This window comes from Megascapheus bottae, chromosome 12 (genome assembly GCF_031878675.1).
Source record: "Megascapheus bottae isolate mThoBot1 chromosome 12, mThoBot2.hap1, whole genome shotgun sequence".
NCBI classification, from domain to species: Eukaryota; Metazoa; Chordata; class Mammalia; order Rodentia; family Geomyidae; genus Megascapheus; species Megascapheus bottae.
Window position 1 is genome coordinate 26,618,877 of NC_143520.1, and position 576,716 is coordinate 27,195,592.

A 576,716-nucleotide genomic window follows, 5' to 3' on the forward strand; every position below is an offset into this window, starting at 1 on the left:
TTTAGGCATCTAAGGTCTGGCTCTGTAACATAAATGAATTCTTTTTTATTAACAACTCATTATGAGTATACCAACTCCAGATTGACTTCTAACATTCTTCAAAACTGAGGGATCTTATCAGCTTGAATTTGTCTTAAAGTTAAGTTTAATATTTACTATATAACATTTATATTATTAGTGAGTTATATTTTGTCTCCCTCATATGTAATATATTATGATTTAGTTAAAAAGTGTATTATCATTTTATTGATTCTTTTCCTGGTTTATTTTATTTTATTTTTATTGTTGGGGTGATGTACAGAGGGGTTACTGTTACATTCATCAGGTAGTAGGTACATAAGTTCTTGAACATTGTTACCCCTTCCCATGTTTTTCTCCCACTTTTCCTCCCCCACCCCCTCCCACTAGTCTTGTTTTCCCTTCCCTTCCAATTTTCAAATATACAAATAAATATACAATATTCCAAGTACCAAAGTCGGATACAGTGACAACATGAGATAAACCTTAGGAAAAGAAGAAAAAAGAAATCGCTTCACATAGTACATTAAGAACAACAATCACAAAGATTAACCTCTTGTTTCCATATCCTGGAGTTAATTTCACTTAGTCTCATCTTATATGGCCATATGTACATAGCTTTTGAACTATTTTTATCCTCTGACAGGAGAATCCTACATGTATACTAATTGTTACAAATGAGGGAAATCACAGAGCTTATATTTCTTTGGATCTGGCTTACTTCACTTAATATGATCCAAGTCTTTCCATTTCCTTACGAATGGGGAATGTCTTGTCTTTCTGATGGCAGCATAGAATTCCACAGTGTAAATATACCACATCTTCATAATCCATTCATCTACTGAAGGGGATCTGGGTTGGTTCCATATCTTAGCATGGTTAATAATGCTGCGATGAACATAGTTGTACTGGTAGATTTAGTATGGCTTTGTTTCTGGATATTTGGGTAGATGCCCAGAAGTGAGATTGCTGGGTCATCGTGGAATTACATGTTTAGTCTTCTGAGGAACTTTCATACTGCTCTCCAGAGTGATTGGACAAGTTTACACTCCCACCAACAGTGCAGTATCATTCTCTTCTGGCTACATCCCCACCAGCATCTGTCATTAGATTTCTTGATAATGGCCATTCTAACTGGGGTGACATGAAATCTCAAAGTTGCTTTAATTTGCATTTTATGGCCAGAGATGAGCATTTCTTCACTTTTATTTTGCTGGTTTATTTTAAAATAAAGATTATGCATTTTTTTTTTACTGAATTTCATTTCTACTTCTGTTATTGTTCTTCAACTACTGCAGTTACTGATGGTGTAACTAATCTTCATTGTTTAAGATGTACTTGCTAATTCTTTTATTAGTATGTTTCCCCTAGATTTCCAGCTCTGCTTAAGTGAGGACTTGCTGAGATTATCCTGGATTAGTGGAAAGTTGGAGTGTTTAGCTTTCAGGCCTTTCTCTAAGGATGGGATTGAATTGGTTTGAGAAACCAAGAACATTGACATACAAATGCAAACTATTGCAAATCAAGAATTGTTTGTGGGGCTTAGAGTTTGGCCTACTGGTAAAGTGCTTGCCTAGCATGTCTGAAGACCGAGGCTCCGTTCCTTGTGTATCCCATACACAGAAAAGCCAGAAGTGGGGCTGTGGCTCATGTGGTAATCGTGCTAGCCTTGAGGAAAGCCCAAGAACAGTACTCAGGCCCTGAGTTCAAGCCTAGGACTGGCAAAAGAAAAAAAAAATTGTTTGCATATACACTGAGCCAGATACAGGTAATACAAAGAAAATAGAGTTTTATATTTTAGGTATTTGAGATATATCACTTGAATTTTATCTAACCTTGTGGGAATTATATATATATATATATATATCCATATATATTCCTTAGAATATTTTCCCTCCATAATAAAGTTGATACTTATAAAATATTTGCTAGATAGGCTCAATGGTTTCCTTCATTTGTCATAGTTAATATAAGCCTTGGACTCTCCTAGCAGAAGTTTACAATAGGGCAAAACCTAGATACATAAGTCCATATAGGATGAGGCTAAATGAAACAATCGCCAGGATATGGAAACAAGAGCCATATAATGTGATTGTTGTTCTTAATGTACTATGTTATTTCCCATCTTTTTTGTTGTCCTTTGGTTATCTCATATCTTACCTTTTTATTTGGTATACTGTATACATGTTTATTTGAAATAGGATAGGGAAAGGAAAAAAATCAAGATGAGGGGAGGGGGTGGAGGGAGGGAAATGGGGACAAAAACATGAGGAAGTATCAATGTTTATGAAATAATGCATCATTTATCTGGAAAATATAATGTAACTCTTCTATTAATTACAATAAAATACATATAAAAATAAAATAAAGTATTTGTGAGAAATGTAAATGCAAGGCCAGGAATTTGGCCTAGTGGCAGAGTGCTTGCCTAGCATGCACAAAGACCCTGGTTTGATTCCTTGGTACCACATACATAGAAAAATCTGGAAGTGGTGCTGTGGCTTAAGTGGTAGAACGCTAGCCTTGAGATAAGCCCAAGGACAGTGCTCAGGCCCTGAGTTCAAGCCCCAAAACTGGCAAAAAAAAAAAAGTCTTGGCTGGGAATGTGGCTTAGTGGTAGACTGCTTGCCTAACATGCATGGAGAACTGGGTTGGATTCCTCAGTACCACATAAACAAAAGACAAATGAATCTAGATGCTAGTGACTTAAGCCTGTAATCCTAGCTACTAGGAAGGCTGAGATAGCAGGATTATAGTTTAAAGCTACCACAAGCAGAAATGGCCATGAAACTCCAATTAAAAGCCAGAAGTGTAGATGCAGCCTTAGTGGCCACTATCCTTGAGTGAAAAACTTAGCAGCCAGAACCCAGGCCCTGAATTTCAAGCTCCAGTATTGGCACACATGCACAAAAACTCAAGCAGCACATCCTAGTTTACTGACACTTGCAGAAGTGACTTATTCAACAATTTATTTTTGTTTTTCTAGACAATATATAGAAACTTGACATACAATTGGCAAACAATAATAGAATTTACTCATATGACTTTGTAAGGTACATAGAAAAAGCAATGCTTTTCATTTGACCCAATTAAGTTCCTGAAATTTGTTAGTGTGCCTGTTTTGTAATCATTCAGTTGATTCTCAGAATGAAACAATGTCGCCCCCTACTGTGAAAAACCTGGTAATGATGACAAAGGAAAAGAAACAAGTAAATCTCCGTTTAAAATAGGTAATTAAAAGTCACACTAATCCATTCATACACATTAACCCTTCTTGAATTTTGTGATCAGTAGACAATGATATCAAATGGAAACAACCAGAAGTCTTGTGAATTCAAGCCTTTGGAACTTTGGGCTCTATGATAAATTTCCTCATAGAATTTTTCTTTTTTCCTTTTTTCTTTATGGTAAAGATGATGTACAGTGGGGTTATAGTTATATAAGTAAGGTAATGTGTATATTTCTTTTCAAACAGTGTTAATATCTCCCTTGTTTTCTCCCACTTTACCTTCCCTCAATTACTCTCCCAGTTATAAAATTCATTTCCAACATAGTATCTTGTATCACTGATGACTTGGTGCCCTCCTTACAGTATATTTCTTTAAAACAGAACCACCCCAACATGCATACAAATAGAACAAGGAAACTGGATGAGACATGTTTTGAAGAAGAAAGAGGAAAGGGAGGGACAATGATCAAGATGCATCGTATCCGTAAATAGAAGACAAAAATAGCAGAACCATGAGAAGTGGCAAAACCATATTCTCTGTTGAATCATGTATATATTTTTAAGGAAGAATTCCACCCATTTAAACAGATCATAGATGAGCTTGTGCACACAATGAATTAGTTTATCATTTTTCTTCTCCAATTGTTTTTTAACATAATGAATTTTATCACAGCTATTTATCCTTTATCCTTCACTCTTCTAGGTTACCTTTTCCATAAGTTGGCATCCAAAATATTTTTTTTCTGGACAGTCCATAAGTAGTTTCTCTTTTTATCTAATTTATTTTTGTGCCAGCACTGGCACAAAACATAGGAGGTTGCGCTCTTGCTTGACTTTCCACTTGATTGTTGATTGGATATAAGAGTGTCACATACTTTTCTTTCAAAGCTGATTTCAAACCTTGACCCTCAGATCTGAGCCTCCTAAACAGCTAACATTACAGGTGTGAGCCATGAACAGCTGGCCTTTTCATTTTACTTATTCATTTAGTGAGTTTCTTTTTAGGGGGGGCTAGTTCTGGGGCTTGAACTCAGGTACTAGGCAGTGTCCCTGAGTTTCTTTGGTCAAGATTAGCACTCTACCACTTAAGTCACAGCTCCACTTCCAGGTCCTGGGGATTGTTTTAGTGTGTGGTTAAAAGGAGATAAGAGTCTCAGGAACTTTGCTGCCTGGAATGGCCTCAAATTGTAATCTCCAGATCTTAGCTTCCGGAGTAGCTAGCAACCAGATTTATTTCTTTTTAATAAGATCTTGCTATGTAGTTCAGGCTGATACCAAACTTGCAGTATTTCTCCACTGCCTTCCTCATACTGGGATTGCAGGCCTAGTTTCCCACCATTGGATTATTTTTAAATTTGTTTTTTGGTGGTTGTGGGGCTTGAGCTCTGAGCCTGGGCATTGTCCCTGAGATCTTCAGCTCAAGGCTACCAATCTAAGCCTTGAGCTACAGTGCCACTTCACAGTTTTCTGATGGTTAATTGGAGATTAGAATTTCATAGGCTTTCATGGGTGGGTGACTGGGCTGGCTTTGAACCACCATCCTCTGATCTCAGCCTCCTGAACAGATAGTGTTACAGATGTGAGCCACTAGCACCCAGCCCATCATCGGCTTTTAAGTATCATTTTAAGTGGTTATATACCAAAATATCAAATTGATCTATAGTATATACAATCTACAATGAAACTCCTTTGTATTTTTCCTACATGGTCTCTTTTGTTTTCATCAATTATTTTTTCCCCATCTGAACATAACTCCTTCAGCATAGTCATTCTGTCATTTTCAGTCCCCCTCATTAGCATTAGTGTTTGGCACATAGCAGGTACCCAATGTTTACCAAAAATTGTGAAAAGTGTAATTCAACAAAAACAAAAAACCCTACTTTTATTTACTGTATAGTAGTGGAGAACATTTGTAACACAGGTGGAAAAAAAAAGTGTTAATTGGACACTTGGGAGCCCTGTCACAAAGGACTTTGGACTTCAAGATGTGAATTATGGTGTACACACAGTGTTTTTAGGATCTAGTTGTTTTGGGGAAAAAGGACACAGAAAATAAATGGATCCTGATACTATGTTCCCAAGATGTTACACATCCACCCAAAATTAGTTAAAGAAATGGTAAATGCCATGCAGTACAATATTGACCACATATTCTTCAAAAGTTTTAGAGAGCCTGGGGGCATGCCTGTAATCCTCTACTCAGGAGGCTGAGATCCCGGTTCAAAGCCAGCCCAGGCACTAAAGAACGTGAGACTCTTATCTCCAATTAACCACTAGAAAATTGGAAGGGTTGTGGTGGCTCAAGAGGAGGGCAATAGTCTTGAGCTGAAGAGCTCAAGTCTCATGACCAACAACAACAATGAAGAAGAAGAGGAAGAAGAGGAAGAAGGAGGAGGAGGAGGAGGAAGAGGAGGAGGAGGAGGAGAAGGAGTTGTTTCAGAGCAGAGAAAGATATGTGGATTCGAAAGATGAAGACAGGTGAAGAAAACAGCTTTTAGATAGTGCACCCTTATAGAAGACCCAGAAAACAGAAAATGTCTCTTCCCTTCAGTGATTTCCACAGTGCTGTGTAGTGTCGGAGACATTCTCCCCTTCCCTGAATTCTTAGCATAAGAATGTGCCTGCATAGTTCCTTGCCCTAAGGTCACTAAGCAACTCTTGCCTGCTTGTATTGATATGTAAACATCCTACCACCTGACCTCCTACCCTGAGCAGTACCCCAACCCCCACTTGCCTCTCCTTAAGAGGCATATAAGCCCGTGTGAAAAATAAAATTCGCAGCTTGATCAGAACGCTTGTCTTGCTGCCTTCTTCGTGTCTCCTGTCCCTTTCATTCCTCCCTCTAGGTTCTTGGCCCTAGTTGATGTCCCGCCGGACGGGACAGTGTAGGGCTGTTAATGATAGGAGAAGGGCAAAGGGCTTATGAGACCTTTGTACTATTTTTTTTTTTTTGGTAAATCTAAAAGTATTCCAAAGTTTAAAAAGTTCATTTGGTTTAAGTGTTGTGAACTCAAACCAAAGGATTTTGAAGTTCATGAAAAAAATCATATTCCCATTCACAGGTGTGAGCTCACATGGTGGGGAGAGACCTTTATTTACTGTAAGCTAAGGCACAGATTGTGACTTAAAAAATCAGATTAAAAACCTGTTATGAGAGTAACACAGTTTAAAAGAAGGATGGAATTCTTTTTTTTTTTTTTTTTTTTTTTTTGCCAGTCCTGGGCTTAAGCTCAGGGCCTGAGCACTGTCCTTGGATTTTCTCAAGGCTAGAGCTCTACCACTTGAGCCTCAGCACCACTTCCGGCTTTTTTTCTATGTATGTGTACGAAGACCTGGGTCTTCGTGCATGCTAGGCAAGCACTCTACCACTAGGCCAAACTCCCGCCCCAGATGGAATTCATTTTTAAATAGCATAAACAAATACATTAAGTTGAATAAATAAGGGTTTTTAGCCTACATCTTATCTCCTACAGTTAGGGCATTGATGGAGAAAGGAGTGAGGCCCTAAGATCCAGAAAGGAGTTATCTGGATGGATAGCTTTGAACTGATATATTCCCTTGATTCTGTGAAACATTACCCGTGACCTCCCCCCAGTACCTGACAGTGGCCTGTTTGCCTGAAGGCCATGCAGAAATCTCAGCTAAGGAAGATATTAATGCTGGTTTTTCTTCTCATGCAAGCCCAGCAGTGATTCTACAGAGGCAATAATCAGAGTTTCATCACAGCATATCAGGCGAAGCACCATCTCTGTTTTGGAAGAAGGGATATATATCTACTGGTGGGGTTCTGTCTCCTGCAGAGAATACATATGCAGGCACTGTGTGGCTGGGGGAAGTGGTCTGAATGAAAGATACCATGTGTTTGTGGCGTACAAACCTAAATGACCAAAAAACCTGAAACAGATCAACTGAAGTTGCTAAGATTATTTCCTGTCATCAGAAAGGCAGGGTTTCAAGAGGTTGTGTTAAACTATATGCCAGTGGCTCATGCCTGTAGTTCTTGCTACTCAGGAGGCTGAGATCTGAGGATCATGGTTCGAAGCCAGCCCAGAAAGGGAAGTTCCTGAGACTCTTACCTCCAATTAATCACAGAAAAAAAGCTGGAAATGGAGCAATGGTTCAAGTGGTAGCATGCTACCCTTGAGCACAAAAGGAGGGGGGCAGTGCCTATGCCCAAAGAACAACAAAAAAAGGATAAGTATCGAAGTTGGAATTCTTCATACTCCAGTTGGTAGGTTTCCAGTCATATAACTTTTAACTGTGCAGGTGAAATATCAAAAGTAAGCTATATATTCTCTGTGTCTTAACATAAGAGCTATCCTAGTAACAATTAAAAAAAAACCAGAACAGTTCATTGGAGGGACTCACCGAAGACTGAGTGCACACACAACTAGCTAAATGCAAAAAATATGTGAGCATGTTTGCATTATAGAGAAGAAGCTAAGGACCTATAAAACGTGAATGTGAGCCAGGCACCGATGGCTCACTCTTGTAATCCTAGCTACTTCAGAGCCAACACTGGGCAGGAAAGTCCATGAGATTCTGATCTCCAATAAACCATTCTGAAAAAGCCAGAAGTGGTGCTGTGTGTGGCTCAACTGGTAGAGCGGTAGGCTTGACCAAAAGCCTCTAAAGGGACAGCACCGGAGCCAAAAATTCAAGCCCGAAGACCAGAAAAAAAAAAAAAAGCGAATGCTTTCTTTTCTTTTTTCTTTTTGCCAATCCTGGGGCTTGAACTCAGGGCCCGGGACACTGTCCTTGGACACTTTTTGCTCAAGGCTAGCACTCTGCCACTTGAGCCATAGCACCACTTCCGGCTTTTTCTGAGTGTTGTATCGAGGAATTGAACCCGGGGTCTTGGGGCATGCTTAGGCAAGCACTCTACCCCAGGCCAAGCTCCCGGCCCCTGGAAGCATGTTTTAGAGGGACAGAGCATGTATGGATGGGAAGGGAGCATGCACTTTTGTACTCATTTACATACCTAGCTGGATCCCATGGGAATCTGGGCTTATGATTCTCAGCAACATCTGAAGCACTGAATCGTCATATATGTTACATGCTGCCTTGTAAAACCTCAGTACGTGGAAGGCAAAGGGGTGTGCCTTCCTTTTCTTTCAATGCACAAGTCAGAACAGTGCTTTTGCTGGTGAGGTGGAGACAAGGATCCCTCGCACTTTTCTGCAGGGCGAACCACGATCGTCAGATCTCAAGCCTCCTGATCAGGTCGATGACAAGGCAAACAACTAGGCCCGACCCCGCTGACTGTCCTTGTGGCGGGCAGCAGTGGGATGCCAACAGCTAGAGTCTGCACAGAGAGCCACAGCTGCCTCTAAGCTCTGCTTTCTCCAGCGCACAGAGGAAGGTGCAATCCCCGAGCGGAGCCCAGCCAGACTCTCGGCAGATTCCCAAACCCACCCAAGGTGCAGACAGGCAACTCCGTTTCCAGGGCGACGGGACAATGGCGCGAAATGCATGCTGGGGGGAGACCTGCCATTCGGACGGAAGTTAGAGACGAGACCGCGGCTGCCACAGTCGGGGGCACGGAGCAAAAAGTCCTAGGCGACTGCGCCCCCTGCCGCGCCACCGCCGCCAGCACTGCGGAGTCCGGTCCTCCAGAGGCTTCCAGGTCTAAGAGAGGCAACTTCCAGGCCCGAAGGTCCTCGGTTCTTTGGCTCGCCGGGGTCCTCGCTATGGCTATAGGTGGCCTCAGCAGATGCCTGACGGCTGAGAGCATATAAGTCGGGGTTGCGGCGTCCTCCTGTAGTATGTCAGAGACACCTGCGTTGGAAAGAGCTGGAGGAAGGTCGGAGTTCTTCCTGGCAGGAGAACCACGGCAGATCGCGCCAGCGGCTAGAAGGCGGGGAGCCGGCTTGGCAGGCACGAGCTGGGCAGCTCGTGGACGGAAGTACGGGTTCGGCAGCCCGATCTCAGCCGTCAAGGAAGCCACGGCGGGCCGCCCGGCGGGAAGCAGCTGCCGAGCCGTAGCCAGACCTCAGCCAGCGGGGCCCGGGCGCCGGCGAGATGCCTCTGTTCAACACCAACCCGTTCGAGCAAGACGTGGGTGAGTGTGGGAGCGCCGTCCTGGGCAGCTGTTAGTCCGCCTGGAAAGTGGGCGGCGACGACTGGGCTGAGAGGGAAGGGGTGGTGTCGCCGCGGGGACGCTGGGGACCCCCTTGGCGCCGCGTCCCTGGCCCGGGGTCGGGGGAGCGGACGTCGCGGGGCTAGCCGCCTGCTCGCCTGAGGCCGGGGACTCTGGCCTGGCACCTGAATGGGGCAGAGGATAGAGTCATTGCGGAGTCGATGTCACCGAATTTCCCGTTCCTGCCAGAGCCGGTAGAAACCTTCCCATCTCTATCCCCGCCCCCCCGAGGTTGCAGCCATTGGGACCCTGCCATCCAGGGCAACTGGGAGCTGGAGACATCGACCCCACTGCACCCGGAACGGAGCAGCATCCACTTCCTTCACACTGCTTACGCTCTAGCCGGGTAGTGCAGCCTCAGGATTTATTTACAACCGTGGAGGTGCTACGAAATGGAAATGTTCTGCCCTAGAGAAAAGGAAAACGCTGGAATCCCCAGACAGTACAGAACAAGGAAAATTTGTTGGGGGGGGGTGTCAAATACTATCGGCCTTAGAAACTATAGAATAACAACAACAGTAATAATGTAATGTGGACGGAATAGAGACATTTACTTGGAGTATTAGATTTGCAGTAAAGGCAACTAAGATATTTTAGTAGCAGTGGTTTACAGAACCCTGGGAATTCTTTTTTAAAGTACTGCTCATCTTAGCATTGACACATCTGTTTTGTAGTTGCAAAGTCTTGAGAATCTAGAAAGTGTCCTATTTTTGTATGTTATGTAATCTCAAACTATGTTCAAAAGCCACCTGTTAGTCACATATATACATATATATATGTTTGTAGTTAGGTGTTTACTTTCAAGTATGTATTTCTTTTATTATATTTAAATTTTTCTTGATAAATGAATACATGAGACTGGCAGGAATCAAGGAAACTTCATGCTGTGGCTAAGTCTATGCTTTAAGAACATTTGTCTTATTATAATACCGTTTAAAGATTTTGTTTTGGAAACACAGTCTCACCTGGTAGCTGTGATTGACCTTAAACTCTTGATCCTTGCCTCAGGCTTAATGTCCTAGGATTCCAACTATGGCCCACCATACCAGGCTTTTTGACTTGCACTTTTTCTCAATATTATATAGGCTTGTGTTTTGTTGTACTGAAACGTAACTGTAGAGGCAAAACAGAATAAGACCCAAGTTATTTAAAAAATGAATGACTTTCTTGGAAACCAGTTGTTTTCCTTGGGAAACTTGTCTGTTAGAAGAATTGCTCTGCCTTATCTAGACCTGCCTGGGGTGGCTCCTGAGGCATTAAAACCAGAGTGTATTACTACTGTAGTAAAAGGAGCGTTGGAACTTTCAGATAGTTAAAATTGGGGGAGGGGACATTTACTAGCATTTAAACTCGGAACCTTGTGCTTGCTAGGCAAAGGTTGAACTACTTGAGTCACACCCACCTTCAGTTCCTTTTTAATTTAGTTTTTTTTTTTTTTTCCCAGATATTAACTCCCTGGTAGCTAGGATGACAGTCCTGTGTTACCATAAGCAGTATTTGAACTAAGGATTTGAATTTAGGACCTCCCCTTGCTGTTTAGGCACCCATCCACTTGAGACATTCCTCTGGCTCCTTTTTTGTATAGATTCTTTTCATTTTTCTTTTGTTCATCTTGGTGTTTGAACTCAGGGTTTGCAGACTGTGCCTGAGTTCTTTTTGCTCAAGGCTAGTACTCTACCACTTAGAGCCACAGCTCTGTTTGCTGCTTTCTGATGTTAATTGGAGATTAGTCTCACAGATTTTCCTGGCCAGCCTGTCTTTGAACCACAGATCCTCAGATCCCAGCCTCCTGCACAACTAGGATTACAGTCGTGAGTCACTAGTGCTGGCCTAGATTATTTTTTTTTTCTTTTTCTTTTTTCCTTTGTCAGTTGTGGGACTTGAACTCTGGGTCTGGGCATTGTACCTAAGCTCTTCAGCTCAAAGCTACCACCTTACCCCTTGAGCCACAGCTCCACTTCTGGTTTTCTGGTGGTTAATTGGAGATAAGAGTCTTGCTGACTTTAGTGTTCAGGCTGGCTTTGAACTGGGATTCTCAGATCTCAGCCTCTTGAGTAGCTAGGATTACAGATGTGAGCCACTGTGCCCAGCCACTCCATCTTTCTATTTCTGCCACCATTGGTAGATGAGCTTTGCCACCACACCCAGCAAGCTAGAAATTCAATTAATACATTTTGTGGTGTTATCAAAAAAACTGATATTTTGAGTGCAAGTCACAATATAAACTTCCATTCTTCTTTGCCAACTTTTTCTGTTTCTTAATATTTGGACATACCTTTAAGAAGATGATGCTCTTAAGGGCAATGAAATACAGATGAATTTATTTCCAGCAAGTTGATTCCACTTTCTGTTCTTTCTTTACATAGAAATTCTGTGTATATCTGGGTGCAGTGGCTCTTGTCTGTAATCCTAGCTCCTCAGGAGGCTGAGATCTGAGAATCGGTTCAAAGCCAGTCCAGACATTAAAACATCCAAGAGACTCTTATCTCCAATTAACCACCAGAAAAGTGGAAGCGGCACTGTGGCTCAAGGGGTAGGGTGGTAGCTTTGAGCTGAGGAGCTCAGGAACAATACCCAGGCCCACAGTTCAAGACCCACAACTGACCAAAAAAAAAAAAAATTCTATGCTTAGATACATTATGTGTACTCCTATGTGTGTGTGTGGGGGGGGGTAGAGAGTTCTGCATATTTGCCGTAAAAGTATCTTTATTTCCCCCCTGCTATTTTGTCTTTTTTTTTGTGAGAGTTTTTCATATTGTCTTATTGATGTATTGGCTACATGAAAGTCATATGACTATGTCACTTTTTTGGGGGGTGGGTCATGGGGCTTGAACTCTGGGCCTGGGCACTGTCCCTGAGCTCTTTAGCTCAAGGCTACCACCTTACCCCCTTGAGCCACAGCAACACTTCCTGTTTTCTATTGATTAATTGGAGATAAGATTCTCATGGAGTGTAGTCCCCAGACTGGCTTTGAACTTCGATCCTCAGATCTCAGCCTCCTCAGTAGCTAGGATTATAGGCATGAGCTACCACATGTGGCGAATAGGTCACATTTGTAACCAGTCACTTAATTATGGACATGCTTTTAATGTAGTTTGAAAGTAAGTGTAGGGAAAACACTTGAAGATATAGGCACAAGGCACAGGACTGGAAATAGTTCAGGAAATGAGTGAGAATTAACTAATGGCATTACATCATGTTAAAGTAAACTTATAAATGAGAAACAATTACTAGAGTAAAAATATAATTCAAAGATGGGAGAAATCTTTGCCAGCTCTATTCAAAGGACTAATAATCTAGAATATATAATAAACTCAAAAAGTTAAACATTTAAAAGAGGGAATAATTCAAATAAAAATTGGCATAAATTGAATAGACAGTTTTTAAAAGAAGTACAAATAAATGGCAAGTGCACCAAGAAAACGTCCAGTTTCCTTAGCCATAAAGGAAGTGCAAATCAAAGCGACAATTAGATTGCATGTCACTGCCCTCATAATGGTTGCATCAAGATAGCAAATGCTGGTATGGTGCAAATATGGGAGAAGGGAGGGCACTGGGATGAGAATCTGTTTTGGGGAATGTAAATTAGTACAACATGTCGAAATTAGTATGGAAGTTCTTTACAAAAATAAAAACAGAATTACCCTTTGATCTTCTGCAACTCTTGCAAGTATATCTGAAGGAATGTAATCAGCCTACAAAAGATATATGCACACTCATGTTTAGAATAGCACTATTTATAATAGTTAAGCTATGAAATCACAAGTGGGCCATTAGCTAATCAATGGATAAAGAAAATTTAGTATATGGGACCAGGAGTTTGGTCTAGTGGTTAAAGTGCTTGCCTAGCATGCACGAAGACCCGGGTTCGATTCCTTGGTACCGCATACATAGAAAAAAGCCGGAAGTGGTGCTGAGGCTCAAGTGGTACAGCTCTAGCCTTGAGAAAGTCCAAGGACAGTGCTCAAGCCCTGAGCTCAAGCCCAAGACTGGCAAAAAAAAAAAAAAAGAAAATTTAGTATGCCAATAGCTCATTCTTGTCCTGTTAGATACTAAAAGATGCTTAATGGACCGAGATTTGAAGCCAGTCTGGACAGAAAGGTGAGAGAGATTCCATCTCAACTAGCGCACACACACACACACACACACACACATAATGAACCTATTAAAATTGTTTAAAACATAGGAGGAAATAAGAAAGAGTAACAAAAGGAATGATTTCAAAGTATATTGTATGTATGTATGGAAATACCCTTTATACAAAATAATCTAATAAAGATTGTTCCCACAGCTTTTTTTTTTTTAAAGAAAAGCAAGGCCAATGGCTATTTTATAGTGAGCGTGTAATATAATACAGAAACAGTGTTGTTAGGTGGACTTGTGTGTAGCATTATTTTTTAAAAAAATATGTGTAAGACCAGGCTAGGAGTGTGGCCTAGAGGTAGAGTGCTTGCCTAGCATGCATGGAGCCCTGGGTTTGGTTCTTCAGAACCACGTACCCAGAAAAAGCCAGAAGTGGTGAAATAGTTCAAGTCGTAGAGTGCTAGCTTTGAGAGAGCTCAAGGATAGTGTTTGGGCTCTGAGTTCAAACCCCAGACTGGCTAAAATGAAATAAAAATATAAAATGAAATACAAAAAATATAAAATGAAATATAAAAAAATAAAATGAAAATGTTTTTTAGTGAGTAGTCTTTGTATATAGATCTGTAGTATACTGTTTTAAACTCGGGTTAATGAACAATTGATGGTTTGACCATCCATCACCTGCATATTGAAATAAAGCTTATAGATATTGTCTCATGTTTTTCCTTTCATGCCCAGCAGGTCTCTCTCCCCCCTGTCCCGTCTTCCTTTTTTTTTTTTCTTTCATTCTTAACTTTGGGTTGAACCTAGGGTCTCACATACGCTAAGCAAGCATTCTTACCACTATGCTATATCCCAAATACTCTTTTTTTTTTTTTGCATTTTTGTCCCCAAATCTGACCTTTTCCCTTTCTTTGATTTCCCTTTCTCTCACTTCTATTTTTTCTTTCTTTTCTTTTTTTCTTTTTCCTTTCCTTTTTTAGAAGTGAAGTCTGTTGGAATCTTCAGACTCTAGATTCCTCCTGTTTCCCATTGCCAAGTAGCTGGAACTGCAGCATGAGCCACTGACAAAGCTTAATCTTTTACTACACCTTCAAGTTTTCTTTTTTAAATTAAAATTTTTTTTTTTTTGAGACAAAGCCCTATTATATAACCCTAGCTGGTTACTCCTCCTGTTTCATCTTCTCAGATGCTGGGGTTACAGTTGTATATCACCATCCCCAGGCAATTTTTTTTTTTTTCAGATACTTGTGTTTTTGCCAGAGTTAACCTCTGGGATTATAGGCAGGCACTGGCTTGTGCTTAGAGGTTAGGCCTTGCTAACATTTTACCAGGCTATTCTTAAACTGCTTTTCTCCAGGGGCTAGGAGTTTGGCCAAGTGGTAGAGTGCTTGCCTAGCATGCACGAAGATGAGGGTTCAATTTCTCAATACCACATACATAAAAAAAAGCCAGAAGACAGATTGAGGTTCAAGTGGTGGAGCTCTAGCCTTGAGAAAGTTCAAGGATAGTGCTCAGGCCCTGAGCTCAAGTCCAGGACTGGCACAAAACAAACAAACAAACAAAAAAAAAACAAACTGCTTTTCTCCAGTTTCTGTCTTTCTATTAATGAAAGAAAAAAAATTTAGTGAAAATTTTATTGGATCTAAAATTTCATAGCTTTTTATTCTTGGTGAGTAGTGCCATAGGAGGCACTTGTGTAAGTTAATATTCTCTTGTTAATTAATAATATCTTATAAAAACTGTGCTTTTAGCATATGCAGCATTTTTATTTTCCTAGCACTTAAATATTTGAAGTGGAGACTAAAAGGGCAAACATTAAAAAAAAAATACCTTATCACTTTTTTTTGCTGGTTGTGGGCTTGAATTCTGGACCTGAATGCTATCCCTGAGCTCTTTAGCTCCCTACTACGTCCAGTTTTCTGCTGGTAAATTGAAGAGTCTCATGGAACTTTTGGCTTTGAACTGCAATCCTTATATCTTAGCCTTCTGAGTAGCTAGGATTATAGGCGTGAACCACTGGTGCCCAGCACAGATAATCGTCTTTTTTTTTTTTTTGCCAGTCCTGGGCTTGGGCTCAGGGCCTGAGCACTGTCCTTGGACTTTCTCAAGGCTTAGCACTCTACCACTTGAGCCTCAGCGCCACTTCCAGCTTTTTTCTATGTATGTGGTACCAAGGAATCGAACCCGGGTCTTCGTGCATGCTAGGCAAGCACTCTACCACTAGGCCAAACTCCCTGCTCCAGATATCGTCTTTTTAAGCTCTGTCCCATTGCCTGATAATAAATAAAGTGTATTTGATGTAGTATTGAAGGTCAGTGTTTCAAAAAATGGAATGGTTCATTATTACTTGAAAATTATTGGCATTTTGAAGTGACCATCTTCTGTTTTTAGCTCATATTTCTTTTAGTTTCATACCAGAATTTATTCATACATAGTTTCAGGTTTTTATTCTGGTTTTTTGTTTGTTTGCTTGCTTTCCCTAGTACTATAGTTTGAATTCAGGTTATTTCACTTACTCAGCTTGTTTACATGTCTACTCTGCCACTTAAGCCTCTAGCCTGGGGGTGGGGGGGAATTACACCATAAGATGCTGGTGGCTCATGTCTGTAATCCTACTTACTCAGGAGGAGGCTGAGATCTGAGGATCTCGGTTCAAAGCCAGCATGGGCACAAAAACTCCATGAGACTTTATCTCCAATTAACCACCAGAAAATGGAAGTGGTACACTGTAGTTCAAGTAGTAGGGCTGTAGCTTTTAGCTGAAAAGCTCAGGGACAATGCCTAGGCCCCAGAGATCAAGTTGGTGACTGACCCTCCACCCCCCAAAAAAAGTCTTCTATTTGTATGAGAGAACTTCATTGTTATATCTCCATACCTGTTAATGCTGAATTCCAATCAACTTAATTTTCTCTCACAGTTCCTTTTAAAAAATAATGCCCCTAGGCCTAGAGTTTGGCCTAGTTACAGTGCTTGCCTAGAATGCATGAAGACCTGGGTTTGATACCTCTATATAGACAAAGCTGAAAGTGGTGCTGTGCCTTAGGTGTAGAACCCTAGGCCTAAGGGCAGTGCTCAGGTCCTGAGTTCAAGCACCAGGACTGGCAAAAAAAAAAAAAAAAGTCCTCAATAGGTTTCTTTGTTACATTTTCTTTTTTTCCTTGTTTGTTGTGGGAGCTTGAATTCAAGGCCTAAGCACTGTCCCTGAACTCTTTTGCTCTTTGAGCCACAGCTCTGTCCCTGAACTCTTTTGCTCTTTGAGCTACAGCTCTACTGCTGGTTTTCTGGTGGTTAATTACAAATAAGAATTTCTAATTACAAATGAGAATCTCTTGAACTTTCATGACTATGCTGGTTTTGAACTATCATTCTTAGATCTCAGCCTCTTTGAGTAGCTAGGCTTACAAGTGTAAGCCACAAGTACCTAGTCTTTGCTACATTTCCATTGTTGCAAATAATGTATTTTGACAACTTTTAGTCTTTTAATCCTCCTCCACATCCAGCCCTGCTTTTTGTTATTTCAGAGATGGGGTCTAGTGAACTTTTTTTCCTCTGTTGACCTTGAATTGTAATTTTCTTGGTCTCAGCCTCCTGAGCATCTAGGAATGTAGATATAGCCACCAGCACTTGGCATGATGGTGTTCAGAGTTTTAAGACATCAGAGTTTTTTAAGTGGGCATCTTTGTTTTTGGACTTGAGCATAGTGATACATGCTTGTAATTCCAGCAATTAGAAGGTTGAGCCTGGAAGATCAGGAGTTCAAGGTCACTTTGATGTGCATGTTCATACACTATGTAACAAAAGCCAACAAAGCCAGGTACAGGTAGCTCATATCTGTAATCCTAGCTACTCACGCGACTGAGATCTAAGATTTGCAGTTTGAAACCAGGCTGGGCAGAAAAGTCGATGAGATTCTTATCTTTTGTTAGCTAGCAAAAAGCCAGAAGTAGAGCTAAAGTCGTAGTTAGCCGTGAGATGGAAAAGCTCAGGAACCACATGGGGATCTGAATTCAAGCTACAATCAGTGCATGTTCACTTGTGTGATCACACCACACGCACACACCACAGAGACAAAGCTAAGAAAGAGAGAAAGGGGTATCAGTTCCCCCTATTTTCCCTCATTTGCCTTACCCTCCCAACTTCTAGTCCCTGTAAGAATTGGTGATAACAGGAGTGATGAAGAAGTGGTCACAGTCACTGCTCCAAAGTCTACCAGAACAGGAAGTTCAGCACTTTAAAGATGTACATACATAGAAGACTGAATAAACTTGTTGGGAAGAGATAGTTCAGCAGTTTTGAACAAAAACGACACTCAGAGCCAAATTGTCAGATTGAAATCGATTATTTACTAGCTGTATAGCCTAGTTACGTTACTGTTGCTCTGTTTCCTTAGCTATAAAATGAGGATCCATCCACCATTCATCTGTCTAAAGAATAAAGCTTTAGCATATAAAATATGTTCAAGCTGAGCACAGTTGGCTCACGCCTGTAATCCTAGTTTCTCAGGAGGCTGAGATCTGAGGAGCGCAGTTGAAAGCCAGCCCAGGCACTAAAGAACGTGATGAGACTTTCACCACAAAATGGGAAGTGGGACTGTGGCTCAGGGGTAGGGTGGTAGCCTTGAGCTTAAGAGCTCAGGGACAACGCCCAGGCCCAGAGTTCAAGTCCCATAACCCACAAAAGTAAATAAATAAATAAATAAAAATAAAATGTCCAAGTGCTATTACTTAATTGCTTCTGTTACTGAGTATTAAAAACTATAGTTTTTTTTTCCTTGAAGGTGTGTTTAGCATATTTTAAAGTGGGATTTATATTGTTACTTTCCCCAGAGCAAACTAAAGAATTTACCAACACAAACTCAACATAGTGGTTCATACCTGTAATGTTAGCTACTTGGCAAGAGGAGATAGGGTTGTGCTTTGAGGCCAGCCCTGACAAAAGGTTAGCAAGGTTCTTATCACAGAGAGCAAGCCAGTTGTGGTGCACATCTGCAATCCCAGCTCTTGGAGAGTTGTAAGTAGGAGGAGATTTGCTGCTAGCAGGTAGGATTTTAGTAGTATTGGAAGGCAGGGCCTTGAGGAGGAATTTCCAGAGTGATGGCTTGCAAGAGGTGGGGTGGGGGGGGTGCCTTGATCCTGGACTTCCCAGCCTCCAGAACTGTAGGAAACAAGCTTCTGCTCTTTATAAATGAACTTCACCTTAGGGATTCTATTATAACAACACAAAATGTATGAAGACAAAGATCTAACATTGTTTTTGTTATGTTCCAAATACATATGTGTTGTCCTTTAGTCATAATAAATCTTATGTTGCCTACTTCCATTTAAATTCTAGAAGACCATTACTTGTAAGGTATGATCTTGGAGATTCAAAAAAACTGTTCTTGCTGCCATAACAAATTGCTAGAGAGTGGCTTACATAACAGACATTTATTTTTCTCAACAATTCAGGGTGCTGTAGGGTTAATATCTGGTGAGAAATCTGTCCTGCAAGCAGCCAAGTTTTTAGCTTTCTAATAGCTCTTCTTAAAAGGACATTAATCTTGTGGGATCAGGACTCCATTTTTATGAACTCATTTAACCTCCTGAGTAGTTCCATCTGCAAATTGAGTTAATTCGGAATTCACATTATGAATTTTGGGAGTGGCACAAACATTCAGTCTTTAACAGGTAGGATGACACACTGCAAGCACTGTGTAACTCAGCCCCTGACCAAGGACCTGAGGTAAATCCCTATGCATAGAAGTTTGTTCTCCGTTTTGTCTGTTGGCTTCTCTCCCTGGATTAGCAATTAGAAGCAGAAAGCTGGGACCATCAAGGAGGCTCACTTCCTTTTTCTTTTCCTTCAAAGATCTCAGAATGGGTTGCCTGTTACTCATTTCCTGAAAGCAGTTGCCTCATATGTTTTGTATTATGGTTGGTTTTGGTAGAATAGCAAGTTTGACACCAGATGCTTTGTTATGCATGGAATCAGAAGACCAGTTATGAGCTTGATTTCTAAACAAAGCAATCTAAAGCTTGCTTGCTGAAATTCTTATTCAGAGACCAGGACTTGAACTTGGCCCCTGCTGCTTTGCTCATTGGTTGTCATTTTATCAACTGAGCTATGCCTCCACACCTGAAATTCTTACATAGTTGAAGATTTTTATTACTGCTAGAGCCTATTTTATTAAAAGTTTTATGGGTAGACTTGCAGTCTTTGTGGAACTGTAGTTTGAACATAATAGACTATGTGGAGGGGAACCTTTTTTTTGTTTCTTGTAGGTACTGATGGAATGATTCTTAGGATATTGTTAGAATCTTTCTCAACTATTTCACTGTGTATTTAAGGCTCTCTTTATACAATAATCAAAGCCTGGGATAAAATGTTATGATTCACACCCACCAAAGCCCTGGCAATTTAGCATTTAAGGCCCCAGGCGGGCTCTCTTAGCTCTCTCCCTTTCTATGCATTTGACAATGGATAATGTAAGATAAAGCTCCAACACTGGGCAAAGTGACATGCTATAAAAGAATGGGTTCTTAATTATAATATTTAAAATTTTCCAGGAGTTTAAAATACTTCTAAGTACATAATTTAACTGTTGTTTAGTTCACTTGAAAATTGAGGTCTTTTTTTTGGCAGGCCATTATAAAGTCTTCAGATTTTTTTTTATACTTTTTAAAAGAGTAATTGTGACTCCTGTATTTATACAAAGTAAACTTGGCTTGATAGAATACTAGCTTGATGGAGAATTCAGATCAGGATTTTTCCATTTTCTATAAAAAATAAAGTAGCAATATTTTTTTCTGTATTTTTGAAATTGTTGGCTTTTGGTGGTATCATAGACTTTCCATTTTATTGTATCACAAGACTAAAACAGAATAAAATAATAATAATTGAATTGTAGCAGAACATGGTTCAGAATCACAAAGAGAATTTGTACCCATTCATGAAAGTATTCAGAAAATTCCATAATTGATGATGTTTAGTTTTAATTTAGTAAAGAAAGGGTAGATTCTTAAATTTGGTAATCACTAACAAAAAATTCCTAAAACCTTTTTATATTCCTGACTCACACCACATTTGAGGTTCCAAGTATGCTAAATGATGCTTAGACATATTAAATATTTGCATTTAAAAAGGAAGTAATATACATGATAAAGAATATGGATGAATGCTTAATTTAATATTAAACTAGTCAACATTAAGTTACTGAGTTAGTCAATAGTAAATGTTTCAGTAGTAGTTCCAACACTATATTATACTATAAAAATATAGACTTGTCAGGTGCAGTCATCCTAGTAACTCAGGAGGCTAGATCTGAGAATTGTAAGAAAAGCTCATGAGCTTTGTACCTCGAATTAGCCATCAAGAAGCTGAAACTCTGGTTCAGCTGGTAGAGTTTTGGCCTACAGCAAAAAACTCAAGAACAGCACCCAGTCTCTGAGTTCAAGGAGGGGGTAAGGGAGGGAGAAAAGGTAGTAGGAGGGAGGGACAGAAGGATTGGGCAAGGTTGTTTTTGTCTGTAATACCAGTTACTTTGGAGGTGGCAGTGGGAGGATTGTGGTCTGAGGCTGACCAGGACCATCTCAACAAAAGAGATGATTGTAGATTGTATATAGAGATTCCCTTTTTGAATACTTGTTTGTTCAACATGTCATTTGAAATATATAAAAATCAATGTTAATAAATTCTTTAATTAAAAAAAATGATTGTAGCAGACACCTGTCGTCACAGCCACTCAGGATAGAAGATTCAAGTTTAGACATTTCCTGACATAAGATACTTAACTCTTTTTTAAAAATAAAGGAAAATGGTTTGTAGGTGTGGCTTAACTGAGTGCTTTCCTAGCCAGTACAGGGCCCTGAGTTCAAGTCCCAGTATAAAAGCTAGATAGATATATACATACATACGGTAGATTCTATTGTAGCAAAAACATCTGAAACCTAATGAGCTAAGAGAAATGAGCTATGCAGCCAGCAAATTACACATAGTATGTGTTATTTCCTCTTCACACTCAAAGCTAGTCACTTATGTATATAAGACAGCCTTTTCCTCACCCTAAGGCCTTCCCCCTTCGTCTCTTAGTTGAATCTCCAAAGGCAGTGTCATTTTTCCAGTAAGCATAAAGATCTGGAACCAAATCCACTGTTGTTGCCTTTTGTTGCCACATGGTGCTGCTGTTGAAGTTAGATCTTTGGATTTTCCAATGTGTGCTTTACAGTGAAGCTTATGCTAGTGTGGAGTTGTGTGCAGATTACATATATGTAAGTACATATAGAAATTAGTATTAGGAAGCTGAAACAAGTATAGGGGATAAGGGGTCAAATGGAAAGAGGAATGGTGGGTAGAGGCAGTCATAATACCAAGAGATATCTGTGAAAAGGCAAATGATAAGCCTGGTCAGGGAAGGGGTTAGGTGAGAAAGGAGAGAATAAATGATGGAAGGGTGACACTGATCAAAATGCATTTTACACATAAATGGACATGTTAAATTGAAACTCCCTTGTATAACTATTCAAAGATAAATAAAAAAAGAATTGTGTACAGAATTCATGGGGACCCACAGTGGGCATTATAGAGGGTTAAAAAAATACATTCAGAAATCTACTTGTTGTTTTCCATAGTAAAACTGTTATACCAGAATAATAGGGTATGAAAGAGAAAAACAGTACCTTTACTTTTATTGAACAGATATTTTTATTGAAAGCAATTTTCTTTTTTTTTTTTTGCCACTCCTGGGTTTTGAACTCAGGGCCTGGGCACTGTCCTTGGGCTTTCTCAAGGCCAGCGCTCTGCCACTTGAGCCACAGCACCACTTCTGGCCTTTTCTGTGTATGTAGTATGGAGGAATCAAGCCTGGGGCTTTTGTGCATGCTAGATAAGCACTCTATCACTAGGCCACACTCCTGGCCCTATTGATATCTATTATGTGCCTTAGATACGGTTTATACATTGTATCTATGAACAAAAACTGCCAATAAATAAAGCTTATCTTCATACTAAAACAGTAAACAAAGTATTGGAATTTGAACTCAGGGCCCCACACTTGCTCAACTTGCTTATTTGCACTGCTGGTGCTCTAGCAGTTGAGCCATACCTCCAGTCCTGTATTTGGCTGGTTATTTTAGAGATGAAGTCTTAGGTAGACTTTTCTGTCTAGGCTGGCTTCTAACCATGATCTTCCAGATCACAGCCTTCTCAGTAACTACAATTATAGATATAAGCCCTTTATTAGTGTTTAGTGTTTAGAAGACATGCAATATTTGTAATGTTAATGTGTCTTACAGAAAAAGCCACAAATGAGTATAACACCACAGAAGATTGGAGTCTTATTATGGACATATGTGATAAAGTTGGAAGCACTCCTAATGGGTAAGATGCACAGTGAATGTCTAGTAGCTTGGTTTTCCTGTTTCCTTATGTGATGTAACTTTGAAAGGAAGTTGATATGCTAAAGTTTTGTTGTTTGTGTGTGTGTATGTGTGTGTTTTTAAGTAGTCTTGCAATGTACCTCAGGCTGGCCGCAAACTCATGATTGTCCTTCCTCATACTCCCAAGTGCTAGGTGAACAAGTGTTCATTACTATACCTGGCAAGGTGTTAGTTTTCAATGTATTTAACTAAATGATTATGTACTTTTTTTCCCTGAACTATGCAGTTTGGGGAGGTAGAAATAAAGAAATCAGTAGGCCAGTTTTATGAATACCTTTTATCTTTTTTTTTTTTTTTCCAGTCCAGGGCATAAGCTCAGGGTCTGAGCACTGTCCTTGGATTTTTCTCAAGGCTAGAACTCTACCACTTGAGCCTTAGCACTACATCTGTTTTTTTCTATGTATGTGGTACCAAGGAATCGATCCCAGGTCTTCGTGCTTGCTAGATAAGCACTCTACCACTAGGCCAAACTCCTGGCCCATACCTTTTATCTTGAGAGAACAAATGGAAGAGGGTTCAACTGAAAACCTGGTTCATAGTTTAACATTCTTGACTCAAGGGCTGAAGCCCTTAACCATGAATAGATTAGCTATTTGAGGACTATTTGAGGACTTTGCCTGTGATTTGCACATATATGAGAATCTGCTGTAACAATAAGTAATGTGAGGAGTGAATGTAAAAATAAGCGATTTTAACCAGGTGCCTGTGGATCACACCCATAATCCTAGCTACTCAATTGGCTGAGATCTGAGGATCGCCATTTTCAAAGCCAGACCAGGCATGAAAGTCCTTGAGACTCTTATCTCCAATTAGTCCCAGAAAACCAGAAGTGGCACTTTGGCTTAAGTGGTAGAGGACCAGTCTTGAGCTGAAGAGCTCAGGCACAGCGACTGGGCCCAGAGTTCAAGCCCCATGATCAACAAAAAAGAAAGTGAATTTGAAATGGCTGTGGCAGTGAACTGGTCTCTGCTTCTACTCTGACATATGCACTAAACTTCTCACAGTGCATGCATTCATATTTGTAAAGGGAGCTTTTGCTTACATAGCTTCCTAGTGGTTTTTCAAAGTAGAAGTTGTTGTCTGAAGATAGAAGAAAGAATTTCTATAATATAGTATATAATAAAATGTAAAATAGTTCTTTGTATTGATTTTTAAAACTGTCTCCTGATTTAGGAATAAACAGTACTTTAATGAATTGTTTTAAGGTATAGGATTCTGTGAATGAACGTTTGTGTAAAATTATTTGGGGCCAGGAGCATGGCTTAGTGTTACAGTGCTTGCCTAGTATGCATGAAGCTGTGGGTTCAATTCCTCAGTACCACATACACAGAAAAAATCGGAAGTAGTTCTGTGACTCACGTGATAGAGCGCTAGCCTTGAGTAAGCCTAAGGACAGTGCCTAGGACATGAGTTCAAGCCCCAGGACTGGTTAAAAAAAATTAGTAAAGATGCTTGGTTATGTTTTTAACATTTTGAGTTTAAATTCTCAAAATATACTTTTTTGTTTTTTGTTTCTTTTAGAGCAAAAGACTGTATCAAAGCCATAATGAAAAGGGTAAATCATAAGGTTCCTCATGTTGCTCTACAGGCACTGACTGTGAGTACAAGTTACGTTATTTTACCCTCAACATTTTAATGTAATTTAATTTTCCTATTTCTATTAGCATATGTTAATTGTACAAAGGAATTTCATTGTTTTTATACATGCATATGATATGCTTTTATCAAATTCATCCCTCTTATTGACTCATTTTTAATTAAAAGTACATTTATTTTAATAAGACTATGTCAGTGTTTATATATTAATTTTTATTTTAATTAATAGCTTCTTGGGGCTTGTGTGGCAAACTGTGGAAAGATATTTCATTTAGAAGTATGTTCCCGTGATTTTGCAACAGAAGTACGTGCTGTGATAAAAAATAAGGTAAATTTTTGAAAGAAATAAACTTTAAGTCATTAAGACTACGTTGTCCATAATTTTAATTATAGATGACAGAGTTGAGTTATAAATGATACAATTTTTAAATAAATTGAAATGAAACATTCCGGAATTTGATTTTTACAATGTATTTCATCAAAAACATTTCCTCCCAGAGCAGATATACTGAGAGCATATTTTAAGAGCTATTGAAGTCTAGGAGTAATCACTACTTTAACTATATATGTAAGAGCAGCTTTGTTTATCTTTAACCATACTTGAATATTAGGTACTCATCCTGTTTTATAGATTCAAAAACAGGATAGGGAAGGTAACAGATTTCTAAGCTCATATAGCTATTACGTGGTATAATTGAGATTCAGATCTAGTTTTCTGACTCTAATCACCATTCTCTACTGACATTCAGTAGATTTGGTAAGCATAGGGAGCCTGTATTTTTGAGTAGAGCAGAAGAGACCCTCATGGGGTTGCCACTATCTTTGAGACAGAAACACGGAAGCACTATAATTTTTTTTTTTTTTTTTGCCTTTCCTGGGCTTGAGTTCAGGGCCTGAGCACTGTCCTTGGACTTTCTCAAGGCTAGAGCTCTACCACTTGAGCCTTAGCGCCAGTTCTAGCTTTTTTCTATATATGTGCTACTGAGGAATTGAACCTGGGTCTTTGTGCATGCTAGGCAAGTACTCTTACCACTAGGCCAAACTCAAGGCCCCTAAAGCACTATTCTTTGTTAGTCTCACTCTATTAGTAGTAAAGTTGATACCAAAATCACTTGACTATTAAGACTATTAAGTAGAGGACAGAATCAGTAAATATAAAAGATAGTGATTGTACAAGACTAAAATTGGTATTCTAAATAGCTAATCTTATCAGAAACAATCATTGTTACTGGTCAGTAGGTATGTATCAGTTTTTCAGGCTAGGAATCATTATTCATAAAGAGACAGTTTTGGTGGTAATTCTATTAAATAATTTGGATTTTCTTTTTTTCCATTTAAAGGCTCATCCTAAAGTATGTGAAAAGCTGAAATCGTTAATGGTGGAATGGTCAGAAGAATTTCAGAAGGACCCTCAGTTTAGTCTAATATCTGCAACTATTAAATCTATGAAGGAAGAAGGAATTACTTTTCCTCCAGCCGGTTCTCAGGTGAGAGATTTGTTCAGATCTATGGTTGTGCCTAACTTTTTACTTTTTTTAGAGAAACACACACATTAAATTTATTCAGTTTTTGAATTTGGTCAAAACCTTATTTTGACCTAAAACTGTCAAGAATGAGTAAATTAAAAAATTAAGACATTTTCAAAATAAAACTTTTGTGCTGGATGCCAGTGGCTCATACCTGTAATCCTGGCTACTGAAGAGACTGAGTTCTGAGGATTGGAATTTGAAGCCAACCCAGGGAGGAAAGTTCATAAGACTCCTAGCACCAATTAGCCACCAAAGGGCCAGAAATAGAGCTGTGGCTCAAGGGGACTAGCCTTGAGCAAAAAGCTTGATTTCCTCGTGTGCATTACATAATTCAGTTGATGCAGAAAAGTTCTGAGTTATTTGAATCATTGTGTGATCTTCCGTTTCCCTGCTCTCAATTATATGATAATCTGCCTCTTAAAAGCAAGGTGCAAGTTGCAGTAATCCTCCTACACCAAAAGTGTGGTGGGCCTCATGTTGTGCTGAATCTTTAAGTGCTAAAGTAAAAATTTTAGATTTGTTGAAAGGCAACATGTTTTTTGCAGAGCTTGGGTGGTATTTTGAGAAAAATGAGTCAAAATCCAGCATTTGAGAGACAATGTCAGTGGGTACAATAGTAAGTTTTACCTCAGTTATATAGCCTACTCCAAGTAGGTGTTAGAGATAAATCTGAGTAATTTTAGCATTTGTGTTTTTTCCTCAACAACATTCTTCTTAGAACCATATATCCAAAACTATAGCATCTTTTTTTTCCATATATTTTTTATTGTAATTAATAGAAGGGTTACATTATATTCACCAGATAGAAGGTACATTACTTCACAAATATTGATTCCCTTTCTCATGTCTTGGTCCCCGTTTCCCTCCCCCCACTCCTGCCCCTCATCTTGTTTTCACTCCTTCCCTATCCTATTTCAAATAACCAAAAAAGCATATATACAATATATTAGATAACAAGGTGAAATGCTGTAACAATATGAGATAACCAAGGGACAATAGAAGAGATGAGAGATAACAGTACATTAAGGACTACAATCACTCATTATATGGCTTTTGTTTCTGTGTCCTGGAGGTCCTTTCGTTTAGCATCATACTGTGTGGCCTTATGTATCTAGGTTTTGTTCAGTCTCTGGTAAGAGCGCCCAAGGTTTCTACTGATTATGAAGTAGCATCTTAACTTTAGTAGCCTTGTTGGTTTTTGAGTGTTTTTCTTTGACAAGTTATTGAAAAAATCAGATAGAAAATGTATTTTAGTGTTATTCTTTGTCTAGAATTTATGGGCTAGATCTTAAGTTGAAAAGTTTTATGGTAAATTTGGATGGTAGCCACCCCTTAGCCATCCATATAAATGTAAGATATAACTAATTTGAAAGTTTCAGTGGATGAAGGATACACACTATATGTATCCATCTAGTACCAAGGAGCGGAAACTACAAATTGAGATGATGAAGAGGTGCAGAGAAAGAATTTTGAGACTTAATACATTTTATGAGGTAGCTTGGAGTAGGGAGGCAACAGGGAAAGAGTAACATGAAGAATTTTTTGTTGGAGAAGGCTGTCTTGGGTTTTTGTTCCATCATCTTTTGTTCTTCAGTTAATATTATGTTGTGATAGAGAAAGAAAAAGGAAGGTAATACTGTATTCTTTTATTTTAGACCATAGACTAAAGACACAAAAAGGAATTTAATGTAGCCCAGGCCTAAAAATACAAGGAAGTGTTTTGGGAGCAAAGTCTCATAAGTAATAAAAAGGAACCACTCTGTCCTTTCTGCATGTTATTCTCAAACTCAGTGTTACAAAATTGGTTGATAGTTCATTGTTCTGAGCACCTTATGCTAGATATCTTTAAGTCATGGCTTATCTAGATATTTTATGTCTTAAAGCATGACCTTTCTTTAACCTTCTGCTATGCTTAGAAAGCCAATACCATCCAATCCAATGTGTACTAGAGGAGGATTTCAGATGGGTCTCTGTTCTTTTTCTACTCCCTTTCAGTGGTTCTTCATGACTCCTGGCTGGTACTGCTACAGGCACAAATGCTGATAGCAGTAGGGCATCTCTCTAAATAGGAGACCTTGAATAGTAGAGATCAGGAAGTGAAAACAGGAAAGTTATGTGTTCATTTTGTAAACATTTCAGTATATTGTATGTGCTAAGTTCTTTGTCAGATATGTACAATATGTAACATAAGCCAGTTCATGACCTTATTACATTTATATTGTTTTTTTGAAAATAGTTTTTGGGTGTAGGGTATGTTACTAGGGTTTGAATTCAGGGCCTAGTGCTTGCTATGCAGATGCTGTATCACTTGAACTGTGTTTGATATTTTAGTATTAAAAAGCAACTATTTAAAATCATAAAGAACTTCTATGTAGAATTCAGTTATCAAAATGTTTTTAAATTAGCATCTGAAAGTAATTATAGAGATTGTGTTTTCCTTGAAAGGATGGTTGTGTTCATTTTATTCATACATTGCAGACTTTATCAGCCACTGCCAAGAATGGTACGTCATCAAGCAAAAACAAAGAAGATGAAGACATAGCTAAAGGTAAGGAATGAAACATGTATGATTTGGTAGGACTTAAAATACCCTTACCAGGAGTTTATTGAAATAAAAATTTTAATAAAACGGTGTGTACATTAGTTTTGCCTCTATTCCAAAAGCTAATAGTCTTAAAAGTCAGGAAAGCAAATGGCATGAGATGAACTTAATTCATTGTCCTTCTCTGTCATATATATTTAATGTCCTACTTTGGGAGAGACTACATTTTACCTTTTCTTTAATGCCAGAGTTATGAGTCAAGCCCAGAAATATGTTCATGGCTTTCCTATATGGAAAGCTACCCATATTATAATGTCACAATCTGTTTGCTATAAAAATAATAGCTGTGTATGACAGACTGTGGTAATAAGGAATGAGCAAAAACTTTATTTTTAAAAAATGCTGTGTTTCATTGCCTTGCCCAAGTCCACCATTTAACATTTAGTTGGACTGGCTTATTGTTAAACTGTCACCTAATGTTCCTTTTTTAAAAATCAAAATTAATTCTGGCTATCTTGTTATTTTGTTTTTTACTCAAACCAGCTATTGAATTATCATTGCAAGAACAGAAACAGCAGCATACAGAGACAAAATCTTTGTATCCAACTGCAGAAATTCCATTCAATAATAAAGTTGCACGGATTGTAAGAGCTTTATACGATTTTGAAGCTGTTGAGGACAATGAGCTCACCTTTAAACGTGGTGAAATTATTATTGTTTTGGATGACAGGTATGTTTCAGATTTGTGTTTATAAAGTATTCTGACATTTTAAAATACAGAAATCTTAAATGACAATCATATATATATATATATTTAACCTTTGATTATATTCGGATCATAGAACTTTCTCATACCTTGTTTGTGGTAAAGATTAGATAATGTAGCTGGTGCCAGTAGCACATACCTATAATCCTAGCTACTCAGGAGTCTGAGATCTGAGGATGGCAGTTCAAAGCAAGCCTGGGCAGGAAGTTATCTCCAGTTAACCAGCAGAAAACTGGAAGTGGCACTGTGGCTCAAGTGGTAAAGCAATAGCCTTGAGCTGAGAGCTCAGGGACAGTACCCAGGCCCAGAGTTCAAGCCCCAGTACCAAAAAAACAGAAAAAAAAGATTAGATAAGCTGAGGGTTTTTGGTTTTGGGTTTTGGTTTTGGGTTTTTTTGGCCAGTCCTTGGACTTTCTTAAGGCTATACCTCTACCATTTGATCCTCAGTACCACTTCTGGCTTTTTCCTATGTTTTTGGTACTGAGGAATAGAACCCTGGTCTTTGTACATGCTAAGCAAGTACTCTACCACTAGGCCAAACTTCGGGCCCTGTTTTTTTTTTTAATATACTTTAAAATCTGATGGTAAAGTGTTCTTTGTGTCCTAGATAGAAGATTTATTAAATAATATTGTTTACCACAGTTAGGATACACATCAATAATTCAGTCATCTGAGTGCATTTACCTTAGGAGGTAAAAATATAAAAATTACTGGCAGAAATAACTGAGGGAGAAATACAGTTACTGTACTTTATACCTTGATCAAAGCAACCTAAAGATATACCTGGCTGTTCTTTAATTCTTTTTTTTTTTAATTTTTGAACTATCTTTATTTAAAAATGACAGTTAAAATTCTCCATATAGAATTGTAATGAAATAGGAAATATTTAAATAATCATCTATTTATTTCCAGTTTTGCTCTTTAACTCTTACTCAAATATTCTATTCTCCTCACAGTTTCTTTTTCATTTAAAGTTGCAAGAAAAAAAGTACTTTGATATATGTTGAATCTAATTTTGTACTTTTACTGTGTGTGTGTGTGTGTGTGTGTGTGTGTGACAGGACCTTGCTGTTGATCCTTATGCCTCAATCTCTTGATTGCTAGGATTTTGTATATGAGCCCCTTAGGCCTTGCTTTAGATTTTTGTTGTTTTGGTGTCTTTGGGCCTTGTGATTGCTAGGTAAGTGCTGTACTATTGAGTCACACCTGTTGTGGGTTTTCTTTATGTGTGTGGTTGGGTGGGTCATGGGGCTTGACCTCAGCCTGGGTATTATCCCTGAGCTTTTTAGCTCAAGACGACCACTCTACCCTTGGGCCTGGTTATTGTCCCTTTGCTCTTCAGCTCAAGGTTATAAACCTACCCTTGAGCCAAGCCCCACTTCCCATTTTCTAGTGGTTAATTGGAGATAAGAGTCTCAGTCCTTTTGTACTCTGGTGCCTGGGCTGGCATTGAACCTCCATCCTCAGGTATCAGCCTCCTGAGTAACTAAGATTACAGGCATGAGCCACCATGCCCCGCTCTTAAATTTTTTTTTTTTTTTTAAGGAATGGTTATTTGAGGTAAGGCATACAATCCCCAAAAGAAGAGTTAGTAGAAAGGTGGAGATGTCTACCTAAGTATAGGCACTGTGTTCAAATCCTAGTACAAACAAAAAAAGAAAAAGGCAGAGGTGTATGTTACAGACACCAATATTCAGAGATGTCTGGCTTGAATGTCTTTTAGTTATATAAGTTAACAGTTTAAGTTTACATATTTAATATTCATACAACTATAAAATTAAACTCATCTATAAATAGAAACAAAATTACACATTAAGTAGATTTTACTTACATGTAAAACTTACTTTATATATAAGGTTGCCCAAATTTCCACTTAATGTTAATGTAATAGTGACTAAAGCATAGGAACTTCTGCAGATACATATTCTATGCTGTGTAATAACTCATCTCCCCTTTCTTCCCTTGTAATAGCTGTGAATCTTTCATCCAGTATCACTTTTGGTATTTAGCTGTGTCATATAGCATTACATAGCTATTGTATATAGTACATTACTGTGCTTTACTATGCTTTTTTCACAAATTTATTAGATAATTTAGAATCAACTATTTTCAGTTGAGATATATGCAAAAAACTCTTTGTAACTGTTAAGAGAATTCAACAGAAGTAGAATTTCATTTTCTGTCCTTTTCATAATAGGTCATAAGAGTCTTAGGATTGCTGTTGACATGCTTATCATTTTATGTTGGGGTAAATGTTGTCATTCTTGTTAATTTGTAACCACTGGTAGGATTTTAAACACAGATGCAAATTTGGTTGCTAAAATTAGAATTTAGAGCGAAGTTGTTCCATATAGTGTGGTACATGTGGACCTGTAATTCAGCCAGCAAGCACTCAGGAGATAGAAGCAGGAAGATGGGAAGTTTTTGGCCAGTCTGAGCTGCATATCAAAACCTTGTCTCAAAAAACAATCAACCAACCAAACAAAAACTATCCTCTGTTAGAAGATCGTGGTTCAAGGCTAACCCACCCAGAAGAGCTCATTAGACATCCATCTTTAACTAGAAAAAAGCAAGGCTAGAGCCCTGGCTCAGCAATAGAACACCAGTCAGCCTAATAAGCATGAGCACCTGAGTTCAAACCCAGTACTGCCAAACAAAAAAGGAAAGAAAAGAAACATCCAGATGTTCCAGAAATGATTCTTTTCATTGTTTTTATATTACTTTGGTGTTAATTAAACATTTTCACATACAATTTGAAGTGCCTTAAACATATATTCTTCTTTTTTTTTTTTTTTTTTGCCAGTCCTGGGCTTGAACTCAGGGTCTGAGCACTGTCCTTGGACACATTTTGCTCACAGCTAGCGCTTGGCCACTTGTGCCACAGTGCCACTTCCAGCTTTTTCTGTGTATGTGGTACCAAGGAATTGAAACCAGGGCTTCATGGATGCTAGGTGAGCCTGCTACCATTAAGCTACACTCCCGACCATTTATATCATTTTTGAATCACAATATAAAAAAAAACACTGACCTGGGCCAGAAGCATGCATTTCTTATTTAAAAAGGTATACAAAAAGTCTTCCACGTCTACATTTTTAAAACCTTCCTTAACACTTCCTGTTTTCTCTGTAGACATGTCAAATAATCAAGTGTAGTTTATGCAATTTCCAAATTGTCATGTTGAGATTAGACCTCCATAGCTTTGTATGTTTGGTTCTCTGCCCGGAAAGCGCTTTTTGGGGACCCAAAAGCATTTAGCAAAGAAAAGGAGTGCAAGGGAGTCCAAGCAGTGGAAGGCTTGGCTCCATGATTGGGAGAATACAAAATGCTATTTTAAGGAAAAGACTCTTCCAAGACTTTTAGGATCCTGGATTTACTTGATGTGTTGATGGTAGAAGTGTCATTTTCTTACATGGTTATTGCTACAGTTATTTATTGTCATGGCTGTCAGTGCACCAAGCATGCAAACACTACCAGGTGAGTCAGCTTTAGAAAGGTTCAGAGTGTCCTTTATTTTGACAGGTGAGTGGTGTGATAATTTGAGGTTAGAGTTGGTTTTTTTTTTTTAATCTGCCTTTTATTTTCTGGTTTATGTATAATAGGAATAAACAAATAGTTTTATTTCTTACACCCTATTTTTTTCTTTCTCTCTCTCTATTCCTGGTGAATTTCTACTCAGTTTTCAAAACAGCCAAATATGACCAATCAAGATTCTCTAGAAAGCGTTTTAGCTCTTCTTTGCTTTTAGCTCCCTGTAGAATTTAGAGTCCATCATCCTGACCCGTGTCTTCCTCCGCGCCTCTGCTGCTGTGCTGTACTTCTGGACATAGACACCAGCATTCCTTTTACTATATTTTAAGTGGATTCTGAACACGGTCAGCACTTCCCTGGGTGGGGAGAAAGAATGAAAAAGCAAATTCCAGAAAGAAGAGTAAAAGGGTGAAAAACACTGCACTGGATTTAACATTGCTTTTGTCTTGTGGGTTTTTTTTTTTTTTTTGCCAGTCCTGTGTACGTGGTACCATGGAATTGAACCCAGGGCTTTGTGCGTGCTAGGCAAGCACTCTACCACTAGGCCTGGATTTAACATTTCTTGGGGATAAAAAATGGTGTCTTACCAAGTTGTTCTGTCCTTTTTAGAGTTCACAAATGTTAGTAAATAAGTTTGTTGATGGTAAACTTTTCCCCTTATGCTTATATAATTTTTCACTTAGTTGTGATTTATCCTTTCTTAAAATATCCATATTATTGTACATATACATATATTGTACATATAAATACCCTATTTTAAATTTTGAATTATCAAATTATAGTGCTTTAATTTGGGAAATAACAGTTTTTTTCCTGTCAGCATGCCATAAAATCAACTGGTAGAGAAAACCGTAGATTGAGACTAGGAAAGAATCATCATGCTTTAACTTGGTATCTGCTTGTCTTGCCTACTTTCTTGTTTCTTCATGACTAAAAGACAGGACTAAAAAAAATGAAATCATAAACATTGTAAAAGACAGTGAGAAGGAGTTTGTTGAAACTTAGTGCCTAGCACTTGTAGGCATATACTCCACCACTTGAGCCACACTTGCATCTCTTTTTACTATTTTTTAATTTTCAAATAGATCTCTCATTTTTGCCTGGAGCCAGCTTTGGACTTTGATCTCCTACCTATACCTCCTGTGTAGCTGGGGTCATGAGTGTATCTTACCATACTCAGATTGTTTCGTGACACGGATAATGACTTTTTTTTTGCCATGACCGGCTTGGAACTATGATCCTCCTGATGTTTGCCTTTCAAGGAAATAGGATTGCAAATGTGCATCATTATACCTAGCCTTGTGTCTTTTTAATGGTAAACATTTAGAAACAAATGATACAGACTTCAGTGTTTATATTTTTCGGTGTCTTTTGTTGTTGGTTTTTAAACTGACAGCCTTATGTTTGACAGCTTGCTTGCTTAGCTAGCACTCTGACCTCTTGAGCCACATCTCCAACCTGGTTTTTACTTGTTAATTGGGGTCTTTTAATCTTTTATGCCCAGACTCTTTGAATTTCAATCCTCTAGATCTGTCTCATGAGTAGCTAGTATTTACAGGTATGAGCCACCAGTGCCTGTCCCAATTTCTTATATTAAACTTAGGAAAAGCAGATTTTTTTTTTAGTATAGCTAGATATTTCAGAGTATGGTAAATTATATTTTTATGTAATTCCTTTGGATACTAACAACACTAAAATGAGGAGGAATAAAGGGTACTTTGCCCTTTGTTTTCAGTGATGCCAATTGGTGGAAAGGAGAGAATCACAGAGGAACAGGGCTCTTCCCATCTAATTTTGTAACAGCTAATTTGTACCTTGAGACGGAGGCAGGTAAGTTTAATCTTAAATATTTTACTTGAATTGGCATTTAAGAATAGATTCCAAGTGTGCTTTAAATTATAAGCATTACAATTTAACTTGCATGACGTGATCCATTCATCCCCATGTCAATCCTAGGGGAGTTGCCTTCACTCTTGAGATTTAATATGTATAGTGGCCATACAAATAAGTATTTAAATCAACTGAATACTGTGAGACATAGTTTGTATTTTCTCTTTAAAAAGAATGTTGGTTTTATTTCTCACAGCTCTTCCAGGGACCCTTATGCAAAAGTGACCTGAGTATGATGAGCTGAGTTGGAGTGCCCTAAATTTTAGACTTCACCCCACTTTTATTTTATCATAGGGAACTTGTTACAAGAATGAAATAATGTAAACAAGATACTGAGGGTCCTGCTTCAGGTGTTTTGAACTTTACCTATAGCCACATGTGCTTCCTTCAGGCCCCGTCAATATTGCTGAGAAAGTGTGGATTTAACTGTAGGCAGGAGGTGGGAGAGCTCAGTACAACAGTATTAATGATGATAGTCACAGTGCTGAGTCCTTTGAAATGCTTCCCTTGATATACACAGTTTTGTGAGGTAGGTTCTTTAGTTACTGTATTTATAGGTAAGAGAACTGAGGCAGAAGTAAATGATAGAGCCAGGACTTAAGTTCTGTAGCCTAACCTTGAAATATGCTTAGACTACTCACTGAGGTACATATTAGTGCTAATCCTTACCAGGTTTTGGAAAGAAATGGAAAATGGAAAGAAAAAAACCCAACAAAATCCCTACATTATGTCTAGTATTATCTTTTTATGTGGAATGATAATACCAGAAAAGCAAGTTGTGAGATGGTGATACTCACTTGAATAGTAGTAAGTACATTATCATCACTTACACTTTCTTCCTTTAGTCTTAACATTTATAGTAGATAGATTTGGTGTTCTGGGCCTAGAGCTTGATCTATTAGACAATAATCTACTTAATTGACTTAATTGATAAATGCTGAAGAATTGAAATTTACTTTGTTTCCATAGCAGCTGTGGACAAATTGAATGTAATTGATGATGAGGAGGAAGAAACTGAGGATTCAGAGGCTGAGTCCATTTATATAGATGAGGTAGAGTTCTTTTTTGTCCATTAGTTAAACTGTCAAGGCTTATGTATTATCTTTGAAAATGCCTGCAAAGATTGATTTTCTGTTCACAAGTAAAGTTTCTTACTACTTTTTAAGGATAAGATGGATAGAGCCTTACAAGTACTCCAGAGTATAGATCCAACAGATTCCAAGCCAGACTCTGAAGACCTCTTGGAGTTAGAAGGTATTTTAATTAATATTAGAGATCATTTTAATGTTACTGCTAGTGTTTTGTTTTGTTTTTTTCTGCTTTGTGGTTGATTGTTTTAGATTTGATATCTCTGCTGGAGATAGACTAGTACTGTAATAATATAGTGTTCACTTAAAAGGTATTATCATACCCATGTATCTGTTATAAATATGTTTCCCAAGAACCATTGGAGTCACACCGATAGACATGAAAATAAAGCATTGTGGCTGGGAGTTTGGCCTAGTGATAGAGTGCATGCCTAGCATGTACGAAGACCTGGGTTCGATTCCTCAGTACCACGAACATAGAAAAATCCAGAAGTGGTGCTGTGGCTCAAGTGGTAGAGCACTAGCTTTGAGGAAAGCCTAAGGACAGTGTTCAGGCCCTGAGTTCAAGCCCCAGGACTGGCACAAAAAAGAAAGAGAGAGAGAGAGAGAGAGAGAGAGAGAGAGAGAGAGAGAGAGAGAGAGAGAGAGAGAGAGGGGGGGGGGGAGAGGGAGGGGCACTAAAACATTGTCTCAGCAAGGTAAAACTTACTAATTCACTTCTGCAGAAGGTGTGCCATCAAACTACAATCTGGCAAGCAAACATAAAGAGTAGCAAGCTGCTCCCCTATTTATCTGTAATGCAGCAGGCCCTGCCCCTTTGCTCAGATTGGTTGAGCTCAGGTTCACAATAGCTAGTTTGAATAGGATAAAATTTTTACAAAGGGTGAAATAAGATTAACAATACACAAGTAATCTCAAAATATACCTGTACTCTCTGCTATTTATTGAATAGTCTAAGGTGTCTTAATTTCATCTTGGAAGAGAAACCAGTTTAAGACAAAATCTTACATTTCAAAAACTTTCTTATCCCAGTGGTAGAGTGCTTGCCTAGTATGCACGAAGCCCTGGGTTCAGATCCTCAGTACCACAGAAAAAGCCAGAAGTGGTGCTGTGGCTCCAGTGGTAGTGGGCTAGCCTTGAACAAAACAAACAACAACAAAAACTTCCTTATCCAAAGCAATTCCTTTTTTCCTTAACTGATAGCCAGCTTGCCAAAACTGGAACTTTTTAACTACATATTTTGATAGAAGTCACAGGTTTTCTTATATCGTTTCTTTGGTTATTGTGTTTTGCTTTTTGATGCCAATCTTGGGACTTGAACTTGGGTCGGGGCAATATCTCTGAGCTTCTCGTTCAAGGTTAGCAATCTTACCACTGAGCCACACCTCAACTTCCAGCTTTTTGATGTTTAATTGGAGATAACAGTATCACAGACCATCCTGCCTAGGTTGGCTTCTAATCAGAATCCTCAGTTCTGAAAAATCTCATTGCTAGGATTATAGGCATGAGCTCTAAGAACCCATTCACATAGCCTTTTCAGAAAGGGTAGTCTGTATTCCTTTAGCCCACTAATGACATAGGCTGAGGAAATCTTCAGTCTAACCAAAATGAAGGACATAATTGGAAATAACAGCATACTAAATTTAAATTCACATGCTGTTTCTTAGTCTTTCTTTTTTTTTTTTTTTTGGTCAGTCATGAGGCTTGAACTCAAGGCTACCGCCCTACCCCTTAAGCCACAGCGCTGCTTCCGGTTTTCTAGTGGTTAATTGGAGATGAGTCTTGAGTGTTGGGGCTGGCATTGAACTACGATCCTCAGATCTCAATCTCCTGAGTAGATAGGATTACAGGCATGAGCCTCTGCGTCTGGCTTGTTTCTATCTTCTACTATGACTTTAAAGCTCTACATTATACATGATTAATATTGATTGATGCATGATGATGTGTTTTTAGTCTCTTAAGAGCTTTGAAGCAAAACCAATATTTTTATGCTTTTTAATAGTCCTTTGAAAGAAAATGGTAGTGAGTGGATAAATTTTGCATTCTTTGTTTTTTCTTTCTTTCTTTTTCTCTTTCTTTTTTTTTTTTTCTTTTTTTTTTTTCTGCCAGTCCTGGGCTTGAGCTCAGGGCCTGAGCAATGTCCTTGGACTTTCTCAAGGCAAGAGCTCTTCCACTTGAGCCTTAGCACCAGTTCCAGCTTTTTTCTATGTATGTGGTACCGAGGAATCGAACCCAGGTCTTCGTGCATGCTAGGCAAGCACTCTACCACTAGGCTAAACGCCCAGCCTAAATTTTGCATCTTTTTGTTAAAGAAAGTCTGCTTTTGGAATATAGAATATTGTGATATTTGTTGTATTTTTTTTTTTTTTTTTTTGCCAGTCCTGGGCTTGGGCTCAGGGCCTGAGCACTGTCCCTGGATTTTCTCAAGGCTAGGGCTCTACCACTTGAGCCACAGCACCACTTCTGGCTTTTGTCTATGTATGTGGTACCGAGGAATCGAACTCGGGTCTTCGTGCATGCTAGGCAAGCACTCTACCACTAGGCCAAACTCCCGGCCCCTTGTTGTATTTTTTTTATTAAGAAATAAATATGTAAAATATTTAAATTTGAAAATAATTAAAAATGTTTATATGTAACCAACAAATGGCTGCCTGTCTTATACACTGATGCTTATGCTTGTCTTTACTAGTGATAGTTTTCTAGATATGTTTCAGAGCTAGTATATCTCCAGATGTCAGTCAGTAAACTTAGTTAATAGCTCTAAGGCCATGAGATTTTTCTTTTGACTGTGACCTTTTCTTTAGTTATCTTACTGTAATAATATAGTAGAATGGTGCTAAATCATATTAAAAGTCCATCTTTTATGATCACTAGCATAAACTTAATTTCTACTATATTGTGCTTGCTGTTGGATATTGATACTCTCTTATTAAATGTTACTGAAATTAGCTTAAACTTGGTTAAGTTTCTAGATTTAAAAGTATTTTTGTATTTACAGATATCTGCGAACAGATGGGTCCAATAATAGATGAAAAACTTGAAGAGATTGATAGGTAAGATTTTTTTTATGCAAAAAAGCAAATATTTAGTGTTTTGGGGTTTACTTGTTTTTGTTTTTGTTTTTTTTTTAAATTTTATTTTATTGTCAGTGTAATGTGTAGGGTGATTACAGTTACATTTGTCAGGTAATGGGTACATTACTTCTCGAACCTTGATAGCCCTTCTCATGTTTTTGTCCCTCTTTCCCTCCCCCTCCCCCTTCCTAATCATCCTGTTTTCCTCCCTTCCCTTCCCTACTTCAAATAAACAAATAAACTGATATATAGTATACCATGTAACAAACTCAGATACAGTAACCACATGAGATTAACCATATGGAGAAAAAAACAGAGAAATAACTGCACATAGTATATTAAGAACAGTCACAAAAGATAAACCTCTTGTTTCCATATCCTAGAGTTCATTTTGTTTAGTCTCATCCAATATAAACATATGTACATAGTTTTTGAGCTATTGTGATCTTTTGCTAGGAGAGTCTAGATGTGTAATAATTATTATAAATGAGGGAAACTATGGAGCCTATGTTTCTTTGCATCGGGCTTACTTCACTTAATATGATTTTTTCCAAGTCTTTCCATTTCTTTACTAATGGAGCAATGTCAGCATAGAATTACATTGTGTATAAGTACCACATCTTCTTGATCCAATCATCTACTGAGGGTATCCTGTTGATTCTATGTCTTAGCTATGGTAAATAATGCTGCAGGGAAGAACATCATTGTGCTAGCAAGTTTTGTATGCCCTTGTTTCTGAACATGTGGGTAAATGCCAAGGAGTAGGATTGCTGGGTCTTAGGGGAGCTCTATGTTGAGTCTTTTGAGGAACTGCCATACTGCTTTCCAGAGTGGTTGAATGAGTTTACACTCCCACCAACAGTGTAATAGCATTCTTTTCTGGCCACATCCCCACCAGCATCTGTTGCTATTAGATTTCTTGATAATGGCCATTCTAACTGGAATGAGGGGGAATCTCAATAAGAAAGTTTTGACCAATGCCAAGGAATCTTACTATATCTCCTATTCCTTCCTGTAGAGTTTTTATGGTATCTGCTTTTACCTCAAGATCTTTGATCCATTTAGAATCAATTCTGATTCAGGGTGACATATAAGGATCCAACTTTAGTTTTCTATGGGTGCTTAACCAGTTCTGCCAGCATTTGGTTTTTTTTTTATTATTAAAGAATTTATTAACACTGATTTTTGCATCATATTTCAAATGACATGTTTAACAAACAAGTGTTCAAGAAGGGAATCTCTATATACAATCTCTGGTACTTACGTTTTAGAACATAATCATAATTAGGCTAAGGATTTGTATATCATAGATACATATTAATTTATGAAATAAAACATTATGTATATAGAGTCATAAGTTTTTATGTCTATCTAGTTTTGTTTATATTTCCAATACCATATCCATAGTGGTTGTTTTTTTTCTTTTTTACAGATTTAGTACTAATGAAAATTTTTGTGAAACTGTTGAATATTTTTCAGTTTCCCAACTTCTTGTGCGCTCATAACATTGTTTTTGTTTTTGCTGTCTGCTGTCTTTGGTACTAAGTATTAAATTCAAGAAGGTACTCGTTATCACCTGTTCCATACCTGAAATTCTTTCATTTTTAGCGTTTTCCAGATAGTGTCTTACTCTTATGTCTGGACAGATTTTGGACTTTGACTCTCTTACCTTTACCTTTGGAGTAGCTGGAGTTAATAGGCATGTACCCTCATATCTAACGTCTTTTTGAGATGGTGTCTCACTGGTTTAGCATTAAACCTCAATCTTCCTTTCTTCTCTTCTGATAGCTAAATTATGAGTATGTATCATTCTTGGTGTAGATGGTATTTCTTTATTTTGGTAGCAATTTTTTTCTGATGTCAGTATTACAGTATGAGTAGAATTGATGACTTTTCCTTTTGCATGCCAGTCATAGACTGGAATTGAGGGGATATTGAGTAATGAAAAATAAAGCCAAAGGACAATGTGAAATCAGAGAGCTTCATCCTAAGCAAGCATTTGTCTTGTAATGCAATGAGTAGTGATGTTGATGACAGCCTCAAGGGAAGTTTTCCTAAGTTAGGAAGAAATCCAGTGCATTTCTCCCTCCTCTATCTTTTGCATTTCTCCTCATCCTTTCTCCTTTATTTCTCCCCTTTTTTGCTCAAGGTTAGTGCTCTACCTGTTGAACTACAGCTTTTTTGGTGCTTATTTGGAGATAAGAGACTTATGGACTTTCTTTCCTGAGCTGGCTTTGAACTGTGATCCTTAGATCCCAGCATCCTGAGTAGCTATTATAGGTGTGAGCCACTGCCACCCAGCTGTTTCTCTTTGAATTTTGCTATCTTACCTAGTTAGTTCTTTAGAAATAGCAGCAACACTTGAGGATAGGCTCTTAGAGAGAGGTCTAAGCTTGTAACTTGGTTCTGTGTCCTCTCAATCCTCAGTGCTTTATGTCTGGCATGAGAGGGCAAAGTCATACTGGATGAAAGACGAGGGAGAGCCCTTACTAATCGTCACCATATAATTCTGTAAACAACATAACAACATAAGAAAAAATGAACTACTTTCTGCCTTTACCAGGAAAGTGAAGTGCTTTTGCAGGAGTCTTTCAGGCCATTAGAAATTGTCATTATTCCATTGAATGGTTTTTACATAAATTCTTGTTTTGCAAAAATGAAAAGCAATTCCCTACAGCAACAACAGTGGTAGTTCATATGTATTTTAGAGGAAGCATTAAATATGTATTCACCCATTTATTTTATTTTATTGAAGGGATGTTAATTATCAAACTAGAGAATATTATTACAGTATTATGGAAAATGATTGCAATTATTATAGTGAGGCTGGTATAAGTTTAAACTTCCTTGGTCCTAGAAATTATTTCCTTTAATTGTAACAATTACAAGCCTATCCTGATGGACAAAATTTTAGCTATTAAGGTGCCCATCACAGTGCTATTCATGACAAGAAACTTGGAAAGAGCAAAAACGTCTTTCAGGGTGAACGTGTGCATCCACACAGTAGAAATTCTACAGTAGAAATGAGTGTCATTGGTGAATTAGCTATTCATATGGAATGATGTCCTAATATATGTGACAAAAAAGTAGGGACTTTGTAATTCAGTTTTGTTAATGAAAACATTATTCAAGAAAAAGGTTCTTAGAACAGTAAAACTCAGTAACAATTAGTGGTAAGAGTTAATTTTTTTGAATAGGAGCATAATTGTTAACCACTTTCCTCATTTTCAGTTTGTGGAAAGGTCAGCTGTCATTCTCTTGTTCTGTGGCCACTGGTGGCAGAAGTAGCTCCTGTACTAGAAAATGCTTCATATTCAAAGAGGTTCATCACTGTTCATGCCTGCTGGGAACTCAGAGTACAACATAAATATTAATATTATATATGGAGAGAGTAAATACATTTTCCTTTGAATGGATTACCAGTTTCCTTATTCCATATACTGAGAAATACTATTGTCAGAAAATAAGTGGTACATTTCATACGTATCATAATAGAGAATAAAATTTTGGAACATTGATCACACTAAGCAATTATATGTAATAACATGTAGGTTAAATACAAAAAGTGCAAGCAGATTTATTGATGAGCAGTCTGCTGGAGATAATTACATGTTCTAGTCTATTGTAATCTGATCTGCTCCTTAAATTTTCTCCTCTGTGGACATTGCTTATTCCTTTGGCTTGCCTTTATTCACACTATGCTAATGACCAGACATAGTCTTTAATTGTGAGCTTGGCTTACCTGTCCTAAGTCCCAGCCTCAGCATGCAGCCTTTTCAGCCTGATGCTCGTCAAATTAATTGCCTTTAAATTCTTCTCTTTTCAGCCTATTTCATAGGATTTTGCATTCCATTATACATAATGTCATTTGCTGTTTTCATGTTCTTTATCTTCCTAATAGATTACAGTCTCTTTTGGAGGAAGAGAATCGTGCTTTTATAAGTTTGCTCTTTGCCAGTACCAGAATGTAAACTCAGGGTTTTGAGTGTGCTTGGCTTGCTTGCTTGCTCATCTTGGTGTTCTTAACACTAGATTCATATCTCCTACCCAGCATTTTGCTAAATATTTTGGAGGTGGAGTCTTATGGATCTTTCTACCCAGACTGTTTTTGAATTGTGATCTTCTGTATTTCAGCTTTCTGGAAAGCTAGAATTATCAGCATCCAATTTTTCTAAGGCCATTTTTTTTTTACAGTGCCATTCAGTAAAATATTGTTAATGCTTTTGGGCTTTTGTCCCAGATCCTTAAAGATGGATTCAAACACAGTAATTGTGGCTTTCTATTGTGCTCTCTTGGTGTTTCATCAGCATGTGTATTATGTAGGCCAAATTTTTTATGGCTAGTTATTAGTTACACATTTGTTAACATATATGCTTAATTTCTGTAGTTGTCGCTGCTATTTTTGAACATGGAGGTTAAGCTAATTTATATGATCACTTTTTGTTGTTGCTGTTGTTGTTAGGTTTAGATATGACAACAGATTCTGATAGAGAACAGACGATAAATTTCAAAATGACTCAGTTTTGGTCATTTACTTACAGTAACCCTGTATCTGTTTTCCTGCCTCTGTTTCTTAACCTGTGTGAACTACATTTAATAATCAGGCTTGTGGGTGCTTAAGCCAGGAAGAAAGTGATCATTTAAGTTTTTAAATTTGTCAGTTTATCACTCCTGGGTAACAGACAAAATTTTACCAATCAGAAGAATGGGCAAATGTAAAAATGTTTACATATATTTATTATTATTACAAGTAAAGTACCTGACTTTGTTTGGAAGGATGGACAAACATGAAAATGTTTGCTTGTAGTTACTTATTATTATTTTTGTTGTTGTTGTTGGTTGTGGGGCTTGAACTCTAGGCCTGGGCACTGTCCCTGAGCTCTTCAGCTCAAGGCTACTGCCCTACCCCTTGAGCCACAGAGCCACTTCTGATTTTTTGGTGGTTAATTGAAGATAAGACTCTCAGATTTCAGCCTTCTGAGTAGCTAGAATTACAGGCATGAGTCACCATGCCCAACTTACTTGTATTTATTTTTAGTACAAATAAAGTACCTGACTTTATTTGCTTTATCAAAGATTTATCAGTCAACAAACAATAATAAAAGCTGGCTTGTACATATATGGTATTACTTGCATTTTCAAGGATAATTACTTTTTAGTTCTTCCATGGATTAAAAACACAATGAAATAAATGAAAATGTGGTTTTGTTTGTTTTTGAGTATGTTCTTCATATTGAATGTTGTACTTCACGTGGCTCTTGACCTTTTCCTAGCATACTTTTTCTTTACTGAGAATTATAATTATGACTTAGATCCTTACCTAAATTGTGAAGCTGCTTTTCTTTATAATTGAATTTTCAAGAGAAACCTATAGGGTATTAAACTAAATTCTCTTTGCACCAAAATTATGAATTGATTGCATTTTGTAAGGTGTGGATTTTTCCATAATATTATAAAGTCTTATCAGTCTCGCTATAATGATTAAGTAATTTCTCCTCCAGTTTCCCTTTGTGACTATTCTTTCCTTGCCTTGTGTATAAAAATGTCTTAAAATATGAATAGAAGAATGCTAAATTTAAAAAGTAATTTACATTTCTAAGTAATATGCTTAAAATGTGAAAATCTTTTCTTCTATATCAGGAAGCATTCAGAACTGTCGGAATTGAATGTAAAAGTCTTAGAAGCCCTAGAACTATACAACAAGTTAGTGAATGAAGCCCCAGTCTACTCTGTTTATTCAAAGCTTCATCCTTCGGCACATTACCCATCTGTGTCAGCTGCGGTTCCAGTGCAGGTAAGATGTTTTTGAGGATACTTTTCACAATTACTTTTTTTTAATGTTTAAGAGCATAAGATTATAAGGCTTGTTGTGTTAGTGTTCTTTCACTGTGACAAAATATCTGAAAAAAATAAACATAAAGTGTTGGCTCCGGACTACTTGCATCACTGAGTGTGTACGTGCTGAAGCATAGGTGGCAAGCAGTGGGGCTCCTACACCACTACCTAGGAGTCCCCACAATAAAGAGATTTATTTTGGTTCAGGGTTTCAGATGTTAAAGCTCATGGTGGGGTGGTCGATGGTCAGAGGTGAGACTGAGAGGGAAGCAGAAAGGCATGTCCCACACCACAGCTGTTGGGAAGAGGAGGTATTCTGAGGACCAGATAACTCCAAAGGAATACCTACTTTCACAAACAAGGCCCTATCTTCAGCAATAGCTTATTCAGTAGATTAATCCATTGGTGAAGTTGTCAAACTTAGGATATAATCACTTCTCAGTAAGGCTGTCATCAGGGCACTAAATCTTCAACCCATGAACTTTTTTGTGAGTCAGTGTTTTTAAGATGAATGGTTGCTGCTTAAAAAAAAAAAGTTCAGCTGGTGGCTCACACCTGTAATCCTAGCTACTCAGGAGGCTGAGATCTCTGAGGATCAAGGTTCAAAGCCAGCCCTAGCACAAAGGGACCCGAGACTTATCTCTAATTAACCTCAAGAAAATGGGAAGTGGGGCTTGGCTCAGTGTTTGGGCCATAGCCTGGAGCTGAAGAGCTCAGGGACAACAACCAGGCCAGAGTGTAGGGTGGTAGCCCTGAAGAGCTCAGAGACAACACTCAAGGCCCATGAACCACCAAAAAAAAAAAAAAAAAAAAAAAGCCAGGTGCTGGTAGCTCACGCAGGAGACTGAGATCTGAGGATAGAGGTTCAAAGTCAGCCTGGGCATGGAAGTGTGAGACTCTTATCTCCAGTTTAACACCAGAAAACCAGAAGTGGCACTGTGGCTCAAGTGGTAGGGCAGTAGCTTTGAGCTGAAGAGCTCAGGGACAGGGCCCAGGCCCAGAGTTCAAGCCCCACAACTGACAGGACCCCCTCCCCCCCAAAAAAATACCCTTACAAAACATGTCACCATTGGCTGTGTTTAAGTAGGGAAGTAGAATACTAAGCGTTAATATTAAGAATATTTGATACTTAAAGGTATTATGTATGATCTAACTATGAAAGCCTTTTATGTATGTATATACTATTCTTTTTTAAGAATTTATTAACATTGATTTTTACATCATATTTCAAATGTTGTATTTAACAATGTATATACCGTTCTTGAGGCTTGAATCTGGGTGCTTTTTTTTGTTCAAAGCTAGCACTCTGCCACTTGAGCTAGCTTTTTGGTGGTTAATTGGAGATAAAAGTCTCAGACTTTCTTGCCCCAGTTGGGTTTGAACTGCAATCTTCAAGCCTCCTTGAGTAGCTAGGATTACTTACAGTTGTAAGCCACTGGTGTCCAGCCTTTTTTTTTTTTTTTTTTTTGTGGGTCATGGGGCTTGAACCCTACCCCTGGGCCTGGATGTTGTCCCTGAGTGCTTAAGCTCAAGGCTACCACCCTACCCTTGAGCCAAGTCTCACTTCCCATTTTCTGCAGCTTAATTGGACATGAGTCTCAGGTTCTTTTGTGCCTGGGTTGGCTTTGAACTTTGATCCTCAGATCTCAGCCTCCTGAGTTGCTTGGATTACAGGTGTGAGCCACCATACCCGGTGGTGTCCAGCGTTTTGTTTGTTTGTTGTTTGTTGTTTTTTTTTCTTTCCCAGTCATGGGCTTGAGCTCAGGGCCTGAGCACTGTCCTTGGATTTTCTCAAGGTTAGAACTCTACCGCTGGAGCCTCAGCACCATTTCTGGCTTTTTTTCTATGTATGTGGTACCGAGGAATCGAACCCGGGTCTACGTGCATGCTAGGCAAGCACTCTACCAGTAGGCCAAACTCCCGGCCCGGTGTCCAGCGTTTTTAAAATAAATTACTTATTTATGTTAAGTGGGAGGGTGTTTACTTGTAGCTCCTTGTGCTCTACCTATACAGTAAAAGGTGGCAGAGAGGGTTGACACCCAGATACCATTATTTTTCAACCTCTGTTTCTAGAAGTCCTGGGATGGGAAGTTCATCATTGCAGTGGTGACTTGAAGTGATGGATGGATTTCTTTTCAAGGAAGTGTTAATAGAGTAATAAGTACTGTAGTGTAGATATGGGGCACTCCATTTCCAAACCATTTCTCTTTGATAGTTTCAAGAAGCATTGGCTAGGATGCACATAGTGGATTAAGCCTGTACATCAGTTACATGGGAGGTCTTACTAGGAGCAAAAAAATATGAGATACTTTCTGAAAAATAACTAAAGCAAAAAGAATTAGAGGAAAGAATTAGTGGTAAAGCTGCTTAAAACCCTGAGTTAAAACTTCAGTGCCACCAAAAAAAAGTATTGGCTAAACAATATTCACTAGAAAAGTTAGATACTATTAGACAATATATTTTAGTTCAGTTTTAGATAGTGAAAAGACCATTAAAGTATTTGAAGGATATTCTTTTTTGTGTTCCTTTGTAAATATGAAGTAAAAATCTTCATACATATAAACTCCTTTTTGTAAGCATAAAACACATGTCTTTTGATTTCAGACCTGCTTTATCATGACCTCTGAATGAGGTACTGGTTGGTGCTGTTAAACAAGAATATCAAATATTTCTTTAAAGATTTCTTTGATTTACATGATTATAAGTTAATGAACCTCCTTTGTTCTCAAAAGATAGATTTTATTTTCTTGGATGAATGACAAATTGTTTTTAGGAATTCATGCATAATAAAGATACATGAAGGTATATGAGATGCAAGTGTCATAAGTCAGCCTCAACACCACCTTTTCTCCATATTCCCTTTTATATGCTTGACAGCTGAAATCAATGCCAGTATTGCCACTGAGAAGTCTTTCACATTTTAGCCAATTTACAATGAAATTCAAAATGAGCGTGGAGGCGAAAATTTGTGTTAATTTATAAGGAATGTGTGAAGGAAACATGGAAAGGAAAAGGTAGAATATAGGTACATAAATTAGATGACCTAATTATGACCTACAATATAATGGTTTAGTTAAATAGAATGGATACCCTGGTAACTATTACATCAGACAAGGTACATTTATCAAATATGTCATGTCTGAACTTTTTACATAGGAATTGAGGAAGGATTTCTTGGCACAAAAATACTACTAGAGTATCCAGTATTACTTGTGTTTTCAAAGAATTGTTTGCAAAATAGAAATGACTACACATTTTATGATAGAACTATGATTGCTTCTTTGCTTGAAAAGGCTTTCTGGGATTATTCCTGTGTCAGGTTTTTGTGTTTAGTTGTGTTTTATAATCTATCTCTATCCTTGGATATGTTTTGCTTAAGACTAGCGCTCTACCACTTGAGCCACAGTATTACTTCTGGCTTTTTCTAGGTATGTGATAATAAGGAATCGAACCCAGGGCTTCATGCATACTAGGCTACACTCTTGGCTCCACAACTATTTTTTCTTTTTGGCCAGTCTTGGTCACCAACATTGGACACTTTTTGCTCAAGGCTCGTACTATATATATGGTAATGAGGAACCTAGGGCTTCATGCATGCTAGGTGAGCACTTTGCCACTAGGCTATGTTCCCGGCCCACACCACTAATATTTTTAAAAGCTAACTTTGTTTGTTTCTTTGTCTAACACTATCTACTCTATTCTCTTTACACATCAGAATATTTTGAGATATTCAAAAGTTCCTGTTTTAATTTGAAAAATACCTCAACTAGAAGCTAAGAGTGTAGTATATGTTTAGTTGTTTCTAGGAAAGTCACTCAGGAATGGTAAACTACCTAGGGTTCTCTTTCTACAATCTCTTGTTATTGGTTTGTTACATGTTTGCTAAAGAGGTAATGTGATTGTACTTAATGTGCTTTTGGCATTCCTATTGTCTTAAATTTTAATGTGAATGGTCATTCTTAAAAATAATTAACAATCTATTGGCCATGGACACTCTTGGTTGTGTATAAGTAGATTCTGTTCTTAATGATTGTTTCTATGAATGTTTAGCCTGGCATGTATAAGGATTTAGCTACTTTGGCCTTTTTTTATTTTAGTTTGTTGGATTGTTTTTTTTTTTGCTAGTCCTGGGTCTTGAACTCAGGGCCTGAGCACTGCCCTAGGGCTTTCTCAAGCCTAGAGTTCTACCACTTGAGCCACAGCACTACTTCTGACTTTTTGTGTATGTGGTACCAGGGAATTGAACCTGGGTCTTTGCTAACCTCCCAGTCCCCCCTCCCCCCCCTCCTTTTTTAAAGAGGATACATCTTCTAGTTTACCCATAACTACTTCTGTTTTGTCTGACATAAAGGCAAGTTGCAAGAGAAGCCTTGAGACTTTCATACCTTTTTTCCCCCCAACCCTTCTATAGAAAGGAGTTGAATGAGTCATTCTGGAATGGGAGTAAAGGCCATCATCATCTTGAAATAATGATGGACTTCGCTTCAAAGAAGTATTCACATACAACTGAGTATTGAGTGGTGTCGATTTTTTTTTTCCAGCCCACTACTCAAAAATACACTACCTCTTTTCTATTTTGTCTTTCACCAGTACTTCAAAATAAAGGGACAACCAAACAAAGCATAAGTTTTTATATATTTGACAGAGAATTGGAAGTGCTCTGTTTGTTTTGTTGTGTTTTTGTTTGTGCAAGCCCTGGGGCTTGAACTTAAGGCATGGGAACTGTTCTTGGGATTTCTCAAGGCTAATTCTCTACCCTTGAGCCACAAGACCACTTCCAGGTTTTTTGTGTATGTGGTACTGAGGAACTGAACTCAGGGCTTCGTGTATGCTAAGCCAGCACTCTACTACTAGGCTAGGCTCCCAGCCCATGTGCTCTGTTTGTAGAAAAAAAAATTATTGTCATTATTAAGATATTGTACAGATAAATTACCATTTCACAGTTCAAGTAATACATTTCTCCTGCTCTGCTATTTGTTTTTAGGTAGATAGGTTGGTGGAATCAGATTGCTCATCGGAGAATATTAACATTTTCTTTCTTTAGTCTTTAAAGTTTTAGATATAGATCTATTAGGTAAATGCCTGAGAGAGCAGTGAGTCAACTTTTTCTCTTTCATTAATAGACATATCCAGTTCATTCACATGGTGGAAACTATATGGGTCAAACCACTCACCAAGTCAGCTATGCCCTAGGACCAGATCATATTGGTTCACTGAGATCACTTCCTCCAAATGTAAATTCTTCAGTAATAATCCATCCTGCTCCAACTCCATATTTAAGGTAAGTTTGACGTGGTGTGTGAATTTTTCAAGGATTTTCAGAATGAGACTATGTAGACCCTTCTTTTGATAAGAATAGTACCAGATTTTACTCTTAAAATGAGTTATTGAAGTATCCACTCATTAGCTTTGCTAGCCATAGTGTGATGGTCACCAAGACTTAAGCCTGCAGTTTGGGTCCCTAGGCTAGGACACAGTAATGCTAATTATACTTTGTATACTCAGGGACTAATCCCATCGTGCTATTAGTGAGATGCTGTAAAATTAGCTGTGTGAAGTACTCCCAGACATATTTATTTGCATAAGCTCCTAATTATTAAAAAATCTCTTACTTTGACCCTTAAAAAGTAAATATTTAGCTGTGAATTTTTCAGTGTATTTTTAATACAAATATTTTTCTTCTATTTACTTCCATACAGAAAATACTTATATAGTATTATCATATTGATCCTTTTCCGTTCTTAAATACCATGCATGTGTATGAATTTTAGATCTTACCTGAAAAGTAAATAGCCTGTTATATTGATGCTTGGCTAAATTAAGGCATAAAATTTTGTTAACTACAATAGGAATTAGGAGGAAAAATCTGTATAGTACTTGGCCTTAATGCTCCTTCATTGCTAGCAGTATTCTGTATAATTTAAAACTAAATGTTGTAAAAGAAATCTTTGGCCGGGCACGGTGGCTCTCGCCTGTAATCCTAACTACTCAGGAGGCTGAGATCTGAGGATCAAGGTTCAAAGCCAGCCCAGGCACAAGAGGACCTGAGACTTATCTTTAATTAACCTCTAGAAAATGGGAAGTGGGGCTTGGCTCAAAGGTAGGGTGGTAGCCTTGAGCTCAAGAGCTCAGGGACAGTGACCAGGCCGAGTTCAAGCCCCATGACCTACCCCCCCAAAAAAGGAAAAAAAAATCTTTGCCTTAGTAGATACCAAAAAAAAAGTTCTTCCATTTGGTGTGAATTTCTATTTTAGATTAGTTTGCAGGGAGCATGTGTATGCGTGTGTATAGATGTGCTTGCACGTGTGTCCATGTGCCTGTGGATAGTATCAATAAGAAAACTGTTGTTTGGATTTTCCTGAAGGCAGATTGAGGGTCTTATGCAGAGTCCACAGTTCTCTTTTTGAAAGTGAGAAGTGGAAAGCATGAAGAGCCTGCCAGGTTAAGAGTGGGAAATAGAGTGTATGGTAAAGTGCTCCAGGTATCCTCACATTGGGCCTGTTTTCTTTAGAACTGGCATGGTGACCACAGTCAGAAAAAATTAGCATCTCCTTGGTTTTTAACTATTTTCACTTATAATCTACATTTTGTTGAATTTTGAGCACTCCTTTTCTTAGCACATATGTATGTATTAGCACATATATAAACAATATATGAGTATATAAACTTTTTTAAAAGAAGATAGAGAAGGATTTTTATTGTTTTGGTGCCAGTCCTGTGACTTCTTTTTGCTCAAGGCTAGCACTCTACTGCTTGAGCCACAGCTCAAGCCTTTTTTTTTTTTTTTTTAAAGTAGTTTAATGGAGATAAAAATCTCAGACTTTCCTGCCTGGGCTGGCTTTAAGCCAGGATCTTCAGATCTCTGCCTCCTGAGTAGTTAGGATTATAAGCATATACTACTAGCACCTGGCTGAGAAGGCATTCTTGTCATGATGACTGATCTCTAGGTAAATAAATGTGATTTTCTTTTTAAAATTTTATTTGTAGCACTGGACAAGACACTGTTTCCAATCCTGCTTACCTGAGCCTGAACTCTAGTCTTCAATCAGTTGCTGGTACAGCTGCTTATACACAGCAGATGGGGATATCTGTGGACATGTCATCTTACCAGAACACTGCTTCTACTTTGCCACAGCTAGCAGGCTTTCCAGTGGCCATGCCTGCTCACTCAGTTGCACAGCAGCCCACAAGTTACCATCAGCAGCCTCTCCTTTAGAGACCCAAAAGCATCTTTTTAGAAGTCATCTTCATATGAGTATTCACTCAGTCCTTATAGGTCTAATCTGAAAATATCAAAAAAGCTGTTTTCCTCTCAACTCAAAAGGACCATGAATAAATAAAGCACAAAAACCTGTCTTACTCTGAAGGCCATAAAAGGTTTTTGGGTTTTTTTCAGTCCAGTTTATTCAAAGTTAGCCTCTTTAAGGGGCGGTTAGTTTAAAGATGCTTCCATGGGCTGGGAGCATGCATGGCGCAAAGAGAGCCAGAGCCTATATAGCAAGCAAGAGGCCGTTGGTACCACCAAAATTTTACAAAGAAGAAAAAAGAAATATATTTATGCTTCCAGGTAGCTTTGTTTTCCTTTCAGATCTCTATATAAATCTGGACACTAAATAGTATGAGATGGGAAAGTAAAATTTTTATTTTGAAAGACCATTTTTTCCCCTAAAATGTGGATTTAAGAGTACTAATGACCTTCAATTTTTTTGTCTGCATATTTTTTCAGTTAACTTCACACTATTAAAAGGCAAGCATCTTTTTGTGTAAGCATTTAGCTTGCCAACATATTTTCTTTTGGCTTTTTAAATTGCATTTGTGTTTGCAGTCCTGAGTTTTGCTCTCAGTGTTAGGTTGAGTAATAATTAGTATATAATTGTCTACAGTTTGGAAGGAACAAAAATGTTGTATGTTATCAACAGTGAAAACTGTGTTAAATGCCGATGTGTGATAAAAAGCTTTTAGCCAGCAGTGTCCTAACAACAGTGCCAACAGTGGACTAAGGAATGCCCCCAAAACATTTCTAGTCCCTGAGGAAAACTATTTCTTTTTGTATAAACGTCCCTGGTATTTAGAATTGCCACTAATGACATTATCAAGTGACTTTGGCCATTATCTAATGACGATACAGACCATTTGTTTTCTTTCCTGCAGCTTAGTGCAGAGATACTGCATTTCCTTTTGAGGGATTATAAGTAAATTTGAGCCTGGAAATATCCCTAATAACTGGATGGCATACAAACCAAGAATGGATAAGTGCTTTTATTGATGGTTATTATTTTTTTAAAGAAGTGATTCAGAAATCTTTACTAAGCTGTCATTGTGGCAAATTATTGGGGGGAAAAAGAAAACCTTGTCCATCCTTTCAGAAATAATTCTGTACTTTTGGAATCATAGCAGGTAATGATTTGATAGAAGACAATGGACTGGTAAGAAAATGGTCAAGGCAATGTTTTCTGAAGCCCATGTGTTGTGTGTTAGTTTATAACATTACTACATTCCATATACTATAGAGGTTGGTAGTAAATCTTCTCTATAAAATTTGCACACTACTTTATTCTACCAACTTTTTACATAACTCAAAACAGAAAAATACTTATTTAGACTGGGTAAAATAATGAGCATAGTTTGATTTTTTTAAAAAGGTACACTTTTTGCATGGGTGCAAGGTTTGTATGTTTGTTTTTTAAAGAAAGCACTTAAACTTTCTACTAAGAGTCCATTTAAAGATAGTTGTGAAAATTTTGTCATTTATTTATGCAAATTTGGTTACAAGTATGTTCTTTTCAAGGAAATTTTATTCCAAAACAAAATACCTGTATATAATATTTGGTCTACATATAAAGGGAAAGTAAGCAGTATTTCGAGGCCTAGTTTCTTTCTTATTTCAGGTCCAAGTAACTGAAAAGAAAGTTTTAACCTCTAACATGTTCTGTTTTTCATCCAGTATTCTTCCATGTGAATTCAGTTCTATATAAACTTTTTTCTAAAATGGCACCTTACTTTTTTTGAAAACAGATCTTCTGTTCTTAAAAAAATAAAAATATTTAAAGCTGCTCTTAATAATGTTTCCATATTTGGAAAATCTTACATTTTCACCCAAGCTATATTTAATAAATTTATTTTAATGTTCATGTAAATAGTTCATGTTTAATTATGATGTCAATTGTAAATGGTTAAGTTGTCCTCAGTCTTTGAGCCAGTATAAATACTGCACATACAGTAAATTGGGACCATCTAATTAAGTTCAACTAATGTAGTTTTGGCATAATAAAATGTGATGTGTATGTAAATTGTGTATTGTTGGTATTTGTCTTTGAAACTTTATATCTGTAGAGATTTCTCTATCACTTTTTTGTGCCATTTATAAAGCATTTTGTGTTGCAGGTTGTTGTAGTATAAAGTGATATATCTGTTTTGATCTGGTATTTTAGTATTAATAAGAAATGCAAGGTTATTTTCTCTATTATTTGATGGCTTGTATTTATCTTAAGATGTTCATGATTAAAGTTAGATGTTTATGTTCCAAAGGAACAGTCTAACTTCACTTCTACATTGGGTTCATATTTATTGTCTTGCATAATTTTTTTTTTCCAGTCCTGGGCATGAACTCAGGGCCTGAGCACTGCCTTGGGCTTTCTCAAGGTCGGAACCCTACCACTTGAGCCACAGCACCACTTCTGGCTGCTTTTTTTTTCATATGTATGTGGTACCGAGGAATAGTACCACATATGTGCATGCTAGGCAAGCACTCTACCACTAGGCCAAGCTCTCAGCCCTATTACATAAATTTTTAAAGTGAGTACTCAGTTTTTATATGGAATTTCAGTGCACTAGAAACAATTCTCTAAAAATTATAGTATAACTTTGTTACAGAAAAATACACTAGGTGTTAAAGTATATTAAATCCTGGGAGTTTGGCCTAATGGTTGAGTGTTTGCCTAGTGTGCACTAAGAGCCTGGTTTGATTCCTCAGTACCACATATATAGAAAAGCTGGAAGTGGTACTATGACTCCAGTGGTAGAGTGCTAACCTTGAGGAAAGCCCAAGGACAGCTCAGCCCCTGAGTTCAGTCCCTAGAACTGGCAAGGAAAAAAAAAATAATAAAATGATGTTTTCAAATAGCTTGAAAAATATATTTGAACCAGCATTACCCTCCCATTTGGTAATTTTATTTCCAAAGCTATCTAAATGCTAAGGGTTTATATTTTTTATTTGAGATTTGAAGATATAATATCATACCATTTCAAGTAGTTGACATATATTTTACTGAACATAAATTGGTTATAAATTTCATTTTCTAAAAAAACTTTTTTTGCTGGTGGGGCTTGACTCTGGGCCAGGGCACTGTCCTTGACCTCTTCTACTTGAGGCTAGTGCTCTGCCACTTGAGCCATAGTGCCACTTCCAGTTTTCTGAACATTAATTGGAGATAAAAGTCTCATAGTCTTTCATGCTCAGGCTGGTTTTGAACTTGAATCCTCAAATCTCAGCCTCCTGGGTAGCTAGGATTACAGCCATGAGCCACCAGTGCCCAGCTTCTAAATTTTGAAAGTTATTGAAAACGTCTTTTAAAAATATGTGGCCTGGATGGAGATATAACTCAGTGGCAGAGCGTATGGCTAGCATATGCAAGGCCCTGAGTTCTGTCTCCAGCACTGCAAAAAAATTAAAAAATTTAAAAATAAATATATGCTTAAGCATATAACTTCAAAAAAAAGCTTTTCTTAGTAGAAACCATAAATTGGACGGCATCTCAATTCTAGATTTGTTGAACTGTCATGATGAGAAGCTGAAATTATTTTTTAAATTATTCATAAATAATATAGCAGCAGTGACTTAGGATTTGTTTTTATCAAAAGATAGGTTTTCTCTATTCACATCAGTTTTTGTCAAATAAAAAGAAGAACTCAATTGATTTGTTTCATTTAGTTTTGTTGTGACAAGACTTATGCTAACCCCATGGTCCCATGCATCATTTTTATTTATTTTTTTTCAGAGGGGAAGTTATTCTTTTATCAAGCTAAATTTGAACTGTAGAGGGTTTGGGGTTTGTTGTTCTTTTGGGTTTTTACACATTACTTGGTCTAAAAGGGAAATTATGTGGCTGATGTAAGTTCAAGTTCATGTCTAGCTATAAAGCCAGAATATGACCTGATTTGGAAAGTAATAGTCTTTGCAAATGTAATTAGTTAAGACCTTAAGTAGAAATCATGCTGATTTTAGAGTTGTTCTGAATCCAATCGTGTTCTTGTAACAAGAGAAGAAAATACTAAGATAAAGTGAACCACATGAAGATGGAGGTAGAAGGTGGAGTTTATACTGAGACTGCTTGGGTCCACCAGAACCTGAAAGAGGGAAAAGATTCTTTCCTAGAGTCTTGGCAGAAAGAACTCAGAAATATGTTTTTAGGGGTTGGGAGTGTGGACTAGTGGTAGAGTGTTTGCCCAGCATGCACAAAGCCCCCGGTTTGATTCCTTAGTATCATATACACAGGAAAGGCTGAAATGGTGCTGTGGCTGAAGTGGTAGAGAGCTTGTCTTTAGAAAGACCAAGGACTGGTTTTAAAAAAAAAGTTTTTGTTATATTAAATAAGACTCGAAGTTTATGGCACTTTTTGTTATGTTGTTCTAAGGAATGTATGGGTAGAAGTGCATAACAAGTCTGAGCACTTGGTACTTCTATAAGATTGGTTACAGTTGGCCCAAAAGGTGCTGAAAAAGATGTTGTTCACTGGCAGGAATTGCATGGGTGGATGAAACTAGGACACCTCCTAATCCCATAGTGTCATTTTATCTACACTTCAATGTTTTGTTTCTTTATGTCAGAGCCATTCATAGCTATTAAGGTGACATTTTGCAATTACTACCTACCCATTCCTCTGCCTACCCTGAGTGGTGGGTATTTCAGGGTGGGAAGAATGTTCCAAGGCAGAAAGGAACAGAGATGAGACAAAAAAAAATGGGGTGAATGGTCCACAAAAGCTACTCAGAAATAAGATTTATTTTTGTTCTATTTTATACCATTGAATATCCTAATGTGGAAAATAAAGGCTTTCCAATACCTCTATAGCATGCAAGTACTTCTACTGTATACATTTTGATCAGCCAGCTACCTATTTTTTTTAATTGAACAGGAAATCAACATAAACCTTTTAAAACGATTCCCTGTCATAAAGTACCTATATGCACAGTGGGATATACTCACTACCTCTAGATTTCTGGTTTGAGAATTAGACTGTGTGTGTGTGTGTGTGTGTGTGTGTGTGTGTGTGTGTGCTTTTACTTAGCATATATTTGGTGGTAATTTCTATTGTAGCATCTTTTTATGGCTGAATATTTCCTGTGTGTTTATGTACAATTTATCATGCTTGCTTCTGTGTTTTTTGGAGATGTTCTCTAGCCCAGGCTAACCTTCATCTCAAGATCTTCTTGCCTCAGCCTTTCAATTGCTGTGATTTCCAAGCATGTTCCCCCAGGCCTGGCCCTCCAGAGTTTTAAATTTTGTTATTAAATTGTATATTTATGATTGCTTTAAATTTAAGGTTGCTTTAAATTGGTGCAGGATTCTGAGAAAAATGTCTGTATTTGTTGGCAGCTTTTTTTTTTAAACCTTCCTATGTGAAAATAAAAGTTTAAAAATTTTAGTCAACTCTAACTAATATTTTTCTTTGTTGATTGGTTTTCAGTATTATAAAATCCATTGTAAAATTGAAGATTATTTTTAATTTTTTCTTATGGTTAGTTGGCTTGTATAAACTAATATGTTGATAATTATTGAGTTAACTTCGTAGGGGAGTTTTTTGTGTTTTTCCTTTTTCTGTTTTGTTTCTCTTTCTGATACTGGGGCTAGAACTCAGGGCCTTGATTTAGCTAGACTTGCTTATTCGGCTGACTACCATTTGAACCACATCTCTTTGCTGGCACTAGGGCTTAAACTCGGGGTCTGGATGCTGTACCTGAGCTTTTTTGCTTAAGGCTAACACTATTAGTCACAGCTCTACTTCTGGATTTTTATGTGTGGTCCGACTTCAAACCTTTATCCTCAAATCTCAGCAACTTGAGTAGCTAGAATTATAGGCATGAACCACTGCCCTGGCTCAGCTTCATTCTCTATCATGTAGTCCCAGCACTATTTGTTGAAGAGGCTTCTTTTTCAGGCTACTTTTTGACACTAACTACTATGTACCAGTGGGGGCCTGTTCTAGGATCTCAGTTGTTCAGTTGTGATACATTTAACCTATAGCTATATAACTTGAAGTTCTAAGAGCTGACAGCCTTGTTATTATCTAATTTCTGTCCTATATCTAAAAGAAGAGAAAATGTTATTTTGTTAGAATATAGCTCCCAATGATGTCTATGTGGAGATAAACATCATTGGGAAAATGCTTACATATTTCTCTAAGCAACTGCAGACAAGTGCATTATCTAAATGGAAAAGTGAGACAATGCTGTAGCCGAAGTAATCACATTTTTTTTTTCTCCTGGGAAACCTGAAAGATTTTTATGTACATGTCATTGGCTAGAACTGTGCCAAACTACATTTGCCTGAATTTTTAAAGGAGCTTGTATGATTGAAGAAGTGTGCTGGATTTTTAAAAAATATCTACCACAAAAACAATCTTAGTGCTGGTGATTCTCACTTGTAATCCTAGCTCCTCAGGAAGCTGAGATCTGAGGATCACAGTTCAAAGCCAGCTTAATCACAAATTTCCCTGCAACTTGTACAACTAAACATCAAAAGCTGGGAGTGAAGCTTTGGCTCACAAGGAAGTACTAGCCTTGAGCAAAAAAGAAGCTCAGAGACAACCCTGAGTTGAAGTCCCAGGATTAGCACCCAAAACAGCCCTCTCCACGTGTGTCTATTACCCAATGTTATTCGTGTGTGTTGTAAATTGAAGTTAAATTGGACTCTTTGCATTTCTATGGTCTGATTCCTCAGTTTCTATCATGCAGGTATACCATAGCTTTTAGTCAGTCAAAGCTAGAATTAATATATTTACATCTGACCTGATTGTTATAACTGGGACACCTTAAAAATGTCAAAACTGGAGATGGAGACAGCTGGCAAAGAGGAAAATAGGAATGAAAAGATAGCTGGTATTGCTTAAGATTGCTGGTCTTTGGATAACCCATTCATCATCATTCAATATCAAAGGTGCTCAAAACTTGGATTTCTAAACCTGAACTGTATTTATGACTTCACTGTGAATGAACTATGTGACATATGAGACATGGTGTGTTCATTAAAATTCCATTTTTTTTCCCCTTCAAGGACTACCTCGGCCTGACTCTGCTTAGCTTCCAGGCACAAACATGACCAGGTGGGGCACATGTAGAATAATGTGGCCATAGATAAACCATTTTTCATTTACAGTGTCTGAATTCTCATAATACTTGTTAGAAAGTACATGAGAATGTTAAGTCACTCAGTTGCGCACAGTAAATGGCAAAGCTGGGATTACTAAGCACTTTCTTGTCCTTGCTATAACAATGTACGTATTAGGGTTGTCAGATCATATTTTGTGACCCCCCTCCCACACAATCCAGGAAAGTGGAAGGAGTCCCAATCAGCTTAGCTGGACATAAAATGCCTTCAGATACAAGAAAACTTACAGAGCACATGACAGTGGATGGATCTACCTGGGTACTTGTGATGATGGGCTCATGGACCAGAGTTTGATATAATGGGGGATAGGTTTTTTTTTTCTGAGAACCTGTGTGGCATTGCCATACAAGATGGATCAGACACTGCCAGTAATAAGTTACAGATGCTGAGTTTTCTAAACATGAGATAAAGCCAATGTTATAGAGAAGAAACAGATGAAATCAACTTGAGATGGTTCATAGTTGAGAGGAGCAAAACTCTGAATTGAGGCCTCTGACTGAGGGCCATACACACCTGAACCAAGGCTGCTGAGAACAAAAAATGAAGCTTGGGCTTCTGGCACTGGCACATTCTGGTCTAGGAGGAGGAAACACTTCAGGGTCATATGTTATTTCACCCTTGTTAACCTTTCTAACTCATGGAAGCTACACTCCATTCCTCAGGTGACACTTTCAGAACTTTTCACAATTTTTATTATTCCTGAGACTTTTTCTGGCTAATCTTTCAAATGTCAGCCCACTGACACTGGTTTCCAAACCATTCTGCTCCTTCAAAGCATTTTGTGAGCATGTTTTAGTGGTTGTAGAAAGCCATGTTGTATTGGAGTCATCTGTTCATGGATCTATGTATATCAGACACTATACTTTGGTTCACTCAACATGCATTTTCAACCATCTCAAATTCCTCTCTATAGAAGTCAGTAAACAAGCTAGTAGCATGTGCCTTCCCAGATTCTTTTGCAGCAGGCAAGTGGGAGACATGACATGGTTTTTGCCAATGAGATTTAAGTCCAAGTTCTTATGAAGGGCTTCCTGAAAGGAAAGGAAAGAAAAAAAAATGTGAAAGACAAAGCTCTTGCCACTTCTGGTTTAGAAAGCAGATACAATGCCAGGAGACTTAGCAACCATATTGCATATTGTGATAATGAGGGATAAAGTTAGAATAGCTTATTAAGACTGGAGATAGTTGGTTACTGGATAACACTTTTGAGTGGTTATACAAGTTCTAGATTATCATGTGGGAGAGAAAAGAAAAGCTGTTTCCAGGAGTGTGTAAGCCTCTGTTGGATAGTATTGATATTTGAAAATATTAAGACATAGTCATCTGAAAGTAATGCTATCCTGAATAGGTGTTTAAAATCCTTCAGAACTTAGAGCTGCATTTTATTTATTCTTTTTTCAAAAAGAACAATGACAATAGATTGAGCAGAGAACTGTATAATACTTTACAGTGCCTGGAACTCAATAGATTTGAGCTGCCTTTGACCTTTCTTATCCCCATCATTACTTACCACTCCATTTTAACATTTTGCAGCCAGGGTGCATCTTATAATGGATGAGAAATTATTGTAGGATTTCATTTTATTTTTAAAGCAAATCAATGACATCTTAACATTTAAGTTGACTTAGAAATGAATGAATGAATGAATGAATGAGTGTGTATGTGTCTGTGTGCTCATGTGTGTTTGTATACCAGGTTTCAAGTATGAGGGTTTGAACTCAGGGCTTCAAACTCTTGCTGAGTTGGTGCTTTGCCACATTGGTACACTGCCACTTGAGCCATTCCTCCAGTCTTGCATTTTGCTGGTTAGTGGAAGCTGGGGATTTGTAGATTATTCTACCCTGGCTAACTTCAACCCCAAATCCTCCAGGTCTCAGCCTCCTGAATAGTTAGGATTATAGGCAGGAGGTACCTGTAAACTCCTGTACCCTGCTGTCACTAACTGAGAGACAGGACTATGCTTCAGTATAGGTGATAAGAGGCGAATGGCTCCTTTTATATTGTTTTGTGTTACCTGGGGTACCCATCATATAATGCCCATTGCTTCTCTCTAAGCCCAGACATTGCAGTAAGGGCAGAAAGCAGAGTGGTGGACTCCTTCTGATCAGTGGAGGAAAATGTATAACAGATTTTAGTCATAGAACTTCATGTATATCATCCAGTGTCTTAATTTGAACCTTTAAAAGAATACTTCCTTTAAATACTAGTAATTACTTGCATAATTCATGACAAGGACCTTGAATACCAGAATGAAGGTGATGAAGAGAAAAGGTAGTCTGATTTTACAACTGACTAAGTGGGTTATCTTTGGTGGTTTTTAGCTTCTCCCTTACTATAAAAGGACTGTGCATCCCTACTTGCCTGTGCCGCTGACTCCTGGTGTACTATTTCCCACTTAGCCATTAGGGATTGAGTGTCATGTTTAGGCCAAAAATAGGAGCCAACGTCTCAGATGCCCACAGGGAACAGAAGCTTACTTAACAGGCATTGTGAACTTCCGGTAGCTTTCTGACATCTGCCCTCAAAGAGACGTGTCCCAGATTGTGCTGCAGCTTCAGCCGGGGCCTGGGCCTGGGAATGAGGGACAGGGGACCAGAGCCACAGCCTAGAACACAATGTCAGGCTACATAGTGTCACAACACATTGGGATTTTCAAGTTACTATCAGACCAAAGACAGCAAAAGTGCCTGGTAAAGAAGATATTCCAGGTGTTTGTGGCTCACCCCTATTATCTTAGCTACTCAGGAGGCTGAGATCTGAGGACTGTGGTTCAAAGCCAGCCTGGATAGGAGAGTCTGTGAGACTCATCTCCAATTAACCACAAGAAAACCGGAAGTGGAGCTGTGGCTTAAAAGAGGTAGAGTGCTAACCTTGAGCTGAAAAGCTCAGGGACAGCATCTAAGTCCTGGGTTCAAGCCCCACACCTGAAGAAAAGGGAGGGGGTAGGGAGTGAGGAGGTGAGAGAAGGGGGAAGGAAGGCAAGAAAGGAGAGAGAGGGAAGGAAAGAAGAAATAAAAACATTTTTTTGGCTAAAGGTAACATCTCAATGCAATTCACCATTAAAAACATGGGTGTGAGTTAGGGTAGAGTGATTGCCTAGCATGCTTGAGGCCTTGGGTTCGATTCCCTGGTACCACATGAACAGAAAAGGCCAAAAGTAGTGCTGTGTGTGGCTCAAGGGTAGTAGAGCGCTAGCCTTGGTGCTGAGCCAAACTTCTATTGCATGCATGGGGTCTGAAGTGAAGGCAGCCTGCTCCACTTTCTTACACTTGCTGGAGAGTTTAAGTTTTAGCAACAGGTAATTGGGGACAGGATGCTGAATTCTGATGTCCTGCCTCTCCCAGGGAGAACTTATAGTGTTCTTGGCTGCACTTGTGCTAGATGGGATTTCTTCACTGAACTGGAAGCAAGGAAGAAGGGGGCAGGCCTTGACTCAAACTCATACTACTCTTTTTCAGCCTTTGTAGACTTTTTTGAACAAATGTTTTTCATTGCTATATACACTTAGGACCATGTCCAAAGATTTAAGTGATGATAATTTCCACCCTTTGGGCTGTGAAGCAGGTATACAGAGTTCCTCTTGCTAGTGCACTGCTATGGAATCCATCTGAATAACTCAGCCAGACTGGGAACAGCAGAAGCCCAGCAAATTCAAATTGCAGTGTCCACATCATAATTCATTTTATCTATATCGATTAAATGCCAACTATGAAAATGGCTCACAACTAAAAATGGATTGGGGTTAATGGTAACTAAAGTACAGGTTCTGTATTATCAGACAAATCTTTACTCCATAAACTTTATGGGTTACCTACTGTGAAAAGGACATTTTAAAAGACAACTAGCAATCCTTTTGGGAATTATATTTACACACACACACACACAAGAACTAATAAAACCAAAGCAGTCTATGTCAAGTGCCCGGAGAATAAATGCTTTAGTTTTTCAGGGGCAGTAGATCTACCCAGGGCTGCAGTGGTTTCGAGGGTTCAGTCGAGTTCTGAGGTACCTTTGGAGATGCTAGGATCCAGCACTGTGGTTGAAGGGTGTATTCAGTGAAGACAATGGACAGCCGGAGTACAGAATTGAGGTGGTGTTTGATGTGTTTTGCTAGCCTCAATGCACAGAAATTCCGCTTCCACACTGGAAGGTTTCTACAGAGATCCACTGGGAAACACAAGGCAGTAGAGGTCCAGAAATGCTAGCAGGCATTGAAATGTGGATTTGGACTATCTTAGTGAAGAGTTATTTGGACAAAAAAGATGTTAGGAAAATGGCTGGGCCTATAGTGTGTAGAAATGAAGTGTGTGATGTGTGTGTATACATATACATACACATGGACACGGGGATTTAGAGGCAAGGAGACTGCAAAAGTCTGGATTTGGTAGAAGGGATAAAACAGGAAGTATAAGTGGATAGTAAAATACAAGCAGGACTGTGGTAAGGCAATGCGATTGTTAAATATGGCAGCTCTTCCACAAACAAACGGACAGACACTAGAACGCCAGGTGAGTTGGACTGACATAAAATACACACTGGATTTCAGTGTATATTTTAATAAGGACTTTCTCCTACGGTACTATAATAATAAAAGGAGTCTGTTTGGAAATTCACATATTTTTCTCTTCCCCGTTCCTATTTCTTGAAATTCCTCCTTTCCACCATCCATTCCTTTTAAAGTAGATCTCGCATGGAAGCGGGAGGAAAGGAAGGCTGGTGGTTTCAAACATGAGTTACCACCCCGGGAGCCAGCTCTGTGTGTAACACATGGGAGGCGCGTGGCCAACTCCTGCTTTTTAGCAGGTCTAATGTGACCTTCAAAACTCCTTAGGACACGTGGGTCTCTGGTGGGGCTGCATCTGCGTGCGTGCGTGTGTGTGTGTGTGTGTGTGTGTGTGTGTGTGTGTGTGTGTGTGTGTGTGTCGCAGCTCTGGGGCTAGAGTTTGCCACATCAATACAATAAAACACAGGGGAGTTAAAATAAAAGCCAGAAAACCCCTTGTCTTAGCACAGTGGGCTGAGTGAAGACGGGAAGGTTCAGCTTCTGCCCTTTTAAAATTCCGTCGCAGCACACACACACACACACACACACACACACACACACACACACACACACACACACACACACACACACCCCTACCTTCCCACTCCCCTCCTCACTGCACCAGCTTCCCTCCCCAAGTCCTGATTCATGAACCGTGCCACCTTTGTCTCATTTTAAACTGTGCAGACTATTTTAATCCTCCCACCCCCATCCCAGATTTTTCCCCTCCCTTCATCCTCTGGCAAGCTCTGAGGGAGTGCGCTCGCGGGGTGGGAAAGCGCGTCTCCGGATCCTCCCGGGCTGCGGAGATCCGGGAGAAGCACCCGCCCTCCCCGGGACCCCGCCGGGGGCGACCCCGCTGCGGGCGCGGGAGGGAAGCGCCTCGGTCCCTTTAAGGTGCGGCGCTCCCCGAAGTGCGGGCAGGCGGCCGGGGAGGCGGCGCGGGGCCAGGAGCCGGGTGGGGAGGTCCCGCGTGCGCGCCCTCCCCCGCCCCTCCGCCCGCAGCCCGGCCTCGCGCCCCCGGCGCCCCCTGAGCCCCCCGCGGGCCATGCCGCGGTTCTGAACCATGTCCTCCTCCTACGCCAAGAACGGGACCGCGGACGGGCCGCCCTCCCCCACCGCGCAGGTACCGCCCTCTCCTCCTCCTCCTCCCGCCCCCGCCGTCCCGGGGCCCCGCCTTTGTGCGGGGAGCGCGGGGGGGGGGGGGGGAGCCCGGTCCCGGAGTCAGCGGCCGGGCTCCCCCACCCTCCACAGCTTCGCGCCTCCCGCCCCTCCTCTTCCTCCTCCTCCTTCTCCCCCCCCTTCTCCTCCCTCAGCCCCGGCGCTGCGCACCGGCTCCCGAGCCCCGCAGCCTCCCCCAGCCGATGCCGGGGACTCGGACCCCGCACCCCGACAGTCTTTGTTCATGGATGTGGTGGGTGCTGGCGGGCGGCTCTAGCTGGGGAATCCGTTCAGCCGTCGGGGCTTAGAGCGGGTGGGCGGGCGAGCGGGCGGGCGGGGGTGGGCGCTGCGTCTGGGAGACTCGGGCGACGCGGGTGCGGGCTGGCGGGAGCCCCCCACGCCCCGGGGGACGCTCGCCCCGGGGTGGCCGTCGCCCCCCCCCACGCTGCAGTCCTCACCGCCCTCTCTCTGGCCCCGTGTGTGGCGTCCAGGTGGCCCGCGGCACCACGACCCGGAGGAGCAGGTTGAAGAGATCCGATGGCAGCACCACTTCCACCAGCTTCATCCTCAGACAGGTAGGCGGCGGGAGGGGCGAGCGCGCCCCGGTCCCGCGCGCACCTCTCGGGGCGCCCCAAGATTTCGGGCTCGAGGGTCCCCGTCCCCACACGCCACCCCCCGCGCCTCTCCCGGTCGCCCGGACTCCGCACGGCTCCGGGAAGTTAAGTTTGCGCTCATGGACACCGGTCGGTCGGTCGGTCGGTCGGCGGGGACCGGGCCGTGCCGGGACCCGGGACACCGAGTGTGGCAGTTTCCGGCTGTGCCCCGAGCGCGTGGAGAAGCGCCCTTGGATGGTGTGTGTAACCTGATTTGGAGGCACCAGACCCCAGAGGGCTGGCGGCCTGGTTGAATCCGGGATTCCGGGTGTTTGTCCCCGTTTTGAACACTTGGTTCTGGCGAGGGATCTTCCGAGCGCTGGTCAAAAAGAGAAGGCTCGGGGAGCGGAAAGTTTGCGCTCACTTGGGGACCGCGACTTCCCTTCGCCGGGGTAGGGGAGGACGCCCGGTCGAGCGATGGTCGGAGCTGGGTTCCGGGTTCTCTGCTTCTTGGTGTTCTGCAGGAATGGGCACCTTTGGGGTGCCCTCCTAAAATTTACCATAATTCGGTTAAAACCCTTAGGACTTGCGGCCGCCGGGCGCGGCTTGCGCGACCCCGAGCCCCGCGGGTCACGCCCAGACGCCGTTCACCTCCACACCGAGGGGCAGTCCGGGCCATGCCTGCCCTCCTGCCCGCGTGCTGCGGGGAGTCGCCCCTGCCGCCGGGGCCAGGGCCGCCTGCACACACCCCCCACCTCCCGTTCTCTACGCGGCAGAAGCGACGGGGTGCGCGCGTCCCGCGTGGCCGGGGGCAGATTCGGGTGGGACGGCGGGAAGCTTTGTGTACCGGGTCCTGCCGTGACCCGGAGGAGTGCTTTCCTCTGTGGGTTGCTCAGAACATCCTGTCGGGGGTTTCTAACCTGTGAGTGGCAGGGGTGCCGCGGTTCCTCTTAACATCCATCCACACAGAGTTTTGAGTGCCAAATGCGCTTTGGGCTAACAGTTGGACGCAGACCTCTCCTGAAAAGTCTGTAAAGCCTCTTTGCACAAATGCTTACTGTGAGCAATTTTCCTTCGTGTAGAAACGGGTACTATTAAGATGGTTCCTTAGTGAAGTGAGCACTAAGCATGTACATTATTCACACACATTTTGGATTCTGGATTTATTCTAAAAGTATCTTATACCTTCTTTATGTATGTATTAGTTAAGGTAAAGCCATCGTTCATCATACAAAGTCGTTTGAAGTTCTTTAACTGTTTAACCATCTTGCAAATGTTTCTTTTGTGGATGCCTATTTTGGGTAGTGTTTTCTTTTTGAAAATTCTTGGAATTACTAATGATATAGCAGTGTGTTCTTATGAGCTGTTAGACCAAAGCTTTGGGGTTTATCTCCACCAGCACTACCCTAATGCTTTAGTTTTCAGAGCACAAACAATATTCTTTCTAGTATTTTTATTTCCTTTATTTGTGCCAGTAAATGATGGAAATAATGTATGTATAAGCTCTTGTCAAGTGTGCTAGCTTTTAATGTAAAAAGTAAAAAGTAAACTGAGTGGCATTCATGCCTGTAATTCTAGCTAATCAGGAAGTTGAGATCTGAGGGTCCAGATTCCAAACCAGCTTGAGTGGAAAAGTCTTGAGACTCTTATCTACAACTAACCAGCAAAAGCGTGGAAGTAGAGACATGGTTTAGGTGGTAAAGTGTCAGTGATGAGCTAGGAAGCCCAATATGAGCATGAGGCCCTGAGTTGAAGCTCTGGTATGGACACACACACACAAATACACACACACATTGTAAAAGTTGTCTGGAGAAGTCATTTGGATCAGTACAAATCTTGAGAAGGAATATAATCCATAAATCTTCCCCAAACTAGAATTCACTGATTTAAAAAATTGGTATACATTCAGGAGTTCATTGTAATAATATTTTACATAATCTTTGTAGTTTGATGCACAAAACTAATACCCCTACTTTTTAGCTCTGTGAGTACACTACACAGGATGGAATTTAAATGGTGTTATACAGACTTCTGTAAGGGGTTCAAAACAAACCAAAATACTTGTATTTCTTTGATGAAAAGAGAAATGATCACACACGGGATTTGAAAGTACCTTGCAATGAAATTGGACATTTTTACCCAAATGCCAAAAAATGTTTTTTTTTTAAATCACACTAGTTGTTTAACTTGGTAAAGCTGTGATTTTGTAAAATCGTCAGTGATTTGTTGATATCAGAGTGCTTGATATGGTGGAACAAGTGATGAGGTTTTTCGGTGATACTTCTGTTTGTGGCCTTTGTACGGGAAGAAGATTCTGGAGATGTCAAGTATGTTGTTAGATTTTTATCACTATGAGAAGTATCTGAGAAAATTAACCTAAAAGAAAAAAAAGTCTGGCTCATTTCAGAGGTGTCAGATCATGGTCACTTGACTTTGATTTTTTGGACTTGCTCTCCTCTAGGCAACTGTAAAAAAGCAAGAGGGGAGAGAGCAGTAGGAGGAGAGCGAGGACATGGAACAAAATTTGCCCTTTAACCCTCCACCCCAGTCTCCCAATAGTCCATTCAGCTTTGAATGTGTGGTTGGATTAACACCTAACACCTCTGAACACCTAGTCTTCAACACATGAGTCTTTGTCCTATCCAAACTACAACAGCAATAAAACTTGTTGCTTTTTTTTTATCACATTATTAATAAACATATGGAGGAAAAGACTTCATTAAAAATAAAATCAATGTGATATATTAGACAGGGAAGACTTGGGTGAAGGATAGGGCATTTGAAAACTTAATGAAAGTCTTTGTACTTTGAAGAGTGTCTTTATGACTATATATGCACCTAGGTGTGTGCACACATATACGTGCACTCATGGAATTAACTTGAAAACAAGCAGAGAAGGAATGAGAGCCTGCTGCCACATTATGGACTGCTCTCACAAAGTCCTACAGGCATCTTTTACCTTGTTTCCTGACCTACTAGATTTCTGGCCTCCACAATTTAGAAGGTTTTGGAAGGAATCCATGGAGCAGGTAGACGGCTTCTTTGAGGAAGGATGAGAAAATTAAGTATTTTTGTCACTGAAAGGAGAGAAAGACATGAGTGACCCAGAAATGATCTTCAAAGCGTACACAAAGCCAGCCACTTTATGGAAAGGTGATAGATAGACTATTCTTGCTCCTACGTAAGGATGATGTTCAAGAATGTCTAAAATTAGAAAAAAATGTTTTTATAGCAAGGCTTTCCTTCAGAATATTGCTATCATTGCAAAGGGTTTCTAAGAATGACCATAGAATTTTTTTCCAGGAGATACCATCCTATAGGCTCAAATGAATAGATTATTTATCTGTGTTTTACATTTCTAGGAAGCACTTCCTTGGTCTTTGCTATGTTTCCAGCACCGTGTTAGCTATTGTGAGGGAAAAGATAAAAAGATAATTGAGGCACAGCTTTTGTACTCAAAAGATTGTGTAGTCTGGTTTTGGAACTAGAGGTGTATGCAGATAATACAGTGAAATGTAACAAGGACCTTGATCATTGAGTACTGGATACCCATGGGTGTCACTGTGTATACAGTTTGCACAGGGTAAGCTATGTTAATCTCCTTCATGCTTGGAATTGAAGAGAAGATACGATCAGAATGAAATGAATCTAATTAGGTACAGTCTCAGGATGACTGCAGAGTCTCAGAGTCTTACAGGCCTCATCTTGAGCCATGATATATGTCTAGATATGTCTAGAGCTTGAATATATTACCTTTCCTCCTGCTCCAGACTTTGTATTATGCTTCTATGTGAAGGACTCTTGTTATCCTGTCTATCTAGTTATCTTTGAACATTCCTTTGGGTCTAAGAATTTAGTATTCACTTCCTTTTTTAACCTCACTGATGAGGCCAGTCCCCCATCCTGAGGCTTCCAAAGCACAGAGCCTTATGTCCTGTGACCCATTAAGATTCTTTTACCGTCTATCTCCCTGTCCAGGTACTGAGTTCCATAATGGCAAGATATGTCTGCATTTGATCTGTGTGCATCTAGGAGAGCAGCTATTCAGTATATATTTATTTGAATGAATAAAGGAGTAGACAATGGAGGGCTAACTTGACATGCATTAGGTCCGAGGTTCTACTCCACCAATAAATGTTTTGTTTAAAGGCATGCCTCCTAACAAACCTTCATCAGACTTAACAGCTTAAAATAATAAATTTATTTCTGTACACTGACCAGAGAGTTCTACTTCCTGTGATGGTCCAGTGATGAGCAGTGAGATGGTTGGAAAGTCCGAGATTGCTTCACACATGTGACTAGCAGTTGCTGCTGGCTGCCATCTGAGAGTTCAGCTAGCTTAGAGTTTCCTTCCACCTTCGAAGCAGGGCCTCAGTGTGGCTGCTTGTGCTTCTTGATAATATGTGTTTAATTTTTTCCCAGTCCTACGGCTTGAGCTCAGGGCCTGGACATAGTCCTTGGGCTTTCTCAAGTCTATTACTCTACCACTTGAGCCACAGCACCACTTCTGACCTTTTCTGAGTATGTGGTACTGAGGAATGGAACCTAGGACTTTGTGCATGCTCAGCAAGCACGCTACCACTAGGTCACACTCCTGGTCCCCTTCTTGATAATAGGGTGACTGGATTCAAGCAGGAGCAGCCCCACAAGCACCAGCAGAAGCTGCTGTACTCCTCGCCCTCAGTTACACAAGAACTGATGTCAGTCCTTCTGCATTTGCTGAGTGACATTGGGCCCAAAAGCCTGACCCTCTGCAAGGGGAGAGAAAAAGATCACTTTCTGATAGTGTGACAAAGTCATATTGCAAAAAATACATGTGGGTAAAAGCAAGCACCAATAATATGAAATCAAATTCAAATTAAGTTAAAGACTATCCAGTCTAGCTAAGGGTATGGCCTGGAATTTGCAAGATCCTGATTTCAAACCCCACTATCATCAAAAAAGGGGGGATTATATGAAAAATTAAAGAAATATTTATATTCAGTAGGTTCTAGCATTTAAATATATATATATACTGTATATATACACACATACACTATATTAAATAAAAATATACCTAATAGGTGCCAAAAGCGTCTGGATACACACACACGTACACATGTACGTATATACATACATACATGTATACTTACTTACGTGTATGATTTGTGGTGCTGGGGCATTGAACCCAGGATTTTTCATGCTTTGTTTTTTCTTTTTGTCAGTCATGGGGCTTGAACTCTGGGCTTGGGTGCTGTCCCTGAGCTCTTTAGCTCAAGGCTAGCATTCTGTCACTTGAGTCACAGTGCCGCTTCTAGTTTTCTGGTGGTTAATTGGAAATAAGAGTCTCACAGACTTTTGTGCCCAGGCTGGCTTTGAACCACAATCAGATCTCAGCCTCCTGAGTAGCTAGGATTACAGGCGTGAGCCACCAGCGCCAGGCCTGTTTTTCATGCTTTCTAAACAAGTGTTCTACCACTTGAACCACTTGAGCCACACACTCAGCCCCATATTTCATCATTTTAAAACGTATTGAAATTTAAGATTAGGGAGGAGTTATGGTGAGTGTCTTTGGTCCCAGCTTCTCAAGGGGCCTAAGCAGGACACAACAAAGAGCCTTCTCCAAAAACATACAACATGTTCAGCAGTCAGTAAAGGATCAAATAAGGTATTGACAAAGCCATTACAGAAAAAGTGAAGTAAATCTGCATGAAATGTCATGGAAGTACATGTAATACATTTGAGTGTTAAAAGTAAGTCCTAGAATGATATCTAATAAAATTTAAAAATAGAGCGTGTGGATGGAAGACATGGCTTAGCCATCTTTGGAAACATCTGACTCAGAGGAAGAAGCTGAGTGTGTTTTAAGGTATGTTAATCAGGAGATCCTTACAATGATCTAGTGAACCTACATCGTATTTAGAGATCTAAAATATATTCAGATTCGGAGTTGATACTATAATAATACAAGTTGGCAGACAAATTCTTTGAATTATAATTTGAGTACTGGTTATAAACATGTTTCTCTGATGAAATGCGAACTCAGCAACAGAAGGTATCGGGGCTTTATATATAGCTAAGAATAATCATATGCCTAGAGGCGGGTAGATATGCCAAATTTATCCATAAACTTAGAATCACAAAATTTTAGAACAGGAAGAGATTGCAGATGGAAAACGCTTCAATTCCTCATTTTTACATAAATACAACATAGGCCCAAGGATATAAAGGCCACAGTAATAGATAGTGACAGAACACAGACAGCACACCCAGATTCAGGCTACTGTTTTGTTAACTATAACTCTATTTATCTCTGAGTAATCAAGACACATGCACAAAGTCACTGGGATATGGGTGGAGCTCATTTCTCTTAAGTCCTAGAAATGTTTTTTTTTTTTTTACCAGTCCTGGCCTTGTGCTCAGGGTCTGAGCACTGTCCTTGGACTTTCTCAAGGCTAGAGCTCTACCACTTGAGCCTCAGCACCACTTCTGGCTTTTTTTTTTTTTTTTTTTTTTGTATATATGTGGTACCGAGGAATTGAACCCGGGTCTTCGTACATGCAAGGCAAGTACTCTACCACTAGGCCAAACTCCCGGCCGGCTCCGAAATGATACATTTTTGAGGCAAGGTTTTGCTATGGTAGTCCAGGTTGATCTTGAACTTGAGATCTTCCTGTCTCAACCTCTGCATGGTAGGATTATAAAGGTGTGCCTGACTCCCGAAGTGGATGATTATGATAAGGAACAAATATCAATGGGCTAGTCTGGAGACTGTTGTTGTTCCCTTTCTCATTACTATGCATACAGCCATCTTCCAACATCCATATCTGTGACCTGAGTAGATGAGATTACATACAACCTACATCCTTTCTCTTTTTTTTCTCTCCTTCTTACAGGGAGATTTCAAGATTTCAGTTTCTTCCAGGTAGTTCTAGGCATTGAGCTTTCTTTTTCCTCCATCCTGGGGCTTGAACTCAGGGCTTGAATACTGTCCTTGGCCTTCCTCAGGGCTAGAACTCTACCACTTAAGCAACAGCACCATTTCCAGCCTTTTCTGTATATGTAGTACTGAGTTGAAACCCCGGGACTGGAGGAAAAAGAAGCAAGCTGCAGAACCACCAAGGAAAACAAACAGAATGAAACACAGCATAAAGTAAACAGCACCTCTGTGAAAGAAGAAGGGAGAGATATTCAGGCTTCTGCCATTGGTTGCACCCAAGGAGCTGCTAGCTGACCCAGGAGACTGCAAAGCAGCCTGCAGGCCTTCATCTCCTGAAATATGGACAGCACTAGAAGGTCAAGAGTATCTGTTAGAAACAGGCCAGGATGAGCACAGCTCTTTTAATATTTTAGTCGCTGCCATTTTAGCTGCTGCCTGGAAGACGAGTCATTCTTTGTCAGGAGGTTTTTTCTTTTTTCTTTTTCTTTTTTTAAATAAGTATAAATTCCTTGTCTAAATGACACAGTTCAGTTACTAAGAATGTGAAGAAAAGTTTATTTTTCCTGAATTTTTCTGTATGAATCCTCTCAAATCAAGATATGATAGAGTAAGAAAGAATTCTGCCTTGGCAAGCTGTTGCTTTCCAGCTTGAATAAATGGATCTGAATTTATGAAGCTTCTGATTAAGAAATCTAATTACTGGGTAGCTGCTAGTTAACCAGTCATTGTGGCTTATCTCTGAGTCTATGTTTTTGGCCACAGAGTTCCTTTAATTTAATTTATGTTGAATAAACAAGGATATAATCTTCAGTAAGATAAGATTTTTTTTGAAAATATTTATTTATTTATTTATTTATTTATTTATTTATTTATTTATTTGCCAGTCCTGGGCTTGAGCTCAGGGCCTGAGCACTGTCCTTGGACTTTCTCAAGGCTAGAGCTCTCCCACTTGAGCCTCAGCACCACTTCCAGCTTTTTTCTATGTATGTAGTACTGAGGAATTGAACCCTGGTCTTCGTGCATGCTAGGCCAAACTCCCAGTCCCAATTTTTATTTTATTTTATTTTATTGTTGGAGTGATGAGTAAGATAAGATTCTGTTGAGACTTGTATATTTTTTGATTTAAGTTTTAATCTTTCTAGGAAATTACAGCAATCTGTATGGAAGCTTAATCTGACAATAATTTGGTTTGCCCCTTTAACCTCTCCTTCATTATTCTACTTGCTGCCCCAGATAGTGTTGCCCGTGGGTCTCAAGGAGCGGATATTACGCCTTCATCGAGAGAAAAAGCAAAGGCAGAACTGGAGAGAATATTCCAGCAGATTAGTCAGCCATATGTGTATGGACTTGTGGAAACCAGTCTTCCATTACTGCTGAGTCAGCAGTGTCATCAGTAATTTTATCTGGGCCAATCAGAGCTGGGTATGATAATCTTCTGGCTGTGGTCACACCAATGTCCAGGTTCATCTTCCTTAGGAGCCAATACTAGTGGTCTTGTTTCTAAAGCTCAGACTCAAAACAAAGTACCAGTCCTGGTGAGGGTAAGCAGCTTATAGCTCTCCAAGCCTCACTGAAGACTAGATGGACAGCATCTCCCGATATATGCAGATTGACCACGTAGGTGCCATGATGCCCTCTAATTCTCTAGCTTCTCTGTGTACTCTTTCTAGTCACAGCACGTAGTACACTGAGTAGTACAGGCTGGCCTCACATTAGTACCTTATTCTCCTGAGTGCTGAGATTGCAGGTGTGTACCACTTTGTCTAGTTTCTAGCAACATTTTGGAGTAGAGTGCTTTCTTCATTCCCTCTTTGCTGGAGTTTTCTTCTCACCGTATGCATTGGGAGTGGGTTACTGGCCTCAAAAGCCTCAGTTTTCTGAGATGACCCTTCAGTGAAGTGTGCCTGGGGAGTGTGGAGCCTCAAGACACTTCTTCTTGTCATCGAGGCCACCCCTTGGTCATACCTAATACCTCTTCAGATTAGAAAGTATCAAATAGAAGTCTCAGAAAGGACCAGATTATTATGCCCAAGCAACTCCCGTGAAAGCACATTGGTTTAAGCAGTTGGCATTGTCCTTCCTTCACACAGCTACCTGCCCTTATGCTTCACAAGCCAGACACATAGCAAGACATAGAATGCAGTACTCTTCTGTCTAATGGAAAAGCTCTGGATTTGACCTTGCAGAAACAGGAATTTCCCATGGCTTTAATCATACATTCTGGAGAGCTGGAGGGAGACAGTGATGGGATGTAGGACCTATGTTGGTCTTTTTTCCATAGTTAGCTTATAAAGCGAGAGGGTAAGGCTGGGATCATAACTCAGGGAACAGGTTTGCCTAGCTTGGGTGAGGCCCTGGGGTTTGATCCTCAGCACCACAAAAACAAAACAAAAACAAGAGAAAAGTATTAGTTTGGCTTATGGTTTCAGTCCATGAGCATTTGGCCATGAGCTTTTGGGCCTGTGGCTACACAACACATCATAGTGGGAGTGTGTGGTAGAGCAGAATTGCTTACCTACTGACCCAGATACCAAAAAGAGAAGAAAGAAATGGGGCCCCACTTTCTTCTTCAAGACCTGTCCCCAGTGACCTACAGATCTTCCCGTCAGGACCACCTCTCAAAGGTTTTACTGTCTCCCAATAATGCCACCATATGGATCAAGCCTTTCACACATGGGCCTTGGAAGACACATATCCAAATCATGACAAAGCAGAAATAGAAGCTTAGATTTATGAGACCTCTACATTCTCAAATCAATTTAAGGGGAATTTAGTTTTACTGGTTTCAACTGACAATAGTAACTAGCTGTGTCCTGTAGTAACCTGAGAGACAGAAAGGGAAGGAGAAAGAAAGACAAGAGATAGAGACAAAGACAGACAGAGAAGGCTAGTGTGTTAGCAGCAGTTGGTTGGCATGTATCCACATATATCCTTGCCACTCTTTGAAGACAGATCTTGTTTTTACTAAACATGTCCCTCTGGAAACTTTCCAACTCTCTTGTACTTAACTTTTCTTATTGAACATATAAACTGAGTAGAGGTAATTACATGAATCTGAAGGAATGCCATCCAGTATTTGTGTTTTAGATGTGGAAAGCATTGATTAGGACGTGGCCATAAAATTTGTTCAACAGCTACTGGAGCTTTCCAATCCTTTTGCTAATCATTTGGATGACATATTGTGTCTGCTTTATTTTTTTCTTTCATATTCTTCTTTGTTGGTGGGTCTATCTTTCTCCAGGGTTGCAGTTTAGTTGCTGAAGCAGTGTTTGAGAGGAAATATTTTATAAATATAAACATGAAGTGAATATACTTTTTTCCCCCTGGGCTGTTGGAGTCACTAGGAATGGTACACTTTTGAATGTTGATTGTGTCCATATATTATAATATTTCTCAACTCTTTATGGAAAATATTTTGCAATTTCTTTTTTAATACATGAAGGGCTCAGCAGTCATGGAAATATGTAGTATTTTCTGCCAATAAATCTATTATTCCTTCTATAATCTTTTCAAATGGCCTAGTGCTGCTGCTGATGTTTACAATGCAAATGTTAATTATGACGAAAAGCCAAACAGATGGGTAGAATGAGCATTGTCATAGCTACAATGCTCGGTAGGCTCTGCTTTCATATTTGGTCTGTGTGTCTGGGCATGTATATATGTATTTTCAAAAGCAAAAGGGAAGGCAATAATTTAGAAATTTACAGGTTGCTTTCTGTTGTCATACTGTAACATTCTCATCTCTCCTCAAAAACTTTTTATCACCATTAACAGCCATTTACCATTCTCTTCCCTCAACCATTAATCACTCTGTCTCAATGTGTTTGGATGCTTTATATAAATGGCATCATGAGTGGGTGGGGAGTTTGGCCTAGTGGTAGAGTGCTTGCCTAGCGTACATGAAGACTGTACCACATATGTAGAAAAAAGCTGAATTGGTGCTGTGGCTCACGTAGTAGAGTTTTAGCTTTGAGGAAAGCCCAAGGACAGTTCATGCTCCAGGACTGGCAAAAACAATGGCATCATGCAGTACTACCCTGGTATTTTGTGGCTGGCTTTACATTTTTAAACTATAATTCTTGGCTTTAAATTTTTTTTTTTGCTACATGTTTTCTAACCCAAAGGGGTGTTCAGTAGTAGCTCTTCTTGGTCTAAGTGTGCAGATATTGGCTTACAGTTGGGAGTGGACTTGGCTTTCCATTCCTTGGGTAGAGAAATGGGGCTAGGGGGTCACATTTGTATGGTCTCAGGTCTTAGAGCTGGGTAGATTCTTTTGTTAAACCATTTTCTCTGCATGGAAATCAGGCTTCTGACCCTGACTCCTTGTCATTAGTGGCTCTATCTAAAGTAGAAGGGTGTATAATAGAATGTCACCCACAAAATGGAAGAAATTACAATTGCCATTATTTTCAAAAAGTGCTATGTCCTGGATGCTTATGATTCAGATATGTCCTGTGCTTTATCTAGATGTTCCTAATAATGCAGCCTAGGTAATTATAATATTTTTTCCTTGAGAATTAGCTAAGTCACAAGCTAAGCACAATATTTATGGGGCTTATTGGGCATATAAAACTGTACTCTCTATGTGGCAGGTGCTGCTCAATTATATTTGAGCACTTCCCTGGGGGACAAAAGTCAATTATCAACACAGTTGTGTGCAAGAGAAATAGGTCAGCTGCAAACATTCTTTGCTAATTTGAGAAAGCTTGAGGGCTGATTTAGTTTGGGAGATATTTGATTCTGTGGTCTCTCATGTTGCGAACTGTGGTAGGGAAGGTTGAGGTTTTTATTTGGCATTGGTGGTTATATTTCTTTAATACAATATAAATACTTCTTTTAGTCACATACAATGAATATTCAACCAGATAGTATCTTTAAAAATGATAACAAATCGGGACTATTAAGAGTTATGCGTACCATGAGTATTAGAAGGATTTCTACATTAATATTAGTATTTCTATACTTACAACCAAGAAATACCATATTTTCAAGTATTTTATTTAATTAGTAGTTTTACATGAGAGAAAAATGTTCATTTTTTAAAAAAATGGAAGCACGGATGTGTTTTAACCATTTTTTTAAAAAAGCTTTTTAGTGTATAGTTCAATGAATTAAGTACAAGGTAGAATACTTGTATAGCAGGAGATCTAAAAGGAGATTTTAGGCAGGAAGAATAAACATTAAATTTATATGCCCACCATTATCCAGGCCTTGACCATACCTCTGGCCTTGTACAAAACAGCAGCAGAAGAGTAGAAGACTGGGCTTCTAAGTGAAGAAGGGTCCCAATGCAAATAGCCTGCCAGCCCCTCAGGAAGGTGGTAGAAAGGGAGGGATGAAAGGGGAAACTGCCTGGAGTGCACACCTGACTCCAAATATCTGTTTTCTGACACTGGATTGCTTTCCTCTCTTTCTCTCTGCCTAAAGTTTCAACCATTTTAAGATGATTTGGGTTAACGAGCAGCCTATTTTAAAAATGCAAATGTTTCCAGGAGCTTTAGGAATTCATGCATTTTACCATCTTTAGAAAAGTATACCACAGCTAGGCACTGGAATAAATCCTAGCTATTCAGGAGGCTGAGATCTGAGGATGGCAGTTTGGACTAGACCAGACAGGAAAGTCCATGAGACTTTTGTCTTCAATTAACCACCAGAAAAAGCAGACATGGAGTTATGGCTAAAAGTGGTAGAGCTGTAGTCTTGAGCAGAAACACTCAGGAATAGTGCCCAGGCCCAGGGTTCAAGGCCCACAACTAACAACAAAAAAAATACCACCACAAAGTCTGGTTCTAAAAACAGGTCCTCCTGGATGTCCTAAGCTTTTGTGGCTGGAATGTCAACTACATATATCCCTGCTTACACTTAACCCCTATTGGCTTATTACAATTCCCTCTTTATGCAAGGCGGCTGGGCTGCGGCTTCCACTTCCCTCCTCCTCCTCCTCCTCCTCCTCCTCCTCCTCCTCCTCCTCCTCCTCCTCCTCCTCCTCCGTCTCCTCCTTTCTACCTCCCCTCCTTTTCGTCGTCATCATCCTCCTCCTCCTCCAGGCTGGTACTGGGGCTTGAATTCCAGCCTATTGGCTTTTGTTTGGCATTTTCCACTTATAACTAATAGTCTACCATTTTGAGTCATATCTCTACTTACGGCTTTTTTGCTGGTTAATTGGAGATAAGAATTTCTTGGATTTGTCTTTCAAATCCTCAATTGTCAGACCTTAGCCTCCTGAGTAGCTAGAATTACAGCCATGAGCCACTGATGCCCAATTTTAAAAAATGGACTCTGCTTGCTTGCTTCCTTCCTCTCTCCCTCCCATCTTCTCACCTTCCTGCCTTCTCTTCCTTTGTTTATTTCCTATACTTGATTCACACTTCCACTTTCCTTTGCTTTAATTTATTTTCCAGATCGGGTTTCATGCTTCCTGTCTGGGAATGTTCTCAATCTTCCTACCTCTGCCTACTAAATAGCTGGGATTAGAGGCATGCACCACTACCACGAGTTCTTTCCTGTGGACACTCATTAATCCATCTGTCAAAACCCCACTGGAACCTTCTCCATGAAGCTGTTTCTTGTGGTGCCAGCTCTCCTCTGGCTCTGCTCTGTCACTGTTCTGCCGGTTCATTTGTTGAATTTTCTTTTGTGTGATAGGCATGTCCCTGTCACCCACCCACCTGTACATCTGCTTTGATGTCATCATTAATGGACCATGTGGGATGAGAGGAAGGAGGAACAGAGAAGATGTAATGTGCCCATATTAACTATGCATGCTTACTGGTTCACCTTCTCCCTACGGGGATGTAGTACCCCAGCTCTTTGCTCCTACCATGTCTTCTGTGAGTCCAGAGGGCATCTTTCACATGCACATGGCACTATTCCTTTGTGGATGTGTGCTGCATGCCTGGGATGAAGGCACCTTCTGCTGTACTGGTACCTTCTTCCAGTGCTGTGAGGACAGCACTGCTTCCTTCAGAAGTGCTGTTTTTCAGCTCTGCACTCTTAAGCTTGTCTGGATCAGTGGGGTCCCTACTTCCTCAAGTCTGGTCACTCTGTCCTTGGGCTTTCAGTGGCACTTCTTGGGCCTTGTATCTCTGGATATCTGTTTAAGACTAACTTCTGCAGTTCTGATCTGCATCTGTCTGTTGGGTCCCATTAAGGAAGAGACATCATTCTGCCTCTGCTCAGACTGTGCACAGACCTTGTGGCTAGTAACAACTTCCCTCTCCAGCTCACACGTCTTCCTTGTTGCCCTGCACATGTGGATACAGACACAACGTTTGTAACTCCAGGCTCAGTTGAAGCACATCCATCATGACTTACATGCACTTGACCCTGTGGAGGATGTGGAGGATACAGGTAAATAATAGAAGAGGAGGGAAGAGCAGGGAAGGTGAATCTGTGGCTGGGATGAACACTGGAATGAACTCTTGGGGACAGAAGGAAACCATTGCGTGTCTGGGGCGAAAGAAAGTGGTTAGTGGGAGATGGTTTCAGAGAAGGAAGTAAATGAAAATCAATTAGGTATGTTTGTAGCTGTGATTTTAGGCATACAACACTACCACAAGTGCGCTTGCTCGCTCTCTCTCTCTCTCTCTCTCTCTCTCTCTCTCTCTCTCTCTCTCTCTCTCTCTTTCTCCATATATATAACATCTATCTATCTGTCTATCTATCACACACAAATACAAATACAGAAGAGGACTTCACACCTCAGGTGTGGTTTGTTCCAAACATTCATGGCTTCATCAGGGTTGCTTCTTCCACTGCAGTGCCTGTCACACCATGCCCATTTGTGTATAATTTTGTATACTGGCTCGGGCCTCAGGTCTCCATTTGCACCCTTCAGGGTGGTAGAAGTGGTCACAGGATCTCCATGTATCCACTACTCTGGCAAGCAGAAAAGGTGGTCCTTTTTTTCTTTTTTTTTGCCAGTCTTGGGGTTTGAACTCAGGGCCTGGGCACTGTCCTTAAGCCCCTCTGTTCAAGGCTAGTGTTCTCCCACTGAGACCCAGCATCACTTCCAGCTCTTTCTGTGTATGTGATACCAAGGAATCTAACTCAGGGCTTCCTGCATGTTAGGCAAGCACCCTATCACTAGGCCACACTCCTGGCCCCAGAAAAAGATGGCTTTTCTTTCTTTCCAAAGCTACCACCCTACCCCTAGTTTTCTGGTGGTTAATAAGGGTCTCACAGACAGTGCTCTGTCTGGCTTTGAGCCTTGATGCTCTGATCTCAGCCTCCTGAGTAGCTAGGATTACAGGTGTGCCTGGCCTAAAGAAGGTCTTTCTTACAGCAGCTTCTGTAGAAGGAAAAAGAAAGGAGGTCCCCCACCCCCATTTTCTTTCCTCTCTTGAATAAGCAAGCCTTCTTTCCCAGAAGCCACAATACACACATGTGTTGGATCTCATTGGCCTGATATAGCTTATGTATCAGCACTGTGGCCAGGGCATGGCCTTAGGCCAGCAGTTGGCCATTCTTAGGAAAGCTGACCCTGGCTGGGGAAGAAGAGGAAAAACTTCCTCAGTGAAGTCTGGCAGTTTCTTCCTTTTCTTCCTCCTCGCTCATGTGTTTCAGGGATGAGTTAAGGAAGGGATTCCCCACCCCTCCAAATCTTATAAAATACATACATTGTAAAACTGCCATCCTCACCATGTTTTAAACAGTTTAGTGATATTAGAGTACATTTGTGTGATTGTTCAGCCACCATAAATACTGCCCATCCCATCATCCCAAGACAGGATTTTATACATTACTTTGGCAGCCAGAATTTGTCATAACAATGCTTTTTAATGTGGAAATACGACTTCTCGGACACGACAGAAGTTGACACAGGATGACTGCCTGAATTAATGTCTCTCAGGCCCCACTTCCCTATATGCAGAGTTAAGGATGAGAAGAGGGAAAGAGGTTACCCCTACAGTTGCATCAAGCTCTGCTATGGATAAGGGTTATGTCATGCATGTCTGCAGAGTGTGTGGTCAACGCTGTGTGTAGAACATGGTCCATTCTATGCAGAAGGCTTCAGTACTTACACTTGCGCAGGGCAGATCAACAAGAGAAAAGTATAGCAAATTACTGTATTTTTACATGGGACAAGAACCTTCATGAACAAAGGCCTGAGGACTCTGAGGAAACAGTTTATTTCTGCTTGGGTTTGGTAAGAATGAATAGCTGTGTGGAACTTGCCAGACAGAAGCGCCTCATCTACTCAGGTTGAATGAGTGGGAATTGTAGTATCAGTTCAGATTCTTCCTGCCCTTTCTGAATATCATTCCTTCTTATGGCTGTGACACAGAACTTGTCTTTATGGTGGCTTATGTTAGGGCAGAAGAGTGCTAGTTTCTATGACCTGTTTTGATATGGGAGAATTTTAGTTTTTGTGACTTGTTTTAGAGACAAGATGATAGGCAATGAGTGGGTAGGCGATGGTGAGAGAAACTTTGTTTCTGAGGCCTTCCAGTCTCCTTGTTTCAAAGTCTTCAGTGAACCCTACCTTTTGAGCATAATGGTGTGGGCCTAAGTAGTAGCTGTTGTAGAAAGTCTGGGTCACTGGGCTGCTGGGATGAATTCATAAAGGCTAGGATCACTCATTGAATGTCTGGAAAACATTTTTTTTTTCCTTTTTCTGGTTCTGGGGCTTGAACTCAGGGCCAGCAGTCTACTACTCTAGCCCCAGTGCCACTTCCAGATTTTTCTGAGATGTTTATTGGAGATAAATGTCTCATGGACTTTTCTGCCCAGGCTGGCTTTGAACCATGATCAAAAGATTGCTGCCTCCTGAGAAGCTAGGATTACAGGCATGAGCTATGGGTGCCCTGCTTGGAAAACTTTTGATGAGCGCATTGTTTTAGAATGCAATGAAGAGATGATGTGGACCAGTCTAGACGAGGAAGGGTAATTGAGCTGGAATTTATCACCCAGTCAGGCATATGCATGAGGCATGAAAGAATGTGCAAAGAATAGAGTGGGTTGTCAAGAATGAAGCATTTGTGAAATGTGGTGAGATGGTTCTCAGATAGGCATCCTGGAAGCTATTGAGAGGAAGGAAGTCTGCTGAGGAATGAGTAGTACAGTTCTTGCTATTGGGATTATTACAGCTCCAGGAAGAGCAAGGAGTTAATGGGGCTTTTCATCTATAATACAGAATAACAAGAGTTACTATATTGGAACTTTGCTGAAGATGAGTGATATCACAAGGGTGATTCTCGTCATGGGAAAACACTGCATTGAGAGCTTTGAATACCTTTCTTGCATCTCTCTCATTTCTCAGGGGCCTGATACTTTTGAACAGATTTTGCCACAATGGCCTATTTTCTAATAAGCTAGGAAGGAATTTCTGTTTTTAAGTGACATTAGGACAGGCCCCATATTTTCAAATTTTCTGGGTATTTTGCCCTGATTATATTTCCCAAAGATACATAAGCACTGAACCCCTAACCAGTATGACATCATTTGGAGAAAAAGATTGAGAATGTCCTATTCAGATGGGATTGTTAGGGTTAGGCCCCACATTGAAATTGGGACTCTTGTAAGGAAAGGGCAGACCAGAGTTTGCTCTTTGCCATATGAAAAAGCTGGAAGAGGTTACAGGAAGAGGTTACCCCTTTTCCTGCTTTCACAAGCCAGGTGAAGAGCTTTCACCAAGAGAAAAATAAGCTCATGTCTCCATCTTGGAATTCTCAGCTTCCAGGATTGTGAGAAATAGACTCATGCTGTCTAGGCCTCCCATTCTGAGATATTTAGTTATAGCAGCTTAAGATAACAGATATACAAATATAGTTGGTAAGCTGGGGCACTTGGAAACTGTTTTCCTTCTCATCCCTCTTCCAGTCAGTAGCACATGCTTCTTCTCCATTATGTAAAAATATATTTATATCCTGCCTTATTCTAGGAATGATTTCAGTTAGCTTATATGATAGCACAAGTGAATCTCATGAACTAAGGGGAAAGACTTACCCAGAGAGTTTGTGGCACTGAAATCTTATTTTCTGTAATGACCTTTTATGGCACTATTCAGAGAGGAAAGCAAGATTATTTGCAAAATTTACAATGACCAAGTATAAAAGTAAACTTTTTTGGGCTATTGTTTCCTATATTGAAAGTAGAGAGAAATTTCTCTTACATTCTCATAGAGTCGACCACAAAATAATGCATTAGAATCTGAATAATGGTGGCCTACTACTACTACTAATGAATAATTCTTAAACATTTTAATATGTAGGTATCTCTCATCATGTGATAGTACAATTCAGTAAAAACAATTCTGTAGGTGTCATTACTATATAGTTCACAAGGTCTGCATGTCTTAACCTTGGCTGCACTTACAGAATCACTGATCCTTCTGCCTGGCCACATCTCAGCCTAATTAAATCAGAATTGCCAGGAGTATGGGTGGGTAGAATTAAACATCAATATTTTTCAGAATGCCAGATGATGAATGTAATTTTCTGGTCTGATATAACCCAGGCTTTAGAATGGCTCTTTCAAGCAAGGTTTACCATTTAGGTTAGGCTAGGTGGTGAATAATCACTCTTCCAAAACAACAAAGATTGACTTTTTACTGAATTTATACACATCACCTATAGATACATGTTTTTATGTCCGATGGAGCAATATTAGTATTTTCTGCAGAAGAGGAAGAAGAGACGGGATAGATCACTCTGTGGCTCCTGAAACTTGCCTAGATAGATGCTAAGATGCTGTAACACTGAAAGCACAGGAAACAATATTTTTTTCTTATCCATAGGTAAGTGAGGGGCGGGGAGTAGATCTCTTCCAAGAAACCAGAGGTCTGTGGATCCAGATGTGGTGCCTCCTGCTATCCTCAACAACTGAAATCCGTCTTTGGGTCTGGCTGTGGCTGTCACTATTTCCTAGGCAGTGTGAAGGGGAAAGAGAATGATAAGTAGCTTCATTTGTAAAGGGATGGCCAGGAATTAAGTATATATCTTTTTACTATCCATTGCCCTAAAGTTTACCATATCACCTCTTCTATCTTCAAAGCAGGCTGAGAAATGTGGTCTCTCACTGAGTTGCCACGTGAAAGCTAAAAATTGGGACAGTTCTATTTCTGGAAGGAAGGAGAAAATAGGTGTTGGGGACAGGCAGACTCTGCCTCGCCAGCCATGTGGTTTTATCATAGAAACCCTTTCTTCAAATGAACCTGGAGATGCCATCCTTGATAATCATTTGTGGAGATGCTTTGATTGGGTGGTACCGAGGCCCAGTGCTCTCCTCCTGCTGTCTGTAGCAGGTGGAGAGCATCGAGCTCTTCATGAAAAGCACAGATATTAATGAAGGAGAAATGCATGTACACTGTGGAATATCCACTGAAAGCACTGTATTTTATAGAAGAAATTTTAATAATATTGAACTATTGGAACTAAGTGATCCTTTCAGTCAATCCTACTGGAAAAATACAAAAATCTCAAATGCATCATTTCTTCTGCTACCCCAATTCCTAGGTTCACTTTCTGCCCTCCTCCTTTCTTTCTCTACCCCTTGTCCCTTGTTCCTTTGTCCACCAGGCCTAATCTCCTTATAAGCACCCAGGAATATCTTCTACTGAGGAGCAGAACCCAAGGCTTTGTGCATGCTAAGCAAGCACTCTATCACTAGCGCACACTCCTGGCCCAGCTTCAGCCTTTTTGTATGTCTGTTCTTTCCATAATATTCTTTCTTCAGCTCTTTACAAGACTGGTTCCTTATTCTTAACACACATTCATTTTTTTTCTTTTTTTGGTCAGTCATGGGACTTGAACCCTGGACCTGGGCACTGTCTCTGAGCTCTTCAGCTCAATGGTAGCACTCTACTCCTTGAGCCACAGCACCATTTCTGGTTTTCTGGTGGTTAATTGAAGATGAAAGTCTCATGAACTTTCCTGCTTAGGTTGCCTTTAAACTGTGATCCTTAGATCTCAGCCTCCAGTGTAGCTGGGATTACAGGTGTGAGGCACCAGTGCACAGCCACATTCACTTTTATAGAGAGGTCTGCCTGACTGCCCAATCTAAGATAGACCTCTTTGCTTTACTTGGCATCACATTGCATTACATCTGATATCTGTGGATTTACACCTCACTGGAATATACACACCCAAAAGGCCAATAATTGATGTGATCATGTCGCTGTTGCATTCCAACTTGACAGAAATATGCATCTGGAATGTAATTGCTGGTTGGTAGACAGAGACTGACAGTGAATCCTGAGATTTGGTAGCTGGATAAAGAATCTGAGTAAAAGCTATCTTTATTATCAGGAGGTATGATGGCAGTGTTTTGATGTTGAGAATTTCCTTTAAAAATAAGGCATCTCAGAGGTCATACAAAGTGAAGTTGCTCAGAGTTACTTAGAAACATGCAGATGAATAATAATAATGTCAATTACAAAGGCACAGCTACAATGATTTTTTTTTGCATGGAAAGTATTAAAAGCTGTTGTAATCAATCACATGCTGCCACTGTTGCCCTCTAGTTGGGGGAATTTTCTTTCCTTTCTTACTTTTCAAAAATGACCTACCAAATGCCTACTCCATGCCTTGTATTAGATGACTTTGATTTCAGGAATATTTACTTCGTCTGGTGACATACCAAACTGTCTTGCTTGTGTTGTTTAGGCATTCGCTGATCCAGGATGGATCTAGTCCATCCTAGACTAGCCCCATGCAGTGAGAGGGCCTCAAAGATGCCCCTTGGACAACACTGACTAGCCTTTGCTCTTGGTCCTCCTGTGGCTTATACATTTATCTAGTGCCAGGTATGGGGTCCTGAGGTTTTGCAGACCAATTGGTTTTCATACCAGAGTTCCTTTGGGACAAAAAGCCTTCCTGAGTTCTGGAATTGGGGTTGGAAGAAAATAGAGACTGAAACAAAGGTCTGTGCACATGGGGAGGCTATGGGTCAGCTCAGTCAGACCTGAGGGAGGCTGTCAGACAGCTGGGCCAGAGCTGCAATGTGGGAGAGACATAGAGCCAACAGGAGGAAGCCTGTGCTTCATGTCCTTTGGGATCTGATCATGTCTCACCTGGAAATCTGTTCCCTTCACTTTTTTTTTCTGGGGGAATTTCTACTCCTTTTCTTCATGGCTCATCCCCCGAGCAGTCTTCCCCAGAATCCCAAGAAGAATTAGTTTCTTTCTCCCATAGTACATGCAGACCACTTCTCACGCTGTTGAGAAATGATATGTTTACAGGTCTCTCCCACTCACAGCGAACTGCTCAAAGTACTTGGCTGAATCTTCATTTTCTTCCCAGGCAGCGCAGCAGAGCTGCTGATAGCATCAGCCCTAGACTCAGGTGGGGTGGAGTGTGACCTTGGGATGCATCATTTTCTATGTGACCCTGGTTAGTTGGACTCTCTGGGGATTGTCTGTCCAGAATACCTTCTAATCTCAGTCTTTAGATCTTGGCCTTCTGAATAGCTAAGATTATAGGCATGAACCACTGGCACCCCATACTACTCCCACCCCTTTTTTTCCAGTCCTGGGCTTGAGCTCATGGCCTGAGCACTGTCCTTGGGCTTTCTCAAGGACAGAGCTCTACCACTTGAGCCTCAGCAACACTTTTGGCTTTTTTCTATGTATGTGGTACCAAGGAATCGAACCCAGGTCTTCATGGATGCTAGGCAAGCACTCTACCACTAGACCAAACTCCTGGCCCACTACTCCCCCTTTTAAGCAGTATGTGGACCATAGTGTGTATGGGGACTGTCACCTTCCATTTTTCAGAGATTAAAGGGAAGGCTATGTTTGGAATCTCTTCTAGGTCCTTTGTACCTGTGAAACGAGCATCCTGGAGGGATGATAGTGCTGGTAAAGGTGGTGATGGTGGGAATAGTTGAGCTGTCAGTGGTACTGGGATGAGTGGCATGGAGGCAGTGATGTAAGGATCATTGGAGGTGGTAATGGTGGTGTTGGTGTTGATGGAGGTGATAGAGGTAAAGGGGTGATGGTATTCACAGATGTGGGAGGGGTGTTAGAAGTGATGGTAGTGATTGTGGAGGAGTAGTAGTGATCACAATTGTGCCACAGGTTTTGAAGGTGGTGGTGCTGGTAGTGGCCATGAAGAAGGTGTTAGTGTTAAAGTGATGTTAGTGGTGCTGATGGTAGTTGTAGTTGTGATAGCAGGAATAGTAAGGGAGGAGGTACAGGTAGAGGTGGTAATGATGGTGGTAGTATTGATAAGGATAGGGGGGAAGGGATGGTCAATAAGGATAGGGGGGAAGGGATGGTCGTGATTGCTGTGAAGCTTTGGAGAAGGAGCTAATTTCTGGCACTTAGTCCCATTTGGGTTGCATTACTTGCAAATTGGGATGCATAACTTCCAACTCTGAGACTGATGTTCACACAACTTTGTTTTATCTTTCCTCTTCTGCCTGGTTGCCTGGCTTTGAACCCATTCCCCTTCTCATGTGCTCTTACCCTACTCTCTGCCTCTGAATTTATTTGGATGTTAGCCTGGTGTGATTCCCTTTGTAGCACCATGTCCTTGTCCTACATTTCTTCCAGTCCTTGACCCCTGTATGTACACAGGAGCCAAGGAAGCTTCCTCAGAAAACTAGTCCTTTGAGTTCTTTTATCAGACAGAAATGCACTTTACCGGTAAGAGAATTGAATGTGCTATTGAAGAGGGTCCCATATTCTGGGAGCCCCATATTATTATTATTATTATTATTATTATTATTATTATTATTTTGCCCGTCCTGGAGCTTAAATTCAGGGTCTGAGTACTGTCCTTGGGCTTTCTCAAGACTAGTGCTCTACCACTTGAGTCACAACACCACTTCTGGCTTTTTATCAACGTATGTGGTACCAAGGAGTTGATCCCGGGTCTTTCTCTGTGAAGCAAGCACTCTACCACTAGGCAAAACTCCTGGCTAGTAGCCCCATTCTTGTGGGACCCAGCTAGCAATGGAGCTCTGATTTTCTTTCCAGCAGTGATAGCAGATTGACAGATTTGTTCACAGTGATCTCTGTTGTTATTTAAATAATGTGTATCTAATTATTTTCACAGAACCTTTTCATTATTCTACACTGTGGTCCAGTCTCGTACTGTTACTTAACCTGTTGGCTTATTTATATACTTAGCAATTTGTTTGTTTACATGTCTGTCTCAGCTTGCTCAAATTTCATCATCGTTCCATTCTTCTGCTGATTTATGCCAGCCTTGGCGATGGCACTAGAATCTGGGGGTGGTGGCTAAAATTCTCATGTAAACATAACAAAAGCACGATTGGCAGTTTGCTCCATGAGCAATACAACACTGAAGTGAAGCAGACACTTCAAATACAGGGACATTCTGAGGTGCAGGCCTTGACTTTGCTCCTGAAGTAGGCAAGGGAGACTCTTCTTTGCGTCTTTTTTGTGAGGAGGAGAGTGGGGGTGGGGTCATGGGGCTTGAGCTGTCCTTGAGCTCTTCAGCTCCAGGCTACCGCCTTACCCTTGAGCCAGCCCCACTTTCCTGTTTTCTAGAGGTTAACTGCAGATGAGAGTCTCAGGTTCTTTTGTGCCCAGGCTGGCTTTGAACCTTGATCCTCAGATCTCAGCCTCCTGAGCAGCTAGGATTAGAGGCGTGAGCTACCATGCTCGACTATTTTAGGTCTTTGTTAGCAAGGAAGAAGTCTTTTCCTTCTTGACTAGTTCCCTTATTAAGGAAATGATTCTGCTGAACTAGTGATATTTGAGTTTCCTGATGGCCTGCTATCTAGCCCTGGCTTTCCTGGGCCTGAGTCTCTCTGCCAAGCACATGAAGTTGATCTGAATAGATTTCTTCTTCAGACCAGTAGTATCTGTGATATATTGCTCTCTGACAGCATTTTCCTGCTATCTTGTGAAAAACTCTAAAGTTGGCATTGAATTTTTGTCTAGTAGGAAAAGTGAGATTTTTTTTTCCAGCAACAGCTCAAGTTCAAGGTCTAGCTCAGGCATTTACTAGACCTGAAGTAAGTCATTTACTTTGAGTTTTGGGTTGTCCTCCTTATTGGATGGAGATAATCAATTGTTATGCTTGATAAGGTTTTTTATGTTTTGTTTTGTTTTTAGTTTTTTTATTATTAAAGAATTTATTAACGTTGATTTTTACATCATTTTTTAAATGACAAGTTTAACAAACAAGTGTTCAAGGAGGACTCTATTTACAATCACTGGGACTTTATTTGTTTTTTATTTGTGGGTTTTTTTGTAGTTGTTTTTTTAATGAGCCTTGTCTGGGCTATTACCTTTGAAAAAGGTGTATAACATCATCTGGGGAAGGTGGCTTAGTGGTAGAGTTCTTATCTAGCATGCATGAATTCCTGAGTTCAGTTCCTCAGTACCCATACACAGAAAAAGCCTGAAGTAGCTCTGTGGCTCAAGTAATAAAGTGCTAGCTTTGAGTAAAAGAAGCCCAGGGGCAGTGCCCAGGCCCTGAGTTCAAGTCCCAGTATTGGCAAAAAAAAGTAAAAAAAAAAATGTAATTGAGTTTTCTTTCAGATGTATTCCTCTATACTATGTTTCCTGGGCCACAAAGATAGTCTGTTTTTTTTCTTCTTCTTTTTCTTAAGTTAAGAGTCTCACTATGTGACTGAAGCTAGCTTTAAACTTGTGATCCACTTGCCTCACGCTCACTTTCCAAGTATTAGAATTACAGAAGTGTGAAACTGGACACAGATAATGTCCCAGGTTTTACTTTGTGTAGTGCTGCTCATCTCTCAGGCCCCAGCTCAAAAATCATGTCTTCAAAAAAAAAAAAATCACATCTTCAGGAATCTTTTATCTGAAGTCATCTGTCACCTTAAGCTTCTGTTCTTATCTCTAAGCTGCCTTTCTCCATTTTTGTTATGTAATGCTTGTTCCAGGAGGGCACTGGCTTTTGGTACTTTTAGGCCATTGTTTAATTCCAAATGCCTCAAACTAGCCTGACACACTCATGTGCTCAGTAATCCTTAATAGCATGAATGAATAGAGAAATGAATGAAGATGTTTACTCATAAGATCTTAAATGAAAAACATTGATATTTCTCCTGTCTTTAATTTGTGCCTGATAGTTTTGCACTGTTTGTTGAATGAATAAATTTCTGGACTTAGAACTCTATGTATTTATTTTAAAAAATTGATTTGGCCAGGCAGCAATGATTCATGCTTCTAATCCTACCTGCTTAAGAGATGGACATCTGAGGATGGAGTTTGGGTAAGCTAGCCTAGGAAAGGAAAGTCGGTGAAACTCTTTTACCTGTAATTACCCAGCAAAAAGCCAGACTTGAGGTGTGGCTCAAGAGTTAGAATACCAGTGGTGAGTAAAAGCTGTTTGAGAGCAGAAGGCCCTGACTTCAAGCCCCAGTACACATGCACGCGCGCGCGCGCGCACACACACACACACACACACACACACACACACACACACACACACTTATTTTGCTGTGTTGGGAAATTAAATCTAGAGCCTTGGACATGCTAAGCAAGTAACAGAAATAAAATAAAACAATGAAAATATACTATCATAAGCAGGAAAGATACTATTGCACTTTTATAATACAGTTATTGGAAATACATAATTTTAATTTTGTTTCTGGGTTATTATAAGGTATCTTAAATAAAAACATGTGACAAATATCTGGAACAAATTTTCAAAACCAAGCAAACCAGACAAATTTTTCTCCAGACAAATTTTTAATGTAAGTTCTTATTTTTCCCTAAGATTGGTGTAAGCATCATTAGGATAGAATATGCCGAAGATGTGTCAACCTTAACATCCTGACAGATATTAATAGTTTCTTTTCAGTAGCAAATTTTTGTAAGTTCTGGTTACTATCAAAGGAATGATAGCCCCCTAGTATTGCTGTTGGTCACTTGCCAGACTTTCTGTGCTTCCCTCCCACCTTGCTGTATTGAAGGAAGTCTTTCTTATAGTAAGGATGTTAAAATTCTACTTGCAAAATTTTGTATCCTCTTCAGCAGATGGGCTGACCGGCTTATAGTCTCCATGGTAACAAGGTTTCTATATTCCCCGCCTCTTTTTAAAATAGCCTAAAGTCACAGAAGGAAACTTAGATATTAATAGCATAAGAAATTTTAATGTGAACAACAGTTATTCAATATGCGGTCCTTGATTACTTGTTTCCCAATCCAAAGTCATTTGTGAGATACAGCATTTATGAAGTGGCATAGATGAATAATATTTTTAATACTCTTTCAAATTAGGATGCAGTATTTAGTTTGCTGAAATTATTAACTGTTGGACATCCTACTTAAATTGACATCTACTTCGCAACTGCACTTAGGGCTATCCACTTTGGAATCAATAACATCATAATAATGCATTGTCATTTTTACCATGTACATGGAAGACAAAACCCAAGACTCTCTTATTCTGTACATAAAAAATGTATACCTTCTTTTTTGGGGGGTCCTGGGGCTTGAACTCTGGATGCTGTCCCTAAGCTCTTCAGGTCAAGGCTACCACCCTACCCTTGAGCCACAGCCCCACTTCCTGTTTTCTGGTGATTAATTGGAGATAAGAGTCTTTTGGCTTTGTATATTGCCCGGGCTGGATTTGAACCTCGATCCTCAGATCTCAGCCTCCTGAGTAGCTAGGATTACAGGCATGAGCCACTGTACCTGGTTGTATACTTATTTTTGTGTGAAGTCTTTTACATCTGCCTAAATCTGGTTGAAGGCTGCTTAGAGCTGGGTCACCTCAGCAAGGGTTGGAGCAGGATTGGAATTTGAGGGGGTATGAAATGCTAAAGGAGTTTTGGATACCCCTGGAGTACATCTTACTTAATGTTTTGTTTGGATGCATCCTGTTATTATGTTTATTAAATACATGTGTCTTTTTATTTTCCACGTTTGATAAAATGAACATGTAATTTGCATTTAAAAAAACAATATTACTTAAATACTGTCATTTTAGGCTTAATGCATGGATATGTAGCATTGTTGGAGGAAAGGAAAATCAGATGTAGAGGAGAGAGAACAAATCCATAACTGAATTGCAACTTGCTGTTCCTTTCAAGTGCTGTTCAGTGACGTGAAACATTGTAACAAAGAGCCTGACTTGGTGCTTGGTGAAAGTTTTGAAGTTTTGGTTTGAACAGTTAAATTGCTCTTTCTGACACAATTCCTTTCCCTTTTACTGATGATGTATGAGCTGTGTGTCTTCTGTAGACCTAATCAAACCTTCAAAGTGGGTTGTGTTATCACTCATGGCCCTTGCTGGAAGTGAAACTTCATGGGAGAAAAAGTATATAACCTTGCAGTTGGAACTTCACTGGGAATTAGGGATGAGGAACCGATATTCAAGTTAAAGGTTCCTGTAGAGGAAAGAGTATGCATTAAATATGCCCTGAGTTGATCAGCCCTTACTCATTAGAATGAGGTTTCATGGGCACTGGAGGATGAAGCTTCTTGATTTAATATTGCAGGTGAATTCTTTATATGGCATGTAGACAGGAGTTCTTGAGTATTCTGATCTAGTAGATATTCTTATTGGTGTACCTGTTTATTATGAGGAAGTTTATTTCCTATGTTCTACATATTTATTATTTAAAGAATAAATACCAATATTAGTGAAAAATATATTATGAGAATTCTGATGTGTAAATCAGTGAATTTTGAGAAAGAATGGGAAAGAGATGGGCTGGAGCATAGCCTAGTGGTAGAGTGCTTGCCTAGCATGCATGGAGCCCTGGGTTCTATTCCTTGGTATCCCATACATAGCAAAAACCAGAAGTGGTGCTGTGGCTCAAGTGGCAGAGTGCTAGCCTTGAGCAAAAAGTGTCCAAGGACATTGCCCTGAGTTCAAGCCCCAGGACTGGCAAACAAACAAACAAAAAGATGGGAAACAGAAATAATAGTAGTTTTGGATGTTTTCTTCCTGTACTCCAGTGTATGATTTTGCATAGCATATGGGGGCCCTAAAGTCTGTGTTAGAAACATGAATTCAGATGTCTATGACTATGCTCATATCCTGCAACAGGTGTGACTTGAGTGTTGTTTGACATCAGGGAACCTAAACTGACCTCTGTGAGTAGCTGTATATTGACAATGGTCTTCCTAACATTCCTCAACTACTGAATTCCCTCATTCCTCTTCCAGATGACCACTGCTGCCCTGTCTGCTGCGAACTGTAATAAATCTTGAACAGAGGTGACAGGCTGTCTGCATATATGATTTGTTTGGCTCATCATGTGTCGGGGGATTTTAGTCCTCGGTCCTGCAGGAGGGATAGAGAGAACACACCCTGACCAGGACTAGCAGAGAAAGGAGAGGGCTGACTGACTGCCCGCACCCAGCCCTCCCTCACCGGAGGACAATCAGACTCATCAGTGAGACCAGTCAAGGCAGGAGCTTGTTTATTGAGGAAGTACATTCAGCTAATACAGGATACAGGAGCCTATCATCACAAAGGTAGACAGGGAGGGGGAGGTCCACTTGTTCACTCTCACTGTAGGTAAAGAAGGGGAATCATAATGCTGTCTGAGAGGGGGGAAGGGATCGGGGCCTATCCCAGAGGTGGCCTTACTTTATGTCACAAAACACAGCCACACCTTCTGACCGGGTGGCAGGCTCCATCTCAGCTAGATGCTGTCCCATGACCAGGGAGTGAGCGCTGGGCCGCGAGTTAGGCCTCCTTTTCTACAGCATAGGTTTCCATTTCCCTTATGTGATGTGCTCCACAATCATGCAGGAAAAAAAAATGAAATGATTGGGAAATTGAGAGATTTTGGATGAGAATCAACTTTTCTGGAAAATTATTGCAACTGGCAAAACTGGCTCTTCATTTTCCTAGGGTGAAAATCTGGAGGTGACCAGTGGCTGACTTGTTTAGAAAGATATTAGCCATCCTGTGCCTCCCTTGCTCATAGCCAACATGTTGTATTTACTTACATTACCTATATCTTTTGTGGAATTTTCTTTCCTGTGACCTCAGTTTTTCCAGTGATTGATATTAAGGGATTTTTCACTGTGTGAGGACTGTGGCTTATTTGCTCAGAGACCTAGGACCTTGTTGCCATGCATAGCTGGAGATGACTTGTGTGGTGCCTGGAGTGACATTGTTGGGGTTTAGATTCTAGCTCTGTCACTTTTTAACTGTGGAACCTGTGTATATTATTTGGTTTACTCACTGTCAGTTTCCTCCTCTGAGAAATAGAGATGATAATAATGAGTGAATATATATCAGATAACAGACTAATAACAACATTGCCTGGCACATGATCAACAAACCTGTTTTATTATTTCTTGTAATTTAACCATTCTTTTTACTAGGTATTTGATAACAATTACAAACAGGTTTGCAACGTCAGAGAATATCTGAACTGTTGTGAATAATGCTACAATGTAGAATAATGTGTACAGTTCATTAGTCACAAATACATGTGCAATAAACTCCCAATAGCCTTCAGGTATGCTTCAGGAAGCATAAATTCCTCTGGATGGACCGGTCGAGGGAGCCCTCTGTGTCCAGGTCCATCTGGCTACTTCTCAGCTTATCTGCTGATCCTCTTCTACATGATCTGCTGGCCCATACCCTCAGGCTGATCTACGTCCCTAGGTACATTGGGAGCACTTCCTTGTCCCAAAGCTGACATGTTAATTTCAGACATGTGCTAACTTTCTGTCTAAATTTGCTCATAGCTCACACCTTACATCTTGTCTTCTGCTCCATTTCCTTCCTAATTTGTCATTATGCAGATCCGGGCAAAGCCAGACTTCAAGGAGGTTGCCCATCCTCTGGGCACTTGGCCAAATGCCTGCCATTGCTCAACCTCTCTATCTGGCCAGGAGGATCAGAGGTGAGGCAAGAGCAGCGCCAAGTTCTGTGCTCATGAAGTGCCCCCTCTTCATAGACAGGAGGATTCTTGTTTCAGCATGTCCAGTTTGGTTTTTCCACAGGGTCCCACTCCAGGCCCAGCTTGTGGGTAGCACCTAGGCTTAGGTAGAACAAGTGCTGGTTTTCTGGGTAGTTCTTGGTTGTGGTGATTTAAGAGAAGTGATTAAAAAATTATTTAAAAGAGTTGTTAGTGAAGTGTTGAAGTGTTAATTCAACTCAAGTATTAGTAAGGATCTTTGTTACCTAGTATTATTTTTCTTAAATGCCTTGTATTTAAAAGTAAAATGTATCACATGTGGTAGCTTTTTATGTTCTAAGATGTTAGTTTAGTAATTCAATCCCTAATCTGTGTTTGCTAAACTGAGAAAAGTATTACTTATCTCTTTGTACTACTTTTGGCGGGGGGGGGGGGGGGGGGGGGGGGGGGGGGGGGGGGGGGGGGGGGGGGGGAAGTGAGGGGGTGGGGGGGTGGGGGGGGAGCAGTACTAGGGATTTATCTTTGCTCTATTTTATTTATTTATTTTTAAATTTTGCCAGTCCTGGGGCTTGCACTCAGGAACTGGGCACTGTCCCTGAGCTTGAGCTTATTTTTGCTCAAGGCTAGCATTCTAATGCTTTATTCACAGCACCATTTCTGCTTTTCTATTTATGTGGTACTGAGGCATTTGAACCCAGGCCTTCATGTATGCTAGGCAAGCGACTTTACCACTGAACCACATTCCTAGTCTTCTCTGTTTTAAAAGTTTAATTTCTTTTATTAAAAAGAAATATATGGCAGAAAAGCATATGAGAAAATGTTCATCATCTATGGTCATAAAGGAAATGCAAATAAAAACAACCCTAAGATACCGCCTTACCCCAACAAGAATGACCAAGATTTTGAACTCAGACAATGACAGTTGCTGGCAGGATTGTGGAGAAAAAGGAACCTTACTACATTGCTGGTGGGATTGTAAACTGGTTCAGCCACTCTGGAAAGCAGTGTGGAGGTTTCTTAAAGAACTGAAAATTGACCTTCCCTATGATCCCGCCATACCACTTCTGGGCATCTACCCTGAACATCATAATCCAAGATATGATAAGGACACCTGCTCAGTTATGTTCATCTCTGCACTATTCACAATAGCCAGGTGAAGGAAACATCCAGATGCCCTACTGCAGATGAATGGATACAGAAAATGTGGTATAGATATACAATGGAATTCTACATAGCCAACAGACAAGATAAAATAATGGCATTCACAGGGAAGTGGATGAATCTAGAGCGAATCATGTTGAGTGAGACAAGTCGAGACAAAAGACGCATGGTATCCTTAATATGTGGCTATTAAATCCAAAGAGTATAAGAGTGAAGACTCAATATTTGCATACCCAATGCTATGGACATGGTTATGGAAATATAAACATAAGTATATAGACATAAAAACCTATGACTCTATAGACATAATGTTTTTATTTCATAAATTAATATGTATCTATGATATACAAACCCTTAGCCTAATTTTGATTAAGTTCTAAAAACTAAGTGCCAGTGATTGTATATAGAGATTCCCTTCTTAAACATTTGTTTGTTAAACATGTCATTTGAAATATGATATAAAAATCAATGTTAATAAATTCTTTAATAAAAAAATCAGAAAAAAGAAATATATATTCATATAAAACATCTGAGAATGGAATAGTATAAAGATCACCTCCTATGATCTATTCACCCTGAGTGTATATCTCATTTTAGTGCATATGTACCCATAGAAGTATTTCTTTAAATTCACTTGTCATTTTATTATTTGTTCTTTTCGTATCACTATATTATGTGCATCTTTTCTAGTTAATAAGATGTAGCATATTGCTGTTTCTCCAATGTGTGGATGAACTAAGATGTACTTAACTTGTCCCTGTTGTTGGATAAATTGTTTCTCCATTTTTTCACTTGTTTAAGTTTGTAAAATTGTTTTTAAGTCATTATACAAAGTGATTACTATTCAACCTGTTCATTTATAAATATAAAGCATCTTGATATCACCCTTTTCATTATTTTCCCTATTCCTCCCCACTCTTTCTTTCTTCCTGCCTTCCTTTCTTTTTTTCATTCAAGAAAAATTTATTGAGTGACTACTGTGTATTAAACACTATTTTAAGGTTTTGCTGATCCCAAACAAAATTGGGTTAAAGCATTCCCAACAGAGCAACCTACCTGTCAAAATACATCTGCTTCCTGATTTAAATTTTGTTCCTGCATTACTTTCCTTCCTTCCTTTCTTGTCAGTTGTGGGGCTTGAAATCTGGGCCTGGGTGCTGTCCCTGACCTCTTTAACTCAAGGTAATGACTCTACCCCTTCTGGTTTTCTGGCCATTCATTGGAGCTAAGAGTCTCATGGACTTTCCTGCCCACACTGGTTTTGATCCTCAGATTATTTTTAGTGATAAATTTCTAGAATTGAAATTCCTAGGAAGTTGTATTTTTTAAGGTTAAAAACCTCTAACAGCTGAGTGTGGTGGCTCATGCCTATAATCCTAGCTGCTCAGGAGGCTGAGATCTGAGGTTCATGGTTCAAAGCCAGCCTAGGCACTAAAGACGGTGAGACTCTTATCTCCAATTAACCGCCAGAAAACCAAAAGTGGTGCTGTGGCTCAAGGGGTAGGGCAATAGCCTTGAGCTGAAATGCTCAAGGACAGTGCCCATGCCCAGGGTTCAAGCCCCGTGACCAACCAAAACAACAACAACAACAACAACAAAAACCCTACCATATATCACTCCTTCTCCTGATGGTATGAGGTGTAGAATGTTAATGTGGATCATATTTACTTATTTGTTTGTTTCTCTCTCTCTCTCTTTTAAATTAACAAGTAAAATAATTAAAAACAAAAAATACACAACCTTAAAGTTGGAACAGCAGTAAGTCCAATTTCTGCTGGGGGTTTATGCTACCTCCTTGGGAGCAGGATGTAGTAGAGGTGTAACTGTGCATTTATATACACGTGTAAACAGGAAGAACGATAGCAGTGAAAACCACTGGAGAACAGAAAGTGTGAAGATCTTTCCATCATGCAGTCTCAAAGTACTCTGCGCATTTCCTCTTCTTTGCCTCTGTGGTTCTAATATCAGCTGAACTTGTGACAATCCCAAGTTGTTCTCTCCTCTTTCAGGGTTTCTCATCATCTTCAGACTTCCTAAAGATTGAAGAGACATTCCAACCAAATCTTTCCTTTAGTTTATCCAAGTTAACCACAGTTGTATTGTCAGCTGACCTTTTGATGGAACTGAAGAAATTCACAGGTACATTGAATAATTCAGCTCTCTTTCACATTTTCTCAGTCTGTAATATTTCAGATGTAATTTTTGCTACCTGCTGCTCTACTGTCACATTAACAATTTTTTTTCAGATGGTTCTTCTTTCACAGGCAGCTGTATGGGCTTTGGTTCCTCCTCCTCCATTTCATCTCCCAATATATCTTCTTCCCTTGCTTCTTCTTCAACATGTTCCTCAAGATAAGCCTGGAGCCTGCTGATGGATGAGATCTTGTTTTATTCCTTTGGTCTCCAAACCATGAGCAAGCTTTAGCTTAGTAAGCTCCACTGTTTCAGCTGCCATCTTGTTACTCCTGTCCACCAAGCCCCTATCATCTGCTGGTCATTTTTGTTAAAAAGAGTATCTTGTGAATATATATTTTTAGATGCATAGCAAGCTACAACGTTGGGATTATCAGAGCACTAGGTTTTCTTGAATGTATTCAAAGCTGTTACAGTTATTTGAAATACCTGAGAACTTTATTATTGCTATTATTATCATTATTGTTTTCATCAGTTGTAGGGCTTGAACTCTGGGCCTGGTTGCTATCCCTGAGCTCTTCAGCTCAAGGTTAACACTCTACCACTTGAGCCACAATGCCACTTCCCTGAAGACTTTATTATAATACAGTTTTCATTGTAGCCTGCACAGTAGTTCTCCTGTGAATTAGTCATATGTTAATAATTAATTTTCAGTGGAAATCTTTTAGTGTAATGATATGATATGTAGTGAATAAACATTCAGAAATATTTGCTAAATCCTGACTGTTTAATCAACTCTTTACTGTGTAGTAGTACTAGGGCTGTAAAGATGAATGGAGCACAGTAATTTTTCCTGACAATCTATGGGAAAAGATAGACATGTAAACAAATAATTATAAAACATCATGGTAAGTTTTATTCTATTATACTGACCCTAGGCAGAGATTAGAGAGTGGGATTGGACTCCCAAAGATCAGCCCAATTATAAATCTGCTGAAAATTTACAAATGTGCTGTGTGTGTGTATGTGCCCCCCCACCACAGATTTAATCTGAAGCAAAATATGTCTTAGATGAGGGATAGCAGCTGGATGCCAGTGGCTCCTGCCTGTAACCCTAGCTACTTAGGAGGCGAGCTCTGAGGATCATGGTTTGAAGCCTGCTTGAGCTGGAAAATCCACTGAGACGCTTATTTCCAATTAACCATCCACAAAACCATAAATGGAGCTGTGGCTCAAGTGGTAGTGGTCTAGCCTTGAGGAAAAAAACTCAGAGAGAGCACCCAGGACCAGCACAAAAAAAGAAAAAAGAAAAAAAAAAGGAGAGGCAGATAAAGACAGAGACTGAGTAACATAATTTAATATAATGTAGTAATGTAGTAGTCAAAGGATTCTCATCAATTTAATGACTATTATTCAGTTTTATGTTTTTAGGATTTCTGTAATTTTGAATCCTCTGTTTCTCAACGCTATGAGTAAAGCCTTATTATAGTCAGAAATCGCAAGTGAAGGGGACTGTTAGTTAACTAGTTGGTTTTTATATTGGTTATCTATTTTAACATAACAATACATGTACCATCTCATGGTGTTGTGGGTCAGGAAGCTGAGCGTGGCCGAGCTGGCTTCCTGTGTTACCTGCAGCCATGGGCGAGTATCCACTAGGGCTGAGGTATTATCTAAAGACTTGTGTGGGGAAGCATCTGCTTCCAAGCTCACTTGCATGGGTCATGGCTGCTGACTGGAGACCATTCTCAGTTTTCTTCCTTTCCTTTCCCTTCCCTTCCCTCCCCTCCCCTCCCCTCCCTTCCCCTCTCCTCCCTCCTCTCTCTGCCAGTCCTGGGGCTTGAACTCAGGGCTTGAGCACTGTCCTTGGGCTTTCTCAAGGCTAGTGCAGTACCACTTAAGCCACAGCACCACTTCCGGCTTTTCTATATATGTGGTACTGAGGAATTGAACCTGGGTCTTCATGCATATTAGGCAAGCACTCTACCACCAGGCCAAACTCCCAGGCTCCCAATTTTTTTTTTTTTTTTGGCAGTCCTGGGGCTGGAATTCAGGGCCTGGGCACTGTCCTTGGGCTTTCTCAAGGCTAATACTCTACCATTTGAGCCACCACCACTTCTGACTTTTTCTATGTATGTGAGGAATCAAAGCCAGTGCTTTGTGCAGGCTAGGCAAACACTGTACCACAAGGCACACCCCCAGCTGCACTCTCAGTTTCTTGCCATGTGAGCCTCCAGACAGCCAGAGGTCATCTGTTAGCAGGAGAGAGGGTGGTAACTTCTTGTATGTGATCATGAATGTTCTGTTTCTTGTCCTTGCTATGCTCAAGTGGTAGGAGTATGTGACTCCTGGGGAGAGGACTGTCTAAGACCAGGAACAGCAGAAGGCAGGGGTCACTGGGGCCATATTAGAGCAGTTTTCAGTGGAGATTAGCATGAAGAGTTGAGTGAGACCTGTTTGTGGCAGTAAGAAATTGACACAAGACATAAAACCAAGAGCGAGAGCTTCTGAAATCTTGGCTAGGTATTGGGTTTCCCACCTGATGTGAACCAGTGGCAACCAGGGCCCGAGGGAGAGCATTTGTGCTAGGTACCAGCTGGGTTGTGAGCAGGAGGCAACTGTGAAGAAAATGCCCAGCATGCCACTCCAGTGGGTCTTCTCAGTGAGGTCAGGAAGACGCCCCTGGGGAAGAGGTGTTGCCTGGCTTCTCTTGCGTGAGTAGCAGCCTGCTGGGTGGGGAGGTAAAGTGTAGGGTCATGGAAGCCATGAAAGATTATGACAACTAAGAAAATTTTGATGAGGCTTCAGTGTGTGAAAGGCAGGAGAGGATTGCAGGAAAGAGCCAGGAAGCACTTGGGGCCTTGGAATTTCTGAAAATCACCAGTGTGTAAATAATTATGCACATATTGTGGAGCAAATTGGTATAACCGGATTTCTGACAGAGGTGATGATGGGAGAAACTATATTAGCAGTTGATTATGTAGTAATTCAGGTGTGTAATGATAGAAAAATCTTTAGCTTCTGTCAACCCTCATTTTCTCTGGGTCTTAACTGCTTTTGTACAATTTCTTTCTCCTGCCTCCTTTCTGGTTAGTTAGGGTGTTTTAGAGAGGAAGGTTATTCTGAAAACAAAGGCATTTGTCTTGACAATAACTTCTTGTTTGTCTTTTTATCTTATAACGAGGGAGGGGCAAAAAATCATCTTCAAAACTATTTTGAGGATTAATTAATAAGTCTAAGCTTAAATGCCTTACCTAGACTTACAAGTGTTTGATAATAATCACAGTGATAATCAGAGTAGCAGGACTCAGCAGGGTGGGCAAGTCTCTCACTGCCCCTCTTGGCTTGTGGGCCATGTGAGTGGTGTTTCCACAGATGAGAGAGGCTAGGGAAGGGAGGGAAGAAGTGTCACTGTAATGGGGCAGGGATAAATCTAGGCAGGAAGGACAAATGCAAGCAGAAGAAGGGTGGTTAAGAAAGAATGGGGTCTTTTGATATGATTCTCAAACTCAAGTAGCCAAAGGAAAAAAGATAATTTGGACTTCATCAAAATTAAAAACTTGGAGTAGGGTTGTTGCTCAGGGGTACAGAACATTTTTAGCATTCAGAGGGTCCTGGGTTCAATCTCAAGCATGAAACAGATTAAAGAGGTAAAAATTAAAAGCATTTGTGCATCAAAGGCCTCTATCAAAAAAGTAAAAAGACAACCTACAGAATATTTGCAAATCATATACCCACTGGGGGATTCATATCTAAGATATATGATGAACTCAGAATATAATATCCATAAGACAGGTAACATATTTCCAGAATAGAGATAAGATCTAAGCTATTTCTCTAAAGAGGTCACACTGGATTTAAAATCCCATGAAAAGCTGCTCAGTCTCATGAGTCATCAAGGAAATGCCAATCATACCCACAAGGAAAGGCAACTTTATGCCATTACCATGGCTGAAATTGCAAAGATAATTTGGGTGAAGAGGGTGTGGAGAAATTAGAATCCTCACACTAAAAGTAGGCACATAAGATGGTGCAGTAACCTGGGAAGATTTGGTAGTTTCCAGAAGGTTAAATGCAGTGTGATCTAATGACTAAACCTTTCTACTTCTGAGTATGTGTGCAGGAGAAACAAAAGCTTATGCCCAAGAATTTTTATTGCAGTACTATTTCCCACAGACAACGAACCGAAACAACCTAAATGGCCATCAACTGATAAACAGCTAAATGGGCTAAAGTGTCAATCAGTGCACTCGATACTAACTTGGCTCTCCTCATATACCAAGTGGTTCTTCCATGGGTCCTGTGCGGGTGTCTTAGAGTTTAAGTCAGTTTTAATGCTGTCTCCCTGAAGACAGTATCAGATCACACAGGCAGAGGGGTCTAGTCCCAACATCATGTACACTCTCCGTTCAGATGCCAGCTGCAAGCGGTACCTCACTCTCTGTATTTCTGACTGGCTATAAATGAGGGGGTTCCCAAATCACTTCCTCCTATTTCTTTTTTTTAAAGAATTTATTAACGTTGATTTTTACATCATATTTTAAGTGACAAGTTTAACATACAAGTGTTCAGGGAGGGAATCTCTATTTACAATCACTGGGACTCAGAATTTAGAATCAATCACAATTAGGCTAAGGGTTTGTATGTCATAGAAACATATTAATTTATGAGATAAAACATTATGTCTGTAGAGTCATAGGTTTTTATGTCTATATAATTATGTTTGTATTTCCATTACCATGTCCATAGCTTTGGGTATGCAGTTACTGAGTCCTTGCTCTTGTACTCTTTGGATTTAATAGCCACATATTAAGGATACCATGCGCCTTTTGTTCCTTAGGTCTTGACTTGCCTCACTCAACATGATTCGCTCTAGATTCCTCCTATTTCTTAATTTAATACAGTGGTCACAGAATTCAGGAAAATACTTAGATTTGCTAATCAATTATGAAGAATATGAGAAAAGAAAATACAGATGACACAAGGAGGGTTATGGAGGTATGGAGATCTTCTGTGCCCTCTGGTCCACCTTCCTGCAGGAATGTCCAGTAGATCAAAATCAATCTATCTTTTTCTCTCTCTATCCTGCCTTTTTCCTCTTCTTCTTTAGCACCGTGGTTTGAACTACAAGTGTAGAAGCCTCCCACTTTTAGGCAGGCACTCAACCACTTGAGCCATACCTCTAGCTCTTTTTGTTTCAGTTATGTTTTGCATATGGATTTGAATTTTTGCTTGGTTTGGCCTCATATCATGATCCTCTGATCAACCGCTCAAGTAGCTGGGAATACAAGCATTAGCCACAATGCTCAGCTCCTTTGCCATTTTAAATGGAGCCTTTACTATGTAGACATGTCTGATCACATCGTGGGCAATTGATCACATCTTTGGCAACTCAAAATTAGCACTTTCTGCTTCCTTGGAGCTTAGGGAATGCAGCTGAAAGTTGTAACCCTCTAGTTATGCCTTTGCCTTTCTGGTAAGCCCCTTGTCTTAATGTATAAGGAGCTAACTGGCATCATGCTGACATAAAGAAAACATTCATCACTCTGGAGAGTTTAAGAGTTTGAGAAGTTGTGTGCAGGGAACGAGGGGTAGAAACCAAATCCATCGTGTACATAACTCCTATCATTTATGTTAAAGCTATATAATGAAATATTATTTGCTAACAGAAAGGATGGACATACTGATTGATGTATGTTGTAACATGGATGAGCTTTGAGAACATTATGCTAAAATCCAGAAGTCAGACACAGAAAACTCGCGTATTACACTTTCTATGTGGATGAAAAAGCTAGAGACAGAAAATACGTTAGTGATTGTGTGGCATAGAGCATTTTCAGGCAGTGGAGAAGGGCTTCTCAGGCTGTTGCTCAGACTACAGTAACACACAATTGTAGCTGAGTCGTTTGAATATGAGAAACTCTTTCTGGTGGCATATGTCAGACAACTGTAGAAGCCAAGGTCTCCTGTCTCTTTTAAGAGTGCTATGACCTAATTACTACTCACTGGGGATTAGGGTTTCAATATAGGAATTTGGTGGTGGTCATAAATAGTCATAGAAACATTTCTTTCCTTTGGAATGATAAATGTTTTCTTTGGGGGTAATACAATTGATTATAATGGTTGCACAACTTTGAAAAGATACAAAAAAAACCCCATTCAATTGCTTAAATAGATGAATCAAATGATAAGTGAAGTATATATCAATAAAGTTGTTTCTCTATCCTCTTCTCCCTTTGTAAAATGCCACAGAAAAAGTTACACTGTGACCAAGGGTATGAGATAGCCAGTGGGTATATATATATATTTTTATGTATCATTAGGCCATCCTGTGTTGGTTTTTGTTTTCTGGTTTTGTTTGTTTTGTGTGTTTTTCTTTTCTTTCTTTCTTTCCTTTTTTTTTTTTTTCAGTAGTAGTAGTTGTTGTTTTAGAGAAAGTGGTTGTGTCTGCATTTTCTCTCACTCTTCCAGAACTGGCCCCATTTGCTTGCTAAGACAACAGTGAGCATTAGTGGAATGTTAATGGTCTGAACTACATTAACTTCCCATCTGGCTGTTGCTCTCTGGGAGGCTCTTTTTATTTGATTGTGACTGATTAGTGGTTTTGTTCATGTTCCATTTGTGCTGATTTGGCTGTTTAGAGTAAATCTACTTTGTGATTTGCTTCCACTCTCTAGCATTCCAAACGGCCATCCTTTGCAGGCTGTGTTTTCTGCAAGGTAGTCAGTGCTTTTCCTTTTCCTTCCTTTTCTTTCTTCCAGCTTCTCTCCATCCCTTTTCTCCTCTCTTTCCCTATTCCCTTCCTTTCCTTCCCTTTCTTCTCCTTTCTCTATTTTTCTCTTATTTTTGTGCCAGTACTGGTGCTTGAATTCAAAGCCTCATGTTTTTGCTTGGCTTTTTCACTCAAGGATGGCACTCTGTCACTTGAACTATACTTGTAGTTATGTTTTTTTGTTTGCTTGTTTTGGGATGATTAATTGGAGCTAAGAGTCTCTTAGATTTGTCTACCTGAGTTGGCTTTGGACCCACTCCTTTCTGTGGAGGTCTAGTTCCCTGTTGTCAGATCCTGGGGAAATCTGGCCAGAGACTACTAGGGTAAGAGAGAAGACAGCTCGCAAAGTACTGCCTGCTAGCTTCCTCCATGGTTGTGAAGCAGGCATTCACATACTACTTGTCTCCTTTTAGCCTGGAAATTGCAGTGGAGGTTGGTTGGCTTCCCTGGAACAGATTCTCATGCTTTCTATGTAAGGTCTTGCCTCTTGAGCTACATGTAACTGGGAGTGGTGTATGGGTACATGGTTTCTCATGGTTTGTGGGCAGTGGGCACTGGACTAGTTTTCCACTGGGACTAATATTTTAGGAGTATTTGGAGATATTTCTTAAATGTGACCTCTAGAGGGTAGTACTGGCAACAGTGGCTAGAGACAGGGTTGCTGCTACACATAATCCAATGTCCAGCCAGTCTCCCAAAACATAGAGCAAGCTGGCCCATGAAATCAGGAAGGTTCATATTAAGAAATTCTGTATAAATCTGTGACTCCTAGCTACTCAGGAGGTTGTGATCTGAGGAACGAACACAAACACACACACACAACTCTGTTTAATCTTAAACTCTTAATCTCTTTGTAACAGAAGTTCAGTACCTACAGCCCAGATCTGTCAGGGATTTCTAACTGCAACATCTGAAGACAGCTTATTGAAGATCTAGATAAGCTGGCTGAAATGATAACCCAGGATTTTGGGTTAACTAACTTTTAAAAGCAAGGTTTGATGAAGAGCAGAAAGGATCGTCTTCTCTTTCTTCATGTCTGCAGCCCAGGGAGCATGTCTTACCCATACTCCATGAATATTTTTGCATGGAGGACCTGCTAGCAAGGCAGAAATAGAGACTGTCTCAGAATAGGACTCCAGGACATGAAATTTAGTACTGAATAGATTTAACTCCATAATCATGGGAGATTAAATAAGAAAGGAGTATAAGATTGTTTTCTGTTCTGTTCTTAAAATGTTGTTAATAATAATTGTACTTCCTGAGAATACCTGGGATTTTGTTTCTATAGTGTATGTTGTAGATTTTTATAGAGGAATTTTTACCTTAAATGTTTATTTGAAAAGAAGTGAATTTTTGTTTGATGTAACCTGAGATGATCACATACGGTTCAGAGATAAGTTTTATTTTTTAGGATAGTTTTTTTCCATATATTTTTTATTGTAATTAATAGAAGGGTTACATGATATTTGCCAGATAGATGGTGCATTAATTCCCATACATTGATACCCTTTCACATGTCTTTAAGTTAATTTAGATTTGATTAAACCAGTGTTTGTGAATCCTGTCTGGAAAAGAAGACATCTTAACAGTTTAATATTTGAAGAATGGTTCTTGCTTAATTGAAAAGTTTTGTGTTTGACCATGGGTAAATTTTGTTGACTAAACAAAAGAACCAGTCAAATTCTAGGTATCTTTGCACAAATATGTAAAATACCTCAAATGTGTGCATGCATTTGTATGTATGTATATACATATATATATATATACATGAGTACATTCATTTTCTTTCTCTTCTCTGCTTTTTATTTTATGTTATTTAGTATTGAATAATTGGCCTCACACATACTAGGTAAGTATTTGATCACTGATCTACATTACCAGCTCATACGCGTGTCATTATAAATATGAAGATAAAACAATTAACACCACTTTCTTCCAGAAGGGGGAATCTTGATCGGTTTGATTATCTGCTATTAACAGATGGCCACACATCTGAGCAGTAAATAATGTAGTAAATTTAGCTAATGCTTCAAATCAATGAGAGTGCCAGTATAGCTCCTTTGACCTTAGCCTGGCTTCATAGATGAGGGAAGCCTCAGAGGGCTGAGAGGTCTTGTCTTATTCAGGAGCCTAAAGAAACAGGGCTCAGAGAAATATATACTCTAGCCCCCTAGAAACCACAAACATGAGAATGAGACCTGTGGCAGAGCAGATGGTGATAGACTATGCAGTTGGAAAGCACACTTAGGGATCCTGCATGAAACCTTGTAGATGACTCCAGAAGCATTAAGGGATGACTTACCATCCCAGTAGCAAGTGGTTTAGCAAAGGAGCTTGTCCTTTGTAAAGCATCGGGGCTGAGGAAGCAGAGCTTTCCTTCTGAAGCAGGAGCTGGCCCTTCTTAGCCCCATCTTTCTGGTGAGGACTGGAGGGAAGAGGGGAAGACAGAACAGATTGCAGAAAGATTTACTCTCTCACACCTTCAGCTAATATTTACTGAGTGTTTCACATGTGCCAGGCATCTGCCAACTGCTGAGACTGTGGGCAGGTGAAGTCTCTGCCCTCATGGATCCTATGCTCGGCTGGAATGAATAGAGATTATTAGTGTTAATACGGCTCTTTCAAATTCAAGGTGGCTATTCCTTCCAGTAACGCTGGAAAAACAAACAAAAAAATCTTTCCCTGTCTGACAGTTTTGGAAGAACAAAGAGGAGTCATAGTTAAAACAGTTTCTAGATCAGTCTTGTTCGGAAAGTCAGAGGATTACAGAATGGGGGCTTCTGGCAGTGTACTCTTCAAGTCATTTGGATGTGAACTCATATTCTGGCCTTTATGTCTTCCTCCAAAGTCTCTATAGCCTGGTCTCAGACAGGATTTAACGGTGGTAATTTTATTCAGTTCTCTAATGCATAACCAGCAATCACTTCCCTGCAGACTCAGTGCCGGCCAATTCCCTACCTTCTTTGTTTTTCCTTGTTGTCATGTTATCATTATTTTCCATTGGATTTAATCACTTGTGGCAAATTTAAATGGAAATTTATAGCTGCATTACAGATTGCCCTTTATTTTATTCCAGAAACGTTTCCCTCGAGTACTCAGTTAATGCAACAAAAACTACAATGATGACTTATAAATTCATGCTTTATTGCACAGGTTCTTGAGCCTAAGAACAAAGTCCTGTCTCTATGCAAAGGAATCTTCAGTGAAAAATTCTGAAGGGGAAAACAGTGGTGCTTGGGGATTAGCTAATGGGAGAGGAGGAACCATCTGTCTTTCTTAGTGCCTTGGAAGCATTATATTGAAAGCCAAGAGTTGGATGAGCAAACATGAAGAGCCTGAGCTTGATATTCTTGTTGTGCTCCCTTCCTGGAGTACACACTCTGCTCTGATTCACCTGAGGATTCTGAAAGGCCATGTGCAAAGATTACCAATTTGCTGAATTGCCGGGTTGTGAAGGGCTTTGCCAAGATGACCCACATTGGGATTGGATCATAATGTAATTGTGTTTATGTGAACATTTTCTCACTAGGAAATTGTCATGAGGATACTAATTTGTTTCAAAGGAAATATCAGCTAGGGTTAATAATTATCATCATTTGGCACTGACAGCACACACATTTGCATGGGAACAAAGGATTATGTTTTTTTAGTAAGATCTCACTGTTTCACTAGGCATGAAAAATTCCCTGTGAATTTAATGAGCAGAAGGGGAAATCAGCGAAGTATAAAGGATTGTGTAGACATTGACTCATATCCTTTGATGCAGCTCTCATCCGAGTCAGTTTTGATCATAGCGATCTCTCTATATAAAGATTGTGTTATTTATTTTTAAGACATAGGAGGCAGATACTATGAGATAGGAGAATAATAAAGTTCTTTACATAGGTATATAAAATCTGCTTTAAGTTAATATATAATATATTACAATATTAATATAACATTAATGTATCAATAATATATTATATAACAATAGGATTATAACAATATATAACATCATACACTACTATAATAGTATATATAATGTAATATATAATTTCACATATAACAGTATAATATAATACTTATATACACACACACACACACATATATATATATATAGGTTCGACCTCTTGCTGCCTTTGTTATTTTAAAAAAACTACCTAATTTATTCAGAATAAGTTATCCAGGAGATGTTTCATTTTAGCTGCAATGAAAACTGGAGGACATCTCTTTATCAGCCGGTAAAATTTTTTGTAGAAATAGATAAGAAATTTTTTTGGGGGGGAGGGGTTAGTGGTGAACTCTAGGCCTGGGTGCTGTCTCTGAGCTCTTCAGCCCAAGGCTACCACCCTACCCTTGAGCCACAGTGCCACTTCCAGTTTTCTGGTGGTTAATTGGAGATAAGAGTCTCTTGGACTTTCCATGTATGCCAGGGCTGGCTTTGAACTGCGATCCTCAGATCTCAGCCTCCTGAGTAGCTAGGATTACAGATGTGAGCCACCATGCCTGGCTAGTTAAGAAACTTTTTTATCTTTGTAAACCCATTCTGACTTAAATGTGCAAAACATATATGTTGTTGAGGTATTATCATTTATTCTGCAGCTTTTATTTCAAATTCTTTTGTTATTTTTACATATCTAGGTCCAATACTTACTTCATTGTCTTTAATTATGTTTCTTAGGACTGAAATCATTTTCTCAGAGCTTTTCTCACCTTGTCCAGGATCATAAGGAAATTCTGCGTTTCTGTAGACACTCTGGTCTCACCCTCCTCCCTTGCTCTACATGCCTGCCATACTGTGCTAGCCAGCTTCCACTTGCTATAACAAAGTACCTGGGGAGAAAAGGTTTATTTTGGCATATAGTTTTGGAAGTTCCAGTCTGATACTGATGGGCCCCATTGCTTTGGAGCTGGAATTGAGGTAGGAGCAAAACTGATTACTCCAGGAGCCAGAGTTTGAAAGAGGAAGAGGAAGGGGTCAGATGTTCATTTTCCTCTGAGAGCATGCTTCCAGTGTTCTAAGGACCTCTCCCTAGCTCTCACCTCTGGAAGGTTCTAGTGCCCATTAACAGTGCTGTCCAGGGTTTACCAGATGGGTTTTCAGGGGACATTGCACGCTCAAACTGTAGTACTTGCTCAGAGTGATCAACTAGATGCTTTCATTAAGAGACAAGGAATCACAAAACAAGGTTCTTTATGTGCACATGAGAAGCAGTACGGATAGGAGGCAAAACCCTTGTAAAAACTAGAACACTTTGTGGCTCCTTACATGTTTTTGGTAAGTAAACAGAGTAGGAGCTAAGTGTGATTGCCACAGGAGAATAATTCTTGCTCTCAGGAGGCAAAGAACTGGAGTCTTTCAAGTTGGAGGCCAGCCTGGGCTGTATAGTGAGACCCTAGCTCAACAAAACAAAAATGGTACCTATACTTACATATGAACATAGAATAATAAAATTTTAGGAAGCTATTTCTATAGAAGGAATAAGAAAGTGATAGAGGTGGTGATGTTGATCAAAGTACATGTAGGAGTTATTTCAGTGAAACCCCTTTGTACAAACTAATGAAGGGAGAAAGGGGGAAGGAACAGTGTAGGCTTTTTGAAAGGCCAGTTAAAGATACGGATGGGTACGGATGATAAGATGTGCAATAGCTATATCAGAAAGCTTTGTTTCTCATTTTTTAAAAAGGCGATGTTAACTTATGGAACTGAGCTATTAAAAAGGAACATCTAATTATTCTCACATAAACTAAACAAAGAGTAATCGAAGCTCTGAAGTTTTCTTTTTCTTTTCTATTTGTTCAGAGCCCTGAACAGCAAGCAGCAGTGTCACCTCTGGGAGTAGCCGGAGGCACTTGTTCTCTCAGAGCGGGGACCTACAGGCTTGGGAAGAAAGAGCACGCATGCTTCTTTGCTGTTCCGAATTCCCTGGGTTGTGAAGCAGGAGGCAGGAGCTCTCTGGCCCTCCAACAGTGACTTCAGCCACACACCAGCACTGGGGAGGGCCTCTGATCTCTTATGCTCTCCCCAGCCTCCTTTTTCATGAGTCTGAGAGTGACTTGAGTTTGTCACTTACCCTGCCTTGATTATCTGTGTCTTTTGTGGGGAGACATTTGAGAAGGAACCCAAGCTGCTATCTACTGTTAATGAGCTGATCGTGGGAATGTTGGCCCATGGTAAATGACCAGCACAGATAAGAAGAGCCTTTTCCCCTTTTCATCTCCAGCTGCTCCTCTCACACCTATCGACTCTCTCTGAGTGGATCTGGGCTGAGGCACACCCCTTCCACCTGAGTGCTCATCATCTCTGTCGAGCACATTCATTATGTACAATCAGGCCATTGCAACTGCTGGCTAGCCATCAGTCAAACAGGAATTGGGGAACTGCAGTCTAAATTTGGCCCATTAGGCCCCAGAGCAAGCTGCAGACCTTGGAAAGGAGCTGGGGAGGCCTGCTCCTTTCTAGCAAAGTAGGCAGACTTTGGTGTGAGATTTAGCTAACCTCAGAGTTACAGGCTTACCACACTTGAAGATGCATTTTCATTGCAGGCAGTAGCCTTGATGCTTTAGAAGAATAAGCACAACACAGTACATTTTTGACATGGATTTCTTTTGGGACAGGGCCCCTCTCATTTGCCTGGTTTTCTTGGCTATTGTGAATATTGAGCCAGTTTCCTGGGCCCTGCATTTTGTTATGACCTCTGCGGGAGGCCGGGGGTGTGGGTTGCCTTTTGCATCCAGCTGTTGAAGCTGACTCTGTCTCCCTGCAGGCTGGGCCTCTGCCAGCACACTGCTGTAGCATTTGGCAGGCAGCTGCAAGGAAGGGACAAGCAGGAGACCTACAGGCCTGCTCATGTCTCTGCTGTAGCCTGGCTAACCTGGCTCGCTTTCAACAAACTGAGAGGAGAGAGCTTGCTCTCAGGGAAACCCTGGCTTCCCTGTCACATTTCTCTTATAAGCATCTCCAGGACGAGGCATGTGTTATCCTCAGAGTGGAGCCTTTAACACAGGGAACAGGTGCTTTTGATCAACTGGAAGGGAGAATCATCCACAGGAGTCAGATGGTCACATCATTCCCTTGTTAATGGAATCTTCAGAATGCTTCTTGTTTCTGTTTTGCCTTGAAATAGTCTAAAACAAAAAGTCAGATACTTAGCATGTGAAGAGCTATGACTATAGTTGACTCAAAAACAGCACAATTCCTCTGTGATGTCCACAGACATTGCATTAGGCAAGATTAAGTTTTAGCACATTCAGGGTTGTTTTAAAGACTCGGTTTCCAAATCAGTAGGGGCAGGCATGTTCTTGAATTCCTACAGAAGAGAAAGAGCCTTTGTTTCTTATTAGGGGTTAAAGCGGTGTGCTTCTGTTAACTTTTGAGTAATTTTTAAAGGAGATGAGTAGGGTGTTATTTCTATCCAAAGCAACACTTACAGACCTGTACAAGATGGTAACAAATCAGAAGTGGAAGGAATAAGACCCCTTGTAAGTGCTGGGAGCCTGCTATGCCTTTAGGTATGCAGTGTGGTCCATGTGCACCATCTAGTGGCTGCAATTGAAAAAAATGTTTTGAGATAGAAACAAGTTTTTTGAAGTGGAGTTCTCCGTAGCTGCTTTTAGTTCCTGACAAGCTCAGTATTAGGTTTAACTTTTGAAGAGTCTTTTTTTTTTTTGCCAGCTCTGGGGCTTGAACTTAGAGCATGGTCACTATCCTTGAGCCTCTTTATACTCAAGGCTAGCACTCTACTACTTGAACCACAGAGTCACTTCTGGCTTTTTCTGAGTAGCTTATTAGAAATAAGAGTCTCATGGACTTTCCTGCCCTGGCTGGCTTTGAACCTCCATACTCAGATGTCACCTTCTTTGGTAGCTAGGATTATAGGCATGAGCCACTGGTACCCAGCTGAAGAGTTCTTTCAGGGTGGTGCAGAAACATGGTTACTTTGGGGGCAGTTCAGGGAAAAGTAGTAAGAACCTATCTCAAAAGCAAAATGCAAAGGACCAAGTGCTAGAGTATTACCTAGCAGGCTTGAGGCACTGGGTTTAATTATCAGAGCATCCCTTTGACTCTTCATTTTAGGGAGACTAGCAAAAGACTTAAGATACTTAGGATTGTGGCAGTCGGAAACAAGGTGGCAAATGTTGACAGTCACCCGTGTTGTTACACATTTCCTGTTTCCTAGACCTTTGCATTTTGATTTTGAGGTAGAGTCTTGCTGCTTTTCCCTAGACTGTCTTGAGCTAGCAGTCTTCCTGTCTTTGTCTCCAGCGTGGTTGAGGTGATAGGTGTGGCCATCATGCCTGGTTCACGACAGCATATGTTAAAGAAAAAGAGAGCCAGAGGTGAATTCTCTCTCTTGTAACTTCTTTTCCTTGCCCTAAACGTTAGTTGTATTTGGAAGTGCTGTGGGGGACACTGCTATAGACATAACAGCTCCCTTTAAAATGCCAGTTAACTCTTTGTCTTCTGAAGCCCCAGTACTGGAATTTGAACTCAGGACCAGGACACTGACCCTTTGCTTTTTTTATACCTTACAGCTGCTGATCTTATTACTTGAGCCACAGCTCCACTTCTGGCTTTTTAGGGATACTTAAGATATAGAATTCTCATGGATTTTCTTGTTCCAGTGGCTTTGGACCTCTTGATCCTTAGATCTCAACCTCTTGAATAGCTCAGATTATAGACATGAGCCGCGCTGGTGCTGGCTAACCACACTGTCTTATAACAAGGAGCTGGAGGTGTAGCTCAGGGGCAGAACATAGGCTTAGCATATGTGAAGCCCAGTATCTGAACAAACACACAAATGGCCACAGCCACTAATTCACAGGAAAGCATTGAGGGAAAGCTGACATTTCTGTGATTGTTTTCAAGAGGGAGGGGGGGTTATTTATTTTTTTAACCCCAAAACAAAAAACTTTATTTCCCAGTTCAGAATGGTTTTTTTTTTTTTAAAAGAGAAGTTCCTCTGCCCTTTCTATGGCTTAAAATAAAGATAGGAAGCAGGAGCGGCAGTGAGGTTAGTCTGCTCCTACACACTCCACATTGTCCTTGCTCTTAATGTCCTTATCATGTGCCCTCTCCTGTCAGCAGATGGCCCTAATGGAGGCTTCAGGAGCCTTCAGTCCATTAAGCACTGCCAGCCGAGTCCCTGTCTCCACCCCTCAGTTCCCTGCAGATCTCTGTTGCCTCAGCAGGAAAGCCTTTTTAAGACCTGCTTTGCAATACATCACTTCATGTGGGGTTTTCATTTAATATGAAATTTAAATGGACCAACCCAGTGTATTCTGAAAATTTAGCAGCCCTGTTGGGAGACAAGTAATAAGATGGAAGTCATTCCGAGTCCATCTTGCTCTTAGTCTGACAGGTTTTTATTATTGTCTGTCAGTGAGGGAGCAGTGCTCTTTTCCCCCCCTCATGCATAAACTTTATTTCTGTTCCCAGGTGTTAGGAAACAGGGATTAAAAATAGTATGTGACCCAGACACATTGAGAGGAAAATAAAGTTCCTGTCTGTATGACTGCTGATTACTTGTATACTTTTAACAAGCAAGGGAAATAACTGTTACCTAAGAACTAAAAGAGGGAATGATTCTGTTCAAGGAAAGTTGAGCTACCCGGGGCAGTAGAAAGAAGGGCAGAAGCTCACACTTTGTTTTTCTTTTTCATATGACTTGTCTCCTAGTCCTTCTTCACGCCTTCCCATCCCCACTAGTTAAGTGTTATGCCAGATTGTTTAGAACTTTCTAAATGGGAGAGGGATGTTTTATTCCTACCAAGTTTGGTTCTTTGGTCATTTGAGTTTATACCATCCATCTGTGTAGGAAGATTTATAAAAAGATGGCACAGGACTTGGGTGCCTGTTTCTTTTTTGGAGATGGGATTTTCCAGATCTCAGTGAGTCTGCCTCTTGTCTTCTGGAAATGGCAGCCAATGATAGGGTAGAAACTTCTATGCTGGGGACCACCATGAGACCCCAGAAGACTGGACTGCTCTTCTGGAATGTTGAGATTCAACCTCTTCCTCTTCAACAGCTTGTGGACCCCACTAGGGGAGAGGGTTTAACCAGAAGCTTCCATTTTTAACCAGCAAATCGAAATCTGGTCTTTTGCAAAAAGCAGTCATCATCATATTTCTTCATCCTCTACTGTCCTTCATGCTCCTTTCTTATTTACCAGCTGTGTTGCCCTTCTCTTCTGTTCCTCCAACATGCCAAGTGGATGCCTATCTCTGGGCATTTCCCTCTCTGTTCTTCCTGTTTGGCATGCTGCTCTCTAGGTCTTTGTCTGTTTGCTGCCTTCTCGTTCAGGCCTAAACAGAAGTATAATCTCAGCAGAGGGCTGAGCACACCAGCTTGCTTATATTTCATTCTTCCTGCCAGAAAGCAGCTTAGATGTTTGACACATTGGAGATTGGAGCCCAGGGCTTGCGCATGCTCTGTCACTGTATTATACCTCTTGCTCCTGTCCATTTCCCTTCCACCTTGTGAGGGGGCTGCCCTGAGGCACCATGTCAATGGGCGTTCATGCCTTGGGCTTTTTTTTTTTTGCCAGTCGTGGGCTTGAGCTCAGGGCCTGAGCACTGACCTTGGACTTTCTCAAGGCTAGAGGTCTACCACTTGAGCCTCAGCACCACTTCCGGCTTTTTTCTATGTATGTGGTACTGAGGAATCGAACCCGGGTCTTCATGCATGCTAGGCAAGCACTTTAACCACTAGGCCAAACTCCCAGCCCCATGCCTTGGGCTTTTGCTTCTCATGAGGTTGGGCCAGTGATGGAAGAGGAAAGCAGGAGAGGAGCTGGGGTCAGTGCTGGAGCTCAGCCTTCTCTCCATCATGGCTGCCCTCTCCATACTGCCACCCTATCCTGTGTGCCCATGCCAGCTCCTTTCTTTTTGTAGCTGGAGTGGTCTGTATTACTTCCCACTTGGTTCCTCCTACATTCAGAAAAAAGTGTGAGGTTAGGGCCGGGAGTGTGATCTAGTGGTAGAGTGCTTGTCTAGCATTCATGAAGCCCTGGGTTTGATTTGTTGGTACCACATACAGAAAAAGCTGGTAGTGCTGTGGCTCAAGTGTAGAGCACTGGCCTTGAGAAAGCTTAAGGAGAGTGTTCAGGCTGATTTCAAGGCCCAGGACTGGCAAAACAAAACAAAACAAAGCAAAAAACAAACACCCCCCCCCCAAATCTAACATATTGTAAATAAAACCATGATTAACTACATGCTTCAAATTATGAAGTTTTTTTTTTTGCAAATTAGTTATATATATTTAAGGATATCTTTCCATATTTCAGAGGAATGGAAGTAAACTCTGTAAAGTATACTTCATGTATATGCTAAACATTATGTCTGTGGAATATAGTTTGAACAGCTATCCTTGTATTAGTCCATAATATTTCATTTCAATAAATTTACTACATGTGTCAAATTTCATTGTAAGAATAATTTACTCATTATCAGTGGATTTTACTAGAATCAATATTTATATGATGTGTTTAATTTTAAAACTTTAAATAAATATTGGTTAAGTCAATACTAGGATTTTATTTATTTTTTATTAGAATTTTTTTTTTTTTTTGCTGGTCCTGGGACTTGAACTCTGGGCCAAGGGGCTATCCCTGAGCTTCTGTTGCTCAAGGTGAGTGCTCTACTACTTGAGCCATAGTGCCACTTCTGGGTTTTTTGAGTATACTGTTTCATAGACTTTCCTGCCTTGGCTTTGAACCATGATCCTCAGATCTCAGCCTTCTGAGTAGCTACGATTACAGATGTGAGTCACCAGTGCCCAGCAACCCTAGATTTTGAATTTGATAATTTTCAAATTGCTAGAAATGTTTCTTGAATTACCTATTTTCTTTCTTTTTTCTCTTTTTTCTTTTTCTTTTTCTTTTTTTTTTTTTGTCAGTTGTGGAGCGTCAGCTGTGGGTCTGGGTTCAGTCCCTGAGTTCTTCAGCTCAAGGTTAGCACTCTACTCCATGAGTCTCAGGGACTTTTGTGCCCAGGACAGCTTTGAACCATGATCCTCAGATCTCAGATTCCAGCCTTCTGAGCAGCTAGGATTACAGGTGTGAGCTATATTACATATATATATATATATATACACACATATATAAAGATCTTAATCTATGTTTTCCTCCTTGGAAAAATAAAGTTGAAAAACATTAAGGCATTTTTTTCATATATTTTTAAATTGTAATTAATAGAAGGGTTACATTATATTCACCAGATAGAAGGTATATTACTTCACATACATTGATACCATTTCTCATATTTTGGTCCCCATTTCCCTCCCCCCACCCCTGCCCCTCATCTTGTTTTCCTCCCTTCCCTATCAGACTTCAAATAACCAAATACGTGTATATACAATATATCAAATAACCAGGTGAAGTACTGTAACAATATGAGATAACCAAGGGACACAAAAGGGATGAGAAATTAGATAGTACATTAAGGACAACAATCACTCATTATATGGCTTTTGTTTCTTTATCCTGGAGGTCCCTCCATTTAGCATCATTCTATATGGCCTTATGTATCTAGGTTTTGTTCTATTGCAAATCTCTGCTAGGAGAGCCCAAGGTTTCTACTGATTATGACAAATGAGGGAAACCATTGAGCCTATGTTCCTTTGAGTCTGGCTTACTTCACTTAATACGATCTTTTCTAAGTCTTTCCATTTCCTTACAAATGGGGCAATGTCATTCTTTCTGACAGCAGCATAGAATTCCATTGTGTATAAATACCACATCTTGTTGATCCACTCATCAACCGAGGGGCATCTGGGTTGGTTCCATATCTTTGCTATGGTAAATAGTGCTGCAGTGAACATTATTGTGCTAGTGGATTTAGTACGTCCTTGTTTCTGGACAGTTGGGTAAATGCCAAGTAGTGGAATTGCTGGGTCATAGGGGAACTCTATGTTTAGTCTTTTAAAGTACTGCCATACTGCTTTCCATAGTGGTTGAACGAGTTTGCACTCCCACTAACAGTGTAGTAGTGATCCCTCCTGGCCACATCCCCTCCAGCATCTGTTGTAATTAGATTTCTTGATCATGGCCATTCTAACTGGAGTGAGGTAGAATCTTAGAGTTCTTTTGATTTGTATTTCTTTCATGGCCAGAGATGTCGAGCATTTCTTTATGTGTCTATAGGCCATTCTTATTTCTTCCTCAGAGAAGGCTCTCTTTAAATCTTTGGCCCATCTTTTAATGGGATGGTTGTTTCTTTGGAGATTAGTTTTGGAGTGATTTTTTGAGCTGTTGATATATTTTAGATATGAGGCCTTTGTCCGTTGTATGGTTAGTGAATACCTTCTCCCACTCTGTAGGCTTTCTAGTTAATTTGCTAGCTATGTTCTTTGCCATACAGAAGCTCTGAAGTCTAATGCAGTCCCACTTATCCAGACTTTCTCTGATTTGTTGTGTTTCTTGGTCCTTATTAAGAAAATTTCGACCTGTGCCAAGGAGACCTACTGTATCTCCTATTCCTTCTTGTAAAGTTTTCAGTGTATCTGCTTTTACCTCAAGGACTTTGATCATTTGGAGTTAATCCTGGTGCAGGGTGACAAAGAAGGATCCAACTTTAGTTTTTCTGCAGGTGCTTAACCAGTTCTGCCAGCACTAACCAGAAAGAGGTTGTCTTTCTTCCATTCTATTTTTTTTTTGTTGTTGTTCCCTTATCAAAGATTAGGTGGCCATAGGTCTGTGGTTTAATATCTGATTCCTCAGTTCTATTCCATTGGTCTTCAGGCCAAAAACAGGCATTTTGCTGAACTGGTTTCTTCTTGGAACTTAATATAAACCCATCAGTTCAGAAATAATATATTTTGTAAGGATTCTTATGACAATAGGAATGTAATGTTGAGGTGATATAAGGGTCCATAACATACTTACCTAGTGAATATTTTCTCATGGAATTTATTAGTTTGGAAAGACAACATATAGCCTAAGACATGCACTATCCTAGTATTAATGGATGAGTATGATTTTTTATCCTTTGAAAAGTGAGATTATAAATTTTGAGAGAATCACTTTCAGTATCATTTTCTAGTGTCATTTACTTAATATCAGTACCTCTTGGACTACTAGCAGTAGTAAATACAGTGATTGCAGTGATTCAATTTTTAAAGCTTTACGCTTAAAGCTTTTAAGCTTTAAGCAGCTACAATCTTGGTCTTTAGAATTTATTGAGCCACAGACTGCCCTTGGGCCAGAGGGGAAGAGTAGAGACAAGAAGGAACAGGGGACTGAACATAACAAATAGGAGACATAACCCTTCCTTCAGGAATTTATAGTCTTAAATGTATGTGGGAAAGGTTTGAGGCTATTTAAATATTAAATGAATACTTACACATAAAGGCTCTATACAAGTGAGAGTCATTTAAAAAATCATTATGCTTAATTTATTTTCCAGGGAATTTCTGTTAGAGAAGATCATGCAACCTGTTTTAGTAATGCTAATTACTCATGATGAGTCTTGGTTGTACAGTAGGAATGAAGCTGTGGGTCTGATTCCAGGGAAGAGGAATTGCCTGAGGACTTGAAAACTGTCTCACACAATTAGATTCAAACAGTGGTTGATTCAGTGAGGTTCCAGATGACAAAAAAGTGACCAAGCCTTATACACTTATCAAAATGGGATGTAGAGCAGGTTATTGGTGGCTCATGCCTATAATTCCTGCTACTCAGAGGCTGAGAGACCCGAGGATTGAAGTTTGAGGCCAGCCTGAGTAGAAAAGTCTGGGAAACACTATCACTAATCAACACAATGCTAGACTAAAAGTATGGCTCAAGTGGTAGAGCACCAGCTAAGAGGAAACAAAGAGAGGGACATCATGAAGCCCCACATTTAAATATTGTTACAAACATGTACAAACACATAGACATACCACACAGGCACATGCACTCCCCCCACACACAATTTAGAAAAGTTGTGCATCATATCAAGTCTGGAATCAAGTTTCTCCTGTTCAAATTTGTGTGCTTTTAGCTGATTTTCATCTATTCAGGAGATAACAACGTCATTACTTAATGGTATTGTCAGTACTGAATTACTACACATAGACCAGGGAGTTCAGTGGTAGCTCTTATGATTGGACCTACTTGCTAATCTTGCAGCAGGAACCCCAAAGCGCCTCTTTAAAATTGGAAGGTATAAAGTTCTTTGAGACCCTTATGGACAAGAGAAAATTCATTAAATGGAAAAGCATGTAGAGTTTTGGAATCCTTATTAATAAATTCCTTATTAATTTATTGTTGTTAAGGATTTCAAAAATCATAATCCATTGAGTTACATACATGATAGTGTGTATGTGTGTGTATATATATGTACATACATTTATATACATACATATATTTTTTTTCCTGTGCTAGTATAAGGGATTGAACTCAGGGCCTCATGCTTTCACTTGCTTTTTGTGGCTCTACTAGTTGAGCCACACCTGCACTTCCAGATTTTTGTGGTTACTAAAAGTCTTAAAGGCTGGCTTTGAACTGCAGTCCTGAGTAGCTAGGATTTCAGGCAAGAACCTGAAATTTCAGATGTGAACTCTCTGCTTGGGTCTTTGAACCTGTTATAGGAGGCAGTTTTAATAGGATGTCTGGAAAACCAGAGTTCGTTATGTGCATCTAATTCCTTTTCTTTCCCCCTTTTTCTGCTCCATCCCTTCTCTCCACATGAAGAATACAGACACTAAAATCACCCAGGCCTTCCTGTACCTATTCTTTCCTGCATAGGAAATAAGGAAGTTTTCTCACTTAAAGTAAGCCATGGAGTTGCAAGGTTTGAACCTTCAGCTTCAAAGGATCGGCACCACCATACCATTACAACAGAGAGGGCAGATTTCTAGCAAGGGAAGACATGCCAATTATGAAACATGGATAATTATTGAAGCTTCCCTCTATGTTCAACTGCCTAGTTCTGTACCATTAACCCCTGGTCTCTCCCAGGGCTCCTGTGGATTCTTTCATTCCGTGAAAGCCTTCAGAAATCTACTGGTAAGTTGCCAGGAAGGCAGCAAGGAGCGGAGAGGATGCCTTAGCGCGGTTGGTGCAATCTTTCCCTGTTAAACCTCAGCTACTTAGCAAGTCCTGGGCAGTTCTGACCTGCCTTCCTCCCCCAGCTTGTGCCCCCCGGGAGGGCATACAGAGGACAGCAGCACAAGAGAGACAGCCCCTGTCCATAGTAGATCATGTGGTTAAAAAAAAATCTCTACTCACCTGTGTGCTCTCTCATCTTGGTGTTCCATATTTCTAGTTTCTGGAATGTTCTTTTACTAACCTGAACTCCCTGTAAGAAGAGGTGACTGTATCTGTGTGATTGTTGTTCTCAATGTACAAACCCTTAAGGTTTGTCTCATGATACTGTATCTGACTTTATTTGTGCATTTTAAAAAGAGAAGGGAAGGGAAAAACAAGATGAATGGGAGAGGGTGGGAAAGTGAAAGAAAACCATGGGAAGGGGTAACAATGTTCAAGAAGTAATGTATCAACTACCCTATGAATGTAACTGCAACCTCCCTGTACATCATCCTAATAGAAAAATAAAATAAAAAAGAGGGGCCAGGAGCATGGCCTAGTGGTAGTGTGCTTGCCTAGCATGCACGAAGCCCTAGGCTTGATTCCCTGGATTCGATTCCCTGGAACCACATACACAGAAAAAGCCGGAAGTGGTGATATGGCTCAAGTGGCAGAGTGCTAGTTTTGAGCAAAAAGTGTCCAAGGATATTGCCCAGGCACTGAGTTCAAGCCCAGGACTGGGAAAAAAAAAAAGAACAGGTAACTGTAATTTAAGTCATGCTTCACCCTCAGACTTTTATCCTGTCCTTAGCTTCATTGTCATCATCAAACCTTATCCCTGTTACACATTGAATAGTTTGTGGTGTGTCGTTTGTAATGTGAATAGAGATTCCCAGGAGTAATGGCTGTACCTGGATGGAGGATGTTAGATGCTAAAATGGAAACATTCTGGGCCGACCAGAGACCTCCTTCTTGTAGGCCTCTTTTTCTCTCTGGCAGGAAGTTGTGTAAGCTTGCTGGTACCATGCAGCTGTTCCTATTTGCCCCATACATCTTAGACTGCATGTGCCCACTTCCTTGTTGCTGCTTTGTGTTTTACCAAGTCTGTGTTCTGATGGAGCCAACTCCCTCACTGTTGTTTGACATTGGTGTCAATGTCAGGAAGTGACAGTGTGTCTCAGAATTGCCTCTTCTTGAACTCAGGCTTCAAGTCTCTGTATGGAATGTGCCTTTTCCTACAATTTTCTCTTTACTTATCTTCATAACCACATGCCTGTAGTAGCCATCTCAGGCTGTCATCACAAAGCAGTATAGAAAGGCTAGATTACACCACAAGGATTTGCCTCTCACAGTTTGCAGGGTGAAAAACCTGCCTCTATATACCACCACATTGGAGATTAGGATTCAACATTTGAAGTGCGTGCTTGTGTGTGTGTGTGTGTGTGTGTGTGTGTGTGTGTAGTAGTAGTAGTAGGAACACAGTGCAGTAAAAACAATGTTCCTTTTAAAAATTCAAAGTTACTTAGAAGCACCATCCTATGTGAATTTTTGAACACATGCTTTCCTTAATATTTCTTTCTGAGCACTTATGTAGAGTAAGAATAGCTGGAACATTTTTATGCATGTCTTTAAAAATTTATTTTTTTCCTGGTATCCACTTGTGTGAGCGCCTTGTTGCTTGTTACATTTTAAGCACAAGGTGTAAGGTTGTCTTCCTTCTTTTCCTGTGACTTCCCCCAGGCTCAGTGCAATCTGTTCACCACGTGGTTACACATGAAATGTTTTTGACCAACAGATTGCTCATTTAGTCAGTCTTGGTTAGTAGCCAAGGGAAAAATTAATAACTCTCTTCTGTTTCCTTCTCAGAAAGAGGAACACAAATGCTGTGCTAATATACATTGCATCATTGTTGTCAAATGATTTCATCATTATTTGGAAACTACAGAGGCTGGGTGTTGAAAAGTGCAGTTATGAGCTATCTGTCTGCAGGCTACAGTGGAGCTAGTTAGGTGAAAGAAGAACAATTAGGCTTGTGTTGTTCTGTGTTATTGAAAGGCAGGCATCACTGGATATCAGGAGAAAACAAACTCAAATAGAGTGTGTGTAAATGTGGGCCATAGTAAAGTGCCCTGTATCCTGTTACATGTTTCAGATAGTTGTAGCTTTATTTGCACAGCTCTTCCCAAATGTGAGCTTTGGTAGTCTAGAGGTTACAAGAACTGTTAGCAAATCAGTAATCCCCTGGTCCAGTATCCCTGGAATTCCCAGTCCTAAGTTATTTCTTTCATTCAGAAGGGGATTGTGGGCTATATCTCCATTCACTCTTCTCTCATGCTGTCCCTTCATTTATGTCTTAGCTCAAATGGCCCTTGTCTTGTGGTTTCCCTCTGCAAAATGGGGACTCAACCTATCACTGGGAATTTGGTTCTTATGATGATAGTTATCAAGTCAATGGCAGGCACCAAGCAAGTTAGAAAAGATAAAGAAGGGCTTTGTGGAGGTTACAGCTTCTGGCTCGGGTTGAGGCTTTTTCTTGAATAGGAGTCTAAGGAGGTAACACAGGGGCATTCCTGTCACTTCCTCTGGTATTAGTAAAGAAGAAAAGAGGGAGAGGCTTAAAAGATGTCACCAGTTATCAGTAACATGGAGACCACATCTAATTATCAGGAAACCTTTCTCTGACTACTGTTTCTCACTACTTGATTTCTATTAAAGATGTATCTGATGGTTTTTCATATATAAGAACTTTTGTCTGTTTTCTTCACTGCCCAGTTCCCATGGCTGATAACTATTCTGGGCAGTTGGAGTCTTTTGGCAGGTATTTTCTGAAAGAATGCTATTCCATGAACAGATCTGATGTCCAGATGCCTGGCCAGGTTTCTAGCTCTTCCTCTTTGCGACAATTTTCTCTAGTTCTGAATGGGCTCTCCACTTGCATCATGCGTTCATCTACATTGGCATCACTGTTGAACTGGCATTTGTGCCCACCCTCCATGATTTAAGGATGTGATTAGTCTTAGGGATTATTAGTTGTCCTCAGTATTTTTCTAGTGTTTAAGAATCCATACTTCAAAGTATAATAGGAATTGTTGACATACAAAAAGGCCTTTGATGTTTGGGATGTGGAAAATTAACCATAAGCATTGACTACTATTATCATTATTAGAATTCTCATTTGTTCATTCACTCAGCTCCTGCTTGTTGAGTGGCTACTGTATACCAGGAGCTAGTCTAGGTGCTGGCACACAAAATGGACTAAATGCCCATGGGAAATAACAACAACAACAACAACAGATGTATGTCCTACGTCAGAGTATAATAAATGCTAAGAAGAAAAATAAAGCAAAGTCAGAAAATAGGGCTGGCAGGGAAAGACCTCAATAAGAAATGACATTTAAGTAAAGGGCTGAAGGAGAAGAAGGAGGGAGGCGTATGGTTCAAGGGAAGTGTTGTGAGTAGAGGTTATAACAAGCCCCCACCCCCACCCCAAGCGCAAGCATGCCTGGCAGGGTTGAGGAGCACAAAAGGGTAAATAGTAGACACCATCTAAGAGGTCACAAGGGAACCTATGTCACATCCTGACTTGTACTGTGTAGGAGAAGGGTCGCCTTTGGGGAAGTTTGGAGCAGATCAGTTAGCTGTTTTCTCTTATATTTTAATGGGACCAGCTGGCTGCTGAATTGAGAAGATACCATAGGAGACAAGGGAGGGTGGAAGTGGAGATAGCAGTCAGGACAATGTAGCAGTAATTCAGCCAATGGATGGTAGTGTCTTGGACCAGAATAATCAAGGGGAGAGAACAAGTTATGGGCATATTTTGAAGGTACAATGAGGATTTGCTGATGGATTATAAATTGGAACTAGGAAAAAATAAGGAGGACTTTGAAAGGCTTTGGTCTAAGCAACTGGAAAATGGCTTTGCTACTTTAGTTTTAGGGTTTTTTTTTGTGGTACTGGAGTTTGAATTCAGGCCTTATACTTTTGAGATGGATATTATACTTCAGAACCATGCTTCCATTCCCTGCCCCATACTCCGCCTTTGTTGTGCAAGTCAGTACTGGGCCCTGAATTCAGGACCTGGGCTCTGTCCCTGAGCTTTTGTGGTGAAGGCTGGTGCTCTACCACTTGAGCCACAGCTCCATTTCCAGTTTTGTTTTTAAGTAGAGAGATTAGAGTCTCACAGACTTTTCTGCCCTATCTGGCTTCCATCCACAATCCTCAGATCTTAGCCTCCTGAGTAGCTAGGATTATGGGTGTGAGTCACCAGTACACCATAGCTGCCATCCCTTTTGGTGCTTGATATTTTCACTTTCTGCCTGGGTTAATGCTTGGACCATGTTCTGAACATCTTAGGCTTTCTATGCTACCTGGTATGGCAAGCATGTGCCACCATGCCATGCTTCTTCCATTAGGATAGAATCCTTTAGACTTTTTCCACCTAAGTTGTATTTGTGGTTTTCCTGTTCTTAGCCTTCCACCTCTCTAAGATTTTATTTATAATGTGCCACTATGCTTAGTTTTTAGTTCATAAAGGACTCATGAACTTTTTTGTCAAGCTGCTTTGAATCAAGAAGAGTAGGTTTGGTGGGGACATGGAGTAAATCAGGGACTTTGTTTTGGTCATGTTAAGTTTGAGATGCTTATTGAATATTCCAGTTGGATATGAGTTTCTAGAGTTCATGAGGAATATAGTAGAACTATATTCCCAAGACTCTCAGCAGATACTTGAAACCATTGGTAGTATACTAGGCCCAATATAAACTGTGTGGTTCCTTAAACATACATACTTAGTATAAGGTTTAGTTTCTAAATTAGGCATAGTGAGAGATTAGTAAATGGAACTTTTTTTTTTTTTTTTGTGGGTCATGGTGACTTGAACTGGGCCTGGGTGCTGTCCCTGAGCTCTTCAGCTCAAGGCTATCACCCTACCCTGAGACTGGGTATTGTCCCTGAGTTCTTCAGCTCAATGCTGCCACCCTACCCTTGAGCCAAGCCCCATTTCCCATTTTCTAGAGGTTAATTGGAGAGTCTCAGGTCCTTTTGTGACTAGCTGGCTTTGAACCTCGATCCTCAGATCTCAGCCTCCTGAGTAGGTAGGATTACAGGTGTGAGCCATCACACCCGGCTAGAACAGTTTTGTTATTTTTTTAAACAGTGTGCTTAATAAAATAACCAGTCACAACTCTTGTACTTTGGGGACATTATTAAGTAAAATAAGGGTTACTTGACACAAGATAAGTGATACTGTGATATTTGGTCTGATAACAGAGACTGCTACCAAGTGACCAATGGGAGAAGAGTATAGATAAAATAGAGGATGGTTTATATCAAGGACAGGATAGAGCATGGAAGAGATTTCATCGTATTATTAAGAAAAATATGCTATTTAAAATGGAATTGTGCCTGTATTCTGGTGGCTCATGCCTGTAATCCTAGTTACTCAGGAGGCTGAGTTCGAGGATTACTTCTTGAAACCAGCCTGGGCAGAAAAAGCTGTGAGGCTCTTATCTCCAGTAAGCCAGCACAAACCCAGAAGTGGAGCTATGGCTCAATTGTCTATATTACCTTAAGGTTGTCCAGGTTATGAGTTCAAGCCCTAGTTCCAGCACAAAATTAATCATCAATCAAGATTGAATTGTTGGTTATGAAATGATAATCCCTCCATAACTTTAACAATAGCCATAAAATATATTAGAAATTGAATTGGTTCTAGAGTTTTTCATTTATTATTTTTGGGGCTGAGATTGAATACAGGCCATAGAAAGGTTGAAATGTGGAATTGTAGATAAGGGTGGGGAGGGGTTGCTGTATGCACTTTGCATCTGTCATATGTGGCACACACCTCTGGTACTATTGACTTACCTTTGTTACCTAGCTTCCTGGCTACGAAGGGCGGATTGATGTATGTTCAGAGTCATCTCAAGTGCATGGCTATATTGTTTGTTTGTTTTTGCTGATAGCCATCTTTGAAGCTCATTGTAGCTTGTTGTACAGGAAGTCAGTGCCTCCAGGACACCTCCGTCTGAGAGGAGATGAGGCATGTGGGTAATGCCTCAGCTCGATAGGGAAGATACTATATATACTTTTTAGAAGGCACAGCAGAATTGAGCCCTCGTTGCCATGACAGTGATGTTGAAACCATGCATCATTCCTGATTAATAGGACCACTTTCTAAATAATTTCCCTTTGCACTCAAGCCTCTCCTCTCAAGTGAACCCAAATAAGAGAAATTGTAAAAATGCATTTCAAGCCTTGGCACTGAATACTGTCTCATAGCTGAGGGTAGACAGAAAGAAGAAACCGAGCTGAGCTGTGGGATGGTTTAGCAATTAGGACAGTCATCCTCATGCTAGTGAACATCAGGATTCTGCAGGAAACTTCATAGACCAGCCATCTCTGAGGCCCTTCCTAGATACATTGAATCCGAATCTGGAATTCACTATCCTGTAAAGCTTCCCCAGTGAATAGAAAAGAAAACACAGCCCAGGTTGAGAATCACAGGTTAAAAAGATGAAAAGAAGGGGCCCAGCAAAGGAAACTTAAGAAGTGTTAGGCAAAGTAGGAAGTGAACCCTAGAAGCCAACAAAAGAAAAAAAACATCAATGAACTAGGAAGGATGATCGTGCCAAATGTTGCCAGTGGGACAAATTAGTGGGGCCGGAGCTCCAGGTGTTTAAGCACATGGCCCCCACCTGTGACCCCAATAAAAACCCATGTAGATGGAATGGTAAGGAGAAAAGAAAAAAATGGAAAGACTGATAAAAAAAATTTAATTTATTTTTTATTTTCGTGCTGGTTCAGGGACTTGAACTCAGGGCTTGGACACTCTACCACTTGAGCCAGAGCTTCACTACCAGCCTCTGTGTGTGTGTGTGTGTGTGTGTGTGTGTGTGTGTGTGTGTGTGTGTGTGTGTCTTATTGGAGAGAAGAACTTCACAGACTTTCCTTCCCCTACTGGCTTTAATCATTGATTCTTAGATCTCAGCCTCCTGAGTAGCTGGGATTATAAGTGTGAGCCATTGGTGCCCAGCTAATATTATCAATTCTTTAAAGGACTGTGGAGGCAAAAGAGAGGAGAAAGGGGACCGTAGAGCTAGAATTGGGACCAGGAACAAGATTTTATGGGCAGCATTTTGTTGATGTTGTTGATTTGGGAGATAAGAAGGAGATTTGCTGGAGTCCAGACTTTGAGTAAGATCCATTTTGAGTGGATCCTTCTATGTCTGTAGGCCTTGGATAGTTTGCTTATTACAGGAGAAAAGGCAGAATAGGAAGGGGGTAGTTGTGAATATTCCCTTCTGGTGCCTTGATAGCCTGTACTCTCCATGTGTCCACAGCAGCCCTGGCCTTTGTCTATAGTGCATTCATATTTGCTTTACTGAACACTCACACAGGTGCAGTAATTTCTTTATACACAGCACTTCACACATATTTACATTTCTTTTCTTTCTTTTTTAAACTATACTCAGGCACATCTGCAATCACATTGGAAAGCAAACACGCACGTGCTACCTTGCATACTCAAAACCCGAAAAAGCGAAGCCAGGAGAATTATGTGTTCAAGGGCAGCGAGGGCTGGGTAGTGAAACTCTTGTGTTAACAAATGTCTACAAAAATAGGTAAGCAAGGAAAAGGCCCTGTTTCATGATACAAAGTTGACAAATGTTTTGTGAAATCGTGTGCAAAACCACGTGGGGGCAGTCTTCCTTTAATGCGGTTAACACAGCATTTCTAACATGCAGTTCTTACAAGTCTATTTTCCTTCTAATCAAGAAGCTCTGTAGTACATTAAGATTTTTTTTTTGTACTTTAGATGGCATTTAAAATATTTCAGACTCCTGGAGTTTAGTTCAAGCTGGCTTTGAACTGCGATCCTTGGTTCTCCGCCTCCTGAGTAGCTAGGATTATAGTTGTGAGCCACCAGCGCCTGGAGTATTATTATTATTATTATTTTTTTTTTTTTGCCAGTCCTGGGCTTGAGCTCAGGGCCTGAGCACTGTCCTTGGACTTTCTCAAGGCTAGAGCTCTACCACTTCAGCCTCAGCACCACTTCCGGCTTTTTTCTATGTATGTGGTACCGATGAATCGAACCCGGGTCTTCGTGCATGCTAGGCAAACACTTTAACCACTAAGCCAAACTCCCGGCCCATGGAGTATTATTTTTTAAGGCTCTTTTCTATTCTCAGTTTTCTTCTAGACAGAAGTCTGTATCAGGCTCATTGACTGGAATAGGTTGAAATTGTTTTTCAATGTGGCCTGTATCACCTGCATCAGAATCACAAGGGGTGCTATTAAAATGCAGGTTCATGAGCAATCTTCAGATATGTTGAATCAGAGTTTCTCCATGGAAGGTTCAAAGATACGTGTCTTCCTGAAGTACACTAAGTTATTTGTGTGCCCTAGATCTTGAGAACTATTGGAAGAGGTGCTGTGCTGTCTTCCTGATTTGATCTGAGCTTGTTTTATATTGGCATAGTCCTGTGTCCCTTTTCAAAGTAGTTCTGTAATCACAGCTGTGTGGAAGGTATAGGTTGGAAGATCATTATCAGAGCCACCACAGACAAGAAAGTGTAAGACCTTAACTGAAAAATAACTAGAGCAAAATGTCTGAGAGGTGAGGCCCTGAGTTCAAGCCTGAGTACCACCCAAAAACCCCAATATTTGGGAGTGCTTAAATATTTATAAGGAGCTATCCTAGAGATAGGATATAAATACAAACAGAAAATGCACTTATGTTTCATATTTACTTTACATAAAGCCTGAATGTAATTTTATTCAATACTGTTACTTTGTGTTTAGACTGACTCATATGAGGTCAAGTGTAGAATTTTCCACTTGTGATGCCATGTTGGCAACTCAGAAAGTTTTGTATTTTGGAGGATTGCACATTTCAAAATTTTAGATTTGTACTGTTCATTTTGTGTTCACAAATCTCAAGATACTCAGAGAATCCCAGCTTCAGTGCTCACACCTTTAACCCCATCTCTTTGGGAGGCTGAGATCTGAGAATCACAGTCCAAAGCAGGAACATCTATGAAGCTCTAATCTCAAAAAAAAAAAAAAAGTTGGAAGTGGAGTTGGGTAGAGCACTAGCCTTGAGCAAAAGAAGGTGAGAGACATCATCTAGCCCCCGAGTTCAAGCCCAGGATTTTGGGGGGTTGGGAGGGAAGATTCTCAAAGAAGTAGGAAAAGTTAGTGACTAATAATTAAGATTGTGCTGGCTTAGTGGAAAAGTGCTAACCTAGAACGTGCAAAGTTCTGGGTTTATTCATTTGAGCTCCATACTGAAAAAAAAGAAAAAGACCAAAAGAAAAACCCAAAACAAAAGCTCACACACACTTCCTGGCACAAAATCCCAGGTCTGTCTGCCTCTACCATATGACAAATGAAATAAACACTTTGTTCCTCTGTTGACCTATATAAAATGGAGATGATAATGATTATACCTTATTGACATAGTGTATCAGTACAGAAAATAAAAATTTAGTAAGCACACAACAAATGGTTGCTCTATATTGTTTTCCTTATAGATGCTAGAATGCATTGTATTTTTGTGTAGTTTCTACATCATAATTTTTTTTGGCTTCCTGGGGCCCAGCTATTGGCTAACATCTGAAAGAATATCTTTCTCAATGCCCTCATGCCTGGGCCTGCTCCCATAGTCATGCATGCCCGACCTTACGAATGACATTTCATGCTTCGACTTGACACATCAGGATTGCAGGCCATGCATATGCTGACAGCTCTTCTCTGTCTTGGAAAACAACATGCCTACTTTTGAAGGCATTTCCCTGTTATGAGTCTTAATTTTTTAATAGTTATTTAGTATCAAATTGTGAGACCCACAAAAAATATTCAAATGTGAGTAGTGACATGGAGGTAAGACAGTGAGTTAGAGAGTTCTTCTTCATGTGCCAAATGATGCCGTTATTTTGATGGCATCCCATACAGATTTCTACTGGTTTCTATGACAACTTGAATTCAAAATGGGATCTTAGAAGTCTCTTTGGAGTAGAGAAAGCAAGATTCATTCCCCCTACATGTATGGAATATATAGTTAGTGAAAAGTATTTTTTAATGTAACTTTTATTTTCTTCCTTAGCTTATCCTTTATGACTGTGACTCATTAATGTCACCCCCCCTTACTGTTCTATTCTTCCTGAATCTCTGAATGAGAATTGCAGGCCACCTTGAAGGACTCCTCTTGCTATGACTAGCTAGTGTTTCATGTTGCTGCTCATACCAGATGCATTATATATTTTTGACTTTTTTTTTCTGACTAATAATGTAATAATTTGCAAGCAGGAGGGGTAACTGCCAAATTTCCCAGGTTAGCAAGTCAACCTATTATTAGAGGCAACTTGAAGAGAAACGTTTGAACAAATGTATCATTTTGAAAAGATGTATTTTGCTATGTAATTAAAATTTTACTTTTATTGTCAAGGTGATATACAGAGGGACTACTTGCTATATCTTTTTTGAGACCAAAAAAAAAAAAATCCAAAGCTAGATGTCATGATCGGGAACATGAAACTTTTGCTGGTTGATGGGTGATTTTAAGTTGTATTGGTGAATTCAGGCTTGTAACACATTTGAAAACATCCATGGTTATAGCAGTCAAAGCTTATTTCTCACTTTTTCTTTCTGACAGTTGTAAGTTTCTTGTAGTTCCTCCTGCTCCTTCTTGAAAACTGTGGGACCTGGGCTTGCAGAACAGCTCTCATCTAGGCCAGGCATGGTGACTCATCCCTGTTTAGGAGGCAGAAAAATCATTATTTAAAGAGCGATGCAGGCAAAAATGTTAACAAGACCCTTTCTCATAAAGCAAGCTGAGTGTGGTATCATATGCTTATAATCCCTGTTACTCAGGAAGTGGAGGTAGGAAGATAACTGTCCAGGCTGTGCAAACAAAAAACTTAAAACCTTATTTGAAAAAGAGAAAAGATAAAAGACTTAGAGGTGTTATTGAAGTGATAGAATATTTGCCTAGGAAGTCCTGAGTTCAAAATTTCATCACACACACACACACACACACACACACACACACACACACACACACACACGAAAACCCACACCAAAAAACCAAAGAGGGCAACTCTGCAATGTTGTCCATCCTTATGGCTTAGGGAAGAGTACAGTGAAGTACCTGCTGGCTCTTGAGGCTCGTGAGAAGTGACACAAGTCACTGTCCAATACAAAAAAAGGGGCCCAAATCCATAGACCGGAGAAATAGCATTCCTTTGCTACTTCTTGCAGTGACAAAATCTACCATGGTGGGCACATCAGAATTTGTCGGTAGTGTGTCCAAGAGTTGTATTGGAGACTATAGTCAAATTGCAGAAATTTTAGAGGTAGTTTCCACTGGTTTTGGGCATATAGACAGCAGCAAAATGACAATTCAATCTGTTCATTTCAACCTGGCGATGTGGCTCAATGCTAGAACACATGTCAGACACATGCAAGACCCTAGGTTTGATCCCCAAACAATGCACACAAGCATATAATACATGCATTCACATAAACACACACGGACTCACAAAGACACATGTACCCACCATCCACACATTTTACATTTCTTGTCACAGGTCTAGAGTTCTTTTACAGCATAATTAAGAAACTCGATTTTACAGTTTTGACAAATGAGCTCTTTGCATAGGACCGAAGCTTATGGGGGCTTGAATTCAGGGCCTGGCCACCATCTCTGAGCTTTTTCACTGAAGGTTAGTTAGCACTCTTCCACTTGGAGCCACAGTGCCATTTCTGGCTTTCTAGTGGTTAATTGGAGATAAAAGTCTCATGGGTTTTCCTATTCAGGATGGATTCAAGCCACGATCTTCAGATATCAGCCTCCTAAGTAGCTAGGATTACAGGTGTCAGCCACCAGTGCCTGTCTTGGCTGATCTTTGGATGTTTTGAGTAATAGCCTAAACAACTTTGTCAGGGCCTCAAGCCTATAGAGAATGAAAGGTTGGGGTCATGTCGGGTCAAGCTTTTCTGGGCTCAGGATGAAAGAGGCAAGATGGGGGAGCTGGGAGGCCTTCACAGGACAGTTTCAGTTAGAAGAGGTCTGGGGATTTTTGTGAAGGGCTAGATGCCTGTTCGATCAGGAATGGGGAATGCTTTTTCCTCCCAGTGGCCATTTGGATATTGATAACATGGGTGGGCCATACAAAATGATCAGTGCAGGCAGATGGTCATGACAGCTGCTGAGAAGCATGCTAGAGGCATCCATGCCTGTCCCACCATGTGCTGAAATGACTTCATGGGCCTTACTGATAATGGCTGGTTGGCCAACATTCCCCAGCCCTGGAGATTGCCATGGCCTCTATCCTCTCTTCTCTTTCCCTTCTGAAATAATTCTTTGATTAATCTAACCAGGCCCCACCTCTGGGCCTATGGACAGGAGGTGGGGAAGCTGGAATTTGTGTGTGTGTGGGGGGGGGCTTGAACTCAAGGCCCAAGAACTGTCCCCGATCTTTTTTTTGCTCAAGGCTGGTGCTCTAGCTCTTGAGCCATAGCTCTACTTCTGGATTTTTGGTGGTTAAGTCTCATGGATTTTCCTGCTTGGGTTGATTTTGAACTGTGATTCTCAGATCTCAGCCTCCCGAGTAGCTAGGAACACAGGCATAATTTCACACAACTTTTAAACCCGCAGTCAGGAGGAAGAGGAGGAGGTGGATTGCTTGAACCCAAGAGATGGAAACCAGTCTGGATACCATGGTGACACAAACTAGGAACAGGAGAAACAAGAGACAGGGTTTTGGTGGAATGAAGATAGAGGCATCCTAGATAAACAGTAGGAACTGGTTAAGGAAAGACCTGAAGACTGGGTGGGAACCCAGCCATTCAGCTGGCATAATGGTGGCAGGTACTTAGGACATAACAGGACAGACAACCAAAGACCTTCTTTGGCACACACACACACACACACACACACACACACACACACACACACACACACACAGATGAACCTGTGCTTTACTGTTTAAATAGGAATCCTAAGTGGCTTGGTGCATGGCAGCTGGAGTGTGGACCATGGTTAACTAAAGAGAGTATGTTCCAAATGTCATATTCTTACAGCTAACACAACTGGTTTAGGCCACTGAAAGCCTTGGGTAACAGTGAGCTTCAGGATACAGTGAGCTTCACTGTATCCCCAGAGGAGTGTAAAGTGATGTCAGAGGTCTCAAAGACCAAGAAATCCACAAGGAATATCTTCCTGGCTGCATCAGTGACACTAGACAGTGGGAAGAAATGGATGCACTTTTACCAGCCACTTTAAGAGTCATTTAAAATGGGACCACTAGATGTCACTACCCAGTGCTCCTTAAAAAATGGCCCAAGCAATACCTTGAAAAACACAGCAATCAAGTAATCACTGCTATTTGCAGGCTTCCTGTTGGTCAGTAAATGTGGTCCTGTGGTCACAATCTCTCCTTCCCCATCTCTTCATTCTTTTGTCCATCTCAGTTGGCTGGTGTTGTTGGAGCCTAACTCAGCTGTGAGTTATATGATTTTTCTTTTCCTTCCTTCCTTCCTTCCTTCCTTCCTTCCTTCCTTCCTTCCTTCCTTCCTTCCTTCCTTCCTTCCTTTCTTTTTTAAAGAAACCAGAAGGAACTCTGTCATTTCAAGTCAGTTCCCTTTGGCACCAAATGCTCACTTCCCTGAAGCAGCAGGAGAGGAAGAATTGGCCAAGGGAGTGAGGGGGAGTTAATGTGTTTGTGCATGTGTGTGAAAGAATGTGGGCGCAGGGGGAAGGAGAGAGAGAGATGAGATTTAAAAAAGAATGCTGGCCCTGGGGTTTGAACTCAAGGCCTGGGCACCGTTTATGAGCTGCTTTGGCTCAAGTCTAGTGACCCATCATTTGAGCTACTGCTCCACTTCTGGCTTTTTGGGTGGTGACTGGAGATAAAAGTCTCATGGACTTTCCTTCCTAGGCTGTCTTTGAACCATGATCTCACTCTCTTGAGCTGCTGAGGACTATAGGCATGAGCCACTAGCACCCAGCAAGATGTTTATTTCTAGGTTTGAATAACTAAGATGTGCTCACAGATTTGCCCAGTACTCACAATAGTGAACACCTTGACACATATGTCATACATAGGAGAGGTACAATAACTAAGACTCTCAAATTCAATAGCACTGAAGGGCACACATCATGGAAAGAAGAACATCTGGGAATAGGTCTGGGATGAAGACTTGAGCTTTTGGAGCCTGAAGTGCTGGGGGAATGTGCACCAGGGCTTCATTCAGAAGGAAATAAAGAGGACAGAGCAAGTCGATACAGAGCTTGCCCTACAGGGGACCCATTGACATAAAGAACACTTCTTGAGACTTCTATATTTGTGTCTAAATACAGTCAATACATTGATGAATTACTTTTTTCATTTTTTAGTCATGGTTCACTGGAAGCAGGAAAATGAAGAGTGAGTTCTCCAAAATATGGTGCACTGTATCCTATACAAAAATAGAGCAGGGGGTGGGGATGGTAAAAGGCAGAGCTTTTTACCAAACACACCTTGTTTCTTTTGGAGGGTTCAAAGTATAAGCAGCACATCAGGAGATGTTTTTAAAAGCAGGGCTATGAAAGTGTTAGAAATAGCTTTGGAGGTTGGGCTGGGAATAGAGGACATCAACTCAAAAGGAACTCAACATGGCAAAGTTTACTTCTCCAGAAGGGCATACCCTCAGCCAAAGTTCTGGCAACCTGCTCCTTTTTAAATCCCTTACCCAGCTGACCCCACCCCTCTGGTTCCATTGGCTGAGCTCAGGTTCACAACCGGGGAAAGGATGTGGCTCAATTAATAGGATGCTATTAAAATGTAAGGAACTTCTAACAGATGTCTTAAAGTGTTAAAGAAAAGACTATGTAACTAAGCTGTAATTAACAAGGGCCAAGACGCCTGACCAAAGCAGGAACCCTTCAGAAAAACCATCCCCCAAGATTAACAGAAAGGAAGCAAAACTGTTGATAGAAAGTCACTGTTTTCTCACAAAAGTTGTGACAATAGCTGCAGAGAGCCTTTTCTAAAATCTAGAAACTCAAAAGAATGGCACAGATGAATGCCTTGAAATGAGAAGAAGGCACTGTCAGTATCATGCAGAACATTCTATTTTCAGTGGGCTTTGGACATTTGCATTTATTTGCCCCAAAGTGGAAAGCATGTTTGGCCTTCGGTTCATTGTTAGAATGTATTTGGAAAATTTGAAGCTACATTAATTGGTGCTCTAGGAAGCTTTCCACTTGTATTAATTCAAGTGGACACATTTTACCAAACATTCCATCTAAATAGTGTTCCAAGTAGGAATACCATTAAAATCAACTATAACGTATTTTTTTCTGAATGAAATCACAATGGCAGTCCATTTGCATCTTGAGTTGTCGACAGTATCAAATAGAATGGCATTGAGATTATTTTCATGCTTGGTGTATAATTGGGTAAGAATGACAGTTGCCATCCTATATTTTTAAATGGCATAGCCTATATGATGACATTGAATTCTAGAGCACCCCTGGATGGTGTGAGGTATGCATCATCAACCACATATGGCAGCTGGTAGAATGTTGAACACACGCAAGGGTTCATCTCTGAGAGATTAAATAACTCCCCCAATGCTACATACAACTATTTGCTTAAATAAGTTGTATTTTTGGTCTCAGACAAATTATTCTTATTGTTATTATTCTTATTTATCATTATTATTTTGTTGGTCATGGGGCTTGAACTCGGGGCGGGGCGCTGTCCCTGTGCTTTTTTTTACTCAAGACTAGCACCCTATCATTTGGAGCCACAGCATTACTTCTGATTTTCCTGGTGGTTAAACGGAGATAAGAATTTCACAGAATTCCCTCCCTGGGCTGGCTTTGCACTGTGATCCTCAGATCTCAACCTCCTGAGTAGCTAGAATTATAGGTGTGAGCCACTGGCACCTGGCTTCCCTGCCACCCAGCTGACAAATTCTTATTATAATGAATGGATTCCATTAATAGATGTTATGCTTTGAGAAGTGTCTGCAGTATCTTCCGCTGCAGCTATTTAGGCCTTAGTCCTTGTGTTTGTTAGATAGTCCGTGGCAATGTTTGTTAAATAGATGTGCAGAAAAAAAGCCAGCAAATGTATCTTTGATTTAGGTTAGGTCCATAGAATTTGGTACTTAAAAATATCATCTTCCTAAAAAATTTGTATTCCTAATTCATTGAATCGGGAAGTGCCAAAATGTACGCATGTATGTGTGTATGTATGTTGCCAGACTTGGGGCTGGAAATGGGGACCTGAGCACTGTCCTTGGGCTTTCTCAAGGCTAGAGCTCTACCACTTGAGCCTAAGCACCACTTCTGGCCTTTTCTGTGTATGTGGTACCAAGGAATTGAACCCTGGTCTTCGTGAGTGCTAGGCAAGCGCTCTACCACTAGGCCAAAACTCCCGGCCCCCAACATGTGTATACTTTAAAGCAAAGGGAAGAGAGAAGAGAGAGAAGCCTCAGACCCATAGCATTGAAAATGTCTCTGCATTTCCAGTGAGCAAGGGTGGGCTGTGGCGCAGTAGTGTTTGGAAAGGTGCAGCATGGTTGTCCCATCTAGAGTCATGCTGAAGTGAAGGGTGGGTGGAGGGCAGCTCTGCTCCCAGTGAAGCACTGTGTGTGAAAGCTTTGGTATGTCATGGACCACTGGCAAGATGATAGAAGCCAATTTCCTGGCATCAAATGATCTTCCTGCTTCAGCCTCACAAGTATCTGGGACTACAAGTATATATTGCTGCACTTAGCTAGAAACCATGTGACACATATCTCTGTATTAGCTTTATATTTTCATCCTACCTAACCTGTGAGCACCCAGTGACTTCTTACATCTTCTTACATTCTGCTCAACAGGCCTACCAGATCCACCCTTCCTAAACTCCTTATCCGAATGTCTCCAAAACCACCTTGCTATTCCCCCAGGGCCAATTTGTTAGCTAAGTGGTCATTTCCTTGACCATGTTCTTTGTTTTACTTTTCTCTCATGTGTCATCTCCCTTACTGGAGTGTAGCCCAAAGGAGGGCAGGAATTTAGGATCTGAGTCTTAGCTTTATTCTTGCTGTCATCTCCTTCCTCCTCTACTTAACACTGGGCCCTGAGCCAGACAAAGTTTGTGAGGACTAAGATCATGTGCTCTGAGTCCAAAGTGAGAGTTCAAATCCTACTGCTGTTCCTGACTGTGCCCTTGGCTAGCCCAGATTCTTAGTGCACAAAATGGAAATCTTCCAGCTTTTTTCAGAGTAGTTTATTAAAGATAAGAAGTTCATAGATTTTTCTATCTGGGCTGCTTCAAATCACAATCCTCAGCCTCCTGAGTAGCTAGGATCCAGGTGTGAGGCACTGTACCTGGCTTTCTCATACTGCTCTTGAATTCCTTAATTGAAAAGGTTTGTGAGGGAAGTAAATGGGAGGTGTTATTACGAAGGGTATATAAGAAGAAATGAGTAAAGGGACTAGAATCTTAGCTAGACATTCCCTACTGAGAATGTTATTTAACAAAGCATACCCTAAAAGAGGGTGTAGATTGCAAAGTACTACTTATGTCCTGGGGTTGGGTTAGTAATTTTTAATTAACTTTTAGGGTGGCATAGCCTGGTACCTAAACAAAATGAAGTGGCTGCTAATGATTTATGTTGTACATTATGAGCTGCCTTAATTATACTCAGAAGAGGTTGAACATGAAGGTTCTCAGCTCTGGCTGTGCATCAACTTCTTCAAGGAGCTGTAAGAAATTGCATACTTAGGTCCCACCGCTGTACATTTCAGTTTAGTACAGACAGCAGACTGAAATTTAAAAAAAATTAATATATTTTGACTACCACACTTTTTTTAAAAAAAGAGATACACTTCTATCATGTTGGAAAGGTGCAAATATTTTTCTCATTCTACAATGTCATTGAAAGGATTTCCCCTAAAGATAGAGAGAAAAGAGAAATCATAAAAGAAGTAACAAGATTGACAAAGGCAACTGACAGGAAGTTTTGAAGATTTTCTGGATGATGTAAAAAAATAGGATTGAATTCAGAGACACAGGGCAGAAAACCAAAAGAAGCCAACACCAGTTGCCTAAAGTGAATGAGTGCCTTTTCTTTAGCCAGAAGTGGGCAGGAACAGATTACTACCCTTAAGTGGACGCAAGGAGTAGACCTTGGAGTGATTGATTATGAGAATAATTAATTAAGATGTCCTGATCCCACCTGCTTCCTCAAGCCACTCAGCTAGTGGCAGTGTTTCTCTCCAGGCTAAAGCTGCAAGAATTGTACTGGAAATTAATTTGGAGCTCTGCTTTGGGTGAGAGTTTTAAGCACTGGCCTGAAGGTAACAGAGAAGCAGAAGAAACCTTTGTGTTTTTATTGCAAAAAGGCTCAGTGAACTGCAGAGGAAAGGTTTTCTACTTTAGTGGGAGGGTTTGTCACTTTCTTATTTATTTACCCAGCAGAAAGCTTGTCTGTCTGCTTGTCCACTTGTGTTCTGATTCCCACAGACAGGACTGGAAATCAGGAGATAAGCCAGCTGTAAAAATAGATCGGGCTGTGTTGTGGCCTCAGCATCCTGACAGTCTACATTAGACACAGTTACTTCTTAGCCAGGTCCACCACTGATTCTCCTGGATTGGCTGTTTGCTGAGAGCAAGGACAACAGGCACTGTGGATTTCTGTATAGTCTCCGTCACTCTTAGGTCTACAATCTGAACCTGATGGCAATTCCATCAGGTTAAATGGCCCTTATATTCCCAGTTACAAATAAGACAGTGAGGGCTGCAAGCTGTTTAGGGAACTTGTTTAAGTTCATACAGATCAGATGTGGCAGAGTTAAGATACAGAATCAGGTTTTGGGACACTGGACTATGTGTTTACTCATCACATACTTTCCAGTTTTACTTAGTAAACTAAAACCTCCATTTCTAGAAAATAAAACAGATTTGGGTAAAATGTGTTATGTGCATCATCCATGTGTCTACATAGAAACAGCAGTAAGGAAAATCAGGTTTTTTTTTTTTTTTTGGTAAGGGTGTATATATGCATAGCACCTACTTTACTGTTTACTATTGAGCTACACCCTCACCATGAATTATGGTTTGTATGGTATAGAGGGACAACAGCAATTTGATCATGGTCAGATACTATATCAGTTACCAGACACTGTTGTAACAAATGAGTCACAAACTTGGTGATGTAAACAGCCCACATTTATCTTTTCATACTTCCAGGGGCCAGAAGTCTGAAATCAGTATAAGAGAGACCTTCAGAAGATTTCAAGGTAGATTCTGTTCCTTGCCATTCTAACTTCCTGTAGCTAATGGCACTCTGTCATTTCTTGCCTGTGCATCCATCATTCCAGCTTCTATCTTCACATCATCTTCTCTGTGTCTCCTATCTTTTCATTTCCCTACTAAAGATACTCTCATTCCATTTAGGATCCAGCCAGTGGACCTACGATGACCTCACTTTAACATCTGGAACTTAAATGAGATCACACTTAGAGGTTCTAGGAATTTGAATGTAGGCATTTCTGTGTGTGTGTGTGTGTGTGTGTGTGTGTGTGTGTATAGGGACAAGGGGAGTGAGGATGTAGACTCATTCAACCTATTACAGGCAAAAATACTTATTTTTAACAGTAAAACATTGGAATATATCATCTCCAGGGACTAAGTCCTTGTTATTTTTTTCTCTAAGTACCTGCAGATAGCAGCTGCCAATGTAAAAAATGCAGCATTTCTTGCTGCTTTCCCAGGCCTGTTTGTGATGATAGTTAAATGACTTTATCTCTCCCTCTTTTTCTTCAGCTTCCTGGGCAAGATGTTTAGATTTCAGTGCTTTTAAAGATAATACACAAAAGCAATAGAAAGTAAAAAGAAAAATTTTGTGTTTTTCATATTCTTAATCATAGAAAGGAATACCAGCCCTAAGGTTGGAAAGAAAGGTAAAAACTCCTGGTGCAGCAATGAATAGTGGGCTGTTTATTTTCCAGCCACTCACATTTTCTAGTTTGTAAATGGAAACAGTAGAAAGCCAGGATTATGTAAGGTCACTTGGCATGTCTTGGGCTGTCCTAGCATTAACACTCCAGGCCTCTGAGATCTCTACTCTGAGCTTCCAAGCTTCAGTGCATCTTGGGGGCTCTTGCTCCATTAATCTTGGCTGTCTGAGCAGTCAGTGAGGGTCTTGACACTCACAGCCAAGAGAACACATAGGGGAAGTTAAGCTGACTGTTGTGTTTGTTCTTTGTTCAACAGATGAGTAAAAGAAACAAATACTGTGATTGAATTGTTTTAGGCTGTCTCTTAAGCTGGCCATTGGTGTGGTGCCTGTAAAACAAGAGGAGTTTTAAATGTCTGACTAGTATCTGTTAGGAAAATGGGGAACGGAAAAGGAATAGACTAGATTAGACTAGGCCAGGGGCAGTAAGGGACACAGATGTTCCCTGTGGGTATGGAGGTTGCGAGAGGGACTGAATTTGGGGTCCAGCTTATATAGGTGTTAACAAGGAAATAAAGGAGTAAAAATCAGGCTGTAGTTACTTGGGGGCTAGGGATGGGTACTTTCAGTTAGGTCCAGAGTGGAATGTCCTGGGGTGGTGTGGACTTATGGCTAAGCTGCAGTCAGAGTGGCTTGCCTGCAAGTAAGCAGGTGAGCTCACACCTAGTGTTTTGCTTGATCTGGGGGAATAAGGTGGGAATCAGTTCTTCATATTCCATCTTTGAATACATAAAAAAGACTGGGCCTACTCTCTCCACTACTTTTTAACATAGTATTAGAATTCCTAGCCAGTGCAATAAGGTAAGAAGCAAGCATAAAGGGGATCCAAGTAGGGAAAGAGGAAATAAAACTATCCTTCTTTGCAGATGACATGATTCTGTATTTAAAGAATCCTATAGACTCTACTCCCAAGTTCCTTGAGCTGATTCAAAACTTTGGAAGGGTAGCAGGCTATAAAATCAACCCTCAAAAATCAACTGCCTTCCTTTACGCCAACAGTGAGAGGAACGAGGCAATAATCAGGAAAGCAACTCCTTTCACAATAGCCTCAAAGAAAATAAAGTACCTAGGAATTAGCTTAACTAAGAATGTAAAGGACCTTTTTGATGAAAACTTTAAAACCCTAAAAAAGGAAATTAAAGCAGAACTGAGGAAATGGAAAAACCTCCCATGCTCCTGGATTGGAAGAATCAACATTGTGAAAATGACAATCTTGCCAAGGGCTATCTACAAATTCAACTCAATACCCATCAATATCCCAATGGCATTCTTTAAAGAAATAGAAGAGGCAATTCAAAATTGCATATGGAATAATAAAAGACCCCGCATAGCAAAAACACTTCTTAGCAGAAAGAACAGTGCTGGAAGAATTTCAATTCCAAACTTTAGACTCTATTACAGAGCTATAATTCTCAGAACAGCTTGGTACTGGCACAAGAACAGGCCTGAAGACCAATGGAATAGAACTGAGGACCCAGATATTAAACCACAGACCCATGGCCACCTAATCTTTGACAAGGGAGCCAAAAAAATAGAATGGAAGAAAGACAGCCTCTTCAACAAGTTGTGTTGGCAGAACTGGTTAAGCACCTGCAGAAAAACTAAAGTTGGATCCTTCTTTGTCACCTTGCACTAGAATTAACTCCGAATGGATCAAAGACCTGGAGGTAAAAGCTGACACTCTGAAAACTTTACAGGAAGGAATAGGAGATACACTAGGCCTCCTTGGCATAGGTAGAAACTTTCTTAATAAGGACCAAGAATCACAACAAATCCGAGAAAGGCTGGATAAGTGGGACTGCATTAAACTGCAGAGTTTTTGTATGGCAAAGGACATAGCTAGTAAATTAATTAGGAAGCCTACAGAGTGGGAGAAGATCTTCACCAACCAAACAACGGACAAAGGCCTCATATCTAAAATATATCAACAACTCAAAAAATTGAATCACTCCAAAACTAATCTCCAAAGTAACAACCATCCCATTAAAAGATGGGCCAAAGACTTAAAGAGAGTCTTCTCTGAAGAAGAAACAAAAATGGCCTATAGACACATGAAGAAATGCTGAACATCTCTGGTCATAAAAGAAATGCAAATCAAAACAACTCTAAGATTCCACCTCACTCCAGTTAGAATGGCCAGGATCAGGAAAACGAATAATGACAGATGCTGGAGGGGATGTGGCCAGGAGGGATCACTACTGCACTGTTGGTGGGAGTGCAAACTCGTTCAACCACTATGGAAAGCAGTATGGCAGTGCCTCAAAAGGCTAAACATAGAGCTCCCCTATGACCCAGCAATTCCACTACTTGGCATTTACCCAACCATCCAGAAACGAGGGCATACTAAATCCACTAGCACAACAATGTTCATTGCAGCACTATTCACCATAGCAAAGATATGGAACCAACCTAGATGTCCCTCAGTTGATGAGTGGATCAACAAGATGTGGTATTTGTACACAATGGAATTCTATGCTGCTGTCAGAAAGAATGACATTGCCCCATTTGTTAGGAAATGGAAAGACTTAGAAAAGATCATATTAAGTGAAGTAAGCCAGACTCAAAGGAACTTAGGCTCAATGGTTTCCCTCATTCGTCATAATCAGTAGAAACCTTGGGCTCTACTAGCAGAGATCTGCAATAGAGCAAAATCTTGATACATAAGGCCATATAGTATGAAGCTAATTGAAAGACCTCCAGGATATTGAAACAAAAGCCATATAATGAATGATTGTTGTCCTTAATGTACTATGTTGTCTCTCATCTCCTTTGCTGTCCCTTGGTTATCTCATATTGTTATAGTATCTCACTTTGTTATCTGATATATTGAATTTATTTGTATTTGGTTATTTGAAATTTGATAGGGAAGGGTGGAAAACCAAGACGGGTGGGGAGTGTGGGGGGGAGGGTAATGGGTACCAAGACATGTGAAAGGGTATCAATGTATGTGAATTAATGCACCTTCCATCTGGCAAATATGTAACCCTTTTACTAATTACAATAAAAAAAAAGAAAAGAAAAAGAAAAAAAAAAAAGACTGGGCCTAGAGGGGAGAGGCAAGTCCTTCAGTATCTATCACTGCCAGTACCTTCCTCAAACCCAAGGAAATATCTGTAGGACCACTGTAGCTGGAGTCACTATGTAAACTTAGAGAAGCAACAACAAAACAGAAGACTTCTTTCTTCTTAATAGGAACCCACTTCAACCATCTAACTAACAGCGAATGTTCCCTTTGCACTGCTCTGGATTTCTTTGTGAAGTTAGCTCTCTGTCAATTTGGTAGGACCACAACAATTTGGGGAGCTGGAGCAAATTGAATTGAAGTCATCCAGTCCAAAGAAAAATGTTCTCTCATGAGCCAATGATAAGCACTTTCAGACACTGGTGGGTGGTTCTGCCAGCTAGTATTACCAGGCTCCATCAACTTCTCAATGGCATATAGACTTGAATGGAGCATACCTGTTAGTGGTGTTATGCTTGGCATTATTTGCATATAAATTTAATGCTTTCCTTTTTGCTAACACTGGCTAACTCAATTATATTATCCTTCCTTTTTTTGCTGAGCTCATGACAGAACATTTAGGATGCCTAATTCAAATAGTTCAACTATGATGTTTTCTCATTTGACCTCCCAATGACCTTAGCTTAAGGTTTACTGTCACTGCCTATGAGAGTGTTCCATATTCATTTTTGTCACATAAAGGATCCAGTGATTGTCCTGGTGTGTGTCTGAGGGGAAAGTTACTTTGGTGGCTACTTTGGCATTTGGGCTAGCCAAATCACTGGGCCAGTAATTATAGGAATTGTGTATCAATGTTGGAAAATATAAAATCCAAAGTCATTCTGCAAAGTTTTGTAACTTCTTATTTAATTTCTGTAGAGTCCGCACTTGGATGCTATGAGATCTAACTGTATTTTCCGTTTTTACTTGGACACAATCATGGAGGAATTTGAAAGGTTGAATCAGTGGATGGAGGAACCTGGCCTAAATGACAGAGCTAATTGTAGACAAGGCAAGCACTTACTTGAGGAGTCATAAAGGTATCCTGGTCTCTTTCCAGTTTATAGAGAGTGAAACTTAAACTACTGTACCAGAGTGTTTGACATATTAGACTGATTAAAAAAAAATTTTTTTTCCAGTCCTGGGCTTGAGCTCAGGGCCAGAGCACTGTCCTTGGACTTTCTCAAGGCTAGAGCTCTACCACTTGAGCCTCAACACCACTTCTGGCTTTTTTTTTTTTAATGTATGTGGTATAGAGGAATTGAACCCGAGTCTTCGTGCATGCTAGGCAAGCACTCTACCACTAGGCCAAACTTCCGGCCCTAGACTGATTTTTTTTTCCCCAAGTGCATTCTTTGGGTTTATCCATTTCACCTATAAAAGTAGTCTTCTGCCTTATTCCTCTTCATGCAGGAAGGAGCTTCTGGAACCAACCTCCATTTCTGATTCCTTACTGTAGGTTCTCCAGAAAGGAAACCTGCACATGATTCAGGCAGAAAAGAGTTTGTTGGTGGGGAGAGCAAACTGCTGGCTCACATGAGATGGAGGAATGCAGAGATAGAGGGGAAAGAAAAAGATAAAAAGAGATAGGGACACATGTTGAGTCAAATTATATAGGGAAAGGTGGGAGGGGGGACCATAGAGGATGCAGAAGTGACCTCAGAGCCTGGGCAACCTCTCACTGTCTCAGGGGGGCATGACTAGGGTGGTTTAGGAAATGACCTAGGCAGATAAAGAAATGACCTCAGAGCCTGACTCCTTTGCTGACTCAAAGTCTGGTGATGGTCAGTCAGGTAGTTACTAGTTTTTCACAGGTGAAGAGAAAGAGGTAGGGGGCAGACAAAATACTTACCTGGTTCCTCATGCAATTAGTTTTCCAGGGTATGGGGTTTGTTGTTGTTTTAATTTTTGGTCAGCTGTGGGGCTTGAACTCAGCCTGGGCACTCTTCCTCAGTTTTTTCACTCAAGTATAGTGCTTTCACACATTGAGCTACAGCACCACCTCTGGTTTTCTGGTGGTTAACTGAGGATGAGAATTTCAGGAACTTTTTTCCCCAGGCTCCCTTTGAACTGTGATCTTCAGATCTTAGCCTCCTGAGTAGCTGGGATTGCAGCTGAGCTTTTTTCCCTCTTTTTTTCTCTTTGCTTTTCTGCATTTGCATTCTGCACCTTCCAGTCACTCAGCATTCTCAACATGACTCAACATTCACCAGCTACCATGAAGATAATCTATCTCTCTTGGGCCTCAAAGCTCCAATTTCTTGTCACCAAAAGTAGGTCTGGGCTTTATGGGTGAAACATAAATGGGATCTACAAATTTCTTTGTCTCCAAGAATGCTTCTAGATATAGTTAGGGATCAGAAATGCTTTTTCAAGTAAGAGGAAAGCTTTGGGGGAGAAAGCCTTGCAAGTAAAATGATGCTAAAATTTGGCTCATGATCTCTGCTCCTGACCTTTTTCAAGACAAGTTCTTGTTGTTCTTCTCACACTGAAAAAGGTACCAAAATTGAGAACCTTGTGAGGTTCTCTATTTCCACTCTGACAGTGGGTGTGAGGTAAACAGTCATTACTGAATTGGGAAGCTGATGGAAGTGTCACTTGATAGCACCAAGTTTTCTGTTTGCATTGCTTGCAAAAACCATTTGCAGTTTAGGAAGCAGAATGTTTTCAAAGCTTGTTTAGTGACATAGCTTGATCTGGACATGGAAGAGGAAAAGTCAGCCCTCCCTCCCAGCCCTTTTAGACTCTAGGTCATTTTTTTCCATTTGTAAATCTTGTTGGCTAGTCCCAAGGATATGGCAGGCTGTGGGGGGGGGGGGCCAGCATAGTGCTGGATGAGACTCATCAGGTGGCTGTAACTGTCTTCCTTGTACTGCAAAAAAATGAGTGTCAGGCCAGCTCCTTGTAGAGTGCCTTCACCTGAGCCACCTTCTTGGGGTCCTTCTGCCTGTAATTTTCCTGCAAAATCTGGTGCTGTTCTGGAGTTCCCCATTGCAGACACTGCACCGCCAGCCAGCTTCATTTGTTGTCCTGGATATCAGTGCCAACCTTTCCCATCACACTGGGATCCCCAAAGGTGTCAAGGTAATTATCCTGGATCTGAGAGAATTCTCCCATCTTCAGCAGAGTCTTTTTGGCATTGGCATGTTCCTTCTGTCCATCATGCCTGCCATGTACATGCCAGCTGCAAGGGACAGGCAGAAGGAGTAGAAGGCTGTCTTGTACTTGACAATAGATTTATACCGCTTCTCCATGTATCTGCCAAGATCCACATGGTCCTGAGGAGCTGTGATGAGATCTAGGCTCTGCCCGAGCTCATTCTGATAGGAACTCTGCAGGAAGAGCTCATTCAGATTCGAGTTATATGGCTACTCCTGGCAATAGAACTTCAGCAGGCTGTAGATACATGCTTCCACAAGCACAGCATTGTGGACAGCACTCAAACCCATGCCAGGCGTCTTATACCAGCAGGTCTGTCCCCTGCAAGTAGTGGAAGGGTCCATGATGTCATCTGCCACCAGTAAGAAAGCTTGCAGCAGTTCCACACACCAGTCCACCGTCATGGCCCTCTGCAGGTGGTCAGCATCCTGGTTCTTTGGCTCCACTAGCTCCCAGAATGCTACCAACACCATCAACCCTTGGTTGTACTTGCCTCCGATGGCTTTGTACTCCACGACCTCCTTCAGCCAGGCAACAGCATCCTCTGTCCCTGGGTGTCCTATCTCATCCTCAGTCAGCACCTTGATAATCTGGGAGAAGTTCTGGATGAAATCCTGCTCCTCTTGGGCATGAGCATTTGATTTCTGGTCACCATTCATTCTGAGAGAGGAGCAAAATGCTCCATTGTGGGATGCAGGCTCACTAGAAGATTCTCTTAGGATACCTCCTTTGAATTCCCTGTATAGAAAGATAACTTTACATATAAGTGTGTATTAGCTTGGAAACCAGAAAAAGGAAAAGATGGAGAAGATTGTTCATTGTGGTCATGTCCAAACAAAACAAAACAAAGATTTTCAGAAGCCCTGCATTCAAGTGTCAAGAAGCATTGTCAGTAATTGACATGCTATTTGGTACACTTTTTTTTTCTTTTTTTAGAATTTAGTACCTCACAGCCACTCCCAATTCAGAACCAAGTATATAAACTTGTAAAAAGTGACAATACTATATCATCTGTACCATTGTCTGTCTTCAGGCCAGGTGAGAGTAAACCCGCCTTTCGGTTGCCTTGCTAGGGAGAACCATGGATGGATAGCCTGACAGAACTGCAGACCAACCTTGTGAGACCCCAGTCCTCTGTCTGGTACATTTTAATTAATTGATGAATAACAGTTAAATCAGATTTCCAAGGGGAACTATGATATTCTAAGTCCTAGGTATAATCTAGAGCTGAACTCTGAGTTAGAAAGGATGCTGAGAGTCCAAGCTGTCCTTCTAAAGAGACTTCATGACTGTTAGTTTGACAGTGACTGTTGGAGGCACCATGAGCCTTATTGTGAGTAGGTTCTGACATAAACCAAAGATTTAAAGATAAATAATTCTAGATAGGCGGTTGTTGTTGAAAGATTTTTTTGTCCTAATTTGTATTGCACCAGTTACTTGTTGCAAATTTCTCTGACTAGAAAATGTTATTTTGTAGAGATACACAAATCACAACCTCCCTCCCAGAATAGCTTTTAAATAATGTATCTTAATTATACAAAGGGATTTCATTATGGTATTTCCATACCTGAATATAATGTAGTTTAATCAGATTCACTTTTTCTATTACTCTTAATCCTTTAACCCACTTTTTAAACCACTTCAATATATTTCAGTACTCATAGTTTTCATACTTGCATAGAAGCTTCTTTTATCATGTTCATGTTCCGTAACTATCTTCTTTTCCAAAATCCTCCTCACTCCCATTGGTTAGCTGCCTCTAATACATCCTCATTTTGTACCCATGTGATTCACACACACACACACACACACACACACACACACACACACACAATTTTAAAGAAGATTCACACAGGAATTACAGTTAAATAAAGTCAGGTAGTACATATATTTCTTTTTGAGCAGAGACCCTCTTCTTTCATTTTCTTCCAGTTTTCTCCTGACCCCCACAAGGTATAAAATTAATTTCCAACATAGTGTCTAGTGAGTATCACTGTGGAATTAGGTCACCCTTTGTCCCACCATTTCTGTGCTTCCCCTTCCTCTCCCCAAACCAGATAAACTTATACACAAGATGTAGGATACAGAAATCAAAAACAGTGACAAAAGGGAAAAACAGAAAGAAACCACAACATAAAATGTAAAAACTTCTATGTGATTCAATTTGTATCACTTTCTGTGTAGCAGGCTCAGTGGTGGTTGTTAGGGAACCAGTGGCATCACATGGTCATATCCTGAGACCTGGTCTCCAAAGCAAGCTGGTATATGATAGTTCACCACTTGTTACTTGAGAGGCAGAGGTAGTTGGATCATAATCCAAGGCTGACCTGGGCAAAACCCTGAGATTTTTAACAAAAACAAAATGAAACTGAAAGGCAAGAAAATGAGGGTGTGTCTTAAGTGATATAGTGCTTGCATAGCAAGCATGAAGCCCTGAGTTCAATCCCTATGACTAAAAAATACACACACACACACACACACACACACACACACACACACACACACTGCTAGGGAGAATAGTAACAAATTATGAGACTCAGTGGTGACAGAGGAGGAGGGAATAAGTGATGATCCCCATATTTCCAGACCAGAAAACTGAGTGGTGCCATTCTGTTGTACAAATGGTGACTTGGTTTCAAAGGCAATGGAATGGTTTTTTTGTTGTTTTTTTTTTGCCCGTCCTGGGCTTGAGCTCAGGGCCTGAGCACTGTCCTTGGACTTTCTCAAGGCTAGCACTCTACCACTTGAGCCTCAGCACCACTTCCAGCTTTTTTTCTATGTATGTGGTACTGAGGAATTGAACCCGGGTCTTTGCAAGCACTCTTCCACTAGGCCAAACTCCCAGCCTCTGGAATGATTTTGAAAGCTGTGGCAAAGGTGATACAGGAGCTCCAGTATGTGTTTATTAATGGAATTTCAGAAGATGGGAGGTAGAACTCTGGAATATTTGAGGGGTGGCTTTAATACAAAGAACCTATAGGTAGAAGAAACTGAGAAAGAATGACTGAGAGGGTGAACTCTGCCACAAGCAGCAAAGGACAGGAGAATTTCTAGCAGAAAGGAGGTCAGAGTGTTCTGAGAGGCTCTGCTGGATGATAGTAATAGAGGTCATGGGTGACTTTAATGAGAATAGTTCATGTTAGAGATGGGTAATAAAGGCCAGAATGGAAGAGTGAACAATGAAGTGAATGTGGAAGAATGAATAGATGGCAGATAAAGTGTTTGGATATTGGCTGCATAGAAATAGGTTGTTGTCTGGAGAAGGGAAGGCAAGACCAAGGAATGGTGGGAGCCTGATTTCAGCATGTTTATGTGTTAAGGGTCATAGCCAGAAGAGAGGTGTATAGGTTGAAATTTAAGAGCTGAATGTGATGGTGCATACCTATTGTTCCAGCTTTCAGAGCCTGATATTGAAAGATGGTGAGTTTGAGGCCTGCATGGGCTGCCAAGGGAAAACCTGTCTCAAAATGTACTTGAGAGTACATGAACACAAGAAGTGTAATTTCAAGGTAGGATAGGAAATCAGTTCTGTTCACTTCTTGTGGAGGAAAGGGTGGGATAATTTGTGAATGGCAAAAGAAGAGAGATGGGTAGAGTCTTGAGATTGGTGAATTTGACTGAGGAAAAACTGAAAATAGATGTGGATAGAGTGCTGGAAAGTTCTTCTGACTGTTTGTGTCTTCCCGAAAACTTAGGATCTTGAAGTTGTACAGTTCAGTGTTAGGACATCTAGAGTTGGGGCCTGGGAAGGCATTTAGCTCAGGATGGTGGATCCCTCAACAGTGCCTTATCAAAAGGGCATTGATATTTTCCTCTCCATGCAATGTGAAGACATATTGAGTAGGCGAACTTTGCCAGCCAAGAAGCAAGTCCTGACCATGCACCAAATAAGCTTGCACCTTCATATTGGCCTCCCCATCTCCAGAAATGAGAGGAACAGGTCTTTATATGGTGTGTGTGTGTGTGTGTGTGTGTGTGTGTGTGTGTGTGTTTTAAAGATTTTTATTAGCATGCAGTTATTATACAAAGAGGCAGGATTCATTGTAACAGTTCCACAAAAGGTAAAAATATACTGCAACCAACTTTATTCTTTCAATCACTTTTCATTTTCTTTCCTTTATTCTTCTTAGGACATTTCAACACGTTATAGTGCTTTGTTTGTTTGTTTGTTTGTTTGTTTGTTTTGTAGGCTTCCTAAGTACATTAACTGTATTCATCCTCATTTATACTCTCCAATTGCTCTTGTCCCTCCCATTGGTACCGGCCCCAATTTGAACCTGTTTTACTTTTCTGTCGTGTGTGTGTGTGTGTGTGTGTGTGTGTGTTTGTGTGTGTGTGTGTGTGTGTGTGTGTGTGTGAATTGTATCAAGAGATCTTACCCGGAAAGTATGTTTTTTTTAAGCCATTAGTGTATTATATGTTTTGATAGCAGTGCAAAATCAGTCTCAACAATACTTAGAGCCCAGTTGAAGCCTAAAGTTGTGAGGTAGTATCCCACATTTTTCTCAGTGTGTTACCCATTTCATAATAAGGCAGGAAAGTGTTTACATGCCCCAGGAAGCAGGAGACATGAACATAGGAAAAATGATACACGTGATAAAATGGGGGACAGTCAGGGCCGGGAGGGCTCAGCAGGGTAAAGAAGTAGGGACATTTAGAAAGAGAAGCAGAGAACTTTGTCTCTTTGCTACTGTTGTCCTCTGTGACTTTTATTTGGAGAAAAATTAGAATCGTTAATTTACAGGTGAGCAATTACAACTCTCATGAAGATTTCAATTGAATCTTGTTTGTAGATTGTTTTAATATAGAATTGTTTTCATCAGAACTTAATAGAAGTGCATTTATGTTAAGAACATTATTTGGTAATAAAACAAATGCATAAGGTACATTTGTGGAGTTGTGATTTCAAAACAGAATAATGAAACCAGTAAAATTCTTAAAAAAACTAAGGAGACATGAGTATATAATAGAGAGGATGCTATATGATTAAATTATATGTATGTATGGAAATCTCACAGTGAAGCACCTTTGTACAATTAATATAATAAAATAGGCTTTATTTAAAACAAGAGAAGTCTACTTTCTATAAGTTAGAACTGTTTGACGCAGATTTATCCAGATATGTAAATTCTCAAGAATGAACAATAGCTTTTGACACATAGTGACTGAGACAATGTCATTATATGTGGAAATAGAAGGCTTTTACAGTAATGGGTTTCATGGAATCTATGATTCATTCTCCGTGCGCATAGGTACTGAATTATCTGAGTTGGCAGCATTTGTAATGGCACTAAATTTAGAAAAAAAAATGAAAAAGTGAAGAGGGGAGAAAGTGCTAGCATGGTGATTTGCTATGATACAGCTTGTGCAGAGGTGTGAACGTGTGACCTTGTGAAGATACTTTTGGGTATGTGTCCTGCTTTGTTAATTCTGAACTCCCAAGTTTGGTGCACTTCTTAAGGCTTTTATCTTCTACTTAGGGGTGCGTCATCAGAGTTTTGTTATGCTTAGTAACATCTAGGTTTTTCTGTCCTAAGGTTTTTTTTTTGATAATGTGTACTTTAGAAACAATCCACAATCAAGAAAAATAGTCCCCAGAGAGAAATGAGCAGAGTGAAATAGTGTTCACGCTGCTTCTCTGCATCCAGCCAAGTCCAGAAGTTGAAGCACCCGTGAGCTGCAATCCTGTACCATAAAGAATATTCATTGCCATATAAAGTTTTAATTTTTGAAGTTCAAACAGCCTATTCATCCTTGTCAATTAGTTTGTACCAAGAGCCCAAGGTGGTTGGCATGGTTGTGCTGATGCATTACATTGTAGAGGTTATTTGCAAGAAAGATAAAATAACTCAGTGGTATTCTTACTTTATCCAGTTTTGAAAGTTGGTTCTTTACTTTTCTTACTGGAAAACTGGATTGCATTGTCCTTTAGCAGCTTTCTCTTGGATCTCACTTTACTCATGCTACCTGACCCAGCAGTTTTGTGAGTGCTGATGGTCAGTGATTGAGTTCTCCATCCATCTCTTCTCCCAGAATGGTCTCTATGGTGGTATTGGAGGACCATATTCAGCACCTGAGAGGAAAAGGAACAATATCAGGAACAAGTCTGGCAGATATTTTGTGCTGATAATTTATAATAGCTCAAGTTATGGCCCTCAGTGAGCCATGAGTCTGGTGGTAGGATGTCATCTCAAGCAGTGCTTAGCTGAGTGATTGCACTGGGCCGTTCAGCTAGTACATCCTAGCCAATGGGATCATCTGAGAGCCTCCATGCAGAGAACTTTTCTTTCTAATTTCAGGCCCTCTCTCCTTATATTTTCCTTGGTTGGAGTGTTAGTTAACCCAAGTCTGAGAGGGAGCTGAGGGTACATCCTGTGACCATGTCATGTAGTCAAATTAACCAAATATGACACACTATCACTAGCCCCAGACTTTTTCAGTATGGTTTTCAACTTAACACTGGATGAGAGGTAAAGTGGTAGACTGGAGATGGGAGTAGAGCTCAGGATTGAAGTGTTTTCTGGGGCTTCTTAGTTGTGTAAACATCACCTACTAAAGTTACTGAAAACACAAACACAAATCTCTGGTCCATAGAACACAGGTGCTTGTCTTTGAGTTGGAAGAAGTATCATGCTGTGAATGCAAAGCAGTTGCTCGTCCTTGTTACCACATTAACACTTCTGCCAAATGTTGGGCATATAAATGAAAGGTATAGCAATACTTAGACTGCTTCCTTTTCACATAAAGCAAGAATATTCTTAGAAATGAGACTAACAACTATGAGCAATGTTGTGTCACCATGGAGAAGGAGACCTCACTGGGTGAATAAGATGCTTCATGGATGTGAGGTCAGAGTTGTGGAATAAAATAAAACTCTCCTTTACATTTCCTACATTCTATGCAGCCAATAGCTCATCCCTTCAATGGATATGGTATCTCAAAATGTAGTCTCAGCTCAGTGGTCTTCTCTGGCACTTTAGTATCCTAATACAATGCCTGTGGAATTTTTAGGAAAGGAGGATTATGGAACTTCTTAAGTCCCTGACTGAACTTCTTGAATCACTGACTTTGAGTTTCTGGAGAAAATTTGGATTTTTAATCCTTCTGGGGAGGTTCTGGCCATGTTTGAGAGCACTCACCTGACTTTCTAGAAAAAGTGGAGGAGGCAGGACTATCATAGTCTTTATTTAGTTATGAAAATTCCTTGCTCTGTAAATTAGCTGTTTATAAAAATGTTATAAATATGTATATATATGTTCATTAGCAAAATATGAAAACTACTGAGAGGCTATTTATTTCAAATAAAAGCAACAAATTAAAAATTAGACCCGCAGGTCCTCACTCATTCCATTGGCCAAGAAAAGGCTGTGAGCCTGCACTTTACACTTAACTACTAGGTAGGTAGATTGGTATAGTTTTTTCTTTACAGAATATGACATGTGATCAAGAGGCTTCACAACCTTTTTATGTTTTGGCCTAAGAATCTCTGGGAAAATAGCCCCCCAAAAGAATCTGAATTGTGGACTATTATTATTTCAACATTATTCTTATCAGCAAAATAATGCTAAGTGCATAATGCATCTGTATGATGCAATATTGTATAACTGTTTATAAGGAAATTTTAGTAATGTAAAGAAGGCTTATGGCATAATTGCCTAGAGAATACAAAAATTTACATATAACATGCTCCAAATGTAAAACAAAGTAAACAAAGAAGATGGAAATTTTCAAAGCATTATCCTTAATCATATTTTATAATTTTATAATTATTATTATTTTATTTTTTGTTGGTTGGGCTTGAACTCAGGGCCTGGGCACTGTCCTTGAATAGTTTTTGCTTAAGGGTAGCGCTCTGCCACAGTGCCACAGAGATGGTGATGGAAAACTGTGCTGCTTTTCTTTTCTTTTTTTCTTTCTTTGCTTGGACTCAGGGCCTGAACACTGTCCTTGGGGTTTCTCAAGGCTCTGTACTGTTTTTTTGGGGGGGGTTAATTAATATTTTTACTGTTGTTATAAAGGTGATGTACAGAAGAGTTATCTTTTCTTAAGTCAGGTAGTGAGTACATTTTGGGGGGGACAGTTCTTTTTTCAATAATGTCACCTCTTCCAGTAGCTAGCATTTATTATCAGTGTAGGTGAATTATACAAAGAGGATCAATTGTGATATTTCCATACATGCATATAAGGTATTTGTTTTATTTTTACTAAAAGATTTTTTTTAATTCCTTACTCCCTTTTTCAAAACAGCTTTTCATCAGTTTCATTATTCTATTTTTAAAATTTTTTATTAAAGAATTTACTAACATTGATTTTTACATCATATTTCAAATGACATATTTAACAGACAAGTGTTCAAGAAGGGAATCTCTATATATAATCACTAGCACTTAGTTTTTAGAACATAATCAAAATTAGGCTAAGGATTTATATATCATAGATACATATTAGTTTATGAAATAAAACATTATATCTATGGAGTCATAGGTTTTTATGTCTATGTAGTTGTGTTTATATTTCCAATACCATGTCCATAGCATTGGGTATGCAAATATTGAGTCCTCGCTCTTGTTCTGTACTGGTTTTTAAGTTAGATTTCCATAGCTGCTTGTTTGTTAATGTCTTACTATTGTAATAGATATCCTTTTCAGAAGTCAACCTACATTAGTTAAGGCCCACAGGCCATCTGCCTCCCTCTGCCCTTTAATTCAAGACATTAATTGCAAGTTTTAAGGCAAATGGTTGAGAAAAGTTCACAATTTCTCAATTAATTAGGTAAATCTCCATATTTACAAATAATATAGTTATTTTCTAGAATGGACCTTAATATTTATTAGTATATCTTTCGTTACATGATACTATGTTAAAAAAAAAACAAAACTCCATGTTCATGAGAACCATAAGTTTCAATAGGTGGTTATCAGAGGAGCCCTACATACAAGGAGCAGTATGAGAAACTAGTTACTACTTTTCTGTTTTGTACATTGTATATTTATTTAAAGCTTATTTGATGTTGAAAGACTACAAGAGACTCTTAGAAATAATTTGTTTAAACTACTGCTTTTGAAAACTGTAATACTACTGCCCTTCCTAGTTTTAAAAGAAAATAGATTTCTGAGGTAGACAAGACCAGAGGGTCAAGATGTATTTATAGCTTCTTCTCCCACACAGTGTTCAGAAATGTGGTAAGTGTCGGGTGCTGAAAGGTACATAGCAGTCACATTTTTATCTGGAAATGGCTACTTTTAATTCTTCAGTCTGTCCTTCTTAACTATGTGAAAACTGATTTTCCATTAAGAAAAATTTAATGCCATACAACTTTGTGCTGTGTGTGTGTGTGTGTGTGTGTGTGTGTATGTATGTGTGTGTGTGTGTGTGTTGCTAAAGTCTATGGTTCATTTATGCTTTTTTTTTTATGAGACATACCTACAAGCTTACACTTCACAATTTCCTCTATTTTTAATCAGTACAGCTGTACATTGTTTTTATTTGTTCCTCAAATCTGTTTTCTATTGAAATGATTGTTATTTTTCTTGATATTTGATGCCAGGATCACTTCTGAGACTTGAAACTTAGATCAAGTAATTCAGTTTGTTCCATTTGGGCCTCTTGAGGAAAGGTTTCAGATTTAGTACTGAAGCCAATTTTCCATTCAGTACTGCAAAGGAAATGACCAAGCAAACTAAGAACCAAAAAATAAATGGTATTGGAAGTCTTAAGTCTTCAGGAGGAAATCCTATGGGCTTTGCTAAAAGGTGTTGTTGAGTCCTTCTCTCTTTACAGTGGCTTACTTAAATTCAGAAACTCAAGAATTTACTATTTCTTTTAAATCACTTGGGCTTTGAAAAGTAGTGCAAAATTGGCAATTTGTGTGTGTATGGTTATAACTCAAAAGCGATTTCAGAAAAAAAATCAGCTGTACATGCTGATGTTCTAATTTTTACTCAGTTTTTTTGTTGGGGTGGGGGAGATGGGGATGGGCAATACAAGGATTTGAACTAAGGGTAAGGATGAGCTGAGCCCTATCTTGTCTTTTATACTTGTTGTTGCTATTATTATTATTATTATTACTATTTTTGCACAAGGCTAGTGCCCTGCCACTTGAGCCACAGTGTCACTTCTGGATTTTTCTCTGTATGAACCCAGGGCTTCATGCATGCTAGGTGAGCACTCTACCACTAGGCAACACTTCCAGCTCTTTCCACTGGTTATTTTTGAGATAAGATCCGACTTCCTGCCCAGAAATGTGCCTGAACCAGATCCTCCTATTTTCCACTTTTTGCCCTAGTTGGGGTAACAGGCTAGTATCACTATATCTAGTTCTTCCATATGTTTGTTTGCTTGTTTTTTTTTTTTTTTGCCAGCCCTGGGGCCTGAACTCAGGGCCTGGGCACTGTCACTCTACCACTTGAGCCACAGTACCACTTCAAGCTTTTTATGTGTCTGTGGTACTGAGGGAGTGAACTCAGGGCTTCATGCATCCTAGGCAAGCACTCTACCACTAGGCCACACTCCTAGCCCAAAATCTTTTTTTTTTTTCTTTTTATTATGAAGCTTCAACTCTGGGCCTAGAATCTGTCCCTGATCTCTTCAGCTCAAGGCTAGTGCTCACCAGCTCTTCCTTATTTTTTCTTTTATTGTCAGGATAATGTATAGAGGGGTTATAGTTATGTTCATCAGGTAGTAGGAGCATTACTTCTTGTACATTGATACCCCTTCTCATGTTTTTGTCCCCTTTTCCCTCCCCTTACCCCCTCCAAATCATCTTGCTTTCCCCCTTCCCTCTCCTATTTCAAATAAACAAACATATGCAATATGCTAGGTAACAAAGTCAGATACAGTAACAATATGAGAGTAGCTATAAGGGCAAAAAAAAAGAGAGAAGACAAATAACATAGTACATTAAGAACAACAATCACACATGATAAACCTCTTGTTTCCACATCCCAGAGTTCATTTCATTGAATCTTATCAGCTCTTACATTTTAAGATGGAGTCTCACAGATTTATTTATTTATTTATTTATTTTTGCCAAGGATAGCCTTCAACTATGATCTTCCTGATTTTCATGGCTGAAGCAACTAGGATTGTGTGAGCCACATTACATAGCTTAAAGTTATGTTCTGTGTTTGTTTTATTTTTAATATGGATGGAGAGTGAGGGAGAGTTTTCTATCACTGACCACCATCTTGGAACTTCTTAAGGAAGAAGGGTTAGGAGAAAGAATATACATTAGTGAAATCCTTTGTCTGGATACTTTTTTTTCTGATTATCTATTCATGTTCTAATAACCAGTTTTACTTTTGTAGCTAGTATTAGTTACATTGAGCTACTGCAATAAAAGATCCCCTAATAAACGAAGTAATCTAATAAAATAGACATATCTTCCTCTTTCATCTAATGATGCAGAGACTTATTTATCCTATTTTTCATTGAAGTTGGCTCCTCAGGAACACATCTTAAAGAACAGGAAAGAAAATATATGAGAGGCAGTCAGTATCCTTTTAATGGTATGTGCATAAGTCGAACACATTACTTTTACTTCCATTCTGGCCAAAGGGGAAAAGAAAGGTCTCATCTAGTGTCAGAAAAGACTGTGAAATTCAGTTTCTAGTCCAAGAGTCATATACCTTGCTAAATTGGAGGTAGAACTGGGTTTATTTTTAATGGAAGAAACGGAGAAGGGGCACTAAGAATATTAGTTATCTTTGCTACAGAGTAGTAACTCTTAGCACTATATGCACCCAAACTATCACTCTGTCCTGGAGTTGCAGATACTGAAATAAGATAGCCTGAAGTTTAAGATTAATCTACTGCCTCAGATAATCCTGTCCAAGTCTACCAGTACGTTAATGGTTCTAGGTCCATCTGAAGGAGGGGTCTAGAATGAGTGTTGCTACTCTAAACAGAATTTTTAAGTCAACCAGATTTTCCAATCCTTGTAAGTTTCTAACATGCTTGCCCCTACTAAAGCTTCACATCAGCGTGACTGAATTTGACAGTAATGGTCCTCTCAATGTTATTGTAATGGTCATCTATGCCAGATAGCCTAGTTGTCCCCTTTCAGTGTATTTTTGAACTTCTAGATTCTCTTATTATATTAGGCACCAGGGCACAATCTCTTATATTTGGCACCAGCCAGAAAAGAGTAATAGGAAGAATATTGACAAACTAGGAAGAACAGCTTCGCTTTTTTGTTTGTTTGTTTGTTTTGGTGGGTCAAGGGGCTTGAACTCTGGGCCTGGGTACTGCCCCTGAGCTCTTCAGCACAAGGTTACCACGCTACCCCTGGGCCTAGGCGCTGTCCCCGAGCTCTTTAGCTCAAGACTACTGCCCTACCCCTTGAATCACAGCCCCACTTCCTGCTTTCTAGTAGTTAATCAGAAATAAGAGTCTTAGGAACTGCCAGGGCATGGCTTATGCCTGTAATCCTAGCTACTCAGGAGGCTGAGATCTGAGGATCGTGGTTCAAAGCCAATCCAGGAAAGCCGAGAGATGCTTATCTTCAATCAATCACTAGAAAATGGGAAGTGGGGCTGTGGCTCAAGGGTAGAGTGATAGCCTTGAGCTGAAGAGCTCAGGGACAGCACCCAGGCCCAGAATTCAGGCCCCATGACCCACCTCCCCAAAAGAAAAGATTCTCAGCTTTAGATGCTTTAGTGCCCGGGCTGGCTTTGAACCAAGATCCTCAGATCTCAGCCTCCTGAGTAGCTACGATTACAGTCATGAGTCGCTGTGCCTGGCTCAGTTTAGATTTTGAGAGATATGTAACCTGATACTTTTTTTTTCCCTACAGAGAAATAGGTATTTTTCCAAGAACAAGTTTTGGGAACCATTGCAACTCCTAATGTTGATTTCCACCCATTCTTCACCAATATCCCTTTGTCCAGAGTCTGCCAAACCAGAGCCTTTACCACTGACAGGAGTCTAGCCTTCATCTGAGTTCTCACACCTTTTTTCAATTTGCGATTTCTTTTCTAAATCCTGAGAAGCTTTGGAATTGACTTAAATTTCGAGCTCAATATATATATATATATATATATATATATACACACACACACACACATACATACACATATATAAAGATCTATAAAAAGATAAATATCTTTTTATTGTATTTTATTGGAGTAATGTATAGAGGGGTTACAGTTACATTCATCAGGTAGTGGGTACATTACTTCTCAAACAGTGATACCTCTTCTCATGTTTTTTTCCCCCTTTTCCTCCCTCATCCCCTTCTAGTCATCCTATTTTTTCCCCTTCCCTTCCCTATTTCAAATAAACAAATAAACATATATACAATATACCAGGTAACAAAGTCAGATGCAGTATCAATCTCTTCTTTGTTGACTTTATTGAAAGGTCCCAAACATCTGCTGGAGGAGATAGCATGAATTATGATGGAAGATAGGACATCAGGATCAAAATGTGACTTTCCTGCTTTCTGTTTGGTTTTTGCAGTGGATGTTTGTTCAGGCTTTTCTATGAAATGAAGGATGTTGCTTTTGAGTTGTCCATCTTGTGGAAGAAACATGTCTACTAGATAAATCCCAGTCAATGGGGCTAACCCACTGGGAGAGGAAAGGGAAAACAGAGTTCCTTGAGGTCTGAGGGAAGTCTCAATGATTTACATTGGACTTAAGGAAAGAACGAATCCATCAAATTGAAAAAGCCAGGGGTGAGAGTGGTACAGTGGAGATGGTTAGCAGCCTTCTAGAGTGGCCATCATGTAAAACACAGGTATGGAAGATTGTAAGATCTTGTCTCTACCACTAAACTATAACAAAGAACTTTCTATCAGCACATTGTAAATTATGTTTACTTTGAAAGAAAGATACTGCTGATGTAGTGTTCTCTATATCTTATGTATGTTGCTTAATTTGTCAGAATTGGAACTGAACAGAACTGATATCCCTATCAGGGCATGAAGAGAACATGGTGAGGACCCTCTAGGGATACTTATATTTTTCATTTTCTTAGCTCTGCAAAGTACTCTTGCTTTACTTTGTGAGTTTTTTTCATATATTTTTATTGTAATTAATAGAAGGGTTACATTATATTCACCAGATAGAAGGTGCATTACTTCACATACATTGATACCCTTTCTCATATCTTGGTCCCCATTTCCCTCCCTCCACCCCCACCTCTCATCTTCTTTTCCCCCCTTCCTTATCCAATTTCAAATATCCAAATACAAATATATCCAATATATCAGATAACAAAGTGAGATACTGTAACAATATGAGATAACCAAGGGACAGCAAAAGAGATGAGCGATAACATAGTACATTAAGGACAACAGTCACTCATTATATGGCTTTTGTTTCAATATCCTAGAGGTCCTTTCATTTAGTGTCATACTATATGGCCTTATGTATCTAGGTTTTGCTCTATTGCAAATCTCTGCTAGGAGAGCCCAAGGTTTCTACTGATTATGACAAATGAGGGAAACCATTGAGCCTATGTTCCTTTGAGTCTGGCTTACTTCACTTAATATGATCTTTTCTAAGTCTTTCCATTTCCTAACAAATGGGGCAATGTCATTCTTTCTGACAGCAGCATAGAATTCCATTGTGTATAAATACCACATCTTGTTGATCCACTCATCAACTGAGGGACATCTGGGTTGGTTCCATATCTTCGTTATGGTAAATGGTGCTGCAATGAACATTGTTGTGCTAGTGGATTTAGTATGTCCTTGTTTCTGGACAATTGGGTAGATGCCTAGTAGTGGAATTGCTGGGTCATAGAGGAGCTCTATGTTTAGTCTTTTGAGGAACTGCCATACTGCTTTCCATAGTGGTTGAACGAGTTTGCACTCCCACCAACAGTGTAGTAATGATCCCTCCTGGCCACATCCCCTCCAGCAACTAGATACACTTTTGTGTTTCTTTCTACTAGTTTGTAGCAGGCTTGTTATCCTTTGAACAGAGTCTTAAATAGCAATAGTTTTTAATTTTGGTGAGTTTCAATTTATCTATCTTTTCTTTTATTCAGATTGCTTTTAGTTTCAAGCATTCTTGTCCTAGGCATAGATCCTGAGTGTTATGTTTTTTCTTTTACCACAAAAAAGTATTACAGTTTTATATTTTAAAATCCATGATCCATTTTGATTTAAACAAAATGGTTCTGTCCTCTCTCTCTCTCTCTCTCTCTCTCTCTCTCTCTCTCTCTCTCTCTCTCTCTCTCTCTCTCTCTCTCTCTCTCTCTCTCTCTCTCTCTCTCTCTCTCTCTCTCTCTCTCTCTCTCTCTCTCTCTCTCTCTCTCTCTCTCTCTCTCTCATTCTCTCTCCATCTTTCTCCAGTACTGGGACCTGTACTCAGGACCTGAGCATTGTCCTCGGGCTTTTTTTTCATATATTTTTTATTGTAATTAATAGAAGGGTTACATGATATTTGCCAGATAGATGGTGTATTAATTCCCATACATTGAAACCCTTTCACATGTCTTGGTCCCCATTTCCCTCCCCCCTACTCCCACCCCTCATCTTGTTTTCCCCCTGTTCCCTATCCAATTTCAAATAACCAAATACAAATATATCCGATATATCAGGTAACAAAGTGAGATAGTGTAACAATATGAGATAACCAAGGGACAGCAAAAGAGATGAGTACCTAGTACCTTAAGAACAACAATCATTCATTATATGGCTTATGTTTCTATATCCTAGAGATCCTTTCCTTCTTTGTCACCCTGTACTAGAATTAATTCCAAATGGATCAAAGACCTGGAGGTAAAAGCTGACACTCTGAAAACTTTACAAGAAGGAATAGGAGATACACTAGACCTCCTTGGCACAGGTCGAAACTTTCTTAATAAGGACCAAGAATCACAACAAATCAGAGAAAGGCTGGATAAGTGGGACTGCATTAAACTGCAGAGCTTTTGTATGGCAAAGGACATAGCTAGTAAATTAATTAGGAAGCCTACAGAGTGGGAGAAGATCTTCACCAACCATACAACAGACAAAGGCCTCATATCTAAAATATATCAACAGCTCAAAAAATTGAATCACTCCAAAACTAATCTCCAAAGTAACAACCATCCCATTAAAAGATGGGCCAAAGACTTAAAGAGAGTCTTCTCTGAAGAAGAAACAAAAATGGCCTATAGACACATGAAGAAATGCTCGACATCTCTGGTCATAAAAGAAATGCAAATCAAAACAACTCTAAGATTCCACCTCACTCCAGTTAGAATGGCCAGGATCAATAAAACTAATAACAGATGCTGGAGGGGATGTGGCCAGGAGGGATCACTACTGCACTGTTGGTGGGAGTGCAAACTCGTTCAACCACTATGGAAAGCAGTATGGCAGTTCCTCAAAAGACTAAACATAGAGCTCCCCTATGACCCAGCAATTCCACTACTTGGCATTTAACCAATCATCCAGAAACAAAGACATACTAAATCCACCAGCACAACAATGTTCATTGCAGCACTATTCACCATAGCAAAGATATGGAACCAACCTAGATGTCCCTCAGTTGATGAGTGGATCAACAAGATGTGGTATTTGTACACAATGGAATTCTATGCTGCTGTCAGAAAGAATGACATCGCCCCATTTGTTAGGAAATGGAAAGTCTTAGAAAAGATCATATTAAGTAAAGTAAGCCAGACTCAAAGGAACTTAGGTTCAATGGTTTCCCTCATTTGTCATAATCAGTAGAAACCTTGGGCTCTCCTAGCAGAGATTTGCAACAGAGCAAAACCTTGATACAAAAGGCTATGTAGTAGGACGCTAAATGAAAGGATCTCTAGGATATAGAAACTTTGTGAGTTTTTTGTTATTCTCTATACTGTTTTGTCAGCCAACGTGCAGACATAGACAAGGAAGGCAAGAATTGTTGATATATTTATGACAATGCATCCATATATGTGGCACTATGTCAGGCTATGGGCCTATGGTGGTGAATAAAAGCTACCTGGTCTGTCTTCCCATAGAACTCACTGTTAGGAAAATGGAGGAGAAGGTGAGGACTGTTTATTGAGATATAGCAGCAAGTACAGCCTTTCCTCTATGCAAAGTAAGAGGTTTAGGAATTGGGTTTTTATCAGGTCTAGCAGGAAGGTAGGGGATAATGAAAAAGCCATTGGGACTAGGGAGGTGGGGGACTTCTCAGCTGAGCCCACAATGGAGTGTTTACAGCTGGGCTTAGGTGGGTTGCCTTGCCTGTGTCAGACAGTCTGTAGATCATTGATGGCTTGCCTGATATCTGTGTGCACCTAGGAAAACAAGGTGGAGGGGTCAATCCTTCACTCACATTTGAGACATGGATCTTAATTCATCCATCTCACTGATGTGTGCCTGTTGGGAAGAAGTATAATATTCTAGACAAGGGACTTGGTAGTAAGAGAGAGTGTGATGTGCCTGAAGAGGCTGGGTTTGCTGTAGAGGGGACAGATAAGCAAAATGAAGGATACAAGAAGAGAACTATTAGGACCAAGTTAGGTCATGGTATGGCCTGGGTCTTTGTGTTAAGAACAATGAAAAGGCATTGAAAGATTTTTTTTTTTTGCCAGTCCTGGGGCTTGAACTGAGGGCTTGGGCACTGTCCTTGGACACTTTTTGTTCAAGCCTAGCACTACCACTCGAGCCACAGAGCCACTTCTGCCTGTGGTACCAAGGAATTGAACCCGGGACTTTGTGCGTGCTAGGCCAGCACTCTACCACTAGGCCACGCTCCCAGCCCAATTGAAAGATTTTGAATAAGAGGTTACATAGAGAAAAACCCCAAAACCCACCCTATAGAAAACTTGGGATAATAGATCTGAAGGAGTCCCAACTTCTGGAGAGGCGATTTGCCCAAGGCCAAGTAGTAAGTTGGCAGAGGATTCATTTCTGTCATGCTCTCTGAGTGAATGTGTTCCTTTCCTTCCCCCTTTCCTGCCTCCCACTCCTGCTGAAGTCTTGCAGATAAAGGAATCAAATTACTCCCCAGCTCACATGGAAATTTCTCAAAATGTAAGGTTTTTGATTGCAATCATCTCCTTGGTTCAAGTCCTGCCTTCAGGAGCTCCATGGCTGCTGGCACATTGTCCTTCAGTCTGCTTTGTGGGGGAGGTGCAGTCATGCCATGCTGATCTTGGTATCCCCAGTTTTGAGGGGGGGGAGTGTGAGTGTGAGTGTGTGTGTGTGTAACAGCCAGCACTTGAGAGCTGTAATTGTTAAATTGCCACCAATAATATATAGGCAACAGGGAGGAGACCAGCTGGACTTGTCTCAAGTTTATTTTGGAAAATAAAGTTGTGTCATAGTCATGAAAATTGTGGCTTTATGGAATGTTTTGCCAAGACAACAGCTTCTTCTTTTTCCCTTCCCATCAGAAATTTTAGAAAGCAAGAGATTCTGAGTAATACGTCAAACACAGGGAGGGATCTGTCATTTTCTGGCAAGTTGAATAGGCCAATGACTTAAATTTTTTTTTTTACCTTGCCTACACTCACTCTTTCATGAATTATGAAGTGTTAATTTCTTCAGAAACCATCAAGGATAGCAAGGAGGAGATGAATTGGTCCATATATTCATTCTCCCTCTGAATATCTCTGAGCTTTTCAGTCTCAGTCCCTTTGTTTTTCTATATTTCTTCTTTTTCTTTTTAAAAATATGTTAAGAGGATGACGTACAGAGAGATTACAGTTACATAAGTCAGGTAAAGAGCGCATTTCTTCTTGGATAACGTCACCCCTTCCCTAGTTCTCTCCTCACTCCTCTTTCCCGCCCATGCCCACCCACAAATTGTACAATTCATTTTCAACAGTGTCTCCTAACCCTGCTGCGTTTGTTCATCCTTTGTCCCTCCATTTCTATGTCTTCCTCTCTACATCTTTCTACCTATACTCTCTGACTTCTTACTGCAATCCATTAGTCGCATTTAAAAAAAAAAATACCTGTTTTATTTTCAGCACTTGTTTTAAACAGGATTTTCATGAGGATGGGTTTTTGGGCAGTGGTTGTGACAGGTTGGGGCAGTCTTCTGGGGTAGTAGTGGAGGTAGTGGAGGTCAGCGTCCAGGTAGTTAGTCAGAGGTTAGGCAGTTGGAGATACCAGAGGGACTATCAAGTCACTAGGGAATGATTGAGAGTGCTGTGGGATGGGTGTTGTTTGGACGCGGAGTAGGCTGTCTAACCACGCCAGCATTAGCATAAGGAGCAGTCAGCCTGGTCAGATAAAGCAGATAGGCTGCTGGAAGGAGCTGGCAGTAAGCAGGAAATTAAATAGGGCAACAGGACGCAGGATGCTGGTCTTAGCTCTGGTGGATGAGATCAGGTCCCAGGTGGGGATTGAAAGGACTGGGTATGTGTCATGAGGAAGATTTGGGAATTGTACCACAGAGTCAAAGAATAGCAGCAGTTCAGGATAGAACCCAGGCTGAGAATAGTCATTGGAACCACAATCCCATCAAATAGACTAAGTTTGTGTGGGTATTTTTTCTTAAGTTTTAGTAATAAACTATTCCTGTAAGAAACATTGCTGCAGATACACATTATTGAGCTATGCTGAAAAAAACAAAATTGACCTATTTGATATCAAAGCTGTTTGAAGCATGTTTAATAATTCATCATATATATTACCCTATATATATCCCCATATATAAAAATTATTATAAAGTTGATGTACAGAGGTATTACTGTTTCATAAGTCCAGTAGAGAGTATATTTCTTTTTTGGACGTCATCCCTTCTTTCTCTCTCTCCCAGTTTTTCCCTACTGTTCCCAACCACAAGTTATATAGTTTAACATAGTGGCTAGTGAGTACAACTGCTGTATTTGTTCACTATTTGTTCCTCTATTTCCACCCCCCTTACCTTCCCAAAGTCAGATAAACAGCACACAAAAATATCTGGTCTCCTTTTCTTGGAATTCATTTTGATAAATATTATTTCATGTGATCCATGATGCAGAGCACTGTGCCTTTGGTTTGTGTCCATCAACCCTTTTGAATAGTTTCTTATATTCGGGCTTTTAATCTTCCCAAGAATCTCAAAATAGAGCTCATTTGATTAGTGAGGAAATGGAGGCACAGAATGGCACATAGCTTGCTATGTGTTATGCAGCTGGGGCAGCATAGCAGCCTGGCTTCAGAGTCCTGAGTCCTGTCTCCTAACCACTAGGCCTCATCCCTTTATAGTATAAGGGAATACCATTTACATAGACACAGAGTACATGAGGCCCTCTGAGTGGGACAATGTAGGCAGCCTTGGTGCTCTATAACTACCTTAAAAAGAAGAAGAAAAAGGCCAGTTCTTCTGCTTGAGTTATTACTCATTGGTTTTTGGAACTATTTTCCTTGTCAGGTTACAGATAAGACTCAGAGGAACTTAAGTCATGGCTGCTAGGCTGAGGGGTCTGTTCAAACTCAGAGGACTACTTAGAAAGACCACCTACTGTTTCAGATTCTTGATTTTGCTTGGTTTTCAGTCTCTAGTCTCCCTGTTACCACCACCTGCCTGAGGGGCATCTGGGAATTATCAGGGCTACAGTACTCACTCTTAAATACATTTCTATAGGCAAAGGGGTGCTTTAGTGCTTTCAAGAATAAGAGAAGTAGGGCTGGGAGTTTGGCCTAGTGGTACAGTGCTTGCCTAGCATGCACAAAGACCCAGGTTTGATTCCTCGGTACCACATACAGAACTGGTGCTGAAGCTCAAGTGGTAATGCTCTAGCCTTGAGAAAGTCCAAGTACAGTGCTCAGGCCCTGAGCTCAAGCCCAAGACTGGGAAAAAAAAAAGAATAGGAGGAGTAAACATCCACAAACTGTGCTTATTCAGTAACATTGGAACAACAATGAGGAGGAAAAACAAGGCCGAAGGCTTAATTGGCCAACAAAGACTTTGGGCTTGTGTTCGAGCACGTGAATATGGACATTCAGAAGGGTGTCTTTGCTGAGTTTAAACATTGCTCATCTGCCTCTGCCTAGTTCTCTTAGGATCTTGATTCCAGGAAGCATATTCCTGGTTTTCCTAGCAGAGAACAGCATTTCTTTTTTTCTTCTTGATGAATTTTGAATGTGGGTTGTGTCTTCTTCCTTAATTGATTCTCATTTAAAAATAATTGGGAGCCAGGTTTAGTCATGCCTGTAATGCTGATTACTTGAGAGGCAGAGATCTAGAAGATCATAGTTTGAAGCTAATCCTGGAAAAATGTTAGTGAGAAAAAAAAATGTTAGCGAGAACCTTCCCATTTCAGCTCATAAAAATATGGGCATGGTGGTACACACCAGTCACCCCAGCTACCTGAAAAGTATAGATAGGAGGCTTTTGATCGATACTGTTCCATTGTGTGTGTGTGTGTGTGTGTGTGTGTGTGTGTGTGTGTGTGTGTATTGTGATCTTATTTGAATATAATAACTAAAGCCCCAGGTGTATCTTATGTGGAAAACATCTGGCTAGCAAATATAAGGCCTGGAGTTATTATTATTATGCCAGTCCATGGGCTTGAATTCAGGCCTGGATACTGTCCTTGAGCTTTCTCAAGGCTAGCACTCTATTGCTTGAGTCACAGTACCAATTCTGGCTTTTTCTGTATATGTGGTACCGAAGAATCAAACCCAGAGCTTCATGTATGCTAGGCAAGTACTCTACCACTAGGCCACGCTCCAGTCAAGGCCTGGAGTTTTTGCTAAAAAGAAAATCAGAAATTATCTATACTTCTAGTTGAAGAAATAAAGTAAGGAAATGCTTTGGAGAATTTAAGAAGGAAAAAGACCTGCTTGTTTCAATTTTCTGTCCATTCTGGCTAAAGCATTGCCTAACTGTAGTTTGAGAGCTGGCTAGCAGAATCTGATATATGAATTTGTGGTCACAATTCTGATGACCCATTCTTCTTGTTGTATGCTATGCAGAATGTGGACTGGGGAGAGGAGGGACCTGTTCCAGCACATGTGAGATTTCTCAGTGGAATCTAGGGGAGTCTGTTTGCATCCAACTTCCTCTTCTGACATCTCTCTATGTGGGTATAGCCTTGAAGGGGACACCCAGTATGGTCCCTAATATTTTAGGATTCAGAAGGCTAGTTGAGCTATACATATACATATATATATACATACACACATATACATATATATTTGTATATATAGTGTGTGTATGTGTGTGTGTGAATGTGTGTGACTGTGATCAAAAGACAATAACAGATTGGCACAGATCTGGAGGAGTGTGATTTACTCAGCATTGGTGGCTCCTGTGTAGCTTTTCTTGTGTTTGTTTCTCTAAGATTTAGGCTATTTGTTGGCTAGGACAGGACTTCTTTCCAAGTCCAAGGCCAGCCAGTGATTCCTCTCATGCTGAGTGTTCATGAACCTACGCCAATGCCTTTTGGCTGACAAGACAGTGTTGTTAGTAAGTGTTCTTGTTGCATTTTAAACTTGTAAAGTTCTTTCTGAGTTCTTTCTTACCTCAGTTAGGCAGGTGAAGAAACTAAAGTTGATAGAGGTCGTGACTGACCCAGGATCATATGACCAATCAGTGGTGAGGCAGATACTGAGCTGAGCCTCTGAATTTCTGGGACAAATTTTTACTTTAATAATTCCTGTAGCTTCTCCAGAAAATGCTCTCTACTCCTCACCAATGTCTTTTTTCTATGTCAAAACTGAGCTGGCTTTGTTTAGAAGCTTTTCTTTTTCAAAGCTGCAGCATGTTACTCGCTGACTAGAAAGCCCTGAGTACCTAGGGAAACTCTCAGAGTGACTTCAAAGTAGGCTGAGTTCTGGGTCTATCTGAGCATGACATGGCAGGAGCCAAGTGAGAGAGATTAGAGGACTTTTCTGCTTGAGTTTGGGAAAAGGTCAATGCTGCTTCTGGATAGCAGAGGCTTATGCATGAGAAAGCAGCTGAGGGATTTCATCTTGGCTGTTCCTAAGAGGAGGAGCTTAAAGATACAGAACAGTCATTAGCAGTTTTGCATCAGAAAGAGGAAAGGTTGGGGGCATCCATTTTGTGGCCAGTGAGGCATAAAGATTTCAGTGAAAATATCGAAAACTTTTGCCATAGAAATTCTCACAAGAAATCTCACCAACTGTTTATCCTTCTTCACTGTGGGTTTAAAAATATATATGATTTATTCTCTTTAGAAATGTGACTTAATTTTATTTGTTAAGTACAGATGCTGGATGGGGATTAGTATTTGTAAGATCCTGAGTGAAAATATTGAAAACTTTTACTCTAGAAATTCCCACAAGGAATCTTACCATCTGTTTTTCATTATTCCTTCACTGTAGATTAAAAAAATATTCTATATGACGTATTCCCTTTGGAGATGTGACTTAAAGCTCATTTGCTAAGTACAGATGCTGGATGGAGATTAGTATCTATTCTCTTGTATGTACACAATATTCTCCAAAAATAAAACCTCCTTCGCTGTGTTGTCCAGTTGAGAGTTTAATCAAGATGATGAGTAGTTGTGTTTGTTCCATAGCCTGCCTTTCGGAACATTCCAGGCAGCCTTTGAGATACTGAGAAGGGATCAATTGTAGAACTCACTATACACTCGAAACAGGAAGCAGCTCTTTGCTGGGTAGGATGCTCCAGTCACCCTCCACTCTCCCAGGGAACGCTCTTCAGCTGACTGAAGCAGGGAAGCTGAGCCAATCAGAGGCTGCTTTCCTAGCTCAGTCACCAGTCTGTGGTTGAGGAAGGTTTTTTTTTTTTTCTTTTTTTTTTTTTCTTTTTATGCTCTGTTTTGAGAAGGCAGATAAAATGCCAGGTCTGGAATGCCTCTGGGGATAACCTTGCCCCGTGTGATGCGAAAGAAAAGCAGATTGCCTGGTAAATCCACAAGAACTGGTAAGGCAACCGCAGTTCTTCCAAAGAGGCCTTTTCTCCTTTTAGCTCTAGCTGTGATTTCTGCAGCAATTTTGTTTTTGCCTTAAAAGAGGTGCTCTGGATTATCAGACCTCCATGTATGACAATTTGTACCTGCATGGAATTGAAGACTCGGAGGCTGTAAGTATTTCATAGATAGCTGATTTCCTTTCCCCTCCTCTTCCTCCTCCCACCGCTCCCTCCCCCCCTATTTCTTAGGCAACGTAGGGAACATGGAGCTGAAACCAACCTCATTCGGGCGCTTGCTGGCCGCTGTGTAAATGTTCTCTGTGTAGTTTGCAGTTAACTTAAATTGGTACATTGTCAAGCAAAAGGAAATTTGAGTGATAGAAAAGGCATCAAAGAGTACAGGCTGTTGGAATTTTTGCGTTGCCAGCTCCACGTTTGAGCTCACAAGGGGTAACTTATTCCTTCTAGACTGGGTTTAAACTATGCAGAAAAGTGCCTATGTTTTCCAGTAGCAGGGTTCATAGGAAAGATTCACTCATTACATAATACACATTCTTTGTTGAGCTAGCATGAATGGAAATTCCAGAGCTGTAGCTGTATTATTATGTGCTTTCTGGCCAAATAGGCAGTGTGGACGCACTGCTTCTTTGTTAAGGAAATCCGATGTAAGGAGTGTGGTCACACAGCACCCCTCTGCCCTGAAGCACTGAAGTGAACTCACTTATGCATGTTTGGGCTTGGAAAAACTGGACTCCTTTCTCCCCATAGATTAGACTTAACACAATTATTAAAATCAGGGTGAAATGGTTTTCTGAAATACCTAAAATTGTACCACAGGATATTACCTTCTGAATATAGGTTAAAGCTGATTCCTGAATCTTTCTTGCTACTATTGCTGGTGTTAATAACTGATTTTAAAAAAAAGAATATCAGTTACATAGCATGATTGGGGGTATGAATGAGATAGGCTGTGGGGAGTCTGCATTTTTTAAGTACAATCCCATACCTGTTTCTACTGCCAGAACAGGAATGTTATATAAGGTTGTTTCTAAACCACTTAACACATAGATTATAACAACAACAACAGAACAGTATGCAGGCAAGTACCAAATGGTGTACTATCAATGAAAGATAGAAATCCTCACTTCTGATAAGGCATTCCATTTTTCCTTCCTGTCTGTGTTTGCCCTAACTCTAACTCTGTTCTGAAAAGTCTCTACATGTTGTCCAATGTGTTTGTGAATGATCAGGCTATCAGTTCATTGCAAGGGACTATAGTCTGAAACCAGGAGGGGCTGGAATTGAGAAGGTCCACCTTTGCAGGTGGGGTTTGGGGGGAAAAAGCCACTATAGGAGTTTAGTAAACCAGCTTTCCTGGCTGAGTTCCTCAGGAGAGGCCTGATTATTTCTTATCCCATCTCCACACTCAGTTATGAAACGTGTGATGCCTTATTGAATTGGAAGTTTCATTTTTGACTATGGATTTTAAATGTGGACAGTATATTGCACTGAAGTGGAATGGGGGTTTTATTTTCCCTTTAGAAATGCCTTTAGAAACCAGCTGCTATGAACAGAGTTGCCTAGGAACTAATATAGCCAGTTTCTTGTTCTCTAGAAGTGTATAAATTTCAGATGCACTGGTTCAGAGGGGAGCCATTATAAATATGAAAACATTTGTCTTTGCTTTTGGTCCAGCTGCACAAGGAAGCCAAGTTTTCCTGCAGGGAGGGAAGTGAAGAGAGAAGTGACTTAACTCTTGGTGGTGGTAGTTGATGGCGGGTAATGCTAGGTACTGCAGTGCTGTGACTCAGTGGTGGCCAGAAGGCTGAAGTACTGAGGCTGTACCTGGCATAGAGGTGAGGAAGGTGGGAAGCTTGAAGCATGTGGGAAGGCATCTGATCAGTCCTTAGCTGAAAGTGGGAATGCTTTAGGGGTGGGATCGAAACCTGTCATACAACTCAGAGGGGAGGACAGAGGTGTTCGAAGGGGTAAACTGATTCTGAATGCTCATTCGAGTTTATTTGTTTTTATAAGGAAGAATAATGTGATGTGTTACCCAAGATGGTGTGAACAGAGCTTCAAGCCAATGGAGAAGACTAGGCCTAAATAGCTGAGCCGGTGAAGTGACAGATAAAGCCACACCTGGAGTGCCACATCCTCAGCAGTCTTTCTCAGTGCCAATGCATTTATGGCTGTAAGTGTGGGATTTGCCCAGATCTAAGCAGAACAGGTCTGGTGGATAGGCATGCAGGTGGCCAGCCACAACCCGAAAATATACAGGCACTAAGAGCTGAGGACGGCACTTCTTGGGGGGGGGGGGTTGGGAGCAGTGCCCTAAGCGCACTCTGGACATTGTGTTCAGGTGATGTGCGTGGACTAGGAAACATGGGATGAGTGATTATCTTCAGTGTGTCGACACAGTGAGCTTGTAATCAAATTATCTCACCTAGGGAGATACTCTGTATTCTAAGAAAGCAGACCATCACCATGTCCTGTCTCCACAGTAGGAAAAGGATTTTGGATTGTGATGTAAGGTTTTTTTCTTCAAGAGTCTGGTCCAAAGATAGATAGTATCCATGTAGAACCCTGGATGGTAGCTGGCTACCTCTGCAGGACACATATTATAAAGGAGGAACAACAAATGTGCTGGAACATGCTTAAGTATGTGCATTTTACGTTCTTGAGTCTGGTAGAGCCTGCGTGGGCAACTCTGTTAACTTCCTGTTTGGTTTCTAGGATCATTCACAATAAAAGGAAATGTTTGATAATGCAGTGTCTCTCTTACCAACCTCCCACTCCCTGCCCCTCCCAAGGTACTTCATAAGAACAGGTTTCCTTTTTTTGTTCTTTTGCTCCTTCTTTCTCCCTTCCCTTCTCTCCTTCCCTTTTTCCTCTCCCTTTATCCTCCTTTCCTCTCTTTCTTTTCCCCTCCTTTTCTCCTTCCCTCCTCCACTTTCTCTCTATATCTCTACATCTCTCTGTTTTTCTGTCTCTGTCTTTCTGGAGTCTAGGCACACCTAGGCACCTGTTCATGTTTGGCAAGTGGCATACTAAGCTACATGCCAGCCTCACGTTATTTCCTCTATCAGTTTGGTGTGGACTCTAGAGTATGTGTGCTTTACCAGTCCATACTGAGACAAAGCCAACTTCTGACTTCTAGAACATGGTTGTGCCAAATGTTCTTCACCCCCCCCATCAATGTGTCTTGCTGCATATCTTGGGGGCCAGGATGACTGAACCTCCAAATGAACACTGTATTTTGTCTAATTTAAATAGAGTTTTAAGCAGATCTATTCTTTGGTGTCCACATTTTTATAAGTGGGTTTGTTGTGTATTGTTCACTAAGTAAATGAGAGAGATCTTATAGCAGTACCTAGCAGGAGCAGGTAACAGTAACAAAACTATCCTGCAGTAATTACTGTTAATTGTAACCCATAACTTTGGTGCTCTCAGTGCCTATATATATAAAGAAGTCATTCTCCACCTGCACTGTGTGCCTCCTTTCTGGTTAAATACTTTCTTCATTACAGCAAGTGTTGGACATGTGAAAAGTAGATCTGGCCTGTGTAAATGATCTTTGTAAAATTTGAGGCTTTTTCATAGACACACCTTGGGAATTTGGAGTCATTTAAAGGAATTAGAGAATTGTAGATTTTGTAAAATGAAGCTGACGTTAGCTGCGCCTCAAAGTAGTAGCTGATTTCTTGGACATGATTGCTTCCATTTCCAAATACTTAAATTCTTTAGTAGTTAAAAGAAGAGATTTGATCTCTTTTGTTTTTGTTTTGTTTGCAGTGTTAGAGATTAAACCTAGTGCCTGGTTCTTGCTAGGCAAATGCTCTATCCAGAGCTGGAACTCCCACCTGACTTAATCAGATCCTAGGGCATTTATGATACAGAAAAATATACCTCCAATGCATTCAGAAATTGAAAGGAATCATATATTAATACTATTGGAAATACTATAGATGAAAAAGTTAAAGTGAGGTCAATTTTATAAATGATATGCAATATTTAAATGTATAAATAAAAGAATATAGCAATATGTGCATATACAGTTTTATAAGCGCTATGTTATTTACTCATTTCCTATGCACGTTTATCTAGATCTCTGTATATCCACTGAGGCATATACGCTGTATACCCGGTACATCATGTGCATTCAAACATGGATATGTTCCATGGTTTGTTAATTGATGAATAATGCTAAGTGGGGTATTTCTGCCATAGAGCTGTTGGAGATGGAAAATTAACTGCTTTTGAAGTGAAGAAAGATACCCAAGAGGGTTGGAAGACAACACATCCACAAGAGAGTGAAGGATTGCTACATCCAATTTATAATGAAGTTGTTTTAAATTCAATGACAGTGCCTTGTGCTTGCCAAGGAGGAGGATAAACTTCAACCAGAAGGATTCATGTGTAAAGGGGCCTTCAGAGGAACACTGTAGGGATATTAAGGATTGGATAAACTTGTAAACAACAAAGCCAGAGGTGTTTTTGGCTTGATGGACCAGAAGATCCTTTATTGGTAGGGAGAGAAGAGACAGCGTTTTCATGGCCTACTTGTAGGGAATGAGGACTGATCTATAAGGTAATCCAAGGATTCATTTACATCAGTTGCCATGGAACTAAACCAAATGCTGCTTCATGGTTTGTATAGGAAATTTCACTGCGAAAATGAACTTGTTTTACTCAGCTAATCTACTTTGGTATTTTGCCAGGGTCTGTTAGGTAAATGATGAGCAGAACTTTTTTTTTTTTTATAAAACAGATCAATTCTTAGAAATGATGATTTTCTAAAATAAACATGTAAATGAGCTCAAGATGCAGTTGTCATGGAGCTAAAGAGAAAAATTCCTTAGATCTGATGAGAATTTATGAGTTTGGCATTCCAGGGCATTTGGTCTTGAGGGTCTCTTGTTAATTTTACAATTTTGAGTGACAGATGGAAGGACTGGGAACTGTGCTGCCTGGGTGCTCTGTACCTCCTTTCTTAATAGTCTTCTTAGGTAATAACCAGTCAACCCAGGGTTTTAAGCATGGTCCTGTGAGTCCACATGTATGTCCCTCCTTAAACATGGGACTTTTTTTTTATAAAGCCAAGTGTTCTGTAGGAAGTTGGTAGTGACTATGCAAAGTTGTGGTTTTAGGGTGAAGATGGTGAGACTTTGCATTGCTTTTCATTCCTTTCTGTTCAGCTTGCATCCATTACTGTGCAAGCAGTTCTTGTCACTCTGCTATCTCCTTTCCTGGGTAACAAAGCCACCAAAGAGGTCATGAGGATGTAACTGTACTGGTTATAACTTTTCATTTTCTTATCTTCCCTCTCCCACTTGTCCTTTCTAAAAGCCATGAATCAGGAACTCACATATCCGTGGAGTTAAGTTAAATTTATATCTAGGAGCTGGGCACCAGTAGCTCATGCCTATAGTCCTAGTTACTCAGAAGGCTGAGATCTGAGGATCATGGTTCAAAGCCAGTCTGGGCACTAAAGTCCATGAGACTCTAACTTCCAATTAACCACCAGGAAATGGGAAGTGGCGCTGTGGCTTAAGTGGTAGAGCACTAGCCTTGAGCTGAAGATCTCAGGGACCATGTTCAGGCCCGGAGTTCAAGTCCCATAACCGGCAAAAAAAATTGTATCTAGAAAGCTCTACAGAGAATTGGGAGTTTGGCCTAGTGGTAGAGTGCTTGCCTAGCATGCACAAAGACCCGAGTTCTATTCCTCAGTATCACATACATAGAAAAATGTTGGAAGTGGTGCTGTGGCTCAAGTGGCAGGCCACTGGCTTTGAGGAAAAAGCCCAAGGAGAGTGCTCAGGCCCTGAATTCAAGCCCCACAACTGGCAAAAAAAAAAGAAAAAAAAAAGAAAAAGAAAAAAGAAAGCTCTACAGATACAAGTTCTGCTGTAAGTCAGACTAACTGAGATGCCTTTAATGTGCTTCTGTCAGGAGACAGGGGCTGGGAAAACAACAGTGTACCTGGGCAGCATTTTCTCATGTATGAAGGACAGGCCACTAGAAGGCTGCAGGTCAGTGGGAAAACTCAAAGGGACTTTACAGTTCATATAAAATAATAACAGTAGACTGAGAGGTTGTATGTTTTTATGTCCTTGACTTCAACTATTTTAAGACTTTGAAGAGTGTGAGTCTAAGAGAAAACTGTGCTGCTACTTTTATAGTATTTATTGGTATATCAAAAAAAGGTAGTTTAGAAAGCTTGCAAGATATTTTTTCCCATATATTTTTTATTGTAATTAATAGAAGGGTTACATTCTATTCACCAGATAGAAGGTGCATTACTTCGTACACATTGATACACTTTCTCATGTTTTGGTCCCCATTTCCCTCCCCCCCACCCCTCATCTTGTTTTCCTCCCTTCCCTATCCTAAACCAAAAACACAGTATATCAGATAACAAGGTTAAATGTTGTAACAATATGAGATAACTAAGGGACAGCAAAAGAGATGAGAAATAACATAGTACATTAAGGACAACAATCACTCATTGTATGACTTTTATTTCTATATCCTAGAGGTCTTTTCATTTAGAGTCATACTATATGGCCTTACATATCTAGGTTTTGTTCTATTGTAAATCTATGCTAGGAGAGCCCAAGGTTTCTACTGATTATGACAAATGAGGGAGACCATTGAGCCTTTGAGTCTGGCTTACTTCACATAATATGATTTTTTCTAAGTCTTTCCATTTCCTTACAAATGGGGCGATGTTGTTCTTTCTGACAGCAGCGTAGAATTCCATTGTGTATAAATACCACAACTTGTTGATCCACTCATCAACTGAGGGACATTTGGGTTGGTTCCATATCTTTGCTATGGTAAATAGTGCTGCAATGAACATTGTTGTGTTAGTGGATTTAGTATGTCTTTGTTTCTGGATGATTGGGTAAATGCCAAGTAGTGGAATTGCTGGATCATAGGGGAGCTCTATGTTTAGTCTTTTGAGGAACTGCCATACTGCTTTGCATAGTGGTTGAACGAGTTTGCACTCCCACCAACAGTGTAGTAGTGATCCCCTCTTGTTGTTAGATTTCTTGATCCTGGCCATTCGAACCAGAGTGAGGTGGAATCTTAGAGTTGTTTTGATTTTGCAAGATAATTTTGGATAGACCAATACTCATTCTTGGTTTACATTTTTTTTTTTGCGCCAGTCCTGGACTTGAGCTCAGGGCCTGAGCACTGTCCTTGGGCTTTCTTCAAGGATAGTGTTCTACCCTGAGCCACCACACCATTTCTGGCTTTTTCTATGTATGTGGTACTGAGGAATTGAACCCGGGTCTTCGTGCATGCTAGGCAGGCACTCTACCACTAGGCCAAACTCCCAGCCCTTGGTCTACATTTATATATATGTCATGTTATATATATATATATATATATAAATGACATGAATGCATAGTTTTAGTTATTAGTATCTTTTTTCTTAAAAGGGTTCTCTACTATTCATACATCATTGTTTTTTTTTTCATCTGTTATCTGAAATATTGAGAAGTTGTACATTTTAAAAATAATTTGGGCTTTTATTTTTTTTTAAAGACTTTTCACTCGAGGGATATGTCTGACAAGAATATTGGTAACTTTGAATTATTCAGGAACCTGGGTGCATAGTTGTGAAATAATAGCGCGCTCTCTCTCTCTCTCTCTCTTTCTCTCTGTCTGTCTGTCTGTCTGTCTGTCTGTCTGTCTGCCAGTCCTGGGCTTGAGCTAAGGGCCTGAGGACTGTCCTTGACTTTCTCAAGGCTAAAGCTCTACCACTTGATCCTCAGCACCACTTCTGGCTTTTTTTCTATGTATGTGGTACCAAGGAATGAACCCAGGTCTTTGTGCATGCTAGGCAAGCACTCTACTGCTAGGCCAAACTCCCGGCCAACAGCTCTCTTTTATTCCTATTACTCTTTAATCTCTCTCTGTCTCTCCCTTCCTTCTCCTGCTCCTTCTCTTCCTCTTTCTCTTTTTCCTTCTCTTTCATTCTCTTTGTGCTGGACCTGGCTTTAACTTAGGGCCTTGGCACTGTCCCTGAACATTTTTGCTCAATGCTAACACTCTATTACTTGAGACCCAGTGCAACTTTCAGATATATATTTTTTGTGGTTAATTGGAGATAAGAGCCTCATGGACTTTCCTGCCAGTCCCCAGATTCAGCCTCCCTGGAAAGGCAGGATTACAGATGTGAGTGACCAATGCTCCAGCTTTCCTCATTTTTATCTTGATCATAATCTAGAGTAAAGGATTCTGGCCCTTAATGTTTTTATTTTATAAGCAACTTTGTTGAAATTTTGGTGAGTGATGTATCTTTTTAAGTTTCCATAAAACTTTATTTTTAGTTTTTTTATTGTCAGGGTAATGTATAGAGGAGTTACAGTTACATTCACCAGGTAGTAGGTGCATTACTTCGCACACATTGATACCCCTTCTCATGCTTTTGTCCCCATTTTCCTCTCCACTTGTTTCCCTCCCTTCCCTTTCCTATTTCAAGCAAACAAATAAATGTACATACAATATACCAGATAACAAAGTCAGATACAGTAACAATAGAAGATTAACCAAAGAACAAAAAAACAGAAATAACATAGTACCTGAAGAACAACAATCGCACAAGATAAAGCTCTTGTTTCCATAGCCTAGAGATCCTTTCATTTAGCCTCATCCTATATGACTTTATATACCTAGGTTTTGAGCTATTGTAATCTTCTGCTAGGAGAGTCCTAGATTTGTACTAATTATTACAAATGAGGGAAACCATTGAGCCTATGTTCCTTTGAGTCTGGCTTACTTCATTTAATATGATTTTTTTCTAAGTCTTTCCATTTTCTTACAAATGGGGCAGTGTCATTCTTTCTGACGGCAGTATAAAATTCCATTGTATATAAATTCCACATCTTCTTGATCCATTCATCAACTGAGTGTCATCTGGGTTGGTTCCATATCTTTGCTATGGTAAATAGTGCTGCAATGAACATCGTTATGCTAGTGGCTTTAGTATGTCCTTGTTTCTGGATGATTGGGTAAATGCCAAGGAGTGGAATTGCTGGATCATAGGGGAGCTCTGTGTTTAATCTTTTGAGGAATCACCATACTGTTTTCCATAGTGGTTGAATAAAACTTTTAACAGTTTTAGTTTTTACTGAGTATATCTATCAGCTTATTTTTTTTACTGCATTTGAAAATGTCTTGAACTCTGTATTATGAGACAGTAATACATAATTATTGCAGTAATAGTGTCATGATTTAAAATGGAGAGTCAGTGTCAAGAATTGAGTCCTGACACCTCCCCTGACCCCATTCTGAATTGTCACGCTGGGCACATTTCTTACTCTGGGTTTCTTGTTCTAGTAATGATTTCTTATTAACTTAACTCATATGTGTAAAACCCTTAAATGCTGATAAGTGTTATTTTGTATTATTTTTAGTCCTGTGCTGAATAAGCTTACATTTTTATGAACTGAAAACATACCCTTACTCTATAAATTTTGATATTCCTTCCAAAAACTTTGGTTTATGTTCTGAGCCATTTTTTTAAGATTTTCAAAAACTTACTAGGATGAACTAATGTCCTAGGTTTTATGATTAGCCTGACTTCTGCTGTTTTGGAAAGGGGGAATGAGGTGTATAGTTGAATGAACCCTTACTGACACTGATGTTCAGCAAGTCACTTCCCAGCCATAATCTTCAGTCTTCCTTCCCATGGAATGAAGAAGCTTGACTATTAGGTAGTGTCTACAATTTTCTCATACATGAAACTTTTCTCCATTTGCTGATCAGCAGTTTCTTCCTTTGAGATATTAATGGCACCATATATCATTTGCTATCTGAAATGATCATTTTTATGGTATTTTGTACACAGAGAAAGGTGTCAGTGTTTGGAACTTGAGTCTGCATTTCTTTGAAGGAAATTATAATATATGCTATAGATCCTTGAATAGACTAGATTTTTAAAAGGGGAAGGTTTTACTTAAGATTTTTAACACTAGAAGCCTAAGTAAGTAGATAAATAAATAAATAAATAATTCTTTATCCACTGCTTGCAAACATCTAGGATGCACTTCTAGCCCAGAATGATTTGAGTCGGAAACACTTGAGTATAGTGTCAAGAAAAAGTAATTTAAAGCCTTATGAAAAGTTAGTTTCTCTTAATTCATTGATGATAAACAAAAAGTATTTTTGTGTCCTTTTTCATAACAGGTTGTTTCCTTTCTTTTCTTTTTTTTTCAGAAGAAGATTGTTTTTGAGACAATGTCTTATTTTATTACTCAGGCTGGTCTGGGATTTATTATATAGTTCAGGCTGGCCTCAAACCTAAGATACTCTTATTTCAGCCTTCCAGGGGTTGAGGATATAGATTTGCGCCACCATAGCAAACTGAGGAAAGGTATTTCTGCTCAAAATGCTATTTCCTTTAGAATAAGGTGTGTGTGTGTGTGTGTGTGTGTGTGTGTGTGTGTGTGTGTGTGTGTGTGTGTTGGTACTGGGGTTTGAACAAAGCCTTGTGTTTATCTCAAGACTTGAGAATGATCTCAGCCCTATAAAATTGTTTTGAATAATTATTTTGTGATTGATGTGATATGTGTCATTGAAAACGTATATGTACATTTATATATGAATACATATGTACATACATACAGTCTCAAAGATGAGAATAATTTTTGAGACAAGGTAGCTGTTTTGCCTCTGCCCCCAGAGTGTTGGGATCACAGATGTGTGCCATCATGCCTGGCTAATTGTTATTCAGTGTTTTCTTGTGTTATAAAACTTTCTTCTGTTCAATATTATTACCCTTTTGGATGTCCTGAAACCATTAACCAACCAGTTGGAAAACCCCATAAAATATAATATATTCTATGTGATAGTATTTTTAAAAGTCACACCTTCCCTTTAAAAGGAGTAAATTTATCTTCAATCTGGTGCTAGTGGGCTCATGCCTGCAATCCTAGCTACTGAGGAGGCTGAGATATGAGAATCACAGTTCAAAGTCAGCTTGGGCTGACTTATTTCCAATGAGTTACCAAAAAAAAAAATCTGGATGTAGACCTGTGGATCACATGATAGAACACTAACTTTGAAGAAAATAGCTTAGGGACAGTGCCCAGGCCCTGAGTTTAAGCCTTAGGACCAGCATAGAAACAACAACAGCAACAACAAAAGAAGCAAACAAAACTAATCTATTAAATTTTCCTCTAGGATAAGGTAAAATAATACAAGGATGGGAAAGAAAGAAACAAACTTACTTACTTGAATTAGGTCCTGCAAATTATTTGAACTTGAAGTGGGTATGTTGGTCCTCCTGAGGGTTATCCCAGCACTCAGGAGGACGAGAGAGAATTGTTAGTTCAAAACTAACCTAGACTGCTTTTTGAGTTCCAGGCAAGCCTAGGTTACGGAGCTATACCCTATATGAGAAATATATATATATATATGTATATGTATAAATATATATATGTATATGTATATTTCACCAGTCAAAAGCTATTTAAAACATTTTCATAGGGGTAAGAATGTTCAAAAACTAATGTACCCACTACCTGATGAATGTAACTATAAGCCCTCTCTACACCACTCCAACAATAAAATAAAATTTAATAAAACCATTTTCATATGTCACCACTTTTTATATACACCTCAGACAACTTAGAGGATGAAAGACCTGGAGGCAAATATTTACCACCTGGCTTGAAAAACATGGTGAGCATCATGGTAGAATGGTTTATAAGTAAACACTTTTCCTGGTTTATTTCCTGAAATTATTATTGATACCTTAATATCATCTAGTTTCAGGTGATACTCGTGAGATTAATATCTTGAGATTTATGTGATTCAGAGGCTGTCTCTAAGTGATAGAATGAAGAACTTGGTTATCATATTGTCAAATCATCCCCCACTGTTGCTAATGCTTAGAATGTAATGTAGGAGGAATGGAGATGAACCTGATGAGTTGGAGAGACACGGGATGTGTTAGTCATCACCATGAGCATCATCCTTTGTGAAGTGCTGGGACACTGCAGAGTATACTAAAGCATAAAACTCTGCAGATGAAACTGTTAGATGCATCGGTTTTTAAATTTAAGCAATTCTTTTTTTTTCAGGAGCAGTACTGGGGTTTGAATTCAGGGCTTCACTTCTGCTAGGCAGGTGCTCTATCATTTGAGCCATACCTACATCCCTGTTTGGTCACTTTGACTTGAACTTTCTTGTATTATTTATGCTTCCCACCATGGCTGGGATTACAGGCCTGAGCTGTCTTACCCCGTGGGATATATGTTTTAAAAATAAAAGATTACGGGCCAGGAGTTTGGCCTAGTGGTTAAAGTGCTTGCTTAGCATGCATGAAGACCCGGGTTCGATTCCTTGGTACCACATACATAGAAAAAAGCCGGAAGTGGTGCTGAGGCTCAAATGGTAGAGCTCTAGCCTTGAGAAAGTCCAAGGACAGTGCTCAGGCCCTGAGCTCAAGCCCAGGACTGGCAAAAAAAAAAAATAAAATAAAATAAAAGATTACTTAATAGTGAGGTTTCATTCATGAATTGTAAGCCAAAATTTTGTACATAAATCATGTTGGATATTACAACAGTGCCATGTTGGATATTACTAGGTAGGTTCTTCCTTTCAGGTTATAAAATGTCTATGGCATATACTTTATTTTATAAGTCCATGGGCACACATTGGTTTTCACATTGAGCATAGCTAATGGGGGGGGGGGTTATATCTTGAAACAAATGGTATCTCAGAGTGTTATTGGCAGTTTTTCTTTGCTTTGGTGGTATGGAATATAATGTTAAATTTTAAAATACTTGGCATCTTAATATTAAATGTAATAAGGCATTTGGGGGAAAAACTTGTACTAAGCAATACAAAATTGTATAGCAGGGGCCTGGGGTGGTAGTCCACATGTGAATTACTGCTACTGGGAGGTGGAAGTAGAATCATGGTCTGGGGCTACCCCTGGCAAAACCAGGACCATCTAGGAAATAATTAAAAGCAGAAAGATTGCTGGTTGTGGCTTACATGGTGAAGCACTTGTGTAGGACATGTCAGGCCCCGAGCTCAGGCATCAGGATGGAACACAGCAACAAAAACTGTATTGTGGGAAAAATTAGTCTTCTTGTTGACCTCTACACCTGCTCTGTCTTCACCGATAGCGTTCTGAACAATCTGCTGGCTGCCCTTTCAGACCTTCTGGTGCATTGATAAAAAAATACTCTTACACACATATGCCGTATTTGTGATTAAAAGCATATAAATCAGATTCTCTCAGGAGACAATATGTTGAAAATGAACTACTTGTGAGTGGTGATGGGAGGAAAAATCTGGGAGAGAGTGAAGGAAGGGTGACAAAAAGAAATGTACTCATTACCCGAGTTATCAAATAATAATCATTCTGTGTATCATCTTTATAATAATTTAAAAACACTTAATAATAATAAAAAACTTAAAATATAGCAGAATATGCAATAAAATACAAACCAGGTCCTAATAAATACTTAAATATAGTACAACAGTAAAAAAGTTACCAGGGCCTGAGCACTGTCCTTGGACTTGCTCAAGGCTAGAGTTCTACCACTTGGGCCTCAACATCCCTTCTGGTTTTTTCTATGTATGTGGAATAGAATTCCGGTTTTTGTGCATGCTAGGAAAGCACTCTACCACTAGGCCAAACTCCCGCCCCTCCAGGTCTATTTTCTATGTCAACTAATTAAAAAAATAATCGGAGTGGCATATTGGCTGCAAAGTGTGGAGTTACCATGAGGAGAGAGATTTAGAATAGTCCAGTTTTCAGTCTTGCAGATAAAGACAATGGTCAACATTGTTTTATATGAATCTTTGTGTAGTCATGAAATATATTTTCCAAAAATATTTTTCAACACCTGATTTCTGGATAAAAGGATTAGCCATTATTAGCTGGTGCTGGTAGCTTACACTTTCATCCTAGCTACTCAGGAGACAGATCTGAGGATTGCAGTTCAGAGTCAGCCAGGGAAAGTCCTTGAGACTCCAATCTGTAATTAAAAAAAAAAAAATTTAAAGTAGAACTGTGGCTCAAGTGGTAGAGTGCTAGCTTGAGCAAAGAAGCTCTGGGACATTCTCAGGACCTACACGCACACACACACACACACACACACACACACACACACACACACACACAGATTAGCAAATGTTAAGATTTGTACTAATATGTGTTATTAAATAGCTTAAAATATTAAAATAAATCCCCCCCTCGCTCTCTTACTCTGTCTCTTTGCCAGTCTTGGGGCTTGAACTCAGATCCTGGGCACTGTCCTTGGGCTTTCTCAAGGCTAGCACTCTACTACTTGAGCCACAGCAGTATTTCTGGCTTTTTCTGTGTGGTGGTATGGAGGAATCGAATCCAGGCTTTTGTGCATGTTAGGCAAGCACTCTACCATTATGTACTGAAATATCTCAACATTTTAAATATGGATATTTTGTTAAAGAAATTCCTTGATGGTGGGAGTCACTTCCTAATTGCATAAGAAGAATTTCTTCACTCTCTGTTGTAATATTTATATTTCTTTTAAACAAAAAACGAAAAGGCGAAATTGTCCCTCTTTCATGGTCGCTACATTGATGATGAAAAAACCTTGAATCCCAAAGAGATTAAGCAACTGGATCAAAATAACCCAGTATGCACTGTGTGTTAGAACTGGATCTTGAGCCTTTCTTCCATCTCTTTTTAGAGCAATGTTCTTTTTGTATGATGTCAAATTCCAAGGGCCAATAATATTTAAAAAAAACTGGATTAACCCACCAAAAGGTGATGTAATCATATTATTTTTATGTTGTTTGGCAGCTTACAAAATTGTTGAGAGCCAGGAGGCTCTCCAAAACAGAGAAAAGATTGCTCTCTGACCCAAAGAGTGAGTCTTTTATCTGCTCAGAGACCAGATTTGTTTTTCAATTTCTTTCAAGCTTTTGTTTGATGATGCTTCCTGGTATCATTTGGAGTTCCAAGTCACTGATGGATTAACATGCTAATACATCCACAAAACTTAAATGAATATAATATTCTCATTGCTAGAGAATGTGAGAAGGAAGTCTAGTGTTTTAGGGAAATCTTAAGAGTTCTCATGATTTGTATGCCAGTCTTGATACGTATTGCAAGTAAATGCTGCATTTGGCCTTAGCCGGAATCATCCATGTTCTTTTTTTATGGTATGTTTTTCTCATTTACAATTCATCTCTGTTCTATTAAAAAATGTCTGGATTCCAGGTGCTGACGCATCATGCTGTAATCCTACCTACCCAGGGGGCTTGAGATCTGAGGATCAATGTTTCAAGACTCTTATCTCCAGTAGGCTCTGAGGGAGGGTAAGGGAGGGGGCAGCAGGCACAGAGACAGAGTGGGGTGGGGAAAGAAAGAAAGAAAGAGAGAGAGAGAGAGAGAAAGAAAGAAAGAAAGAAAGAAAGAAAGAAAGAAAGAAAGAAAGAGAAAGAAGGAAAGAAAGGAGTGGGGCTGTGGCTCAAAGGGTAGGGTGGTAGCCTTGAGCTGAAGAGCTCAGTGACAGCATCCAGGCCCAGAGTTCAAGCTCCATGAACAACCAAAAAAAAAAACAAAAGAAAACAAAGCAAACAAAAAAACCAAAAACAAACAACAAATAGCAACAAAAAAAAAACCAGAAAAGAAGAAAGGAAGGAAGCCAGAAGTAGAGCTGTGGCTTAAGTTGTAAAGTGCTAACCTTGAATATAAAAGCTCAGGGACAGCTTCTAGGCCCTAAGTTCAAGACCCAAGACTTGTGCGCGCGCACACACACACACACACACACACACAACCCACAGGCATACATGTATGCACACACAGACAAAAAGAAAAAATATTTGAGTAACTCAGTAGCAATATTTTTTATAATGTGAAAGGGGCACATGGATTTATTTTTTATTTTTGTTTGGTGTGGGGCTTGAACTCAGACTGGGCATTATCTCCGGGCTCTTTTGTTCAAGCCTAGTGCTCTGCCACTTTGAGCCACAGCTCTACTCCCAGTCTTTTGAGTGATTAATTTGAGATGAGTCCCATGGGGGACTTTTCTGCCCAGGCTGGCTTTGAACCATGATCCTCAGATCTCAGCCTCCTGAGTAGCTAGGATTACAGGAGTGAGCCACCAGTGCCTGGCTGAATTCTTGTACTTTTAATGAATACTTGAAGTACTTCAGGGAAGTCTAACAATAGGAGAAAATTTAAAATCAATTGCATTAGTTTGTGGAGAATGTTAGTTTGAGAATTGAAAGTGAGCCAGTGAGGTGGTTTGAATGTGTCCCCCACAAAATCCTTAGGTTGGAAGCTTAATCCTCAATCTCATATGCTAACAGTATTTTGAGGTGGAATCTGGGGAAGTAATAAGGAATAAATGAGATCTTGGCAATGTGGTGTCAAAGATGGATTAAGAGACCTCGTAGGAAGAGCTAGAGAGGCTCCAGCAAGCATGCGCATTCTGTCTTCCCATATGATGCACACTATGCCATGCTGACGTAGCAGGCAGGCCCAACCTGTGTTATTGCTGGCTTTGAGATCTTTGACTTCCTGACTTCCAGATCCTTACATGAATAATTTGCTTTTCTTTATGAATTACTCAGTCTTTGATTTCGTTAAACCAGCAGACATAGATGAATTCCATGACTGACAGCCTTTAAATACACCAAGACCTGTGTAGATAAGAGGTAGAAAACTACAAGCCAGACCAACGTTGGCTGAGATGTGGCCAACTCAGGACCCCTGCAACGTCCCTCACATTGTGGTTTCCATCACACAAAACATTGGGAGGAGGGATATGCAATGTGCAATCTTACAGATTGAGAGTCGACTTTTACTGTGCCAAAGTGCATAGTAAACACTCTGTTTTTATTGTCACTTATTTTAGTACTTTAAATGATATCATGAGTTAAAGGACATTGGCAATTTAACCCCAGCTTAATCAGTGTGGAGGCAGGCAAATAACCAATGAAGCAAAGACAACTTTTCCCCCCCTAGTCCTGGGGCTGGAACTCAGGGCTTAGTTGCTATTCCTGAGCTTCTTTTACTCAAAGCTAGCACTCTATCACTTGAGCCACAGTACCACATCCAGCCTTCTCTGTTTATGTAGTACAGAGGAGTCAAACTCAGGGCCTCATGCATATTAGGCAGGCACTTTACCACTAAGCCACATTCCCAGCCCAGCAAAGATAAACTTTAGAGTGCACAAAGATTCCAATAAATGCTTGATGAATAACTAAATTATTTAATGCATCTGCAAAATGGGTCTACTCATGCAAGAAGCAGTTAGGTTCTCTCTGTGGAGAAGAATATGAACCAAATGCTTAGAAGCTAGTCTGTGCTGATGTGAAATGGGACTATCATTTTACAGTCTGACTACACTCCACACTATAGGCAATTCTAATTAGAAACTTCAACCCAAATGTTTCTGTCACATAAGATATTTCAAAAGTGTTTATTTAACAGAAATACTGGATTACAATGGGAAATTTTATTTTCAAGATTACTTAGAAGACAGTGTTAGGGAAGACATTGTATCTCACCCAAATTCATGTATTGAAGTCTTAACTCCCAGTTTAAAATATATATTTAAAATATATCATATATTACATATATTATATATGTAGACTGGGGGGAGTGGTGATGCTAAGAGGAGTACTTGCTTTATAATGTAAAAAACAGAACTTGTTTTGAAGGTAATAATGGAAAGTTATGGAGTTGTTTCCTGTTTTTTTTTTTTGGTTAAGCTACATGGGCTACCTGTGTGTTGCTATCAAAAGTTAACTTTAACTGGTGATAGGTTGCACAGAGTGTAAAATTCGTGAAACTATTAATCTACACAAGTGTCCCCTGTATATGCTTCTCTACGTGTGGTATTCTTTGATTAAAAGTTTAGGAACTCTCTTCTGAGGGAACAAGGGAAACCTGTCGAACTCTCTCTCTCTCTCTCTCTCTCTCTCTCTCTCTCTCTCTCTCTCTCTCTCTCTCTCTCTCTCTCTCCCTCCCTCCCTCCCTCCCTCCCTCTCTCTCTCTCTCTCTGTCACCAGTCCTAGTTGAACTCAGGGACTGGGCACTGTCCTTGGACATTTTTTGCTCAAGGCTAGCACTCTGCCACTTGAGCCACAGCACCATTTCCAGCTTTTTCTGTGTATGTGGTTCTGGGGAATCAAACCCAGGGCATCATGCATGCTAGGCAAGCACTCTACCACTAGGCCATGCTCCCAGCCATACCGGTGGAATTCTCTTAGCTGAAATCAGAAGCAGGGAGGAGGTAGTGAGGGCCCTTGTGTTGCATTCTGTTGTTCTGGCTTTTGAAATGAAAAAGGGAGGTGGTTCTCACACAGATGAGGCAGCAGAGTGCTGAGTACAGAACCACTGACTCTTGACTGGTAGACCAGTGGATCAAGGATGAGGACATATGGCCTATCCCAAGAGCTTGGAGACTGTTTTCTTAGTGATGGTGATCTGGGCCTCCTAGGGCATGACAGCGGACACCTCACTAATCACTACTACTGAGGTAAGGAAGGAGAATTTCTCCGTCCTTTTAGCAGTATGTGCAGGGTCAGAAGCAGGCTGTTCTCAGTGGTGACAACAGATCCTTCTGCTTACAGAACTGTGCCAATGGTCACAAGAGAGAGCCAGGTCCAGTGATAAAGAGTAAAGCTATTGCCTTGCGTCTCCACTGAGAGTTATTTTAAGGCTCAGGTGTTTGCTGTTGAACATATATGTGCTTGGTCCATAGTTGTAGAGAGACATTTGATGGAGAGATAATGCGCAGATCTTTCAACGTAAGTAAGGAACTCCCTATTCCAGTGGACATCTGTAAACCTAGAGCTTGGAAGGCTAAGGGAGGAGAATTGAGAATTTGAGGCTTAGGCAGACAACATAGTAAGACACTGACTCAATACGTACATCAAATGGTACTAAAGTCAAGCTAACATTTCTATTACATGAACACTGTTCAGGTGTGTATGCTTAGAAATTGTTTATTATTTTAAGATGATACTTGAGTTTGACTTTAAGGCATCATACTTATTACATTGTGCTACTCCTTCAGTCCTTAATATATATAATTATAAGTATGTATATAATTTTATACATTACACACACACACATATATGTGTGTGTGTGTTGTGTGTGTGTTTGTGTGTGTGTGCTGGAGGTGTGACTCAAATGGTATAGCACTAGCCCTGAGCATAGACACCACACAGGAGTGTGAGGCCCTACGTTCAACTCTAATACTGACACAAATATATGTACATGTGAATGTATATGTAGATATACACACATAAGTTCTCTTTCCACATGTATATATATATATATATATGCTCTAATTTTTCAGTTGTTGCTAATACAGAATATAAACTGTTAAGATTTTTTAAATCCTGAACTCAGGGCTTTATACTTCCTTGGCTTGCTTGCTAACCATGACTGGTGCTCTACCACTTGAACCACACCTCCAGGCTTACTTTTGTCTGATTACTTTAGAGATGAAGTCTCACACATTCTATTGCCTGTACTGGCTTTGAACCATAGTCCTTTGATTCCAACATCCTGTGTAGGTAAGATTACAGGTGTGAGATGTACGGTAGATCATATAATTGAAGCCCATTATTACCATTTGTTACATTTTTTCAGCAGCAGTGGTTTGCATGTATGTGTGTATGTGTTTGTGTGCATGTGAGTATGTGTGTGTTAAATTTTCTGTATCAAAACTGCAATATAATACATGCAAAGATACTATGGCAGAGTTTTGTTAGAATTGAATGGCATATTGATAAATATATTGTTTTGCTGTTTTAAAGTATACATGGGTATAAAGGTCAATGAAAAACATGTTTGTTCCACATTCCAAATTTAATTGGATGTATTTCTTGCAAAGAAAAATGAAGAGCAAAGAAAAGAGAGAAGAATGCAAATGAGGTAGGAAAAGGACAAGGAAATGCATAACCTAGATTCTGTGAGTGTTTTGATTCATAGCCATTTTAACTAAAATATATTCTGGCTGTAAGATGTGCAACTGGTTGCTACATTTTTCATTTGAGTGTTGCATTTACATAAAGAAGCTAGCTTTCAAAATGTCAGCCAGCAGCCAACTCAAGAAAGGAAGATCTGTCTGACTTTGTGACTAGTTTAAGTGACGATATCCTGAGGTAGTGGGTAGAGGTCAAACCCTGGACACATTGTTCTAGAAATTCATCCATGATTGATCTGATTCTTAGTGTATGCTGTATTTCAATCCCTTATGTCAGGCTTGCAAAGGCACTGGGAACAGAAAGCCTTAGTTCCATGAACTAACTGGAAGATATATAGGCTTAAAGTACCAAGGAAATATTTTCTCAGAAAGGTAGAATATTTTACATGTTCTGCCTGTGACATATACTCTTTTAGAGGTGCAAAGAGTGCCCACTATCCTATAAGCTTTTATTTTTTCATATATTTTTATTGTAATTAATAGAAGGGTTACATTATATTTGCCAGATAGGAGGTGCATTAATTCACATACATTGATACTCTTTCTCTTGGTCCCAATTTCCCTCCCCCCTCCCACTCACACTATTTAATGACTTCTAAGACTCCCTAGTCAGTGGGATTGGTAGACTTGCTCTTATTGAAAGCATTTCCATTTGATTGGGCCTCCCTCTTCTAGGTCCTTTGTCTCCAGATATGTCAGTTAGCTTCCCATTACTATGCTAAAATACCTGAGGAATGATTTGGCTGGAAGTTTGGCCTAGTGGTAGAGTGCTTGCCCAGCATGCACAAAGAATCAGGTTCAATTCCTTGTTACCACATACATAGAAAAAAGCCAGAAGTGGTGTTGAGGCTCAAGTGGTAGAGCTCTAGCCTTAAGAAAGCCCAAAGACAGTGCTCAGGCTCTGAATTCAAGCCAGGACTGGCAAAAAAAAAAAAAAAAAAAAAAAAAAGAAAAAGAAAAGAAGAAGGAAAAGATTTATTTTGTTTCACTGTCTTAGAGATTCCAGACCATGATCAGGGAGAGACATTGCTTTTAGGCCTCTGGTGAGGTGCCAGAGTGCTATGGTATAGAGTTTGTAGTAGAGCAGACTGTTCACTTTATGAACAGGAAGCAAAACAGTCAGAAAGGGACTAGTCTCCCACAATTTCCTTTGTGGGCACACTCCCCAAGGATCTAAGGACATCCCTCAATGCCTCACTTCTAAAGGTTCCATTCATTCTGTGGGGAAAGCCCAAGCCCAAACTATACCACCAATGAATTGTTGGACCTGTCTGCTATTTTAGAGCAGAATAAACATTGATCGGTGGTCCTCTTTATTATAGATAAAAATACTTGGCCTCTCTTATTTAATAAAAAATTCTTCTGGACATTGGTGGCTCACCTCTGTAATCCTAGCTATTCAGGGAGCTAACATCTGAGGATCTTGGTTCAAAGCTAGTGGAGGCAGGAAAACCTAAGAGACTTACTATCATCTTTAAATCTCCAATTAATCAGCAAAAAGTCAGAAGTGGGTATGTAGCTAAAGTGGTAAAGTGCCAGCTTTGAGCTAAAAAGTCAGGCATGGACATAAGACACTGAGTTCTATACCTAGGACCAGGTGTGTGTGTGTGTGTGTGTGTGTGTGTGTGTGTTTTAAAGACTGATAAGGGTGGATAGGAAAGGAATGTTTACACTCTGTGTGAGGAATGTAAAGTGGGGCATAATGGAGAACAGTATGGAGGCTCTTCAAAAGCTAAAATTGAATCTACCCTAGGATCCAGTGCACCCACTTCTTGGTACATATCCAAAGGAAATGAAACCAGCATATGAAAGAGATACCTGTGCACACCCATGTTTATTGCAATACTATTCACCATAACTAAGATACAGAATCAGAATCATTTGAAGTAGATTTGCTAAGTGAAATAAGCCAGACCCAGAAAGACAAATATGGCAAGTTTTCTGTCATAAAGAGTATAAACTAAAGGCTGGGAATGTAGCTCAGTGGTAGAGTGCTTGCTTAGCATGCACAAAACCCTGGGTTTGATTCATCAGTATCATATACACCGATAAAAGCCACAAGTGATGCTGTGGCTCAAGTGGTACAGTGTTAGCCTTGAGAAAAAAGTGTTGAAGGACAGTGCCCAGGCCCTCAGTTCAAGCCCCAGGACTGGCAAAAGAAAAGATAATAATTATAAAAAGAACATAAACTAAGAAGGTTAGCCTTAAAGTCGAATAGTGATCACTAGAGATAGAGAAGGATATATAAGGGGAGATGGAAGGAGAGTGGTTGAATTTGATCAGTTCATACTGTGTGTATGAATGGAACTAGCACACCGAATGAACCCAATTATAATATACAATAATATGTGTTAATTAAAAAAAATAGTCAAACCAAGACATGTGAAAGGATATCAGTGTATGTGAATTAATGCACCTTCTATCAGGCAAATATCATGTAACCCTTTTATTAATTACAATAAAAAAATAGTCAACCTCCCATTAGGAAGAGTCCTTTCGGGCATTATCATTGCATTGTATTATTCTTTTGCAGGATGCACTTTGGGAAAAGTTACTTGAGAGCAGCTGGAGGGAAGTGGGATGGTAAGGTATGAATTGGTGAGGGTGGAAGCTAGATTTCAGCAGGGAGTCCAACTAGAAAGCTGTGGAAATAGCACAGATAGGAGATGCTTGAGGCTGAACTAGGGCAGTAGGGGTGGGGATAAAGAGGAGGAGGTGAGCTGAGAAATATGTCAGTCATCAGTGCAGCTGGTTAATGACTAATTAGGTCAGGAAGAAAGAGGAACTCCTCTGCTTTTGGCTTCCGTGACGGGTTGGATGATGATCCCTGAAGTTGAGAAACTAGGCTGTTTCTTCTGATGCCGGTTGGGTTGACCCAGGGGGGCTTAGGCGAGAGCCATGTCGGGGTTCTGAAGGCCTCTACCCTCCAGCTGTTGATCATCGTTCATGGCCAAAAAAGTGATTTTTATCCCAAGGTTATGAAATAGTTTTGTTCTAGATTGTTGGGACTGAACTGGATTGATGGATCATTATATATGTATGTATATATATACATATATATAAATATATATGTATATACATTATTGCCAAGGCACATATATGCATGCACGCATGCACACACATACACACACATGCACACACACACACACACACACACACACACACACACACACACGAACACACATACACATGCTCAGCCCATTATAATTTTTTCCTTGGAAGATAAATCTAGCAGGTCTTATATATTTTTAAAGGAATCAAAATGCGACAATGGAGACTGTCTTGTTTTTGTTTTTGTTTTTGTTTTTTTCTGCCAGTCCTGGGCTTAAGCTCAGGGCCTGAGGACTGTCCTTGGATTTTTCTCAAGGCTAGAACTCTACACTTGAGCCTCAGCACCACTTCTGGCTTTTTCTAAGTATGTGGTACCAAGGAATTGAACCGGGTCTTTGTGCATGCTCTGCAAGCACTCTACCACTATGCCAAACTCCTGGCCCAAGACTGTCTTCTTTTATATTTCTAACTGAGCTTTATTGACTATAAACAAACAGGTAACAATGTGAATTTCCTTCCCACTCTATACTCCTTGTGTGTGTGTGTATGTGTGGGTTGTGTGGCTTGAACTCTGGGCCTGGGCACTGTCCCTGAAGTCTTCAGCTCAAGGCTACCTCCCTACCCTTTGAGCCTCAGCCCCACTTCCCATTTTCTAGTAGTTAATTGGAGATAAGAGTCTCTAGTTCTTTAGTGCCTGGACTGGCTTTGAACTTCGATCCTTAGATTTCAGCCTTCTGAGTAGCTAGGATTACAGGTGTGAGCCACCGCTCCCGGCTTCCCACTCTTTACTCTTAAAACCCTATTTTGTAGGTCCACCATTTTTAACAGTGTGTGTGTGTGTGTGTGTGTCTGTGTGTGGTGGTCCTGGGTGCTGTCCCTGAGCTCATTTGCTCAAGCTCTGGCTCTATCACTTGAGCCACAGATCTACTTCTGACTTTTTTGGGGGGGGGGGAAGTTCATTAGAGATAAGAGTCTCAGAGACTTTTCTGCTCAAGAGCTGACTTTGAACCACGATTCTCAGATCCCAGCTTTGATTATAGTTGTGAGCTTTTGGCAGTTAGTTTTTAAATGACAGTTTATTACATATAGTTCACATCCTATGTGATTTATCTAGTTAAAATGTATAATCTAGTGGTTTTATTATATTTATAATTGTACAGCCCTCACCACAATCAGATTTAGAGCATTTTAATCTGAGATTAGAGACATGGCTCATTTGGTTAGAGCACCAGCCAGTTGGTGAAACAGCAGGTACTGAGTTCAAGTCCTTGTCTCAGATCTAAAAAAAAAAGAGAGAAAGCATGAATTAGAATGTCTCTCCACTGTGCCCCAGTTTCTCATCCCTGGACTGTCTCTCCCCCTTGGCCTGTTCTGGACATCTCATTCATGGGAATTCACATGTATGTAGTGACTGGCTTCTTTCAGTTAATATTCTATTTTTAGGAAATATCCACATTGCAGCCTCCCTCAGTGTTTCCTTCCTTCTACTTCCACAGTTCATTGTGTGCACAAGACACTTAGAAACAATCTCTTCATCATTCAACAGTTTCCACTTTGGGGTTGTTCTAAGTGTTCATCCTGCCTTAAACCTTTGTGTACAAGTTCTAATGGCTTCTTGATAGGTCACATGAAAATGTGAGTCAACTATTATTTAAGATACACCAAAGATATATCAAAGACTCAAAATGTTTTAGAATCTCACACTACTGAATTTGGGGCAATGTCTTAGTTACTTCTGTATAATCCAGATCTGGTCATTGTGGTCTGTCACACTATACAAGTAAACAGGGCTCCATTTTAAGTTCCAGAATGAAGCGGGGATGCCATTCCCTCCTTTTCAGAAGCTCTTATTCACTCTTATCCCTTGGTAGATGTTTCACTGGGCAAGGTACACCTTTTATTCTGTGTCTTTGCAGCTTTTTCAAATTTCTAAACTCCCATGTCAGTATCTGCTGTAACTTTTGGGCATTAACCAACTGCATCTTTCCATTTCCTGTGTCTGCATTTTATCTATGGAATTATAAGACTATAAGGGACAGGGAACAAGTCCTGCCCATCTTTTTTGTTCCTCTTTCCTTAACTCCAGTAGGTAAGGACAGAGAGATGAATAACACATGATAACTTCATGTTGAGTGAGTGAAGAGGCTTGTAGCTCTGTGATGATGATAAGCTCACGGGTAGTGAAATGGGCCAGATTGGCACCAGGCAATGAAGAAATGGTGAGTGTCGTCAGTTAAACAGGTGCAGCTCTGTAATTGTGAGAGATGCCCTGGATGAGTTGCTGACTTGTCACAGAAAGAGCTGAAAGACATTCTATTTAGAAACAATCCTGTCTGTTCATTACATGTTCTCTTCATTTCTTCTTACTTGTTCTCATTTGCAAGGACATGCTCAGGGACATTGTTTTGAAAATAGAATCCTTGCTACTTCCTCTCTTTTATTTCCAAGCTCAGATTGTAATTTAGCAACTGTATCATTATCAGAGCCATTCTGTCTGTGATGGCCGTATTTGAAATCTCTGTGACTGGGCAAACAAGGTCAGCTCTTTGAATGGGCCCCATACAAATGAATCTCATCTTAATCTCTGAAGCCACAGGAAAACAAACAAAACAGTATAGGAAATCAGAAAGATAAGATAATTTAAAAAAGAACAAAGATGTTTTTCTGGCACTTATTCTTTAGATCTATCACTATGAGTGAGAGAATTAGACAAATCATTCTAGTTTGTTCTTTTTATTTGTAATTATTTTGTTGTATTGTAGAGTTGATATATAGATGGGTTACAATTACATGAATCAGGTAATGAGTAATGTGCACAATTCTTTTTGAGCCATATCTCTCCTTCTGTCACTGTCTTCTGGTCTTTCCCTCCTGTCCCTACCCACAAGATATCCGGTTCATTTTCCATTGAGTGTCTAGTGAGTGTCACTGTTGTATTTGTTCACCCTTGTTCCACCTTTAATGTGCCCTCCTTTACCCTCCCAAATACAAACTAACAAACAAGACAAAAGAAAAAGGAAACAAAAACAGCAACAATGACAACTAAAATATCTCATTTCCTTTTCTTGGAGTTAATTTCATAGAATATTATTTTACATGGTCACCTGCACATAGCTATAAAGCCTTTGTCTCCCACTTTTATGCATATCCTCCTTTGGCTTTTGTATGTTAATGGCTAGCGTCCTATGCAATTTATTGTGTCCCAGTGTGAACATAATATATATATATATATATGCACATTTAGCGTGTTTACTTGTAGATTTATAGGCATACTCTAGTTGCCACAAATGAGGGAAACCATGAAGCCCATGTTTCTTTGACTCTGGCTTAATTTACTTAATATTTTTTCCATCTTTCTATTCCTTAATTAATGGTACATTATCATTCTCTCTGATGGATGTATAGAATTCTGTTGTGTATGTATGCCACATTTTCTTGGTCCATTGTCCACTGAGGGCCATTTAAGTTGATTCCATATCTTGGCTTTGGTAACCAATATGCAAAAAATATGGTTGTGCTGGTGTGGCCTTGTTTGTGGTTTATAGGATAAATGACCAGGAGTGGGATTGCTGGGTCACAGGAAAGTTAGTCTTTTGAGGAGCCTCCATACTGCTTTCCAAAGTAGTTGAACCAGTTTATAGTCCCACCAACAATGTGAGGGTTCCCTTTTGGTCACATCCCTGACAGCATTTGTTATTGTTTGATTTCCTGATAAATGGCGATTTTAATTGGAGAGAAGTAAGATCTCAATGTAGTTTGATTTGCATTTCTTTTCATGGCTAGAGATCTTGAAAACTTCTTCATGTGTCTATTGGCCATTTCTTGTTCTTTCTCCGCAGAGTCTTTCTTTAAGTATTTAGCCCATTTATTGATTGGGTTGTTGAGGTTTTGTTTTTTGTTTTTTTAAATTTGTGAACATGTATTTTTTTCAGTTTTTAATAGTTTATTCTTCCTATTCGGAGGCCCTAAATATATTTGTCTACAAATCACATTTTGTCACATAAAAAGCTTTTTTTTTTTTTTGGTGCATGGTTTCTCTTCCTAGGCTTTCTTTTCTTTCTCCTGTTCTCTCATCTTGAATTCTATACCCAAGCCACATCCTCTCAATAACTTTTATTTTACAGTTAGCCAATAGACTAATAGAGTGATGTTCTATGCTTATTTTCTTTCTTTTAATTGTAATGTATAGAGGGGTTACAGTTATATTTGCCAGATAGTAGGTGCATTATTTCTCACACATTGATACCCCTTCTCATGTCTTTTTATCCTCTTTTCCCTCCCCTTACCCCCTCTCAATCATCTTGTTTTCCCTCCTCCCCTTTCCTATTTCAAATAAACAAATAAACATATATACAATATACCAGGTAACAAAGTCAGATACAGTAATAATATGAGATTAACCAAAGGGCAACAAAGGAGAAATAACATAGTGCATTAAGAACAACATTCACATAAGACAAAGTTCTTGTTTCCATGTCCTGAAAATCCTTTCATTTAGCCTCATCTTATATGGCCTTATGTATCTCAGTTTTGTGCTATTGTAATCCTCTGCTAGGAGAGTTCTAGAGTGTACTAATTATTATAAATGAGGGAAACCATTGAGCCTCTGTTCCTTTGAGTCTGGCTTACTTCACTTAATATGATTTTTTTGAGTTTTGAGTGTTTATTTTGGGGAGTTTAATTTTTTTTTGAGTTCTAAGTATGCTTTAGATATGAGACCCTTACCTGATGTGTCACTAATGAAGATTTTGTCCCATTCTGTGAGATTTCTTACTTATCTTTCTAACTATGTCCTTTGCTGTGCAGAGCCTCTTCTGTTTGATACAATCCCATTCATCCAGTCTTTCCTTGATGTGTTGTGATTCTAGATCTTTGTTTAGGAAGTTTCACCCCTTATTGCTCTTGCTAGGAATTCCAGCACTATATTAAGAGAAGCAATAAGAGGGGTGGAGAGAGTGACATCTTTATCTCATTCCAGATTTTAAAGGGAATGCTTTTAGCTTTTCCCCATTAAGAATAATGCTGGTCATATAAAGTTTGTCATATAAAGCTTTTATTATATTGAAGGATGTTCCATGGATTACTAGCTTTTCCAGAGCTTTTATCACAAAGAGATGTTGAATCTTGTCAAATGCTTTTTGTGCCTCTGTTGAGATGATCATGTGGTTCTTATCCTTGCTTCTGTTGATGTGTTGAATTACATTAATTGACTTGCATGCCAACAATCAGTTTTGTGACCCTGGAATGAATCTCATTTAACTGTAATTTATGATTTTAGGGAGTGGTTGAATTTGGTTAGCAGTATTTTGTTGAAGAGTTTTCCTTAATCTCCTTTAACTAGGGTGGCTGCTTTTTCATTGTTCTCCTTTGTCATCGCTTGTACTTCATGTAGCTTCTTGTTTGTAGTCTCCATGGATTCTTCCATTATTCCTTGGTTAAGCTCATCATGCTTACAAATTGTCTTGTGTGTCATTTCAAAATTTTCATTAATTAATGAGCAATGCTTTTAGTGTATACTGTGAAGTATCCTCTAGTTCCCTGTTTTCTTGCTCTGTTGTCTGATTGTTTTCTGTCACATTGTATTTCCTTGGATTTACACATTCCTAGTATTTTTGTGGTGTGTTCTCCTCATTTAGAGATCCTTTTGGTTTGTCTTTTGGGAATCTGTGATCTGATTAAGCTATTTTCCCCCCTTAGTTGACTAGGCAGCTGGTATTATGTCCCTTTGTTGAGATTTACTTACCTGGCTTCAGCGTTTGTAGGGATCATTGGGTGGAGATACAGGGTTCGATTATGCTGTGGAATTGTACTGTGAAACATTTTCTATAGAGCCGGGTGTGGTGGCTCACGACTGTAATCCTAGCTTTTCAGGAGGCTGAGATCTGAGGATCAAGGTTCAAACCAGCCTGGGCAATACAAAGCCAAGAGACTCTTATCTCCAGTTAATCACTAGAAAATGGTAGGTGGGACTGTGGCTCATGGGTAGGGTGGTAGCCTTGCGCTGAAGAGCTCAGGGGCAGCACCCAGGCCTCATGACCCCCCCGCCCCTACCAACTGCCTATAGACACATGAAGAAATGCTCAACATCTCTGGCCATAAAAGAAATGGAAATCAAAACAAAAATTGACTGTCAGATGAAAGTATTGAGGCTGTGAAGTAAGAATAGGGTGGTAGTTTTCAGGGGAATCAGAGGAGAAAAGAAGGAGATGAGGACAGGGAATGAGTATGGTAGAAGATATGAATAAAGGAGAGGACGGAGGAGGAGACAGGAAAAAATACAATGAAAGGAAAGAGCAAAGAAGAAATTTAAAAAAAACCCCAGAATCCTTGTATTCTATAAGTAAAAAGAAATTGGGTTAAGCTCCGTAAACCCTAATGCTGCCTTCTCTGTAAGGCCTGTTAAATTTTAGCTCTACTTTTGGGACAGAAAGGTGATATAAGGAAGAGTAGCATATTTTATTGTGTATATTACAAAAAACAGTATAAATTGTATAAATACATATTCAAATCATCATATCAGTAGACCCAGAACATTCAACTCGGAGATTTGCATTATTTAAAAACCAAAGAAGAGAAAGAGAAAAAGGGAGAGAGAAATTAACAAACAAGCAAGCAAAAAAGAAGCTGTCTGCTCAACATATGAGAGATCAGGGCTGTACCAATTTCTGTGGGACTGGCCTGGGTTAGGACCGCTTTAGAGGAATATCCTCAATTCTGAGTTGTATTTCAATTCCAGTTGCTACTAGAGCTAAATGTAGCTGTTCCCATAAGAGACCCTGGTTGGGAAATACAATGTTTTTCAGCCTTCTTTCCTGGGTAAAGGTGGGTCCTGGTATTGTTTTCCTAGGTGTCTCCCTGGCTGCATGCTGCTCCTAGGTTGTGTGGTGTGATTTCTTCAGTATTAGAGTGGTCCTCTGCTTGAAATTTGATTGTTGGCATTTCAGGTGGATCCTCCTACATCTTTTTGCATGGCCTGGAGCAGCACGGGTCTGAGGCTGCAACATCTCAGTGGGGGTCTGCATATGGTTTCTCCACTGTTCTTTATGCTTTTGCTTTTCCGCCATGAGATTTCTTCTGTATTAGAATGAGTCTTGTTTAAAGGATCTCTTGAGGTGAAGTGTGTGCTAAGACACCTAAGAGAGTTTGCCTGTGATGATGCCACCATCTTCCCAGAGATCTTGATTATATATCTATTATCATCAAATAGTTGTACAAAGGACTTGCCATTCAACCAAGCATTTATGAATCTTGATGGATGTCATCTCTTTCCTCCTTCTCTCCCATCCTCCTCAGCCCTCCCCCTCCCCTCAGTTTTCTTAATTTTGTAGGATATGCATTGAATTGCATGATTCCGTTCTTCTTTCCTTATTCTCTAGTTGATTCTGTGTTAAACTTCCACAGAATTAATTATGCCTAAGTAAAACTGCTCTGTAAATCCATTGTTTTTATTTCTGTGTGATGGTGAAAAGAACTCAGAATCAGGATGGTGTCTGTTGGTTGTTTTTATTCCAGTTTGGACTGGAGAGCTCAAGGAAGGATGTAGAGGCAGAATACATAACATGGAGTAGTTTTGGTAGTTACTTCAGGGCAATGAGTAGAATGATGGTAGATCCTCTGGATTCATAGTGTCTTTCATCTTATTTGACAAATCATTTACCTTCTTTGACAAAGTGTTTACCTTCCTATTTCCTTAGCAGTAAAATGGGAATGACAATATTCTTACATGATTATGATTTGAATGATATCACTCTAGATAACATGAAGAGAGTTTAAAAAGTTTAATGTTATAATAATTTAATAACATTTTGTTATTGCTCTTAACAATTGAAAAATGGCTTAGAGGAACTGAAATCAGAATGAGGGGGTTTAGCACAGAATAAACGTAGTCACATCAAAAGATTTGCAGTCATTGAATTAGTATGTTTAAAAACTCATTAAATCTATTGTTACTGTATCTGACTTTGTTGCCTGGTATATTGTATATACATATATTTATTTATTTATTTGAAATAGGGAAGGGGAAAAACAGATGATTGGGAGGGGATGAGGAAGGGAAATGGGGACAAAAACATGAGAAGGGGTATCAATGTGAGAGAAATAATGCACCTGTTACCTGACAAATGTAACTGTAATCCCTCTATACATTATCCTAACAATTAAAAAACTCATTAAACCAGTAACATTTATGTCAGACTAATATAACCAGTATAATAGTTATCATCTGCTGAGGTAGATTTGTTCCCTTATTTTTCACAATGAACTTTTTTAGTCATCTATTGAATATGTTGACCTGGGTGCTGGTGGCTCATTTCTGTAATCCTAGATACTCAGGAGGCTGAGATCTCTGAGGACTGAGGTTCAGAGCTAGCCTGGGCATGAAAGTCTATGAGACTATTATCACTGGAAGTGGTGCTGTTACTCAAGGGATAGGGTGGTAGCCTTGAGCTGAAATGCTCAGGGACTGCACCCAGGCCCCATCACCCAACAAAAAAAGAGAAAATGTTGGAGATTTGTCTAAGATCACACATAAATAAATCATGGAACCAGGATTTGAATCCAAGTGTCTGACTCCAGAGCCTCCTCCTAAGAGGCTGAAAAGGGTTTAAGGTGACTGGAAGGCATAACACGGCAGGTTGGATGGAAAAGCAGAACAGGAGTGAAGGGACTGGGATGAGCTGTGTCAGCCTTGTTTATGGAATCGAGAACTGTGGACTCATCTTTCATGCAGGAGAGATTACTGCCTCTCAAAAAGGGGCTTCGTTTGTATTGGGAAAATTCTGGGGATATGTTCCCATTACAGCATCCTTCTACTGTTGGAATTCCTATTGAATTCTTATTGGCAAAATTGTTTGCCTTCATTCAGTTCTCCCTAAATTCTTTCATTTTAGGAGAGAAACTGTCTTCCTCATATTCCACCTGATACTTGTTCACTTGTTTTCTCTCTCCATGCCCCGCCCATTCTTCTCCATAAGCCATTTGCTAATTTTTTCATCTTCTTATTCCGTCAGGTCTGAGCACTTGAGAACCTGCTAGCAAATGTATGAACAAATTCAGAAGTCATTTTTCCTCTTCCTCACATAGTTGCCTGCTATTTACCCCTCATCCTTAGGAATGTAAATGTTTCACAGATTTTTGAGTAAATAGTGCCAGAGGATGAATCTCTTTCATTACTAAACACACTTTTCATCCAGCTGACATTTTCTCCATCGCAGTCCTTTTTACCATGAAGGAATTGGGGCATTGATTTGCATTCTGGTGCAAGCTCTTCTCTCATTCTGGGGTGACCTGTTAAATTCTGGGCTAGCTGCTTCTGCACTTTTTTTGTCTGGAGCCTCTAGAATTATAGGGGACAATTATTAGTCATTTGAAATATACTCTGGGCACGTTTGCATTTCCTTTGTGCTGTATTAGAAAGTGGTCAAGAGATAATAGGAAGGTGAGTTTCTGGTAGCAAGTCACCCTCACAGAGCTTTTTCCAGCCAATGCCTCATTCTTATTCTGTTGATCTTATCCTTAAGGCTGTTCAGGTGTGGTCTGTGTTTTATAGAAACAGTGACTTCAGAATCCAGTTTGGAGCTACTTTTTCTAAGTAACCCGTACTCTTCATTGAAGATTTAGTAAGAACTGTGGGTTTTCAGGGCTGATCTGAGTGACATACGTGGGACATGGCTGGGGTACATCCAAAATGGACTGTTGTTTACATTGTTTGTTCTGTGAGTTGGGTATATTACAATGGTTCTCAAAATAAATTGTGTCCTATACTATTCTGAACATTTTGCCACAATATAATTGAATTCTCAGAAGGACAGATGAATTAGTTATGACTTCTGTTTTACAGATGAGGAAACTAAGGCACACTGGGTGAATGACTTTGGCTTAGTCATAGTTAAGTCTCTGAAGGCTCTAGTTTCCTGCAGTGCTAGTTCCCAACCTCTATGAAGTGCCCTGTCACTATTGACTAAATGAGGCCTCTCAGAAAGCCTGGAGGAATGCAGCTTCATTAGCTTCCTTAAGCAGAGCATCCCAGCCTCCACTCTTTTCTGATAGGAAGAAACAGGCGCCTTGTGGCACACTGCAGTGTGCAGGATGCCTCAGTCCTTTCGCTGCATCTCACAGGGCCTGCTTCTTCTCACTCAGGCCTCCATTTTGCCTGGACCTCATCTTGTACTCTGGCTTATGCTGTACATCTGTTGCCCCCCCCCCCACCATCCCCTACCCTCGTGGCAAGGTCTTTCAAGGTATAGAGGTTGATCTTATGATTCTCTTTGTTTCTACTTCACAGGGACTGGGATTATTATTTCCTTAAATTTCACCATTCCAAAGGAGCAAATGGATATCAGTTCTCACTGACCTCTCTGATTCTGCTGGCTCTGCTCAACTTGGCATCCTTAGGAGAAAATTGGCAAATATCATCTGTGACCATATGTCAATTCCTGAGAGTTTTCCCTGGCCCAGGTCAGCCTTGTAGAGGTTAGAGAGAGGAGGGTGAAATTGATTATAAGATTTTCAATAGAAGTGGAAGTCAAAGGGTAGCATGCCATCCTTGAGCAAAAGAGCCAAGTAAGAGCATGAGTTCAAGCTCCAGCACTGGCAAAATAAATAAATAAATAAATAAATAAATAAACATAAACACATTTTGTTTCATTGTTATTGTTGGTCATGGTGCCTGGGCAATGTCCCTGAGCTGTTTTGCACAAGGCTAGTGCTCTACCACTTTGAGCCACTGCTCCACTTACAGTTTTCTGTTTGTTAATTAAATATGAAAGTCTCATGGACTTTCCAATTTGGGCTGGCTTTGCACTGTGATCCTCAGATGAGCTAGGATTATAGGCATGAGCCACCAGCACCTGGCACCATTCCTTTTATTATATGACTTAAAGTTAGTGGCACTCAGTACATTCAAAGTGTGCAATCACCACCGTTTTCTAGTTCTATAGCATTTCCATTACTCAAATACAATCCTCTACCCATTAAATCTATCCTGCCCTCCCTTCCAGAATAACCTTTGCTGGATGCTTCATGTAAATGGAAGTCATATAACGTGTGACCATCTGTGCTTGACTTTTACTTAACATGATGCATGTTACAGTTTGAATCAGTACTTCCTTTGTGACTCATCAGTAATATTCCAGGGCATAGATCTGCTACCATCATCCACTAGTGGGCATCTGGGATGTTTCTACCTTTAGTTTCTGGGAATCATGCTGCTGAGAAAAGCCACACACTTTGGCTTACTTGAATAGCTGTTTCAAGTTATTTTGGGATTATATTTACAATTGTAATGATGTTTTGTTTTTCCATTAACTTTTTGAAATAGGACCAAAACATTTTTCATAGTGACTAAAAAAAAGGGTCATTTGTTTTGATTGAGATATTTAGGGCAAGACATCATGATGACAAGAAAGGAAATATAACTTTGTACAGGAATTCTAGCACATCCTAGATCATGACTAATTGTGTCTGGTATAATACTTTCTAGGGACCAGTATTGCACAACAAAAAAATGGCTGTATATCTATGTAGGAGCAGAGATTTCCTCTTGTTTCCCTGGTCCATCTCCACTGGGATTATCAGAATAGCCTCTCCATTTGTCTCTCTCCCTCTGACCTTGTTCTTATTCTAAGAACATCATTTTCTTTTTAAATTCAGTCTTGATCTTGTTATTCAATGCATAAAATCTTTCCATGCCTTTCTATAGCCTTCTGAATCTATTTCAGGTGCCTTTGTTGCTATGTTGGGACTTTAACACATTATTCTTGAATTCCTTAACCTCAGCTTCTACCTCTCTCCTTTAGCTACTCACATTTCAACCATATGACCTCCTTGTACGAACCTACGTGGACCACAGTCTTTCATATGTAGTGGCCTTTGCACATGTACCTCCATTCCCTGAAGGCCTGTTACCTGCTCTTCAAGGCTCACTTCAATGTTATATCTTTCCAAACACCTGTCCTGATTCCCTGGTCTGAACTTTTGAGACTCTGGTTTGGAATTCCTTGTGTATATCTTTGCATCTTGTAGACTTCTTATCCACTTCATCATGGAATGAAACAACTGAAATTGTTCTTGGTGAAAAGAAATTCTCTAGATGCTGCCTGGATGAGTTCTGTGCTATCCTAAGTTGGGATGATAGTTTCATCATTTTTCCTGTTGTCTGGAAGAGAACCAGTTCCCACTTAATGTTAGTTGAATGCAAGAAAGGGTGGAAAGAAAGATGGAGGGTCAAAGGAGAGAGGAACTGAGAAAGAGATAGGAGAAACAGGGAAGTATGGTGCCAAGTGCAGGAGTGCTCAGGGCATTTGGCCGGAATTGCTGTTTCTATTATTCTATTATTATTTCTATTATTCCCATGATATCAGTGTGTGTTTCAGATTTCCGGGTCAGAGCATAAAGAGACATCGAAGACCAATGCGGGGAATGGCTGACTCCTGCCTCTTGCTTGCATGGCACACATTTAATTTTATATGATTTCCACCTTTGCAAACATCTACCAGGTGATGCTGCTGCCTCATGCTTGCAGCTATACAGGAAGGACTTAGTCAGGAAATGCTGGGCTTGAGTGAGAAAAACTTTTTAAACCCCATGTCTATGAGAAAAATGACACCCGATTCATTGCTTATTTCTCATAAGGGATTTTTTTCTGTCTTTTTTTCTTTTATTGGCTGGTCCTGGGGCTTGATTCTGTCCCTGAGCTTCCCCACCTCCCACCCTTCAAGGTCAGCATTCTACCATTTCTAGGTTTTTGGTGGCTAATTGGAGATGAGTGTCTCATGGACTTTCCTGCTTGTGTTAACTTTGAATTGTAACCCTCAGAACTCAGTCTTCTGAGTAGCAAGGATTACAGGCATGAGGCCTGTAATCTTTTCAAAGCCAGCAGTCTCTACACGGGTGACACTGCCATACGTTGCTATACAAATGCCAAACATTGGAAGCCCAAGTGAATGCCAAGTGAGTCATTGCCTCCCAGAGGCTACAGCTCCTTCAGCAGAACATCCAATGTCCTCACCTCCTTCCTGCAGCCCCAAGCAGGAAAAGATTCCCAAAGTGCCCCTTCTGTGCTCCGTTGATCAACCTTTTCTCCCTTTTGAAGGCTACTGTTGCTTGTTTCTATAAACCAGACAAATCAGGCAGCAAGTTGACATTCTCATAATGGCATTGAAAATCTAGTGTCATCTGTCTCTCTGCTGGGCTCTTTATTGGCACAGGTGGAAGAGCTGGGTGGGCTCTGGGCAGACTGGGAGGGTGAGGTGGTGGTGCACACTCCCTCTATAAACCTCAATGCTGCATGCAGTAAACCTCACAGCTTTCTGCAAATCAAAGAACTTTTTCCTTCCAAAGCAAGCTCTGCAGTGAAAGTTTCCAGAAGCACGTTTGGCAGCTTCATAGAGATTCTCAAGGCCACTTGGGAACTATTTCTGATTTTTTTTTTTGCCTCTGTGCAATCCAGAATTCTTGCAGCAGCAATTCTTCAAGCATGATTCCTGGGGCCACGGGCCAGTAGAATCCTGTGGGAAGCTGGGTAGGAATGCAGTTTCTGGGCCCCCATTGGGGATCCAGCTTGGGTAGCAGTGAATGTTAATAGGTACTGTAGGTGAGTACTCTGCATATGTAAGTCTCAGGATCATAGTCTTACAGCTTCACACAGCAACGGGTCTTGAAGTAAGCAAGCACCCGGTATCTCTTGTTTATTTGCCTGGGCCATTTTTCTGTCCGATGTTGTTCTACTTGGGTGGACCTGTGGTCAAGATGACATAACCAGTCTTGCAGTACTTGCTGCTGGCTGTGGAGGGCTCTTGTGCAGACTGGACTTCATTCCTTTTTTTTTCAGCCAGGTTTCTTTTTCTGCTGCTTTGTCACCTTGGCCATATACACAGAATGTTTCCGTCCGGTGTCTCTCCTTGGGGGATTGGACTGAAGTCAAATCTCAGCTACAAGCACATGTCACAACAGAATTTGTATCATGTCACCAGAATTTGCTCAGATTTTTTTTTAAGGGCCTGGGATTACTATGGTCCTTTAATGTTATGATCTTCCTTCTATACAGACCTGTAGAAGGGACCTTCATAAGTCTGGGATGATTTCTGGTAAAATTACAAGGGAAAGACAGCTCTTGTCTGGATGTTACTTCTTTCTTTTTTTCTCTGCTCTCTGGCCCCTGTCCACTTTGTTCTGCCAGGTTTCTATAGCCCTGGGCTGGTCAAGACCCAACCTACAGCTCTGATTTTTTTCTGACTGTTGGCCACTCAGCAGGACTTCCCCATTGAGTAAGTAACACATGTCTTTAGAATTTTGTTAGCTGTGTTGATGATCTCATTGTAAAGTAGTAAGGCATGTTAATAATTTAAAGTATGCTCACTTTTTTTTGGTTACTAGACAAATGCACTACCACTTCAGTAAAACCCTCAGCTCTTTTTTTTTTTTTTTAGATGGGGTCCTCTCTAACTTTGCCTAGGCTAGCCTTCCCAATCCTTCTTGCTCTGTCTTCAGAGTATCTGGCATTACAGCTATGTACCACCATTCCTAGTGATCCAACCACATTTTAATAAAATTGGGAGTGCTACACTTAAAAGGAAACTGAATTGTCAAGAGAAAATTAAAAAGAAAGTTTAGCTCCTCTTTCACTTGGGCTTCCTGCCAGATTGTGTGATCTCTGCCTTAACCAATGGCTGCACACAGTATGATACCATCCACCAGATATCTCCAAAACCAAGGTGATGCTGGCACCAGGTCCTAGATTTCTAGAACCATGAGCCTTAAGAGAGCTCTTATAAGTCAATCCAGCTTTAAAGGTTTTGGTGTAGTAACAGAAAATGGGCTAACAAACTATACTACTTTCCATGACACTCATTGTCCAGGGTCTTCTAGTTTTGTGACCCCTCATACATCACCTCAGAATCCTTAACACTTGCTCTTTCTGAAGATTTACTTTAGACCTTGATCTTATTCTCTTTTCGTATTTTCCCTGATGGTCTTCTCTGTTTCATGGCTTTAAGCATTGTCACTCATTCTAGCAAATCTCATAGCTTCCTGTCTCTGATTTACCATCCAGTTGGTATTACACATCTCCAAATGCCTACCAGATATTTCCACCTGAGTATTTTTTAACTTCAATTCCATTTCCCTGGATATGTTCAGTACTCTATCAATTGCAATCACTCAATTCTGATAGCCTTTCTCTTGTTGTTTATCCTTCCATTTCCTTCTTGATTCTGTTAAATATCAACCCAGCTCAGACCTCATAAACTCATCACTGGATCACTGCCTTGGCTCCTTTCTGAACTGCCCACTGAACTTTATTCCACCCTTTGTTCATCTGCCTGATCTCTAACTATTTGCATGTGGCTACCACATACCGTGTTCTCCAAATGGCACCCAATTAATTCTTCAAGTCAAGTGATTCTCAAGAGGTTTTTACCTCTTCCAGATGCTTCTAGTTGGCAGTGCTCCTCTTGTGGGCTCCTAGAACTGAGCCCCAGATTAGTTTTGGGGGATGGGATGGATAAGAACTTTATATTCCGCTCACAGTACAGTCCCTTCTAAGTAATATCTGTGCTGTTTTAAAGTCATGATCTCATGATATATTTGGGCAGGTTTTTATTTGTTTTCCTCCCCAGAAATCAGTTCATTTATTTGTATTAAATTTTTATCTCATCCAATCTGTCGATCATTTCAGCCAAAACCCTCTATGTATTTCCTCACCTGCCTTTCTTTCTTAAATTTTCTGCCTCAGTGGCATGGGGTAAATTTGAGTACCAGTACCAGTTATGTCTTTAGTTGAGATCTGATTAGGATAGCATAAGCAGGATGTATTTGGAATCTAGACATTGGTGGTTTACACCTGTAAACCTGGCTACTCAGGAAAATGAGATCTGAGGATCACAGTTCAGAGCTACCCTGGGCAGACAAATTCTGTATGCTCTCATCTCCAATTAATCAGCAAAAAATCAGAAGTGGAGCTGTGGCTTAAGTGATAGAGTGTAAAGTACAGTGAGAATGTGATGCCTGAGTTCAAACCCTAGTGTTGGGATAAAAGGATGAAAGGAAGGACAGAAGGAAGGGAGGGAGGGAGGTAAGGAGGGAGGGAGAGAGAGAGAGAAGCAAGGCAAGGCAAAGGAAAGCAGAATACTGAAATCAAGGTGAATATCAAAATTGCTGTAAAGGCTATATTAAGGACACTTTAGGACTGTTTGTTATTCTTTCTGTCTAAAAGCTTCTTATGACTTCATTTATAACTGATTATATCCTCCAGAACGTCTTAAAGAGTCAGTACATTTCTCCAGGCAATAATTTACTGTATAAAAGTCAGCACACAATCCTATGTCGACGATGTGCACTGTGTGCACATTTCTTGGTCGTATGCTTTTCTCAACATATTTAGTCAACATCTATGAAATGAATCAACCTTAGCTTTGCCTTCTACACCAGATCATAACCACATGCTTCTTGATGGGGAAATGTTACTTTTATCATTTAAAATTTTTTAATTGAGATGAAATTTACGTAGCATAAGGTTAATAATGTCTAAGTGAACAGTTCTCTGCTTCTAGTTGTTTTAAATTCCTGCCCAGAGACACAAAAGACATTCAAAAATAGTATTTGCCAACAATGATATGATGAGCTAGTCTTTTGGTTTCCTCCATAAGCATGCTGTGACTAAAGACTAATTACTCAAATGATTTGAAATGGATTTATAAACATAGCTGGTGTTTTGTTTCTGGAAACTAAGTTGTGGACTGAGGCCTTACTCTGAAAGCATTACACTGGCCTATGCTATTATTTAAGATTCAGAGTTCTTCTAGATGAACCAGGGATTTAAGAAGTAGCTCTCCATTAAGTAATTTCAAGGAGGTGTATCAAGTGAAGCAAACCTGATCAGGTATGATACGAAAAAAAGACATTTTATTTAGGATATCTTAAAAAATTTTCTTTTGTTTGTTGTGGGGCTTGAACTTTGGGCCTGAACACTGTCCTTAAGCTCTCTTACTCAAGGCTAGGGTGGGGTGTTTTACAAGTTTTTAACAGCCTAAAGACCAGAGCTAAAGCCATTTCCTCTAAAATCAGGAACAAGACAAGGATGCCCACTTTCTCCACTCCTCCTTAACCTAGTATTAGAATTCCTAGCCAGAGCAATAAGACAAGAAACAAGCATAAAAGGGATCCAAATAGAGAAAGAGGAAGTGAAACTTTCCCTCTTTACAGATGACATGATTCTGTATTTAAAGAACCCTATAGACTCCACTCCCAAGCTCCTTGAGCTGATTCAAAACTTTGGCAAGGTAGCAGGGTATAAAATTAACCCTCAAAAATTAACTGCCTTCTTCTATGCCAACAGTGAGAGGAATGAGGCAACAATCAGGAAAGCAACTCCTTTTGCAATAGCCTCAAAGAAAATAAAGTATCTAGGAATTATCTTAACTAAGAATGTAAAGGACCTTTTTGATGAAAACTTTAAAACCCTGAAAAAGGAAGTTAAAGCGGAACTGAGGAAATGGAAAAACCTCCCATGCTCCTGTATTGGAAGAATTAACATCATAAAAATGGCAATCTTGCCAAGGGCTATCTACAAATTCAATGCAATACCTATCAAAATCCCATGGCATTCTTTAAAGAAATAGAAGAGGCAATCCAAAATTTCATATGGAATAATAAAAGACTCTGTATAGCAAAAACAATTCTTAGCAAAAAGAATAGCGCAGGAGGAATTTCAATACCAAAAGTTAGACTCTATTACAGAGCTATAGTGACCAAAACAGCTTGGTACTGGCACAAGAACAGGCCTGAGGATCAATGGAATAGAACTGAAGACCCAGAAATCAACTCTTATATTCTTTCTGAGATAATACTGGGGTTTGAACTCATGGTGTTTGAGCCACACCACCAGCCCTCAGTTTTTCTTAATTTAAATTTAATTGTAAAGGTGATGTACAGAAAGGATACAATTACATAGGTCACGTAATGAGTACATTTCTTTTTGAACAATGTTACCCCCTCCCTCATTTTCTCTCTCTTTTCCCCTTTCTGACCCTCTTTTCCCCCTGGTTGGAAAGCTTCCTTTCCAACCGAGTGTCTAGTGAGTGTCACCCTTTGAATTGGTTCATTTTTTTTTTTTTTTGCCAGTCCTGGGCTTGAGCTCAGGGCCTGAGCACTGTCCTTGGACTTTCTCAAAGCTAGATCTCTACCACTTGAGCCTCAGCACCACTTCTGGCTTTTTTCTATGTATGTGGTACCAAGGAATCGAACCCGGGTCTTCATGCATACTAGGCAAGCACTTTAACCACTAGGCCAAACTCCCGGCCCCGAATTGGTTCATTTTTTGTCCCACTGTTTCTGTGATTCCTTTCCATTTCCCATATCAGATAAACATATTCTTGGTATTAGGCAAAGAATACAGAAATAAAAAACAGTGACAACAGGGAAAAACCAAAGGAAAAAAAAAGAAGAAAAAAACCTGTAAACAGCACAATAAAAATACTTATTGTATCCATTTCTTAGAGTTCATTTCAATAGGTATCATTTCATCTGATCATATGTACTTAGCTATTGAGCCATTGTAATTCTCTCCTAAGAATATCCTAGACATTTTCTAGTTATTACAAATGAGGGAACCATGAAGCCTATATTTCTTTGGGTTTGACTTATTTCACTTAATATAATTTTTTCCAAGTCTTACCATATCCTTACCAATGGGGCAATGCCATTTATCTGATGGAAGCATTGAATTCCTGTGTGTGTATGTATACCACATTTTCTTGATCCATTCATCCACTGAGGGGCATCTAAGTTGACTCCATATCATGACTATGGTAAATGATGCTGCAACAAACATAGTTTTGCTTGGGGCTTTAATGTGGACTGTTTTGTGGTCATTTGTGTAAATGCCCAAGGATGGGATTGCTGGGTCACAGGGAAACTCTATGCTTAGTCTTTTGATGAAACTCCATACTGCTTTTCACAGTAGTTGAACGAGTTTACATTCCCACCAATAGTGTAGTAGCATTCCCTTTTGGCCACATCTTCACCAGCATCCAGTTATTATTAGTTTTCTTGATAATGGCCACTCTAAGTGGGATGAAGTAGAATCTCAATGTTGTATTGATTTGCATTTCTTTTATGGCCATGTGTGTATTGCCATTCTTATTTCTTCTTCAAAGAAGTCTTATTAATGGGGTTGTTGTTTCTTTGAGGATTTGTTTGGGGGGGGGCCTTAATTTTGTGAGCTCTAAGATTATTTTTTAGGTATGAGGCTCTTTTCTGATGCATAGCTAGTAAAGATCTCCCATTCATTGTGCTTTCTATTTATCTTGCTAGCTATGTCCTTTGACATGCAATCCCATTTATCTGGACTTCCTTTCTTTTTTTTTTTTTGGATAAGCTGTGTTTCTTGTATTTACTTCCAAAGTTATGATCTGTGCCAAGGAGCCTTAGTGTTTCCCCTGTGCCTTCCTGTAACATTTTCAGAGTAGCTAGTTTGACATTGAGATCTTTGATTCATTTGGAATTGATTCTGGTGCAGGATGATGTATTAGGCTCTACTGCCAGTTTTTTGCACGTGTATAGCCAATTCTGCCAGCACCATTTGTCAAAGAAGCTGTCTTTCTTATATCTGTTTTTTTTTTTTTTTTTTTTGGCTCCCTTATCAAAGATTAGGTGGTCATAGATCTGCAGGTCCTGGGTCATTTTCATTTATTGAACATGAGCTTGCAAACCAATTTCCCTTGTCTAAGGCCCTAAAAAAAAACTCCAAGGTCAAGCCCTCTTCCACTTTCCTGTCCTTCATGACCTAAAGCAGGTGGCAAAGCTGTGGTTCTGATGACCTGTTTTTGAACTTTTCCTTTAGATTGTCAAGGGCAGCTACTTTTCTTAACCTTTTCCACTGTTTCAAAATAAGCATTTGTGGGGGTGAATTTCAAGCCTGTATGTTTTGAAACACACATGAAGCAGTGTTGAAGTAATCAAAATACAGACTCCTCCCCTCCCCACCTTCTTCTTTGCTCTCTGAATGCTAATGGTAATTCCCGTTGAGATGCTGAGGATGCTGCTGACTGAAGGGTAGTGGCTCTAGTAAGGAAGGACAAAAAAGAAAAGCCAAAAGATGGCTGTCTTGCAACAATATAGGACAATTGCTTATTCTCATTCTCATGGGGAATTGTTGGATGTGCATGGGAGAAGCATCATTATCTGTTTTTCAGAGCAGGAGATAAAAAGAAAGGAGAGCTGATAGAATCTCAGCTTCCCGGGTACCTCTTTGGCCCTCCTTTCAACAGAGAATAGTGCTAGTGCTAGCCCTCTGCTCTTCCTGTGTGTTTTCCACAGCACCAGAGAACCGAGTCTGTGCTTACAACTTGGCTGGCATCCTTCTCTGTGCCCTATATGCCAAGGAGATCCAGATTTGGCCCCTGCTTTTCTGTATTTGTGGGATTAGGTGGGGAGAATAGAAAGAACAGAAAGAATAGTAGTTAAGTTTTATTCATACTCCAGATGTCTTTTTGTCCAAACTGGGATTTGAACTCAGGGCTTTACCTTTGTTAATGAGCAAGTCTTCTACAAGTTGAGCCACATCTTCAGCTTTCCCCCCACTTTCTAGTTATTTTCCACATAGGGCAGTCATTTTTGCCCAGGGCAGATACGGCCCGTGATCTTCACTCTTATACCTCTTAGTAGCTGAGATTACAGATATGAGTCACCTTCTCTTATTTAATATTTGAAGATCTTTCCTTCTCACAGACATTCTGACATGCAGGTAAAATTCTGAGGTGATAGGAAAGATGTTACTTCTAGAAATATAACCTAAGGTGAAAATAGAAATGAGTGAATTTCTAGGTACCCTGTGCCCTTCCGTACATAGGCAGACCAGGGTCCATTCCTGCCTAGCTGCACATTATGTCCTGATCTAGCTACTCTCTGGAAAGACACTGATGAGCAAAGGGAACTTTCCTTGGAGATGGTTTTATGTTGACAGTCATAGACTATTGGAATCTAAGATTTCAAAATATTCCTTCTAAAATATACCAGACACAAGAATACCGGGAAGAGAAATGAATAATATTTTCTTGACACTTCACATTTTTAGATAGGCAGGTACATTGTACATGTCCCCAAAGTTGCCATGACTTTTTGGGCAGGTGCTTGGTCCATGAATGACTTTGAGAGCAGTCTCTGACAAGACTTCAATCTTCTTATGAACTCAAATATGCTGAGAATACACTTAGAATTTCTTTCAGTCAGAAGCAGTATGTTTCATATTTACCATTTCTGACATGTGTAATACTCATGGGATCAGAGAGCTGTCTTCAGCTATTTGAATGACTATCATGTGTAAACGACATCTAACTTATTTTGTGGGAACAGATGATATAAGGCTCAAGGGATAGAAGTCTCAGGAAGGCAGATTTCTATAAAGCATAGGAATAGAATTTCAGAACTTTGTGAAAATTATATGTGGTTTCCCTGCCCTGCAGAGGTTTAAGTGGAGGCTGAAAATCACTTGGCACTTGTTATACAGATTTCAATTTTAAAATGGGATCAAGTCTAGGTGCTTCCTAAATTGACCTCCAGCCTTGACATGAGGTGATTTTGTGTATCAAAGTCAAACTTTGGGATTTGATTATTGGAGTGCCTGTCATTTAGCAGCCAACAAAAAGTGGCATGAGAGTCCATGATTCCAACTGTAGTTTCTCTTAAGTTCACTATTATCTGCAAAGGGGCTCAGCACAGGCTCCTGGTAGAGCATTCTTCAGACTGAGGATACAAAGACAATATATATCAGCTTCTAAGAAAATTTTCAATTTTTTCCCCTGATATCTGAACTTGTACCTTTCCAGAATCTTACTATCTTCTCTATACTACACAAAAGCACATGGCCACTAGAAATCAATAAAGAAAGCTTTCTTTTCTTCTGGGGGACTTTGGCATCTCAAAATCTGATCATTCCTTTACCTTTATCTTCAGGTCCCTATACCTTTTGATAGTTGGGAAGTGATTTTTGAGTTAAATGCAGAAAAAGATTTAATGTCTTATATCTCCTAGAGGTCTTCCTGTTTTCACAGAGAGTTCTGGATGATAATAAAATGGAAACAAAATGTTGTCACTTAAAAGGATATCTTACTGGAGTGTGGAGGGGGAGGGAAATGGGTACCAAGACATGTGAAAGGGTATCAATGTATGTGAATTAATGCACCTTCTATCTGGCAAATATCATGTAACCCTTTTACTAATTACAATAAAAAAATTAAAAAAAAGGATATCTTACTAACAAAGTCTCTAATCCTAACTGTGGTAAAGGTAGAATGAGAGTAGAAAGGCCGAAGACAGAAGAGAGAACCTTCTTGATGTAGAGATTATTATCTAATCCAGCCCCTTTGGCCTGCTCTGATGGAAATTCAGTGAAATGAGTTGAATCCAATGGTTTCTAAATAGGAATGTGGATTTATTGGCTTTTTCTATGTTGCTGCAACTAGATTGAAAGGTAATTAGAGTCTTTTCTCTAACTACCACATATTCTTCTGAGAAGATCTTCCTGTGCTTCTTACACACACACACACACACACACACACATACACACACACACACACACACACACACACACACACACACACACAAAACAAGCCAAAAACAATAACAACAGCAAAAAACACTTTTCTGTGGGACTTATAAAGACCACAAATTCACTCTCATGCAATGGCCTCCATTATGCTTTGAGAGCTCAGAGGACATTGGTAATCTTGGAATACATGAGTGCTTTTGGAAGTTTTCAGTGGCAGCTTTTCTAGTTCATAATAGAGAGAATAATATGTTCATAAGGAAAAGCATAATTCATACTTGATGATGTCAAATCATCAAATGAGAAGTGGTTTAGGCCCAGGGCCTACCCAACCATATATTATTGGGAGAGATAGATGCAGGAGAAAGAGACTTTCCAGTATTAGACCTACTCCTACTTTTCATCCTTAAAGCAGCTTTTGATACCCAAATGATCAAGACTGAAATACTAAGAGCCATCACAGGCACTGAGCATGCTAATTCACAGAGTTGAAACTTCCCATCATGGTTCATTTTCAGCAATCATTTTCTTGGTGTAACCCCACGCCTCTCACTATTCTCTACAGGGTGGGAATCTTTTACCAAAAGTTTTTTGGGGTTTGGTAAAAAGCTTGTTTGGAGGTTTTTGAATAGATTCCCTGAAGTAGATAAAAGAGGAGAGTTATATGGTTAGTGAATGTCCTTGCAAGCCAAAATAGGACTTTTGCTTTGTGAGGATACCACACTCCTATGTGTATTACACAGAGCTTGCTGTTGTCCAGAATAGTTCACTCCAGGGATTATTGACTAGATGCTGTTTGAACTTTTGCTGCTTAACATGGGCTTTCTGGTATGCTACAAAAGCTGTTTACATTTTGGTTTCAAATAGCACAGAAAAACTCATGAAATGCACTTTACATTTTAACTTCAATTTGTTACGGGCCTGATTGCTTAATAACCAAATCTTAAAGTTGATATAGTTGTATATGTTTATTCATTTTAGTTTCTTTAGCTCATTTTGGCAGTTACTTTTGTTCTAGAAGTTCTTCATTATATATATATATATTTATATATATTAGTAGCCACTTTTCTACAAATAAAAAAAAGAAAGGCATAGAAAATCAGTAATGCACTCAAGAGCAAAACTAGTACACTACTAATTAGTTTTGCTCTTGAGCAGATTCTATATCTCTTATTCTATAAGAACTCTTATGTCTGCACAAGAAAGTCTTGTTTCAAACTAGATGGGATGCTATGCAAATGAAACCATTCTATTGAAGTTCTCATGGTCTTGAGAGTTCTATCTTAATAAAACAATCACTAAAACATTTATTTTTCACCCACTTGTGATGTTCAGGTGAGTTCCAAAAGGTACGTTGATCTTTATTAATTACATAAAGGAGAACATTCTCATAGCTTTAGTTTGAAATCATGGAGCAAACATATGATTCATTCTTGTCCTGAATTTGATTTTGAGTGTCAGTACAACCAGACTGAGGAGCAAAAGTGTTGAAGTGCATTCTTTTATTTGACCTGCAGTTTATCTATATAAAGGGAAGTGATAAGAGAAATAAAAGAGTATTGTGGGTCTATTTAAAATAAGTGTGCATAGTGCTTAATATCTAGATATACAAACACTACCATCATGTAACAAGACAGCCAAGTTTATTACTGTGTTGTGCATAGACAGTATCTGCCTATAAGACAGAGTATGATCCTATTGATAACATACTACTTTGTGAAAAATATACAATCAATCTAACACTGAAAGGTTGGGAATGTGGCTTACTGGTAGAATGTTTGCCTAACATGCATGAAACCCTAGGTTCAATTCCTCAATACCATATAAACAGAAAAGGCCAGAAGTGACACTATGGCTCAAGAGTTATATAGTGCTCTAGCCTTGAGCTAGAGCTCAGTGACAATGCCCAGGTCCTCACTTCAAGCCCCAGGACTGGCAAAAAAAAGGCTAACATTGACATAGAAGTCTATTGTCTGAAGATTCTGGGGACTTACTATACTCCAGAAAAAAGGTGGGCTTCTTCCAAAGTCTGAAAGTACAGAATTCTTTCAGTTCTTAATAATTTGACTTGTTGCTTGGACTATGACAGCCTAATGGCTTTCTTTCTGTCTTTTCATTGTATTTTCCTTCTAGTAATTCTAGCTACTCAAGAGGCTGAGATCTGAGGGGTGCAGTTCAAAGCCAGCCTGGGCATGAAAGTCCATAATACTCTTCTCTCCAGTTAACCACCAGAAAACCAAAGTAGTGCTGTGGCTCATCGTAATAGTGTGCTAGCCTTGAGCTGAAGAGCTCAGGAACAGAGCCCAGGCCCAAAGTTCAACCCCATAACAGGAAAAAAAAAGTAATATGGACAATGCCAGGGACTGAGAGGCTGCCACATGTGTGGTTTGCTAGTGTCTTTGTGCTTTTAATTGAATGATGCCAAGATTCATGAATATAATGTTGCAATGTTCCTTTTGTTAGTTTCAAACTAAGTTTATGTGTCCCTTATCACACAATACCATACTGCCAATTCTACTGGACAAGCAAGCTCTTTAAGAAAACGTAATTAGGGCACACTAAAGGTGACCTAGATTTAATAGGTAAGCTTAAACTGATGTTACCCTCCACTTTAGGGCAATTTCAGGGATTAGTGTTGTGCAGAAACCTCAGTAACAGGTTCTGAGGCATTGTGTTTTAATCAGTAGTTAGCATCACTCGTAAGAACTGGTTCTATTTTCAGAACAAGCCTAGGACAGAATCTTTAGCAAGTCTTGGCCAATAGCCAGCTCATGTACTGCACTGACCTGCAGTTCAACTGCAGGAAATGAGTTGATAGGTTTGTGTCTTTTAACTGAGGAGAAATGGGACATGGTTAAAATGAGGAAGGGAGAAATTTGGCTCATGTGGTTATACACTGAACTGTTATTATTTTTTACTTCTTAAAATAATAATAAAAACAGGCAAGCAAATTGCAAGTAGTATAGAAAGGAATAAAGTAACAAGTGAAAATCGGCAGTCTTGTAATTCTAATTCCAGTGTAGTTGCTAACACTCATACTATTTTCAAAGTTTATCGCTCAGTGTAAAAATAAAAGTTACAGATCACTATGCATAGATAATTCTCTCTAAATTAAAAAAATGAAATATATGGTCTATATATTGCAATGAACATATATACTGTAGGTAAAGACATACAGGTATATATATACACATATATGTTTAAAAATTAGCCTAAAATAATAAAGCATATAATGTTCTGGAACTTTCCATTTTCTTTTAGCAGGATACCTTCAACACATTCAGTACAACTAGATTTACACAAAATTGCTAACAGTTTCCACCCACCGGTTCTCTGTTGCTAGTCTTGTACTGTAATTATTCAAGATTCAGTGGTCTGGTATTACCACCAATAATAGGAAAAAGGTCTCAACTACCATCGTGGAGTCATGTGCACTAGGTTTATACTGTTGGATACGTGCTTGTGGCCTCAGCTATGTGGCTGGCTGAGTAGCAGCACTACTTGAATCTAGAAGCTTGAAGACAGACTGGCAGCATAGTGAGACCCTGCACAAAACATTTTAATGACAAATATAAGTGATGCTTCAATATTCCCTATATCAAATGTTTCCTTCACATATTCACTATATAAAAAATAGCTGTATTCATGTATATTCGAATATATTTTGTTTAGTTTTCTTTCTATCATTTCTTAATGTGAAAATATTAGGATAGGAATCTATTCCTTTTCCTCTAAAAGCCAACCAGCTACCCCAACATCTTTCATTAGTTGATCCACCTTCTCCCTGCTCCATCCTTATTTAAAATGACTTTATTTGCCCTGTGAAGAGCATACAGATATATTTAGGACTCTTCAGGCTTGTGTTTATGGTCATTCTGTTTCTGTATTCCCATCAATTACTATAGCTTTATAATATATTTTGAAATTTGGTACAGTTCTCATTCTTTTTTCCTAACGGTTTTCCTGGTCTTTATCACAAATTTAATTTTCCATGTGAACATGGAAATTATTTTGTCAGCTTTCAATAGTCTTTCCTGATTCTCTGTAAAGATTATCTTTTGTTCTTTTCCTATGGGCCTGGAAGGTTTTTCGTTTCTGTAGTCATTCATCTATATTTTAAAATCTAAAATGTGTGGTCTTTTTTCCCTTTTGTTATCTTTTGGGCTGTTTTTTATAGCTAGCAAAACTATTGTTTTTAATATTTTTATGTAGAAACTGACAAATTGCCCAGTTCTCCACGAAATTTTCATTAGTTTTTTCATTTGATCCTTTGAAACTCCCAAGTGTGCAGTTGTGTCAGCTGCAGATAACAGTAATCGTGGCTTTTCCTTTTCTACTGTGGGGATTTATTCTCCTTAGCCAATTATTTGTATGTTAGTATAGAACCAAGACAGTAGCATCTTTTGTTTTATAAGTCAAGTAGATTAATACTTTCAAACAAAAGATCACAAGACATTTATGTTCTTAAGCTCATTTGATTTATCATGATCAGAATTTTAAAAATAAAAATGTAATAGAAAAATACTAGTAAGCATTCTGAACCTTCTGTTTAAGATATGATGTGTGTGTGTGTGTGTGTGTGTGTAGGTGTATGTGTCTGCGTCTGTGTGTCTGAGTGTTCCATATTCCATAGGCTAAACTTATACTATTGGTTGTGGTAAGAAGAAAGTTTGACAGATAATTCAGATGAGTAATTTTCTTTCTGGAACTTATGTACCTTTCTTTTAACCCTGGGCAATTAGAGGATACCCTCTAATAGAAATAGTGACCCTTTCCTCTTGTCCCCATCCTCTGTTGGCCCACCATGAGTAATATTATGCAAGCACCATAGTGCCTTGTCTGCTTTGGGTATTTTAACAGTGGATAGTTGAAGCTCTAGGCTAGAAAATGATACCTTTAGCAGAATACTCCTAAGATAAAGACCAGAGCTGAGTTATTGAAAAGAAACAAAGAAATGATTTGCTAAATTCAGACAGTTGAGTCTATCTTATTACCTCTGTTTTGATTTATTTCCAATTATTTGCCAAATGAAGCATAGAAATTGCAAATCTACAACTGAAATTTCACTTAGGTAACTGAGCACTTAGGTAACCGAGGTTTCAAGCAGGCAGGAATGGGTGAGATGTAATCAGAGTTACCCCAGTTGTATATTTCTGGAGTTCCTGCCAAACACTCAGGAATGGCTTAGAAGCCTCGGAATAAGAGAAGTGTGGTTCTGCCATTGTGGAGTTCCTATTGGACCTACTGAGTTGAAAGTATTCAGATATTAATATTTTGTTTAATTTTCATTTTAAGATAAGACATAGAAAGTTCTATAGAAGGGGATTCAGATAGATCAAACTATCATTTAATAAGTTGACAGACATTTAGTAATAAAAAGGTATATTTTTTAAGTAGGCACTAGATGGCTATCGTGTTGTGTGTAGATAGTTGTTCATACTCAAAGCTACATAGATATCTGCCTTGGATCTAGGTCTTCCTGTCATGCCCTGAACAATAGTGCTGAGATGACTGGACTCTGATACTTACATTCACATGACCAAGTCCACCGTTTCTTGTACTGTCTCCTTCTCAAACCCAGTCTCTGCCTTCTTAACATTTATTTCCCCACAGCCTCCTCATGTCTTTGTTATGTGATCTTTCAGTTTCTATTTCTATCTACCTGCCTGATTTTTTTTTTCCCTCTCAGATTTGATGGTTGAAAAAGGAAGGCAGGGGGAAAATGTAGGAAGAGAAGGAAATGAGTCTGATTGGTCAGGTCACTTCTCCTACTTGGGGCTTTGTTTTCCAGCCTATTGTCCACTCAGAGCCATCTTACCATTTTCTGATACTATGTTCACTTACACAGCCTTGTTATCTCCAACTCTCAGCCTACTCAGCACCTGCACTTCTGCAGCCGGATAAGGCTAGTCCACTCACAGTGACTCACTTCGTCCCCAGTGCTGTTTGCCAGTTACACTACCCTTCACTGGCTCCACCCCCACCCCAAGTCTTCTGGATGATTGTTGCGCATGCACTTCTGCTCGTTCTAAAAACCTCAGTCACCTTTCCTTTCTCCCACTGTCATCTGGTGACTGTGCATCTTATTTTAATGAGAAGATAGGAACAATCAAAAAAGACCTCGGGCTGGGAGTTTGGCCTAGTGGTAGAGTGTTTGCCTAGCATGCACGAAGACCCGGGTTCAATTCCTTGGTACCACATACATAGAAAAAAAGCTGGAAGTGGTGCTGTGGCTCAGGGTAGAGCTCTAGCCTTGAGGAAAGCCCAAGGACAGTGCTCAAGCCCTGAGCTCAAGCTCAGGACTGGCAAAAAAAAAAAGACCTCCATGTAGTCCCTGATTTGTCACCTTGTCTTCCTACCCACCTGTCAATGTTCTCTGTCTTCCTTCCTGTAATTACAACAATGACCCATGTTCCCGCCTTAGCCTAACTCCTCCTCTTGCCAACTCAGAGTTACTTTAGCAATTCTTGCTAATCTCTAATATCATCCCTCTCCCATCCCCACTGAATCATCCTCCTTTGGAATACAAATACCCTTTTATGGAATGCTTCCTTCTCTGCAGTCCATTTCTTCCTCATTCAGCAGTTGTTCTTCACTTTTAGACGAGGAATACCACAATATTCTGATAAATCCTACAGACTCCTCAGTCTCCTCAGAATATGGTTTTTAAATGTTTCACATAAAACAAAGGTAGAACAGACTTGGAAAAAATCATAAGCTAGACCCAAAGGAACATAGACTCAATGGTTTCCCTCATTTGTAATAATTACGACACAGGTAGGACTCTCCTAGCAGAGGATTACAATAGCTCAAAACCTAGGTATATAAGGTCATAAAGGATAAGGCTAAATGAAAGAATCTCCAGGATATGGAAACAAGAGCTATATAATGTGTGATTGTTGTTCTTAATGAACTATGTTATTTCTCTTCTCCTTTGTTGCCCTTTGGTTAAGCTTATATTGTTACTGTATCCTGGCATGTTGTATATACATTGATTTGTTTATTTGAAATAGGAAAAGGAAGGGGGGAAAGAAGATGATTGGGAGATGGTAGGGGAAAGAAATTGGGGACAAAAACATGAGAAGGAGTATCAGTGTGTGACAAATAATGCACCTACTATCTTGCGATAGTAGGTAATCCCTGTATATATTACCTCAATAATAAAAAGTAAAATGAAAAAAAAGTACACAGTAGTGAACTATAGTTAACAAAATAGTTATTTTGTTAACAGTTTCAAGAGTTGTAATATGGTAACATATTTTTCTTAATCAGTTCACTAAATAGCACATTTAATGTTAAGGCAAGGTAGAGTTAGAAACACCACTGATCCTAAGTTTTATATCTACCCATGTCAAAAAGATTATGCAACTTTGAGATAGTTCAGACTTCTTTCTTCTTTGATCTGTTTATTTTCAATAAATATTGAAAATCTTTATTTTCAATAAAAGGGGCTAGAACACCACTACAACTATTTATAGATGTTATGGTTTGGGTTGTAAATGTGTTATATGTGTTAAAAGCTTGGTCTCCAGCCTGTGATGCTATTAGGAGGTGATGGAACCTTTAGGGGGAGGAAGTTAGGTCACTGGGGACATGGCCTTGAAGGGGATATTGGGACTTTGGCCTCTTCCTCTCTTTGTCTCTCAGCCACCATGAAATGAATGGGTTTGATTTGCTCTAGCATATACTCTTCACCATCTTGTTCTCCCTCACCATGGGCCCAAAACAACAGACTCAGTTGACCATGTACTGAAATCTCTGAAGCTGTGAGCCAAACAACCATTCTTCCTTCTAAGTTAATTGTTTTCAGGTATTTGTTACCATAACTGAACAACTCAGTTGACCCACCAAGTCTGGGCACTTGTAGAGCAAAGTTCACTGTCATGTGAAATCTTGTAACAGAAATAGCACCAGGTTTGAAATAGTGAGCAATATTTTTTTCGGAATTTCCACAATATCTACAATATGGAATGAAAATACCAATAGCCTCTATGGGTAATATAATATTATAAAACTGTAATCCAGAGTTTTCCCATATAAATGGGTGACCATTTTGACTTGTATTGGATGACTCAAATAGAGAAATAATCTTTGTTTAAGATTATTCTTTGTCTTCAACCTTCTCTTGATATTCAGGCATTTGCCCCCATGACCCATTGAAACTGGTTTTTTGTTGTTGTTTTTTAAATCACCAGTAATTTCATATTACTACACCCAAGATGTTGCTTATCTTATCAGGCAAGAGACCATTGGTTTTTAATCTTAATAGAATTTCCTTTACTTGGCCATTAAGGTTGCACACTCCCTTGATTTTCTTCGGGTCTTTTTGGCCACTAATTTTCCCATATTTATGTTGAATCCTTGGCTCAGGCAAAGTTTTGCAGTGAATCAGGACTCACTCTTTGCATACCTTTTTCCATGTCTTTTGTTTATCTTATATAGTTGTAAGGCTTTAATTTTACTCATTCTGTTCCAATATACCTCCAAAATAATATCTTCAGCTTCACTAAGTTCTTGAATTTTATCTGCTCACTCAATATTGTCATTTGGTTGCTTAATAAGAAAACCAACTTATCCTGTCCAAATCTGTGTTTCCATTGTTCTTCCCAAACCTGCTTTATTTTATGGTGTTGCCCAACTCCGTAAATGACAAACCAATCTTATTATTGGATCCACTAAAGTGAACTCCAAGGCCTCTTCTCTAGAATATAGCCCCAAACTCCTTTCCCCAATTCGCCATCCTTTTCACTATCCTTAAAGTTGGAAGTTAATAAATCTTATAAATAATCCATCAGGTTCTACTCTTTTGAATTCAGAAGAAATGTGCAGTTGCCAAATGATATTCAGACCTCTTCCAGATATGCTAATACACATGATTCTACAGTGATGGATATTTGTGACCTATAGGATGCATTGAGTAGCAAAAGTATGACCCTAACAGGATTTTAAATGCAATACTACAGAGGTTTGATATCCATATAAAAACATTTTCAAGCCAGGTGCGGTGGCTCATGCCTATAATCCTAGCTATTCAGGAGATTGGGATTTGAGGATCATGGTTCAAAGCCAGCCTGGACACTAAAAAGTCCATGAAACTCTAATCACCAATTAACCACCAGAAAACTGGAAATGGCACTGTGGTTCAAGGGGGTAGGCTAGTAGCCTTGGGCTGAATAGCTCAGGACAGCACTCAGTCCCAGAGTTCACATCCCATGACCAACAAAAGAAAAACAAAAACAAAAACAGTTTCTGGCTAGGAGTTTGGCCTAGTGGTAGAGTGCTTGCCTAGCATGCACGAAGACCAGAGTTTGATTCCTTAGTACCACATACATAGAAAAAACCAGAAATGATGCTGTGCCTCAAGTGGTAGAATGCTAGCCTCGAGAAAGTCAAGGACAGTGCTCAGGGCCCTGAGTTCAAGCCCCAGGACTGGCAAAAAAGTTTCAAACCCATAACATCTCAATTTTAGTTTTTTTTTCTTTGTTTTTGTTTTTTCCTTCTGATACTGAGGATTGAAATGAGGGCACTGTGCTTGCTAGACAAGTACACTAGCACTGGCGTTGCATACAAACCCTTAGGATCTTATTTATATGATCCTTGGGTTTTATTTTTGAATGTCCAAATAAAATTATAATGGCAGCATACATCCATCAAGTATCAAGAGATTGTTTTATTTCTGTTGTGTGACTGACAAACTCTCAAAATGTAATAACTGTTAACTATATTCTTCTACAGTTGCCTCTCTTCTATAGAATCACAAAATTATAGAAGTAGCTTCAGGTAGCTTAGAGTATGGGTAACTTTTCTTAGCAATTAAGTTACTTGTTCAGTAAACACATTGAATGGTTTTTGTGTGCCAGCCACTTTATTGTATGCTTAGGAATACAGAGGAATAAAAATAGTAAACATCCTCAGAAAGATTCAAACAAACAAGGCAGGTAGATATGGTAGGTAGAAGATACAACACTAGCACAAATGTTTAAGTGAATCAGGGCATCACATTCTGAAACATTACCTGAGATTTAAAAAAAAAAAGATGTGATTTTCATCATTTATGTACAAAGGGTATATATGTATATCCCTACCACACTTCAACTCTATTTCAAAACAGTGTTGACTTGGAATTTCTAAAAATAGAAAAACAGAGTGGGTACTGGTGGCTCCTAAGTAATCTGAGCTACTCAGCTTGAGTATGAGACTCTTATCTCCAGTAATCTACCAAAGAGCCAGAAGTAGACCTGTGGCTCAAGTACTAAAGTGCTAGCTTTGAGCCAAAAGGCTCAGGGACCAGCACCAAGCCCTGAATTCAAGCCCCATCTCTAGCACCAAAAAATGGAAAAGGATAGATATTATATATATATATACATACATACATTAAATAAATAATACAAATAAAGGCCTTATGTTGGAAAAAATGCCAATCTGTAACTTTATAGAACATGAAACTCTCCTGGTACTTGGAAAGTTAGATAATTCTGGCCAGTTTTATGTAATTAGTGGTTGAGGAAAAAATTAGGCACTACTACCTTATAAATAAACAATTTACCTTTATAATGTTATACCTGTTCTCTATGGTGATGTATACATATATTTGTATAAATGATATAGATAGGTAGACATTATATATATATATATACACATACTTTAGGAACCTTTAGAATACATATGTATAACACACAGTATAGTATAAATGAACATGTAAGAGATTAATTAAAAAAAACCTCTCCCCCTATTTTAGGATAAGAGGAAAGCTTATGGAGAATGATTAGGAATTACAAAATATAGCATACTTCCAGGATATTTTAGAGACTTACTATGCACTAATTTTACTTTACTGACAACAGAATACATGGAACCTCAGATTAATCTGCTGATCTCCTGCACTTTATAAGGAAACACACCAATCTGGGGGGTGTGGAGCTTTCTTAGAGTTATCCAACTGATAACCAGAATACTGAGCATAGAGCCTAAGTTTCTGACTAGTTCTTATGTTTCCTCCACTGTGTAAGCATGGCTTAATTGGATGATTCTTAGAATCAGATTTCCCCATCAGGATCTTATAGGCCAATTTGAGATTGTCAGGTAGTCAACATCCTGGTGTCTATTCAGGCTTCATCCAGTGCCTACAACAGAAAGGCCATAGAGATAGTAGCTCTCTCTGGCAGTCCAAAAGGAAGAAGCTACATAGGTTCAAGGGACCTGATGCAAAGACTGGGGAAGAAAGCACAGAAGCCATTTAAATGTGCTAGTTTCCAAGAGATCTATTATATAAATAAACAAGTGAATTATAAAAGTCAGGAGGACAGTCTGCCTTAAAGGAATTAAAAAGACAAATGGCAGAGTCTAATGGCAGGGTTGTAGAATGCTCTGGAATGCTAGGTTCTGTAGTTCATGCACCTATTGAATGCTAAATGCTTGGTTGGGTTTCTGTGGTTGTTTAGGGTTTTTTTTTTTTATAACACTTAAAATTCAGCTGGCCTTGGTGACTCGAGCCTATAATCCTAGCTGCTAAAGAGGTTGAGATCTGAAGATCTTAGTTCAAGCCAGTCTGGACCGGAAAGTCACTGAGACTCTTATCTCCAATTAACCGCTGAAAAAAGCTGGAAATAGAGCTGTGGGTCACATGGTAAAGTGCTAGCCTGGAACAAAAAAGCTCAAGGATAGTTCCTAGGCGCTGAGATCAAACCTCAGGACCAGTATGTATGAAACACACACACACACACACACACACACACACACACACACACACACACCTTAAAATTCTTGTAGGCAGACCTGTATCACATGGTCACCTGTGTCACACCCACTCAAGTCCTCTCTGAGCCTACATTCGCCGTTTCTTCGGAGGTCTCAGGACGCACAACTGGGCAGAGAGCAAATACTGTTCTTTTATATAACCTGGCAGTCCTCATGGACTCACAAATTTGAGTGTGGATAAATTCCACTATGAAGTTATTTCACAGCAGACTGAGACAACAAACCTTGGATATTGACTAGGTTTGGCCCTCTAGGAATAGACTCAATTATGTTATGAAACTGGCTGGTAAAGTTCAGAAGGTCTCAGAAATACTGGAATGAAATCAGGATTTGCGATTCCCATCAACTACTTGAGTCCACAAACTATAACTGCCATAGTAAATAGCTTTATGAAAGCTCTGGTTGCTAGGAAACATGCCAAAGACCCGACACTGGAAATATTATGAATCTTATAAGCCTCTGTCTTGCACAGGAAAAAATTCATACAAATTTGTGGTAGCTATGAAAATAGCCACCCAAAGATGTTCACATACTAAACTTTTGAAGTGCTGAATATGTTAGTTTCTTCGTCTGTTAAGGCTACCATCCTACCCCTTGAACCACAACGCCACTTCTGAGAAGCCTGTTTTGACTTAGAGATTTGGAGGCTGGTAAGACTAAAGTGAGGTGCTGGCATTCATTTGTCTTCTACCAAGAACCTCAGGCTACTTTACCTTATGACAGAGAGAAAATGGATCACATGGCAAGAGAAGAAATTAGAGAGAGCTGAATAAGACAGTTTTGCCTTGGTAGAAATTTCCTCTCGGTAACCAACCTAGTCCCACAAGAGTGAGAACTCACTCAAAAGAGAAAAGCATTAATCTAGTCATAAGGACTCTCTCCATTTCACAAGTACTTCCCACCAGAATTTAAAATTGTAGCACATGAACTTTTAGAAAAGTTAAGATTCATTACAGAGGGAAATTATGATTTCTTATTGAGTGACCTTGTGATGGGCAAACTGTCCTGGATTATCTCATGGGGCCCCACATAATCCATTCATGTCTGCTATAGTGAGAATTTCAACTATGCCCCAAATGACTGTGTAGTAGAGACTTGGGAACCAGCTTGACACTATTTAAAGTTGGTAGAAAGCTAGCTGTTGTGACTCATGGCTGTCATCTAAGCTATTACTTTGGGGTGTAAACTTTGGGAAGATTGTGGCTTGAGGCCAAGTTTCGAGCCTATGCAAAGTGTTAATGAGACCCCATTTAAACTAATAACTAGGTGTGGTGGTTCATGCCTGGCATCCACTTATAGGGAAAACATAAAGGGCAGGATCATGGTCTAGGCTGTCCCTGGTAAAAATGTAATACTTTATTCGAAAATAACCATAGCAAAACAAGTTAGGGGCAAGGCTTGTTATAAATATGCTCTAAGAACATAGAGTCACAATGATAGACACAAAAATAAAGGAAGGAAAAACTTACTTCTGCAGAAGGGTGTGGCATCGGCCAAAAATCTGGCAAGCAAGCACGCTGAACAGACAGACTACTCCTGTTCATTTAATTCCCAAAGCAGCAGAACCCATTCTTTTGCTTAGATTGACTGAGCGCAGGTTCACAATCAGCTCATGTTTGGCTAGTTTGAACAGGGTAAAATGTATTTACATACGATGACTTTGAAATAAGATTAACAGTTCACAAGTAAACTCAAGATATTCCCACACCCTCCACTATTCCTTCAACAATCTGAAGTGTGTCTTAATTTCATCTTGTAAAGAAACCAGTTTAAGAGATTACATTTCAAAAACTTATCCTTATCCCAAAGTAGATCCTCTTTTCCTTAATGGAAGCCTAGCCATCTCATCAAAGGAGTAACTTTTAAGCAACACACACATTTTGATAGAAAACAAAACAAACAGCAAAAAAAAAAAAATGTTTTTCTCACAGGCCTAAGTAGTAGAACGCCTGCCCAGCAGGCATGACGTGTCAAAAAAAAAAAAAGTGGAGCCTACTGAGAAGTTTTGAGTCTTTGGAGGTGTGCCTGTGAAGTGTATAGAGTAACTCCAGACCTCTTCTCTCTTCTTGGCCACGGGGTGAACGACTTTGCTCTGCTATACGTTCCCTCCATCCAATCCTATCATGATATCCTGTCACTCCCAAAGCACTGAGAAAGACCAAAATCTTTACAACTGTGAGCTAAAATAGCTTTTCTCTTTATAACTTGTTTCATCTCTAGGCTCTTTTTTTTTGTCACAGTGACAGAAAGCTTACTAATACAAGGTCCATATAACATGAAGAGGAAGGCAGGCAAGAGAACTAGGCAGGCAGCGGTATGAGCAAGACTTCAACCTTGCTATCACTTCTACTAAGATGGAGATAGAGTGTGTGTGAGCCAAGGAAGGCAGGTGACCTCCAGGAGATGGAACATGCAAGGAAACTGATTACCCCATAGCCTCCAGAAGAAAAGCAGAGTTTCAGACAATTTAATTTTATACTAGCAAGACTTACATTAGACTTATAACCCATAAAATGATGAAATAATAAAAGAACTTGGTTTGTGGTCATGTATTACAAATGCAATAGGAAACCAATCCACTCTTTTATTTTATTATTATCGGGGTAATGTATAGAGGAGTTAGTTACATTTGCCAGATAGTAGGTATATTACTTCTCACACATTGATACCCCTTCTCATGTTTTTGTCCCCATTTCCCTCCCCCTCCTAATCATTTGTTTTCCCCCTTTTCCTTTCCAATTTCAAATAAACAAATAAACATATATATAATATACCAGGTAACAAAGTCAGATACAGTAACAATATGAGATTAACCAAAGGGCAAAAAAAAAAAAAAGAGAAGAGAAATAACACAGGTGAGGAAAAAGTGAACGCAGCAGGGGATACATTCGTGTGGTTCTTCTGTTATCACCCCTGTTGGTTTAAGCCAACACTCACCATTTCATGTCTATAATGTAATGACTGTAACAGACAATGAAGTTCATTTCTAAGGGACATTGGTTATAAAACTCTTCCAACTTCCTAAACCAAACATGGGAGTTTAAAATTGGCAAAAGCTAAGAATTCTAAGGCTGGTTCTCAAAATAGTGAGAACTATTATAACCTAGCTACTTAGCCTTATTTCACTTGTCAGTTATGATCATAATCATAAAACATAGCTGTTTAGCTAAACATTTCTTAAATAGAGAATCAAACTACAAGCTATATGAAATCAGTGAATGTGTAAAGTTTATGAAGATTACAGATTGAAGCAAAGTAGTGAAGACTAAGTCATTTTTTTTATTCATTAGTATTCATTTCTATTCATTAGTATCTACAAAAGAAAACCACATTCTGACACCTAATACTTTCTCAATTGGGTTGTCATGGTAGGATTAACAAACATACAGACAGAGCTCATTATTGTTTTATTTAGACATTTGAACCATTGCATTTTGCAATGGAACTGTATTCGTTTAAATGTTCGTCATGTACAAGAATAAAAAATAAACAAGCAGAAATTAAGTCTTTCCTGAAATTTCCAAAGTTTATTCTGGGTTGTAGTAATGGGAGGAAAAACTTCAGGTTTTTGTTAGCTGTTTTATTCATACTTACAAATGGAAGGTGTGTCATAGAATATCACAGAACAGGCATTCGTTCAATCTTCTTATACACACTTTTTGGTTTAGAAATATGTTTTTCAAAAAAGAAAAAAAAAGAAATATGCTTTTCAGTCATTCGCTATTTCTGTGGTTTGTTTTGTTTTTTGTTTTTTGCCAGTCCTGGGCTTGAGCTCAGGGTCTGAGCCCTGTCCTTGGACTTTCTCGAGGCTAGAGCTCTACCACTTGAGCCTCAGCACCATTTCCAGCTTTTTTCTATGCATGTGGTACGGAGGAATTGAACCCAGGTCTTCATGAATGCTAGGCAAGCACTTTACCATTAGGCCAAACTCCTGGCCCCTATTTCTGTCTGTTTTGTACAAATAGGAACATCTAAAATTTCACAAAATCTATATCCAAAGTGCTGATATAGTGATTATGACTGTTGCATGTCTGGATTTATTGTCTTTATTAGTTCTGATTGTTTTTCATGAGGTTGGTTTCATTCAATGCTGATGTTATACAGTACAGATATTATATAGTATTTATTTGGAAAAGAGTTAACTCAAGTGTCTACTTAGCAGCATGCCCACAATCTCATGAATTCTCATCTACAGCTCAGGCTAAGTATGAAAGTGTGCTTGCACAGTAGGCACAAGTCTGGTAGATAAATGCTTTGCATATTTTTAGCAATGGTGGCCAGGGAACATTGATGTGATTGTGTAACAGTGGAAACTCTCTGGTCAGGGAAGTGGCCTTATTAGAAAGGGAAAGCCTCTGGGGTCCCGTATCAGTCTATTTTCTTGTAGAGCTTTCTGCTAAGCTGGGCATGGAGGGAAAGAGAGGGGGTCTCTGGAGCCATCCAGACTTGACTGTTACTAACCACAGGTTCATTGATCTTTTCTACCTGATTTAAGCATTTTGAGAGTAAAGACAGCATTGCATTGGCTTTTGCAACTCCTGTGGTGCATGGCTTGTGACTGAATATTTAGTACATGCTTATTAACTCAGTGAGTGAAATAATAGACTTCAGAGATGCCAACGGCCTGTTTTATTAAAAATATATTGATACAAGCTTTTAATGGCAACTTGGAAACATAGGCCATGTCTCCCTAATGGCAAACCACACATATTGGCAGAGGACAAATCAGTACATATGGTAGAGGGTGGTGGTTATATCTTCATATAGAAATTGGTAGCATCCTTTCTCTCAGCCCTTTTCACTTTTGTTTTCAAACCATTCCTTTCTACCATATTGAGAGGAGGAGTTACGACTAGACACCTGTAGTTGTGAGAGCAATGGGATTCCAGCCAGTGTGCACTTTCCTGGTTTCCTACTTGTGCCTAGACAGTGCAAATGGAGGGAAGCAGACATCTGAGCATAAACTACAGGGTTTATTTCAGAAATATTATGTGCAGATTTGGTATTCCTAATCATGTCACTCCTCCTCGTTATGACTAATGTAGTTTTTTGAGCATTGATTATCTTTTTGCATTGTGCTGAACTTCAATTTAGGCCTTCATTCTAGGAGGCAGTTATTTTTTTAGCATGTTAGTTTATAAGTGCAGTGTCTCTTAATTAATGTCACCTTTTCCATCATTTTCCCCCATCTCTCAAAACACCACTTATCCCCTCAAGTTAGCTGGTTCCTATATACATTAAATATAATGACTGTTTTTGTCCTCCCTTCTCCCCATTGCCTGTCCTCACTGCTTCCCCCACTGACTTCCTACCTGACAATATATGTTTTAGTTTCTTGGTATTCATTTTGTTAAACTGTTAGTTGTTCAGAGAAGTTATACCACTGAAATCCTCCCCTGTGTATCATACTTTAGTCAACTTGTTTGTATAAATATGCATATGACTATATATATTTATATATGTTGATAATTTAGATCTGAACTCCACAAATGAGAGAAAACATATGTCCTTTGTCTTTCTGAGTCTGGCTTACTTCATTCAATAATTTTTTTCCAGGTTCTCAATTTCCCTGCTGATGACATATTCTCCATGATGGATGAGTAAAATTCCATTGTTTATAAATACCACATTTTCTCAATGCATTCTTCTATTGTAGAGCATCCGGGCTATTTCTGTAACTCAGCTACGGTGAATAGTGTAGCAGTGAACATGGGTGTGCAAGTGTCTACCAAACCCTGAATTGCAGTCTCTAGGACAAATGCTCGAGAGTATTATCACTGTATTATAATTGGGTAGTTTTATGTTTAATGTTTCGAGGAACCTCCGAATTGCCTTCCATAGTGGTCACACTAGTTTACGTTCACACCAACAATATGAGGTTCTTTCCCCCTTCCTCTTCATCAGTATTTGTTGTTATTTGTATTCCTTTTTTTTTTCCTCTGTGTCAAATTGAGTCTCAAAATCAGGCTAGGTGTTATCCCTGGGCTTTTTTTTTTGCTTAGTGTTAGTACTCTAACCCTGAGCTACAATTTTTTTGTTTTTGTTTTTTTGTTTAAATTTTTTTGTCAGTCGTGGGACTTGAACTCTGAGCCTGCATGTTGTCCCTGAACTCTTCAGCTCAAGGCTACTAACCTACTCCTTGGGCCACAGCAGCACTTCCAGTTTTCAGGTGGTTAATTGGAGATAACAGTGTCAGGGCCAGGTGCAGTGGCTCACGCCTGTAATCCTAGTTACTCAGGAGGCTGAGATCTGAGGATCAAGGTTCAAAGCCAGTCTTGGCACAAAAGAACCTGAGACTCTTATCTCCAGTTAACCTCTAGAAAACTGGGAAGTGGGACTTGGCTCCAGGGAAGGGCAGTAGCCTTGAGCTGAAGAGCTCAGTGACAGCACCCAGGCCAAGTTCAAGCCCCATGACCCACAAAAGAAAAAAAAAAGAGTCTCACTCTTTTTTGCTCAGGCTGGATTTGAACCTTGATCCTCAGATCTCAGCCTCCTGAGTGGCTAGGATTACAGGCATGAGTCACCGTGCCTAGCTGCCACAGTTTTTGATGGTTAATTGGAAATAAGAGTACTCATTACTTTTTGTGTGTTTGTGTGTGCTGCTACTGGTCTTAAACTCAGGGCCTATTTACTGAGCCCTTAGGTTTTTCACTCAAGTTTGAGAAGTCTCATCTCTATTACCTATCTAGAAGACCCAGAAATAACTCCATGTATCTACAGCCATCTGATATATGGCATAGGAGTAAAAAATATACATTGGAAAAAAGTCTCTTTAACAAATGGTGTTGGGAAAACAGGACATTCATAAGCAGAAGATTGAACTTGGATCCCTATCACCTTGAACTAATACCAATTCAAAATGGATAAAAGATCTCAATGTAAGGCCTATATCCTTAGAAGTACTACAGAAAGGAGTAGGAGAAACATTATAAATTATTGACTTTGCAGGAACTTCCTGAATAGAATTCCCAGGGCTCAACAAATAGTAGTGAGAACTGAAATATGGAATTGCATCAAGCTAAAGTGTTTCTGCATAGCAAAGGACATAGTTATTAAGCAAATAGGACAACCTACAGAATACCAGAATATCTCTACCAGGTATCCATCTGTCAAGGGCCTAATATCCAGAAAATAAAAGGAGCTCAAGTAACTAAATTCCCAAAGAATCAATAGCCCAATTAATAAATGGGCACAGGGGCCAAATACAGATATTTGTTTGATGGTTAGAATTCTTATATCCAGAAACTTATATAAGGACCAATAAAATCTTTATTAGCTTGTACCAGTTAGGATTCTACTGAGAGCCAAACAGGTTTTGCTTGGGTCTTCCCAAAGCCTTCCAAAGCTGCAATCTCATTCTCCATAGCTGGGCAATATTTTGCATATTCCAATGCATGATTGAAACTCAGATTTTACATGTTGGTTAACATTTGACAGCTACATCCAAATCGTGTTCTTTTTTTTTTTTGCCAGTCCTGGCCTTGAGCTCAGGGCCTGAGCACTGTCCTTGGACTTTCTCAAGGCTAGAGCTCTACCACTTGAGACTCAGCACCACTTCCGGCTTTTTTCTATGTATATGGTACCGAGGAATCGAACCCGGGTCTTCATGCATGCTAGGCAAGCACTTTAACCACTAGGCCAAACTCCCAGCCCCCAAATCGTGTTCTTATTGAAGGATTTGTGTGAAAGGCAAACTACATTTGGTTATTTAAATAATTTTCTTGTGAATGAGAAAGATGAAAAGTGCATGCTAAAGAAAGCTGGTGATTCTGTACCAGAGTTGTTGGAACTATGGCACTATTGATATTTCAGCCCAGATGGCATGCCTTGAGTCTTGTAGGACATTTTGCAGCACCCCTGGCTTCCACCCACCATATCCTAGCAGCATCCTTTAAACTCCACCCAAAGCCACATACCAGCAGCCTACCCTTACCCTTACCCCCACCAAAGGTCGCATATTTGTAGTAACCATCAACCCTGCCCAAATTAGGAGAATGGAAAATGTTTCTGCCAAATGTTCTGTGGACTGGAAGTGGGGGGAGGGTAAAATGGTTTCCAGTTAGAAACCAGAGCTCTAAACCCATGATTGAAGAGCTTTGCCTGGCACTAGAATACATATATGATGTTCCTCTTGTGGCTCTGAAGTCCAGTTTCATGAAGTTTCAACATTTTGACTTGCTGTGCTAGGTATGAATGATAATTAAGTACTTCATAGATAATTATTAGATAAATATAAGTATGCACAATTCCTTCTTTTCTATAATTTGTAGCCAGGATAAGATTTAAGTATTTTTAGTTGACAATTGTAAAACCAGTGATAAGACTTTAATGATGAACATTTCTCTTTATTTTAAAAATAGTACCTGCATGGTGTCTACTTTCAAACTTTCCCAAGAGCTCAAATTCACCACCTCTCTCTAAATATACCACCTCTCCCTAAATACACCATTTTCTATCTTTTAAAGCCTGGGAATACAGAAATTAATGACAACTGAGAGCCTTAGTTTCTGTTTTAATGCCCTCTGCACTGTAGAGGGCCACTTTGCTGAAATCAGATGTTCCTGGTACCTTTGTTCCTGGCTCCTCTTCCTTCTTCCCAGCCTCCCTACCTAGTTTGACAGGGGCAGCAGCTCAGGCAATCTTCCTCATTTTGTCATTGACAGCTCTTTTTTTTTTTTTTTTTCCTGGCCAGTCCTGGGGTTTCAACTCAGGGCCTAAGCACTGTCTTTCTCAAGGCTAGAGCTTTGCCTCTTGAGCCACAGCACCATTTCCAGCTTTTTCTATGTATGTGGTACTGAGGAATCGAATCTGGGTCTTTGTGCATGCAAGACAAACACTTTACCACTAGGCCAAACTCCCGGTCCAGTCTGCAGCTCTTTTTTAACCCAGGCCGCCAAGCTATAGGTGTCAGGACAAAAGTCTCTTTGCAGATGATTTGAGAATTTTGATCCACTTGTGAAATAAACCCTGTCTTGGGGTGCTCTTTATTTCTAGTTGTCTTATTTGCTAGCATATCTACTCTACCTGGTTTTCTTTATTTTGAAACCATGTGCTGACCTGATTGCAATATTCTTAGCCTATATGAGTTCACAGCTATGCCAGGGCTGGAGCCGAACTTTATTCATTGTGTGGCCCTTGGCTGAGTCTTGGAAAGGAGGTACCAGCCCTATACCATATTAGCACTACAGGAAATCAGAATAAGCTGAGATGTTCATTGATCTTTAAAGCAGTATTCCTTTTTCAAATAAAATCAGTATTTGAGGTTTAAGAATGTAGAAAATGTAACTGTAATCCCTTTATACATTATCCCAACAACAAAATACAACAGAAAAAATGTAGAAAGTGCAGTATGCTATCGAGTTGGCTTCTGAGATACAAAAAAATCAACAGTTGTCGAAAACTGATATTTGCTAAAAGACTGGTGTTTTATTGGTAATAATACAACAGTGCCAATTTTTCAGTTATCCCAGATGCCTCCCAGTTATATAAAATGTTAGCATTAGGGGAAACTGGATCAAAGGTATAAATGAACTCTTGGTACTATCTTTGCAACCTTTTTGTTTTATAAATCTAAGATTATTGTGAAATAAAAAGTTTAAGGGGCAACATATTTTTACCCAGTGATTTGGGTTACTTAACTGTTTCTTTAGCAGTTGACATTGAGGATTTGATTCAGGAAAGAATAGTAGTGGAGTATATAGCTTTTGCATGCAGAAAAGAATCACTAAGACTATAGCTCATCTGTATCTCTAGGGAGAGTAGCTACTCATAGATTAGTGTACTTGCCTGTGTTATTTTCTGTTCTATAAATTTTTAAAAGTAAGTATTGAGCTTAACCCTGAAGGAAGAAAAAAGGTGAAATAAATGTTTTTCCTACCCTCAAAGGGCACATGAACTGGAGTAGGGGAATAAATTTGCAGAGAAATAACTATTAAATAATGTAAGTGTACTGATAACAAAGAGAAGGCATATTAATGCTTTTCTAGATGGGATGATCATTGAAGGTGACTCACTGTTCTTAGAGGCTGAGTTGTTGTTAGGACGAAAGTACTGAGGAAATGTGAGGAAAGGGAAAGACCTGTGTGTGGTGCATCCTGGGAGCTGGGGAGCTAAGAGTCTAGGGGAGAGAGAGATAGGAGTTCATAAGTAGGCAGAGAGTGGAGCAAGATGAAGCTGGATAGCTTTGAGGGAGAAAATAGGACAGAATTGAGGGAGCTGCTTTTGCAGAGCTGAATGGAAACAAAGGTAGAGATTCAAATAAATATACTTAAAAATGACAAACCGCTGATTGATAAGAAACATGATTTGGGGTAAGGGAATGGTAGTTACAGGCATCGTGGGAATGCTAGCATGCTACTGAATGCTCTCTTCTTTGGAGAATGGCTTGAAAAATTTAGACTTATGTGCAGACTTATATTAGATGTAAGAGGTTAGTATCTGGCATGCACTTGAACCATGCAGAGAGGCTGACAGCCAGAATGAGCTGGACCTTGTTCGCACTCCATTATATGATTGCAGACTGTGGGGGAAATGATAGCTATCTCATTCTTCTTTCAGAAAAGTCTGCATCACATTTCAGAATGTTTCATTGGTGGTTCTTGCAGGGGTTCAAGTACACTTCCTCTTTTCCTACTCAGCTAAGTAATCTTGAAAGGCAAAGAAACAGATTTACTTCCATTTTGGTCTTGCACTTCTTACTGTTTATTTACTGTCTTCATGTTGAAAATATCAGAGTTTACTGACTTAATGGGATATATCTGGTTGTTTCCAATATCTAGTTAGTAAACAGAAAGAGGAGCCTGAAAAAGCTTCACATTTGTTATGTTACTAACAGGGCAACTGGAGTTAGAAGATGGTAACTTTTGTGAGTTGCTTAATGATTATTCAGCAATGGAAGGGTCTTACTCAGTTGTGACTGGCAGAGGAGCAACAGTGGCTCCATATCAGCAGACAAATAGTAAAGATTTGAATATTGACTAAAATTCACCACAGCCAGAGGGATTCCTAGCTACATATGTAACCAAAAAGAACTTAGCTACCCAACTAATCATGAATGGATGAATTCAGCAAAACAAAATTCAGTCTGCTCGTGCAAGGGTGGTTTTGATCAATTGAAGGCAAACATTCTTCTGTATTGAATGCAACTCTGAGTGACTAGTAAAATGCTGTATATTCTTAAGAGTGATACAAAACAGTATTGTTTTCTTGTTCCTTCTTTTTTTTCATTTATTTTTATTGTAATTAATAGAAGAGTTACATTATATTTGCCAGATAGAAGATGCATTACTTCACATACATTGATACCCTTTCTCATGTCTTGGTCCCCATTTCCCCTACCCCCACCCCTACCCCTCATCTTGTTTTCCCCCTTCCCTATCCCAATTTCAAATAACCAAATACAAATATATCCAATATATCAGATAACAAAGTGAGATACTGTAAAAATATGAGATAACCAAGGGACAGCAAAAGAGATGAGAGATAACATAGTACATTAAGGACAAAAATCACTCATTATATGGCTTTTGTTTCTATATCCGAGAGTTATCCTCCCTCTTTCTAAAAATACTTGTATAACTACGATACACTAAATCCTCATTGGGAACACAAAGATGAAAAAGATCAGCCGTCTTTCTTTATGTAGGTATTTGTCAAAAAAGGACACACCCTTGAATATAGTTATAACACAATTGATAGATTGCGCTTTGCCAGATGCTCATAGAGGGAGGGGGAAAAAAGGTTTTGTTCAAGTCATCTGAGCCTTTCTCCACTGTATGCACTTTATCTTCAGAGTATTTGGTATGTACTGCAACTGAATAAAGCATGTTTGGAAAACAGCGAAAAGAATATTAAGTCCAGAGTATAGTATGAGCTGGAGAAGAAAGATAAAGAGCCTGGAGGTTGACAGGGACAATTTGAAATGTCACTCCAGTTGTACTCTCCTTTTCAAAGTAAATAACAGACACTTTTGTATTTTTGTACTAGCTTGATTCAGTGAAATGGAGAGTAATAGGATAAAGATTTTCAGTTGATTCATTACATATTTATGCTTAATGTTAGTAAATAAACACATGCAAAATACCAAATAAATCACACACTCGGATTCAAGGGCATAACTAGGCCAGACTGGGGTATATATAGCCATCTACGTAATTTCTTATCTGGAAATTTCCAAATGGTTAGCAGGAACATGACTAATAATCCTACAAGAGAGAGACTGAAAACTTCCTTTCTGAAAGGAGAAACTATTAGCAGTTATTTTAATCCTATAGCAGCGACCAAGAGTCACAAGAATTATCTGTGTAGACATCTGTATAATGGAGGAAAATTTCATTCATTTGCATACATAAGATCAAAAATTATGACAATTGTGGTGAAAATGTAAATGTTTTATATTCTTCCATCATTCTACAAAGTTGTTGAGCTTACTTTGGAGAATATACAAAGTCAATAACAAGTAAATGATCAGAATCAGCAGAAATATAAATTAGACTGAAAAATCTACAAGGGGAAAATAAGAACAGCCTAGAATGCCCTGATAGCTGGGAAATATATATATATATAATTTATATATAATAAAATAGAAAATGTATATATGTAATTAAATGTGACATGTTTTGTTGTGTAGAGAAAAAATTTTCTGAGAGAGATGGTGGTTTTTTATCTATAACACAAGAAAAAAGATTTATTTTGCATTTAGACATCTAGATAAAAATTCATTGTAGACTCAGTCCTCCATGTTGGTTTCCTTATTTCCCTAAGACCAAAGTTTTTCTAGATAGATTAGGCTAGTCTTGAACTCTTGATCTTCCTACATTAGTTCTGAGTATCATAGATGTATGCTATCACACTCAGCCCAGCCTATTATATTTTGAGAAACAATTTTATAAGGCATATATGAGGGCAATTTTACTACAGATTTTGAATGCAAGCTTAAATTGGCGTTTTATGAAAAGACCAGTGCTGATGTTGCCCACTCCAGCTTTATCTACATTATTCTCACAGGAACTTGTCTTCTTTGAGTACTCATTATTCATAATGATTTATTTTCTGGTGAAGTATTTGTCTTCTACAAGAGTGTGTTTCATTTTCTTTTAGCATCTTTACAGCATTGCATGTGAAAATGGATATAGGCCTTTGTGTGTTCCAGTTTTATGATGAAGTAATAGAATTTGTAGTAAATCCAAGTTCCCCAGAATCCATTTGGGAAAACAAATGATTGCTTAAAATGAACAAACGCTTGTTTTTCAAATTCCTATTCTCAATTCAATCCCTAGCCTCTACCCAGGAAGACATTTTGCTTGTCCATCATTGTCAATTTTTGTGTTCTTTGGTTATAAATAACTACTGGAACAAGTATCAGACTACATTTCTGTAGCAATTTTCAAAACTCAAGTCACATTCTTTCAAAAACTTTGTGTGCTTTTCTAGTAAGAAAGATTTTTTTAACTCACTTGAATCTGGTTGTATTGTCCAGTATCATCTTGGACCCCACACAGTTAAAATGAGTGAAAAGAACCCTTTTTCAAATCATTAAAGTTAATAATAATGTTCTACTGGGTTTGTTAGATAAAGAACTCAGTATATCTTAAATTACCCCCAGTTCTAGTACATTTTTTGATATTTGTTTTTGCTTATCTGAGCTGACCATCAAGAGATAGACACAATTGCTGATAGTTTGTTGAATTAACACAGTTTTTTCAAAGAACATGAAAAAGCCAGTGGCTTGGGCTTATATTCCTTGCTACTTAGGAAGCTGAGACTGGGATCAAGGTTCAAAGCCAGGCCAGGCAGGGAAGTCCATGAGACTCTCCTCTCTAAGTAACTATCTAGAAAGCCAAAATGGGGCTGTGGCTCAGGTGGTAGAGCACCAGATTGAGTGGAAAAAGCTCCAGGACCCTGAGGTCAGGACCAAAGTCTTCAAGTTGCAAATGATTCAATAAAAAGTTCATTTGTTTCCTCTTTTTTCACTTTCATCCAATGTGTAGTAGCAATGCTTTACACATGCTGAGCAGTTGGTGAGTGCATTTGTCATCCATGTTATATGTTCTTTGAGATACATTTCTGAATGACTTCTTCCTCTCTTTCTTACCTCTCTTTCCTGACAGTCTCCCCATCAGTCTTAGACTCTGGTACCCTTTCCTATATGAGGCCCCTGCATGTACTGAAGCTCCATGTCAGCCATCTGCTCTCTGCTCCCACCTGTTTGATGGCACCTGCCTTGTCCTGGATTTTCTGATTTCTTGAGAGGTTGTATATTCTTATTTTTAGTTTTATTTTCAGTGCATCTCATCAGAAACTTCTCATATCCCTTTTACACACACGTATATGCACACATGTGCACACAAAGCCTGATACTGCTTTCCTACCTTTGGTCAAGCCTCCCCAACCTGCCATACCCAGGCTGTTCTTCTCTAACCCCAGCAGACACAGTACACACATGAGGATCGAGCTGTGCCTTCTTCATCTGTCTTCCTTCACTTGGCTTCCCTGACTATCCTCAGCAGGCTTTTCTAGGACTCCAAAGTCAGAAGGCCTCATGCCCTTGGTCTTTGTATCTGTCTCAGGTTTTCTATTAATACTCTGAGTCCTGAGCTGAGCTTGAACTTGTTTCTCTGGTTGCCATACCACTAACCAAGGTGCTTACAAGGCTGGGATTACAGAAAGGGTCCTTTTGCTGCTGCACTTGCCAAATTCTGACTCAGGTCCTCAGCAGTGTCCTTCTGCTCCTTGGGTCTCTCTGAACTTTTTCCTGCTGGATGGACACCCTACCTCTTCCCAAGGAAGGACTTTGCCTTTTGGGCTGTTCCCTCTACCTGGACTTGAATTCTGCTCTAAAATTATATCACATTGAACTATAGTGACTATAGAACTATGGTACTAAAATAATCATTGGCTGATTTCAAATCTAACCATCTGAATGGTACATGTAATGATTCCTGAGTGTTTTCCTTATCTGTAAAGACTCACACTGAGTAATAGATAACAATAAACCTATGTTTGATAAATTCATCAAAACTTAAAATGGGAGGGATTCATTTTCTATTTATTTATTTATTTATTTATTTATTTATTTATTTATTTATTGCCAGTCCTGGGGCTTGTACTCAGGGCCTGAGCACTGTCCTTGGGCTTTCTCAAGGCTGGTGCTCTACCACTTGAACCACAGCACCACTTCTGGCTTTTTTCTATGTATGTGATACCGAGGAATCAAACCCGGGTCTTCGTGCATGCTCGGCATGCACTCTACCACTAAGCCAAACTCCTGGCCCCAAGGGATTCATTTTTAAGAAGACAAAATGAGTAAGAAAATCAAATTTAAAAAAAATCGAATATAGTTAATTCAAAGCAATGGCTGCCCTGCTGGGTTTTTTTTTTTTTTTTCCTATTTGAAATGACCAAAGAGGAAACAGCAGAAAGCCCATATTTAGCTCTTGGAGGAAGGAGTGTTTTTTCCTCCTGAAGTGATTCTTTAGCTTATTTAGGATTCTAAAAGATTTTTTTTCCCCCTCGATGGCCTTGTTTTGTAGAGAGTACTGTCCATGAGTTCCAGGATGTGGGTGGGCAGCAAAGCACGCAGTGATGTTTGGGACATGCAGTAGCCCTCGCCATTAGAAAGATGTTTGAGATCCTAAAGAGGAAGTTCAGCTCAGAGCAGTCCTGGCTGATGGGGCCAACAGTTCGGAGCACTGCTCTTCTCTGATGAGTCCTGATCCTCTGCTAGTTACTCTGGAAGAGGTAATATCTCCTGTGCAAACACAACTTGTGCAGGCACAACAATGTAGGTTTAACAAAGTAGTCTATGCCTGAAATCACAGCTATTTGGGGAAAAGGTTAGTTAGATCCTATCTCAGTACATAGCCTAGGAATGTTCTTATCATGAGTGCATTTCCAGCTACTGAGGAGGCACAGGTAGAAGGGTGGAAGTCCAGGGCCAACCCCGGGCAAAACCACCAGACTCTATCCAAAAAATAACTAAGGTACAAAAAGTCTGGGGGCATAGCTCAAGTCAGAGTAACCACCTAGCAAGTGAGCAGCTCTGAGTGCAAGTCCCACTACGGCCAAAAATAGAAAATCATGGAGAAGCTGACATAATTCCTAAATTTCAGTTTAGCCAACACTTTTCATTGTCCTCAATTTTTTCCCCAGAGCATTTGATTCCTATTCACTTTGATTAAGTTTTATATTTTTTGTTATTTGTTTAAGTGAAGTTTTTTTAAAGAATTTATTAATGTTGATTTTTACATCATATTTTAAATGACAAGTTTAACAAACAAGTGTTCAAGGAGGGAATCTCTATTTACAATCATTGGGACTTAGTATTTAGAATTTAATCAAAATTAGGCTAAGGGTTTGTATGTCATAGAAGCATATTAATTTATGAAATAAAACATAGAGTCATAGGTTTTTATGTCTATATAGTTATGTTTATATTTCCATTACCATGTCCATAGTTTTGGGTATGCAGTTATTGAGTTAAGTGAAGTTTTAAAAACAGCAAATTGAGGCTGGGTATTGGGGACTCACATGTATAACTCTAGTTTCTCAGGAGGCTGAAATCTGGGATTATAGTTCAAAGCCATCCCAGGCAGATAATTCTGAGAGATTCAGGTCCACTTAACTGGTAAAATTCTGGAACTGGAAGCATGGCTCGAGTGTTAAAGAGCTAGCTATGAGCAGAAAAATCTGTGTGAGAAGCCTTGAATTCAAGCTGCATCACTGGCACATATGTGCATCATGGCACATACATCATGGAAAGAAAAGGAGTGAGGTAATCTGTAAACTGGTATCCATGCTAACATATATGTAGCGAATCTTTGGTAGGATGCGTGTAGGGTTGTGAGTATATAAATACACTATGAAGCAAGTTAATGCAGTTAATGTTAGGAAGAAATAGATATATTTCAATTAATAATTTTGTCTCTTAACTTTAGAAAGATATTATTATTTGGTCCAATTATCAAGAAATCTAATAACAACAGATGCTGGAGGGGATGTGGCCAGGAGGGATCACTACTACACTGTTGGTGGGAGTGCAAACTCTTCCAACCACTATGGAAAGCAGTATGGCAACTCCTCAAAAGACTAAACATAGAGCTCACCTATGACCCAGCAATTCCACTACTTGGCAATTACTCAATTATCCAGAAACAAGGACATACTAAATCCACTAGCACAATGATGTTTATTGCAGCACTATTAACCATAGTGAAGATATGGAACCAACCCAGATGCCCCTTAGTAGATGATTAGATCAACAAGATGTGGTATTTATATACAATGGAATTCTGTGCTGCCATCAGAAAGGATGACATCGCCCCATTTGTAAGGAAATGGAAAGATGGGGAAAAAAATCATATGAAGTGAAGTAAGCCAGACCCAAAGGAGCATAGGCTCCATGGTTTCCCTCACTTGTAATAATTAGTACATATCTAGGACTCTCTTAGCAGAGGATTACAATAGTTCAAAATCTAGGTTACATAAGGTCATGTAGAATGAGACTAAATGAAAGTATCTCTAGGTTATGGAAGCAAGAGCCATATAATGTGTGATTGTTGTTCTTAATATACTATGTTATTTCTCTTCTTTTTTTTTGCTCCTTGGTTAATCTTATATTGTTACTGTATCTGACTTTATTACCTAGTTTATTGTATGTACTTTCATTTGTTTATTTGAAATAGGAAAGGGAAGGGGGAAAACAAGTGGGGAGGGAAATGGGGACAAAAACATGAGAAGGGGAATCAATGTGTGAGAAGTTATGCACTGACTACTACGTGGTGAATGTAACTGTAACTAACCCCTCTATACATTACTCCGACAATAAAAAATAAAAAGAAAGATATTATTTGGTCCAAAAAGAAGTCTAACAAAAAATGAACAAGTGTGGGTTTCTTCTCTACATAGGTTAATATGAGCCTGGGTGAGTCTGAAGGAAAAGAAGAGAAAAATCTAGATGTTTGATAGTTAGAACCTTATAGTAGATATGTTTTTGGTATCAGACCAAATGAATCACCAAGACTTGAAGAGTGCTACTTCTGGCACTAGGAACTACCTTGAACAGTAGACCTCAGAGAACTCAGATCATTGAGGAAACGTGCAGTCTTAATCCCGGCAGCTGATGGCTGGGTAACTTTGGCATGTGGGTGGATCTGAAGTCATCAAAAGAGCTTTGGCAAGAAATCAAAGTGATTTGCTGGAGATGATTAGTAATTGTGAGTAATGGTTGTGGGGGGCAGAAGGAGGGTGGGAAGAGAGAGAGGGAGGAGAAGAGAGATTTTTTTTAATGCTTTTAACTTTGGTGATCTGCTAATTCAGCAGTGTCCACTAGCACTTCAGCTGTGCCTGGCTGTAATCCAGTTAGCAAGGATTTTAGGGGGGGATCAGCCCTGGGCTCAATCTCCTTCATCAACCCTGTGACCTTATTTATGCCAGTGGGACACTGGACTTAACTCTAAGTTTTTTATTCTTTTTTTTTTTGAGGACTAAGTTAGGCCACATCAGTAAAGAGCTATTTTATTCTCCTGAGAATCTTATTCATTAATACAAAGATTGGACTGAGAAGTTTTTTTCTTCTTAACATAATGAGCTGGAACACAGAACACAGAATGAACAGATAGGAAGCCAAAAGGCCTTGCTTTCACCTTCTCCCACTTCTGAGACAACTGGACTGAATGAGCTTGAGGCTTTCCACACTGAGAAGGGGCTTGGTCTCTGCTGATTGTGCAGTGGGCAGTGAGTGTTATCTAAGCTCCAAGGAGCAATGTAGAAAGAACTAGAAAGGCTTACAGTGCTTGTTTTAGAACATGAACCTGTGGGAGGGGTCCTTTGTGGAAGACACATGGGTAAACACATCACTTACCTAGAGGGACAAGCACAAGAAGGACATCCCACTTCTTCAAATACTTTTACCGTCTTATAACTCAGAAAGAACATGTGTACCTAAAATCAACTACTGCCTTGAACTAAATCATCTGGTTTTTAATTTAATAATCAATCTTAAGTTTAAAAGTGTAGGAGACTGGTAATCGAACACAAAGACTCATTCTAACATAACCTTTATTTTATTATGATAAGGTGTTACTGTGTTGTCTAGGGTAGCCTTGATCTGCTTGGTTCGAGAATCCTTCTGCTTCACCCAAGTGGCTGGTGTTAATTTGTGCATCACATCTGGCTTGTATAAACAATATTGGGTATGCTTTCTTTGTATGTGTATGTTCCTGATTTGTAAGCATTCTTGTATATAAACTTATATTTACAAATCTGGTACAGGATTGTACCTAAGGCAAATATCTTAAAGCAGAATAGCTCAGTTGTTTTTGCCTAATTCCCTCCAAAAATATGCCCTTTTACATCCTTCTCAAACTATCCTAATGCTAACTTTGTTCTTTACTTATAAAGAGACTGTTTATGTGTTTAATGTATAGTATTGTTCCATTTCTGTTTCCTGTTTTTTTTTAAATCTTTTCTCATATGAGTTTATAAAGATGTCTTGTCGTTCATCATTTCCTTTCTAAGAAGTCAGAGCTCGAAAAACATTAAGCTTAGGCTGCTTATGTACACTTCCCTTTTGACTACAGTGTATCTATTTCTCCATATGAATGTTTAAATTTTTACATAATATAGATTATATACTTAGTACATATTAATTCATCTTTTAAAAAGTTGTGTACCTTTTTGCCATGGTTTCTGTATGTGTACTTGCACTCACAAGTGCTTGTGTTTGTGCATGTGTGTGAATGTGTGGATGGGCATACACTCATACACAGGTTTTCCCTCCCTTCCCCTCACTCCCTTCTCTTTCCTTCCCTTTCTTCCTTTTCAAGATAGGATTTTGCTATGTAGTCCAAGTTGGCTTCAAACTCCCGGTCCTCCTCCTCCTCCTTCTCCTTGATAATCTTAGGGCTTGAACTCAGGGCCTGGGCACTGTCTTTGAGCTTTGTCAAGGGTAGCACTCTACCACTTGAGCCACAGCACCACTCTGGCTGTTTCTGTGTATATGGTACTGAGGAATCTAACCCAGGGCTTCATGCATGCTAGGAGAGCATTTTACCACTAGGCCACATTCCTGGCTCCCAATCCTTCTTCCTCATTCCCCTAAGCATTGAAAATGTAGCTGTGTACCAACATGCCCAACTGCACTTTAAAAAGAATGAAAGAGGGATCTTTGTTTTTTCCACTTGTCTAGCTAAGTTTCCAGCATTATATATAGAAAGTCACTCTTTCTCTATTCATTTGACACATGATTCCTGTGTTACCTGTAAATCGTTCATACATAGGCATTGATTTGTAGACTGTTATTTCATGATCTGTGCTAATAGCCATTTTATAAAATTTTGTAGTTTTAGCATATGTTTTAATATCTTTTTAAAAGGCTACTTTTCCTTCTTCATTCTTTTAACATTTTGAGCAGTTAATTTTTCCAGTCAACTCTCATATCATTTGTCAAGTTAAGATCAGTTTTATTTTTCACTGTTTTGTTGTTGTTTTCGTCATGATTTCCAACCTCACATAAACGTAGGGCATTTGTCCCTACAAATGAAATGGGTGAAACCTGAGCAACCCTAGCACCTTCAAGTGAAGTTCTTCTTTCTCTGAGTTTCTCCAGTTTCTTCCATCTAGCAAGTGATATCGAGCTTTGAGGAGGTACAGAGCTGTATGCTGGAACCTCTGAGGACCACTATAAACCAGTGATATAACCTTTGCCTGAAATGATACATTTTTCTGCCCCACTGTATCCTCATCCACCTCTAGGAAAGTGTGTCTGTTTTGGAGACTGAACCATGGCTGTGTGTATGTTTCACATGTGCTAGACCACATCTTCTCGTCTTCCCAACATTCCTGGGCTCTGATGGTTCTGTGCAGGCATCCCCCACTGAGGGACTTGAACCAGTGACAAACTCATTTTAAAGAACTGCAGTAATACCACAAATGAAGTCTAAATCCTTTCCCCTCTGTTCTTCTTTTTTAAAACAAGCTGTGCTATTATTCCTCCCTTTACATGACAAAGCCATGTTTTGTTTTTTTTTTAAAGAGGTGGTGGTTTGAAACTACTCTTAAGGGAAACATGTTTAGTACTGTAATATTTTGAACCTGAGTCTTGAGAAAAGAGACTATAATTAAAAATGGTGTTTTCTGAGCCACTTTGTGAATTTGAGGAGGTGTGGTCACCCATATTTCCCTAAGGTCATAAAGAGCCCACATTTAACAAGTCGCGATGAATTCGGTCCTTTGCCCTGCAATACCTCAGAAGTTCCTGAGCAAACACTGGCTTTGCTCACTGATGTTCTTTTCTCAGTGTATTTTGTTGAACCGTATAGTTCAGGTCAATAGAAAAGAAGTCTACCCTACTGTTAACACCAGCCTAATTGAATTAACATGCTAATCTCTAGAAGACCCGCATCTCAGATTGGAATCTCACTATTAAAAATTGTCTTCCATCCACAGGTGCTATTGGGGTCTAAGAAAAGACACATCGTATACCTGAAGCACTCTTCAAGGGATTTGCTTTATATGGACTTGAGATTTTTTTTTCTCGTAAAAATTAGAAAAGGTCAGCCATTCCTACAGAACCTGATGGATTGCCAGGGTTCATATATGGAACTATGAAGACCCAGGGCTGTTCACTCGGAGGTTCTAACAGGTCTAATAGTAAGATCCTGTACCAATATTATTGTATGAAAAAAATGAGTATTTGTAGGCACTCCCTTCACCTTGCTATTATTTAATGATATATCTCAATTCTAAACTTACCTATAAAAACAGGTTTATTTTTATTTTCAAAGAACAAAGTAAGTAAGTAGAGTCTGAAGTCTAGAGAGGAAAAAGAAGAATGGCTGGACATGGACACAAAATTTCTTTTGAGGTAGTAGAAGTGTTCCAATACTTGACTATGTTAAAAATTGTATTTTATGGGGCTGGGAGTTTGGCCTAGTGGTAAAGTGCTTGCCTAGCATGCACAAAGATCTGGGTTCAATTCCTTGGTACTACATACATAGAAAAAAGCTGGAAGTGGTGCTGTGGCTCTAGTAGTAGAGGACTAGCCTTGAGAAAGTTCAAGGACAGTGTTTAGGCTCTGAATTCAAGCCCCAGGACTGGCAAAAAAATGTATTTTATACATTTATGTAAAATCATTTAGTTGCATTTAAAATGTATGAATCTTACGCTATGGAAATCATACCCCAGTAAAGCTATTAGTTTTTTAAAGAAGATATACATCCTATAACTCTCAGAAAGTCAAAATTGTAATGTTGAAAAGCTGCCAAACCTTTAATTAGTGAATCAAAGATGAATTGCTCGCATTTCCTGGATTCCCCTCATGGTGGGAAGAAAAATGATATCCAATCTCAAATCAAACACCAGAAAACTGCAGTAGACATATTAGTATCCCTGTCTACACAAGCAGGAAATTAGACTTCACAATGTTAAGATAAACTTGTCCAAGAGCCACAGCCAGCAAGAACTAATGATAGTGTAAACCAGGTCTATCTCCAGCTGAAACCCATAGATGTGCAGCTACCTGTGTCATGCACCCTTATCACTCTGAGTGAGCAGCCCTTCTGTTGTCTGACTGGAGGTCAGTTTCCTTCTCTTAAAGACAATAGCAGACTGTGTTTCCAATATTTTCACCAGAATTTTTTATTTTATGCTTGAGATCCATGAAAAAGTAAATGTTGAATTCAATCCATAAACCATGCTAATGAAAGGTAGGTGTTTTGTTTTTTGATGTTTAATAAAATATATTTATTATTATTATTATTATTATGAGATGGGAGGTCTTGCTATGTAGCTCAGGCTGGCCTGGAACTTCTGTGCTCAAGGGACCTTCCTGCCTAAGCTTCCTAAGAAGCTGAAACTACAATTATATTCCCAGGCCTGGTTTTTGATGCATTCTTTTAAGCTTTTAAAATAAAACTCTTTTATTGTTATAAAGGTGATGTACAGTGGGGTTACAGTTATAGGCAAAGAGTACATTTCTTCTTGGACAATGTCACCCTTTCCCTTGTTCTTTCCCAATTTTTCCCTCTCATCCCCACCTACAAGTTGTATAGTTCATTCTGAATAGAGTGTCTAGCGGGTACCACTGCTGCACTTATTTATCCTTTATCCCTCCATTTCTGTGCCTTCCCTTATTCGTCCCATTTTCATGCCTTTTCAAAGTGGATTTATACATAAACAATTGCTGAAGTCTGGGTCTCTGTGTGTCTCCATCTCTCTCTTCAACTAGATAGTTGCATAGATTGATGGGTAGATAGAGATGTAGGTAGTTAGGTAGACAGATAGACAGACATATAGTCAAATAGATAGTAAGATAAATGGATGTTTGTTGGGGATTCTAAATCTACAAGGTGAGACATGCTATAGTATCTGCTTACGAACTCTTGAGGGCCTGGTCACTGTCACGCCTCTTGTACATAGTTCTAGATCTCTTGATGGCTTACTGAGAACTTTCCTCGCTCATTTTGTGAAATATTTCTGGAAAATTATAACCTGATGTAACAGCAATTTCCAGATTTGACTGGAATAATCTTTCCTTCTTCAGTTCTTTCTTGTTATCTCTAGTATATATTTCTCTTGCCATTTTCTTCATACCCCTCCCAGAAAACTGAGTCCCTCTGCTTTCCTTAGGTTCTTGGCTACTCTGTGGCAGTGTATATTTTGCTCTCTGCCTTTATAAACAACCCATATTCTTTTTTGTCTTTCCTCTTTTTTTTTTTGGTGGGTCATGGGGCTTGAACTCTGGGCCAGGGCACTGTCCCTGAGCTCTTCAGCTCAAGGCTACCCTTGAGCTAAGCCCCACTTCCCGTTTTCTAAAGGTTAATTGGAGATAAGAGTCTCAGGTTTTTTTGTGCCCAGGCTGTCTTTGAACCTTGATCCTCAGATCTCAGTCTCCTGAGTATGTAGGATTACAGGCGTGAGCCACCATGCCCGGCCGCAACTCATATTCTTGTCTTAGCTTTTTTCATGCTTTTTCTAGAATATGTCCATATTCTCTTTGACCAATTAAAATGAAATTTAAAAATAAATAAATACTGGGCACTGATATTTATATCTGTCATCTTAGCTACTCAGGAGGCTGAGACCTAAGGATCACAGTTCAAAGCTAGTGCCAACAAAAAATTCTGAGAGACTCTTGTCAGCAATTAATCAGCAAAAAGCTGGAATTTGAGCTAAACTTGTAGAGCTTCAAGGGCCTGAGTTCAAGTTCCCCCTGCACAAAAAATGTTAAACTTAAAAAATAACGAATAAACAAGAAATTTAACTCAGTACCATGCTAATAGAACATGTCCATAGACCAAATGCTCTTGATTTTGGACTTCTGTGGTCTCTTGGACTGTGGGAGACAGCCACAATAATGTTCATGGTCAAGGATTACATTTGGGAAAATCCAGAATGAATAAGGTGATGGTGAGAATGGCAGTCATGGTGTTTTATTCTCCGACTACCAACATCTCTACAAATGAGGAAGTAAACAGAAACTTCTGCTTCTATGTATTTGGCAATAGTAGCACTTCTTAGGTCATTTTGGAATTCTTGTTCACATTTCAAAATCAAGTTCATTTGCAGGATTCCTTGAATCCCTCCTTATGTGCTGTGAGGTGATGACATGCCAGAATTTGAAAGCCATTGAAGTCATTTAAGGAAACTAGCCATGGCCTGACAGACAGAATAGGTTATAATTGTCTCACTGTTCCAGTGCACAGCCTGCTCTCTTGTGAACTAGAATCACCAGCCTTGTCTGGCCTGTGTTCACTTGCAATGCAAGGGCCTTCTTCCTGGTTTTGCTTTGTAATCTGTGGTCCAGAGTCCTCAGTCCAAACCACTGGGCTGGGCCACCCCGCTTATCAAACTTCCAACAAAGCATTGCCAGGGACTAAGGGCAGACTGTTGTCACAGACATTTTACTAACATCCTTTTCTCTCTCTGTTAGTCTGAGTTTTATGTAAGTCTGCCTAAATTTAGACAGTCCTGATATGTCCTGCGAGAATTTTCTGGGTTTTGTTGTTGTTGTTGTTGTTGTTGTGTGGTGGTTGATATAATTTGTTTGGTCCTGGAGTTTGAAATGAGGCCTCAGTCTTGCTAGGCAGTCACTTTACCACCCAGCCCATTTTTTGCTTTAGTTATTTTTTCAGATTGAATCTTGTGTTTTTGCTCAGAGCCAGTCTACAACTTTGATCTTCCTACCTATGATTTTCACATAGCTGTGATTACAGATATATCATACTTAAGTTGTTAGTGAGATGAAATCTCATAAACTTAGTTGATTTTGATGTTCAGGCTAACCTCAAGTCTTAATCTTCTGATCTCTGCTTCCAGGGTTGCTGAGATTACAAGTATGTGCCACTGTGTCTTGAGAACTCTGTTTTAAAAGATTTCATTACATCTATAATCTGTTATCTCTTTTGTAGGTCTACATTTTCCCCCAATAGATTTGTACAGAGGAATTTGATTTTGGTTTGGTTAACAGATACATTTGCTCTGTAAAGAATCTTTTCAAAAGTATTACATTATGTCAATGGAGGCATGACAGTCATCAAATTTTATATCAATTATCTATTGTAAGTACAGTAATAAAGATGGCTAGGGTTCAGGATGGGTTATTGTACATTTATAGACAAGTTGCAGTGATTCAGATGCCTTACTTTGTCTCAAAAATCAATGTAGAAATGTTAGCACTAGGTGGTAAGAAGGGTGATTTTCTTTGTGCATATTATATGTGGTCCTGGAATATTTTAACATTAAATACAACTCTATGGGATTTTTTTTTTTGGCCAGTCCTGGGCTTGAGCCCAGGGCCTGAGCACTGTCCTTGGACTTTTCTCAAGGCTAGTACTCTACCACTTGAGCCTCAGCACCACTTCCGGCTTTTTTTCTATATATGTGGTACCAAGGAATCGAACCCGGGTCTTTGTGCATGCTAGGCAAGCACTTTAACCACTAGGCCAAACTCCCGGCCCCAACTCTATGGGATTTGAACCTGCTTGTTTTCACATTAGTGCAAACAAGTTTAACTCTGAGTCAGTGTAATAAAGTATAACTCTGTACTCATGTGACAGTGAGCACTCAAAATAAGTTGCACCTATGTCTTACTCTATTTCCTTCTAGGAAGTAGGCATTGTTCTTTTTTTTTTTTTTTTTTTGCCAGTCCTGCGACTTGAACTCAGTGCCTCAGCACTCTCCTTGGGTTTTCTCAAGGTTAGAGCTCTAGCACTTGAGCCTCAGCACCACTTCCCGCACTCTACCACTAGGCCAAACTCCCAGCCAGCCTTGTTCCTTTCATAGAAGAGACTGTCTCAGTGATCTGATTAAGTTGCATAAAGGTTTTGGAAGTATACTGCAAAGACAGAATTTGAATCCAGGGTTTGTCTGGACACTGTCATCAAACTGCTAATCATGCTAATCATAGGTCTTAGTTGTGACACAAATGGTAGGCCCTTAGTTCAAACTCTTAGTGCAGCCCTATATCTCCAAGAAAAAACAAAACCAGAGAAAGAGGGGGAGAAAGGAAGGAAGCAAGGAAGGAAAGAGATGAAAAATAAAAATAAAACTACCATATGATTCAGCTTTACCATGCTTGGGTATGCCTCCACAGTTATGGAATTCTGAATACCTGTACAGGCCATGTTCATTCCAGCACTATTCACACTAGCCCAGCCATCCTATAGCAAGTGCATCAGGAAATGTGATATGTTGTATATGTGTATGTATTCGACATATTCCACCATAAAGAAGAATTAAATATGTAGTTTACAGGGAAATTGAAATCATCATGTTAAAGGAAGTAAGTCAAAAGGACAAAGGTCACATGGTTTCTATCATATGTGGAAGTTTGATCTAAAAACTTACACATAGACACACAGAGGACCATATACATACACACACACACACACACACACACACACAATTGTGTGTCTGTCTGAGGGGATTAGGAGTTAGGAAGGAGGAAAAAGAGGGTGAACAATAAAAAATGTGTTACATCTATTAATGATGACCCATTGGGAGCTATTGAATGATAAGGGATTATGAGAATGGTAAATGTGAGATTAAATGAAGGAATCAGTCTAGTTAAAATATGTGCACATGTGAAATACCACAGTGAAACCCCTTGGACAATTAAAATACACTAAAAAGAAAAACGAGTGGCAGGGCCTGGGCATTGTCCCTGAGCTCTTTTGCTCAAGGCTAGTGCTCTGCCACTTTGAGCTATAGCTCCAGTTTTTAAGTAGTTAATTGGAAATAAGAGTCTCATGGACTTTCCTGGATAGGTTGGCTTCAAACTGATCCTCAGATCTCAACCTCCTGAGTAGCTAGGATTATAGGCATGAGCCACCAGTACCTGGAAATGGTTGAACTGTTAACAGTGAAAATGTACAGATTCACCTTTGTACTAATGTAGGAAGCTGCTTAGCTGTGTGGAAATCTTAGACAAATGGATGCTGTCCAACCCAAGATACAGGTAGGAGTGAGATCATGAAATAGGTCAATGTCCTTTTCCTTTAAATGTATGGTACATGCAAAAGAGAATGGAAGAAAACTTGAGTTCCACAAATGAGTGTGGGCTTAATATAAAGATAGCACAACACAAGAATTGGGGCTGAATGTCACATGGCTTTCATTGCAGTTTACTTCCTAACACTTAATCTAGTCAAAATATTTTCCTTCACAACATTGCTACCTTCCAAATTACTCAGATGTTTAACTAACTTCTGCTGTCTAAATTTGTATCTGCAGTAAGGCACAGAGCATGCTTCAAGTGAAGGAACTCACACTCCAGGATACTGTGATGGTTGTGACAATTTAAGAAGCCACACATCACCTCCTTTGAGCTGTTCTGTGTTCTCTTTCCAGGGTTCAGCGGATTCCTATACAAGCAGGCCGTCTGACTCCGATGTCTCCTTGGAGGAGGACAGGGAAGCGATTCGGCAGGAGAGGGAACAGCAGGCAGCTATCCAACTTGAGAGAGCAAAGGTGACTTTCTGCCCCTTCTTTGATTCACCACTGGCCTGTTGCTTAGCTCAGCTGCTTTCCTCTGGCCTGTTTTCTCTGAAATATTTACTTTCTCATCATCCTCATTGTGTTCCAGACTGCCAAGAACTTTAGGACAGATTTCTGGTCCATTCACTCCTGAAGGAGGCACTAACATCTTCGGGGACCCTTCCACTGAGAACTATACCCTTTTATGTGTGATTTCATGAATTACTGATTGTTTCAGTTTGGCAATATATCACATTTGCCATGCCAGTGTTGGCTAAGAGCCTTCTAAGACATTAGCTTGTGTTCCCTGTTCTTGACTCTTCCTTGTCCTGTACATTTTCTGTCATACAGTTCACACGTGCCCTGCTGCTCTGTGTGTCTCCTCATTGGCTCTACTATTCCTGTATTTCTCAGTTGCAATCTCCCACCTCAAGTTCAGTGTGGAGCTCAGAACTTTAGTCGTGTTTGCTTCTATGAGAAAAGAGTCTTGCTATGTTGTTCAGGCTGCTCTAAACTCATGAGTTCAATGGATCCTTCTGCCTTAGCCTCCCAAGTAGCTGGGAGGACAGGTGTATACCATTGCCACTGGCTAAGTTAAGAACTCAAACAGTTCAGAGAAGTTGGGTGATAAGAGCCATTCCCCAATAGACCTTTAGCTAGCTTCCTCTACAGACCAGGAGTCAGCAAGAAGCAGACTACATGGCTCAGAACCACAGAGCCACTAGAGACCTCCCACCCCATATTTTTGTACCTTTTTTTGTCAGTGCATATATCCCTTTGTCACATGAAATTTTATGTGTCATACCAACATAAAGAACTGAGGTCATGGCCGATATATCTTTTGGTCTCAGGATAGACTTTTTCAGCATGTCGACCCAGGTTTTCTAAGTTTTAGGAGAAAAAACTCAAGACCAAATAAAGCAAATCTCTCTGAGAGTGATTAGGATACACAAGGTATCTTTGCTTAGATCCCAGTAGCACCTGTGCTGTGTGGAAGGAAGAAAATTTTCAGTAATGAGATTTTAACTTTACATTCATCATGCATTTCCTATATCCCAATGTGGAAGATATCTGTTACCATTTGAGACACATGGCTTCTTTTCTGTGCTGGTTCTGGAGCTTAAATTCAGGGCCTGGGCACTCATACTCAAGACTAGAGCCACAGCTCTACTTCATCTTTTTATGGTTCACTGGAGATAAGACTCCCACAGACTTTCCTGTCCAGGCTGCTTTCAACTGTGAACCTCAGATCTCAGCCTCCTAAATAGCTAGGATTTCAGGTGTGACGTATAGCTGACTAATAGCTTTTTATGACTAAAGAAGAAGGCAGGCTGTCCCTACCTCTGTTTATCCCTCCCCAGTATTTTAGGGGAACATTATTTATTCAGGAAGTACCACAGGAGAAAAAGAATCATTGGACCAATAGGACTAGATTATTTTCAGTGTCATCTCTACAAATTCTGGGTGTGGCCTGGGAAAGGAAACCCTGGCTGAGATCCCCCTTTGGAGAGTAATTTTCCCTACTTGCTGGTACTATTAGTCATTGCATGACACATTTCAACTTGCAGCGCACTCCTCCCGCCCTCACTTCTTCTTCTGTGGTTCTGTCCTCTCTAGTCTAAACCTGTAGCATTTGCTGTGAAGACGAATGTGAGCTACTGTGGCGCACTGGATGAGGATGTGCCTGTTCCAAGCACAGCCATCTCCTTTGATGCCAAGGACTTTCTACACATTAAAGAGGTAAATGTAGGCCATACTGCATCTATTAGCCTGATTAAAAGGCCAAAGTTGGGAATCAGCTCCTTGCCCAACTCACCCGAGAAGAGATATAAAGAACTGCCAGCAGAATGCCTTTTTCATTTCCTAGGCCTTCCATATCCAACCTCACCAAAATTGAGAAGCCAGAGATCATTGCCTATGTTATTACATACTTACAACCTGGGATCCTGAGCAACCTTTCAGATTATAGAACACATTTAGGACAGACTTGTGTCCTTCTACCCATTTTCTTCCATTGTTTGGGGTAAAACCAAGGGCCTTGTGTGTAGTTGGCAAGTGCCCTACCATGAAGCTCTACTCCCAGCCCAAGTTTTAACTCCTCTATGGCTGTGGAGCCATAGATCCAGCTTAGGAAAGCATGCCTACCCACAAGGCATATTTACAAGGGATATGATAGTTACAGGTTATATAATCCTCTGCAGTGTGATCCTGAAACCAATACCAGAATACATATCATTCAAAGACAGTACTCAATCTAAGAAAACGACAGAAGGCCAGGAAAATAGAGGCCTTAGATCTAGGAAGATTGAATAGTAACACCACACACTTCACTTATTCATCCTAGACACAATGAAATTCTACCCTCTATCAGATATTGTGCTGGACATTGGGAAATTAGATGCCATGATTGTCTCCATAAAGAGGGAGCTCAGAGTCTGTAGGAGGATGGGCTGGTGTGCATGGTTCCTATATAGAATGGCAAGTTCTGTTATGGGAAAAATTGTATGGGTGTTGTGGAATTCCAAAGAAAGCAGAGGAGGGGCTCTCTGGTGGGGAAGGGGAAGATTAGTAGACCAGAAAGCTCTACAGGGGGCTGGGAGAGGAGTGAAACCTGAGGAGTTGGGGCTGGGCCAGGAAGAGCATCAGGTGAAGGGGATAGCAGAGAGCTGTGCAGTGTGGTATGGAGTAGGGGCCTTGTCAGAAAGGTAAAGGCTAGACTGAAGAAAATCTTCTTGGACTATAGCAAGAAGCGTGGTCTTTATTACTAGGCAGTGGGCTAGAAAGTAATCTGAGATGGAGCACAGATGTGACCAGCCTTGTTTGTTAGAATAATAAAAGGAGGGAAGTGGGAATGGCAACATCTGATTCTCTAATACCCAGCACAAAGTCCAGACAGAGATGGAGAAAGAGTAAGAGGGGCAAGTAAGTATATAGGATTGGGGATTTCACATGGGTAGGGATAGTGGGGAAAGTAAGGGGAGAGGTCAGAAGGCAATTTTTTTAATATGCTTATTTAGAAGAATAGAAAGCAATTTCAACTGCTAGTATTAGCTATCCAAACAGAGAGGGCAGAGAAGGGAACAAGGGTAGGCGTAGTATTGAACTTCCTTTGAGCATGTGTAGTAGGGTCATGTGAATCTCTACATGAACATGCTTACCTCCATCATGTAAAGAGTTGAGGAAAAGAGCTAAATGTGCTCCTCCAAACTACTGGAATGACAGGAATACAGCACGATTCCTGGCACACATGTTGATATTAACAGCTGAGGGAGAGGAGAAGTAGATGAGAAAGGGAGAGATGGGCAAGGGAGTGGGTAAGTTGAGGGTATCCATGTCTACCTAAAAGACAGAGACCTTTGACCTGAACATATGCCTCTAATACCTGAATGGTTGATTCTGTCTCTGTTTTCCAGAAATGACCAAGCTATATTCATTAGTTAACACTCATTTCCAAGGAGACACATGTTAAAAAGAAAAGAGTCAGGCACCAACGGCTAAGGCCTACAATCCTAACTACTCAAGAGGCTGAGATCTGAAGATCATGGTTTGAGACTAGACAGGAAAGTCTGTGAGACTCTTATTTCCAATTGACCACAAAAAAAGCTGGAAGTGGAGCTGTGGCTCAAGTGGCAGAGTATTACCCTTGAAATGAAAATGGAGGGGGGTAAAGAGGGGGCTGGAGGAAGGAAGTAAGGGGTTGCTCAGGACAGTGCCCAGGTCCTGAGTTCAAGCCCTAGGACCAGCACAATAAACCTGGACTAGAAGCATGGCTCAAGTGGTATAGGGTGGGTAGTGCCAGAGATAAGTAACAGTGAGAGGCCCTGAGTGCTCTGAGTTCTAGCCTCCAGACCAGTACTCCCAAAAAGAGTCAGAGAATTCCTTCCATGTTGCATGCATACTCTGTCAATGTTCCACTAATCTATCCATATTTTTATTATTATCTTAATTGGAAATATCTATGTGGTATAGTACGAGCATTTGATATAACAAATAACAAATCAGACTAGTTAACATTGCCAGCTCTTTTAACTCTAAAATTTTTTGATTGTCAAATAATAATTGTACACAGTTATGATTATAGGGTGATATTTTATTTTTTCATATATTTTATTGTAACTATAATTGATAGAAGGGTTACATTATATTTACCAGACAGAAGGTGCATTACTTCACAAACATTGATACCCTTTCTCATGTCTTGGTCTCCATTTCCCTCCCTCCACCCCCAGGGTGGTATTTTACTACATAGATACACTAGTACTGTTCAAACCAGTATAACTAACATTTTTCTCTCCTTGTCGTTACTTTGAGTTTAAAGCCTTTTAGGCTTCTCTATCAATATTTTAACTTGTCCTGTCAGTTGCTTTTGGATCTATATGCTTCTTTGATCAGAGACTTTCTCTTCCATCTGGCAGCTAGATGTGTGGTATTGAACCAGTCATCTTATATAGATCAGAGACATTTCTTTTCAGATGTTGGAAGATCTGATTTAAAAAAAAAATCTTAGAAAGAGAAAGTGGTCATCACTTTAGAGAAATCAAAATGGTAAAGATTGGACCAACACTATAAGATGACCTTCCAAGAAAGCTGGCACAAACTCCCAGAAATCAATACTACAGATGAACACATACGTATAATTGTTAAGTTTCAGCCTTGCCTCTCATGTCTGTCACCTACAAGGCCCTCTCTACTGTTCTAAGTACTTTCTCAGCAATGAAGAAGCTTAAGAAAAGAGCTACAGCTAGGCTTTTTGTCCCATCAGCCAAATCATGACTGACTTAAACTCTTTTTTTTTCCCATATATTTTTATTGTAATTAATAGAAGGGTTACATTATATTCACCAGATAGAAGGTGCATTAATTCACATACATTGATACCCTTTCTCATGTCTTGGTCCCCATTAAACTCTTAAAATTTACATGGCAACTTCCTTCTAAGTAGCTTGAAGAACTTTCACTCACATTGAGTCATTCCCCTGTTGTACTTTCGCCCTATCCTAGAACCAAGTTAAACAAAACATTTGGGAAATTGCATTAGACATTTTAGGAAGCCCTTAGAAGGTCACTTGGGTACTGTTTAACAAATTAGTATTCCAGTGGGCTAATTTCATTTCAGGAAATCACTTAAACCCTAGGAAATGATGACTCATGGTCTGTTTTGTTGCCATCACAGAAAAATTTAAATTCCAGACCTGTGTACTGACTGAAGATTCTAATAGAATCTGTTTGCTTTTTCTTAATTACAAAATAAACAGACCTGTTATTTCAGGCATGTTATCCTGAAATTAGAGACAGGAACATGGGGGAAAACTAAGGTCTAGGTCTGTTCAAGATTTTATATGAGGTCATCTCCTAGTCCTTTCAATGCAGGCTCCTGCTTCATACCAGACAGGCCTCAGGCAGGAGCTTGCACATAATAAAGTCCAAATTTTCCTATATCATTTTCTTTGGAGTGTGAGACTGTGACTCAGAATTACTGAAAGTTACTCAGAATTTCTGGCTGCAATGATTCTATGAAACCCTCCATTCTTCCATCAAAAGGTTTCAGAATCAGATGAATAGAAATTCTGCTTTCCTCTGAGTTAAGCCAAGAGTCCCACATCCATTTGTTACATTTTGAAAATACACAGGTAGATAATAATCAGAGAGAGTTACTCTGCCCAACATTGATAATGACAATAAAGGAAGCATTAGTGATCTTCTTTTAAGGGGCTTAAAAAGCAAGATTAATAACTGTTTCTAGAAATGACTAAGCAGAAACTTTCCCTTGAGGCAGATGACCTGGATGAAGTAGCTTTCATCTCTAATATCCAGCAAATTAATAATTACAGATGCAGCTTTGTTGACCCACTGAATAAGGCCCTCCCTGCTGACAGTCTCTTCCACGTCAGTGGAAACCTTTGTGAAAATGTGCTTTTCATGTTTATTTGTCTTGAAACTTTTAGTGGAAATCTTGGAGCTCTTGTTGGGATCCAGGCATAATTTTATATACAAACACATAACATTCCCAGACTTTATAAGACTAACTTATTTTATTCAAGTGGTAAGATGGGCCTTAATGTAGCAAACCTATATTTGAGAAAGAGTAGAGTGCTGAAAATATCATAGAATTTTTGCCTGAAAGTTTGTTCTTTTGTTTTTTTGTTCGTGATGAGGCTTGAACTCTGGGTCTGGGCACTGTTCCTAGGCTCTTCAGCTCAAGGGTAGAGCTCTACTATGTTGAGCCACAGCGCCACCTCCTATTTTCTGGTGGTTAATTGGAGATAGGAGTCTCACAGACTTTGGTGCCCAGACTGGCTTTGAACCATGATCCTAAGGTCTCAGCTTCCTGAGTAGCTAGGATTACAGGAATGAGTCACCAGCGCCCAGCTGAAAGTTGTTTTTATTTTTAAGTAAGTAACACATTATGGGATGTATTTTAGCTGAGACATTTCTGTTTTGGTTTCATTGATATAAATTTTCATAAAAATCTATTTAAGAATATCTAGGGCTTTCTTAATAAGGACCAGGAAGATCTGATGTCTAAGATCCAACACAACTATACTTTCTTGTTTGTCTTTGTCTGAGGTTATTTTCACAGTAGGATAACCAGTTTAAGTTGTTGCCACAATGATCATATAGCTTATAATACCTATGTGAACCACAACAGGAAAAGTTTGCACAATCCCACTTTAGTTGTCTTTGAGCCTAAAAGAATAAACTGTACTATAATAAAAGTAGTATTTATATATAACACAATCAATATGATATGTACATATGTATAATATAAGTAATATTTATATATAATTCATTCAAAAAGAGATGGCATATTATGTAAGCAGTGTTCTGTTCTGGAGCCTTGAATTAATTATTAGAATGTGAGGATATATAATTACTATTTGTGTGTGTGTGTGTGTGTGAGGGTGTGTGTGTGTGTGTGTGTGCATATCCTAGGGCTTGAATTCAGGATCCGCATGCTATCTCTGAGCTTTTTTGCTCAAGGCTAGGGCACTGACACTTGAGCAACAACTCCGCTTTTAACTTTTTTGGTGGTTTAATGATAAGAGTCTCAAGGACTTTCTTGCCAATTGCAGTCCTCAGATCTCATCCTCCTGTGTAGCTAGGATTATAGACTAGACGTGAGCCACCAGCACCCAGCTGTGAATTACTATTGATAGAAGTTTTCTTTCTGCATTTCAGAAATATAACAATGATTGGTGGATAGGAAGGCTGGTAAAAGAGGGCTGTGAGATTGGCTTTATTCCAAGTCCACTGCGACTGGAGAACATACGGATTCAGCAAGAGCAAAAGAGAGGACGTTTCCATGGAGGGTGAGTCCATCCTTTCTATGTGATCAGCCTGCCTGCTTTCCATCCCTTCCCTTTCCATCCCTCCTTCCCTCCCTCCCTCCCTCCCTCCCTCCCTCCCTCTCTTCCTTCCTTCTCTATTTTATATCCATTCTTCATTTCCTCCTTCCTTCCTTTTTTTCCTTCCCTCTCTTCCTTTATAACTCTTTCTGAAGGAAACTGGGATGATATATATTTTTTTTCTTTATACATTTTCTTATTTCTTTTTTAATTTGCTTATTAAGTTAAAATATTTGCTTTTAAAGCAAAAGTTAGCTTTCTGCATCTGTTCTGTCTCTGAGATTGTTATGGAGGTTGAATTTCATGTCCTCATTTCGTACTGAAACCCACTGCTCTAAATCCACATGAATGTCACAGGGGAGAGTTTCCCATGGGTTTAGCAATCCTATCTCAAAACCTAAGCTTTCCTCTGCAAGAACTAAGCAAAATGTTCAATCTCAGAACTGCAAATGGGTGGGTTCTGATGTGGCCCAATGTGGTGGCTTTCCTTCGTTCACTTTAAGTGCTCTCTGTCCATTTGGCATGGGATATGATCACAATACAAAAACTTTCTCCCCTCAGGCTTCTTGTGGCATCCATTGATCCTGGTCCTGGGGTAAATACATGATCATATTCTGATGGGTCCGCTTCTAGATAGCTAGTGAAACAGCCACATAGACCTGAGTACGAATAGTGAAAGGTTATAGGAATACAGATAGAACCCTGGTCTGAAGCATTGGTTAGATATGTGCATCAAATAGATGCAGTTCTTTTGGGCTGGGAGTTTAGCCTAGTGGTAGAGTGCTTGCCTACCATGTACAAAGATGATTCCTTGGTACCACATACATAGAAAAACATGTCTATAGGTCATTCTTACTTCTTCAGAGAAGACTCTCTAAGTCTTTGGCCCATCTTTTAATGGGATGGTTTTTTCTTTGGAGATTAGTTTGGGAGTGATTCAATTTTTTGAGCTCTTGATAAATTTTAGATATGAGGCCTTCGTTAGTTGTATGGTTAATAAAGACCTTTTCCTACTCTGTAGGCTTTCTAGTTAATTTGCTAGCTATGTCCTTGCCATACAGAAGCTCTGTAGTCTAATGCAGTCCCCTTATCCAGACATTCTCTGATTTGTTGTATTCTTGGTCCTTATTAAGACGGTTTCGACCTGTGCCAAGGAGACCTACTGTATCTCCTATTCCTTCTTGTAAAGTTTTCAGTGTATCTGCTTTTACCTCGAGGTCTTTGATCTATTTGGAGTTAATCCTGGTGCAGGGTGACAAAGAAGGATCCAACTTTAGTTTTCTGCATGTGCTTAACCAGTTCTGCCAGCACAACTTGTTGAAGAGGCTGTCTTTCTTCCATTCTATTTTTTTTTTGGCTCCCTTATCAAAGATTAGGTGGCCATAGGTCTGTGGGTTAATATCTGGTTCCTCAGTTCTATTCCATTGGTCTTCAAGCCTGTTCTTGTGCCATTACCAAGCTGTTTTGGTTACTATAGCTCTGTAAGAGAGTCTAAAGTTTGGTATTGAAATTCCTCTTGTGCTGTTCTTTCTGCTAAGAAGTGTTTTTGTTACACAGCATCTTTTATTATTCCATATGAAATTTTGGATTGCCTCTTCTATTTCTTTAAAGAATGCCATTGGGATATTGATGGGTATTGCATTGAATTTGTAGATAGCCCTTGGCAAGATTGCCATTTTTAAGATGTTAATTTTTCCAATCCAGGAGCATGGGAAGTTTTTCCATTTCCTCAGTTCTGCTTTAATTTCCTTTTTCACTGTTTTTAAGTTTTCATTAAAAGGTTCATTTACATTCTTAGTTAAGTTAATTCCTAGGTACTTTATTTTCTTTGAGGCTATTGCAAAAGGAGTTGCTTTCCTGATTGTTGCCTCATGCCTCTCATTGTTGGCATAAAGGAAGGCGGTTGATTTTTGAGGGTTAATTTTATACCCTGCTACCTTGCCATAGTTTTGAATCAGTTCAAGCAGCTTGGAAGTGGAGTTTATAGAGTTCTTTAAATACAGAATCATGTCAATAGATGCAGTTCTTTAAAAAATGTTTTTGGTCCTTTCTTGGCTTGAACTCAGCTAGTTTCTGGGCACTGTATCTGAGCTCTTTTTGATCAAGGCTAGCATTTTACAACTCTAGAGTCACAGCACCACTTTGGTTTTCTGGTGGTTAATTGGAAATGAGTCTCCTACACACTTCCTTGCCTCGGCTGGCTTTGAACCATGATCCTGAGATCTCAGCTTCCTGAGTAGTATGAACCACTGGGTCCTGAGACTTGAGCTTTGCCTGGGTGCTGTCCCTGAGCTCTTCAGCTCAAGGCTAGCGTTCTGCTACCACTTTGAGTCACAGCGCCACTTCTGGGTATTTTGGTGATTAATTGAGATAAGAGTCTCATGGACTTTCATGCCTGGGCTGGCTTTGAACCTCAGTCTTTAGATGTCAGCCTCCTGAGTAGCTAGGATTACAGGATTACAGATGTGTGCCACCAATGCCTGGCTCTGGTACTTTTTAATTAACATAAACAAACAAACAAACAACAACAAAATGTTGCTAGGCTGGTCTTGAACTACTATTCCTTTAACCTCAGTTATCCCTGTTCTGTGATTACAGGTATGTACTACCACCTGACAGAAAGCAGGTCTTTCTCTTGACATCTAACCTTCTTTCTGTTGGACCCTTTTGTATTTCAAAAACATTCTTTCAAGTTCCTTTTGCTTTTGTCCAAATGGGACACTTTTCCAGATTAATAGAAAATTGAAGTATAGTAGGCCCCACTTTTAATTATTAGTAGTACGTTTTAGTATATAACATGCCTGAACTCTTGTGAATTATTAGTTTTTTAAATTGTATTTTATTGTTGGGTTGATGTAAAGAGGAGTTATTAATGTTCTCACTTCCTCTGTTCTAGACTTTTTGTCTTCATTGCTTTTCTTTAAATACACTGGAAACCCATGTTTACATCAGAACCTTTGCATTTGTTTTCCTCCTATTAGAACACTTATTTTTTTCATGTTTTCTCCAGCACACTTCTTCAACTCCTTCTGAGTTTTGCTAAATATCACATTTCCAATGATCCCTTTCTGGTTCCCTGTGTATTTATAAGTATTCCCACTCTATTCCCTCTACCCTTCCCAGATACAGATATCTTGATTGTATTTATTGCTTTCAGAAATATGATACATTTCTCTTGCTTATTACTAGTATCTCCCACTAGACTGACTCACTAAGGGTAAGGAGTTTGCTTCTTCCCACTGTAGTCTTCCTAGTTTCTAGATCAAGAACATGGAACCATTATTTGTTAAATAAGATAATAAATGAATTATGGTCATTGTTTCAAAATTTTACTAGTACTACTACTAATATTCCATAATACTGTTGTATATATGTATGAAAGTATGTATATACGTATATAATACAGATGTCTGTATGTGTGTGCCTGTGTGTGTGTGCATGTAAACGGAAGCTTACTTTGGGGCAGAAATAATAGTAAAACCAAAAGCTCTTTGACAGGATATTCCTATATCATTATGGCACCCCTGTGAACTACAGATAGCTTCTGTGATACACATGAGGATACATGGGGATATACCAAGGTACCATAGGTGGCAAGGCCAGGATGGGTCTGTATCATTTTCCTCAGCACTTAATAGGCAAAGACACGTGAGACGTAGGCAAGTAAGCTCCTCAGGACCAGTGGAGGCCCCTGGGAGCCTTGCGAGGCATACATGAGACCAATGTTAAAAAACTTGCATTTCAGGTCACAGACAATATTTGTCTGGCCTTATTGTCAATTCTACAATTCTAACTGAGTTTTTTTTTTTTTGAGATGAGTTTTGTGGACTTTCTTGCCCAGGCTATCCCCAAGCTGGCTTTGAATTATGGTCCTCACATCTCAGCATCCTCATTAGCTAGGATTATAGGCATGAGCTACCAGCACCCAGTCTTATTGCAAGTTATTCTTAATGCTAACCCACAACAATTAGAAATGGTTCAGATATGTCTTCTTGCTTGTTTTGAGCTGTTTGACTTCAGCCTGGTACATTAGTGACTGTTGCTAGATAAGCAGGCAGTTTACAAGGACATTCCTGACAAGAATTATTTTGCCTGATTCCTGCACTGAATAACTGAAAGCAATGTTTTGCAAAGTATTCCTTGGTCTCTATTAGGTCTCCACTTTCTCTAAGAATAAGGTCAAAGAAAACATTCAAACAGATTCTTCAAGTTCTTCTCTCTAAAAAGATTTGGTATGTTTTGAATTATTTAATACAGTGAAGGCAGGAGAAGCTTTGTATTCTCAGTTTATTATTTCAAAGAATCCAGGGAGCAAGTTTTAAGTTCCTTTGTATATTCTAGGAAATCGAGTGGAAATTCTTCTTCAAGTCTTGGAGAAATGGTATCAGGGACATTTCGTGCAACTCCTACGTCAACAGGTGAGAGCTTTAGTTTGACTTTCTTTAATGAAATATATTCCTTCTTAATATTGTAACATCTTTACAAGCATTTTTTACTAATTTGCAAACAAATTTGAAGCTTATTGAATATTTCATTGTTCATTTTATTTTTATGGCACTTTGATTCGATTTAAACAGTACTAGTGGTGAATAAGAAAATCAAATCCCTATAGTTTTGAAACTCTTAATTTAATTATGTAGCCAATAATGTCCATTGTGTAAATCAATTCACAAGTCAGTTATTCTACTGAAGAATACAAGAGACTTTAAGATGGTGAGAACAATTAGGTTTTTTTTTTAAGTTGTAGACATTTAGGACGATGTTCATTCTCCACATGGACATGTGTTTGGGCAGATGGGTTTGTGAACATTAGGAAGGTTACAGGAGAGAAAGAGGTAAGGCCCAAAGATCTTGATTGTCTTTTTAGAAAATAGACAGGTAAACCCAGGAATCAATGGCAGCGATGGGGTGGCAGACTCAAAGATTTGGTCTGTTTTTGGAAAGATCACATGCTGTAAATTCTAAAGATGAATTTCATTCTGGCCTAGAATGGAGGCAGCATTAGAACATATAGAATTACTAATAATTGCTAACTTGCAGGTTATTACTAATAATTGCAGGTTCTAAGCTCTGTTCTGGATGTCAAAACTGGGTTGGTTCTGGAACAGTGCTAAAGATCTGGTCCTTCTTCCTGAGAATCTTTCCTGGTCTCATGGCTCTGAGCCAAACTATACATCTAGGTGTCCTTCACATAAGAAATGCTTGGATGGTGACAAAGTCACAGTGTGTTTTGCCTCATTTACATTTGCTGAACATCCAGGGCATTGTAGCTTTTTACTATCACAAATAGGAAACAAAACAAAACAAAATGGGGAAAACAGGCTATCAGTTGATTTGAAGTTGAAAGCAACTCATTTTATTCTAGAAAATGAAACCTACAAAGTTCTCTCCTGAGTCACCAAAGTTATAAATACAAAAAACTAGTAATTGAGGCAATATTCTTTTTTTAATAGTCCCTTTTGCTATTCTGTTAGAAGGCAAATTCTGTTGGTAACAAATTGTTATTCTGTTCCTTTTCTATTAACCTTGATTGTCCTTTGCACACTTTTGTGCTGTGCTCAGCCTGGGAACAGCCCGGGATCAATAGCTAAAACTTCCATTGCTTCTGTGAGCACCTGTGAGCTCCCCTGCTCCACACAAAGTGAAGGCGCAAAGTCATTTCTATAGGAAGGAAGTTAGTTACATTTCCCCTGACTTCAAAAGTATAAGTGCAGATGAAATAACAGCAGTGGGTGACAGGGACTTTATGAGGATAACTATAAGGACGAATGGGTCCCTTCTCCCATCTTTTAAACTCATGTGCTATCATTTACAGCGATTACATATTTTGATATGGCTCTCATTGTTGTCTTTTAGCAAAACAGAAGCAAAAAGTGGTAAGTTGTACTTCCTTTTTAAATTTACTGTTAAGGTTCCTTTACATACATGCCTGCCACACTCCATTTCAGAGACCACCCAGTGGCTATAAAGTAAGGGATGAGCCTCTTGGTGGGGAGGTGGTAACCATTTTTCATTCAACCTAAGAATTACGGATGTCATGGCTGCCAAGACGGTGTGCTCCACCTCACCTTGTCATGTATATCAAATCATCTTTTTCAGACGGAACACATTCCTCCTTATGATGTTGTGCCATCGATGCGTCCGGTGGTGCTAGTGGGGCCGTCACTGAAAGGTTATGAGGTACAAACATCATCTGTTATCATCTGTTACTCTTTATTTCTTGACTGAGAACCCAGGAAATGGTTCCTTGGGCTCCTGCTGCTCAGGGTCTGTTTGTAGATAGCAACTAAGGAAAGCTATTTGTCACTGTGTGATGGCGGGTCGTACGAGGTGAGGCGCCTGTGGTACTTGACCCTCTTTTTTTGCTTCTCAGGCACATGTTTCATCTTTTATATATCACATTGTTTAGAAATAGCCCCTCAAAATTCTGGTGAAAGAGTCGCTCTGTATTAAATTAAAAGAAAAAGACCTTATTTCTCTCAACCATTCCTGTTATTATTAGAAACAATAGAGGATGAACAGCACAAGGGACTTGCTAAGTATTCTTCCAGAAAACTGAACTCTCAAAGCGCCAACCAATCTCAACCAAGTGCTCAAAATAATGACTTGGTCCACCAAATCATTTGTGGCTTATTTGAAAGGACATATAAAAATGCACTTAAAACATGAGTGAACTCTGGAGATGAATTAAATGATGCTTTGCAACAAGAAAGAATAGAGATTTTGACTCATGGCATTTCACATTATTGTGTTTTGTACTGGCATAAATAAAAAAGGTGGGGTGCCTGGAGTTGGACCTAGTGGTAGTGTCCTTACCTAGCATGCACAAAGACCTGGGTTTGAGTCCTTGGTACCACATATGTAGAAAAAAAAAAAAGCCAGAAGTGGTGCTGAGGTTCAAGGGATAGAGCTGTAGCCTTGAGAAAGTCTAAGGACATGCTCAAACCCTGAGCTCAAGCCCAGGACTGGCAAAAAAAAAAAAAAAAAAAAAAAAAAAAAGGCAACTTCCAGGCCTCCATTTCCTCTGACCTAGGTCAGTGTCTGGCACACACTACGACTCTCACTACATACCTGTTCAATGAATTCATGAGTCGTTTGAGGGAGGTCTAAGGATCCTGTATTTTTGTCTTCCTTTGAATTAGAAATATCAAATGATAGGGCAGGAGAATAATCTGGGTGAGAAGAATTTCAACTAACATGTACAGACTGGCAGGAAAGCCAAGCCCAAAATGCATTAGGGCCTCTCACTGTTCCTTACTAGAGGCAAGTAGCTGTGAACAAAGGCAGCCCATTGTCCCCTATTGGCAGATCTACCCCCTAATAAAGGAATAGGGAAATGTGCTTGCCTTGGGTCTGGTGAATATTGTCGGTTCATTCCTTAGCACCAAGGGGGAAAATTAGCAACTATACTTGGTCACACATGAAAAAATATCTTGCATGGAGACTGCTTCTTAGGAGACCACTGGTTTTGATGAGGTCTTTGTTCACACACAGTGTCCTTCCCTTCTAACTTACATACTTTTGACTCTGTTTCTCTCTGCCTCTCTCTCTGTCCCTGTCTCTCTCTGTCAACCTCTCTGTTCTGTCTCTGTCTCTGTCCCCCCTCTCTCTCCCTTCCCCCTTTCTCTCTCTCCTTCTCCTCTCTCTTCCTCCCTGGGTATTTGCCTCACTCTTTTTTTTTTCTCACTTCTGCAAAGGTAACAGATATGATGCAGAAAGCCCTCTTTGATTTCCTGAAACACAGGTTTGATGGGAGGTGAGACATAGATTCTTTTTGTATTATTTTCTTTTTTACAGACAAGTGTGATAAATTGACTTGTACATCAACAGTTTTTGTGATTGCAGAAGTTCTTTATTTAAAAGTTGACTCAATGTGCTTGGGAAATATACATACATGAAAGATCTCTGAAAATGTTATGTATAGCACTGAATCTCCAATGGAAAATGGGCCTTGAAAAGGAAAACAATTTGTGTTTTATTAAAATGCATGTCTTTGTCTTTATTTTCTCATTTATTAGTGAATTCAGGCCAAATTGATTTCCATAAAATTAATTAAAATGTGTAGTTCTGATCAATATGATGGCTCAAGAGCCCTTCTGGTTAATTTTTTTGAATTGTTTATGTGTATACAAGCATGCATGCATGTGTGTTTGTGTATGTGTGTGTGTAATACAAAGGTATAAGTTTAGAGTACTAAATTGCCTTAAGGGAATACATCAAGAATTTTTTCTATTCTAAGCTTTTCAAGCGCCTGTTATTCAGGAAGTATTACATATTTGAAGCATTTGTTCTGGGTTTGTTTTGTTAGAAATCATCTTGTTTTATAGGTCTGTTTTTGTATGTATCCTGCTATGAATCATCATCAATGTGACCCAGCTCTTCATATAGTAACCACCACAGAAAAAACACCTAATATTCTCAGATGTAAAGGAAATTTAAATGATGTACATTGAGAAATCTAAGTAAATGTTTCCATTGTATTTTCTTCAGTTAGATTAAAAAATCTTTAAATGTTTTCAGGTATCTTTTAATTCATATAATATTTTAAGAGAAACCCAATAATGTTTTAAGTACAAATTATATAGATATATGCATACATATATATACATATGTCAAAAGAAAAGAATTCTGAATTGTGTTAAAATACAGTTGCCACAGTTGCTTTTATTAACAAACTCCAAATGTGTAATGAACACAATGGAAGCTTATTATTGCTCACTTAGCAATCTGAGACAAGTGTTCCTCTCTGCGAAGGATAATAAAATAGGGGGAGGGAAAAATAGGACTAAAATTTTGCTCCTTCTGCCATTTGTGGCTGTTAGCCTGGGGTCTTCTCTCCACTCAAGCAACTGAGCAAAGGAGCAAGCAAGGGCTGGAAATAGTGCACATCTTTTCTTATATTTCATTGATTAGAACTAGGTCATATGATCATACCTAATTTCAAAGGAATCTGGGAAGTAGTTTAGCTAAATATCTAGGAGGAACAGAAATAAATTGTGTTGAATAACCATCTTCGGTAGTTATCTTGTGGGCACAAAGGGACCTTCAAGAAGAACTTGACTATCCAAGTTCTTTTTTTTTCTTTTTAATGAAAGAAGCCTGGTTGAGAACTAAGTAGTTTTTTAAAAAAAATGCTCCATGCTAGAAAATTATCATTGTAAGGAAACATGAAGTTCTTTAATTCTAATTTCACCATTACTATTAACCACAATCAGATTACCTGCTTTTGTTTGCAACTTCTGGCTACTGGAAATTCACTTCCTATAGGTTCATTACAAGAAACAGCCCAAACCCTGACTTTAGTAACGATCTTGTTTTGTCCTCTTTGACCTGGGACATAACCCAGACCCTCATTTATCTTTTCATGCCTTAAAAGCAGCTCACATACACAGGCCCAGGCTTCTGTTTTAGTTTCACCTGTGCAGTTTCTTCAGCTGTAGACAGCCACTTATTTAAACCTGAAGTGTGCACTGAAGGCTGTTCTGAATGATCCCCCATACTGTGGCTCCAGGACAGCCATTGATTTGAACATCATAGCCAACAAGTGTGTTAGATTGTTTTGGCCCACACATAGCAGACCTATAAATGTTTTTAAAGATAGGACTGATGGAAAAGAAGCAAGGATTTCAGCTAATTTAGCAAAAGAAAAGTGAATGGTTTAATTACTGGCTTTAAAAAGGAACAATCTGAGGTTTCTTCAATTGTGAGATCCAGAAAGAGGCAACTCATTCCACTGTAGTAGCAAAAAGTTCTTTTGAATCAAGTAGAATCACCTGTACGAGTCAGTGAACACATGCTATTGAAGTTAGTTTTACTAGAAAGAGAATTATAATTTTAATGCCAAGTATTCATGGCATCTGGTAACATAATATGCCAAGGAAACTAGAGGGAAAAAAATCCAGCAGCAGCAAATATAGTAGCTGGAGAGAGAGACAGATTTGAAGAGATCTGAAATACAAACATAACTAGAGGCAAGTAGATATTAGATGTGAGGATAAGAGAATGCTTTTAAATAATGTAAGGCCAGGCAGCAGAGTAGACAGTGAATTTGTTAGTGAATGTATATGTGCATATCTGGGAAAGATGAAGAGATTGTCTTGTAGCTTACTCCTGACTCCTGTCTCCTGCATGGGCAGTTAGCCTTATGCTTTGAGATATAACAATCTGCTGCCTTGTGTTTTGGCAGTTAATGAAAGGAGAAAAAACAAAACACATTCTTTAATTGAAGCCAGCCAAGAGAACAAGTACATGGAAAGCTTTCGTTTAGAAACAGAGCATAAACAAGATGTCTAATGGAAGAACCTACTCAGTTTTTCATTGGCTATGAATGTAGTGTTAGGAAAAATAGAAGTCCTATTTATTTTTCAGAGAGAACAAAGAAGAGATCCATGGATCAGCACACTTTCTAATTTGATGTTACCTTTCAGGTTTTGTTTAGAATTAATTCAGTGAAGCAAAGTTCAAATGTTTGCCTTTTCCCAAATCATAAATTTGGGTGACCTTCTATGCCACCTTCAAAATGGTTTGAGTCCATCTAGATCTATTTAATTATAATGATTTTACTGCAGTAGCTGCTATTGTAAAGCCCACCGGCTAAGAGGTTTCTGCAGGGTGCTCTATGCATGTGAATATCCACTGTAGTGAGGGTAATTGCATAAAGACCATAACCAAAATGGGCCCAGCACTCAGCCTGATTGAGGACATTGGATGTCCTATGGAGAGAAACTACTCTCTTCATAGCATACCACATGGGCAGGAGAATACAGCTATTTTAGCTGGTTGAGTCTAATATTCTGACATCAACCAGCAAGCACTCAAAGCAATTAGCATTTGGTGACCAATGCAAATCACTTCAAATCCCCCCAAAGCCATTACTTTAGACTTTTTGACAGCTATATTAATCAGTTTTCTGGCACTTATCAGATTTTTTGTAGCCCATGTAATCATGAGTTAAAACCATGAAACCTAAAGGAGTAGGAACATGACAAAAACAAAAAAAGGAGGGAGGGGAAGTGGTGCTGAAGCTCAAGGAACAGGGTGGTAGGTAGCCTTGAGCTGAAGAGCTCAGGGACAACACCCAGGCCCAGAGTTCAAGTCCTACAACCATCAGAGAAAAAAAAAGGAGGGAGGGATGTTGAGAAAAAGTTTGAAAGAGGAGTTAAGGGTGCAAGTTGGGGAGATACTCTGCAAGGGTATTATAATAGGTAATAGGATCCATTGATGGTGTCACAATGCAGCCAAGCCTAGAATTCAAACCATTTGCAAATGTGAATGCTTCATAACCAGTTTCATTTGCCTATCATCTCCCTTCACTATTCCCAATTCAAATGGTGCCTTACTCATAGACACACGAGATGATTGAATATTTTTTTGTCAAACTTGAATGTTTAAATTAGTAGATTTTAATGACATTATGTCTGACCTAATTTACTCATCTACAGTTCATAGTAAGCTGCTCACTTTTAAGGATAGTATAAAAGGAAACTCCTTCAAGTTTATGTATCTTTCAGTGTAGACAAGAATAATTACTTAAGAGAGCTCTATTATATTTTTGTTTCTAATGTTGACTCACGAGATACTTATGACAAATCTGCTATCATCATCTTATTAACCAGGATGTGGAGGCCCAAAAGATGATGTGACATGTCCCTGATCATGCAAAGAGCCAGGAAAATCCTCCAGTACTGTGCCTTTCATCCCTGTCCTAGTGACAGTTTACCATTATATTCTTTAAAACACTTCCCTATTAGGGCTTAGAGTTTCTTTTATTATTAAAGTGAATGGGCTTCTTATTAAATGTAGTGAACAAGGAATAGAAAAGCATTTTCTATTATATTACCAATGTGGAAATACTTATTTTTGATGACTATGTCATAGCCAAAAGTACTATTTCCCCATTGAAAAAAAAATCACAGAAAACTAATCACTGCCCATGATGGACTGCTTTGATGAAGACGAATTCCAGCTGGGTGCTGGTGGCTTATTTATCTGATCATACTTATTTGTAAGGGGAAGAATGGGAGGACTTCAAATCAAGGCAGAAAAGTCTATGAAACTCTATTGTAATGGAGAGGAGTTGGATGTGATGATCCATTCCTGTAATTCGGGTAATGCTGGGAAGCTTACAATTGGTGAATCATACACCACATGTGAGTGAGACTCTACCTTAAAAATAACCAGCCCCAAACAGGACTTGAAGACCCCAAAAGGACTTGATGGCTTAGCATCCTCTCATAAGCTCTAGGTACTGAGTTCCAACCTTAATACTGCCAAAAAAAAATTACATTCCAAAGTAGATAAGATACGTTCCAAAGTAGATTAAGCAGCAGTTGGATTTCAGATTTACTGCAATCAGGAATTATTTTTGCTAATTTTCAATAGTGTTCACTGCTATACCCAGTGTGTTGGAGAACTAGATTTCTATTAGTCTTTCAACTTCTGGCCATTAACTATTAATACTGTGCCACAGTTTGTTTTCTGAGAGAACTTTTTAAGAGATTATATCAAACTAAAGACATTTCTTTTGAGAGATAGAAACAGACACCAGAGGAGAGGATAAGTATAGCCAAATAAAGAAGTAGAAATCTATTTTTAAAAAAGCAATTGGTAATGAATGTAGCTGTCGTGCTGGGAGCCTTCTTACAAAAGAAGAGTTTGGGGTTTGATGTCTGATTTTAATGATGGTGAGCATCTTTGCAAGAGAGACTTCCATCTTCTCTTATAGAAGGGTTTCTGTTGTAGAGCTCTGTTTTATATAGATGTATTTTATTAGCAAATAAACTAAGAAAGAGAGCCCCTTTATCTTCTATAGCCTTTCTTCTATTTTTTCTTTGTGCTAGTCCTGGGGCTTGAACTCAGGGCTTGGGTGCAGTCCCTGAGCTTTGGTGCTCAAGGCCAGTGCTCTACCACTTGAGTCATAGCTCTACTTCCATCTTTTCATTGGTTAAATGGAGTTAAACACATCACAGACTTTCCTGCTCAGGCTAGCTTTGAGCCATGATCCTCAAATCTCAGACTCTTGAGAAGCTAGGATTACAGGCCCTCTCTTTTACCTACTTATAACAAATGAAGATTTTTTTCTCTATTTTTAAAAACATTAGTTGTGTTTGAAAATGGCTTTGTAAAACTGCTTTTAGAACTCAGAAAAAAGAAAACCCACAAGTATTTGTATCTATTCACATTTTTAAAAGCCACATACATGAACTGATTGATATAGAGCTAGAAAATTTGGCTTTTCTTGTTGTAGAAACTATTATTCTAAACAGTTGGTAGCTAGAAATGGTAGGGCATGCTTATAATCCCAGCACTTGGAGACTGAGGCAGGAGGATTTCAAGTTCAAGGCCATCCCAGACTTTATAGTGATGCTCCATCTGAAACTAAAAGAAAGCATGTTGAATTATGTCTCTAAGATAAGCAGCATGTCTACAATCACATAGTTGAGTTGTTCTGCAGATTCATAATATTTTTATCCAATAACTTGGATACTTTTTGTCCCAAGACAAACAATAAATCCAGAAACACAATCATAAGAACATGAACCCTATTTAGTAAAGAAAACTAGCTCTCTATGAGATCCCATAGTTCTAAACTAAAGTGGCTGAGTAAAGAGACCCAGGAGTTTGGCCTAGTGGTAGAGTGCTTGCCTAGCATGCACAGAGACCTGAGTTCCGTTCCTCGGTACCACATATATAGAAAAAGCCAGAAGTGGTGCTGTGTCTCAGTGGTAGAGCATTAGCCTTGAGGAAAGCTGAAGAACAGTATTCAGGCCCCGAGTTCAAGCTCCAGGCTGGCAAGAAAAGTGGAGGGGGTGGGTGTCAGAAGTGGGGCTTATCCAGCTTCATTGTGATTTAAAGCTACATCACCTCACAGAGCAAGGCAAAGATCCTGTACTTGCAGTTGATGATTTGGTTTATATAGAGAGCTTTGAGGTTGATCCCCACTCCTCCTTGCTTCACCCCCCAAAGGATTTTGGGCATGAAAAGGAGGGCATACTCACAGAGCATTAACAAGAAGCTGTGCTACTTTCCTTGTCCCCATTTGGAAAATTTTGCCAAGCTGTGAAGATGAGAACTGAGAAAGGCATTGTAACTAGCAGTAACTAGTCCAGAAAGAAAGGCAAGCTTTCTTTCAACAGGGAGATGAGAGTAATCCCAATTTAAAATGGTTTTAAAACTGTAAATTCCAGGTGGTCTGAATGAATAAGTCATATTCACATAGTTCCCTATTTACTACCTTACTCTTTTCTTCTGTACTTACTAAAATTCAGGCACAGTCCTCACATTGCTCTCACCTATAGGGTCTTAGGACTGCCTGCCATATGCGGTTGTATGCAAAGTTTTATGCAAATATACTGAAGAATTCTATGGCTGCAGAAAAATAATTCGTATTTTGCATACTCTTGTCTTCCGGGATCCAAAATGAAGCCTCTCTTTGGAACTGGAGATAAATTAACATTGAAGCATAAAGAATGCAACTTAGCCAACTAACTGATTGTCTTTATGATCAAAATGAAGGGAGTTACCCCATTGGTCAGCAGCCCTGAAATGCTGAGACAGAGCCTTTGTCATTCCTGAAGGTCTTGTTGAAGAGCAAATCAGCTGTGAGTTATGAAGAAACTATTCCTGCTTCCTAGAAAGAACATGGTTTATTCATGTTTTGACTCCCTTCCGGTGTATGCACATTATGAAGGGAAATTTGCAAGGCAAGCCGTAAAGGGGGAAGAACATTTTTATTGGAATAGTTTTTAGTTAAATAGCAAAAATCCTTCCTTCATTTGCTCCACTGGAATTTTAGTACTAGCCAAAGCCTGTTTAAACCACGTGTGGCCAGTGTTTATTATTCTGTGGTCCCATTGTAGTATGTTAAGTGGTTTATTAAGTACTGTGGTTATAAATCATTTGGAGAGCCCCGTAACATTTTAACTGGTTTGATCTGTTTTGTGTTCATATTCATAGGATATCTATAACAAGAGTGACAGCTGACATTTCTCTTGCTAAGAGGTCTGTCCTAAATAATCCTAGCAAGAGAGCAATAATTGAACGTTCAAACACCAGATCCAGCTTAGGTAAGTTGCTCAAATATGGCACTTCTCCAAGATATGCTTTCTGGCTGGAGGCATGTGTTTGTGAATGTCTTTTCTAATTTTCTCCCTGTTCTGAACAGCGAAGTGTGGATAACTGCAGAGATTGTTATCCAGGGACAGGAAATGAGCAGAATCCTGCGGCAGCCAGAGCCCTCTGTCTCCTTTTTCCTTCCCTCCCTCTCTCTTCTCCTCCTCTCTCTCCTTTCTCCCTGTTCCTTCACCCTCTCCCTCCTCTGTCTCTCCCTCTCTCCTTCCCCCCCTCCATCAATTAGCTAATTAGTAGTCTGGTAGGAAGAATCCTCCATGGGTTTGCCTAGCCTGTCACTGACTAACTACGTGAAACCACTCATCCCTACTTCACCTAAGCTTCTCTATGAGGTTAATGATATCTTCGTACCTGAGTCACAGCTGGCGTGAAAGAAAATGAGGTTCTCAGCCTCTTCCTATCTTTAGAAGAGTTAGGAGATGGTGTTCTTACTGTTGCCAGTTGGTAGTACACAGAATAGTCACACCTTTAAGTGGAAATGGTGACCATCATTACTAACAGGCAGGAAGTTTAAACCGTGCTTTCCAAGGGAACTTATCACCATAATAGAGAATAAAAGGTTGTGAGACGGGCTGTGGATAGAACTTAATCAATGCTGCTGATGGCTTGAATTCATCCTCACTCATTCTCCTCAGTCACTCTAGGTAGCTGGGATTCGTTTGAGGGGGTTTTATTTCTTGAAGAAAATTAGATGTGTATGCTTTTCTCGTCCTGGCATCTGTAGTTTCTTTCTTATAATCTAGATACGTGCTAGACCTTACCCTAAGCCTCCTGCCTTGCTATACCCAGTGCTTATGCCAGAGTCCCATTGATTGAACCACTGTTTAACTGTGTACATATTCTCTCCTGTCAAAAACCACATGTAATGTCCTGGCTGGTTCAGAGTAACTAAAGCCCAGGTGATTTTGAGTTGTGCAGACAAGCCAAGAATGCCTTGATGGTTCTTTGCACGAGGATGATTTAGTCTTCATTACTGCCTTTTAAAATTTATTTTATTTTTAGGGTGCTGTACAGAGGGGTTACAACTATATTCATCAGGTAGTGGGTACATTACTTCTTGAACATTGTTACTCCTTCCCATGTTTTTCTCTCACTTCCCTTCCTCCACCCCCTCCCACTTATCTTATTTTTCCCTTCCCATTTTCGAATACACTAATAAACATATATACAGTAAACCAATTATCAAAGTCAGATACAGTAACAACATGAGATAAACCTTAAGGAGAAAAGAAGAAAAAAGAAATAGATAGCTTCATAGTACATTAAGAATATACTGCTTAGAAAATACCATGCATTCAGATTTGCAGTTAAAACATATAGGCTTGTTCTTGGAGAGTCCTGCCCAGAAACTCCTTCAAACCAGTGGCAGTTGAATAAAAACCATAGATGATATTCCTCAACATCCTGATGAAACTTACTATAGAAAAAGTGTAACTTTCTTTTCCAAACTTTGTTCTTAAGAAATTTGTTTCGAATGTTTCTGACATGTCAGCAAAGGGAGGGAATCTCATGTTTATTATTACTAACACATGTAGAATATGATTTTAGAAGAAGCTAGCAAATAACCCTACAAAACCAGTTTCTTTAATAATACCAAGCTACTGCTATTGGATCAGATGGAAAATAAATGATATGTTGATTCTTTGAAGTCATACTTTCAAAAGTATGTATTAGACACGTGGGTTTTATGGAAAATAAGAATTTTTGTTATTATGCAAAGTCCCTCTCCCATTACAGTTACATAATAATCATTAATATTTATGATGCTGAATACCTGTCAATTGTTGTGGTTAAAAAATGAAGAAGGGAGGGGCTGGGAGTTTGGCCTAGTGGTTGAGTGCTTTCCTAGCATGCACAAAGACCCGGGTTTGACTCATCGGTACCACACACATAGAAGAAAAGCCAGAAGTGGTGCTGAGGCTCAAGTGGTAGAGCTCTAGCCTTGAGAAAGTCCAAGGACAGTGCTCAGGCCCTGAGCTCTGGCCTTGAGCAAAGTGTCCAAGAACAGTGCCCAGGCCCTGAGTTCAAGGGCCAGGACTGGCAAAAAAAAAATCATATTAAGTGAAGTAAGCCAGACCCAAAGGAACATAGGCTCAATGGTTTCCCTCATTTGCCAGAATCAGTAGAAACCTTGGACTCTTCTAGCAGAGATTTGCAATAGAGCAAAACCTAGATACATAAAGCCCTACAGTATGACACTAAATGAAAGGACCTCTAAGATATAGAAACAAAAGCCATATAATGAGTGATTGTTGTCCTTAATGTACTATGTTATCTCTCATCTCTTTTGCTGTCCCTTGGTTATCTCATATTGTTACATTATTTCACTTTGTTATCTGATATATTGGATATATGCGTATTTGGTTATTTGAAATTGGATAGGAAAGGGGGGAAAACAAGATGAGAGTGGGGGTGGGGGTGAAGGAAATGGGGACCAAGACATGAGAAAGGGTATCAATGTATATGAAGTAATACACCTTCCATCTGGTGAATGTAATGTAACCCTTCTATTAATTACAATAAAAAACATATGGGAAAAAAAAGAAATTGGAATCAAAAAAAAAAGAATGAAGGTTTTTTTGGTGGCTGATGCTTCAGATAAGCATTAGCTTATCTGAAGTTATACCAAATAAGCAAAGAAAATCATGAGAGATTCTGATGTATGCCCTTTAAATGAGAAAACTTACAGCAAATTATCCTTGCTCAACATTGTGTTTCATAATTTTTCCTACTGTGTGTACTTTAGATGTGCCTAAAACATTATTTTTTAAAATTTTATTGTCAGGATGATGTATAGACAGGTTACAATTACATTCATGAGTTAGGGAGTACATTACTTCTTGAACATTGTTACCCCTTCCCATGTTTTTCTTCTGCCACTTCTCCTTAAACGTTGTTAATTCACAACTGTAGTCATAAAGATAAGTAAAAAAGTGAAACAGAAGTCATCTTTCTGAATATAAAATAGTCTAATTTGCTTTGTATGAGGCCTAACAAATATAGGCCTAAAATATATGATGAGTTTTTAAATTTTAGAAAATAAGAAATTATTTTAGTTATATGTTTTCCTTTTTTAAAAAAAGTGTGATGGCCAGGAGTTTGGCCTAGTGGAGTGCTTTCCTCGCATGCACCAAGACCTGGGTTCGATTCCTTGGTACCACATACATAGAAAAAAAAGCCGGAAGTGGTGCTGAGGCTCAAGTGGTAGAGCTCTAGCCTTGAGAAAATCCAAGGACGGTGTTCAGGCCCTGAGCTTAAGCCTAGGATTGGCAAAAAAAAGCCCAAAAGTGTGATGGTATAGGCATATAATTTCAGCACTTAAGAGGCTATGGATAGAAGATAACAAGTTCAAAGTCAACCTGAGTAGCACAGGAAACCTTGTCTCAAAAGAAAAAAAAAAGCTGGAGAGGCTGGATTGGCATTATAATCAGCCAGATTGATTTGCACCTCACTGAATTACATAATTTTAATAAAAATAGCTTTAGTTGTTTTTTTTTCCCAAAAAGAACAGAGAAGATAGTTATCCCTTGAAAAGCTCCACTGACTGTAGTTCAGTTAGACATGATGATGGACTAGAGGAAACCGGAATAATTGAGTAGGCATATGAACATATACACAACAATGAAAACAAGTGGGTTGTAGAGAATTTTCAAAATCTTATATCTATACAATATTAATATATATATAAAACTTGCTGATATAGAAATACTTCAGTGTAATTTGATTTTTTCCACATATGTTTTTGCTGTTTCCTAAATGTCTTTTCTGACTCCACAGTTAAAATGAAAGTTCTTTAGAATAAAGCAGCATTCAAAAACAGCAAAAAAAAATCACCATATATTAGGCTGAGTGTGTATGTTAGTTTAAGAAGCAAGTCAAAAGAGCTATCTCAAGTTTCTACCAACTGTTGCTTTTTGTACAAAATTCAATCCATTTCTATTATGAAAAAAGATTTAAAATTAGAACAATAAAATTTCAAAAACATTGTGTTTACAGTGTAGATAAACATATCTGAAAGATATTCTATTTCTTTTTTATTAATTTGAAATGGGGTTACGGTTACATTCATGAGAAAGTGAGTACATTGTTTCTCCTTTCCATGATATACAGTATACCAGGTACCAAAGTCAGATACAGCAACAACAGGGGATATGACTTCACATAGTACATTGAAGACAGTATCAACAAGGATAAATCTTTTGTTTCCCTGTCTTGGAGTTCATTTTACTTAGGCTCATCCTGTATGGCCACATGCACTTGGTTTTTGAGCTCTCACACTCCTCTGCTAGGAAAATTCTAGACATAAGTCACTTATTACAAATGAGGGAAACCATAGGGCCTCTATGTTCCTTTGGGTCTGGCTTGCTTCACTTAATATGATTTTCTCTAAATCTTTCCATTTCCTTAATAATGGGGCAATGTCATCCTTTCTGACGGCAGCATAGAATTCCATTTTGTGTAAGGCATTGTATTTCTTTTTAACATAAATTAAAATGGAAATGGCCAGTATCTGTCATTTATTGTTTTTTCTTTTAGCTGAAGTACAAAGTGAAATTGAAAGAATCTTTGAATTGGCAAGGTCTTTGCAGCTGGTTGTTCTGGACGCAGACACCATCAATCACCCAGCACAACTCATAAAGACTTCCTTAGCACCAATTATTGTTCATGTAAAAGTCTCATCTCCAAAGGTAATCAGCTCATCGCTTCCTTAACCATTAGAAGCATATTTCCTTAGAAATATTCTTGGCTTAGTGGACAAGAAGAACATCTTAGTGTGATTCTGTTAATGAGCACATTTGAAAACAATGTTCACATTCTAGGAATTTTGAGATAGCAAATAAAGAATAATTCATTCCTTCAAGGAGCTCTCTGTGCATTGTAGTCCCCAAACAGACAGTTATGTAAAAGCAAGAAAATAAAGGGCAAAATAGAATAAATACTGGCTTTTCCTAGACTTTAGTTTATATCTGGGTAAACTTCTTGGATAATATTAATTCTTGAATTTCCCCAGTGGAGAAAGCATATAATGCAAGGAAAGAATCTTTCTGTATGTTACATTGAATAGCGTACCACTATGAAAGTATCTCACATGGAAATGTTTCAAACCTTAACGTTTGTGTTACTATTGGGCTCTTTTAGGAATGTACTTCCTCAGAGATGAAGCACCATTTGCCATACATCTTTAGGCCACTGGAGAGAGAAAAACCAATGTGAGATAGTCCCAGATGTGGCCTCTTGATTTGAGGGTCCTTTCATTTTTATAAAATGACAATGTTCTAAAAAGTTACTATAAACTAGATACCTCTGGAAACCATTAACAATCAAATTCAGTATACTTAAAATGTACTTTTATTTGTTTATATGGAAATTCAACTGCCTACCAGACCAATAATCTCCTGTCCCTGGTTAGAGAAAGCTCAAAGAAGCTGTGTCTCCTTCTCCCTCCTACGATGTTCTTGTTCTGCCATCTCTACAGGCACTGCTTCTTGAACCTTGGAAATCTTGACCAACGTGGGCTTTTAGGAAATCAGTAGAATACATTAAAATTTCCATGCCCAGCAGAAAGGTCCTTGATCCCCACTAGAGTTCCAGGTTGGATACTTGGTGATAGGGACTCAAGCACCCTCCATTGCAGTGGAGGAAAGATCAGGCCCCTGCTACTGCTCAGTGGCTGTGGTGACCAAAGAGCAGCACAGGACTGTCATAGACCCTTGTGCTCATACACTAGCACTGCTTAGGAAGAAAAAGCCTGGGTTCAGCTTAAGGGAAGAAAGAAGTTAAAGAAGAGAAGTACATATGGCCAAGTGCAGTTACAGTAGTGAGCAGAAGACACAGATAAATACATTGCTGGCTTAGGTGTAGCAATGTACCAAAGTGAATGTTTTGCCTTTTAGATTCACAATCATGAAATAGTCTGGCATGTACAAGTAAACTGGAATGTCCCATTGCTTATTAGCAACAAAAAGAGACACATTAAAAACTGACTTTGATAGTTATCTGCCATGCAGGAATTGAACCAAGATGTTACTCAACAGAATAATATTAAAATTACCCAGTGTAAGTGACTTGGTACAGAGCAGCCTATCTACTTTGTCAGGGCTTTCTGAAACCTCAAAGGGTTTCAAAATCTGGTGTGGGAACCTAATATCCTCCTAAGTCCTTACACTAAGCTAGAACTGGATGAACATATCCAAGCTAACATACAAGCCACTGTAAATGATGACATCATTTTAGAATTTATATAGTGTATGGTTTCTCACATTTTATTTCCCTTTTACTAATCCTCAGGGCTGAGTGGAGCATAAAAAGATCTTTGCTTATTTGGTTTTCCTTTCAACTCATTGACAATGCCTTGGGTTTATGTCTTCTGTCAGGTTTTACAGCGGTTAATTAAATCTAGAGGAAAATCCCAAAGCAAACACTTGAATGTTCAACTGGTGGCAGCTGATAAACTTGCACAATGCCCTCCTGTAAGTAGAACCATTTTTACTCTTCATCATCCTTGATTAGTTAGAAGAGGGAGATTATTTTCTCATTAGTGTTATTCTTTTTACACAGAATTATGGTGACGGGGGTATATTGATGTAAATCTAACGAACTCCTTGGAACAAGCTGGCTGTTGACATGTTGGTGCTCAGGCATCTGTCTGCCTTATATTAAATGAATTAACTGCCTAATGCCTGATTTCCTTCAAGGTTGACTAACTTATAAATACCAGCAAATCACAGAGCGTATAGTATTCAGAAATGTGGTGAGGGGTGTGTGTGTGTGTGTGTGTGTGTGTGTGTGTGTGTGTGTGTGCATGTGTGCTAGTACTGGGGCTTGAACTCAAGGCCTCAGGTTCTTGCTTGGCTTTTTTGTTCAAGGTTGACACTCTGCCACTTAAGCCATACCTCTATTTTAGGCTCTCTGGTGGTCATGGACTTTTCTACCCCAGATGTTGTTGAAGCACCATGATCCTCAGGTCTCAGCCTCCTGAGTAGCTGGGATTGTAGTTGTGAGCCACTAGTGCCCAGCTATATATGGACAGTTGTAAGAAAAGAACAAAATAAAATGTATCAGTTTGACTTCCCTTTAACTTTTCTGCCAGAAGGGTCTGGCAAACATAGAAGATTATGATGTTAAAGGTGAAAAATCATTGGAACTAGAGAAGCCCCATGGTAATAATAGATTAATGGGTCAGAGTTCAATAATGAAAAAGTATTCTTGAGCAACTTTTCTCCTAGTGCCCTTACCAGAGCACAGCTACTGGGTAGGAGGCAGGGGAGGAGACACTGGGCCACAGGGTTACTGGTTGCTTAGTTGCCTTACTGTTTCTGTGCCCAAGGAAATAACTTGTCTTTTTACTCGCTGATTTACTAGTTGTTCTTTTTTTCCCAAATATATATTTGAGTAATGATCATTTATGCCATTTGGAAGCATAAAATTCAACCTAAATATTTCAGAGAGGCAATACCACCTATCTAACAAATGCGCAGATTCAGAGACCACAGAGTTGGATTTGAATACACACTAATTATGCTATCTTGGGCAAATTCCTGCCTTTATGGGGCTGGTATAAGAATTCCAGGAGGGAATATGTGTGGAAGTCTTTAGAACAATGCCTGGCATACAATACATGCTAAGAGTTTCTGTTTCTGTTGTCATTACCAGGCACTCCCTGAACCATGCCATGCTTCATGATTTGGAGTCTGTAAGGACCAGGGCCATTCCTATTCGCAGCTGTACTTCACTGTTTGGTTATGGCAGGCCCATATAATAAATATGTATTGAATGCTTCATGAATGAAAAGATGTGCAAACAAGAGAAGTAATAATGTATCTTCTCATTAGATACATATAATGGGCCAGGCAGAGATGATTTCTAACCCTCATGGTTACCTAATAAAATAGACTACATAATTCACATTTTATACCTGAGGCAAATGAAAACTGATAGCTAATTTTAGATTAGATCTAAAACTATCTGGCTCCACAGCCATTTTTCTCTTCTCCCAATGTCTCTTATCCCCCACCCTCCCCACACACATACCATACCCCAAAGGGGGCTGCACATATACCTAGTTAACTACCCTGCAGATAATTCCCATAGCTTGGATCCTTCTGTGTTAAGAGTTTATTATCACATTGACCCATAAGAGTCCACTTACACGATGAAATATTTAATTTAAGTCCTGCATTACTTTAAAAGAATGTGTCACCTAGCTACTAACCCTATGACCTATCACAGCTGAAGGAAGACAAACACCCTATTATTATTCAGTTTCCCCAAAGCCAAGAGCTGTGCTATCATTTCTAGTGTTAAGTACAATCTGGTAAGGATATTTATATTGGCTTGGTATTCTGGGTAGCAGAACCCAAATGGAAATAGACATGTAGGTGATTTATTGGAGAAAATGCCATTTTATGAGAATGAGTTTATTGATATTACTAATAATTACTAGAAGGGAAATACCTATTTAGGCATGTTAGCTATTAAGAGACTCGATACAAGCTTTACTTCTAAAATGCTAGAGCCAAGAAAAAGACAAATGCATACTTACAATGCTTACAGACAGTACTGTAATCAATTTTAGCACATGTCCCCAGGTCAGGCATCTCCACCAACTGCACTTACTGGGAGGGCAGCTTTGCCCTGTCATTATCTCAGCAGGATAAATACTTCCTTGTTTTGTATCATTTGTTAGGTAATGTGGAATTTTAACCAAGCAATCTACACAAGTGAAAAATTACTTAATACTTGCCATTTTCTAAACATTTTACATTTCATACATAGCATTTCTAATGCTGAAAAGGAATTGTATATTCTTTTGGCATACATAAAGAAATCTTCAGATTATAAAAGCCAGTAGTCATTTACAAATGTATCTGCATTTGTCCCTTTATTTCAAGGCCACAATTATACTTGTCATCCAAAGATTGATCATTATGGTGTCATTTTAGTTCCTTTAGGGAAATTTGCAACTTGCTTCATTAGCCAGCCACTGTATCTTTAGACTAAAAAGTCAGCAGATTTTACTGGCACAAGCCAGTAAAACCATATCACAAAGAAATTAAAGGGAACAGTTTCTGGAAGGAACATCTACAAGAACTGTACAGTGGAATCTTAAATGCTTTGTAGTGATATGAATGACTCCTACAGATTCAGATCAAAACAGAGACTATAAAGATCACCCAATATAGAGTTTCCTAAAGTATGTGTGTTTGCAATTTGGATTCATTGTAATAACAGCAGGCAGTTTGGAAAAAAAGCTCTGAAGCTAAAAACGTTGAAGGAAAAACTTAGGCAAACAAATATCTTGTTTCTTTACTGCAGAAGCCTGACTACGCTAATGTGCATTTGATATTTCCATTAAGCTAGGTAGCATGTACTTCCTCTACAGGGAAACTACAGATCTGCTTTTCCACAGAGCATCCTAGGGGGTTAATGTTTCATGGAACTCTTCAAGAGAAAGTCTGATCTGGTCCAGTCTTCTCATTTTACACATGTGGAAACTGGCTTCCCAAAGGTTATACACCTTGTCCCAAATCAACGTAAGATCTTTTTGTCCTAGTCTAGTGAGACTGTCCATAGTGAAGGTAATATGTTGGTGGTTGAATATTGTCCTGGGTGTGGAATAATACGTTTGATAAGAAAGGTTTTTTCTTTTCTTTTTTTAAAAAGTAATTTTTAGCTGGGCACAGTGGTTCATGCCTATAATCCTAGCTACAGAGGAGGCTGAGATCTGAGGATCAAGGGTCAAAACCAGCCCAGGCACTAAAGACTATGAGATTCTTATCTCCAACTAACCTATAGAAAACTGGAAGTAGTGCTGTGGCTTCAGAGGTAAGGCAGTATCCTTGAGCTGAAGGGCTCAGAGACAATGCTCAGGCCCAGGGGTAGAGTGGTAGTCTTGAGCTGAAGAGCTCAAGGACAGTGCCTAGGCCCAGAGTTCAAGTCCCATGACCGACAAAAAAATTATCTTTAAACTTTTTATGATCATTAAGTAGTTATACAATGGAGTTTATATACAAAGAAGTTTGGGAATGCAATATGTCTTGATCAATGTCACCACTTTTAACATTCTCACCCCCACGCCCACCTCTTCACACATTCTTTATTTTGTAGGCTATACATTGGAGTCTTAACTGTATTTTCTCCCTCTCCTAATCTGTATTTGTTCACCCCTTTCCCTTTAGTCCCACCTACCCCCTTCAAATACCAATTTCCTGGTATTTTATTTCGCTGAACTTTGACTTCCCCTTTCTAAAGAATTTGAGTTCTTCCTTGAATCTACCATATTTCAATTAATACATTTGTATACACTTTCATACCACCAAACATAATTACTTACAAGTTCATAAGCTAAATCTAACTTCTACACATAAGGGAAAACATGCATCCTTTGTCTCTCTGGGACTCACAATGTAATTTTTTCCAGGTCAAGAAAGACTTTTGGGCTGGGATGTAGCTCAGTGGCAAAGCGCTTGCCTAGCAAGTGCAATGTCCTGGGTTCAGTTAGAAAACATTCTGGTTTGTGAGCCAAGTGGTCTCTTTATAAATCTACTCAATGTCTTTGAACAGCCATAGACCATATGGAAACAATAGAAGTGTTCCAGCCAAGCTCTATAGAAGCAGGAGGCAGATCTAATCTAGCTAAAAGAAGTTGCCACCATTGTTCTAGGACCATTTGTCTACTCCTGTGTCCTTAACTTAATGACTTCAAACAATGATCACTTGGCAATATTTAGGGGAACTCAGCCCTTCTCAGGCTCTTTCCTGAAGTCTCTTCCATAGGTATAGAACAACCATTCAATCTCATAAGACCTACTCTTAGTTACCAACACAGCATCATTTCTGTAGTATTCTGCTCATCAAAATCATGAATGCTACCCACATGCAAGCAGAGGGACATAACCCTCTGACTCAATGTAAGAAGGCAATACTAATGAATTTGTGACCATTTTTGATGAGCTGAGAGTGTATACTGCAAGGATGCAGAAAGAAAATGAGCCTATAGAATTGGGACCCACAGGCCTGTCTCATGCACTGTTTCATATATAAGCAGATGGATGGTGCTTTACCATCAGTTACTGGTACAATTTTCTCTTCAGACAAGTTGAGAGTAATGCATTTTAAAATGGCCAAGTTCAAGCAAAATGGAAGGCAAGAGAGGGAGGCAAAAGTACAGAGGTAAAGGTAAAATCAATGAAGAAAATAAAGCCTATAATGAGGAAAAGATGGAATCAGGTGGCTTTAGGCATGGTAGCAAGACAAATGGTCATATTTGACTTGAGACAAGAATACTTGTCAGGCTAGAGATACATAAGGCCATATAGGATGAGGCCAAATTAATGGACCTCCAGGACATGGAAACAAGAGCTTAATTATAAGTGACTGTTACTCTTAATGAATTATGTTTTTCTCCCTTCTCTTATGTTGCCCTGTGGTTAATCTCATATTGTTACTGTATCCCACTTTGTTACCTGGTATATTATATAGATGCTTACCTGTTCATTTGAAATATGAGGGGAGAAATGAGGGGGGAGGAAAATGGGGACAAAAACATAAGAAGGGATATCAATATGTGAGAAGTAATGCATCCTCTATCTGGTGATTATAAATGTAACCCCTTTGTACACTAAAAAAAAATAAATAAAAATAAAAAATAAAATCTAAAAAAGAATAAAAAAGTCCAAGTTCAGATTACCCCTGTACTATGGTAACAAGAGCTGCATAATGCACATTGAGAGAAGCAGATAGACAATTGAATATATAAATGAAATGTAATCCTTTAATCCTTCTTAGCTACAAGCTGGCTTGTATTACCAAATGCTGGTCCTGTGGCTCTCTGAGCTTGGTGATGGCTTTTTGTGTGTGTAAAATGACATTGATTGCTTTTTCTGCAAGAGGAGAATCCAGCTCAAGGACAGCCTTGAAAACTAACATTACCTTAACCATAGTTGCTTTCTTCTAACCTACTTCACTTGCCAGTGATGAATGGACTTGGATTTATCCTATTAAATGCGAGAGCTCTGAGGCGAACAAAAGAACCGTGGTGCCTAGTTCCTAATCATATTGCTCTCACAGTTGTGATTTTCTACTCTCCCTTTCAAGAAATTTTACTTAAATTATTGACTTAAAATTATTCACCCACCTACATGAAGTGGTCTCTCTTGTGGTGCATTTTGGGAAAAAAAGTGATTGATTTTACTTGCTCCTTCAGGAAACAAAGGCACACGAATTTCAGTTTCTCTTAGATGAAAGAAAAACATACACCCTTTGTGGGCACCCACTGGGGACACAGAGTCCAGGACAGTTCCATTCTACCAGTGCTATGATATAATGTATCAACTGGTATGAACTTAAAAATACTGTGTTCCTTTTCTGCAGATGATAACACTGGCAGGTGTTATTTGATAAGACATGGACAGGATAGAAAAATGTGGGGAAGAGAACATGTTTGCATTCAGAATGAGTGTCATAAATAGGAGATGAAGTAGAAGGAATAAAAGTCACTAAGTGCTCATTGTCAATTAGTAGCAAGAACTTATTGTTTTCCTAGTTAGCTCATTAAGTGTAACTCTCTGAAACCAATTGCTAGAACCTCACCGTATTGTTTTCATTTATCCCTATCTTTAAAATGAAACAAAACAAAAAAAAAAATTAAAAAAATAAAAAAAAAAATAAAATGAAACAAAACACCTTTAACTTAAAATCAAGTTTTCTATCATCAGCTAACCTATGAATTAAGTACTCCAGACTTCAAAAACTTTAGATAGCTAGTTACATACATACATACATACATACATACATACATACATACTATTACATATACTGGTAGCATCAACATATATAATATAAATATTTATATAAATGTATTTGTATAAATTATGCATCAAGACCAGCTTCTTCATTGGAAAAACTTTCAATGGATAAATGAATACTAGGCTTCACTTACCTACATAATACTGAAAAATTAGGGCATATTTATTATTGTTTTTTGTGGGTCATGGGGCTTGAGCTCTCAGCCTGGGCATTGTCCCTGAGCTCTTCAGCTTAAGGCTACCACCCTACCCTTGAGCCATAGCCCCACTTCCCATTTTCTAGTGGTTAATTGGAGATAAGGGTCTCAATTTCTTTAGTGCCTGGGCTGGCTTTGAACCACAATCCTCAAATCTCAGCCTCCTGAGAAGCTAGGATTATAGGTGTGAGCTGCCTCGCCCAGCTAAAACTAGTGCATATTGAAAGAGTCATAATTTTAGAGAATCTCACAGTGAATACTGACTTAGATGCCACTCACTGTAGAAGTTCCGTGGTCTCCATATCTGTGCAGCTGAGTCTGAAAATTAAGAAAAAATACACATATAAAAATGTATTTAACATATAAATATGTAATAGAGAAGACATATGCCATTTGAAAAAGAAAGGAACATTGGCAGGCTGTCCATTCATCCATTTTATTTTACTGAACAAAACAATCATTCTGGTGTTAGTTTCCATCTTGATGTCTTAGTCTCAGAGAGATGGAAGTACACAGACCCACACTACCTCTTTTCTCCACTTAGAAATAATAAAGATGTCCCACACAAGGTTTTTTCTGTTTATAGCAAAGCAATGTAAAGAAAAGCAGAAAGATGAGACCATTTGTATGTCTTTAATCCTCTTTCTAGGTAATATTTAGCAGTGAAGAATGCCTTTAAGTTAAACCTGCTTAATTAGTCTGTAAATATTCAATAACAGTTCCCTGAATAAATATTTGTCTTAATGAAGTTACCCCCTCTAAGCTATGAAGTCATAGGTATTTCATGCTTGTTAAAGATGACTTACACTGTCCCTCTTCCTAACTTTTCTTCTGAAACTATTTAAATAAATGGAACCTGCTTCATTCCTCTAAAAAGCACTGTTATCTCCTCTTGTGGCAGCAAGAGTGACTGAACATTTCAGTTTGCTCAGGGCTTTCCAGGTTTTAGGGAGACATCTCCCTGTCTCCCATTTCTAGTGAAACCAGAAGGGCTGGTCACCTTATTAAGTTAGTTGACTTTCCTAGGAAAGATAGCTACATCTTACTCTGTGAATTGGGAGCCAGACAGGTGGTTAAATGAATTACTGGGGAAAGACATTTCAAATTTTCTCCATTTCTTTCCCTTTATTCCCTGCCATAGTTGTTCTATGGTCTACATGTCTTTTATGCTTAGTTATTTACAAGGCTTTAGTGTTTAATTTTTTCTGTAAATGCTTACCCAGAATAGAGACCTGCTGTGCCTGAATTTGTGATAGTTTGTTTTGACGTATCTATTGCCTACGTATTTACTTTGGCAGCCACACCACGTCCACCTACTCCAACTGAAAAAAATATCTTATCCTGGAATGTCAGAGGTGTTGGTTGTGACAGTGATTTGAAAACATCTCTTGTCATCCTTAGCCTGGGCTTTCACCAAGGACATAGTGTCCCTGAGTGGGAGCTGTTTACTGCCTTAATCTTGCTGATTAAATGGCTCTCTGCCTCCTATGTTCATGCTGTGGGCCTCACCTGCTGCATAGCAAGGAGTTAATTATTTACTTTTAGATATTAAATGTTTTATTTATTAATTTTTATTTTATTAATTAATTTATATTTTTTTGCCAGTCCTGGATCTTGAACTCAGGGCCTGGGCACTGTCCTTGGGTTTTCTCAAGAGCTTTACCACTTGAGCCACAGCACCATTTCTGGCTTTTTTTCTATGTATGTAGTACGGAAGAATCAAGGTCTTCGTGCATGCTAGGCAAGCACTCTACCCCTAGGCTAAACTCCTGGCCCCTATCTATTTACTTTTTTAAATCACCAAAGCTGGTTTATGCAATCCGTTGACTTTTTTTCTCCTTTAATTTCTTGTGTGATTTTTTAAGCCCCTTATACTGATTTGCTAGTACTTTGGTCTATAAACACACACAAAAAAATCTGTAGCCAAATATAGCGGTGTGTAATTCTTTCCAGTTGACAAGATACCCATGTCAGTATTCATTGTGAATCTAAAATTTGCATTTTCCCTGTTATGTGTCTTTGGAAGACTAAATGCAATTTCAAGCCATCTTCTACCACATAGCTATCTCTTAGTAGTGCAAAAGCATAGTTTGCAATAAATGGTTTTCATATATTTTTATTGTAATTAATAGAAGGGTTACATTATATTCACCACATAGAAGGTGCATTACTTCACAAACATTTCTTATGTCTTGGTCCCCATTTCCCTCCCCTCACCCCTGCCCCTCATCTTGTTTTCCACCCTTCCCTATCCTATTTCAAATAATGGTTGCACTTTTAAAAACAGCCATACTTAGTGTACTCAAATTCTATTCATTGGTAAAGAGAATGCTTTCTTCAAACTGCTTCTAATATAACGTGGCTACAGTATTGAGAGTACAAGATGTAAAATAGCCAAGGGCCATGGACACTGCTTTCCTGTTTTTACCTTTTTGCTTTTTTCTTCTTCATTGCTGTTATTTAGTTTTATTTACATTTTATTAGCATATATATTAGTATAAATTCATGGGGTCACTTGCATATTTGCATACATACATAACAATGATTATGCCATCCACTCATTATCCCATTACCCTATTTTATCTTTACTTCTCCTACCTCTCCTGAACCTAAAAACCCCTTTGAATATCTTTCTGTTCCCTTCTCACCTGCCCTTCTATATTTCTAGTGTGCACTATTGTATTCGATACTTCAGTAGGGTTGATTCACCAGTTTTCATAAATGAGTGAGAACACATAGTATTCTTCCTATGTCTAACTGGTTTTAAACAGCATAGCATTTTCTAGTTCCATCCCATTACAGTTTGATATCCTATTTCCCTACTTCTACTTTTTAAATGACATTCAGTTAGCATGTATTAGTTGTAAAAGTTTCACTGATATTTCTGTATACATATACAGTGTACCCTGATGTATCTTGATCATATGATAAAAATAAGATTTCATTATTATTTTTTATAGCTGAGAAATATTCCATTGTATAAATATACCACATTTTCATCCACTGGAGGGCATATGGTTTCCATGTTTTGGCTTTTGTGAGTAATGCTGCAATAAAGGTTGGGTGAAAGCTACTTTTTGCCACTAATATTTTTTTATTTTTTTTATTGTAATTAGTAAAAGGGTTACATGATATTTGTCAGATGGAAGGTGCATTAATTCACATACGTTGATACCCTTTCACATGTCTTGGTACCCGTTTCCCTCCCCCCCACACACCCCCCACCCGTCTTGGTTTTCCCCCCTTCCCTATCGAATTTCAAATATCCAAATACAAATAAATTCAATATATCAGATAACAAAGTGAGATACTATACCAATATGAGATAACCAAGGGACAACAAAAGAGATGAGAGACAACATAGTACATTAAGGACAACAATCATTCATTATATGGCTTTTGTTTCACTATCCTGGAGGTCCTTTCAATTAGCTTCACATTATATGTCCTTATGTATCAAGATTTTGCTCTATTGCAAATCTCTGCTAGTAGAGCCCAAGGTTTCTACTGATTATGACGAATGAGGGAAACCATTGAGCCTAAGTTCCTTTGAGTCTGGCTTACTTCACTTAATATGATTTTTTCTAAGTCTTTCCATTTCCTAACAAATGGGGCGATGTCATTCTTTCTGACAGCAGCATAGAATTCCATTGTGTACAAATACCACAGCTTGTTGATCCACTCATCAACTGAGGGACATCTAGGTTGGTTCCATATCTTTGCTATAGTGAATAGTGCTGCAGTGAACATTGTTGTGCTAGTGGGTTTAGTATGTCCTTGTTTCTGGACAATTGGGTAAATGCCAAGTAGTGGAATTGCTGGGTCATAGGGGAGTTCTATGTTTAGCCTTTTGAGGCACTGCCACACTGCTTGCCATAGTGGTTGAATGAGTTTGCACTCCCACCAACAGTGTAGTAGTGATCCCTCCTGGCCACATCCCCTCCAGCATCTGTTGTCATTCGTTTTCCTGATCCTGGCCATTCTAGCTGGAGTGAGGTGGAATCTTAGAGTTGTTTTGATTTGCATTTCTTTTATGACCAGAGATGTTGAGCATTTCTTCATGTGTCTATAGGCCATTTTTGTTTCTTCTTCAGAGAAGACTCTCTTTAAGTCTTTGGCCCATCTTTTAATGGGATGGTTGTTACTTTGGAGGTTAGTTTTGGAGTGATTCAATTTTTTGAGTTGTTGGTATATTTTAGATATAAGGCCTTTGTCCGTTATTTGGTTGGTGAAGATCTTCTCCCACTCTGTAGGCTTCCTGATTAGTTTACTAGCTATGTCCTTTGCCATACAAAAGCTCTGCAGTTTAATGCAGTCCCATTTATCCAGCCTTTCTCTGATTTGTTGTGATTCTTGGTCCTTATTAAGAAAGTTTCGACCTGTGCCAAGGAGGCCTAGTGTATCTCCTATTCCTTCCTGTAGAGTTTTCAGTGTGTCAGCTTTTACCTCCAGGTCTTTGATCCATTTGGAGTTAATTCTAGTGCAAGGTGACAAAGAAGGATCCAGCTTTAGTTTTCTGCAGGTGCTTAACCAGTTCTGCCAGCACAACTTGTTGAAGAGGCTGTCTTTCTTCCATTCTATTTTTTTGGCTCCCTTGTCAAAGATTAGGTGGCCATAGGTCTGTTTGCCACTAATATTTTATCTCCTCTGTATATATACCCAGAAATGGAATTACTGGATCATAATATAGTTCAGTTTTCTTGAGGAATCTTTATACTATGTATACTATTTATACTATTATCTTATCAGTGTTGATTTGTATTCTAGCAACTATTTAAGTTTCTATTTCTCTGTGTCCTCGTCACTATTTGCCATGTCTTGTTCTTTTTAATGATAGCCATTCTAACTAGAATGAAATAACACCTGACTGGGGTTTGGATTTCCATTTCTCAGATGATTAGTGAGACTGGACAGTGTTTCACTTTTTTTTTTTTTTTTGCTGGTCCTGGGCTTGGGCTCAGGGCCTGATCACTGTCCTAGGATTTTCTCAAGGCTAGCATTCTACCACTTGAGCCTCAGCACCACTCCCAGCTTTTTTCTATGTATATGGTACCGAGGAATTGAACCTGGGTCTTCATGCATGCTAGGCAAGCACTCTACCACTAGGCCAAACTCCCAGCCCTGTTTCACTTTATTGGCCATTTGTAAGTCCGTTTGCTTAGTTCCAAATTTAGCTCATTTTCTATCTTTCCTTTTTTTGTATGTGTGCCAGTCATGGGCCTTGAACTCAGATCCTGAGTGCTGTCTCTGAGCTTTTTTCCTTCATGTCTAGCACTTTACCACTTGAGCCACAACTTTATTTATACTGTATATGTGTGATTAATCAGAGATAAGAGTCTCCTGGACTTTCCTGCTTGTGGGTGACATTGAAAGCAGATTCTCAGATTTCAGCTTTCAAAGTAGCTATGATTATAGGCATGAGTCCCTGGTGCCTGGACCTTCCTTCCTTTTTTTTCTTTTCTTTTTCTGTGTATATGTATGTGTATGTTGCTAAGGATTTAACCCAGGGCCTGCTGTCTGCTAGACAGGTGCTCTCCACTGAGCTACATTTTTAATCCTTTTTAACCACCCCCTCCCTTTATTTTTTCTGGATTGTTTCTTTTTTTCCCAGTGTTCATTTTTCTGAGTATATTATATAACTGTGATGTCAGCTCCTCAGTTGACAGACCATTTGCAAATATTCTCTCTTATTCTATAGATTATCTATTAGTCCTGTTTATTTTGCTCTCTGAAAGCTTCTCAGCTTGATATGATCCCATTTTCCTACTTTACTTTTTAAATAACATTTTAGTTAGCAGATATTAGTGGTACAACAAGGTTTCATTGACATTTCCATGTATGCATACAATGTATCCTGTTATATCCTGATTAAATCTCTGAACAATTATTTCATCTATGACTTTAAGAAGGCAAGAAAATGACTTATTGGGTCCAAAACCCACACTATTGAATGATACCTGTGCAATCTAATATTTTAGTAAATATAAATACAGTGACAGCAGGCTTAACATCACAGGGAGTCTAGAATTCGTGGGACACAGCCTGTGGAAGCTAGAGCGGTCATCTGATTGGTGCATCCATTTCCCCTTTATCTTCCTGTGTCATCTGAGGCTGTGGTTGCTTTTTGAGTGGAAGTCTTCTTGTTTCACTCAAGGCAGTAGTCCAATGCCACTGTCTTCAGTGGAGCATGTAGACAGCCCTCAGAATCAAATCTCTCTTTATGACTGTGGAAAGTGAAAACGAATGCAGAAAAGAGTCTTTTCTGCAAGAGGCAGAAACTCCTTTGGGTTACTTGATGGGAAATAGATTGCTGGTAAGGATATATGTTCAATAAAGGTTACATGCTCAATATATGTTCAAAGGTGTTGTCTCCATCTTTTGAGGGAATGGTTTCTTTCTTCTACAGGTAGAATCTTCATTTAACTTACAATTTCTCTAGAGCTCCTTTCTAGATCCAGAACATTAACTGATTCAAATATTAAGTGGCTCTGCCTTTGCAGTGTTTGGAGTTGAAATCCTAATGTGATATGGATTATTATGGCTTTTAGTATTTTTATGATTATGATTTTTGTTATTATCTTTTATTTGTACAAAGGGGTTTCAATTCAACATGTCACTTTGTGAATTCAACACATCTTGATCAATATCAAGGATTCTTCCTTTCATCGTTCTCCCCATCTCTCCCCTCCCTACCTATCCCCTCAATTTGATTTTAATATTTGTGTGCCTCTTCAACTTCCGATGATGTCTTATTTTGTGGTGTTTTGTTTGTTTGTTTTTGCCACCAAATATCCATCATACCTGGCATGGAATCAGTATTATGTAAATATTTTAGGAATGAAAATATGCAAAAAAAAAACACAGAAATTCAAATGATAAATGTTCTTGTGTTTTTTCCCTATATAAATTGAACTGAGTCCTTTCCAACATGAATCAGTTTAGATTTAAGTCACTTATTATTTCCCTACTCAAAGAACCTTCAAACATTGCAACATGGGGTCAAAATTTTCAGAGAAGATTGATGTAATGGAGCATTTACACAGTAGGCTGGGGGTGTAGCTCAGAGGTAGAGTATGTGCTTAGCATGCCAGAGTTCTGGGTTCAATCTGCTGCACTAAAAATAAAGAGTAAATATTGGGGGCGAGATAGTTTCTATGGTGACATCTGCTTCTAGGAGCCCCTGTTCTAAGCACTAAAGAGAATGAGTCAATTGAGACACCTCCACCTTCCAGTTACTTCCCTCCATTCAGCAATGTCAGTGTTCCTGGCATTAGCCATGAATTTGATTCATTATCAAGAGGTTCTTAACTTGTTCAAATGAGCTCATAAAAGCAGGTGGATAGTAGTAGAGGTGGTGGGAGAGGGAATTTATTTCAATGCAGTGACTGAAGACTTGATTCACCACCACCCCCTTGCTTTTATGAGGTTTACTACCACCTGTGAATTGGCTTTTCTTTTTGTGAAGTGCCCAGGCTTTCTGACTGTCCCTCCAAGAAGTCTATATTTTAGGTATACCCTGTTTTGCTCCTAGCCACATGGCCATAACAGAAGAGCCATTCTATTTCCCTTGGGCCTAAAGAACAGCCAATTACAGGACAGATATCAAGCAAAGTTTGATGAAAGAAATACAGATACTGGATGTTTCTTGTATGATACTTGTTCTACAATTAAACACTCCCTTGATATTTTTTAAACCATCTTGCATAATTAGCTTAAAGTAGGAATAGTGACTGCACTTTCTTTCCTTGCATCTTATCATGAGACGGAAAAAAAATCTGTTTCATAAGCCTTCTGAAAAGTTTTTAAGTAAGTGCTGTTCCTTTCACCTTAGGAGGAGTTTATTCCAATGGATAGATTTTCTGCACTTACTATTTATTCCTTAAATAATGAAAAATTCAAGTAAGTTAATAAACGCTCCCTCCTTCCCTCCCTCCATCCCTTCCCCTCTGATTTTCCTGCTCCAGATAACTGGAATTCCTTGCTTACTAACTTGAGAAACTACCAATGTATTCCTTCAAATTATGGAATATATGGGATATATGGAATGTTAGATTTCATTGGCAAAATTCTAGTTTAGGAAGAAAAGGGATTTTCTTGTCGTCTCCAGGAAATGTTTGATGTCATACTGGATGAGAATCAGCTTGAGGATGCATGCGAACATCTCGGAGAGTACCTTGAGGCATATTGGCGGGCCACTCACACAACCAGTAGCACCCCGATGACTCCATTGCTGGGAAGGAATTTGGGCTCCACAGCACTCTCACCATATCCTACTGCAATTTCTGGGTTACAGGTATTGTCACTATTTTACTTGTAACTTTTACAACCTTACCTTTCATATTCTATAGAGAGGTAAGTTGAAGATAGGTTAAATAGAAGATGAGGAAATATTCTCAACATGAGGAGGGAATCATAGGAGCACATTATATTAACACAAATTGGAATGATCACCAATTCTAAAGGAAACTACCCAGAGAATCACCCTGACTGGAGGACTTTGCTCCCTGTAATTGTGATTGTGATTGTGATTATAATGCGGGGGTGGGGAAGGGTAGGAGTGTATATGTGTGCTGGTCCTGGGCTTGAACTTGGAGCCTGTATGCTGTTCCTGAGAAATTTTGCTCAAGGCCAGCACTGTACCACTTGAGCCACAGCTCTACTGCCAGCTTTTCTGGTTGTTAATTGAAGATAAGAATTCATGGGCTTTCCTGAGCTTTGAACCACAATCCTCAGATCTCATCCTCCTGAGTGGCCAGGATTACATGCCACCAGCTGCTCTCTGGGAATTTAAAATGGGTTCTACTTAGATAAAGTAGCTCTTGATAGACTTAATGTCTATACAGGGCAACTGTTCACAACTTATATATGACACTTCTTAAAAAGTATATGATAGTGAAAATGTCAGGCACATTGGCTGGCTAGCTAAATATTTAGAGACAAATGAGCCTTTTGCCTTTCCTCAACTATAGCTGCTGGACCTGTTCTACATCTTGCACAAGATAGAATGTTTTTTTGAGGGGGAGGGGATTCTAGGGTGCATCTGGCTCAGTGGCTACGATGAATGTCATTTGGGGAAGTTTGGGACAGGGTCAGGAGCTTTTCTCTTCTACTGCTCTGATAGAGAGCCAGAAGCAGGACACAAAATGATTCCTGCCTTTTGACCTAAATTACTATTTACCATTTATCATGTAGCTGTTGGAAGCTGGCCAACCCCTAGCTGACTGAAGAACATGTAATCAGTTGTGTTGTCTGGCATCATGACTTCTTTAGTCTTAATAGGCTATAATGATAGCTGAACTTGAAGATTTTTATAAAGTTAACTGAGATAAATTGAAACACTATTACAACTGTTTGGCTTTGCTGCAAAACTGCAGCAAAATAGAGAAAATGACTATAAAAAGAATTTCTTTTGAGACTAGACATGTTTGAGTGTATGTATCAGTTTTGTCTTATTTCGCTTCATAATGCTGATCAGAGTGAAACATTTTCATTGACTATTTTGTGTTGGCTTTGAACTGGGATTGGTGTGAAGGTATGGAACACTAAGCCTCTGTGATGTGGGACTAGTAGCACATTGCACTTTGTTTATGAATACAACACACTGGATACAACATCTCCAAGACATCCACCTACAGTTGTTCTCCCAGTTTCACTAATGAGTAATGTGGTGCCCTTTATCCTGTGCCCTACTTCTTCCTGTCATAATAGGCACTTAATTGTTTGATACCTGGCTGAGATTAATGACACAGTCTGTGACTCATTGAATTTCTATGTTAAGCCCCAGTAGACTCTGTGGAAGATTGACTTGTGTCAGGATCCTTCGACATTCCTAAGCTAGTAAACACATACAGATACCTGTTTCCCATAGTGAAAAGAGAAATTTCCGATCTCATTTTCTGACCCATCAAATAATTGTCCTACCATGTTACTTTCAATTACTAATATTAGAAGAATTTGGTTTATATCTCAAGATTACTTTTTTAGGCTATCTCAGTTAAGGAATAAAGATTTTTGAAAGCATCAGTTAGCTGGTTCTATATCATTACATACTCCTTTAAAGAATATTGCTGCAAGTGGAATATTTAGGTAGAATGTTGTAACAGACACATTATTTCATGGACTGTACAAATCGTTTCATAAAATATTTTTAAATATATAAAGCTATGTTCAGCTAGATTAATACAAAGTGTGTGATTTTGGAGGAGAAAGATCTTACCAGTTCAAGAGAGGAGTAAAAGAATAGATATTACTCTGAACTTCATGTTCCACTAGCAAAATAACCCCATGTTTTGTAAAAGAAATGAAATATTTAAGCCTTCCTAAATGCATTAACTTCCATGTAATGGCCAATTTTCAATTCTGCTTTTTCAGTAGAAAGCATAGGCATGCAGCTGTCAGTGCTGTCAAACACACCTTTATGTGTCCCAAATAAATAAGACCAGATATTTTGGACAGACTATCTGTTTCTCACTATGCTTTATTCATGGAGATATTTAGTCATGACTCATTGAATGGGTCTAAAGGTTTGTGTACTTACATGTATATAATATGCATCTCTAACATGTTTACATTTTATGACATGTACATGTTTACATGTATGAGGCTGGCCTACATTAATACCTGATTTTTTTTAGAGTCAGCGGATGAGGCACAGCAACCACTCCACAGAGAACTCTCCAATTGAAAGACGAAGTCTAATGACCTCTGATGAAAACTATCACAACGAGAGAGCTCGGAAGAGTAGGAACCGCTTGTCTTCCAGTTCTCAGCATAGCCGAGATCATTATCCTCTTGTGGAAGAAGATTACCCTGACTCATACCAGGACACATACAAACCACACAGGAACCGAGGCTCACCTGCAGGATACAGCCATGACTCCCGACATAGGCTTTGAGGCTGCCGAAACAGCATAAAAAATATTCATTTGTTGACAATTTGTCATAGCACTGCTCGGATAAAACAATCATTTAACTTGGCAAGCACAGCACCATTATTGTGCTGTGGGCTGATGGTCAGTTGATGCTAAGTAAGGGGCAAAAAAAAAAAAAAAAAAAAAGAGTACATTATGCCCTTGAACCTAGATGAATAGTAGATGCCCAGTCATATAGATATTTCTAAGTGTAACATTTACATAACAGTACCTTTTGTTTTCTTCACAGATTTAGATGCATCAATTTGTAATTTTAGGGTATTTATCAAGGCACATACAAAATAATTTCCCATGCTGGAAATTCCAAATGACCAGTTCCAGTTGGAACCAATTTATAAACCAATTCCTGTTGGAATTTGGGTGAATTGACTGGAAGTCTACTTGAGCATGTTAAAACCTATTGAATAATCAGGAAAAAAAATAAACCTAAATAATAAGAAATTCACAATACCAACAGAAACCAAAACCAGCTATTGTATTTATTTGCTGGAAGCTAAATTTACTCTTGCAGTTGGAATGTATAAACATTTTAATATACTTCAATGTTGCCAGAATGGCTTTTCAAACTTACCAAATATACTGATAGTGCCAAAAAAGTTAGAAATCTTAATGCAGAAATTTATAGTCTCCTCAGATTTTAATATTTTTCTTCCTTTCCTGGCATAGCTGTTGTATTCAAAGTGTTTTGGGTTTTTTTTGTTTTTTGTTTTTTGTTTTGCTTTCTGTTCAGTTAGTATTGTGAGCTTGTTTGAAGTTGGCAAAAAAAAAAAGGAGAAGAAAAACCTCAACATTTTTTCAGCAATGGGAAAGAAAATAAAGAGAACCCAAGAATAGCTGGTTATATAAGAAATGGAAAACGAATGGTATTTCATCTTTAATCAATCTGAGCACAACTACACATATATGGGGATCTGAAGTCAGATAGCAAGGACTTGGTATCATCCTGGGAGTTCATTCAGCCCACTTACCACATGCATCAGGTCAGTATTTCCTGCCAACACAGTGGAGTGTCCTCCCATCCCTTCACTCAGTCTCTGTTTTTGGTTTAGCTGAATGTCTAGCCCTTCAGCAAAGTTTTAAAACATGCTAAATTTCTTTAAAATTTTCTTGGAACACATTCAAATTACATGATAAACTGGAAAAGGTTCAAAGAATTGATGCATTTAATACTTTGTAGTAAAAAACAAAACTAACATATACATTCAGAATATGTTGATTCACTAAAAGAATAACATTTTAATGCAGAAAATTATAAATAACTTTGTCTTATTTATAGTGAACACCCCTCATCACTGAACTATTCAGGTTCTTGGGAGTTGATTATAGTTATAGACTTAGTGACCCATGTCTTATCAAGAAATACTTAGATTCACTATGATTCAAGAAATTATTGACCCCTTTATATAAGATACAAATGTCTTTATGAAAGGAGTCCTGTTTCTAAAGTTCTACAATGTGTGCATTTTCTAAAATGCAGCCACATTTTCTACTAGCTCATGTCACGAAGCATGTTTTTGAAAACATAATTAATTTTATGTTATGTTAACTTGTCTTCCCTTAAGTTGTTCTATATTTAGGCTTTCAAAGCATGTGCCAGTTCAGTCATTTTTCTGATGAGAAAATACATGTCATGTTCTCATTAGTTATACATATCTTCAAACCCACTTCAGCCTACCATATATCCTTCCCCTTGTCCATGGTATATAACCTGTCATGAACCTGTTTAGCTTATCATGAAGGTGCCTACAATTCTGTATGTCATCTCCTCCATCCATCAATACAAATCAACATGGGCTCAGTAAAATTTCAAAGTTAACATGTGGTACTGGCTTGTGCAGTTCTTTTTTTTTTGTCTAGTGAAGCTTACAAAATTTTCAGTTCATACATTTAGAAGAGCTATAGCACAAGGCTCTTTACTCAACATATAACCTGCCATTACTGAATACTTTGTTAAAACACAGAAAAGCATTTTCCAGCAAACAAAACTATATCACATGTACAGCACATATTTGCATGAGAAAGAAAACATTAGCCAAAACATTTTCTATATGCTTTACTGGTTTCTTGTTTGTGTGCATTAAAGTACTTAATTGCAAAGAGTGCACCAAGGTGTATAAATTTAGATTAGACAGCTGTCCAGCTTTTTCTGTGGTAGCTTTAGCAATTTGGTCATTTTAACTACTTTAAGGTATTTACATTTTATGGCAGGTAGCTGTAACAGCATTTTCTATATATTTCCTAGTCAGTGAAAGTCTTTTTGGAAGTCACATGTTTTTTAAAGCCTCTCAGCTCTTGCTTCAAATCTTCATGTAATACTGATGAAGAGGGAGTTCCATTCAATAACTGTACACAGGACCTATCCATCTCATGCCCATACCCATTTCGCTTTTCATTATTATTCAAAAGCTAACAATCTTTGAAAGGGTATAATGTATATTTTCTTGATGATATACTTAACATTTCTCTTTTATTTGACATCTTTTTCACTTTTCTTCTATAATGTTTTATCTTCTTCAAATGAATAAGAGATGCACATTTTCCTTTCTTTTAAAGCCTTAGAATTTATTATGTAAATGATACTAACATCAAGATATATACTAAAGTTTTTTTTTTCCAAGCACATTAAGCACCTTTGGAAAATATGTATTTCAGTAATACCTTGTTTTGAATTATTTTAAAATAACAAATAATGATAAGCAGGAGAAACAAATCTTATAATATTTTAAAGTTGTTTTAATTTGTTGTATAAACCACATATTAGAATTCTTTAGTTTCAGTCCAAAGACATAATAATGTCACACTGTGGAAATGTAGTCATGGAAAAGAAAGGAATGGAGTTTTTTTTATCTTGCTGTTAACTCTCAAGGCCATAATGTGACTCCAGAACCATAACCAACAATGTTACCTTGTTTACTCTAGTACTTAGTGCAGCACTTAGACAAGTTTGTGACTGACTGGATTCCCTCTTATCTTTATACAGTTAGTTTTATTGGTAATAAGATTGGAATTGTTAACAATTTAGACTAATGGTCTTAACCAGGAAGAGAGTCTTAATTTTGTGACTCTATAAGTTATTGCATTTTGTCCTTAATGAAATGAACTTTTTAAATGTGAAACAAATTTGGAAACAAGTATTTGTTCCCTTTAAGTGATTTGTTATTTACTCTAATTATTATTGTTGTTCTTGCAAAAATGTATTTTTGGAATGTTAACCTCTTTTCATACCTGCATACTTGAACTTGTCTTCAGTGTGGGGGCCTTAAAATTCATAATAGACAGTAGAGGCAGTAAAAGGGAGAGAAGGAAACTGGCAAAAGATGTTTTGGAAATTTTAGCTCTTTAAATGAACATATCACAAAACATTATTGCGACCCAAGATATCAGTTAGCAATGTTTCTAGGCAAACTTGATTCACATGTTCATATATTTTCTTAGTTATATAATTTTATTTTCATATTTGCTAAAGAAAAGTGCAAAACAATATGATACCCTATACAAATTGCTCTGCATAGCAATATTTTTTCTATATCTTCTCTAAAAAAGACAGTCTGTCTTTAAGTGGAAAGAGTACTCATCAAATTAAGATTATTTGTCATCAAAAGACAATCATCAAATTTTTAACCTTGCTGCTAACCTCGCTGCAAAACTAAAAGTATGAAGTGTTAGAATCCCATGATGCTTTATCACCCTTTCATTTCTTCCTTGTTGATGATTTTTTTTAAGTGATTCACAGTGGAGTCAAGATGTGGTAACTGAACAAAAAAATCATAGGAAACGAGCAAAACCATGAAGAAACTACCTTTGTGTTCAATATGTTGTAATGCCCTAGTGCTGGGTCTGAAAAACAGTATGTTTAAATGCATAATGTTTAAATGCGGCTGGTTTGCAAATTCAAATTTTCTTGATTTTTGATTTCTGTGGATGCCAAGAGCATCTTGGACTCTGGTATAATGGGAACAAACCATAACAATGTTGAAATAAATGCTTATGTAATCCTTATTTCTTTTATATTTCTGCCTTTGTCGTTTATGACAGTGTTGCATGTTGATTTTTTTTATTATATACGACTCATCTTTGAATGACTGTGGGACACTTTATAAGAAATTATGTAATAGACTTTATTTCATTAGTCCTTTATGTCTTTAAATATTGTCAATACTGTAACTGTGAACTAGGGTCCTTATTTTGTGTGTATGTGACAGAGAATTGTCTCTTCTTTTAAATTATAATCATGATCAATAAGCAATTGAGTTAGTCAAGACAGTAACATTGGTTTATATGGGATGTCAGAAATCTAGCATTCATAAATTTCTTTTTGAAAGTTTCTTCTTTTATTAAAAGGGTCTTTGTCCAGTGCAGCACATCCTCTGATAGCAGCGGTCTCTATCTACTTTCGACTAATTTAATCCCAAACACAACACGTAATTGAGGGATATTATGAGAAGACAAGACAGTATCTCAACAGGCAATCTTAAGGGCTGTAACTCCCACTTCCCATGGAAAAACATATAAATAAAAATGAATAGCCTGGGGTTTTTAGGGAGTCATAGTTTCATGTGAAACTTTGTTTCTTTTGATAGATGTTAAATGTTTGCAGAAAGATGGTAGAAAGTGTTAGTAATGAATTTAGAGTGGTTTGGACACAGATACTTCCTCACTTGAAAATTGGGATTAAGCTGAGAAGACACAGTGGCTGGCCTCTAGCTTTTCAATATGTTGTAAGTGTTCTTGGTTCTCTTCGAATACTTACATTTCTCAACAAATGGCTATGTCTATATTTATGTAGGGGCCTCTCTTGCCCTCCTTGCATGTAATTTTCACACAGTTTTAAATGAAATCAGTGTGAACTCTGTATGCATATGGGATGTGTTACAGATGTGGGATCATTAACGCTATATTGTTGCAAACTATTTTTCATATGCCTTACACTATTTTCTGGGATGATATTAAAAATGAAAGCATTTTATTGCCAAAATAGTCTATGTTGTTACTTCTGCATTAGCAGTAGAAAAAATAATGTAGCAAAAATATATATTGTACAGTACAAAATTATAATATATATATATATTTTGCCAATAATATGAAAATAGGTTGAGGAGAAAGAAGCACATTTGTTATAGCACAACTTACCACAAAATCCACTGTTAATTTGGCAGTCCTATTTTTTAAAAGTGTATAGATTTGGTTCTGTGTTTTATCTGATTTATTTTACCTATCATCTTTTTAACTTGCTGCGTGAAGCTTTTCCAGCAATTTCTTTCATAGCCTTGCAATCTGTGGATGTAGTTTCTTTTATTCCCGTATATGAACTTATTAAATTTTATTTTATGATAAGACTCACAGTATATTTTCTGTTTTTATTTCTTCTCCTTCAATAACAACTACAAAATGTCACTGCAAGTGACAGGGCTCCTCTGAACTTTGGACATGTTTGAAATTTTTTTTTGTATTTTTCACAACCTCAAATTAACAGATCAATTTAAAAAAATGTCCCAATGAAACAAAAATATTGGGATTTAATTTGTTCAGTACCAGATACTATTTTGAAACTTAAGCCCATCCATTTTGTTTTTGAAGGGGGTGGATGGGAATTTTAAAAAGTTACTAATATAAAACATACTAAAATAAATATGGCAAAAATGATATAAAAATAAAATTTCCCCTACTCTTCTGATATCCCAGGTTACGTTCCATCTCCATTGGTATAGTAGAGGGGAAATGCCATTGTCAAATAATTTTTTCCTTTAAACTTTCATTCCTTATTTTAATGATTTATCCCCTTTTATTATATAGGTATGTGTAGCATTCTACAAGGCATGCTGGGTAAAATATACTATGCAAATGTGTACAGTGCTGCATGTTTTATTCTCCCTCTGCTTTTAGTGGCTTTAAGGGAGAAAATGTGATGTTACTTTTGTGAACAAAGACACTTAACAAAGAAAATGCAGACCGCATGCATACAGTTTCCTAATTTCTATGGATTTGTTTTATGGAATTTAAATGTGTACAAAACAACTGCATTAATTTTTTCTTTTATATAATAAATGAAAAAAACAAATACTGAAACCAGCGTTATACCTTTCCTTCATATTATTTTAGATATCTGTTGAAAAATTACAGAAATCTTTATAAAGATTATTATGGTTTTTATAAGGCTGGGAATGTGGCTTAGAGATATGAAGCCTTAGGTTTGATTTCCTAGTACCACATAAACAGAAAAAGCTGGAAGTGGTGCTGTTGCTCACATGGTAGAGCTCTAGGCTTGAGCACAGAGAGGCTCAGGGACAGAGCCAGGCTCTGAGCTCCAGGACCTGGAACAAACAAAAAAGAAGTCTAATCCTCTCAGAAAAGTCAGCTATGACTATTTCCTGAATACTTTGCTAGATGTGAATTTTCATAAAAGAAATACTGTATTAGGAAAGGATTTGTAAGTTATACATGCCAGTATACACAGGAAGTGAAAAATTGAATAGATGTGTAAAATAGGATTGAATACAACTTAAAATGCTATTCTGGATCTAGGCTTGAACTCCAGGCCTGGGCACTGTCTCTGAGCTCATCAGCTCAAGTCTACTGCCTGGAGCCACAGCGTCACTTCCAGTTCTCTGGTGGTTAATTGGAGTTTCCTGCCGAGGCTGGCTTTGAACCACAATCCTCAGATCTCAGCCTTCTGAGTAGCTAGGATGAATAGATGTGAGCCACTGGCACCTGGCAAACTTACTGTTCTTAAGAAACCCCGAAGTTAATGTGGCAATTACCAGAAGTTTCCAAATTATAACTCTGGACTTTAAGAATTCTATGCCTGAAATATAGATTGTGATTTTACATTTCATGTACTTAGAGTCAATGGTTAGTGCTGAGAGTTGGTTGGAATTTGACTTTTCTCTCATTACATTGTAAAAGAAGTTCAAGAGAGGGGCTGGGAGTTTGGCCTAGTGGTAGAGTGCTTGCCTAGCATGCACGAAGACCCAGGTTCGATTCCTTGGTACCACATACATAGAAAAAAGCTGGAAGTGGTGCTGAAGCTCAAGAGCTAGAGCTCTAGCCTTGAGAAAGTCCAAGGACAGTGCTCAGTCCCTGAGCTCAAGCCCAGGACTGGCAAAAATAAATAAATAAATAAACACAAGAGATATGTATACCATGCCCTTTATCACTGCATTAGAATTATAGAGTGATTTTATGACTGCAAAGTTACTTCATGAGCATCCTGTTTAATACATGTACCCTGAAAAGCAGGCAAGGGCATAGACCCAACTGTAAATGAGAGAACCAAAGCTTACAATGACTTTTCTTCCTCTAAATTATTTTAATTTAAATATATGTTTGTGAACTGGGCAATGGTGGCTCAAGCCTGCACTCTTAACTACTCAGGACGATTGTGTTTCCAAGCCAACCCAGGAAGGAAAGCCTGTGAAACTCTCACCTCAAATTAATCACCAAAAAACTGGAAGTAGAACTGTAGCTCAAATGCTAGAGTACTACCCTTGGCCAAAAAAAGCTCAGAGACAGCATGCAGGCCCTGAGTTCCAGTTCTAGGACTGGCACAAACACACACACACACACACACACACACACACACAAATGTGAAATACTTTAATACTAGGTAGTTATCTGAAACACTTCTTAGTCAACACATTTCCACTAATAATACTGCGAAAATAAATATCTTGCTTGTCTTTTTACACATGTGGATGAGCAATATGAAATGTGATTTCTATTGCCTGGATTTAAAACTTAGACCTAGCTAATAAGTTTGTGATTGCTTGGGGTAGTTATTTAATTTCCCTATGCCTTGATCTCTATCTGTAGTGATTTTTCTTTTAGTTATAGTTACATTGACTGTTTTCTTGCATATCTACTGAGTTTTTAAGTTGGATTTATGACATTTAAATTTTATATTGATGATTTAATCTCGTACTCCTTTATAGAATGTTGGACTAGTTCCAAAAGGCAATTATGGATGTTTTTGGTGCTCTCAAGGTTTGTTTTAGGCTCCTCTAGGTCTGATCTACAGTCAGACATAAATTATTCTTATTCTTCTTAGTTCATCTTCTAAGGTCTCCAAAGTGTCTACTGAAATATCTTATATATCAGACCTTTGCCTGAAGGGAACTCAAATGGTTCCTAGCACTGTGAAATAATTCTCTGTGAATTATTTTATAGCCCCTTGATACTTATTTTCCTCACAGGAATTGTTATGAGAGAAGTACCTGGGGTCTTCCCACACTACTCAAGACTAGATGAGGATATAGTGAAATACTGAGTGATCTCTGATAACTACAGTTTTTCTTTTTTTCTCTCACCATTTTATCCAGTTATTCTGCTTGGCACATACGCTAGCTCCTGATCTCTGGGAATAGTGTGTTTTTATTTTAAGGTATTTTCAGTTGACTTTCCACTCTGGAGTTGGCTGGGAGTTACTTCTGAAAAGGAAGTAATGGTGGTACTAATCCAGTGGATGTTCTTTTTTTTTTTTTTTGCCTGTTTCTATACTGTCATGCCTTTGATCCCAGATACTCAGGAAGATGAGATGTGAGGGCTGCAGCTCAAAGCCAGGCCAGACAAGAAAATCCATGAGACACATATCTCTAACCATCAGAAAACTGAAAGTGGAGCTGTGGCTCAAAGTGATAGAACACTAGCCCTAAGCACAAGAGCTTAGCAACAGTACCCAGACCTTGAGTTCAATCTCTATGACAAAAAAAAAGAGAATCAAGCAGTCAAGTAAATATAGTGTATACATACTTTCTTAGCCAATTTTGAAAACAGATTTACTTCATAGTTTATCCTCTATTTTCTATTTGTTTTTTTTTATTGTCAGGGTAATGTATAGAGAAGTTACAGTTATATACACCAGGCAGTAAATGCATTTCTTCTCACACCTTCATATCCCTTCTCATGTCTTTTTGTCCCCATTTCCCTTCCCCAACCCCCTCCCAATCATCTTGATTTCCCTTTTCTATTTCAAATAAATGAATAAATGTATATATAATATACCAGGTAAGTTAGATTCAGTAACAATATGAGATTAACCAAAGGGCAACAAAAGCGAAGAGAAATAACATAGTACATTAAGAACAACAATCACTCATGATAAAGCTCTTGTTTCCATACCCTGGAAATCCTTTCATTTAGTCTCATCCTATATGACCTAATGTACCTACATTTTGAGCTATTGTAATCCTCTGCTAGGAGAGTCCTAGATGTGTACTAATTATTACAAATGAGGGAAACTATTCAGTCTATGTTCTGTTGGGTCTGGCTTACTTCACTCCATATGATTTTTTCCAAGTCTTTCCATTTCCTTACAAATGGAGCAATGTTGTTCTTTCTGGTGGCAGCATAGAATTCCATTGTATATAAATACACCTGCTTGATAAAATTATCTACTGAGGGGCATCTGGGTTGGTTCCATATCTTTCCTATGGTAAATAGTGCTGCTATGAACATCATTGTGTTAGTGGCTTTAGTATGTCCTTGTTTCTGGACATTTGAGGAGTGGAATTGCTGGGTCATAGGGGAGCTCAAAATCAAAAACAAAACCACCATGTGGGATTTTTTTGTTGTTGTTTTGTTTTGTTTTTGCCAGCCCTGGGGATTGAACTCTGGGCACTGTCCTTACTATTTCTCAAGGCTAGTGCTCTACCACTTGAGCCACAGCATCCCTTCTGGATTTTTGTTTTTTTTCTATGCATGTGATTCGGAGGAATCAAACCCTGGGCTTTGTGCACTCTAGGCAAGCACTCTACCACTAAGCCATATTCCTGGCCTTCAAACTACCTACTAAAGATTCCCAATTACATTGATAACACTTTGAAATTTACATTTTGTTATATTCCAGCCATTTGGGGGTCCCTGGACCTGGCCAGCAATAGAATCACCAACACTGTGAACAGAGCTAGAAGTCAGTTTAACAGCAGTGCCGCAGCTACTCTGCACCTTTGGGCTGATAGAAAGCAGCCCTGCTCTTCCATAGTGCTGAGCTTTTACAGAGAGCACCACACACAGGTGTCCTGTTCACCAGGACAATACCACACACAGGTGGTCACGCAGTTAAGTAGTTTAAAAAAAAAAAACAAACAAACAGTAACAGAATCAGACAGCTAGTCCTGACAGGTTTCTACACATTTCATCTACACGTTCATCACATAGCCTAGATTAACTTGATATGTTCTCTGTCTGTCCTCTTCCTCTTCTTCCTTTTCCTCCTCCCCTCCCCTTCCCCTCTCTTTCCGTCCCTCCCTCCCTCCAGCCCTTCCTTCCTTTGTTCCTTCTTCCTCCTCTCCCTTCCCCTTCTCCCTCTTTTCCTCTTCGTCAGGAGAGATACTCATCTCTTTAATGTAGTTGTATATGAAGCCCTAGCTTCACAAGTTAATGTAGGTCTGATAGGCATTTAGTAAAATGATAAGGTGTGTGGGATTTTGCAAAATGCCTCTGAGTTGCTTTAGCATCACCTACAGTGTGAAAGAATAGAAACATGAAAGGGTTAATACAAACTAGATGTGCAAACATTGTTCTTAACTGCTTAAAGAGTATTAAGCAAATTCAAGACAATAATGCATAAATGATTGTGGATTACTGTAATGATTTTCCCTTGTGCATATCTCCCCTAAAGTATGACTTTTTATAATAAACTCCAAGAAATTACTCTTCTGTATGTTGATGTAAGATAAGTACATGGTTAGAAGCTAGATGTGAAGGAGTAAGGTACAGTTGAGATCGCTCTATTTCATTCAGCTATTGCAGATGTAGACACAAAAGCACTTCAAAATGCCTTTTACAACTCTTTTTATTATTGTTGCTTCTGTCTCTGTGTCTCTCCTTTAATCAAAACTAAGAATAAGAAAAGAGGGAGCCGGGAGTGTGGCCTAGTGGTAGAGTGCTTACAGAGTATGCATGAAGACAGGAGTTCAATTCCTCAGTACTGCATGCATAAAAAAAGCTGGAGGTGGTGCTGTGGCTCAAGCTCAAGTGGTAGAGTTCTAGACCAAGGACAGTACTCAGTACTCAGGCCCTAGGACTGGCAAAAAAGAAAAAAGAAGAAGGATGGAGCCGTTTCTGGGGTTGTTTGGTGTGTGTGGAATTAAAGAGAAATGATCTGTTTTCTTCCTCCACTGTTAATTCTAACAGTGCAGGAATAATTAATGTAATATAGGTGAAAGGGAAGGTAAAAAAAATGCCTAGAATCAAGGGAAATGACCGTAGATTAGCCTTACTTTCACATTTTACATCTGTGAAAATTGAGGTTTAAAGATGTCAAGTAACTTGCTCAGCCTAAAAAAATAACAGCAACAAAAAAAGAAAAAAAAAAACCCACCTTAACAACAGATGGAACCAGAACTCTTGATTTTCAAGTCAATGATTCACTTAGGTCCTAATTGCCAACTAGGTGTGACATTTGCATAGACAGCATAGGACACAGCTGTTCAAAGTGTAAGGCAAGAACATTGGATGAGCAGAAAGGTCATTTGCCCATCTATTTAGTAAGCAAGTGACTTGGAATACAAAGTGAGACTTGGAAAAGACATTTGGAGTGGTATTGTGATGAAGAGTTTTGGGCTCTTGCCCAGTTAGTTACTTTTTGCCTGAGCGACTGAAGGTTTTAAAACAAGGGGATGACTTGATCAAAACTGTTGCTCTGGTCAAGGTTGACCAGAGCATGTAGAAAGATTGAAGAGCGAGGAGCCCAGATGTGCGAACACAATCCTAAGATTAAAGATTACCAGGATGAAAACCATTGTGTACCACTGGGAGTCAAAGGACCAGAAAGGTCTGAAGTTTTCCTAGAATGTCAAGTCATCCCGAGCGGATACTGGCTTTGGAAAGGTGTGTGTGGGGCGGGGGGTGAAGATAGGTACAGGTTTGGTTTTGAGTGTATGTGTAACCTTTGCCTTGAACTCAGAGCTTGGGCGCGGTCCCAGTGTTTTTGTGCTCAAGGTTGGCGTTCAACCACTTGAAGCAAAGCTCCATTGGGTGATTCAGTGACTCTCCTGGCTTCAAACCTCCGATCTCAACCTCCAGAGAAGCTAGGGTTACATGCGTAAGCCCCGGCGCCCGGGGAGGCACAATTTTATAGATTTGCATTTCGGTTTTGTGGAGAGAGAAGATAAAGGCTCAGCTGGGACTCAGTCCGCAGACCTCAAGGCTTACATCCTGGACTCAGTCCAGCCCCTACTACCAGCCTGGTTATGCAAATGAGCGAGGTCCAGAGGGGTGCCCAAGCCTAAGCTCCGCCCCCTCAGCCTGGCGCCTGCGCAGTGGCACCCTCCCTTCGCCGCCCCCGCCCGCGTGGTGGCCGCCACTGCAGCCGCCAGGAAAGAGCTGGGGAAGGACGGTGGCCTGCGAGGCTCGTCGCAGACAACGCGGCGGCGATGTCCGCGAGCCAGGCGAGCGCCGCGGCGGCAGCGGCGGGGCCTCGCGCGCGGCAGGGCGGCCTAGGCTTTGGCCTCCCTCCGGTTCCCTGGAAGCGGGCGGGTGAGCAGCAGCGCGGGAGCGACAGCAGCAGCAGCAGCAGCAGCGGCGGAGGCCCTGGCGCGCGTCTGTCCCTCTCGGCCTGAGCCTGGGGCGGCCCGGCGGCGCGGCGGACTGGAGGGGGTCCGCTGCCCGAGGATGGGAATTCTCTTCACCAGGATATGGAGACTGTTCAATCACCAGGGTGAGGGGCTTGGGGCCTGGGGCCTGACGGGCCGGGGAGGGGTGGGGGTGCGGCCGGTGGCGCGGGACGCTTCCGGAGTGCGGGCCGGCCGGCGCGGGGTGCGGGCGGCGCGGGGTGCGGGCCCGGGACCCCGCCGAGCCCTCAAGTCGCCGGCGTGCGGGGTGGCTCGGGGCCCGCCGCTCTTTGTCCTCGGGCAGCGTCCTTGCCAGTCGAGCCTGCCATAAACCCATTGCTCGGATTTCCCGACCCGGGTTGAGACCAGGCCGCCACGTCCCACGTCCCGACGTGGCCCGACCCGGGCCTGTCTCTTCTGGCATTCGGAGGAATGCTGGGGTCACTCGGGATGGAGGGGGGACGGCGTTGGGGTGGTCGTAGGCTATGGCCCTAGCCGCTGCAGAGCTCGCGAGGATTGCAGAATGCGGAAAACCCAGAGGCACCCCTGACTTGGCGGGGTACACTTCACGTCCGTGAGCCCCCCTCGGCCTCTTGCTGAGTGATGGGCTTCTTTCCGTTTTATTGATTGATTGATTTTATAGATCATCTTAAGGTTAGGTCATTAGCCTACCTGAGTAGGTTATTACAGCCCCCCCCCCTCTTTCCTTTTGGCTGATAAAAATGTTAAAAACAGTTTCACGGAAAGCTTTAAAGCCCATACTATATACACCTGAGGTCACTAGCGAGTTACTGAGTATCAAAGTGTTTTATAGGGATACTGATCATGTATATAAATGGCAAACCATTGTTTTGAAATACTTGTCCTGTTTGGTAAGATTGGTTACAAAATGAATGTGTAAAATTGTGGAAAGAGCAGGTTTAACCAAAAGGACTAAGTAGTTATTAAAATCCAATGTAGTGTACTTCTCTTTATACTCAAGTCGGGCTGTTCAACGTTCTTCCTGTCAGTAAAACTCCATACTCCTCAGGATGGGGCCGCTCCTGGGAAGCAGCACCAGTGGACCCTTTTATTTTGTTTAAATTTAAAAATTATACTTTAGATCACGTGATGCAAAGTGGAATTTTTCATAAAGTGAGAAAACCAGTTGTAATCAGCATTGTGTGTGTCCAGAAGGGGAGAGTGGGAACCAATCTCCCTGAGCCTGTGTGTACTCAGCTACCACACCGGGGATTTGTGGAGTCTACAGATTTTTTAAACCTTAATCTCTACGTTTCAAGTATTAAAACTAATTTACTGTTTAAAAAAATCGATAGTGCTAACAGTAGGTAAGGCCTGGCCTAGTTTTAACTTACATGTTTTAAAACAATTTCTTGACTGAAGCTAGCGTCCTGTCTTTATTATAGGGTTTGCTTGTTAATTGAACTCTAGTACTGACAGCAAAGTAAGATAACTACTTTGTGAATTGAATCAGTGATAAAATGGTTTTGTTTCTGTAACTTAAGACTGAATTAGAACTTTTCCAACAGCTGCTTGCCAGTAGTAAATAACAAAGAAGTGCATTGATGATACCACTACAGATTGCCAATGGTGACATTCTTGTAGCCTGTATTCTATGGTCAGTGAAACTGGTCATTTACTTGGTTAAGAAATAACCAGTATGGAATTGATGAAGTCCAGTTCTAGAAAGTTACTTGTCAGTATTGTGAAAGTGTAAGTAAACAACTTTCTCTTTCATTAAACAGTGTGGTTGTTTTATCAGCAGTCATTTTTTTGACTATCGGACATGCAAATTAGATATATTTTAGATGTTTTACCTTGAGATTCAGGACATACACCTGTATTTTTTTGTTGCTGTATATATATATATATATTTTTTTTTTCTGAGACATCTATAAAGAAGGTTTGAGGGATTGTGAAATTTTGTGCCACATTTTGCCAGATCTCTCTCTCTTTTTTTTTTTTGCTTTTGCTAATTATAATATCCTAACCATTTTTAAGTTATTTTTTATTTTTGGGGTAACGTATAGAGGGGTTAGTTACATTTGTCAAGTAGTAGGTGCATTACTTCTCAAACATTTATATCCCTTTTCATGTTTTTGTCCCTATTTCTCTCCCCCCAACTGCTCTCAATCATCTTGATTTCCCCTTCCCTTTCTTATTTTAATTCAACAAATAAATGTATATACAATATACCTGGTAACAAAGTCAAATACAGTAACGTTTTGAGATTAACCAAAGGGCAACAAAAGAGAAGAGAAATATATAGTACATTAAGAACAACAATCACACAAGATGAAGCTCTTCCCATCTCTTTTTTGAAACCACTTTTAGAACAGCCTTTTCAGTTAAGCTTAAAATGACTACACAGTAGGGAGACTGAGTACCTCTCTCTGTAATCCTAGATACTCAAGAGGCTGAGATGTGAGAATCACAGCTCCAACTCAGCCTGCGTAGAAAAGTCCACAGGACTCAGCTCTCCAGTTAAGCACCAAAAAAGCTGGAAATAGCCTTGTGTCTCATAGAGTGGTATGGTTGAACATGAAACCTCAGGGACAATGCCCCAGGCCCTGAGTTCCAGAACTGCCACCAAAGAAAGAAAAAAAAATTTTTTTTAACTACTGCACAGTAAAAGCCAATGGCATGCTTCACAAACTAGAAAAGCCAAAAGTTACATTAGGTAATACTTAGATTTAATTAACACAAGCATTATTTTGGTTACTGTAATTTATGTCATCTTAAAAAAATGCTTCAGTCTTTATTTAAATAGTTAATTATTCCTCCGAAAAGAGATAGAGGAATTTTCCTAGGCTATACAGGTGTCATGTGGCAGATTCTGGCAAGGTAAAAATAACAAAGATGTGTGTTGAAGGTTATTGGTCTCCCGGCCTAATTTTCCCCCTATTTTTCCTGTTAAGAGTCTTTTATTGGCTACACTGTAAATTTTTAACTTTGGGACTTAGAAGAGTTTCCATTAATGGCATGAGTCTTTTGTCAGTGAGTTACTAAACCAACAAAAACCCAACAGTTTCTAGCTCCCCTTCTAGGTAATAGAAACAAGTCTGGGAACAAAACTGACAAATCCTGCCCTTAAGGAGCTTTTATTGCAGTTATGGGGGTAAAAGTCAACATTTACTGGCTTTTGCAAGGTTGGGCTCTGAAGTGTTTCAGAAGGGTGGCAAATTTAATGTTGGATGATTGATTCTCCACAGATTTCCATTTTATTGGGCAAAGTAACATTAAGTAGTTTTTCTTTAAAAGCCATAAATTAAAAGCACCTAGGATTTTTAACCCAGCTTGGCTTCTGCCAGTGTGCTAATGTACACATACACACCCAGCTTTCTTTGTCTAAGCATTTCTGTTAGATAAAAGGAGGAAGTTTCTGACACTGGTGTGAATAAGAAAGGGGCTGTGAATTTATTTACCAGTTGGTACCCTTCATATTCCTCCTTTGATTAGTTCTTGGAAAGGGAATTATAGAAGATAAGTGAGTGCCAGAGAAGCTGCCTGTAGCACATAAACTGGCCTGGGGAAGTTGTTTCTGCTTATATAGCTTGTGCAATTTAAGTGAGTTCAAATATGCAGAAGAGTGCATGTGGAAGGTGATTACACAAAGAGTGGACTATACTGCTTGTCGGTATGTGGCCTGTTGGCTCCCAGTGAACTTCTTTACATACTCTGAAAATGAAGATGAGTCCTTAAAATACTTCCCTTTTGCCAGCTGGCACAGAGTTAAGCTCATCAATAAACAGCAGTGGAGGGCCATTGCAGGGAGACAGGTTTTTCTTTATGGTTATGTTTACCATGTGCTCTGGTGACAGGCAATTTGTGCCCACACTTACCAGTGCTGGGCTCTTTCAGCTTCCCCTAAACCTACCTCAGCCAGAGCTGGTTTTCCTCAGGAGCTGGAGTGGGGATTTTTAGTTAAGTTCCACCGGTACTTCATCACACCTGCCTTGCATGTCAGTAAGCCATGGCTGTGATCTCCAGCACAGTTCTCCTGGAGTCCTGAGTGACTGTGAGGGAAGCCCTGTCTTCCCCAGGGATTAGGGCCTCTGCTGATTTGCCATTCCTGCAGTCATTGCCCTTGATTTATTTTTTTTTATAAGCGAATCTCATTCCAATCTTCTGTAATGCATACTTTATTTATATTAAGCTTCACAAGTTCAAATGATTATGTGATTTATGCCTCCTGATTGGCTAATTTTGCCATGTATAATTATTTTTTTTCTTCAAGGAAAAAAAGTTTAATTTTTTCCTCTGAAACTTTATTATTGTTGCTATACATAACAAGTTAATTTTCAGTCTTTTAAAATTGATGATACTTTTTTGAAAATTGACTTCATCAAAATGTCGTGATTAGATATCTCCCTCTGAATCTTTATATCTTCTAGGTCTGAAAGTTACACTTTTTTTTTTAAATCTATTTTTTAGTTTTTGCCTATCCTGGGGCTTGAACTCAGGGCCTGGGCACACTGTCCCTGAGCCTCTGTGCTCAACGCTAGCACATGAACCACAGGCACTGCTTCTGGCTTTTTCTGAATAGTTTATTAGAGATAAAAGTCTCACATGGACTTTCCTACCCAGGTGGCTTCAAACCAGATCTCAGCCCCTTGAGTAGCAGATTGCAGGCATGAGCCACTGGTGCCAAACTGGATACATTAGTAAGCACAGACTTTTCACACTCTGTGCTAAAGACTGAAGGAACAGTAGTGAACATGCTCTAAAACACAGAATTGGTAAGGCTTAGTGGTAATTTGTATATAAGAATGTAGAATCAAGGTAACTCCCAATTTACTTGCTTTTGTGTTTTTGACTTTGTATAATTCATAAGGCCTCCCGAACAACCACTTTTTTCATATATTTTTTATTGTAATTAATAGAAGGGTTACATTATATTCGCCAGATAGAAGGTGCATTAGTTCACATACATTGATACACTTTCTCATGTCTTGGTCCCCATTTCCCACCCCCACCCCTCATCTTGTTTTCCCCCTTCCCTATCCAATTTCAAATAACCAAATACAAATATATCCAATATATCAGATAACAAAGTGAAATGTTGTAACAATATGAGATAACCAAGGGACAGCAAAAGAGATGAGAGATAACAGTACATTAAGGACAACAATCACTCATTATATGGCTTTAGAACTACCACTTTTTAACATTTTAATTTACTGCCATATTCAAAGGTATATAAATATTTATTTGTCTTATTATTTTATTTTGGTGTTTTTGAGACTGGATGCCACTATTGAGCTTGCCTTCAACTGTTGGTTGTTCTGTCTCTGTTCCCTGAAATTACAGACATATGAATCCATGCTCAGCTGATTTAAACTTTTAGAGACTGACAATGAAAGGAACTGCCTGAGTGTGTAAGAAGAAAACGAAAGTGAAGGGAAAGGAGAAAAGAAAAAAGGGAATATTGTGACAAAACTACTGACTGGTTAAAGCTTAAGTGATAAATCAAAATTCCATCAAAGCATATAACAGTGTGTAGTTGTTTTGGCTTATGTGAGTAACTGTTGGAATGCTGTAGCACAGACAGTGAAAACAAATCATAGAAAGCAGGAAACTTGTTATGATTCACATGTATCAAATAATAGAGATGACAAAGTTCAACTGAGAAGCTTTTGTACATTCTCTTGATTGACTTCAGAAATCACAGTTGGTATACTTTTGCATGTTCATGTATCTGTGGTTGATGCAGGCATTGTTCCTATTTGTAAAGTTGGATATACAGGTAAGCGAGTTGGACTCTTAAGTAGAGAATTGTATAAGCAAAGTGAAATGGAAAAAAATCTATGAGACTTTAGGAACCAAGTCTCATAGATAGTTTTAACCAATCCTTCTTTGTCATACCCATCTTTTTTCACCATGTTTCCAATCTAACCTCTTTGCCTTGTCAACATGGTTCATGGGTAGAAGAATATGTGGCTTTTCATTTTAGACTTTGAATATTTCAGGTCCATACCTACCTTGTTGTTTCTGCAGTACCCCATTAACTATTTCCCTTCTGGGATTTCCAGGCATTCCTTGTCTTGTTGGGTAACTTATTTCTTTCCCTGTATAAATTCAATGGCTAATTGACTCATTACTTTAAAATTTTTATTCCTGTTATTATAAAGTGATGCACAGAGGAGTTAGCCTTATGTGAGTCAGGTAAGAGTACATTCCTTTGGGAACGATGTCACCTCTTCACTCTTTCTCAGTTTTTCCCTCTTGTTCCCACCCACAAGTTGTAAAATCTATTTTCCACAGTGTCTAGTGAATACTATTGTGACATTAATTGATTGCTTTTTTTTGGGGGGGCGGGGGCGGGGGGTGTCGGTTGTAGAGCTTGAACTCAGCCTAAGCCCTGTCCCTGAGCTCTTTCCTTCAAGCCTAGGGACTGTTCTGCCCAGGTTGGCTTTCAACCATGATCCTCAGATCTTAGCCTCCAGAGCAGCTAGGATTACAGTTATGAGCCACTGGTACCCAGCTCCCTCCCTCTCCTCCCCCTCTCTCTCCCCCTCTCCCTCCCTCTCTCTCCCTCCCTCTCCCCTCCCTCTCTTTCCCTCCCTCTCTTTCCCTCCCTCTCTTTTCCTCCCTCTCCCCTCCCTCTCCCCTCCCTCTCTCTCCCTCCCTCTCCCCTCCCTCTCTCTCCCTCCCTCTCCCCTCCCTCTCTCTCCCTCCCTCTCCCCTCCCTCTCTCTCCCTCCCTCTCCCCTCCCTCTCTCTCCCTCCCTCTCCCCTCCCTCTCTCTCCCTCCCTCTCCCCTCCCTCTACCCTCCTTCTCCCCTCCCTCTCCCCTCCCTCTCCCTCCCTCCCTCCCTCTACCCTCCTTCTCCCCTCCCTCTCCCCTCCCTCTCCTCTCCCTCTCCTCTCCCTCTCCTCTCCCTCTCCTCTCCCTCTCTTCTCCCTCTCCCCTCCTTCTCCCCTTCTCTTCCTTCCTCCCCCTCTTCCTCATTTCCCCTCTCTCCCTCTCCCTTTCCCTCTCTCTGCCAGTCCTAGGGCTTGAACTCAGGTCCTAAGCACTGTCCTTGGGCTTTCTTAAGGCTAGCATTCTACTACTTGAGCCACAGCACCACTTCTGGCTTTTTCTGTGGTACTGAGGAATCAAACCCAGGGCTTCATGCATGCTAGGCCACTCTACCTCCGGGCCCAAGGGAACTTTCCTTTCTTCCAGTCAGATGACAGCCAGAACTAGAAGCATTTAAAACTTCAAGCAGGCTGCATACCCTAGATGTCTTTTTTGGGGGGAGGGAGCTGTGGGGCTTGAACTCTGGGCTTGACTGCTGCCCCTGCGCTATTCAGGTCAAGGCTAGTGCTCTGTGAGCTGCAGTGCCACTTCCAGTTTTCTGGTGGTTAATTGGAGATAAGAGTCTCACAGATTTGGTACCCAGGCTGACTTTGAACAGCAATCCTCAGATCTTAGCCTTCTGAGTAACTAGGATTACAGGTGTAAGTCATGGGCACCCAGAACCTAGATGGCTTTTTTTATTCTTTGGTCTAGCCTGTCAGCTGAAATGGCTAAAACTGCGGAGTCTGGCTGTTGGAAGGCCAACTGGTTTTTTTCTCACCGTAAGATTTGACCTAGTTTTCCCTCACTTGATGGCATAGAATCTTGGACTTCTATAATTTCTGCTTACCTTGGGTAGGAATTGTCTAAAACCCCCAGGTGGCAAATCTGTGATGTCTTGGTAATCTAGGCTCAGAAATCAAAACATTATTTCGCTGCATTCTGTGAGTTAATAGTGAGTGAGAACTGGCATCAGCTCAGTATCAAGAGGAAGGGCTATCCAAGACCATGACTGCAAGAACCAAGAACCATCTTTGGAGACTAGCTTCCTCCACACACTGCTGTCTTTAGGATATGATCATACACTCTGGAAATAGATGAATGCCAAGATGCTGTGGTGATGTATGAAGAACACAAAAAGGAGGCAGTTAAAGCAGTAGTCAAGTCTCACAGTAGAACCAGGGTTAATTTCTACACATAAATGAATTTCTGACTCGAATTTTAGGCATGTATTAGGTGTATATATGTGAGATGGATGAGTGGGAAAGAAAAACAGCATTTTTTGTAATGGGTAACTATAAATCATTTAAACCATCAAATCATGGTAGCAGGACAAATCAAAGGATCTGTAGCTATGGTGGCAATGACTCCTTTTTGACTTCTGTGGCATCATAGCATCTTAAATTTTCTTCGAGTCTCCTCATAGTCTGGTAAAAAGAGTTTAGTGCTTCTGTTTGCCTCAAGAGTTCTCTGTAGAATGAGGGGAGGACAAGGGAAATGAGCCTAAACAATACAGTGCTGCTGGCATTGTTGAGTCTAAGGGGAAATGGCATGAAGTGAATGTACTGTAGAAAGAAGGGGAAAGACAAAGCTTTGGTGTCTATTTAAGGTATTTTCTTTAATTAAATTTGTTTCTTTATTTCAGAGCACAAAGTTATCATTGTTGGGTTGGATAATGCAGGGAAAACAACCATTCTTTACCAATTGTAAGTATTAAGTACTTAAGAATTTTAATATGTTGTTTCCAGTTACTTTTTCTGCCAGATATTATTTGATCAATAAAAGCAAAAGAATTTATGCGGAGGTTTCTGTGTATGAAAGCAAGTTGACCATAAACCAGAAGACAAATTTAACCAAATCTTTATAAAAAGAACTAGACATTTATGACATTGAGTATGTTGTTCAGTTGTTTTGTAATAAAGCTCTTTTGCTTTTCGAGAGGTGAAAAATCTTTGTTTATTGACTTTCCTGGAATGACCAGCATTATTTCAGCTCTTCATAAGTCTTAGTTTCTTCATATGAGTTAGTGGAAAAGGGATGGTTTGCTTATAAAATATAAAAAGATCAAGCTGCTTTGTTTCTCAAATGAAAAATTGTTCAAACAAGCTAGCTCCCTTACTAATTATACTATGTATATATTTTTCAAGTTCTATGAATGAAGTTGTACATACATCACCTACAATAGGAAGTAATGTAGAAGAGATAGTGATCAATAATACACGTTTCCTAATGTGGGATATTGGTGGCCAAGAATCTCTTCGTTCTTCCTGGAATACTTACTATACTAACACAGAGGTAATGTTTCTTAATATGCTGAATCTTCTATGAACAGTATTCTATTAATGCTTAGATTTGAAATCTTTAATCTTTTAAAAATATGTTTTAAAAGCCATATGAGTGATTATTGTCCTTAATGTACTATGTTATCTCTCATCTCTTTTGCTGTCCCTTGGTTATCTCATATTGTTACAGTATTTCACCTGGTGAATATAATGTTACCCTCCTATTAATTACAATAAAAATATATGAAAAAATATAAGTTTTACTATATGGAGTTTAAGCACAGTAGAGTATTTGATTTGCTATTCTAGTATTGGTCTGCATATTACTGCATTTCTGAAAGGAAAATTACTAGTTGATTAGTCTGCTTGTGTTACTAGTACTAGACCAAGTGTTTTCATAATGACTTCCATCTCACAGTTTGTAATTTTACTTCTTACATTTGATACGAGGGGGTAGGGAATTCTAGTCAACTGAGAGGGCTCTGCTCTTAAGGTTTCAAATCTTATCCAGTATACTGTGCATTTTTTTTTTTTTCAGTCCTGGGCTTGGGCTCAGGGCTTGAGCACTGTCCCTGGATTTTCTCAAGGCTAGGGCTCTACCACTTGAGCCACAGCACCACTTCTGGCTTTTTGCTACGTATGTGGTACCGAGGAATCGAACCCGGGTCTTTGTGCATGCTAGGCAAGCACTCTACCATTAGGCCAAACTCCCAGCCCTCCTGTGCATTTTTTTTATGTAACACAAAATACATATTTTTAAATCTAAAGCATTTTAGACACAATCATATGGTTGTATATACATGTTTCTTCCCAGGAGGACACTTCTGACCTATTCACTTACATACTTATAAAGTGAAGGGGCGGTATCAATTGTTTCTTAGTGCTAATCATATTCTGAAAGTACAGGGCTGATTTTAGGCCACTAAGTAACGTTTGAGGGTCTGTAATGGTCTGATCACCAAGAGATCATTAAGCACTTAATTACAATTTTTGGAAAAGGAAAAATATGCATATAATGCTGCAGATATTAACTTATACCAATGCCTTGGAAGGTAACAGCTGTATGAAAATGCTTTGAAACAATGCATTTGTAGTAATGAATCCACCTGTCAGTTTTTTTGCCCACTTGCCTTCTGGATATTGAAAGCTAAAGAATAGAAAAATTGAAAATCACAGTGATTTGTTGGAAACAAATATGTAACTTAAAAAAATAAATAGCTGGGAGCCAGTGGTTCATGCCTATAATCCTAGCTACTGAGAAGGTTGAGATTTGAGGGTCATGATTTGAAGCCAGTTGGGGCAGAAATTATGAGACTCTTATTTTTAATTAGCTAGCCCCCCAAAAAGCTAAAGGTGCAACTATGGCTCAAGTGGAAAAGATCAAAGACAGTACCCAGGCCCTGAGTTCAAACCCCAGGACCAGCACAAAAAGGGAGGGAAGGAGGAGGGATCTTAATGATGGGTCATTAACTTGGGCATTATACATTAATTATTTTTTAACCCTGTTTCTGTCTTTCTTTTTGGTGCTCTTAAAATTGAGGAGAAGATACGGTGGAGATTTTTCATTTCATCTCTTCCTCAGGTTAAGAAAGAGCTCTACTTTCAGGAAACAGATTTAATTTATACAGGAGTTCGTTTTTAGACGTAGTTATTATTTTAATTTTTTTAATTTAAAAAAATTCAGAAGGAAAGATTTAAAGATGGGAACCTAGTTCTGGCTGAACCAATGTATGTTGGTTAATATTGGTGAAATTGTAAAAAAACAGTTTTAGATAATGTCTGAATCTGGAATATAATGAACTTGCATACCAAGTGCTATCATATAATTAGTTATAGCATTTACTTTTTGAAAATTCCAGTGGAATCATAAACTTGGATTCAGTCTGTAACATTTTAATGGATTTAAAATAAATTATATGTAGACTTCATTGTAAAAGAAAAAAATCTGTCACATTACTTATGTTTATGCCCTTTTAAGTTTTCAAATGGATATTAGTATTATATGCCTGGAAGTCACTTTAATTTAGAACTATAACAGTGTTTTTGTTACTTATGCTTAGGTAGGTTTTGTTTTTCGTTTATACTATAAATAGTTGGATATACCCATTGGTATTCAAGATTAGTTTAGAAAACAAATGTATTCTATTTTGCTTATTTAGAATCCTTAAAAGTCAGTAAAAATATATGACTTAGAAATGGATAAAACCTTTAAACTTACACTCTGTAGCAACTATCAGTGGTTTCCAAATAATACCCATAAGATTCTAATGTCTTGTTAGGCATGTAGACGCATACCTGTAATTCTAGCCTTCAGAAGACTGAAGCAGAAGGTTGTGGAGTTTGAAGATAACCCTGTCTGCAAAAACACAAAACAAAACAAAAATAAGAAAAAAAGGGTTTTAATGTTGTGATATAGGAGACTTTATAAAGATTTTCAAATGCAAACTTATGTAATAATTTTTTTGTGATCTTTTTAGTTTGTAATAGTTGTTGTGGACAGTACAGACAGAGAGAGGATCTCTGTAACTAGAGAAGAACTCTACAAAATGTTAGCCCATGAGGTAAGTTATCTTTTTACCTTAGATACTGGGGGAAGGTAATGAGTATTTGTATCATTCTTGTTGTTCCCAATTTCTGAAAAGGGTGCTATTTCAGAACTTAAAAAAAAAAATTAGTTCTAAACACCAAAGTCTTGAATTTTTTTTCAAATGGTCCAACTTTTCTAAAAACCTCACAAATGGAGCTTAGAGAAACAAGCTTATAACTATAAATGTCATACAGAAATTGCTGTGTATATATGTCTCTCGAATTTGCTATTCATCTTGTTGAGTAAAGAAGTGTGTTTTTGTTTTTTGTTTTGTTTTGTTTTTGCCAGTCCTGGGTTTGAGCTCAGGGTCTGAGCACTGTCCTTGGATTTTCTCAAGGCTAGAGCTCTACCACTTGAGCCTCACCCCCACTTCTGGCTTTTTTTCTATATATGTGGTACCTAGGAATTGAACCCGGGTGTTCGTGCATGCTAGGCAAGCACTTTACCACTAGGCCAAACTCCCAGCCAGAAGTGTGTTATTTTAAGAATAGATATCTCCAGTACTTACAGCAGCAAATGTTTAAAATGGCTCATGTACAAAAAAAGATTCAGTTACCTGAAAAATTGATATTTTGATCTGTAAAATTGATGGGCAGCCTCAAGCCAGTATGTTTACTGCTGATATCATGAAATAGGCAAAAATAAATTTATTTATTCATTTATTTTTTTATGTATTTGTTTGTTTGCTAGTCCTGGGGCTTAACCTCAGGGCCTGAGCACCGTCCTTTCTCAAGGCTAGTGCTCTACCATTTGAACCACAGTACCACTTGACTTTTTGTGTGTATGTGGTCCCAAGAAATCAAACCCAGGGCTTTGTGCATGCTAGGCACAAGACCACACACTTGGCCCAAAATAAGATTTATTTTTTAAAGCTAAATCAAGATGTCTAAATAAAATTTGAACCATTGCAATTTAGAAAAAATTATGTTCAGTGCTTAATTTTGGAAATTCTTAACTAAATGGCTTTATTGTGTTTTTTATTTTTCAGCTTAGGGGTTTCTCCAAATATTTTTTTTTATTTTTTATTTCTTTTTTTTTCAGTCCTGGGGCTTGAACTCGGGGCCTAAGCACTGTCCTTGGGCTTTTTCTAGCGCTAGAGGTCTACAACTTGAGCCTCAGCACCACTTCCAGCTTTTTCTTTGTATGTAGTACGAAGGAATCTAACCCAGTCTTTGTGCTTGCTAGGCAAGCACTGTACCACTAGGCCAAATTTCCAGCCCTACAAAGTTTTTAGAATATAGTACATAGTATGGGTCTAACTTGTGTTAAAGATTTGTTCTGTAAATAACACCAGCTTTTGCAAATGTGACCTATAAAAGACTTAAGCATACACTAGGAAGAGTTGTTGAAATGTAGCAGGATAGGAATTCAATCTCATGGAAAATCCATTTACTTAGTGGCTCAGTCACATATCAAGTACCATTTATGTTCCGTTTTCCATTTAGGATAAGAGAGAAAAATAGTTAATGACCTTGATAATGACTATGTACAAATTATAATATATTTCTTAAATTTTTGCCTTTTATAGAGATGCATGAATGAATTATAGGTGAACCTCATAGAACATAACGTTAAAATGAATAACATTTAGAAATACACCTTTCTGAACATGCTATTCAAGATCTGTATCAGCTGTGGTAGCATCAACATCTGCCATCCTGAAGGGGGCACTGTAACTAAAAGTCAGGCCTTTTTATTTTATTTTATTTTTATTATTTGTGGGTCATAGAGCTTGAACTCTGGGCCCGGGTGCTTTCTCTGAGCTCTTCAGTGCAAGGCTACCATCCTACTTCTTGAGCCAGAGTCCCACTTCCAGTTTTCTAGTGATTAATTGGGGATAAGACTGTCATCTTTAGTGCCCCAACTGGCTTTGAACTGCGGTCCTCTGATCTCAGTCTTCAGAGTAGCTAGGATTACAGATGTGAGCCATGGCTCCGCTCAGGCTTTTTTCTTCAAATCATTGTACAAGGGTTAAGTCAGTCTCTTATTGTCCTATAAAATATTTTGCTTAATCATTTTAACCAAATAAGAACTTTGTATATTTTTTCTAATAAAAATGATTGAAAAAGTCATCAAAGCCATATTCAAACAAAATAATATATGGAACAATATCATTTTGTTTCTGCTGATTTTTTTTTTGTTTGTTGTGGTGCTTGTACTGGAGCTTGATCTCTTAAAGTTCTTGATTGGCTTTTTCTTAAGCTGAGGCTCTGTCACTTGAGTTATGCCTCCAGTTTCAGCTTTTGGCTGATAAAAATGGAAACATGAGTCTCAGTTGTCCTCAGATCTCAGCCTCCTGAGTAGCTAAGATATAGATATGCCTGGCTTGGATTCTTACTTAAATACAAATGCATATAATTAAGTCATCACCAATTCTAAGAAGATGCCTAGTGTGAGCAAGGCCAGTACCTCAGCATTGCAAAATGATTAAGGAAGGTGACTTTTAACACTGTTGGAAGATTTGCAAATCGCCTTTTATATAATTTTGGGGTTTTTTTTGTGGAGCCCTGGTTACTAAAGGCTGGTTTAGGAGATTGGAGGGAGGGAAATGTATGCAGGTAAAATGATTTGAATAATGTGGAGATAAGACTGCTCAAAATTGTTGAGAATGGTAGATGGTGATTAATTAGTGCAGAATATTTAGACCAGCAAGATCTTAGCACTCATGAGTTTGAAGGCATACTAGGTTACCTAGTGAAACCTTTTCTAAATAAATAAGTAAATAAAATCCAGGAGAGTTTATATTAGTGGAATGTTAAGTAAGTCAGGAAATGTTAGGTAAAATAGAAAAGTATAAGTAGGGTAGAATTTTGGCAAACCTTTGAGAGCTACTTTTCATTGGTCATGAGGCCTAAGCCTTATATTCAAATACATGAATATATTTGAATATATGAAATTTTAGGTACAATAACAGTGTACGCTAAACGGATAAATATGTAAGTCCATACACTTACGTATTCTCTTTGTTTAGTTTTAAGTTAGCCTCTTCAAGCCTATGAGCTGTGAGTTAGTTTTGCACACAGTAATTAAAGAATTCTGAATAGAGGCTGGGTGTGATAGTGGAGGTAGTTTTGTGCACAATAATTAAACAATTCTGAACAGAGGCTGGGTGTGATAGTGGAGGTAAGATGATTTCTTTCTGCAGCCAGCTGGCAAATAATTTTGAGACCCTTTCTAGCAAGTAAACTAAAGCAAAAAGAACTGGAGAGAGAGATCAAGATTCCAAGTTCAACTTGAAACGCAGTACTGCTGAAAGAGAAAAAAACCACATAAGCAGGCGCAGTTGGGATGGGGTGCTAGTGGTTGAGATTAGAGTTTAAAAAATAACAGATTCTAGTTTACTAAGATTATGGGAAATTTGTTAAATTGGAAAATAAGTGGGAAAATGTATTCTCATTAGTTTTGTTTGCTTTCATAGGATCTAAGAAAAGCTGGATTGCTGATTTTTGCTAATAAACAAGATGTTAAAGAATGCATGACTGTAGCAGAAATCTCCCAGTTTTTGAAGCTAACTTCCATTAAGGATCATCAGTGGCATATCCAGGCATGCTGTGCTCTTACTGGCGAGGGGTAAGAAATCTTCCCCTTAGGTAACATATATTTAGTCTAAAAATATATTTCTTAAAATCACTATTTAAGGGGGAGATGCAAAACAGTGAGGTCTACGGAAATTTCTTTTAGAATGATCCTACAAATACTAAGATAAAACATAAATATAATATACATAAACACCAACTGATACATAGAAGCATAAAGGCGATACAGTTGCCAGGGATGCTCTTTGATAGCTTGAGAAATCAAGAAATGCGTGTTGTGATGTTGATGGAAACTTAAAAACTAACTGTTGCTAAGCATGTCCTACCTATCTCTATAGTGCTTTCCATGCAGTGTCTCAGTTAGTCCTCATGACCACTGTACAGGATAATTATTCTTGCTCTTACTTAATGCATAGAGAAGCCAAAAGAGAAAAGGACTCAAAACTGGTATTGGGATATTCACTATTATCACATCAGTGTTATCTGAAGGAAATTTATCTGAAGGAAATCATTGCTGTATGTGTGACTCATGGGTAGAGTCCTAGCAAGTGCAAGGCCCTGGGTTCAGTCTTGAGCACTGGAGTAGAAAACATGTTTTATGACATAAGGATCCTTAGCTCTAGAGAGAGAGATGTTAGGAAACAGGTAACTATACCTACAGTAAGGTATTGCCTGATTCTACTACTAAGAAGTAAAAGTATTTCAAGGTAAAAGTAATGGACAGGACAGGCTCATGTCTGTAATTAATCCTAGCTATTCAAGAGGCTGAGATCTGAGGATCAAGGTTCAAAGCAAGCCTAGGCACAAAAGGATCTGAGACTTGTATCCAATTAACCTCTAGAAAATGGAAAATGGGGCTTGGCTCAAGGGTAGGAAAGTAGCCTTGAGCTGAAGAGCTCAGGGACAGTACCCAGACCAAGTTTAATCCCCAGGACCCATAAATTTTTTTTAATATTTTTTATTGTAATTAATAAAAGGGTTACATGATATTTGCCAGATAGAAGGTACATTAATTCACATACATTGATACCCTTTCACATGTCTTGGTACCCATTACCCTCCCCCCCCACAAATTTTTTTTAAAAAAAGTAATGGACAGTTTAATTAAGTATTAATTGAGTTTAATAATTAAGGATTAAATTCAATGAAGCAATTCATCAGAGCAAATTTTATGTAGTGGGGGAGTTGGCAGAGGATGGTTTGTTAAAAGGAAAAGGATAGCATCTCTAAAATTATAAGTGTGGTCAGACAAGGAAGGACAGATTAAACAAAGGAAATTTGATCTGGATAAATGAATGAAATGTTGTAAGGAGCTGGGTACCTGTGGCTCAGACTTGTAATCTCAGCTACTGGGAAGGCTGAGAGCTGAGGATTTTTTTTTTTTTTTTTGCCAGTCCTGGGCTTGAGCTCAGGGCCTGAGCACTGTCCTTGGACTTTCTCAAGGCTAGAGCTCTACCACTTGAGCCTCAGCACCACTTCCGGCTTTTTTCTATATGTGGTACCAAGGAATCGAACCTGGGTCTTCATGCATGCTAGGCAAGCACTTTAACCACTAGGCCAAACTCCCGGCCCGAGAGCTGAGGATTATAGTTGGAAGCCAGCTCCAACAGACAAATTCATGAATTTCTTATCTTAAATTAACAAAGGAAAGAAGTAGAGGGGTAGCTTATTGTGGTAGAGTGCCTGCCTTGAGTGGAAGGGCCAAATAAGAGTATGAGGCCCTGACCTGAGTTTAGGCCCCAACACTGAAGAGAGTAGGGGGAAAAAGAAGCTAACAGGAAAAGCAAAGTTTCTGTTGTTATTTTTGAAAAATATGAGTGATCTATATGTATTTCAAAGCAGAAATAAATTAGGGACAATGATTCTATAAAGAAGTCTTTTAAGTTTCAAGTTGTAATTGGTGTATTTTGAAAGGGTAGAAATAAATTGGGTAAATGAGAGATTCTTCTCTTTTCCACACCATGATGAAAGGTTAAACAAATACGAGTTTTTAAAAGTGAATCTTAGTGAAGTAGAAGACTTGGTTTTCATTTTGATCGGCATTTAGACCCAGATGGCTGGAGAGCACACACTTCCCCTCCACCACTTGCTAGCTTTGCTGATAACCTCAGTTTCTCTAATGTGGAATGATTCTGATCTTATTATTGAGAAGACTGAAGTAATGGCTGTTAAGTGATTAGTGTGGTTTCTGGGTAAGGGATGCTCATTTAACAGTTTGGGGTTAATCCGTTCTTTTTTTTTTTTTTTTTTTTTTTTGCCAGTCGTGGGCTTGAGCTCAGGGCCTGAGACCTGTCCTTGGACTTTCTCAAGGCTAGCACTCTACCACTTGAGCCTCAGCACCACTTCTGGCTTTTTGCTATGTATGTGGGTACCGAGGAATCGAACCCGGGTCTTCATGCATGCTAGGCAAGCACTTTAACCACTAGGCCAAACTCCCGGCCATGTTAATCAGTTCTTAATTTTGTTATTTTGAACTATTTCCTATCAGTAGTTAAGAGATGGGGCCAGGAGAATTAAGAGAAATGTACAAGTCACTCCCAAATAGCCATTTCTTTCCCTTATTGCCCTTGACTTACAATCTATACATTATTTGACTCTACTTGACTCAAAAAATTTTGAGATTTAAAAAATTTAGTATTGTAGCATGGTTCTTTCATGTCTACAAAAGCTCATCATAGTAATTAATAGATACTAGTTAACCCTTCATTTTGTCATAGCATATGCTTACACCCATTACCTTCTTGCTAAACATTTGTGGAATTTTCTATTTGTTTTTCATAATGAACATTCCTTACAGTATTTTGGACACTTTGGTTACCTGTCATTCAGTAGTTAACTGGTTTAAGCAATATGATGTTTTATTGCCTTCAAATTTTTATATCCAAATATAAAAAACATGAATATACTTTTATCAACAACTCTACAATAGTATCTTAAAGTATTTTTTGAAAGGGAAGTTTTTGATATTTCATATTCATGACCAATTTTTTCTCTATTTCTTGACATTTAAATTCTACCTAATGTGTGTGTGTGTCTGTGTCTGTGTCTGTGTCTGTGTCTGTGTCTGTGTCTGTGTCTGTCTGTCTCTGACTCTCTGTCTCTGTGTCTTGGGGCTTGAACCACGCCTGGGTGCTGTCCTTGAGCTCTTCAGCTCAAAGCTACCACCCTACCCTTAGCCAAGCCCTACTTCCCATTTTCTAGAAGTTAAAGGGGGATAGGAGTGTCAGGTCCTTTTGTGCCTGGGTTGGCTTTGAACCACAATTCTCAGATCTCAGCCTTGTGAGTAGCTAGGATTACAGGCATGAGCCATCGGGCTTGGCAATTTTTTTAAGAATACATTTTTAGAATCAGCAAAAGTGTTGAAATTTTTAATATTTTTGACATATGTATAGGTAAGGCAGTATTCAAGAGGTTTTGTGTTTGTGGTACTGGGACTTGAACTAGTTAGGTAGATGTTCTCTATCACTTGAGTGTTTCCCTTCAGCCTGGCACTAGAGCTGCAGTAGAACCAGAATTATATATATTGCATATAAGAGTGTGGCTTCACTGTCACAGTATCAGCATTGAATGTTACTTTTCTTTTTTGTCCTTGTTCAAGTAAATGAAAACATGTCTTAGTTTGTAGTCTATAGCAGTTTTGTCTCTGAAGTTAGTCATAGGATTTTGTTTTCTCTCTAGATTATGCCAAGGACTTGAATGGATGATGTCACGACTCAAGATTAGATGATTTCTACTGTCCTCTTCTCACGGACTTTGTATAAATGAAGTGTTGGACTTTAGCTGAAAGCTGCAAGAATTAATGGTTTAGATATATTTATAATAAACCGATTTAAACTTTTTCTATAAGAAGAAAATTAAGACCACTTATTTGAAAACAAAGATGAAGTTTGACCTTGCAATTTTCTTTCTCCTTATTTCCTTCCAAAGTATGTTATTAAACTGTGATTGACATTTTTCTCAATGAATCCTCTCAGGACATTGTATAACCTGTGGTAAGTACAAAGGGAGAGGAAGACATTTTGAACTTTTAAGAGCTTTATTATCAGTATAATCCTCCCTCGTTGAATGTTACTCTGTGTTCCATTGAGTCAAAATACAAATCAGCACAGATACTGTTTCCAATTTTTTAAAATGTAATATTACTTAAGAAAAGTATTTTGTTTAGGCTTGTGTATGTATTGTATATATACCTCAAATTTAGGTAAATGTCTTGATTTATGTTCTGTAGAAAGGAAAATAACACAAATTAATAATATTCTTAGTTATTCCCCTAATGAGATAAGTACTGGCATTGGTGTTCAGAGCCATTTTGTACTTTCCCCCTGTGTTTTCTGTATTGTACTAACCAGCTTTCCCAAATCATTAGGCTGCTCTTAAGAAAAAAAGAAAAAAGAAAAGGCATGATTTGTATACCTGCTTTTTGTTGATCAATAACACATGGAAACGTGTAATCCAACCAAGTGGAATATCAGTCAGAGTCTTGGCTTAGTGTTACAAATGGGCAGAATTGCACAGCAAGCAATTACCAGGTTATTCCTTTTGTTGGTTCTTATGCCATCTAAGTTACAGAATGGACTGTTAATTAGCCAGTCATAAATTGTGATTAAAACTATCAAGGTTGTTTTTTTTCCTCTGATTGAAAGTTATTGTGTGTAACGTATATCCAGAAAGGTAGATTTGTATAAATACTATTAAATAGTTTAGCTACAGTCTTTTTGTTTTTTAGTATTAATCTATATGTCAAGCTGTTAAAATGGATTTGAGAATATGAGTAATGCATCTGCCAAGCATTAGTGAGTTTCTTAATTCACCAATTTCTTATTTTAGTAGTTGGAATAGTTGGAGATTCTTTCTTTAAATTTTCTTGTATCTTCTATAATACAAATGCATTGTTTAAAAATTGTACAATATGAGTGTTTTTGAATGATTTTAAGAATTTGATTGGAATGTTGACTGGTTATTTTTATTAGAACATAAGTTGAATGCAAACACCTTTTATATTTGGTTGGGGTTTTTCTTTTTTTAATCTGAAAATTGAATTTCTGTTACAGCCAGAAACAGAATTATCCTATGTTAAAACACACTTGAGTAATCTATTTACTTCTTTTGTGCCCTAAAAATGTTAATCTAAACGTTAATCCAAACTTAGAATATTCCAGATAAGAAATAACTCTTTAATCCTTTTCCGTTTTAAAATTTTGGTGAGACATAAGCCTTGAAGGAACTTTGAAAGTTATTTCTGTGGGATATGGAATACTCAATATCTTAATCCAGGCATGAATGATCAATATTTATATTGGGGGTTTTATGTTTCATATTTGTGGTAGGTTCATAATGAAACACATAGTATTTGTCAGCATCATTTATAAATGTAAACCCTAAATTATTAAGCTTTGTTCATAGGTTCTCATACTTTTTCAAATCACTTTAAGGTATACTAAAAATTCTTTAAGCTGGGGTGTGGTGATTTAGACCTGTAATCCTAGCTGTTTCATCAGAGACAAATATTCTGTGAAGTAGCCCCTTAAATATTCACCTTTTGTCCTTTTTGTTTTTCAATTTTAATAATGCTTAATTCATTGGATTGCTGTCATGTCAGTCAATGTGATATCAAGACATTCCCTTGTCATCGAGATGTCTGAAATTCAATGGGTGTTTAAAGCATGCACTATGCTTTTACATTCATCCTAGTATAGTTGATCATTACAGCATTGTGAAAATCTTACCACCACATTTGTAAAACATGTTTTTGTTTTTTTTTTTATTTTCTACCTTCCCAAGCTAAAGCAGTACTTGTATGTAAAAACCAGAATTAAAATGGGAAAAATTTTAAATATATATTTGAAAATACCAAATTTTAACAGTATTAAAGGTGAAGAGCCTCTTGAACAGTTCAGATTTGAAATGCATTTGTAATTTGGAATTTACACTTTGGAATTTTTAATACAGTATTTTTGTTTATAAACATCTCATTTACAGTCATGCTCAGTTTTGAAAAAATGTGGCTAGATTTAACTATTTGTTTTGGTATTAATTTTGAAAGTCATGTAACTTTTATTGACACCTTGGTAAAAATGACCATCTAGTAAACCATTTAAGTATATTTAAATTATGTCATCATAGCATTTATAAAGTATTTTTTCACAGTGTATTGAGGGTTGTTAGCCAGGTGTTGGTGGTTCCCTCCTCTAATCCTAGCTACAAAAAGGGCTGAGATTTGAGCATGATGGCTCAAAGCCCGCCTGGGCAAGTTATCCAGTTAACCACAGAAAGAGATGAAAGTGGAACTGTGGCTCAAGTAGTGTTAGCCTTGAACAGAAGGGCTCAGGAATACACCAGAGCCCTGAGTTTAAGCCCTAGGACTGAAACCTTCTCCCAGAAGAAAAATTGTCAGTTTTCTTTATATTCCCAGCACATCTTGGCCAGCACAGTAGGCAAGAATACATGGAAGGAAAGTGGATTGGAAGTAGTAGGGAATAGATACTCATTTTCTTATATGACTTTCTGCCTTAAAAGTAAAAGTGCTTTATTTAGCAGTTTGTTGATATTTTTAATGCAGGTGGTCAAAGTGATTTCAGATAAGTGTGGTGTGACTTAGTGTGAAGAAGTTTTCTGGCTTTTCAGAAGTGCCTAGTAGGTAGTTAATGAATCACAGAAGTGTACAAGGAACTTGAGAAAAGGTGTGAACTCCCTGAGATATTATTTCCTTTTGTCTGAGTGAATAGTATTAAGATGCCTAGAAATGAGACTATGGTCTCCTCTCTTGTGGCACTTTACATTTCTTGCTGTAACTACAGCAACCACATACAGTACAGACAACCTCAAAATCTGTTTATATCTGTAAATAGAAAAATAGTAGGCAACTTTTTAGTGTTATCTGTGGGCAATCTGCTCTGCCTTGTATATAAACAATATCTGCACATCATAGATCATCTGTCAGTTTTAACATCATATTCTCAATAGCCTAGTCATATCCTAAGGCATCCTTCCCTTAACTTTGACCCCTCCTATTCTCCAAATAGAATCTCAACATTTTGCATCAGGATCAGCTTTCCCTAGTTCAACTATTCCTTGTGGTCCTGTATGTTTGTTCATTGTCAATTACAGTGGTTTTCTTTGTCCTGAGTACAGTTTAGGATGTATGCAGCATTCAAGTGTCAGTACTAGAATCCAATAAATTATTACTATGTTTAACATTTAATGCTTCCTAATTTTAACTTACATTGAAAAGTAAATTCAGAAAGATAATAGAAACACTTAGACTATCAGATCCTTACTAGTTAGGACAAGAAGGTAATATGTTAGGTATAGATTATGTTCACATCACACAGAAAATTGTTTTGGAGAATACCAGTTCAGTCAGTATAAGTTTAAAAAGATGCCAAACCATATCTATATGTAGTTACATCAGTGTCTGCATTTCACATTTTCTCCTCAGGTTTATTACTTAAGGAACAATGATGAACATTAGTAATAGGAAATCTCATTTTTCAGAATAAACCTGTTGAAATGGGCTTTAAGAGACATCTGACTAAGCAGCCATCATGTGTTGACTAGATGTGGATACAATGTAGGAAATAAATCTTCAGAGCTCCACATAACATGAAAATAAAACCATCAGACTTCATCAAAGACTGTATGAGTTAGAGAAAGGAAAGAAATACAGAATTTAGCCCTTTGGATGCTTACAAGTTGACTACTTCTTAACCGAAAACAGTACGAAATTGTAAAGAAATGTAATAATACATTTGGATTGGTTATACAATAATGTTACTGTCTACTCTTGCATATTCTAAAAATGAAAGTTAAGGTTTTTATGGTTTTGTCTGACAAGTATACTGTTCTTTTAATAGAAAATTCTTACAGTATATATTCAAGAAGTGCCTGAAATTGATTCATCTTGATTTTTAAGCCCAGCTAATAAATTTTTGGTATTATATATGCGTATCATGACACAGACCTGAGTTTCTTGACATAATTTGTGCTTATTTTGAATAAAAATGCTTGAAATTGAAACTACCCACCTAGCCCTCAACATATTATGCTATAAATAAACTAAAATAGAACTGTTTTTTTCTCTTTTCTGATAAAACTTTTTCATGACCCTTGCATTAGTTAATGCAGAGACTAGAAAACTCAGCTTTCTGTTTTTCAAAACAATTAGAACATTTTACTATGTGTAGAAAGCCTAGTCAGAGTTTATTGCTTGTTATTTAAAAGTAGCCTCTTAGTTCTCATACACTGTAAGTAATTGTTAATGTCATTACCGTTTAGCTCCTGGACTGCGTCATTTATGTATATATAAATATGTTTCAAATAGTCATCTTTACATTCCATTTACAAACCATAATACTTGACAAGATCTTTCTAATGTAGTTTCCCATTTTAAAAAATTACAACTGACCATAGAGTGTAATTGAATTCTAGGGCCAATTATGTTCAATGATGTATAGTTTCAATATTGTGCTCCTGTTATACTTCATCTTGCATGGAAAGTGAAATGTGTACATGACCTTAAATTACAGTTATGCATACTGTTCCCTTTTCTCAAACTTGTTGCACTGACAATATACAGAATTCCTCTAACGTTTGCTTGAAATTAGTCTGTGTAGATTGGGTAGTCTTTTCCTTGTATGTGTCCCTTAGCGGTTCCAGGAGATGGGTTGATACCTGCAAAGCACTTTTAAAGATAATTTTAGGTTATGTCCATGGTACAGCATTGAGGAAGCAGCTATGTCTTATAGGGGCTCTTTAGGTTATTAGAGATGAGGAAAAATGCATACTAATTTTAATTTGCGCATGAAATATATTTGCTAATTATACTGATTTTAAATCTGAAAAATTCTTACAGTCTTTCTTGTTTGTCATACTCCCCTACAGAAGGCTATATTAAATATATATTCTGCTAGTCTCTGTATAAACCCCACCTAAATTGACAAATTGAATTCTTGTCATAGGATATAGTAATTAGAAATCCCTTTGAAACATTTAAGGTTTGCTTTATTGGAATTTCCAATCCAGCAAAAGGTTTTCACTTGAAGCTTTGCATGCAAGAAGAGGTCGAAACTGTTTTATCTCTGTATGACCTTGTGTTTCTCTGTATGCTAGGGAGACTTTACATGTGATGAATATTCCAGTGACAATGTTGGGAGCACTGTGCTTTTGTATTCCTCAGTGCTACAGCTGTCTTTGGTTAATAGTGCTTCATGGCCTTGGTGAGACAGCTTCATGGACTGCTGGGCATATTATGATTGGTCTGAATAAAGGATAGAGAGAGCAAATCAGAGGGGTCTTCACTGGTATAGCCACTGTTCTGCAGATGAACCACTTGGCATATTTGTAACTTCTTGTTTCCATAATTGGCTTTCAAGTTCCAGAAATTAAAGGCATTGGCCAAATAATTAGTAATAGGACCTTTTTGATTACAAAATAGAGGAATAATATCAAAGTAATTTGAGGGAGGAAATGACATTTTAATGGTGAATTTCCATGTTTGATATGTATATACCTTTCTTTTTTAAGTTGCATGTTAATCCAATGTAAAGTGTTGTCTCTGCTTTATGCTTTAAGTAAAAAAGAAAAAAAAATAAAAGACTTGAGTTAAATTCTTCTGTATTATGTACTGTTGTAAACACCTTTTCTTTCAGAAAAGGTTAATTATAATAATTACTCACCCTTATGTGTTGTCAGCATTTTTATTGTAATTCTCTAAATGTACGTATTCATTGTAGTAGAGCTGGGAGCTTCCATGGCAGTTGGAGATGGAAGGCAAAAGTTTTCTTGGTGGTTAGAACTTCATAGAGAGTTCTGTCTTCTGAATGTTAGTATTGAAAATGAGCTTAGTAAAAAGTAACTTGTGTGTGATTGGAATGATTTGAAATGTGAAGAAATTCTAGTTATTTAAAAGGAATATTGGTGGACATTCATGAATGAGCATGGTGAAAGGGGAGGTGAAAAGGGGAGAGAGTGGAGCCTCAACCCATCATAGTCTGCCTGAACATCAACTCTTGAAGTAGTCATAAGCAAAAGGGGGACAGTGGCCCTGAGTGTTGTGTTAACAAATTTTCATGTTTAAAAAGCATGGATTCAGGTGTACTATGTTTTCCACAATCCGATTTCCTGAAAAACAACCTGAAAGCACAGCACAATGCAATGAGAGACAAGTACCTACAAATTTTAGTTACTTGGATGTGCATCTAGGGATGTCATATACTAGTGACTGAAATAGTAGATATTCAGCTGCTTTTTGTTGATGGGTAAGTGGTGTCAGCATTTTGATCTCTTAATGCCCCTTTGTTTTTGTATTAGAGTATTGCCTCTTCCCAATAATTTGTCACATATGATGATTGAGATCTTTACAACATTAAAGTAGCCTCTGACATTCGTTCTGAATGTGGTCCTTCTGATGAGTACCACTTTTGGGAAATTCCAGGCTTGCCAGTTATTCACATCCCAACATGCAAATCAAAGGATGTTCAAGCCTAGTGCCAGTGGCTCAGGCCTGTAATCCTAGCTACTCAGCCACCTTGACCAGATCTGCATCCCCTTCTAAAGGCTACCGTTTTCCTCCTCGGTTCTCACAACAGTCTTTGTACATCCGCACAGTCTGAACAGTCAGCTGGGGGTAGGGATAAACAGTATACCCAGATGCCATATTCTAGAGCGCTTCCATTTTTGAGCAGGTTAATTTTCATTCTGTTCCGAGTCCCATAACCAGTAGGCAGTATTCATGCTGAACGAATGGAAGCTTGCAGGGGTTGCCATATTTTCCTTAGATGCAATTATTACGAAGTGATACAAGTAATATATCTCCAGAGTTATTTCTACAGTGTTTATAGAGTGCCTTAATGGGTTATCTGCTCTTAATGATTTATTGATTCACTTGGTTATTGGTTAGGAACTGAGTCTATATGTAGGCTACAATGCTTCTTGCTTTAGTTCCTTCTCTGCAATAATATAATTTCCAAATTTATTTTTATTTCACAGTCCTGGGAGGTGGGTAGAAGGAAAAGGTCTACATTGAAAGAGAAAACTAAGGCAGAGGTTGGTTAACATGCTATTGGTTGAATAGCTAACTACTAAAAAACTGGGCTTCCCATTTTGGTGCTTTGAAAACAATGCTATGTTTTAAATACAAATTTTAATTAAATTTAGTTGATTTACACTTCACTGTTTTGAGACATTGGTCAATATTATGGGTATCATTTTTCTCTTGTGTGCACTTTCTATTTTAAGAAAAAGAATTTGACATGGTTATTCTGAAGACAAAAGCATTTGAGATATAAAGGTACTCAATGCGAGACTAAAGTGTGCCATTTTCATTTAATTTATATCTAATTTTCCCTAAAAATGTTTCCTAAAATATAACTACGTTTATTTTAAAGTTTATTAATTTCCTTTATCTGGACTTTTTTTTTTCTTGCCAATATTACTATGTAGCTCAGTTTGGCCTCAAACCCAAGCCTTCTGTCTCCTCCTCCCAAGTGCTGGATGGCAGTTATACTCTGGTCAACTTAGTACGCCTGTTGGAAGGGACCAAATTCAGGGCCTGCTGTGTGGTGGGAAAGTGCTCCTAATCACTGAACTGCATCCCCAACTCAATTATTAATCTTATAATTGGATTACAAAGTTGTTTGATTCAAGCAAAAGTAATATTGTTACTCTTTCTTATGTAGAAGTTGACATAAATAAAGGCAAGTATTGAATGCCACCAGATATTGGCTTTCTACAGAAAGAGGCTGTAAGCCTAACATGCCAGGTATAAAAATGACTGAGCTGTGGCTATTTAAGATGTTGATTTAATTTTTCAATTAGTTATAGTGTCAAGTTGATTGTAACAACAGTATATTATGAATCTGGTATCAAATCAGAACAGAAAAACAAGAACTATAATAAATAGTATAATTTTTCTAGTCCTATTTAAACAGTTATATCAATAGGCTTTTTGAATGCTGGACAACAAGCTAATTAGCCATTAGTAAGTATTAAAATGAAATTTCTATAAAAGTGAACACAGGTGTTTTATGCTAGACTTGAAGTTGCTGACAACACTAGTGGCAATATCCTGAATAAAATTATGCAAACATGTATTTGCTTCCTACTGTGGGAAAGTAGTCAATGTAAGCATTGTGATCTTATTCAAGGCCAGAGAGTTCGTAAAATATTTTCCATAGACAGTACAGTTGCAGCTGGCCCTGTCACTCTAGGAAGAGAGCGCACTTAAAAAAAAGATCATGAAGTAATTTTCAATTCAGGAGCAGTACTGTAAGAATGAACTAAAAATCTACTCATTAAAGTCAAAGAAAACCTGTGTTTCCCCCCCACCACTATTTTTAACTTAGGTGGTTTCTTCAGTGTCGTAATTCCAGTTTGCTTACCCTACCCTTGGGATTGCAGAAAAGGTGAGAGTGGTAAGTTGGGGCGTTTTGGGAAAAAAATGTCTTTAATGGTAATAAGGGGGGGAAAAACTAGATGCCTATAATGTACATTTCCATGGCTTCACTTAAGTCATTTCAGAGTTGTTTCAAAGGTGCTTATTTGTTGTCTATTTCCCTCCAGCATAAGGGTGTCAAGCACATAAGTAAAATGCTTGCACACCAGTGCATGGAAGACTGCCTTCATTATTAGTTCAAAGGCAATATGTCATATGTGGCTTTTTGTAGACCACTGGCCTAAGCAAAGTCAGTGTTTCTAAGGACAATGTCTACAGATGAGTGTCTGATACCATATGTGTCTCCCACATCCATCCTTCTTTCCTGGCATCCAAAATTTTATCTTGGGCTATGTATAGCCAATTTTTATTTATTTAAATTATTTCATTTTATAACAAAATGAAATCCAACAGCCATTTGGATACCTGCAATGTGCTAGTAGCTTTGCTAGGGATGAGGATAGGTGGGGGTCAGGGTAGGGAGAGTGGAGTTTAGGTGTTAGTTTTAGGTGATTCTGGTGATAAAGCTCAGGGTTTTATTCTCTCTGTTCTGTGGCCAGGTTTGTAGAGAAAGAATATTTTTGTTCACAGGTTTATAAATCTAGTAGGGTAGATTTATAAACAAATAGCTTCTGTAGTGTTAGATACATAAGAGGTATAACTATTGTTGTCTCTCATAAAGTCAGTGGACTTTTAGAATGGCCCAAAGACCAATAGGTATTTTTAAAAATGCCTGAGAAGCTCTCTATGTTATTAGGTATTACTACAAAGTGTACTTCTAAGTGGGATTTTTTTTTTCTGCTTTAAATTGTGCCCTGGATTCCCTGTGAAACAGACACTCTGCAATTACAGATCATTCAGTTTTTCCAAATGTCCCATTCAACCTTGAGCCCTATCTCACTTACAGACCCACATCACCTGTGGTTGTTCAGAGAATGCTAAAATGTGATTTAAATTCATTCATATCCTTCCTCCCCCACCTTCCTCATTCTTCCTAATTGCTCAAGTTTCAGCAACACTGGCCACCTCTAGGCCCTGTGAATCCCCAAAACCTTAAACATAATGCTCTTTTGCTCTTCCCTCTGTGCCTTCCAAGTTTGGGCAGGTATCTGTTTCTTTAAAATTTCAAACCATCTTTTGGTAAGTTCTCTTGAATTCATAAACCCCTTTCAAAATTGGCTACTCAAATCAATACTAATCTCGCCTCCCACTGTCAAGGATTACTCAAGTGAAATATGTCATGTCTAAGACTATATACACTATATACACACTATATACTATATATAAAGTATAATATATACTAAGCATACCCACTATATAGTATATATAAAGTATAATGTATACTAAGCATACAACATATAGTATAGAACATGTAATAATATACTCTCCATGTACTGTATATATACTAAACTATTAGCTTTGAAATGATGTACCTGATTAGTAATGGTTTAAGTAAACTGACATAAGAAAACCAGTGAGTAGTGTATGTGAGCCACTCCCTAGACAATACCTATTATATTCATGGCACAATGCTTGGAAAAAATCCCTTATGCTTACTTAAAACTCCATTTTCATTCTATAGAGTAAAATGTGTCATGCAGGGAGACCAGCCCTTTATTATCCAGAGCAAGAAGACCTCTCACCTGCAGATGACAATTGTGTTTCATCTACTTGGTGCCTATCTCTTGTCACTTGAAGCTCCTGAATCAGAAGGACCAACAGACAGTTTAGCTGTGTGTGTGTGTGTGTGTCATCGATCCTTCTGGTAGGATCTATGGTAAGGAGGTAGACTGAATCACTGTATGCAGTTTCCAAAGGTGGCAGGGGTGGCAGTGGGTGTCTATAAACGGGTAAGAGCTGAGCAGTTGTGCTACCACTCCAAGCCTGCAGCAATGGGTGATCGAAGTGAACATTTTGCTGTTTTGGAAATGAAGCTCCTCCACCAAAATTTGAAATCTTAAAGTAATATTTTGATGGAGATGTATGACTTAAAAAAGATCGCATAACCTTGAGAGATTGCCAGGGTGAGGGAGGAAGATAAAGAGAACTTACCCAGCTCTTTCTTTAGCTCTAAAAATCCTGGTAACCTAGTAAAAAGTATCAGCTGCTGTTTGGTAACAAACAGAGACACACACCATCAAAGCCCAACTGTTCCTCTCAGACTATATTAATATAATTAAAATCTAGTAAACAAGAAAGATTAGTAGGAGAATGTTCCACTGAGTAGATCAAGTTTCTCTAAGGAAAGGTTAATCCCTACTTACAGGCTTTCCCATTTCAAAAAGAAAAGTGAGTCATGATTGTGTCACTGATTATTTTTAAAGATTTTCAAGATTTAATCAGTGTTACAAATGATCTTCCTGCCTCCATTTCCATATGAAATCTATGCACCAAAATAGTCTATTCACCCCTCACCCATCTACCCATGTCTGGCCAAGGTGTAGGCACATTGCATTAAATCGATGGGTCAGATACTCTGGCATTGGGGGTGGGGGACGGGGAATGAAGCTTGCTTGGGATGGCAAAGTTCAAGAGCAATGATGTGAGCTACTCAAGGGACTGTGAACAGACTAACAGTCCTTTCAGTATGCAACAGGGAAGCCCATAGCTCTGTTCTATGGAGCTTCCTGAGCCCTGGTTGTTTGAGCTCTTTTCTTCTTTAGACTATATCAAGTAGTCTTTTCAGCAACATCCTTATGTATGTATTTCTGTTTGTTTATAATTCCAATGCCAAGAACACTAAGGAATAGAAGAACGTAATAAGTGATGACACAGATGGAAATTTCACTTTTAACCTTACATCAGCTGGGCACCCAATGCCTCCTTCCTGTAATCCTAGTTACTCATGTAAGTAAAATCTAAAGGATTAAGCATTGAGGACAGTTGGAGCAGTAAAGTTCACTAGATTCAGTCTCCAAAAATAACTAGGAAGCAACAGAGACAGAGGCATGGCTCAAGTGCAAAAGCATCAACTTAGCAAGCCCAAGGCTGTATTGTAGGCAAGGCACAGCAGAAGTGCTGCAGTTCAAGTGATCCTGTTCTTGCTGGCAGGGATCTCAGACTGTGGACATAGAGTGTATGATTTTTGGGGGGGGATTCTTTTTTTTTAATTGTTGGAGTAATATACAGAGGGGTTACAGTTACATTCATCAGGTAGTAGGTGCATTACCTCTCACCCATTGATACCCCTTCTCATGTTTTTGTCCCCATTTCCCTTCCCCCACCCCATCCCAGTCATCTTGTTTTTCCTTTCCTATTTCAAATAATCAAATAAATGTATATACAATATACCAGGTAACAAAGTCAGATACAGTAACAATATGAGATTAACGAGTGCATGATTTCTATCAGAAAATTACATCCTGAGGAAATTTGTCTTGTAAATTGCTGTCATTGCAATTCCTGAGTTAAGAATCTAAGGACTCCCCCACCCACACACACACACTGCAGGTTAGCCCCTTTTTCCAAGCACAACTGTACCTCTTGCCTATTTAGCTAGAAGGGGCTGGGGGAAAAGAGTTGGCACTTCTGGGAAACTTGTCTAGATGTACTCACCATTGAATGTACTAGCCAGTGAATGTTAGGATTAGGGTTAGTGTTCACATTGAGAATACAGTTTGTGTTAGTGTCAGAATTAGGCATTATAGTAAGGTGTAGAATTACCATTAGCATTGGGAATAAGGTCAAGTTGATCAGGGGTTTGGATTAGTGTTAAAATTTAGGGTTGGCATTGGAAATATGATTAGGATTGATCAGGCATTTTGGTTAGTTTTAGGATTGGGGATTATATCGAGAGGGTTAGTATTCTCATTAAGAATAGGGTTAGAAGGGCCAGGAGTTTGGCCTAGTGGTAGAGTGCTTGCCTAGCATGCACGAAGACCCAGGTTCGATTCCTCAGTACCACATATATAGAAAAAAGCCAGAAATGGTGCTGTGGCTCAAGTGGTAGAGCTCTAGCCTTGAGAAAACCCAAGGACAATGCTCAGGCCCTGAGTGCAAGTCCCAGGACTCCCTCTCTCGCCCCCTTCCCACCGTCCCCCACCCAAAAAGAATAGGGTTAGGATTGAGACTTTGGGTTACTGCTAGAATTCAGGGTTAGGGTTAATCAGGCCTTTTGGTTAGTGCTAAAATTAAGAGTTATACTGAATGTTAGGGTTCATATTTTATGTTAGTGTTTATTAGCAGTGTGAATGTTAGAGTTAGTATAAGCATTGGTAATAAATACAATTGGGGTTGATCAGGAATTTATGTTAAGTGTTGAACATTGTTAATTTGGATTTTAGGTATAATATTAGCATTGGGAATCAAGTTGGGACTAATCAGGTGTTTCATGTAGTTTCAGAGTTAAGTGTTAGAGTGAGTAGTAATGGGAGGGTTAGCATTAAGATTAGGATTAGGTATTTGGTGAATATTAGAAGTAGGTTTTATTTTAAGGTTAGGGCTAGAGGCAATAGGGTTTTTATGGGGCTTACATTACTTTTAGTATTAGGCATTATTTTTAGGGTAGTGTTTAGAATTATGTGTTATTAGGATTAGGGTTAACTAGCATTAGGAATAGGATTAGTGCTGATTAATGATTTGAGTGAGTATTAGAATTAGGCTTTATAGTTAAGGTTTATGGGTAGGTTAGCATTGGGAAATAGAGTTAGGGTTGATCAAGAATCTGGATAGATTAATCCAGATTCCTCTTGGAGGAAGAGGTGAAGTTAACTCAAGGAGCTAACGTGTCAAGACAAAGCTTCCTGGTGTTCTTGCCATGGTAGTAAGCCTTCTACAAGCCTCCAGTGACCCTCTGCTGCTACCAGATCCAGAAGACAGATTTGAGTAAGAGATTCCAGAACACATTTGTGTCCCGGCAGGAGTGTGTGTGTTTTGGGGGGAGGGTGTAGTGACAGGTGGGAGAGTGGAGAATGTCTCCCTGGGAAAGCACAAACTGCAAATTGGTGTACAGAGAACAGCAACCTGGCTTTGGGAGACCAGATGAACCAGTCCTACCTATGTCCCATTCCTTTTTTTCTTCAAACCTGAACACACACACACACACACACACACACACACACACACACACACACACACACCTGTGAGGTCCTGACTTGGAAAGAGATAAGGTGGTACAAATACCTAAGAAGAAGCAGTTTTCCATCTGGGATAAAATGCTCATTCCCAGCAGCGCAGCACAATAGGGGTGAGGAAGTGGGGAGGAAGGACTCAGAAGGCAGAGTCAAAATGGGGGCATGGTGCCGCCACCACATACAAGCTTGGATCCCATCTGGATCATCTGGGATTCTGTAAAATTCAAAATCAGATGTTGCAGAGCAAGAGGGAAAGAGAGACAGCAACAGCAGCAGGTTCAGAGGAATGGAGACCTGGGTATGTATAGGTAAAGGCAAGCCACCAGCTTCCCTGTTCCCGTTATTTTCATGTGGGCCTGACATTTAGTGCACTATGCCAGGCATTCCCAGAAACCTCTAATCTCCCAACATAGTAGTCAAGTTTCCCCAAGGGTAGGGTTTGCTAGGGACTAGAGACCTTGTCTGCCTTGAGGTCTGCCATAGGCAACCCTACAGAACTGAAGAGGGTACCATCCTTCTGTGACTTTACCCAACTGAGCCATTCTGCTAGGATCTAGGCATCAACAGCAGGATAAGAGGTAAGAGCGGTCTGACCACTGTAGCAGAAACAGGCCATGGACAGGGACTGGAGAATACTTTCAGGCTGACTTCTTGGGCCCAAAGATACGTCAGGGCAAAACTAACCACTTGGGGAAAGTTGGAGAGTGAGCAACTGAAATCAAGCTGTGTGTTCCACCTATAAAAGGTAGAAAAGCCAGGGCTGGGGTGCCTGCCACTCACTAGACAGGAGATGGCTACCAACTCAGTTGCTCAGAGCAGCAGAAAGCCAACTGTCCCAGTCTTGCAGATGTCATCAACAGGGGGTAACCTGTCAGGATTCGCTGTCTAATTGTATTTTTTTTTTGCCAGTCCTGGGCTTGAGCTCAGGGCCTGAGCACTGTCCTTGGACTTTCTCAAGGCTAGAGCTCTACCACTTGAGGCTCAGCACCAGTTCTGGCTTTTTTCTATGTATATGGTACTAAGGAATTGAACCCAGGTCTTCGTGCATGGTAGGCGAGCACTTTACCACTAGGCCAAACTCTCAGCCCTTGTTTTTGATTTTTTTAAGATTTTTTTTTTTGTCGGGATAATGTACAGAGGGGTTACAGTTACATTCACCAGATTATAGATAGATTACTTCTCCCACATTGATACTGCTTCTCAGGTTTTTCTCCCCATTTCCCTCCCCCATCCCCTTCCAATCATCTTTTATCCCTCTTCCCTTTCCTATTTCAAATAAACAAATAAACGTATATGCAATATACCAGGTAACAAAGTTAGATACTGTAACACTATGAGATTAACCATAAGGGCAAAAAAAGAGAGGAGAAATAACGTTTTTGTTTTTTTATAAAAATACCTAAACTGGCCGGGAGTTTGGCCTAGTGGTTAAAGTGCTTGCCTAGCATGCATGAAGACCCAGGTTCGATTCCTCGGTACCACATACATAGAAAAAAGCCAGAAGTGGTGCTGAGGCTCAAGTGGTAGAGCTCTAACCTTGAGAAAACCCAAGGACAGTGCTCAGGCCCTGAGCTCAAGCCCAGGACTGGCAAAAAAAAAAAAAAATACTTAAACTGCTTGACCACCTGTGTGTGTTTTCCTTATAGTAATGGCCACCTTCGTGTGGTGTTTTCCTGGTAAACAGGACCGCCTGTGTGGCCTGTGTGGTGCTCTCCTTTAAAAGCTCAGCCCCACGCTCCGGGCTCAGAGCTGCTCTCTATTAGTCCAGAGGTGGAGACTAGCCGCTGCAAGGCTATTAAACTGATTCTCTTCACTGAGTGCTGGTGACTATTGCTGGGGGGGGGGGGTTGCCCCTTGCCCCCAAATAACTTGGATATTATAAGCAGGAGTTTCAGGCCCTTAAAACAAACAAATAGCTGGGATTGTGACCCAAGGGACAAACAAGCCTGAGGTGAGGTCCTGAGCTGAATTCCAGTACAACTTGTTGGCTTGCTTGAGCCATTGCTTCATTGATGGAAAGATTCTGAGGGACTGGGGATGGATCAGTTATCCTCACCTAGGAGGCCCTGCGTTCCATCCCTGGTGTTGGGAAAAGTGAAACAAAAGTTTTTTTCTTCCAGATAGGAGAAAAAATATTCACTTTTCACATGGAGCTTTTATAGCCTACACCTATTTGGTAAAGTATACATTGAAGTTAACACATTTAATTTGCTCTGTAATCCATCCATCACCTCTTTAAACTTGAAAACAAAGACAGGCAGGATACATGAGGGAAAATGTGGCACAGGAAATAGCATCAGGATTTCTGAGACAAATCCTGCCATATTAATGAACAACTCGAGCTTAAAAGCACATAAGCGCTATTTTATTGTTGGGGTGATGCACAGAAGAATTTCAGTGACATTTATCAGGTAGTGAGTACATTACTTCTTGAACACTTGTTACCCCTTCCCATGTTTTTCTCCCACTTTCCCTCCCCCCCCGCAACTTCTTCCCTCCCTTACCTTCCTATTTTCAAAGATACAAACAAACGCATATACAATACACCAGGTACCAAAGTCAGGTACAGTAACATCAGATAAACCTTAAGGGGAAAAGAATAAAGAAATAGCTTCACATAGTGCATTAAGAACAACAATCACAAAGATAAACCTCTTGTTTCCTGGAGTTCATTTCGATAAGCATTATTTTCTGTTTTAAGCCTTATACTCCCTCATAAGCTGCAACATTTGGCAGAAAGCAAAAAAGGGGAGTGGGGGAGACAGCAGTTCTTTTCCTCTGCTTGGCCAAATAAATGATAGACTGGAATTGAGCAAGAAAATCTTAAAGGAAGAAACTTACATCGGGGAGGAGTGGGGGGGATAGAAACAAAAACACTGGGAAAATGAGTCAGCTGGGCACGTCTATAATTATTTACCTCAAGGACGGACACCTGTCTTAAAGGGAGCTTGGGCAAAACTCGCCTCTGTTCCAAAGATTAGGGTCAGATTCTAGGATAAGGTTTAGAGGGTTGGATTTGGTTTTAGAGTAAGAGTGTAGGAGTTAGAATCTTTTCAGTTAACGTGCTTGCTCAACATAAGCACTCCCATTTTAGAGGTAGCTACCCTCTTCTAAGAAGCTATTTTAATTAAGCCACATCCTGTTATACGACTTGTTTTTCCAGGAGCTGAAGGCATGTTCAAACGATACAATGCTAGCTGAGCAAGAATTGTTTTTCTGTCAAATTTTGGTCGATTGCTCAGATCAGCTTTTAACCCCTTTCAAACTAGTCTGTCCTGCAAGACTGCAGGATTCCCAATTCTGACCAATCAAAACAAAGGGCAGTGATGAATTAGGGATAAAACCTGGATGGACTGCCCACTCAATGCTTGTTTAGTTGGCTTTCTGTCAGTCACACGTCCTTCTGCAGAGGTAAACTGTGCCTTACTGAGTTCCTTTTGGGTTTGTGTCCTTCCTGTGACACCTCATTATCCTAAGATATTTTCAACAACTTGAGGTCTCTTCCAGGATCCTCTTAGGAGGAGAGATGCCACCTGCTTCCCTGTTGTGGTAGCTTCCAGGTTGTACAAAACCAGCACTCCCTCACAGCTGTCAACAGACCCAGCAAGCGGCAAGTGGGAAAAGGAGCAAGCACCCCAATACTCAGCTAACCTCAGGCTATAAGCTGGTGGTTGGGTGTTTCCAGGGGTAAGCGCTCTCTCTCTCTCTCTCTCTCTCTCTCTCTCTCTCTCTCTCTCTCTCTCTCTCTCTCTCTCTCTCTCTCTCTCTCTCTCTCTCTCTCGTGTGTGCGTGTGTGTGTGTGTGTGTGTGTGTGTGTGTGTGTGTGTGTGTTGTCCAAGTCAGAGTGAGAGCAGAGTCCCTCTCCATGCTTTTTTCTCTAGGGAAGAATGAAACAACATTGGAGACTGAGGAAGCATAGGTTTTCTGAGAACCTTCTGATACGGGTGAGCAGGTACACAGGAAAACTTAGTCACAGAAACTTGGGGGAAATGGACAATAAGAATTCTAAGCCTATGGAAACCAAGGCAAATAAGCAGGCTCCTTTCCCCAACTGTCCATTAGGGGGATTGGGGAAAAGATCTGAACAGTAGTCAAATGGATGCCACTTTTTATTTTTTGACTCACATTTCACATTTCTAAAACAGTCTGTTCTTAAAATACAAAATACAATCTTTACAAACCAAATACAACCAAATACAAGCATTCGGGAATTTGACTCCAGTTAAAGGAAAAAGGCAGTTTTAAACTCCAGTAGTCACAAGGTCTTGAAATTTGATTATTTAAAAAGTATGTTTAACCACTACAGCCTAGGAAAAAAAAGGTAACTTTTTTTTTTGGCCAGTCCTGGGGCTTGAACTTGGGTCTGAGAACTGTCCTTGGGCTTTCTCAGTGTCAGCACTCTATCACTTAAGCCACAGCACCAATTCTAGACTTTTCTGTGTTGTGGTATAAGGAATCGAACCTAGGTCTTCATGCGTGCTAGACAAGCATTCTACCATTAGGTCAAACTCCCAGCCATAAGGTAACTTTTATAGATATTTTATTTTTATCTAAATTCAAAGGTTTTATAAGTTACTTCAAAACACAAAATTTAAAAGGAAGAAAACCAAGAAGGAAAGATACAGGAAGGAATGAAGACATGTTTTTGTAATTGTTACAAGCTAGTTAAGATCAGACAGCCCAGGGAGGGGAAGAAAATGGAAAAGGGATGAACTAATACCTTAGATTACTATCTAAACCCAGCCAAATTCTAAGCCAGATAGAATACCAGACCAAGATCAAAGGAGACCTGTGAGAATCCGACCCCTTTTTGACAGAAGTGATAAATTTTTTGCAGTCCTTCCCTGGGTAACTGAGAATTCACAATAGATATGCAGTAAGAGATATGAACTGCCTGACTCTGGTGCTTCAGTATGATTAACTAAAAAGCAAAGCACTCAATGATTCCTGAGCAGGCTGCACCTGTGGTGATTTTTTTTTTTTGCTAGTTCTGGGGCTTGAACTCAGAGCCTGGGCACTGTCTTTGGATACTTTTTGCTCAAGGCTAGCACTCTGCCACTTTAGCCACAGGGTGACTTCTGGCATTTTCTGTATATGTGGTTCTGGGGAATTGAACCCAGGGCTTCACACATGCTAGGCAAGCACTCTACCACTAGGCCACACTCCTGGCTCCCTTTGGTGATTTCTTAATTATTCAGCTGAGATCTGCCAACTTCTTATAACTGAGATTTAATCAAACAGCAAAGGGAAAGATACTGTCCATAGGAGTTTATCATTTAACTCCTAGAAAGTTTGCAGAAGGGCCATGTGCTGTGCCTTCTACTTTGCATACTCTCAGGTTGTTGGGCCTTGTGACTCAAACTCCTCTTTCACAAGTTTCTAGCTTATCTTCACCTACCTAGATAAAAGTGTAAACATCTCTGATCCCACCTGGGAAGGATATCTGGTCCTTATAACCAAGACAGCTATATTAGAGTAATAGAATAAAACTTCATCTATTAAACCTGAGTCAAAACTGAGTCATGGCCACTCTAGCTTCCTTCAGATGTTTACTCCAGGTAGACATCACCCTGTATGACTCCCGGGTGGTAGCTGACCTTGCCTCCACGGCTAGACCCTTGAGTTACATGGATTGGGCCTCAGCTCTATTCCCACTGAGTAGATTAAAAAGTTCTGACTCCTCCAATCCCAGTGAGTCTTCCTGTAAATATAACTCTCACCTCAACTGTATTAGACGGCAGGCAGGGAAAGGTGGACCATTTTTTTCCTCAGTAATCTCTGGCTGGGAACATTCAGCTTCTTGAAGCTCTCTATGATTTTGTGCATGAGAGAAGCGAAGGGCTCACAGGATGGTGAGTGCCTTTGGGGCCATCTTAGTCTGTGAACCCACAGAGTAGGTGGCCAGGGTGATCTGTCATCCCAGGAAGGACCCTTTCTCCACATGCCTAGTAGAGCTCAGCATGTATAACTTCCATTCTGAATTAATGGTGGGTCTGCCCCAAGGTAGTAAGTCATGACTGAATGTTTTAGGAAGAATTTGAGAAACAGGAAGTCTCTGAAGCCCCAGAGCATCTACTAGAGACTGAGGCACCATGAAGGGGACCTGGAGCCTAGTATGGGCAGCAAAAGAGGGGAAAAAAAGAAATGTGGGTTGAATGCAGCTGAGTGTGGCAGTCCACACAAGTCTAGGTGAGTCCCTGGAATTCCAGTCCTATTTCTGCTCACTAGCTCTGTGGTCTTAGGAAAGCCTCTTAACCTTTCTGGAACTTACTGTCCACATTGCAAAATGAACATCATAAAGAGTACTAGAGGTCAGCAATGGCGTGTTGAGATGGTATGGTCTGAGCCCATGTTAGGACAGGTGGAAGGGAGCCTGGTGAGGAATTGGGAGAAGGCGGTTCTGGGCTGCAGGTAGAATAGGCCTCAGGGCTGGAGCTCCCATCAAGAAGGTCACTGGTTCTGGAGCCCTGCCATTTGGGGAGATGGAAGGGGGTGTGAAGGAGGAGAGTGCATTTGGTGTCATCGGCGAGTGATAGGAAAATCCTGGGCTGTAATGGTCTTCACCCTTGGGAGGTGGAGCTGAGTCTGGGTAGGAGGAAGAGGAGGGGAAGAAGTTGGTAGTAGAGGAAGGATATGGAAAGGGAGCACATTCCAGTTCATCCTATGCTTTCAGTCTTTGAATTCACTATGTAGAGGAGGAGATGATTCTGTATTCTTCCTTTCCTTGGCACCCAGAAAACCTTGAAATGCTTGCCTTTGATTTGTTTCTTGGCTTACTTTAAAAAATATTTAAAAAGTTGAATAGCTATGTGTCATCCAGAAATTATCCCTATAGTGTCTTCCAAAGACATCTGTTCAGTAAAATCTTTGAAAGCAAAGTAGAAAAAGGCACTATTCTGCTGGTGTTGGTCTTCTCAGCAGTGGTGGGGTATGGTGTCGGACTGGAATCTTCTGCTTTCCTGGAGGATCACAGGCAAGTTCAGTGCTTCAAACCAAGTAGTGATTTAAAAATTGATAAGGAAATGAGACAAACAAGCCTAGGACATGGAAAATGAATTCAAGGCAAAGTGTAAACACACATGATCCAGCATTAGCTCAGCTAGGTCCCTGACAATCTGACCAACCCTCAGTTACCTTCCTTTACCTAAACTTGTCCAAGTGGAAAGACTTGAATTGGCAGGCTTGAGTGTTGTCTGTTATCCCCAGCTCACCTTCCTAGAAGAAGACTGGAAGGACCAGAGTGTGAGGGAGGAGAGGCCTGGGTGGGGGCTACCCACTTCCTAATCAACACCATGTAAAACTTGCATCTCTCTACTAGTAATGGCTCTTTGCTCATCGAATGACTTTACCCAGTCCTCACCAGAAATGCCTTTCCCAAAGAGTAGTGGGGTTGACTGCTGTTACCCCAAAGCACATACTGTATGCCTTCTTTCAGGTCATATTTCTTTTCTAGTAAACTTTTCTACCTTATGCTTGCTTCTTGCCTCAATTGTCTTGCCATAGGTAAGGATCAGAGTTAATGGCCCTAAACTTTTGGGTAATATAGTTGCTTTGGTCTGATTGTGGCTCTTCCCCTGCTGCCCACCTCAGGGTTAATATATGGGAAGCCTGGTCCTCAGTATGGAAATGGTTAAGAATTCTTTAAAAGAGGAGCCTAGTGGAAGATGTTTAGGACATTTGAGAAAATGGTCCCCAAGAGGGATTAATCCTGGTCCTGCAGAGTGAGTTGTTCTAAAAGAACAAGACCAACACTTCTATGGCTGCTGACTTCCTATCATGTCACATGACTACTTCCTCTTCCGTGTGGTCCTCCATGTTGACATCTGCCATGTTGTGACTCAGCCTCAAGGGGACCTCACTAGGGTTCACATCAGTGAGCCTGCCCTATCATGAACTTGCAGGCTCCAAACCTGTAAGCTAAACAAACTTCCTTATAGAACAAAACAAAATCTAAATGATACCCTTCCCAAGATGCATAGAAGTGACTTTATCTTGTCTCCTCCCATCTCCTCTACCAGCCTCCTTGGATTCTCTTTTGCTGAATAATGCGCAATTGTTCCCTTAGGCCTGTGTGTTTCCTCTTCCTGTGATGGTCTCTCAGACACTGTCTGCTCTCTCCTTTCCCCTAGGGTGATGCTCCAGCTTTATCTGACCCTGCCAGACAGCTTCCAATCAATTGCCCTCACTTGAATATAAGCTGAGGAGGGCTGGTCTCTAGCGGGTACTACTTCCTAGAAAAATGCCTTGGTTCAGGAACCAAATCATAATTGTTGATGCTCCATTGTCCCCAGTACAAGGTAGGGTCATGAACCCGTGGAGTTTATTTGCTTTGATCTTATTTCTTGGCTGTATGTGTATACATGCATGTGTACATACATGTATATGCATGCATATTCAAAATAACTTGATAGAATTGCCATTTTTGCCCAACTTTTGAGAATTTTGAAATAGTCATGTCTGCAAAATCAAGAGTCTTTTGATACAGAAAATAGAAGGCTTTGCTAGTGTTGTGTGGGGCTCAGAGGGGGAGCCCAGCAGTCCTGCAGCTCATCCTGGCTAGTGCAGAGGAGAAACACTGCTCAGGGCTTGCCTGAAAGTGTGAGGTCTCCAATCCATATCTATACCTACAGCTCATGCTGCAAGGCCCTTTGGCTCTGGCCACACTGGTTTGGGATGATGTTTGATTGCTGCTGGGCTGGTGTTCTGGATTACATGACGTAATTAAAGATCCAGAAGTGACCTCAAGACCTCTAATTGTTTTCGTTTGATGATCACTGCCATTCTAGGGAGAAGGGGGAGGGGGTTATGGCCTATGCTATGTGGAATGGTCACAAGTCCTCACAAGGAAGTCACCTCCTGTGTACCTTGCCCATGGCTTTTTTTTTTTTTATAGTCCAGAGGTCTTTATTTTATTTTATTTTTTAACATCTCTTAGGCCATGAATTCATAGGGGATAGGTTCCAATAGCTCAGGTTCCTTCCCGTTGGTTCTCACAAAGTGTGCTTCTCTGGGTGGAGCGGGCTGGCTCTTCAGCTGAACCCAGGTTCCTTTCTCTTTGGCTTCCTTCTTTTTCTGGTCATTTTCCTTCACCCGTTTCAGGAAGCTATCTCGGCTCTTAGAGTGCTTAATATGTTCAATACGCACATTAATCCTCTTGGCAAGTATCTTGCCCTTAACTTGTTTGTTCACAACAGTGCCAACAGCATGCTGGGTAACACTGTAGACCCTTCCAGTTTTGCCATGATAACATTTATGAGGCATTCCTTTTTGAACAGTATCCATTCCCTTGATGTCTAAAATATCACCCTTGTAGATTCTCCTGTATGTGGCCAAAGGAACAACTCCATGCTTCCTGAAGGGCCTAGAGAACATGTACCGGGTACCTCTCCTCTTTCCCTTTGTGTTGGTCATTTTGGCAAATTACTGGAAGGTGGCGGTGCCGGCCAAAAGGCTGCCCATGGCTTTTTGAAGGTCCTTTTAGCCTGGCCTGTATTTCTAAGCAAGGACATCATTTACCATCTGCTAGTGTAAAAGTTGCCAAGCTCATATATTCTGAATCATTTGGGTTATCCTGTAAATGCTGGCTAAACCTGTGCTATGATGCATTAAAATAATTTTTTAAAAAAACTGAGAAAAATATCCCAGTGTATAAAAGAAGTATATCCAACTCTGAAGCATTATGCAGACTAGGATAACCCATAGGAGTTAATCCCAGATACTCCAAAGTTCATGGTCAGAATGTCGGGTAAAGAGTATTTCTAATGAGAGTAATGGTAAGGGGACATGAAGGGGAAAGGATGATGGTATAGAGGGGCCAGGGGTGGAAGAGGGGACTGGCAAAAAAAAAAAAAAACCAAAACAATGCCAGTGAAGAGGAAAAGAGGTGGTATAGAGAGACTTAGGAGCAAACTGGGTTTGCTCTCCTAACAGCTTCCCCTAGTTAGAATTTCACATATGAATTGGGGAGAGTGACAAAAATATGTAGTCTACTACAAATAATTTCTCAGGAGGTTGTAATTCCCAGTGCATGTAGACTGGATTTGCATTTTACATTTACCTCTCCCAGTGTCTTTAGCTTCAAATTCTCTTTTAGAGCAATTCTGCTCATATTTTCTTTTAAAAATTTTTTTTAATGTATAGAGGGGTTACAGTTATATTCGCCAGAAGGTGCATTACTTTTCACACATTGATACACCTTTTCACGTTTTTGTCCCCATTTCCCTCACTCACGTCTCCCCTCATTTTCTCCCTCCTATTTCAAATAAACAGATAAACATATATATAATATACCAGGTAACAAAGTCAGATACTGTAACAAAGTCAGATACTGTAACAATATGAGATTAACCAAAGGGCAACACAAGAAAAGAGAAAAAAATCATGGTATATTAAGAACTATGGTCACTCATAATTAAGCTTTTGTTTCCCTGTCTTGGAGGTCCATTAATTTGGTAGCATCCTATATGGCTTTATGTATATGGGATTTGAGCTATTGTAATCCTCTGCTAGGAGAGTCCAAGGTTTGTACTGATTATGACAAATGAGGGAAACCATTGAGCCTAAGTTCCTTTGGGTCTGGCTTATTTCACTTAATATGATTTTTTCCAAATCTTTCCATTTTGTTACAAATGGGGCAATGTCATTTTTTCTGAGAGCAGCATAGAATTCCATTGTGTATAAATACCACATCTTCGTGATCCAATCATCTACTGAGGGGATCTAGGTTGGTTCCATAGCTTCGCTATGGTAAATAGTGCTGCAATGATCTGTTCATATTTTCTTACACCGAGTTAGGTTGTATATCAAAGTTCTAGCCAGTCATTCCAAAGAGGAGAGTCACACCTGTAATTAAGAAATGTCTCCAGGTATTTTTCTATTTTTTTTGCCAGTCCTGGAACTTGAACTTGGCCCGAGGGCTGTCCTTGGGCTTTCTCAAGGTTAGAGCTCAACCACTTGAGCCACAGCACCAATTCGGGCTTTTTCTATATATGTGGTACTGAGGAATTGAACCCAGTTCTTTGTGCATGCTAAGCAGGCACTCTACCACTAGACCAAACTCCAGGCCCTGCTTATTTTTTGTTTTGGGGTTTTTTGCATGAATGAAAAGCAAATTTTAAGGTTAAAAGTTATTAGTTCCAATGTCTCCCAATATAATTCTCAGATTCATTGAAATTCCTCTTGAATATTTTCTTTACCCTTCACCCTTTTTCCTTTGTCTCACCATTTTATTCTCCTATCCTTCCCTAATTCAAATAAATGTATATACAATACACCAGGTACCAAAATCACATACAGTGCCAACAAGAGATAAACCAAAGGTGGGGGAAACAAAAGAAAAAAGAAATAACATTACGTAGTACATTAAAAACAACCTAAGGATCACAATAGCAACTTAATAGCTATGCACATATGACCATACTGGATATTTTCTTTTACCCAAGGAAATCTCCTAGCAAGAATCATTTAGCTTTGTGTAATTTATAAAACAAAAATTAGACCTACATATTTATAAAACAAAACCTATACCATTGTTTTGCATTGTCATAGAATGGCTTAAAATGTACATTCCCCCCTCCCCCCCCCCCCGGAGGTCAAGCTAGTCTTCTTGGAAAGTTACTGTCAGTCTTCAGCTATAAATTCATCCTGAGATCCGAGATATGGAACATCTATTTATGGAGGGTTAGCTGTGCTGTCTGTCACTCAGCAGCCTAAGGGCTGGGGAGAGGTTAAATTCTAAGGTGAACTTCACTCATGGAAGAAATATCATGCAATGGCAGAGCTGAGAGTGTCACATAGTTCACTCATGTCACAGATGAGGAAAATGAGGCCACAGCAGACAAACATCCAAGGATGACACATTTTGTTGTAAATGAAATGGCATGCAGGTCAGAAATGAGGATAGTAATCTGAGCCTTTCTCCCTGATCCTAAGTGCCAGGTCCATTCTACACCAGCTGTGAGGACTCAGGTTTAGACTAGGACAGGTCTGGACAAGCATCAAGATATGAATTCACAAGTCTGTGCTATGGGATGAAATTTACTTTTATTATCTAACAGTACTGTTCCATGGGTGATAAGATTTTCACACAAGGCAGGTGGAATAAACACCAGTAGATTTCTTTTTACTTTGAGGCAGCACTTCCCAGATAGTTTAGAATTCAATGAGCCTGCCAACCTCATAACATTGCAAGGCTCCCTGTCTCCCACACTGTGGACACCAGACCCCTCCTAGTGACCCCACCTGGGCGATGAATGATTCTGCAGAGCACAGACTGCGAAAGGCCAGTCCCAATTCCCTGTTTACTCAGAAGGAAAGAAAGAGTAAACCTTTAGGGGAGTAGAGTGACTTCCATTTTGGAGATATTCTCAAGTTCTCAAGTTTCACCAGGCCCCAGAACATGCCCATTCTGGGCAGCTGTCTCCTGAAACAATAGTTACAGGGATGTACCAGATCAGGCTTTGGTTTGGATCTCAAAACTGTTTTTGTATTGTAGAAGGGTTACATTATATTCTCCAGATAGAAGGTACATTATTTCACAAACATTGATAGCCCTTCTCATGTTTTTGTCCCTCCATCCCCCCCAACCCTCTCCCTATCCTATTTCAAATAAACAAACATATATACAATATACCAGATAAACAGGTAAGATACTGTAACAATGAGATAACCAAAGGATAACAAAAGAGATGGGAAATAACATAGTACATTAAGAACAACAACATTATATAGGTCCTGTTTCCATATCCTGGAGGTCCTTTTCATTTAGCCTCATCCTTATGTACCTAAATTTTCAGCTTTTGTAATTCTCTGCTAAGAGAGTCCTAGATGTGTACTAATTATTACAAATGAGGGAAACCATAGAGCTTATGTTCCTTTGGTTCTGCCTTACTTCACTTAATATGATTTTTTCCAAGTCTTTCCATTTCCTTACAAATGGGGCGATCTTGTTCTTTTTTCTTTCTTCATATATTTCTTATTGTAATTAATAGAAGGGTTACATGATATTTGCCAGATAGATGGTGCATTAATTCCCATACATTGATACCCTTTCACATGTCTTGGTCCCCATTTCCCTCCCCCCACCCCCACCCCTCATCTTGTTTTCCCCCTTTCCCTATCCAATTTCAAATAACCAAATACAAATATATCCAATATATCAGGTAACAAAGTGAGATACTGTAACAATATGAGATAACCAAGGGACAGCAAAAGAGATGAGAGATAACATAGTACATTAAGGACAACAATCATTCATTATATGGCTTATGTTTCTATATCCTAGAGATCCTTTCATTTAGCATCATACTACATGGCCTTTTGTATCAAGGTTTTGCTCTATTGCAAATCTCTGCTAGGAGAGCCCAAGATTTCTACTGATTATGACGAATGAGGGAAACCATTGAGCCTATGTTCCTTTGAGTCTGGCTTACTTCACTTAATATGATTTTTCCTAAGTCTTTCCATTTCCTGACAAATGGGTAGATGTCATTTTTTCTGACAGCAGCATAGAATTCCATTGTGTACAAATACCACATCTTGTTGATCCACTCATCAACTGAGGGACATCTGGGTTGGTTCCATATCTTTGCTATGTAAATAGTGCTGCAATGAACATTGTTGTGCTGGTGGATTTAGTATGTCCTTGTTTCTGGACAATTGGGTAAATGCCAAGTAGTGGAATTGCTGGGTCATAGGGGAGCTCTATGTTTAGTCTTTTGAGGAACTGCCATACTGCTTTCCATAGTGGTTGAACAAGTTTACACTCCCACCAACAGTGTAGTAATGATCCCTCCTGGCCACATCCCCACCAGCATCTGTTGTTACTAGATTTCTTAATAATGGCCATTCTAACTGGAGTAAGGTGGAATCTCAGAGTTGTTTTGATTTGCATTTCTTTTATGACCAGAGATATTGAGCATTTCTTCATGTGTCTATAGGCCATTCTTATTTCTTCTTCAGAGAAGACTCACTCTAAGTCTTTGGCCCATTTTTAATGGGATGGTTGTTACTTTGTAGATTAGTTTTGGAGTGATTCAATTTTTTGAGCTGTTGATATATTTTAGATAAGAGGCCTTTGTCTGTTGTATGGTTAGTGAAGATCTTCTCCCATTCTATGGTCTTTCTATTTAGCTTGCTAGCTGTGTCCTTTGCCATACAGAAGCTCTGCAGTTTAATGCAGTCCCATTTGTACAAACTTCCTTTGAGTTGTTGTGTTTCTGGGTCTTTATTAAGAAAGTTCTGACCTGTAACAAGGAGACCTAGTGTATCTCCTATTCCTTCTTGTAAGTTTTTAGTGGATCTTCTTTCATCTCGAGGTCTTTGATCCATTTGGAGTTAATCCTTGTGCAGGGTGACATAGAGGGATCCAACTTTAGTTTTCTGCAGGTGCCAATTTTGTCAGCACCACTTGTTGAAGAGGTTGTCTTTCTTCCATTCTATGTTTTGGCTTCCTTATCAACGATTAGGTGGCCACAGGTCTGTGGGTTAATATCTGGTTTCTCAATTCTATTCCATTGGTCTTTAGGCCTGTTCTTGTGCCAGTCCCAAGCTGTTTTGTTTACTATAGCTCTGTAATAGAGTCTAAAGTTTGGTATTGAAATTCCTCCTGTGCTGTTCTTTCTGCTAAGAATTGTTTTTGCTGTATGGGGTCTTTTATTATTCCATATGAAATTTTGGATTGCCTCTTCTATTTCCTTAACGAATGACATTGGGATATTGATGGGTGTTGCACTGAATTTGTCGATCGCCCTTAGCGAGATTGCCATTTTAATGGTGTTAATTCTTTGAATCCAGGAGCATGGGAAGTTTTTCAGTTTCCTCAGTTCTGCTTTAATTTCCTTTTTCAGGATTTTAAAGTTTTCATCATAAAGTTCCTTTACATCCTTAGTTAATTCCTAGGTACTTTATTTTCTTTGAGGCTATTGCAAAAGGAATTGCTTTCCTGATTGCTGCCTCGGTCCTCTTGTTGGGATAGAGGAAGGCAATTGATTTTTGAGGGTTAATTTTATACCCTGCTACCTTGCCAAAGTTTAAAATCAGCTCAAGCTACTTGGGAGTGGAGTCTATATGATTCTTTAAATACAGAATCATGTCATCTGCAAAGAAGGAAAGTTTCACTTCCTCTTTCCCTAGTTAGATCCTCTTTATGCTTGCTTCTTGCCTTATTGCTCTGGCTAGGAATTATAATATTATGTTAAAGAGGAATGGAGACTCCAGTTCATTTAATTGTGCTTTGATTTTAATAATTTCCTTCCTTCTACTGGGATTGGGGTTGGTTTGTTGCTCTTTTTCCAAGAGTTGAAAGTACGCAATTAAATGGTTGGTTTGTGATTTTTTCCAATTTGTTAATGTGGGCACTCAGAGCTATACATTTTCCTCTGAGTACTGCCTTTGCTGTGTCCCAAAGGAGCTGGTATTTTGTGTGCTCCTTTTTGTTAAATTTCAGACTGTTGAATTTCTATTCTGATCTCGTCATTGGTGATTCACCAATGTGTTGTTCAGTCTCCATGAGTTACAGGGTTTTCCTTGATGGAGGTAAGTGTTCAGTTTCAATTTGATGCCCATGTGGTCTGAGAGAATGCAGAGAATAATTTCAGTGTTTTTGAATCTGCACAGGTTTTTTTTAATGCCTTAAAATGTGGTCTATTTTAGAAAATGTTTCATGTGCTGCTGAAAAATGTATATTCTGGTGTTGCTAGTTTATACACTTGTTCAATTCTGAGGTTTCTCTGTTGAGTTTTTGCCTGGTTGATCTATCCATAGGTGAGAGTGGTGTGTTAAAGTCACCAACAATCACTGTGTTTCAATCTATGTGTGGTTTTAGTGAAAGTAAAGTTTGCTTGATGAAGTTCAGTGCTCTGGGATTAGGTGTGTAGATATTTAGTACAGTTATAAATTCTTGGAGGAGAAATCTCTTTATTAGTATGTAATAATCTTGTCTCTTCTCACAATTTTAGTTTGAAGTCTATTTTATTTGATATGAGGATGGCAACTGCAGGCTGTTTATAGGGGCCATTAGCTTGATAGATTTTATTCCAACCTCTCACTTCCAAAATATGTTTGTTTTTTGGGGGGCAAGATGTGTGTCTTGAAGACAGCAGAACGATGGATCTTGCTTTTTGATCCAACTAGATAGTCTATGCCGTTCAAAACTATGTTTTATTCAGGCCTGCAGAGCCATCCTAGCCTCCCTAAAATAAACTTGTTACGGGAGATAGAAGGAATGTTCAGTTCAGTGACCACCAAACTCATGTTCAGTGGGTCCTAGGGAGCTGGGTTTCAGGAACATATCTGCACTCTGATGACTTCTGAATCTGATATGCACCTGAAAGTCAATGGGACACATGTCCACTGTTTATTTTGCTATTGTCAGACTTCAGCTTCACGCATTATGTGATCATGAAAAATTAATGTGGAAAAGCTTATTTTCTTCCTGGAAAACAATGACAGGACAATGAGTTAGATATTAGTTCAAACTCTTTTAGGCATTTGCAGACTTCTCACAGACAGCACTAATAACTAATCACTTAAAAACAAACCAGAACTATTGAATAAGTAATTGTTTGAGATGGCTGGGGTGGGATCTTTTGGCATTATAGAGGATCTTACACCACTCCCCACACAGCCTTCTCTTGCTAACTACAAGTTATAAGACAGCATCTTTTCCCAAGACCAGCTCATTTGAACAAGTGAAGATGAAATATATATTCAATTTTTAAAATTACTACCAGAAGTTAGGCATGGTGGCACATACACATCAATAATCCAAGCCCTCAAGAAACTGAGACAGAATCACTTCAAGGCTCAAGGAAAGCCTGGATTACAGAGCAAGACCCGGTCTAAAAAAAGGCATATATGGACATATTGTATAATTTCAAACTCTAGCTCTTATTTGTGACAACCATATAAGGTCTTCTATATTTAAACTAAGACTCAGGGAGACCTGTATGTGTGTGTATGTATATACTATTTATTTTTAAATATAAGCACACATGAATATATATACACACAACTAGTGTTAGAAATATTGTCCATATTCCCATCACATTGGACATTGCTATTTTATTTTTCCATCTCATATTTGAGAAAAGTGAGGACATGTGTGATTGTGAGTGTGAGTTACCACCTGCTGATTTTCAGAGTTAGGCAGTAGGTTGGTAAACTTTGATTATTTACTTGGTAACAGTTAAATGTCTTTGGATGGTGGGTAGAGAGTAGTTTGGACTTGGCTGTGGAAATGGGTAAAATGAGTTGTTAAACACAGAAAATGGCTATTCTAATTTCAATTCAGAGATCAAAAGACTTGGGACTTCTAAGTCAGTATTCTCTAAACAATAAGATTTAGTGAAAGAATGCATTTAGAAATACACTTATGTTCACATTCATAGGAAACCAGGGGTAGGAGAAGAGGAATGTAGAAATGAGTGAATCTTTACCATCCTCCTTCCTGAATGTGTTCATGTATTTCTCTTGGGAACATCAGGAGAAGGTAGGAAGACTTAGAAGAGTGGTCTATGTTGGCGAAACTTTGTGCATATTCAACATAGACTTCGAGTTGCAGATGTTACAGGAGATTTGACTGTTGCATAAAGCTCTTTTTAGTATTAATATAACTTTGTGTTCATACCCATGACCCTTCTGATACTGAATATGTATGTTTTGCAGTTAAATATGGATTATTAGGATGTATTTTGAATGTATTTTTACTTTGCTATTGTCTGATTGAAGTTAAAGGTCTGTGTTTTATTGAACAGAACAGTGATATAACCTTATCAGAAAAAAAAAAAACACCTTTTTTAGTGCTTCACTGAGAGTTCAGGATCCCCCATTATATAGTATCTACTTTGTGATCTGCTGTTGGCTTGCTATAGTGGAACAGATTAACTCAAGTAATAATCTGTCTCTCTCTTTTCACCACAACCTCTGGCTTGAAGTCTAGGCCACGTACTTTGCTAGGCAAGCACTGTGCCACCATTTGCTAAATGTAAGCAGTACACAGAAGAATTAGATGTTTTTCTATACAAAACAATATGAAATAATAAAAACAAAACCACATACAGTCAACAAAAGCAAGCAGTAAGAAAGTGAAAATAAAACAAGAAAAAATATAAGCACCCCACAAGTACAAATGTGTTAATTCCACATGTGATAAAATTGGCATTCTGGCTTAGGGCATGGATAAAGTAGAGAAGGATATACCGGGTAAGTACAAGGCCTTATATTCAAACCATAATAATTCTAGGGAGGAAAAAGTGACATTTAAAATTCAACCCATACCATAAATCATGTTGCACTCGGAAGGAAGTGGTTGACAGAACTGGATATAAATGAACTTAAAACATTGTTATGATGTAAGCCTAAATTATTTCCTCAAAGATCTGTATGGTCACAAACGTTATAAACAACTTTGACAAATATTATCAAAACATAAAAGACACAGTGATTATTGTATCAACGGTGTACTAAGAAGGTCTGGAAATAAGAATAGATATTAGCAGGGGCCGGGAGTTTGGCCTAGTGGTTAAAGTGCTTGCCTAGCATGCATGAAGACCCGGGTTCAATTCCTCGGTACATAGAAAAAAGCCGGAAGTGGTGCTGAGGCTCAAGTGGTAGAGCTCTAGCCTTGAGAAAGTCCAAGGACAGTGCTCAGGCCCTGAGCTCAAGCCCAGGACTGGCAAAAAAAAAAAAAAAAAAAAAAAAAAGAATAGATATTAGCAGACAGGACACAGAATAAGGTACAAATGATCAAAAGACATGCAAAAGTAACCAACTTGATTTTCTGTAACCAGAAAATTAACAATAGAAAAGTATAGAATAATATATAATTGGAAAAATTAATCAGTATTTAACTTTTTGCACAATTGTATACTAAACTCACTGAATTGTTAGATAATTCAAAGCACAAATAGTTTGATTTCTGAGCGCCATAAAGGAAATAAAAATCAAAATGATTCTGAGATTCCATCTTACCCTGGTTATATTGGCCAACATCAAGAATTCAAACAACAAATGTTGGCAGAGATGTGAGAAAAGGAACCCTATTGCACTTTTGGCAGGAATATAAACTGATACAACTACTCTGGATAGCAGTCTGGAGGTTCCTCAAAAAACTGAACAGATCTTCCCTATAACCATACTTCTCCTGGACTCTCCCTAGAACATCACAAGCCAGGATGTCATAAAGACACTTGCACATTCATGCTCATTGCTGCGCTGGAAACAGCCCCAATATCCTACAGTAGATGAGTGGACCCAGCAAATGTGGTCTTATACAAAAGGAAATTTTACTCATTAGAAAATATAATGTCAGGCCGGGAGTTTGGCCTAGTGATAGAGTGCTTGCCTAGCATGCATGAAGACCGGGGCTCCTCGGTACCCCACATACATAGCAAAAAGCTGGAAGTGGTGCTGAGGTTCAAGAGGTAGAGTGCTAGCTTTGAGAAAGTTCAAAGACAGTGCTCAAGCCCTGAGCCCAAGCCTAGGACTGGCAAAAAAGAAAAGAAAAGAAAATGTCATTTTCAGTGAAAAGAGTGGACCTAGAACAAATCATGTTAAGTGAAGTAAGCCAAGGTTAGAGAGATCAGTGATGCATGTGTTCTCTCATATGCAGAAGCAAGATCTAAAATACATGGGACATGGTAAATTATGGAGGACTCTAGACATTCACACACAGTCAGGCCAAAGGAGGATACTTTTAGGGGAGGAACAGAAAGGCACAATGCCTATGTGCTTGTGATCATATAAAATAATATTTATTAAAATGAGCTTCAGGGAATAGAAACAAGAGTATTTGTTTTTCTTTTTTTGTGTTCTTTGTTCATTTATCAGACTTTGGGAGAGTAAGGGGAGGCACACAAAAGGAAGCTGAACAAATGCAGCAGTGGTATTTGCTAGATACCGTGTTAAATATGGACTACACAACATGTGGCCAAGGATGAGAGGGAAAGACAGAGAAAGGGAGGGAAGGGGTGATACTGTCTAAAAAAGTAATTCATTCATTACCTGACTTACATAACTAACCTCTCTGTATATCACTTTTGTAGTAACAGAAAAAATAAAAATCTTAGTTTGGCCATGAGCATGCGCTCAAAATTGGTTTCATTTTTACATACAGTTTGAATTGATATTTTACAAAATAGATTCTTTGTATTTCTCTTATGAAAAAAATGAAAAGATTGTTAAAGATTAAAACCTCTTTTTCTTCATGCATTTTTTTTCTTATAGTGGTGATGTGCGGAGGGGTTACGGTTATATGGAGTACATTTCTTTTTGAACAATGAACTAGGACCTCTTCTGACAGGGCCGTAGCTTTGCCTTATTACTGTTTTGCTTGTAATCTCGTAGGCTCAATATGGCTGCTGCACCAGCAGGTATTATATCTTTATTCTAAGCACAATTACAAAAGGAAAGGATAGCAAAAAGAAAACAGTGCATTCCATCTGAGTGTGTCTATTCATCAGGAAAATTATAGTTTTCCCAGAAGCTTTATCCCCTAAAATTATGCATAAGTCTTACTGGGAAAACTGCGTCATGAGTTGCATTTAACTCGGGAAATCTGAGGAGCACTCATTTAAAAGGGTGTGATTTTGCACCACAATCAATTGTAGTTCTGTCAACAGACAAGAGGAACATACCTATTGGTTAGCTTGCCAGGGACCCCTGTTGTGTCAGAGAGGGATCCAAACAGCACCTCATGCCTTGCCCATAATAGTTGCCTAATATTTTCACAATAAGAAGGAACTACTTTCATATTAGTTGAATGCATATTTTATTTGAAATCCCAGAGGAAGTGCTTACCCACACTTGCATGGTATTTGCATGGGGACACACTGTTGGTCTCTCATTCCTATTCCTGGGGTACCATCTTCACTATGAGTGGGGTTTTAGGTTCTTCTCATCTTCAGTCTATTAACTGCCACAGTATTTTTAAAAGGTGCATATGGCTGGATGCCAGCGGCTGAGGCCTGTAACCCTAGATCTCAGTAGGCTGAGATCTGAGTATTAAGTTGAAAACTCGCCCAGGGCAGGAAAGTCTTACAAAGTTTAGCTTCGTTAATCACTAAAGAACTGATAGTGGAGCTGTGGCTGAAATAACTGTGCCAGCCTTGAGCAAAAAAGCTAAGGAGAAGGGCCCAGATCCTGAGATCAAGCTCCATTGCTGAAAAAAGGGCATATAGAGAACAGTAGACTCCATTCTGTGAAAACACAAAATCCATAAACTGGATGCTTAGAAAAAAATATACTATTCACAGTTCTAGAGGTTGGAAATCTGGACTCAGGCACCAACTTAGTTAGGACTCTCTGGCTGCACACTGATGGCTGCCTCCCTCTCTCCCCCTCTTCTCCCTCTACTCCCCCTCCCTCCCCCTCCCTCTCCCCCTCTCCCTCTCTCTCCCCCTCTCTCTCTCCCCCTCTCTCTTCCCCTCTCTCTCTCCCCTCTCTCTCCCCCTCTCTCCCCCCCCTCTCTCTCTCTCCCCCCCCCTCTCTCTCTCTCCCCCTCTCTCTCCCTCCCTCTCTCTCCCTCCCTCCCTCCCTCCCTCTCTCTCTCTCTCTCTCTCTCTCTCTCTCTCTCTCTCTCTCTCTCTCTCTCTCTCTCTCTCTCTCTCTCTCTCTCCTCTCTCTCCTCTCTCTCCTCTCTCTCCCCCTTTCTGCCTGAGCACTGTTCTTGGGCTTTCTCAAGGATAGAGCTCTACCACTTGAGCCACAGCACCACTTCCGTCTTTTTCTTCATATGTGGATTGAACCCAGGTCAAGTATGCTAGACAAGCACTGTACCACTAGGCCAAATTCCCAGCCCCTTTTTTCTCTTTTTAAATAAGGGCAGTGATGCTATTACTGAGGGTTCCACTCTCATCACCTAATCACCAGCCCAAGGCCCAGTCTCCTGACATACCAAGATTTCCACATATGAAATTGGGAGATAAAAGTTTTGCCTTAGAGAGTAGACTATTTTCCCATTAGATTATACAGTTTTCACAAGGCTGATAACTGCTAAATGTATTGAGATACTGCACAGAAATCTCGTGCAACTATTCTGGAGACTCTGCTGTAGTAACTACTTGTAGAAATATATCTTATAGTTACAACTACTCAAAAATTATTCATAATTGCTTCCTTTTGGCATACATATATGCAAAGATAAACAGGTAGACTTGTGTTATCTTCTTTCCCTCTTTTTGACACAATATACATGTAAAACAAATCATTAATGATGTATGCCTACAATCTCAATACCTGGGAAGCTGAGGCAGGAAGATTGAGTTTGAGGCTAACCTGGCCTATATAATGAGACCCTTGCACCCCCAAGATAAAATAACAAGTGTTCATGAATGAAGCAATGATTAAGCTAAACTACACTTATTTAGCAGATCTACTAGTAGAAAATAGCAAAAGATTCATCAATGTGAAATTTCAGAAAAATGCTCATTATATTATGTATAAATCTGTGTTAGTATCTACTGAACATATTTAAAACTTAACATTGACTACCTCTAAGATCTATGCATTTTTACTTTTTATATAATTTTATGCTTTATTCTTTTTTTCTTTTGGCCAGATCTGGGGCTTGAACTCGGGGCTTGAGCATTATCCTTGGACTCTTTCTGCTCTAGGTTAGTGCTCTACCACCTAAGCCACAGTACCAGTTCAGCTTTCTCTGTGTATGTGGTTCTGAGGAATTGAACCCAGGGTTTCATGCATGCTAGGCGAGCACTCTATCAATTGGCTATGCTCCCAGCCCTTAAGTTTTATTATTTAAAATAATTTTCAACTTAAACATGTTTCCATAACATGTATTTAATAGTAGGTCACAATTTTAGCTTGCAGCTATTGAGTGAATGAGCCCATATTATACAAATATCCTTTGGTCACACAGTATGTGAGAAGAAACCAGAGGGACCAAAATAATTAATTTTTTTGACAAAGTTATGTTAAATATAATTTACCACATTATGAATCACAGAAGAGTTAAAATATGTTTGAAATATGAGATTACATCTTAATATTGCATTTCTATGACTGGTTATAATACATTCAGGCTAAATTTTAAATTATAGATGACCCATAGAGCCTTTGTCTCAATTCAGAAGCAATCAGAGAAAGAAATTCTCTGTCATGGAAGAGCTTGTGGTATCTGTGTTATTTATAAAAAACAGGAAGACAGAATTTGATTTTACATTTAAAAATAAAAGTGCCAGGGCGGGAGTTTGGTAGAGTGCTTGCCTAGCATGCACAAAGGCCCAGGTTTGATTCCTTGGTACTACATACATAGTAAAAAGCCAGAAGTGGTGCTGAGGTTCAAATGGTAGAGCTCTACCCTTAAGTCCAAGGACAGTGCTCAGGCCCTGAGCTCAATCCCAGAACTGCAGCACTATTTACCGTAACAAAGATATGGAACCAACCCGGATGTCCCTCGGTTGATGAGTGGACCAACAAGATGTGGTGTTTATACATAATGGAATTCTATGCTGCTGTCAGAAAGAACGACATCCCCCCGTTTGTAAGAAAATGCAAAGACTTAGAAAAAAATTATATTAAGTGAAGTAAGCCAGACTCAAAGGAACAATAGGCTCAGTGGTTTCCCTCATTTGTCATAATCAGTAGAAACCTTGGGTTCTCCTAGCAGAGATTTACAATAGAACAAAACCTAGATATATAAGGCCATATAGTATAATGCTAAATGAAAGGACCTCCAAGATATAGGAACAAAAGCCATATAATGAATGATTGTTGTCCTTAATGTACTATGTTATCTCTCATCTCTTTTGCTGTCCCTTGGTTATCTCGTATTGTTACAGTATTTCACCTTGTTATCTGATATATTGTATATATGTGCATTTGGTTATTTGAAATCAGATAGGGAAGGGTAGGGTGTGGGGGGGTGGGGGGAGGGGGGAGGGAAATAGGGACCAAGACATGAGAAAGTATATCAATGTATGTGAAGTAATGCACCTTCTATCTGGTGAATATAATGCAACACTTCTATTAATTACAATAAAAAATATATGGAAAAAATAAAAGTGCCCCAGGAACAGAAAGTATAAGAATAAAGAGCATCAGCCAAGTATTAAGAAAATGGTTCGTGATATTTTTTAACAAGATAAATGTCTTACATGGTGAATTATTTCCTCTTACTAGAGATTTTGTCCAATGGCTTCCATTTTTAATCTGTTCTTGATGTTCAGAAACTGAGCCTAGGCCCACACATTGCTCCAATGAGCCAGGGGTCATGAGTAATAGGAAAGCAGTGGCCAAGGCAGTATATTCCCAGCTGCACCTGAGACAATCATACAGAATCTGAATGGACATACTTCTTTGCTTAGTAACAGAAAAATGACACCTGGTGGACGTCTTGTCCAGTGTTACCATCAAATGGTTTGGGCCAAATTTCATCACACACACACGCACACAAAACACACGCATACAAATGGCTTTTGACAGCTTCATGTTTGTGGAGTCTTACTCTCCATTTCTCTCACAGAAACCCCACTCACGCACCTGTATGTAGGTCACCTGGCAAGCATTACTTGGGTGGATATGTTTATCGCTGTGAAGATGAAACACATAATGTAAAGACAACCATTATGGAAGGGTCAAAGCCTCTCAAAAGTCATGTTTATTTTTTCTCAATTCTTTTGCCTGAATAGAATTTTGAGAGAGGATACAGAATGAGAAATTTAAATTTTACTCCTAGATGTTGAAAGGTAGGTAAAATTCCATCACCCTTGAATAGTTCTAAGCAAGCAAATTTGTTATCCTTTATCCTTCAGTGGAATTGATGAACAGGTGGTTTTCAGAAGATCATGCAGTATATTTAGCTTCTGAAATTTGAGCATCTCAACATCTGATTGGCTGTTCTTTCCACATGATAATCAGATTCACATGCACCACTGTGGCTTTTGCCTGGGGTTCTCAGGAGGGGAGAGTTGCGAGAGGATTTGCTGCTGAGGATTATTTGATAGCTCAAAGGTAAGGCGAATTTATGCCTTTTTTGGTAATGTTCTCTGGAGAGCATGTTTTAAAACTGCCCTGGAAGTAGTTTTCAAAGTTATGGGTCTTCTCTGGGGAGGGCAGTATTGAAATCCTATGAAGGCCCAACTACTCTGTCTTATTATCTACTCAGCATTTGTGACTCAAGTCATGGATTAACCAATTCTTGACCAGTCTGGGCTCTCTTTTCCCTGTAGAATTTTGCTTTTCATTTCACCTTTAATTTTTTCCCCTTAAACATTAGTACGAAAAAGGATCTATGTGTAATGTTCCTATATTTATCCTGTTCTACTAGGCTTCGTTCGCCTCAGAGGAGTGGCAGTTTCGCCAGCTTAACAAAACCAGCCACCCCAGGGTATTGGTTTACACACCAAACGTCTTTGGTCACAGGCACAGCTGCTCTGAGCTGTCATCCCACTTGCTGGCATTGAACTGAAGAGGCCTTGGGTCTTCCCTCAGTCCCTCAATTAGAAACAGAGACCAAAGATCTACAGTCTAAACTGTGTTTCAACTAATTCTTTAAAACTTTGCTGTCTTTCAGAGTTGAATAAGAGCTACAGACACAAAAGAAAAATAATCCATATTGCCAATGGTTTTTGGAGGAGGAAGTAACTCCATTGCCTTGAGGTTTCTATTTTTCTTCTCAATTCTATCAACAGCTTTCTTGTGTTATATGTTCAAATTGGAGGCCTAAGATACACTTCATATAATACTCTAGAGCAGGATAGAAAATGAAGGTCTCTTGAAGCTCAGTGCATTCCAACTCCTGAAAGCCAACCTGATGTTTCCTTTACTAGAAGTTTGACTTGAAAGTATTTATTATTCAGGTGTTTGGAAATCTAAGTTCTCTGTTTATTGAGCCCAAAGACTTGCCCCTCTCATCAAATTCCTTTAATAATTTTGTTTAAATGCTCTTGTAGAAATAGTCAAGATGTTACTGAGGGAATATGGAGAGAAATTTTAAGCTTTGTTTACAGTTGTCTACTTAAAATATCTTCTTCCCTCAGCCTGCAAAAATAATAGGATGATGTAGCTAAATTGATTCTAATTTATAATGTTCTAATTTCTGTCCTGGGGGTATATATTCTAACATATTTTTGTTTGTATGGAATATGAAAAGTTTGTAGGTTCAACTACTACTCTGGAAAATGGCAGATGACGAAGAATATGAGGAGGTGGTGGAGGTAAGATCTAAAAATAAATCTCAACTCTGACAGCACTAATACTTTATGTAGTGATAAAGACATAAAGGTGAATCAATCATTAGAAAAATAAAACATCTATTCTAACTCCAGAGTCAATATAAGAAATATTTTACATTCAGTTTCACTATATATGGAATTTAAAATCTTTTTCATTTTTGCGTTTTTTTTTTTTTTTGCCATTTCTGGGCCTTGAACTCGGGACCTGAGCACTGTTCCTGGGCTTTCTCAAGGCTAGTGTTCTACCATTTGAGCCATAGCACCACTTCCAGCTTTTTATTATGTATGTGGTACTGAGGAATCTAACCGTGGTCTTCCTGCATGCTAGGCAAGCACTCTACCACTAGTCCAAACTCTCAGCCAGAATTTTTGCTTGTCTTTTCAAAGAAAAGTTTCACAAAGACAGGCTTCTTTCCTTCCTTCTTTCTTTCTTCCTTCCTTCCTTTCTCTTTTTTTGTCTTACAGAACTTCTTTCTTTCCCATCTAACCTCAATGATTGAAGAGAAGAGGCAATGCTAGTAAATTGTGCAAGCTGAGCTGTTTGTGGGGGTTCACAGCAAGGGAAGGGGTCCTCATGCTATGAATCAGCTGGTTGAATATGTGTAGGGCCGTGTGGGTTCATGTAGTCTGGGTCACCATGTGTGTGAGATTTTACATGTGTATAACATACCCACAGATGCATGAAGTCATGAAGGTCATAACTTTCAGTCAATGCCACCTTCTCTCCAACTCCACAGTATTTGTGGAAATAGAACTAGCTTCTGCTAGATTAAATGAACCATAGTGAAAGTCTTGAAAAATTTCTTTCAGATTATTGGCAGAAATCTGACATACTTTACCAGGTTGCTTATCTTAAGTAGTCATTTGTTTGGAAAATGTTATGGCTTTTCTCCATCAGCTCTTTAACTTCACATTCTAGAAATCTAAAGGCTTGGGAATTCACCTGTATAAATACCTTGCCATGAATGGAAAGATTGTAACTATTTCCAATTAATGATTTAATAATATGATCATTTTGAAAATCTGAAATTAAGTACAGGAGCTATTGCAAGCAAAATTTCAGATGAAAGCACCCAATTTTATGATGACCAGTCTACAATTGACAAAGAAAATTTTATTCTATAAATAAAATTGCCTCTTCATTTAATTTTGAATATAGTCATGTTATGTAGCCCAGATTGTCCTCAAAGTCTCAATCTTCCTTCCTCAGCCTCCTCAAGTACAGGGGCTCGCTCTAGTTTAAAATCTTTATTACCTGAAGCTTATTTAAAAAAAAAGCAAGCCCAGGATGAATCTCATGTAGTATTTTATGCAACCTCTCTGACTACAATGCCAGTGAGAATACCCTGCATGGTTAGTATTCTCACTAGTGCATTTTATATATGTCTCTATGAGTCAGAATTATCTCTTTCAAACATTAACACATGAATGATAAAGTCTATTGAGAGACTTAAATTGTCTCTCTAAAGATGTCCCCTAGGAATTCTATGCTGCTGTCAGAAAGAACGACATCACCCCATTTGTTAGGAAATGGAAAGACTTAGAAAAAATCATATTAAGTGAAGTAAGCCAGACTCAAAGGAACTTAGGCTCAATGGTTTCCCTCATTTGTCATAATCAATAGAAACCTTGGGCTCTCCTAGCAGAGATTTGCAGTAGAGCAAAAACTTGATACAAAAGGCCATATAGTATGATGCTAAATGAAAGGATCTCTAGGATATAGAAACATAAGCCATATAATGAATGATTGTTGTTCTTTTATGTTATCTCTCTTTTGCTGTCCCTTGGTTATCTCATATTGTTACCGTATCTCACTTTGTTACCTGATTTATCAGATGTATTTGTATTTGGTTATTTCAAATTGGATAGGGAAGGAGGGAAAATAAGATGGGAGGGGGAGGAGGGTAATGGGGACCAAGACATGTGAAAGGGTATCAATGTATGTGAATTAATGCACCTTCTATCTGGCAAATATCATGCAACCCTTTTATCAATTACAGTAAAAAATATTAAAAAAAAGATTTCCTAGGGGAAATCTTTTTAAACACCAAGTTAAATATCTCACGTTTCTCTTAAAATAAATGCATGTTCATTTGTCACTGGAAATTGTTCTTCATGGTAGACGTGATTGAACTAGTCACAGAAAAGGAAGGGACTATTTTTAGGCATCCCATCCCTGCATTTTGTTCCCGTTACTTCTTCTGGATTTGACCAGCAGGTGCTAAACTAATAGATGCCCTTCCAGAGAATGTTGAACTGAGCTCTCTTTGGTCTCAGAAAAGATGATGAGAATGCGATGGTAGAAAGTATGACAGAATTGGTCAGGGAGAGTCAAAAAAACAGAGTTAAAAAAACAGAGGAACACATTTTTTGTTTTTTCTAAACATCTATCTCAGGAATCTTAAACAATTTCACTGTCATTCTGTATTCAAACTAAGAGGAAGAAGCATGGAGGTACTGTCTAATTGGCAGAACTAAAAAGAACATAAAAGTGGCATATGAATTAATGTCAACTATTCAAATAATGCTGCCTTCTTTGTAAGCTTAGTTCTAAGATATATTTAACTATGAGAGCCAATGAAAGGCAACATTTGATAGATCTGAAAGAGCTGCTTTTTCTTGGATGCTAAGCAAACTAAAAATAGTTGGGAATCATTCATTTTAGTTTGATAGTTTCAGTCACTTGTGTTTTATGTGACCACAGCCAACACTTCTGTGTGTCAGCAGCCTTGAGCAATGTTTCTTAAAGTATCCAAATGGCGTTTCCTGTGTGCTGATGCCGAAAGTGCCAGGGTGGTTCTCCGTGCTGTAAAAGCATAATTCTGTTGCTATATGTAAAGATATGAAGTGGGAAAAAAAGAACAGATTTCAACCTTTAAAAACAACACAGCAGCAGCTGGCCATGCCTGTAATCCTAGTTACTGTAAAAGCTAAGATCTGAGGATCACAGTTTGAAGGAAGCCTGGCAGACAAATGCAAGAGACCCTTACCTCCAATTAATCAGACAAAGTCAGAACTGGAAGCAAGCCATGAGTGAAAAAGCCAGAGTGTGAAGCCCTGAGTTCAAGGCACAGTGGTAGCACCCACAAAAGCAAAGAAAGCCCATTAAAAATTTTAAGAAAGTCACTGAAGAAGCAGGTGGCCTGCTGGCAGTGGTCAAATACTTTGAGTATTTACCAAACTAAAGTCAAAAGAAAGAAGGCTGCTGGAGGAAATTTTGCATTTGCTGTACATCAGTCAACCTCCTTCCCTCCCCCAGTACCTATTCTGATGTCAGAAATAAAAGAATGGAAGCACCAAATATAATGCATTTTTTTCTGGGAAAAATGAGATAAGAATTTCATTTTTATGCCTTGGCTTAGGGACCTTGGCCTAAACGAATCTTCCTTCTGTTTACCCAGCAAAGCTGGTGAGATTGGGCCAGAATTCCATTGTCCTCACACATCTAAAACAAAATGTCAGCCAGATCCTGGCTGCATCTGTTTATTGCTAGTGATGTCAGAAGGACACCAAAAGTAGACTTTATTGTAGATTTTGACTGCAGGCATCTTGCAGCCATCAGTGTCAAACTGCAACTCAATCCCTCCCCTCCCTCTCCACGTTTCTTGTGGAGGAATCTTTTCATCTTCCTTTCTTCCCTTAGCAATAGCAAGTTGTTATCATGGAGACCTATTTGGGGCCATGACATGATTGAAAAAAAGTCTAACCTTCACCCCAGAAGAAACTCCCATTGCTTATTAACCCAGGTATCTGGGAATAATTAAGCTGTGACTCTGCTTTTGATCTAATCATTTCCATCATATAATTCATTAAAACATTGACTTACACTGGAAGGTTCTGTGTTGATTTTGTTAGTAAATAGTGGGCCTTCTAATTTATCTCTCATATCAAATTCTATCTTGGGTACCAAAGGAAAATATTACTTGACCCCCAAAATGGCTTCTTCTGATAACACACCAGCCTTGAACCCTTTGTTCATCATGTTCACATCTTTTGGTGCAGTCTGATGCATCCACTTTAGCTTTCTAGGGCTAAATGTATTTCCCCACGTAGGAACAGCTGCCCTCACCAACTTACTTTCCATAGATATCCCAAATCAACTTAGCCAGAGAATTCAGCTCAGTAGTTCAGCAAAGGTGGGTGGGGAGCAATCACCTTACTTGATTTTCATGATAATGTTTTGTGCTCTGTTTCTAGTACTACACGGAGGAGACAATTTATGAAGAGGTGCCAGGAGAGGTAAGGTGAAGCCCATCCCTGCACAGATTACTCTCATCAAAGCATTAAGAACCTCCCCCACCCACTCTCCTATGGCCACAAAGATAGGAACAGCATTATCTGAGAGAAATCACCTACCTTGCTGTACCCAGAAACCAACCGGTGGTTAAAATCCAAGCTTTACTTGTAAAAAGATTTTTGCAGTAGGGCTATTTTCTATTAGAAATTAGCTGGAAGTCCTCTTTGATGTTCTTGATGGTTCTTTATACTTAAAGGTATGTTATTTGGTTGCAAATGTTTGTATCTGAATTTATTTATCCAATGTCAGAGCTTCATATCCTCAATAAATGTGACATAGAGGTAATATATTAAAAGACATACATATGTCATAGTTAGTGGAAACTTTAATCAATTCAATAATAACCCAAAGATTGTTTCACTGTTTTTTCTTCCCCTGCTCAACCATTCCCCAAATGTCAGGGAATGTTTTTTTTTCCCATTGTTTGAGGTATCTTTTAAATACAATTGTTGCTAACTGTGATAACCAGTGCCATCATTACTCTCAAACTGAAACATGTGGGATGAAGATGGACTTGTGAGGGATAGTGGGGCCTGTTGTTTCATTGTGCAGAATTGTAACTCAAAGGTTGCTATCTCTACAACCAAAGGTGGTTCCACCAAGAACTCTTTGTCCCTAGTGATTCAGTGAAATGTTCATTCAGATTTTAACACATTCTCCTAAATAGCCATTTTCATAAGTATTTCAAGTTGGAATTTTCTTTTGTTTTCCAAGGTGAAATACCTCTCATGCTTCATTTTCTGCATGAGCTTGTTTTCCCTTGACCATGACAAATAGTAGTATGGATGGTCAATCCTAAAGCCTCCCCAGAGAGCTTGTGACTGCATAAAAATGAACATCTGGAGATGTTGTCAATTGTAATGCACAAAAGAAGAACAATTAGAAATGATCTGACCACACTAGGAGGAATTGTTACAGAGGAATGATTTCCTTACTCAGTTTTGTTATTTTTTAATGTGATACTAGAACTCTTCCTTTGGGGAAGAGATAGAGTGAAGACTTGGCTGCTTATGTTCTTTTCTTACAGATAGTATTTTTAACCTTGGACTGGATTCAAACTGAGTAGATGAGTCCAGTTGTAAGAAATAGTAATTTCCATAGGGCTATTGTAAGGATAATTATCCCATTATGTTGTCACCATTATCCTTGTCCACCTAAGCATTTATTAGTGTAAAATGCTCCCCAGTTCACAGCAGCTAACTAAGCCAAGAAAATGGTAATCACATCTCATTGATGTGATTTATTATTTTAAATTTCATTCTTTGCATCAGACTATAGAAAGTGCCTAATTGCCTGCAGAAAATGCAGCTGAATTTTTTCTTATTCCCTTAAAAGTTAATATTGAAGTCCTTGGGCCGGGCTGTCTCAAGGCTAGAGCTCTACCACTTGAGCCATAGCACCACTTCTGGCTTTTTCTGTGTATGTCGTACCAAGGAATCGGACTTCATGCATGCTAGGCAAGCACTCTACCACTAGGCCATGCTCTGGTCCAAAGTCCAGGTTTTGAGCTTTACTGGGTTGTTTTAGACTTTTATCCCCCAATTATCATTTGCTTTTGCTTTACCTAGGCAAGATTTTCAAGGGTATAAAAATAATTTATTTCTGATTTATATGTTACCTTGAAGTACTTGGGTATTTTTATGTAAATGCAATGGGAAGGCAAGTTATAATAATTGGCCTTCATCATATAGTATGAAGCTAATTGAAAGGACCTCCAGGATATTGAAACAAAAGCCATATAACAAATGATTGTTGTCTTTAATGTACTATGTTATCTCTCATCTCCTTTGCTGTCCCTTGGGTATCTCATATTGTTAACAGTATCTCACTTTGTTATCTGATATATTGAATTTATTTGTATTTGGTTATTTGAAATTTGATAGGGAAGGGGGGAAAATCAAGACGGGTGGGGGATGGGGGGAGGGTAATGGGTACCAAGACATGTGAAAGGGTATCAATGTACGTGAATTAATGCACCTTCTATCTGGCAAATATCATGTAACCCTTTTATTAATTACAATAAAAAAATAATTGGCCTTCAGATTCAGGTAATGTAATGTACTTTTACATGGATATAGTGTGTTTCCATTTCAGACATGGAGGAAAAAAACACCAGGAATTTAAGTCTGACTTGCAGATAGAATAATAATATACCAAGATTGTGGTGAATAGTCATTGCTTTCATAACATTGTTGAACTACATGTCAAATTTCCAGACAATAACGGAAGTCTATGAAACTACAACCACAAGGACAATATCTGACTATGACCAATCAGAAACTTCCAAGCCAAAAATGGCCCAGCCAGAAGTGGCAAAGCCAACGGAGAGGAAAAAAGTCATCCGGAAGAAAGTAGACTCTTCCAAGTTCATGACTCCTTACATTCAACATAGTCAGAAAATGCAGGATCTTTTTAGCTCAGTAAGTTTTTCAAACTTCTACTGATCTGGGTTCTATTATTGAAAAGCTAGTGTTCTTGCCTCTGTTTTGGATGCCGACTGGCAGGTGTGTGGGGGGGGGGTGTGGGGGGGGTGTTGCCAATCCTGGGCTTGGGTTCAGGGCCTGAACACGGTCCTTGGACTTTCTCAAGGCTAGAGCTCTACCACTTCAGCCTCAGCACCATTTCTAGCATTTTTCTATGTATGTGGTACCGAGGAATCAAACCCGGGTCTTCGTGCATGCTAGGCAAGCACTCTACCACTAGGCCAAACTCCCAGCCCAGGTGTGTGTTTCTTATATGAAACAAACTCTTCTTTCACTGATAACTTAGGCTCTTGTGACTCATAAATTTTCATTTCATGCACTTCATTTGCACCACCACACACCAAGGAAAGCACAGACCCTATTTGTGTGGAGTTCCTGAATAAGCACAAGGCTAACTATAAAACAATTGCTGCTATTTTATCAATATTAGTCAGTCTAGAGTAACAAAATCATAAGTGAGGATTTAATTGGGGGCTAGTTTAGAGTTTAAATATATTATTTCATTTGTATTTGAATGGGATTGCCTCTTAAAACAGTAGCTAATAGTATCTGAGAAAGTCTTTAAGGTTATACAGCAAAGAAGAACTTGTAGTTTAGAAAAATCAGGATCAGACAAAGAACTTATTTGAAACTGAGACCAGAATGTTTAACTGTACCCGAAAACCATGGCTACACTTTAGTGTTCTACAAGGTTTAAAATTAAGGATGCTCAGGCCATTCTGCCTTGCTCATTTTATTGGTTTAAGACTCAGGCCTATATAAAAGGGATTTAAAAAGCTACCCAGTTATTTAATGGTCTCTGTTTCTTAAATTCCATGTTGAGTGCTGTAAGTTGTACTAACTGACATCAGTTTTAGACTCATTTCAGTGGATATAATTTTTTTTTTATCTTTCTTGGTGAGTTGAGGTCTCACAAGGTAACTTGATAACATGTCTTCTGGGGACCTGAAGACATGAAACATAGTTCTGAGAATATTGGATTATGCAGAATAAAAAACTTAATATGAAAAACATCATGCTCTGGTTGTTCAATAAATACTTTTTGTTAAGTGTTAATTGCTAGAAATTAAGTTTCTAGTTCAGAACAGTAAATGATTGAACACTTAGGTTTCTAACCGAGACTTTCTTGCCTCTTTTATCACTGCACTATTCAGCAAAGATAGGAAATTATTTTGTTAATTTATTGCCACAATCTCATTAATTCAATCACTGTGAACCTAGAATATTTTATATTCTAAATTTTAAAAATTGAAGTCACTAGTAATGAAATCAATAATACAGTTTTGATTGTTGCCTATTCTTTGAAGAATACTTTGAAGCACTGACAGTAACAAATTATGCACACTATCATTAAAGCAAGAACTTGTTGTATACATAGCAGAAATAGTAAAATTACTTTCCTTTACAAAGTATTTCATAATTCAGACGTTCCATTAATTCAGCTAACATCTCAGCTGTAATTAAGATTTAGCTGCAACTTCTGAATTGAATATTTTTTGCATTGTATTAGCAATCAAATCTTTTCAGATTTAACTCATTTTCTATATTTACTTTCTAAAATAATTGAGGCTCAGGCTTTGTATATGTGCATTCAAACAAAAGAAATTGAGATAATCATTTAAGGCACTTCCAAGACAATTTTCTACAACAAATTTCTGCTGTCCACAGGAAGTGATCCTATTTAGGAAGGGCAATTAACAAATCTATTTTAGTTTTTTGATGCAAGGAGGATATGGAATAAAATGAAAGCTGTTAAAACTGGCAATTATTAGAACTTGGAAAACTTAAAAAAATCAGATAGGGAAGAGTGTGTTACCTATGGTTTCTGCTGCTGTCTTTTAAGGATAATGTCTGATTTTCTTTTTTTAGAATAAATACAAGGAGAACTATGAGAAAGCAAAAGGACAGCCATACGCCAGCACATCTGACACTCCAGAACTTCGCCGAATCAAGAAAGTACAGGATCAGCTCAGTGAGGTGAATGTTGCTAAAACAAAGGAGAGAAGCACTTCAAAACTGTGTCTTACACTGGGGACTGAGGAACCTAAAAATGTGCAGAAGGAATAAGAATATGTATTTACTCTGAGTCTAGGCATCTAGAGAAAATATTAGCCAGAGAGTATGTTGCTGAAAATAGGAATTCAAGGAGTTTTTAGAAGGTTGGCTTAGCAGTTAGCTTAAGGGAGATAGAAATTCCCACTCACTCTGGTCCTCCTTGCTGGAACACAATGAGAACAAAAAGTTGCAGGCTGGAAATTCAGACAAGCAGCTAAACTCAGGTGTTCTGTGGATCACTGAAGATGAAACTTGACTTGGTGATGCAGACGTAGAGTGTTCCTAAGATGTTCTGCAATACAGTTAGGTATTCTTGATTTACCTGAACTCTAAGTGTGCATTATTTATGCAGGTGAAGTATCGAATGGATGGTGATGTTGCTAAAACTATCTGTCACGTCGATGAAAAAGCAAAAGACATTGAACATGCAAAGAAAGTGTCGCAGCAAGTCAGTAAGGTAAGGCCGTGTATGCATGGCTAGGCTATTCAATAATATGTGCATTAACTCAGGACACAGACAGACCTGATCCTTCCCCCAAACCTCCAGGGAAGTATGAACTGAATGCCCACATGCATGATTGAAGTGGCTCATGGGAACTTTAGGGGACTAAAGATTTCAAGACATACTCACATAAGCACTTGTGATTCTGCTCTTGGGTTTGCTGCACAGGATGCAGTATCAGTGTTGCTAGACTCTGTCTTTTTGTACTAGGGATTGAACTCAAGACCTTGTGCTTGCTAGGCAAACACTCTACCATTTGAGCAATGCCCCAAGCCCAGTGTGATTTGTACTGAGAAAAAATCTTGCTAATTGGCTCACACTGGCCACGAACCACAATCCTTTTATTTCCATTTGCTGAATAGCAAGGTTTAAAAGTGTGTACCAATATTTGTTCAGTATTGGAGCTCAACCCTAGGACCTTATACTTTTACTTACCTTCTCAAGAATTTGGGGACCTAAATTTATTTTTATATTCCTTTTTTATTGTAATTAATAGAAGGATTACACAGCAATTCCACTACTTGGCATTTACCCAATTGTCCAGAAACATGGACATACTAAATCCACTAGCACAACGATGTTCATTGCAGCACTATTTACCATAGCAAAGATATGGAACCAACCCAGATGTCCCTCAGTTGATGAGTGGGTCAACAAGATGTGGTATTTGTACACAATGGAATTCTATGCTGCTGTCAGAAACAACGACATCGACCCATTTGTTAGGAAATGGAAAGACTTAGAAAAAAATCATATTAAGTGAAGTAAACCAGACTCAAAGGAACTTAGGCTCAATGGTTTCCCTCATTTGTCATAATCAGTAGAAACCTTGGGCTCTCCTAGCAGAGATTTGCAATAGAGCAAAACCTAGATACATAAGGCCATACAGTATGATGCTAAATGAAAGGACCTCTAGGACATAGAAACATAAGCCATATAATGAATGATTGTTGTCCTTAATGTACTATGTTATCTCTCATCTCTTTTGCTGTCCCTTGGTTATCTCATATTGTTACAGTATCTCACTTTGTTATATGATATATTGGATGTATTGATATTTGGTTATTTGAAATTGGAGAGGGAAGGAGGGAAAACAAGATGAGGGATGGCGGTGCAGGGGAGGGAAATGGGGACCATGACATGAGAAAGGGTATCAATGTATGTGAAGTAATGCACCTTCTATCTGGAGAATATAATGTAACCTTTCTATTAATTACAGTAAAGATATATGAAAAAAATAGAAGGGTTGCATTATATTTGTAAGATAGAAGGTACATTACTTCACAAACATTGATGGCCCTTCTTATGTTTTTGCCCCCATTTCCTTCCCCCTACCCCCTCTCCTCATCTTATTTTCCCCCCTTCCCTATCCTATTTTAAATAAACAAATAAACATATATACAATATACCAGAAAACCAGGTAAGATACTGTAACAATATGAGATGTCCACAAAAGATATGAAAAATAACATAGTACATTAAGAAAAACAGTCATTTATTATATGGCTCTTGTTTCCATATCCCGGAGGTCCTTTCATTTAGCCTCATCCTATATGGCCTATGTATCTAGGTTTTGCCCTATTGTAAACCTCTGCTAGGAGAGTTCAAGGTTTATACTAATTGTGACAAATGAGGGAAACCATTGAGCCTATGTTCCTTTGAGTCTGGCTTACTTCACTTAATATGATTTTTTTCCAAGTCTTTCCATTTCCTTACAAATGGGACAATGTCGTTCTTTCTGACAGTAGCATAGAATTCCATTGTGTACAAATACCACATCTTGTTGATCCACTCATCAACTGAGGGACATCTAGGTTGGTTCCATATCTTCACTATGGTAAATAGTGCTGCAATGAACATTGTTGTGCTAGTGGGTTTAGTATCTCCTTGTTTCCGGACAATTGGGTAAATGCCAAGTAGTGGAATTGCTGGGCCATAGGGGAGCTCTATGTTTAGTCTTTTGAGGAACCACCATACTGCTTTCCATAGTGGTTGAATGAGTTTGCACTCCCACAAACAGTGTAGTAGTGATCCCTCCTGGCCACATCCCCTCCAGCATCTGTTGTTATTAGATTTCTTGATCGTGGACATTCTAACTGGAGTGAGGTAGAATCTCAGAGTTGTTTTGATTTGCATTTCTTTTATGACCAGAGATGTTGAGCATTTCTTCATGTGTCTATAGGCCATTTTTGTTTCTTCTTCAGAGAAGACTGTCTTTAAGTCTTTGGCCCGTCTTTTAATGGGATGGTCGTTTCTTTGGAGATTAGTTTTGGAATGATTCATTTTTTTAGCACTTGATATGTTTTAGATATGATGGAACCTGAATTTATTATAAATTTTCAAATTTTAAATGTGGACAACTAATTTTAAACATTCTACAATACTATGCAAATCAGAAGAAACTTGCTTCCCGACAAATGGATCAATAACCAATTGTTTGCAAATTATGAAAGGAATCTCTGGGGAAGCAGAATCACTAGTCAATTTTTTTTTAATTAGAAACTTTCAAGCAAATGTTTACTAATGCAGAGGAAGTGTATTAATGTTTACTAATGCAGAGGAAGTATATTAATATAGTCAAAGTATTTCTGGTAACAAACACATCAACTGCTTTTGCATGAGAATACCTTTGTCACTTCAGTTCTTTAAATCATTATGGATTTGGTAAGCTAGCAAAGGACACACCTGCTTTTTCTGTCTAGGTTTTATACAAGCAGAACTGGGAAGACACCAAGGATAAGTACCTGCTTCCCCCTGATGCCCCTGAACTTGTCCAGGCCATTAAGAACACAGCCATGTTCAGTAAGGTAAGAACCTCTGCCCCATGGCCACATCTAGCTTTCATCATTCCACCATGTACTCTAGAGCAACAAACTGGTGACAATCTATGATACAGTTCCCAATCATTTTTGCAAGGGCCTTGGAAAGATGAGAGAGTATGGGGTTGGGGCTTGGCAAAGAAGAGCTTCTGCTCTAGTTAAAGAGGGTGGCAAAACTGAGCTACCAGCTAAGAGATCAACAAAGTAGTAGTTGTATTTTTATATAAACCCTGTAGTACACTATGAGCATTCTTAGCATTCTTAGTAGAGCTGTGTGTGTGTGTGTGTGTGTGTGACAGAAATTGGAAAATTTATTCTTGGCTTCTTATACGTGTGTTTGCACTTGCTGCAAGTGGCAATAAAGTTACAAGGAAGAGATAAAGGCAAATGCATCTGCCCCAGTGAAAGTAAGTGATTTCAGGGTGCCGGGAGTTTAGCCTAGTGGTTAAAGTGCTTGCCTAGCATGCATGAAGACCCGGGTTTGATTCCTCGGTACCACATACATAGAAAAAAAAGCTGGAAGTGGTGCTGAGGCTCAAGTGGTAGAGCTCTAGCCATGAGAAAGTCCAAGGACAGTGCTCAGGCCCTGAGCTCAAGCCCAGGACTGGCAAAAAAAAAAAAAAAAGAAAGTAAGTGATTTCAGGAGAATCAGGTCAAACTTATTTAAAATGATTTGGAAAGGTTGGACAGGAGAAAGTTATCTGTGAAGTTCATTTTTGTGCTCACCCTGCCCTGGGGTCCCTTATGTTCTTGATGAATGAGTTCTAAGTTAGGTATAGTGTGAGGTGTAATCTTATTTTCTCACAGCATTTCACTCTTTTCTGATTTAGAAACTGTACACTGAAGACTGGGAAGCAGACAAAAGTTTGTTTTACCCGTATAATGACAGCCCAGAACTGAGGAGGGTTGCCCAGGCACAGAAAGCTCTCAGTGATGTAAGTGAAGAGCCATTGACATTTTGTGTGTAAACAAAAAATTATGATACCTCCTTTAACTTAAATATAATTTATGCTTTTCAGTAGGTAAAACTTACCGCAGTGGCTTCTCTTTGTGGGTGAGAAACTCAAGGCTAAGGTCACATAGGTAGTAGCAAAGGCCAGATTTGTGATCCCCAAACTAATGTCACTACTATCACTAGAAACATCTGTCACCCCCTCACCTCACGCCTTGCTTCTGATTGGAGTTGTTCTGTGACAGTGAAATAGCATTTCAAAAACTCCATCAGCAGTTCAAACACCTTTGCAAATTTTATATGAGGTAAGTAGTGTCAGTGAGGACATAGCTCTGCTGACGGAATCATCAAGTCTGAATTACAGGGTGACTGTACTGGCTACATAGGACCTGACTGGAATACTTACTGTTCCTATACTTACTCCTCAAATAGCTTTTTGGCAGTGGTATACATAGGGAATATTTCTGAGTTAGTAAAAATGAAATTTGTCAGAATTTTTATATCTAAGACCTTGAAAATGGTACATAAGACAGACTTAAAAAGCCCCAAGATCCTCAGCATTGATCAGCTGCAGCAGAGAGCTCCATTTAGGCTTCGAACTTGCCCTCCTTCGTTATTCATTGTTTGATTGATTGCCCGTCCTGGGGCTTGAACTCAGGGCCTGATCACTGTCCTTGGGCTTTCTCAAGGCTAGAACTCTATCATTTGAGCCATAGTACCTTATGGCTTTTTCTGTGTATGTGGTATCAAGGAATTCAACCCAGGTCTTCATGCATACTAGGCAAGCACTCTACCACTAGACTAAACTCCTAGCCCCCTCCTTTGTTTTTTAACCACTGAATATTTTGGAAGCCATATTGAAAAGGCTACTACTCTAGTTCTTAGTAGAGTAGTGTACTGTAAAAGCACATGATACAAATTCAGTTGTAAAGAAGACTTCAGAAATCTTTTATATTTAATATAGACTTAAGGCAATTAGGACATTGAGACTTATTTACAGTTGATCCTGGTGTGTAACTTTTTCCCTGAACTGAAATTGTGCATACCCATTTGATGGGCCTCCATTTTGGGGGTCTGATTTTTGTTGCCTCTTACCTGAACATCAAGTGAGCACATTTTCCATCCCACTTTCCACAGGGTTGGTTAAAGATTAGGGCCAGTGGCTCTCGCCTGTAATCCTACCTGCTTCGGCTGTGATATAAGAATCCCAGTTTGAAGCTAGCCCAGGCAGAAAAGTCTGTGAGATTCTTAACTCCAATTAACCAGCAAAAATCTGGATGTTAATGTGTGGTTCAAATGGTAAGAGCACCAGTTTTGAGTGAAAAACTCAAGTGAGAGAGTAAAACCCTGAGTTCAAGCCTCATGACATATTGTATGCCAAATAAACTCTTATCCTTCCATGAGACAAGTGAGGAAATAAAGCACATTTAAACAGATTTTGAGATCACCCAGTACCTGGTACCAATTATAGGGTATGGATAATTCTTTTATATGTGATTCTAAGATAGCTTTTTGGTTCATATATCATGAAAGCATAATGCTAGTATGAGGCCTTTATCAAGTGATCAATGTCTATTAAAAGTCAGTTGTGCCTATGCTTGTAAAGATGGCAGAATAGAAAAGTAATACAAGAAATTTCCATCTTTTTCCCATGAGAATATATAATCACATTGACAAGATGAAAGTCTACAACAGATTAGGAAAAAGGTAAAAGCAAAACAAAACACAAATGGTATTTGCTATAAGAAAGCACATGTGGAGGTGATCTGAGAAGACTGTAAAAGGTGATGATAAAGAAGGGATGGTAGCTCTGAAGAGAAACATTTCAAACTGTAGGAGCAGCTTGAAAGGACAAAAGGACAGGGGTGAGATGGAGTGTTAGAGAAAAATGAAATATGTGTGTGGCTTATCTGAAGGGCACTTGTGAGACTCCTGGCCTTGATACCTTAAACATCAGCTGCAGCACAATAGGATGAGGCATTATGAGGTACAGTACTGAAGAAGATACAATGGGATAAAAGTAGAATCTGGAGAAATTTTGCTAGGCAGTAGAATATTTTAATAATACGGATGAATAAGCAACAATGGTGGCAAAGAAGAATGAAACTCGAAGGTAATAAGTATTAATAACTGCATTAAAGACATTAGATATGGGAAACAAATGAGTTCTAGATGAGTTGATGACATGGACTGAAGAGCTGGGGCACCTCTGGTAAAATGCATTAGTAGAGAGAGACATAGACTTGAACTAATAGCAGGAGTTTTTAAATCGAAGTATCCCATGGATAATCAGAAATATGGTACCATTGTGAACAAGGACAAGGATTTAATATTTATAAGTCATCATAGCAGTGGTAATAGCTACAGATGTGAAACCAATGTGAAAGGCCAAACAGTAGAGGACAGAGTAGGAGAGGGCACTCATAGATTAGGGTATCAGGAAAGGAGCCAGCAAAAGTACAAACGAATGAACGGAGAAACTGAAAGGGAACCAGGAAGTGCCGTTATGTAAGCCTAGAGAGAAGTGTCCAAAGAGACACTTAATCTCCCAGTATCTCCGTTTATCCATAAAACAGAGATGAAGGATTATCTCAGTGCCGCTCTCATGTAATGGACTTGAACGGGTAAAGTTGACAATGATTTTTCAGATATCAAAATAAAAGACAGAATAGAATACACAATAACGTCTTCCTCAGGAAGACGTGGACATAGCTTTAATTTTTATTTTATACCAAATGCACTTAGTATCAGATTACCAGCGTGGTCGTTAATACTATTGTCAGCCATGAACTTGTATTATTATTGGGCACACAGCCCAAGCAACCTGTTGTTAACAGACCATCCCACCAGATAGGCACATAGCTTCCCAGCTAAGGGCTTCGATTTAGAGGCTCCCTGCTCGCTGTCTTCTACCTTCTTCCTGTGTCCCAATGGGCTCCACTTATCATGGGTTTTTATTGTTGGTGTTTTTTTGTTTTGTTTTGTTTTTTTGTAGGTCATGGGGCTTGAACTCTGGGCCTGGGTGTTGTCCTTGAACTCTTTAGCTCAAGGCTACTGCCCTACCCCTGGAGCCACAACACCACTTCTGGTATTCTAGTAGTTAATTGGAGATAAAAGTCTCACTGACTTCAGTGCCTGGACTTGTTTTGAACCTTGACCCTCAGATCTTAGCCTCCTGAGTAGCTAGGATTACAGATGTGAGCACTGACCTGCCTTGTTTATCATGTGTTTCTTAGAAAAAGAAAAAAAAACATACTTTGCAAACATTTAGGAGCTTATCTGGAATCCAGAATTCTAACTAGACAGAATGCTGAGCATGGTTCCTGAAAATGTCAAGCTTCTGGGTCAGATTTCTCTAAAACTTCTTGACAGGATGTCATACTTAATAAGCATTTCTAGTGTTCAAATGTTTCTTTCTCTCTAAGGACTTGCCAATCATGGGAAATTTCAGTGGTCCCTATATTTAACGTCTTAAAAAAAATTGAGCAGTGAAATTTATATATATTTAAAACTATCTTTCATATCCTAGTTGATTTGATGTTCAGGAAACATTTTGTTACAGGCACTAGATTGGTATTATTAGAATAAGAGAAAGGCTTGGTTAAGGTATAAGATGATTAGGACCTTGGAAATAATCTAACTCATTCATATACATATGTATATATAAATGTATATGTGAGCTTGACATGTATATTATGAACACTATCATGTGGAAGGAAAAGTAATTTGTAGGAGTCTCACAGTTAGGTGATGAGTTGGGAGGACAACCCTACTGTTCCTTCACTGCCTACGTGTATAAGACACATGTACAGAAACCAGTCATTGAATCCTCCTCTGGTCAGGTACCATGCAGACCACTTGGGTACCTAATTGGAGGCCATTCCTATGTTCCTGGTCTATGGAGAGACAGACTTGTAAACAACACATATGGCCAGTGTCATCTGAGAACCTCCTTACAGGAGACAAGGGCTATTTGGATTGGGATCTCAAGAAAAAGTTAACCCAGAGAGGGCTTAGGAGAGAAAGCCATGCTGTTCTGAGATAAGAAGGGGATGACGTTCAGGACCCCTAGGAGAAGGGAGAGTTCAGATGTTCCCAAGAGAAGGGACAGTGTAGATGAGGTTCTGAGGAAGTAAGGAGTATCTGTGTCTGAGGCTCTATGAGCAGTTTTTCCATTGGGTATGTAGCTTAGGAGTCGAACATGTGCCTAGCACAAGCAAGGGGGAAAAAGATTATGAATAATCTGAATAGTTTCTCATTATTTAAGGACTAAGAATAGTAGAAGAATCCAGAAGAATCAGGATGAAAGGAAGCCAAGTGAAGGCTTAGAGTGATTCATGGGACCCTACTTATTTAAGGCAACAGAGCCTTTTGCAGGGAAGAAAATAAGGGAGAGTTTGAATTGTGTCTGTGTGAAAAAGAAAAAAGGACTAATGAGCTAGACACAAAGTGCAGCTGGACAGAATGGACTGGATTGCAGGAGCCATGTCTTGTGAGAGATGCTTCTCAGAGCCAGGGTAAAGGTCAAAAGACAGGGATGTGTTAGAGAAATGTAAGTGTACAGTTGTTCTTTCCTCTTGAAAAGAGAAAGCTGAGAGCAACATGGAACTGATTAGGAACCTAAAGAGAGGGTTGGAATTTTAGATTAGCCTCTGAGAGAATGGACTGACTAGAAACATGTCATGAGATGTTTACAAAGTTCACAGAAATCAAAACTGACTAGACATGGATTTCAAGTTAATTGCTTGGTTTCAAAGTCTCCCTCCCTTGTACCTTCTTCTGGCATCATTCTCTACTTATGTCATTACTGTCCTACTCATAGATTTTATGTGGCTTTCTTTTGTAGCCCTTAGCCCTGGGCATAAGAAGTATGTAACTAAGTAGTTTGAAATAGAGATGATCTAAAACTGGAGGGTTTATGTGGATGTGAAGAAGAAAGAAGAAGTTGAGAATTAGGATGCCAGTTAAAGTAAAAACGTTGTAGTGCCCGGTCATGGTGAGAAATAAAATGGAGGAACAGATCTAGATCCCAGACTGCTAGGGAAAAGTCCCAATAATAATAAAAGCCAGGGCATGTAATATGTAAGAGGCCAGATTATGATATCATGGTGCCCTAAAATTGAAGATACCCTACAAAGATGAAAACATTGTTCTTTTCTAAAATACCAACAACTGGAGCATGAAAAATAGCATCATTTTCTATGGCTTATGAGCATTCCTGTCTTTTATTTTGTCAGATTGCCTACAAAAAAGGTCACACTGAACAGCAAACTCAATTCACATCTCTGCCAGATCCCCCAGACATAGAATTTGCCAAAAAAGTAACCAATCAAGTGAGCAAGGTAAGTAAACAGGGGGGGACACCATCACTCTTGAAACTCTGCTTCATAATTTCAACCATTAAAGAGATAAAGGTAAGCCTCAACCCAACACCCAAACATAAAGAGAATTTTTACTGATGGTTCCAAAACTTCACGGCAATAAATCCACGAATAGGATAAACTATGTTCATGAGTGTGTGGCTTGTTGGATGACTCTGTCATTTTTAAATGTCAAAGGTAACTTTTGGACACAGAGCTTAAGTCTACATGTCCCTTGACATTTTTAACTTCTGGGAGTGATATTAGAAGAATAGCTGAGTTAACCACACCCTTCCATGGAAGATCCTGTCTAATTCAGTGGGAGGGTAGCATAGCACTGTATGCCATCAGTCAGATGTGAGCAAATGAGAATTTGCGAGAGTACATAGCTTAGTTATAGCAGTGGGTAGTGCTTCATAACTATTCAGGTCCAGGCAAACAGCTTAGCCTACCTATATTTAGGCTGATAAATAAGCTCTGAAGAATGTAGCTCTGACAAGGAATGCCAAGAGACAAATGGTCAACTGATGTTGCTTAGTTAAAGTCCTGTTTAAAATTGGTCCAAACCAGACCACTTTCTCTTAGGATTCTGCTGCTTTTAAGTATTTTTCTTTGTGGGAGGGGCAGTATTTCTTAGGCAAATGAGACAGAAGAAAAGATAGGCAGGACAAAATTTATTCAGGGATATGCTTAGTGTCTGATTTTGTAGATTACTTAACTGTTTAGCTAGGGACTGTTTGGATAAAGAATTTAGTAAGCATAGTAATATTTCACTAACAGGAATCTGACACATTCCCCAGGGATAAGCAGAAATTAACTTGAAACTAGTTTGGGATGCCTACTTGTTTTTAAACAGTCATTTAGAAATAAACCTGTTTTTAATTTTTATTTAAAGGAAACTTTACCTGTTTTTAATTTTTATTTAAAGGAAACTTAAAAAATAATCTTACTAAGAAAACATTATTTTACCTTATTTGATTGTGTAATTGCAATATGGGTAATAGATTTATTTTTATAAAAACTTGCTATTTGGGCTGGGAGTTTTGGTCTAGTGGTAGAATGCTTGCTTATATCATGCACAAAGACCCAGGTTTGATTCCTCGGTACCATGTATGTAGAAAAAATCCAGAAGTGGTGCTGTGGCTCAAGTGGTAGAGCACTAGCCTTGAGGAAAGTCCCAGGACTGGCAAACTAAATAAAAACTACTTTTGAACTTTTCTATAGCCTTTTCCCCCAAAATCTAGGTTCATCCTTCAGATCAGAGTTGTGCTTTTCAATATCATAACCACTAGCCAAATAAGACTTAAACACTTGAAATGTGACTGGTAAAAACAGGCTGTTAGTCAACTTGGGCCTCTTTGACCGAATACACAAACTGTGGGTGGCTTAAACAATAGACAATTGTTTCTCACTGTTCTGGAGGTTAAAGTCCAAGAACCAGTGTTTTATTGAGACAAGCCATATAATCTCCCTGTGTCTTCATTAGTGGAGACAATGAACTCTGGGCTCTCTCTGGGCTCTCATGATAAGAACACCCATTCTATCCCAGTAAACAGACCCTGTGGCCTCACCTGAACCTGATTACTCCCCAACGATCCCACCTCCAAATCCCATCACTTTGAGAGTTTAAGTTTTGGACATATCAATTTGGGGAAAACACAAATTGTAAGAGCATTGAGACATAGACACTGGATCTTACATGCTTACTATGAAAAGAAGACTGTGAAATAATAGTTCATTGATTATTTTTATGGTTAACTACATGGTGGAATCATTATATTCTGGATTTACTGGGCTCAGTGAGATGTATTGTTAAACTTAATTCCCCACCTGTTCCATGTTTGTATTAAGAAATACGAGTACTAGAATGGGCAACATTTTATGTCTATTGGACTGCTCTATTGTAATTGGATAAGGTAATACAGTATTGGCTTAGAAAGTATTTCCAGATTTGGATTTGTCCTTGAAAGCACTGCCCTTGTAGAATAACAATATGAGCTAAAGGGAGAGCAGCTGTGGATAAAGGTTCCTGGATTTAGGCCAAGTGATGTAATTTATTCTCATTTTTTTAAGATTATCATATTCGTAGTAACTATTGTACATCCAAAATAATAGTCATGTGCTGGTGGCAATTGATCTAACAACAAGCTACCCAAAGAGAGAAAGAGGGCTTCGTCTTATCTGTGGGGTTTCTCCCTGTGTATTAAAGTCTACTCTACTCTCAAAATACTTGGACCCATATTTCAGCAGTAGTATCTTTTTTTTCTAAACAAAAACAAACAAAAACCTCCCTTATTTAGGACTTTGACTCACTGTTAGGACTTAACCTAATTAGGATTTCCAAAACTACCTTTTGGTCAGTCATAGGGCTTGAACTCTGGGCCTGGGCACTGACCCTGAGCTCTTCAGCTCAAGGCTGTTACCCTATCCTTTGAGCCACAATGACACTTCTGGTTTTCTGGTGGTTAATTGAAGATAAGATTCTCACGGACTTTAGTGCCTGGGGTGACTTTGAACGGCGATCCTCAGATCTCAGCCTCCTGAGTAGATAGGATTACAGGTGTGAGCCACTGCACCTGGCTCTTTTTTTTTTAAAGAAATGTCACTCATTAGCTATAGTAGAGCCAAGTATTTAACTTATGAGTAATTCTTTTTTTTAAATTGTATTTTATTGTTGGGGTAATGTATAAAGGGATTACAGTCAGATAGTGGGTGTGTTACTTCTTGAAACTTGATCTCCCTTCTCATGTTTTTGTCCCCTTTTCCTTCCCTCCACTCTTTCCCAATCATCTTGTTTTCCCCCTTCCCTTCCCTATTTCAAATAAACAAACAAATATATAATATACCAGGTAACAAAGTCAGATACAGTATGACGCTGCATTCTTTTTACCAGTCTTCCTTACTATGTCTTTCAGAATAAAGTTTTTACCTTTTTCACTAGCCAGAGTTAGGAGCATCATCTCCTGGTTTGGATACATTTTGTAGCTTTAGTATATAGGTGGACAAGCAGAGTTGTTCACATCAGAAGTATCCCAAGTAAGGTGTTGGCTAAACATAATTTTTTTAATTTGCTATAATTTTTTTATTAAAGAATTTATTAACATTGATTTTTACGTCATATTTCAAATGACGCATTAAACCAGTATTCAAGAAGGGAATCTCTAGATACAATCACTGGCACTTAGATTTCAGAACATAATTAAAATTAGGCTGAGGGTGTGTATGTCACAGATACATATTAATCTATGTAATAAAACATTATGTCTATATAAACATAGAATTTTGAATGCAATAATGGGAAGACCTTTTGGTTTCTCTGAGTCTGTCTCTCCTGTTCAGTTTCACAATAAGAGAAATATAAAATTTTCAGACTAGAATTTCCAGTTGATATTCAACTGGAATCTAGAATGTTCTAAAGGAAACACACAGTATAAAGCTCCCGTCTTCTGAAAAAGTGAGAAGTCTCCTTTTGAAAGGGTCCAATTGATTGCACCGGAAGAGGAAGGCTACCTGTGCTCACTGTGGCCTAAATAAATGCTAGTGAGGACCTATTCTGTCCATGCTGATAGGATATCTTTTCTGTAAATAGGGCTTCCAGGAGTCCTAGTGTTTAGCTTCTCACAGAAAAAGAGAGATGTGATTAGCAGGCTTTACATTTCTTTCTGTTCATCTACTACATAAATTATAGAAGCAAATTGTAGAAGCAAATTATGAGGGGCCCAATGTGCAGCCCAATGGAAGTTCTCTTAGATGCCCTCTTGAGAGGAGGGACTGTGGTTTAAGGAAGCAGTCACAGTATCTATCCACAACTGGTCACCTTCTCACCCACAGAAGGTTGCAATCAACCCAATATATTTCCCTCCATTTAACAAAACCCTACAGAAAATTAAATCTTTTTTTTTCTTTCTTTTCTTTCTTTTTGCCAGTCCTGGGCTTGAGTTCACGGCCTGAGCACTGTCCTTGGACTTGCCTCAAGGCTAGTGTTCTACCCTGAGCCACTGCACCACTTCTGGCTTTTTCTATGTATGTGGTACCGAGGAATCGAACCTGGGTCTTTGTGCATGCTAAGCAGACACTCTACCACTAGGCCAAACTCCCAGCCCTAAATCTCTTTTCATTGCTTTCATTGTTAAATCCTAAGGGTAGGAGGCCTGATATGGGGGTTTCATCTTGATGCGTCACACAAAATGTTCACCACACACTCACTCCTTGTCAGCTTGCAGACTGAGACTCCTTGGCTGGCAGATAAAGGGGCCCTGTGGGTACCTGCATGTGTCTTCTTCTCACTACTCCAGGAGCTGCCCATGTTTTTTGAACTCTCTACTGACTAAAGGGAAGGAAGGAATGTTCAACATTTAACAAGCCATAGTCTCTTCTCTTGTGTAGTAAAAAGGCCCCCAGATTTGAGCACTAAAGAATGAATTGTGAGCCATTCATCTCTACCCTGAATGATTTCAGGAAGAAATAACAAGCTTTGGTTCAAAGAAGAAATCTGGGTGGTTTTATACTCTGTTCTCCCTCTTAGTTTAGTCTTTAGAAAATCAGACATCTATTAGTATAAGAATTAGTCACTTCAATTTTTTTGTAAACAATCCTACACATGCAGTACATATTACTCAATAAAAGCCCAGAGGTGGGCTTATTAAGAACACCGAGTGCTGTTTTATTTATGATCAGGTACTGTTTCTTGGCTTTGGGATGCATCAGGACAAATTGCTCTTTCTCAATCCTGGAATTTTATTCCTTTCACAGAAAACTGGGGGGAGAATAGTATCCATGTTAAAGAGAAATAGAGATTAAGAATTCTTGACCTGCTAGGCACCTGTAGTTAATGCTTATATTCCTAGCTATTCAGGATGCTAAGATCTGAGGATCTTGGTTCAAAACCACCCCCAGGAAGGAAGGTCTGTGAGACACTTACCTCCAGTTAACTACCAAGTGGTAGAATGCTAGCTTTGAGTGAAGAGTTTAGGGATAGCGCCTAGGCCCTGAGTTCAAGCTCCATGAATGACGAAAAAAAAAAAAAAATCTAGATTTTAACCTGAGCTGTGTATGTTAAGAACTTCAGACATTTTTGTTGTTTTGAGACAGGGTCCTGCTATGTATTGCAGGCTGGCCTTTATCTGTCTGCCTCAGTCTCCTGAGTACTGGGATTACAGATGTGTGCCACTATGGCTGGCTAAGACTTCTGGAGTTTTCAAGTGTTTATGGGCATTTTAATATTTTTTTAAATCCTCCACAAAGATCAAAAACACTTATGCAAGCAATCTTGATGAATTAAAAAATCAGTTCTATTGACTTGAATTTTTTATGGTTATTGTTGATATACAGTGGGGTTGCAGTTACATGGATCAGGTAATGAGAAATGAGTACATTTGTTTTTGAACCTGTCTCCCCTTCTGTTGCTCTCTCGCAGTTTTTCTCTCCCATCCACCCACAAGATATCCAGTACATTTTCTACATGGTGTCTAATGAGTAGCACTATTGCATTTGTTCATTCTTGTTCCACCTTTAATGTGCTCTCATTTATCTTCCCAAGTACAAACTAACAAACAAGACAAAAGGAAAACAAAAACAGCAGCAATGGCAAAAAAAAAAAAAAAAAAGACCTCTCAGGGCTGGGAATTTGGCCTAGTGATAGAATGCTTGCCTAGCATGCACAAAGACCCAGGTTCAATTCCTCAGTACCACATACATACAAAAAAGCCAGAAGTGGTGCTGAGGCTCAAGTGGTAGAGCTCTAGCCTTGAGAAAATCCAAGGACAGTGTTCAGGCCCTGAGCTCAAGCCCAGGACTGGGGAAAAAAAATATCTCCTTTTCTTGGAGTTTATTTCATAGAATATTTTTTGTATGACCATCTGCCCACAGCTATTGAATTTTTATTGGAGAAATTACTATAGCAGAGAATCATAGGTAAATCAGTTGGATCTATAATGCAGATTTTATTTTATGAAATGACTAGGTTTTTCTATAGCCCAGGCTAGCTTTGAACTCTAATCCTCTTATATTCACCTCTTACATGCATAATACAGATAAGAATCTCAACACAAATTGCCAGTAAGAAATTCTCATTCTCTCTTCTTTTTCCTTTCACTTTCTAAGGGAGCTTTCTCTCCAGAGTTGCTGTTATGATAACAGTAATTGTCATCATCATGGTGGGCATTTGTTTAGCACACTAGAACTTACAAAGCCCTATCAGTGGATGACCCTAAGTCCACTTGCCCAATGTGCCTCAGGTAGTGTGTACAGCACTTGTGGTTGAGGAATTTGAAGGAATTTGAATTAGAGAGGCTAAAAAAGATTGATGCTTTTGGTAATCACAGTCTGGAGCTCAAAGTTTCTGAAGATGATCCCAAGTTCTAAAATTTACATTTGTGTGTGTGTGTGTGTGTATGCGTGTATGCCAATTCTGGGACTTGAATTCAGGGCCTGAGCACTGTCCTTGGACTTTTCTCAAGGCTAGAGATCTATCCCTTGAGCCACAGCACCACTTCCAGCTTTTTCTATGTATGAGGTGCCAAGGAATTGAACCTGGGACTTCACACATGCTAGGCATGCACTCTACCACTGAGCCAAACTCCTAGCCCCTAAATTCAGTGTTGAAAGCCTCTTGCTATGAAGTGACATAGTTACCTTTTAAGAACAAAGTAAGGGGCTGGGAGTTTTACCTCAGGACTGGCAAAGAAAAAGTAAATAGGGTGAGGGAGCACTGCACTTCCTTTAAGTCCCGTGTATATTGTTCATACTTAGTCCTTCTGATGAGGGTACACCAGGAAATAACTTACTTTTCCCCAGAAGGATAGGTTCAAGTAGGCAAGTAAGCAACTTGAGATCCATTGGTTATGTCTAAAGCAGAGCTCTGTGAGCTTTAACCTTGGTTTGGGATCTCATGTTTATTGCTGGCTAGATTAATTCTATTTCAAGAATGTTTAAGCAAAGGTAATTCATCTTTGTTTCAGTTTCAAGTAGTTGAATGAAGACGTATGAGGTAACTTCTCTGTAGTACATTTTGGCGCTGGAGTTTTAAGCAACAATGAAGAAGATATATTTCCCTTTAAAGAGCCACCAGTATGCAAATTTAGGTGCATGTGGTAGGCAGTGAGATAGGGTAGCATTTCAACTTAAATATATTGCATTGTAATAAATGAATTCTTATTCTTGAGCCTGAAAGCTGGCTTTTATTTGTCTTGCTTTCTGAATTAGTTGAAGTTGGGTACAGCTCAGAAGTGAATGGCTAAGTTCATTTGGCATAGACATCTGAGACTGATAGCCTTTATTATAACATGGAAATATAAATAGGGGAACTTCTGAATGAGCTAAATTTCCAAGTTCAGCAAAGGAAGAAAGGTAGCACTCTATTTCTGTCCATTTCCTTACTCATCCTTTTTGTTGGATAAATTGACACTGCACTTGAAGGTTTTTGTGAAGATATTTATTAAGTTTCTATAAATCCTGGGCAAGATAACTTTAAAAAATAAAACATTATTATGATCTTATTAAAGAATTTATTAACATTGATTTTTATATCATATTTCAAATGGCGTGTTTAACAAACAAGTATTCAAGAAGCGAATGTCTATAAACAATCACTGGCACAGATTTTAGAACATAATTAAAATTAGGCTGAGGGTTTGTATGTCATAGATACATATTAATCTATGTTTGTCAACTAGTCTTTTCCTAGTTTTGGTTCATTTCTTTTTTTTTCTTCCCTAGCAAAAATATAAAGAAGACTATGAAAACAAAATCAAAGGCAAATGGAGTGAGACACCTTGTTTTGAAATTGCAACTGCCAGAATGAATGCCGATAACCTCAACACAGTAAGTAGGAAAGGAGAACCACAGGCCCAGGGTGGGAATCTCTCTTTTTATGATTTCTAGCCACTCACTTAAATAACATCAGAACCCTGATCATTTAACTAGGTCTATCCCTATTTCACAAGGATAATATGAGTCCCATTACTGACTGCAATGTTCTTGGTATGCATTAAAGGAGCGCTTTCTAATTTATTACTTGTATGAGGAGCCAAACTGAACATATATCAAAGCTAATTAAGTTTCTTTTTGCCAGAAAACAAATGGAATTATTCTTTTCTTTCCTTAAGTTCTCTTTTGACTTTCAAGATCTCTTCCTTTATTTTTAATGTCTTACAGAGGAAATACCAGGAAGATTTTGAGAACATGAAAGACCAGATATACTTCATGCAGACCGAAACACCTGAGTACAAAGTGAATAAGCAAGCTGGGGTGGCAGCTAGCAAGGTAGGAAATGGTCTTGTGGATCTTGATGCTTTTAGAGAGTAATTTTCTTGTGTCTCTGGCTAGTGGAGGGTATATACTTGGGGCTAAGGATGAAATCAGTGGGTCCCAGATGCCTGAGGAAGAGTGGGATGAAAATAATAACAAAAGTATTTTGGAATTGTAATCTTGTTAAGTCTGGGCATTAACACCAAATCTCTGTCTTCACTATTTTATAGAATAAAAGACCTTTTGCTATCCAGAAGTAGAAAAGGTATAATTTCTGCTAACAGAATATTAGCTAGCAAAAGACAATTGGCAACTTTATATGAACACAAATAGAAACATGTACAATTCTATCATCATTTTTCTCATTTTCTTATTGAATGGTGAATATCTTGTCACAAACAAGATATTTAAGTCCATGGACCTGCTTTCAGGTAGTAAGCTTCACTCATTGGTATTTTAATGGAAGATGGTTATTACATAGCAGAAATTCTGAAGCTAAGTGCACTTGAGTCTGTACTTTGGTTTGGCCAAAGCCTTGACTCTTTGAGAGAAGAGAAAGCAGGAAGAGCACATAATCTGAAGGTGCACCATCATGTGTACTCTGCTCCTTCCTCCTCTTCCTGTAGTATACTAAATATGTGCATGCTAAAACATGCAGTCACAGGTGAGGTCGAACATTGTATGCTGATGATATTCCTTTTCTTTGAAAATGTCTTGGGAGACAAAGCCGGAAGCTAAAAGCTGAGTGAAGGTTCCAGAACAGCAGGCCCTTGGCACAGAGAGTACTGTTATTGTTACATATCTTGCTCTCTCCATTGTTTGTATCTCTCTTTGAGGGCAGGGACCATGTGGAAGTCTTTCTAGTGTCTGTTCCAGAGCCAGGCACATAATCAACTCCTTGTGGAAATGTTTGATTGAATGAATAAAAAGAAAAAAGTCTTCTGGAAATTTATGCAGTTTTTCTGTTGCCATTTTGAGTTACTATGAGCATTTTGTTTATCAATTGTCAAGCTGTCATATTTCTAAAGAGAAAATTGATATGTGGAATATTGTCATAATTACCACAGTAGAGAGGACAAAAATAGCCCATTGAGTTGCTTTATCACTATATTCTGTCCTATAGGTAAAATACAAAGAAGATTATGAAAAGAATAAAGGAAAAGCAGATTATAATGTACTTCCTGCTTCAGAAAACCCACTGCTCAGGCAGCTGAAGGCGGCAGGAAATGTCCTAAGTGATGTAAGTATATTCTATTCAGAAATGACTTGTAAATCTTAGCAGTAAGAGAGATGGCATTTTCCTCTTTCTACAGAAATGGCATGCATATAAAACTTAGCAAATACTTGAAGGCTGTGAAGTAGCTGTTGAACTAGAACTAACTGTAGGAAGACTGATTGCCACTGAGTATGATGGGCACTGATTTTGCAAGTCTGGAGAGTCAAAGAGCAGAGAAAGCCTCATCTGCTTAGAAGCTCTGGCGATCTCAATATCTGTGTGGACCTTGAGCCCATTGAAAATGTGCTGTCCCTTTGACCAGGCAGAAAAAAACTTTCAAATACAAATCTTGGCCTTGAAAAAGATCAATTGCAAAGCATAAAACTTTAAAGAAAGTTTTTCCTATCTCTCTACATTTTTTATTATGTAAATATTAAGAGACTCACTAAGGCATTAGATGTGAAATAGATTAGATAGCCTGAATCGGGCTGTAAATGATTAATATCCCAAGACCAACTTATCCATATATATAGACATATAAATGTATATATATATGTACACATACACAATTAGTGTGCATGCATGTATACACATATACACGTGTGTGTATATATATTGTATATGTACTCTGTGTCACACAAACAAACGTGTACAACATGATCACTGGAGAGTTTTCCTTATGGTTAGATTGCATCAAATTTTGTCAGTATGTGTGAATTTTATGTAGCTCGCTGAGTGGGCTATCTGTTCCTTACGCTTGACTTAGGTCCACATTGTAGGAAACTTGTGCTTGAAGCTGGAGAACAGTGGAGTGATGTGGTGAGAATGCAAGTGGATTTGTCCAAAGAGCTCTGGTTGGAAATCAATACATAGCACTTCTTCTCTCTAAATGGACATATCTATTAAACATATGACAGCCCAGATTAAAATCTATTTTGTTGAAAAAGAATGCAATCTATTAGCAAGGAATAGGATGATTTAAAATTTGAAAACTTAGAACAAAAAAATCACAACGATCTTCTTCTGCTGTTCATTTAAAACCAGTTATTGATTCTCATTGTTGTTCAAGTTAAAGATAACTGCTAGTGGAAGAGAGTTCATAATCACTCATACTTTGAGTTCTTCAGATATGCCTCCTTTTAAAGACTAATTGCATAGAGATTTTACCCACTCTGTGCATAAGGATGAAGAGAAATTGTGTATGACTCAATGTATATTAACTTTTTCATGAATATATGTTTACAACAAAAATTCAGACAGCTTAGTTTCTCAAAACTTCTGTTTGCTAGGACACAATGAGCAAGAAAATACTAAGACTAAAACTACTACCAATACTACAAAGCACAACTAAGAGCTATGTAGGATCACTGGCTTGCCTGAAAGTATAGTGCAGTTAACAACTTAGGCTCAACAATAATAGCTTATAGAAAAGTCTATGATTTATGACACCCCATCTTTGATTGTCAGTTTTCAGACAGTTAATATCTTTTCTTCTTTTCAGTGTTAGAAAATATAGCATGGAAATTACAGGATGATCTTTAAACTAATTTCTTTCTTTGACAGAAACTATACAAGGAAAACTATGAAAAGACAAAGGCAAAGAGCATAAATTATTGTGAGACCCCCAAATTCCAGCTTGACAGCATTTTGCATAACTTCAGTAGTGATGTAAGCAATCTTTAACTGCTTCCCTTCTGTTAACAAGATCATTATTTAGCCAACCATCTATTTGATTAATTAATGAACTGTCTTTTGTGTTTCAGACTAAATATAAAGATTCCTACTTAAAGAATATTTTGGGACACTACGTAGGCAGCTTTGAGGATCCATATCATTCGCACTGTATGAAAGTTACAGCCCAAAACAGTGATGTAAGTTCTGAGACAATTATTTGACTTTTCAAATAACACATTTTAAAGCATAAATGCAACAGCTGCATCCTAACATCTTCTCTGTTCCTTTTCATAGAAAAACTACAAAGCAGAATATGAAGAAGATCGAGGTAAAGGCTTCTTCCCCCAGACTATCACTCAGGAATATGAAGCAATCAAGAAACTGAATCAGTGTAAAGATGTAAGTCTATAGTACATACCAGTAATGTCCTCTGTTGCATCTAGTGGTCCAATATAGATTTAAAATGTGGACATTTTTATAAAAATATTTCAACAAGGAAATTAAAAGAAACAAAATCTTTTCTGCAGAGATGTATTATTTTTTTTGTAGTTGGCATCTCCATGTTTCAAAGAGCTAATTCTAGCTTGTGTTCTTAAAAACATCAAGAATCTAAAGACAGGACCAAGTTTCCAACATGTACATAATCACAGCATCTCTAGAACAAATGAATCTGGTTAGAAAAAAAGAAAGTATACCTTCAGCTTCCTCACGGGGTATAGGGTTCTTTTTCTTGACCCCAAGGGGATCTTGAATTTGACAGATACTGCTAAATCACATTCCTTTCTCATTGACAGCACACCTACAAAGTCCATCCAGATAAGACGAAATTCACTCAAGTACCTGACTCTCCTGTTTTGGTGCAAGCTCAAGTCAACTCCAAACAACTGAGCGACGTAAGTTCCTCTGTATACCAGGGAACCCACAAATGAGAGCGAGCATTTTATAACCCCATGCAGAAAGTCCAATTATCTTTCTGTTTTGTAGTTTTGGAGATGGAACCCAGAGCCTCACTTAGTCTCGACAAGACATTTACCACTGAGCTACATTCCCAGGCTATAAAATTTAATTTCTTGTTACATTTGTATAAAAGGTTAAGGTTTAGCAATTTATACTTGTATATATTTATTATCACTAAGTATCATTTTATTTGGGGACTTTGTATCATCTTCACAGAGCTTATTTAGAAAAAATGAGTACATGAAGGAAACTTTGAGTACAGAAAAGAATTAATTCTAGAATTAGAAAAAACTGGACTCAAATTTCAGCTCTGCCATTTATGACCAGATGGCCAATTTGTTGAATTTTTCTATACCTCTTATTTCTTTTCTATATTTTGTTTGCTGTTTTGAAAATTAAGTGAGAGGAGAAGCTGGCACAGTGGCTCACACCTGTAATCCTAGCTATTCAAGAGGCTGAGATCTTAGGATCGTGATTCAAAGCCAGCACAGGCACTAAAGTCCATGAGACTCTTATCTCCAATTAACCAGCAGAAAACCAGAAGTGGTGCTGTGGCTCAAAGTATATGGCAGTAGCCTTGAGCTGAAGAGCTCAGGAACAATGCCCAGGCCCAGAGTTCAAGTCCCACAACTGACAAAAAAATGGCAGGTGGAGGAGAGGAGAAATGTACATAGCATACCATGTAGGTCAACCAGACTAGATAGTCAGCACGTAGGATTACTTTCTCCCAGATAAGTTTGTAGAAAATGGAAGCTTTGAGGTAGGTTTATTTTTTCTTATAAGCTTTAAATACAGATTTCTAAACTAGTATTAAACTAAAAATGTAAAAATAAAAAGTAACCTCAATAAATTTACGGCATCAACAACAATGATATATAAGGGGTGACAAATGAGAATGATTTTGTTAGTGAGCATCAACAGAAAAAGAGAAGGTAGATTATCATCTCAGACCCTACCATGCCAGAAGTGATGTGCATGGAATAAAATGTGGAAGAGACACCTCACTCCAATAAGGTCTTGCCATGGTCACAGGTGAGCCAATGCCTGTCAGGAGTCCACCACACAGTAATGTAGGGCAGCCTAATTCAGCTCTGCATCTATCCCATGAGCTTAACAACTTTATACTATATAAGTATATAAAGTATATACTTTATACTATATAAGAAGAACTTATCATATTTTGAAATAATTTTCTCTCTCCTCCCCCCACCCTTCCTTGGCTCTTTAGCTGAATTACAAAGCAAAACATGAAAGTGAAAAGTTCAAGTGCCATATTCCCCCTGACACTCCTGCTTTTATCCAGCATAAAGTCAACGCCTACAACCTAAGTGACGTAAGTTTCCTGTCTTTGTACCCTATGACAAACTGGCAATCTGGGTTCTCATTTTGCAATCACTTCTTTGTACACTGAATGAATTACTCAATGGTAAGTTTGGGAAGATAGTTAACATGTGTATCCTGTCAGAATAGGACACAATGTGTGTGCCGAGGTAGCTGGAGTTTACCATAATAAGTGAACGAAGCCATAGCCATCTCATAAGTAGATTCATTCAACTAGACAATCTTTTTTTCATATATTTTTATTGTAATTAATAGAAGGGTTACATTATATTCACCAGATAGAAGGTGCATTAATTCACATACATTGATACCTTTTCTCATGTCTTGGCCCCATTTCCCTCCCCCCCACCCCCACCCCTCATCTTGTTTTCCCCCCTTCCCTATCCAATTTCAAATAACCAAATACAAATATATCCAATATATCAGATACTGTAACAATATGAGAAAACCAAAGGACAGCAAAAGAGATGGGAGATAATATAGTACATTAAGGACAACAATCACTCATTGTATGGCTTTTGTTTCTATATCCTAGAGATCCTTTCATTTAGCGCCATACTATATGGCCTTATGTATCTAGGTTTTGCTCTATTGCAAATCTCTGCTATGGGGGCCCAAGGTTTCTACTGATTATGACAAATGAGGGAAACCATTGATTGTCAACTAGACAATCTTAATATATTTTTAAACATCTCTCAAAATACCACCACATTTGTATGCTTAATTGAAAATCTTATGTTGATCTGTTAGCTATGCATTCATTTATATTATTCCATAATTCAGTTCTTCAGAATCTGGTCTTTTTAGATATAATTTCATGGTAGGCATACAATGTTTTTCATTTTTACAAATGATACTTTTATAATAAGAGAATTTGCCTGAATGAAGATATGAAACACTTAAAAGCAGACGGTCAAGGTTTGCATATTCACCTCTTATGTTCCAAACATAACTTGATAGAGAAGTCATATTGAGAGGAAAGGGTCCCCATTTCTTTACCAGTTCCATAAATAAGTACAAAGATCCAATGTTAATGGGTTATTACACTTATCCATGAAATAACCTTTGCGGAAGATTTGGGCACCAGTGATGCATTTATATCATAAGAAGTTACCTATAGGATACTTGTGTACTTTGTAAAATAATGCCCTGAACTGATTAAGGTGTTTGCAAAATTACTTTGTTAGTAATCAGGCATCAGAATGAAAACTAGAACTATAATAAAAGATTCTAATGGAGGGCAGAAAAACCTGTTCTTGGAGAGTCAGCTTGAGGAGAATCATTTAAAATATACATGATTTCAAGGACAATTAAAAGGGTTCATTTATTTTACCTTAAGAACAGAGTAATTAGGTGCTCTTCTGTCTTCAAGTGTTGTAACATGCATGCCATTTTTGCCAATTCCTTTGCTGAAATGGTCCTGTCCAGAATGTCTACAAGCAAGACTGGGAGAAGAGCAAAGCTAAGAAGTTTGACATTAAAGTGGATGCCATTCCCCTGCTGGCAGCCAAAGCCAACAGCAAGAACACCAGCGATGTGAGTGTGGCTGTGGGTCTGTGCAGGGGGGCCTTGGGACACTGCTTGCTGGGCAGCATCCGTCATGAGTGATGTCTTTGCAGGTGATGTACAAGAAAGACTATGAGAAAAACAAAGGAAAGATGATTGGAGCCCTCAGCATTAATGATGACCCCAAGATGCTGCACTCCCTGAAGACAGCCAAAAACCAGAGTGATGTGAGTGTCTTCCTAAGCCACTCATACTTTTTACTTTGGCCACTCTTCAGTAATGGACTGTGACTTTTATTTTGGTGCCAATCCTGGGCTTGAACTCATAGTCTAAGCATTGTTCCTGAGCCTTAGTGCTGGCACTTAGGCTGGCACTCTATTATTATAATTTGAACCACAACTCCACTTCTCACACTTTTGTTTACTATAACCATGGATTGCATGTTAATTGAAATCTTAGATTCAGAATGACCACGTATGAAAGCAGGAAAGGTTGGGTGATGAAGAGAAATGAATGATGTAACTTTCTGCTCACTTGCTTGCTCACTGATATTCTTGTATATTGAGAAGGCAGCAAATCTTGAAAAGGTTTCCATGACTTCCTCAATGTTCTGTTTCCACAATAAGAAAAAAGTAGTAGCAATGCTATTTTCTTCATTATTTTTCTGGAAATAGGGTTAGTATGTAAACATAGTAGATACACACACACACACACACACACACACACACACACACACACACACACACACACACATTCATTCAATGCCCTGAACTGATGAAGGTGTTTGCCAAGTCCTATGCAGAAAAAATAAGGACAAACAAAAAAATTAACTGAAAGAACAGGACTGTAGGTGGTGGCTCACACCAGTAGTCCTAGCTGCTTGGCAGATGGAGAATGGGAGGATCATTATTTAAGGCCAACAAAAGCAGTCAAGGTTGTGAAATCACTTCTATACCTATAACTGGGCTCTGTGTTGTGTCCTGACATCTCAAGCTACACGGGAGCCTGAGATTGACAGGATCACAGTATCAGACCCTCTCAACACACAAAAAAAAATGTCCATGAGTCTCCATCTCCATAGAGGGTAGCTAGATGTGGTGGCACATACCTGAGATCCTAGCAACAATGATAAGCCTGAAAGCAGGAAGAACGCATCAGCTTGGATTGGAAAGATAGCCTTGCAAGTACTTGGCTCTGAATTCAAGGGGATAAAATGATTAAAAAGCAGAAAGCATCAGATGAAAAAAAAATCACAAGATTTCACCTTGAGAATTTTATGAGTCTCATTTTGGACACTTTAAAGCCCTTTGCCCCCAATATAATATACATATATATATGTGTATACATATATTTTTTGTGGATCATAGGACTTGAACTCTGGCCTGGGTGCTGTCCCTGAGCTCTTCAGCTCCAGGTGACTGTTCTACCCCTGGAGCCACAGCCCCATTTCCCATTTTCTAGTGATTAATTGGAGATAAGAGTCCACAGTCTTTACTGCCCGGGCTGGCTGTGAACTGTGATCCTCAGATATCCTGAGTAACTACGATTACAGATGTGAGCCACTGCACCCAGCTCCAAAAATACATTTTTAAATCAAAATTGTGTTTCTAATTTCTAGAAATATTTCCTGTCTTCTATACCCATTTAAAAGTCCTGTATTTACTGGGTTTAATTTTAGATTTCTACCTGAATTTCTGTTACTATTTTTATTGTAATGTATAGAAGGGTTACAGTTATATTTGCCAGATAAAAGATACATTACTTCTCACACATTGATACCTCTTCTCATGTTTTTGTCCCTATTTCCCTCCCTCCTCCCGTCTCCCCTCATCTTGTTTTTCCCCCTTCCCTTTCCTATTTCAAATAAACAAATATACAATATACCAGGTAACAAAGTCAGATACAGTAACAATATGAGATTAACTAAAGGGCAACAAAAGACAAGAGGGAAAAAAAAGAGAAGAGGAATGACATAGTACATTAAGAACAATAATCACACATTATTTCACTTAGCCTCATCCTATATGGCCTTTCTACATGAGAGGATTTAAAGAGAATGTGAAGAAATATGTGCAACCACTTAACAAATGTTAAGTGATTTGCAAAACCATATTTTCATATATTGTTATAAAACAAGAAAGGACACTTGCTAGAGGGGTGGTGCCCTGTGTTCTCACATTGTTCTGAGCTGATCACTTTTCTAACTAAGGTTCTCTTTCTTATTTCATACCAATTTATAAAAATTATTTTTCCAAATATACCAAATTTAAAACATAAACATGCTCTAGCAGCAATGATGTGTTTTAGGTTTTCCAATCTGAGAAACATTAGGGCAAGTAACATAAGCAAATTTGTGACTATTTGCAGTGACATTTCATAAAAACTCAAGGCTCATTCATGTGGAAAATAAATATGGAGAAAATACAAATTTTGCCTCAGTGGTTATAGGATAGCAATAACATAAATGGCTTTTCTTCCATGAAATATTTCCTTGTTGGTTTGATTTGGTTTTGTTTTGACAGAGATTATACAAAGAAAACTATGAGAAGACAAAGGCAAAGAGCATGAATTATTGTGAGACCCCAAAATATCAACTTGATACTCTGCTGAAGAACTTCAGTGAGGTGGGACATCTCTAGTTACCTCCATGGTGGGAAGGCTTTTCCTATTGTTTAACAAATAACTGTGAGCTTAATGCAGGTACATTTTCTTTTCCAGGCTAAATATAAAGATTTGTATGTGAAGAATATTTTGGGACATTACGTGGGCAGCTTCGAGGATCCATATCATACACACTGTATGAAAGTTGCAGCTCAGAACAGTGACGTAAGTTTGAAGGCAATTACTCATTTTTCACAGTGACATTGTTTGGGAACCAACAGCAATTCTGATCTGTTTTTGTTCTTGCTCATTATAGAAAAGTTACAAGGCAGAATATGAAGAAGATAAAGGGAAATGTTATTTCCCACAGACAATAACACAAGAGTATGAAGCAATCAAGAAGCTAGACCAGTGTAAAGATGTAAGTGGGCTTGCCTTGAACTCTTACAATGGTTTGTCATGCTTGTGCCATCTAGTGGTAAACTGAGCAGGATTAAATGCTAACAGCAAGTGGTTAGCAGAATATCACCAATTTAAAAATTTGCCTTTTGGGGGGATGGAATTAGGGAACATAAAAATAAGAAGTTGTTTACCAACTATCAAGTAACTATGATTTAGAAGCCATTCATTTATGTGTATGTATATGTATGTGTGTGTATTTGCAGCAAAAGGAGGGTTATACAGCTTTATGAAAGTTAGGTGTTTGTCACTAAGCAGATTTCTCACAAAGGACTAGCGTGTGCCAGGCATGGTCCTTGCTACTGGGAAGGGGTAGACAACAAGGTGAACTGCCTCTCCTGAAGCTTCTTACAATATACAAGGGAGTCCAGGAACATGAAAGCTACCAGGCAATGTTAAAATGCTCACAGGATGGTGTTAAAAATCCTGATGTTCAATGTTCCTGTGTAAAAATGGAAACAGGTAACTTGAGTGGATGGGCAGGACTGGGAGAAGGTGATGGAAAGGGTGATGTTGATCAAGATGCATTGCATAGTACCTGGGCACTGGTGGCTCACATCTACTAGCTACTCCAGAAGCTGAGATCCGAGGATCACCTTTCAAAGCCAGCACAGAGAAGAAAAGTCTATGAGACTCTTATATCCAATTTACCATCCAAAGTGGTAGCATGCTAGCCTTGAATGCAAGAGCTCAGGGGCAGTGCCTGAGTCCCGAGTTCAAGTCCCACGACTACCACCAATGCCAACAAAAAGATGCATTGCCCTCATGAACTGATCTGTTCACTTAGTATCCCTTCATCAAATGATTTAAAACTAATCATTTTAATTTTTTAAAGTATTAAGCGAAGGTAAGAATGATTGGTTGGCCAATCATACCTCAAGAAGGTAGGAAACAGTAATGCCCAGCCATGCCAAGATCAGGGTAGAGAAGCCAAAAGAAGAGCTCGAGAATGAGGAATTGGAAGATGAGGAGGCAGCTGAGCTTGACTGGGGAGAAGGAGGATTGTGAGTGGTAATATGGTAGGAAATGAAGGAGAGAGGATGCAGAGGAGAGCTGGTGCTGGGAAGATTAATATGGTGACAGAGGTGACGCAGAAAAGCAGGTCACTTCAAGAGGTAGAAGGCAAATGGGAGAAAGAAAGTAAAAGAGAAAATATATCCAAGTTTTAGGAAGAAACAATTTTTGGCTGGAACCTCTTCATACATTAGTGTGAATTTGACAAGAATATAAAGACACACTTAATTTCATTAATGAATATCTTCTTTTCTAGCATACTTACAAAGTCCATCCAGATAAGACTAAATTCACAGCAGTCACTGATACGCCTGTACTATTGCAAGCTCAGCTCAACACCAAACAGCTCAGTGATGTAAGTACCATGATTTGTGCCAAAAGGGTGACTTGGATGGTGTGTTTGATTTCATTTTAAAGAGGGGTAACAATGCTCAAGAAGTAATGTTGGCGGTTAGGGAAAGTGGAAGGCAGGATTAGTTCAACCGTGGAGAGACTGGGAGAAGAATAAACATTCCCATTCATAAGATCACTTGGTGACCCTATTAATACATATTCAATAGGTTTGGGGGGACCTCTATATTTTACCTCGCTGATTCTGCTGAGAGGAGCAAGGTAACGATATAGCCAAGCATAAAAGACTATCACACTCTTAAGATAGAGTAAGGAAAGATACATTTGTTCCTAATGTAAAATGAGTCATGCAGATAGGCTCATCTATAATTAATAAGAGCAAGAATAGCATGGACGCCAGACATTCGTGGTATCCATTCCCATATACATTTCCGAACCTGTTCATGCTCTATGGCGCAGTAGAGAACAGTAAGCACAGATGTCACTGAGAAAGCTGACCTTAGCAAACTGCAGAAGAATATATGGCTGTGCACACAACATCTGTCCCTAACATTCTTGTTGTCTGGTTAGGCCCTGTACTCTATCTTTGATGCTCTTAAGGTACAATTCTTCTCAATCTTGTGCTTTGTGCCTTTAGCTACAAAACAGTACCTCCTTATTTCTATGCACTCCCTTGCCTCTCCCTAATATTGCCTTTTCTAAAACATTAAGTTCCATGTTTAAAATTTTGACTGTTTAAACATCTTTAGAATTATCATTATTTTGTTGCCACTATCATCATAGACTTTCATAGTTCAGGGAATTTCCATTCCCTTCAGGCACATAGTAGTGGCATTAATCAGATATGTGTGTCCCTAAGCAATTAAATAGCAGCCCCCCAAAATCTTGTTATACCACAAGCCCTGAAAGAGAGAGTAAGAATTCAGAACCTATTCTAACTTTGATAGCATTGTGTACCTCCCTGAAGTACTTTTCTTAGTACTAATGACTTAAGTACATACACACATATGTATCGGAGCTGTTGGATATCTATGTATGTCCATTTTCAGTTGCTATGGGAAAACACTTGAGATAAAATGATTTATAAACAATAAAGGGTTATCCACTTCATGGTTCTGGAGTCTAGGTATGATGCTTGCATACAGAGATAGCTTCTTGCTGCATTATAAAATGCTGGGAAGAAGACATCATGTGGTAGCACAGATCAAGCCAGCCAGCTGGGTCATTTTCATAACAAAGCCACTCCTAGAATTACCCATTTGCCTACTAATGCATGAGTGGATTAATCCATTCAGCAGGACAATGCTTTCAAGGCTCAATCACTTCCCAAAGATCCCACTTCTCAAAAAGCCATTGATAGATGACTTGGGGGATTGTTTCCAACACGTGAAGCTTGGTGGACACATTCAACTCAAAGCAATGTGCTTCACTGTTTTTCAGCTGAACTACAAAGCAAAGCATGAAGGCGAGAAATTCAAGTGCAATGTACCAGCAGATGCTCCTGAGTTTATTCAACACAGGGTCAATGCCTATAACCTGAGTGATGTAAGTACCAAAGCCACAGGTGCCTGTTTGGTGTGTGTGAAGAAAGGAGATTGTGTGTTTAAAAATACATAATCAGATAGGCACCAGTGGTTCATGTCTGTAATCCTAGCTACTTAGAAGGCTGAGAGATCTGAGGATTGTGATTTAAAGGTAACCCAAGCAGGACAGTTTATAAGACTCTTCTGTCCAACTAGACACTAAAAAGCTGGAGATAGAGCTGTGCTTTAAGTGGCAAAGCACTAACCTTGAGCAAAAGAAGAGAATAAAGCTCAGAGACAGTGACCGTGGCCCTGAGCTCAAGTCTAGAACTAGCACAAAACAACAGCAAGAAAGAGATAGAATCAAGAGCTATATAAATAAACTAAGACATTGTGAAAATGGAGATTTAAGGCCTACGTACTCTTAAGACTCTTACTTAGCAAGCAGGATCCATTTTCCTTGACACCTGCTATTATTCTCAGTTTCTTCATTTACCCTGCTCCCAATAACTGTAGTTTTCAAGCTCACTTTCATGCAAACATTACATGTCACCTTCTTTAAGTGATTGTTGTTGTTTTCAATTTTTCTTTTTTTTTCATATATTTTTATTGTAATGAATAGAAGGGTTACATGATATTTGCCAGACAGAAGGTACATTAATTCACATACATAGATACCCTTCCACCTGTCTAGGACCCCATTTCCCTCCCCTCCACCCCCACCCCTCATCTTGTTTTCCCTCTTTCCTATCCATGAATTTTTCTTTATATACAAAGGTAATAGTTTTTACAATGCTCTCAACATTCAAAAGAGGATGAAATATTCCCATTCTTTTTCCCACTAAGGGAAGAAGAGACTAGATGACAGAAAAAAATTAAATCATATTCCTATTGTCTAAATTACATATGAATTCAAAAAGACTGTGTACCAACAGGTGAGAATGTTGAAAAGAGTGACATTGATCAAGGATATATTGCGTTTGTAAACTATTGCATGACAAGTCATTTGTACAACAACTTAAACATAACAAAAAATAAAAACAAGTGCTAGTGATTCATAGTTGCAATCCTAGCTACCCAGGAAGCTGAGATCTTAAGATAGAGTTTCAAAGCTAGCCTGGGCAGACATATCTAAGAGACTCGTCTCTCCTGTTACCAAGCTAAAGAAGCTAGACATGGAGGTGTATCTCAAAGGGTAAAGTGCTATCCTGGAGCAAAAAGTAAAGCAAGGGCATGAAACTCTGATTTCAAGCCCCAGCACTGGCATGAAGGGAAAAATATCTTGCTATTTGCCATATTGTATATGCCAGTCTTGTAGAGTACTAACATTGAAATGGGACAAAGGTTAGTCAAGAGTAAGAGATCTTGAGTTCAACGCCCCAGCATAGGAAACACACACACAGACTAAAAAAAATTAGTATTTTATGTATTATTCTGTGTTCAATATTGATTTTAAAAATTCCTTTGCTGAAATGGTCCTGTCCAGAATGTCTACAAGCAAGACTGGGAGAAGAGCAAAGCTAAGAAGTTTGACATTAAAGTGGATGCCATTCCCCTGTTGGCAGCCAAAGCCAACAGCAAGAACGCCAGCGATGTGAGTGTGGCTGTGGGTCTGTGCAGGGGGGCCTCGGGACACTGCCTGCTGGGCAGCATCCGTCATGAGTGATGTCTTTGCAGGTGATGTACAAGAAAGACTATGAGAAAAACAAAGGAAAGATGATTGGAGCCCTCAGCATTAATGATGACCCCAAGATGCTGCACTCCCTGAAGACGGCCAAAAACCAGAGTGATGTGAGTGTCCATCTTAGTTTCAAGACGGTATTCCTGGTAATATGCTTGGAGGGGGTGGAACAGGGGTGGAAATTTGGGTTTCAGGGGACAGTAGTGGTGGTGATATAATATATAAAAGGATTGGGGATTGCTGGGTGCTGGTGGCTTACACCTATAAGCTACTCAGGAGGCTGAGCATTGTGGTTTGAAGCCAGCCTGGGCAAGAAAGTGAGACGTATCTCCAACTACTCACTGGAAGTGGCACTGTGGATTCAAGTGGTAGAGAACTAGCCTTGAGCACAAAGGCTCAGGGGCTGTGCCAAGGCCCTGAGTTCAAGCCCCATAACTGGAAAAAAATGTATATCTATTGGCCCAATCCTGTTCACAAGAATTTCCTGAAAAGAGCCTGAAACTAGAATGACTTTTCAGGATCTTGTATATCTCATATTATAGAGATAAGTATTATTGAGTGTAGCTTGAAGTACAGTTCACTTTTCAAATTATGCATTGGCCTAGTGGTAGAGTGCTTACTTAATATGCAGGAAGATCCAGGTTCGTTTCCTTAGTACCACATACATAGAAAAAAGCAAGCCAGAAATGGTGGGTGACTCAAGTGAAAACTCTAACCCAAGGACAGTGTTCAGGCCCTGAGTTCAAGTCCCAGGAATTGCAAAAGAAAAAATGGTGTACATTAATATTTAATACATCAGTTGTTCTCAAAATCTCTTAGAAAACATTACCAGATATTTTAACATAAATGAAAAAAAAAAACAACCTTTGTTGTTGTTGGTCATAGGGCTTGAACTGTGAGCCTGAGCGCTGTCCTTGAGCTGTTCAGCTCAAGGCTACTGGCACTTGTGGTTTTCTAGTGGTTAACTGGAAATAAGAGTCTCCCAGTCTTTAGTGCCCAGGCTGGCTTTGAATTTCGATCCTCAGATCTCAGCCTCCTGAAAAGCTAGGATTACAGGCATGAGCCACCATACTCAGCAAAAAATCACTTTTTGTTAAAGATTTTATTAACACTGATTTTTACATCATATTTCAAATGTCATGTTTAACAAACAAGTATTCAAGAAGGGAATCTCTATATGCAATCACTTTTATTAACACTTTTAAATGATATTTAAACTACCTTTGGAAGCCAGCCTAGACAGGAAAGTCTGTCAGACTCATCTCCAGTAAACTACACAGAAAAGCCAGAAGTGGCTCAAGTGGCAGAGCACTTGCCTTGAGCAAAGGAAGCTCGGGACAGAGCTTAGGTCCTAAGTTCATGCCCCAGGACTTGCACCAAAAAGATTTAAAAAGGCAATAGAATAAAAAAACAGGGTGGAAATGAAGCTGTCACTGAAGTGGTAGACTTATAGCCGTGACAGTATGCCCAGGCCCTGAATTCAAGCCCCAGGACCAGTGCATACACACACACCTTAAATAAGACTTAGCAGATCCTATAACAGTGTTCAACATAAATTTGCATCATTAATTTTAATCATGTGTTCATATCATATAATGATGTGTACACATCTTCTTCCTTGTCTATCACAGACACAGTTTACTAGTTTACTGGATCCTTGGCCCTTCTCTATTCAAGAAGGCTCCAGCTCCTGTTGATGTCATATGTAGCTTTATCATTTTTTTATCTTGCCACCAATGCCTTAGAACATGAGGCACAAGATAAATTCATAAATACTTGTTAATCATGAAAGACATTGTCAGTTGTCTTATGCTCATATAATGTCCAAGGTAAAGGAATCTTTTTTTTGCCAGTCCTGGGGTTTGAACTCAGGACCTGGGCACTGTCCTGGAGCTTTCTCAAGGCTAGCACTCTACCACTTGAGCCACAGTACCACTTCTAGCATTTTCTGTGTATATGGTACCAAGGAATCGAACACAGGGCTTTGTGCATGTTTGGCAAGCACTCTATCACTAGACTACATTCCCATCCCCCTTATGGCATCTTTTAAAGGCTTTCGGATGTTTAGCAATACTTTGTCTGCATTGAGATGTATCTTCTTATTTGAACAAAACCAAAAAAAAAAAAAATGAAAACAATTCAGTTAACACTTCCACATACCATTTACTGATGTGCCATTGATTTATTAGTTTCTTGTAATTAATAAAAAAACTTTTAAAATGTTCTATAGTGAGTTTCTATTTCTTATTTTCATGAAGGTCTAGATTTTATAATTAAATGCTAAATTAATTCAGTAACCATGATTATCCACGAAAATATAGGGAAGTAGCTCAAGATCCCTAAGTTAACTGATCCAATCATTTGCAAAGGAAATCACTACAAAGGTTGCAATGTATCTCTCTCTTTGCTGGCTTGGGTCACTAACACTTGACTAGTTACAAACAAAAGAAGGTAGTTTTATAGTTGTTATAAAGGAAACTGGTCAGAATTATTTTTCTCTGTTGAGGTAGGTTGATAATAATGAAACAGGGAATTCAGCCTAATTAGCACCATGAATAAACATTCCAGAATACCTGCCAATGAAGGTGCCTCCTGAGGCCCGGCCAGGACATTTGGGTTATGAGAACACAGTACACAGGGCTACTTTCATGGATCTGTTTCACAAACTTTGGTCCCCTGAGGTTGTATAACTGCAGCAGTCTGAAGCTCCTATTAAATTGTTACTAAAATTAAACTTGGGAATAAAAAAATACCTTTTCGGTTCTCAGTGGGGCTCATGTACTGTCCAAGATATAATAGGTTGGAAATTCAGTAACTGTCATTTAAAAATGACTCTGGGTATCAATATGCAAGAAGTACTGCACCCACTACCTGATGAGTGTAACTGTAACCCCTCTATACATTACCCCAACAATAAAATAAAATAAGTAAAAATTACTCTGGAAAGCTCAGAAGATAATTCTGAGAAGTAAATCAATGGTATAAAATGACTTCCATGTGATTTTTCACTAATTACAAAATACATCCTGATTGGAAAACTTGAAAAGTTTTCATCAACAGAAACAATACATGAGAGCTAGCAGGCATGGGACTTGAACTCTGGGCCTGGGCATTGTCCTTGAGCTCTTCAGCTCAAAGCTACTGCCCCACCCCTTGAGCCACAGTGCCACTTGCCACTTTTGAAATCATGTTTTAAAATAACCCCTGGATGAAATAGAAGCTTTGACCAGTTCCTTATGTCTGTTGTCACTATTTTTTTTGACAGTCCTGGAGCTTGAACGCAGGGCCTGAGCATTTGTCCTTGGGCTTTCGTAAGGCTAGAACTGTACCACTTGAGCCACAGCACCATTTCCAGTTTTGTTTTGTTTTTTTATATAGGTGGTACCAAGGAATCGATCCCAGGTCTTCATGCATGTTAGGCAAGCACTCTACCACTAGGCCAAACTCCCAACCACTCTTACAGTTAATATTTGATCCAGATGTTTTGGGAGGATCTGTGCAGACATGATTTTCTAGAGGATTTCAATGGTGTGTGAGATAGAAGCACATTTGGGGGCAAAACGTTTCAAATGTTTCTATCTCTTCATCTACATTGTATGTATTTTGCTTTTGAAAAATCCATGGGGTGGGGGCAGGAGTTTGGCCTACTGGTAAAAGTGCTTGCCTCGCATACACAAAGACTTGGGTTCAATTCCTTCATACCACATTTGTATTAAATGCTCATTTCCTACCACAGCGTGAATATCGAAAAGACTACGAAAAGTCAAAAACCATCTATACGGCTCCACTTGATATGCTTCAAGTCACTCAAGCTAAGAAGTCTCAGGCAATGGTCAGTGATGTGGATTATAAACATGTCTTGCACAACTACAGCTACCCACCTGATAGCATCCATGTGGACCTTGCCAAGAAGGCATATGCACTACAGAGTGACGTGAGTGACTGGCTTTTCTCTACTCCCGCTTGATTTTTTGATGTTGCTGTTATTGTGCCAGGTCTGGGACTTGAACGTGGGGCCTGAGCACTGGTCCTGAGCTTTTGTGCTCCAGGGTAACACTCTACCATTTGAGCCACAGCTCCACTTCCAGGTTTTTGGTGGTTAATTGGAGATAGAAGACTTAAGGATTTTCCTCCTTGGGCTGGCTTTGAACCGTGATCCTCAGCTTCCTTAGTAGCTTCAGATTACAGGCATGAGTCACTAGTGTCCAGCTTTACTCCTTCTTTCAAATATAGAAACTAAAAAGGCTTTCTTAGTTGAGAAGGTTTCTGACTTCTCACAGGTATCTGTATGGTATCCTCTGTGTGTAAGCAAGCAGGTCCTGAAATTCAAAAAATCATATGCCATTTTTGCTTCCGGGCATATTCTCTTAAGAAATACTGGGCATGTTCTCATAAGAAATAAAAGGAAGACTTTTGAAGCAACATTCATCTGCTGGTTATCATAGTAACATTATTCATAATATCTAAAAGGTAAAATCAGCCTACATAGCCATTAAAAGATGAAGTTATAAATAACAATAAATAAAGAAGGGAATATAATTTGGCCAAAAAAAGAAAGAAATTCCAACAAAAGCAACATGTATGACCATTAAGTGCACCATGCTAAGTTCATTTCCAACATACTTGTGTCTTGTGGATATTGCTATTATGCTGGTTCATCCTTTGTCCTTTGACTCATCATCTTGTTTCCCCCTTCTCTTCCCTTCCCCAATTCAAAGAAACAAATAAATGTATATACAGTATACCAAGTACCAAAGTCAGATACAGCAACAGAGGATAAACCATAGGAGAAAGAAAAAGAAGAGGAAAAAAAGAGTAAAGAAATAGCTTCAGATAGAACATGAAAAACAACCACAAGGATAAATCTATTCATTTTGCTTAGCCTCTTCCCACATGGCCATATGCATACAGCTTTTGAGCTATTGCCCTCCTCTGCTAGATTATTCATCTCCAGTAGATGGTAAACCTTGCAAGGGCAGGGATTGAATGCTTTCCTTTTATTATTATTCCACACTAAAGATTAACTCTTTGAATTTTATGTCTAAAATTTGTCTTTATATTAGCTATGGACAAACAGCAAAAATGACTCATAATTTTAATAAACAAATAACTGTCTACTAAATAAGAAATAATTGTCTCCTACATAAGACCAGTTCTAAAAAATAACTGCTCCTTAAACAAATTAACAAGTACAACTATTGTAAAAATCTCTTGAAATATAGCTGTATACATACATAAGTTCAGTGTATACAAAGCAATTAGGAAAAATGACTACCAAATCTTATCTAATTAGAAAATGGGCAATTATTTGCCTTCATTGTGAGCTTCAAGTCTAATTTAACCATGAAAACATAATATTTGAAGTTTTAGGTAATGAACATCTTACACTGGGACATCTGAATACAGTAATTGATTCTTCAAAATAAGCCTTTTCTGGGTTAAATTTAGAATTCTACATACTTCCACTGCACAGGAAATAAGGACAAACTGGACTGTACACTCATAAAGAGAAAAGAAAAATCTTGGGGCTGCTCAAAAAAATCTCATAAAATTGTATAAAATAATTTCCATATATGGAGTAATAGACCTGCTAGGAAGTTTTTTTTATAAAAAAAGAAATGAGTAAAACTAATAATTTTAAATAATAAGGATGACCCTGAGAACAGACATGTACATTTTCTTCTTGGTGTTTTAGGTGGAATACAAAGCTGACTACAACAGCTGGATGAAAGGCTGTGGCTGGATGCCTTTTGGGTCTTTAGAAATGGAAAAGGTAAAACGAGCTACTGATATCCTTAATGAGGTAAGTCCATAGGCTTTGTCACAGAGGCTTGGGAGTGTATTAAGACTCTCAAAGCCCCGCTCAAAGCAAAAAGGGGATACTTTCCTTTTCTGCTACATTCCATGATCCTAATTCATGAGAACAAAAGAAAACACCATTTGAATGAGTGACAGACAAGCATACTCTTGTACATTATCTGCAATCACTCATGCTAAACATTTGAAATAGAAATATTGTAACAACTTTATAAAAAGCTATAATTTACCTATCAGCAATTTTAAGTGGACACCCTTACAAGTTTTAATAAATTCATATAATTATGCAGCCTTTAGCACAGAAAATGAACTTAAAATGTTAGTAGTGTTCAAAGAAGTGTCCTGAAAAAAAAGTTACTTTTCCCATGCTCAGACCACCCTCCCCACAATTGCTGATCTACTTTCTGTCTTCTTAAGGTTTTTTTTGTTGTTGTTGTTTGTTTTTGCCAGTCCTGGGCTTGAGCTCAGGGTCTGAGCACTGTCCCTGGACTTTCTCAAGGATAGAGCTCTACCACTTGAGCCTCAGCACCACTTCCAGCTTTTTTTTTTATGTATGTGGTGCCGAGGAATTGAAACCGGGTCTTTGTGCAGGCTAGGCAAGCACTCTACCACTAGGCCAAACTCCCAGCCCTGTCTTCTTGAGTTTTATTGTTTGTAAATATTTTTTTTTGCTTCATAGGATGTTTCTGAGGTTATCCATGCCTATACCTGTCATTCATTCATTTAAAAAAATTAGTGTTCTTCCCTTTTATGGACATAGAGTATGTTGATGTTCTCTTAGATGGTTAGTGGTGTACAGATTATTTCCTGTTTGGGGTGATTGTTAGCAATGCAGTTGCCATCTTTGAAAAAATATAACTTACATGATAGTCTTGATGATTCTGTAGAAGTTACATAAATTACTTAGTAGTAAGTCCTAAAAAAAAATATCTTGAGGATTTTAGAGCCTTGGCTGTCTACAGTCACCAGCAGCTGAAAACCCACTGTTCTCAGCTGACTGTGTGTTCAAGGAGGGTGACTTAACTACTTGATAGACAGAGGTCTTAAAGAAGGCATGGCTTCCATGTGCCAGGTTTTATGCCTCTTGTTATTTTGTGTTTTTATTTTGTTCCAATGAACACAGTTTGGGAGCTTTTTCAGAAGAAATTTTTTTTCTGGATTGCTTATTTTCAAAAGTCTGAAGCTGATAAAGTGACAATGCCCTATATGTAAAACTGGGATTGTATGATACGCATCAAGAATGAGGACTGGGAAAGTAGAGTAGAATATAGGATTACTTAGAGCTCAGTGTTGCTGGTTCCCAGCTGGTACACCTTTCCACAGTACCCCTTCTTTGCCTCTTTAATGTTTATTGGTAACTATAATGTGAATGCCAGCAAAGTCAGCAAAGCAGGACCTCTCCATCTCAGTCATCCATCATTCCTGGCTGTTGTCTACATCCTTAGCTGCTCCTCCCTTAATTGGGAGGCATCTTTCCTCAGTTGCTGGTGGGGTGAACCCATGAGTTTCATACAAATATACACAGAATCTCCTTGCCTGCTTTACTGTGCTCCTTTTAAGAACTCTGTGATGTTTGTGGCTTCAGCCTAGCTGGGAGCCAACACCTTGTGCAAGAAATCAAGGAATAGTGTATGTCTGGCTCCTGAAAGACAAATGGGTCTCTATTCTAACTCTTCCATAAGTAAATCAATTTGAAAAGATTGGCTTTTGTAATGTGCTCCTTTCTCATTCAAATCAATCAAGGTATTTGTATTTTTATACTGTCATATTTTAATAAATAGATTTTTACTCTTTTAAAGTCCAAATTACATTTTGAGGATTTGGATGAATGTTAGTCTTCAGTGAAAAATATATAATTTTCTCTTTTTGATTCACCAAATAGAAAAAGTATCGCCAACATCCGGACACACTCAAGTTTACCCCAATTGAAGATGCTCCAATTATAGTACAATCCAAAATTAACCAGGCCCAGCAGAGTGATGTAAGTGTTCATCCTGTGTATATTTTAATAATAATTAATACAAATATTTTAATGTCCTGATCAAGTTTAAAGGAAAAGATTTGTTGGAGTTTTCAGGAGTTGAATTTTTTTATAAAATCATGCTATTGCAATTATTTCACAGTCTAAACAGTTCATTTACATAAGCAATTATATAATTCTCCAACTGTTCTATATAGTATAAACTATATTCTATATAGTATAAACTATCCCTAAGTCTCTTTAATCTTCCACAAAGTGTAAGCAAGGTGGCTAGTTTACTCCAACCCATCAGCCTTTTCTATCCTCAAGCAAGATTCTGCAGATTAATATTTTTGAAATAATTTATTAACTTTGATTTTTACATCATATTTCAAATGATATGTTTAACAAACAAATATTCAAGAAGGGAATCTCTATATACAATCACTGGCACTTAGTTTTTAGAACATAATCAAAATTAGGCTGAGGGTTTGTATGTCATAGATACATATGAATCTATGTAATAAAACATTATGCCTATAGAGGCATAGATTTTTATGTCTATGTAGTTGTGTTTGTATTTCCAATACCATGTCCATAGCATTGGGTATGCAAATATTGAGTCCTCGCTCTTGTACTGTTTGGATCTAATAGCCACATATTAAGGATACCATGCACCTTTTGTTCCTTTGGTCTTGACTTGTCTCACTCAACATGATTCGCTCTGTATTCATCCACTTCCCTGCAAATGCCAATATTTTATCTTGTCTGTTGGCTATGTAGAATTCCATTGTGTATATATATATATGTATATATATGTATATATATATGTATATATATCCCACATTTTCTATATCCATTCATCTACAGTAGGGCATCTGCATTGTTTCCATCGCCTGGCTATTGTGAATAGTGCAGAGATGAACATAGCTGAGCAGGTGTCCTTACCATATCTTGGGTTATGATGTTCAGGGTAGATGCCCAGAAGTGGTATGGCGGGATCGTAGGGAAGGTCAATTTTCAGTTCTTTAAGAAACCTCCACACTGCTTTCCAGAGTGGCTGAACTAGATTACAATCCTACCAGCAGTGCAGTAGGGTTCCTTTTTCTCCACAACCCCGCCAGCATGCAGATTAATGTTTTTATCAGATCACTTCCCTAGCTATCTTTACCTTGGTTCAGACATCCTGTGTGCATGCCAAGAGATATTTACTGACTTAAGCAGCATGCTGATAGGAACTTGCACATAAATGACCTTAAATACCCACAGATGTTTGCAGATGAATATGGGGGCAGGGCAAAGAGACTTTCCTTTGGAAAGATACTCCACTCTAAAATTTCTTCCTTCCTTCCTTCCTTCCTTCCTTCCTTCCTTCCTTCCTTCCTTCCTTCCTTGTTTCCTTCCTTCCCTCCCTCCCTCCCTCCCTTCCTCCCTCTCTCTCTCCTTCCTTCCTTTCTTCCTTTCTTTTTTTTTTCTTTCTTTCTTTTTGTGGGTCATGGTGCTTGGTCTCTGGGCCTGGGCACTGTTCCTGAGCTCTTCAGTTTAAGGCTACTGCCCTACCCCTGAAGCCCCACTTCTCATTGGAGATAAGAGTCTCACAGACTTAGTGCCAGGCTGGCTTTGAACCATGATCCTCAGATCTCAGCCTCCTGAGTAGCTAGGATTACAGGCATGAGCCACCGAGCCTGGCTAAAAATGCTTTCTTGTTCATGAAATGTTTCTCTATTCTTTGCCTATTAACCATTTCTCTTCTAGGTCAATTACAAAGCCAAAGGAGAAGAAATTCTGCACAAATACAACCTGCCAGCAGACCTGCCACAATTCATCCAAGCCAAAGTCAATGCCTACAATATTAGTGAGGTATGTGTGTAGAGTTGGGCTTATGTGTGTATGTAGTCCATCTTCACTAATGTGGCCTTGCGGTTAAGCTCTGATGGCATTTTTTTTCAGAATATGTACAAAGCAGACTTGAAAGATTTGAGCAAGAAGGGATATGATCTGAGAATTGATGCCATTCCCATCAAGGCTGCCAAAGCTGCCAGGCAGGCTGCAAGTGATGTAAGTCCACCTTGGGGTCCCATGTGTAATGTAGGTGGGTGAGTTGGGGCCTGATGGGTTACTCATGATTCATCTGCTATCCCTGATTGGAAGCAAGTCTCACTGAAAACTATACTCTAGGAAGAAAGTTTTCTAGAAGATGATTGGGAGGAGGTAGGGGTAGGAAAACTGGGACAAAAACAAGAGAAGGGGTATCAAAATTTGAGAAGTAATGTACCCATTACCTGACAAATGTAACTGTAAACCCTCTATACATTATCCCGACAATAAAATACAATAAAAAAGAAGGAAAATTTTCTAAACAGATTTGAATTTTCTTGGAGGACAAAACTATTATAATTTTCCAGTAATTAGTCCTCATATTAACCAAGAGTTTAAAAGTATCATCTAGATTTCCATACAAATTCATATTTTTTCTCTTTTAAGGAAATAAGCAATTTACCATTTAAGTTATAATGGCCTCCTGATGGTAAAATTTTATCCCATACCTCAGTTTGTGTGATTTCTTTGTCTTTCTCCTTCCCTTTACTTCAATTGATGAAAGCATTGGTTTCAAGTGTCACAGCAGCTAATAGTGATTAGTTTCCACTGATGTTAAGAATATTTTTTTGCCTGTCCTGGTTTTGAGCTTAGGGCCTGGGCACTGTTCTGGAGCTTTCTCAAGGCCTGAGCTCTACCTTTTGAGCCACTGTACCACTTCTGGCTTTTTTTATGTATGTAATACCAAGGAATTGAACTTGGGTTTTCGTGCATGCTAGGAAAGCACTCTACCACTAGGCCAAACTCCCGGCCCTGACATTAAGAATTTTATTTCTTACCATGTTCACCTGGAAATGGACTGAGATCATCTTGCTCTTTGATATGGTAATGATATCAGCTAGGGCCCTGCCTTTTGTCCTATAGGAATCAAAGTCCCTTTCCTCACAGTGTCTGCAGTTCCTCTGAAGGTTTGCTTTTAGAAGGCAGCTGTGATCACCACTATACCTCTAGTATAATGGGTAGTCACTGTTTTAGTGTCCCCTTCTTGTTGCATGGCTGGCTCTGATAGATTTTCTTTTTCTTTTTATGTGACTCAGGCATGAGCCAATACTTTCTTTCTGACTTCCCAGAAAATTCTAAAAAAAAAAAAAAAAAAAAAAAAACCCAAAACACAATATTACTGGTCGAAATGAAAGTTACATTGCACAGATGTGAATCTAATTAAATAACAAATGTCCAAATTCTGAAAAGCTCTCCCACACAGAATTTCTCACTAACATTATTTCTCTATAGTATTTCTTTTTTTTTTTTTTTTTGCCAGTCCTGGGCTTGCGCTCAGGGCCTGAGCAATGTCCTTGGACTTTCTCAAGGCTAGAGCTCTACCACTTGAGCCTCAGCACCACTTCTGGCTTTTTTTCTATGTATGTGGTACCAAGGAATCGAACCCAGGTCTTCATACATGCTAGGCAAGCACTTTAACAACTAGGTCAAACTCCCAGCCCCTCTATAGTATTTCTTTCAGCCATGTTGTGTTCCAAATACCATCATATTTCCTTGTGTCTCTGCTTATGTCCTAAGCTCTTCTCCAAGTCTCCCTTCAGAAGTCTAATCTCTTACCTCTAATCAGTGTGTACTACTGGCTCTAGGCCTCCCTTTGAATAGCCAAGGACTCTTGAAAATTCTACAACTATAAAAATTCTTAGACTAAGAATATAAGCAACTATGTGGAACTCTAGCAGTCTAATGTCATAGACACAGCCTGTAACATATTTATCTTTTCATTCTTTTCCAGTAACTATGTGCAAAAGAACTTTGAAAAGTATATTTCAAAGGTGTATTTACCTTGTCACAGATACGAATTATGGTAACAGTCCCAGTCCATCTTCATTGGCTGCAAAAGTAACTGTGGACATTCAAAAGAGTTATAAATAACATTTTTATTTTACCAGGCTGTATCTCAAACTACATATGGTCCTGAACATACTTCAATTCTGTATCTACAGATCCAACAAACTGTAGATCAAAAATAGTTTTTAGGGGCTAAAAGGGTGGTAGAGTGGTAGAGTGCTTGCCTAGCATGTCCTGGGTTTGATTCCTTGGGACCACATACACAGCAAAAGCTAGAAGTGGTGTTGTGGCTCAAGTGGTAGAGTCCTAGCCTTGAGAAAGCCCAAAGACAGTGCTCAGGCCCTGAGGACTGGCAAGAAAAAGATTAAAAAAATTACATATGTATGGAACACATACAGACCATTTTGTTTCTTTACTATTTATGTGCCATTTATATGTATGAGGTATTTAATAATTAGAAATGATTTAAGGTATACATGAGACTATGCATAGGCTATAAGCAAGTACTATGTCATTTTGCTCAGGGACTCATTTAGGCATGATTTTGATGTCTGCAAGGCCAGGAGGTCTGGAGCCGGTCCTCTATCAGTAACGAGGAATGACTCCTTATACAAGTGAATAGCTTATTGATTATTGATACATGATAAATTCTGGGTTGCTGAATTTGAATCATGGCCCCATTATTCAGTAAAATCTTGAAAATGACATTTAAAAACTTGCACCTTAAAAACTGCACTCTAAAACATGCTTATCTTTTGTTTCCAACAGGTTCAGTACAAAAAAGATTATGAGAAAGCTAAAGGGAAAATGGTTGGTTTCCAAAGTCTCCAAGATGATCCTAAACTGGTTCACTACATGAACGTGGCTAAAATACAGTCTGACCGGGAATATAAAAAAGACTATGAAAAGACAAAAACCAAATATAATACCCCCCATGACATGTTCAATGTTGTAGCTGCCAAGAAAGCTCAGGACGTCATCAGCAATGCCAACTATAAGCATTCTCTTCATCACTACACCTACCTGCCTGATGCCATGGATCTGGAATTGTCTAAAAACATGATGCACATCCAGAGTGACGTAAGTGCCATGCCTCCCACAAGAGCAGCCTCCCCCCATTCTGGGCCTGCCATCCCATCATTCTTCTTTTTCCCCATTGCCATAGAATGCCTACAAGGAAGACTACAACACTTGGATGAAGGGCATTGGCTGGATACCGATTGGCAGCCTTGACCAAGAAAAAGTGAAAAGGGCAGGTGAGGCCCTGAATGAGAAGAAGTACAGGCAACATCCAGACACTCTTAAATTCACCAGCATCGTGGACTCCCCAGTGATGGTCCAGGCCAAGCAGAACACACAGCAAATCAGTGATGTGAGTATAAAAAGAGAGGGAGGGCAATTTATTTGGGAGGGCTGTTTATTCAAAATAGGAAAGGGAAGTGGGGGGAAACAAGATGATTGGGAGGGCTGGAGGATAAATGGGGACTAAAACATGAGAAGGAGTATCAGTGTGTGAGAAGTAATGCACCTACTATATGGAGAATGTAACTGTAACCCCTCTATAAATTACCCTGACAATAAAAAAATGCCTAGAATCAGCTCAATACTTCTTCAGAGAAGTATGTTTTTATTTTAAACTTATTATTTTCTGCATGTAACATAACAAACCATACTTTTTAAACCGAAGGTAGCAAAAAGAATTTTAACCTTTCTTGAAAAACATTTTCCATCTGGGCACTGGGTGGTTCGTGCCCACAATACTAGCTACTCAAGAGGGTGAAGCCTATCTGGTAGAAAAGTCTATGAGATTCCATCTTTGAAATAACCAGAAAAAAGGTTGAACAAGAGCGTGGCTCAAGGGGTAAAGCAGCAGCTGAGGAGGAAAGCCAAACATGTATAAGGTACCAACAAGGAATAAAAATAATATTTTGGCTGCCTTGAAGAGTGTCTTAAAGAGAGAGTTTGTTATTTTGGATATATTTGGCACAGTATAAACAGTTATATTCTTTGTTGAGTTTGGGGTAATGGTGGTAAGGATTAGATTCAAGAACTCATGCTCTTGTACTAAGTTGATATTATCAACTGTACCTTCCCTGTAGCCTGCAAAAAGTTCTAATCCTACATGTACACATACAGGCATATACACACACCAAATTTAGCCTAAATCACATACTCCTTGTGGCAAATTCATTGTTTAATACTAAGTTGATTGACACTTGCTTTTCATATATGACAAAATGAGAAAAGAACACAAATGAATGTGTTTGCTCCTCAGAATTAATACTCACTGATTCATTTGAAATGGTTGTCTTGGTGGAGACAAGGTTTGTCTTCTAGCCTCCCAAGGGCAGTGTATATGCTCTGGCTAATGTTGTTGACAATTTTATTTATTTTTGAAAGTGTCATAATCTTTACTTTGTTTCACTTCAGTCAACTCTATATTAATGTACACAAATCTATTGATACATGTTAGTAAGTGCTCTGAGAGCATTATATAGTTCTGACTATATCCAGGTACTATTGAATACAGTTTGTATAACTCACTAATTCATACCATTTTACCTACTAGCACCACTATTTCTAGTTTAGGAAAATCAGGTTCAGAGTGTTCACATCACATTTTTAGTTCATATGAAATGGTAGAACTGACAAAATGTCATTCCCTTATCTTCTCAAATTCTCAGGTGTGGAATATATACATTTCATTACCATTTGCTTAGCCTGGAATCACATAGTCATTAATATTCCTTATCTGAATATTGACACCTAGGTACTTCAGGCAGAAATGTCCCTATGAGCCTCTTATCTCTAATTAGCCACTCAAAAACCAGGAGTAGATTTGTAACTCAAAGAGGTAAAGGACTAGCCTTGAGTAATAGAGCTTTGGAACAGCACCTAGGCTCTGAGGTCCAGCCCCCTAACCTATCCCCCCCAAAAAAGGAGAAGAACTCAAGTATACACACTACTGTATCAACACTCCATTTAGTTCACCTCTAAGGAACATACTAAATGACAAATTAGATTGGAAGTCTCTTTCAGGAAGTGACTGGCTCATTCTAGGTTTTGAAATAGAATTTGTTTTCTGTTATTGAAATGAGGGTACAATAAAGTCTATCTGTGTCTTATATATACATTTATCTGATTTGGGGAACGAAAGGGAACAACCAAATAATGAGACAAAGGAAGAACCAATACAACAGTGACATTCACATGACACTGTTAGAAATGAACTTTACAAATCATTGGAGGGGGAGGGAACATGGGAGGAAAAGGAGAGAGGGTAACAATGTTTGACAAGATGTATATTCAATACCTTACATGTGTACCTGTAACCCCTCAGTGCAACACCTTGACAATAAAATTAAAGTTAAAAGATTGAAAACTTTTTAAATCTCTATATACTTTGATGACTTTGAGTAAAAGGATTCATAATTTATTTATTTTTTTGTGGGTCATGGGGCTTGAACTATGGGCCTGGGCATCGTCTTTGAGCTTTTCAGCTCAAGGCTACCAACCCACCCCTGGAGCCACAGCCCCACTTCCCATTTTCTAGTAATTAATTGGAGATAAGAATCTCTTGGTTTTTAGTGCCAGAGCTGGCTTTGAACCATGATCCTCAGATCTCAGCCTCATGAGTAGCTAGGATTACAGGCATGAGCCACCATCCCCAGCAAGGATGAATAATTTTTAAATTAACAAAATAGTGTAAATATAAAGTGTTAAACCTTTTGATATAAGCTTTGAGTTCCTATAAAATACCTTCAGGTATGAAGAAAATATTATATAGTTTCACTGATGCAATTATAATTGAAACTTTTTAACATAAGTTAAAAAATTAACCACCATCTCCTTTCTAAATGTAAAAACTCCAAAATAAAAGAACATAAAAACCAAAACAAAAAATTAGGAGCTTTTAATGCTATTGGCAAAGAACAAATGTATCTAGCTTTGGTGAATTCTGTTGTTTTAGGATTTTATATTGGGATTTCCTTTATAGTTAATAGAAAACCCAAGTTTTCTATTAAGAATTTTTTCCCTTTTAATGCATTGCTAATACAGTGCTTTCAAAAAACAATAAAATGTATGTTCTTGATGCTTTTTGTCCATAGAAATGATGGGGATTGGGGCCGGGAGTTTGGCCTAGTGGTTAAAGTGCTGGCCTAGCATGCATGAAGACCCGGGTTCGATTCCTCGGTACCACATACATAGAAAAAAGCCGGAAGTGGTGCTGAGGCTCCAGTGGTAGAACTCTAGCCTTGAGAAAGTCCAAGGACAGTGCTCAGGCCCTGAGTCAAGCCCAGGACTGGCAAAAAAAAAAAAAAAAAGAAATGATGGGGATTGAGCTTGGAAAAACTCATTTAAGCCTGTAATTGATGGATTTCCCTTTTTGCATGACGTGTAATGCACTTTATTTTTGTGTCTGTGTATTGCAGATTTTATACAAAGCCAAAGGAGAAGATGTGAAACATAAGTATACTCTGAGTCCTGATCTTCCACAATTTCTCCAGGCCAAGTGTAATGCTTACAATATAAGTGACGTAAGTAGGCTCTTTAGGAGGGAAAACAACTTGTGACAATAAAAGAATGGAATTTTAGAATAAGACAGTACCTTGACCTACAGAGCATATCCCCTGATGTGCTTCTGAACTTTTCAGTTGGCCTTTGAAAGGTAGGATAGCTCCATGGGTTTTAACATTCTTCTGTATGCCAAACCCGTTGATTATTCCCTTAGAATTTCTACTTTATTTTGCATTTGGGGAAAGTTATTATCCTCTAGATGTAGCCACTGTGCTTCTCTTGACCTTCCTTTCACAGACTAAACAGCTTCATTTTCTCCTATTGGTCCTCAGTTAACCACGGTTTGTAGAACTGTGCATTCACCCGTCTTTAGGAATTCTTGTGAGTGTTCAGACCAGAGCTGGGTGGATATCTAGAACAGTGTCCTATAGTCTATGTGTCCAAAGCCACATGACTTTACTAGAAGAGTGTGTGCAGCAGCGGATCCTATCAGCTGACATCTGGAAAAGATGAAACCTATTCCAGCAGTTTCTAAATCACTTTAACTGATTAATACAACCCTTGCTTTTCTATCACAGGTCTGCTATAAACGGGACTGGCATGACTTAATAGCCAAGGGCAACAATGTGCTGGGTGATGCAATTCCCATCACTGCCGCCAAGTCATCAAGAAACATTGCCAGTGATGTGAGTAAAATGGCGAAATTTGAACCATTGTCTTTTTAGAAAAGGGTTCAAATGTATGCTTGTTTTAAATGGTTTCATTGAAAGCCATATGGTGAGTTAATGACTTGAAAATTCTCCACAAAATATTGTTTGGAAATCCTGTCACTTTTCCAGCATTTTTGTTGTTCTTCTTGTGTTGACTCCACTTGGTAGAGCTGTCATAAACCTGACAGTGGCTTTTGCTGTGATTCGCAGCCCAAATCACCTTTGCTGCCACTGCCCTCTGACAGCCCTCATTTTTTTTTTCATGAAAACACCTTGACTGACACTAACATGTTAAGTTCAAATGACTGCCTGCATTACAATTATATTATTAGAACTTAAAATGTGATAGAAATGTATCATTTTATAAAAACAAATAGTCAAGAAACACATATAGTTTTGATTCAGCTATCCACTTCGTCTGTATTAAAAAAATAAACATGTAGATATTTTTTGAAAAACAAAATTTTCTAAAAGCATACATAGCTCGCAGGGTCCCCAGTCACACTCCCTATTCTAGGGGCTACCATCTTGATTTGAGAAAAGAGAAGACAGAAACCATGGGTAGCAGCCTCACAGAAGATACAGGGCCAGTGAGACTCCACACCTACTTTGTTTTCTCCATAGCTTTTTTTTTTTGTAGGGTTGGTCAGCAGTGCTGGAAACATTCTTCTCAAAGTTTTGAATATAATACATGTCTCTGTGAAAGACATTTCTAGCTTAAATACAAAGTGAAAGTTGATAGTATAACTTCATCTTTTTTTGTTGTTATTAGCAATTGCACTGTGCCTCTTTATTCCTCCTCAGTAAGCCTAGTACTTTACTGGATGGTCCTTTCACCTGCTAAATCCTGGTTTAAGAATCCATGCAGGAGCACAGTATTTAGATAGATTTGAATTCTTCATCATAAATGTGAAGGATTTAATCTATTTCAGATAGCTCAATCTACTTCTCATTGCTATTCACAGCTGCAAGAGACCTTGAGCAGATCACAGTTTTCTGGTTCAGATTTTACTTATGAGAAACCTTGTTGCAGCTACTTAATTCACTTGCAGCTGCTTTATCCTGGAAGATGAGCAGTTGATAAAGGGCTATAGATCTGTGAAGTGAAATCATGTATTCGATTAGGAAAATTCACATTCTTGTGAAGCCAGGAATAGGCCTAACATTTGGAAGATGACATGTTCATATGTTCTACATGCAGAAGTCAAGGCAAAGAAAAAAACTTTATCATTCAAGTATTCCTTTGAAATAAATATTTTCATGCCAAATTTTCTGGATAGGAGTGTGTTTGTTATTCCTTTTTAAAAACATTTCCCCCCTCCAAAAAAATCACAATGTTTTGAATGCCTTTTTGTGTGAATGTCATCATCACACCTAATGTTATCAATTACCTAGAACTTTGCTAACTGAATTTTGTCTTTGCAGTATAAATACAAAGAAGCTTATGAGAAATCAAAGGGAAAGCATGTGGGTTTCAGAAGCCTCCAGGATGATCCTAAACTGGTCCACTATATGAATGTGGCAAAGCTGCAGTCTGATCGTGAATATAGGAAGAACTATGAGAACACCAAAACTAGCTACCATACCCCTGGGGATATGGTTAGCATTACAGCAGCAAAGATGGCCCAGGATGTAGCCACCAATGTCAACTACAAACAGCCTTTACATCATTATACATACCTGCCTGATGCTCTGAGTGTAGAGCACACGAGGAATGCAAATCAAATTCAAAGTGATGTAAGTGTGGGCCGGGAGTTTGGCCTAGTGGTTAAAGTGCTTGCCTAGCATGCATGAAGACCCAGGTTCAATTCCTCGGTACCACATACATAGAAAAAAAGCCGGAAGTGGTGCTGAGGCTCAAGTGGTAGAGCTCTAGCCTTGAGAAAGTCCAAGGACAGTGCTCAGGCCCTGAACTCAAGCCCAGGACTGGCAAAAAAAAAAAAAAAAAAAAAAAAGTGATGCAAGTATGGACCACTGAACAGAACCAGCTGTGTTTTTAAAGGATGTTCATTTCTGTGCATTTTATAGGAGTTCAGAAGGCAGTAAAATAATAGAGAAAAGCATTTTATTACAGGTGATGTTTGATGGGGAAAAAAACTACCAAAGTACGTATTAGACAAGTGATTTTTGCTGGCTTTCTGTGCTTATAGCACCACCATTGACTTTACCTTTATTAACTTGTGGATAAAAGATAAAGCTATATTTCTTCACTATGTGAGAAACCTTGATTTTTAGTCAGATGTGCTCCCATGGGCCTCTATCAGTGATAATCATTGTTTAATATAAAAGAATTCTTGATGCTTCCTGGCTTCAGGAAAATTTATTTTCTTTTTTAATCCAAGGTCACCTGATCGTCTATGTAAATTTGTGTAATGAATCCTCTAAAATAAACTCGGCTTCCAGCATGATTCATGGAGAGCCACACAGTGAGGTGTTTAACATTCAGGGTACTCTGTTATCAGGAGACAGATTTCTGTTGGAAATTGTCCTCTGTGAAGGGAAGAAATGGTATTGTTTCTTGGTACTCAATAAAAACCTTTCTGCCTAGCTGAGATTAAGAGTAGTTTAGATGGTCAGAGCATGTGAAACTCAAAGTTTTCAAATTTTTAGAGAAATCAAAAGGAAAGCCCAAATTGTGAAAAAAAACAACATTTTGAGCAGTACCCCTGGAAATGTATGACCCAGATTCCCTTCTGTGCTGTATAATGCAGTCTAACAATAGAACTGCTTTTCCACATTACCCAACTGCAGGTAATAAACTTTGTGACAGACAAGTCAGACAGAAGCCTAGGGAAAAGAATTGCTATTTCCCTTGGATGGAACTACAGAAACATCCTTGAATCAGATGTAGGTAGGGTACTTTCTCATAACAGTGTATTACTCTGTTGCAGAATGTATATAAAGATGAGTACAACAGCTTCTTCAAGGGCATTGGATGGATCCCTATTGGCTCTCTGGAGGTTGAGAAAGTCAAGAAAGCAGGTGATGCATTAAATGAAAGAAAGTATCGACAGCACCCAGACACCATCAAGTTCACAAGTGTCCCTGATTCCATGGGCATGGTTTTGGCTCAGCAGAACACAAAGCAGCTAAGTGATGTAAGTGATTTTCCTTCAAAAGGATTTTTCTATGAATACCCCCACTCCATCACCCTTCATTATTCAATATGTGATATGCATCCATGTTACCAAATAAACTGCTTTCAAAGGTAGTAAAGATAGGTTTTACTTTTGAAGCAACTTGGAATTTGAACACAGGGGAAACAGGTAGGGGGAAAATAACTTTTCCAAATTTACTTTTTTTTGGAGCATTGCCTTTTATTCAGTGAATTTTTTATACATTTGGAAGTCTAATCAGGTACTTTGTTTTCTAAATGCACAGAATCTGTGTAATTCATAATTAGATACACCCCACCCACCATCCACATACACATGTACATGAAATGGCATTATTGTAATCATGTACAACTCTGATTGTAAACCAAGCTATTTTATTGTTCTGGGTGACAATATTTCTGCCCCAGTGTACAGGTGAAAGGGCTTAATGTCTTAATGCCTTTACATAACAGCTCAGTGTTCTGAGAGGCGATCTTAGAACAAGGCCTCTAGCGAGAAGATAAACAGCTTATTTGCAAGCATTCTGAGTCTCATTTCTGAGCCCAGGACCCTTGTTCTTTCAGTCAGAGGGTGATTACAATATCAACACCTCATATTCTTTAGTAACTTAAGAGTTCTTTTAAAGTGGTTTCATGGAAAGAGATAGGTGAGCAAAAAAGCAAAGAAAGAAAGGGACATTTTGTTTTCTTGCTTTCTTTTAGTTTCAAATTTTGGGGGGGATGGGGTTGGGGGAATGTGGTAAACACTTTCCTTGAATTGGATCCAAGGGTTATCTGTGGATTTTATTTCTCAGTCCCTGCTCTCACATTACTGTAGAGAAGTCATTCTATTTTCATGGTCATAATGCTGTAGAGACTTTTGATTTCTTTTGTACTGAGGAAGGCATCACTTCTTCTTGTGTTTTCCTTTTCCCAGCTAGGAAAACTGTATACTCACTGTATTAAGCCTGCCCCATCTCAGTAAATACCAATCATTGCTAGACAGATGTTGATACTCAAGCCACTTTAACACCTCCCTATATGATCCTGTCCATCTAGCACACCAGTCAGTATCCCAAATATCTCATCCTGCTTGCTGAAGTGCCAGTGCCTAGTACCTGCGGCTTTACCTCTCATGTGGACTGCTGCAATGAACTGTGTCTGTACCACACCCTGCCTGTGGTCTCGAGCAATAAGATTATATCTTTTTGGGGGGGCCAGTCCTGGAGCTCAAACTCGGGGCCTGTCCTTGGAAACTTTCTGCTCAAGGCTAGCGCTCTGCCATTTGAGCCACAGCACCATTTCTGACTTTTTCTGTGTATGTGGTACTGAAGAATCAAATGCAGGGCTTTGTGCTTACTAGGCAAGCACTCTACCACTAGGCTATGCTCCCAGCCCCAGATTATATCTTACAGTATAAACCACATTCTTCTGTACAGTCTCTTAGGAACTTCTGCTTAGACTGACATCTCTACTCTTTTAACTTGAAAGCAAAGACCTTTCTTCCTCCCTCTGGGTAACTGTCCACATTCCAGCCGCTGGTCTCAGGCTATTCTTAGCATCTTGAGGTGGCCAGGCCATTTTTAGCCACTAGGCCCTGAAAGTGTGCTTGTTCCCCAAACTGTCCCCTTTCTCTTAAGTCTGAGCATAATGCTGCTTCTACAGAGACCTTTATGATCATCTTTGATTTTTCTTCTTTGTTTATGTACAACACATCATAAAACATAGCTATATTTCACTATATTTCATAGTTCCTGTGTGTACCTGTTTCCTCTGCTAGACTGGAAGGTTCAAGAGGACAAATCAATCTTTTTCAGCACTTTAAACACAGCCTGCCACTCAGCCTGGCTCACACAATCCAATGATTATTGGTGGCTTGGAGATGAATTTGTCTACCTAGAGCCCCCTCCTGTGACAGTGTAGGCATTAATTCACCTTGTATGGGAAACACAAGCGATAGCCTTCCTTTTTAAAGGAGTGAGTGAAGTTCACACTAAGTCAGCTAGTGGTGTTTTCATGCTTTCTCCTTGTTTTGCAGTTGAACTACAAAGTTGAGGGAGAAAAACTGAAGCATAAATACACTATAGACCCTGAACTGCCTCAGTTTATTCAAGCTAAGGTCAACGCCCTCAACATGAGTGATGTGAGTATTTGGTTTGGTGTCTAATATAGCTTATGCTTCGTCTTCACTGTCCTGGGTATCTCCTGCATTAAGTAATTCAAGGAGAGGAAACCCGAACCTACAGGTGAGACTCCTACCATGGAACCTTCAACTAGAGACACTATAAAATTATACTTAGGATTAACCTTAATAATCCATTAGTGGGTAGTAAAATCAGCCTAGAAAATAGTGTCTCACAACACAAGACTGATAAAATGAGATTGGAAAACACAGACCTACACAGTCTGTATAACTTTTGTTTTAACTATTACTACTCCCAAGAATCTGAATTTCTTTGAAACAGTTTTTTAAAACAATGTAATTAGTTATCCTGGGTAGTCGAGGCACGTAACTGGAGATGATCATTAAATCCATTCTATGAAACCGGCCATGGTGGTACATATTTGTGCTCTGAGCTGTTCAGGAGGCTGAGGTTGGAGGATTGTGGGATCAAACTGAGAATGAAGAACATAGGTTGTCTCAGAAATAAATAAATGAAATTTATTCAAATATGTTGTTTCTTTTTTAAACTGTTGGTAAATTTTTTTAACATGGAAGTTGGTTTTTTCATATATTTTTATTGTAATTAATAGAAGGGTTACATAATATTCACCATATAGAAGGTGCATTACTTCACATACATTGATACCCTTTCTCATGTCATGGTCCCCATCCCCCCCCCATCGCTCATATTGTTTTCCCCCCTTCCTTATCCAATTTCAAATAACCAATCAAGAATATATACAATATGTTAGATAACAAGATGAAATACTGTAACAATATGAGATAACCAAGGGACAGCAAAAGTGATGAGAGATAACAGTACACTAAGGATAATAATCATTATATGGCTTTACACTTGGATAAATGGTTTCCTTTAAATGGCTATATTTTTTCCTAGCATTTTTAGGTCTATGTTGTCTCAAATACACTTTTTTTGATAATCATAGATATGCTTTCACCCAGTTAAAAATTTTCCCTAATTTTATATGTAATGAGCATTAAAATCCTAGTGAAATGAAGTGAATACTGTATCTGCATATTTCATTTTTGTTGCCATAGCTTCTATAAATTTAAAATCTTTATTTTTCCAAAAGTATTATAGGAAAGTTAGGGCATTATGAAAAAAAGAAAATCTTTTGTTACTCCACATTGCTTTGTTAGACAAATATATAACTTTTAAAATCAGTTGAGGTGATACTGTAATAATGGACTTTTGGGGATGGAGTAGGATTATTTTTCTTTCTGTCCTGTTTTTTATTTTTGTTTGGTTGGGTATTTGGAGACGGAGTCTCCCAAGATAACACAGGGTATCTATGAATTCATATATTCCTGTCTCAGCTCTTTGTTTTCTGAGATGATAAATATCTGACATCACATCCTGCTCTTGTATTGAGTTTCACTATTTTTTTTTCCTGATCCTGGGGGTTGAACTCTGGGCCTGGGCACTGTCTCTGGGCTCCTTTTGCTCAAGTCTGGTATTCTACCACTTGAGCCACAGCACCATTTCTGGCTTTATGTAAGAGTAATTAGAGGTAAGGATCTCATGGACTTTCCTGCCTGGGCTGGATATGAATCATGATCCTCAGATCTCATCCTCCTGAGTATCTAGCATTACAAACATGAGCCACCAGCACTGGGCTCTAATAGTTTTATTAAAGAATCTAATAGATACATAAAAGATGAACTACAGCCTTGCTATGAATTCTTCTCAAAGGAACACTTTGGCATCCTGTCTCATTCCTCTTTTAACAATGTCAAATAGTAAAATGATTTTCCCTTTATTTAAAGGCTCATTATAAAGCAGACTGGAAGAAGACGCTTGCTAAGGGCTACGACCTGAGGCCAGATGCCATTCCCATTGTTGCAGCAAAGAGTTCAAGGAATATTGCCAGTGATGTGAGTCTTAATTTGAAAGGAACAGACTGTTTTACAAGTCTGTATATTGTTTTTTTAATATATTTTTATTGTAATTAATAGAAGGGTTACATGATATTTGCCAGATAGATGGTGCATTAATTCCCATACATTGATAGCCTTTCACATGTCTGTATATTGTATATGAGACCATGAAGTATAAGGAAGCAAACAAGAGAATATATTAAAACATTTCCTAATTTCTTAAACACCATTGTTATTTTTATATAGCTTCACTTAATTTTTGTGGCACTGAGGAATAAATCCAGTGCATTACTAAGCCACAGCCCTGACTACTTACAATTTCTTTTAAAACGTAGTAACTTTGACCTCTAGAATTGGTGGGAAAAGAAAAACACTCAGGAAATGGTTTCAAAAAGAGTTTTCTTGAATTTAGATTTTCCTACTGGAAAAAATCATTTGTTGTCAGTCATGGAACTTGAACTCAAGGCCTAAGTCCTGTCCCTGAGCTCTTCTGCTCAAGGCTACCACTCTACCACTTAGAGCCACAACTCCACTTACAGTTTTCTTGTGGTTAATTGGATATAAGAATCTCATGGATTTTCTTACCTGGCCTGACTTTGAACAATGGTCCTCATATCTCAGGCTTCTGAGTAGAATTACAGGAATGAGCCACCAGTGCCCCGTTTCAAAAATATCTACTAGGCTGGGAGTGTGGCCTAATAGAGTGCTTACCTAACATACATGAAATCCTGGGTTCCATTCCTCAGTACCACATACACAGAAAAAGCTGAAAGTGGTACTGTGGCTCAAGTAGTAGAGCACTGGTCTTGAGAAAACCCAAGGACAGTGCCCAAGCCCTGAGTTCAAGCCCCAGGATGGACAAAAAAAAATCCTGATATACTAAAACATTCCAAAATTTAAAATACAGGTATTTATTCTGTTTAATATATTCTCCAATTTCTACAGAGGCCAGGAAATATTATAGATTAAATAACAAAATACTACATTTTTACAAGTTACCTTATATTTTTGAAGTGTTATAAGTGCCTTCTGAAAGTGCAAGCTCACTAATTTTTTAAATGGTTTTTGTTGGTCATAGGACTTGAATTCTGGGCCCAGATACTGTCCCTGAGCTCTTCAGCTCAAGGTTACCACCCTACCCCTTGACCCATAGTACCACTTACAAGCTCACTAACTTTAAGTTCAGTGCTTTAATTTGTATTAGAGTCTTGCTGAAATGTATGACTAGGAAACTACTTTATCAGGTAATTCAGAATAATAATGGAAACAAGGTAAAAAATACACAGCCTTAAGGAAACTGAGTATATTCAAAGATTCTACTTACAAACTGTTGATACAATAAACAAACTATTCCATTCTTAACCCAAAACAGGTTTCAAGATTAGAAACATGATGCTAGTTGTTTTAAAATGATAAACAAAAAGCTTCATTGTTACTGAGATGCAAGCTGATTTTGGCTTTTTCTTAGTTTGTTGTATAAATTCAATTCATATCAAACATCTCCTCCCTCCGATCATCTCTTTGAACCAGTGCAAATACAAGGAGGCCTATGAGAAAGCCAAGGGGAAGCAAATTGGATTTCTCAGTCTTCAAGATGATCCTAAACTTGTTCACTACATGAATGTGGCCAAAATACAGTCAGATCGTGAGTACAAGAAAGGGTATGAAGCTAGCAAGACCAGGTACCACACACCTTTGGATATGTTCAGTGTGACTGCTGCTAAGAAATCTCAAGAGGTTGCTACCAACGCCAACTACAGACAAGCCTATCACAACTATACCCTCCTGCCTGATGCCTTGAATGTGGAGCACAACAGGAACGCCATGCAAATTCAGAGTGATGTACGTACTGTTCGGCAGCTGACAGCACATTTCCTTTATCATTTCCATGGGTTGGGAAGGGCAATTCCAGAGCCACTTATTCCACCTTAATCCTGGTTTAACTTTCTAATAGCGAACTCCTACAGACCTTGATTTTTTTTTTTTTTGCTAGTCCTGGGGCTTGAACTCAGGGCCTGGTCATTGTCCTTGAACTTTCTCAAGGCTAGAGCACTATTTTTTTAAAAATAATTGCTACATTCAAACTTTTCTGTTCAATACTTCCATGAATATAATCACTTTTATAAGTGATTTTTTTCTTTGAAAAGAAAAAGTAGGCATTCTCTCCTTCCCCTTCCCTTTTTTCCCTTTTTGTTAATGAGGAAATGATATAGCCAAGGAAACTCTTGACTCATGCTGAAATGAAAATCTTCCCATTTTTCTTATAAAGAATCTTTACAAATCTGACTTCACCCATTGGATGAAGGGGATTGGCTGGGTCCCAATTGACTCCTTGGAGGTGGAAAAGGCAAAGAAAGCAGGGGAGATTCTCAGTGAGAAGAAGTATCGCCAGCACCCTGAGAAGCTTAAGTTCACATACTCCATGGACACAATGGAACAGGCCCTTAACAAAAGCAACAAGCTCACTATGGACAAGGTAGGAGCCCACCGGCCTCACCAGCCAGGGACCCCTGAACAGTGCTCATGCTGTAGGCCCTGGAAACTTCTTCAGCAGCTTTATTTTATATGGTGATTGTTATAGTGATATTTGTAGGCAGAGATTTGCTAAAGCTCCCTTGTTTGGAGAGTTCACTCTCTTGTTAGCCATCAGGCTACATCTTGCTATCATATTCAAATCCCAGGACCGTAAAACTCCAAATTAGTTTAAGATACAGAACAAGATGGTATTTGTTGCTTCAGGTAAAAAGAGCTTCTATACTTGATGATTGATTGCTTTTCTTATTGGGTATCTGGTTTCCCCAGCCCGTCTTCTAATTCATCCATTTCCCACTTGAATTGAACCTCTTCCCCCATGGAGATGTGAATCTCTTCCCCTTGCTAGCATTGCCAGAAACATATTCTGCTGTAAAATCATGTGCTTTACCTCCCTTCTGTAGAGGCTGTACACTGAAAAGTGGAACAAAGACAAGACCACCATTCACGTCATGCCTGATACTCCAGATATTTTACTCTCAAAAGTAAACCAAATCACCATGAGTGATGTAAGTGATGAACAACACAAAAAGGGTGTTTTTTTGGGTGGTGGCCATGGGGAGAAGAAAGCTGACTATTTTGGAACCCCAAAGAATGGAGATCCATTCTAATCCAATAACAAGGTGCTATTATTTCCCTGTTTTATTTTAGAAACTGTACAAAGCCGGCTGGGAAGAAGAAAAGAAGAAAGGCTATGATTTGAGGCCTGATGCTCTGTCCATCAAGGCTGCAAAGGCCTCTCGGGACATTGCCAGTGACGTAAGTCCTTCCCCTGGCTGTCTTTAGGCAGAGTAAATGAGGCACCATGTGTGCATTCAGGAGCTGTGCTTTGCTCTATTAGTGGTAGCACCATCCTCGATCACAAATAGGACCCCATCCTTTACCTAGTCCAAGCACCCTTTAACCATTTGTTTATTCTTTAGTGTAAAAAGCAACCAACTCCTGTTTCTTTTTTTTTTTTTTAATAAAATGCTTTTAAACAATTCAAATCATGGGCCGGGAGTTTGGCCTAGTGGTAGAGTGCCTGCCTAGCATGCACAAAGACCCGGGTTCAATTCCTTGGTACCACATACATAGAAAAAAAAAGCTGGAAGTGGTGCTGAGGCTCAAGGGGTAGAGCTCTGGCTTAGTGCTTAGGCCCTACGCTCAAGCCCAGGACTGGCAAAAACAAACAAACAATTCAAATCATTTGCAGATCATTTTCAGCTTCAGGCCTGATTTTAACGTTTGAATCCCTTTGCCCACCACAAAGCAAGGACTGAGATTTTTGTTCTCCCCCCTTTGCCATTCTCATTGTTGTGCTTCCTTTTCTGTCCGCAGTACAAATACAAGAAAGCCTATGAACAAGCCAAAGGGAAACATATTGGTTTCCGGAGCCTAGAAGATGACCCCAAGTTGGTGCACTTTATGCAAGTAGCAAAGATGCAATCAGACCGGGAATATAAAAAAGGCTATGAGAAATCCAAGACCTCCTTCCACACCCCAGTGGATATGTTCAGTGTGGTGGCAGCCAAGAAATCTCAGGAAGTAGCCACCAATGCCAACTACAGGAACATAATCCATACCTACAACATGCTACCTGATGCCATGGGCTTTGAATTGGCCAAAAATATGATGCAGATTCAAAGCGACGTATGTAAAAGCCACAACACTTCATTTCTTTTAACAAGAGATTTAATCTAGAGAGTAGTATTACTTTCTGCTCTTTTTGCTATAAAATTGTTGGGTTTGGGATCCAACAATGACAGAAAATCAGACAGTTTCAGAAGGAATATACAGAAGGAACTGTTTATCAAAGGGGATCAAATACATGAAAGCCTCCTGATAGAGGAATCAAAGGGAAAGCATGACATCAGATGATTTGATAGTTCTAGCCCCTCATCCACTTTAATTCCCCCATCTCTATGTTTACAGTTAACCTATCTTTCTGATGAAATACTGGGCAGCTTCTGATGGCTGGGGCAGCTTGTAGAATGGATAGAGGAAGGCAGAAAGAGTTGAGTCCAGAGCCAAAAGTTCAGGTGAAGAGCCATTGGTAACTGGAGAAAGTGAATTTAACTTGAAATCTAAAAGGAGATCATCTTAAAGCCTAGGTCTCTCTTTGGAAATGCCAAAGAGGTACATCAGTGCCTAAATATGGTAATTATAGGAAGAAATGTCAGATCTTAGGCAGGGAAAGGCAACAAAATTTGCGCCAATTACCAATGTAGCTTCTTATGTGACTTAGAGAAATGGGAATAGTAGTCAGTGATTAGAGACTTAGATAGCAAAAGGGAAAAATGAGACTTCTAAAAGTCATTTGTTGATAGATACCAGTGGCTCATACCTGTAACCCTAGCTACTCAAGAGGCTGAAATCTGAAGATTATTGGTTGAAAAACAGAAGTGGAAGTTATGGAATATGACACACTCATGGTTCTTGGTTCTTGGAAAGTTTTGACTTCTCTTCATCACTGCATTTTTCCCCTCATCTCCAGAATCAGTACAAAGCTGATTATGCTGACTTCATGAAGGGTATTGGATGGCTCCCTCTTGGCTCCCTAGAAGCTGAGAAAAACAAGAAAGCCATGGAAATTATTAGTGAAAAGAAGTACCGCCAGCACCCAGACACTTTGAAATATTCTACATTGATGGACTCAATGAACATGGTTTTGGCCCAGAATAATGCAAAAATCATGAATGAAGTAAGTCTTTGAATAATATGGTGTTACAGATCAGACAAAATGCAGGTATTTGATCTACAGGCTTTCTAACACAGTTGCAAGGGTTCACACTTGAGGTTTTCTTTTCCTTGAAAAAGGATAAAGAATAGTTTTAAAATAATGAATAGAAATTATACCCATTAGAGGCTCTCATTGTTAAGTTACTGGTAAAAGAAATAAATAGAAGCCCTTTATTTAATACCTATCTTGAAATATCTTTGGCTATGTTGAGGTTGAGCAGAAGCTGGCACAGATATGACAGTGGGTCCGTACTTTCTGCTCTTTTATTCAATAAGCTTGTCAACATCTGATTGAGGAGAAAAATCATTTAATTTTAATTAAGCCTAGCTAAAGTGAAGAATTTTACTTCTACCATGAAATATGTTAAAATTAGGTATTAATAATATCAGCAAGAGAGTTTACAAAATTTACATAAATTGTCAATGTAAGAATGTAAACTTTAGATAGTCATGATCCTATAAAAATCTTAACATACAAAGATACACATAATATAATAATGTTTCATGTTAGAGTTCTGAAAGAAGATGCTGAGATAGGATTTGGCCATGGGCTTTTTTATGAATAGTACTCATGCAAAAGGAAGACTAGGAGAAAAGCTGAACTATGATGCATGATTAAGAAAGCCTTGGCCAATGCCATGTAAAGCTCTCATGTATCACCTGTTAGACTGTACTGTATTGAGCTGGATTGGGCAGGCATGTAGATACCCACCATGATGAACCATAGATGTGGCCATCTGGCATAGACATGCTCTTTTTTGAGGCAGCACACCCCAAGCAATATGATGAGATTCTGTCTGCCAACAGCTAGGACAACAGATCCTTTCTGAGCTAAATATATGGGTAGCACATTGTATGAGCCACCAGCAAGATCATGGCATTGTTGCTTGAGATAGGAAAAGACTGGAAACCATAATTAAATATCCATCAGTGGAAATCTGACTAAATTGGATTATACCTCAGCAAAATACTATGCAGATCTTTTAAAGAGTGAATTAAATTGTTTTCCAAATAAATATCTAACCTATATTTCAGTGAAAAAAGCAAGGTGGGAACATTAAATATTATATGGCTTTATTTACATTTTAAAGGGACAGCTGCACTATAGTATATTTAGAAGACTTTAAGAGGAGACATCACCTCCAAACTTAAGGAGAAGAACATTTTCTGTCTTATACCTTCCCCACTATATTGTTGAAGAACATTTTTTCCACTAAAAATATTTCAAAATAGCTAGGATTACAGATGTGAGCTACTAGCATATGACTAAAAGTAATCTATGTATAATTATAAGTAATATTTTATTATATGTAGAGAGAAATTGATAATATATGTACAAAATGAGCTCTTCTTAAGATTTAAAACATTTCTTTATATTTTTCCCCTAGCACCTCTATAAACAAGCATGGGAAGCTGACAAGACCAAAGTTCACATCATGCCCGATATTCCCCAGATTATTCTAGCCAAGGCAAATGCAATTAACATGAGTGATGTAAGTAGAATTCCCTCTTTTGAACCAGTAAGAAAAAATGAACTCATTATGCCTCTCTGTTTTGAAATATATTAATGGAAGTCCACAGATGAGATATTTTCCCATTCTAATTTTGTTCTGCCAACATTGGGACTAGGTGGGAGAAGCAATTAGAAATTTGGGGGTTGAAAGGATTTTGTTCTGGGCAAGCATTCATCAAATCAAGAGACTTAAAAGTTAATAATAATATTAGATCCAAACAGTACAAGAGCAAGGACTCAATATTTGCATACCCAATGTTATGGACATGGTATTGGAAATATTAACACAACTACATAGACATAAAATCTATGACTCTATAGACATAATGTTTTATTTCATAAATTAATATGTATCTATGATATACAAACCCTTAGCCTAATTTTGATTATGTTCTAAAAACTAAGTGCCAGTGGTTGTATATAGAGATTCCCTTCTTGAACGCTTGTTTGTTAAACATGTCATTTGAAATATGATGTAAAAATCAATGTTAATAAATTCTTTAATAAAAAAGTTAATAATAAGGCTTGGGGCAAGAGGATGAGCAGGAAGTGCGAGTCCCAGGAGTGCATTCTTAGGGATCCCCACCAGCAAGCTTTTGGGTGGTCTTAAGGGTGACCCTGCCACAAGGAATGTGAAACACTTGTTAGAAAAAAATGTTGATGTTTTATTTCATTTCCTTTCTCAGCCTAATCATAGTTGCTAGAAAATTCTCTTCTAGGAGTTTTTCTAATCTATAAATTTCATAAGGATTTAGAATTACTGACTTCGTTGTAGAATCCACATAACTTTATAACTATGAGTTGATTGTAAAGCAGTGTCTTTTTATGAAGATAGCTATTTTGTAGTCTTTTAAATATAAAATAAAATTCTCTTCAATGTATATTTATAAAAGGAGAATAATACTGTTTATATTTCTGAAAATACATTTTAAGCATTCGATTGTTCTTCAAGGACACTCAACCATTGAACCACCAATGAAACCTTCTACCTCAAGAAGAATACCTCAGAGCTAACTTACTATTCTAAAATAATTCAGACTCCCCTATCTAAAAGACAATTATTGATTGTTTTTGTCTCTCTTTACAGAAAATCTACAAACTTTCTTTGGAAGAGTCTAAAAAGAAAGGATATGATCTCAGAACAGATGCAATTCCTATTAAAGCTGCAAAGGCTTCCCGAGATATTGCAAGTGATGTAAGTATAAAGGAAGATGGTCACGTGGCTGGGGTTTTCAATCAACTAAAAATAATAAGGGAAGCATTCACTGAATAAAATAGGAAAAACGTGTGTCTGCTAACAACAGACTCATTGTGGTCTATGAATTCCTCTTAGCTCAGATCATGTGTTTTCACAGGCATTTCTGAAATACAAAGCACAAACCACAATACAACCTTCATGGATATCAGCTCTCACCTCAAGAGCTGATTTCAATAAATCCACTTGGAATTCTCTCACCAAATCATGGCTTGATAGAAATCCTCAGCCTTTCACCAACTTCTCCTGGGGAAAGGCTGGTGGTGGTCATGCCATATCCCTCTTAGGATGTGACTTACAACAGTGTGATTTGTGGAGTGTTGTGCTGGGGGTGCTGAACATTGGGCTGATGATCTGATTTTCAGATAAAGACTTGCAGATTAGATGTTAAGCCCTTGATATCTTGATATCATCTGTGAAGAAGAATTTTCACCATAGAAACTGGCAAACTAATCATTATAGTTCCCTCTACCATCAGGAAGCTGATGAATTAACACGACACTATCATAACACATTTCATTTTATAAAATGCATTTCATTTTATGAAATACATTTCAGTCCTCAATAAATCTATTCCCAGGGACTACTTTGTGACTTGGAAATGGGAAGTGAAGAATATTTTAAAGTATTCTTTGTCTCCTTCCAAAGTTTCACTTTGTCTCTCTTCTTGAACTTCTGATCATCTTTCTGACCTAAACCGCATAATCTGCTCTTATTGTCCTGAGAGTCATGGATTCTTCTCCCTCCATTACACTCAAACTATTCTACTTTTGTGAGTTCTACTCAATAACTCCCAGGCTCCATTTCATGAGGAGTCAGGCAGAATAAGACTCTCCCTGTATATCACTCCCCCCCCCCCATAAAAATTAGGATGATGGGCCAGGAGTGTGACTTAGTGGTAGAGTGCTCGCATGCATGAAAACCTGTGATTGATTCCACATATATAGAAAAAGCTGGAAGTGATGCTGTGGTTCAAGTGGTAGAGTGCTAGCCTTGAGAAAGTCCAAGGACAGTGTCCAGGCCCTGAGTTCAGGCCCCAGGACTGGCAAAAAAAATTAGGATGGTAAGCAAGACAAATCCTTCCCCATTATATAAATTTAAAGAGTCTTGAAAGGAGTGTCACAAATATAAATCTACTCTATATTTATACTGTACATTTCATAAATGAACTTGCTCTCATTTGGAAATAACTGCTGGGTAATTTATCAAACTGCTTAGACTACCCTGCTTTTTTGTCTTGCAGTATTCTTGTAGCACCAAATCACGTATATGTTAGTGTAGTACAGTGTACAGGACACAAATTACCTCAGCAAGTCATTCACCTCACTAGTTTCAGCATATAATTATAGATAAAATGGGGACTGTAATGAGAACTTTGCTATCTACCTCCCAGGGTATAGTTGTGAGAATTACAGTATATAGAAATTGATTTGTAATTTGAGAGTGCAATATGAGTATGAATTTTATCACATAGAATATCAATACAAGAATGATAACCAGCTAAGAGACTTGTTCTTCATACATCTCCATATTTACTTCACAGTACAAATACAAGTATAATTATGAAAAGGAGAAGGGGAAAATGGTTGGTTTCCGCAGCCTGGAAGATGATCCTAAATTGGTCCACTCCATGCAAGTAGCCAAGATGCAGTCTGATCGAGAGTACAAGAAGAACTATGAGAAGACAAAGACTAGCTACCACACCTCTGCCGACATGTTGAGTGTCACAGCTGCCAAGGATGCCCAAGCCAACATCACCAACACTAACTACAAGCACCTGATCCACAAGTACATCCTCCTTCCAGATGCCATGAACATCGAGCTGACCAGGAATATGAATCGCATACAGAGTGATGTAAGGCTGCCCTTCTATGTGGGTGATACTGGGATGGATCTCTGGCATGGGAAAGGAGAGATTTCTGTACTAGACATTGGTGTGCAAATTGATAGCTTGTCTCTTCTTTTTATAGAATGAATATAAGCAGGACTATAACGAATGGTATAAAGGACTTGGCTGGAGCCCAGCTGGTTCTTTAGAAGTAGAGAAGGCCAAGAAAGCAACAGAATATGCCAGTGACCAGAAATATCGCCAGCACCCTAGCACCTTCCAGTTTAAAAAGCTGACTGATTCCATGGATATGGTGCTAGCCAAGCAGAATGCGCATACCATGAACAAGGTAGGAAGAATTGTTGCCTTTCCCCAGTAAGGAAAGGCTAAAAAGTCCTAGTTCTTGTTTGGAAACTGAACTTGAGTCCATGAGTCCACCACTTCTAGGCACCGGTGAATCATTCATGAACATTGCCTTTGCTATTTTCCAGGGTCCATCTCTGGTTTTGCCTTCCTTTGCTCTTCTAAATGGATTAGAAATTACTTATATTTCTTACAAGTTTTCTGGTGGTTAATTGGAGATAAGAGTCTTGCAGAGATTCATACCCAGGCTGGCTTTGAACCCTAATCATCAAATCTCAGCCTCCTGAGAAGTTAGGATTACAGGCGTGGGCCACCAGCACCAGACAGCATGTGATATTCATTCTATGAATGAAATGCTATGAAATTGCATGAGGAAGTAAGGAGGGGGTAAAGGAAAATAGCAGGAGTTATTGATTGGAGTACATTATATATTGAGTCAAAGTGTCACAGCAAAATTTCCCTTGTGTAGTAAATTTATGCTGATAAAAGTATTTTTTAATTTCCTTTTTTATATACTCAACTTCATAGTCTTGTTTTTAATTTTATTTTATTCATTTTCTTTAAAGATGTATGCAATGGGATTTTAGTTACATAGGTAGATGTATGAATATCATGCATCTTGATTAGTGTCACCCCTTCCACCATTCTTTTCCTCTACTCTGAGCTTCTGAGAAATCATATTTTAAGTGACTTCATTTACATATAAATAATAGAAATACTTTAAATATTATTTTTAAAAAATCTGTGCTTGAAGCTGGACATGTAACACATGTCTATAATCCTAGCATTCAGGAGGCAGGGGCAGGGCGAAGGCCAGCCTCACGCGATGTCTGTTCCAGGTCATGTGTTGTTTTTGTTATTTACTACTTTAAGTGAAGTGCCTTTAAGTATTCCATATTTTCTGTTTGGCCTACACAAATATGCAGATTTCATCTATCTTTTCCCCTCCATTTCCTAGCATTTATATACTGTTGACTGGAATAAAGATAAAACCAAGATTCATGTGATGCCTGATACACCTGATATTTTGCAAGCGAAGCAGAATCAAACACTCTATAGCCAGGTAAAAGAACATAAACATGGTTTTATATTTTCTTTTAAAGCATAGAAGTTTATAATGTGTTTCAGTTAGAAATAGTGATGTAAGCAACAACAGTGGGAAGGAGTGAGTGAATCTGGTTAACCTCAGTTTCTCATTCCTAAAATTGGAATCATGAAAGTGCTATGACATTAGACTGCCATAGAGATCAAATGAGAAATTTCATGACTATTTGCTACTTCAATTACTACTCAGATTTTAACAGAAATACATCCGTTGAATGAATTTGACTCAGAAAAGCTTAAACAATTATTGTAATATATGAAAGACATTGTAACTATTACTTTTAACATTAAGTATTTAAAATTCTGTGGTTTTTTCTTGTCATTTTTATAATCTTAGTACCAGTGTTTAAAACAATTGGTTGTAGTAAAGAGCAGAAAGGAAGATACTGATAAGCCTGATAAGACTATAGAGTTGTTGAAAAATATTCAAATACTATCAGGGAGTCTCAGAGCCAGAACCAAAAATAGAAACAGAGCCACATCAGATGATACTGTTCATCTGTGAAACAACCTGTTTTTATCTTCAGAGATGGGGTAGATTAGGTTAGAATTTGGTGAAGACTCTATGTAAGCTTTTGCTTAGTAACTTTTAATATAGAAAGAGTAATGCTAAAACATTTCTTAATTTTCAGAAACTCTATAAACTTGGATGGGAAGAAGCACTGAAGAAAGGCTATGATCTCCCAGTTGATGCCATTTCTGTACAGCTGGCCAAGTCTTCAAGAGACATTGCTAGCGATGTAAGTATGTCTATAAGTATATACGTTTATCTCCATCAGATGACTAGATGGCGGCAACTATGTTTATAGAAATTCTTTACTTTTCAAAATACACTGGTTCTCCTTTCATCTAACCTGCCGTCCATCTTACCCAAAATTTACTCTTCATCAGTGTTTAAACATCAGTAGGTGCTTCTTCATTCCAGGTTGGGCCAAAGACCCTCAAAGCGTTATTACATTGAGATGTTTTGAGATACTTTAAAGAGCTACAGATTTTAATTTTTTCCTAATTTACTTGAAATTAACTTTTGTTTTCCCACTAGGCTATGTTTAAAATTTTATTTTATTGTTGGAGTGATGTACAGAGGAGTTACAGTTACATTCATCAGTAGTGGGTACATGGGTTTCTTGAACATTGTTACCCCATCCCATGTTTTTCTCCCAATTTCCCTCCTCCACCCCCTCCCAGTTCTCTACACTAGGCTATTCCAAGTACCAGCTAATAAATCAACCTCAAATATCCAATAACAATGCTTTTCTACATGTATATATTTAAAAATGAACTACAAGTTACTTACATTTAGGCCATTCATTCACTAACATAATTGTAATAAATTAGCATAGAAAATCTTGAAAAGTTTAGGAATTTATATTTATGGTACATATGGTACCATAAAAATTTAAACATCTGGTCCAAAATTCATAGAAAAAGGGTACTTGTACTGTAAGAGACTTCTAGTTATAATTAGAAATGGAGCACATTTGCCAAATAAACTAGATAAGGTTCCTCTTTATGAATGGTTTTCTATATGTCTACTTAGATAAAATGTATATAGACAAAGCCAGGAATGGTGGCTCACACCTGTAATCCTAGGTACTCGGGAGGCTAAGATCTGAGGATCTAGGTTCAAAGCCAGCCTGGACACTGTAACTGGTGAGACTCTTATCTCCAATTAACCACTAGAATACTAGAGATGGCTCTGTGGCTCAAGGGGTAGGGCAGTTACCTTGAGCTGAAGAGCCCAGGGACAATGCTGAAGCTCAAGAGTTCAATCCCCATGGACTGACCAAAAAAAAAAAAGTTTGTAGACAAATAGTTCATTTTTGTCCATAGAGTAACCAAGAAGTAATAAAGGATCATGGTTTTAAAAAATAAATTACTAAAACTTCGTAGAGAATTCAATTTTTTTTGTTTTGCTGTTTTGTCAGTCATGGGTACTGAACTCATAGTCACTGTCTATGAGGTTTTGTTGTTGTTGTTGTTGTTGCATTTTTTCTGAAGGCTATCTCTCTTCCACTTGAACCACAGTTCCACCTTTGCCTTTTTGGGGGGGAGAGGCATAGTTAATTGGAGATAAGAGCCTCATGGACTTCCTTGCTTCAGCTGGCTTTAACTCGTGATTCTTAGATCTTACCCACCTGAGTTGCTAGAATTATAGGTGGGGCCACCAATGCCCTGCTGAGAAGTACAATGTCTTAACCAGCATTTTTATAACAAAAGAATGACTTGATTTAATAGGTCAGTTAAAGTGCAAAGTGGAAAGAATGTGTAAAAGACAGAATCTGACACCAAATTACAAAAATGTTAGAGAATATTCTAGCTAATTCAAAGGTGGCACTCAGAAGTACTGGAAAAATGTATTAGGATTGTTACCCATGTCTGGCTTGCAGGTCAATACCTCATTACAGTGAGTCAGCGTAATGATTATCCTAAAATGATACAGATGCTTAAATGTTCACTAGAAATTCAACAAATAATAGCTTAAGAATTAAAAAAATAATATTAGTATTACAGAATAATCTACCATTTTATATAACCTGAATTCTTTCCTGTGAACTCATTACCAAGAATCTTTAGAAATCTTATACTAAAATTAACTATAAGTGAACTTTTATACCACGGTAGAAATTATATTTCCTAAGATTCAAATGACATATGTGTATATGTATGTAACTTCAACTCACAGCTCTTTCTGAGTATGTGATTTAATAAGAACAGAAATTAGAAGATAACAGTTTAATCCAACTTTTCAGTCAACATTCTATCTTGTCTCCACATCCAACTGCCTCTGGATATATAGATGACTATGAATTTCAGAATCCTTCAAGTCAGGTCATGTCCTTGTGGGCCATCTTTGTCATTATACATTTCCTTATTTCAACTTTATATACTTTACTAACCAACCTGATGGCTTTGTCTCTCAAAATGCCTTTTAAACTAGAGGTAGAACTAGCACCTGTATCGGGTTCTGTTAAATCAGCACTTAGTTTCATCACCTCAAGAGAAAACTCCATTCCACTTAGCAGTTACTTTCTTACTATTTCCTTCCACTGCATAGCAACTATCACTATGCTTCCTGACTTTATGGATTTGTCTACTCTGAAATGTTACATGTAACTGGAATATTAACTGCTATGTCTTTTTTTGTGTCTGATGTTTTTCAGCTAGCATAATTTGTTGAGATCAGGCATGCTATAGCATGTATCTGCCCATCATTTCTTTTTATTACTGAATATTTCACTGTATATATATATATATATACCATATTTTATTTACCCATTTATCCAATGATGGATATTGGTGTTATTTCCAGCTCTGGTTGAAGTTTAGGATTTGTGTAGGAGGGAAGGGAGACAAATTGCTACTGTGAATCATATTGTTATAAATATTCATGTACTTATAAAAAATGACAGTGCCTCAAAATTTAGTATTGTTTTGATGCAGGATGTTAGGCTGGAGTAAATGAACTGCTGGTGTACATTTATCTGTGCTCCACACAAAATTTGTGGCACTACTTATTGTATAAGTAATGTTGTCAGATTGTCCATATCAAGGATAAAATAAACTTAAAGTATTAATATATGTCTTAATATATGTAACAATAAAACTAGGTTTTATGAAAGAGTAGAACCTACTCTATGAATTAGGACATGCTTAGCAGCTAACAACAAGTAAATGGCATTGGATTCATTTTTATCTTTGTTGTTACTATCAATGGCACAGATATTAATTTTTTAATTGAAACTTAATATTAGATTTTTCTTTTATTTAAATTTAGGTAGTTCATTTTTATTTCTTTGGAGTTACATTGTACTCTTCAAGGACTTTCTAATTTCATATTTCAAGCCACTTGTGGATATAAGATATTAATATGGGACTGTTTATCTCATATAACCATGGGAAAAACCTCTGGAAACCCTGCTACTGAGTAAATTCATCTGTGGTTTTAAGCTTGTTTACCAGGCAATGTACTTAATAATTTTTCTGCATTTTAGCCCATATTTTTTTCAGTAAGATGATCATTTCCAAAAGATTTTAGGAAATGTTACCCTGAAGTCAGTCTATAGTATATGGAGCATTTATTTGTGCGTCTAATTGGAATCTATTAATTCCTCATGATAATCTCTCTTGCTACTCAATGACATCAGATTTCTTTGGAAGCCTCCACTTAAATAGCAAATAAGAAAACTTTCCTTACCTAAGTTAGCATAGATTTCCCTTCTCTTGTTTCAGTGTATGAAAACAAGTTTGAAAATTGAACAAGTTTACCTTAACTTGACCTTTGTTTGTATTGACATATTGGATTTCCTTTTATTTCAGTTTAAATATAAACAAGGGTACAGGAAGCAACTTGGACACCATATTGGATTCCGCAGTGTGCAGGATGACCCAAAACTTGTGTTGTCAATGAACGTAGCCAAAATGCAGAGTGACAGGGAATACAAGAAAGACTTTGAGAAGTGGAAGACCAAGTACAGCAGCCCAGTGGACATGCTGGGGGTGGTGCTGGCCAAGAAGTGTCAGGCCTTGGTTAGTGACGTGGACTACAAGAACTACCTGCACCAGTGGACGTGCTTGCCAGACCAGAACGATGTCATCCAAGCTAAAAAAGTGTATGAACTCCAGAGTGAGGTCAGTGTCTATTAACCTTTGTTAGTGTATGTGATGCTTCATCTTTCATATCAGTAGCCATTTAGTTATAGACAGCAGAATTTAGAGCAATTGTTACTGAAAATCTAAATGCATGTGTTTGTAATGTGTATAGACAGTCCAAGGGGCCAGGTGAAGACCAGATTGTGATGGCTTGCTTTGTCCTTTCACAGAATATGTATAAGTCTGACCTTGAGTGGCTGAAAGGCATAGGATGGAGTCCTCTTGGTTCTTTAGAAGCAGAAAAGAACAAGCGGGCTTCAGAAATCATCAGTGAAAAGAAGTATCGCCAGCCTCCAGACAGAAACAAGTTCACCAGCATTCCTGATGCCATGGACATAGTTCTGGCAAAAACAAATGCCAAAAATAGGAGTGATGTGAGTAATGTTTCAGAAATTAATGAAGTGGAATATACTGTCTGCTCCCTAGCAGTTTCTCAATAGTATACATTTAATAAAGCAATAGAATAGCAAAGGATTACTTTCCACAGGACTACATGATATTTTTTTCATATATTTTTATTGTAATTAAAAGAAGGGTTACATGATATGACTACATGATATTTTATATTGGTTTACTTTATGTTGATTTGTGGAATAATATAAAAATAATTTGATAGTCATTCAAATTTGTTTAATTAGAATGTAATGAGAAAGTTACTGAAATGCTTTTTTTCGTGAACCTTCAGGGCATTAAAGACAGAATTTTATTTTTGATTACAATAGAGTATGTGAGGGACCGGGAGTTTGGCTTAGTGGTAGAGTGCTTGCCTAGCATGCACGAAGACCCGGGTTCAATTCCTCGGTACCACATACATAGAAAAAAGCCAGAAATGGTGCTGAGGCTCAAGTGGTAGAGCTCTAACCTTGAGAAAGTCCAAGGACAGTGCTCAGGCCCTGAGCTCAAGCCCACGACTGGCCAAAAAAAAAAACAAAAACAAAAACAAACAAACAAACAAAAAAAACCACGTATGTCCTAATCTACAATAGAGTATGTGAAGGGGAGAGCAAAGTGGAAATGTTGTAGAGTGTTTATCTGCCACATGTAGTAGCTTCAGGGGCAGATCCTATCTCAAAATACAAAAAAGAAAGTGTATTTTCTCCCAAATGGAGAAAGGCTCCTCATCACTACTCAACTAAATAGATTAACCCTGAACATTACAAACATTACGAAAATAGGTATTACATAAATATATTAGTAATTGTCTTAGAGAACCTAAAAATACACATGCATGTATGATCTAAATGTATATTTATACATAGTATCTACTATACAATGTGCTGTGTAGTCTACCTATATCACATATATGAAAAGTTTTATATAATATATATAGGCCCTTATTTAGCTCATTAAATATGAATAAATTATAAACCCTCTCTCTTTAGCTGAATCCATACACTTTTTGCAATTTTGTTTCCTAAAAGCTGTAGTAAATGCTGACCTATCAGTGTACTATGAATGTTTTAAGTATCCTTCCTTCATTTTTTTGTTTTATTATGACAGTTTTAATCAAAATGATTGATGAAGCACACATCTGTGCAAAATAATTCCTCATTCTTATGAAATTTTTTCCTTTCCATGAAGCTCTGAACTTACAATAAGGTGACTAAAAGAAAAACTTTAGCTCTTAAGGTTGCTTTACATACCCCTAACCGTGTGAGGTAGTTGCAGAGACTCTGATACATTAATTCTCTAGGGCCCAGGCAGAATCAGAACCAGCTAGGGTCCTTGATGCTGCTATCTCTTCTTTTGAGTATATCTATTCTAGTATGAAAACTATTTAGCATTCTTTTTCTGGTTCCATGGGATAAAAGTAGCATATTCCACTGAATGTACTAAAACAGTCTGGTTAGTGCTTTTCAGTGGGGACAATTTTGTCCCACAGGAGATATTAGACACCATCTAGAAACATATTTGCTTTTTGTAACTTGGTGGTGGCATGCTACTGGCCTCTAGTGGATGGAAACCAGGGATGCTGATGAGAATCCCACAATGCACAAGAATCAGCTGGTGACCAGCACCAACAGTTGAAAGATTGAGAAGCTCTGTTGCTGGGAATGAATCAGAAAGGTAGGAGCAGAACTGGAGTAAATATAGATGAGAGTTAAGGAGCCTCATTTGGCTTTTGTCCTAGAGATCTTAATTCACTTTTCTGGTTTATATGCACTGAAGTAAGCATGTTAAAAAAGAAAGAAAGAAAGAAAATGCCAGTCCTACATGTCTCACACTATACACCTCAAAGGTACATTCATAAGTATGAAAACACATTGGAATAATTTCTGTGATACGCAAAAGCTAAAAGATAGTATAGACTTCATACTTCTCACCCTGATTGCACAGTATAGACTATACTCTGTTCACCCGGATTGCATCATTTTAACACATTTGCTTTCTTATCTCTTCCTCCTTTCCATCGACTTTCAGTCGGTGAGATGTGAGTTGCTTCCTGATGCCACATTACTCCTAAATACTTCAGAGTATATATCTTGCTAATAAGGTCCTTCTCTTATATAACCACAACAGGATGATCAAAATCAAGGAATTAATGTTGACATGATATAGAATTTGTTCAGTTATACCACTAATACCCCTTATACTAAAAGAAAAATTTGTCCCTGGCTCAGAATCTAATCCAAGATCATATATTTTACTTGGAAGCCTTTACAATACTACACTCCCCTACACTACACTACACTACACTATATTTCTCCACTATTTCCTGGTCATTAAAGTCTTTGAATCTGTGAGAAAAGAAAAGACAGGCTAAGTATTTCATAGAAGAATCTCATCCATTTTAGTTTACCATTGTGTCCTCGTTGATTTAGAAGGATGTCTAATGTCGCATCTTCCTCAGTACTTCTTATAAGGTGATATATGATATCAAGTTGTCCTATTATTGATTGTTTTAATTTTGATAATTAACTTTTTAATTAAACTTTAGATTATTATGCCTGATACATTTATGGTCAAGTTACTGTTTCATCCTTTATAATTGATAAAAAGTATCTTAAAGGGAGATTTTTTTCAACACTAAAAATTTCTGTTTTTCAAACTTTTATTCCTTTATTTTAGCAAATCTGTGAAATTTTTATTTGGTTCCTGTTTACCCTCTGTTGAAGACAAAAATACAGATGGCTTTAGGATATCTGTACAATATTGATAAACTTCTAAATAGTCCTTTTAGGGATCCTCGGATTATACATATTTTTATCCTCCAAAATAATTATATAACAATGTAAGCCACAGATCTATTGAGAAATATGTAGGTCCTTGTTTCTCTACATTCTTTGAATAAGTTGTCTTTTGAGAAGACAGAGGTAAATACCAATTAAACACTAAGGAAGATTTTTACATCCCCAAAGTAGTACATCTCCATTCCATTTGATACTGGCAAAGGTTCTACTTGAGTTGATTTCTTATAGGCAGTACTATATGGAACTTTGAAAAGGAGATCCATAATCTACAGGGGGGTATATTCTAGGTAAGTCAAGAAAGCTGCTCTTTTTTCCTCATTATGTTGTCTCCTATGTTTCAATTACAATGTTTAAAGCACATGAATTCACAATGTAATTTGAAGCCATGCCATGTACTAATCTAAAAATACACTGAAAACTTCTTATTTCTTATTTTAGAGACTTTACAGAGAAGCGTGGGACAAGGACAAGACTCAAATCCACATCATGCCTGATACCCCTGACATCATGCTGGCTAAGGCAAACTTAATAAATACTAGTGATGTAAGTTTCCAGATTCAGCCTGCATTTTCAGAGAGTCCAGTTTAATTGCTTCTCAGGCTATGAAGTTAAAAGTTCTTTTGAATTTCTGGATCATTTTCATTTGTAAATGGCATGAGACTTACAGATTTAAGATGTGAGTGTCCCTAACTTGGACAGAGTTGGAGAAGAGTGCTTCCTGTTCCTTTATTTCATTACTGTGCATCTCATTAGAATAAACTGAATTACTTTACTCTCCCTCATATGGATAGGTCTTATTTATGGGCAGAGAGAATTCTCTCCAGATCTGCATTATTTTCGTTTGTATCAACTTTGAATGCGTAAGCACACTAAAACCCATGCAGGGGAATTTTGCTTTTAATTTTATTCTCATCATAGAGTAAAAACTAGTTATTTAAAATAAGTTATAAAATGTAATAGAATAACTGTCCTAAGACTCTTATCTCCAATTAATTACCAACAAACCAGAAGTAGAGCTGGTGACTATTCTTGAGCAAAACAAGCTCAAGAGCAGGGTTCAGGCCATCAATGCAAACCCAAGAACACACAAAGAAAATATATCTTTAAGTAGTTGTACAAAGGAGTTTCAAGTCAACATGTCAGTTTATGATCGCAATGCCTCATGATCCATGAGAATAATTATAATACTGATGAATATATTGGAGTAAGACTCCAAGAGCTAAACTACAAGCCTACATCCAAGATCAACAGGCATTTAAACAGTCTGATTTTTTAAATAAAATGCATTTAATTTATATTGTCAATTATCTCTTTCTGACACAAATCTGAGGAAACAGCATTTTACATGTAAGGTTTTCTAATTCAGTAATTACAATGTTTAATTATTAAAGTTTTGAACATTATGAAGATTGTGTCTTACCTACAGGTAGTTATCCTTCTTCAGCATGACCTGTAACATGCGGTGGTCACTGTTTCACAATGCATTAGCCATGCAGAAGCAACCATCCCTTATGCACAATTTTCCTTCACTAGAAGATTAAGGTGGAAAGGCATTTGCTCTTATTGTAGCAACTGGTAATGAAACACTCAGCAATAACTGGAAAAACCTCCTAAATTATAATCCATTTCATTTTCTCTAACACTTGGCCTCTGTGGCATTCTCGTAAGTATTAGGGAAGAACTAGCATTTAATTCTGTGCATTGAGGTAATCAAAGAGATTAAAAGTGTAAAATATGTTCATTAGCAATCTGTAGCCATAGTTTCCAATTACTTTTGAGTTGTCAAGAGCACAGATACTGTTCTCATGGACTATTAAAACATTTAACACATTGGACTCATTATGCTGCAGTTGTTCATGAAAAGTCATTTTCCCTAAAGTGATCATCTTTTCTCTCAACAGAAACTCTATCGAATGGGTTATGAGGAGCTGAAGAAAAAAGGTTACGATCTCCCAGTGGATGCTATTCCCATCAAAGCTGCAAAAGCATCTCGGGAAATTGCTAGCGAAGTAAGACTTTACTTCCCACTGCTATTGATTAGATTGCAATTTATCACTTCAAAGCAACCTGAATGTAATTTTAAATTGAACAAAATCGTCTAAGGGGTAATAAATTAAAGCAGAATGAAGTGATCCTAGGTATGCAGTTGTAGGAGGGGGATAAGATTAAAGGTACATTTATGATATGTGGAATTTAAAGCTGAAGTTAGCCTTTAATCCCTCTTATTTGAAAGCTTATTTGATATTTTTGGCTCTCCAGGCTTAGTAAGATCTTTAAAGTTAATGAGCTTTGTAATTTGCCGCAATGATGACAACAAAAGCTAATTTTGAAAGGAATTAGACATGTATTTTCTTTTTATTTAGTACAAGTACAAAGAAGGCTTTCGCAAACAGCTGGGCCACCACATCGGAGCCCGGAACATAGAAGATGACCCGAAGATGATGTGGTCCATGCACGTGGCCAAGATCCAGAGTGACAGGGAGTACAAGAAGGACTTTGAGAAGTGGAAGACCAAGTTCAGCAGCCCAGTGGACATGCTGGGGGTGGTGCTGGCCAAGAAGTGCCAGACCTTAGTCAGTGATGTGGATTACAAACACTACTTGCACCAGTGGATTTGCCTGCCAGACCAGAGCGATGTCATCCATGCTCGGCAGGCCTACGACCTCCAGAGCGATGTGAGTTTAAGGTTTTCCTTTGCTTGATGACATAATGTGTCTGCTTTTATAAGTATCAAAGTTCTCCTCAAGTGAACGGAGTTGAGTTTACAGAACCAAGTTCAACTTCCCTGGATTAATGCACAGAATGTGTTCTGCTACCCAGATAGCTGTAGGTACCATTTTTGTTCCACAGAAAAAGAGACAAATACCCCAGAGGCTTCAATGCATGCTCCTAGTTTGCTAATCAAGGCATTGAAAAATTGACACATTCTCTACATGCTTTTGTTAGGGGTTTTCTGAAATTTAATATGCATTAAAAATCAACAAACTCAGTCAGGTGTGGTGGCTCATGCCTGTAATCCTAGCTATTCAGGAGGCCGAGATCTGAGGATCCCCGTTCAAAGCCAGCCCTGGCACTAAAGTCTGTGAGACTCTTATCTCCAATTAACCACTAGAGGGGTCTCTGAGCTGAAGAGCTCAGGGATAACACCCAGGCCCAGAGTTCAAGTCCCACAAAAAATAAAAATAAATAAACAAAATCTTCCAATTAAAAACATGTTTGGATAGGTTCAATGATTTCCCTCATTTGTCATAATCAATAGAAACCTTGGGCTCTGCTAGCAGAGGTTACAATAAAACAAAACCTAGATACATAAGGCCATATAGAATAACCGGTAAATGGAAGGACCTCTAGGATATAGAAACAAAAGCCATATCATGAGTGACTGTTGTCCTTAATGTACTATGTTATCTCTTATCTCTTTTACTGTCCCTTGTTTGTCCTAGCCTGTGGATGCTGAGTCATAATGTCAAAGAGAATTGGAATGCCATTCTCTAAAATCAAGGAAAGTTGGGAGTGACCTATTAACCTTACAGGGACCAAACTTTCTGCCCTTAGGCCAAGTGCTGGCAAAGACAACTGGCTGTTTTTTGTTTTATCTCTTGAGAACAGGAAGTCTCCCCACTGGAGATCATTCTCACAAGAGATTGTGGACTGGTTTTCTGAACTTATTCTCCTGTTTGATAATCAATAAATACCCTGTGAATAAGACCTTGGGGTATCTGTGGAAGAAGCCACAGACCTTCTGGTGCCCGAAAATTTAAAAAAAGCATATTTGGTTGATTTATAATATGTAGCCAGCTTTTGAAATTTCCCAATAATTCAAGCACTAAAAAATAATAATATAGGAGGCCGGGAGTTTGGCCTACTGGCAAAGTGCTTGCCTAGCATGCATGAAGACCCAGGTTCAATTCCTTGGTACCACATACATAGAAAAAGCCAGAAATGGTGCTGTGGCTCAAGTGGTAGTGCACTAGCCTTGAGAAAGCCCAGGGACAGCACTGAGACCCTGAGTTCAAGCCCCAGGACTGGCAAAATAATGATGATGATGATGATGATGATGATGATGATGATGATGATGATGATGATGATAATGATGTAAGCCAGGTGCTGGTGGCTCATACCTTTAATTCTAGCTACTCAGGAGACTGAGATCTGAAGATCACAATTCAAAGTCAGTCTAGGTAGGAAAGTCCATAAGATTCATCTCAATTAGACTACTCAGAAAAGTCTGTAAGTAGCACTGTGGATCAAGTGATACAGTGCTGTCCTTGAATCAAAGAAGCTTAGGGATAGTGCCCAGGCCCTGAGTTCAAGCTTTGGCACTGGCACAAGTAAAAATAGCATAATAATGGAATATAATATAAATTTTTATTTCTTTAGAATCATATGCTTAACATTTAATGATTTATTACTTGAAATTTCAGAATTTGTACAAAGCTGATCTTCAGTGGCTAAGAGGCATTGGCTGGATGCCTACTGGTTCTCTTGAGGATGAGAAGAACAAAAGAGCTACTCAGATTTTGAGTGACCATGTTTACCGTCAGCACCCAGATAAATTCAAGTTCTCCAGCCTAATGGACTCAATACCTATGGTGTTGGCAAAAAACAATGCTATTACCATGAATCATGTAAGTCCATTCTTAGCATGAAGGAGGTATTTGGGGGTGAGGGATGGAAACTGAAACCCATTTATACAAGAAAATTTATAAGTATATGGCTATATGGCATGATATTAAAGGGGCTTTTAAGTCAATGTATTTCTTGCCAAAGCAAGATTGAAAGTGTCACTTGTCACTGAGAATTACACTACTCCACAATCCAGTGCATAGCCTACAAAATGAAGGAGAAAAAAAGGAGTGGTAGGTAGAGAGGCATGAGTGGCATTGATCAAGATATATTGCATTCATAAACTGGTAAATGGCAACTCCTTTGTACAACCTCTTAAAGATAATTTTTAAAAAGTCAAATAGGATCAGACTACTCATTACAGATATGCACTTGTTATGTCTTTGTTTTAGCATCTCTATACAGAAGCTTGGAATAAAGATAAAACTACTGTCCACATTATGCCAGACACACCTGAAGTTGTACTAGCTAAACAAAACAAAGTGAATTACAGTGAGGTAAGCAATACATTCATAGTACAAGATAGAGTTTCCTTTCACTGCACTTTATAATTGAAACTTACAATGGGTTTTGTCTACTGCAGAAATTATATAAACTTGGACTGGAAGAAGCCAAGAGGAAAGGCTACGATATGCGATTGGATGCCATTCCCATCAAGGCAGCCAAGGCCTCCAGAGACATCGCAAGTGACGTAAGTGCGGCTGAGAAGATCTGCTTTCAAAATCATATTGTTTCTCTTGGATCTATAGTGGAGCAAGTGCACTACGAAAGTAGAACCCTTGCGAACAACCCCCTGCCCCCAGAAGTAGATGAAACTAATGAGAATTTTATTGTCATCATGAAATTTTAGCCATGGTTGAGTCCATAAGTACCATTTCAAAATACATCCATAGCTTACTGAACCAAAGCATGGAAGAGTTGGCTATGGTTCAGATATTATTATTTTAGATTTTTACATGCTATATTTCTTGTGACATATATATTATAGGGTCCCTTCCAAGCCTAGCCTGTGCCCTCTGTACTAATGAATGTGTAAATAGGACACAGTTATTCACAGTTGACCTATCCGTCTGAGCCACATATTGTCTAGGCACCCACAAATTGGTTGCAGAAATTTCCTTTTGTCAACAGATTTTCACACCTTCCTAAAAATTGTTATGCTGTCATTTCTTTTGTCCATGATTTAGAAACATTTTCCTTTATTTCAAATATATTAGAAGTAATTATAACATAAATTTAAATGATCAATAATCAGAGAAGGGTTACATTGTTCATGTATGCCCTAGAATGAAATCCTGTTGCTATTAAAATCAAGTATATGGAGAACATTGAGTGACAGAAGAATGCTTACATAATAACTTGGAAAGCAAGCTAAACCCCATACAATGCTTGACTCATATTTCAATTTTACTGTCTTTCATATGCATGTACCACAGTTTGTTCTGAGTAGTAGAATTATGTTTCAATTTTATTTTTTGGTGTATCTATTTCACTTATTTTCTAAATAGTTTATCACATGCAAATATCCATTTGTATACTCAAAAGACATGTATTTATTTTAGTTGATAAAATAACTTGGGGCTGTTTTAACCAAAAGTCAAAAGAGATGAATGAAAATCCTTCTTCCTACAGTTCAAATACAAAGAAGGCTACCGCAAGCAGCTAGGCCACCACATCGGAGCCCGGAACATAGAAGATGACCCGAAGATGATGTGGTCCATGCACGTGGCCAAGATCCAGAGTGACAGGGAGTACAAGAAGGACTTTGAGAAGTGGAAGACCAAGTTCAGCAGCCCAGTGGACATGCTGGGGGTGGTGCTGGCCAAGAAGTGCCAGACCTTAGTCAGTGATGTGGATTACAAACACTACTTGCACCAGTGGACGTGCCTGCCAGACCAGAGCGATGTCATCCATGCTCGGCAGGCCTACGAGCTCCAGAGCGATGTGAGTACTGAGGATGATAGAAGTTAATGAAGTGACTCTCCTTTGACAAGGTAGCCAGAGGTGGTTTCAAGCTTACCCATCTCTGCAAAGAGGGAGTAGCATATCTGCCTTCTTTATGAATATTCATCATTTAACATTCCTGACTTGGTGGCCTACTAAATTGTATTTGCATGAGGCCTCTAACAGAGCTGGAGACACAGCCTCAGTGAATGCGTGCCTACCAAGCATGAAGCTCTGTGCTGCCAAAAATAATAACAACAACAATAAGCAATAGTGTTCTTGATTTCTTGTCCTTTAAATGAAAACACTTCCAGGTGAGGATGAATACTGACAGAGAATTTGTGTCAACAGAATATGTACAAGTCCGATCTCCAGTGGTTGAAAGGCATTGGCTGGGTGCCCATTGGCTCTTTGGATGTGGAAAAATGCAAAAGGGCAACTGAAATCTTGAGTGACAAAGCATATCGTCAGCCACCAGACCGATTCAAGTTTACCAGTGTGACTGATTCTCTGGAACAAGTATTGGCCAAGAATAATGCCATTACTATGAATAAGGTGAGCCTTCAAAATTTAGAGAACCTCAACCAAAGAAGAAGGAAAGTGACTGAGCAAAGAAATGAGTTCTAAGCCACAAAAGGTGTCTATACAATATCTATTCATCATCTCTTCTCTAATTTATCACCTAATGTTTACTGGATGTATGTCACATTTAAATTTTAATATTCCCTCATGATGTCCATAAAAATTACATATTCTCTGGCTAAAGTCTTTACATAAAAATGCTTATTCTTTCAACTATCACTATTTTCAAATTATTAGGAGTTATTTATAAATATCTCTTCCATTGTGAACTAATTGAAGATGTTTATAAAACATGTGTATATAAAATTCTATAACCTTTTTGTTGTTGTTGACAAAATTCTCATGGTCCTAAAATTCCTACTCATTATGCACTGATTTCTCTTTTTTTTTTGTCCTGATGGATTTGTGTATTTTCTTTGACAGCGTTTGTACACAGAAGCCTGGGACAAAGACAAGACACAGATCCACATAATGCCGGATACACCTGAAATCATGCTGGCAAGAATGAACAAGATCAACTACAGTGAGGTGAGAGCAGATGCTCATGCCTCCATGCTTTCACAGTTTTGTATGTCAATTATGTCAATGGTGACATAATACTAAATGGCAGCTTTATAAGCAATCTCTTTTTTTGCGCTTTTTATAAATACCAGCTTTTACATGTCTTTATCACAATCATAAAAGTTCAGTCTTAATATGACTCATAATTACTTCAAAGAGATTATTAAAAAAGATTAGTAAAAGAGATTATTAAATAGACCCTTTCCTTTTTTATTATTATTATTTTAATTATTATTTGTTGGTCACGGGGCTTGAACTCTAGGCCTGTGTGCTGTCCCTGTGCTCTTCAGCTCTAGGCTACCACCCTACTCCCAGTTTTCTAGTGATTAATTGGAGCTGAGTCATTCTTTAATGTCCTGGCTGGCTTTGAATTGAGATCCTCAGATCTCAGCCTCCTGAGTAGCTAGGATTATAGGTGTGAGCCACTGCAGCCAGCTCCTCATTAATTTTTGAAGAGAGGAAATTAACAATAAAGAAAATGGATATATATCTCATTCTGATATTAAAGCAAAGTTTTAGTAAATTTTCCATATATGGGTATTGAACTTAAGTTATAGTTTAAGGATAAAATTTAATTTGTGTACGTGTGTATGTGTGCATGTGTACATGTGTGCTGGACTTGCAGGTCAAACTCAGGGTCTGGACACTGTTCCTGAGCTTTTTTGCTCAAGGCTAGTGCTCTACCACTCAGCCACACCTCTAGCTTTTTGGTGGTTAATTAGAGAAAAGAGTCCCATGGAATTTCCTACTTGAGCTGGCTTCAAATTGCAATCCTCAGATCTCAGCCTCCTGGGAAAAGTTAATGTTTTTAATTATAAAATTAAAGTACTAACATCACAATATTATCAAATAACACACAGAGGCAGAGACTTTGAGAATCTTTTTGTATATTCTAACAAGCCCACTTCCTTTTCACTTCTAATGAGCACGAGGCCATCTGGGATTTGATTTGGTAGAAACATCACCCTCCCTTCTAGGAACAGAGATCCCATCCAACAGGGTCAGTCTGCATAGGAATTCCCAAAGACAAGAAGCTTGTCATAGGAATCAGTTCATTTCTTCTGGAAAATCCCATTCAGTGTGTGTGTGTGTGTGTGTGTGTGTGTGTGTGTGTGTGTGTGTGTGTGTGTGTGTGTGTGTGTAAATACTGTTATTGTAAAAGTGAGGTACAGAGTAGTTATAGTTTTATAAATCAGATAAAGCATATAGTTCTTTTTGAATGCTGTTACCCTTTCCCTCCTGACAGTTTTTCCCTCCTGTCCCCACCCACATGTTGTATAGTTCCTTTCAACGTAGTGGCTAGTGAGTGTCACAGCTGCATCTATTGAACCACATTGCTCTCTGGAAATGCATGAAATCCTCCGAGGCTAACAGAAGTGATCTGCTCCCATCCACAGAGATAGGCTAGCAAGGGGTCCTCCTCTACTTCCTCATTCTAGATTCTATTCATAGTCTAAGTGTTCCTGGAAATTCTTTACGTGCTATTCCTGGTAAAAATGTGACTCAAAACCACCAAAATGTTGCAAGTGAGCTATAGACAGAATAGAATAGAATGAACTATTCTATTTCATCTTCTGGATATTTAGTCTTTGCTTCTATGTTATGGAGGACACTGGCAATTATGTTACTACTGGTGCACAGTGAACTTGGGATCAGCAAGACTGTGAAGCATTTTACAAGGGCTAACACTAGATTTCTTCTACCCCACATTTGTACTCTTCATCATTTAAATCTCATCTCCAAGATTGCCATTTACCTCGATATAATTTCTTTTTAAATTGAGGCTATGAGATTAAACCTGGAGAGAGTCTTATTAATCTAAAATTCTGTTCATGGCTGTGATTCTTTTCTCCTGGCTTTCTACCATCAACAAGTAATATATTGTTTTTTCCTTTCTTTCTTCTTTTTTTCATTCCTTCTTCCTTTCTTTTCTTCCTTCCTTCCTTTCTTTCCTCCTTCCTTTCCTTTTCTTTCTTTTGTTCTTTTTTCTTTCTTTTTTTTTGGCTAGTCTGGGGCTTGAAGTCAGGGCCTGGGCATTGATCTTGGGCTTTCTCAAGACTAGCACTATACCTCTTCAGCCACAGCACCACTTCTGGCTTTTACTGTGTATGTGGAACTGAGGGATTGAACTTAGGGCTTTGTTTATTCTAGGCAAGTACTCTACCACTAGGCCTGAACTTAGCCCAACCATTACTAGAAATTCTTATTTTGTCTGTTGTGGTAGTGGGGTTTGAACACAGGACCGTGTAGTTGCTACCAATTAAGCCATATCTCTAATCAAAGAAGTTTTCGATTGTTACAGAAAAACATACATTGCAAGGAGATCAGGAACCTCTACGAGTTACCACTTAGCATTTCTAAAATTCTCAGCTGTCTGTTTAAAAACTGAGAGATCTTTTTGTATGGCTGCGGATTCAAGGAAGCCCAGGAAAAATTCCCTTGATTTAGTGCTTACCCTTGCTTGGTCTCCTTTACCTTTGCATTCTCTCATCAATTAAACTCTTTTTTGTGTTTCTACGTCATATAAGACAAGATGACACAATGCTAACTTATTATGACACTCTCAAAGATTTGTATGTGTGCTTGAACCCATGTCCTTATATCCTTCCTTAACTATTTCATTCAAAGTGACTTTCTATCACTTGAGCCACACTTTTATTACCCACTTTTTCCTAGATACTTAGCAACAGGAACCTCTTGGATTTGTCTTTCCCATCTAGTTTCAAACCTTGACCTTAGATCCCAGGCTCCTGAATAGCTACAATTACAGGTGTAAGCCACCAATGTTCATCCCTCAAAGGTTCTTAATATGTTTTTTCTATAGAAGTAAACATCAGAGGGATGGGAGTTTGGCCTAGTGGTAGAGTGCTTGCCTAGCATGAATGAAGATCCAGGTTTGATTCCTTGGTACCACATACATAGAAAAAAAGCCAGATGTGGCACTGAGACTCAAATGGTAGAGCTCTGGCCTTGAGAAAGTCCATGAACAGTACTCAGGCCCTGACCTCAAGCCCAGAACTGGCAAAAAAAAAAAAGGAGTAAACATCAGAGTTTTCATATGTTCATAGTCCATTCTCTGACTTTTTAGTCCATTCTTGGCACTTTTCCTGGGGGACTTAGGCCCCTCTTTCAATACTTCAATTCATTCACTCCTATGTGAATTAAGTTTTCTTTCCCCTGACTTCCATTATGGCTTATAGAAACCTGCCTCATCACTAAGATCCATCTCGAGAATCACCCTTCTGCAGGAACTTCCCTGATTATTAGTTCATAATAAATGACCACTTCCTAGAGCTCTTTGTTAATGGTGTGGCTAAATCACCTCTGTGCTAGATTTCTCTCTGGTTGGTTCAAAAGGTTATTGGTCTGTCATCAATACTCCAGCAATGTCACAGCTGAGAGAAACCTCATCTTCATATTAGATTTCCAGAACAGCCATAGGCACTGAGTCAGAGTGGCATAAATTAAATTAAATTAATTCACATGAACAAAAGTTCATTTAAATTTTTCTGCCTTAGGCCTGTCAGCCTCAGTAACCTAATACATTTGCATTATGTTACACACACACACACACACACACACACACACACACACACACACACACACACGTATATTGTTACTTTGGTATAAACTTTAAAATGAAAATCAGATACAGTACAATCTTGATAGTACTTTTTAAACAGTGAGAGTGTAGTACTCACAAAAATAATAGCATTACAGGTTTTATCTTTGGAAAATTTTGTGCTTTATTTCAATCATCTATTAATTTTTGGATGTGAATATCAGCATCTGGTTTCTTTTTCCTTGTTGCTGTTGTTCCAAATTTAGAGTCTGTATAAACTCGCCAATGAAGAAGCAAAGAAGAAAGGTTACGACTTGCGGAGCGATGCCATCCCCATTGTGGCAGCCAAGGCCTCGAGAGAGATCGCCAGCGATGTGAGTTGTATTCCCTCTGTGTATGATCAATCTCCTGTGCAATGATCAACACTGAATCTCCTGAAGTGATCAACACTTCAGGAGAAATTTCCTGGGCCTCCCTTGGAAACTATAAATGGAAAATCAAATGTTTCTGAAAGAAGTTTGTAACCTGTAGAACACAGGCTTTTCCATGCAAACTGTTCTGCCAAGAACTGAGAAAGCCGCATTCATGTATATCCATTAGAGCTGCAAATGGGGAGGTATCTACCTAAAAGTGGCCACTGGGCTTACAGAAAGCATTATCCACATGTTTAGAGTTTCAGTGAGAGCAGAATCTGACTTTATGTAGCACAATAATATGTAAAAATTGCATATGGTACTTCTTGTTATAATTCATCTTGGAAGTTGATGATGAGAAGACCATTGATCAGCACTAGAGAAGGCTCCTGACACAAGCTTACGTTCTGAGCAGTAGCAGCTGCCACGCGGTACAGCCCCTCACTGTAGAACCAGTATTCTTTCTTGATGCCTCTAGAATGTGTAGGGCACGGATCACTGCTGTACAGATGAAAGCTCACTGACTGGGAATACGATAAGACTTCGTCCTAAATATTGAAATACACATTAGGGGCTCACTTCACGTGGGGAATGGTGGATGGAGCCAGAAAATAAATTTATGGAAATAATGGCAAAAGGTGAAATACTAATAATCAAGAGAGATTTAGAACTCTTTCCTAAGCCTTCCCTCCTCCTCCAGTATCTTCTGTGTTCCTCAAATTGGTGCTTATCAATGAAAGTTAAACTCGGGTGAGAGGTGGGATGATTTTTATAAGATGGTCTCTAAAAGTTTACAATAAAATTTGATGGGTGAATTTCCACTTCAGTACAAATACAAAGATGGCTACCGCAAGCAGCTGGGCCACCACATCGGAGCCCGGAACATAGAAGATGACCCGAAGATGATGTGGTCCATGCACGTGGCCAAGATCCAGAGTGACAGGGAGTACAAGAAGGACTTTGAGAAGTGGAAGACCAAGTTCAGCAGCCCAGTGGACATGCTGGGGGTGGTGCTGGCCAAGAAGTGCCAGACCTTAGTCAGTGATGTGGATTACAAACACTACTTGCACCAGTGGACGTGCCTGCCAGACCAGAGCGATGTCATCCATGCTCGGCAGGCCTACGAGCTCCAGAGCGATGTGAGTACTGACTGTATCTACCACAGACCTGTCCATACAATACCTCACCCACTGACCTATTCAAGGCCTTGAAGCTTTTAAATATTTGTATTGCTTTCTTATTACTATATGAATGGTCCTTTAAGAAAGTGGAGCTTCTAAGCTTCAGTTAGTTTATAAAACTGGAATCAAATGATGGTAACATTTAGCATCTCCCAGACACTTTTTTGTTCTTTAAAGAGGAAGGAAGATGGAAAGTGTTTATTTAAAAAACAAAGTATTTCAGAATCTGCTGCTGGCTTTCTTACCAAATGACAGCAGCTATATTTATTAAAACTTCCAAGTCCACCATGGAACTGTATAGTAGTCTTTGGAAATGAAGGGAACCACGCTGACTGAAAGTGATTGATGGCTTCCCTGAGGCTTTCTTCATGGAGGGACTACAGGGCAACAAGGGAGCCTCCTACCTACTGAGGCTCAAGCTCTAGGTGTGTAAAGTCCCTTTCCTGTATCATGTGTTTTACAAACATTTGGAGGAATTAGTAAGCATTAGGAAACTTTGTTAGTTTACGGTTCCAGGAAACTATAAAGCCCACGTGAAAAACTCCCACATCTGTACACATAAAGAGTGCCGTGCCTGGCTATTGTCTCTAAGAAGAAATGCCTTTGTATCATATAAAAAATAGTTAAAAGGGGTGGGTATCCCCCATAGAGTGACAACATTGGCAGACTGCTTGCCACCTGTCTGTCATTCCTTTATTTAACTTGCCTTCTTTCCATTGTGATTGATCTTAATAATACAGAAAGAATTTGAAAGTTAAAATGGCTTCAGAAGTAGAAAACGTTACTGCTTTCACTCTTCCTACAGCTCTTTATGGGGTGATAACTAGTCAGTAAAGATAATTCCAGCAGCCTTTTTCCCTGCAAAGTACCACTTGACATTTTCTGCTCCACTGTAGATACAGGTGAGCTAATGAGAGGTCCAATAGCATGGTTGTGGAGCAGTTAGGAATCTTTAGGGAGTATAGAAAATCTTCAGCAGAAAAATAATTTTAAAGTGAGAAAGATAAGACAATTCTAGAAAGAAGTTCATGATTCCTATCCTGAGAACCTGATAGGAGAATCTGAACCAATGACAATGGGCATTTATTGCTCTGAATCTGGAATAATATTATTTCTATCAAAAGTCTGCCTTGAGTTATCAGGAATTCCACATCATTTTTATATATCACTAACCTCTCTCTCTTTTCTTGAGGAAAGTTACTTTGAAATACTAGAGAAAAATAAATACAAAGCAATAATACTGGTCCATCCAACCACCAGATAATTTATCCATATTCTTAAACATGCTATTGTTTCATTTAATATTCTATTAATAACTTTGCTCCATGTCATCAATGTTCTTAGAAAATGAAGCTTTGTAAGCTGCAGTATATTTTATTGTATCTCATTTGGCTAGGCAAAAATATTGATGTGTTAATCTGGGTGCAGTGGCTCATGCCTTTAATCCTAGCTACTCAGGAGGCTGAGATCTGAGGATCACAGTTCAAAGCCAGCCTGGGCACTACAAAGCCATGAAACTCTTATCTCCGGTTAACCTCTAGAAAACGGGAAGTGGCACTGTGGCTCAAGGGTAGGTGGATAGCCTTGAGCTGAAGAGCTCAGGGACAGTGCCTAGCCCCAGAATTCAAGCCCAATATGCCCCCCCAAAATATTGATGTGTTAATAGCCTTTCATTTGACATGATCTCTCTACTGGTGTGCTTTCCTTGCATGGGGATATTATACAACAATAACATTCACCAAAATGACAGCTACTGGTGGTATCAGCTAATGAGCTGAAATACCTGACAATGTTTTAGGAGACATTTCTGGGTCACTTTGGAACACAATTCCTTTTTCAGTCTACATACTCTAGTGAGCTTGTTTTCTATTCTTAAAAAAAAGAAAGAAATCATCGTTCATAGTTGGTGTAGTTTGCAATTTTACTTTTTATTTTTTATTTTTTTTTTGGTCTTGATGAAGTTTCTGCCATGTTTTTCTCTTCCCAGAATGTTTACAAGTCCGATCTGCAGTGGTTGAGGGGCATTGGCTGGGTCCCCATTGGGTCTGTGGATGTGGTCAAGTGCAAGAGAGCTACAGAGATCCTGAGTGATAACATCTACCGCCAGCCTCCAGACAAGCTGAAGTTCACCAGTGTGACGGACTCTCTGGAACAGGTGCTGGCCAAGAACAATGCCCTCAACATGAACAAGGTGAGCACCCAGCCTCCCCCAGCTTCCGAAGATTCCGCAGATGTTATGTGTTAGTGGCTGTGGACTCAAAATTATCCCCATAGGAGCAGGATCACATTTAAATACTATACTTGAAATCTTCTGAATCAGTGATGGAGAACTTTCTGGGAAGGGCCATTTGGGCATTCATTTATAAAATACGTGACAGAAGATCAGGCTGCACACAGCTGACAAGAGCTGATGAGACACATACGTGTTTGTTTTGTGTACTAAATTCTCTGGGCCTTAATATAGCTTTTTTTTTTTCATTTAGCCCACTTTAATGAATGGAAGTGTCACCATAACTTTGTTTTTTCTAGCTCTCACAATTACATATTCAAATATATACTTCTGTACATCACCAGCGACATTATAGGGCAGTATTTGTATTAAAACCACATCCACTGTAAACAATGTTTTTTTTTAAATCTCAAATCATTTCTTGCTGAGCTTTTATTTGCATGATAGTTTGTGAATTACCAAAATACAACTTAACTTTCTTTTTAAAATATTAATATTTATGCAGTTGATTGTTAATCTGTTATAAAAGGCTTCATGCAAAGGAAAAAATAAGGACTATAATTCTATATACATCTCTATAAACCTGTTGTGCTATGGGGTCATAGACCTACCAGACTGCAAGCCAGTTTTTAATACAGCCTTTGAGCCAGGTTTTCCCTGTTCCTGGTAAATTGTCATTATTGAGTTTTAACCTTGATAAATAACAATAAGACTCAAACCTTTAGTGGAATGCCTTATATGCAAATCTGATTTATTTTATTCTAAGAAGATAAAAAATAACCCTGTTTTATTATTATTTGTATAGTCCATATCTCAATGATTTTCAGTCAATGTCTTCTTTTATAGCGTTTATACACTGAAGCCTGGGAAAAAGACAAGACTCAAATTCACATAATGCCTGATACACCAGAGATCATGTTGGCAAGACAGAACAAAATCAACTATAGTGAGGTAGGGACAGAAACTGTGTTATACTGACTATGCTGGCATCATTAGTTTTTATACTTGATTTTATGGAAACTCTTGGATCCAACTGCCACGGTACCTGTGGCGCAAACACCCATCCAACCTTTCATTCTTGGGTTTCAATCTTGTATTTCACAGAATTCTGCAAGCAAATTCATCACATTTTCTTTTCAGTTCATAGCTATTTCGACAGTGTCAATGAGACTGAGTAGTACTTTGAAAATTTCAAGGGCTAAGGATCACCAGATAAAACACTAGCTCATTATTAATACTAACGCAGTCCTTTCAGATATACCTACAATTCTAATTCAACTAGATGTGCCCTGTGTTCATTTGCTAAATCTGAAAACCCTACCAATGAGGTCTGTAATAAATGTGTACCAACTCCTCACACAGGTCTTGAATAAAACTGAGAAATAAAACAAGAAGAGAAATATAAGTCAATATCTCCCCTTTTTTTGAATTGTAAAAATCGATTAAGGAACATTTGGTGTGAAAGCCACATGAGCCTGCTAAGTACACATCAGAGATAGGTTTCTCTGTCCAGGTATCAGCAACATTGGGACATTGAGTCTGCTCCACATCTTCATAGAGGTGAAGCCCAGCTTTGGTTCCAAAAGGAAGAATAGGAAAACTGAACTGCTCTGAGCATGACCACTAACCCCATCCACAGCAGCCAGCAAGTCATTGTATCTCTTTAGGGCAGAGAGAATAAGGGAGACAAAGAAAACTCCAAGTTAAATAAATACTCATGCTTCTTTACTAGAAAGAAGTACTCAGGTGTGAGAAAGAAGTGTTGTCCATCAAAACATTGAGACCTGGTTATTTTTCAAGTAAAACTCAATTTTATAGAAAAAAATGTATTACATGTATCTGTACATTTTTACATTTTAAAATGTAGATTCTGAATGTTTGAGCTTATAGCCAAATTAACTGTGTTTTAAGTTATACATTACTTTTTTCTGACTTTTTTTTGGCCAGTCCTGGGGCTTGGACTCTAGGCTGAGCAGTGTCCTTGGGCTAATATTCTACCACTTCTGGCTTTTTTATGTATGTGGGACTGAGGACTCGAACCTGGGTCTTCATGCATGCTAGGCAAGCACTTTGCCACTAGGGCATGCTCCCAGCCCTCTGATTTGTTTTTTAATCATTATAAAAATGTTACTTGAAGCCAGGCGTGGTAGCTCACACCTGTAATCCTAGCTACTCAGGAGGCTGAGATTTGAGGATCAAGGTTGAAAGCCAGCCCGGGTACAAAAGGACCTGAGACTCTTATGTCTAGTTAACCTGCAGAAAATGGGAAGTGGGGAAAAAAAAGAAAATGGGAAATGGGGCTTGGCTCAAGGGTAGGAAGGTAGCCTTGAGCTGAAGAGCTCAGGGACAGCATCCAGACCAAGTTCAATCCCTATGACCCACCAAAAGAAAATGTTACTTATTATTATAACATTTGAAATAGTGAACAAAATGAATAAAAGTATATATGTATATACAATATACACATACATATATATTAGGGATAGAGGTGTGATTCAAGCAATAGAGCCCCTGTCTAGCAACTGGAAAGCCTTAACTTCATGTCATAATCCAAACCAAGAAAGATACATATTTTACATATAAATGCATATTAACCATATTTTCTGCCATTTTCTTTCACTTAGAAGTATGTTCGAACTGATGTTTTGTCTATGAATGTATATTAGATTATATTAAGTTATATTGACATATATTAATCTATAAATTATATCTTTATCTGTAATAATACATGAAATATATTAATATACTTTTGTATAATATGTAATTTATTTGCTTTTCACTATTGCCAGAAATTTGGATTGTTTCCACTTCTTTTCCTTTTGGAACTACGTTGGGAATCAGTTAGCACCCTCCAAATTATTGCTGGCCAATCTTTTAACTATTTATCTCTGTTCCTGTAGAGTCTGTATAAACTTGCCAATGAAGAAGCAAAGCAGAAAGGCTATGACTTGCGAGTAGATGCCATCCCAATTGTGGCGGCCAAGGCCTCAAGAGATATCGCCAGTGATGTGAGTGTCCAGATATTTTTGTGGATGAATGGAGTGGGGAGACAAGCTCCTCACTAAGGAGGAAGAATCATTTAGATGCTAGTTATAGCAACATTGACTTGGTTTTTTTTCTAAATCAAACAAGTTTTTGCATAAAAATTTATTTTAACTTTTACAATTATCTAGGTCCCAGAGGGAAGGAGGTGTCTTGGCTGTGATATAACACTGAATCCAAATCTATAATTTTCATGTGTATAGTTGTGGAAATTTTCCCTTCATATTTTGAGCATGGAGCCTCATGGAAATGAAGAGGTGTAGCTTGGTTACATGCATTGCTTCAACATCAGTAAAGACGTGCTTTTGCACAGGCTGAAAAAATTCACATTTTCCCATAACATGCTCTGTATTTTTGCTTACATTTTTTTGAAAACTCATCTGGTGTGCTCCCTTTTGAGTTCTTATAAATGAAAATACAAAGATGACCAAAACAAAGGTGAATTTGAGTTTTCTGTGGTCTCTGAAAGAAATGGCTTCTTTGGTAGAGAATTTTGAGCACTGTGAACATGCAGTAGGATGTCTGTGATAGTCTTGCCTAGGGAGAAAGCATTGAGTCAGTTCTTACTATCCCACCAATAAAATGTTCTCTTGCTCACTTATAATTTATTTTCCCACTTGAGGAATCTTAAGCAAAACACAGCTGAATTTGATCTCCAACAGAGCAGGGCATGTGGATCGGAGACATGGTCCAGTCTACTACAAAGATCAGAGCCAGATTTGGGAGAAGGAATAGAGGGCCAAGTGTCCAGGAAATGATATCTGCTGATTGAGGAATAATGTTCTCAAAATCACATGCATGTAAGATTTCTGGATTAACTATTTCACTAGCACAAGATGAGGAAAATCCACAGGAAACCAGTGATGATTCTTCTTCTGAAAGTGTTGCTGCTTTATTTCCAGGGACTTAGGTCTGCAAGCCATAAGGTGATGTCCTTTGTAGATTATTGTTGTGAAGTTTAATCAGAATTTAGGTTAAAGAGTGAAGTTAGGATAGTTAGATATTCCATTTCTCTGTGAGACTGAGCAATGTTAAAATAATGAAGTTTACAGCAATGAAATTCCTCACCCTTATATTCATTTCTCTTTTCAAAACAATCACTCTTATTTCAGTACAAATACAAAGATGGGTACCGCAAACAGATTGGTCACCATATTGGGGCCCGGAACATAGAAGATGACCCGAAGATGATGTGGTCCATGCACGTGGCCAAGATCCAGAGTGACAGGGAGTACAAGAAGGACTTTGAGAAGTGGAAGACCAAGTTCAGCAGCCCAGTGGACATGCTGGGGGTGGTGCTGGCCAAGAAGTGCCAGACCTTAGTCAGTGATGTGGATTACAAACACTACTTGCACCAGTGGACGTGCCTGCCAGACCAGAGCGATGTCATCCATGCTCGGCAGGCCTACGAGCTCCAGAGCGATGTGAGTACTGAGATCTATGATAATCACACTCATAGCAGAAATGCATAGCAATATATAAACATTGATCTCATAGTGGAACTCTCAAAGTTTTGTCCTGTCTTATCTCTGTTTCTCACACTTTTAATGCCCCTTATTTGTTTTAAAAGGGGAAACTGCACAGTGGTTCTGTGGTGACTCATTTGTGTAATTCTAACTATTGAGGCTGAGATCTGAGGTCATGGTTTGAAGCTGGCCCGGTAGGAGAGTTCCCAACACTCATATCTCCAATAAACTACTCAAGAAAATCTGGGGGTGGAACTGTTGTTCAAAAAAGCTCAGGGATAATGCTCAGGCCCTAGGATTGGCACACATAAAAAGCAATCTCTTAAAATTAAATCCAATTTTCCCTTTATTTTAAGGCATAGACAATGAAGTTTAAATTTTTCTATCTTCATTTTTTAAATCGTTTGCCATAACAACTTCCATAACACTTGTGTCTGTGTTTGATCTCCCCAGAATGTTTACAAGTCCGATCTGCAGTGGTTGAGGGGCATTGGCTGGGTCCCCATTGGGTCTGTGGATGTGGTCAAGTGCAAGAGAGCTACAGAGATCCTGAGTGATAACATCTACCGCCAGCCTCCAGACAAGCTGAAGTTCACCAGTGTGACGGACTCTCTGGAACAGGTGCTGGCCAAGAACAATGCCCTCAACATGAACAAGGTGAGCACCCAGCTTAGGGGAAAATAAAACAGGCCAGTATGTCATTTAGAATGATTAAGATTAAGCTAGACTTTGTGTTTCATCCCATTAACTTGCTATTAAGAGTATAATGGTTTGGTTGAGTCCTCTGTTACTCTATGTAAGAATTCCAAATACAAGCAGGAGAATATCTGCTTTGGTTTTTTTTCATATAATATCTACAAAGAATAGGATAGCTGCTTAGGGCTTAAATTGTTTGATTTCTCTTAGCATTATGTACTGTTTGTTATCAAACTTTATTTCCTGGGAAACTGTTTAGATAAGGATAGGACAAATAAGATGAAAAGAAAATCTAGAAATGGCATATGAAGCTATATTTTCAAAGAAAATCACAGGAAGGATATGATAGTACACACATGGATACATGAGGGAACTTCTTAATGTACATGTTGTTTATATATTTTTCCTCCAGTCTATTTTTTATTTAAAGGAACCCATAAAATCAACAAGGTTGAAAGAATGTCTATCTCATACAGCACAGGTAGCAAAGAGGCTAGCTGTCAGTGTTCTCAGAACCTCTTGAATAAAACACTTGGGTTTATAACAAAATATTGTGATCCTAGCTCATTAACCTTTTATATTTCACAGCGCTTATACACAGAAGCCTGGGACAAAGACAAGACCCAGGTCCATATTATGCCAGACACACCTGAAATTATGTTGGCAAGACAGAACAAAATAAACTACAGTGAGGTAAGACCCTCTGCTTTCTTTCTTCGCTGTGGCTCCAGTCCATCTCTGCTAATGTAGGAATGTCAGAATCGGGAATTTGAGTCATTATGTTGACATATTAGCTTAGTTTTGTTTGGGGGTTTATTTTCTTTTAAAAAATACTTACATCTAGTTGTACAAAGGAGTTGCCAATTAAAGCAGTTTATAGATAATAATGCATCTTTCCACAGCTTTGTTTTATTTTGGTGCTTGTTGTCTTACTTTGAATACAGATGCCATTATATTAAAAATAGGTAGATACTGGAGTACTAGGGGCTCATACCTGTAATTCTACCTTCCTAGGAGTGAGGGAGTGAGGCAGGGAGGGAGAGGGAAGGGGAGCAAAGAAAAGAGAGAGAAAGAGAAAGAGTGAAAGAGGGGTATAGATAGGATTTTTTCCCCTAATGTGTAGGCATTCTAATAGTTAAATATTAATGGCTGAAATATATGGTAGTGTTAGTTTAAAACAACTATTGCTATTTATCAAATTAGAACTTGATTATAATTATTCTATTTAGATATTTCCTTAACTGTCTCATTTATAAAGGTGGGGAAAAGTCCTTGACTTGAAATTCTTTTATGATAACAAAGTGAAGTGAAATATATATATATATATATATATGTATATATATATATATATATATATATATGCCTAGCCTTGCAGAAAGTCTGGCGCAATATCTCTTTACTCTCAAGTCACAATGAAGATTTTATGTTGAATTAATATACTCAAAGTAACTTGAGATTTATTAACAAGAGCTAAAATGATATTTTATTTTTATTTATTTTTGCCCATCCTGAGGCTTGAACTCTGGGCTTGGCATTGTCCATATAGTATTCAGGCTAACATCCTACCACTTGAGCCACAGAGCCATTTCTGGCTTTTTCTATTATCTAATTGGAGGTATGAGTCTCATAGACTTTCCTGCTTGAGTTGGCTGAACCATAATCTTCAGGTCTCAGCTTCCTAAGTAGCTAGGCTTGAAATGAAAATTCTTTCACATTATTTAAGGATGATGGAAAATGTTATTTTATGACCTATACTAGTCTTTTTAAATTTTTCATTGAAATTTATTAGTTAATGACACTAAGGGAAAAAAATAAGATTTGCAGTCCAAAAAAATGCTATTGCCCTCATGCCTTACTCACGGATGCCTACATCAAGAATTTATCTCACCATTTAAGAATCCCAATTTCTTACATTTTGATGTGAAATGGCAGACTTCTTTTGTTTCTTGTTTGATCATATTTGAAAATTTAAACATTTGTTCTCAAGTCTTAGGCAAACATTAATTAATGAGTAAAATAATAAACCTATTAGAGTCCTAATTAGGCAGCACACTTCTTATACATAACCGTGGCAAATGAAATAAAAGCTGGTATTTTTGCTTTCTCCAACACTGCAGAATAGACCTAAGGATAAAAATAGTCATAAATACACGATTGGCTTTTAGCCAAGAGTTTGTATCAGACTCTTTTGAATGAGCACTTTTCTTTTGACTCTAAAACCATTTTGTTAGATTCACTTCTCCAGAAACGTCTGGCTTAACATAGAGTTAGCTTCTATTCTAACTACACTGGAAGTTTGTGTGGGAATAGGTTGTCTTTTCAGACTGCCAAGATGTTGGGTCTTTTTTTGTTGTTGTTGTTCAGTGTAGGACTTGAACTCTGGGCCTGGGCATTGTCTTTGAGTGCTACTCCTTGAGCCACAGTGCCACTTCCAGTTTTCTGGTGGTTCAAAGTAATAAAAATATGTACCCACTACCTGACAAATGTAACTGTAACCCCTCTATACATTATCCCAACAATAAAATACAAAAAATAACAAAAATATGTACTTAAAATACCAAAACACAAATTAAAACACTTTGGACTAAGTATGATTATGTAAAGTATTTTTTTTCACATTTATTTTTTTATTGTAATTAGTAAAAGGGTTACATGACATTTGCCAGATAGAAGGTGCATTAATTCACATACATTGATACCCTTTCACATGTCATGGTACCCATTTCCCTCCCTCAAAAACAAAACTACTAACCAATTTGTGCCACAAAAATATCTTTACATCAGTGCACCATGAGGCCCTTCAAGTCATAAAAATCTCTTTAAAACATCTATTACATTTTTACTTATTATGTTTAAAATTTATTTTATACACTAATACCCATAATACCATTACTCGGTAGGACAGCACTGTAGGCCAGCCTGATTACCTAGTGAGGCCTTGTATAACAGAATATTCCCTGAATAAAACTTTGTTTTTATTATTGGCTAACAATATTAGCAATTATTTTAAATTTAATGTTTTAAAAGGATGTAGAAATAGTCAAAATTGTTGAAAACATATTTTTAAGCTAAAAAAGGCTAAAGAATATTGCTGTTGATTATTTATGGAAGTGTGGTTCAGACCATGTCCCAAGACAACCGCATGTTTTTCCTTCTGCCTGCGACTGTCCTGTGGAATCTGAGCACCAGAGGCTTCTCAGTGCAAAGAAGATAGAAACAACTGGAATAGAATCTTAGCATTTTTGCATGTGTGACTTATTGAGCTCTGGTATCTGCTATCCCTGGACCTGCTAATGATTTCCAGCAGATGATAGGAAGAAGGAAGGAGCAAATAGATATGTACAGAGCAATTCAGAAGCAGCAGTTCAGCAGTGGCTCGATTATGCACACACTTCCTTAGTGGTAGTGGTATATCTCATCAGATAATGGTGTTGACTGCTAGCAAAATTATTCCTTATTCAGTCTTGGAGTTAACTGCAGCAGAATTCCTTGATTGTTTTATGAAAAGAGCAAGTGCTTAAAAATATAAAGACATTTAAGAGTCATCAGTTTAATACCACCTAAAATCTACAAGGATTTTTTTTAAGGCGAAGCTGTGGTGTTAAAATGTGCCAAACAAGAAATGTCCATGTTCTATTTTTAACAGAAATACAGTGTGGAGTAAACTTGTGAGTTCTCCATCTAAAAGCCACTATTTCTTTTCGCAGAGCCTTTACCGTCAGGCCATGGAAGAAGCCAAGAAAGAAGGCTATGACTTGAGAAGTGATGCCATTCCTATTGTAGCTGCCAAGGCCTCCAGAGACATTGCTAGTGATGTAAGAATTGATCCAATTGCTGATTCTTGACTGCCAGCCAGCCACCTCTTAGAGGATCATGTTACAGGAATCTAGAAGGCAAACTAAGTCATCACCCATTTAACACCCTCCATTGCATAGGCATATAAGTTGAGATACCTTGCCAAAGATCACAGGCATCAGGGTGTCCAAGTCTAGTTGTAGTGTGTGCCTTTTGGCTTTTGCATAGTGGGAGTGAATGTTACAATTGCATGGACATCTGTTGAGTGATTCCTAAGTGCTCATGAGTTCTGCTTGGGATATACTCAAACCAAAGACCAAGAATCAAGTTAGTTGTTATGTAATCAGTCTTCAAAGATTTTTTTATCTTGCAAAACTAAACTCTATACCCACTAAGTCATAAAAATCACCCATTTTGAAACTACCCTTCCTGGATTATAGAAGAAACTAAATCTTCATCTACCATGAAAAAAAAGAAAAGAAAACAATTTTAATGAGCCCATGTGAATGTGTGTGTGTGTGTGCGCGCGTGCATGCGTGTGTCTGTGTGCACCCATTTCTTGTAGGCTCACTCATGTGAGGACTTCTGAGGTGCTGTCATGGCTTGTCACTATGATTGTCTGTCCTTTTCTTTTTTATTAAAGAATTTATTAACATTGATTTTTACATCATATTTCAAATGATGTATTTAACAAACAAGTCTCAAGAAGGGAATCTCTATATACAGTCACTGGCACTTAGATTTTAGAACACAATTAAAATTAGGCTGAGGGTTTGTATGTCAATTAAAATTAGGCTGAGGGTTTGTATGTCATATATACATAATAATCTATGTAATAAAACATTATGCCTATAGAGTCATAGATTTTTATGTCTATGTAGTTGTGTTTATATTTCCAATACTATTTCCATAGCATTGGGTATGCAAATACTGAGTCCTCGCTCTTGTACTGTTTGGATCTAATAGCCACATATTAAGGATACCATGCACCTTTTGTTCCTTTGGTCTTGATTTGTCTCACTCAACATGGTTCGCTTTAGATCCATCCACTTCCCTGCAAATGCCATTATTTTATCTTGTCTGTTGGCTATGTAGAATTCCATTGTATATATATATATACCACATTTTCTGTATCCATTCATCTGCAGTAGGGCATCTGGATTGTTTCCATCACCTGGCTATTGTGAATAGCCAAACAAACAAAAAATCGTATATACAATATGCCAGATAACAAGGTAAGATACTGTAACAATATGATAATAACCAAGGGATAACAAAAGAGATGAGAAATAACATCGTGCATTAAGAACAACAATCACACATTAAGTGGCTCTTGTTTCCATATCCTGGAATGGCTGTCCTTTCCATTGTGCAGCTTTATTACTTGTTGCTAGGACATGATTCTCCGTCACGTGTAAGCCATTGCAATGCCGTGGAGTTCAGTTGAAATACATTAAGGAACCCACCACAAAAGCCTTCAGGAGTAAGCATTCCCCAATGTGTACTATTCCTGTAGCTCAGCTGAGAAAGCTTCCTATTAAGGCTTGTAGAGATGAGCTTCCTACAGAAAGAACAGCAGGGAACTGCCCTCAGTGTCTTCTCCTTACATTCTGTTTGCTCTTGCAGTACAAATACAAAGAAGCCTATCGTAAGCAGTTGGGTCACCACATTGGTGCCCGCGCAATACATGATGATCCCAAGATGATGTGGTCACTACACATTGCCAAAGTACAGAGTGACCGCGAGTACAAGAAAGAATTTGAGAAATACAAGACAAGATACAGCAGCCCAGTCGACATGCTTGGAATTGTTTTGGCCAAGAAGTGTCAGACCTTGGTCAGTGATGTGGACTACAAACATCTTCTTCATGAGTGGACCTGCCTGCCTGACCAGAATGATGTTATTCAGGCACGGAAAGCGTATGACCTCCAGAGTGATGTGAGTATCCTTGATGTTGGCTCTGCATGCTAAACAGTCAGAAGCTTGCCTTTCCAGGTAAGGAACAGCCACAATAGCCACAATAGCACACATGCAAACACACACACACACACACACACACACACACACACACACACACAATCACTGTCAACTTGTCTAAAAAACTGGAAATGTATGTGTGTTAGTTGAGTAGTAATGGAAAGAATGAAAAGTATGTTATGTTGTATTATTTAATAAATGGTAACATTTTATATTTGGCATAGTGATGGAGTGCTTGTCTAGAATACACAAAAACCCAGGTTCAATTCCTTGGTACCACATATATACAAAAATCCAGAAGTGGTGATGTGGCTCAAGTGGTAGAACTCTAGCCTTGAGAAAGCACAAGGACAGTGCGCAGGCCCTTAGTTCAAGCCCCAGGATTGGGAAAAAAAGATACTAAGATGTGTTTGGTTTGTTCTTATTTTTAAAACCAATCATTAAATACTTAACACCTGCCATGCCCTATTGGCATGGTAAAACAAATTAAGTAACTTCACAATATTTCTACAATAGCACATTTCCTTTGTTGTCTTTTTAATTTTTGTAAAACGTCAAGGTGAAAATTAAGACAAGAGATTTTATGATTGCAGTGCTCATATGTCATTGGTCTTTGCATAGGGTTTGATGAGGCATGTTTTAACCAAAGGCTAATGAAATATTGTTCCTACATATAAAGCTCATGATACACTCAAGTGCAGAACCATGTCTTTCAAAAGGCTTTTACACCTGGCACTGGTGACTCACTCCTGTAATTCTAGATACTTAGAAGGGTGAGGATTGCAGTTTGAAGCCCAAAAGTCTATGAGACTCTTATCTCCAATAAACTACTCAACAAAGTGCTAGACTTGAGAAAGATCAAGGACAGTGTTCAGGCCCTAAGTTCAAGCCCCATGACTGACATTTAAATAAATAAATAAGTCTTATATCAATCTTGGTGAAATCCTCTACAGCAAAAAATTTCTAGAAAGAATATATATGCATATATACTTAAGATTCAATAATAATCTGCAAGTGTTATTGACTATGCTAGGAGTTCTGTCTGTTCATTCGTACTTTTTTTTCATGAATCTGAAGCAGTAGTCAATAGATATTTCTTCTCTGTTGATCTTCAGAATGTATATAAAGCAGATCTTGAGTGGATGAAAGGCATTGGCTGGGTTCCAATTGGTTCTTTGGAAGTTGTTAAAGCCAAGAGGGCCACAGAGATCCTCAGTGATAACATCTACCGTCAGCGTCCAGACGCCCTGAAATTCACCAGTATTACTGACTCTCTGGAACAGGTGCTGGCCAAAAACAATGCAATCAATATGAATAAGGTGAGTCTCTCCCATTAGTGATAGATTAGCAGAGAACATGGTTTAAAAACCTTCAACAATACTATTGCATTTGAAGCTCACTCTAAACCTTACAATACTTTCAAAAATGACTTTCCCAAGATAATACCAAGGTTTCTTAGTGATACTAAAAAAAAACTGTTAAGAATGCTATGATACAGTAATTGTTTCCTAACATTTTTATACCACAACCCATTTACACTTCTCAGAGCTGTTAAATTCTTCCACAAGTAAAGAATATAATAAGGGGGCTGGAAGTTTGGCCTAGTGGTAGAGTGCTTGCCTAGCATACATGAAGACCCTTGTTCGATTCCTCAGTACCATATATATAGAAAAAGCTGGAAGTGGTAGAGCTCTAGCCTTGAGAAAGCTCAAGGACAGTACTCAGGCCCTAAGTTCAAGCTCCAGGACTGGCAAAAAAAAAAGAATCTGAAAAGGAACAAAAGAAGGAATTTATAGGGTTATAGTTATAACAAATATATTTCTGCTTGGCAGAAAAGAGATGCCTGACATAATCTATGAACATCAAAATAATTTTTCTCATTTTGTTGACAGCGCTTATATACTGAAGCCTGGGACAATGACAAGAAAACTATTCATGTCATGCCTGATACACCAGAAATCATGTTAGCCAAACTCAACCAGATAAATTACAGTGATGTAAGTAATGAAAAGCAAAGCAAATTCCTGTAACTGTTATAATAATGGGCCAGCCTTCTAGTAACAGACTGTCTGGAAATGGAATGCTTTTGTGGATAAATGTTCTAGTAGTAACAATACTCAAAACCTTCTTGTAGACACTGTGAATATTATTACGTCATTAGACTTGGCCATCCATATACACAGGTTGGGATAGGAGGTGGTTTTCTGGAACAAAGCCCTTACAGATTTGGAGGCACAATTATATCCTATTCACTCACAATAATAAACAGGTGCAAGATGGGAACTTGATAAGTTATTGTGAATTATTATGAATTCTTTAGCTGCTTCAGTATGCTCTTTCAATCATTCAATGTTACTTAAAAGCATTTTTCTAGTCATCTCTATCAGGAAAAATATTTTCATAATGACAGTGATTCAAAGTTTAAATACTGGTCATGGTTTATAATGGCTGCCACTGCAAAGTGAGGAAAAATAAAGACAATGCATTGTGTTTTTCATAAAAATCAAATATAGCCCATTTTTTAAAAAGTATCCTTATTCTTTCTCTGTCTTTAGTACTTTATCCCCAGTTGTGAAGCTTGAACTCTGGGCCTGGGTGCTGTCCCTGAGCTCTTCAACTCAAAGCTACCACTCTACCCTTGAGTCGCAGAGCACTTCCGGTTTTGCAGAGGTTAATTGGAGAGAAGAGTCTCACAGACTTTAGTGCTCAGACTGACTTTGAACAGCAATCCTCAAATCTCAGCCTCCTGAGTAGCTAGGATTACAGGTGTGAGCCACTGCACCTGGGCACACTGCATTTTCTATGTCCATTAGGCTTTTTGTTTGTTTGTTTTTGTGATTTTTTTTCTTTTGCTCCAGACAAACATGCTACTACTTAAATCAGATCTCTACTTCTAGCTTTTTGCTGTTTATTTGGAGATAATTGGCTCATGGACTTCCCTGTCTAGGCTGTTGTCAAAAACCATCATATTTATATTTCAGTTTCATGAGTAGCTAGATTACAGGTATGAACTACTGGTGCTTGGCCTAGCATTAGTATTCAGATGGCAGTTCTTTTTTACATTATGATAACAGTGGTAAACTGTTGGTTTTCACATGTGTTGTCTGACAAAATAAAATTTTGACAGCCAGATGTTGGTATCCCCCCCAAAGTTTTTCAGTTTCCGCCAGTAAAATCCCAATATTTAGAACATGTGCCTGAAAATCCTTCAGCATCTCTGACACATAGTTATCTATAAACCCACCTGAATAGTTTCAGTATGCTTTGTTTTAGTAGTTTAAATGAAGATGGAGAAAATGTTAACAACAACACGAAAAAGAAAACCCAGCTTCATTTTTCATGAAATGACTAATGATTATTTTCCACAGAAACTCTATAAACTTGCTTTGGAAGAGTCCAAGAAGGAGGGCTATGACTTACGTGTTGACGCCATTCCAATCCAAGCAGCCAAGGCCTCAAGAGATATTGCTAGCGATGTAAGTTGATTTTTTTTTAAGAAGCATTTTTTTACCAGTCAGTCCTTTCAGAAATGGAAAAAGCCACAGAAACATAATTTGACCTTGTTGCTACAGTTATGAAATTCCTGGTACCCTGAGCTCAACAATAGAAAAGATTTCAAAAATTATTATGCAAATTCAGTAATAATAGAGGCCTCATTGTTGATTCTTTTTTCCCTTTCTCTTCTTTCTTTACTAAAAACCTATACTAGAGAAATAAACAAACTTGTTAATTTTTCTTAAAAATGGTATGTCCTTAAGCAAGCGATCTAATAGTCAATAGAAACTATTAGGATAAGAATCTCTTTCCCACAAATAAAAAAACAAAAACCAAAATCTGTCCATCGCTGAAATACACTGGAGGGACTCTCAGACCCGGAATGCTTGATTCAGAATTTGGTAATGAAAATGTTCTGGTTCCAAGCCTATGACCAGAGCATTAGGATCATTTATTTGTTTTCCTTTAAAATCAGGTAGTGCCCGATCATCAACCAGCAGCATTGGTCTGACTTGCTTCTGTTCCACTAAACTTCTTGCTGCAGTCAAAGAAGTAAATATTTCATCTTCAGAAATATCAAACTCTAATTTCTTCAACCTTTCAAACAGATCTTGCTTGCTCTCTTTGGTAGTATTGGTCACAAACCCCGGGCCTCGAGTTCCCTGAAGGGCACCCGGGCTGAGCCCGAGCTCCCCATAACAATAAAATGTTTTATCAAAGAAGTTAGCCTCAGTAGCTAATTCAGATGTTAGGAATGAAGCTAGAAAACTCCTTACTACTTCTGTGCATTTGTGCTGACATTAAAAAGAAAACGAGATGATGGGATGTATTAGTTTTAATTGTTTGTACTATCAGTGAAGTTTTCTTATTAAACTACCTCTCATAGGATTCAAGAACAGCCTAGGAAATAAGGCTTTTTCTCAATACCAGCTGGCCTCTTTACTCCTTTTTTAGCATGAGAAACATCTCCTGGGGTGATCATATCTTCTCTGTGTACTGTGACTCTATAGGACACAAATCCAGACATTCTGTAAGGACCCCATACTTTAGATTTATGCTCCTTCTATTATTAAAGCCTTTTCTAGCTAGTAATCTAGAGCAAGAGAGTGACTCTGACCATCTCATGGTAAAATGGACCAAGATGTCTTATTCTTGAACTTAAAAAGAAAAAGGAAATCAGAGACCTAACCCGAAGGCATGACTGTTTCCTTGTGAAAGTTCAATTATATTGGCAGACTAACAAGGAAACTATTTTCTGGTAACATATAAATTCTACTTAAATGTATAATAGATCCTTGACCAAGGAATTCAGTATAAACTCTAAAAAGAAGAATTTGACCCCTAAATATTCCTAATGTCAAAAACCTTCAGAAAAAAAAAAACAAACAGCTATGTCTTTTAAGTAGATGCTCTTTAGATTATATAAGATGGATTGCCTCGTAAAGGAATTCAGTATACACTGAATAGGGTAGAAATAAGGAAAATGTTAGGAATAAGCTCTCTAATCTAGCCTGTCTTTGTACCTACTGATAATGTGAACTTCAGGATCTACTTTATGAAATGAGTTGATGATATTTACCTTGTTCGTTTATGATAATATAGGTGAAAATACAAATAAATAATGCACACTATAATCATCAGCAATTTTCCTTTTCTTTCTTCAGTATAAGTACAAGGAAGGCTACCGCAAACAGATTGGTCACCATATTGGGGCCCGGAACATTAAAGATGACCCGAAGATGATGTGGTCCATGCACGTGGCCAAGATCCAGAGTGACAGGGAGTACAAGAAGGACTTTGAGAAGTGGAAGACCAAGTTCAGCAGCCCAGTGGACATGCTGGGGGTGGTGCTGGCCAAGAAGTGCCAGATCCTTGTAAGTGACATAGACTACAAGAATCTCCTACATGAATGGACCTGCTTGCCTGATCAGAATGATGTCATTCATGCTCGGAAGGCCTATGACCTGCAGAGTGATGTAAGTAGGTCTTTCTTTATACATGGTTTTCAACCATGCATCTGCAGTTTTTACTTCGTGTGTGTGTGTGTGTGTGTGTGTGCATGCATGCACGCATGCACGCACCCCAGAATCTTTCTTCAGTTTGGTAATACCCATGGATAGTTTCTCAGGAAATTCCTAGGAAATACATAAGATAAATGCATTGTTGTCATAAGAAAACAACCATACTTAAATATAGTTATGAAAGCATTGTTCCAAATTTGTGATTCTGTAATATATATGTTTTTGTTAACATGGTAAGGAATTACAGTCATAGGTGCAATAATTAGCCACAAAGTGTAGCAAATAATTTAAAAGAAATAATCTAAGATGTCAGCAACATTAGTAATATATGAAAGTGTGATGTCTGTTGTTGACAATGGCACTGTAATGTTAAAACTATTATGATCCATGTCCTATACCAATTATTGAATGAAGTGCTATATTTCAGCTAGAAGTCAATGAAAATAATGTCTGGAATGGTGATTTACACCTATAATCCAGCTGCTCAGGAGATGGAGACAGGAGAATGAAATGTTTGAAGCCAAGTTAAACAATAAAAATCTAGTGAGTCTCTATTGTGGAATCAGAATACAACAAAAAGCAATGGGGTATTGCTCAAAAGGTAGAATGTGTGCTTGGCATGCAAGGATTCCTGAATTCAATCTCCAGTAACATCTCCTTCAAAAAAAAAGCGGGTGGTGGGGGGGCTGGGATGTAGCTCAGTGGCAAAGTACAACTTCCTGGAGTCAATCCCAATTCCCCAAAAAAAGAAAAGACAAAACAAAAAAAATACAGTTTAAAAATAATGAAAATAGCCAGGCGCAGTGGCTCACGCCTGTCATCCTAGCTACTCAGGAGGCTGAGATGTGAGGATCATGTTTCAATGCCAGCCCAGGCAATACAAAGCCATGAGATTCTTACCTCCAATTAACCACTAGAAAATGAGAAGTGGAGTTACCTAAAATATGATGGATAATAGCTTAAAAAAAAGAAATATTGAGGAGTCCTTCAAACTGATATGATACTCAAAAGTATATGACCAAATAAAGAATGACATCTACTCAATAGGCTGAGATCTGAGGCTCAAAGCTCAAAGCTAGCCCGAGCACAAAACGACCTGAGACTCTTTTTTTCCATATATTTTTATTGTAATTAATAGAAGAGTTACATTACATTCACCAGATAGAAGGTGCATTACTTCACAAACATTGATATCTTTTCTCGTGTCTTGGTCCCCATTTCCCTCCCCCCATCCCCACCCCCACCCATCATCTTGTTTTCTCCCCTTCCCTATCCTATTTCAAATAACCAACTAAGAATATATACAATATATCAGATAACTCCTTTTGCAATAGCCTCAAAGAAAATAAAGTACCTAGGAATTAACTAAGAATGTGAAGGACCTTTTTGATGAAAACTTTAAAACCCTGAAAAAGGAAATTAAAGCAGAACTGAGGAAATGGAAAAACCTCTCATGCTCCTGGATTGGAAAAATTAACATTGTGAAAATGGCAATCTTGCCAGGGGCTATGTACAAATTCAGTGCAATACTCATCAATATCCCATTGTCATTCTTTAAAGAAATAGAAGAGCTGAGGACAACACCCAGGCCCAGGGGTAGGCCATAGCCTTTCACCAAAGAGCTCAGGGACTATAATTATAAGACTATGTTGATGTAATTATGATGTGCAAAATGTTTTTTGTGATAATCATAGCACAAAAATAGTGATCACAGCCTCCTGGGCTCACAGATGTGAGCCACCAGTGCTCAGCTTTTATTACTTGAATTTTAAGACACCAAAAGGAACTTGGAATCAGATAAAGAAGAGAGAAAAATATTTATCTTCTTTGACTTAGAGGCATGTGGAGAAAGTCCTGTAAGAAAAGAACCTTATTTGTTGTCTCTAGAAAAAAACATTACCTTGGGCCTGGAGTTTGGCCTAGTGGTAGAGTGCTTGCATGCAGGAAGACCTGGGTTCTATTCCTCGGGGCCACATACCTAAAAAAAATAGCTGCAAGTGGTGCTGTGACTCAAGTGGTAGAGCACTAGCCTTGAGACCCAAGGACAGTACCCAGGCCCAGTGCCCAGGACTGGCAAAAAAAAAAAAAAAAGCATTTCCAACTTTATTTCCAGTTGATAGAGTCAGTCACCTCAAAGAATAGACACCTGGCTTAAGGAGCAAGGAAGTTCATTAAAATGGTTGAATACCAGTTAAATCCTGTGAGGAGGGAGATTTTACAGGTCTTAAAAACTGAAAATCTTTGCTAGTCACTAGTGATCCATGCCTGTAATCCTAGATACTCTAGAAGCCTGATTTGTCAGGATTGAGATAAAGTAATTGAAGCAGAAAAGTACATGACATTCTACCTCCAATTAACCAGCAAAATGCCAGTATAGGAAAGTGGTAAAGCACCAGACATTAAGAGGATAGTTCCAGCCCTGATATTGGCATAAAAAAATAATAAAATAGCACAAATTGGCTATTGTCAGGAACAAGGCTTTGACTAGACATTCCCAGCAGAGTAAAGCAATCCTGTGCATCTTTCTAAAATGTATACGAATAAGGCTCAAAATTACATATTTAATGTATGTATGAAGCGACACCAGGATGACCAGGCAATATCTACAAATATCGGACCTTCTTTTGTTTCCAGGCTATATATAAGGCTGATCTAGAATGGCTGAGAGGCATTGGATGGGTTCCCATCGGCTCTGTGGAGGTGGAGAAGGTGAAGAGAGCTGGAGAAATCCTGAGTGATAGGAAGTATCGCCAGCCTGCAGACCAGCTCAAGTTCACATGCATTCCAGACACCCCAGAAATTGTCCTGGCAAAGAATAATGCCCTGACGATGAGCAAGGTGAGTCTTCTGCTGCCAGTTGCCAGTTGTGGTTTCAGTCAACTGGCTTGTCAGGTAACGAATGCCTTGAATAAAAAAAAAAAAAAATGCCATGAATGGCCCTTTAAAAAAGGTCGTGGGATGGGCCTGGTTCCCACATGGGCCTTTCCCAAAGCATCTGTGAAAAGTTTGTTGGCTTTCTCAGTTCTTTTCAATAACAAGTCCTGTTGTTTTCTGTATGCATGTGAAAACATGCCTTGAATAGTGTATAAACGCACTTCAGCTACACATGTGTTACCTTTCTATACACATTCCTCTACACAAAGCACACCCAGGGAGCTGTTTTTTTTTTTCCTCTGTTCATCAGTAAGGGATATGTGATGCAATACACAGCATTTTATGGCATAGCCTGTATACAACTCCAATTAGTTATCTACTTTGCTCTGCCATCTTAGGTTTGGAAAGCTACACATGAAAGTGAATTGCTGATTTTGTGTTGCTTACCAGCAATAGGTTTCTAATCGCTGGATAAAAAGAATTCATAATTAGACGTCTGTCTATATTTGTTTTTGCCAGTCCTGGGGTTGGATGCAGGGCCTGAGCACTGTCCTTGGGGATTCCTCAAGGCTAGAGTTGTACCACTGGAGCCATAGCACCATTTCTGGCTTTTCTTATGTATGTGGTACTGAGGAATCAAACCCCAGTCTTCATGCATGCGAGGCAAGCACTCTACCACTAGGCCTAACTCCCAGACCCTTAGACCTCTGTATTTTTTAAATAATTTTATTGTTAAGAATAAGGTATCACACCATTTCTCTATATTGCTTTATAATGGCTTCGAAACTATTGTAGAGCAATCCAAATGTATGTTTTGTTCACTACTTCTACAAGCTTCTCTCAGTTGCAAATAACCTTAAAGTTAAATTTGACTATAACTAAAACATTCTTAGCTTTCATGGAAGGTTCTATTTCTTTCTATTTCTCCCCGCTCTCCGTAGCATTTGTACACAGAAGCTTGGGATGCTGACAAAGCCTCCATCCACGTAATGCCAGATACCCCGGAAATTCTGCTAGCCAAGAGCAATTCTGTCAATATCAGCCAGGTAAGAAAAGTTTTTCTGTTGTTAAGACTCCTAGAAGTTTATAAAATGTTTTTTTCTACCTTAACAGTTTTACCTGTTAACTTTCTAAAAACACTTTTGTTTTCTGTGTTGCTTGATCTTCTGCCTAGAAACTTTATACCAAGGGATGGGATGAATCAAAGATGAAAGACTATGATCTGAGAGCAGATGCTATTTCCATCAAAAGTGCCAAGGCCTCCAGGGACATTGCCAGTGAGGTGAGCTCCTTCTCTCTGGCTCCCTTGATCTGTGCAGTGCTGAGTTAACCCAGCAGAGGGCTCATGGGCTTCACTCTCTACTTGTGTGCTCCTAGTCTTGCTTTCTACCTGCCACGACCTTTTCCTTTCTCATCATGAAAAGGAGAAATTAGAGTTACTATGGGGAATGGTTCTAACAATAAACTCATATAATATTTGCTTTAAGATAGTGTAAAAGATTATTCAGTTAACGGTAACCTCTCTATACATTATCTGACAATAACATTTTTTTAAAAAGATTGTTCAGATAATATAAAAATTGTCCTAAAATGTCAAAACGTTTGAGGTATGAAATTCTTACTCGATTCTGGATGGTTGGGTAAATGCCAAGTAGCGGAATTGTCATAGGGGAGTTCTATGTTTAGCCTTTTGAGGCACTGCCACACTGCTTTCCATAGTGGTTGAACGATAAATCCACTAGCACAACAATGTTCATTGCAACACTATTCACCATAGCAAAGATATGGAACCAACCTAGATGTCCCTCAGTTGATGAGTGGATCAACAAGTTGTGGTATTTGTACACAATGGAATTCTATGCTGCTGTCAGACAGAATGAAAGACATCGCCCCATTTGATAGGAAATGGAAAGACTTAGAAAAAATCATATTAAGTCAAGTAAGCCAGACTCAAAGGAACTTAGGCTCAATGGTTTCCCTCATTCGTCATAATCAGTAGAAACCTTGGGCTCTACTAGCAGAGATCTGCAATAGAGCAAAATCTTGATACATAAGGCCATATAGTATGAAGCTAATTGAAAGGACCTCCAGGATATTGAAACAAAAGCCATATAACGAAGGATTGTTGTCCTTAATGTACTATGTTGTCTCTCATCTCCTTTGCTGTCCCTTGGGTATCTCATATTATTACAGTATCTAACTTTGTTATCTGATATATTGAATTTATTTGTATTTGGTTATTTGAAATTTGATAGGGAAGGGGGGAAAACCAAGATGGGTGGGGGAGGGGTGGGGGGGAGAGTAATAGGTACCAAGACATGTGAAAGGGTATCAATGTATGTGAATTAATGCACCTTCTATCTGGCAAACATCATGTAACCCTTTTATTAATTACAATAAAAAATTAAAAAAAAAAAGAAATTCTTACTCGTTTCACATTGTCTGCATGATCCTGGTCCTAAGACTGGATTTTGAAACCTGTGTTTTGGATATTTTAGTACAAATACAAGGAAGCCTATGAGAAACAGAAAGGTCATCATATTGGAGCTCAGAGCATTGAAGATGACCCCAGAATTATGTGTGCCATACATGCGGGGAAGATCCACAGTGAAAGGGAGTACAAGAAGGACTTTGAGAAGTGGAAGACCAAGTACAGCAGCCCAGTGGACATGCTGGGAGTGGTGCAGGCCAAGAAGTGCCAGACCTTAGTCAGTGACATTGATTATCGCAACTACCTGCATAACTGGACATGCTTACCGGATCAAAATGACATTATCCAGGCAAAGAAGGCCTATGAACTACAGAGTGATGTACGTAAAGGGAAGTTCAAGAAAGAGGGAGTGGGAAGATAACCAGTGCCTTGTAGACAGATTGGTGGGAGTGTACCATCCATGTTGTTTAATACAAAACCTATATTTAAGACATATCACAGGAGACAAAATACAGAGATGAGATGATGACCTTTATTCTTTGGCTTTGATTTCAAACTATTTTTTCATGTCATATAAATCTAAGAGTGAAAATGTATTTCAAGCAGACAGAAAGCAATCTGAATGTTTTTTAAATGCGTTGCCAGTATTATATTGGGTCCAAAACAATAGTTTTTTGTTGAATCAGTTATTATATGATTAAAATAGGATGAAATATTTTTACATTATTTTTTCAACTATGTAATTTTTGAGACATCAAATAATGACACTGTAGAATTAGTTAATACTCTGTATTATTTATGGCTGGAACAAATGAGTACGCTTTTATAAGCTATTTGGTCACCCATATTGAGAACCTGAATCATGTAAGGTTCCTGGGTCTTATTTGGAGATACCATCTCCTGTACTTCTCTCTTCCCATCCCCTTGTGCTTTAGTGTTCAGCCAGTGGGTGGTATATCTAATGTTTGTTACCTAACATCTATAGAGTGTGTATAAAGCGGACCTGGAATGGCTGCGTGGCATCGGCTGGATGCCGCAAGGCTCTGTAGAATTGACGAGAGTGAAGGGTGCTCAAGACCTTGTGAATGAAAGGCTATACAGGACACCACCAGAAGCCCTCAAGTTCACCACTATTGTGGACACACCAGAGATTGTCCTGGCAAAAACCAATTCTCTGCAAATGAGTGAGGTAAGGATCACTTTACTGCCAAACTTTCATTTTTCTCATTTCTGGGTTCTGATAATGGCAGTGAAACCTAATGGCAGTGAAACCTAATAAGGAGACAAGGATAACCTAAGAGTCTATTAGTGAAGAAATAACATAAAGTAGAACTCTTGACAACTAAAGCACATGCTTTGAAGAACTAAATGAACTAAACTGGTAATTTGGAGAAATAAATATTTAACCTTGCTAAAATTAGTATATATAACATAAATGATAATATTGTATGGTCTAGAATTCCTTAGAGAAGCAGACACAATAGGATGTACATAGATAGGTATATGTGGATAGAATCAAAGAGATTTTAAGGAATTGGCTCATATAATTATGTATACTGCAAGGTAGGTTGCAGGGAAGATCAAATGCTGGTAGAATTCCTTCTTGCTTGGGGAAATCAAAATATTAAGTCAAAATGATGAAATCTACCCACATTAAAGAGAATATTTTGTTATCCAAAGTCTGCTGATGCAAATGTTACTATTATTTTTTAAAAGAACCTCTATGAAAATATTGAGAAAAATGTGTAACCCACTAGCAGTAATATTATATAATTATGTTGATATATTAATCACCATAAACATCCTAAAAATATTGTTCCAGATAAAGTCATGACTAGAACTTAAAGTTTCAGATATGGTTCTCTATAACTGAGTTAAAGTAGTACTTTCCTTCTCTCCACAGAGACTGTATCAAGAAGCCTGGAATAAAGACAAAACCAATATCAGCATCCCCTCAGATACTCCAGTCATGCTTCAGGCCCAAATCAATGCCTTGCAAATCAGCAATGTAAGTGACATAAACATGGTGGAAAGACTGGATGAGGCAGTGTATCTGCTTGTGGGATGTGCTGCAAAATGGCAAATAATTAGCTTAGAAATAGCAATGGTCTTTTTGGTGCTAGATTTTACACATGTATAAAATGAAATTTGACTGAGGCTTGACATCAGGGTCTCATACTCTCCCTTTGGTTTTACTGAACATTATTACTTTACCACTTGAGCCACACCTTCACCTCTGGCTCTTTTCTGAATAATTGGAGAGAAAAGTTTCACAGATTTTGGCCCAGGCTGTCTTCCAGGTGTGATCCTTAGACTTCAGCCATCTGAATAGCTAGGATTATATGCAAGGGATACCAGTGCCTGCTTCTATGTACAATTTTTTTTGTTTCTTTGGCTATTATTTCTAAAGGAACTGAATGGAAACTCTGTTGTTCACCATTATCTTAGATAGATGCCTGGATGCCTAGACTTCATGAGCTGGAACACCTGAGTCCTGTCAGAGTTCTCCTTTCAACATTGCAACCATCTTTCCATAGCCACTATCTAGGCATCAACTTCCTTAGATGTTAATTGGGAATAATGAAGCCCTCTCTAATCAAGTGCTTAGGACGCTAAAGATTGAGCTTGCATAGGTCTTTTGATTGATCTAAGACTCTATTATTTGACATACCAAAGCCATAGAAAAGACAAAAGCTAATTCTGATTTTTTTCCAAAAGGCAAGATATATCCATGACATATTATATTAGCAGAAACTTCTGGTAAGTCAAAGGGTAAAATTAGAAGAAATCTTATCATGTCTTACCTGATATTTGTATGAGACTTGTTGGCCTCATATCTATTCTTAATCTCATGTACAATGTAGTGAGAAAGCTTTAAATTTCAATCAGAAGTATCCTATAATCTACAAAGGAATGAGAGCCTTTTCTTATGTAGTCTTCTTTATGGATTGTATTGTAGACTGTGACTGTCTGAGTATGTTTCTCGTTTTCAGTTCTTGTAAGCACATTTGTGTTTTGCCTTAACAGAAACTATATCAAAAAGACTGGGATGCGGCCAAGCAGAAAGGCTATGACTTGCGAGCAGATGCCATAGAAATCAAACATGCCAAAGCCTCCAGGGAAATTGCCAGTGAGGTAATTCCTTCTATTTCCATTTGGCTTTTCTCCTTTCTAAATAAAGCATAGAAATGATTTTCAATATCTGTCTATCTGTCTGTATCTATCTATCTATCTATCTATCTATCTATCCCTCTATCTATCTATCCCTCTATCTATCTATCTATCTATCTATCTATCTATCTATCTATCTATCTATCTATCTATCTACACATGCAGGCACTGAAGCTTGATGTCAGTGCATCAAGTCAGGGCCTGAGCACTGTCCCTTACTTGTTTACTCAAGTCTGATATTCCAGCACTTGAACCACAACTCAATTTCCAGATTTTTGGTGGCTTAATTGGAAATAAGACTCTTGAGGATTTTCCTACCCTGCTTACTTTGGATCTTGAATAGCTAGCATTATAGGTGTAAATTTGGCTAGTTTTAAGAACTTCTAAAATCTATGAAATAGCTGCATTTTTTCTCATGCTATAGACTTTCTTCTCTCTTTTTAAAAATCTTTTTTAATTATTATTATAAAGGTGATATACAGAAGGGTTACTGTTTCATAATTTAGGTAATGAGTACATTTCCTTTTAGACAATGTCATTTCCTCCATCTGACTTAACTCTCTTGAAAAATACTTACGTGAGGGATTAAAAAATTAAGTTACAGGGCTGGAAGCATAACTTACTGGTAGAGTACTCGCCTAGCATGCATGACTGTACTTACCAGTATTTAACTCGTTTTAATTGAAAAACTTAGTTTGACGTGGATCACTCTAATGTATTTGGAATTCTCATATCTGATATACAGTGATTGCTCAGTAAATGTCAGCTCTTTCTTCAATAATTATTCATGTTCATCATATTATTTTCTTTTCAATTTACTTATTTCCTCCAAGGAATTACCTTATATAGTCCTAATTTCTTTTTTTTTTGTGGGTCATGGGTCTTGAACTTGGCCTTGGTGCAGTCCCCGAGCTCTTCAGCTCAAGGCTACTGTCCTACCACTGAGCCTGGGCATTGTCCCTGAGCTCTTCAGCTCAAGGCCACCTCCCTACCCTTGAGCCAAACCCCATTTCCCATTTTCTAGAAGTTAATTGGAGATAAGAGTCTCAGGTTCTTTTGTGCATAGGCTGTCTTTGAGCCTTGATCCTCATATCTCAGCCTCCTGAGTAGCTAGGATTACAGGCATGAGCCACTGAGAGTGTCCAGCTTAGTCCTAATTTCTTTAAAGTGAACTGTCATATATATGATAGCCAGTGATAAGCCCCTTAAGAAAAATCCTTAAAGATCTCCATTGTATATTTTATTTATGTTTTCCCCTCTCTGTTCTCTCACTACTTTAGTACAAGTATAAAGAAGGCTATCGGAAGCAGTTAGGCCACCACGTGGGTTTCCGCAGCCTGCAGGATGACCCCAAGCTGGTATGGTCCATACATGCTGCCAAGATCCAGAGTGACAGAGAATACAAGAAAGCTTATGAGAAATCTAAAGGAATTTATAATACACCCTTGGATATGATGTCAATTGTTCAAGCGAAGAAATGCCAGGTCCTGGTTAGCGATGTGGATTATCGCAATTACCTGCACCAGTGGACATGTCTGCCAGATCAGAATGATGTGATCCAGGCAAAGAAAGCCTACGAGCTGCAGAGCGATGTGCGTATGCTATCACCAGACTCCAGGGAGAAGAGTGCTTGTGGGTTTCATGGTGATGAAGTACTCTGTGAGAATACACTGTGTGGTCTTCTCTAGCGGCATAACTTAAATGATCATCTTAACAGAACCTAAAGTATTCCATACAGCTCATGGTATTAATTGGGGAAGTTGTTGTTGGCTTTTCTTCCCCAGCACTTTCTATCTTATGAAGGATTTCATCTTACAGTGGCAGGATCTTACTCACCAGAAGGAAAACCAGACTCTCACCTTATCCTAATGTAATTAACTAGACATTTTTAGTACTGAATAGTCTGATTTCCTACTTCTGCACTGTCACTGGTCTCATAGGGAGATTCAGTGAAGATGAAGGATTGGGTTTCAAATTTGATAGAGAGAAATAACCCCTAGAGAGGTTATTTTCAGTGGTCCATAAAAGATAGACTTCAAATGGTAAACACAGAAAATGGACCTGGTATGAAAGAAATTTGATGTACCATTTCTGTCTGTCATTCCACTGTGAACCCTGTCCTAGTTATATATGTAAAAGACATGAAACCCAATGCTAGTATTTAATGTCATTCCTTGAATGTCGGGGACTGACCACCCAGCTAGCTTAAGTAGAAGTGGTGTGTGGTTTGCATCCCTCTGTGAGCAGATTTTATTTTTCCCCCTACTGTATGATCTTCTCTCCGTTGTAGAATGTCTACAAGTCAGACCTGGAATGGATGAAGGGTATTGGATGGTTGACCGAGGGTTCAGTGGACGTGGAGAGAGTGAAGAAGGCTCAAAATCTCTTGAATGAAAGGTTGTATCGCATAAGGCCAGAGGCCCTCAAATTCACCAGCATTGTAGACACACCAGAAGTGATCCTGGCAAAGACCAATGCTCTACAGATCAGTGAGGTAAGCCGATATGAGAATATTTTCAGACAAATTGAAGAAATTTCTATCAAAAAAATTGAAACCTGGAGTTGATGGGTCATGCTACGCAGGCTGGGATCTGAGGATCTTGGTCCCTAGTCAGCTTGGGCAGGAAAGTCCATGAGGCTCCTATCTCTAATTAACTACCAGAAAGCCAGAAGTGGAGCTGTGACTCAACTGTTGAGCACTCATCCTGTGTAAATTGGCTCAGGGAGTGTACCCAGGCCCTAAGCTCAAACCTCAGGACTGTCCTTAAAAAACAAAATCTAGCCAGGCTCAGAGGCTCATGCCTGTAATCCTTGCTACTCAGGAGGCCTAGATCTGAGGATCAAGGTCCAAAGCCAGCCCAGGCACTAAGAAAATGACACTGTGGCTCTAGGTGAAGACCTCAGGGACAATGCCCAGACCCAGAGTTCAAGTCCCATTATCGACCCCTCAAAAAATTGAAATGTGGACTTCAAAGTACTATTAGCACAGCCTTAAGATTTTGTACACACGTGTGTCCAGATAAATCTCATGCTGTCAGCCAGTTAGCTGTCTCTCTTTTCCATTTGATTTGGTCAACATTAGTGTGTCTAGACTGTGAATCATATTGTAATAATATTTTGAGACCTATTTTAGTACCATAATCATAAAGCTGTCATTGTAATGGGTATTCAATGATGAAATGGGCTGAGAAGACCAGGGATGACCTCAGTATTGGACACCAGTATAAGTAATTTGGGCCAAAGAAGCAAGATCCTGGTCAGAGATGCAGATTATCACAGTAGTCTTCAGGGTGGATTTACCTGCCCCATAATTGAAAGTGAATAAGTACTTAGGGGTAATTTTACTAGGATATTTCAGATTCAATTGAATCATATGTGAGTGCCTTCTTGGTGATTCGGCACCTTTTAAAGTTAATTAAAACACGAAGATAATGGAATCTAGATCTGTATCTGAGAACGAGCAATCTAGATCTGTAACTGAGAATGAACAACAATAACTTGTAGTGTTATTTTAAATTTCATTCATGCTTGATGTATTTGCTTATCAGCCCTCCCATTGCTTTTCACTCTTACCAGCCATTGTACCGTGATGCCTGGGACAAGGAGAAGGCTAATGTGAATGTGCCAGCTGACACACCAGTGATGCTACAGTCCAAGCTCAATGCCATCCAGATTAGCAATGTAAGGCACTGCACACTCATTTGCTTTGCAGAGTGCTCTCTATGGAACTGAGCTGAAGCAAGGATGGCAAAAAGGCATTTTCTTGTCAATCCTTTTATTTCTAGTTTTTACGCTAATGAAAACTAGCTGTGTGTATTTATAATAGGTATATCTTTGTGGAAATGAGATAAACAATGATTGCTCAAAACAAAAGAACAAACTCAAAAAGTTGTGTATATAGTCATAGTTCATTTTTATTTTTAGCAAACCATTTCCATTTTCCTTTTAAAAGCCAGCCAATATAATTCTCTGACTTTTACTTGATTTATTGTTTGCTAAATTTCCATTTTAAAGGGAAATTCTCTACAAACTGTCTTTACAACTCTACTGGAATTAAGTGAATTATAATATAATGTTCCGTGAATACCTGTTCTTGACCTGTCATGTTGACTCAATCGTTCCCCCTTCAGACTGAATATGGCATTGTGACCTCTATTTGCAGAAACAATACCAGAAAGCCTGGGAAGATGTCAAGATGACTGGGTATGACATAAGAGCAGATGCCATTGGGATCCAGCATGCGAAGGCTTCTCAGGATATTGCCAGTGATGTAAGAGTTCTTTCTCACTCGGTCTCAACAACAGTAGATGCACTAGGAATTGAACTTAATCCCTAAAAAAAAGACAAAACTATGTTTAAGTAGATAACAGGTCATTGTTAAGACATTGTTTAAAAAATGCCATATTCCAGAATAACTCATTCAGCCATTTGAGAAGACTCATAGATATTTGCTTGATTCTAAGTTCTTATGTTCAAGCACAGATTTTAGTTTTTTCTCCAAATTTTCTGAATGTCAGTTAACTTAAAATCATTCATAGAGACATGATGGATAAAGGGAAGGTAAGGGAAAAACAAGATGGTTGGTAGGGGATAGGGGAAGGAAAAGTGGGAGAAAAACATGGGAAGGCGTAACAATATTCAGGAAGTAATGTGCCCACTACCTGATGAATGTAACTATAATCCCTCTGTACATCACTCCAACAATAAAATCAAATGAGACATGATGGATACAAAGAATTCTGGGTTTACTCATTGTGGCATGCAGATTGGGTGTCATTTTGTGCCACGTATGAAAAAGTACTTTTTAGAGTAGTTATATTGCTGTTTAAATGTGTTCAAGAAAATACTGATTATTCTTCATTTAGATGGGATTATAAATGTCAAAAGTTTCTAATTCAAAAGTCAATTCATTTTCTTTAAAAAAAAACTGATTTGAGTAGGGAACTAGCGTCTCACACTTGTAATCTTAGTTATTCAAGAGGCTGAGATCTGAGGATCATAGTTTAAGCCAAACTGGGCAGGAAAGTCCATGAGAAGCCTAATCTACTAGTAAAGAACAAAAGGCCAGAAGTGGGTGTGTGGCTTAAGGGATGGAGTACCAACCTAAAGTAAAAAAGCCAAGTGAGAGTGGTAGGCCCTGAGTTGACTTTCTAGTACCAACACACCAAAGCAAAAGGAAAAAGAAAAGAAAACAAAGTTGATTCAAAGTAAGCTTGCATGTGGCTAACAAAGAGAGACGTTTGAGAAACTCTGAACACATCTGTTCAGAAGATGATTCAGAGCCACAGGTCTTGCCTGAGAGGAATTCACAGTGAGATGTGTGTATGCAAACAATACACACAGAAAGAAAAGGCAATTTAACCATCATGGAGTTAGAAAAGCCGTGTCCAAAATAAGGATAACTTTAAGATAGGGGAATTGTCTTGAGCGGGCGGGCTCTCTACAAAAGGATAGGATTGGAAAATGACTCCTCTTCCTCTGTTCACACCGCCCAGTATCTGTACAAGACAGCGTATGAGAAGCAGAAAGGCCATTACATTGGATGTCGCAATGCCAAGGAAGACCCCAAACTGGTCTGGGCGGCAAATGTATTGAAGATGCAGAATGACAGGCTGTACAAAAAAGCCTACAATGACCACAAGGCCAGGATCTCCATCCCGGTGGACATGGTGTCCATCAGTGCTGCCAAGGAAGGCCAGGCATTAGTGAGCGATGTGGACTACCGCCAGTACCTGCACCAGTGGTCTTGCTTCCCTGACCAGAACGATGTGGTCCAAGCCAGGAAAGCCTATGACCTGCAGAGTGACGTAAGTGTGTCCCCTAAGGCAAGGCTTGGATTGGAACCATGGCTCCGGCTAGTGAGGTGGAAAAATCTTAACTCCCTCCACATAAGCACGCAGAGCATGCTTGAGCATATTATCCAATCGATGAGGGCCAGATGTGTTGAGAAAATGTTCATTTTCACTGAGGAAAGTGATACCAGGATTTTTCTATAGGTTTACTGACATACATAGTATTTATAGTTTATTAAGTGTAATCAGGCCCCTGGTCCTTCAACTATGTATTGAAGTTGAAATTATTTCAAGTGCTGATGACAGGCCCTTTGCCAAAATGTCCTTCATGCCACATGGCACTTTCTGATTTGCTCTTATTGGATGCCAACTCAGTGATCTAGAACTGCAGGCTTCTATAAGGTTTCTCATGGCGGTAGAATGGCCATCATCTTTTAATGAACTGAACTTTAAGACACAGTTTTAAACAAATGAATGGGTTTGATATAGACAAGGTGCTCATCACTTGGAACAAATTGTCAAGTGGTAATTGGAGCCCATTCTGAGGAACTGCATTCATATATTGATATGTATTAGTACATTAGATCATATCTATGGATCACACAAAAATAAGAAGGAAGTACACCTTCTGAATTTGGAGGGTTTTTTTTTTCACATTTTCAGCACTGAGACATACAACATCATTCTTCCTGAAGGCAGAGACTCTTTAGTATTTTCCATTCTCCTTTTGACATTTTTTAGTATCTTTAAACTAGTTACAAAATAACTGTTTCAGACTTAATAATTAATAACTGCTGTTTAACCTAGAACTGTTTTATGTGCCTAAAGTACATGTGTATCTGGAGAAACAGGCAGAGATAACCAAGAATGTACAAATACCAATGGAATATTTAGTATCTTAATATTTAATATCTTAAAGTTGTGAAACTTATAATTAAGTTCTTAATTATCATTTGAAAAACTATCCATGTGGCAGACCCTAGCCTATCACAAAAGAAACAAAGTGGATAAGAGAGGAAAACACAATAAGATCATAAAGAAATAGATATTAAGACAGAATATCATTAAACCATGAGATGGCTAGGAAAGAGCGGCCTGTGCACCGCGAAGAAAGAGGTCAGAAAAAGGACAATGATCTTGTTGGGTAAGAGGTGAAGGATGAAACAGATGTTCTTGCAGGATAAGCATTGGCTAAAAGGCTGATGCAGACCACAGAGGAGGAAAGATGATGTGTTCAGAACACAGAAGACAAAGGGAGGCACATGGGAAATGAGGCTGAAGAGTAAAAGTAGGCTGATTATACCAGCCAGCCATTTCTTTTCTCTAGACTTTACTCTGACCTTTACTTTATAGCAATAGAAAGGATAGGACAAATGTGGATTCGATTTGAAGTAGGAATTTTGAAAAGATTGTCCTTGCTACTATGTGGAAAGCTGGTTGGACATCCCATTGTTGTGATTTAAAAGTGTACACTGGGCCACATGCCAGTGCCTCATGCCTAAAATCCTAGCTTCTTAAAGGAGGCTGAGATCTGAGTATCATAGGCCAAAGTCAGGCAAGAAAGTCTGTGAGACTTGAATGAACTTTAATTAATCACAGAAAAGTTGGAAGTGGAGCCTTGGCTCAAATGGTAGAACACTAGACTTAAGCAAAAAGCTCAAGGACAGCACCAGTTCAAGACCTGAGTTCAAGCCCCAGGACCAGCACCAAAACAAAACAAAGTATACATTGGCTATGATAATTGCATACATGGTATTCAAATTCCATCCTTGCATGCACCCACAATGACAGCTTCCACATTGTTCTGTCTTTTGGACTGTCCTCTAAACAGAATAAAGAAAAGAACACTAATGTGTATATGAGGAATTATATTTGTCAGGCCAGAGTTCTGTGGATAGTCATCCTCCTCCCCCTCCTCCCCCTCCTCCTTTGCCTCCTTTTCCTCCTTCTGCTTCTTCCTGCTTCTTCCTGCTTCTCCCTGCTTCTGCTGCTGCTGCTGCTTCTGCTGCTGCTGCTTCTGCTGCTGCTGCTTCTGCTTCTGCTTCTTCTTCTTCTTCTTCTTCTTCTTCTTCTTCTTCTTCTTCTTCTTCTTCTTCTTCTTCTTCTTCTCCTTCTCCTTCTCCTTCTTCTTCTTCTCCGTCTCCGTCTCCGTCTCCTTTCTTCTTCTCCTTCTCCTCCTCCTCCTCCTCCTCCTCCTTCTTCTTTTTCGATCTTTAGTAGTTGTACAAAGGAGTTTCCATTTAACAAAACAGTTTATGAATACAGTATATCTTTACCCATGTCACTCCTTGCAAAATTCTCACCCATCCCTCCCCTACCCACTCCTTCCCACTCCTCTTACTTTTGTAGGATATACATTGGGTTCTCATGTGCATTTTCCTCCTCTTCTCTCCATTTGTCCACTCCTTCTCCCATGATCCCATCCCACCCCTTTTCAGTACCCACTTCTTGTTGTTTTATTTTACTGAATTTTAATTTCATCTTTCTAAGACAGAGCTGTTTTCATTTACTTGTGAAAGAAAAAAATAACATTTGGAATGACTTCCTTTACTATACCACCCACCATCAAAAGCAAAAGCAAAAACCCTGCTTCTCCCTACCTGCCCCACCCCCAGGCCATCTACAAGGCTGACTTGGAGTGGTTGCGTGGTATTGGCTGGATGCCGGAAGGGTCCCCAGAGGTCCTGAGAGTCAAAAATGCCCAGGAAATCCTATGTGACAGCGTGTACCGGACACCTGCGGTGAAGCTCAAGTACACAAGCATCGTTGACACCCCTGAGGTTGTCCTGGCGAAATCAAATGCTGAAAACATTAGTATTGTAAGTCACTTTTGTTTCTTTTAAAATCAAATTGGAGCTACAGAAAAATCATACATGATTCACTTGTCATTTAACTTGGAGATGAAAATAATACTGATAATAGAAGAATTTTAGTCAGCAATATTTATAGCATTTTTGAAACTCCTAAGAACTATGATGATGCCATTAGGATAGATTGCAAATGAAATATGAATAATTTGTGTGCAAAGATTCACACAAATAAACTTTTACCTTATTATGAAAAGATTTGATCTTAAAAGTATCAAGCTGACAAATTGTGAAGTGATGTTTTTATTATTGATTCTTTCCATAGCCTAAGTACAGAGAAGTTTGGGACAAAGATAAAACTTCAATTCACATAATGCCAGATACTCCAGAAATTAATCTTGCTAGAGCAAACGCCCTTAATGTGAGCAACGTAAGTACCATGACAATCTCTGGCTTGCTTGGAAAGTCACTAGCTAGGCCAGATAAGACCAATAAGGAAAGAAGTATGAGGTAAGTAAGCAAGGAAAGAGAATTATTGCTTAATGTCAGATTCAGATGAGCTAAAATCATAATTCTTTGCAAAAGCAAATTAATTTTAAAAAGTGCTTAGCCAGGTGCAGTGACTCACACTTGTAATCCTAGCCACTCAGGAGGCTGAGATCTGAGGATCTCAATTCAAAGCCAGCCCAGGCACTAAAGCTCATGAGACTCTTATCTCCAATTAAGCACTAGAAGACTGGAAGTAGTACTGTGGCTCAAGGGGTAAGATGGTCTCCTTGAGCTGAAAAGCTCAGGGACAATGCCCAGCCCCAGAGTTCAAGTCCCACGACCGACAAAAAACAAACAGATCTGGGAAAGATTTTCTGGGACATTATAAATTACAAAAATTGACCCTAGAAAACCATAGAGAACATATAGCAAGAAACAATTTTAAAACCTTCTTATTCCTCCCCTCAAATGCCCAGATTGCTCTGATAATTTCATAGAATTATTCCAGAATTTTAGGAAAGAAACTACCATGGAACCTAAGTAAAGAAGGAAATCCATCATGGCTTCCAAAATATGGTAAAGACAGTTCCACAAATGAAAACTATAGATTAATAATGGGAAAATCCTGAGACATTGATAAACAGCTCAAATAGAGCTTATCCAGGAATACCAAGAAGGCTCTATATTCAGAAACCTAATAATAGCACACAAAGGGAAATTTTTTCTTAGATTTTAAAAGTGACAAAATCCAATTCTGTCTTTTTTCCTTTAAGTAGAGGCTTAAAATACAAGGAAATTAGTATCTTCTTGACATGACAAAAAATTCATTTCAAATCATAGGCCACCTCAGCCTCGATAAATTTGTTATTCAAGTCAGGATTAAAACATGTAGCCAGCTGGGCACCAGTGGCTCGTGCCTGCAATCCTAGCTACTCAGGAGGCTGAGATCTGAGGATTTGAAGCTCAATGCAAGCCTGGGCATAAAAGTCATGAGACTCTTATCCCCAATTAACAACCAGAAAATCAGAAGTGCTGCTATTGCTCAAAGTGGTAGAATGATAGCCTTAAGCTAAAAAGTCTAGGGACAATGACCAGGCCCAGAGTTCAAGGTCCACAACTGACAAAACCAAAAAACAAAGGACATGGATGCCTATTAATATCACCTAATTAACATCTAGAATTTAATTGCTTAAGTCAGGAAGTTTTCAATGAATACTAATGTAAATGCAAGAATAATATAAATTTGAAGGGGGAGAAAGGGGGCAAATGCCCATTCCCAAAAGAAATAGGTTAAACATGGAAAAGGGAAGAGATGTATTAGTTAATGACCAGAATGTAGTTGCATGACTGACTTCACAATTCAAGAAAGATCCAGAGAGAGGCTATCTTATTGGATCACAGAGATTACTTAACGGGAGAATAAATCTGACCTTATAAAATGGATAGCACCTTAAAGCAGTTCTTTATAGTTCGAAACCCTGTATCTTTGAAGAATAATTAACCTTTGTGTGAGAAACTTCTCCATGAATTGAATGAACTAAGTGTAGACTCAGTTTTCCAGCACAATTTTGGGACACCAGAGACCTAAAATAGGGAATGGGGAATGGGACTGGAGTCGATATCCTGGTTCAGTGTTCTCTTGTCAAGTGGCTTAGGTCAACGGTCAATCAGTCCAGCCGAGGGTGGTCTCCACATTCTGCGGGAATTTCTAAACCTTGGGTAATATATTGAGGCTATGATTCAAGAGCAGAAGAACAAAGCCTTTTAAGTCCTAGACCTGTCATGTCCAATGGTGCACAGAATAGTCTTTCCCTTACTCTCATTTACCTTGATATTAAATCCGGGAGCTTTGAAATGGTTGTCTAAGGATTCTAATTGAGTCACTGGAATTACTTGATAAAGCTGGAATAAAACCTTGCATTTTCTCATCTTCAGAAACTTTATCGTGAGGGTTGGGATGAAGTGAAGATGAGCTGTGATGTCCGGCTGGATGCCATCCCTATCCAGGCAGCCAAGGCCTCCAGGGAGATTGCCAGTGAAGTGAGTGTGGCCTTTTGTAACTTCTCTACATTTTGAGCAAATGCTCCAGGTGCATTGTGCTGTGAGTCATCTGCTTTTCTTTCCCACTTCCAGTATAAGTACAAGCTTGACCATGAGAAGCAGAAGGGGCATTATGTGGGCACCCTCACAGCCAGGGATGACAACAAGATCCGGTGGGCCCTTATAGCTGGCAAGCTGCAGAATGAAAGAGAGTACCGGCTGCAGTGGGCCAAATGGAAGACCAAGTTCCAAAGCCCTGTGGACATGCTTTCCATCCTGCACTCTAAAAAATGCCAGACTCTAGTCAGCGACATTGATTATCGCAATTACCTGCACGAATGGACATGCATGCCTGACCAGAATGACGTGATTCAGGCCAAGAAAGCCTATGAACTGCAAAGCGATGTGAGTAGTCTGTACTGCAAGATGAGATCTTCTGTGTTTTCCCATGACTTCCAGAAAGTTCAGGGCATTCAATCTTTTTGCATATTAATGCAGCCAAGAAAAATTTTGCTTAATAGCAAGTTCTTAGAATATAGAATCAAAATCACCAAAGTTAGGAAGGATCTAAATTTTTTATGTTAAAACCTAAATGGTAGGTCAGGAGTGGTGGCTCACGCCTGTAATTCTAGCTACTCAGGAGGCTGAGATCTGAGGATCAAGGTTCAAAGCCAGCCTGGGCACAGAAAGACTTCAGACTCTTATCTCCAATTAACCTCTAGAAAACGGGGAGCAGGCTCAAGGGTAGGGCAGTAGCCTTGAGCTGAAGAGCTCAGGGACAGCGGTGGAGTTCAAACCCCATGACCCACAATAAATAAATAAATTAATTAATTAATTAATTAATTAATTAATAGTAGAAGCCAGACACCAGTGGGTAACACTTGAAATCTTAGCAAGTCAAGAGACTGAGATCTGAGGATTCTGGTTCAAAGCCAGCCTGAGCCAATACACTCAAGAAACTCATATCTCCAATTAACCAGCAAAAAGCTGGATGATTGTCTTGAGTATCAACTTTGTAAGAAAAAAGAACATGAGGCCCAGAGTTCAAGCTCTGGTACTAGCATTTAAAAAAAGGGGAGGAGGTGTCAGGAAGTGTGGCCTAATGGTAGAGTGCTTGCCTAGCATGCACGAAGCCCTGGGTTCAATTCCCTGGAAGCATATAAATAGAGAAAGCTGGAAGTAGCGCTGTGGCTCAAGTGGCAGAGTGCTAGTCTTGAGCAAAAATTGTCCAAAGACAGTGCTCAGGACCTTAGTTCAAGCCCCAGGACTGGCAAAAATATTAAAGTGAAGAAAAATGTGGTATTTATTATAGAAAAATGAAAAAATATTATGTCTATAGGATTTAGATAGCAGTCATGGTTTTACCTCCTTAGAGGAGTGATCGGGATAGATGAGGATGATGAAAGGAATTATATTGATCAAGAGCCAATATTTTAAAAAGGATGTGTTGAATAGTAACTCCTATGTACAACTACTTAAATATAATAAAAATATAATGATTTTTTAAAAGACAGGTTATGGACACTTTTTGTTTTGTTTTTTCTTTTCTTTATTGGTCATGGGGCTTAAACTCTTGGCCTGGGCCCTGTCCCTGAGCTCTTCAGCTCAAGGCTACAGCGCCACTTCCAGTTTCCTGGTGGTTAATTGGAGGTAAGAGTCTCACAAACTTTAGTGCCCAGGCTGGCTTTGAACCTCAGATTTCAGCCTCCTGAGTAGCTAGGATTATAGGTGAGAGCCACCACACCCAGCTTGTGCATGTTTTTTTGACTGACAAGTTTAGTAAAAAGAAAGTTTGAATTAAATGGCCAAGGCTTTTAGATTAGGAAACTTTTTAAAATGGTTACTGTTACTATAAATATGGTATATAAGGGCATTACAGTTACATAAGTCAGATAAAGAATATAGATTAGGGGCCAGGAGCATAGCCTAGTGGTAGAATATTTGCCTTGCATGCACAAAGCCCTGGATTTGATTCCTCAATACCACATACACAGAAAAAGCTGGAAGTGGCATTGTGGCCCAAGTGGCAGAACACTAGCCTTGAGCACAGTGTCTAAGGACAGTGCCCATACCCTGAGTTCAAGCCCCAGGACTTGCAAAAATTAAGAAAGAGAGGAAGGGGAATTTTTAGACAAAGCTAACATTTAAGCTGGGTGCCGATAACTCAAGACCACTCAGGAGACTGAGATCTGATGATCAAGGTTTAAAGCCAGCCCAGTCTTGAAATGCTTGTCTCCAATGCCAGAAGTGCCTCAAATGGCACAGCACTAGCCTTGAACAAATAAAGCTCTGGGACAGCACCCTTTCCCTGAGGACTCACACACACGTACATATATGTGCACACAGACATGTACACACACATGCATAAAAGCTATCTTGCGTCTCCTGAAACTTCAGGAGATGTTGCCCCTTGGCAACACAGACTGGAAACAAATTGAGGTTAACCTGTTACAAAGAAAAAAAAATAACCTCCACATTGTCACACTACCTGCCCTAATTAATCTTCTTTTGTTACCTGCTTGACTGGGTATGTCAACCCTGGCTTAGCCAGTGCTTAGGTTTGATTTCCTTCATCAGGCTGAATGATAGACTAACTAGGGCCAGGAGTCCAGGACTGCTGAATTAATTCTGGCTCTGTCTGCACAGGCTGTTTACAAGGCTGACTTGGAATGGTTACGGGGAATTGGATGGATGCCAAATGACTCTGTTTCTGTCAATCATGCCAAACATGCTGCGGACATCTTCAGTGAGGTACTCCAAGCTTCTGCCCTGCCGCCTAGTACATTCCAAAGAGCATGAGCACCATGACATGAGCCAAAATACAGTCAGCTCAGATCAGCAGTTCTAACCATTTTTAATTGTTGAGATTGAAGCCAAACATACATTTTCCCAAAGTAATCCTGGACTGTTTCTATGATGTTATGGTACTATATCGCTAATATATCCAGCATCCTCATTAATGCTTAAAATTGTAGAAATGGAAAAGAATTCTCTTAATAGGCGTGTACTGGGAGAAGTTTATTCAGTTGAAAATACGAGATTATTGTGATATATACAATATATGGCATCGGGGGAACAAAACTGCAAAATTGTTATTTTTAAGTCTGTGGGAGGGTCACTTAGTGGTAGAGCAAGTACTTGCTTAGCACTCACAAGGCCCTGGGCTCAATCCCTTGAACCACATAAACGTGTGTGTGTGTGTGTGTGTGTGTGTGTGTGTGTGTGCGCGCGTGCACTATACACATATATATGAAGGCAATCAATTGCTTTAAAATATAAACCATAAAAAATGCATTGCCAAGATGTCATCATGTTTGTCCTTCTATGCCTCTGATAAAGAATCCTTAAATTTGTGTCTCTCAGCTCACCAAGATGAGGGCCTCTAACTAACAGATTTCTTTTTTCCTGTAGAAAAAATATCGCACAAAAATAGAAACTCTCAACTTCACTCCTGTGGATGACAGAGTTGATTATGTGACCGCAAAACAAAGCGGTGAGATCCGTGACGATGTAAGTATATGGCTATTCTAAAATCACGTGGCTGTGCAGTTACATTTGTAAAGATTTTCAAGTTGGAGGCCTGTGGCTCATGTGTGTAATCCTAGCTACTCAGGAGGCTGAGGTTCAATGCTAGGCTAACCACAAAAGAAGAATAAAAGCTTTTCTAACTCTTGGCAACTATAGTCTGAGATACAGACTTTAATCATTGAAGTTATTGATGCTAGCAATTGCTTGGATAACATGTTTTCTTCATCTCTAGTAACTAGTGCAATTGCCTCTCACTTTTAGATTAAATACAAAAAAGATTGGAATGCCACTAAATCCAAGTACACCCTCACAGAAACACCCCTGTTGCACACCGCCCAGGAGGCTGCCCGCATCCTGGACCAGGTACGGGTTTTACTGGGATGTTTGATACTGTGGGTGGAGATGGAAAACCCTAAATGAACTCAAGAGAGTTGTGCACATAACTTATTCCCCCCTCCCTTCTGACTCCTCTTTTAACCCCTGTGTGGTTCTCTGTCTTTTAGTACCTCTACAAGGAAGGCTGGGAGAAACAAAAGGCCACAGGCTATATTTTGCCTCCAGATGCGGTTCCATTTGTTCATGCCCATCATTCCAGTGATGTTCAGAGTGAGGTAATTTATGCCCATAGGAGTGAACTTGGCAGAAACAAGGCTTGCCCAGAGAAGATGCCAGCTATGCCCAAGGCACAGATGTTACCTTAGAATGTAGCATTTCAGGTTGGCAGATGCAGCTGAGAGCTGGAGGGCCTCCTCCCCTTCTCATCTTACTGTTTTTGCATTTGCTAATGTTTCTTTTCTTCCTCAAAATCTGTGGTTTATAGGCTAGAAATGTAACTCAGTTTTTATGTGTTTGCCTCACATTGACAAAGTCCTGGGTTTGATCTTCAGCACTGCAAAAAGAAAAAGAAATGCAAAAACAAACAAAAAAAATATTGCTTGAAGCCTATTTTTCAATGTTTTATTTTTTTCTTACCTTTTCTGCCTCTAATAAAATCTCCAGTCACATGCGGGCTGGGAATGTGGCTTAGTGGTAGAGTGCTTGCCTAGCATACCTGAAACCCTGGGTTCGATTCCTTAGTACCATATAAGCTGAAAAAGCCTCAAGTGGTGCTGTGCCTCAAGTGGTAGAATGCAAACACTGAGAAAGCCCAAGGACAGTGCTCAGGCCCCTGAGTTCAGGACTGGCAAAAAAAAAATCTCTAGTCTCCCAAATAAACAAAATAAATATATTGCCAGAACTGGAAAAAAAAAAGTAGATGATTTTTAACTGGGGAAAAGCTATTTCTTCCATATCTATTTCAGTGCTACTTATTATCTGGCCTGAGTATTAGTGGAATCAAAAAGCTGAGGGTCAAATTTGCTGATCATTCTTGACAAATGACTACCTCCTACTCCCCTCCCCCACCCGCCGTAACTTTGCCTTTTGTGCTTGGCAAATCTGATGGGGTCTCCATTCTTCCTCCCATCAGCTGAAATACAAAGCTGAACATGTAAAGCAGAAAGGCCACTATGTTGGGGTTCCGACGATGAGAGATGATCCTAAACTGGTATGGTTTGAGCACGCTGGCCAAATTCAGAATGACAGACTCTACAAACAGGACTATCACAAAACAAAGGCCAAAATCAATATACCAGCTGACATGGTATCAGTTGTGGCTGCCAAGGAGGGGCAGACTCTGGTCAGTGATATTGATTACCGTCATTACCTGCACCAATGGACATGTCACCCTGACCAAAATGATGTTATTCAAGCACGGAAGGCCTACGACCTACAGAGTGATGTAAGTGGTTCTCATTATTTCATCAGCTCGAAATCTACAATATACTCTGACAAGGACAAGCAGCATTCCAGAGTCACCAGTGTTTAAAACTTTGGGCTATAAATATTTGTTCTCAGAAGGAAACTGAGGAGCTATAAAGGAAAGAGAAAACGAGAGAGGTCATGGACTGATAGCTTTGCTTACTGTCTATAATTCTGCATCACTTTCAAAGTCAAATATTTGCAAAGGCCACTGCTTTTATACCATTACTCCCATTAGCAATTCCTCACTCACAGTTACACGGAGACTTAGCAGCTGATCTCAGAAAATAGGTTATGTTGGGATTGTGACCATGTCAAATGATGGTTTAAACAAGGACCTAAGAATGCCTTATTGCCACTTTTGTGAGGATCCTACTTTTCAAAGTATTTTAATGGGTCACAAGTTGACAAGGACAAACATAGAAGAAAAACAAGGTATAGATTAAGCCAAATGAAGCACTAGCATCCTTCACTCAGAACATTGGTGAGACTAGAGAATGTGACACGGATCACCTCATACTAAAACCTCAGTGAAGCCAGGTGCCGGGGGCTCACTCCTGTAAGCCTTGCTACTCAGGAGGCTGAGATCTGAGGATCTCAGTTCAAAGTCATGTGAGACTCTTATCTCCCATGAACCACCAGAAAACCAGAAATGGGGCTGTGGCTCAAGGAGTAGTAGGGTGGTAGCCTTGAGCTGAAGAGCTAAGGGACAGTGCCCAGGCCTAGCGTTCAAGTCCCATGACCAAAAACAAAACAACGAAACCCCTCAGTGAATGCAAGGAAAGAACACTATGCTTTAGTTCCTTGCTCAGGTGCACAGATGAACTCCCCTACCTGCATCTTCTCATCAGTACCAAAATAGAAACGGGAGGTCAACGATTACCTGAAACATAGATACTAAATGGAATGTTCTGTCATAATGGTTATGATATCAAAATGACTTATTGAAGTTAATGAGATTAGCAGCTACTCTTCATTTGACAGGGACAGGATGAATGGTGGTAGGGGAGACAAAGAGGCTTGGCTGCACTGGAGCAGATACCTGCCACTTCCCTACCACCACATAGCATTTATACAATTTCCTTTCGTCTAAATGTTTCATGTGCTTCTGTAGTTAAATCTATAACATCTACCTATAATCATCACCTCTTTAGTAAAACTTTTATGGCCACAACTGAAAATAACTTCTTTTTATCCTCTTCATCCTCTTGTGCTTATGCACTTATCCTGGTCCCTTAAAGAACAGGGCTTTATTTCTCACAGGCACAGTCTCAAGAAACATTGCTCAGATAAAGTGAGGATGAAATGCATGCGACAACAGCAGTCTTGTCTGTCAACCTATGTCTGAACATCTCTCTTTCTGCTCCCAGAATGTCTACAAAGCTGACCTGGAGTGGCTCCGAGGCATTGGCTGGATCCCCCTGGATTCTGTAGACCATGTGAGAGTTACTAAGAACCAGGAGATGGTGAATCAGGTACAAGAAGTTTGTTCTGTCTTTAACCCCATACCTACCTTTGTCTGCCATGTAGGGGCAGAAACCCTGTGTGAGTAGAACTGACTTAATTGTCTCTATTTCTTTGCAGATAAAATATAAGAAAGATGCACTTGACAACTACCCCAACTTTACCAGTGTGGTTGATCCTCCAGAAATTGTTTTGGCCAAGATTAATGCTGTTAATCAAAGTGATGTAAGTTTGCTTTGTATATGCTGAAGAAACTTGGCAGCTCATTGCCCACAATTGAGTGGGTTATCTTAACTAAGTAAAAAAAAAAAATTGGGGCCGGGAGGTTAGCCTAGTGGTTAAAGTGCTTGCCTAGCATGCACAAAGACCTGGGTTCGATTCCTCAGTACCACAAACATAGAAAAAAGCTGGAAGTGGTGCTGAGGCCCAACTGGTAGAGCTCTAGCCTTGAGAAAGTCCAAGGACAGTGCTCAGGTCCTGAGCTCAAGCCCAGGACTGGCAAAAAAAAAAAAAAATGAGAGAAGCTGGATGCATATTATCCTAGCTACTGTGGAGGTTGAGATCTGGGATTATCTTTTAGATCCAGCCAGGGCATGAAAGTTCATGAGACTCTTATCTCCAATTAACCACAAGAAAACCAAAAGTGATGCTGTGACTCAACATGGTAGAACACTAGCCATGAGCTAAAGAGCTCAGGGACAGTGCAATAGGCCCAGAGCTGGGGAGGGAAGAGGTAAATTATAATCCATGAGGGTGATATTTAAAAGTCACTAGAAGGTAGTAAACTGTAACTACTTTTAGTTATCTATATTCTTGTCCAAAATATTCTATTCTACTAAGTTAAAATTCTCTGAAATTTAGTCCGTTGATTAGCTTTAATACCTAAATGAAGTCTAATTATTTTGCTGCTAAGTAGATCCTGTGATAATCTAAATGTCTAAATATGCATTTATAGTAATCAAAAGGCTTTGTTTTGTTTTGTAGGTAAAATATAAAGAAACATTTAATAAAGCCAAGGGCAAGTATACATTTTCTCCAGATACACCATATATCTCCCACTCCAAAGACATGGGAAAACTCTACAGCACTGTGAGTACTTAAGCAATAACAACTCAGTTCCTCATTTTAAGCTCTTGTCAGGCAGGATTCATGTTGGTTTTCATTTTTATATTATTACTATAAAGATGATGTACAGAAAGGTTCCACAAGACAGGTAAAGAGTACATTTCTTTTTGGACAAGGCCAACCCTTCTCTCATGCTCCCCTAGTTTTTTCCTCCCATCCTCCACCCACAAGTTCTATAGTTCCTTTTCAACATTGTGTCCAGGGAATAGGATTCATGTGCTTGACTGATTTAGCAAACATTTAAATTTAGCAGGCAGCCTATTGATTTAATTGTATTTCATCTTGTTTATTAGAAGTAGCACATATTCAACTTTGCCTGAACCTACTCAGAGTGAGTAGCATGTACTCAGCTGGTTATTGTTTGAACTCCATGATGTGGCTTACCCTGCAGAGGCAATGAGGGGCCAATGTTCAATGGGAGTTTAACCAAGTGAAAGGAAGGGATCTAAGTGGATTAATACAGAGCAGGTACTGGAAGGGCTCTAGGAGCACATGGATGGAACAACTATGAGGAAGAAAAGGAAGAGAGGCTAATCTTCAGCAGCTATGCACAAGTATTTCCAGTGAACAAATTTGATCTTCAAAATTTAATTCAATTCATTTAAAAGGAGAGAAGTGTGGATAGATATGCCCAGTAGTAAGCAATCTGATGATTCTTTCCATGTTTGCAATTTTTTCATCTTTCCTAAGTACTGAAAATATAGTTAACTCTCTTAAAGTTATCTCAGAAGATGCAGATTTGCTTTGAAATGCAGACTACCAAATGCTTGCCCTATTCATGGAAGACACATTGGTGGCTACAAATAACCATTTAAGCCTTGTTGTGAATACAAGTGATTTGTGTCAGCAATATTTTTGGTAGTATCTGAGAGTAATTGATAGTGATAGCTATTTCTTTGTTCTAGATCTTATACAAAGGTGCCTGGGAAGGAACCAAGGCTTATGGCTACACCCTGGATGAACGTTATATTCCCATTGTTGGAGCAAAACATGCCGACTTCGTGAACAGTGAGGTCAGTCTGATCATGTCCTCTGACCTCTGAGGTCTTTCACTGGGCAGCAAGGGACTGGTTAGTAAACTCCAAAGATTCTCAATGTTGAACCCATTTCACAGCTGAAATACAAAGAGACGTATGAGAAGCAGAAGGGTCACTACCTGGCTGGGAAAGTCATTGGCGAGTTTCCTGGTGTGGTTCACTGTCTGGATTTCCAGCAGACGAGGAGTCCGGTAAGTAGCATTTACTCCTGCCGCAGACATATCCAGTGTCTGTGGGCTTCTGTATTTCCCCACTTAGAGCTGGCCCTGGGGCTCCTGATTAACTGGGGGATGGACTGTGGACATTCTTGAGCTTCCCAACCCTTAACTGTAGACTCCTGATGACAATGGGCTTCTTCCCTTCCATTCCTTTCTCCTTACCACAGTGAGGGCTCTTGACCAATTGTGTAAACAACTGGACTTTGAAGGCAACCTATTGTTTTCATTGAATTTGGAAATGTATTGGGAAAAGGAAGGAGCAGTAAGATTGTTGTGACCCCGCATTCTAAAAGATGATACTAAAAACTCAGAAACATAGTCTGTTCTAGAAGTTCTGACTTAGATTGGAAATGAGACTAAGAATTACTTAAGCTTCAATTCTCCTCTAATTTTTTTGTCTATAAAAATGTGATTCTTTAGTTGAACTACAGAAGAGATTATGAAGACACGAAAGCCAATGTTCATATCCCCAATGACATGATGAACCATGTGTTGGCTAAGAGGTGCCAGTACATCCTCAGTGACCTGGAATACCGACACTACTTTCATCAGTGGACGTCTCTCCCAGAGGAACCCAATGTTATTCGTGCTCGAAATGCCCAGGAGATCTTAAGTGATGTATGACACCCTTTCTCAATCTGACTTGGTTATAGGTCTCGCCCAGTCCTGTCATAGCCTTCCATGACCCAAGTGTCATTGTGTTCATAGACCCAGTGGCATGAGTGAACACTCTTTGGTATAATAGTTCTATTTGCACCATTGGACACCAAATTGAATGTTTGCTCAGTTCTTTACTAGACTAAGACTTGGATACTACTGTCTCCTTAGGCTTCTTTGAGTCAGGGAATTAAGATCTCCCAGTGGTGAGACATCCATCCTAAGTCTTTGAAGCACTAAATATATAGTCAAGGACTGAAGAGAGCTGTCAAATTGCCCAATGATAAATTCAGAATGCCTGTCACCTTGCACTGTTCTTGCTTTCTTTCAGAATGTGTACAAAGATGACTTGAATTGGCTGAAAGGCATTGGTTGCTATGTTTGGGATACACCCCAGATCCTCCATGCCAAGAAATCATATGACCTTCAGAGTCAGGTGAGCCAACCTCCCTAGAAGCACTGGGGTTCCCCTAGATTAGATGCTACGGTGGTGGTGTCAGGCTATAGGCCAGGCTGCCTCTCTGCCTACTTGGAAGCAGCTATAAAAGTGCATGATTTGAGGGAACCAAATCCCCCACCCATTCCACATGGCCCTGGCTTCAATAAATTTCTTCTGGAACCATGTATGAGTGAGAGTCTCTCCCCTAACCATCACGCATCATGAGCTTCTTGCAAGTGATAAGTAGCAGAGTAGAAAGCAAAGCATATTTTAACCAGAAGTAGATATATTTTTGTTTGGGCTTAGGGTTTGTTTGTTTTTATTTCATTTTGTTTTGGGGCTGGTCCTGGGCTTGAACTCAGTGCCTAGGCACTGTCCCTGAGCTTCTTTTTGTTGTTGTTTTTGTCAGTCATGGGGCTTGAGCTCTGTGCCTGGGTGCTGTCCTTGAGCTCTTCGACTCAAGGCTAGTGCTCTATTACTTGAGCCACAACACCACTTCTGGTTTTCTGGTGGTTAATTGAAGAAAAGAGTCTCATGGACTCTAGTACCTGGGCTGGCTTTGAACTGTGATCCTTAGATCTCGGCCTCCTGAGTAGCTAGGATTATAAGCATGAGCCACTGGCACTCAGCCTGAGCTTCTTTTACATAAGGTTAGCTCATTATGACTTGAGTCACAGTTCATTTCCAGCTTTGTGTGTGCATGTGCATGCATTCATTTGTGTGTGTGTGCGTGTGTGTGTGTGAGTGTGTGTGTGTGTGTGTGTGTGAGAGAGAGAGAGAGAGAGAGAGAGAGAGAGAGAGAGAGAGAGAGATACTAGAGATACGTTTCATGGCTTTGAACCCATGATTCTCAAATCTCAGCCTCCTGAGTAGCCAGAGTTAAAAGCATGATTCACTGGTGCCTGTCTGGTAGATACATTTTAATGGAAGAAAAGTCTTTAAGTATCTGGACTACTTGGAAGATCATGCTAGGAATCGCTGGCAGGGAGACTTCACAGGTGTCATGGGGTGGCTGCTGTCAGTCATGGAAGAGAGAAAGAAGAAAGCAATGGAAACAGGAAGGACACCTGAAAAATTCCCACCCTACTCTTGGTTAAGCAGTGCTATGTGGTAGCCACAGACAATTTGTATGACAGCCTGTTTCTTAGGGTGAAAGCAGAAGCCCCCAAACAATTGAAGCTACATCTAAGTTGTCACAAATCGCTATAACTAATGTACAACTGATGATGGATTTTTACTTTCCAGTTCTTAATGACTTTTCCTTTTTCTTCACAGATAAAATACACAGCAGCAAGTAAAGAAAACTTCCCAAATTATAACCTGGTGACAGATACACCAGTTTATGTGACTGCTCTTCAAAGTGGCATCAATGCCAGTGAGGTATGCTTTCCTTCTTGTCCTAGGAACAAACCATTGTCTTTGTGTGTGTTCTAACAATTGAAGCCAATCATCCTTCCATGTTCTTGTTTTTTTGTCCCTAGGTGAAATACAAAGAAAATTATCATCAAATTAAAGACAAGTATACCACAGTTCTAAAAACAGTGGATTATGACAGAACCAAGAATTTGAAGAGTCTTTATAGCAGTGTGAGTTGAGTTTTCTTACATACGAACCATTTCCCCCCCCCCCTTTAGAGAAGCTTAGAGAATAAATGAGGGTAAGCACCCTGCCCCCAAATGCTTTTCTAGGACCTTCAATTCCTACTTTCATAAAATGATTCTGTGAAGAATAAAACAAGTATAAAATTGAGTAGAGTAAAATAAGCATCCAAATGAACCATGTCCTGGTGTTTGGCAAGGACTGTCCAAGAAGGACAGAAATAGAGAAAGTAATGCTTGGGACCTAACCGCAAGCCTTTTAACCCCTCCAGAACCTGTACAAGGAAGCCTGGGATAAAGTGAAAGCCACTAGCTACATCCTGCCAACCAGTACCTTGTCCCTGACACATGCCAAGAACCAGAAGCATCTGGCCAGCCATGTAAGTACAAACAAGAGCCTCACACTCCCTCAGCCCACCCATGGTCCCATGCCAAGAGTCTCTCAGGCTAATTCAAAGGTGCCTCTGCAGTATCACCAGCACCTCTCCAGGCATCCTGCCTATGCTTCCAGATCTCCCATCATCAATCAGTCTGTGCACTCTGCATGCCTTCACTTGGAGCCCTGTCTGGGGAAAGTCACAACACCAACACAAAAGGCACAGATGCAATCTTGTAGGCTACCTTTGTGCTGATGAATTAGTCAAGACCATACAAAACAGTGTGCTTTCAATAGAATTAAAAGTAGGTTTGGGGACAAAATCATTGATGGTATGACAACTAATTATCACATCATTCCCAAATGAATAGATGCACTTTAGATTTGGGAAAAATTTTATGCATGAGATTTACACAGCCCAGGGGAGTCTGTTTTCCTTCAATCATGACAACAGTTATGTAGCAATAGGGTTCTTGAGAAATCCTTAGGATAAGGAGGGTCAGAAAAAAAACCCATAACCTTTTTTAACAAATAAAATGAGATTTTATTTTAATAATTAGTACAAAGGGATTTCACCTCAGCATATCAGTTTATGGGTACAATGAATCCTGACTAATGTCACCCCTTCCATCCTTCTCCTCCCATCTATTTCAACCCTATTCATTCTCTTAGGTTATTAGTCCTTTAAAAGGATTCCTAGTCCTTTAAAAGGATTCCAACATTCTACTTTTATTTGATTGTTAAAAAACAAAAAGCACACACAAAAGATTTTGAAGCCAAATGCAAGTGGCACACACTTATAATTCTAGCTCAGTAGGAGGTTGAAATCTAAGGATCACAGTACCCTATAGGAAAGTTTATAAGACTTTCATCTCCAATTCATCACCATAAAGCTGAAAGTAGAGTTGTGGCTGAAATGATAGAACACTATCCATGAGTATGAAAGCTCAGAGATAATACATAGGTCCTGAGTTTAACTGTAAGATCCACATATGTACACACATGCACACACACACATACACATTTAATTGTTTACTTCTTTATAGTTGAAAAGCAGGTTTGATGTAAGAAGCTAGAATTTTCTTGTTTGAAAATTTCTGGTGGAAATTTTGGTCTCTGATCAATGCAAGTTCTTACGAGAATTCTAATATACATGTTCCCATGCCTCTCATTTCACTGAGATATGGGTTTTTTGTCTTGAAGAGTTCATATATATTACCATGTGCTAAGAGGGTAGCACTGTTCTTTATTACCTAGGTCATGCAATATCAGAGCATTCATTAACAGGCAACACAGGTTAAAAATTAGAAGTCGTTTGCGTTGTATTTTTTGAAAACTTTGTGAAAAACAAAATTCAAGAATTATCCAAGCACTGGTATCCCAAGCCCATAATCTTAGCTATTGTGGAGACTGATATCTGAGGATTGAGTTGGAAATCAGCCTGAGGAGAAAAGTCCAAAACACTCTAATCTCCAATTAACCACCAAAAAGCTGGAAGCGGAGCTATAGCGCAAATAAAAGAATATGAATTGTGAATGTAAAAGCTAAAGGACAGCATCCAAGCTGCTCAACACACACACACACACACACACACACACACACACACACACACACACACACACACACACACTTTAGAATCGTATCTTCCTGGCCTAGTGGAACTGCTAACTAGTAGCATACTCACCTAGCATGTACAAGGCCTTCAGCTTGATACACAGAATCACAGCTTAAGGTACTATGTTATCTCTCATCTCTTTGCTGTCCCTTGGTTATCTCATATTGTTACAGTATCTCACTTTGTTACCTGATATATCAGATATATTTGTATTAGGTTATTTGAAATTGGATAGGGAACAGGGGAAAACAAGATGAGGGGTGGGGGAGGGGGGGAGGGAAATGGGGACCAAGACATGTGAAAGGGTATCAATGTATGGGAATTAATGCACCATCTATCTGGCAAATGTCATATAACCCTTCTATTAATTACAATAAAAAATATATGAAAAAAAAATAAGGGCTGGGAGTTTAGCCTAGTGGTAGAGTGTTTGCCTAGCTTGCACAAAAAAACCAGGTTCAATTCCTTGGTACCACATACATAGAAAAAAAGCCAGAAATGATGCTGTGGCTCAAGTGGTAGAGCTCTAGCCTTGAGAAAGCCCAAGGACAGTACCCAGGCCCTGAGTTCAAGGCCCAGGACTGGCAAAAAAAATTAAGCATGTAAGTCTAACTATAAATTAGTTGAATTTCAACAGTAATGTCACTATAGACATTTTAACAAAGTAGGATTTTACAATATTCCACAGCTTTAAAGCATTCTCACATGCAGCCTGCTTTCAGCCTCACACTGGCCCCATGGTGGCTCTGGTTCTGTCTCTGTGCAGATGGACACTGAGCTCAGGAAAGTGGTGACCTCCAGTCATCTTCATCAGTACAGGACATGTCTTCCCCATTGTCCCATGCTAACAAAATTAATCCTTTGCTCTATAGCACTAGGTTTCACCTTCTTGACTTTGTCCTATAGATCAAGTACCGAGAAGAATATGAAAAATTCAAAGCCCTTTACACTTTACCAAAAAGTGTAGATGATGACCCGAACACAGCACGCTGCCTCCGAGTTGGCAAGCTTAACATCGATGTAAGTAAGGCCCAACCACCTTTCTTCCCATCAAAGCCAAGTGAAATAGCCACGCCATATGGATTGTCCACTCCACCAGGGATCTGATTCCCTGCATCTGACTGCAGTATGTAAAGAAGCTGAGCATCAGCCCTAGCCCATGTTGCTTTGCCTTTTCATTTGTCCTGGTACTAATAGGTAAAAAGTATCAGATCCTTTTAGCCCCCATGACCACAACTCACACCGACTTCTCTGGGATGGGAGGAAGGCATGTGTTCCTCTGCCCATGTGGGCTGACATGTGAACTTGCTTTCTCAGCGCCTATACAGATCCACCTATGAGCAGAACAAGATGAAAATCCACCTGGTGCCTGACATGGTAGAGATGGTGACTGCTAAGGATTCTCAGAAGAAAGTCAGTGAAATTGACTACCGCCTGCACCTCCACGAGTGGATTTGTCACCCTGACTTGCAAGTCAACAGTCATGTCAGGAAAGTGACAGATCAAATCAGCGACGTAAGCCCATTGCTTAGAAGGTCCCTGCCCCTGCCCACTCCGCTTTACTCCCTGTTCACTTCAGCCTTTCCCCATCTTGCTTTCCTATTATTTGTCTGACTGGATTTCCTGAAGTAGGGCTCTGTGAGCAGATGTTTCTGCAGCATTTTCAGCCTCTTTGTATGATGCCTTTTGCTAGTTTTTGTTTTTACAGTACTGGGGTTTGAATTTAGGACCCTGCACTTGCTGAGCAGGCACTTTAACCCTTTAGCTGTGCCCTTAATTTTCAGATCTTGTACTTGCCCAGGGCTGGCTTCTGACCTCTATCTTCTTACCTATGGTTCCCACATGGTTGGTATTGCAGTCATGAACTGCCACAAGAGTCTTAAACTGGTTGTGATGTCCCTAACTTTTTGTCTGTCTGCCCTTAACTCCAATTCTTTCAGTCTCTGCCTCCCTTGTAGCCAGCATTACAGGCATGAGGGAATGTGCCTTACCTGTCATTTTCGTTTCGTTCCCCAGTATCTTCTGAGACCTAGGAATGCCTGCTGTTCCATATTAAAATTGTGGATGAATATTGTTCTCATCTCTTGCATCTGTTGGAATTCTCTAGATTGTATACAAGGATGACCTCACCTGGCTGAAGGGCATTGGTTGCTATGTCTGGGACACGCCTGAGATTCTCCATGCAAAACATGCTTATGATCTTCGCAATGATGTGAGTTTTTATATTTGGTGTTCAGGAATGTTCCCATGTCTAGAATCAGGGAGAGAACATGTAAAACAGGACATTGCCATGGACCAGATATGGGCTATGTTATATTGAGATGCTAAGCTGGAGAAAGATACTAGGAAGAGAGAATTGCACCTGCCATTCCTACTCAACATTGTGGTCTGGTGGGGCTGTTATCCACTGGTGGAGAGGTTACCTTGCATTTTCTCTCTTCGGACTGACTGTTCAAGATACATTAATGAGCACATAGTTCCTATGATGGGAAAATATTCTCTGTTCCATGTTTATGCACTATACATGGGATCTATCTATAAACAGATGATTGGTCAGGCAAAGTAATATGACAGTGAAGATTTTATTAAACAAACTTTTCTAAGTGCCACCATGTCCCCTAGAAAACTATATAATCCCCATATGACTGTAAGCATGGTTATGAAATTCAAAGCCATCCTCTTCAATAAATGTGCTGAATGTGAGTCTCATGGGTTAAAAGCCTTGTGTGAAAAACCAACCATCTCTAGTATAATAAATGCTCTGACCAGGCTGACTTTCTTCCTTTTGGCAGATTAAGTACAAAGCTCATGTGCAGAAGACGAGGAATAATTACAAGTTGGTGACTGACACACCAGTCTATGTCCAGGCTGTCAAGAGTGGGAAGCAGCTCAGTGATGTAAGTGGTCCCTGGGCAGTGAAGAGGATAGAGGATAGTAGGATAGTAAAAAAAAAAAAAAAGAGTGGGGGGATGGGGGGATGGTTTCCAACCAACCAAAGCTAGGGTAGTGCCAGTCTTTCCAAAACAGAGACCAGAGTTGATGTCTGAGAAAGTGCTCAAGACATACCTAATATAACAAGTGTACCACCGTGTTCAGATCTTGGTGTAAAGAGTGTAATAGTTTGTTGAAATTCTTTCTCTGACTGGACTGATTTCAAACTGCAATACTTCCAATCTCAGCTTCCCCAGTAGCTAGGATTATAGACATGAGCCATCAATACCCAGTGTTGTTGTTTTTTGTCCCCAAGAGGGATTGGGTCTCCGTTTATTTGGATTCTTCCTGGACACAATTTAAATCACTCACTCTTCCTCTGTCTGCTCCCAGGCTGTCTATCACTATGACTACGTGCACAGTGTCAGGGGCAAAGTGGCTCCAACTACAAAAACTGTGGATCTGGACCGAGCCCTTCATGCCTACAAGCTGCAGAGTGAGGTAAGCAGTGAGAATGGTCATTGCCCAGCAAAGTTCCAGACCACCAAACCCAGAAACAATCTGGGCTTGGACATTCCCTTAGGTTGTAAAAGCTATCGTACTCTTTGAATATAGTATTCATATAGTATTACTTGAATAAGTTATTTGATTTTCAGTTCTTCACTATTTTGTGTGTGTGTGTGTGTGTGTGTGCGTGCGTGTGTGCGTGCATGCATGCATGTGCAGATATGTGCATACACAGACATGCCACTACTGGGGCTTGATCTCAAGGGCTTATTTTCTCCCTTGCTTTTGTTTTTTTGTTCACAACTGACAACCTTAGCCACACCTCCAGTTCTAGCATTTTGCTAGAGTTAGATTTGTCTACCAGAGGTGGTTTTGAGCCATAATCCTCAGCTCTCAGCCTCCTAAGTAATTAGGACTACAGGTGTGAGCCACCATTACCCAGCTCAATTTTTCCACTATTGCTAATCCTGTAGTTCCAAGGGATGTTTAAATCACTGGTATTTAAGATTCTCCTGCCATGAGTATACCCATTCTGACCTCTTCATAGCCCTATGCCAAGACCTTGTGTTTAGGGGCAGGGGAGATCAGGCAGGACAACCTAAAGTTTTGCCTGATTAGTATGACTGTCTCAGAGCTGAGGCTTAGCGGGGTGTCATCTGAAGTAGACTTATGACAGGGGAGAGGCCTTTGGTTGCCTATTTTCCACTTCATTTCCTAAATTCTTGCTAGATGAAATGTAGTCAGCTGGATACATGCTCAGAAGCATCTTTTTCCAAAACAGTAAGTTGGGAGTGAGCTGACTCATTTCATTACTCTTTTTACTTCAGATCTTGTTGAAATTAGCTCAGAAACTAAGTAAATTCATCTTTTGATTAAAGCCTCTAATACGAATTGTATGTGACTTATTCAACTCGAGTCAGATATTTAATGCCACTTGTCATTTCACCTGCTCTCCTCCATCCCGGCAGAACCTGTACAAGACTGGCCTGCGCTTCCTGCCCACAGGATATAGGCTTCCGGTGGACACCCCACATTTCCAGCACACCAAGGACACCCGATACATGAGCAGCTATGTGAGTGGTCTCTTTATCCTGCTGCGGTTGGGATAGGCGGGAACTAGTATGCATAGTCTCTTCTTACCCTCAGGTCAGACCCTCAAGGTGCTAGATGATATGAGGAGAGAAGGGACAGTAGACAGCGTGATTTCTGGGGATGCGGTGGAATTGGCTGAGGCTGCATCTTCTGGCCTGGGTAGCCCAGCGAGTTAAAATAGAATGGTGGGAGCATTGGCTCGGGGTCCATGATGTCAAGACTCCTGAACTATCACAAGCCATTTTCTGGAAATGCAGCTTCACACCCTTTATTTTGTGCATGCAGAAGATACAACATTGCGTGTCACTGTGAAGGGGAAAGGCTTCTTGCCCAGCTTCTGACCCTGATACCTTCAGTGTCCAGTTAATAGGAAGCAAGCTTGTGGGGGAAGGGAGAGTAGACTGAGGGTCGATGTATAGCTTACCTATGTGTGGGCTCTTCCACTTTCTCCATTTAAAAAAGAAAGAAAGAACTAGACTAGGACTTAATGAATTTACCTATCCCAAGGCCTACAGCACTCACAAATGAGTGAGTCTGGCCTACAGTACTCACAAACCAGCCATCCACCCTCTTTTCCTTGCTAAGCTTCAGGTCTACTAGCCAGACAAGGCCTAATAATGGCGCAATAATATGTTTTCAAGGTAGCCAGTAGAATTTAAGATCCTAATGTACCACTTTTTAAAATTAATCTGTAAAGCCATTCATTCATCTTTTAAATGTTCTCTTTTTCTGTCTTTATAGTTTCTAATTTCCTAGCCCAATTGGGGCTAAAAATACAGGTTTATGTTTTGCATACCTGACATATCTCATCTAACAATGTTAAATTTGTTATCCTTTCTGGACCTAATTTTATCATACAACAAGTATTAGTATTTTGCCAGTGATTGACTGATAATTGATTTTTAGACAGGTTCTTACTATATATAGCCAAGGCTACCCTGGAACTCATTATGTAGCCCAGGCTGGCTTTGAACTCATTACCTTCCTGCCTCAGCCTCTAGAGTACCAGGATTACAAGTGTGTGCACCACCATACTCTGCTAGCTTATTTTATATGTTTAATGGTTAAAGAAAAACTTTCAAATAAAGATAACCTTGGTTTTCCAACTAATAAATGTAATATTGGTCTTTATACAATCATCGCTAATCTCATTCTGATGTTGCTTTGACAGTTTAAGTACAAAGAAGTCTATGAGCACATCAAGGCCAATGGATACACACTCGGTCCCAAGGATGTACCATTTGTCCACGTCCGGAGAGCCAACAAGGTTACTAGTGAGGTACGCTGAGTCTTGGGTCTCTGGGGAAATCATTGCCTTTCAAACATCATAGATTTATTTGAAGTAAATTAAGAAGAACTTCTTACATTTCAGTTGTAAATGTACACATCCACAAACCACAAGAGGGTCATTCTGTCACTATTTTGATACTGGTATCTCACAGCAGTTTTGTTTTGTTTCGTTATTGTATTTGGTTATGACATCTCAGAGATCCAGTTACATATCATATGGTGCAAAACTTTTTCTAAAGAGATGACTTCTTCTTTAGACATTTGTATTTTTTTTTGCCAGTCCTGGGCTTAAGCTCAGGGCCTGAGGACTGTCCTTGGACTTTCTCAAGGCTAGAACTCTACCACTTGAGCCTCAGCATCACTTCTGGCTTTTTTCTAAGTATGTGGTATCAAGGAATCGAACCCGGGTCTTCGTGCATGCTAGGCAAGCACTCTACCACTAGGCCAAACTCCCAGCCTTGTATTTTTTAATATTTAATAAAAAGTTGTATTTTGGTCTGACTTACACCCTGTTTTCCTTACCAACTATTGGTTTGATCCTGCTATGCAACTACCTATTGAGACATGAGGGAGGAGTTGGAGGGAGGGAAATGGGGACAAAAACATGAGAAGGGGTATCAATGTGCGAAAAGTATGCACTTACTACCTGATGAATGTAACTGTGACACCTTTATACATTATCCCGACAATTATAAAAAGAATATATATAGATGAGATTACACTCAGAAATCTTCCCCTAAATGAAATATGTATCATTTTCTTCTATCATGATCTTAATCATATCCCATATTTCTGGTATTTTGTCTTCTGGATCCCTATCTTAGTCATATCCCATATTTCTAGTAGTTTGTCTCCTGGATCTCTATGTAAAGTATTTGGGTTGTTTACTTATTAGTTGGTAGGTGACTCTTATCATCTCACACTAAATAGCCACAATGGCTTTTCTGTACTTTAGAGACTGTATCGAGAATTGTACCATAAACTGAAAGACAAGATTCACACAACACCTGACACACCTGAAATCCGCCAAGTCAAGAAGACACAGGAGGCTGTCAGTGAGGTATGTTGTTAGCAGAGAGGGCAAGATGTGAGACCCAGAAGAATGTCAACTGTTTGGTCTGTAATGTGTGGTCTTGGGTTTTGTTGCAGTTGATCTACAAGTCAGACTTCTTCAAGATGCAGGGTCATATGATCTCCCTGCCATACACACCTGAGGTGCTGCACTGTCGCTACGTGGGGGACATCACAAGTGACGTAAGCATCTCCAGGTCTTTGTGGAAGAGTCTTACCAGGAAGCAGGCTTTCAGCATTTCAGACCGCTTGTGGGCTTTGAGGAGACTTTCCATTTATATTTTCCCATTCTCCAGCATGGGAACAGTAATGACAGGATGGCTGGGGCAACCAGATCTGACACCATGTGTGACCACCATGCCACACAGAACCCTTTCAAACTCCCAAAGCTCCAATGCTATGTCCCATGATGTTCAGGAACATCATGCTGCCATTTAAAAAAAATCTCTTTGGATGTTTCTCTGAGAAGACCAATCTGTTCAATCTATGCTTTTCTGCTATCAACATAGTAATAATAATCAACAGAGCATTTCTTCATTAGCTCAGGGCTTAATATTTAACTTGAGATTTGAATGTAAGTAAACTAAGATCACAGAGTGGATATAATGAATCAACTTGAAAGGCACAGTGATCCCCCTTATCCAAATAGACTACCTGAACCAGTGGATATTACCAAATCCCATATATACTGTTTTCCCCTATATACAAATTCCTAGAGTATAATTTAATTTATAAATTAGGTACAGTGAGATTTGCAGTAACTAATAATAATAAATAGAACAATTACCCTAATATAAAAGTTATTTAAAACTGATGAGTTATTTCTGGAACTTTCAATTTAATATTTTCAAGTTACACTTGACAGATAACTGAACTCACCATAAGCAGGCTACGGATAAGGGCATCGATGCACATCCATAAAGAAATGTTACTACTCTGTCATGTTTGTTCTTGATTTCTATTTGCTTCTGACAGTTTTACTTCAGTTTTACTATTTGCCCCACAGATCAAATACAAAGAGGATTTGCAGATCTTGAAGGGACTTGGCTGCTTCCTCTATGACACACCTGACATGGTCCGCTCCCGGCACCTGCGGAAGCTCTGGGTGAGGATGCACCTTCCCAGGACATCACCCCATCACCAGTCTCCAGGACTAGGACAGAAAGGATCTTAGCCTGCAGCTACTTTTTAGAGAAATTTACCATAACGCACTTGGGCAAGTTATGACCTAAGTAATATGATCTTTGCCTCCTATAAAGAGGTGATAGAGTAATTGGCTTTGTTCCTGCCTCATGAGACACCATGGAGGGCCCACTATTCAGTCTGCACATTATCAGCCACTTGAAAGACACATGATGTGAAATTCCTTAACTGATTAATTATACCTTGCATTTCCGCCTTTTTTTTTAAGTCTAATTACCTGTACACGGATAATGCGAGGAAGATGCGAGACAAATACAAGTTGGTACTTGACACTCCAGAATACAGAAAAGTGCAGGAACTGAAGACCCATCTGAGTGAGGTAAGGATGCTTTACCTGTAACTGGGAGAAAACCACCATGGCCAGCATGAACCATCTTACTCAAGAAAAAGCATTATATTTCTCTCTAGTGATCAGCTTTCAGGCAACTACAGCAGGTAAAAGACTAGCCAGGTCCTGGTGGCTCACACCTGTAGGTCCTACCTTAAGGAAGAATAACAGATGATTTTTGGAGATGCAGTTTATACCACACTTACCTCTCTACCCCCCCAAAAAAAATTCTCTCCAAACTCAAAAGACCTGGGATAGAGCCTACAAATATGTTTTTAATTTAAAAATCAATGGGAGTTTATAGTACCAAGAAAGTTTGGGAGATACTGACTTAGTAAAAAGAACTTCAAATTAACTATTTTTTTTTGCTAGTCCTGGAGCTTGAACTCAGGGCCTGAGCACTGTCCTTGGGCTTTTATCAAGGCTAGAGCTCTACCACTTGAGCTACAGCACCACTTCTGGCTTTTGCTAAGTACATGGTACTGAGGAATCAAACTCTGGTCTTCATGCATGCTGGACAAGCACTCACCATAGGCCAAACTCCCAGCCCAGACTTTTTTTGTTTTGCCAGACCTGGGGCTTAAACTCAGGACCGGGATACTGTCCTTGAGCTTTCTCAAGGCTAGCACTCTACCACTTGAGTCATAGAACCAGTTCTGGCTTTTCTGTGTATGTGGTACTGAGGAATTAAACCCAGGGTTTAGTGCATGCTAGGCCAGCATCTACCACGAGGCCACACTCCAGGCCCCAAGTTGAGTCCTATTTGCATTATAAAGATTCTTGACACACATAGATTTTTTTGGAACTAGAAAATTGGAATATTATTTTAAGCACAAGCAATGCATACCTAAACCAAAGAACATAATTACTGAGAAAATTGTAGAAATGTCCTGGAATGGATAGGTTTTGGTATTGGATTTCCTTCTAATACTTGCATTATCTTAAGTAATTCATAACATCGACACTCCAGTTTCCTAAGCTAGATAATTTAACTAGATGATGATTTGGGTTCCTTTAGTCATAAGATTCTACGCGTGTGTTGAATTGCTTTACTCTAAATTTAGCCTTGAAACTAGGGTTGTAACTCACTGCTTAGCATGCATGAGTACCTGGGCTTAAAAACAGAGAGTTCAAGCCCCACCAAAAAAAAAGAGCAAATGGGGAGACAAGAAAAGAAAAACAAACTAGCCTGAAAGAAAAATTAAACTTTAATTTCTATCTTCAATTACTATCTTCAATAGTAACACCAGAAACAGCTACAAACTTATGAGCTACATTTCATTTAAAGTTGGAGCTGCATAGAATTCAGATGTGTAAAAATTATATGTATATATGCCTATATTACATACATCTACATGTGTATATAATGTTTTATCTATACACATAGTGATTGTATCTGTAGTCAGAGTTTATTTGGTATCCCTTTGCTCCTTCTGGTATCTATTAAATAAGCTTAACATTATGGATACCATATGATCTGAACTGCTCAATTCCAAGGCTACAAGTGTGAGAACAAAAATAAATGTCAATGTGATACATTTTATATTTAAGGAAGTTAAATAGGACATCTTGGGCTCTTGGAGATTATCAGAAAGAGGGAGAACATTCTAGGCAGTAAGAATAGTGTATAAAAATGTCCATGTTTAGCTTTTTCTTTTTTAAAAAAGTATATATTGTTTAAGTAGTTGTACAAAGAAGTTATCATTCAACAAATCAGTTTATGAATACATCCTGGTCAATATTACCCCTCATATCATTTCCTCCCATCTCTCCCAATCCAACCTCTTCTCCTAATTATAGGCTATGCTTTAAATATTCTGTTGCTTAGCTCTTTATACTCAAGTCTGGCACTCTTCCACTTGAAGCATACCTCCAGTGCTTTTTGGTTAACTGGAGATAGAGTATTGGATTTTTCTGCCCAGTCTGGCATGAGACATTTACCCTCAGATCTCAGACTCCTCACTAGCTAGTGCTATAGGATTATTATGCCACCCCCCTTTTATCATTCTGCCCCATTCCTCCCAGCCCAATGTCTCTACTCAGTTTCTCTTAATTTCATAGGATATACATTGAATATTATGATGCATAGCTTTTTCCACTTACGTTTGGCACACTACCACTGGAGGTGTGCTACCAGTTCTGGCTTTTTGCTGTTCAGTTGGAAATAGTCACTCAGATGTTTCTGCTCAGGCTGTCTTGAAACTTTGATCCTCAGATCTCAGACTTTTGAGTAGCTAGGGTGATGAGCCACAAATGCCTCGCTTAGAATGTTTTTTAGCATTATAAAATGTGCAAGATTTCGTATAGCAAATACAGTAAAACTTTGTTTTACTGAGAATGGCTTCATTGTTTAATTGGGTAGAAGCCAAATTATGGACTTGAGAAATTGAAGAAAGTAGTTTGGCAGAGAAAGTGAAGACTGGGAATGGGTGCATGAATGGAGGGGTTTGATTGTGTTTGCCGATGAAGAAAGAGTGCTGGGAATAACAGGAAGGGTTGAAAATACAGATAACAGGAACTCATTATCATAGAGGGTTCTAGAAGAAACAAGTGAATATGGCCCAACAACATAACAGGCTACTTGACTTTTGATCAGGCGAGGTAATGTTCCTTTTACAAGGAGATGGAGGACAGAAGTCTCTAGAGGTAAATAATAATAAATCATTGGTTTATCAGAAAGCAACTAAGACTGTGGTGGTTGGAAGGTCCCGACTACTCTGAGTAGGTAAGGAATCTGCATAGAACATACTGTGTTGATGTTGCGAGAATGATGTGGTGACTTGCTCTTTGTCTAGCTGGTGTACAGAGCATCAGGCAAGAAGCAGAAGTCCATCTTCACTTCTGTTCCTGATACTCCTGATCTTTTAAGAGCCAAGCGGGGGCAGAAGCTTCAGAGTCAGGTAACATGAGTTCTTCGTGAAGATTTATATGCCTGCACTCTGGTCTCAGTTGTGTCTTCCTGACTTCTCTTGGTCAGTAACAGACTCTCACACTGGGCTCTCCTTGCTGCAGCTTTATTGGACATGAATTTCTGCAAGCAGATTTTTCTCAAATGATGGTAACTACAGTTATGTTTCTGTGAGCAGTGGATGCCACAGTTTCCATTTTAAGTGCTGTACAACTCCATCCTTGAATGTGTGACCCAAAATCCACACAACCGCTTGGTTACTTCATAAGAGCTATTATCTGCACACAAAACCACATTCCATATGGTCAGGCAAAACTGTGAATAAGATATGCTAAGGGATCTATTAGCTCCTCTCGCTCTATTGCTGGCATCCTTTATCATGTTGTTTGAGATTGGACCACCATCAGCAACAGGATTAGTGGATAACTGAGCATGTAGATGTGTTTCCAAATATCAGATATAGACATTAACAAATGAGCAGAAACACATAATCAACAAGCAACCACCCAAATGGACATCTAAGGGTTAGAAGTGAAGAGAACTAAACACCAGATACTAAATGCTTCATCTTTATCATCTCAAACCCCATTTTCTCATTATGTAGTATCTGTATGTTGAACTTGCCACTAAAGAAAGACCACATCATCATGCTGGAAACCAGACCACAGCCCTGCAGCATGCTAAAGATGTAAAGGATATGGTCAGCGAGGTGAGATGGGGTCTTGCACGGGGCACGGGGTAAAAGAAAACATGTGTGTCTGTGTGCACATGCACACATACATATGTGTGTGCAAATAGTTCAAACTTGCTTTTTCTGACCTAAAAGTAGATTACTACAGAAACACAGAAGGTAGAGCTGTTCTCTACCAGTGTGGCACATTGTATTCTTCCAAGGGACCTGTGACTTGGTTGGGGATTGGGAAGTGTGACACCACTTGAACTGAACTTCATCTCGTTTTGTCTTCATTCCCTAGAAAAAGTACAAGATTCAGTATGAAAAGATGAAAGACAAGTACACGCCGGTTCCAGACACACCGATCCTCATCAGAGCCAAGAGAGCCTACTGGAATGCCAGTGATGTATGTTTCCCTCCCTCTACAGCATGCCATGGCAGGAAGAGCTGGAGTGGAAGGAACTACAGAACCTAGTTTGAAGTCACAGCCATAGTACAAGGTCATGGTCAGGAAGAAAAAAAACAATACTAGTCAAAGTAGCTGGGAGGTGTGTTGACAGATGCTAGATGCCTAGTCTTAATTCTCTTCTGGGCAAATATATGGCCATTCTTTGGTTGCATTTCCTAGGGATACTTACAACTGATTTTTTCAGAAAAATCATGGTCTTGGAGAGTCAGACAAACATGGACTCTAATTATGACGGTGTCATTTTTGTGTTCTATGATTCCATGTAATTTATTTGATTTTTCGTACATGTCAAGTGAGGGTGGGAATCATGATAAATAAAATAACAAAAGAAAATATGGAAAGTAGAGGTTTGACTCAAGTAGTAGAGCACCTAACTAGAGACCAAAGCCCTGGAAAGAACGTGAGGCCCCTTGGTTCAAGCCCCAGTTTCCACACAAGAAAAAAAAAAAAAAGACATCTTTCCTTTGCGTAGATGAAATGAATCTACTATTATATTCTTAGGTTGAGACCTATTTTTCTCTTGTACTACCACAAAAATAAAGATGATACTACAAAACTGTTTAGTAGAGAATTTTGACAGCTGAGTCTTTTTCCCCTTTCTACGTATTTAACTTCGATCTGTGCTCAACAAAGCTATGTGATTTTTCTCCTCCCAAATGAGCTTTTGATTTATTTCTCTAATATAAACTTGAAGTAGTCTTTAAGTGGTCTTAGATTTACAGAAGAATGCCAAAAATAGTAATTTCCATACATCCATGTGGTTTCCCCTAGTATTAATAATGTATATTATCATCATACAAGCTTCTTAGAGATGAAACAAGATTTGAACATTATTCTTCTATCAGTCCATACATTAGATCTTGTTAACTCTTCTTAGCATCTCTTGATCTTCCAGGATGAGAAACAATCTCTAACTTTTCTCCTAAGTTTATTCATAGAAAAGATAAAACACCCACAAGAGTTCAAGGTTTAAAGACTTCAATTATTTACCTTGGTAATTTGTATCACTGATACACTTTCTTTTTCAGTTGCGCTACAAAGAAACATTTGAAAAAACAAAAGGAAAATACCACACTGTGAAGGATGCTCTGGACATTGTTTATCATCGCAAAGTCACAGATGACATCAGTAAAGTATGTCCCTGTACTGTCTGCTCATGTTGAGTTCTCTGTCTCATCCACCATCATTTATCATTTTATTGGTTAGAGCTACTTCTCTTTTTTAGGATCCCAGGGAGAAGGAATGTCTTTAACTTTGAGAAAGACTTTCTAACTATGTTTGTGGGTTATTTGTGTGTGTGTGTGTGTGTGACAGGTGAAATACAAGGAGAACTACATGAGCCAGCTGGGAATCTGGAGGTCCATTCCTGACCGCCCAGAACATTTCCACCACCGCGCAGTCACGGATGCAGTCAGCGATGTGAGTGCTGGCAGCTTTCTTCACACGTATTCATGATACTGATGACTTGAAAAAGCACCACTGCATGCAAAACTGAGAAAACACTTGTCAGATTTTACATCTTGGAAATGGATGTTTAAGTCATTTAGTTTCTAACTGAGTAAATGTCAGGGAAAAGTATATTTAAATCTACCAACCTAGGCTTTCTTCTCCGTGTTGGGCATTATAACATATGATGAAGTGCTATGTCCTATTTAGGAAAATAGCCTGTTTTGATGCATTGAAGAGACAACGTTATAAAGCAATTAAGAAACATAACAAATGCTCATTTAGAAGAAATTATATCTATATGAAAATATGCCTGGCAAGTGAATGACACATTCTATAGGAAACTATGCTGTTAAATTTGAATTATTTCGATTGGGTATGGAGATAATATGCTTTTAATAAGATCATAGTTGGAGACTAGCCCAGAAAAAACCTTAACAAAATTCCATCTCAATTAAGAAGCTGAATGTAGTAGTTCACCTCTGTGATTTCAGCTATTCAGGAGACTCTTAGTGGAAGAATTATGGTCCAAGCCTGACCGCAAGCAAAAAACCAGAGATGCTATCTGAAAAATAACTAAAACCAAAAAGGGGTTGGGGTCTTCCTCAAATGACAGAGTCTTGCCTAGCAATCATGAGGCCCTGAGTTTAAATTCTAGGATTATCAAAATATTTTAATTTATTTTGATTAGTAATAAAATGGAAAAAGTTAAATAGCACAATGTTCCAGAAATCAGTATTACTGAAACTTATTTTAAGTAAGAGTTTAGTACTTCAACAAACCTCAAAAGTCATTTACTGTTTCTTCAGCCTGTATAGATCCTAACCTGTAGCTATTGATGATCAGTTCTTAAAGCTCACTGATGTGCTTATTCTCTCAGGTAAAATACAAAGAAGACTTAACCTGGCTTAAAGGTATTGGTTGCTATGCCTATGATACTCCAGACTTCACACTGGCTGGACAGAACAAGACTCTCTATAGCAAGGTATTGGCTGGAGGAGAATGGCCATGTCCAATGAACACAAACTTGAACTCCATGAACTCCCAGAGATTGGCATTAGGGACATAGGAGATTTTCATACCTCTCTTCTAGAAAATACACACACACACACACACACACACACACACACACACACACACACACACACACAATTGTGTTAGCTTTTGGCCCAACATAGAAAACAGATCTCTTTGATATCCAATATGTTTGCTATTATGTATTTTGGGGCGAGTTTTCAAGAATCTCAGCCTCTTCTACCTTTCATTACCTTAGTAATGAAAGTAGACACTTGGTATGAATTTATTGGTTGTATAAATGATTACAATTATATATTATGGACAACATGTCTTATGGTATCCCATCAAATAACCATGCTCATTTTCTCTAGTATAAGTATAAAGAAGTATTTGAAAAGACGAAATCAAATTTCAAGTACGAAGCTGACTGTCCAATCAATAGACATTTCAAGTATGCGACTCAGTTGATGAATGAGGTATGTTTAAACTAATTCAAGTAAGCCTATTCAATTCCATCAGTAAGGCTATTGCTGTTTGATTAGACTTGGAAAGACTATATAATGTCATCATTCAGTAGACTTTGCCAAAGTCATAAATGAGAAGAAAAGGGAACCTAGAAATGCAGGCCCTAAAGTCATCTGCACATAGGCCTCACAGCTCTGTTGGGGGTAAAGAGGAAGGAATTGAAGAATTTTGTGGATTATCTACTGAATTCCTCCAAAATAACCTTGTATAGACTTAGGAGACCCAGCAGTTTGGAGTCAGTTTAGTATCCCTTCAAAGGCACCCATGGAAGTGATTACTAGCTGTATGTGAGATAATTGTGATTCATGCAATCAGCTGCTATATTACTATTGTTGCTCCCACATATACTCATGCCTAGAAGTATTCATTTCCCTCTACATTCTATCCAGTCTTTCCTTAACTATCTTTGCAATAATTTAAGTTAAATAGCTGAAATAAGTATAATTAAAATTATACTTAATTCTCTATTTTCAAAGTTTCCATAAAAAGGATTAGAAGATTAATAAAAATATATCTAATAATGAAAATGTAGCTATGAAATGTATGACTTCTTGTTGTTTACTTTCACTTATATTTGATTTAATTCATTTTCTATAGGCTGGACCACTCTGAAAAATTACTGTCAGTAACTTTCTAAGGAGACAGTGTTGTGTATTTTCTATTTTTCTATTTCACAAAGGATTTCTAAGTGTGTTTTTTAATAACCAAATTAGTGTTCAAAGACAATGGTAAATTTTCATAAATGTTTTAGCATTAGTTCTGCTTTTGAATTCCCGTAGTTTTTTATTGTAAGCCCTTAGCTTCTCTCAGTACTTATTTTAAATGTAAGATTAAGAAAAACTGACATTGCTAATGCCATCACATGAAAAGATGGAAAATGTTCACAAGGTACTCTCTCCCAAGCTCCAGCGCTCTCTAAGCAATATTTCTCCACTTGACTCTCTTCTCTTGTTTCTTTTTTTAATTGTTCTGGGTGTTTGGGGAACCCATTTCTAGAAATAACATGTTTCTGGCTTTCTGGAATGTTTATTTGGGGACATTTCTGTACCCTTGCTATAATTTATTGTGATGTTTGATCAGAAAAAATACAGAGCTGATTATGAGCAGCGGAAAGATAAATACCACCTGATAGTCGATGAGCCTAGACATCTGCTGGCTAAGACCGCAGGCGACCAGATCAGTCAGGTACTGTGACTGGGCTGGCCGGCCCAGACAGGACTGTGCTCCAGTTTCTCCTGAGGTGTTGTTCCGTCTGCTGCAAGAATGTCATAGGCTCCACCTATGATATTGGGCTGTCCTGTTCAAAGTATCTGTCCAGCCACCCAAAGAGCCCTGGAGCTATTTGAGTGTGCCAGTCCATGCATGCTCTGTGTCCTCACTTAGGCTGGGGCAAAGATGGAGGCTTGAGTCCTCTCTTACTTCATTCTCCTGCAGAACCTGTTTGTAAAGAAATTACAAAAGCAAAACAAAATTAGGGAAGGAAAACTATGGAGAGCCCTGCTGTGTTTTCTCTTCCTCTGATGTCATCTTCTCCACAAGTGAGACTAGCTATCATTGCCCATTTATGAGGGCCAGGATGGATGGCCCACCATAAACACTGTAAATGTCACAGCCGCTCTGCCTGACTTTACCTTCGCCTCCCCAGCTCTGTGAGCACACAGAGTGTGAATGCCTACATCTCTTCACTCAAGAGGTGACTGGGATATAGAGCCATGTTCTTTTCTGTCTTTATAAGTCTCTTTTGTGCTTCACTGCTCTTTGCATGGACAGAGAAAATATAAATCTAGTGCCAAGATGCTTCTGAAACAAGGATGTAATGAAATTCTGCGTCCAGATATGTTGACTGCCCTCTACAATACATACATGTGGAGCCAGGTAATGTCTGCTGGGGGTGAAGAGGCAGGGTTAGGTGTATCCTCTTTTATGCTTCCATTGGTTTCCTCTCCTGTCCCCTGCCCAGGCTGCTTTCACACAACACAGCTGCATAGATAATTCATTCTTTGGAAATGAACTCTGAACGTGGTCCAGTGTAATGCTGAGACCGCCATCACCTGTATACATCAGATACTTTGAGCACTCTTCATGAGTAACTGAAATTCCTTCAAGTATTATTTCCAAACTGATATGGAAGTATGCGTGTGTGTGTGTATATATACATGAATGTATACACACACACATATATATAGTATTTTCCTCAAATAAATTTCTTAAAGATAAAGGTAGCAGTTTCAATAGCATTTAAATATCTATTTTTCAGAGTTGAAGCCCCACAACCAACAAAAAATAAATTAAAAATCTATTTTTCCCCAATGTCTAGTTATCACTACCATTTGGGAGAGATGAGAATAATCATAATCTTGCAGCTTTTCAAATGCATATTCATAATAGCATGTTTTTGGTAGCACTGAGGTTTAAATTCAGGGCCTTATTCTTGGCCCTCTACCACTTGAATCATGTCTCCAGCCCAGATCTTTGCCAGCTATTTTGGAAATGGAGCTTCTTGAGTATTGTACATATTAATTATTGCCCCCTTTTTTTAGTGGACAAAGGCAACATTTATTTTGACATGTTTTTTTTTAAGCTCCAAAAGACAAAAATAATCACACTGGCAAATCAGGGACTGTTAGTGGAGAGCAATTAGGTTGAAAAAAACAGGATATTATTTCTCACTAATGTGTCTTAATGGCCAACATTTCAGTTCTATGTTAGCCAGCTTTTTTTTAATGTTTCCCTTTTGTGTGTGCATGATGCTGGGGTTTGAATTTAAGAGGGTCTTATTCTTGTGCAGCTTGCATTTGACAAGTTGAACCCTCTCCAATCCATCTTTTTGCTACTTATTTTAGAGATGGAGTTTTGTGGACTTTTTTGCTCAAGCTAGCTTGAAACTGCAGTCCTCTAAATCTCAGCCTCCTGAATAGTTAGGATTATGGGCATCAAGCCATATTATCATGTTTTTGTTTTTGGTGGTTCTGGGGTTTGAGCTCAGGACCTTATGTGGCACTCTACACTGAGCCATGCTTCCAGTTTCATGAGGCCTTTTGAGTTCAATGAGAAATTTCTGGCTTACAACCAGCACATGTTTTCCACACACTTATTGCAATGTCACTGGTAAGAGCACTTTTCTATAAGGCCAACTGGAATGCACTACCTCTTTTCCATCATAGGCTGAAAGATAGTGATTATTGCTGGGTGTGGTGGCTCACACTTGTAATCCTAGCTACTTAGGAGGCTGAGATCTGAGGATCTCCGTTCAAAGCCCCAGCACTACAAAGCCATGAGACTCTTATCTCCAATTAATCACTAGAAAATGGGAAGTGGGGCTGTGGCTCAGTGGGTAAGGGGTAGCCTTGAGCTAAAGAGCTCAGGAACAGTGCGCATGCCCAGAGTTTAAGCCCCACAACCCCCACCCATGCTCCCCCCCCAAAAAAGATAGTGATTATTATTAACTACTGAGTATTCATAAAAGGTTTTTTATGAGACCAAATGAAAGGTTTAATCAATTTTTCATATCAGCAAATTGTTTTTATTATTTTAGTTTGTCATTCAATCCATGCATTGAAAGAGGAGGGTAGGCTATTCTTGTAAACATTCTGTTTGTTTGATCTTTCCCCTTAAGCTTGAAATGATTCCCAAATAGCTGTGCATGGGGTTTGTGTGCTCATTGTATCTGTCCTGCTTTAAATAGCTTATGTGCCTGAAAAAAATGTGACTTGTAAATTGCAAAAACAAGTGCATTAGATAAAATACTTTTCAAATTATGTATACTCTTGTTTATTTAATGTTCATTTCACATTTGATATGGAAAAAATAAATGATCATACATATTCAAACAATAGAGTGAAACAGTTTTTGTCAAGAGTTCAGAGAAGGTTCTGGGCCTGCTCTGAAATTCATTCTACATGTGCCCTCTCTTAATGTCATGGGGCCCTGTTTTATATCTATGAATATAAAATACATTAAAAACCATAGCCATTAAAAAAATAGCCATGAGAAGGGGTAACAATGTTTGTGAAGTAATGCACCTTCTATCTGATGAATATAATGTAACCCTTCTATTAATTACAATAAAAAGAATATAAAACAACATAGCCATTATCTCACCACTCTACCACTATTGCTAGCAAATACAAATTTTCCATAACATTTCCAGTTAGGATTTCTTGAAGCTCTTTACCTCAGTTCTGAGAATCATCTCATTCTTCTCTCCACCATTCAGATAAAGTACAGGAAGAAGTATGAAAAGTCGAAGGATAAATTCACCTCCATTGTGGACACCCCAGAACACCTGCGAATGACAAAAGTCAACAAACAAATCAGTGATGTGAGTACAAGCTCAAGATATTTGCTAGATAGTCTCAGATTCAGAGATACTGTGCTTCTTGGGTTGTCACATTTGGGAGACTACTGCCATTGAATAGAAGGACCAGAAATATCGCATGTTTGCTATGCACAGAACTCCCCTTTATCAGCAAAGAATTCTCCCGCCACATCTGCCACTAGCAAAGGGCATAGAAGCACCTGTTGAATTGGTAGAATTCTCCTTTTATATTCAAATAAATTTCTAGCTTGCATTTTACATCAAAAGTATAACATTCTGCCTTTCTGTCCTTTAATCTCCTTCAGATACTGTATAAATTGGAATACAACAAGGCCAAACCCAGAGGGTACACGACAATCCACGACACACCCATGCTGCTGCACGTCCGCAAAGTTAAAGATGAAGTCAGTGATGTAAGTGCCTCTCGGCCTCTCTCGGTCTAACAGACCCTGGCTCAGTGACCTATTCCTGTTTACCATCTAGCTGAGAGCTTAGTCAATCAAAGTCATAGTCATCTACTTATGATTCCGTGAGTTGACCAGGCAGAACTGAGTTTGTTGGCAGGCACCAGAGGCGCAGTTAGGCTTGCATAGCTAGTGATTATTACACAACAGCCTAGTCCCAGCTTAGGAGAACCACCCAGAGATGATATAAAATGGAAAAGTAAAGGAAACCCTGGTTCTGTGGTAGCACCAAGACCTTCAGTTTACAACAGAAGGGGGCATATGTAATATATAACAGATATATTATACATGTGTGTTGTGTAGATATACATATGTACACACATATACATTACTCAGGACAAAGGGACTTCTTTAAAACTAGAATGCATCTGGTTTATTCTACAATATATCACAGATGTACAAATTAGAGTGGTTATGGTTTGGTCTCTGTATAGCTTGCTGGGGAATGCTACAGGAAAAACTGACTAGAGTTACTGGGACAGTCATGGTTTTGACAAATGAACATGGCTGCTGGCTGAATCTCCACAGTAGCTAAGTCACCTGACTGGCAGCCAATGGTTTTTGTAGGTTGAGAGCTTGACTCTGGTACTGATGGAAGCCCATCCACACGGCATTGCCACATGCTTGGACAGCTCAGGTTTTAGCCAGATGCAATGGCTCACACCTGTAATCCTAGCTACTCAGGAGGCAGAGATCTGAGGATCAAGGTTCGAAGCCAGCCCAGGCACAAAAGGACCTAAGACTCTTATTTCCAGTTAACCTCTAGAAAACGGGAAGTGGGGTTTAGCTCAAGGGTGGGATGTTAGCCTTGAGCTAAAGAGCACAGGGACAACTCCTAGGCTGAGTTCAAGCCCCATGACCCACAAAAAGACAGAGAGAAAGAGAGAGAGAGGCAGAGAGAGAGAGAGAAAGGCGGGGGGGGGGGTGAGTTTTACTTTGACTCATAGTATGAGAAGATTTAGTCCATGATCACTTGGCCTTATATTTGCCACTTGTGGCATGTGAAGACACATGCTAGAGCAAAGCTACTCACCTGATAGCTGGGTCAAAAAGAGAAGTGGGGGGAAGGATAGAATCCCACTGTTCCTTTTAAGAACACATCCAGGGGTGGAGGGAGGGAAACGGGGACAAAAGCATGAGAAGGGGTATCAACATGTGAGAAGTAATGCACTTACTACCTGACGAATGTAACTGTAACCCCTCCATACATTACCCCAACAATAAAGTTTTTTAAAAATATCCAATAACTAGGAGTCCTCTTTTTCTCCCTTAGTTGTGGGGCTTGAATGTCATCCCTGAGCCTCTTTGCTCTCAAGGCTAGTGCCTTACCACTTGAGCCGCAGCACCATTTCTGGGCTTTGAGTAGTTAATTGAAGGTAAAAGGCTAATCAGGAGGTCAAGGTCTGAGGAGCACAGTTTGAAACCAACCCAGGACAAAAAGTCATCTCCAATTAACCAGCAGAAAGCCAGAAGTAGAGCTAGGCCTCCACTAGCACTAGAGCATAATTCTTTCTTTCTTTCTTTCTTTCTTTCTTTCTTTCTTTCTTTCTTTTTTTTGTCAGCCATGGGGCTCAGACTCTAGGCCTGGTCACTGTCCCTGAGCTCTTCAGCTCAAGGCTACTGCCTTACCCCTTGACCCTCAGTACCACCTCTGGTTTTCTAGTGGTTAATTGGAGATAAGAGTCCCAGGGGTGGCTTTGAACTGTAATCCTCAGATCTCAGCCTCCTGAGTAGCTAGGATTACAGACATGAGCCACCTCACGCAGCTAGAGCATTAATCTTGAGTAAATATACATAAGGGACTGTGCTCTAGTCCGGGATTCAAGCTCTGGCACAGGCACATGCACACACACACACACACACACACACACACAAACCAACTTTTTAAATGTTTACAATCTAAATTTGAGAAGTTATATTACATTTCAATTTCAAGTCCTATCTAGTTTTGATGGTGCATGCTTGTAATCTTAGTACTTGGGAAAGTGAGACAGAAAGATTTTGAGTTCAAAGCCACTTAGTGAGACCCTGTGGCAATGCCTTGACCGTGGCAAATTTCTTAGAATTGAGAATTGGTGACTCACACTTATATGCTAGCTACTTAGGAGGCTGAGATCTGAAGATCACAGTTTGAATACAGCCAGGGCAGGAAATTCGGGAGACACTTCAATTAAACAACAAAAGGTAGAGCTGTGGATCAAGTGGTAGAGTGCTAACCTTGAGCCAAAAAGCAGTTAGAGCTCTTAAGTGGAACAGCCCCTTCCCTAACACCACAGGGGGAAAAGCACTTCTACAGTCATATCCCCTTCCCCTCCCTGTTTTCTCATTATAAGAATATCCTGAATATACTAATGGAAAAAATACTATTTTCCAGGCCATCTCACTAAAGATATTCATTAAAATATTAATAATATAGGTTAGTGGTAATACCCAGGATAAATTCTATTGTGGTACCTTAAAACAGATTCCACCTTAACTCACATGAAATACTGAGAGCTTTCTTCAACAATTAGTGAGCAAGTCCAGATTGGACCCTAACATTGTGACATTTAGGAGAAGCAAAAGTGAATGATGCTGGAAATTCTAGGCCTGAGTTGGGGGAACTGCCCATTGGTCTATAGAGCCTAAACTTTCCCTGTCACCCTCCTATCCAAACTTACACATTCCAGTACTTTCTAGATAGGGCTCTAGCAGGGCCCTATCTACCACTTTACACATCATCAGACTCAAGTTTCCATGTGCTAGACACTACAAATGAACTAAGTGACATAAAGCCTTTGGCAGGAAAGGCTGAGTAGGCAGATTAACAATCACACTGTGACCTGAAAACAGGAAGCACTATGGAAGCACAGGAAAACAGGACCAAATTCTGTCCAGAGGAGCTGGTAGGGAAACTGTCTATACTATTAGCAGTTTTCAAGATGCTCAGAATCCAGACTTCCCTGGCTTCAGAAAGGGGAAAACAGGATGGAGAGTCATCAGCTGGCCCTTCCAGCACAAGCTATGGCCAGACTCACTGTGTTCTAGGGGCTGCTACTAAAATCTCAGGCACAACTTCAGAGCTGGGTGCCTCTGTGTAGCTCCATCCTTTCTTCATTGCTGACTTGTAAAAGTAAATAATCCACCTTAGAACTCACTGTCTATTACTTTCACTTTTAATGTTTTGATTTTTAAAATATTTGGTAGTCTTCTATCTAAAATAGCTTTATTGCTTTGTTTCTATCCCCAGTTGAAATATAAAGAAGTTTACCAAAGAAACAAATCTAACTGCACCATTAAACCAGATGCTGTTCATATCAAAGCAGCCAAAGATGCCTACAAAGTCAACACCAATGTAAGTTCTGGGGATTTCTCCAAGTCTTAGGCTGTTTTGTTACTCTAACAGAATACCCAAGACTGAGCAATTTCTAAAGGACAGAGATGTGTTTGGGTTAGAGTTCTGAAGACTAGGAAGGGGGGGAGTGCTGCATGAGCTCTCTTAACCTGATCACCGTTTAAAGGCTTCATCTTTTCATATCATCACAATGGCGCTGAATTTTCAACATGGACTTTGTAGAGGACATCTGAACCATAGCAAGACCTGATGGGGACTTTTCAGCTGTTGCTTCTTTTCATCCACATATCCTCCAGAGACTAAGCTCTAATATGTCAGCATCAAGAACGCTTCCCCCCTGGAGCATGGATACAGATGCAAAAAACACTGGCTGCCTTTGGCCCTAGTAGGGAAGCATAAGGAAGCAGGAGAGTGGTCTTGCCTCACACCGCATGGTGAATTGTTGGTTCTGAAGTGAAGTTGCATCAACCCATCTCTCCCCTGTGGTCCTCTCTGCCTCCTGAAATTTTGAAGGAGGCAGTTATTTGAGTCACACAGTGCCCTTGAGTTGGCTGAACTTTACTCTGCTCAGATTCTCCATCCACTGACTCATTTCTATGTTGCATCTTAAAGACTCATTCACAGAAACCATACTGTGCATTTAAATGAGCACTCACTTTAAAAAAAAATGCATCGATGGAGCCAGGCACAGTGGCTCACACCTGAAATCCTAGCTACTCAGGAGGCTGAGTTCTGAGGATCACTGGTGCCAGCCTGGGAACCAAAGAATATGAGACTCTTACCTCTAGTTAACCACTAAAAAATGGGAAATGGGGCTGAGGCTCAAGGGGTAGGGCAGTAGCCTTGAGTTGAAGAGCTCAAGGACAGCTCCCAAGCCCAGAGTTCAAGCCCCATGACTCACACACAAAAAAAAGTATCAATGGTATGATGTAACCATACTAATCCAACTAATGTCCAGAATACCAGAAACATGGGTTTTTTAGAGCCAGCAAACTCAGACATTTATAGCTGGCTTGCTTGTAATACCCTGTTAGCAGGTTGATGGATTGGGAAACATGGAAAAATAAAAATGAGGGACAGAGCAAATATATGTAGCCCAGGTTGGATTTGTATGTATATTATCTCTGATATTCTCATAACTTTTTGGTATGTGGAAATGTTTTCACTGTTTATTGAAAAAAAGGGGGGCTTTAATATTTCCAATGTTGGAACAAAAATGCTTTTTTTTTCTCAGTAAAATGGGGGTGGAGAATTCTCATTAAATAAGCTGGCTAAATAGCATGTTGTTTTTAGTATATAAAGTATTCCTTAAGGGGGGAAAACCAAGATGGGTGGGGGGTGTGGGGGGGGAGAGAAACGGGTACCAAGACATGTGAAAGGGTATCAATGTATGTGAATTAATGCACCTTCTATCTGGCAAATATCATGTAACCCTTTTACTAATTACAATAAAAAATATAAATAAAAAAAATAAAGTATCCCTCAAAAATTGGATTGTTAGGGAAGAATGAGATATGCCCGATAGGTAGACTCTCTCAGACACTCAGATTACATGCATTCCCGTGCCTCCAATTTGCAAAGTCCTAGGGCACCAGCTCTCTAAAACTGAGGAAAATTGGGACAGCAGACAAGCACCTCGGAAGCAGGCATCCTGGATGGAGTCCAGTACCAACACCTACTTTTGCCTCACCTACTTTTAGCCTTTCTAGGCAGTTCCTTAGCTGTTTCATTCAGAAGATTTCCTTAAGGCCTTATTAATTATTTACTTTTGTAATTTGTGAAGCACATGGAAAAGGTTTGGTGTGAGAAATTTAAAAATACTACACTCCAGTGAAGCTGGCCTGGCAGTTAAGAGAGTTTGTAGAATTATTTCACCCAAGGACTTGTTAAAGTTTCAGCCCCTACTGAGGCTGTCAACAGCTGACATCTCAACTGCTGCATAAAGTGTACAAGAATCTTAATAGAGTCTCTCTGTTATACTGAGAACTGTGATTTCTAGCATATAAGAAGAGCCAGAGTATGGCATTGGAAGCACAGGTCAGTTTTTAGAGCACTAGCCAGTGAGCTAAAGTGTCAGGTACCAAGTTTGAGGTCCAGTCTCTGATAAAAAAAAGAAAAGAAAGGAAATCCAGGGTGTCTCTGTATTTTGTGTTTGTGAATTCAGTCTACTGACTGAAGTGATGTCCATTGTATTAAAACAGCTAGACTACAAGAAGCAGTATGAAGCCAACAAGGCCTATTGGAAGTGGACCCCTGACCGACCGGATTTCATCCAGGCCGCCAAGTCATCCCTGCAGCAAAGTGATGTAAGACAAGAGACCAGCACAGTGGTCCTCCATATTCCCCCATGTGGTGCTAGTAAGCTGAGCTCCCATGAGATCCACAAAGAGATGGGTTGGGCATAAAAGGCAAGCTTGAGCCCCAAGCTTGGCCATTGAGATCAATCTCCTCCTGCTGGACCAGACTCTTCAGGCTGAGAGTCCTGACTGAGACAGGAGAGAACGTGGAGGAATGAAGCCTGGGGAGAGACTGGACCTGGCTCCTGAGTGGAAAGAAGTTCAGCAGAGGGTGACAGTGAAGGTCCAAGGAGCCCTGCCCCTCTAACTCTAGGAACACAGTAGTCTCCTCAAGAGAACTCCTGGATGATTTAAGGTTTAATTAAATGCCCGGCTTCCTCTTGTGCAGTAACCCTTCCCCTCTTCCTCTGCCTTTCTTCCACCACAGTTTGAATATAAGCTGGACCGAGAATTTCTCAAGGGCTGCAAGCTGTCTGTCACGGATGATAAAGACATGGTGCTGGCCCTCAGGAATTCTTTAATAGAAAGTGATGTAAGTATCCATCCCTTCCATAATAGCTAACATGACTCCATCTTCTATGGCACAGGCCCCAGGGACACATGGGAAATGACTGAGCTGCACTATAGGAGGTGAGGTGTGGTCTGACAGTGGCCCTGCCCTGAGTGGACACCAGAGATGCTTAACTGAGTGGCAGCTATGCAAAGGCTGCCAAACCAAAGTGACAATTCTTGGTTTATACCAGGCCACCAGACAGTCCACACAGCACAATAGAGGATTCGGAAGGCCTGGCTGGATTTGGCATGAGAGCTTCATCATTTCTTTTCTGTGGGACCACACTCTTCCCACACTGCAGTTTTCCCATCTATGGAGGAGGAAAATGAAGTCGCAGAGCGAATGGAGCCAAATGACATACTTGAGAAGGCCCAGAACTAAAGTATTTGAGATTTCGGTAGTTATGAAAATCTTGAGTTGAAAGTGATAGGGAAAAACACGGAGCATTTTCCAGAATGCCCAAGCATCACATCTTGAGTTCAGTGCTTCTAGTTAGTGATACTTTGCTTCCAATTACAACTTTGGGGTTTGGCAGCTGCATAAAAATACACAGAATACCTAGAGAAGCTAAAGCAATGCTTTCTTCACCCCCCGCCCCCACAGCTGAAATACAAAGAGAAACACATCAAGGAAAGAGGAACCTGCCATGCTGTGCCTGACACTCCTCAGATTCTCCTGGCAAAGGCTGTCAGTGGCCTGGTATCTGAGGTAACATTCCAGCACCCTGTGTGTTATGCTTCTGTCTTGGGTTGCAGCCCCAGAAAGACAACTTAACAAGCTCTCTGTGGATTCCCCTAGAACAAATACAAGGACTATGTCAAGAAGCACCTGGCCCAGGGCTCATACACAACACTGCCGGAGACCCGGGACACAGTTCATGTCAAGGCAGTGACCAAGCATGTCAGTGACGTAAGTGCCCAGCTCCACAGCTTAGTGGCAGTGTGCCACTTTACCTTACATCTGGTGGAAGAATGTGTCCTGCTGTGGCCTCTTTACCACTAAACTAACTGCTAAGCAATTCGAGAGGTTAAGGTCACCTCTATGTGCCTCAGTAATCTCTGCCCATTGTATCCTTCCTAAAAATACTAGAGAAATTGTACTAGTCCATTTTATGAGTCTCACATGGCTTCATGTAGTTTTAGGATAGATATTATGAATATGAAAGTTCGATTCCTTTATACTCAGTTCTCCAAAGAATGCTGGCTATTTCTGGTATTGTGTCCCAGACAGAAATAACAACAAACAAAAAAACCTAGAACATAGTCCCAGAGGGATGCCAAACTGGACTTTCTGGAAGGTCTTTTGAGTACTTCAAGTAAACCAGTTTATTCCCAGTTGCTTCTGCTCACCTGAGTGCCTCTCTGTTTAGACAAATTACAAAAAGAAGTTTGTCAAGGAGAAAGGGAAGTCCAACTACTCCATCATGCAGGAGCCTCCAGAGGTGAAACATGCCATGGACGTGGCCAAGAAACAGAGTGATGTACGTGTCCCTGTCCGATGTTCTCTGGGGCCCACTGGGGAAGAAGGTCCCATGTGGTGTAATGTCCTATCTAGCGTCCTACTTACTTTCTCCATTTATTAGTTATAAAAACAGACTCAGTGCCTATGTGCCTTTAATCATATAAAATAATATTTATTGAAATGGACTTCAAAAAATAGAAATGAGGGATTATTTTTCCAGTACTAGGACTAGAACTCAGGGCCTAGGCACTGACCTTGGGCTTTCTCAAGGCTGGCACTTCACCAATTGAGCCACAGCATCACTTTCAGCTTTTTTTTCTGTGTATGTGGTACTGAGGAATCAAACTCAGGGCCTCATGCATGCTAGGCAATCAACTCCACCATTAGATCATACTCGTGACCTAGAGGGATTTTGTTTATTTTTTGTCTTGCCTGTTCATTTATGTCTTTGAAAAGATGGGGGGCACAGAAACGGAGGGACAAAGGTGAACAAATGCAGCAGTAGTATATACTATGTTGAAAATGAACTATAGCAACTTATGGGTGGGGACAGAAGGGAAAAACTGGGAGAAAGTGAGAGAAGGGGTGACAAAACAGAATACCTTAGTGAGTAAGCATTTTCTTCCTCAAATAAAGGTTGCTTACAAAAAAGATGCCAAAGAGAGCCTGCATTACACCACAGTGGCTGATAGGCCAGACATCAAGAAAGCCACACAGGCAGCCAAGCAGGCCAGTGAGGTAAGGGTAGAGTTCAGTGTTCCTGGTCCCCAACAGATATTGCCAACAGAGTATTTACCATCAAGATATCATTACCTATTCTGGTTTTCTTGAATCCAGGTGGAGTACAGAGCTAAGCACCGCAAGGAACCCAGCCATGGGCTAAGCATGCTTGGTCGCCCAGACATTGAAATGGCCAAGAAGGCAGCCAAGTTGAGCAGCCAGGTAACAAACACAAATGGGCAAGTGGTGATGCTAATATACAGAGACTTGAATTCCCACAATGAATGTACAATATAAACAGCCAGAGGAACCCCAGGTCTTCACCTACTCTGCAGAGCTTTGTAAAGGACAGAGGGCTTTGTCTTGTCCAGGCTGTTCTCAGTCTCTACTGTATGGACATGCAGCTAGGAGTCTGTGCATTTAACTGTCCTCCTCTGGATGATACATTTTCTGACCTTTTTATGTATAACATGTGCATCTTCTTCGATACTTATATTTTCATTGTTCTTCAGTTCTCAAGTTGTTTGATGTTCAGGATTAATTCAGACATTTGCATTTGCTGTTAGGTTAAATACAGAGAAAATTTCGACAAAGAGAAGGGCAAGACACCAAAATACAATCCAAAAGACAGCCAGCTCTACAAAACAATGAAAGATGCTAACAATCTTGCAAGCGAGGTATGTTTTATAATTCTGGTAAATATAGCCATACTATTCTAGCCATGCATACTTGTACAATTTAGTAGCGTTGAGTATGTTAATCATTGCTTAAATATCTCTATACAATTTCCTAAACTTTTATATCAACCCAAAGAAAACCTATTTGTCAGCCTCTGTTTACTCTCAACTCCTGATAATCTCTACTTTCTGAATCTCTGGGCTTACTTACTTTACAGATTTCATATCATTGCAATCTACCTGGCTTATTCTAGAATTTTTCAAGGTTCATAGATATTATAGCACGTACTGAATTTAATTTTATTCTTTTCATTGTATGTATACAATTTGTCCATCTGTTCATGGAAGCTGGAGTTTTTTTCCACCTTAGGCTACTGTGAATGGGTGTGATTTTTTTTATATAAACATTACTAACATTTGTACAATAATGGATTCTTTACTATGATTTCAATTAGAGCTGTTTTCTATTTATGTGATTTTTTTTCTTTTGTTCTCTTTCTCACAAACATGTAGGTTAAATATAAGGCTGACCTGAAGAAACTTCACAAACCTGTGACTGACATGAAGGAATCTCTGATAATGCATCATGTTCTGAACACGAGCCAACTGGCCAGTTCTGTAAGCCCAGTCATTTGTTCCAGAGACAACCTGTCTCTTCCACTTGAAACCTAACTCCTTTTCTGAGCTTATATCCTCTTCTATATTGCTACTCATTACTTGATTTATTACAAAGCTTCTTCTACTCGAGGGCATTCCTCCAAAATGTACCATTGATCTTTCAAGTCTCCGTCAACTAGAATACCTCTCAGAATGTAAAAATCCTTCTACTTAGACAGGGATAGAGTTCAGTGGTTCAGCAACTGTTTAATGTGTTCAAGGCCCTAGATTCTATCTCAGCACACACACAAAGTTGGTTTTCTTGTTTTGTTTTGCTGGTTCTAGGGCTTGAATTCTGGGCTTGGACACTCTCCCTGAGTTTCTTTAGCACTTCACCACTCCAACTGCAGTACCATTTCAGGTTTTTTTTCTGAGTAGTCTATTGGAAATAGGAGTCTCATAGACTTTCCTGCCTGGGTGGCTTGAACTGCAATCCTCAGATATTAGCCTCCTAAGAGTATTACAGGTATAAGCCACTGGTACCTGGCTAAAAAGTGTTTACTGTTAGAATATTTTGGCTTTTGTGTCTAACTGGAACTCTACCACTTGAGCCATACCTCCACTTCTGCCTTTTTGCTGGTTAATTGGTGATAAGCATCTCTCAGGTTTGTGTACCCATGCTGGCTTCAAACCTTGACCATAGATCTGTTTCCCAGGTAGCTAGAATTATAGCTATGAGCCTCTGGACCCCTGTCATTTCTTATTTCTAAAAGCATAAGACTACTTGAAATAGTTATCTTTCATTTTTAGAGTTATAATTGTTATATTTATTAGCATATTGTTTTTACAAAGGGGTTTTGTCATTACATTTCTGTATATGTAGACCATGTACCCTAATCAAATTTACCTCTTCAATGACCCTCCCTTAATGTCCCTCCGCTCTTGAAACAATTTCAATAGATTTTACTCTTCTATTTCCATACATGCTTACAATCACTTTTAGCCTTTCATCACACCTAACTTTGAAGAAACCATGCAAACAGTGTTCATGTCTGGTATTAATGGACAATATTCTTTAAGACTTTTCCTTGCAACACCACATCTTCTTACAAGTTGATGTTTGCTAATCTCAGTTTGCTCTAAACCATGCTTCTGTGAAAGTGTCTAAGAGGGAAAAATTTGGAATGTCAAGCAGTGGTTCTACCAGTTGCCTTTTCTGCCCCTTCCCTCTCAGTACCAGTACAAGAAGAACTATGAGAAGAGTAAAGGCCACTACCACACCATACCTGATAATCTGGAGCAGCTTCACCTAAAAGAGGCCACAGAATTACAGAGCATCGTAAGTTCATCAAGACTGGCTTTCCCTGAACCGCATATCTATCTGTGATGTCAAAAATGTATCATGGAAAATGATACTTTAAAAAGCTATTGTTTGAGATAAGCACAAAAGTAGAGGTACTCCAAATTCCCTACCAGTTGAAAATTGTAACAAGCATTTACAACAATGGGGAAATGTATCTGCTACATGCTCAGCAGGTTACCAGCAAAGCTAGAAGCATTATGAATATATCCCAAAGAAGGCAGCATCCCTGATGTACCCCTCTGATCTGAGCCAAATTAGGAAACAGAAGTGATTGATAAAGAGTGGGGAGAATTGTAAACACAGAAGTGACACTATCAGGCTTGCCACTGAAGAAGTTTCTAGGTATATGAGAAATTGCTAAATTTGTAAAATGACTGGGGATTTTTCAGAGGAAAATAGTTGCCATTACTTAGATCTCTTTTTGACATTAGTTAGGGGATAAATTACTTCGAAAGGTCCCATGGGAAGCAGCCAGTGTCCCCAGGCCTCCATTCTAAAGTCTTCTTAGGACCAGGAAAGCTGAAAATATGGGGTACCATCCTGAACCTTTGCCTTTCTATCCTTCCAGTTTCTCCACTGTATAATATGAATGCTTAATTACGTTTTGTAAGGATGAAAGAATTTTATCTGTATAATACCCTTAGGAATCTTTTTGAGAATGTCAGATTTATTACAAATTCAATTTACCTAAAAATTAGTTTTCATATCTGTATAAATTTATATTGGCTACATTAAATAGCCAGCGATGACCCAGGGAGTTGCTTACTCATGAAGCTACATATATTATCACATAAAGATTCCAGATCTCTAATAAAAACTCCTATGCAAGAAAACTGGAGCTGCGTTGCAGCACTATTTACCATAGCAAAGATATGGAACCAACCCAGATGCCCCTCAGTTGATGAGTGGATCAACAAGATATGGTATTTATACACAATGGAATTCTATGCTGCTGTCAGAAAGAATGCCATTGCCCCATTTGTAAGGAAATGGAAAGATTTAGAAAAAAATCATATTAAGTGAAGTAAGCCAGACTCAAAGGAACATAGGCTCAGTGGTTTCCCTCATTTGTCCTAATCAGTAGAAACCCTGGGCTCTCCCAGCAGAGATTTACAATAGAATAAAACCTAGATACATAAGGCCATATAGAATGATGCTATATGAAAGGACCTCCAGGATATAGAAACAAAAGCCATATAGTAAGTAATTATTGTCCTTAGTATACTATGTTATCTCTCACCTCTTTTGCTGTCCCTTGGTTATCTCATATTGTTACAGTATTTTACCTTGTTATCTGATATATTGTATATATGCTTATTTGTTTATTTGAAATAGGATAGGGAAGGGGGAAAACAAGATGAGGGGTGGGATTGGGCGGGAATGGGGACCAAGACATGAGAAAGGGTATCAATGTTTGTAAAGTAATGCACTTTCTATCTGGTGAATATAATGTAACCCAATGTAACCCTTCTAATAATTACAATAAAATATATGAAAAAAAAAGAAAAGAACTGGAGCTGGCACTGGTGGCTCACACCTGTGATCCTAGCTACTCAGGGAGTTGAGATCCTCAGATCACAATTCAAAGCCAATTTGGGTACAACAGCCTATGTGATTCTTATCTCTGATTAACTACTAGAAAACCAGAAGTAGAGCTGTGGGTCAAGTGGTAGGACACTAGCTTTGAGCAAAAAAAACTTGGGGACCGCACCCAGGCCCTGAGTTCAGGCCCCATGCCCAACAAAAAGAAAAAGAAAAATTGGATTTTTAAAAAATCAGCGATATTGGTTAATCCTGAAACCAGATTTTTAAAGCTCATGGAATCCTAAGAGTTCCATAGCAGGTCTTGCCACTTGCTTCTAAGTAGTAAATAAAGAAACATGGTGTGAAAGAGATGGAAGAAGATTTATCACATGGCATAGGCATGCCATGGAAGATGACACTTCAGCGTATCTTTAGCCATCTCCAGGGAAAGACGTGAACTGACCTAGAGTAGGAGCTGGTGGCAAGGGGTGAAAGGTTTTCATGGTTAGCTTTCCAGTCACAGGCTGGGCCTGATTGACTGTTACAGTCCTTTTTTTGGAAAGATTCTAGGATAAACAAGACACAGTTGTCTGGTGGATGGTCTGTCTCGAAAAGACTCTTACCACTGGAAGTTTCACCCATTCTTTGTCACAAAGATGTTTGTCAATCAGTTCCTTCTTGGAATTGAAAGTGATTGTAGTATGATTGCATAGAAAATGAGCTTAAAACAGAGACACATAAAATGGAGGCAGTGACGCCAAGCTTTTCATTAACATGGAGTCCCAGCAAAAGCAGCTTGTAAGCATTTCTCCAGTGTTATTTACTGTTAAAATGTTCACATGTACAATCAGACCTTAGCTAATCTTAGGTATGGGTAATTAGCAGCAGATTTACTTCAGATAGTGATCAGTGATTGTTTTGTCTCCTTGAATCTAAATCTTGATTATGCCTTTCAGATAGCAATAGTCCTCCCCCACAGGCAACAACAAAAAGTTCTGAATCTGAAACACACCAGAAAAACTGTTATGAGTGGCAATGAAAGGAGCTAATTAGACAAAATGTATCAATTAAAACATCTTGTCCTTAAACTGGTGTCAGTCTAGAAAATGTTCAACAAGATTTCTAACAAGACTTTCTATCACTAGGTGAAATACAAAGAAAAATATGAAAAAGAACGAGGAAAGCCTATGTTGGACTTTGAGACACCAACATATCTTACCGCCAAAGAGTCTCAGCAGATGCAGAGTGGGGTAAGTTCTCCCAAAACATACCAGACAATAACCTTATGAACACCACTTCTGCCACACACATATCCAGCCTCCTGTCCAAAGTGGCAGAACTTTCAAACATGTGATCACGAAAATCTTTTTCATTGCAGAAATTCTACAGTTCATCTACATATTTTTTAAAATCCAAATAACAGATATTTGCCACATTTCAACAACCATTTTTATTATTACAACCAAGTTAGAAGGTAGCCTAGGCAGAATAGTCCAAGATTTCTACCTCCATTAACTATCAAAAAGCTAAGTGGCTCAAGTGGTAACATGCTAGCCTTGAGCACAGAAAAGCTAAAGGACAGGCCCAGGCCCTGATTTCAAGCACCAATACTGCACACATAGACATACATACAACCAAAAGTTTATAGTAATTTCAAACAATTAGTAAGTTTGAGTAAAGACTATATGGGAGTTCCTTTTACTATTTCAACATTTCTGTAAATTTAAAATTCAATTAGGACTTTTGAAACCACACACAAAAAATGTACTTTTAGTATCTACTCCAAGCCTCATAGACATAGAGTTTGAGGATTGAGCAGAGGATCTGGAAGGTAGCCTGGCCCTTTTAACAATTGACAAAACCTCAGGATTCCTGTGTATTTTTGTCCATCTAACCTATTCAGTGGTTTAAAAAAAATAGGTCCAAAATGGATGTTGGTAAGTTATACCTGTGATAGGAACTATTCAGGAGGTGAAGATCCAGAGGATCATGATTTGAGGTCAGCCTGAGCAGAAAGTCTGCCCAATTCCATTTCTAATTAATTCACACAAAAAAAAATTGTCTGCAGGTATGGCTTAAATGATACTGCCAAGCATAAACAAGCTAGCAAAATGAGGTCAAGACCCTAAGTTTCAAATTCTAGTACTACCAATTTTTTATAAAGGCTCAAGCCACTGGTTGCTTACCCCTGCACGCTAAGACTTAAAAGGACATGGCCATGTGCCAGGCACTGTAATGCCAAAGCCAAACAGTGCTGTAAGTAGTAGACACTCAATAAATGTTGGCTAGAAATGAAAAGATGAAAAAGAATCATACCATCATACTAAGCCAAACGGAAGACGTTGAGGAGGAGGACAGTTGTAGGATATGATATGATTCTGTTTCAAGAGCTTTAAAAATAGATGTTCTCAGAAAAAGTACCAACTTGCCTTCAATGGCCTCAGATTCTTCTGATATACTTCCTCCTAATTCACTTCAAGTTTTAAAACAAAACCATTTATCTATTTTTCCACTCTTGTGGGGACCAGCCCCTGTCCCACTCTTAGAGAAATGATGACGGTGTGGAGTATCAACATTTCTCAACTTCTAAGCTTCCATGGATCCATTTTACTATAAATGAAATATTTTCAGGACAATCAAATGACATGTTTCAAATATTTGACCATCAGTAAAACTGTGTTTAGGAGGCCATCCATAGAAAAAGAAATGTAATTGTTTTTCTTTCTAGGACTGAGAGATAAACTGTAACAGAATCTTTCTTGTCTTTCCTTTCTACTCATATTAGAAAGAATATAGGAAAGATTATGAAGAATCCATTAAAGGCAGAAACCTGACTGGCCTGGAGGTCACGCCAGCTTTATTACATGTCAAATATGCAACCAAAATAGCAAGCGAGGTAGTGGCCATTTGGTCTTTTCTTCCCCTCTTGATCCAAATAATGACACTAATGGCACTTGACAGTGTGTTCCCGCTGCCGTTTCCACCACCCCTCTTCACGTTTGGTTCTTCCACCTAATCTATCACCTCCTCTTAATTCTTCTAATTGTTTAGTAGACTACCTCTAATACAAATGTGCTTATTTTAGCATTCCATTCATGTCTAGTCTCTTATTTACTACTTAATATTAACTGATCAAGCCTATACCCTGCCTTTATTCATCTTTACTTACTCAACCATGAGCTGTTAAAATTCGCAATTGCTTTATTTTGGTGGGAGGGGAGGTTTTTACTTTTTACCTAAGAGAACAACCCAGGCTTTCTTGTCAGTGCTGTTGCTTTTACTTTGTGGTATAGAAAGAGTACAGGAAAGATCTAGAGGAAAGCATCCGTGGGAGGGGTCTCACTGAAATGGAAGATACTCCTGACATGCTACGAGCAAAGAACGCCACTCAGATCCTAAATGAGGTGAGACCATAGCCAAATGCATGCACATAGTTAATAGGGTTTCATCTTTCCACCCAAGTCACAGAAAGAGAGAAAAGTAGAGGCCTTTTGAATTCCAGGTTCAGTATGTGCCATAATTACTAATCATTCCATAAAATATGTGTCCATTTCCAAGGACAATTCCATAGTGGTTGTCACAACTGGTTATTTACCTGTATGAATTAGTCTAGACAGATTTGGTATGCAGATTTCAGTTAAAACATCATACCACACTGGAGTGGTATGACATTAATCCTAGTTGTATACCAAGCCAGATCTCGGATTTGCTTTCAGTGTTAACTTTGTAAGTAGAAAATTAAAAAGGCACTCAAAAGGAGTACTTACATTGGTTCACACTGACAAAACAGAATGGTGTCCCACAGTGGCCACTAAACATATCACTCCATCCTTTTACATGGACTGTAACAGTAGCATCATGTTTCAGATAGTATGTTTGAATCTGTATCCATTCCCATGCAGGTAACACCTGCTAGTAGAAGTTGAGTGACTTTATTTTTTTTTTTAACAATTGTTCTGTAGAAAGAATATAAGCGAGACCTGGAACTTGAAGTCAAAGGAAGAGGCCTGAATGCTATGGCCAATGAAACTCCTGATTTTATGCGGGCCAGGAATGCTACTGATATTGCCAGTCAGGTCAGTTTTTCTTTTCCATGTCAATCTTTCAAAAATGTAGTTGTGATTAGAAAAGCTTAATGGAGGGGCCGGGAGTTTGGCCTAGTGGTTAAAGTGCTTGCCTAGCATGCATGAGGACCCGGATTCGATTCCTTGGTACCACATACATAGAAAAAAGCCGTAAGTGGTGCTGAGGCTCAAGTTGTAGAGCTCTAGCCTTGAGAAAGTCCAAGGACAGGTCTCAGGCCCTGAGCTCAAGCCCAGGACTGGCAAAAAAAAAAAAATGCTTAATGGACAATGTCATCTTGTTTATAAGTGTCAGTCAAATGTACATAGTGGCATTCTTAAACATCTGCCTAATTCTTGATCAATCTTCTTATTTACTGCCAAAAATTCTTTGATTAGTATATTTGGGAAGTTCTTGCTCTGCTTTCAAGACCTAAATTTAACACATCTTTTAAGAATCCAGTGTTAAGTGGTGTGTGGGTCTTATATCTTACCTCTCATTCTTCCAGTCCTTCTAAAAAAAAAAAATCAGTGTTTTACTATCAATTATCTCCTTAGCCTTACTTAATCCTATATTGAACTAGACAATAAATCTGAACAATTAAGACCATTTTTCTGAATCTCATTCTTTAAAGCTATAAACACAATAGGAAGCAATGTCTGTTAAATGTGTAATGAATGAATCTATCTTGGAAAAAACACTATTGATTACTCATTTTAATCAAACCAAGCCAATGAATAGTATATACATTTGAAATACTTAACCAATTGCGGGGTCTCCTTCTACAGATTAAATACAAGCAATCAGCAGAAATGGAAAAGGCCAATTTTACTTCTGTAGTTGATACCCCAGAAATCATTCATGCCCAACAAGTCAAGAATCTTTCAAGCCAGGTAAGGACATTGATCAGACTGTCTTTCACATGCCCTAATCATACTTAAGACCTAAAGAGATTTTTTTTTCAAGGCACAATTTCCCCCATTTGAATAGAAAAACTTTTCCTTTGATACGGGATGACAACAGAGTTGAGATTTAATGTAAATGAAGAGCAGAGGATGGACCTCAGTGGTTAGGACTAAGTTCTTGGTTTGGTCTCAGGAACTGGAAGAAAACAAATTTGAAAAACTATAAAAGATATGGAGGGCCAGCAGTGTGGCCTGGTGGAGAGTGCTTGCCTAGCATGCACAAAGACCCAGGTTCAGTTCCTCAGTACCACATACACAGAAAAGTGATGCTGTGGATCAAGTGAAACGGCACTAGCCTTGACCAAAGGTGCTCAAGGAGAATGCCCAGGCCCTGAGTTAAAAAAATAAACGTGGCAGAAAAAAATGTGGATGGGACCAAGAGGAGGGAGCTGGGAGAAGGGATGACACTTTCCAAAAAGAAATTCATTACCTGATTTTTGAAACTATAACCCCTCCTCTCCATCACCTTTATAATAAATGTTATATATTCTATAATACATAATATATTATGCATATTATATATAATGAAAAGATTTGAAAGTATTAAAAATGTACATGGTACAACTCATAATTAATATATCAATATTGTAACATGTAAAGTCTCTTCTTATATGTATGTGGGAGAGCCAGGGAAGCTATACTCTTTGGGCAGCTAAAGCCTCAGAAGGGCTCTGGAAGGCTTAGTCACATGATTCTTTGGGGGCTCTCTCTGGCTGATACTTCAAAACCTAAGATACGGTCAGGTCATTTCCTGTACAATTCAGGCCAATATTTAAATTTGAATGATGGAATAGTAGGTAAACAAAACTATTTCTCAATACCTAAAGTAGAGCATATACCTAACAAGTTTTAAACTGAGGATTTAAGGCAAACTCACTCACAAATTCAAGGTAGGTTACCAAGTGTTTTTAATGCCAGGGACATTCAGGGCCTTTCTTCTTCAAATACTTTCTTTTCATATTCCATACACGAATAGATTTGTCAGAGATAAAAATGATCTCTATAAACTAGCCTTGCAAAGAGTTTTACTTTAAAAATAAAAATAAAGGATAAGAGAACTTCTTATTTTCATTTCCAGGAAAATGGGGAAATGGATTTTCATATATGCTTGTAGAAGTAGGAAAAATCATTCAGGGGACTTTTCCTGGACAAAGCAACTGTTTCTGAACTTCCTGTTCTCCCAGAAACTTCTGTTTAACAGTTGGCTCAGAATTAGGTTTTGTTTTGTTTTTAAACTAGGACAAAACTATCATTGCCTGAAACTATTTCACTGACTAAAATCTTCAGTATTTAGCCTGGTGTCCATGGCTCATGCCTTTAATTCTAGCTATTCAGGAGACTGAGATCATATTTGCAAGCCAGCCTGGGCAGGAAAGTCTATGAGAATCTTTTTGTCCAGATAACTACTAAAAAATCAAAAGTAGAGCTGTGGCTCAAGCAATAGAATGCCAGCCTTATGGGAGGAAAAAAAAGTAGTACACAGGCTCTGATTTCAAGAATACTACACACAAAAAAGGTATTTATAAATATAATTCATATATAATTCAATTTAGATATGAACAGATTTTACCCTCACATTATAAAAATGACTATAGTCTCTTTCCTCCTCATTCCTATTCACTAAATTTCCTTGAAAAGTATGAGAAAGCCAAATTAGAGAGAAAAGCAAACAAACATGGTAGCAAACAAAGGAAAACATTGCTGAGGCCCAGTAAGTGTTCTGCAGAGAATACGTCGTTATTCTTGGCATTGGCTGTGCATACGTCCAGGAAAAGAGCAGCCCTGTGAACATTTCTTTGCTTGTCAAAGACTATTGTGATTTGAGAAAGCCTAAGGAAACCGTTGGTTCAGACCAGTGGGTTGATCCGTGTTGGTCACAGTAGAGTATAGCCTTCTGTCCCATCAGGCTGGTTTCTGCAGCTCCAGAACCATGATCTGGAAACAAATTCTGTGACTGTTCAATACAATAGGCAGAAGCCCTGACCTCACTTGCTTAAAGTTCAATGAAAAAACTCCCTGTCACCTGTTAGATTGGCTTTCAGAAGGAGGCTAAGACCACTAATCTTCCTACTTCTATCCTCTTGTCTGGCTTCTGGCCAGACAAGATCTGATGGATAGATCTTGTTGATCTAACAGATTGGCAACTGTAGACATCACCGTCCCCCTCCCAAACTCCCTGGCCTGTATCCTTTTAGTGGTCACCCTCCTTAATTAATGGGGATCTGTTTTCAGAAAAAATACAAGGAAGATGCAGAAAAGTCCATGTCATATTATGAGACTGTTTTGGACACTCCAGAGATGCAGAGAGTCCGGGAGAACCAAAAGAACTTCAGCCTTGTAAGTTTTTATTGGCACTAAGGCAAAACCCTTTGGTGGGGTCAGGCAGGCTAAAAGGAGATGGTTTGGGACATATGTACTCAGGCATCCCACATTTGCTTGGGGGCTGTGGAGTGGCCATCTGCAACTCCACCCTTAGTGGGTATCTACATGGTTCTTTTCTGGATCACCTCCTATCTCAGTCTCAGCATGAAGTCCATCTGTTCCTTGCTGGGTGGCTTCCTGACATGGAAGCTGAACTCTTAGGCTTCTATTATTGGTGCCTTATGGCTGCCAAAATGATGCTTAAAAAAATAAGATGACCAATTTTACACACATCACGTTTTTAATTTAGTTTTGGTGGCTGGGGCTAAATGCAGCCCAGAGACAGAACATGCACTTGGCATTGCGAGACACTAGACTCAGTCTCCAGTGATTCTCCCCACAAAAGTCCTATTGACGAATTCTCTTTGGCAATCAGACTGTGAATACTGTGGCATCAACATTTTTTTTCTTAGTATGGATTTTAACTGCCTTTACACAATATAGAACAATTAAAATATATAAAGCAGTGTCGAAATTATAACACGACATTTATTTATTACTCTTTCTTCATAGCTTCAATACCAGTGTGACCTTAAAAACAGTAAAGGAAAAATTACAGTTGTTCAAGACACACCAGAAATACTGCGTGTTAAAGAAAATCAAAAGAATTTCAGCTCGGTATATTGATTATTTTCCATTTGATGCTAACCTAATAATTCCATTCTCTTTTTAAAATAACTCCCCAGTTAATACTAGTGGCTACTTGTTGAAATTCCCCTTCTTTGTTCCAAAATCATCACTCCAGAAACTGTTCAAAATAATAACTTACACCTAACAAAGTAACTTTTCTTTCTTTCTCAATTGTTTAATCCTAGAACAAGAATGTTTGTTGTCTTTTTTTTATTGTAATTAGTAAAAGGGTTACATGATATTTGCCAGATAGAAGGTGCATTAATTCACATACATTGATACCCTTTCACATGTCTTGGTACCCATTTCCCTCCCCCCTCTGTTGTCTTATTCTAAGAAGATGGATTTCTTTTTGGCTGTGTGATTTCTTTTATTATTCCTACCAAAGTAACTGACTGACTGCATTCTGTTTTTTATCCAGTATTAACATGCTATGATAATCTTAAAAGAAATCTCATCATCTTTTCCTCATCCTATCTTAATATGGTATGACAATTGTAAAAGAAATCTCAAGATATAGAAAGTAACTGGTGGTGTAATATATGGTTTGATGGAGAAGACATCAGACAGTACACAGGCTCTGGCCTGGAAACACTCTCTAGTGTCTTTTATTTTCACAGAAGTCCTGTGTCCTAGGGGAATGGGCCCTACTCTTTCCCTTGGAATTGTTGGTGTTCTCTTCCTTCTGTGTAACACTGTCCTGATTCTGAATGCCCAGGTTTTATATAAGGAGGATGTCTCACCAGGAACAGCTATCGGAAAAACACCTGAGATGATGAGAGTAAAGCAAACGCAGGACCACATCAGTGCGGTAAGGCACTGTGACTCCCTTTCTGTATTTCTGCTTCCATTTGGTAGTTATTTGCAGGGACCTCTGAGCTACACTCAAAATCTTTATCACCAAATTACCTGTATACTGCTTCACCATATGCACCAATAAGTACGCTAATCTCATATGCATAGGTCGGTGGCCCTTTTCAGTTGTCTGCCATGGAAATCAGGCTTTTGAGAAATTGGAATGTTAGTCAAAGGATAGGTCTTCCTGATCCTTGCTGAGAGTCCTAATCAAATGAACATTGCTGTAGTCCTCTCTTATTTGCATTTCATGCTTTAAGTTAGCCCCTAACCTTGATCCAAAAATATTAAATGGAAAAATCTATCAATACATATGTTTTAAATTGTGCATCCTTCTGAGTACAGTGAATGAAATCTCATGAAATTTTATGGTTTCCCACTCTGTGGCAGTTGGGACATGGATTATTCCTTTTTCCAGCATCTTCGTACTGTATATGTCACCTGTGCTCACTAGCTGTCCCATTATCACATACTGTCTGTTCTACAGCATCTATTCTTTTTGTTGTGGTTGCTGCAAAACCAGGACTTACACTTTGCTCATTAGGTGGTACTCTACTAACTGAGCCATTCCATCAACCCAGGTTCTGTAGTATTTGTATTCAAGTAGCCCTTTTTTGGCTTTGGGTTTTCTGAGACAGGATCTCACTGTGTATTTTCTTGCTGGTATGTTAGGTTGTTCTGGAACTCAAAATCCTCTGCCTCAGCCTTTCTTGTGCTGTAATCACAGATATTGTCTGAGTTGTCCTTATTTTATTTAAAAATGACCCCCAAATGCAAGACAGTGATGTTGGCAGGTCAGTTATGCCAAAGAGAAGCTAAATATGGTGCTTCCATTAAGTGAATATTCTCCATTGAAAGAAGAAGTTACTAAGGCCTGTATTAGAATGAATCTCCTATTCATGTATTAGTGTAAAAAAAAAGGAAGAAAATAATTTGAACTTGTAGTGTCACACCTCAAACTTCAAAAATATAGCCACAGTACATGTTAAGTGCTAAGTTGAAGAGGCAATAAAACTTGCATATGTGCAAAAATAGCAGGAATAAGTAATATAGAGTAGGTATTGTAGATGATTTTAGACATCCATTGGACCAGTGCAAATAAGAAAGATGAGGGGTTACAGAGGTGACAGAGGAACTAAGTATCTCTCCCCTGGCCCAATATCAGAATGTGGCCCCCTCCAAACTAAGTATAATGATAGTGTTATCCAAACTGTGATTTTAGAAACTGCAGAGAGGCTGGGATTGTGGCCCAGTGGTAGAATGTGTGCTTAGAATGCACCAGTCCCTGGGTTCAATCCCCACTATCATTCCCCACCAAAGTTAAAAGTCTACGAATCGAATACATGTTGTAAAGAACAACTACTCAATGTATAATATAATACCTTTCTCTTTGTATTTAGGTGAAGTATAAAGAGGCAATTGGACAAGGAACTCCAATCCCTGACCTGCCTGAAGTGAAACGTGTCAAAGAGACCCAGAAGCACATTAGCTCGGTAATGGCCTTTGCTCTTAGCATGTGTTTAGATGACTAGCCACTCCATCTGCTACCCAGTTTCATTCATTACTTGGGGGAAGCTGTGAATCTACCTAGGTCTTGAAGGGAATACTATGAATTGCAAAAAGTAGATAGGAAATCCATCCAAATCATATTTAGATCTTATTCCATTTTCACTCTGAATTTATACTATAGATTCTTTTGAAGTTTGTTGTCCACTAATACAGGGGAAATAGCTCATGGCTACTATGCCACGTTGCATTGTAACTTCTTTTGTTTTGTTCTGTTGTTCATGATCCGTCCTGATGCCTTGCTGGTTTAAAAGGTGGAAAATAACTCTGTTACCAAGATGAGAGAGATTTTTTAATGATTCCTGAACATTTCCTGACAAAACAAAGAAGTCACGTTTTTAGCTTGTCACTGAGTCTAGGATGCAAACCTATTTCTGATATAAACCTGTAGATTATTGTGTTGTTTACCACCCCTATAGAATACATTGATTTAGGCTAGAAGTCTAACAGTAAGAGAGAAGAAAAGAAGCAAGGGGCCAAGGAAAGCTCTTCTGCTTTCTCCATCTATATCCAAAGATAGATGCACTAATTGTTTGCTAAAATTCTTAATGACTGCAGAATAGAGTATCATGTAACTACAAAACTATAGAATAAGCAAGACAGTTCTCAAATGTATTTTAGGAATGCACTAAATATTATCTATACAAAATTTGTACTTAATTTTCAAGTTGGTAAAATTACTATTTTGAGGGGATGCATTTATAGAATTTATTTACCTTAGTTCTTGGGTATCATATTTGAAAGCTACACTCAGTTGTTTTTATGGGACTTGCCATGTGGCCCAGATAGCAGTAATCTAAAGGACTTACGGTTATTTTGCCTTCTGGGGTATTCTAATTATTTTCTACAGGTTATGTACAAGGAAAATTTGGGAACAGGCATTCCAACCACTGTTACTCCAGAGATTGAAAGAGTCAAACGCAATCAAGAGAACTTTAGCTCGGTATTTATAAATATATCAAGTAAACTATTCCCCATTATTATAAAACTACCAGAATAATCTATCATCCTTTTTTAAAAAATAACCTCATCCTTTTTTTAAAAAAGTAACTCTTAACAGATTTTCTGTGTCTGTGTGTATCATCATCTGACCCAATATAGAATGACCCACTCTTACAACTAGTCTGAGTGCTTAGGAAAAAAAGACTTGAGTAGTATTAACACACAATTGTTTAGTATACTCACTTGTAACTCCATTATGCTGTACATTATACTTTCCATTCAGGAGTTAGCACTCAGAGCTCATCCTTTAAAATCCCTAAGTATAAATTCTTACTAAATATTACTTACTAAAACCCTTGTACCTAACCCTCTTCCTTCCTCAAGCTTTTGTGCTCATTTTGAATGTCCTCTGGATACTTTCTTGTATCTCACAGGTTTTATACAAAGAAAACTTGGGGAAAGGAACCCCTACAGTTATCACTCCAGAGATTGAGAGAGTCAAACGCAATCAAGAGAACTTTAGCTCGGTATTTCTTAGGGGTGGTGTTACTTAGGGGTGAAAAATAAAATGTAAAAATCCTTTACAATAATAATGTAAAATTACTAAATTCATATAATGAATGAGATCAAGCATTTCCTAGGTTTTCAACTCAAATCTAATTCAGCATTTACTTCAGTGTTGGTGTGAAATTTTAACTATCTTTTTTCTAAAAAAAAGATACCTTACCATTTTCCTTTAACTCATAAAACTATTTCCTCCCTCCATTATCATTTTCCTTTAACTCATAAAACTATTTCCTTCCTCCATTTCTTCTGTAATCATAGGTGTTTTAACTGGTGTGGAATAAATCAAAATTAAGATCTCTAACACCTATTTCAAAAGAACAACATGCTAATCAGAATTTAATTTGTATTTTGAATGTTTGATATACTCTTTGTGTTTACAGCTATCCTTAAAAGATTACAAAGCTTAAGCATTTTCATTCAAAGACAACACGGTAACTCAAAAATACAGATATGCTTTTCTAGGCTATGTTTGTATATCATGCAAGATATAAGTGAGCTTTTGTTCTTAATATATTCAGGATCATTGAAAATTAAATTAATATTAGGTTTTAATACCTTAAATTTAATCCCCCAAGACTTACCCTTTTTTTCCTTTAAGTTATTACCTATAGTCAGTTGTTGGTAACACTTAAATTAGTTCGTATCAAATAGTATTCAAAGTAATAGCTGCATCTGAGAAATGGCATGTATAAATCAAGAAGCTGTGTATTCCTTGATGCAACTCAGAGACACCAGACTGGTAAATGTCCAAATTACACTATTTATAGAATTCTATTTTATATCATTGTAAAAGCAGATACGTTTAGAGACTTTCTAAAGTCAAGTCCATGTAAATGATAGGTCAAGACTGATTTTATTGTTGGTTTTCTGCACACAGATATTGTACAAAGAGAACCTGAGCAAGGGGACGCCCCTGCCAGTCACTCCTGAGATGGAGCGAGTCAAACGAAATCAAGAAAACTTTAGCTCGGTATTTGGGAGAACGTTCCTTTAACTTCACATTAATTTCTATAAAACAAAATGTCCCTTTATAATAATTTAACAAATTCTTAAAAACAAAGGAAAAATCCTCACCAACTCAATCCAGTTTTCTGGATTTTTTACTTACCATCTGAACCTAATGCTTCATGCTTTCTATAATAGTCCCTAATAATCCCTTAAAATGTTTCACTGGTTCCTTTCCTTCCATTTTTATTTTACTGCTGGCACTTGTGAAGCTAACTGATTTAGAAAAACAATCCTGACACTTAAGCTTTTACTTAGATGGAACTCTTACTTGATGTCTCTGGATTAGTGCAGATTGAACAGGAAGTGTCACGGAGAAATGATGTCTCTTGCTTTGAAACAATAGTGAGCATGACATAGATCCCGTCTAGATCAACAGTACCTAGAAAGAAAATTGTCCAGTACTGGAACCCAAAAGCATTCTATCAATTCATGACTAGAAATCTAGGCTAGCTACTCAGGAGGTTCAAAGATGACCTGGGCAAAAATTAGTATGTGAGACTCTTATCTCCAATAAACTACCAAAAAGGTGAAGGTGGAGCTGTAGCTCAAGTGGTACAGCACTAACTTTTGAGTAAAAAGCAGCTCAGGGACATCACTTTGACCTGAGATCCAGTCCCAGGACCAGTACAAAAAAAGTGTGTGTGTATATATATGTATATATATATATACACATATATACATATACGTATATACACACATGTATGTATATATGGGAGATTATATTTCCATATAGATGGATATGGATCATACTATGCACTTATATTTAATCATATTTTAATCATATTTTCTCTTAATTGCTGTTCCAAATAGTCTGTGATACTTTTACATAAGGCTCATAGGCTTCCTTACATCAGTGATGGAAAGTAAGGGATTAATCCAAAATGTTTTTAATTTTCAGTTTGACTATTTTTCTACAAGTTTGATTCTTTGACATAAATTGTTTTTAATTACTGTTTACTAACAACTCATCACCTTTCAATTTTGTTACATTTTCAATGTAATTTTATGTACCTTGAGTGTTTCATTTCCTGGTTTCCCCCTGCAGATTCACTATCATTATTCCCTTAAAGGCTTGCATCCATTTTCACAACTATGTTTTAATTATTTCTATTACAACAGTACATTCATGGTGGAATTCCGTTTGCAACTACTAATCCTGGAATTTGTTGTTAAAGCAACCATGTTATTTTTTATACAGGTTACATTAGGTGAAACTGTCCATTGGTGAAAAACTTTGTGATTAACCTCACATACCAAAACACCAGATTCCAGACTACCTGGTTAGTCTAAAGAGAGACCAGTTTTGCCCCAAGTGTGCAGATTCGGTCTGTACTTTTAAATGTTGGTTAGATTGTATGTAAGATATTCTATGTAAGAAAAATATTTGTTGATCTAATTTTAAAAGACTGTTGTATACTGAATAGAAAACATGTAAACATGTGAGTTTTCTATTCTTATAAGACTATTTTACTAGCTCTTATATTCTTCTCTATTTCCTGACAAGGAAAGACCAGGTCTTTGTTTATGGGTAAAGAGGTGAGCACAAATGCCCTGGGTCCTCAGTGTATTCTCACTGTAACTGCTGCACAGAACAGAGGACATGTGGATTTATATTCCTGTTATCATGTGTGTGGTCTCATCACAGCTTCCCTATGTGTCTCTTGTGGTTTTTTTTGTTTGTTTGTTTTTTTCCTGGATGCTTTCTTGTGTCATGCAGGTGTTATATAAAGAGAACCTCGGCAAAGGGATTCCAATCCCCATCACTCCAGAGATGGAGAGAGTCAAACACAATCAAGAAAACTTTAGTTCGGTATTTAAAAGAAATCCCTTTAATTATCTTTAAAATGTCTTTAAAAGATTAATGGCTAGACTTTAAAAAAAATCTAATCATCTGATCCCAATAAAAACTTTGGCCCATCTTGTTCCCAACTTAACACAGTCATCCCACTTTGGCTAAACCTTAATCTGATTGTTTGACTTTGTATTTAAAATGTTCCTGTATTCTATTCCAACTTTGAAAGAAGTAACATTCTTGTGTGTGAGCATCAATGTTATCTTATCATGGCAAGTTTTATCTGAACAGGAGCTTTAAAGAGTTCTGGGAACTATTGACCTCATTTCCTATTCTAACCTGCTCTTGCCCCTGTTGGTACTTGCAGAGATATTTTAAGGTTTCTCCTTTTAGTGTCATATCCTTTTCTAATTGCCTTAAAAAGAATTTTCCTTAACTTGTTCACCTGAACTAAAAATTTATTATTTTGTTTTAGAAGTCAACAAAATACTTGTGTATGGTATCTTCCTATTTATATCTATAAAACCAAACATCCTTATATGGTGTATTAATAGCATTACCAATAGCATAACCAAGTCAAAAATAACTTCCTTGCTTTCCTGTCTCATGTCTGTTTCCATCACTCCCTCCTCCACTAACAAGATGGGGATGACTATTTTTTCCCTGTCCTGGTATTCATTGCTCAGTTCCATCAAACAAGAAAATAACAAACTTTCTTTTCATATTTCTTAGTTTTTGCTGTTCTTTCCTGCATTCCTTTGTCTTTAAGCTTATACAGGTTGAACCTAAAAGGTTGTGATTTCCTTTCCTTTTTCTAATTCATTGTCTTCCTCCACCCCCAATCACTGCAAAGATGAAGACTCCAATGATTGATTGCTTTTATTTGGATGCTTACCTTCTGTACAGGTATTATACAAAGAAAACCTGGGGACGGGGATTCCAATCCCTATCACTCCGGAGATGCAGAGAGTCAAACACAATCAAGAAAATCTTAGCTCGGTATTTTGGAAACAAATGGGGAGAAAGATGCCATTCAATTTCATAATTACACTGATAACTTTAAAGACCCTCTTCCCTTCCTTTGCTTCTAATGTATCTTACTTGGCAAAAAAAAAAAAAAAAGACATCCTCTTCTTTCTATACTATAGTTAATTTGGGCATTTTACTTCATATTTTTTAAAGTTAAAAAAGAAATAACAAATGATTTAGATTGTGTGGATAATGAAACCAAATTCTAACCACTGAAATCCCTGTGTTGCTTAGGCACCAACCTACTCAAATAGAAAAAAAAAAGTATGGATAATTCCTAATCTACTTTCCCCCACTCAGAAGCTAAGGTTCTTGCTTCCTGGAGGGTGCAGATTCCGCAAACCAATAACAACTATCTATCGCTAACGTAGTACATAGCATCTTGTCGTGTGTAACTCCTGGCTCCCTGGACTACTACTGTTTTTGACCTCTCATTTTGAATTTCACAAATAAGATGAAATATCACTTACGATGTCTCTCTGATGCTTTCTCATTGTGCAGGTGCTATACAAAGAAAATATGGGCAAGGGAACCCCTTTACCTGTCACTCCAGAGATGGAGAGAGTCAAACACAATCAAGAAAATATTAGCTCGGTACTCTGACAAAAAAATATGTTTTTTAATAATTTTAAAACACTACTTCAATGATTTGAAATAATACATATTAATTGTATGTTTTAAAAGACAACTTAAATTTTGTGAATTACTTGACCACATTTGTCTTTCCTCTAGGGCTGTTCCCTAGCCTTAACTCTTATAACAAAATTGCTTTAATCTACAATTAAGTTCTAATATCAAGAAGTAACCAGTTTTCTGATAGAATATTCCCTTGCTCATCTCTCTCCAAGCTTAACTCTCCACTACTCCCAAGGTCTCTCTGTTTTCCAAGCAAAACTTGGGGTGAATTTGTGTGGGGTCTTATAGTAGGTATAATAGGCTCTTTTTTGAGTACTAGAATCATGGTATTGTGTTGATGACTTTTAGTTCTATACTGCACTGACATGTTTTTCTATTGGTGGTGTTATTATTTTTGTAGTGCTGAATATCAAACTTAGCCTCACCCTGTGAAAGATAGATAAAGAAATCTTGGGGAAAATAATTCCTGTGTAGATAATACCATAAATTCTGATCCAGTAGTGACCATTTAAAAACTAGAGTGTCACAGAAAGGTCTTTTGTGTTATCCTTTTGTCTTTCGATGCTAACAGTAAACCAGGTCATGTAAGCTTATACTCTGTGCTAGTGTATGTGTGTGTGAATTACCATGGGCCTGAGGTTTATAACAGCATTACACTGTGTGCAGGCTTTTTTAGGTCTCAGTCCAGTGTTTCTATGACAATAAGTATGGAGCAGAACCATCCATCTAGAGATTTGTTTCATGAGACTGCTAGGTCTGACCCCATGTCTCTCCTTTAGTAGCTATGAAATAAAACCAGAAAATTTGTAAGTTCTCAAGTGATACTAAGGCTTTCCAGAGACTCTGCCTTAAGAACCACTTTAACAACAGAATTCTTCTTGCTAAATGTCATTTTCCAAATCTCCCAGGTTCATCAGAATGAAAATGAAGGGAGACATGGGGGTAAAGAGTTTACCATAATACAGTTTTGTGTTTTCCATGATTTACCATGGGGATGTAACTGCTGAAAGTAGTTTGTATTTATTGTGATGTACTAAAGAAATTCAACAAGGGGTGTACAAAGGAGACAAAGAAAAAAAGAACCCCTTTGCCTTGTTTGAGGGTCTAAAAATTTCCTGACATGTCTATGAGAGTTTATGGTCCATAGGCAGGTCTAGCAACTACCTGCTGTATCGGAGCCACTTTCAACCTCAGCAATTCCTGTTTAGATGATCTGTCCAGGGACTGACATTAGTATACCAAGCAGTAAATTTGTTTTTCTGGGAACAGTACAGTTCTCCCTTGAAATCGGTAAACATCTCAGAGTAGGACTCGACTCTGTAAACAAGTTTATCTTTCTGTAACTACAATCAAGTTTCTTGAGAAACTTCCCAATCTTCATCTAACCTTATTTGCCTATAGATGATATGGTATCCTAAATCTCAAAAATTATCCGTTCCATTTCTTATTTCGGTAACTATAATCCCCTTTTCTTTTTCTCTTTTGGGTTTATTGGATCCATTGGACTCACTTAGGTTTTGTACAAAGAAAATGTGGGTAAAGCCACCCCAACCCCTGTCACTCCAGAGATGCAGAGAGTCAAACGCAATCAAGAAAACATTAGCTCGGTATTGTCTTCAGAAACAAAAGTGCTTTTCACAGTAACCTCTGCAGTTTGGCCTGCTTCTAACCCCATTCAAGGTTTAAAGATTCTATTACAGTTGAATCTCCTCTAAATATAATCCTACATTTACCATTGGCATTAACGCTTTTTTTTTTTTTTTTAAATTTACTTCTCTGTATTTTTTTTTTTTTTTGGCCAGTCCTGGGCTTGAGCTCAGGATCTGAGTACTGTCCTTGGACTTTCTCAAGGTTAGAGCTCTACCACTTGAGCCTCAGCACCACTTCCGGCTTTTTTCTATGTATGTGGTACCGAGGAATCGAACCCGGGTCTTCATGCATGCTAGGCAAGCACTTTAACCACTAGGCCAAACTCCCGGCCCCACGCTTTTCTTCTTGAGAGCTGCTCTCACTAATAGTAATAAATGAAACCTAATGTTTTCCTTCCTTTGACTGCATTATTTGTAAAAGTGACTATTGCTTCCTAGTGACTTTCTGGTATAACTTTGTATCTCACAGGTGCTATACAAAGAGAATATGGGGAAAGCAACCCCCACACCTTTTACTCCTGAGATGGAAAGAGTCAAACGCAATCAAGAAAACTTTAGCTCGGTATTTCAGAGAGGAAAAAAAAAATTAAAATTTTAACAAGCTTAGCCATTATGGCTATACCACTAATTTATCTCACAGTGTTTTGAAAGGTTATCTTTGTTTTTCTCTGACCATTTAAAAACAAACCAGTCCCACTAGTTCACACTCATTTTATTTCTTGTCCATTGCTTTCTGTTATAACATTTTAACGCCTTTCACTTTTGAGGTGTTTCTTACAGTGTGATGTAATTGGGTCATAACACCAGCTAAGTGATTTTTTTGGAACTTGTTTATCTGCTCTCTGATGTCTGGATGCTTTCTTGGCTCCCCTAGGTATTGTACAAAGAGAATATGAGAAAAGCAACTCCAACACCTGTTACTCCAGAGATGGAGAGAGCTAAGCGCAACCAAGAAAACATTAGCTCGGTATTTTCTAGGACTGAAATAAAGTAGTGCAACAACTTGGAAAATAACATTTTAACATCATGAAAACATGCCTTTCTCATTCAACTGAAAAACCACACTAAAAGAGATGAATGCAACATGTTGGAAAGTAACATTTTAACACCCGTAAAAATGTGCAGTTCTTCACTTGAAAAACTACACTAAAATTAACACAACTGGGCTTTTTAATTCCAAACGGTCATACTAAACATAAGTGCCAATGGTTTTCCTTCTTTTTAGGTCATTTTTTTCATAACCAACTATAACAAACTGATCCTCTTACCTCTGCACTTTTCTCCTCTCCACTAGTTTTAAAGTATTCTATAAAATAGGTAATGCTCAGGAATGGGCATCTTCTTTGGCTTTGATATTTGGGAGTCTTTATCTCTGGAGGACCTTTCTGTGTTAGCATATTGGTTTGAAAAATATGGATATTCTTTCACCTCCATCCATGAAAAGGTTTTGAGGTTTAAGAATGAAGCCAACTAGCTCTATCGCCTATAGTCACCTATGGTCTGTCCTCCATAGGTTCTTTACTCTGACAGCTTCCGGAAACAAATACAAGGCAAAGCTGCCTATGTTTTGGATACCCCGGAAATGAGACGGGTGAGGGAAACCCAACGGCACATCTCAACGGTGAGTGGGTGAGCCTCCAGGGTTTCTTGGTGGCCTGTTGAAAATGGGGTGAGGGAGGGCAGAGAGAAGATGATCTCATACTACATTTTAATAAAGCAAATGTTTATGATTTCAGGTGAAATATCATGAGGACTTTGAGAAACAGAAGGGATGTTTCACACCAGTGGTGACGGATCCTATTACTGAACGAGTAAAGAAGAACACACAGGACTTCAGTGACATTAACTACCGAGGTATTCAGAGGAAAGTGGTAGAAATGGAACAAAAACGGAATGATCAGGATCATGAGACTATTACAGGTAATTAAAAACAAACATGATATAACTATACCTAATTCCTCGATCTTATTTTCGTCATATGGACTCTGCCAACTCAGCCATGGCTCTAAGCCTTTGTAGTCATTTTATAAATAAGATCTTTTTTTCTATAATCTTCCTCTTTACACTGCCTACATGGCTTAGATAATGGTATGTACTGCTATACCCAGCTTTTTACTGACTTATATGGTTTACTGACTTAGATGGGGTCTTACAGTTTTTGGCTCAGGCCACCATCATCCAGATTTCATCTACCTGCTTTTAAGCTACCAAATCTGTCTTAATGAGTTGTGATAGAAAAATCTCTATTATCTAGATTTTTAATAGGGATATTATTTTAATTCCTATATTATCCACTATGCAAAGCTGAGGTTTCTGCCTT

At 39.0% G+C, this 576,716-nt stretch overlaps 4 protein-coding genes and 3 pseudogenes across 13 annotated transcripts in view; 4 read left to right on the forward strand and 3 right to left on the reverse strand.

Annotated features, from left to right (window-relative positions):
* Positions 1-8,914: 8,914 nt before the first annotated feature.
* Positions 8,915-54,023, forward strand: Stam2 (signal transducing adaptor molecule 2). Of its 2 annotated transcripts, none has more exons than XM_090342839.1 (14): positions 8,915-9,308; positions 22,742-22,826; positions 24,407-24,482; positions 24,711-24,809; positions 25,822-25,968; positions 28,489-28,558; positions 29,096-29,282; positions 34,582-34,676; positions 35,709-35,788; positions 35,903-35,990; positions 38,823-38,877; positions 44,539-44,692; positions 49,857-50,014; positions 51,721-54,023. In XM_090342839.1, the coding sequence occupies exons 1-14, from the start codon at positions 9,269-9,271 to the stop codon at positions 51,947-51,949; spliced, it is 1,563 nt and encodes a 520-aa protein (XP_090198965.1). In that variant the 5' UTR covers positions 8,915-9,268; the 3' UTR covers positions 51,950-54,023. The 2 variants fall into 2 exon arrangements, with proteins under 2 accessions (XP_090198965.1, XP_090198964.1); XM_090342838.1 differs by having other exon boundaries at positions 8,917-9,308; positions 35,706-35,788.
* Positions 54,024-64,701: 10,678 nt separating this feature from the next.
* Cacnb4 (calcium voltage-gated channel auxiliary subunit beta 4) lies at positions 64,702-308,821 on the forward strand. 5 transcript variants are annotated; one of them, XM_090342841.1, is made up of 14 exons: positions 64,702-64,788; positions 65,315-65,398; positions 256,248-256,367; positions 257,991-258,113; positions 263,553-263,683; positions 268,061-268,137; positions 269,576-269,595; positions 269,819-269,899; positions 271,417-271,475; positions 278,675-278,784; positions 283,385-283,536; positions 285,223-285,318; positions 299,959-300,144; positions 302,486-308,821. In XM_090342841.1, exons 1-14 carry the CDS (start codon positions 64,729-64,731, stop codon positions 302,744-302,746), a joined length of 1,560 nt encoding a protein of 519 aa, XP_090198967.1. In that variant the 5' UTR covers positions 64,702-64,728; the 3' UTR covers positions 302,747-308,821. The 5 variants fall into 5 exon arrangements, with proteins under 5 accessions (XP_090198967.1, XP_090198968.1, XP_090198970.1 ...); XM_090342842.1 differs by lacking the exon at positions 64,702-64,788 and adding an exon at positions 65,031-65,076; XM_090342844.1 differs by lacking the exons at positions 64,702-64,788; positions 65,315-65,398 and adding exons at positions 170,947-171,257; positions 173,121-173,280.
* On the reverse strand, positions 98,176-98,724 carry LOC150056362 (SAP domain-containing ribonucleoprotein pseudogene; annotated as a pseudogene).
* On the reverse strand, positions 146,906-152,843 carry LOC150056363 (farnesyl pyrophosphate synthase pseudogene; annotated as a pseudogene).
* Positions 308,822-315,099: 6,278 nt separating the features above from the next.
* Positions 315,100-338,335, forward strand: Arl5a (ARF like GTPase 5A). 2 transcript variants are annotated; one of them, XR_016537259.1, is made up of 7 exons: positions 315,100-315,437; positions 323,759-323,819; positions 324,261-324,408; positions 326,873-326,956; positions 330,401-330,552; positions 334,197-334,510; positions 338,013-338,335. XR_016537259.1 is itself a non-coding variant. In XM_090342846.1 (6 exons), the coding sequence occupies exons 1-6, from the start codon at positions 315,392-315,394 to the stop codon at positions 334,243-334,245; spliced, it is 540 nt and encodes a 179-aa protein (XP_090198972.1). In that variant the 5' UTR covers positions 315,100-315,391; the 3' UTR covers positions 334,246-338,335. The 2 variants fall into 2 exon arrangements, 1 of the variants encoding a protein (XP_090198972.1); XM_090342846.1 differs by having other exon boundaries at positions 334,197-338,335.
* An 18,581-nt stretch (positions 338,336-356,916) lies between these two features.
* LOC150056365 (large ribosomal subunit protein eL21 pseudogene) lies at positions 356,917-357,457 on the reverse strand (annotated as a pseudogene).
* Positions 357,458-374,155: 16,698 nt separating this feature from the next.
* The window catches only part of Neb (nebulin), a 207,758-nt gene continuing 5,197 nt past the window's right edge, over positions 374,156-576,716 (forward strand). The window contains exons 1-158 of one of the 4 annotated variants that reach the window (XM_090343110.1): positions 374,156-374,191; positions 378,407-378,448; positions 380,723-380,926; positions 382,859-382,966; positions 383,397-383,501; positions 386,249-386,353; positions 387,196-387,300; positions 392,555-392,659; positions 400,394-400,498; positions 400,832-400,939; positions 402,048-402,164; positions 403,704-403,808; positions 403,904-404,011; positions 404,109-404,213; positions 404,609-404,707; positions 406,000-406,104; positions 407,541-407,648; positions 407,732-407,845; positions 410,141-410,242; positions 410,337-410,444; positions 410,536-410,640; positions 411,949-412,047; positions 413,484-413,588; positions 415,053-415,160; positions 415,244-415,357; positions 418,984-419,181; positions 420,943-421,050; positions 422,947-423,045; positions 424,780-424,884; positions 424,975-425,082; positions 427,678-427,989; positions 428,075-428,281; positions 431,343-431,447; positions 432,006-432,113; positions 433,563-433,874; positions 435,029-435,235; positions 437,270-437,374; positions 439,184-439,291; positions 440,825-441,136; positions 441,564-441,770; positions 442,231-442,335; positions 442,478-442,585; positions 443,147-443,458; positions 444,303-444,509; positions 445,936-446,040; positions 447,148-447,255; positions 448,859-449,170; positions 449,286-449,492; positions 450,465-450,569; positions 451,243-451,350; positions 454,931-455,242; positions 455,434-455,637; positions 458,893-458,997; positions 460,356-460,463; positions 460,818-461,129; positions 462,879-463,082; positions 463,473-463,577; positions 463,664-463,771; positions 464,713-465,024; positions 465,376-465,579; positions 466,030-466,134; positions 469,996-470,103; positions 470,970-471,281; positions 473,311-473,514; positions 474,400-474,504; positions 476,454-476,561; positions 477,708-478,019; positions 478,515-478,718; positions 479,346-479,450; positions 482,465-482,572; positions 484,179-484,490; positions 485,645-485,848; positions 486,422-486,526; positions 487,898-488,005; positions 489,689-490,000; positions 492,680-492,883; positions 493,861-493,965; positions 494,094-494,201; positions 495,418-495,729; positions 496,336-496,539; positions 497,254-497,358; positions 498,378-498,485; positions 499,802-500,113; positions 500,812-501,015; positions 502,098-502,202; positions 502,684-502,791; positions 504,017-504,328; positions 506,929-507,132; positions 507,446-507,550; positions 509,545-509,649; positions 509,743-510,054; positions 512,296-512,400; positions 513,061-513,159; positions 513,439-513,540; positions 513,681-513,788; positions 514,646-514,957; positions 516,348-516,452; positions 516,562-516,666; positions 517,426-517,530; positions 518,472-518,579; positions 518,681-518,794; positions 519,242-519,439; positions 519,810-519,914; positions 521,193-521,297; positions 521,399-521,503; positions 521,788-521,895; positions 524,413-524,526; positions 524,824-525,021; positions 525,614-525,718; positions 526,299-526,403; positions 526,831-526,938; positions 527,913-528,017; positions 529,208-529,315; positions 530,282-530,386; positions 530,476-530,580; positions 531,404-531,502; positions 531,809-531,919; positions 534,724-534,828; positions 535,441-535,545; positions 535,811-535,915; positions 537,007-537,111; positions 537,293-537,397; positions 538,305-538,409; positions 538,813-538,917; positions 540,047-540,151; positions 543,183-543,287; positions 543,590-543,697; positions 546,978-547,082; positions 549,284-549,388; positions 549,807-549,911; positions 550,536-550,640; positions 550,731-550,841; positions 551,302-551,412; positions 552,030-552,131; positions 552,231-552,335; positions 552,680-552,790; positions 553,304-553,408; positions 554,622-554,726; positions 557,420-557,524; positions 559,060-559,170; positions 559,568-559,678; positions 560,237-560,350; positions 561,125-561,229; positions 563,534-563,638; positions 564,236-564,340; positions 565,071-565,163; positions 566,608-566,700; positions 567,624-567,716; positions 568,150-568,242; positions 569,160-569,252; positions 571,008-571,100; positions 571,989-572,081; positions 572,613-572,705; positions 574,262-574,354; positions 574,866-574,958; positions 575,271-575,363; positions 575,910-576,017; positions 576,133-576,316. In XM_090343110.1, coding sequence (XP_090199236.1) covers positions 374,156-374,191; positions 378,407-378,448; positions 380,723-380,926; positions 382,859-382,966; positions 383,397-383,501; positions 386,249-386,353; positions 387,196-387,300; positions 392,555-392,659; positions 400,394-400,498; positions 400,832-400,939; positions 402,048-402,164; positions 403,704-403,808; positions 403,904-404,011; positions 404,109-404,213; positions 404,609-404,707; positions 406,000-406,104; positions 407,541-407,648; positions 407,732-407,845; positions 410,141-410,242; positions 410,337-410,444; positions 410,536-410,640; positions 411,949-412,047; positions 413,484-413,588; positions 415,053-415,160; positions 415,244-415,357; positions 418,984-419,181; positions 420,943-421,050; positions 422,947-423,045; positions 424,780-424,884; positions 424,975-425,082; positions 427,678-427,989; positions 428,075-428,281; positions 431,343-431,447; positions 432,006-432,113; positions 433,563-433,874; positions 435,029-435,235; positions 437,270-437,374; positions 439,184-439,291; positions 440,825-441,136; positions 441,564-441,770; positions 442,231-442,335; positions 442,478-442,585; positions 443,147-443,458; positions 444,303-444,509; positions 445,936-446,040; positions 447,148-447,255; positions 448,859-449,170; positions 449,286-449,492; positions 450,465-450,569; positions 451,243-451,350; positions 454,931-455,242; positions 455,434-455,637; positions 458,893-458,997; positions 460,356-460,463; positions 460,818-461,129; positions 462,879-463,082; positions 463,473-463,577; positions 463,664-463,771; positions 464,713-465,024; positions 465,376-465,579; positions 466,030-466,134; positions 469,996-470,103; positions 470,970-471,281; positions 473,311-473,514; positions 474,400-474,504; positions 476,454-476,561; positions 477,708-478,019; positions 478,515-478,718; positions 479,346-479,450; positions 482,465-482,572; positions 484,179-484,490; positions 485,645-485,848; positions 486,422-486,526; positions 487,898-488,005; positions 489,689-490,000; positions 492,680-492,883; positions 493,861-493,965; positions 494,094-494,201; positions 495,418-495,729; positions 496,336-496,539; positions 497,254-497,358; positions 498,378-498,485; positions 499,802-500,113; positions 500,812-501,015; positions 502,098-502,202; positions 502,684-502,791; positions 504,017-504,328; positions 506,929-507,132; positions 507,446-507,550; positions 509,545-509,649; positions 509,743-510,054; positions 512,296-512,400; positions 513,061-513,159; positions 513,439-513,540; positions 513,681-513,788; positions 514,646-514,957; positions 516,348-516,452; positions 516,562-516,666; positions 517,426-517,530; positions 518,472-518,579; positions 518,681-518,794; positions 519,242-519,439; positions 519,810-519,914; positions 521,193-521,297; positions 521,399-521,503; positions 521,788-521,895; positions 524,413-524,526; positions 524,824-525,021; positions 525,614-525,718; positions 526,299-526,403; positions 526,831-526,938; positions 527,913-528,017; positions 529,208-529,315; positions 530,282-530,386; positions 530,476-530,580; positions 531,404-531,502; positions 531,809-531,919; positions 534,724-534,828; positions 535,441-535,545; positions 535,811-535,915; positions 537,007-537,111; positions 537,293-537,397; positions 538,305-538,409; positions 538,813-538,917; positions 540,047-540,151; positions 543,183-543,287; positions 543,590-543,697; positions 546,978-547,082; positions 549,284-549,388; positions 549,807-549,911; positions 550,536-550,640; positions 550,731-550,841; positions 551,302-551,412; positions 552,030-552,131; positions 552,231-552,335; positions 552,680-552,790; positions 553,304-553,408; positions 554,622-554,726; positions 557,420-557,524; positions 559,060-559,170; positions 559,568-559,678; positions 560,237-560,350; positions 561,125-561,229; positions 563,534-563,638; positions 564,236-564,340; positions 565,071-565,163; positions 566,608-566,700; positions 567,624-567,716; positions 568,150-568,242; positions 569,160-569,252; positions 571,008-571,100; positions 571,989-572,081; positions 572,613-572,705; positions 574,262-574,354; positions 574,866-574,958; positions 575,271-575,363; positions 575,910-576,017; positions 576,133-576,316 — 21,943 coding nt within the window. Of the gene's footprint in view, positions 374,192-378,406; positions 378,449-380,722; positions 380,927-382,858; positions 382,967-383,396; positions 383,502-386,248; positions 386,354-387,195; positions 387,301-392,554; positions 392,660-400,393; positions 400,499-400,831; positions 400,940-402,047; positions 402,165-403,703; positions 403,809-403,903; positions 404,012-404,108; positions 404,214-404,608; positions 404,708-405,999; positions 406,105-407,540; positions 407,649-407,731; positions 407,846-410,140; positions 410,243-410,336; positions 410,445-410,535; positions 410,641-411,948; positions 412,048-413,483; positions 413,589-415,052; positions 415,161-415,243; positions 415,358-418,983; positions 419,182-420,942; positions 421,051-422,946; positions 423,046-424,779; positions 424,885-424,974; positions 425,083-427,677; positions 427,990-428,074; positions 428,282-431,342; positions 431,448-432,005; positions 432,114-433,562; positions 433,875-435,028; positions 435,236-437,269; positions 437,375-439,183; positions 439,292-440,824; positions 441,137-441,563; positions 441,771-442,230; positions 442,336-442,477; positions 442,586-443,146; positions 443,459-444,302; positions 444,510-445,935; positions 446,041-447,147; positions 447,256-448,858; positions 449,171-449,285; positions 449,493-450,464; positions 450,570-451,242; positions 451,351-454,930; positions 455,243-455,433; positions 455,638-458,892; positions 458,998-460,355; positions 460,464-460,817; positions 461,130-462,878; positions 463,083-463,472; positions 463,578-463,663; positions 463,772-464,712; positions 465,025-465,375; positions 465,580-466,029; positions 466,135-469,995; positions 470,104-470,969; positions 471,282-473,310; positions 473,515-474,399; positions 474,505-476,453; positions 476,562-477,707; positions 478,020-478,514; positions 478,719-479,345; positions 479,451-482,464; positions 482,573-484,178; positions 484,491-485,644; positions 485,849-486,421; positions 486,527-487,897; positions 488,006-489,688; positions 490,001-492,679; positions 492,884-493,860; positions 493,966-494,093; positions 494,202-495,417; positions 495,730-496,335; positions 496,540-497,253; positions 497,359-498,377; positions 498,486-499,801; positions 500,114-500,811; positions 501,016-502,097; positions 502,203-502,683; positions 502,792-504,016; positions 504,329-506,928; positions 507,133-507,445; positions 507,551-509,544; positions 509,650-509,742; positions 510,055-512,295; positions 512,401-513,060; positions 513,160-513,438; positions 513,541-513,680; positions 513,789-514,645; positions 514,958-516,347; positions 516,453-516,561; positions 516,667-517,425; positions 517,531-518,471; positions 518,580-518,680; positions 518,795-519,241; positions 519,440-519,809; positions 519,915-521,192; positions 521,298-521,398; positions 521,504-521,787; positions 521,896-524,412; positions 524,527-524,823; positions 525,022-525,613; positions 525,719-526,298; positions 526,404-526,830; positions 526,939-527,912; positions 528,018-529,207; positions 529,316-530,281; positions 530,387-530,475; positions 530,581-531,403; positions 531,503-531,808; positions 531,920-534,723; positions 534,829-535,440; positions 535,546-535,810; positions 535,916-537,006; positions 537,112-537,292; positions 537,398-538,304; positions 538,410-538,812; positions 538,918-540,046; positions 540,152-540,736; positions 540,842-543,182; positions 543,288-543,589; positions 543,698-546,977; positions 547,083-549,283; positions 549,389-549,806; positions 549,912-550,535; positions 550,641-550,730; positions 550,842-551,301; positions 551,413-552,029; positions 552,132-552,230; positions 552,336-552,679; positions 552,791-553,303; positions 553,409-554,621; positions 554,727-557,419; positions 557,525-559,059; positions 559,171-559,567; positions 559,679-560,236; positions 560,351-561,124; positions 561,230-563,533; positions 563,639-564,235; positions 564,341-565,070; positions 565,164-566,607; positions 566,701-567,623; positions 567,717-568,149; positions 568,243-569,159; positions 569,253-571,007; positions 571,101-571,988; positions 572,082-572,612; positions 572,706-574,261; positions 574,355-574,865; positions 574,959-575,270; positions 575,364-575,909; positions 576,018-576,132; positions 576,317-576,716 lie in introns of all 4 variants that reach the window. The other 3 variants (XM_090343109.1, XM_090343111.1, XM_090343112.1) reach the window with 3 other exon arrangements.

Coding starts and splice junctions, on each gene's coding strand:
- Stam2 (XM_090342838.1), top strand. CDS start 9,269: ATGCCTCTGTTCAACACCAACCCGTTCGAGCAAGACGTGG. Junction 29,283..34,581: donor ATTATTGTTTTGGATGACAG/GTATGTTTCAGA, acceptor CTTTGTTTTCAG/TGATGCCAATTGGTGGAAAG. Junction 50,015..51,720: donor GCTCCAACTCCATATTTAAG/GTAAGTTTGACG, acceptor TTTTATTTGTAG/CACTGGACAAGACACTGTTT.
- Arl5a (XM_090342846.1), top strand. CDS start 315,392: ATGGGAATTCTCTTCACCAGGATATGGAGACTGTTCAATCACCAGG. Junction 315,438..323,758: donor GAGACTGTTCAATCACCAGG/GTGAGGGGCTTG, acceptor TCTTTATTTCAG/AGCACAAAGTTATCATTGTT. Junction 324,409..326,872: donor CTTACTATACTAACACAGAG/GTAATGTTTCTT, acceptor TGATCTTTTTAG/TTTGTAATAGTTGTTGTGGA.
- Cacnb4 (XM_090342841.1), top strand. CDS start 64,729: ATGTCCTCCTCCTACGCCAAGAACGGGACCGCGGACGGGCCGCCCTCC. Junction 256,368..257,990: donor TCCAACTTGAGAGAGCAAAG/GTGACTTTCTGC, acceptor TGTCCTCTCTAG/TCTAAACCTGTAGCATTTGC. Junction 258,114..263,552: donor ACTTTCTACACATTAAAGAG/GTAAATGTAGGC, acceptor TCTGCATTTCAG/AAATATAACAATGATTGGTG.